General features: G+C 40.0%; 5 protein-coding genes, 1 long non-coding RNA gene and 1 pseudogene across 15 annotated transcripts; 4 read left to right on the plus strand and 3 right to left on the minus strand.

The window, feature by feature from the left end:
* The first annotated feature begins 27,812 nt into the window (after nucleotides 1-27,812).
* Nucleotides 27,813-30,515, plus strand: gjb8 (gap junction protein beta 8). The gene is made up of 2 exons (XM_072263071.1): nucleotides 27,813-27,898; nucleotides 29,209-30,515. Exon 2 carries the CDS (start codon nucleotides 29,228-29,230, stop codon nucleotides 30,032-30,034), a length of 807 nt encoding a protein of 268 aa, XP_072119172.1. The 5' UTR covers nucleotides 27,813-27,898; nucleotides 29,209-29,227; the 3' UTR covers nucleotides 30,035-30,515.
* A 13,655-nt stretch (nucleotides 30,516-44,170) lies between these two features.
* gja3 (gap junction protein, alpha 3) lies at nucleotides 44,171-51,266 on the plus strand. 2 transcript variants are annotated; one of them, XM_072263073.1, is made up of 2 exons: nucleotides 44,171-44,186; nucleotides 48,999-51,266. In XM_072263073.1, exon 2 carries the CDS (start codon nucleotides 49,016-49,018, stop codon nucleotides 50,207-50,209), a length of 1,194 nt encoding a protein of 397 aa, XP_072119174.1. In that variant the 5' UTR covers nucleotides 44,171-44,186; nucleotides 48,999-49,015; the 3' UTR covers nucleotides 50,210-51,266. The 2 variants fall into 2 exon arrangements, with proteins under 2 accessions (XP_072119174.1, XP_072119173.1); XM_072263072.1 differs by lacking the exon at nucleotides 44,171-44,186 and adding an exon at nucleotides 44,257-44,310.
* A 21,172-nt stretch (nucleotides 51,267-72,438) lies between these two features.
* On the plus strand, nucleotides 72,439-75,737 carry LOC140200923 (uncharacterized; annotated as a pseudogene).
* Nucleotides 75,738-99,190: 23,453 nt separating this feature from the next.
* LOC140200732 (uncharacterized) lies at nucleotides 99,191-134,024 on the minus strand. Its single transcript, XR_011886711.1, has 4 exons — nucleotides 133,980-134,024; nucleotides 104,873-104,974; nucleotides 100,938-101,087; nucleotides 99,191-99,597 (listed from the first exon to the last, which is right to left on the minus strand). It is a non-coding gene; the product is annotated as an uncharacterized lncRNA (long non-coding RNA).
* A 16,713-nt stretch (nucleotides 134,025-150,737) lies between these two features.
* zmym2 (zinc finger, MYM-type 2) lies at nucleotides 150,738-303,295 on the minus strand. 4 transcript variants are annotated; one of them, XM_072263077.1, is made up of 25 exons: nucleotides 303,236-303,295; nucleotides 281,135-282,222; nucleotides 260,834-260,919; nucleotides 259,351-259,435; nucleotides 258,632-258,863; nucleotides 253,935-254,115; nucleotides 250,574-250,786; nucleotides 248,560-248,710; nucleotides 231,622-231,734; nucleotides 230,800-230,913; nucleotides 223,467-223,617; nucleotides 206,912-207,084; nucleotides 204,626-204,791; nucleotides 201,619-201,659; nucleotides 194,129-194,264; nucleotides 192,724-192,839; nucleotides 192,397-192,568; nucleotides 187,913-188,047; nucleotides 181,615-181,709; nucleotides 180,970-181,144; nucleotides 177,478-177,635; nucleotides 172,293-172,407; nucleotides 162,738-162,980; nucleotides 161,672-161,792; nucleotides 150,738-156,522 (listed from the first exon to the last, which is right to left on the minus strand). In XM_072263077.1, the coding sequence occupies exons 2-25, from the start codon at nucleotides 282,183-282,185 to the stop codon at nucleotides 156,318-156,320; spliced, it is 4,428 nt and encodes a 1,475-aa protein (XP_072119178.1). In that variant the 5' UTR covers nucleotides 282,186-282,222; nucleotides 303,236-303,295; the 3' UTR covers nucleotides 150,738-156,317. The 4 variants fall into 4 exon arrangements, with proteins under 4 accessions (XP_072119178.1, XP_072119175.1, XP_072119177.1 ...); XM_072263074.1 differs by having other exon boundaries at nucleotides 150,739-156,522; nucleotides 258,632-258,920; XM_072263076.1 differs by lacking the exon at nucleotides 303,236-303,295 and adding an exon at nucleotides 286,308-286,412 and having other exon boundaries at nucleotides 150,739-156,522; nucleotides 258,632-258,920.
* Nucleotides 303,296-303,775: 480 nt separating this feature from the next.
* On the plus strand, nucleotides 303,776-429,104 carry LOC140200173 (paraspeckle component 1-like). Of its 6 annotated transcripts, XM_072263081.1 has the most exons (11): nucleotides 303,777-304,232; nucleotides 314,094-314,395; nucleotides 322,921-323,016; nucleotides 323,994-324,190; nucleotides 331,049-331,133; nucleotides 333,724-333,829; nucleotides 345,647-345,704; nucleotides 351,860-352,032; nucleotides 412,336-412,436; nucleotides 422,872-422,955; nucleotides 425,486-429,104. In XM_072263081.1, exons 1-9 carry the CDS (start codon nucleotides 303,918-303,920, stop codon nucleotides 412,351-412,353), a joined length of 1,350 nt encoding a protein of 449 aa, XP_072119182.1. In that variant the 5' UTR covers nucleotides 303,777-303,917; the 3' UTR covers nucleotides 412,354-412,436; nucleotides 422,872-422,955; nucleotides 425,486-429,104. The 6 variants fall into 6 exon arrangements, with proteins under 6 accessions (XP_072119183.1, XP_072119182.1, XP_072119187.1 ...); XM_072263086.1 differs by lacking the exons at nucleotides 345,647-345,704; nucleotides 351,860-352,032; XM_072263080.1 differs by lacking the exons at nucleotides 412,336-412,436; nucleotides 422,872-422,955; nucleotides 425,486-429,104 and adding an exon at nucleotides 355,436-355,985.
* Nucleotides 417,103-485,796, minus strand: mphosph8 (M-phase phosphoprotein 8). Its single transcript, XM_072263079.1, has 14 exons — nucleotides 485,528-485,796; nucleotides 466,389-466,535; nucleotides 464,047-465,072; nucleotides 454,937-455,042; nucleotides 447,456-447,695; nucleotides 446,335-446,454; nucleotides 435,550-435,638; nucleotides 434,040-434,180; nucleotides 431,374-431,460; nucleotides 427,716-427,870; nucleotides 425,085-425,239; nucleotides 422,195-422,325; nucleotides 420,049-420,132; nucleotides 417,103-419,525 (listed from the first exon to the last, which is right to left on the minus strand). Exons 1-14 carry the CDS (start codon nucleotides 485,615-485,617, stop codon nucleotides 419,484-419,486), a joined length of 2,613 nt encoding a protein of 870 aa, XP_072119180.1. The 5' UTR covers nucleotides 485,618-485,796; the 3' UTR covers nucleotides 417,103-419,483.
* Between the last annotated feature and the right edge of the window lie 16,528 nt (nucleotides 485,797-502,324).

The raw sequence follows: 502,324 nt of genomic DNA on the forward strand, positions 1-502,324 counted from the left end.
TATTGATAATGACTGGTGTCACCCATCTTGTAAAGACACAGCCCAGAATAAGGCAATGATAAACCACTTCTGTACAAAAATTTGCCAGGAACAATCACAGTCATGGAAGGATCATGATCGTCCACATCTTATGACATGACACTTATCAAATGAATGATAGTGAAGACAGTGGCCAGTAATTCTCCTTCTTGGGCAACACATAGAACTAGAGTGCTGTAACTGTCCTTCAATCCAGAATGTGGTATGTGGGGCACTATTGTTCTGTTGTATGGAAGGTAGTGTTGAATTGTCAAGTCATCACGTGGGGTAGTACAGCCAACATATCTGGTGTTCTGTTGAAACTTTGTGGCACGTTACCTAAAATATATCTCTATCGGGACTATTTCTTAGCTTTCTATAAAATGTCAGGTACTTCATCCACTGCCACATCTTTAAGCTTCCTTCTGTGTCTTGCTTGTGCCCAATTTCTCACAAAACTATGTTTTAGTTATTTCATTTTAAATTAATTCTGATTTTATTTTTTTTAAATTGCCTTTTATGCAGTTAACTTCACTTCATCCAAAGCCTTTTCAATATACTAATTCATTGCAAAAGACTATTACCTCAAAATTTCATGAGTTGAATTGGAAAAGATAAAATATTTGAAAAGTAACAAGTCAAGCAGGATTCTTGAAACATGAAATTAATGTTTCAGGCTAAAGAACTTACAATTTTTAAGTCCTGATAAAGGGTCTCAACCTGAAATGTAGATTGTACTCTTTTCCATAGATGCTGCCTGGCCTGCTGAGTTCCTCCAGTATTTTGTGTCTGTTGCTTGGATTTCCAGCATCCATAGATATTCTCTTGTTTACAGTTTTTAAGTAATTTGTCTGAAGATCAGCTAGTTTTCCTTTTTTAATCATGACCTTAACTTTCAAATGTTCCTAGCAATTTGATGTTAATTGCATCACTTATTACAGTTTTGCTTTTGTTAAAGTAAGTCAGGTGCTGAAGAACGTAATGAACTGTTTGTCTCCTACAATAACTCCTTTCCTCCTCCCAGTGAATCACGGGCTGATCCTGTTGTCAATCACCTGCACCAGAGCAGGACCTAGAAACAGTGTAATATTTAAACTTCTACCTTCATTTGCAGAGCTAAAGTTTCTCACGCACAACTTTCTATGTTATTAAATTGAAATCCTCAGTATTGAATATTATAAAATGACAAAAGATCTATTCATGCAAAGAGTCTCATTTTACAGAATATAAAGTTGGCCTTGTTTCTTCCTGCTCAAGTGGTAACAAATACCAAACATGAAGAATCAGAATTTTGCGCCAAGTCTCTTTCAAAAAAAAATACTTGTAGTCAAATTGTTCAACTCCACATAAAGCCTCTACTGTAAAAAAGGATTCCCATTGGACAGATTTACCATTTTGCTGAATCATTCTTTACCAGAGTGAAATATTACCTTGGAATAACATTTTCAGTATGGAGTGTACTTAACAGCTTGTATGAAGTTTGGAGTGGACAAACAGACACTTTTTTTTTAACAAGAGGTTGAGCTGCTAATGCTTCTATCAGCAACTTCAGGTTTTCCTTTGAATATAAATCAGTTTACATGAGCCAAAGGGAATTTAACACTGTAAGACAGAAGATGTTCTCTACATCCCCAACCCTCCCCTGATACAAAAAATATCAAGCTCAGATTCCCATGGTGAATCATAAAACCATGGGGGTGGAGTGTTGCCACAGAATTAAGGATGACATTTAATTATACCAAATAGCTATCTAAAATTACATTGTAGCCTGCATGATATTAAACTGGAGCTTAATCTGATGTGCAGTCAGTGAAATATCAGAAGCATAGTCAGATGATGTTTCTGTTCTGCTTGTAATGCAAAGACTTGGACTGGTAGGCTTCAGGCATGAATTCAATAACATGATCATTTAAATTAGGCAATTTAAGGTCAGTTAATTGTCATAACTGTATCCAAATCAAGGAGTTCACTTAGTTTGATTGCTACTTAAATAACTTTCTAGACCATTTTAGAGGCAATCAATTGTCAATCATGCAAGTCTGGATTTAAACTGGATAAGAATAGATTAATTTTTCATTGCCGAACTACAGGATTGTCGTGAGATTGAACTAGTGGCAAGATCTATTGGCAAATTAATGGCTGGGCTGGAAGAGATTGAAATGTTAGGGCAAATGAGAGACATCAATATATTCACTAATGTAATTTCACAATGAACTTAGTAGACCAACCAACTTGTCTACCTCCTTGCATTTTGCATAACTATAGAAGAAGGCTATTCTAGTTTTGGTCATTGTCCTTTATATTCATAGAAATAGAGTTTCATTATTTGGTTCACTTTCTTTAGTGCTAAATGTAACACGTTACTATTATGCAACAATCTGATGCTCGGGACTTTAGCACTACTGGACTGGCAGATTCTCTGGATTATTGGAAGTTTCATACCCTATGCTATTAATATCCCATCACACTTTTAATTCATTTTTGAGATGCTACATAGGAATGTAATAAACTTTCCAGTGAACCCAGTATATTTCAAAGGAGTGCAAAAATGCAACTAGCGGGGCACTGTCTACACCATCCCGAGCTACCTGCCAGCCTAGTCATCATATGGGAGCTCAAGCATGGGAGGGTGAACCCTGGGCCCCCTCCCAAGACTATGGTCAACATACTCCTAGAAGACAGCAGCACGGCTAATGTAGATGAACTGAACACACTGATGAGCGAGAAGTGGAGAGTCCGTCATCGTGCCCGACGCCGGCCCCCTAGGCCTGAGTCGCCGTAGTAGTAATACTAGCAGAAAGCAAAGTCCTGGTGAGTTTAAACAGAGCACAAGAATGGGACTGCTGGGTTTTAAAAGAGGACAGGAACAGGGGATCCAGTAAGTTAAAGAGAAAGCAGAAAGCAGAGCCATAATTGAAAGGAAACGTGGCTTTTTGAGCCAGATGCTGAGCCAACAGAATTTATGAATAGTTAAATAGCAGAGTAACACGTGAAAATATTTCTAGTTACTGATCAACTCAGGTTATAAGTCTTTAGAACCTTTGTGCTGCTAGATTTCAATTCTTGTTGCTGCTTGGCATTTTATAGATGAGCATGGAGGTGAAGAAAATACAGAAATAAATAAATCAAGCTCGAATGTAGATTAAATATATAACATAGTTGCAGAGGCACTTTAATCAACTGAGCAAATCATTTTCATTCGAGGTCCCTGTCATCTAATACTCGAGAGAGTTAAGTTTTAGGGTATGCGCCAATTATTTGGGGCTTATTGGTTACAGATGAATCAGGAACTTGCCTACTTTTTGGACATACTTTGAATTTCTGTGACTGATTAAAATGTGCAAATTTCAAGATTTGTGCTGTATTTCTTGATCTGTATCATTGGCCGCATTTTTTAAAAACTCTACTCATTCCTTCAAAGGATCTGGGTATCACTGCCAATACACAGTAATTGTCCATCCCAAACTGCTCCTGAGATAGTCAATTTTAGCCATTACTATGACTGCTGTAGAGAATGCTCTATGGCAGGGGTCCCCAACCTTTTTTGCACCGCGGATCAGTTTAATATTGACAATATTCTTGTGGACCTGTCGATGGGGTGTTAATCATGACTGGAATATAGATGATAAGTCAACTATAAGTCACTTATAAGTGGCTAATACACTCAATTTCGTTTCTAAAAGGGTTCATCTAATGAATTTAATATTAAACATACAGTGCATATTTTCCTCCCATGAATATAGTGATAAGTCAATTATAAGTCACGTATAAGTCAATAGCATCATAACATTTTAAGTAATGTTTGGATATTAAACACACAGCGCATATTTTCCCCGTATGAACATATAAAATCATTGTAACACACCAATATCGCTGAATCAGTGGGAGCCCTGGGCTTGTTTCCCTGCAACAGGACGGTCCCATGGAGGGGTGATGAGAGACAGCGATACTCGAAGGGGGTTCCTTATGTCCAGTCTATTCCGCAATTTAGTTTTCGTTGCATTCATTACAGAAAACCCTGCTTCGCAGAGATATGATGTTGGAAATGGAAGCAACGTTTTCAGTGCTTTCGAGGCTATTCCGGGATATTCAGCCTTGACTTTGATCCAGAATTCTGGCAGAGATGTTATGTCAAACATACTTTTCAGCCCACCGTCATTTGCAAGCTCGAGGAGTTGATCTTCTTCCCACGCTGACATGGATGATTCACCGGAGACATTCACAAATGGGTCAAGGACCCATTCCTTTGCACGTCTTGGGTTATTTGCGTGCATAATGACCTTGCATGCGTTCAAGTTCAACAGGGAGCATGACAGGGAATGAGGAAAAGGTGCAGCTGACTCGTATCGTTTCAAGTGGCAAATGGCACTTAAAGGATTGACGGAGGATATGCAATGGCAAGCATTTAAAGGTTGCATGGATGAACTGCAACAAATGTTCATCCCAGTTTAGCAAAAGAAGAAATCAAGGAAGGTAGTGCACCCGTGGCTGACAAGAGAAATTAGGGATAGTATCAATTCCAAAGAAGCAGCATACAAATTAGCCAGAGAAAGTGGCTCACCTGAGGACTGGGAGAAATTCAGAGTTCAGCAGAGGAGGACAAAGGGCTTAATTAGGAAGGGGAAAAAAGATTATGAGAGAAAACTGGCAGGCAACATTAAAACGGGCTGTAAAAGCTTTTACAGATATGTAAAAAGGAAAAGACTGGTAAAGACAAATGTAGGTCCCCTGCAGGCAGAAACAGGTGAGTTGATTATGGGGAGCAAGGACATGGCAGACCAATTGAATAATTACTTTGGTTCTGTCTTCACTAAGGAGGACATAAATAATCTTCCAGAAGTAGTAGGGGACAGAGGGTCCAGTGAGATGGAGGAACTGAGCGAAATACATGTTAGTAGGGAAGTGGTGTTAGGTAAATTGAGGGGATGGAAGGCAGATAAATTCCCAGGGCCAGATGATCTGCATCCCAGGGTGCTTAAGGAAGTAGCCCAAGAAATAGTGGATGCATTAGTGATAATTTTTCAAAACTCATTAGTTTCTGGACTAGTTCCTGAGGATTGGAGGGTGGCTAATGTAACTCCACTTTTTAAAAAAGGAGGGAGAGAGAAACCGGGGAATTATAGACCGGTTAGCCTAACGTCGGTGGTGGGCAAACTGCTGGAGTCAGTTATCAAGGATGTGATAACAGCACATTTGGAAAGCGGTGAAATGATCGGACAAAGTCAGCATGGATTTGTGAAAGGAAAATCATGTCTGACGAATCTCATAGAATTTTTTGAGGATGTAACTAGTAGAGTGGATAGGGGAGAACCAGTGGATGTGGTATATTTGGATTTTCAGAAGGCTTTTGACAAGGTCCCACACAGGAGATTAGTGTGCAAACTTAAAGCACACGGTATTGGGGGTAAGGTATTGGTGTAGGTGGAGAGTTGGTTAGCAGACAGGAAGCAAAGAGTGGGAATAAACGGGACCTTTTCAGAATGGCAGGCGGTGACTAGTGGGGTACCGCAAGGCTCAGTGCTGGGACCCCAGTTGTTTACAATATATATTAATGACTTGGATGAGGGAATTAAATGCAGCATCTCCAAGTTTGCGGATGACACGAAGCTGGGTGGCAGTGTTAGCTGTGAGGAGGATGCTAAGAGGATGCAGGGTGACTTGGATAGGTTGGGTAAGTGGGCAAATTCATGGCAGATGCAATTTAATGTGGATAAATGTGAAGTTATCCACTTTGGTGGCAAAAATAGGAAAACAGATTATTATCTGAATGGTGGCCGATTAGGAAAAGGGGAGGTGCAACGTGACCTGGGTGTCATTATACACCAGTCATTGAAAGTGGGCATGCAGGTACAGCAGGTGGTGAAAAAGGCGAATGGTATGCTGGCATTTATAGCGAGAGGATTTGAGTACAGGAGCAGGGAGGTACTACTGCAGTTTTACAAGGCCTTGGTGAGACCGCACCTGGAGTATTGTGTGCAGTTTTGGTCCCCTAATCTGAGGAAAGACATCCTTGCCATAGAGGGAGTACAGAGAAGGTTCACCAGATTGATTCCTGGGATGGCAGGACTTTCATATGAAGAAAGAATGGATGAACTGGGTTTGTACTCGTTGGAATTTAGAAGATTGAGGGGGGATCTGATTGAAACGTATAAGATCCTAAAGGGATTGGACAGGCTAGATGCAGGAAGATTGTTCCCGATGTTGGGGAAGTCCAGAACGAGGGGTCACAGTTTGAGGATAGAGGGGAAGCCTTTTAGGACCGAGATTAGGAAAAACTTCTTCACACAGAGAGTGGTGAATCTGTGGAATTCTCTGCCACAGGAAACAGTTGAGGCCAGTTCATTGGCTATATTTAAGAGGGAGTTAGATATGGCCCTTGGTCCCCTAATCTGAGGAAAGACATCCTTGCCATAGAGGGAGTACAGAGAAGGTTCACCAGATTGATTCCTGGGATGGCAGGACTTTCATATGAAGAAAGAATGGATGAACTGGGTTTGTACTCGTTGGAATTTAGAAGATTGAGGGGGGATCTGATTGAAACGTATAAGATCCTAAAGGGATTGGACAGGCTAGATGCAGGAAGATTGTTCCCGATGTTGGGGAAGTCCAGAACGAGGGGTCACAGTTTGAGGATAGAGGGGAAGCCTTTTAGGACCGAGATTAGGAAAAACTTCTTCACACAGAGAGTGGTGAATCTGTGGAATTCTCTGCCACAGGAAACAGTTGAGGCCAGTTCATTGGCTATATTTAAGAGGGAGTTAGATATGGCCCTTGTGGCTACGGGGGTCAGGGGGTATGGAGGGAAGGCTGGGGCGGTGTTCTGAGTTGGATGATCAGCCATGATCATAATAAATGGCGGTGCAGGCTCAAAGGGCCGAATGGCCTACTCCTGCACCTATTATCTATGTTTCTATATCGCCAAATCATATTGTTTCCTCGCGGCCTGGTAGCACATGCTTTGTGGCCTGGTACCGGTCCGCGGCCCGGTGGTTGGGGACTGCTGCTCTATGATATTTTTGGGTGGGAATTTCCAGGGTTTTGTTACAGTTACTTTTAAGTAAGATATATTACTTCCAAATGCCTCCAGTTCATCCTTATTGGTAGCAGACATGGGGGGTGATTTATTACAGTGCACCTTTACAGAGGTTGCAGAACTGTGGTTGTTTTGTGCTGGGAGAGGATGTTTCCAGCTGGAAGATGGGGTGAAAATGAAGTGGATACTTTGTTGCCTTTATCCAGATAAATCAAAAATATTTCATTTCATTCCCAATTTGTGCCCGGTAAGCAAGGGAAATCTTTTGGGAGTCAGGATGTGAGTCAGTTTTTTCTTGAGTATGCAGATTTTTGACTTGTAAATGTATAACTCTGTAATTGATGCAGTTTAATTTCTCAGCAATGATGACCTTCCTGACAGTGGCGACAGTGGATTCCACAGTGCTAGTCTCAATGGATTTAAAGTGAAGTTAGACTCTATCTTACTGAACATAATCTCTGAGTTGCACGTATTTGTGAAGGGTATTGCTTGTCACATCAGGCCAATTCCATTTCTTGCACTGGGCCTGAAGTAGGGTTGTGCCTCAAAGCATTGATTCTCTCTCTCTAACCCCACAGATCCTACTCGACCCACTGAGTTCCTCGGGCATTGTTTTTTCTCGCTCCAGATCATGGCAGTCTGTTTCAACTAAATCTATTTCTTCTCAAGTAATGCCATGTAAAAACAAATCATTAATATCATATATTCAGCAGCAAACATCTATACTTCTGACCTTCATAATTGAAGGATAATCATTGATGAAGCTGCTGAAAGACATTTGGACAAAGGACATTGACTTACTAACTCTTGTGTTATACCCTGAGATTGATGCAACTGCAGAATAGCCAAGATCTATATAAAACACTATAAAGTACTTTACCTGCATTTAAAGTTCATTTTTGTGAACTGATAGAATTTTATACATTAAATTTGGAGCACAATTTTAAACTTGATAATGATTCTGGAACAAAAAGATACTTGTACATCTGAAGACCTGGATTAATATCAAGGAGTATATTTCCCTTTGTTAATAATTTCTTCTGTAAGTGATTCTGGGTCAAGCCAGCTATTGAATGAAAAGCATTGAGAGAGCCCAGGCATTAATATTAAGAGATCCTGACAATGGTACCAGCAATAAAAGATATTATGTGAGACAGACGTTGTGATGCTAGTACAAATGCTAGATAAAACAGACCCTGATAACAAGTAAAGAAACTTCAGCATTATTTAGAAAAAGACTGATACAGGGAAATATCTGTAGCAGTTACTTAATAAAGATCCCATTTGGGAACTTGATAACAGCACCGAGCATTGAGTAGAGGCCCACATATGAAGATGAAAATCCCTGCTGGCCCTGAGGGACATTGCTACTATTTCTAAAGGATAATTAAATTCTCTGACTTATTATCTCAATGTATTTAAGTATTTATTTCAGTATTGTAATTAATACAATAATAAAGCTGATTTTATGCATTAGCTTTATTACCACAATTGTGAGGATTATTATTTAGATTTCATTATCACTAGCTTAAGCTAAAAATATTTTTATATAGCCAAGGGAATTCTCCACAGCTGCCAGAATTTGAAGGATTAAACTGTTAAAGAAAGTAATATATTGTTTTCTTTCTACTTAAAACTGCAAACCAACTGAAGTTCAAGCCAGGCCGTTCATTCTTCATGTAGCTCATTTGACGTTGCTTTCATCTGTGGATGTATCTGTGCTTACTAATGCTCTCTTGGTCTTTGGATCATCAGTCTATCAGTTTACTGCTTGCAGTTCTGAACACATCTGATTACAAAGTTCAGCAATAGAATAATACCTTAACTATTCACATTATGATTTGTGTGGTAGAGTAAGATGTGTGATTAATGTCCTAAAAACTTGCATAGAAACACAAAATCGTAAGACATTGGAGCAGAATTAAGCCATTTGGCCTATCTAGTCTGTTCCACCATTTCATCGTGGCTGATCAATTTCCTTCTCAGCCCCATTCTCCTGTTCTTTTCTCTGTAACCTTTCGTGCTCTGACCTGGCCTCCACAGCTGCCTGTGGCAGCTAATTTCACAGATTCATCACCTTCTGGTTAAAGAAGTTCCTCCTCATCTCCATTCTAAATGGACATCCCTGTATTCTCAGGTTGTGCCCTACAGTCCTTGACTCCTCCACTACAGTAAACATCCACTCTATCTCGACCTTTCAACATTCACTAGGTTTCACTGAAATTCTCCCTCAGTATTTGAAATTGCAGCGAGTACGGGGCCAGAGCCATCAAATGCTCCTCATTTGATGAGCATTTCAATCCTAGAATCATTTTCATGAACCTCCTTTCAACCCTCTCCAATGTCAATATATCCTTTTTTAGATAAGGCACCCAAAACTGCTCATAATACTCCAAGCGAGACCCCACCAATTCCTTATAAAGTCTCAGCATTACATCCTTGCTTTTATATTCTGGTCCTCTCAAAATGAATGCCAACATTGCATTTGCCTTCCTCGTCACTGACACAACTGGCAAGTTAACCTTCAGGGAATCCTGCACAAGGACTCCCAACTCCCTTTGCACCTCAAATTGTCGAATGTTCTCCCCTTTTAGAAAATAGTCTACACCTTTATTCCTTCTACCAAAATGAATGGTCATACACTTTCTGACATTGTATTCCTTCTGCCATTTCTTTGTCCAGTCTCATAATCTAAGTCCTTCTGCAGCCTCCTGCTTCCTCCATACTACCTGCCCCTCCACCTGTCTTCGTATCATCTGAAAACTTGGCCACAAGCAATCAATTCTGTCATTCCAAATCAATGAAATACAACATAAAAAGAAGCAGTCCCAACGCCAACCCCTGTGGAACACGTTACTGGCAGCCAGTCAGAAAAGGCTCCCTTCATTCCCATTCTTTGCTTCTTGCCAATCAGCCAATGCTCCATTCATGCTAGTATCTTTCCATGGGTTCTTGTCTTGCTAAGTAGCCTCATGTGTGGTGCCTTGTCAAAGTCCTTTTGAAAATCCAAGTATACAACATCCATCAATTCTCCTTTGTCTATCCTGCTTGTTATTTCCTCAAAGAATTTCAACAGGTTTGTCAGGCAAGATTTTCCGGTGTGCAATCTGTGCTGACTTGGGCCCATTTTATCATGTGCCTCCAAGTACCCTGAAACCTCTTCCTCAATGGTCAAGTCCAACATCTTCCCAACCACTGAGATCTGGCTAACTAGCCTATAACTTCCTTTCTTCTGCCTGCCTCCTTGAAGAGTGAAGTGACATTTACAATTTTCCAGTTTTCTGGAACCATGCCAGAATCTAGAGATTAGATTATGAAGACAGGTAGTCCTCTTTTATTGTCATTTAGTAATGCATGCATTAACAAATGATACAATATTTCCTCCGGTGTGATATCACAAAACACAGGACAGACCAAGACTGAAAAAACTGACAAAACCACATAATTATAACATACAGTTACAACAGTGCAACAATACCATAACTTGATGAAGAAGTCCATGAGCACAGTAAAAGTTCAAAGTCTCTCAAATGTCCCACATCTCACGCAGACGGGAGAAGGAAGAAAAGCTCTCCCTGCCATGCTGACCACAGTCCGACTCTGAGTCATCTGAAAACTTCGAACTCTGATCAGCTCTCCGACACCGAGTACTGAGCGCCATCTCTGTCTGAACGATTCGACCTCAACCTGGGTTGCCAACAGCAGGCAAAGCCAGGGATTTTGAGGCCTACCCTACAAAAGCTTCCCAAGAACACAGTAACGACAGCAGCGAACGAGCATTTCAGAAATTTCTCCAGATGTTCCTCTGTGCTTTCACGTCCATTCTCCATCAAATCAGAATTGTCCACGGCCCCTATTTAACAGATACAATATCATTTTTCACCGGAGGGCTGCACACGTGCGGTGCGCTGCTCTCTCTCCTCCCGTCGTGATTATTGAAAGATCATTACTAACACCTCCACAAACTCTTCAACCAACTCTTTCGGAGCCCTCAGGTGTAGTACATCTGGTGCAGGTGACTTATCTACCTTCAGACCTTTTAGGTTCTCCCTAGTTATAGCAACTGCACTCACCTCTGCACCCTGACACTCCTGAACATTCAGCATACTGCTAATGTCTTCCACAGTGAAGACTGATGCAACATACTTATTTAGTTTGTCCGCTGCTTCCCCTATTACTATTCTTGCCTCTCTTTTACTCGTTATGTGAAGAAACATTTGCTTTCCTCTTTGATATTATTGGCTAGCTTGCCTTCAGATTTCATCCTTTTGCTCCTTGGGGCTTTTTTAATTGCCTTCTGTTGGTTTTGAAAAGCTTCCCAATCCTCTAACTTCCACTAATTTTTGCTCTATTAGTGAGAGGTTCCATTGGTAGAATTTATAATTTATTTTTACTACAAAAAGATAACCTCTCATTAAAGATTAAACAAGATTGGGAGAGAGAACTTAATATGACCTTTGTTAATGAAGATTAGTTGAGAGGTCTGAAAATGGTCAATTCTTCTTCAATATGTGCCAATCACTGTTTAATTCAATTTTAAATTGTTCACCGTTATTATTTAACAAAGTAGAGACTATCCAAAATATTTCCTAACATAGACAACTATTGTGATAGGTGTAAAACTGAAGTAGCCACTTTGTCACACATGTTCTGGTCATGTTCTTCATTAAAATCTTTTTGGAAATCTTTATTTTCTACAATTTCTATAGCTCTGAAAATTGATTTACAACCTAATACATTGACTGTTCTCTTTGGAATAGTTCCGCATCATATTCAGGGTATTTCATCTTCAGACCAACATGTAATTGCATTTGTTACATTGTTGGCAAGAAGGACTATTTTATTGAAATAGAAAGATACCTCTGTCCCTACATTAATTCAATGGTTTTCCCAAGTAATGTTATGTCTTAGTTTGGAAAAAATTAGAAGTAGAACTTTTGATCCTCGATTCGATTTTGAGAGAAGATGGGGCTCTTTTGCCAAATATTATCATTTAATTTGAATTAATTTACATGGTTTCCTTCCAATCTTATTTTATCTTATTTTTCTTCTATATATATATATATATATACACACACACACACGTATACATATATATATATATGTATAGATGATTGTAAGATGTATTGCTCCGGGAGCTGGTTCCTAATGTTCTTCTTTTTTCTTTTTTCTTTTTCTTTCTCTTGTAGTTAGTGGGGTTTTTTTTCTTTTAGTTAGTTGGGGTTCTCTTTTTTCCTTCTTTATAAAAAATAAATTTTTTTCATTATAAAATATTTTTTGGTAAATTTTTTCTTCAGCTTTATTAACTGTATATATATCAATTTGTTGAAGTTTTGTATCATTTTATAGCTGTAAAAGATTATGTATCAATAAAAAGATTTTTAAAATGGAAAAAAAAAGCTTCCCAATCCTCTAATTTCCACTAATTTTTGCTCTATTATATGCCCTCCCTTTCGCTTTTATATTGGCTTTGACTTACCTTGTCAGGCATGGTTGCACCATTCTGCCTTTAGAATACTAATACTTGTTTGGGATGTATCTATCCCGCGCCATCTGAATTGCTCCCAGAAACTCCAGCCTTTGCTCCTCTTTCATCATCCCTGCTACTGTCCTCTTCCAATCAACTTTGGGTAGCTCCTCCCTCATGCCTCTGTAATTCCCTTTATTCCACTGCAATACTGATATATCCGACTTTAGCTTCTCCTTCTCAAATTGTAGGGTGGATTTTGTCATATTATGATCACTGTCTCCTTAAGGTTCCCTTACCTTTAAGCTCCCTAATCAGATCCAGTTCATTACACAACACCCAATCCAGAATAGCTGATCCCCTAGTTGGCTCAACCACAAGCAACTCTAAAAAGCCATCTCGTAGGCACTCTACAAATTCTTCTCTTCAGATCTAAAATCAGCACCAACCTGATTGTCCAAATCTACTTGCATACTGAAATCCCCCATGGCTATCATAACACTGTCCTTCAGACATGCCTTTTCTATCTCCTTTTATAATTTGTACCCCACATTCTGGCCACTGTTCAGACTCCCATCAGGGTCTTTTTGCCATTGCAGTTCCTTAACTCTACCCACAACCAATCCTATGTCACCTCTTTCTAAGGATATGATTTCATTTTCTTACCAACCAAGACACCCCACTACCTCTGCCCACCTGCCTGTCCTTTTGATACAACATGTTACCTTGGATATTAAGCTCCCAACTATAATCTTCTTTCAGCCACAACTCAGTGATGCCCACAATGTCGTACCTGCCAATCTCTAACCGCGCGACAAGATCATCTACCTCATTTTGCACAGTATATTGCGTGCATCAAATATTACATCTTCAGGATTTTGTCCCCGTTACACTGCAACTCATTCAATTTTGCCCTACCACCTGCCTGTCCTTTCTCACGGTCTCACTACACACTGCCTCCGCTTGTATACCAACTGCCTCATTCTCAGTCCTATCACTGCTTCCCATCCCCCTGCCAAATCAGTTTAACCACCCTCAACAGTTCTAGCAAACCTGCCGGCAAGGATATTAGCCCTCTTCGGGTTCAGGTGTAACCTGTCCCTTTTGTACTGGTCATACTTCCCCAGAGAAGATCCCAATAATTCAGAAATCTGAAAACCTGCCCCCTGTACCCATTCCTCAGCCACAGCCACACATTCATCTGCCAAATCAGCCTATTCTTACCCTCAAAGGTACATGGCACAAGCAGTAGTCCAGAGATTACCAGCCTAGAGGTCCTGCTTTTCAGCTTTCTACCTAGTTCCATAAATATGCTCTTCAGGAGCTCCTCCCTTTTCCTACCAATGCCATTGGTGCCAATATGTACTAAGACTTCCGGCTGCTCTCGCTTTAGAGTGCTGTGGACCCAATCCGAGATGTTCCTGACCCTGGTACCTGAGAGGAAAGAAACCATTCAGGTGTCCACAGAATCTCACGTCAACTCCTCTAACTATGGAATCCCCTATCACTTCTGCAGTCTTCTTCTCTTCCCTTCCCTTCTGAGCCACAGTGCCAGACTCAGTGTGAGAGACCCGATCGCTGTGGTTTCCCCCAGTAAGTTGTCCTTCCCAACAGTATCCAAACTTATTGTTGAGGTGAATGGCCACAGGGATATTCTGTACTAGTTACCCATTTCCTTTCCCTCTCTTGACAGTCACCCAGGTACCACCTCCTGCAACTTAGGGGTGATGACCTCCCTGTAGCTCCTGTCTATCAGCTCCTCAGTACTCCTGTGTGAGCTGAAGGACATTGAGCTGCAGCTCCAGTTCCTCAACATGTTCTCTGAGTAGCTGTGGACCTGGTGCAGATGTGGTTATCTGGGAGGCTGGGGTCTCCCAGAACTCCCACATTTCACACAAAGAACACAACACAGCCCTGAAGCCATCTTCACAGCTCTAACTGTGTAATAACAGTTAAAAAATGAAGAACAAACTTAGCTTATTCAAGCCTGTTGGGCCAAAGCCTCCCCACTCTAACAATAGTCCACTCACACAATGACCACTCCACTTGTGCCTGCCTTATTTTTATTTGCTCTTGCTATTGAATTGTGATTTGATTGGGCCACCAGAAAACGCTGAAAACCCACAAACTCTCCTTTTTAAAATCTCACTCACAGACCCGTGAGTGGTCCCCTCTCTCGTTCCCAATTTGACTGGGCTGCTGGAAAAATGCTCAATGACCACGAATGTTCCTTTTTTAATCTCACTTACAGACCTGTAATTTCACAATACAATTAATATCTACTGTTTGACAATCATTTTTGGATCATTGTCTTGGCAAAAGGAATCCAAAATCTGTAGGATATTACCTCATTCACATAATTGATTTGTCTTACAAAAAAATGTAGATAATTTGGTTATTTGTATTAATTCAGCAAATGTTTAATAAGTCATTGTAAAATATTCACATTAGTGTACATTAGAATGCAAATAAATTATTTTGTGGATGTGTATAATGTAATATTTAAACTGTTCTCTAAAATATTTTGAAGATCTTACAAGAATAATGCAAACTCTATATTAGGTTATTAAGGAATTTCATTGCAGAACTAGTACATAAAGAAACAGGAGCAACTGCATGTTTACAGCTGTGTTTTTTTATGATTTGTAAAATTACAAGTAGCTCCAATAAGTTTGAAGACTTTCTGCATGAAAAATTAAAGGCTTTTTTTTCCAAAAAGAACAAGACCGTTGTTTTATGAAGGTGATGATGCACGGAATAAAGATTAAATTAACTATTTATCTAATAAATCGGAGAAGTTTTTGGTCAAATCCATTTAACTTTTCTTCCACATGTTTTTAAAAACAAGTTTTCTTCATGGTTTCATGCATTCTGTGTTTTCATCGGGTTTATTTTCAGAGACGTCTTTTGTTAGGTAAAATTATTAAATTCCCCTTTTATACAGTATTCTTTGAATATTATAAAGAAGCACATTCACCTGCTGAAAAGCTTTGATCGTGACAGTGAAATTCTACCATTGAATCAAACCAATAACATTTAAGAAGTAACATAAAGATGAGAAGCATCTAGTCAAAACGAGAAACAATTGTGTCAACAGAAATTCGATCATGTTTGATGCATTCAACAGTCATAAAACAGGAGCTTTAGTATCATTGTGGGAGCTCATTCTGTACAAGAAGCACACTACTCAGCATATTAGATGTCGCCCTTCTATTTGAAGCAGAGCACAGAGAAACTGGTAGATGTGGACACTGTCGTTGTTTTCCTACACCATTCTAGTGCAGCTCAGTCTAAATTTGAGAACCATTTGTTTGGACAGACTTCCAGACTCAAAAATGAATGCAACTATCTCATATAATGGTTTTTCTTTTCCAGTTAAGACACCTCTCAATGCATCTTTTGTTGATCTGTTTGCTCATTTTACTCCCAAAGTCAACTGTTGTCATTTTTTATGCATGCTGTTTCAATCACTACCAAGATCTCCTTTCCTCTGTCTTAATTTCCTCTTTCCTATTTTCTAAAATTTGTTAAACCTCTGACTTTTTCTAGTTATAATGAAAGGTGTTAAATATTTTTCTCTCATTCCTTCCATAACTCAAGTTGCCAGCCATATAAGATCCTTTGAAACTCCCAGAACTGACAGCAGGGACTGTATCATGGTTTGGTGGATGGATTTTACTATTCCGTGTTTGACATAGTAGACGCTATGCCAAGGTACAGTTGGACTTCATCGTTCAGTTGATAAGCCATTTCAATCCTTCCTCAGCCAGCACCATGAATGCAATTTATCCTGGTTTTGGTCTTTGTCTCTACACATCTTCCAGTTGTCCAGAACAGAATTCTCGTGCATAGCTCAGGAAGTATAACAGGCTCAGATACCTTACAAACATAGTCACAAGAATATGGAACCATTTTTTAACAGCCCACCACAGCTCCTTCCTCTTCATGTCATTGTCATTGCATGTAACACCATTGAAATAATGGCAAGCTATAGATGCCAACAAAGGAAGGCATTTTTATGTTTTACTGTGCAGTTCAGTCTGCAACAGAGACAACAAATATCCTCAACTGCAATGATAAAAAAAAGTTGCAAATATTCAACAAGTCAGAATCTGTGGAGCAGGAACAGAGTTAACATTTCAGATCAATAACATTTTATTGGAACTAAGGAAGATTATAAATCAATTATGTTCTAAGTTGCAGAGAAAGGGAGAAGTGAACAGAGACAGAGAGCAAAAGGAATGTTTCAATAGAGTGGAAACCAAGAGGGGCAGGATAAGACACTTAATGGTGGCGGAGGGAGGATGCAATAGGCTTATTAAGCATAGCTGTATATTTCTGAGGAGTTGTGCAGAAAAGCAGATGAATGAAAACGGAAAAGGAGTAAAAATTAATTCTGGAGCTTTAAGATAAAACACATTGCAACTGGTGGAAATCTGAAACAAAACACTGAATACAAGGAGTGCACAACAGAATTCAGGTGGCATCTTTGGAACGAGAAAAAGAACTGATTTTGCACTGACAGATTGTTCATTGGAATTGCCAAATGGTTTTTGAAATTATTGAGTCCTAAAGCCTGTAATGTGCCAGGTCAGTAAATGAAATGTTATTCTTCAAAGCTAATTCCAGTCGTTTCCTCCAAATCAAAGATGTAGCAATGCAAACCCACATGTCTGCAGCCTATTCCTGTCTCTTTGTGAACTACATTGAACAATACTTGTTCTTCTCAGGACACACCTCCCTTTAATGGTACTGCTCCCTTCTCTTCTACAGAATGTAAAATTCTGTACAACTTAGCTGCTACTTCTCAAATTGCTCACATGTTTATGTCTGACTTCTTTCTTTTCACCAACTCTCCATCTCAGCTCCTCCCCTTGCTTCTACTAAGTATTTCTCTCCATTATCTAAGTTTGTTTGGGGGCTAAGTCAAATGGACCCTGAAAACAAACATGGTGATTATGATGCACAATCATCGGTGTGAAGCTTCATTTGTGATTGCAACTGAATGATACCCTGACCGAAGGATTAACATCTCACACATTGTTTCTTGCTGTAATCTGGTTGAGAGATTGCCTCAATGAATATCCTAGATGGAAATTTGTCTCCTACTGAGATCCCTTCTTCCACTCCTCCTCCTCTTACTTCATCGGATTTGCCCTGCTCCAAATTTGCAAATCATATTGTACTCCAAGAGAACACAGACCAATGTATTCTAGTCTGGGTGTGTCTAGTTTCTCTAGAGGGCTTGTTTCAACATCACTTGTACTCACAGGGAACACCTAATGACGTATCCATGTCCGGGAGTGTCCAGTTCATGCAAAGGCCTTCAGATCATTCAGCACCTACCATACCAAAAGTCGCAGACTTTGGCAACTTGGAAAACCGCATGATGCATCAAACACTTGTAGGCTCATTATCCACATCCAGTAGCTAGCCCATAAATTATGAACAATTTATTTTGCTAGCATGGTCCTTTCTGCATTCCACTTTGTGAGATTAAGAGTGGGTGCAAACTGGAGTACAGAGCTTTAAAATGGCAGAGTTTAAGCCAAATCAGCATTGAAAATCAGGATCAGCCTTCCACATAAAGCTGAGTTTATATGCACAGGTGTAATGAAAACGCTTACTTGCAGCAGTATCACAAGCACATAGAGTCACAGATCCATCGAGCACCACCGCACAGAAACAGGCCCTTTGGCCCATCTAGTCCGAACTTGCAAATTATATCATCATGTAGCATCATATAAACAGCATTCAAAAGAAAAACATAAATTATACATCTTTTACAAGAAAGAATGCAAATAGAACAAAAAAACATGAAGTAAATTTTAGAGTAAAAACATCAATTTCAGTCATAGTGTTGCTGAATTCTAGTGACTAGCTGTGCTGGTTGGTTTCAGAACTGAATAGCTGAAGGGAAGGATCAGGTGATGTGGGACCTCAGGATTCCGTACCTCCTGCAGGAAGACGGCATGGCCCAGATGTTTAGATGACGGATGATCCCTTCTCACGGGAGTGCCTCCTCCAGATATTACCAGTGGTGAGGAGGAATGTGCCCGTGATCAAGTCCACTACTGTCTGCAACTTCTGGCGTTCCAGTGCATTCAAATCACTGTAACAGACTGTGATGCAACCAGTCAGAAAATGTTCAACAGTGCATCTGTAAGTTCAATACCTTTGCCTGATGGGCTCTGTGTACCTGATAGTGTGATGAATTACATGGGTGTGTATGGAGCTGAATACTTTTGACTTCCAAGTGGCAAACATTTATTCCAGTTTTGTGCCTTTCATACTTTGTGCTTAGTTTTGTTCCTTAAGTCAGGAATAGTGTTTTAATTCCACAAGGGCACAGACAGTTGGGGATCCAATGGGTGGAAATCTAACCTATTGGGACAGCTATTCCCCAACAATATTACCAACTACTTTCATACTTCCTACTGAAAGTAATCATTGTCACGATGAGTGGGAAGTGTAATGGCAGACGGAGGATGTACTGTTTAGTATCCTCCCTTAAGCACATTCAGCAGCTTCAGGCTGAAGCTATGCGCACTTTTTTTCTGAATGACAAATATCACACCAGCAACAAGTATTCCAAAGTATTCTTCAGATTCTGTGACCTATTTGGGTTAGGATACAATTAAATTAGAGCTACCAATAGTGAATTTCAGAATAGCTAATTTCCAGTTATGAAAAATATAATTGCAACTAACAGCATAAAAAAATCAAATAGAGAAACAAATATTAAGTTGTCACAAACATAAAGGAATCTGCAGATGCTGGAAATCCAAGGTAACATGCTTAAAATGCTGGAGGAATTCAGCAGGTCAGGCAGCAACTATGGAGAGGAATAACAACCCTTCATGAGATGTCAACTCTTTATTCCTCTGCTTTGATGCTGCCTGACCTGCTGAGTTCCTCCAGCATTTTATGTGTGTTATTCAGTTGTCATAAACTAGGGGGTGAAACATGCATGGAGTCTTCTTTTTGTGTGAGTTCAAGTTCAAGTTTACTGTCATCATCTGTTAGCTGGGCTGCACGGTCGCTCAGTACCTGACCAGGTATGTTATCGAACTGCACAGTTCGGCGTGGGTTTACCCTGGGCAGGATTCTCCTCACCTCAGCTGTGGCCAGATAGGGAACTGTTCCTTAGGGGGTGGGGGTGGGGGACCTTACCTTGATGTCACATCACTCATTGTGTCAAATCGTGCACAGGAGGCATTATGGAAGGGAGGTGTCGCTGTCATTGATGTGCAGGGTAGGCTTGTAAACTGTTATGGTTTGTATACCTTGCCACACGCACCACGTGTCCCTGGTGTCACAAAGGTGTCTGTGAAACCTCTAGGAGTACTCATTCTTTGCTTTCCTGATGGCATGGGAGAGTGCGGCTTTTGCTGACTCTAGAGTCATCCTATCACCCCCCCCACCCCGCCTAAGCTGAAGGCAGCATCGTGATCCCTAGGCAATGAGCCTCTACAGTCAGCCATGGTTTCTGGTTGGTGTTCAATCTGCCAGGCCAAATCAGAAGTTTAACCTTCGGGTCATATAAAAGTGTACATAAACACAAGAGATTCTGCACCTGCTTGAAATCCAGAGAAATGCTTGAGGAACAGGTCACAGCAACATCTATGGAACAGAATAAAGAGCCGATGTTTCGGGGTGAAACCCTTCATCAGGGCTGTAAAGGAAGGGGGAAGGAGACAGATTAAGAAGGTGGAGGGAGGGGAAGGAGTTGTTAGAAGGTGATAGTTGAAGCCAGACAAGGGAGGGGTTATGAAGTGAGATGTCGGAAGGTGATAGGGAAAAGGTAAAGGGCTGAGGAATGGAATCTGACAGGAGAGTAGAGTGGACAATGGAGGAAAGGGAAGGAGGTGGGGCACCAGAGAGAGGTGATAGGCAGGTGAGGAAAAGGGAATAGGTAAGAGGGGAGCCAGAACGGAGAACATGTACTCTGTACACTGAATATTAAAGCTCATCTAGTTTAATTACACGCAAATATAGAAAATGGCCAGCAATCTGTATTTTACCATTTTTTCATAGTACATACATTATATTTCTGGTTGACAAACAATAAAATTACAACCTTTAAAAGTATCTGTAAAATGTTGCGGAAATGGCTTGAAATTATCACAGTGAAACTCAGCCAAAGTGCTGCAAAGTTATGGATTATAGAGTATGTTAAATTAGAAATTCAGAGGAGGGCAAAACACCTTCAGCACTGTATACCAATGGTTTGTGATTCCTAGCTAATGACATGCTCTTTCAAACTATTTTACCAGCCAAACTATCTGTGGGACAAAGGAATTGTCAACACTTCAGGTTGAAACTGTGTATCAAGACTGATAGTGGAGAGGGATGATGTCCAGTTTAAAGAGAAGGAAGGGGGAATTTGAAGGTCTTCTTTTTTCCAAGAAACTTAGCTTCCCTTCTACAGTAGTTGTTGGAACTATCTCTTGCATCCCTTATATTTCTCAGACTTCTCTCACCCTCCCTCTCTACCATCCAGCAACTTAAATGGCCTTTCCAGTTGAGACAAAGATTCATGTGCACCTCCTCCAACCTTGTTTACTGCAAACAAGAGAAAATCTGCAGATGCTGGAAATCTGAGCAACAAACACAAAATGCTGGAGGAACTCAGCAGCCAGGCAGCATCTATGGAAAAAAGTACAGTCGATGTTTCAAGCTGAAACCCTTCAGCAGGACGCAGTTACTGTTTACTGCATCCTGTGCTCCCGATGTGACCTCCTCTACATCATGAGACCAAGTGAGGTCTGGACAGACAGAATCAGGTTTATCTTCACCGGCATGTGACGTGAAATGTGTTAACTTAGCAGCAGCAGTTCAATGCAATACATAATATAGAAGAGAGAAAAAATAATAAATAAAATGATAAATAAGTCATTTACAGTATACGTATATTAAAGATTAAAAAACACAAAAAATGGAAATATTGTATATTAAAAAAAGTGAGGGTTCAGTGTCCATTTAGGAATCGGGTGGCAGAGGGGAAGAAGCTGTTCCTGAATCGCTGAGTGTGTGCCTTCAGGCCTCTGTACCTCCTACCTGATGGTAACAGTGAGAAAAGGGCATGTCCTGGGTGCTGGAGGTCCTTAATAATGGACATTGCCTTTCTGAGATACCACTCCCTAAAGATGTCTTGGGTACTTTGTAAGCTAGTACCCAAGATGGAGCTGACTAGATTTACCACCCTCTGCAGCTTCTTTCAGTCCTGTGCAGTAGCCCCTCCATACCAGACAGTGATGCAGCCTGTCAGAATGCTCTCTACGGTACACCTATAGAAGTTTTTGAGTGTATTTATTGATATGCCAAATCTCTTCAAACTCCTAATAAGGTATAGCTGCTGTCTTGCCTTCTTTATAGCTACATTGATATGTTGGGACCAGGTAAGATCCTCAGAGATCTTGACACCCAGGAACTTGAAACTGCTCACTCTCTCCACTTCTGATCCTTCTATGGAGATTGGTATGTGTTCCTTCGTCTTGCCCTTCCTGAAGTCCACAATCAGCTCTTTCATCTCACTGATGTTGAGTGCCAGGTTGTTGCTGCAACACCACTCCACTAGTTGGCATATCTCACTCCTGTATGCCCTCTCATCACCACCTGAGATTCTACAAACAATGGTTGTATCATCAGCAAATTTATAGATGGTATTTGAGCTATGCCTAGCCACACAGTCATGGGTGTAGAGAGAGTAGAGCAGTGGGTTAAGCACACACCCCTGAGGTGAACCAGTGTTGATCCTCAGCGAGGAGGATATGTTCTCTCCAATCCGCACAGATTGTGGTCTTCCAGTTAGGACGTCGAGGATCCAGTTGCAGAGGGAGATACAGAAGCCCAGGTTCTGCAACTTCTCAATCAAGATTGTGGGAATGATGATATTAAGTGCTGAGCTATAGTCGATGAACAGCATCCTGACCTAGGTGTTTGTGTTGTGCAGGTGGTCTAAAGCCATGTGGAACACCATTGAAATTGCGTCTGCTGTTGACCTATTGTGGCGATAGGCAAATTGCAATGTGTCCAGGTCCTTGCTGAGGCAGGAGTTCAGTCTAGTCATGACCAACCTCTCAAAGCATTTCATCACTGTTGATGTGAGTGCTACTGGGCGATAGTCATTAAGGCAGCTCACATTATTTTTCTTAGGCACTGGTATAATTGTTGCATTTTTGAAGCAAGTGGGAACTTCCGCCCGTAGCAGTGAGAGTTTGAAATATAGCATATGGCAAAGCACCTACGTTCTGTCCACAACAGTTACACCGAGCTCCCAATTGCATCCATTTCAAATCGCCTCCGCATTCTCACACTGCTCTGTCCATCCTGTGTCCTCTCCACAGCGAGAGGGAACCCCAATGTACACTAGAGGAATAGCTCGTGTTGTCTCCAACAGTTGAGTTTTCCCAGTTTAGTTTAAAGCCCCCTCCCTGATGCTAACCTTCCTACAGCCCATCACTTTCTTGTCTCCCTTCCCACCCATCATCTATCTTCATCCCTCTCCCCCTCCTGTTTCAAATCCACCCAACACTCACATACATTTACATTTCATTCACAGGCTTCCCATGCACATTTAACTTAGCCTTTGTCTGCCATTCACATCTCCTCTAATGAGGCCTATTATCACCTGCTTTACTTATCAGATTCCAGCATCTGCAGAATTCCTCATGTTATCAGATTCCAGATTGCCTTTGTGTTCCTGTTTATCACCCTGAAGCAGCTGAATCCAACGAACACCACCCCCATCTTCCTCCATTTGCCTCATCTTTTTTTTGTCTGTCTCCCTCCCCGCCCCCCCCCAGTTCACCACCTTGGGCTCCCAAATCACCATGCCCCTTCTCCTCTTTTACTGGCCAACTCCCCTCTCCTCTCTGAAACCTTCCTGAGGAAGGGTTTTGACTTGAAAGTCAACAATTCTACCTCCCCCACAGATGCTGTTCAACCAAATGATTTTTTCCAGCATATTTTTTGTTGCTCTAAATCTCAGTTTCTCATGTCTGATGTCTCACATCTCATCTGTAATTAACTAGTAGTGGTCATCTAAATTTATTTTGTAGTGTTCTGTTTCCTAGGAAATGCCAGAGGAGTCAGATGCAAAGCTATATATGGTTTTATATCCAAACCATCAATTCCCAGCTCCTGAAACTGCATCTGGGCTCTCATACTGGAACAGAAGACTGTCCATAGAGGCTTTCCAATATGGGTCAGTAGATACTTGCACTGCTAATATTACACCAACTAACTATCTTGATGAATAAGTAGAAGATATGGACATAATTCTCCATATCTTTATTTCCAATCCAGAGGAGAAATTACTGAGCAGCAACAAATTGTTGGAAGCCTTGCTTTGTGCGGTTTTAATCTAATTCCATAAATGTAGAAATGCACAATTAGTAGAGCTGAGCATGTTACATATAAAAGTGATAGTACACTTTGTAGTGTTTCCAAAAGTCAGTTCCAAATGATGTTTCCAGTTCTGGGGATAAGTTTTGAGAAACCTAGAGAAAACAGGTTCCTGCTCTGCGGCATCCCAAATATGGGTGGTTTTAGTCAGAGTCTCTAGAGCTTTGCCTGGCTATGTACTTCACTTCAGAAGGACCAAAAGAAACCAATTTCTGCAAGGTGGCCTGAAAGTTTGTCCAATGGTTAGGAAAGTGGCATCTTTATTCACTCTCCCACAACACACAGATCACTCAACATATTCTCAAATTATTATATAAATTGCAGGTGTTGAGCTACCTATTGGTAATTTTAGAAAATTAAACTCTAAAAGCCCCTAAACTGGCCTTCAAGTGAAGTGTTTGTGAATAGTACACATTTTCTTTTTCATTTGTGATCCATGCTACACCATCTCTTTGTCTTACAATTCATTACATACTTAGAATGGTTCTATCTGAAGTAGCTATTTAGTAGAGATACAGAGTGTAATTAGATCAGTTCATTACAACTGGAAAGTGTTAAAGATAAAAACCTTTAGAAATTCATTGGTAGTTGATAGTGCTGAATGCACTCAATAGTATCAATTGCAAATTGTGTTCAATAGACACACTTGTAAACAGTGTTGGGGTGTTCAGGATTATCACTCATAGGAAAGGCTGAGGAACTTGGGAGGATGGCAAAGGGAAGAGAAGAAAATATAAGGGAAGGTTTGTACCACTGAGAAACTCAGGAGAGATTTCTAGCATTAAATTTCAGCATGGACAGTACAAAAGTGACATTGAAAAAAGGATATGAGGGATGTTATCAGCAAGCGTTCAATGGAGTTACAGAGGCATGAGAGAGGAGCTTGCCCAGGTGGATTGGAGGATGATACAGGCAGGGATGAGGGCAGAGAGCAGAGATGGCTGAAGTTAATGGAAGTAGTTCAAAAGGTGCAGAACAGTTATGTCCCACAGAAGAAGTTGTTCTCAAATGGGAGGGGTAGGCTACCGTGGCTAACAAGGGAAGATAAGGACTGTAAAAGCCAAAGGAAGGGCATATAAGGTAGCAAAAGTGAGTGGGAAGTTGGATAATTAGAAGGCTTTTAAAATCCAACAAAAGGCAACTAAGAAAGCTATAAGAAGGGAAAAGATGAAACACGAGGGCAAACTAACCAAGCAGGATAATAAAAATTTTTTCAGTTATATAAATAGTAAGAGGGAGGTGAGAGTTGATATTGGTCCACTGGAAAATGATGCTGGTGAGGTAGTAATTGGGGACAAAGAAATGGCAGATGAACTTAATGGGTACCTTGCATCAGACTTCACTGTAGAAGACTCTAGCAATGTGCCAGAGGTCCGTGAGTGTCAGGAAGCAAGAGTGAGTGCCATTGCTATTACAAAGGTAAAAGTGCTAGGCAAACTGAAAGGTCTTAAGGTGGATAAGTCACCTGGACCAGATGGACTACATCCCAGAGTCCTGAAAGAGGTTGCTTTCTTTCTTTTTAAATCTTTTTATTGAATTAGTACACAAAAGGTAAACCATGTAGACACTAATACACTGTTGCAATATAAATTTACAAGAGATATTAATACACAAAAAAAATTAGTACAAACAGTGCAGTTTAGATATAAAATAACAAGGTAATATAATAGTATACTGATTTTCCATACATATCAATGAAGAGAAGAAAAAACCCAACAAAAAACCCCCAAAAAAACCCCACCGTGCAACTAATCTGAAAAGCAAAGCAAAGCAATGGGCTAACTAGGTATCAAGTAGACTTAAACAACTTAAAACAATCACGTCCTCAAACCTGACCTCCATTAAAAACAGTTAAAAAGCAAGAAGGGAATGTAAATATGGGCAAAGAGAAAAAAAAATACATTAAATGAAAATGTTGAATAAAAGGTCTCCAGGTCTGTTCAAATTTGACTGAAGTATCATAAGGATTACTTCTGATTTTCTCCAAATTTAAACATAGTATTGTCTGAGAAAGCCAAAAGAACGTAGTTGGGGCATTAATCTCAACTACGAGGTTGCTGAAGAGATAATGAATGCATTACTCAATTGAGATCTTTCAAGAATCACTTGATTCTGGCATGGTCCCATAGGACAAATGTCACTCCACTCTTTAAGAAGGGAGAAAGGCAAAAGAAAGGAAATTATAGGCCAGTTAGTCTAACCTCAGTGGTTGGGAAAGTGTTGAAGTCTATTATTAAGGATGAGGTTTCAGGGTACTTGGAGACTAATGATAAAATAAGTCGGAGTCAGCATGGTTTCTGTAAAGAGAAATCTTGCCTGACAAATCTGTTAAAGAGTTTTCGAGGAAGTAACAAGTAGGGTGGACAAAGGAAAGGTAGTGGAAGTCATTTACTTGAATTTTCAGAAGACATTTGATAATGTGCCACACATGAGATTCTATCACCCTAGCAAGAGGAAATCCTATAGTGTTACAAAGAAAATACTGGCATGGATAGAGGAATGGCAGACAGGCAGGAGGCAGTGAGTGGGCATAAAGGGGGTCTTTTCTGGTCGGCTGCCAGTTCCTCAGGGGTTAGTATTGGACCGCTACTTTTCATATTGTTTGTCAATGACTTAGTTAATGGAATTAATGGCTTTGTTGCAAAGTTTGTGGATGATATGAAGATAGGTGGAGGGGTAGTGAAACAGGGAGCAGTGAATCCATGGAATGTTCTGCCACAGGCTGCGATAGAGGCCAAATCAGTGGGTATACTTAAGATAGAAGTTGATAATTTCCTGATTGGTCAGGGCATCAAAGGATATGGCAAGAATGCAGGTGTAAGGAGTTGAGTGGAATTGGGATCAGACATGATGGTATGGTGGGCAGATTCAATGGGCTGAATGGCCTAATTCTGATCCTGCATCTTATGGTCTAATGCAGCAGACTATTCTGCTGAAACATTCTTCCTGATACCTGTACACCTATAATTTTGCAGTTAAGATGTAAAGAAAGCAGATAGGCCGTTGACAACTGAGACCAAAACTTAATTCATTCTCAACTGCTGGGTATGATGCGCAGAGAATATTTTACAGAAAGGGCAATCCAAAAGAATCAGGTGGTGAGAATTCTGAGAGTCAATGAGTGGGGAATTAGAGAAAATATACTGTATAATCAGAGAGTCATTAAGTGAAGTTTGCAATCTCCACTCCTTCTTTCCCTCGGATCCCACATACAGACCATTCAGAAGTTAGAAAACACTACCTTACACTGCTGGTTAAAATATGCAACTGTCTCCAACAAAAAGCCATTAATTTTTGCTTACTGAACAATTGTGATTGATATACTGTAGCTAGTGAAGGCTGTTAAGGCAGATGTATCCAAATAGGACGATAATTTCAATGAAATGGATGATGTTATTAAGCTATTAACTATATTTTACGCACCCACATCGAGGCAATTGGCTGAAGTACCGGGTTTCGTGAATCAGCGCCTTAATAAACAGTTAACTTTAAAAGCTAAACAATCTCAGAACCTCCCCAGACCCAAGTGCTTGGGGTTTGAGTAAATAAAGCTAGTCTGTTGCTATTCTTTTAGGATGTTTAGTTACTTTTATCATATTGGTTATTTATTATATTGAAATTATTTTTTTAAAAAGCTATGCTGGAAATACAAATACTCAGTAGGACAAACATTGAACACCTCCAAGGACTCTAGGTAGTTGTCTTCTTGTTCATTTTTGTTCGGTGACCCTAGTCCAGCCAGTGTTATTCTGACTGGGTCAACTAAATTGGCGTTTCCAGCCGGGCAACCTCCACATGATACGCAAATTTCTTAAAATATGTGCCGGAGTCTCCGCTCGCCTTATAAAAGCGGTCTTGGACGGTTGCGTCATTCAGGTAAGTCGTCACGAGAAGGTTAAGAGTTGGGAGAGGACTGGTTTTAAAGCGAGCATTAAAACCAATTTAATTTCATTCTTGGATTTCGCGAGAAGGTATTTACTTTTTTTGGACAAGAATTGGTGAATCATTTCTTTGAAGGGAAATGGGAACTGAGGTTGGACCAGGGGTGTGCGAAGTTTCTTCGTGAAGTTGAAGGCGCCTAAACCTTCTGAAGCTTGCGGCTTTTGCTGGAAATCTGAGCTTCACCTTCAACAAGTTCACATTATTGAAATTTATTTAATAAAACGCTAGTTTAAAACTTTTAAACATTTAAAATATTAATTTGAACGCTTCTTAAGTCCACTTTATAATTCCTTATCTGATTTTTCGCGTAAACTACGGAAAGTGGTTGAGAATTTTGCGGTTAAACGTGGGGTGCCTGATTTCCTGTTAACGTTCTGTCCCAAAATTTTTGGTATTGTATTTTCAAATTGGTGAATAACTGTTTAGTTGCTTGTAATAACGCTTAAAGTCTGTCTGGATTGTACTGATGGTTACCTTTAATAAGGTGATTTTGAATTTAATTGCGTCGTTTAGTCCTAATGAACTGTCGATTAGCTGTTTTAGCTGCCAATTAACTTATGAATGGCGAGCGTTAATGATGGACGTTCAGAGTTTTTTTTCGAGGCAATTGGCTGAAGTACCGGATTTCGTGAATCAGCTCCTTAATAAACGGTTAACTTTAAAAGCTAAACAATCTCAGAACCTCCCCAGACCCAAGTGCTTGGGGTTTGAGTAAATAAAGCTAGTCTGTTTCTCTGAACAATAGTTCCCTGCCTTAGACACTCGCGGACTTTGACCGGAACAGTGCTTTTCTACCTGTGTAAAGTCTCAATCAGGATCGACTAACTCCAAAGTAGTGTGGGCAGGTAATATTTCCGGACACTTGTTGTTTCTCTCTCTGACTAAAGTTAACGAATAACTAACCCGTAAAAGAGGACACTTGTTCGTTTGTGCTATGCACTCTAAACGTGTCATTATCCGACCTGGAATGTGCATTCTGGGGAGCTCTTGTTGACTGGCGCCATCCATCGACTTGTAAATTTGAACAGTTGTATCTTAAGATTTCTTATAGGTATAAAATTTTGTTTAATATCGAATGTATCTAAAGGACAGAATTGCAAATGTGATTTCCATCTCAGTGTGTAAGTTGGGGTTTGAAACGTATTATGTACGGTTGGCCGTACTGTGAATATAATTCTCTACTCTTAACAGTAGATCTTTAACGTGTAGTTAGTGAAATCACCTTTGTATGGACGATGGAGTAATTGTATTTTTGAGAATGTGGATCTTAAGGGTTAAATGTAAATTTCAAAAGTAACTACATTTTGATGTCCTTGTAATTTTGGTCTTCACCTTGTAGGTCTGCCTAAAGCTAGAAGATGAATTGGGGACAATTGCACCTTATCCTGGGAGGCGTCAACAGATACTCCACCAGCATCGGAAAGATATGGCTGACGGTGATCTTCGTCTTCAGAATCATGATTCTGGTGGTGGCGGCGGAGAGTGTTTGGGGTGATGAGCAGTCGGACTTCACCTGCAATACCCTGCAGCCTGGCTGTAAGAATGTCTGCTACGATCAGTTCTTCCCAATGTCTCACATCAGGCTTTGGTGCCTCCAGCTAATCTTCATCTCCACCCCTGCCCTTCTCGTCTCCCTGCACGTTGCCTACAAGCAGCACGAAGAGAAGAGGTCCTTGGAGAAACGGCAGGGTTTCTTGAAAAAGGAAGAAATCGACGCCTTGAAGAAACGGAAGATGCGTATAGTTGGTGCTTTCTGGTGGACCTATGTCACCAGCATCTTCTTTCGCATAATCTTTGAAACTGTGTTCACGTACATGTTGTATTTTCTGTACGGCGGGTTTCGGATGGCCCGTTTGGTTAAGTGTAGCTCCTGGCCCTGTCCCAACATCGTTGACTGTTTTATCTCCAGGCCAACGGAGAAAACGGTGTTCACCATTTTCATGATTGTGGTTTCTGGCATCTGCGTGCTTTTAAATGTGGCCGAGTTGTTTTATTTGATGGTGAAGGCCTGCACAAGGCAGACGTGTTGTATACAACACCCCCGCCATCTGTCCAGGAGGCAAGAGAATCAACAGAATGAGATGAACGAACTGATGGATATCAAGAGTCAGCAAGCGGCCTTGGAACTGAACAAATCTCCTTCAGGGACTCTCTGCACCAATTAACCCCGCCCCGGCACCCAGTGACTCACGTGATCGACAGTGACGCACCAATGGTTAATGTTCCACTTGCAAGAGTTCGATATCGCCTTGGTTTTAATTGCCGGCTGACACAGCATCTTTTAGTACCAGGAAGGTGCTTTTAAGCACGCGCTTTTGCACCAACTTAAGCACAAGTTGAATTCGCGAAGTCTTGCAATTACAGTATTAATGTGCAGAGTGGAGAAACGGAGTCTTATTCTGAACTTTACCTTGACCGTGTACTTGAACTTAAACTGTAACCAATATCTTCAAGATGCATGCCAGCAGGCTGTTTTATCTACGAATTTGTAGTGTTCAATGCTGTAAAGTTTCGCGTTCAATACACCTGAAAAGCTACACCATTGAAAAGCTGCGGAGCGTCCTATCTGTGGCACGACCACTGGGGGGCGCGCGCTCCTAGGACTTGGCGAATCTAAGCTTTGAACAATAAAATTCTTCATGTCCACATGCCCTGTACTCTTGTTATCAAGCGTGGTGGGAATCTGCTTTCAAATGCCAATCAAATCTCAATTAACGAAGTTGTGAACGGGAGCAACCTTGGCTGAGGGTTTAAGATTTCTGTTGCTGGCTATTCAGCACGGACTTTAACAAAGGCCATGCAGATGAGTTCGGGGTACAAGAATGTCCCGACTTTCAAATGAAGTGCTTCTCGCCACTTGTAGTTGGGTCAGGACTTTAAATGGTTTTCCGACAGGGCCATTATAATTCTAGTTTACTCTTGGGTTAAATTTTGCTCCAGTCACAAAGTTAACGAGTATTAGTGGGTCTAAAAAATCAGCATTGTCACAATTTTGGGATCAGGAATATTTAAATTGCAATGGCCTACTTGTTCAGTTGCAACAAAAGTAACTGAATTTGTTAACATTTCTTACTGGAAGAATAATTCCCAACAGAACATTTAAATGGGATTGAGACAGCTCCTTCTGAAAAGGATGTGTGCTGATTTTTTTTTTTAAGATTTACAGCTCAGCTACAGGTTAATTGAGAACTTGAGCTATCTGATTTACAGTGCTGCCTCTGGAGACACAATGACCAACTTGGCCATGCAACATGAAAATCTTGGCTAACATTGCAGTAGGATATGGCTAGATGCTTTAGAAAAGTGAACATGATAAGCAATTGTCTTTGGTTTGTTTTCTGTACAATTACTGATTAAAGGATCAATAACCTTCAATTACAAAATTTAAAGCTACACTTGCTCAGATCTAGCTCAGCTGTACAGAAGTTGTGTTGGGACTCACTTGTTAAACAGTAGAGGAGTTGTCTGCATGTTGGTAATCATTCTCTGGGTTTGCTCTAGTGCAGATAATCCTTTTCACCTCAATTACATACAACTAGTTGCTTCATTGGAGTTTTTAAAGCTATCTTGGTGTAATCTCTGGCTCCCTTGTGCAAATTGGTAGATTATAGATGGTAGAAATAGATAAGGTGTATATATAGCATATATTTATCTCAGAACTAAGCAATTTGGCCTTTCATGGCTGATCTAGTTTAACTCTTGGCCCCAATCTCCTGCATTCTCCCCACATCCCCTCATGCCTGACAAATCAAACCTTGCCTCCCATGTTCAGCCCATTCTATGGTAATGGTACATTGAATACTGTACTCTCAAACATGGCACCATTACCAAAAGGAAGTCAGTGTACATTATTCTGTTTGCAATAGAATAGGAGGGGCTGGAGTTGAATACAATGGTCTATGCTTTTCTATTTAATTGGGCATTGGCTTTAATTGCCATTTATTTGTTCAACATTGCTAATGAATGAAATACAACACAGAAACAAGCCCTTCTGTTCAATTCATCTATCCAAACAAGTTATACAATTTGATCTGGTTGGCCCATATCCTTCTAACCTTTCCTATCAATGCACCTGTTTACTGTCTTTGAAACACTTTAATTGGACCCATCTCTGCCTCTGCCTCTGAGGGAGCCTACTCCATATTCCCACCACCCTCCTGGGAAAAGTTTCCCTTTAAATCTGCCTTGACTCCTCTGCATGAGGGGGAAAGACTGATCACTGGCCCTCAGATTTTGTATTAAGTTCATCCTGCAGCTTCCTGTGCTTGACTGGTGGGTGAATAAACCCCCCAATGGATGTCACTGCAGGCCCAGTACCATTGACAAATATTTTCCACTCTTTGCAACTTAATATCTTTTCATGTCTGTGACCAGAATTGCACAACACTGCACATGATCATGCCAACTGTATAGTTATAAAAAGGCATCCTAACTCCTGTATTCACTGCCCTAATCACTGAAGGAGTGTTCATCAACCTGTCTGCCCATGTTGCCACTTTCAAGGAACTACCAAGGAATTGCATTTTAAAGCTTGGTGGTTGAAAACTGGAATGAATCTTAAAATTGCTGTTGACTGCTGTCATTAAACTACTTTGGAGAATAAGGTAATGGGTTTAAAAAGAAGGCAATTTAAATTGAGTGGCTTTTTGGGTGAAGTGAGACAAGTGCATAGACATCAGACAGTGTCACTGCTTCTCTTTGGAAGGGAAGATAATTGTCCATTGCCGAGTTTTAGAAATAAACACCTGAGAAAGATGATGTATTCTTGAGTAGAATTGGAGGTGGGCTGGGGGGAATAATTCAAGTGAAAATAAGGGTGCATTGAATGTACAGGTTACCAGAGGCTTTGAAAGATGTCAGTAAGAATGACTGTCAAGCTGAAGGGAAGAGTTTTATGTTTTTTAAATTTGCTTTCTAACACTGCCATTATTTTAGGAATCTGCTACATAACAATGGGTTTATTGCTGTAACAAATCTAAAATTAAACCAGGCAGTACCTCGAGTGAACCATATTCTATAACTGTGGGGTGGGGGCAAATACACTGGGAGGAGAAACTAACACTTAGCAGTCAAAGAATGTGAATACAAAATTAGGGTGGGGGCAGCAGTGAAAATGAATTTAACTTCTGTTTTTACTAATGCTTGATCAAAACTTTTATCCTGTTAAACTTGGGTGTGAGGTTGACAACCTGCATATATGCACTGCTTCTGACCAACTGAGTATTCCTCTTGCCTGCAGCATTTCATTTTTTCCTATCAAATTGTTCATACTATCTAGAATTTACAACATCATAGCTGAGGCAAATTCTGAGGGGAAAAAAAACATTATTTGATAAATATTTGAAGTGTTGTCATTGGTTATCTATAAAAACCTTCAACTGAAAGTGGAACATAAGTGAATGCTCACATTGGATCTCCTCACTAACTTGAGCATTGTAGAAATGAGTCCAGACTCGGGTTCTCAGTGGGATGTGTAGATCATTCCCACCATGCAGGTTCTGCCTCCATTCGTTCTCTTATCAGTCACATGGCTGGAGTATAATAACTTGTAGTATTGGGAAGTGTTAATCAGAAGTTGGAATAAATGTCTTTCTCAGATCGGAAGGATGCAACTAGTGGAACTGGTTCTTGAATGTTAATTGTAAGGGGCTGGAGTTCTGAAATGGAAGTATTTTTACAATTGTATCTGCTGTTGGTGATACCATACCAGGTGCACTATACAATTGTCGTCTTATTTAAAGGTGCGCTAGCACTGGAGGCAAGAAATGCATTTGGTGGCATGTTGAAGGTACTGGGAATTCTGGGGAATGATATATTTAAGATTCAAAGAACATTTGTATTCAAAGTACGTCTGCAGAATACAACCCTGAAATTTGTCTTCCCTACAGACAGTCATGAAACAAAGAATCAAGGAACCAACTCTTTCAAAGAAAAACATCAAGCTCCCTCCCTGGCATGTGTGCAAAAAAATCATGCAAAGGCAACAAAACCTGATCAAAAACAGCATATAAAACACCAAAAGCCATTTTTCAATACAGATCAGCTCAATGTTCATTAGGTGGAAGCTGTAGGGTGGAAAGTGCCAAGGGAACCCTTTAGTGATTCTGGGTGGGAAGTGGGGCAAGAATAGAAGTGGAAAATTAAATGCCCTGTGTGAAGGAGAAGACAGTTGAGGAAAGACATAAAACATTGTGGATGTATGATACAAACACTAATGTTGAGTGATAATGTGATTAGTTTTTCATAGAAAGAAAGGTGAGAATGAGTCCATGAGTTAAAGCCATGTCTTTCAGACAACTATATCTATCATCGACTAGCCATTTACACATCTCACATTTACACACCACCATTTCATCACGGCTGATCCATTATTCCTCTCCGTCCCAATCTCCTGCCTTCTTCCATCTCGGGTGACTTCAACCATGTTACCATGGCTAGAACACTGCCCAACTTCATGCAGTATGTGAGCTGTACAATGGGGGGGGGGGAGAGAGGACTCTGGATTTGATGTACACTAACGTTAAGGATGCATACAGCTCCTCTCTTCCCCCCCCCCCCCCCCCCCCATTGGGAAGGTCAGATCGCAACCTCATGCATCTAAAACCCTGCTACGTGCCTCTGGTGAAGAGTAAACCTGCAACCTCGAGGACAGTGAGAAAATGGTCGGGGGAGGCTTATGAGGTGCTCCAGGGTTGTTTTGAGGTGACAGACTGGCAGGCATTCTGTGAGCCACATGGAGAGGATATTGATGGGCTCACAGAGTGCATCACTGATTACATCAACTTCTGTGTGGACTGCAATGTTCTGACAAGAACTGTCCTTTGTTATTCAAATAACAAGCCATGGGTAACAAAGGACATCCTGAACGCTAAAAAGAGGGCGTTTAGAGATGGAAATAGGGAGGAGCTGAGAGCAATACAGAGGGACCTGAAAGCCAGGATCAGGGAAGCTAAAGATAGGTATAGGAGGAAGCTTGAGTGGAAACTCCAGCAGAACAACATGAGAGAGGTCTGGAGGGGGTTGAGGACCATCACTGGGTTCTGGCAAACTAGTGACAGAGGAGCTGAAGGCAGTGTGGACAGGGCCAATGAACTTAACCTGTTCTTTAACAGATCTGACATTGTGGCCCCTGCCACAATGCAGCTTAATGTGAAAAAGACTAAGGAGCTGGTGGTAGACCTGAGGAGAGCTAAGGTACCGGTGACCCCTGTTTCCATCCAGGGGGTCAGTGTGGACATGGTGGAGGATTACAGATACCTGGGGATACGAATTGACAATAAACTGGACTGATCAAAGAACACTGAGGCTGTCTACAAGAAGGGTTGAAATTGCAGGGGCCCTGGCAGAAATATTTAAAATGTTGCTGTCCACAGGTGAGGTGCCAGAGGATTGGAGAGTGGCTCATGTTGTTCCGTTGTTTAAAAAAGGATCAAAAAGTAATCTGGGAAATTATAGGCCAGTAAATAACGTCGGTAGTAGGTAAATTATTGGAGGGAGTACTAAGAGACAGAATCTACAAGCATTTGGATAAACAGGGACTTATTAGGGAGAGTCAACATGGCTTTATGCGTGGCAGGTCATGTTTGACCAATCTATTGGAGTTTTTCGAGGAGGTTACCAGGAAAGTGGATGAAGGGAAGGCAGTAGATATTGTCTACATGGACTTCAGTAAGGCCTTTGACAAGGTCCCGCATGGGAGGTTAGTTAGGAAAATTCAGTCGCTAGGTATACATGGAGAGGTGGTAAATTGGATTAGACATTGGCTCAATGGAAGAAGCCAAAGAGTGGTAGTAGAGAATTGCTTCTCCGAGTGGAGGCCTGTGACTAGTGGTGTGCCACAGGGATCAGTGCTGGGTCCATTGTTATTTGTCATCTATATCGGTGATCTGGATGATAATATGGTAAATTGGATCAGCAAATTTGCTGATGATACAAAGATTGGAGGTGTAGTAGACAGTGAGGAAGGTTTTCAGAGCCTGCAGAGGGACTTGGACCAGCTGGAAAAATGGGCTGAAAAATGGCAGATGGAGTTTAATACAGACAAGTGTGAGGTATTGCACATTGGAAGGACAAACCAAGGTAGAACATACAGGGTTAATGGTAAGGCACTGAGAAGTGCAGTGGAACAGAGGGATCTGGGAATACAGATACAAAATTCCCTAAGAGTAGCGTCACAGGTAGATAGGGTCGTAAAGAGAGCTTTTGGTACATTGGCCTTTATTAATCAAAGTATTGAGTATAAGAGCTGGAATGTTATGATGAGGTTGTATAAGGCATTGGTGAGGCCGAATCTAGAGTATTGTGTTCAGTTTTGGTCACCAAATTACAGGAAAGATATAAATAAGGTTGAAAGAGTGCAGAGAAGGTTTACAAGGATGTTGCCGGGACTTGAGAAACTCAGTTACAGAGAAAGGTTGAATAGGTTAGGACTTTATTCTCTGGAGCGTAGAAGAATGAGGGGAGATTTGATAGAGGTATATAAAATTATGATGGGTATAGATAGAGTGAATGCAAGCAGGATTTTACCAGAGGACATGGGTTAAGGGTGAGGGGGGAAATGTTTAAAGGGAACATTAGGGGGGGCTTCTTCACACAGAGAGTGGTGGGAGTATGGAATGAGCTGCCAGATGAGGTGGTAAATGGGGGTTCTTTTTTAACAATTAAGAATAAGTTGGACAGATACATGGATGAGAGGTGTATGGAGGGATATGGTCCGTGTGCAGGTCAGTGGGACTAGGCAGAAAATGGTTCGGCACAGCCAAGAAGGGCCAAAAGGCCTGTTTCTGTGCTGTAGTTTCTATGGTTTCTAAGGGTCAGAGCTGTCTCTATTTCCTGAGAAGACTGAGGTCCTTTAACATCTGCCGGACGATGCTGAGGATGTTCTATGAGTCTGTGGTGGCCAGTGCGATCATGTTTGCTGTTGTGTGCTGGGGCAGCAGGCTGAGGGTAGCAGACACCAACAGAATCAACAAACTCATTCGTAAGGCCATTGATGTTGTGGGGATGGAACTGGACTCTCTGACGGTGGTGTTTGAAAAGAGGATGCTGTCCAAGTTGCATGCCATCTTGGACAATGTCTCCCATCCACTACATAATGTAGTGGGTGGGCACAGGAGTACATTCAGCCAGAGACTCATTCCACCAAGATGCAACACAGAGCGTCATAGGAAGTCATTCCTGCCTGTGGCCATCAAACTTTACAACTCCTCCCTTGGAGGGTCAGACACCCTGAGCCAATAGGCTGGTCCTGGACTTATTTCCTGGCATAATTTACATATTACTATTTAACTATTTATGGTTTTATTGCTATTTAATTATTTATGGTGCAACTGTAAAGAAAACGAATTTCCCCTGGGATCAATAAAGTATGACTATAACAATATCCCTTCGTGCCCTGACCAATCAAGGGTCTGTCAACTTTGCCTTAAGTATACATAGACTTGGCCTCCACAGGTACCTGTAGCAAAATTCCAAAGATTTACCACTCAAAGGCTAAAGAAATTACTCATCTCCCTTCTAAAAGGATGCTCCTCTATTCTGAGGCTGTGTCCTCTGATCTTAGACTCTCTCACCAAAGGAGACACCTTCTCCACATCCACTCTTTAAGGCCTTTCACCATTCGATAAGTTTCAATTAGGTCACCCTTCATTCTTCTGAATTTCAGTGAATACATGCCCAGAGCCATCAAATGGTCTTCATATGCTAAGCTGTTCAAGCCTGGAATAATTTTTGGGAAGCTCCTTTGAACTCTCTCCAGTTTCAGCACATCCTTTCTAAGAAAAGGGGCCCAAAACTGCTCACAATACTCCAAATGAGGCATCACCAGTGCTTTATAAAGTCTCAACATTACACCTTGCTTTTATATTCTAGTCCTCTTGAAATGAATGCTAACATCACATTTGCCTTCCTCATCACGGACTCAACTGCAAATTAACCTTTAGGGAATCCTGCACAAACACTCCCAAGGGTCTTTGTGCCTCAGATTTTTGTACTTTCTCTTCATTTAGAAAATAGTCAACCCTTTCATTCTACCAAAGTGCATGACCATACACTCCCCTAGACTGTATTCTGTCTGCCATTTCTTTGCATTTTCTCCTAATCTGTCTTAAATCCTTCTGTAGCCTCTCTTCTCCCTCTAAACTACTGCCCCTCCGCCTATGGAGGGGAGGAGAAGATGGCGGCGCGACACAGTGCACACGGCCGCTCCGCATTGATACCGTATTTGTTAAATAGGGGCCGTGCACAATCCTGATTTGATGGAGGCGGACTTGAGAAACTTCTGAAATGCCTGCTTTGCTACTGCTGCTACAGTGCAATCGAGAATCTCCAGAGGGGAAGGCCCCAAATCCTCGGCTTTGCTTATTGCCTATTGCCTGTTGCCGGGGCCGGGGTCAAAGTGCTCGGCAGAGATGGTGCTCGGTGTCGGAGAGCTGGTCGGAGGTTCGAAGTTTTTGGACGGACTTGGAGTCGGACTGTGGTCGGGTGCTTCCAGGATGCTGCATCGGCAAGTTTGTGGCGCTGGAAGCTCATGGGCAGGAGGAGTTTTCTTCCTTCAACCGTCTGCGTGAGATGTTGGGACTTTTGAGAGACTTTGAGACTTTTTTTACTGTGCCCATGGTCTGTTTTTCTATCAAATTACGGTAGTGCTTGCACTGTTGTAACTATGTGTTATAATTATGTGTTTTTGTCCATTTTTTTAGTATTGGTTTGTCCTGTGATATCATTCTGGAGGAACAAATTGTATCATTTCTTAATGCATGCATTACTAAATGACAATATAAGAGGACTGCGTGTCCTCATAATCTAATCTAATCTAATCTAATCTTCGTATTGTCTGTAAACTTTGCAACAAAGCCATCAATTCCAACATCCAAGTCATTAACATATAATGTATAAAGAATCGGTCCCAACACAGACCCCTGTGGACACCACTAATCACTGGCAGCTAACTACCAAAAGACTACTTTTATTCCCACTCTTTGCCTCCTGCCATTCAGCCACTGCTTTATCCATGCTAGAAACTTCCCTGTAATGCTATGGGCTCATAGCTTGTTAAGCAACCTCATGTGTGGCAACTTGTCAAAGGCCTTCTGAAAATCTAAGTTCACAATGTCAACCAATTCTGCTTTATCTATCCTGCTTGTTATTTATTCAAAGAATTCCAACAGATTTGTCGGGTGAGACCTTCCCATGGGAGCAAGCCAGAACCCCTGAAGAAAGAGCATGCACATTCCAGACAGGCAGACTGCAGCAGGTTGTTGGAGCAAAGAAGCAGCAGATGTGGCACTGCAGTGGCTGCTGGTTCTGAAACACAACTAGAGAAGACAGCGAGGTGGGGTGGGCTGGAGAGGACAGTCACATGCACAATATTGTACAAATCTCACAAAATTAAGTAAGCAGGTTGCCATTACCATACATTTTCATTTGGAGAAAGTAAAGGCAGTCACAATCTTTGAGGGTGGCCATGGGTAGATCTAGTTTGGACTCTGATCAAGAAAGAGCTGCAACATGAGTATCACTTTACTTTCCTTCATGCCATGGCCAGAATGCATTTTCTGTGGTGATTAACACATTTCCATTTGGAAATCAGTCATTTCTTGCCCTGTTTGGTTCTCTCATTGTCGAGAAGATGACAGTGACTATATTCCAGTCTGCAAAATTAACCTCAAGCTGCTTGTCTGTAACTAAATCTCAGTATCATTCACATCAACCTCTGTTCTTGGTTCACCACATAGTCCCATTAAAGTTCAATGTAAGTGAACAATAGCCCTGTACTTGGTCACATTACTTCCTTCTGGACTTAATGGACTTAAAGCTTTTAACAATCTCAACTGTATTTCTGAGAAGTTATTTGATTGACTCCATAATCCTTAATTTCATATTTTATATTTAAACCTTTATCTATCATGCCTATTATTTAATTACTTTCACCTAAACTTGTACCTTCCTTGTCATTCTCACTTACCCTTCCATTCCCCTCTACATCTTAAAAGCAACATTTGTCCCAATTTATATTTGTAATACTGTAGTTAATTCTCTTGTTTCAGATTTTAAGCAAGTAGTGTTTTGTTTTTGTAAAACTCGTTGTTTATCTGGACCATGGACTTGAATGGTAAGCAATGGGAGGATATATTCCAAGAGGATTGAGTCTACTTTGGCCAAAATTATCATCAATATTCTGCGAAAATGGTTGCTTCATTTACCTTGTAAAATCCCTTTTAGAATGTCACCAGCATCTATTCTTGGCCATGTTCTCTTGGTGCAAGTCTCTTTCATTAACTTCCATAATTTCAATTTATTTCAGTATTGAGTTCAGTTCAGCTTGCCTCTTTGTAGGAAAATGGTGGAAGCTTTGCAGAGGAGATTAACTAGGATGCTGCTGTCATTAGAGAGCATATCTCATGAGGAAAAGTTGAGTGAGCTAGGGCTTTTCTCTTTGGAGTGAAGGAAGATGAGAGATGACTTGATAGAGGTATATAAGATGAGAGACATTAAAAGAGTGGGCAGCCAGCACCTTTTTCCCAGGATGACGATGGTTAATTCAAGGTGGCATAATTTTAAGGTAATTAGAGGAAAGTATAGGGGGTGTCAGAGGTAAGACAATATACAATAGGTGCAGGAGTAGGCCATTTGGCCCTTTGAGCCAGCACCACCATTCACTGTGATCATGGCTGATCATCCACAATCAGTAACCAGTTCCTGCCTTATCCCCATAACCTTTATTTTGTTTTAGTGGTGGGTGCATGGAAAGCCCTGCCGGGAGTGGTGGTATGAGAGATATGCCAAGGATATCTAAGAAACTTGTAAGTAGGCACATGGATGATGGACAAATGGAGGGCTTTGTAGGAGGGAAGAGTTAGATTGAACTTAGAATAGGTTAAGGTTGGCATAAGATTATGGGTTGAAGGTCTTGTACTGTTGTATGTTCTAACACGAAGTATGTATTAGTGGGGTGGTTGATTCCTCCTGCAAGGTATTGACATATTACCTTTAGAAAGTTTTATTAATTATTTTAGTATTTTAATAACTGGCTCTAACATTAACAAGGCAAGTAAAGGAATTTGCCCTTAAAGTTGATAGTATTTTCAGTCCAAAGGTCTGCTACATTTTTAATTTTGGTCACCTCAAGAATTGGTTTCACCTAAGAATTACAATTAAAGTCTTCGTATATCCACTAATGAGCTAAAACCACTCCTGTCTTCATAACAGCCTCAACACAGAAGAATACGTTCATCTACCTTTTCTTAATCTGGTCAAAAGTGGTCATGTAATTCAATTACAGAGCTGTGGATGGTGGAGGCTGAACACCATGAAAGTGGAATTTGGTAGTTACAGGTTTCTTATGAAATTACAAAGCCGTTATGCAAAAACATAAATGTCAAAGGGCAACTGCAAATTACTCCTTATACCAGGGGTTCCCAACCTGGGGTCCATGGACCCCTTGCTTAATGGTATTGATACATGGCATAAAAAAAGGTTGGGAACCCCTGCTTTATGCCATCTTTTCATCTGATAATTACACAGGTTTAATTTGCATCCAGAGGAGCACACACGTTGATCCCATTTTCTCCTAGTTTACATATTCCATTCTCTTTCACTTCAATGCATGAACAGTTTTTCATTATTTTTGCCATTAACCTGGTAGCCCATCTTTTTAATGGAGGAAAAAATGAAATCATACAAAGGAAATCAACAGGCAAAATCTACATTGATTATCAAAATCCAGGTCCACGCTAACTGCTCTACCACCCGCAGCCCTCTGAAGATGTTCACGTCATTTGATAAGATTTGGCAACACCAATATTAGGAGCATTTAGTATTGTGTGAAGACCACACAGCAAGGCTGAACTGGAGACTAAACACAAAAGAAAGTGTAGTTACTGGTCTAACATCACCACCTTACCTCCAAACTTCCTCTCAGGTTCTAAAATATGATGTGAATTTGGAGCCGAGTCCACTCCCTTAACTTATTCTACGTCTTGGAATTGACTTCAGCACAGTTTCAAGCACTGAAGCAGTCTAATCAGTTACATGCGCAATTTTCTCACATTACAACTTCTCACATTTGGGCCATATTGTATAGTTCAATCATAGAATTATCCTGGTGCTCACATCTCTTCTCTAATTCTGTGGCTGCTCAGTCATCACAGTGACTTGTATTCCCCACCCGCCCCACTATAAATCTAGTGAGGATCAGTCCTTCTGTTTGACTGTTTTATGCTTGTACAGGTTCTGTGTATGCTAACAAAGCTCAGTTCTATCAATTACAAATACTCCATTGCTTGTTTACTGCCAATTTTGAATATCATGAATTTGACCAGTTAAATGTTTTATCTTTGAAGCTATCATCTAATAGTCTCATCATAAACTGTGAATCAGGCACTGTCATAGGCTGACCAAGATTCTTAATATCTTTGTCGTCCTGTAGGAGCTCAATTCCAATATTTTATTTCCTTTCTGTTACTCACTGTTACTCTCATTCATACACTCTTTCATCATTGGACCCAGCTTCTCAATGTTTCTTTTCATTAACTTCTTGCTTCCGATTTTCCACATAATTTCAGCTTAACCAACATTTTGGTTCTTATGACAGCTGGAACTAAATTTCTAATTTCAATAAGCTAACAGATTTCAGGACCTCCCTACACAAATGTAAAGTTCTTCTGTATGTTTAAATCAGTTTTATTTGTTATTTTCTACTACCATCTTTCTTTGGCTCGACATAATTCCACAGGCATTCTGTTCCTGATTCCACCATCATGTCTGTTCCCTTTGCCCACCACCATTGATGGCTGTCTACATATTTCCATAATAAAACTTTATAATTGCAAATTATGATTCTTCATGTTGAACACGACGAAACCTATACTAAAAGAAAACTGAATGAAATCGTTACTTTCATTTCTAAGTATTCCATAATGCTTTATATCAGATTGGTCCTTATTAAAGTGTTCTCATCCATATAACTGGATAATGAGATATTGTTGGTTATTTTAACAAAAGGGATAACACTGAAGCTATTGTTTAATGGAGTAGGTTTTTTTTCTGTTTTTTACCTGCAAAGAAGCAATTGTTCCAACCATATCTTGCTTCCCAGCAAAATCACTCAACCAGTTAGTTCAGCAAAGTCTCGGGATCAAAGCTGAAAGCATAATAATGAACATTTTAGCTTCACACTTGATAAATGATTTAGCCACTGAGCAATGAGGCAGTTACATAGGTCAAATGAGACTTGAGGACACAGACACCACCCTGTCCAAACGATAACAAAGTAAAACTACATTGCCTCTCTTCCACCATATAATGCACATTATAATCCTGAAGGTACAATTGTTAGCTTCTAAAAGCAAAATATCTAAATAAAATGCTGTGAATAACATTTGGATAACATCTAGATGACATTACTTTATCTGGACTGCAACCTAGAAAGTGAGGAAATGATGTGAGCAAATAACTTCATGCCTTTTGAATAATGTAAAGCACATGGATAAAGCATAAAATTGAACTACACTTACAGAAATACTGAGGAATAATCTTCTAACTGCTGTAATATATGTTCCCTCTTTGAAGAAGGACGTTTTGGTGTCATATTTTTATGGTTGCATTTTATTTTTATGACATAATTTTTAGTAGTTTTAAACGTTACTGAAACAAAAGTTGACAGGTAAACTTACGTTGATATTTGGAACAAACGACAGCTTTTATAAATCTTTAATGCTATTAAAGGTTATCAAACGGGTTTTAAAGTAAGTTAATATAGTAGCATTTTTCACCAGCGTGCACAGTACTAGTGCAAATCCCAAATGACTAGACACTGTAATTAAAGCATCTCCACTGGAGTGTCACAATTTAAAAATTAAAAATGAAAGAGATAAATCTTAAATATGAGCATTTTTTTTAGAGTTACAAGAGGCGACGTGCAAATTAACTCATTTCATTCCCTGAACCGATCTTTTCTGGATAGAAGTATTTACAACGAAAGTTTATAATTGTTTTGGTTCTATTATTTTAAAACACAGAGGGAAGTTTGCAGAGGCTCCCAGTTTGTCTTCTATGAAAATGATGAGTTTTTTTTAGTGAGTGGGGGCGTGGCATTGCCCTCCATCTGGCGACCAGCGAGGGTCATCCATGCACTCTCACACAACGTGACAGCGGTGATGGCTGGGGGTGAGCAGCAATTTCGTATGATCTAGCGTCCAGCTTTAATGGACTTCTGAATCACTTTTTCTCCCCCCTCGCAAGACTGGCTCGGAGATCTATGTGTGAAGAAAACATTTGTGCTTGAATAGGCTGGCTGACAGCGGTCAGAAGTGTTGGGTAAGCTGGGAAGGGGCGGGTTACCTAGACAAGTCTGCTTCATGTCCCCAGCGCACTCAAAAAATGGCATCTATGACAGCCGGATGTGTTTACTAGCTATCTGGTTTGTCATGTCCAGCCTGAGGTATAGTATAATCGCCAATATTTTGAGATGGGAGTCCTTTCTCACCCAGTTTTTTTTAATAGAGTTGTCCGGGGGTGGCTGATATGTAAATATGACATTGGAATTAGGGTAGGTAGTGTGAGATTTCCTTTATATATATATAATACACTGGTTTTATGTCTAGATTTAAGTATTTTAAGATGAAGTTGCACGTGGACGATCTGGGTGCAACATTATCGTAAAGGAGCGTTGTGTGAAAGTGACGGGAACTGCCTCGCTGACTACAGATCTAGCACTTTCCCGACGAAACCGCATGCTGGGCTTGCATTCTAACATGTAATTCATACAGTTCAAAACTGAATTCTGCGCAAGTAATTACATTGTTTTTATTCCAATAGTTTCAAATCAACTTCGAAAACACTTTCAGAAAGAGGGTTTTTAATGAGCCTCACTAAACATTTGATATCGCAAATAAAAGAGCACAGCTTCCTATATGAAGAAATGATGCGTAATTTTGCAGAAGGTGAAGAGAAAGCCAGAATTATTTGCAAGCAGCGATTAAAATAAATTTCACTAACAGCGAGGTAATCAGGACCTTCATTTCATCTAACGTACACTAAATGTTGGAGGAACTCAGTAGGGTAGGACTGAAGGAGGGTCTCGGCCCGAAACGTCGACTGTTTATTAATTTCTAGTGATGCTGCCTGCCCTGCTGAGTTCCTCCAGCAACTTTTTTTTTCATTTGCATTTCCAGCATCTCAGAATGTTTCGCATTCATTACATTTAGTTTCCTTTAATGGAAGCGCAAAGCTATCTTACAAACCTGGAAACGAGGAGACAATTTACAAATTGCTGCTTTCGAAGCTGATTTTTTAAAATATCCAATTCCATTAAAAAGTGTCAGAAATTAACTTTGTAATCAGAAAGGCCATTAATATTCCATTCAAATAATATCGCTCTGACAACACATCATATAATTTGATGTCCCTTTCCATGAAAAGAGTGCAAATGAACTGGAAGAAAAATATAAAAAAAATGCGAGAAATAATTACAGGAATAAAACTTTCTGTACTGGGCTCCTAATGATTCCCTACGAAGCCGAATAAGCTATTTTTCCTAGTTCAGCATTGGCACTGTGTTTTCTGATTATGTAAGCATCTATAGAAGGTAACTATTAGTCGCTAAATTGCCCTCAGGATAAGCTTTATATTTTGCTAATTTGATCGCTGGTGTACAGGCAAAATAGAGATTTAGATATTATAATTCAATCCGGTGATATTATGTCAGCACTAGTTTAGTTAAATCTAAGAACGATTTAAAGTTGATAGTTACAAATGAATAAAAAATTCAATATTTTAAAAAAATCAGGAAGTCCTCTCAGAGAGAAGTTTACAATGTATGAAGATACCAAAGTTTTGTGGGAGCATATTTGGAAGGCATTTAAAAAGTTGCAAAAATCCATTGGGATTTCCAGAGGTATTTCCAAAGCTGCGCTTGTTACAAGAACAATATACGTTATATACCTACTTTCATTAAGTGTGTGAGGAGACTGATAGACAGGCAGTCTGAAATGGCCCTTCCTACACAGCCAAAACATACTTCGCAAATTGGCGCAAAAACAAATGTAATATTATTTCATGAGTAAACACAAAAAACAGCGAGAGTTATACTAAAATGCTGAAGATAATTTTAAAATTCTATGAAAATAACATTAAGTTGGAGCAAAGGACATAAAGTCACATTGTAACATTAATAGAAGAATGGAAGGATACTGCCATAGATAGAAAATTGGCAGACTGGCAGGAGGCAAAGAGTGGGAATATAGGGGGGGCTTTTTTGGTTGGCTGCCGGTGCTTAATGGTATTCTGCGGGGGTCGGTGTTGGGGCCGCTTCTTTTCACTTTTATGCCAATGATTTGGATGACGGAATTGATGGCTTTGTGGCTAGGTTTGTGGAGGATACGAAGATAGGTGGAAGGGCAGGGTGTGTGGAAGAAGCAGATTGGGAGAATGGACAAAGAAGTGACAGTTGGTCTATAGTGTGTGCTCATGCACTTTGGTAAACGGAATAAAGGCGTAAACCTTTTTTTTCCTGGGGAGAAAATTCAAGACGCAGAGATGCAAAGGGACTTGGGAGATCTGCTGCATGATTCTTTAAATGTTAACATGCAGGATGAGTCGGTGGTAAGGAAGGCAAATGCAATGTTGCATTCGCTTCGAGAGGATGTGATGCAGAGGCTTTATAAAGCATTGGTCAGACGGCACTTGGAGGATTGTGAACATTTTGGGTTCCTTATCCAAGACAAGATGTGCTGACAATGGATAGAGTCTAGAGGATGTTCACGAGAATGAAAAAGGTTAATGTATGAGGAGTGTTTAATGACTGTGGACTGGAACTTAGAAGAAATGAGCGTGGGATATCACTGAAACATCGAATATTGAAAGACCTAGATGGAGCGGATGTGGAGACGATGTTTCCTATAATGGGGGAGTCTAGGACCAGAGGGCACAACCTCAGAGGGCAGAGGGACGTCCATTCAGAACAGAGTTGAGGAATTTCTTTAGCCAGAGGGTAGTGAATCTGAGGAATTCATTGCCACAACGCCTGAGGAGGCCAAGTCATTGGTATGTTTAAAGCGGAGTTTGTTAAGTTCTTGATTCGTCAGGGCGTGAAAGGTTATGGAGAGAAGGCAGGAGGATGGGGTTCATAGGGAAAATAAATCGGTTGAGATGGAATGGCTCGATGAGTTGAATGGCCAAGTTCTGCTACTATCCCTTGTTGTCTTACATCAGAAATAGTGCAAAACAGCTATAAAATTGAGTAACTGCTACATGCTAACGAGGTTAAGGAGTGTGTGTTAAACGGCTGGTCCCGAAGTATATTCATTAGGAGATAAATTAACATACTTAAATGTCTAGTTTGTTATATTGAAATAGATTTGTTATATACAATAATTTTTTTCTTCTCTTTAACACACAACAGTCGTATCAGTCGCTCTACGAATGGCTAAATGGATCGAAAATGTAAGCTAATGGTGTTATCGTGGTGGATGATGTGGATTAACAATTGTGAAGTAACAGCGTGGAAGGTCGAATTTGAAAGCAGAGTGCAAGTTCAATGCAGGAGTCTTAGCACTGTGGAGGAACAGAGGGATCGCGGGATCTACGTCCATAGATATCTCAAAGTTGCAGCGCAAGTTGATAGGGTGCTTAATAAAGCCTATGGTGCGTTGGCCTTGATTAGTCAAGAAGTCTGAATTCAAGATGCGAGATATGTTGTAGTTCTATAAAACTCTGGTTTGACCACACTAAGAGTATAGAGTTCAGTGGTAGCCTCATTATACAAAGAATATGGATGTTTTGAAAAAGTGTGCAAACAGGATTTACCAGGAGGTTGTCTGGATTAGAGAGCATGCTTTATGAAGTAAGGTTTAGGGAGTTAGGTAGGACTTTTCTCTTTGGAGCGAAGAAGGATGAGAGGTGACTTAATAGAAGTATATAAGATGATGAGAAATAGATTGAGTGGACAGCCAGAACTCTTTTCTCTCCTGAGTGGCAATCGCTAATACAAGATGGCATAACTTTAAGGTAATGGGAAGAAAATTTAGGGGCAATGTCAGAGGTATTTTTTGCAGAGTGGTCGGTGTGCAGAATGCGCTGCCAGAGATGGTGGTAGAGAAAGATACGTTAGGGGCATTTTACATGCATTAAAGTAAAATGGGGGGCTATGTGGAAGGGAAGGGTTAGATTGATCATGCAGTAAAAGGTCGGCACGACATTGTAGACTGAAGGGCCTATACTGTTCCTTCTTCCATCACGTGTATGGTGTATTTTACTGAGATAAATTTATCCCTTATGATAAGTTTCATGGTAGGCAGTTAGTATAAATATGTGATTCAAAAGATGGAACAAATAGAAATACTAATTCAAATGATCTACAGTATTTCGTTTTATCGATATCCAACTCTGTCCTTCAAGCTACTGAATTTCATTTATAGATATTGCACATTATCAGAGGCATTCCTGAGGTACCCATTTAGGAGCCGGTAGACTTACGACTTGTGTTGCGTGTGTTTGCTTCTTGCAAAGATACCAACGTATATCTTACCTGTGCAAACATTCTGAACTTTGCATTTTTATGCAGTATTACTGACTCCAAGTTTCTTTTCTTTATCCACTTTCGCGACGGGGGTCTATTCCAGTAAGATTTCCATGTTCGAAATAAACATTTGTAACATCACTTACAATCGACATTTGGATCACAAGTCCAAAAAGAAAAAAAATACAGATTTGCCTATTATTTATTAGTTATATATTAAATTTCTGCGGTGTAGAGCTACATAATCATATTCGTGTTCAGGATGAAATGCAGTATTCATTTGACTTCATGTAGGGTTTTGCAACTGGGGATCCTTTATAACATCTCGTAAAGGACTTGCGAATTCCAGTCGCTGAATTATTGTCCATTCATTTAACAAATATATAATTGATTAAATGCAAAATCTTAGGTACATTTTAATACAATTGATTTCCAACTCGGCAATTATTATTGCCCCAGTAGCTGTGATTGTTTGCATTTGATGCATAACTTTTAGGAAACCAGATGTATCTATTGGTGAATCTTCAGGATCGAATATTCAATTCTGTTGGGACTTATGTCTTTCTTGTTTTGCATCTAATGGTCTTTTGTTGTATGGATTGTTTTTCTAGGGTAGAGACATAAAACAATGGGTGACTGGAGTTTTCTGGGAAGGCTTTTGGAGAATGCACAGGAACACTCGACTGTAGTAGGCAAGGTCTGGTTGACTGTGCTCTTCATCTTCCGGATCCTGGTGCTGGGTGCTGCGGCTGAAGAGGTCTGGGGTGACGAACAATCCGATTTCACCTGCAACACCCAACAGCCTGGTTGCGAGAACGTTTGCTACGACAAAGCTTTCCCTATCTCTCATATACGATTCTGGGTTCTGCAGATCATCTTTGTCTCCACGCCCACCTTGATTTACCTGGGCCACGTACTGCACATAGTGCGGATGGAAGATAAGCGGAAAGAGAGGGAAGAGGAAATCAGAAAAGCCAAGAATCAAGAATACAAAGAACTAATGCTTGAAAATGGCAAAAAGGACAAGCTTTCCTATAGAGACGAACTTGGTAAAATCCGAATCCGAGGTGCCCTTTTACGCACTTACGTTTTCAATATAATTTTCAAGGCGATGTTTGAAATTGGATTCATTGTAGGTCAGTATATCCTGTACGGTTTTGAGCTTAGACCTTTGTATAGGTGCGATAGATGGCCATGTCCCAACACCGTGGACTGCTTTATCTCACGGCCAACAGAAAAGACCATCTTCATCCTATTTATGCTTGTGGTGGCTTGCGTGTCCCTTTTTTTGAACCTAATGGAAATCTATCACCTGGGCTGGAAAAAGCTGCAGCAGGGATTGAAGAACCGGCAACCCCACGACCCAGAGCACAAGGCCGAGCCCATAACGCCTCTCACCAGGACTGTCCCGAGCAGTTTCGCCTACCCCTACTTCACTGACCCGACGGAGGGACCCCACCCTTACCCGGGAGCCCCGACCACTGAGTTCAAGGTGGCACCGCTGCCCGAGGACAGGCCACCGTGCGTGGTCTACAACAACAAGCTAGCGGCCGAGCAGAACTGGACCAACTTCGCCGCCGAGCACACCCGCGAATTGAAGCCCGACGCCGACGTCGACGCCGAGGCCGAGCCCGAGCCCGAGCCCGCGTCCCCCACGCCGACCAATGAAGACAGCGGAACCACGGGCGAGGCGGCACGTGGCAACGGTCACCTGACCACCACGGTGGAGATGCACGAGGCCCCCAGCGCGGACGCGCGTCGCCTGAGCAGAGCCAGCAAAGGGAGCAGCGCCCGGGCTAGGTCGGACGATCTAGCGGTGTAGCGCCGGCCTCGCCTCGCCTTTTCCTCGCTGAAGTCAGTGCAGAGTCGGGTGGGTGGGAGAAGCATACGCATTGGCATGCTGGTGGTTGCAATGCGCACTGGGAGTTGTGGCTTGCATAGAGATGAAGGTTATTATAAATTGGGTTACACGTACCTATTAGCCTTAACATTTATACATGCTCTATTTTAATCACTTTTAATAAATGGAAAAAAAAATCTAGACAACTTTTATTTCTTACGTTGTACAAGTCCGCAGGATGGAAATGCTCCATTTTCCATCATAAGACCTAGGAGCAGAATTAGACCATTTGGCTCATCCAGTCTGCTCCACAATTTCATCATGGCTAATCCATTTCCCTCTCAGTCCCAAACTCCTGCCTTCTCTCCGTATTCCTTCATGGCCTAACCAATCAATCTATTAATCTCTGCCCATATACCCCATGACTTGGGCTCCACAGCCACATTTAGCAACGAATTCCACAGATTTACCACTCTGGCTAAAGAAATTACTCCTCATCTCCATTCTAAATGGATGTCCCGCTATTTCTAAGATAGTGCTCTCTGGTCTTAGACACTCCCACCATAGGAAACATACTCTCCACATCCACTCTGCGAAAGCCTTTCAACACCTGATAGGTTTCAATGAGATCCCCCTCATTCTTCTGAATTCCAATGAGTACAGGCCCAGAGCCATCAAATGCTCCTCATATCATAAGCCTTTCAATTCTGGAATAATTTTCGTGAACCTTCTCCAATGTCAGCACGTCTTTTCTTAGTAAAGGAGGTGAAAATTTCTCCCAATACTCCATGAGGCCTCACCAGTGCCTTATAAAGCCTCAGCATTACATCCTTGCTTTTATGTTCTAGTCCTTGCAAAATGAATGAAAAAATTACATTTGCCTTGCCCACTACCGACTCAACCTGCAAATTTACTTTTAGGGAATCCTGCACGAGGACTCCCAAGTCCCCTTGTACCATAGATTTTTGAATTTTCTCTAAATTTAGAAAATAGTCTCATTTCTTCTCCTATCATATTGGACTGAAGCTCAGCTTAGCATGTTGGAATTATAAAAGTTCATTTCAAGAAACCCACCACCACATGTTAACTTAAGAACTATACTTTTTAAAATACGTAATTATTTCACGGCAAGGGAAGATGTCTACAGTAAACTGGGGTAACATAACTCCATAAGTGTCTTAATTCATTGATTGTGCACATGTTAGAGATTTGCACTCAGTGATTGTAAGCGGTTATCTCTAAACTAATACAGCAGGTAAAGTCTCTAAATTTGAACTTGTGAAAATCACAGAATGCTTCAGTAAATGACACATACACAATTTAGTCCTACCACAGGGTTACAATACTTCTTGGTTTTCATCCACTCCACTGTTCAGTTACTCGAACGAACTTCAAATTACAACATCTGTGGTGGCAAACTAAAGAAGAAGTTTGAATGCATGTTTTGAGATACATGGACAGGACATGAATTTTGAATGCCTTTTATTCAGAAAACAATCAAAGCAGGGCAACATCTGAAACCAATTATAGACTAAAAGGGTATGGACTGTAGTTTATTTATATATGAGGTCATCTTTATGTGTTTTAGTACATCCAATACTGCTCTGACAAATTTAGGAATGCCATATTAGAAGAGAGGTGGAACCACCAAGAAGTAAAATGAAAGCATGGTTTGCAATGAATAAAATGCATAGAACATTGTTACGTTTTAAAGAAGTTTTTTTAGGTTGATTAACATGAAATTGGAATGGTCTGAGTGCTTCTTCAAGAATATGACATTTTTGCATACATTACTTTTAACATAATTAGATTTGGAAATTCTACATAATTATGTTCACAGCTCTAGCCCTTCCAAGCAGAGAAGAAAATAGTAACAATATTCCAGAGTTAGAATATGGTAGTTTTATCTCAAACTTAATATTTTTGGATGGGGAATTGGGAGTAGGAAAGTGGAACCACAGGGAAAGTAAGTTACATTTTGTTGCTTTGGCATTTATTTTTACTGTGCTCCCAAAATACATAATTTTGGTTAATATCAAAAAATTGTGTTAAAGAGCTGGCTGCTAACTGACATTTTCAGTAGGACTTACAAATAATCTGACACAAAGCTGCAAAGACTTTCTATGTTAATTTTTTTGAGACATAAACATTTTAGTGAAAGGCGGAAGTACTTAGGAATAAAATTAGGTATGGATGGAAACACTGCTATGTATTGAAATTTTTCTAGGTTTCATCTTTTGAGTCACATTGGTTGAGGGAAACAAATTTTACTGAAGAATCCATATCTTTACAATCAACAAATGCTTATTTGCTCCTTTTGGCTATTTATGTGCAAGAACTCTTCTTAAAATAGAGTTTCTTGCCTGAGGTTCCCTATTTCATTTTAGAAAAAGTTTATTTTTAGCTCTCTACTTAACTATACCAAAAAGGCAGTGAATCAAAAAAAAATCATCTATTATCAATAAAATTTTAAACAATCGGCTTTAGCTTTGATGAAAATATTAGCTAACTGGTGAACTAAATACAAGCAAAAATTATGTATTCCTTGAATTAAGAAATCAGGAGCTTACTTCAGTGTTTTCCCATGGTTGATTTAACTTTCTAGCTTAACATATTAATTACAGAAACCATATTGATAATGAACAAGTCAAGGAATCAGCTTGTAGGTGATTTTTAATACATTCTTTTTTTCCCATTCCTTTTCTTGTACAATGTATGCTATCTTTGTAACTATGTTTGGTTCCTGAAAGTTTACATTATCAAATATTGCACGTGTCAGCAAAAAAAGTTTACATTATTTGACAGCAAATTCTAAGAAATTGAGCCCACCCTTATCCAAAATTAAATGTCTTAATACAAAATAAGAGTTTTTAAGAAAAATACAGTAGTGTACAAATAGAAGTTATTAGGTTATTACTATGTACACTTGATTTCTACTAATTATACCAAAAATGCATAGCTGTAGCCACAGAATAATTTACCTTGTAATAGATTATTGTGGTAGTGGGTCTATAGTAGTTGGCAATTAATCGTAAACTTGACCAAAAGAAAAGATTAAGTGAGAGAAACTACAGTATACATGGAACTCAAATTAAACTGATTAGGTTTCTTCTGTTGCTCCATTCAATGCTATTTTGTTAACCCCCAATCTTGCTCACAGGCTTCCAAGCCTATTTGTTGCTCATGAAACCCGTTATCTATCAAATATCAGCTCTCATTAGAGGTAAAGGACTTGCTGGGCAGTCAGGGACATTTAATGACTTAGAGCAAAAGCAACAAAGCTGTTCTAAGTGCTGTCTTTAAAGAGGTGCCTATGTATTTACTCTGTACAAGCAAATTTGATGTAAATGTACTTTACCTCAAATGTTTACAAATATGTTACCTAATAAACGTTTTTGTAACATAATTCTTTTGAAGAAAAATATTGTGCCTTAATTTTTATCTCTTGTCTTTCAAACTGGATATGAAAAACAAAAGCATCTATTAAACACTATAAATTATATCTAGCTATAAATTCACTCTTAGTTAACAATGACACAAAGCCACACCTTACAAGTATCCTTATAGTTACACGTTTTATTCTTTGCCAAGTTCATGCTTTCAGCTTATTGAACTACAGTATTAGCAGGACTGCTAGGATGATTAGGTTTTCTCATAAAAATGAAGTGTATCTCTTTAGATGATCGTAGATATACCCCTTCATTCATTCATTTTAGAATCAAGACTATGGTGTAGCAACTAAACTGTGTAGGGAATAGAAGTAAGTATTTTCGGAAGGTCCTAACAAGCAAGATGGATTTATATCAAGTTGAGGGCCATATATTTCAAAACTGAATATTTAACAGTTGAATACAACTTACTGGCCCATAAGCAGGAAGTTGATTTGAGAACTAATTATGTAGATGGAAATTGAATGAATGCTGATAAAATAGTTCATGTGAATTAACACAGTGTGCTTAGGGACAGTTGAGAACCTACAAGAATTATAGTGGGTTTAGGCTCAAATGATAACATACATAGTTCAAAGTAAAATTTATTACCAAAGTACATACATGTCACCACATACACCCCGAATTTTTTTTCTGCGGGCGTACTTAGATCTTAGAACAGTAACTGTAAAGAGGATCAATGAACAACAAACTGCGCAAATATAAATAAATAGTGAGAGCATGAAATAACAAGATAAAGAGTCCTTAAAGTGAGACCATTGGTTGTGGGTCACATTGGTTATATTTATATGATGTAACGAAGAAGGATTACTTTCACATTAATGTCAGCAGGAAATTTTAACTGCTTAATTTTTAGCTATTAATCCTGAAACATTAGTTAACTAGTAGCTCTAAGAAGGGGCTGAGGGATTCAGGGTGGAGTGAAGGAAAGGTAGTTGCAAGTATGATCTACATATGCAAATTTGGGTTATTACATGATCAAAAAACTCACATGTTTGGATGGGAGATCTGGAAGAGGTGAAGAATTTCCGTGAACAAACTAAGGTTCGTTGGTGCTTCCATGCTATGCAAAGCTAACCTTTAAATAAGATCCCACCCAGGTGGCTGCAATCCATTAAAAAAAAGCACTCATTTTCATGTTTTTTTCTGCAGCTTCTGATAGGTGAGGCAGTAACTTTCATTTTACCTCCTACCTCACCAAGCATTCAGCATGCAGCTGTGATTTATTTACAGCTTTTTTCAGTATACTGTACTGCACACTGTGCACCTGCTTAGCCCACCCCCTGATCAGGGTCATGTGAAGCCATGGGAGCAGGTGGTGGATGGTCGTACGAGCAGCTCGTGCATATTACAATTGCCGGTTATGCGACCACTTATGCCAGGCAGGCAATCTCTGAGTAGTATTGAAAATGTCTGGGGTCACCCAGCTCATAAAGACGCTGTCCAGAAGAAGGCAATAGCAAACACCTCAGTAGAAAAATTTGTCAGAACAATCATAGAACATAGAACAACAGTACAGTACAGCAACAGCCATTCTGGCCCACAAAATTGTTCCAAATCAGTTAAAAATACCCAAACTCTAATCCCTCCTACCTACAAAATGTCCATATCTCTCCATCCTGCTCACATCCATGTGTCTGCCTAAGCATCTCTTAAAGCCCTCTAATGTGATTGCCTCTACCAGCATACCAGGCAGTGCATTTTAGGCATCCATCACTCCCTGACTAAAAAACTTACTCCCCACATCTCCTTTGAACCTACCTCCTCTCACTTTCAATACATGCCCTCTGGTATTAGACATTTCAACCCTGGAAAACAGATATTCTCTGTCTACTCTATCTATGGCTCTCATAACCTTGTAAACCTCTATCAGATCTCTCCTCAGCTCCCATCGCTCCAGAGAAAACAACCCAAGTGTATCCAGCTTCTCATGACAGCACATGTCCTCTAAACTAGGTAGCATCCTGGTAAACCTCTTCTGCACCCTCTCCAAAGCCTCAACGTCCTTCCTATCAACACACACAAATTGCTGGAGAAACCCAGTAGGCCAGGCAGCATCAATGGAAAAAACTATCTATGGATGCTGCCTGGCCTGCTGAGTTCCTCCAGTATTTCGTGCATGTTGCTTGGATTTCCAGCATCTGCAGATCTTCTCTTGTTTGTGAGCACCCTTCCTATAGTGGGAACAACTAGAACTGTATGTAACACTCCAGATGTGGCCTAACTAGAGTTTTATAAAGTTGCAAATTAACCTCTTGACTTTTGAACTCAGTGCTTCAACGAATAAATGCAAGCATTCTTTAAGCCTTCTTAACCACCTTATTGAGCTGCGTAGCCATTTACAAGGAGGTATGAACTTGGATCCCAAGATCTTTCTGTTCAGCAACACTGTTAAGGTTCTTGCCCCTTGAATTTGCCTCCTTGAAGTTGTCTTCTTGAATTTGCCCTACCAAGGTGCAACACCTCACATTTATCTGGGTTAAACTCCATCCGCCATTTCTCTGCCCAATTTATCTATTTTGCACTGTATTCTTTGCCAGTCTTCTACACTGTCCACAACTTCACCAATCTTAGTATCATCTACAAACTTAATAACCCACCCATCTACATTTTCATCTGTGTCATTTATATATATCACAAATAGCAGAGGTCCCAGCACAGATCTCAGCGGAACATAACCAATTACAGACTCCAGCTCAAATAAATCCCTTCAACCACTACCCTCTGTCTTCTATGCTCAAGCCAGTTCTGAATCCAAACAGCCAATTCGCTGGGGACCCCATGCATCTTAATTTCCCATGAGGGACTTTGTGAAACAACTTACTAAAATCCATGTAGACAATATCCAGCGCCCTACCTTCATCAATCTCTCTCATCACCTTATCAATCAAGTTGGTAAGACACAACCTTCCCCGCACAAAACCATGCTAGGCTATGGTTTTCAAATGCTCATATATCCTATCCATAACAGTTTTCTCCAGCAATTTTCCTACAACAGACATGAGACTCACCGGTCTATAGTTCCCAGAATTTTCCATTGTTCCCTTCTTAAATAGAGGGATAACATTAGCCACTTACTGGTCCACTGAGACCTCGCCTGTGCCTAGAGAGGTCACAAAGAAACTGGTCAAGGCACAGCAATCTCCTCTCGTCTCCTTCGATAACCAGGGGTAAATCCTATCAGGCCCTGGGGATTTACCACCTTAAAACTCCTTAGGAGGCCCAACAGTTCCTCCTCCTTGACCTCTAAATGCTCTAGCATATTTATATGCTCAGCACTGATCTCCTGGTCCTCCGCATCCTTTTCCTTGGTAGGTACAGAAGCAAAGTACTGCCCCGTCTAAACCCCTTGCACTAAGGAGGTCTCAGTTTATATTAAGGATGTTGAAATCCCCCATGACAACAACCCTATTGTTTTACACATTTCTTTAATCTGTTCTTTAATGTCCCAGTGGCTATTGGGGGTGGGGGGAGGAGGAGGTCTGTAATACCATCTCTGTAATTGCACCCTTCCTATTCCTGAGTCTACCCAAATGGACTCAGTGTCTGACCCCTCCATTATATCTCCCCCAACGTGCTGCTGTGATATTGTCCCTGATTAGTAGTGCAACTATCCCCCCCCTTTCTTTTACCTCCTTCTCTATCTTTTCTAAAACATTGAAAACCTAATACATTAATCCTCCATTCCTGCCCCTCGGTCAGCCAAGTTTCAGTAAGACCATAAACGCCCACATAATTCAGCACGACACATAATGAAAAAACCAGTGTATAGTGTATTCACTCCTGACAACATTCTATCTACGTTGGAGAGATCACATTTAGATTGGAGGACTACAATGAGGAATACCTTCACTTAATCTGCAATTGTGCCTTTGAAATTAAAGGCAGCTGTTCTTTTGGGTTTACCTCTCATTTCCTCTCTGTCCTCGCCTCTTAGACTGTTACAACAAGCTAAATGTAAGCTGGAGGGACAGCCTCTCATCTTCGGACCAGAAATAATATAACTGAATGGACACAAACTTACGATCATCAAATATAATTCAACATTTCTAGCACTATTATTTTAGAATTGTGGTATCCACAGATTGAAAGGTTCGGGTAATTATTTTGCATTTACACATCAATGAGAATGTCCTTCTGTTCCCCTAGCTTCTACTTTAATACTTCTTGTAGTCTCTTCTGCCTTCCATCCTCCTACAGGACTAGGATCTCCTCTACTAGATAAATAACATGAAAAATATATGTAACCAAGTGAAATTATGATTGCTTGATTGAGGACTCTCTACAATCGGTGCAGTTGCAACAATATCTACAAATCCTAAATTTCAAGTTCCATTGTTTATCTGAGCCATGGAGCCATTGAGTTATACAGTACACAAAGAAACCCTTTGCCCCAACTCGTCTATGCCATCCAAGATTCCTATGGAAGCTATTCCCATTTGTCCATGTTTGGGCCATATCCCTCTAAACTTTTCTTATCCATGTACCTGTCCAAGTGTTTTTTTAGATGTTGCATAATGCTATTGTATCTGCCCTAACCACTTCATCTGGCAGTTTGTTTCATAAACTGACCACCTTCTGTTTGAAGAAGTTTCTCCTCAGACCCCACTTAAATCATTCCCCTTCCATTTGAAACCTCTGTCCTCTTAGTCACCCCACTTTGTTCTTATACTCAAAAGAATGAAATTCTAATCTTCTAGCCTCTCAGGTCCCTGAGTCCTTACAACATTCTTGTAGCTTTTCTTTGTACTGCTTCCATCTCAGTAATGTCTTTCTTAAGAGAAGGTAACTAAAACTGTACTCCATGTACAATCTTGTCTATCTTTCATACAACTATAACATAATATCCCAACTTCTATACTTAATGCCCTGACTGACAAATACCTTCTTCACCACCCTGTCCACCTATAATGTTACTTTCACTGCTCACTGTGAGAGTCCTACCCTGGTTTGACTTCTCAAAATGCATCAATTTGCACTGATCTAGACTGAGCACTATTTGCCATTCCAGGCCCACTTACCAAGCCGATTGAGAAACTTTTGGAATTTTTCCTAACTTTCATCTCTGTTTCTGATACCACCTATTTTAATATCATCTGCATAGTTACTAATCATGTGTTGTATCTTCTCATCCAAGTTACTTATATAGATGATGAACAGCAATGGGTCCAATACGGATCCTTGTGACGTACCACTACTCACTGGCCTCCAGTCTGAAAACAAACTGTCCAATATCATATTTTGCTTCCAATTTTATGTCCACTTTGCTAGCTTTGCCTGGATCCTACCTAATCTAACCTTGCAGAGCAGCCACCTATGCAGGGTCTTATAAAGGCTTTACTAAAGTCCATATGGGCAATATCCACTCTTTGTCCTCATCAATCCTCTTGGTTACTTACAGTAAGAAATTGACAGTTTCCTTGATTACTATTGCAATATTGGAAGTATTCGGAGATTTAATGACCATTATTTTTCTGCCAACAAAGTTACTCTGATGAAGCCCAAGGTATATACATGACTGTGTTAAATTTATTATTTATGTGCTATTCCTCAGCAGTGTAATCTATAAATGCAGCATCAGTTTCTGCATATACAGTGATGGTCCAACCTCCTCCCTTGATCCCTCTACTAACTCTAACATATCACTGTTTGTCCAATGTCCTGATGAACAGGAAGTTCCAAGTCTGATGCAGATCCTGTCAGATGCTTAGTTTCCTAATCACTGACTCTAAACTGCTCTGCAGCGATTGATTATCTGATATTGAAGCAGAACAACTGGAACTTTAGTGACATGTTTGATCCTGAAGTGAACCATACACACATCTGTCTTTGCCTTCAATAATACAACTTACTTCTACCTTCATTATATTGTCCAACATTGCCTTTGTGTCAGTTGGCCTGTTGCTGAATGTTCATTCATGCCTTCCTTATATCTGGATTTACCTATTGCGATTTGCTCCCGGTTAACAACCATTAATGAATCTCTATATTTGAGATTATCTGATATCTCTCATTGTCTCATTCACCATTTGCAGTGCTTGCTGAACAATATTGTTTCATGGTTAAGAAAGTCTCCATTTTAGTTTCCTCATCTTTGTCTTTAAAGACTTCAATGTAGTTTGTATGACTGCTTCTGTACCTTTAAGAACTGAGCGTACCACATGGTTCAAATTTGATCCATTGTCACATCAGACATCTCTGTTTAGTTTCAGAATGGCTGCCTAAAATATTATATATTCTGTTGTTAGCCCTGTCTAGTCTGAGTGATAGTACTTGCAGCAACACCAAAGAAACCACAGACATGGGTTTGGAATGTTGCTGCTTATGAGGGAGAGACAGACAGACAGACAATCAGAGGCACAGAGACAGACAGTCAGACAATCAGAGACACAGAGACAGACAGAGAAAAAAAAGAGAGGGAGAGAGAGACAAACAGACAATCAGAGACAGACAGAGAAAAAGAGAGAGAGAAAGAGAGACAGACAAACAATCAGAGACACAGAGAGCCAGACAGGGAGAGAGAGAGAGAGAGCAAGACAGAGAGAGAGAGAGAGAGGAGGGGGGAGAGACAGACAGACAGACAGACAATCAGACACAGAGAGAAAAAGAGGGAGAGAGACAGACAGTGAGAGATGGGGGGAGAGAGAGAGGGAGAGACAATCAGAGGAACAGAGGGATAGACAGAGAGAAAAGGAGAGAGAGATAGACAGACAGACAGACAATCAGAGACAGAGAGAGACAGACAGAGAAAGAGTATGTCTGCATGTGTGTGTATGAGAGAGAGAGAGAGAGAGAGAGGTGACACTAGAGAACAGTTTGATAGAGTAGGAGCCTGTGTAGTGAATGAGGCAGGAACTGGATGTGCAAGATACTTCAGGAGCTCAAGACCTATGGGCAGGCTCAGTTTCTATGTATATGGGCACTATAGCGTTGTTCTTTGTGATGATGACATCATTGGGATCCTGAAGAAAATTCCAGAAAAGTGGAGCACAGTATAAATGCCCATGTCAGAGCTAGAATGATTGCGATATCAGTGAGCCTACTAGCATCATGAACTGTGGACCAGGATATCTACAAACACAAAAATAGATATTAGTCTAGCAATTTTAGACATTGTTGAAGAACTTAAATTAAGTGCATTAATGAAGCAGAGCTAATGTCTGAAGGAACAGACAATATCACCACCACCAAAAAGATGGTGCTTGAGGATCTGAGGCAGCTTTGTTTGGGCAACAACACTGATGTGTAAACACGAAACAGATCTACAGCAGCACATCCGCCATCTTCAAGTCTGAGTCATGTTGCTGCAGCCAGGTTTGGTGGGAAGCCAATAGCTCACAAGAGTTTTAAACATAACTAGTCTATGAGTAATGTGAATAAAAAAATGCAGAGGACCTTACCATGGCCACTACGGGAAACACTCAGTCCTTTTTGAAATGGTTCAGTGGTATGGTCATTGTAGAGCAGGGTACACCACACACAATGCAAGCAACACACACAAAATGTAGTTGACGTTTCGGAAGTGGCAGTTCTGAGTGAGCAATATGTGTCTGGCTGTTACATTGACTGAGTAAGTGACAATAACTATGTGAATAGACATCTTGGTGAGTCACTGTGTTATGGAGAATGTGTATATTTGGAATGTTTCTACCATGTTGTATACCCTCTTGGGAAGCACCTTCAGTATCATGAATGACATGGAGACTGAGTGACAGGAACAGCTGGGTTCACTTTCCTATTGGGGTTATGGGATGGCATCAATGAAACCTTCCAGGATGCCATCAATTGTAGAATTTCTGTCTCTCGAGTTGGCCAAAAATTTCAGGCTGCATATATTGAAACTGAGAATGAAGTGGTTGTGGCATCTGTACTGGGAACCAGAGATGTGCTTGTTGCAGACTGTATATACACAGCATTCAAGTGAAGCATGCAAACATGACCATAATTATCATGGAGCGTAATTAGTTCAAGTACTGATGGAAATTAGATTAGAATGGGAACATGCTAGTTTAGGGGCCTTCAAGCAGAGAATTGAGCAGCATAGCTGAAGCCATAAGCCAAGGCCCCAAGACACACACACCTTTGTGATTTTTATAACTGACTTGGACATGGAAATGGAAGGGTGGAAGTTTGCAGATGACATGGAGATTGGTGGTGTTGTGGATAGTGTAGAAGGTTTTCATAGGTTACAATGGAACATTGATAGGATGCAGAGCTGGGCTGAGAAATGGCAGATTGAGTTCAATCCTGAAATATGTGAAATGATACATTTTGGAAAGTCAAATGAAGTCAGAATACAGGGTTAATGACAGGGTTCTTAGCAGTGTGGAGGAACAGAGGAATCTTGGTGTCCACATCCATAGATCCTTCAAAGTTGCCATGCAAGTTGGGAGGATGATTAAGAAGGCACATGGAGTGTTGACCTTCATTAGTTGGGGGATTCACTTCAAGAGTCTTGAGCTAATGTTGCAACTCTATAAAACTGTAGGTAGACAACACTCAGAGTATGTAGCTCAGTTCTGGTTGCACATTATAGGAAGGATGTGGAAGCTTTAGAGAGTGTGCAGAGGAGATTTACTAAGATGCTGCCTGGATTAAAGAACATGTTTTATGAGGAAAGATTGAGTGAGCGAAGGCTTTTCTCTTTGGAGCGAAGGAGGACGAGAGGAGTATAAGCTGATAAGAGGCATAGACAGAGTGGACAGCTACTGTCTTTATCCCAGGTCTGAAATGGCTGATATGAGAGTGCATAGTTTTGAGGTGATTGCAGGAAAGTATAAGGGGGATGCTAGAGGTGGGTTTGGGGATCTGGTAGAGACAGATACATTAGGGAGATTCAAGAGAGTCTTAGGTAGGCACATGGATGAAAGAACAACTAAAGGGCTATGTGGGAGAGAAGGGTTAGATTGGCCTTAAAGTAGGTTAAATAGTTGGCACAGACTGTGGGCTAAAGGGTCCGGATGCTGCTATACTGTTCTACACACTATGTTCTAATCTCAAGTGGGAGCAGGCAAGCCTAGAGTGCAATGGATTCCCAAAGTGTAGAGATAATGGAAAGTGTTTACATTGCAGGAAGGCTTTGGTGAAATCTTGAATAGCACTGGCTGGGGAAAAGAACAGAGATACAATATTAAGTCAGTTCGGTTTCTTTAATAATCTGAGCAATGGAAATTCAGGCCTGGGCAACCTGTGAGTTATGGGATGTCTCAGTGTGCTGTAGTTCCGGCCCGGTAGGACTTTAAGTGACGTGCTTCAGTGGGAACAGAGCCCAAGATAGATTAAAGCAAAGAAGGGAAGAGAAGTATGGCTCAGGAGCTGGGTAGATACAAGAAAAGTCAGGGAGCATTACAGTATGAAAACACACGAAGGTGAGCAGTACTGACAGGCAATGAAGGGAATAATTGTCACCATTAAATCTCATGGTATTTCCTAGTTTACTGAATATATTGATTATTAACTTATTGCAAACAGAAGATAATTGAATCTATCAGGTCTGTGCCAGCACCAAGGAAGCAATCTCATTAATCCGATTGCCCCCCCTTACTTCTCTGTGCTTCTTCCACCAACTCTCCCTTACAGCAGCCTGTACCTCTCATTTGATACCAGTAGCCATTTACCCATACTAAGGGGCAAGTCACAGTGGACAATTAGCCTCCCTGCACGTCGTTGGGATGTGGGAGGAAACAGGAGCACACAGAGGAAATGCGTGTAGATATGGGGAGGACATGACTCATCGTCAGTGTTGAACCAGGTCGCTGGAGCTGTCAGGAAGCAACACTAAATGCGTATTACATGAATACTTCTTTCCTATTTACCATAACATTCCAATTCCATATAAACCTCACATCCAGTCTCATTTACTGTTTCCTTCACATCCAGTCTCATTCACTGTCCTTCTCACTCCTCGTCTCATTCACTGTCCCTCTCACTCCTGTCTTATTCACTGTCCCTCTCACTCCTGTCTCATTCACTGTCCCTCTCACTCCTGTCTTATTCACTGTCCCTCTCACTCCTGTCTTATTCACTGTCCCTCTCACTCCTGTCTCATTCACTGTCCCTCTCACTCCCCATCTCATTCACTGTCCCTCTCACTCCTGTCTCATTCACTGTCCCTCTCACTCCCCATCTCATTCACTGTCCCTCTCACTTCATGTCTCATTCACTGTCCCTCTCACTCTTGTCTCATTCAGTCCCTCTCACTCCCCGTCTCATTCAGTCCCTCTCACTCCCCGTCTCATTCACTGTCCCTCTCACTCCTGTCTCATTCACTGTCCCTCTCACTCCCTGTCTCATTCACTGTCCCTCTCACTCCTGTCTCGTTCACTGTCCCTCTCACTCCCCATCTCATTCACTGTCCCTCTCACTCCCCGTCTCATTCACTGTCCCTCTCACTCCCAGTCTCATTCACTGTCCCTCTCACTCCCCGTCTCCTTCACTGTCCCTCTCACTCCCCATCCCATTCACTGTCCCTCTCACTCCCCGTCTCATTCACTGTCCCTCTCACTCCAGTCTCATTCACTGTCCCTCTCACTGCCCATCTCCTTCACTGTCCCTCTCACTCCCAGCCTCTTACAAGACGTTTATTAATTACTTTTTAATATTGAGTTTTAAAATGTTATGTTAATGTAAACTTTATGTTGCAACATGTTCAACTTTATAAAGATGAAGATATTAATGTAACAATTGCAGAGAAGTCTGAGCCAAATGTGCATGAGACCTACTGTACATGAAGAACTGATTTACTGGAAGCATGAGTGCTTGAAGTAGATACTTTAGAGATTCAAGTACAGTTTCTAGTGAAGTATTTTGATGACTGTTTTGTTTGGTTAAAATTATAAATGTATTATATGTAAGAAACAAATTATTGTATAATTTCAGTTACACAATTTTCTGATGATATAATTTAGTATTTGGAGATAATTGATGACATACAATAGTTTATCACTTTGTTTCAAAGGTGAACAAGTGTGCAAAATACTGTACGTGTGCGTCTGACTGTGCCATGTGTAATGTCATTATGACATTGATGTGGCAGATGCGGCTGTTCATTTTGAGAAAGGCTGCCTTCAGTCAGGAATATTTTGTTGTTAACTCTGTCTGGACTGAATGGAAGTACTTGCGGCAACACCAAAGAAACCACACAGACACTCCATTTACGTTCTTCTCTGTACCTCCTTCCACCTTAGTACCGCCTTGAGATAACCATGCTCCTCTAATTTCCCATCCCTGAGTTTAAATATTCATCACAGGTGCAATGTCAATAGCTGACATGTCCCACGCCCTGAACACTTGTCAGAAGCCCTCTACCTCTCTAGCCTTTCCTCCTATAAGATGTTCTGAAAAACGTCCTTGATTAAATATTTGGCTTCCATCCAAACTTTCCCTCACATGGCTAGTTATTATTTTCTGTGTGATAATGCTCCTCTGAAGTCACTTATAATGGTTTGTTACATTAAAAGAACAATATGAATGAAAGTTGTCACTGCTGCAAAGTATTACATAATAGGGCAGAGTTGTTTTGCCACTGAACATTGTTAAGTCTTGAGGTCTGCTATCTGTGCTCTAACAATGAACTGCAGAAATTTTTAGTTATTCAGGACAGCCATATAAAATAGGCTGCATGCCTCTGTGCTGTTACTATAGTAATAGTCTTATTCCTTTTATTGACTTTTACTTGTGTCTCTTGGTTTATAGGATCTATATTTGAATACAATGAATATTATCCTCTCTATACCTCCAACAGTGATTTCTGCAAATTACTAGGTAATTTGAGTCTACTTGCCACTGATGTTTGACTGGGGCAACTCAGAAGTAAAAATAAACTCCGGAGTTCTTCATTATTATACCCCACATTTTTCAAAAAAGATTTTTATAAATTACGAAGATGCTTAAGATTTGAAGGTTAGTACGCAGGCATAAATCAAAGTTACCAGGACTTCATGGGAATAACCTGCTATTTTCTTTAAGATGTGTGTTAAATGTGGTATGGTTTAAAGCTGTACGGTTAGTTTTTGCTAGTTGGTAAATGTATTTTGAACAGTTATGTGTTGTAATGCAAGGATTAATAGTTGTTCTTAAAATTTGTTGAAAACAATGTACTTGTTGCGTTTGCATTTAATTAATTGACTAAATGTAAAATCTATTGCATGCTGTTTTGCAAGAGTTTTTTTTACTGAAGGGCTCAAAATGTTTGTAGAATGGGATGGTAATGAGGGTTTGGGAGAAGTGACGTACATAGATGTCACCTACATCCATGAGTGTATATCAATTTCTTCCCAAAGTGTGGACTGTAACACCAGCTGGAGTTACATTTGGTTGTGTGCCTTGGACGCTGGATACCCCTAACTAGTTGATTTCTAATAGGTTTTTGCCCTCCTAGCATAGCTCTGGTGTTTCCAGTAAATTCTGGACTAGCTGCTCTCTGTTTGGTCTCTGCGCACATCTGCAAAGGCGACTCCCCTTCGTCAGACCAGTCATTCCACCCTTGCCAGCTTCTGCACACTGCTCTCCGTCTGTCCTCCGCACCCCCATCATCAATCATCAACCACATGATGGCCTTGGTTCTCTACTCTCACCTTAAGTCAAGCCCATACACTCTTTGAACTAGCTTTCCACTTCCACTGGCATTCTGGCCTCCCACTCCATTCCTGGGACTGATCTCTGCATCTCCACTTTTGGTTGGGTCTCTCCTCTTCTATTGTTGGACTGGCAGCTCTCATTTCTGGATGGGTTGCCTCTCACAATGCCAGGCTGAGTCTCCTTCTCTGTTGATCAGAGTGTCTCTTTTGCTGACACAATAATGAAAACCTTCTCTATAGACTGTACATAAGGGTGTGAGTTTCAGCCTTTTCAAACTCCGGTGGTGTGCATGAAGATTTTCCCCATCTGCATACTACATTCTGTTTGCAAAATGAGCAGGTCTCATGAGAACACGAGACTTCTACTAAGATGGAACTTAAACTCAGTTTTTATAGTTCTTACTGTGGGAGAATAAACAAATATAATTCTGGTACTTTTTGCTCAAAGTTATATGTCATTTTCAACAAATGATTCAACCTGGAAATTGGGCCCATTTTTTTGGTGTTTTATGGGTAAATTGTGTAAAGCTTTTTTTTAACCTGAAAAGGTCCATTTCCTTTTGAAAGTTCTCCTTCACAAAATTGCACCAATCTTGCAGCCTTGATTCACCCTAGCAATGCTGACATTTTTTCCAGAGTAATTTTTGCCTTCCTGAGAGAAATTAAGTCAATAACGTGGAACCTAGAATCTAAAACCTTTGTTTTACAACTCCCAATATAACAAGAAATCAGCGAAAATACATGAATTAAAGTGTCCCCAATGAGCATCAATGTGCAGCTGTCCAGATCCACATTACCCGAGCTTTGAACGCTCATGTCACAGCTGAATCTTTAATACTTATTGTAGCTATACCCAGTAGAGATACATATTTCTGAAGCGAGGCTTGAGGCTACTCAGGATAGAAGACTTGTTTGGTGCTAATGATTATACCCACACAATTTGAAGACAAGTCCCCACTTCACCGCTATCTTCTCTCATCTCATGGCAGCTTTTTCTGCTGCTGTACAGCAGATGACATAGACTCAGTTCTTTAAGGCTGAGACCACTTTTCCCATGATTCCTTATAGCATTGACACTGTGGCTGTGATCAGGTCTTAAAAGTAAGTTTTTCATAACTTAGTTGTGTTTTTTTTTAATTCCTCAGCTAGCCTTCGTAGCAAATGCAGCATCCGCTTAACACCCAAATAGAGGTGAATTCTAATGTTGAGGTATATTTAGATTCAAAGTTAAATCCATACTGTCTAGTGAATTTTCAATTCATTCTTTAGTATAGTTACATTTTCACTTTCAAGGTTTTATCCACTCCTTATTGCTACAAAGCAGTGGCTGTCTTGCTCTGATACTTTGTAGTGTGAATGAACATTTAGATTTAGATTCTCAGAACAGCTGCAGTTAGAAACTGTGCAGAGCACAAATCAAATACAGTGTGATTATAGGTTAAAAATAAATCATATGATTTATTGGTAAATGTATTAACACTTCAGAATTATATACCAACTTTCTTGCTAACTGCAAAAAGCGGATTCCTCCTTACAACCTCAGGGCAGTGTGAAACATAAGTATCATCTGAAATGTCTTAGAAATGAACTGAGAGATCCAATGTTCCATTAGAGTTATTGGCTAATTTCCAACAGAGTACTACTATATGATAGCTGATTCGTTCATGATTCCAGCAATATGCAGATACTTAGGAAGCTGAAAGTAAGTGTTGTGTAATTTAATTTTTGAGGTATTTCTATGAATTTCAGCAGAATTATGTTTTCATTCATCTTAGCGGCATTGAGAATATGAACTTTATATTTCCATCATTCTATCATTTGGATGTTAACTAAAAATTCCTAACAAATACATCTAGATTGAGTGGACAACTGTTATTATGATATTATTGTCTGCAATTTGTGCTAATGGTAATTGTGCATTGACTTTGACATTTGTACATTTCTAGTGTAGCATGCAGTGCTATCATTGATCAGCTGAAATTTGTACTCTATCCATGCACACAGCAAGTAGAGTACACAGCGGGTCTAAATATATACTGGCAAAATTAAATCAATTTCTTTGCATTATACTAAAACTCCCCTGTTTTTAAAGTTTCTGTTTATGTTCACTTAAAGGTCCCAGAAGCACCAGCAGGTATCAGGGTGCAAATTAATGCAGGGACACAGCCTTTTTTTTGGGGGGGGGAGGAAATTGAAACCTTTTGAGGGCAGATAAAGTTTCCATGATTAATTGTATGAAAAGTTTTGTATCAGTCATAAGTTTACCATAATATTACAGAGCTGAATCCATTTCAGTTGTTCTGACACAAGTCACTGTATTTGTTTAGGTAGATCTGTTTCCTAGCTTAATCTGGAGGAAACACAACTAAACACCAGTTTAAATGAAATTAGCTTTGCCTGACTTCACCTTAAAATTCCATGATGAAGTGTGATCAGCTAGTTAGCTGTATCTTGTAATTTGTCTTACAGAAAAGTGTAATACTGTACAGATATTTGGGATTATATTTATATTTATATTGAAGCATTATAGGAATTTTCCAAGTAGAACTGAGGCCATAGATTATTTCAACAATTAAAAAAATCTAAACAATTTGCTTTAAGAAAAACCTGCTATATTTATTTGGCAGTACATGTATATTTTTCATGAACATGGTTCCAGCAAAGCATTTAGTTTAAGCCTGCTTCATGAATACCAGACGTGACGGTAGCAAAATGTGACCCACATGTTAATCCCACTAACCTGCTGTGAGAAGATTTTTAGCCTTCATTTGCTATGGAGATTAAGGTTTGAGGAACATGGCCAGAAACTGGACTTCACCCAGAATGGGCAGTCAGACTCATGCAGTAAAATGTGACCTGTGTGGATCTCAACAAACACCACATGGTCATACCATCTTCTCTGTACTGTTCATTGGGAAGTGTCGGACCCTGGTGAAACTCTCCTCATGGCAACCAGAGAACGCTTGCACAAAAATTACTGGGAATTGTGGCAAGATTACCGGAGAAATGAGAGTTGTGTCCATCTGTGTATGTAGGCCACCCCACATGATCATCTGCCATGAAAAGATTCGGTACTATAGGTGCCCCATGTCACTGTGAGGTACACAGTGATCAATAGGCAGGGATGGCAGGATGTAGCTATGATGCGCAGAGTACAAAAAGGCTGCGGTCACTAACGGAGAAAGTGGTAATGGGGTCTGAAATGTCCTGAGCACTGTTAGAAACTGTGTGCAAGATATCAACAGAATGGAATTGACATCCCATTGGTGATCTCAGCACAATGTCCTCTCAACTTACTTTGTGACAGTTCAATAAAGGTAGTAAGTTCCTTTGAAAATCTCTAATTTATGCTGGCAAGGGAGGAAAATTGTAAACTTCAGCTTGAGATATATTTGAGGGTGTTACTGAAACCCCAGAAGGAAATCAGATGTGTTAAGGTGAATAGAACAGAAGTTCCTGTACACTCTTCCAATGTTCGTTACCTCAGGCACAATTTGCTCTGGTTTAATCACTTATATGCACAAATCTTTACCTTTCTAGTGGTAGAGATCATAAGCATTCCACATTTGGGAAAATGAGTAAGTAGTTGCTATGCTGTTTGCAAATGAAACTAATCCAGCTGACAGTGGAAGAAGCAAATACTCAAGATATTGAATAGTGTAAATCAAACAAATTGTGTAAATTAAGCAAACAGTCTTGGATGGTCTCAAGCTTCTTAATTGTCATTGGAGTGACATTCATTCAACTAATTAGAAAGTGCTTCATCATAAGCTTGAACTCTACTTATGACAGAAAGGCAGGTACTGTAGTGTCTGGTTGTTGAGTTCTGCAAAACAAAATGTCCTGTCTTTACCTGAACTTGGAGCCAAAGTAATTATGCAATTAGTCAAAATAAGTATCTACGTATTAATGTTCTATGTGGTAAAGTGAACATAATGTGCAGTTACTGGCAAAAACTCTTAAAGCAGCCATTCTTATGTTTAATAATTGCTGCAGACAGTAGGGCTGAATTGGATAAGCAGATGTTGGGAGTATTGAGATGGATATATGAAATTCTATGGAATCAGCTAGAAACTAGAAACTCTCATTGGGACATATGGAGACATCTGCCCATCAAATAACCATCCAGGTATGTATCCTTCAAAAGCAACTCGGATAATAATTCCCCATTCCTAGTTCCCTCTCTCATCACCTTCCTCTGGTGCTCCTCCTCCTTTGCCTTCTTCCACAGTCTTTTACCCTCTCCTATAAAATTCCCCCTCCTCCAGCCATTTATCTCTTCCCCCAATCAACTTCCCAGCTCTTTATTCACCCCCGCTCCTCCTCCCAGTTTCATCTATCACCCACCACCTTGTGCTTCTTTCTCCCCTCCCCTCACCTTTTTTCTCTAATTTCTCATCTTCTTCTCCAGTCCTGATGAAGGGTCTCGGCCTGAAACATTGACTGTTTATTTATTTCCATAGATACTGCCTGACCTGCTGAGTTCCTCCAGCATTTTGTTTGTTGCCTTGGATTTCCAGCATCTGCAGATTTTCTCATGTTTGTGTGCAGAGAGGAACGACCAATTTAATTAGTGGTCCAGCAGGTTTTATCACATACCTTTAAGGATTCTATTCTGCTCAAGACCTGTGCTACTTCTGCATTGTGTTCACACATTATAATATTGATAACAAATTTGTCTGTTTTCTCTGTGTGACTGCTGCATCAACTGCTGAGCACTAAAACATTTTTAAAATCTCATTTCCTCATCCCACTACATGTATTATTTTATTTTTGTGTAAGGCCATCCTTGTTTTCAGTCCAAAGATAAAGAATGATATAGGAAGTTGTCAGAAAAAAAACTTTTTTAAAACACTGTCTATGAGCAGAAGAATTATATCTACGTGGCAGAAAAGCCGTAAGGCAAAAGAATCGATGCCCATCCAAAGTTCTGATGATAAGCTTCTTGTCCTTCTTTGCTGACGGAGTGTGATCATGCTTTTCCAGAAGGCAGAATTCCTTTGGTAATATGTTATCAAAGCAGCACTTTCAAGATCATGCCACATCTGTATGCATATCCACAAAGAATAAATGAATGAAAATAATTTTCTGTTTATTTGCGACTCAGAACTTAAGATAGTATTTGTTCAGTTGATTACTTCTGATGTTTTTAGCTGGAAGTACTGTTGTTGCCAGGGGCAAAAGAAGTGTTTTTTCTGTGACATAATTATAATGATTCTCTTCAAAACTCGAAGGGGTCTATTGTCACCCTGATTCTGGGGGGAAATATGCAATGAATTCCAAGCACTGAATTTTTCTGATGCTTCCATAATTCTACCAAAGATTTCATATTGAACACATGATTTTAAAAAAAACCCTGATTGTTCACTCTGTTGTTCTTAAACTATGTTCAGTGCTACAGCATTTAAAGCAGTTTTAATTCCACGTCATTTTGCTCTGAACATTGTCAACAATCATAGTAATACAACCAGGGCCAATGCAGAAGTATTAAAAGTGGTTACATACGTGGAAACTTCTGAAAATGTTCTTGATCAAATTTGCTTTGATTGTAGGATGTGAAGGGTAAATGTGGGCTCTGTGTGATTTGTTTTTTTTCCCCCTCAGTCACCTATCCTATTAGTTGGGGGTTAGGGTATTAAAGATGCCATGCAAGTTACCAAAGCTCTCTAATTGCTTTCTTGCTAAAGGGGTTTCCATAAGCCTATCTAATTAGCATTGAAAGAGCAGACAATTTAGGACACCATTAATTTGTAATTGGTTTTTAGTGTGGATGTTGGTAACTTAATACCATAAACCAGCAATTTCATGCAGACTGAAGACATCTTAAACAAAAGCACTATTTAAAACAAACCAGACAGATAGGTTCTGTAACATTTGGTTTTCGGATCTTTCCTGTTCTTGTCTAAAATTTCAAAGCCTCTAGCAAATGGTCAAGCTATTGCTGAAGTACTTGTAACATCACTGATGAGGTGTCCGAGCTTAGCATCATGCAGATGTTTCTGTAGGAACTACCTCCTGGGACACAGTGACTACCAGGAAGAGTCTGGTTGATGACCAAGAAAGTTTGGTGGCTACTGGAAAGACAGTTGGCAGCCTGGAAAGACAGCAAACCAGGGTGGGGTGGGTTAGCAGCCCTCACTGCAGCTCCTGTAAAGGAGTACCCGAGAAATCTACAGATCAAAGAATGGAAAGATACCCCCAGGGAAGCCCGAGACGGGGTGTGGAAGAGCTTCCCAGCTGGATGGACACAAGGCTACCGACCCAGTGCAATGGACAAACGACAACCGGTAGACAGTGCATCTGTGGCAACATTTGTAAGAACCAAAGAGGCTTGAAAATCCACCGGTCAAGGATGAAGTGTAAAGAGCAACAGAGAACACCACAATGCGCAGATTGCCAATCTGGTGAGACAGAGGAGGAGCAGGGTCAGGAAGCACCCCACAGTACGCAGAGCCTCCGCGTGGTGCCAGCTGTGCATCCCAACATCACATCTCAGACCGTGTGGATCAGATGGCCCAAAACCTGCCAGACAGCAGAGCGGCAAAGATTTGCTGAGGATGTAGATCTAGTATTGGAAACAGTGGCCAAAGGTGGTGTGGAGAGGAGATTGCAGATAATGACAACAGTGATCATAACTGTGGTAGCAGAAAGTTTTGGTACTGAGGAAGAGGAGTGGGCCAAACAGCCGTATGTTAAAAACAACAGAGCCACCAAAATCCACAACATCTGGAAAGAACTCAAGGCGCTGAAGCAACAACATAAATTAGCAAACCATGAGGAAAGGGCACCACTGGCAGAGCTGCGTGTGATGCTGAGGAAAAGGCTCATAACTCTGAGAAGAGCGGAGCAACATCGGAGGCGCAGGAGAGGAAGAGCACAGGAAAGATCTGCATTTATCAGTAAGCCATTTCAGTTCACCAAACAGCTGCTGCGTCAGAAGAGAAGTGGAAAGCTGTCCTGCACAAAGGAACAGATGGACCACCATCTTTGAAGCACCTTCAGTAACCCGGACAGAGAAGTTGAACTGGGAGACTGTGATGTCCTCACCGCCCCCGCAGAACCAACAGAGGCTTTCAACCTACGAGAGCCTCTCTTCAAGGAGGTTCAGCAAGTAGTCAAGAGAGCCAGAGCTGGCTCAGCTCCTGGTCCGAGTGGCACGACCTACAACATCTACAAACGCTGCCTCTGGCTTCTCCGGTGGCTGTGGAGAATCCTCAAGGTCATCTGGAAGAGAGGCAAAGTGCCCAAGCAATGGAAGTATGCAAATGGAGTGTGGATTCCAAAAGAAGAGAACTCCTAGAACATCAGCCAGTTTAGGATAATATCCTTGCTGAGTGATGAAGGGAAGATCTTCTTCAGTGTGGAAGCGCCTAACAGAATACTTCCTGAGGGACAATTACGTCAACACCTCTGTCCAGAAGGGTGGCGTTCCAAGGGTACCAGGCTACTTGGAGCACACTGGAGTCATCACACAGCTCCTGAGAGAGAATAAGGGTGACTTAGTGGTTTTGTGGTTGGATTTGGCCAATGCCTATGGATCAATCCCCCACAAGGTTGTTGAAGATGCTCTGAAGAGGCACCATGTCCCTGAAGGAATCAGAGGCCTCCTTATGGACTACTACTACGAGTTCCTCCTGAGAGTCTCACAGGGCCAATAACATCAGACTGGTGCAGGCTGGAGACTGGTATCATCACAGGCTGCACCATCCCAGTCATCCTTTTTGCCCTGGCAATGACATGCTGGTAAAATCTGCAGAGCCAGAGTGTCGAGGCCCGAAATCAGGATCTGGGATCCGCCAACCACCAATACAAGCCTTCATGGATGATCTGACTATCACTACAGAGTCAGTGCCTGGTGCTAGGTGGATTCTTAAGGGGCTGGAAAGGTTGATGAGGTGGGCAAGAATGTCCTTTAAGCCTGCAAAATCAAGATCTGTCATGCTGAAGAGGGGGAGAGTACAGGAGAAATTTTGTTTCCTATTCCAATTCCTACCATCACAGAGAACCCTGTTAAAAGTCTTGGGAAGATGGTTGATGCAACACTGAGAGATAAGGCGGCAATAAGAAACGCCTGTGGGGAGTTTGAACAATGGTTGCAAGAGGTTGACAGGACTGGACTTCCAGGGCGGTTTAAGGCATGGATTTACCAGCACGGTATACGACCAAGAATCCTTTGGCCACTGCTTCTCTATGAGTGTCCAATTTCCACCGTTGCTGAATTAGAGAGGGTAGTCAGCTGGTTCCTGCGAAGATGGCTGGGTTTACCAAGGAACATCAGCAGCATCGCTCTGTACGGGAATAACTGCAAACTGAGGCTCCCCTGAAATCCATCGAGGAGGAGTTCAAGGTTTTGTGAGCAAGAGAGGTGCTGCAGTTCCGGGAATCTTCAGATCCAAAGGTTGCTGGAGCAAGAGTGGCGGTGATAACTGGAAGAAAGTGGAGAGCAGGAGCTGCAGTGGAAGAAGCTGAGACGTGACTGCGCCACAAAGTGCTGGTGGGGGCCGTCGCCGAGGGGAGAGTTGGACTTGGAAGCCTCGAAGTCCCTCATTTTGACAAAGTGCAAGGGAAAGAGCGATGAGAACTGGTCCGGAATGAAGTAAGGGCAGCTGTGGAAGAGGAGGGGACCAGCAGAGCAGTGGCAATGAAACAGCAAGGAGCCTGGACCAAATGGGAGCAGGTGATCAAGCGAAAGATCATGTGGAACGATCTCTGGAAGGTGGATCCACCCCACATCAAGTTCCTTATCCAGGCTGTTTATGACGTCTTTCCTAGCCCATCCAACCTGCACTGCTGGGGCTTCGTAGAATGACCAGCTTGCCCCCCCGTGAGAAGACTGGTACACTAGAGCATATTCTGAGCTGCTGCCCCAGAGCTCTTGTCGATGGCCATTATCGATGATGGAATGACCAGGTCCTCCGGACAATTTCTGAGACAATCTGCAGCACCCTTAACATCTGCCGGAAAACAAGTCCGGTCAAGAATACCATCTGCTTTGTCAAAGAGGGGGAAAGACCAACAGAACACCAGAAAGCAACCAGGTTGCTCTTCACTGCACAGGACTGGAAGCTAAAAGCAGACCTGGGAAAACAGCTGCAGTTTCTTCCCCACATCACAGAGACTACATTGCGGCCCGACATTGTGTTGTAGTCCGACTCATTGAAGCACGTTCTTATGCTTGAGCTTACCGTGCCGTGGGAAGAAAGCATGGAGGAGGCCTACGAGCGGAAAAGAGCCAAGTAAGAAGATCTGAAGAGCAATTGCCAAAGAAGAGGCTGGAGAGCAAAGTGTTGGCCCGTGGAGGTCAGGTGTCATGGCTTTGCAGGCCAGTCGCTCTGCAAAGTATACACTGCACTTGGAATCACAGGAAAGAGAAGAAGGAGAGCCATTTCTACCACCACAGATGCAGCAGAGAAAGCGTCAGGATGGCTCTGGATAAAGAGGGCAGATCCATGGGTTGCTGCTAAGGCACAGGCCGGGGTCTGATCAACCCCGGTCGGGTCACCTGGGCGAGGGTGTATGATGTTGAAAGATCTGAAACACCTGACGACCCCAGGTAACATCACTGATGATGTGCCCTAGTTTAGCATCATGCAGATGTTTCTGTAAAAAGAAGTACATTTAGTTGCTTGCCCCAAGGCACATCTCTTCCAGACCTGGTGTCCTTCTGTTTTTCTATGAGTAGGAGAATGGAAAGAGGCTATATAGAAAAGAGCAAAAAATTGAAGGAGGAGGGAAAGAAAGACACATAGTGTAAGGATTGTTACTGGAGATCCTTGACTAACATTTTAATTCCGCTTCCCATTCCCATTTCGGTATGTCCATCCATGGCTTCCTCTACTGTCATGATGAGGCCACACTCAGGTTGGGGGAGGAGCACCTTATATTCCTTTTGGGTGGCCTCCAATCTGATGGTGTGAACATCGATTTCTCGAACTTCCGGTAATTGCCCCCCCATTCCCTTTTACCCTTCTCACCTTGCCCCTTCCCTTTCTTCCACGGCCTTCTGTCCTTTCCAATCAGATACTCCCTTTTCCAGCCCTGTACCTCTTTCACCAATCAACTTCCCAACTCTTTCCTTCACCCCTCCTCCCTTTCCGGTTTCACCTATCACCTTGTGTTTCTTCCTCCCCTCCCCCCACCCTCTAACCCTGACTCCTCATCTTTTTTCCTCCAGTCCTGCCAAAACGTTGACTGTACTCCATAGATGCTGCCTGGCCTGCTGAGTTCCTCCAGCATTTTGTGAGCGTTATTTGGATTTCCAGCATCTGCAGATTTCCTCTTGTTTGTGATTTTAATTCCACTGTCCTTTCCCTTCACATCTCTCCTGTACACTCTGCAACCAGTATGAGCCCATCTGAATGAAATCTGAGCTATTTTCTACTTACAACTCTGGAACCAAACCTTCATGCCTCCTTCATGTTCCAGGAGCCCTCTGGGTGATTTTTCCATTACTGGCTGCCTGTTCTTGTCAGAAACAACCACAGCCAGCAATTGAAAACTGGATCAGCAAGGCTACTCATGCAATGTCATTGCCTCACGCTTCGGCTATCTCAATAATCAAGTGAGCAGCCAGTGCAACTGAAGCCTGATGTACGTTAATTGGAACGGTATCCTGAAGCAACCTTTGGAAGCTTGTACCATCCACTCATTTGTACCACCCACTGAGAGGTCTAACCAATAGTCCTGAAAGAAGTGCCTGCAATCAGTCAAACATACTGGTAAATTGGTTTATTATTGTTGTCTATAATAAGGGACAGTGAAAACCTGCCTGATATACCATCCATACAGATCATTTCATTACAACAGGGCGTCAAGGTAGTACAAGATAAAACAATAACAGAATGCAGAATAAAGTGTTACAGCTACAGCGAAAATGCAGTGCAGTAGACAATAAAGTGCAAAGCCACAATGTGGTAGATTGTAAGTTCAAGAATCCACCTTATTGGACTAGGGAACTATTCAATAGTCTTATAAAAGCAGGTTAGAAATTGTCCTTAAGCCTGGTGGTACATGCTTTCAGCTTATGTGTCTTCTGTCTAATGGGGAGGGGAAGAGAAGAGAAAATTTCCAGAGTGGGTCGGGTTTTTGATTATGCGACTGCTTTACAGAAGCAAAGAGCAGTGTAGTCAGAGTCCATGGAGGGGTGGCTGCTTTCTGTGATGTGCTGAGCTGTGTCCACAGCTCTCCACCATTTCTTGCGGTCACAAGCAGATTGGTTGCCATGTCTACCATGTTGCATTTGGATAGCATGCTCTCTGTAATGCAACAATTAAAGTTGCTGAGGTTCAAAGGGGACATGCCAAATCTTTTTAAATTCCTGAGGAAGTAGGTGAGCTGGGGAGCTTTCTTGTTCATGGCAGAAACAGCAAGCAGAGTCCTTCTTTAGCTGCTGCAAGAATTTCCTAGTTCACAGTCTGCTCCTCAGATTAGTATCCTCCAGTCAGCTGCCCTGATAAAGGAATCCACTGGTTTATTTCACAGCTCATGTGCCCACATTTCACTGAACATCAATGCAGCCAACCTACAAACTTTGAATTCATTTTGGATTGGTGAATAAAGAGGACTTAACTTATTTTGAGGTGCAATCCTATGTTAATCTTTATGAGATTAATTCATTTATACCTTTAGGTATAAATTTAGGGACTAAATTGGTTTATTTATTGTACTGTGGAATGCTATTGTCAACTTTGCATCATAATCTAAACATTTTATTTATTACTGTGATAGTTGTTCTGATTTATACAAACATGGTAGTTAACTCGCTAAGACACGGTTGGGAGTCTACATCCATATATGTGAAATTGAAATAAATAAAATATGATAACTTGTGAGTCATAAATTAACCACCAATTAAGAACATAGATGGATCATCCCTGTCCTTCAGACATGGAAAGTTTTGGTGCTCAAATCTACTCCATTATTAATCCCAGTCATATTCAAAATGCTCAACTCTAAATGCTCTCAAGGTTACTGGAAATGGGGAAGTATGTTTTCAAATCTGAGGAACAAAATAATTTCATAAGAAAAGCTTTCTCTGAAGATAATTCTCATTGATTTATATACAGAATAAATTCATGCTGCTGTAAAAGACTGCTGTGGCAGATAATCATCTGAGGTCAATGGCACATTACTTGTTTTTAATTGTATAGATATTGGTAAGTCATTCTAATACACTGCAAACAAATAATGAACCAAGTTTATGAAGGCATGTAGATAATAATAGTTGATTAACAGCAAGTCTGGTGTGGACTGGCTTGTAATAAGTTTGTTTCCCACTAATATTTTATTAATTGGCTACCATGTGTGTATTTGCATAGGTTATGCATTATGTATCATTATCAATGCAATTGTGATCGATTGTTAGAGCTCTATAGATTGATTGTGGTGAAATGTTAATTAGTAATCTGCTGGTGCATTTGTTATAACAGTCAGAGTTGACTTTTTCTGTCAAGTTTGCGAACAGTCAAACAAAAGCAATAGTGCCTTTTTCAACAATGAAGGTTTTACTGTTTATTGTTACTTTTTGAGGTCCATATCAGTTTAGCAGCAGCTTCTGTCATGAACTACTTTAGACAGTGATGGTATCGCGTTCTTGTGCAGCAATGAGATAAGACATTTCAACACTGTAGAGAACTAAAACCCTGTTGCAATGTCACTGGGAAGCCTATCACCTATAATCAATTCTATTTATATGAATATAAAAATGGTGCAATTAGCAGGAGTTTTGTCTGCCACCATTTGAGCACTGTAGTTTCAAAGTTACATAGGTGCTGGGACAAATTAAAACACAGGCTAAAGGGACCCATACACTGGGTCTCCGGCCAGCTACTGGACCTGAGAGCACTCGTTATACATGCAGTAGTTAAATCAAAATTATTTAAGCTGTGATATGTAAGGTTTACTATCAACAAGAATTTAAACATTAAATAGCATTTCTGCAGAATGAACAACTCGCTGGCACATCAGCCCTTGGGATCTTTCTTTCCTACTTGACCTAGAGCCATAGAATCAATATCACAGAGGAACACTGCACACATACGACTCCCTGCTGATCACAGTGCCCGGCCAGCTGGTCCCAATTTCCGGCTTTCAGCCCATATCCCTCCAAACCCCACCCCTCCATGTACCTATCCAAGTGCTACTTAAATGATACTATTGTACCTGCCTCGCCACAACCCCTGACAGCTCATTCCATATACACACCATCCTTTGAGTGAAGAAGTTGCCCCACAGTTCCCTTTTAAATCTTTTCCTCTCACCATAAACCTATACCCTCTAGCTTTGGTCTCTCCTACCCTGGAGGAAAATACAATGCCTATAAAAAGAATTCACCCCTCCTGGAAGTTTTTATGTATTATTGTTTCACAATATTGAATCACAATGGATTTAATTTAGCTTTTTTGACACTGATCAACAGAAAAAGACTCTCTCCTGTCAAAGTGAAAACATCTCTACATAGTGATCTAAATTAATTACAAATATAAAGCACAAAATAATTGATTGCATAAGTATTCACCTCCTTTAATATGACACACCAAATCATCACTGGTGCAGCCAATTGGTTTTAGAAGTCACATGATTAATTAAATGGAGATCACCTGTGTGCAATTAAGGTGTTTCAATTACTACTACTACTACGTCGACTTAGGCCTAGGGGGCCGGCGTCAGGTATGATGACGGACTCTCCACGTCTCCCTCTCCCTGTTTCAATTGATTGTAGTAAAAATACACAGGTATCTGCAAGGTCCAACTGCTGGTGAGTCAGTGTTCTGGCAAAAAAACTACACCATGAAGACAAAAGAATATGCGAAGCAACTCCGCGAAAAAGGTTAATTGAAAAGCACAAGTCAGGAGATGGATACAAGAAAATTTGCAAATCACTGACTAGGAGTACAGTTAAGTCAAGCATCAAGAAATGGAAATAATATAGTACAACTGTAAACCTGCCTAGAACAGGCTGTCCTCAAAAACTGAGTGACTATGCAAGATGGGGACTAGTGAGGGAGGCCACCAAGAGACCTATGACAACTCTGAAGGAGTTACAAGCTTCTGTGGCTGAGATGGGAGAGACTACACATACAACAACGGTTCCTTGGGTGCTTCACCAGTCGCAGCTTTATGGGAGAGTGTAAAAGAGAAAGCAACTTTTGGAAAAAGCTCTCATGAAATCTTGACTAGAGTTTGCCAGAAGGCATGTGGGAGACTGAAGTCAGCTGGAGGAAGGTTCTATAGTCTGATGAAACCAAAATTGTTCTTTTTGGCCATCAGACTAAACGCTATGTTTGGTGTAAGCCAAACACTGCACATCATCAAAAACACACCATCCCCATTGTGAACCTTGGTGGTGGCTGCATCATGCTGCGGGGATGCTTCACTGCAACAGGCCCTGGAAGGCTTGTAAAGGTGGAGGGTAAAATGAATGCAGCAAAATACAGGGAAATCCTGGAGGAAAACCTGATGTAGTCTGCAAGAGAACTGCGACTTGGGAGAAGATTTGTTCTCAAGCAAGACAATGACCCCGCATAAGGCCAAAGCTGCACAGGAATGGCTTAAAAAACAACAAAGTTAATGTCCTGGAGTGGCTAAGTCAGAGTCCAGACTTCAGTCCAATAGAGAATTTGTGGCTAGACTTGAAAAGGGCTGTTCACTCATGATCTGACAGTGCTTGAGTGGTTTTGTAAAGAAGAATGGGGAAAAGTCGTAGTGTCCAGATGTGCAAAGCTGATAGACCTATCCACACAGACTCAAGGCTGCAATGGCTGCCAAGGGTGTATCTACTAAATACTGACTTGAAGAGAGTGAATACTTATGCAATCAATTATTTTGTGTTTAATATTTGTAATTGAGTTAGATCACTTTGTAGAGAATGAAAATGTTCTTGTCACGCCTCTGGACCTGTGGAGTGACATCAGGTTTGGTAGGTGTCTTGTTCAAGACAACGTTCTCGGTTTCCGGTATCACATTGCTGTCAGTGATATCATCACTGAGAGGTAAGTCTGGTGACTGTAATGTGTCAGTCTTGTTGTATGCAGTTGAATCAGATGTGTTCTTTGGTTGAGCATCCAGTATCTGGTCCACATGATGTCTCCACGTCTGATCTCCAACATCCACTGTATGTCAGTGGTCCGGTTCTTGTAGTTATCCTACTAGGTGTCCACTTGTCTTCTCAGTAATCACACGCCAGGACCTTCTGTTTAACCTCGAAGCTCCTTGTTGCTTCACTTAGCGACTGGTTGAACTGTTTATTCTGCACTTCCCTATGTAGATCTGGTTTCAGGAGGTCTATGAGAGATCTTAGATTCCTGTTCATGAACAGTATTGCAGGTACTTGATTTGTCGTTGCGTAAACAGAATTCTGATGCACTAAAAGTAAGTTGTCCACCTTGTGCTGTAGAAGAATGTCCTCTTTGTCCATCACTTTAATGGATTTCTTGAAGTTTTGGATAAACCTTTCAGCTAACCAATTCATTGCTGGGTGGTGAGGAGCTGGCTTGAAACGTCCAATGCCATTTTTCTTCATGAACAGTCAGAATTCTTCTGACGTGTATTGTGGTCTGTTGTCATTCACAATTTGTTCAGGTAAGTAATTTTTGGTGAAGATGGTCCTCAGGGTGGAGACGGTCTTTGTTTGAGGTGGTTGACTTCATTGGTATAACCTCCGGCCACTTCGAATGAGCATCCACAGCAATCAGAAACAATGAGTCCACGAATGGCCCAGCAAGGTCAATATGTACTCTTTGCCATGGTGACAACAGCCACTCCCGCAGGTGTAACAGTACCTGTGAGGGTGCATTTTGAACTTTTTGGCATCCCGAAAAGTTTGATTTCATAGACTTTTGACAATGTTGGGTTATTCCTCGTTCCCGACTGTATTTCAGAATTTATTACTGGCAACTGGTCCACCAATGCGGTGTGGGCACTTCTGCTGGATCACAATAAGACCATCAGATATAGGAACAGAAGTAGGCCATTTGGCCCATTGAGTCTGCTCCACCATTCAATCATGGGCTGATCCAATTCTTCCAGTCCTCCCCACTCCCCTGCTTTCTCTCCATACCCTTTGATGCCCTGGCTAATCAAGAACCTCTCTATCTGGGCCTTAAATACACCCAATGACTTGGCCTCCACAGTGGCTCATTACAACAAATTCCTCAGGTTTGCCACCCTCTGACTAAAGTAATTTCTCCTCATCTCTGTTCTAAATGGACATCCTTCAACCCTGAAGTTGTGCCCTCTTGTCCTAGACTCCCCTACCATGGGAAATAACTTTGCCATACCTAATCTGTTCAGGCCTTTTAACATTCGGAATGTTTTTATGAGATCCCCCGTCATTCCCCTAAACTCAGCAATACTGCCCAAGAGATGCTAGACGTTCCTCATATGGTAACCTTTTCATTCCTGAAATCATTCTCGTGAACCTTCCCTGAACCCTCTCTAATGTTAGTATATCCTTTCTGAAATAAGGAGCCCAAAACTGCACACAATACTCCAAGTGTGGTCTCAGGAGTGCCTTATAGAGCCTTAACATCACAACCCTGCTCTTATATTCTATACCTCTAGAAATGAATGCCAACATTGCATTCGCCTTCTTCACAACTGACTCAACCTGGAGGTTAACCTTTAGGGTACCTTGCACAAGGACTCCCAAGTCCCTTTGCATCTCTGCATTTTGAATTCTCTCACCATCTAAATAATAGACTGCCCATTTATTTCTTCCACCAAAGTGCACGACCATACACTTTGCAACATTGTATTTCATTTGCCACTTCTTTACCCATTCCCCTAAACTATCTAAGTCTCCCTACAGGATTTCTGTTTCCTCATCACTACCCGCTCCTCCACCTATCTTTGTATCATCGGGAAATTTAGCCACAAATCCATTAATCCCATAGTCCAAATCATTGACATACTTCGTAAAAAGCAGCAGTCCCAACAAGTTTTTATCTTGCTAAGCAGCCTCATGTGTAGCACCTTGTCAAAGGCCTTTTGAAAATCCAAGTACACCAAATTTCCTTGATCTACCTTGCTTGTAATTTCCACAAAACATTACAGTAGGTTAGTCAGGCAGGATTTTCCTTCCAGGAGACCATGCTGGCTTTGGCCTATCTTGTCATGTGCCCCCAGGTACTCTGCAATCTCATCCCTAACAATCAATTCCAACAGCTTCCCAACCGCTGATGTCAGGCTAACAGGTCTATAGATTCCTTTCTGCTGCCTCCCACCATTCTTAAATAGCAGAGTAACATTTGCAATTTTCCAGTCATCTGGTGCAATACCAGAATCTATCGATTCTTGAAAGATCATCATTAATGCCTCTGCAATCTCTCCAGCTACTTCCTTCAGAGACCAAGGGTGCATTCCATTAGGTCCAGGAGATTTATCCACCCTCAGACCATTAAGCTTCCTGATCACCTTCTCAGTCGGAATTTTCATTGTATATATTTCACTTCCCTGACACTCTTGATGTCCGGTATACCGCAGATGTCTTCCACTGTGAAGACTGATGCAAAATATACATTCAGTTCCTCTGCCATCTCTGTGTGTCTCATTACAATATCTCCAACGTCATTTTCTATTGGGCCTATATTTACCCTTAACTCTCTTTTACCCTTTATATACTTAAAAAAAGCTTTTTAGTATCTTCTTTGATATTAGTCACCAGCTTCATTTCTTAATTCATCTTTTCCTCCCTAATGACCTTCTTAGTTTCCTTCTGCAAGTTTTTAAAAGCTTCCCAATCCCCTATCTTCCCACTAGCTCTGGCTTCCTTGTATCCCCTCTCTTTTGCTTTTATTTTGGCTCTGACTTCACTTGTCAGCCATGGTAGTGTCCTTCTTCCATTTGAAAATTTCTTCTTATTTGGAATATATCTGTCTTGCACTTTCCTTTTTTTTGCAGAATCTCCAGCCATTGCTGCTCTGCTGTCTTTCCTGCTAGTGTCCCTTTCCAGTCAACTTTGGCCAGTTCCCCTGTCAGGCCATTGTAATTTCCTTTATTCCACTGAAATACCAACACATTGGAATTTAGTTTCTCCTTCACAAATTTCAAAGTGAAGTCGATCAAATTGTGATCACTGTTTGCTAAGTGTTCCTTAACCTTAATCTCTCTTATCACCTCTGGATCATTGCACAACACCCAATCCAGCACAGCCAATCCCCAGTGGGCTCAACAACAAGCTGTTCTGAAAAGCCATCCCTTAGATATTCTACAAATTATCTCTCTTGAGGTCCAGTCCTGGCCTGGTTTTCCCAATCTACTTTCATGTTAAAATCCCCAATGATTATCATGACATTGCCCTTCTGACATGCCTTTTCTATCTTCTGTTGTAATTTGTAATCCACATCCCAGCTGCTGTTTGGAGGCCTACATACAACTGCCATTGGGGTCCTTTTACCCTTATCATTTCTTAACTCAACCCATAGAGACTCCACACCTTCCGATCCTATGCCATTCCTTCCTAATGATTTACTATTATTTCTTATACACAGGGCCACACCACCTCCTCTGCCTACTAACCCATCTTTCTGATACACCATATATCTTTGGAAGTTCAGCTCCCAATGGCAGCCATCCTTTAGCCAAGTTTCAGAGATGGCCACAATGTCATACTTGCAAATCTGTAGGTGAATTTCAAGATTGTCCATTTTATTTCTTGTGCTGTGTGCACTCAGATACAACACATTTAACATAGAACATAGAAAAGTACAGCACAGTACAGGCCTTTCGGCCCGCATGTTGTGCCAACCCTCAAACCCTGCCTCCCATATAAGCCCCCACCTTAAATTCCTCCATATACCTGTCTAGTACTCTCTTAAACTCCACTAGTGTATCTGCCTCCACCACTGACTCGGGCAGTGCATTCCATGCACCAACCACTCTGAGTGAAAAAACCTTCCTCTAATATCTCCCTTGAACTTCCCACCCCTTACCTTAAAGCTATGTCCTCTTGTATTGAGCAGTGGTGCCCTGGGGAAGAGGCGCTGGTTATCCACTCTATCTATTCCTCTTATTATCTTGTACACCTCTATCATGTCTCCTCTCATCCTCCTTCTCTCCAAAGAGTAAAGCCCTAGCTCCCTTAATCTCTGATCATAATGCATACCTTCTAAACCAGGCAGCATCCTGGTAAATCTCCTCTGTACCCTCTCCAATGCTTCCACATCCTTCCTATAGTGAGGTGACCAAAACTGGACACAGTACTCCAAGTGTGGCCTAACCAGAGTTTTATAGAGCTGCATCATTACATCGTGACTCTTAAACTCTATCCCTTGACTTATGAAAGCTAACACCCCATAAGCTTTCTTAACTACCCTATCCACCTGTGAGGCAACTTTCAGGGATCTGTGGACATGTACCCCGAGATCCCTCTGCTCCTCCACACTACCAAGTATCCTGCCATTTACTTCGTACTCTGCCTTGGAGTTTGTCCTTCCAAAGTGTACCACCTCACACTTCTCTGGGTTGAACTCCATCTGCCAATTCTCAGCCCACTCCTGCATCCTATCAATGTCTCTCTGCAATCTTTGACAATCCTCTACACTATCTACAACACCACCAACCTTTGTGTCATCTGCAAACTTGCCAACCCACCCTTTTACCCCCACATCCAGGTCGTTAATAAAAATCATGAAAAGTAGAGGTCCCAGAATAGATCCTTGTGGGACACCACTAGTCACAATCCTCCAATCTGAATATACTCCCTCCACCACCACCCTCTGCCTTCTGCAGGCAAGCCAATTCTGAATCCACCTGGCCAAACTTCCCTGGATCCCATGCCTTCTGACTTTCTGAATAAGCCTACCGTGTGGAACCTTGTCAAATGCCTTACTAAAATCCATATAGGTCACATCCACTGCACTACCCTCATCTATATGCCTGGTCACCTCGTCAAAGAACTCTATCAGGCTTGTTGGACACGATCTGCCCTTCACAAAGCCATGCTGACTGTTCCTGATCAGACCATGATTCTCTAAATGCCCATAGATCCTATCTCTAAGAATCTTTTCCAACAGCTTTCCCACCACAGACTTAAGGCTCACTGGTCTATAATTACCCGCACTATGCCTACTACCTTTTTTGAACAAGGGGACAACATTGGCCTCCCTCCAATCCTCCGGTACCATTCCCGTGGACAACGAGGACATAAAAATCCTAGCCAGAGGCTCAGCAATCTCTTCTCTCACCACGTGGAGTAGCCTGGGGAATATTCTGTCAGGCCCCGGGGACTTATCTGTCCTAATGTATTTTAACAACTCAACACCTCCTCTCCCTTAATATCAACATGCTCCAGAACATCAACCTCACTCATATTGTCATCACCATCATCAAGTTCCCTCTCATTGATGAATACCGAAGAGAAGTATTCATTGAGGACCTTGCTCACTTCCACAGCCCCCAGGCACATCTTCCCACCTTTATCTCTAATCGATACTATCTTCACTCCTGTCATCCTTTTTTCTTCACATAATTGAAGAATGCCTTGGGGTTTTCCTTTACCCTACTCGCCAAGGTCTTCTCATGCCCCCTTCTTGCTCTTCTCAGCCCCTTCTTAAGCTCCTTTCTTGCTTCCCTATATTCCTCAATAGACCCATCTGATCCTTGTTTCCTAAACCTCATGTATGCTGCCTTCTTCCACGTGACTAGATTTTCCACCTCACTTGTCACCCATGGTTCCTTCACCCTACCATTCTTTATGTTCCTCACCGGGACAAATTTATCCCTAACACCCCGCAAGAGATCTCTAAACATCGGCCACATGTCCATAGAACATTTCCCTGCAAAAACATCATCCCAATTCACACCCGCAAGTTCTAGCCTTATAGCCTCATAATGTGCCTTTCCCCAATTAAAAATTTTCCTGTCCTCTCTGATCCTATCCTTTTCCATAATAATTCTAAAGCCCAGGAAGCGGTGGTCACTGTCCCCCAGATGCTCACCCACTGAGAGATCTGTGACCTGACCCGGTTCATTACCTAGTACTAGATCTTGTTTGGCATTCCCCCTGGTCAGCCTGTCCACAAACTGTGACAGGAATCCGTCCTGGACACACTTAAAAAAAACTCTGCCCCATTTAAACCCTTGGAACTAATCAGGTGCCAATCAATATTAGGGAAGTTAAAGTCACCCATGATAACAACCCTGTTATTTTTGCACCTTTCCAAAATCTGCCTCCCAATCTGCTCCTCTGTATCTCTGCTGCTACCAGGGGGCCTATAGAATATCCCCAATAGAGTAAATGCTCCCTTCCTGTTCCTGACTTCCACCCATATTGACTCAGAAGAGGATCCTGCTACATGACCCACCCATTTAGTCCAGTATTTGTTGCTTTCTGTTTTAACTGTGCCACACTTCTGTAACTCATCCCACTGGCTGTGATCACGCCTCATATCCTGCTTGTCCTTTCTATCATCTCTGTTGCACGCTATCATTGATTTGTTTTCTTCATACTGAAGTCTTCAGTATGAAGACTTTTCTTCAGCTGCCTACAGCAGAAGACATGACAAGCCATCAATATTGCTGTGTCGCTTGGTGCCTTTGATCTCTATGTCGTAAGAGTGGACTCCTAGGAATAGTGCCCAACATTGTAACTGGGTAGCAGTCATCACTGGAATTCCCTTCCTGGGATTGAAAATGGTCACAAGAGGCTGGTAGTCCGTCACTGGCGTAAACTTTTGTTCGTAGAGGTAGTGTTGGAACTTCTTTGTTCCCCATACTAGACTAAGGGCCTCTCGATCGATCTGTGCATAGTCGCGTTCTGCGCTTGTCGGTGATCTCGAAGCAAGTGCAATCGGGCATTCAGATTCATCTTTCATAATGTGTGACAAAACGGCTCCAATGCTATAAGGGAACACATCGCATGCCAGTCTGATGGGCAGGGATGGGTCATAATGGGTGAGCAGTTCATTGGATGTTATTAGTCTCTTTGTTTCTTCGAATGTGTTTTTTGACCATTCCCACTTTGCTCCTGTTTGCAACAGTGCATTCAGTGGGACCAGCACTGTAGCAATGTTTGGGAGAAACCTGTGATAGTAATTTACAAGGCCCAAGTTTGACCTAAGTTGTGACATATTTTCTGTTTTGGGGTCTGTAGTACTGTTTCAATCTTCTCTTGTGACTTGTGTCCCAAGCCATGCTTGTCGATGACATGTTCACTATATGAGATTTCATTCTTGAAAAACTCTCATTTCTTTCTTTGTGCACAGACCATACTCACTCAGCCCGGTAAGCACTTTATCCAGGTTCTGGAGGCTCTTCATCATTCTTGCCAGTCACGGTGATGTCATCAAGGTAACGTGTTCCTGGGATATCTTGGAGCACTTGGTCCATTGCTCTTTACCAATTTGCTGGAGTTGATGCAACACCAAAGACAAGACAATTATACTGGAACAGTCCCTTGTGACTGTTAATTGTGAGGAACTTCCTGCTTGACCACTCAATCTCCATTTGCAGATAGGATTGTGACAAACCAATCATTGAAATCTTCCCCCCACCTGGCAAAGATGCAAAAATGTCTTCTATTTGTGGCAGGTGATACTGCACAATACACAGCATCAGGTTGGTGCTCATTTTTGAAATGCCCCACATATGCAAACTACTCCAGCCTTCACTTTCTTGATCACTGGGACAATGGGCATGGCCCAATCATTCCACTCGACCTTAGGGAGAATTCCAGACACCTCCAATCTCTGAAGTTCAACACCCACTTTAGGATGTAATGCGTAAGGCACTGAATGCACTTTATGGAATTTTGTTTTCGCTGTTTCATCCAGTTCAATTCTGGCCTTCATGCCTTTGAGTTTACCAATACCCTTCTCAAACACTTTCTTAATAGCGTTAAGCAGCTGTGTCAGTCTCTGGTTAGTGCTCCCATTTGGGCTGCCGCTGCCTGTTGATGTCACACTAAGAGCTTTGAGAGCCATTCTCAACCATTCACATCCAAAAGGTGCTGGGCACCCACTTTTCGATACATAAAGCTCTAACTGTTGTGTTTGGCCTCCATGCACCACATTTCCTTTCAGTTTACCTTTGGGAGACAATTTTTCACCTGTGTAAGTCTTTAGCATCACTGAGGCTTTCTCTAATAGTATCTTAGAAAGCTGTCAGTTGTAGTCAGCCTCTGCAATTGTGGACAAAGCTGACCCTGTATCCAACTCCATTTTCACTTTTACATCAGACACATCTACTGTGATCCAGATGATTTTGTGATCTGCTTCATTTATATTATGCAGTTCTAGGCATGACAGTTCACCTTTGTCAGACTCTGTTGTCTAATTCTGTTTTACATTCGGTAACTTCATGCATTTGCTTAGTTTTGTGTTTGAGACCTTTCACTCGGTTGCGCTTTTTGTCTGCCTTGCACATTCTCTCTATGTGACCTGATCTGTGACACTTTGTGCAGATTTTTTCTTTGAACCATCATGGGAGGATTATCCACCACGATAACATCTTTGGCTTTTTGCATCATTCAGGAACACTTTGTGCATTTCACATTCTAACCTCCTTTTCTGTAGTTCAGCTGCATCCTTTGCTGCAGTCTCCAAAAATATTGCAATAGTCAACGCCCATTCTAAGGTCTGGTCTCTTTCAGATAACAGCCTCCTTTGAGTGATTTGACAATGCATGCCACATACAAACCTGTTCTGTTAGAATGTCCATCTCTAATGTCACAGTTCTAGGAAAGTTTGCACATTTCAACAATGTATGCAGAAATGCTTTCATCATTTGACTGGTTCCTTTTGTAAAACCTAAATCACTCAGCTATTAACGGCATTTAAGGGCTCAAGAGATTTTATAAAATTGTAACAACTTCATTGAATGTCTAGTTTGCTGGCTTGTCAGGGGTTACTAGTTTGTGTAGGAGACTGTACGTTCTTGGGCCACTAAGCTAAGAAGTGCAGGGCTTTCTTTTGCTTCTTCACATTGTCCTCGTTATAGTACAGTTCATCCTTTTTGATATACAACTCCCGGTCTTCATTAGCGCTATCAAATTTATCAGCTTCCCTGACTGAAGCCATTGCCATGTCATTTTCACTTTAAATTTAGCGTGTTTTTCACTGTTACTCAATGTTCCTTTGTTAGTATTCGTGATGGCTTTCACATGCTGTTTGACCCTCGCTGCTTCATCCCATGACTGATATTCAGGTTTGTACTCTTCACCAAGTTGTTGTGTCTGTGCACAACTAATATATATTTATTAAATAAAAGCATACATGTGGGAGATTGTTTTAACTGGTGAATTCACATTACAGCGAGGGGGAGAGAGAACAGTGCGCACACGTAGACAACAGATCAGTACGAAGTACTAAGGTCATTGCTCTAAAGGAAATAGGTCCTTACATTACAATTAATATATCACAAGGAAGATTCCAATCAGCTGCACCTGGTGCCACTCAAATGCTGAGAAAATTTGTATCTTTCATTAAAAATTGTATTTTCTATTTTTACATATAAAATTAAGCAAAATGGTCCACATTTCAAACTTATGATCCCAATTTAAATTCAATTACTATCAAAGAAGAAAGTCATTTTGCATTTCATCATCATCAATATGTGGCATGTCATGTGACGTGGGTGATCATGGTCTATGACCATGATTGTTCTTGGCTAATTCTATGGAAGTGGTTTGCCATTGCCGCCTTCTGGTCAGTATCTTTACAAACCGGGTGATCCCAGCCGTGATCAGTTCTCTTTAGAGATTGTCTGCCTGGTGTCAGTGGTTGCATGACCGCTGCTCCCATGGCTTCACATGGCCCTGATCAGGGGGCTAAGCAGGTGCTACACCTTGCCCAAGGGTGACCTGCTAGTGGAGGGAAGGAGAGCTTTACACCTCCTTTGGTAGAGACACATTTCCATCCCGCCACTCAGTTACATCAAAACAAGTGAATGAGTTTGTGGTGGTCTGATTGCTGCAGTATTTTTCAAGGCTAAAGTTGCAAACTTCACAAGATGTTGAATTCTTGCCTCATCCAAACTTAGTGTTTTTTTTTGAGTAATACTGGAAATGTTTCTGTTCCACTAGATGTCATTAAAAATAAATATTTTTATTAAAAATAATTAATACAACCAGCAGAAAACAGAGAAAATTTTCTTACCTGAATGAATGGTTCAGTATAGATACACCGTTGGGAAATCTGAATAATTGTAAGAGGGACAAAGGGCCAGAAGGTTATACTTGTAAAGTTAGATGAAGAAGGGAATGATAGCCAAGTGGTTGTGGAAATGGATCAGCAATCAGAAGAGCTGATCAATGACACAAAGGCATGAGTTGGAATCCTAGCACAGAGGGCTGTAGTGAAGGAGAGATTGGACAGACTAGGTTTAGACTCAGGAACACCACAGGCTGAGGAGTGACCTTAAGGAGGCTTATAAAATTATGAAGGGCATAGAGAGGACAGATAGTCAGAGTCTGTATCCTAGAGTACAGAGCCTAAGAACAGAAGGCAGAGGTTTAGGGTGAGAAGATAACATTTTAAAGGACGTGGATTTTTCCCCCGCACAGAAGGTTGTGTTATTCAGAATAAGCTTGCAGAGGAAGTGAAAGAGGCAGAAGCAATTTCAATATTTTAAAGGCATTTCGACAGGCACCTGTATGGGAAGAGCATTGAGGGATATGAGTAGGATTAGAGTGGGTAGGTACTATGTTCAGCATGGACAGGTTAGCTGACATGTCTTGTTCCTCTGCCGTGTTTTTCTGTGATTAACAGAAGGTTATGGGAAGAGTGCCTGTCTCATCAAGGAGCCCTAGAAAGACTGCAATCAATGTGAATAGAAGGGAAGCTCTCCACTGTTTGGATTCATGCCTAGTATAAAGGAAGATGCATATAATTGTTTGAGACTAATTATCCCACCTGAAGGACACCTTAGACTCAACTACCTTCAGCAGCTTCATCAATGATAATTCATTTATAACAAGATCAAAGTGGGAATGTTCACACTATAGTTCAGAGTTCTACGCACAACCTCTCACATCATTGTCCCTTAACAGACACATTATTTCCCCCCATTATTCCACCCATTGCCCTTCCCTGCCTTCTCTGCTACCTAAACTAACTTGTTTCTCTCTTTCTCAGTTCTAGGACTTGAAAATTAGCTATTTTTCCTTCCTCGCATGCTGCCCCTGACCTGCTGTTTTCCCAGCATTTTCTGTTTTTATTCCTCAGCTAATTAACTGGGGAAGATATGGGAGTACTGGGACAACACTCAAGCATGTGGCAAGTTCCATCCATGTCAGCCAATGACCATTACCAATATTGCAGAGTCCAACAATCATTGAACACTTCACCGTTGATACCCCCATAACTGCTCAGGAACTTAACTTGGAGCAATGGCAAATATTGTTGCTGCTGTGAAGATCAGAGCTTGTTATTGTATCACACAACTCTTGATTCTTTAAAGCTTCTCCATTATCTACAAAGCAAATGCCAAAAGTATAATGGAAGTTCCCTGCTAATCAACAACAATCAGGAGGTTCAGCACCATCCAAGACAAGACTCAAATGACACCTCTGAACAGCAGCCTTAACACTCTCTTCCCATTGAGCAATCTGTAAGACATACAAGATGAATTTCCTCAACTGTTGACTTTTTCACCTGGAAGGACAAGGGAAACAGGTGCAGGAAAATCCCGTCACTTGCAAGTTCTCCTCCAAATTGTTCATCATTCTCACTGAAGAAAATAAGGTAACAAAATATTGGATGAGTGGTTGCTGCAACGTTCACTAGGATCATGGGCACCTCTTTGTACCATTTTCTTGCACTAATCCTATATGCTTCAAATCCCTTAAATTCCAAAACTCTATTGGTCTCTGTCCTGTACAGTTACTCAGCAACTAAACTTCCACAGTCCTTTTGGGGTAGAATATTCCAAAATCTCGCTATCCACACATAAAGAAATTCTTTCTCATCTCAGTCCTGAAAAGTCAACCAGTTATTTTAAGACTTGAAATCAGTGGCCACTTTTTTAGTTACACCTGTACGTTAATGCAAGTATCTAATCAGCCATTCATGTGGCAGCAACTCAATGGAAATATCCAGACATGGTCAAGTGGGTCAGTTGGAAACTGTAGAAACAAAACTGCACTTTTTTTTTGGGCAAGGGCAAGTTGGTGGTAGGACCTGGAGGAGCTGTTGATTAGGGTTGGAGCAAAAGACTGAGCCTGCTTTTGGGAGTTTTTTCTCAGACAGGAAGAGGGCTAGCGATGGCAGGAAGTGATGGAGAAGACAGGGGAGTTGTATGGAGGAAGGTGAGTGACAGGTTTCTGGGGAACAGAAAAATATGTGGCTGATTGAGGATTGTAGTGACTTATCATCCAGTGATGAAGGCAGGAAACAAGATTTAAATTTTTAAAAAAGGAAAGAAGAATTTAAAGTTTTATTGAGTTTTGAATGTGGAACTGTTTTTTTTAAAAATATTAATCTAATTAAACTAACTAAGGATTTAAAAAAACATTTGGAAATATTATGGGTTCAAAACCTTTAAGAGATGGGCACCCTGAGTATTTTGTAAAGATAGTAAGCTTTTGGGAGAAAGGAAAGTAACACCAAGAAAGATAGTGGCTTTGGGGAGTAATCTTTGGAGTGCCACTCGATGAATCCATGGACCAAGTTAAAATAATTTAGTCGGGGAAGAAGTTGTGGATGATAAACATTTAAGAAGATTTGATGGTAGAGTTAGAATAGATAGCTCATCGGTGTTGATTACATTTAGTGGGGAAAAAGAAGCTGAATAGGGTTAATTTAGGTTATATGAATTATGTAGTTTGAGTCTATGACCCACACCCTCTGAGATGTTTTCAATGCCAGAAGTTTGGTCATGTAGCAGCTGTGTGCAAGGCTAAAAAGCAGTGAGATAGATATGGAGGAGAACATGCTTATGGCAATTATGAAGAAGGCATTAACCTAAATTTTAGCAACTGTGGAGGAGCACGTGGAAACAAGTATATTATAAACTGTACAGAGAATCTGCAGAAAGTACAGATGATAGTCAATGGTACCTATTAATATTCAGAATACAGATAGTTTAAAGACAGTGCGTAAATTGCATGATTGTAAAACAAAGGATTCTCCGGTGATAAATTAAAGTTTGTCACTTTCATGGTAGATGTGCTAATTTATATAGAACAAACTAAAAGTAGGACAGGGAAAAGATTATATTAAAAGCTGCAGAAAAACATCTAAAGATAAAAGTCTTAACTCTAGAAGTTATTACTGATCCCTTACAAGGAGGAGTAAATAATGATCAGACTTCAAAGGAGGGCTGTTAATGGTTTTTCTAATCTTACAATGGAATGCTAGGAGCCTGTCAGTTAATGGTCAAAAGCAGTGAGATAGAAATTGAGTGAAGACTTGCTGAATAAACCTGATGTTATATATATCGGAAACTGGGCAATGGAGGAGTAGCTACCTTTGTCAATGGGTTAGCACACAGCTTTGGGTGTTGGTGTTGTTTATAAGTCAATTGTGGTTGAAATTTGGGGAAAGAATAGTAAAGTATAGAAAATAAATTTTTATAGCCCTTGTCAATGGTTAACACTCGATATATTGGAAAGTGGGTGAAAATGGGAAAAATAAGGTTATATGGTATTGGGATTTTAATGCTTATAGTACAGTACAATGTGGGGTGGTAGTAACACAAGTGAGGATGTGACGGTGGTGGAAAACTGTTTGGTGAACTTGAACGATGATAGGGATACAAGGATAAATCTATTTAACAACACTGTTTCTGTCATAGGCAAACTGGAATCTGAGGATAGAACAAGTGTCTGTAACTGGGAAATGCATAATGATACAACAGTGGAAGTGCTCATTTTCCCATTACCTGTACAATGGGAATTGATGTGTATCAGAGAAAAGGATCTCATATCCCCAGATGCAATTTTAAAATGGCAAATTGGCATGTTTTTGATGATTTATGTGGAAGTAGATTTCCTGATCTTTTGGTTCTGGAGGATATCAAACTGAGTAATAATAGCTTGTGTTCTGTACTCAATTCACTAGCTAAGGAATCAATTCCCAGATTGTTGGAAGTTAGTAAAAGGAAAACTGTTCCCTGGTGGACTGATGAGTGTAAAAGAGCTATGAAGGGGTGGAATAAAGCTTTTAGGAAAGTTAGGCAGTGTTACTCCTATTCATGTTTCATGCAATATAAAAGAGCTCAAGCTATGGTTAGAAGAGTAGTGAGAAGGGCAAAGAAAATATATTGGAGAACATGCTGAGATAGCATTAGGAAAAAGATCCAGGTAGCAGGGCACAATACAGAAAATGTTGGGAGGGGTCTGTGGAGTTAGAAATCTTGATGCATTCCCAGTTCTGTAAGATGGGGAGAAGGTTACAGTTACTAATGTGGAAAAAGCACAGTCATCAGCAAAAATTTATCTCTGTGTACATACGTTTGCAGTTAGGCTATGAGAGAACTTATAGAGAAACAGTTTTAGCAAGCAATCCTCAGACTGCCAAGAAAAAACAAAGTTCCAGTTCCTGCTTGGATGTCAAATTTACATTGTATGAACTTAAAAGGGCTATTATTGGTGCTGGTGGGACACCTGGGAAAGATGATATTTGATATAATATGTTTACATGGTTATTGGATTCAAAATTTATATTGGTTTTGAAATTATTTAATACAATATGAGTTGAAAGGTGATCTCCTGCTTCCAGGAAATTAGCAATTGCGGTATTGAAACCTGGTAAGGATCAATCAGATCCTTCCAGTTGTAGACCTATTTCACTAACTTCACATGGATGTAAGATAATGGAACAAATAGTTATAGCAAGGCGTTCTTATTTTGTGGAAAGTAGTGGAAAATTAGCTGTATATCAATCTAGATTTCATAAAGAGAGAATGACCATGGACTCAGTGTTAAGTTTGGAATCTGTTATTTGTAAGGCTCAAGTTAATAAAGAATCAGTGGTAGCAGTTTCTTTGATGTAGAGAAAGTTTATTATATGCTATGGACACAAGGATTTCTGTTTTAAAAAATAGGGGTATGTGGTAGAATGTACAATTGGATTCAAGATTTTTTTCATGTGATAGAAAGATACGAGTTAGAGTGGGAATAACATTCTCCAGGAAGTATGAGATAGAGAATGAGACTGCACACGGGAGTGTGTGTAGCCCACTCCTTTTTTAATATTATTATTAATGATATTTTCTTAAATGTTGGCTCAGACACTCCCAAATCGTTATATGCTGATGATAATGTAATGTGGAAGGGAGGCAAGAATATAAATTATATAGTCAGGAAAATGCAGGTAGTTATTAATGAAGTAGAGGAATAGCGAAGTCGGTGGGGTTTAAATTTTCTGTGGCAAAGACCCAAGTTGTTTGTTTTTCTAAAAGGAACATTACACCAACAATTGATCTCAAGTTATATAGTAAGTCTCTTAAACAAGAGTCAGTGGTAAATTTTCCAGGTACGTGGGTGGACACAAGGCTAACATGAAAGGTGCATGTGAATAAAATTCTAGTAAAGTGTAAAAAAAATCCTTAGTGTGCTCAGGTGCTTAGTTGGGTGCGAGTAGGAGGTTACTTAAATAGATGTATATTGCTTTAATCAGATCTGTCTTTGATTATGGATGTGTTGCTTATGAGTCAGACTCACCAGTGGTCTTAAAGCTCCTAGACAGAGTTCAAGTGTTGCAATGTTATTAACTCATCCCCAATTTTGACATTAGTAATGGAAATGGGTGAAGTATCTTTACATCTGCACAGGTTTCAGTTAGCAATGGTTAACCATGAAGTGAACGGGCTGCCGCAGCAGAAGACCACACCTGGTTCTACTCCTGTACCTAATAAAGTGGCCATTGACTGTATTGTATGTGAGCCAGAATTCCAAAATTCCCTCTGAAGCAGCAGTACATTCACCATAAAGATTGCAGCAGTTCAAAAAGGCAGATTACCACACCTTTTCAAGGGTAAAAAGTGAAGGCCATTAAATGGTGCACTCCTAGCTGCACCTGCATCAAAACGCACCAAAAGGTGGGAGGAAAGAGTGGGATGAGCCATGGCTGTGTTGAATGACAGACCAGGCTCAACTACACACGTTCCTACTTTTCTAAGGTTCCATGTGGAAAAGAGTTGAATGAAGAACTTGAGGGTGCTGTGAAGCTCGAACACCAGTAAGTAATGACCTTTAATGCTAAGGTTCAATGGCCTTGAAATGTTAATGCCCAATGCTTAAAGAAACAGCATAATGCTGTTTTATTGCTAGGATTTTCATTTGTTTTCCCTAGCACAAAAACAGCAATAAAACATTAGCCTCACATTCTAGTTCTGAGTGTATTTTCCTGCACCCTCATCCTCAACACCCCTTCAATACCTCTTTCTATCCATCTTTCGATCTCACAAATATGCTAAGCAGGTGAGGCTCCACAAACCAGTTGAACAGAGACTTCCGAAGATTCACTTTACTCTGGGTGAACACATTTTACTTTTATTTTTTTCTCCATGACCTCTTATTTTGAAAGAATGTGAGCCCTAGTCTGAGGCAATTCAGCAGAAGAAACCATCATTTTGCATCTGCCAAGTCAAGTCTCAAAAGAATTTAGCACCATGCAATGGAATTCCTTTTGCCCTTCTAAATAGAGTCTGCTAAATTACAGAGAATTCAGGTCCAGTTTACTTAACCAAGAAATGCCGGAAGAGCTCAAAGAGTCAAGCAGCATCTGTGGAGACAAAAGGATGGCAGGTGTCTTGGATTGAGACCTTGCATCAGCAGTGGTGCAGGAGGACTAGTCCTGATGTGAGTCCATCCCAAAATGCAAACTGTCCCTTTGCCTCCATGGATGCTGATTGACTCTTTAAGTTCTTCCAGCAGCTTATCGTTTGCTCCAGACTCCTGCGTCTGCAGTTTCCAATTCGAATCAACTTGGGTTCTGGGAGTGAGATGGCAATGATACATCGATTTCTTGCACAAACATCTCCTAAACTCAGCATTCCCTGGCCAGCGTTATGGAGAAGTAATCAAGGTTATTCCTTAATCACAACCTTTAAAAATAATCCATTGTGAGCTGCATACTGCAATCACTGGCTCACTGATCAACTCACTGCTCCACCATTTTATACTGGCTACCTCCCCACTATCTTTCAACCAGATAAACAGGCTTGGTCTAAAGTGTCAAAGTTCCCTCCACAGATGCTGGCTGATTGGCGGTGTACCTCCTGCTTTTTGTGTGTTACTGCAGACTCTAGCATCTTTAGTCTCTGTGCAAAGCCACATGTAAAGTTTGAGCTGTGCTCCACCATACTCGTTGACCCATTGCATAGGTTTTTGCACAGAGGTCTGGAAATGCTTAGCCTCCCGTTGCGTATGTCCATCAGCCTTTAGGAAAATACAAGTTGAATTCCCAGCCACTTTTGTTTTAACGGGGATCAATCTAGGCTCTCTGCTTAAAATGAAAATAAAAAGGAATCTGTTTCAAGAGCCTGAAATCAGTTTTGAACACGGGTTTAGACTGAGTTACTGGAAGAGCCCCTTTGGGTCACTGAGTTTACCATCAAGCACCCACTTAAACAAACCCTGCACTAATCCCATTTTATTCTTCTCATGCTCCAAACACTTCTTGCCAGATTCTACTTTTAACACGAGGCACAATTTACAGTGGTTATTTAAAATGGAAATCATATTTAAAATGGAAATATAAAGTTCTGAGAGGTTCCAGACTGTTTTCTTTCCTCAAATGCTGGCCGGTCTGCTGAGTTTTTCTAGCTATTTCTGTTTTTCTCCTTATTATCAGGTTGGATAGCTTTGTTCAAATTTAGTATTTGTCAAATTCAGTTCACAGCAACAAGCAAAGTGGCTCAGAACACCAACCAAAAATGAATAGCTTAAATAAATTAATGTCTGTAACAAGTGTACATTTTTCCTAGTAATTTTGATAAGTCTGTCATGAAATAAACTTTCCTCAAAAGCTTGTGTTACTTTAAAGATGAGTTCTTTTAATTTGAAACTTTTCAGATTACACACATGTACAGCTGCCTGTTTCATATGACTGTAAGCCATTGCTGGCAGAAATTGCGAGATGTTCATAGGTTCCAAGGTCAGGCATTATCAACAGGAGATTAATGAACAAAAGCAGCCAGTACAAATTTCACTTGCAGTGGGAATCTGCTTACAAAGCACCATTCCATTTTCTGAACAATAGGGTTGTAAAGGAATGTAAAGTTGTGATTCTGTTAAACAAAACGTGTAATTGTATTGAAATCATTCTTCAAACTCACGGCCTATAAAATAATTACCTTTATATTTAGCCTCCATTTCCCTCCCCCTATCAGCAGAAGTGTGTGAAAGTATTTCTTTGCCTGCAGAAAGCTATGGCCTAGTTGTGAACTCCGGGTGCTGTCATCACTGAAGAGAGAGAACAGAAGCAAGAACAAAAAAAGAATTCTATTTAAAACAATCATCTTCATCCAATGGAATATATGAAGCATCAAACATCAACTGAGTTAATTCCATTTGAAATGGAACTGAAATTAAGCCTTTGAAATTCCTATTTGAGCTTCCTATTATAACTTAGTTGACATGTAAGATAAGTAACAATAGTTATGGAGTAACTACAAGACTTTTTTCTACAAGTGGAGTTTTTCCAGAAAATACTATTTATAAGGCAGGAATCCTTCTGAAGTCAAAAGGAAATGAAAATGCTTTCTTGAGCTAATTTCTAGAACGTAGAACAGTACAGCACAGTACAGGGCCTTTGGCCACAATGTTATTCCAACCTTTTAACTTACTCCATGATGAATCTAACTCCTATAAAACAAAATGTACAAGTAACTGTTGCATACATAACTGGTTGTATATACATAAAGTGATTCTAGGTGATGCGTATGCATTGGTGGTAGGGGTTGGAGGGGTGGATTAATGGGGGGGAGACCAGCTTGGGGGAGGTAACTGTTTTTAAGTCTGGTAGTCCTGGTGTGGATGCTGTGCAGCCTCTTCCCTGACGGGAGTGGAGCCAATTCTGCATTAGAGGGGTGGATGGGATCCTTCATCTTGCTGGCCTTTTTCTGGCACTTTTCTGTATATACGTTCTCGATTGTGAGTAGGCTGGTGCCGGTGATGCTTCAGACAGTTTTAACTACCCGTTGTAGAGCACTCTCATGCAGTGCAATACAGTTTAGGTACTGCAGAGTGATGCAGCACGTTGGGATGCTCCCCACTGAACATGCATGCACTCATTGGTGTGTAATGACCAGCTCCTTCCTGTCTCCTCAGAAAGCCGAGGCGATGGTGAGCTTTCTTGGTTGTGGAGGATATGTTCTGGGACCATGAGAGATTGTGCAAGATATGAACTCCCAGGACTTTGAAATGGCTTGCAGCTTCCACTGTTGTGCTGCCAATATGAAGAGAGGCGTGAGTGCTGTGGGTTTTCCTGAAGTCGATAATCATCTTCTTTGTTTTGACATTCAACATGGAATAGGCCCTTCTGGCCCTTCAAGCCATGCCGCCGAAAAATCTCCCGATTTGACACTAGCCCAATCACAGGACAATTTACAATGGTCAATTAACCTATCAACTGGTACCTCTTTGGCCTGTGGGAGGAAACCCACGCGGTTAGGGGGAGAGCGTACAGACTCCTAACAGATGATGGTGGGAATTGAACCTGGGTTGCCTGTACTGTAAAGTGTTGGGCTGACCACTACACCACCATGCCACCCCGAATTGACATAGAGTAAGAAGATACTTGCCTGGCACTGAGCCTCGAGCTCTTCCACCTTCTCTCTGTAGGCGATGAGCCCCACCACTGTCGTGCCATTGGCAAAATTATGATTGCTTGGGTGTTCAGCTGTGTGGTTGTGTGTGAGCAGAGTATGTCCCATCAATAAGATTATGAGTTTCTGCAGAGTTTAGAAATACGGAGAATAAATAATTGTTCACATTCATGGGCAAATGGATAAAGTTACGGAGATAAAAAGAAAATCATGAGATGATTGATTCAACATCATCGCTTGCCAAAAATCAAATAACCTCATCTCCAACTAGACATAATGGTGGTACATTTCTATGAGACGTGTCCTTCTTGTCCAGTAACTTCAGCAGAAGAGATGTGGTTCACAGGAAGATATACACAAATGCCATTTCTCCAGAGTTTATGTGTGTTTCCCACTTCAACTTATTCCTTTCAGTTGCTGCTCCACCTTAGCCTACACAATTCTAACAAGATACATTGATCACACTTCTTATATTTATAAAAGTTTGGATTGTACTGCCACAATTTCTTCATCTTTTCCAGTCAATTCCATGTTTTATTCCTCTGTCATATTTTAAGCAATTGGATTCAATTATTATACCCTTCATTTGGAATTATAAAGCCATTAGAACTACTAAAAAACACTTGTCAAAGCCCAAGGAAGCAGGTGGTTTTGCCCTACCGAACGTTAAAATGTATCACTGGACTGCCCACCGATCCATTCTTGCATGGTGGAAAAAAGGCCCACCCTCTACCTCAGACTTGTGCCCAGCATGGTTACTCATAGAGCGAATGCTTGTAAGAAGACTTCCTTACCAGCTCTCCTTAATAGCCCCACTGCAGTTAATAAGTCACATTTTAGTAACAGCTTCGTGGTTGGCAGCAGTATAGGAATTTGGAAGCAGATTCAACTACACATTAAGGCCCCAAAAACTTATATTGACACTCCAATTTGTGACAATCATTCCTTTTTGCCTGGCCTGAATGATACTGTTTTTTCTACCTGGAAACAGAGAGGCATCTGTAGTGTAGGTGACCTATATATTAACGGAAACTTTGCCTCATTTGCGCAGTTACAAGCAGTTTACAATATCCCTGCATCTAGGTTTTTTTAGATATTTACAAATTCGAGATTATGTTAGGAAATATATACCTAACTTCGAAGTTTTAGACAAACATGAGTCCCAGGAGGCAATAAATAAATTTGATCCTGTTACTGGTAGTGGAGTATCCTATTTTTATCAGATCCTACATAATGGAGCTTGGGTGAATACTGCAGGTCTTAAACAGGAATGGGAGGATGAGTTGGGTATAGAACTGACAGAGGAGGTCTGGGATGAGTGTCTTTAGAGTATACATGATTGATCGGTCAACATCAGACACAGACTTATACAGTTTAAAACAATACATAGACTCCATTATTCCAAAGAAAAGTTGCAGTGTCTACCCTGATGTTTCACCAGTTTGTAATAGATGTAAGTCTGTGAACAGTAACTTGTCACATTCAGTCTGGTCATGTTGTAAGCTTTATGCATACTGGATAAGTATTTTTCACTGTTTCTCTGAGGCTTTTGGGAAGCGGTGGGAACCAGACCCGCTCATAGCCATCCTTGGAGCAACAAGCTCCCTATCTTCAGCCAATATGTATGAAAAAAATGACTGTATTACTTGGAATGGTGATTGCTAAGAAGTTAATCCTGCAAATGTGGAAAATGGACTCTGTGCCTATGTACGATCTGTGGCTGAGAGAACTGGCAAATACTTTACATTTGGAGAGACTGAGACTATATAATGAGGACAGAGGGGACATCTTTGAAAAGATATGGGTCCCTGTATTGGACTTTCTTATGGGGTGAGGACTGAGGTTTTTTGGTGCGGTGCACCTCTGCTGTGTATGTTTACTTTTACCTTTATATTTTTCTCCCTTTTGCTGCTCAATATTTAATTTGATTTTGTTATGATTGTGGTTTTTGTGGGTGTGCTGTATTTTTTTGTGGTTTTTTTTGTTTGTAATAAATAAAACTAAAAATAAGTAATTTAAAAGTTTGCATTCCAGTTACTTGTACAATAATTTAACAACTGATAACCTACCTATTAAAGAAAAATATATTGATTAGATTGAAAATGTCATTGAAGTACAATATCTAGTTATTTTTCTATTACCAATACGTGCTGTGTCAAATTGTGAGGAAGAATAGAAAGATTTTAGGAAAGCACAGGAATGAAGAAAAGGTGCCCTGGTACAGTTCTCTACTCAGAGACACAAAGCAAAATATGTTTGGGAAAAGAACAGTAAAAAAATAAACACAAGAGATTCCACAGATGCTGGAAATCTAGAGCTAGTACATACACAAAATGCTGGAGAAAATGAGCAAGTCAGTCAGCATCTATGGGGAGGAATAAATATTTGATGTTTGAGTTCAAGACCCTTCATCTGGACCAGAAAGGAAGGGGAAAGAAACCAGAATAAAAAGATGGGGGGAGGGGTATAAGGGAAGACGTACAAGCTGGGAGGTGATGGGTGAGACCAGGTGAGGGGGAAGGTGTTTGGGTGGGGGAGGGGGGGGAAGAAGTATGAAGTTGGGAGGTGATAGCTGGAAAAGGTAAAGGGCTGAAGAAGGAATCTGATAGGAGAAGGCAGTGGATCAAGGCAGGAAGGGAAGGAGAAGGGGCACCAGAGGGAGGTGATGGGCAGGTAAAGAGAAGAGAAGGGGTAAGAGGAGAGCCAAAATGCAGAATGGAAAAAGGCGGGGGGGGGGGAGAGAAATTACAGAAGGTAGAGAATTCAGTGAGTTCCATGGGTACAGATGTATTTCTGTAACTTCCTCCAGCGTTATAGTCCTCTTACATTTCAGTTCTCCTCCAGTTCCAGTCTCTTCTAATGACTTCACCGTGGATGGCTATACAGTACTCTCAGCTGTGGAGATCATTAATTCTTTTGCTCAGGTTCCTTATCTCAATACTTTTGTCTCCACTAAAATAATTGTCTTTAATTAAGCTCTTGCTCGCTTATTCAACTATCTCCTATACGGCACAGCATCAAACTTGGTTTGAGAAGGCTTGTATAAAGTAAGTTGCGATATTTTATTCCATTAAATTTGCTCTATATGCACAGTAACTGGGGATTTTTATTACTGGAAATGCAGGAAGAAAATACTGCAAAAGTCAAACACAAAAATTGATTTAAAGACAGTGGGATTTGTGAGCCACACACACAGTTGTCAACCAATGTAAAGCCAGACGAAGCTTAAAAAGCTGAAAGGCCTGCTCCTGTTTCTATATTGCATTAATCTCTGGGAATGCAGCATTGGAGACTACTGTAATCATGGAAAATCTCCAAGAATACCGAAGCTTCATTAATGTATGGTATACATTATCCAATGTTAAGACATTCAAGGAAAAGAGCAGTTTAATCTCTCATAAGAAGAAAGAACAACGACTAAATAGATTGAGGGTATAGCAAACATCAGCAGAAAATTCCAGAAATATTCAGCAGACCAGTCACTAGTTGTGGAAAGAGAAATAAGTGTTATTGATTCAGGGAGAAAGCTTTGCCCTTCATCGGGCCATTGCCTCAGCAATTCTAATAATCTGATCAAGGACAGGTTGTTGAATTTCTGTGACTCACAACTGGGTTCACTAAAGACTTTTCCTAAAAACTAAGATGGTGACAATCAAAGAACGACAGATATCTGACCTTGCATGATGATAGTCCATGCATCCATTGCAGCAGAAGAGCACAATAACATTGAAGTAAAAGCTGCTGTAAACTTTGCAGTCTTTGATTCTCACCTGCTATTTTCTAACATCATGGCAGATCCACAGCTTAGTTCAATGTTCCCACATTATTGCAATGTAGATGTGTATCATCCATGAACAAACTGAGCACCTACATCCCTCAGGGACAGAGAATTCCAGAAAGCCACAACTCACCTCAGTCATAAATGGTCATCCACTTGTTCCATATTCTCCAACCTGTAGAAATAGCCTCTCAGCACCTTACCCATCACTTTAATGAGCTCGTCTCCCAATCCCCTGTAATAAAACCACAAGACCATAAGAAATAGGACAAGAGTTAGGTCATTTGGCTCACTGAGTCTAATCCACCATTCAATCATAGCTGATTTTTTCAACTCCATTCTCTCACCTTCTTCCTGAAATCCTTAACCCATTCAAGAAGCTATCAACCTCTGACTTAAATACATCCAATATAATCCAGTGCTGCCGCATCAGATAATCACTGCATTCCAGAAGCAAATGTAGTGAACCTTCTTAACATCTTAGGCCACACAGGGTAGCTAAGATGTGATCTCTTCAAAATCTTACCCAATTGCAGTTAGACTTCCTTACCTTATATTCCAATTCCCTTCACGCTTTAAATTGTTTGGTGTACCTTCTTGGTAATTTTCTGTGCTCATAGGATATCCATGTTCTTCTAAGCATTAACATTTTATACTTTCTCACACTTTAATAAATATGTAAATATGTTGCATGAATGGGTTTCCCTCTTGTCCAGCTTGTTAGTTCCTTCTACAAAAAGCATTATTTTCTAACCGTGCATTATCCTTCCCTTTCCTTTCATTAATCCATGTGGACACTGGCTGATGATCTTAAATATTCCATTGTGCCCTCTAAGGACATTCTTACCAATGCATTCACTATATCTGCTGACTTTAGAATCTTAGAAAGCACCTTCATTTTTAGTCCTCCAGTGTGTTTCTTTGATAAGTTTAGTTATGTTCTTCTCATTAGGCCCTTGATTCTATATTATTTCTGATTTGCTTGTTATGTCTTCCACCTGAAAGGAAATACAAGGTACTTGGTTACTTGCTTAATATCTGAGCTATTTCCTTGACCTTTTTTGTAATTTCTCCTGGCTCAATTCCTGGTGGATCCACGCATACTTCCTTCCTTTTTACACATTTGGAAAAGCTTTTAAAATTTGTAATTCTTGCTCATTTCCACTGATTCTTCTCCCTTTATAATATTTTTTGATTATTCTTTTCTGATTTCTAAACCTCTGCCAACTAGAATTGTTACTACTCTTCACAGCATTGTCAGATCGATTTTTTTAAATTACCGTCCTTAACTTCTTTAGTTATACACAGGCAGATCATTTTCCTCCAGAAATGTTATTTCCCTCTTATCACATCACTTTTTCATTTAATGTCATACCAACCCAACTTTCACAAATAAGGAATCATCTTTACTTATGAATAAGACATTTTTAAAATTTTACTTAGGGTATGTCACTCAGTGTTATCATATCATAATCATTCTTGGTTAGAAGAATCCAAATTTAAAAAAGAAATTTGTTCTTTAGTGGAACTCACTGTCCCAAGAAAACGAAAACTCGTGGTAAGAGCTGGAGTAGGCCACAAGAATGCCTCAAGCCTCCCTTGCTATTCAATATGATCTACACTGGCCATAGCTCCCTTCCTGTTCCCCTTCCCCCAAATTGTCCTGTCTTTGAAAGCAATGGCTGATAAATACGTACCCTATTTTCCTCACAACACCTTGAGCTGTGGATTCACCCCTCAGATCTGTCTGATTTTATGTCAGTTTGCACAAAGCTCAGTAAACAATCCAGACGTGGTTACCAGTAAAGATCTGAGTGACCACATTGCTAGTTTTAATTATGTTGTTAGTTCCTATTTAATATGGCAACCAAATCTTCCATCCTTTCTCCAACTTCTTCCACAACTACAAATTGATGACCTGATAGGCAACATAATCTTTCAAACACCCAGTAACAGAAGCAAGAAGTTCTATCTATGACAGTAACTAAACTGTCTCCTACAACTATCATGTTCTGTTTTGTTCCTCTCAGTTCCAATGCCATTTGCTCCATGGTACCACGTTCTCATTATTCCTCCTCTCAGCAGGAAGGACTGCTATCCCTAGTAATCATCTACCACACCACCAGACTACACATCCAACATATTACTCTCTTTACAGTGCCAGTGATGGGACGATTGCAGTTCAATTCTTCATCCTGTCTGTAAGTCTATATGTTATCCCCGTGACCATGTGCATTTCGTCCAGGTTCCCCAATTTCCTCCCACATTCGAAAGGCATATGGTTAGGGTTAGTAAGCTCAAGGCATGCCGTATTGGTGCCGGAAGCATGGCGAAATTTGCATCTTCAGCCCAGTATGTCTTCAGGCTGTCCAGCCATTTTAATTCCACTCCTCATTCCCACACCCACATTTCTGTCCATTACCTCCTGCTCTATCATTTTGAGGCTAAACACAAACTAGAACAACAGTGCCTCATGTTCTGCCTGAACACCCTCCAACCTGGCATCATGAACATCAGATCCTCAAACTACCAGTAACTGCTCCCCCTCTGTCTCTCTTTCTATTTTCTCTTCTCTCTCTCCTTCTGGCCCCAATCACCATATATCTTACCTCCCTCCCTCTTTCTCCATATGCCCATCACCCATGCATTCCTCTCACTGGTTCTCTTCACCACCTCCCTATCTTTATACAATGCTCCACTCAATGTCAATAAGACCAAGGAACTGACTGTAGACTAGGAGAGGGAAACCAGTAATCCATGACCCAATAATCATCAGAGGATCAGAAGTGGATAGGGTCAGTAACTTCAACTTCCTGGGTGTCACTATATAAATATAATTGCAAAAAAAGCACAACAGTATTTCCTCAGGAGTCTACGGAGATTCTGCATGTCATCAAAAACCTTGGCAAACTTCTATAGGTGTGTGGTGGAAAGTGTGCTGACTGACTGCATTACTGCCTGGTACGGGAACATCAATGCCTTTGAGCTGAAAATCCTACAACAGGTGGTGGATTCGGCCCAGTACATCATGGGTAAAACCCTCCCAACCTCGACATGAACCTCCGCACACCTACATGAAGCACTGCCATGGAAAAGCAACATCCACTCTGATGATAAATTTTACTTCGATCCTTCCCCTCCTTTCAGCCCTTTGTCATTTCCACCTATAACCCTCCACCTTTTGACATAACTTCCACTCTTTTCTCTCCCTCATCTGTCCTTGCCTGGTCACCTGCCAATTCCTGCTCCACCCCTTCCCTTCCCTTCACCTTTTTACATTGACTTTTACTTTTCTTTAGATGAAGTGCCTTGACCTAAAATTTCAACTGTGTATTTTCTTCCACAGATGCTGCCTGATATGCTGAGCTCTTCCAGCATTTGTGCATTGTTCCTGTCAATGGGGTGTTTGATTTTATTCATCAGATAACAACTATATGTTAGACAAGGGTAAAGGCTGAGGCTACTGCATCACTGTTCCCATAGGTACCCGATTCACTATAGAGTCCAGCTGTCAGTGCCCTCTAGTCAAATCTATTTTCTTGGCATGTGCCTGCATGCATGTGAGTCTGCTTTTCATGGCTTTTTTACAAGGCGCGGAACGAGAGAGAGAGAGAGAGAGGGAGAGACTGCGCGCCACTCCTCACACAGACATTTTCGCAGTATTTTCCCTTTATTTTACAAGGTCGAGTTGCGATCTCGACTCTCAACCCGGCATGGATGGAAAGCGTACTCGGGAGTGGACCGGGCTGGTTTTGAACCTGGGAACCTCCGTTCCCGAGTCCGGCGCCGATGCCATTGCGCCACCAGCCGGCCCGACCTCTAGTCAAATCTAAACCATTCCCTAGCTTAAAGAATGTAACTACTTCTTGATTCAAACAGTCCAGAGAATTCAATGGAGAAACAAAGTCTTGCAGATGTTAGAAACTAATGCCATTATTTGGCATAACTTAGCAGCTCTCCTGCTCACCAAGGCTTATTAATGACTCCAGCTCAACAGCTTTAAGAGCCCTTGAGATGAAACATTTCTGATTTGCTCTTGATCTGATACTTGAAAAGATAACAGATCTAATGCCAGTAAAGTCACCTGGTAACGCCAACTTCTACATGGAGCAGTTACAACATAGCCCCTTGCCCTGCTATCCTTATTAAATCTGACTTTATTTAATTAGTTGGTTACTAAATAGATTGTTTAATTAATATAGTAATTAGATTATAGATTTCATTCTAGCAGTATTTACTTTAGTAGATGGAACTGTGAAATCTCACAATCTGATTTCACAGTTTATCTGTAAGGGTGGCGATCAAAACGAAGTCCCGTCACTACCTCAGTACAAGTGACAATAATAAACCAACTACCAACATCCTGTCAGTATCCATGCTCGTAAACCTTTATTAAGCAATAGGAACATGGAATATTCAGAGTGCCATAATGGACCTTGAATGAGTCAAAGCGATGTCGTCAGGGGTCCAAAGGTCTCCTGCTGTATTGTATATAGCATCCTAAACAGTGGTGGGGGTGCGGTAGGTGACTGTTGGGAAAGACTGGTGTGCAATGAGGAAATGATCTTAGGGAGTAGAGATTGGTCATTGAGGTGGGCTAAGAATATATAGAGAGGGTGGTCGTCTCAGAATCTCCAGTAGCAGGCAAGCTAGGGATGGGCCTTTTAAATAACGGTGGCACGGTCTCCGTGCTCCAGTTATTGTTGTCACATTGCTCGTCTTGTTTATTGCCCTTCTAAAAACGGAGGATCTGGGATGAATTCCCATAAGCACAGTGCAGTGTGGACTCAAAACCTTCAGATGGAAACTTTTAGATAAAATTCACACGAAGGCTACGTGAGGGAATATCTATGTCTGAACATTTTAATTGCGACATCTACTTGAATAGTTATCAGATTTTTTTCTCAAGGTCATTGATGTTCTGAAAGCAATGTAATTGGGCATCAGTCTGAGCTTTGTTTGGGTATAAATTGCATCTAAAGTAGAAAGTCTCAGCATTTCCAAATATTTGGAATCTAAACTAAAAAAAACAGTTAGACTGTTCATAAAATTACTGAATTATTTTTAGGCTTCTTTAGTTTGAAAAATAAAGGGCCATTTTAAAACACTTAAAAATATTAAAAAGTATAACCACCAGCATAATTAATTTTACAACTAAGTGCATTTTGTATTCATCATAAAAAGAATTTTAAAAATATTATAATATCATTGTTTAAACAAAACACCAGAAACCGCGGTTGTCATCGTTCTGTTCCTCCCGTAGCAGAACACTTCTTTTTGTTTTATAAATAAATGGCAACATTAGTTCATATCATGTGATGAAAAAGGATTCATCGCACATTTGAGCCCATAATCACAGCCTATAGTCTCACTTTCACGTTTCTCACTGATGTATCATACTTGACCCTGCTTATTGCAGCACTTTTATTATGTCAGGAGAAAAGACATGGGATTGAACAGAAACAAAAATGCAGGGGTGAAAATTGTTTTCACACTCATGGCTGTTTGAAATGAGTGCACTCAGTACTGTTGTAGTCCGAGATGAATGGAAAGAAAGCTGGAGTCTGGCCAATGTTGTTTTATAACCTTCTGCATCTAGCAACAAAGATTGTACATCTGGGAGCACAAACCCACATTTTCTGAGAATTTGGATAATACTTAGCAATAACTGAAAGCTTCTCCTTCTCAAAAGGGCAGTGATATACTTAACCAGGGATAAAAAGATTTGAATGTAAAATCAAAATAAAATAAACTCATTCGACTCGTGCATTTCTGGTACAAATAGAACGCCAGCCCGTGAAGCATTAACATAAAACATGCCAAGTAGAATTACCATCAGAGTGTCTGTAATCTGCTGCTTTTCTCTCCATGTTTTTATTTCACATGATTTTAAAGAAAGCAATGGCGCCAATATACTTCGAAAATAACTGCTCTGACAGTAACGGGATTATGTTAATAACCTGATAGTTAAAATCAAGATGAAGACCATGGTCAATGACTGTGAATGAGGGCTAGTGACACCCCCCCACCCCCAGGCTGATGAGTTCCAGGAACAGAGGTCGGTCCACACGAGCAGGAGGCATGAGGGCTGGTGAACCCCCAGGTTGGCGAGCCCCAGGGTCGGAGCACTGTGCAAGTTTGGAGTTTGAGGCACGGAGTTCAAATTCCCATGATAGGTGAGTCTTGGGGTCAATAACAAAGGTCGAAGCTCGAAGGTCAAGGACTGAATTGGGCAGGTCCAGAAATCGAGGCCCAATGGTCAAAGTGCCTGCTTCAGCATGTCTGAAAGTTGGCTGCCCAATGTTTGTGGTGTCTGTGAGTTGGAAGCCTGGCGCTGTGTCCTGAATTGGGAGGCCCAATGTCTGTGTCTGCAAGTTCTAGGCCTGTAGTAGAAACATAGAAAACCTACAGCATAATACAGGCCCTTCGGCCCACAAAGCTGTGCCGAACATATTTTTACCTTTGAAATTACCTAGGGTTACCCATAGCCCTCTATTTTTCTGAGCTCCATGTACCTGTCCAGGAGTCTCTTAAAAGACCCTACCATAGATTCCTCCACTACCATTGCCGGCAGCCCATTCCACGAACTCACCACTCTCTGCGTAAAAAACTTACCCCTGACATCTCCTCTGTACCTACTTGCAAGCACCTTAAAACTGTGCCCTCGCGTTTCAGCCCTGGGAAAAAGCTTCTGACTATCTACACGATAAATGCCTGTCATCATCTTATACACCTCTATCAGGTCACCTCTCATCCTCCGTCGCTCCAAGGAAAAAAGGCCGAGTTTTCTTAACCTATTCTCATAAGGCATGCTCTCCAATCCAGGCAACATCCTTGTAAATCTCCTCTGCACCCTTTCTATGGTTTCCACATCCTTCCTGTAGTGAGGTGACCAGAACTAAGCACAGTACTCCAGTGGGGTCTGACCAGGGTCCTATATAGCTGCAACATTACCTCTCAGCTCCTAAATTCAATCTCATGATTGATGAAGGCCAATACACTGTATGCCTTCTTAACCACAGAGTCAACCTGCATAGCAGCTTTGAGTGTCCTATGGACTCGGACCCCAAGATCCCTCTGATCTTCCACACTGCCAAGATTCTTACCATTAATACTACATTCTGTCATCGTATTTGACCTACCAAAATGAATCACCTCACACTTATCTGGGTTGAACTCCATCTGCCACTTCTCAGCCCAGTTTTGCACCCTATCAATGTCCCGCTGTAACCTCTGACAGCCCTCCACACTATCCACAACACCTCCAACCTTTGTGTCATCAGCAAATTTACTAACCCATCCCTCCACTTCCTCATCCAGGTCATTTATAAAAATCACAAAGAGTAGGGGTCCCAGAACAGATCCCTGAGGCACACCACTGGTGACCGACCTCCATACAGAATATGACCCGTCTACAACCACTCTTTGTCTTCTGTGGGCAAGCCAGTTCTGGATCCACAATGCAATGTCCCCTCGGATCCCATGCCTCCTTACTTTCTCAATAAGCCTTGCATGGGGTAGCTGTCAAATGCCTTGCTGAAATCCATATACAATACGCCTGGAAATCGGAGGCTCATTGTCTGGGAGTCCAGGCCAGGGACTGGATGTTGGAGACCTGGAGGCAGCCTGTTCTGAAGAAGGAGGCCTGTCCTTGTGTGTAATTGGTTGGGTGTGTGGGAGGGAGGAAAGGGTTTCAATAGTTTTAATAGACACATTTAATGTCAGAGTAATGTATACAATATAACAACCTGAAATTCTTTTGCTTTGCAAACATCCACAAAAACAGAGTTCCACAAAGAATAAATGACAGTTAAATGTTAGAACCCCAAAGTCCCCCCCAACTCCCCCTCCCACGTATAAGCAACAGCAAAGCAACAACCTCCCTCCCACCAGCAAAAAAAGCATCGGCACCCCCCACTGAGCACTCAAGTGTGCGGCAAAGTATCAATAAAGATACAGACCAAAGACTACTCGTTCACCCGGTAATTCGACATACCGTAGGCTCTCTCTCTCCCTAATAAGGGAAAAAGAGATGTCCCCACTTCAAAATAAGGGGCTTATTTTGTTGCTGTTGTTGTATTGTTCTGTTGAACCTGTTATGTTGGCACCAGTACGTGTTGTGATATGTGGGCTGCCCCCAGAACATCCTTAGGTTATGCTGGTTTTTAGTGCAAATGACATGTTTTGCTGTACACATGATAAATAAGACTTTTAGACCACAAGATATAGAAGCAGAATTAGGCCATTTGGCCCATCGAGTCTGCTCCACCATTTCATCAAGGAATAAGTAAATGAACATGATCTGAATTTCAACCCTATTATTGAAACTATTTGTATGAGCTTTATATTCTTGTTAAATGCTTTCTTTATAATTTGTCGATAGCATATCTCTTCCCTGTTGAGGTTCAACAGAATCAGAAATACTGGAAGAACAAGCCAGTCAAGTGCCAGCTGTGGAGTGAGATACCATGGAATGTTTTGGGTTGGGGATCCTTCCTCAGAAATGGGGTAAGTTTGGAGAGTTTACAGTTTGAAAGCAGAGCTGGCAGGAAGAGTGAAGTGAAAGACAAAACCTTATGGTACAGATTGGTTAATTGGCATGATAAGGAGCCGTCATCATGAGTAGTGAGTGTCAGCAAGACCTTTTGAAGTAACAGTGTGGGAAAGCATGATAATGCGAATCAATGAGAGAAGAATTCAATATTCATTCCAGAGAAACCGGCATCAAATTCCCTGTATGTGTCCACATACTTGGCGATAATAAAGGATTCTGATTCTGAAGATGTTATTCTTCTGGTTTATGATGGGCCTTGGTGTGGCAGTGAAGGAAGCCACAGACAGAGAGATCAGAGTGGGATGATAAAGTAAAATGGCAGGCAACAAAATCACTCTGAGAACTGAGCACAATTGTTGCACAAAATGATGACCCAACCTCTTTGGTTTCTCCAGTGTGGGAGAGGCCACATTGTAAAACCAGACACGGTACATTAAATTGGAGGAGAATTGGAGTGAATCACCATTTCGGCTGAAACGAGTATTTGTGCCTTGCATGGTAGGAATGGAAAAGTGTTGCATCTTCTGCAGCTACATGAGAGTGTGCTGTGGGGCAGGGACCAGTGGGTGGGGATGGAGAGTCAATAGTGAGCATACAGAAAGGGGGGGAGATGGGAAGATGTGGCTGGTGGTGGGATCATGCTGGAGACTGAGGAGAATGTGAGGGTGGAAGTTAAGTTCCCTGCCACTCTATCTTTGTTCTGAAATAAGAGAGAGGCAGTGAGAGCATGTGTGCAGAAGTACCATCCGCTATGGCAGAGGATTGCTCTGTTTTAGAAAACAGAAGTGCAAAAGGCCTTCTCATTGGAGCAAATGTGCTGGAAATGAAGAAACTGGTGTTCTTATAGGAAGCAGGGTGAGAAGATGCATAGTCAAGGTAGCTGTGGGAGTCCTTGAGCTTGTAAAAGATGCTAGTGACTAGTCTACTTCTTTAGATGGAGTCAGAGAGATCAAAAAAGGAAGGGAGGTGTCAGAGGTGGGCTGATATGGGAGCTGGATGGATAATAGCAACAAAAGTGATAGCGTGTTCGAGTTCTACTTGGGTGAGGAGGAACGCTGGAGGAACAGCAGGTCAGGCAGCATCTATGGAGAGGAATAAATAGTTGAGGTTTTGGGCTGAGACCTTTCATCAGGACTGGAAAGTAAGGGGGAAGAATCCAGAATAAGGAGGTGGGGGATGAGAAGCTGTCAGGTGATAGGCAAGCACAGGTGAGGGGAAGGTGGGTGGGGGGGGATGAGGTGAAAGGCTGGAAGGTGATAGGGGAGGACAGTTGACCTTCACTATCAGGGAAGGAGTAGGGAAACCAGAGGGAGGTTTAGGACAGGTGAAGAGAAGGGAAGGGGTAAGAGGGGAGCAACTCAATGCTCTTATGCATTGAGTTGCTGCCACATGTTTAACTGATTAGATATTTCCATGTATTGGTAGCCACTGAGTGTAGATTGAAAATTGGTTGACAGATAAGGAACAGAGAGTAGGAATAAATAGGATGTGTTCAGGATGCTACAAGGATGAGTGTTTTGGTCCCATCTATTGGAAGAGCGAAACTGATTGTAATATTTCTCAATCTGAATATGACATGAAATGGGAAAATTCATGAATTGAGAGGAAGTTGCAAAGAGGTTGTATAGCCATTTGAATAAGTAAAATACATGGCAGGTGCAATTTAATAGAATAAAAGTAAAGTTTTCCACTTCAGCGGGAAGAAACATAGAAAGGCAGTGTATATTTGAATGGTGACAGATTGGAAAATGTGAACCTAGTTATCTTTGTGCAGCGGTCATTGAAAGCTGCATGTAAGGGCAGCAAAGTGTTAAGAAGACAATAGTGTATAGCTCTTTATGCAGGAGGTTTTGAGAAGGTGGCTTACTGCACCTATAAAAAGTAAGGGCACACCTGAAGAATTGTATGCATTTTGTTCTCCTAATCTAGGAAAGGATACACTTGCCATAGATGGAGTGCAGCAGAGGTAAAGGGCTGAACTGATAGGAGAGGAGAGTGGACAATAAGAGAAAGGGAAGGAGAAAGGTCACCAGAGGGAGGTGATGGCGAGTAAGGAGAAGAGAAGGAGTAAGAGTGGAATCAGAATGGGGAATGGAAAACAGAGAAAGGGAAGGGGAGATAAATTACTGGAAATTTCTTCTCCTTCCTCCTTGCCTGGCTTCACCTATCACCTACAGCTTGTTCTCCTTTCCCTCCCCTCACCTTCTTATTCTGCCTTCCTTTCCAGTCCTGATGAACAAAACCTCACTTGTATATTACTATCCATAGATGCTATCTGACCTGCTGATTTCTTCCAGCACTTGCCTTGTTGCTCTGATTTCCAGCATCTGCAGAATCTCTCGAGTTCACCAGACTGGTTCCTGGAATAGCTGAACCTTTCAATGCAGAGGGGTTATAACTTCTTAACTCAGAGGGTGGTGAAATTGTGGATTTCTCTACCACAGGAGGCATCGGAGGTCAAGGTACTGAAGATGTTTAAGGAGATAGAAAAATTTCTAGACGCTAAAGGCATCAGGATGTGGGTGTGTGTAAGAACATGGCATCAGGATATGGGAAGTGTGACCTATTTCTACTGCTATTTTCCATTTCAGGACTCAGAAATATCTCAACAATTAAATCATGCCTTTTATATTCCCTGTCAAAATGGTTAATCTCACGTTGTCCCATGAACCTCACTTACCATGCTCTTGCTATTCAGTTCTTCAAGATTGAGGATGACATTCTCCCCCTTCATTTTTGAGGTGGCTGTTGAGGCCATTGTGAGAACTGCAGCCATTTCTACAAATGGAGCTGGAGGTGGCTGACAGAACGAGTAGTTGGGACTCCTGTGAGGTGGTGCGATCCTCCTGCAGGCTTTCTACGTACTCCTAATGGATGGCCTTGAGGTCCTCAATGTCATCCTAAATACTCCAGTTCTAGTTTAAGCAGCTTAAGTGTGATGTTCCCTGGTGTCCACAAGGAGGTGATGTTCTCGTAAGGATAATCTGAGCACAGCCTCAGATCTTTTCTTCTGTTCAACCTACAATCTCTTTTCATAACAGAGCATGGAATACAGTGACTGTCTGTGAGTCTATTGCTGGCCATGTGAATGAGGTACCCGACCCAAGGTCAACAACTGTCAGCAATTAAGGCCACTGTACTGGGGATTTTGGCCTGGTGACATTGATCCTCTTACACTTCCAGTGAATTTGAAGTATTTTGTGCCCAATAGCCCACACCAGGTTCTATTTTCATTTCTAAGGAGCAGCACAATCATCATGGACAAAATGGCCTCTCTCTTTACAGTACCATTCCTTCGTTCAGCTTCCTCTGCTGCAGGAAGATTCACCCCTACTTCATCTGTCTCTCTGATCAAGTATTTTCACTTTCTTCTTCCCATTCTATCAAATCTCCTCTACATTTTCTCCAAGGTCTTGACATTGATCCTAAAATGTGCTATCTAGAATTAGACATAATATTCTGAGGTATAAAGATAAATGCACTCCATACATTTCAAACTGTTCCAGTTTAGGCCTCAATTGATATGGTAAAGGAGTCATGGAAAGATATGGCACAGAAATGGTCTCTTCAACCCAGAGTCTGCATTGACCACCTACTTACACTAATTCTATGTTCATGCTCTTTTTTATTTTTCCCAAATTCTTACCAACTTCTCTCAGGTTCTATAACTCACCTACATAGCAGGAACTATTTGTACAGACCAATTAACCTACCAACCCATGTTTTGGGAGGAAATTAGAGCACCAAGAGGAAACCTACAGTATCACAGTGAGGATACACAGTACATACTCCTCTCTGACAGCTCCCAAAGCGAAGAAGGCCTCTGTCGCCGTGAGGCAGCAGCTCTACTAAGCCAAAAATATTTGAACAGCTTTACCTGGTTGACTTTATCCTTTCACATGTTTGTAAGTCACTAAGTCTTTCTGCTCTACAATCATAACCTTTTCTTTTCCGTATTTTCTTCCCCAGTGCACCACCACACATTCCCCTGCATTAAATTTCATCAAGGTTGTCTCTGCCCATTTCACCAGTTTAACAATGACCTGTCTGAAGACATGATAGACCAGCGGGTAGTGCAAACGGCTTTACAGAGAAACTGATCGCTCACCAGGGTTCAATTCCCTTGCTGTCTGTGAGGAGTTTGTACGTTCTCCCAGTGACCCTGTGGGTTTCCTTCAGATGCTCCAGTTTCCTCCCGCATTTGAAAGATCTACAATTAGGGTTAGGGTTAGTTGGTTGTAGCCTGCTATGTTAGCACTGGAAGTGTGGTGAGTGACACTTGCAGGCTGCCTCTTGCTGATTTGACGCAAACAACACATTTCACTGTAAGTTTTGATGTACATGTGCCAAATAAAGCTTATCATTGAAGGTTTTTAGGCCCAAAATTTGGACATTGCCATTTTAATGTACCTGATCTTTTTTTTTTACAGAAGTGGATTGAATCATGGCCACTTACTGATATAATCACATTACTTGGAAACTTTGTCTAGGCACTTCAAACACAATTCACTCTTGATTTCCATGTTATACATGTGGTACATTTTACAGGTGCATCCTACACCAGTGCTCCTGGTGTGGCCTCCTCTGTATCATTGAAACCCAACATAGATCGAGGGACTGTTTCAATGAGTACTTCCGCTCCAGCCACCACAACAGCCGCAATTTCCTTGTGGCAACCCATTTTCATTCTGCTTCCCACCCCCATTCTGACATGTCAGTTCATTGACTCCTCTACTGCCACATTGAGGCCACTCTCAGGTTGGAAGAGTAACACCTCAAATGCTATCTGGGTAGCCTCCAACCTGATGGCAGTTTCTAACTTCTGATCCTTTCCTCCTGCCCCTCCACTTCTCTGCTTTTTATCCATTCCCCATTCAATGCATGAAAGCATGCAGAAATGGTCAAGAGGTTCAGTTATTGTTCAACATCAAAATAGGGGAGAAATGTGATCTAAGTGACTTTGACCATGGAATAATTGTTGGTGCCAGACAGGATGGTTTGAGTATCTCAGGAACTGCTGATCTCCTGGGATATTCATGCACAACAGTCTTAGAGTTTACGGGGAACGGAGTGAGAAGCAAAACAAAAACACCCAGCAAGTGGCAGTTCTGTGTGCAAAAGGCAAAAGGTCAGAGGAGAAGGGCCAGATTATTTCAAGCTGACAAGTCACAACAGTAACTCAAATAACCACACATTATAACAGTGGTGAGAAGAAGATCATCTCTGAATGCACAATACATCAAACCTTGAAGCAGATGGGCTACAGCAGCAGAAGACCATGAACATACACTCAGTGACCACTTTATTAGATACATGAGCTACCTAATAAAGTGGCCACTAAGTGTATGTAGTAACATAATCTCCAATTGCATGTGTTTTAATTCTATGTGGGAATTTATTAAACGCCTTCTGCAAATTTGAATGCACCACATTCGCCAGTTCACCTTCCTTCTAGTTACATCCTCAAGAAACTCCAACTGAATTGTCAAGTCCGATTTCTCTTTCATAAATCCATGTTGTTAATCTCATCATATTTTCTCTCTTCTTCTTTAAATAGTTGGATTACATTTGGAACCAACAGTTTGTAGGAACTCTTCAATAATCTATAGAATCTATTGAGAAGATATAGATATTCAGAGGAACCTGGGTATCTTAGTGCACAATTCCTAAAGGCTGATTTATACTTGTGCGTCAACTCGACGCCGTAACCTACGCAAGTGGCCTACGCACGTTGTAAGCATTTATACTTGTGCATTGGTGTGTCTGCGTCGCTCTGCAATTTGGACACGTCGCGCATGCACACACACCTGCCGTGCAAGGCTTCATGGTCATGGTAGTCTTTCTTGGGGTAAACAAGTTTAAAGCGAGCGTCTTTTTTCGTAAAAGCGAAATGAGTCCTCCATAATTTCGGAGGTCTGTAAAGCTTTATGGAAAACATTGCAGCCAGAGTTCCTTCCCTGCCGTTCAGTTGGCCAATAGGAATCTATTGCAGCGTAGGAGGAAATGCGATGCTCCCAGGCAGACCGATCACATTTGTTGCGTTCTGTGTTGCCGTGACGCACAGTTACATTTTGGGAGAGGTGCGCGTCAGGCTACGGCGTAGGGATCCGCGTAGGGTTCACGGCGACACCGTACCTACGGCATTGAGTTGACACAGAAGTATAAATCTGACTTAAGTCTAGTTAGTATATGTCGTGATTCAGATTGATCACCAGGGGAAGAGGTGGTTAGAGTCTTCCAGGCTTCTGGGCTCCAACATTCCTCCTCCCTGATTATGAGTTGAGTATTTTCACCTGTGTCTCATTCCAGTTATTAGTGCACCTGTGCTTTGTTTTGTTTCTTTATTTGAGAGTCAGCACAACATTGTGGGCTGAAGGGCCTGTAATGTGCTGTTGATATCTATGGTCTGTGAGAGTCTGAGTATCTGTTTGTCCTTCTATGAACCAATGGGCAGTCAGTGGACCATTCAGGACCTGGAGAAGAGCTGAGGTGCCTTGGGTTGGCCAACTCATCTACTTGGAACAATTATCTATTCATCACACTGTGCCACTCTTCTGCAGGTATGTCTCCTTTTGAGTGTCAGTTTGGTTGTCCACCTCCTCTGTTATGTGAGCAGGAGTCTGAGTTAGGAATCCCATCTGCTGAACAGCTGGTCCATTGTTGCTGGCAGAAGTGGAAGGAAGCTTGGGCAGCGCTGCAGAAGACCTCTCTCTGCAGCAGCAGTGGCATGCCGATTGTCAAAGTCCGGTGGGGCCTTTGTTCTGTCCTGGTGAAAGAGTCTGGCTCCCCAGCAAAGATTTTCCACTGAGGTTTGAGTCTCAGAAACTGGTGCCATGCTATGTCAGACTGTTCAAAGATCTCTATCAGTCACTTACTGTCTCCAGATGCCTTGTACCATCCAGATCAACCCCATCTTCTATGTCTCCTGTCTAAAACGTCTTCTGTACAATCTGCTGGCACCTGTCCTGTGACCACCCCCAGCCTCTCACATCACTGATTGTCAGATGGCGTACACTGTCTGTGGGCTTCTGGACCCCATCATCTGGTTCACAGCTAGCTTGAATACTTGGTGTAACGTGACCAAGTGGTTAAGGTGTTCATCTAGTGATTTGAAGGTCGCTAGTTCGAGCCTTGGCTGCGGCAGCGTGTGTGTCCTTGAGCAAGGCACTTAACCAACATTGCTCTGCAACGACGCCAGTGCCAAGCTGTATAGCTGCCAAGGGTCCTAGTGCCCTTCCCTTGGACAACATTGGTGTCGTGGGGAGGGGAGACTTGCAGCATGGGCAACTGCTGGTCTTCCATACAACCTTGCCCAGGCTTGTGCCCTGGAAACCTTCCAAGGTGCAAATCCATGTTCTCATGAGACTAATGGATGCCTATATATGGGAGGGTTATGACCCAGAGGAAAGGTTGTGTGCTCCCTCCCATGACACCTGGATATGGACATGGACCTGATCAGAGACTTCCAGTGTCACCACCTGATGACCCTGAGCTGTCAATTGCTGGCTGTTGAGTGGGCCGTGGGGGGGGGGGGGGGGGGGGCGGTATCATGTCATACTTTATATTGATCACCAGGGGGCGCCAGAGTGCTCCAGGCTCCAATGCTGCTCCTCCCTTGATTATTAGTTGATTGTTTCCATCTGTTTTGCTTCAGTTGTCAGTGCACCTGTGCTTTGTTTTGTTTCTCTATGTGAGTTCCCTCCTTGCGCAGTCTTGAGTTTACATAGCCTGTGTGTGTGTGCTGATTCTTGAGTTCCCTACAAGCCAATATCAAGTAAAGATTCCTGGTTTTGCTCCATCCTCATCTCTGGTCTCTGCACGTGTGTCCACCTGGTCTACATTGCTCCTGGTGACCCATGGGCTGAAGAAGCTGAACATCACCATAACTACCCTGGTTCAACCCGGCCTGGCACCCACCCTTTCTTACAAGTATGCAAGTAAAACAGGTAATTCAGAAACCCATCAGAATATTTCTTATTGCTACGGTAATTAAATGCACAGTTGGGGAAGTTGAGCTTCAGCTATATTGGCTATTTGTGAAACTACACTAGGATTACTGTGCACAGTTTTCGTCTTATTTAAGAAAGGATGTTCGTACATTGGAAATATTTCACTAAAAGTTTACTAGAATAATGCCTAGAAAAGGCAATAGTCTTGTGAAGAAAAGATGGAGAGACAAGACTTGTTTCTCCTGGCATTTAAAGAGGTGACTGATTTGAAACATTTAGGGTCCTGAGGGGCCTTGATAGGTAAACATGGAAGGGTTGCTTTCTTTTGTGGGAGAATCTAGTTCCAGATTACAATTAAGGATTCATCCATTTAGTACTGGGATGAGGTGCATCATTTTTTTTCCTTGAGGTTTGAGTCTTTAGATTTTTTTTTACTTGAGGGTTGATGGAAAGGCAGAGGTTGCCTCTTGATATGCAAGAGGAGAAAGTTTACCATGAGCAGACTGGCATAGAGCTAAGGTTACAATCAGATCAACCATGTATGTTTAAATGGTGCAACAGGCTGGAGGAACCTCAGACTGCTCCTGGTTCTAACATATAGAGAGCTGCTTGCAAAACAAAGTATGTGGAGTCACTTGCAATGAGAAAAGAGATTAGCTTTATTATTCACATCAACATTGAAACACTGAGATACAGTGAAATGCATCAACACACCCAACACAGTCTGGGAATGTGCTGGGGACAGCCCATATGTGTCACCATGCTTCTGATGCCAACATGGCATGCCCACAACTTACGAACCCTAACCTATACATCTTTGGCAGGTGGAAGGGAAGCAGAGCACCTGGAGGAAACCCATGTGCTCATGGGAAGAAGATACTAACTTGTTATAGACAGCAGGAGGAGTTGAACCCAGATTACTAGTACTATGTGATTGGTAAACTATACTTCCTATGTCTAGTGATCATTTGGTTCTATGCCCCTCTTAGAGACATAATTGGACTGAAATGGCCAGTATCACCCTTATTTTCTCTTTCGCCAGGAAAATAGTCTCAGAAAGTACTTGAAGTACAGGGTATACAAAGCTATTTTCTCTTGCAAGCATGTGGAATTGCAGCTTACAATTAATTTTTCACAAACAAAGAATGTATTATCTGTTCAGTCTTTCCATGCAGAAAACAAATTCCTTACACAAGATAGTGCCTCAAGGCCAACAAATCTAAAATAAAATTGCACCCTGGGTTTACAAAACATGGGATTTTGTTGTCTTTCAAATCAAAGTAAACTTCTGTCAAAAATGGACCAAATGGTCACAATTTATGATGTAAAAGAAAATTAAGTCATCATGATCCATGCCCTCAGCAGCAGTCCAGCACTCCCTTCATCCTCTGACTTTCCAATCGTCATTTGCTCCAGCAATTCTCACTTTCCAATCACACCCAGAGTCAGGTTTTAGTCTTGCCTTCCGGTTGTTAGGCAGTAGAGTCACCTGAAAATGTCTTGCTGATTTGGAGTCATCAAGAGCATAATTTTTACCTGTTCTCCTGTGGATGTGTACTGGACATCAGCTAACTGTGATGAATCCTGTGTTCGCTTTTCCAATATATGGTAGCTGAGTATGAGACATTTAAAATTATTTTGTTTTATTTTGGTTGCATTCCAGCTACTGGCTGTTTCTTTTTAATATGATAAGGTACAGGGGATGATGCTGGTTTTGGGTGAATGTGTAACACTCTAGATCATCCAAAATGTTTTTATAAGTATTGAATTTGTACCTTTTGGTCATCTGATTACAGGTGACTCCCATGTTATGGTAGTCTAGGTAATGGAAATCCCCCCTATAATACAGGGGTCTGTCGTGCTTAATGATGCATTGAAGCATTATAAGTCAGTGCTGTATATTAGATTCAAGAACCAAGATTTGTGAATTAATAGTAAGAAAATTGTTTCAGTGAAATATGATTCATAACATGACAAAAATGCCTTTAAAATCTGAAGGTTTTCATCTGTCTTTTCTAAATTCCTGTTGACTGAAGTAATATGATAGACCTGGTCAAAAATCTTATTGCCTCCCTAACTGATGACTTGAACTTGCTCTAACTTCGTGCCAGTAGGGAGGCATGGTAGTGTAGCGGTGAGCGCAATTACTTTACAGTGCTAGTGACTACCGATGGGGGTTCAATTCTTGCCACTGTCTGTAAGGAGTATGTAGGTTCTCCTTGTGACTGACCACATGGGTTTCCTCCATGTGCTTCAGTTTCCTCCCATGTTCCAAAGACATTTTGTTAGGGTTAGTGAGTTGTGGGCATGCTTTGCTGAGTGTGGCGACACTTGCCCACTGCTCCCAGCGCAATCCTCGGACTGTGGCTATTGATATAAGATGACACATTTCACTATGTTTTGATGTACATGTGACAAATGTAATCTTTCTCTCTAAATGGCATCCTGTAATGATGACAGTGAATGAAAGCTATAAACAATAAAATAGAGCACAAAAATAAATGGTCTTTAAAGTGATACATTGTTAGTTTGTAGTTGGAGTAACATATGCAGTTTAGGGCATCACAGTATAGAAAGTAATTTAATGCTCCTTAGACTATCATTCAAATCACAATGTGACATATCCAGATTGAAGATAACGTGCTGCTTCTGAAACTTTTTCTGGGTAACACTGGAGCAAGGTGGGAGCTGGAAACCCAAGAAGACAGATGGGGAGTGGGACAGAGATTTATTGAGACAAGTTACTGGAGTTTCAGGACTTTCTTTGTGAATTGAGAGGAGGTGTTCTGCTAAGTTGGAAAGACATTTGCTTTTGTTCAGGATTCCCACATGGGAAATTAACCATTTAAATTTTTTAAGGAAAACTGGAGAAATTTATTTGTTTAAAAATAAATAAATAAATACATACATACATTTGTTCTGAGAAAGGAGAGTGGGTGAAGCTCCAACTACATTTTATAAGCGAAAAGTGGAAAGTAATTTAGGAAAGGTCTGCAGTGAGCGTGGAATATTGAATTAACTTTTATCCAGTATTTTGAAGGACTTGGCACAAATACAATTGCCAGCCAGTTTTTATCTATTCTGTTAACTGTAATTGCATTGTTTCATGATTCTGCAGGACATGAGAGATTTTTAAAAAGTCTGCTAGTTATTTGTTCAATGTAAAAACAGAATATGCTGGAAATGTTCTGCAGGCTAGGGCACTACTGCAAAGAACCAGGGCTAATATTTCAGATCAAAGGACTTTGTCAGGATTGGGAAGGATGAAGATGAAATGCTTTTGTCTGAAGTTGGCAGATTAGAGCAATCATAATGTGACAGCAATCATAACGTGACGGTTGACAACAGGGTGCCCTGAACACCAATGCCTTTGAACGGAAGATCCTACAAAAGGTAGTGGATTTGGCCCAGTACATCACAAGTAAAGCCCTCCCAACCATTGAGTACATCTACATGAAATGCTGTCGTATGAAAGCAGCATCTATCATCCAAGCAACACACAATGCTGGAGGAACTCAGCATGCCAGGCAGCATCTGTGGGGGGCGGGGGGGGGGGGAAGTACAGTAGATGTTTTGGGCCAAAATCCAAGGTCCTCTCCACCCAGGCCACACTCTTTTACTTTTTGCTGCTGCCATCAGGTAGAAGGTACAAGTGCCTCGGTACTCGCACCACCAGGTTCAAGAACAGTTACTACCCCTCAGCAATCAGGCCCTTGAACGAAAGAGGATAACTACACTCATCTATTGAGAGATTCCCACAACCATTGATCTCACTTTAAGGACTTTTATCTTGTTATTTCATGGCTTTGTTATTTATTGCTATTTATTTATATTTGCACAGTTTGCTATTTTCTGAGCTCTGTTTGATCTTTCATTGATCCTGTTTATAGTTGCTATTCTATAGATGTGTTGAGCATGCCCACAGGAAAATGAATCTCAGGGTTGTTTGTGGTGACATGTACTCTGATAATAAAATCTACTTTGAACTTTTGAGACAAAATCATAGTTTATTTGCTGCAGTAAGGTTGGAGTAGGGAGGATTGTCCAAGTTTACGACTTAATTGACAGTTCACTGAAAGCAATGAACAGACAACAGTTGTAATGATGCTGCTGACGTGGGATAAAAATGAAGGGCTGTCAGTAACAGATCCAAATCATTGTCTAAATGAATTCTTGCACAAAAGTAAATATTAACGGAGACAGTGAATACCAGTCTTCGCTATTATTGCCTAGATCATATAATCCAGATAGCATTAGCCTTCAACAATTGAGACCTGGGATTTTTCTACAAAGTGCCTATCTATTTGTATCTCCAATGCCAAGTGCTCAAAGTTGATAAAAATAGATACATAGAACAACAAGTACTCTGTGACTAATAACATTTAGTCATAACAGTGTTTCAAGGACATGCATATGGCAGATATTTACTAAAGAAAAAAGAAACATCAGCATGGATTGATATTCCCAGTTTAGTATTTCTGATAATTCTATAGTGCTGCAGATCCAGCATCCCTAGGTCTAACGAAATGGAAAAAGAGCTGACATTTTTAGAACCCCTATGGTAAGATCATTTCCATAATGTTGATAGGCTCACAAGTATGCCCGAAGGGAGTGCAAAATACTGGACTAGAGTATCATAAGGAAGAAATCTTCGGATTGAAAGGGTTGAATCTCTTGAAAAGGAGAACAGTACCGCAAGGCCTTTCAGAATTTGGTGTAAAGATGTTGCAGAGTTTAATTAGACATGTAACGCTATAGTTGGAGTAAAAGACAAGCCATCACATGCAGCAAAACAACATGCCAATTTCCATATTTATGCGTGAAATTTCAAATGCACTTTTTATGATGTAAAAAAATTAACGATCATCTTGAGAGATTATCAGCTGACGAACAACCTAGTTTACTTATATATTCAAAGGATCTAAATTTAATTACTTAGAATGGCAGCTGTATTCTGTTCCTAACTCAAGATATTCTGCAGATGCTGGAAATCTTGATTAACACCCACAATGTTGAAGGAGCTCAGCATCTCTGGAGGGGAACAATCAGTTGGCATTTTGAGCAGAGACCCTCTAGTATTTTGTGCATAATGTCTATCCTTGATTGCCTCGAGAATATATTGACTTGCAAATCAATAGTCTGGATCTGGAGTTGTATATAGACCAGACTTCAAAAGAAGAACACCTTCCCTCCGCTAAGGAATAATTATGAAGCAGGTGGGCTTTGTCAACTACCCAGTAGTTTTGTAGACTCTATAATAGTACTAAATTACCTTTTCAAATGTGAATTTATTTAAATACTTCAGCTGCCACTATAGGATTCAAATCCATATCAAACTCAAATTCATTGCAGAGAACCGTATCTATATTTCCTGATCTAACTTGCACATAATACACTTTGAGATTCCATATGGCAGAATTATTGTTTGGTCCAGAAGCTGCACTTGTGCCAACTCTCTACATCCTGTACTGATCACATTAAAGGTTTCCCACTCTTTGTCCTTGGTTGTTTCTATATCATTATGAACCTTCATTTAATTACCTCTGATCATTTGCTGACTCTGGAGACTCCAGCAATAAATTAAAACAATAAAACTTCAGTCAAATAACACAACGTCAGGCCACCAGGTGAGGGAATGAACAGATTTCCATGGATGAACCAGGAGGTATGGCGTCTGCTGATGGCAGGATCTGCGGCATTTGAGCCTGGTGACCCAGGTCGGTAGAAAGGAAACCAGGTATGACTTGCAAACGGCTATTTCAAGAGCAAAGTACAACTCTGAGCGAGGCTGGAGGCGACATCAGATGTACGACAACTCTGGCAGGGTTTGCAAGACATTACTTCCTACAAGGCGAAAGCCAATAGCATGATTGGCAGAGATGCTTCACTACCAGATAAGCTCAATGCCTTCGATGGTCACTTTGAAAGGGAGAATATAACTACAGCTGTGATGATCCCTGCTGCACCCAGTGATCCCTGTGATATCTCGCAGGCCAATATCAGGCTATCTTTCAGGAGGGCGAACCCTCGCAAGGAGGTAAGCCCTCATGGAGCATCTGGCAAGGCTCTGAAAACTTGTCCCAACCAACTGACGGAAGTATTCAAGGACATTTTCAACCTCTCTACCTGCTTCAAAAAGGCAACAATTATACCAGTACCTAAGAAGAGTAGCGTGAGCTGCCTTAATGACTATTGCCCAGTAGTACTCACATCTACTATGATAAAATGTTTTGAGAGGTTGGTCATGGTTAGAATGAACTCCTGCTTCAGCAAGGATCTGGACTCCTGGTATTTTGCCTATCGCCACAATAGGTCTACAGCAGAGGCAATCTCAATGGCTCTTCGCATGGCCTTAGATCACCAGGACAATACAAACATCTATGTCAGGATGCTGTTTGTCAACTATAGCTCAGTGTTTAATACCATCATTCCCATAGTCCTGATCGATGAATTACAGAACCTGAGCCTCTGCAATTGGATCCTCTGCTTCCTAAGCGGAAGGCCACGATCTGTGTGGATTGGTGATAATATCTCTTCGCTGACGATCAACACCGGTGCACCTCGGGTGTGTGCTTAGCGCATTGCTCTGCCCTCTCTATACCAGTGACTGTCTGCTAGGAATGGCTCAAGTACCACATATAAACTTGCTGATGATACGGCCATTGTTGGTAGAAACTCAGATGGAGATGAGAGGTCGTGCAAGAGCAAGCTATACCAGCTTGTTAAGTGGTGTCACAACAACAACCTGGCACTCAATGTCAGTAAGACAAAAGAGCTGATTGTGGACTTCAAGAAGGGTAAGACAATGGAACACGAACCAATCTTCATAAATGGATCAGAAATGGAGAATGAGCAATTTCAAGTTCCTGGTGTCAAGATCTCTGAGGATCTAACCTGGTCCCAACATATTGATGCAGCTATAAAGAAGGCAAGAGAGTGGCTATATTTTATTAGTAGTTTCAGCAGATTTGGTTTGTCACCTAAAACACTCAAACTTCTATAGATGTACCGTGGAGAGCATTCTCACCGGCTGCATCACTGTCTGCAATGGGGGGGGGGGGGCGCTATTACACAAGGCTGAAAGCTAGAGAAAGTTGTAAAATTAGTCAGCTCCATCTTGGGTACCAGCCTCCGTAATACCCAAGACATCTTCAAGGAGTCGTGCCTCAGGAAGGTGACATCCATTATTAAGAACTCCCATCACCCAGGGCATGCCATCTTCTCATTGTTACCATCAGGAAGGAGGTACAGAAGCCTGAAGGGACACACTCGGTAACTCAGGCTTCTGTACCTCCTTCCTAAACACAAAATAATCTGCAGATGCTGGGGTCAACACTCACAACACGCTGGAGGAACTCAGCAGGTCGGGCAGCATCCGTGGAAAAGATCAGCTGACATTTCGGGCCTGACGAAGGGTTCCGGACCGAAACGTCGACCGATCTTTCCACGGATGCTGTCCGATCTGCTGAGTTCCTCCAGCGTGTTGTGAGTGTACCTCCTTCCTGATGGTAAAAATGAGAAGAGGAACAGCTTCTTCCCCTCTGTCATACGATTCCTAAATGGACATTGAACTCATGAACAATACCTCACTTTTTAAAACATATTATCTGTTTTTGCACTATTTTAAATCAATTCAATATATATGTATATATTTTAATTGACTTTATTTCTATATTGTCACGCACTGCATTGTGCTGCTGATCAATTAAAAAATTAGTGACACATTCGGGTGATAATGAACCTGATCCTGACTGTGAGATCCATTATTTGCATAACAACATGTCAATAAACACATTTAGTTCTATTTGATTGTTTTAGTAAATATACATTTTTCATGATATGAACAAAGGAGCTGTGTTTGGTTACAGTACAGTCCATTTAACTGCATTGTTTTTTAATCTTGATGCTTCAATCTCTGCAAGCCCTTTCAACTGAGCACTGGAACAACAAACTTTGGGTTCTTGCTATGAAGCAGAACAGAAAAGTTAGAGGGTATTGAACAATAATGGAGGGTCGACATGGCTTCTTTCAAAATGCACAGGAAGTTGCTTTGTTCTGCATCAGCTACAAAGAATATTAGTCCATTTCAGAACAGCTCAGAGGACATGTATCGAGACAAGTCGACCTCAAGCTCAAATTCATTGTTCTTCAACTGTCTACATACATACCATCCAATGAGACAACATTCCTCCAAACCAAGGTGCACAACACAGTACAGATAATTCACACACACCACATGAAGTAATATTACTACAAACAAATTAATAAAAATGTATTCCGGAAGATTGCCATTTAGCACAAGGTGCATTTACAACACAAGTTCAAATATAAACTACTAGTGTGTCATACAGAATGAGACCTGGGTGGTGGGAGCTCAGTAGTTTCGAGGCCTGCGGGGGTGGGTGGGGGAAGAAAGCTGTTTCCCATCCTTACAGACTTTGTCCTAATGCTTATGGTACGTCCTGACCAGATGGTGGTGGGGGTGTCAAAAAGATTGTTGGACAGATGAGCGGGATCACTGAGAATGCTAAGGACCCTGTGTATGCAGCACTCCTGATAAATATCTCAGCTGGGTGGCAGAAAGACCCCAATGATCCTCTCAGTAGTCCTCTGTCTTTTGTAGGGTGTTATGGACAGGTGTCTTGCAATTCCTGCACCAGATCGATGCACTTTGTCATTGCCGATAAAAGAAAATAAAACAACTGGGTGCAATACACAGATCAGCATGACCCCTGTCACTCACACTGTTCTGAAATTTGAACAGAAAACTGCTATTTTCATACAGAATTAGCCTATCAATTAGGGATATTGACCATTTGGTAAATTGTATATGCTCGAATTTCTTACTTGCAAGGTCAGTCACCACTCACAATAGAGGTGCTAAAAGTCACTTGAAAATTCAATCTGGCAACTGATGATAGTTTCAAATTAGTAAAGCATTGTCCCTTAATTGGGTGTATTTCACAACCTTCTATGTTTCCTGCATTGTCTGTTTCCAGCATCCCAGCATCCCCTACCATGTAAAGGGGAGCTATGTTCTTCTAGGCTGATTACACAGGGCCACAGTCATTCTTGCCTATTTGACTGCAATTAGCAAAACTGGTACTGGTGGTCTCACTATGCACCACTGCAGTTGTGCTCACTGGGATGTTGTCTTTAACCCTTGCCTTGCCACACCTTTCACAGTCCCTTCTTTGTCCTTTAGAGGACAACATAAATCTTACTGAATTTCAATCCTGCAGAGTTGGCAGTTGGCTGTAGATATCAGGGACTTAAGACCTACACTCCTGACTAATAATGGCACAAGTATCACCCCTCTTGGACAACGAAGTCTAGTGCTAGTCACTTTTTTTTTGAAGGGCCACAGTGCGGATTGCCAGAATTTTGGCAGTAATGGCTCATATGTAGCACTAAGGTTGTATCATTAGCCAGTTTCTCCGTCAAGGCTGAGGCCATGTTAAAACTTTCAGGAGCCAGTATGGCAGGTTCCCAAAACAGGAACATTACAATCCAGAAACACTTGCTCTCCATAGTCCTTCAATGGCAGTCCCACAAAGGGATGTAGGGCGAGAGTAGGCATTGTGGTCGGTACCTCTGTAATACTATGTTGGCCAGATAACAGTAACCCCCCCCCCCCACCCCGCATGGCTTCGATTCAGGCCAAAGATCCCATTTCAGAAAGGGTTCCTCTGGTAACCAGTGATGGGCCTGACAGCCACATTCCCAGTAAGTACAGTTAAAGGGATTCGGAGGGAGGGTCACCAGTATTATAGACATTGCACGTACTGTTAACCAAGCCCAGTCCCTTCCCTTGGTTACATACTCCACCCCTTTCCCCATGAAGCAGCTTCGGAGGTGGGTAGGGGAACTTGTGCGATTGTTGTCGGTGGGTTGATACTATCCCTCAAAACATTTGCATTAGCAAGAGTCATTCCTAAGGGCGGTGCAGTCCTGTGCTCCCTTTACAGTTGTAATTTTGTTATCAAAGCAAAACACAATCAAACTCACTATGATCCAGGATTATTAGCCGCATTGTCAATCCACTTTTCGAATATATAGATAGGGCACACCCAACAACCGTACCGGTTAGTCCGCGACGCATATTCAAGACAACGGTGAAAAAATGTTAGGCGTATAGTGAGTGGCCTGAGATGCGTCTGCATGACAGCAGAACATCGATGTCCAGATTACTCAAAATGTCTACTACATAATGATTACCTAAGGTGGCAAATAGCAATGATCATCGATCATCAACGTTCTTCCGAACACCTGTTCCCAGGTCTGGTGGCATCCCTGGCTTAACGTGCGAGGCAAATGTCCATGTCGGACCTTTAAAGCGTTAGATGTGGTCAGCAACATTTGGAACAGATCTTCTTAGTGAAACTGCCGGCAGTTCTTTCGTCGGTAGGTTCTCGGGAAGTATCTAATCTCCCGGTTGGTTGTTAGAGCACTCTGCGGTTTTCACGACTTTTTGGGCTCCTGATGACCTGGTGATGGAAACCTTTAAGAGTTTCCCATTAATGCCACACAATATTGTAACATGTTTTCCCTCAACAGTATGAATGTCCCTCTGTTTTACCGAAAAGGAAGAGTAGTAAGCGCTTGGGATGTCCTAAACCATCTCGTGCAGAGATACCTGATACACAGCTTGGATCGCAGCGGCAGCGCATAGTCATGCGAGGCAGTGGAAGCGCCTCTGGTCACTGCGGTTCAGTCTCGTCGCGCGATTTAGCTAGCCTGCATTTCAGGGCCCTGTTCTGTTTTTCAGCTGCCCCGTAAGATAAGGGTGGTAAGGGCAGGTGAAATGATGCTTACCCTACAAAGCTTTTGTCAACTTGTATAACTTTACCCGTAAAGTGAGGACCGTTATCACTTGAGATTTTCTCAGGGATTCCAAACCTAAGAATGAATTCTCTTAATAAAAATTATCAACAATTACAGCATCACTTCTCTGACTGCGTTGGATAAGCTTTTACCCATGGAGATAACAAAAATAACAACCTCAGCCCATACACCCCGTAATGGCAGCGGAGGAGGTTCCCAGTGGAAGTCTGTTCCCGCAGGGGTGCTTCCCCTGTACATTGGGGACCTGGGCTGGAAGGTGTTACATCGGGCAGTACCGAACAACAGATTCGTGAGCAGGTTCTCTGACACCCCGTCCACCTGCCCATTCTGCGGGCGGGAGGAGGCAGTGTACCACGCGTACGTGGGATGTGAGAGGTCGCAGCCCCTCGTTGAGTTTCTCAGGGGGCTGCTGTGAGGTTCAGGCTGCACTTTAGTTCCGCGCTCCTCATATATGGGCACCCAGGTCGGAAGATCTCCCGGTGCGCTTGGTCCTGGGCCTGGCCAAGATGGCTATCCCCCGGTCTAGGCGGTGGAAAGTGGAGGGCGCTGCCCGGGCCGACTGCCTGCCCCTTTTCCGAGGAGTCGTTCGTGCCCGGCTGTCCTTGGAGAGGGAGCACGTGGTCGTAATGGTCACACTGGGGGACCTCGGAGAGGTGGACTCCCAAGAGGTATTGACTGTTTTAAAGACGGTAGTAACCATATTTTAATCTGAGTCGATTCACTGTCTTGAATGCCTTTACCTTGTGTATATATGTTGTAAATAAACTTTTGTAAAATAAAAGTCCGTTTGGAGAAGGACTCAATTTGGTTCGGAATGCCGTTGTTCGCATGATGTGTTTTTCCTTTCTCTGTACATTGGGGTTGGCCTTTTTTAATTAATTGAGTTCTTTCGGGTTTCTTTCATTGCGACTGCCTGTAAGTCGCAATGAAAGGTTGTATAATTTATACATTCTTTGATAATAAATGTACTTTGAATCTTTTGAATGTTTGAAATACTTCCTGGGGGAGGGCCCAGCAGCGGGATTATGTCTCTGGCAAGTCGTACGGTTGCTGCTACTTTGTGATGGTTAAGAATCTCTCATTTTCAATTTTACCCCATCATCCCTTGTAGCTTTTAAAGTCTCTGTCAGCCACTGACCCATTTACGAGTTCATCAAAGAATTTGGAAAGTATTGGCAGCCTGGTCACACTGCAATGCTATGTGATCATAAAGATCTGCTGTGGGTGCCTGAGCAAAGGTGTCAGCTCGCTTGTTCCCTCTAGATAGATTCCGTTAGTATAACTCACATCGTTTGCAGCATTTGTAGTAAGTAGATAGCAGAAAAAAGCTTCATAGTTCACTGTATTTTATCGGAGTTCTGAAGGGGTAAGAACCCACGTAGTTTCCTTATCGCCCATTGCCACGTACATAGTGAGATTCGGGTGGTCAGAGCGGTGTGGTCACTAGCTACAAAGCTATGCCTTTTGTTGAGGTAAAAAGGTTCGGCTGTTTGAGTAGAACTGGCGGGAAGGTGGCTGTGCCGCCTCAGCGTTATGAAGTGCGCACACCGCATCTCCACGCTACGATTTTCCACCAACTTCCCCCGGTATCAGATCAAGAGAAAAATTACACGCGGGTTTACTCCAACTGATATTTTACACCCGCCAGAATTAGAATCGTACACGTTCGTAGTAAATTTCGGGAGTCTATGGTGCTGCTGGTGGTTATCAAAACGGCCGTGGCCCGGGGACATATTCGAGCGCAGTGGCCAGGCTGCCCGCCGAGAAAAGGATATCCCTCATGGACATCCCCATGTGTCCACCCTGTGCCTACAATCCCACTTCAGCTGTCAAACTGGTACATTTGGAACAGTATTTGTATTGATAACTACGCTGTTCAAAACAATAATTACCTGTCACCGTGGGTCTCGTGAGCAGCGAAATCTACAGTGTTCAGTGAAACTTTAAACGGAAATTGATCTGGCTATGGCATCATCAGAGGAACGATTAGCGCAATAACGAACTGAAAAGAGAAGAGTATAGCAGGAAGACGGGTCACCTAGCCAGCCACTCAGAGCACTTCATTACTGTTGAGGTCAGTGTCACTGGGTGGTCGTCGTTGAGGCGGGTTACTGTGGCCCTCTTGGGTATCGTGATGATGGTAGCTGCCTTGAAGCCCTAGGGGACAGTGGACTGTTCCAGAGAGATGTTGAGAATGTCTGTTCGAACCTGTGTTAACTGTGCTGCAAAATCCCTCAGCAGCATCTGACCAGGTATGTTATCAGGCCCCACCGGTTATGTGGGTTGACCCTGGCGAGGGCAATCCTCGATCTGTTTACCCGGGGTGGGGTGGGGGCTTCTGCGCAACCACAGAAGTAGGGGATCGGAATCAGTTTTCTATTGTCCAGGTAAAAGGCCAAGTGGAGAGCCACTGTAGACCTACTGAAAAGTCTGGGGAGTGGTAGGGCTGTGGTGTCACTGTCACGTGCATTGCAAAGACAACCTCAAGAGGAACTAGAAGGTATTCAGTTCACCTTCATTCGGGGATTTGAGTACTATGTTGAATTTATGGTATTTATTCTCCACTGTTCACTGCTAGCCAGAATCCTTTCCAAGGGATGCTTGATTAACTGGAGTCAAAGAGGCAGTTAGAAATATTTCCTTGTTGCTACAGGGATTGAACGGTAACCTCCAGTGCCGTTCGTATGAAGACTTCACATTCCCGCTGTGGCTGTGTGGGCATCACTGGTTGCTATGGTTTCTTCCATCATCCCAAAGATTTGCTGAAGTTTAATTGGCAGCTTAGATTACCCCTTAATGTAGATAAATGCTATTGATTTAAAAAATATATATATATTGCAGGCAGGGAGTTGGACTGATGAAATTTGCCTTCAGGAGATTTGGCGTAGACCAAGTGAGACAACTGGCCACCTACTTCGTTATAATTAAGTAGAAACATAAAAATATGTCTCTCTAGAACAGGGGTCCCTAACCATGGACCCTTACCATTAACCTACAGGTCCGTGGAGCCCAGGTTGGGAACCTCTGCTCTAGAAGCTTGTACAGATCCAGGTGGCCAAAGATCTAACCTGTGCTTTGTCCTTTCCAGGACTGGCTCGTTTAGGAAAGATACTTTCATATTGAGGCTTCACCCCTTTGTAGTCATCAACAGTATTTGAATCTGCAGAGCTCTGGTGTTCTGTGGAAGTACTAAGAAAAAAAGTAGAGGAACTTTGTCTGGCTATGAAATTTATACAGCATATCAAAACCAAGTATTGTTTTAATTATTGGATTAAATGAATGAAATATTCAATGTAATGACTATCTGGTGCTTAATTCTCTTATTATACAACACAAATAGGAATTATGCTGATACTTTGCCTTAATATTATGATGATAACACTTTGTGGAAGGAGCTACTGAGGCTTAGATCATAGAACATAGAATAGTGCAGCACAGTACAGGCCCTTTGGCCCACAATGTTGTGCCGACCCTCAAACCCTGCTTCCCATATAAGCCCCCACCTTAAATTCCTCCATATACCTGTCTAGTAGTCTCTTAAACTTCACTAGTGTATCTGCCTCCACCACTGACTCAGGCAGTGCATTCCAAGCACCAACCACTCTGAGTAAAAAACCTTCCTCTAATATCCCTCTTGAACTTCCCACCCCTTACCTTAAAGCAATGTCCTCTTGTATTGAGCAGTGGTGCCCTGGGGAAGAGGCGCTGGCTATCCACTCTATCTATTCCTCTTATTATCTTGTACATCTCTATCATGTCTCCTCTCATCCTCCTTCTCTCCAAAGAGTAAAGCCCTAGCTCCCTTAATCTCTGATCATAATGCATACTCTCTAAACCAGGCAACATCCTGGTAAATCTCCTCTGTACCCTTTCCAATGCTTCCATGTCCTTCCTATAGTGAGGTGACCAGAACTGGACGCAGTTCTCCAAGTGTGGCCTAACCAGAGTTTTATAGAGCTGCATCATTACATCGCGACTCTTAAACTCTATCCCTCAACATGAAAGCTAACACCCCATAAGCTTTCTTAACTACCCTATCCAACTGTGAGGCAACTTTCAGGGATCTGTGGACATGTACCCCCAGATCCCTCTGCTCCTCCACACTACCAAGTATCCTACCATTTACTTTGTACTCTGCCTTGGAGTTTGTCCTTCCAAAGTGTACACCTCACACTTCTCCGGGTTGAACTCCATCTGCCACTTCTCAGCCCACTTCTGCATCCTATCAATGTCTCTCTGAAATCTTTGACAATCCTCTACACTATCTACAACACCACCAACCTTTGTGTCGTCTGCAAACTTGCCAACCCACCCTTCTACCCCCACATCCAGGTCGTTAATAAAAATCATGAAAAGTAGAGGTCCCAGAACAGATCCTTGTGGGACACCACTAGTCACAATCCTCCAGTCTGAATGTACTCCCTCCACCACTACCCTCTGCCTTCTGCAGGCAAGCCAATTCTGAATCCACCTGGCCAAACTTCCCTGGATCCCATGCCTTCTGACTTTCTGAATAAGCCTACCGTGTGGAGCCTTGTCAAATGCCTTATTAAGATCCATATAGATCACATCCACTGCGCTAACCTCATCTATATGCCTGGTCACCTCCTCAAAGAACTCTATCAGGCTTGTTAGACACAATCTGCCCTTCACAAAGCCATGCTGACTGTCCCTGATCAGACCGTGATTCTCTAAATGCCCATAGATCCTATCTCCAAGAATCTTTTCCAATAGCTTTCCCACCACAGACGTAAGGCTCACTGGTCTATAATTACCCGGACTATCCCTACTACCTTTTTTGAACAAGGGGACAACATTGGCCTCCCTCCAATCCTCCGGTACCATTTTCGTGGACAACGAGGACATAAAGATCCTCGCCAGAGGCTCAGCAATCTCTTCCCTCACCTCGTGGAGCAGCCTGGGGAATATTCCGTCAGGCCCTGGGGACTTATCCGTCCTAATGTATTTTAACAACTCCAATACCTCCTCTTCCTTAATATCAGCATGGTCCAGAACATCTACCTCACTCATATTGTCCTCACCCTCATCAAGTTCCCTCTCATTGGTGAATACTGAAGAGAAGTATTCATTGAGGACTTCACTCACTTCCACAGCCTCCAGGCACATCTTCCCACCTTTATCTCTAATCGGTCCTACCTTCACTCCTGTCATCCTTTTTTTCTTCATATCATTGAAGAATGCCTTGGGGTTTTCCTTTACCCTACTCGCCAAGGCCTTCTCATGCCCCCTTCTTGCTCTTCTCAGCCCCTTCTTAAGCTCCTTTCTTGCTTCCCTATATTCCTTAATAGACCCATCTGATTCTTGCTTCCTAAACCTCATGTATGCTGCCTTCTTCCACCCGACTAGATTTTCCACCTCACTTGTCACCCATGGTTCCCTCACCCTACCATTCTTTATCTTCCTCACCAGGACAAATTTATCCCTTACATCTTGCAAGAGATCTCTAAACATCGACCACATGTCCATAGTACATTTCCCTGCAAAAACATCATCCCAATTCACACCCGCAAGTTCTAGCCTTATAGCCTCATAGTTTTCCCTTCCCCAATTAAAAACAAAACCCCACTCAATGCGCCCCCCCCGTCCTTGTCTGTTTATGTATAGTTTTTTCATAAAATTCGATTTTCTTTCTTTGCTGAAGTACCAGTAAGAAAATGAATCATGAAGACTATATAACAATAAGATACAGGAGCAGAATAGGACCATTCAGCCCATCGAGTCTGCTCGGCCATTTCATCATGGCTGAGCTATTTTCCTCTCAGCCCCATTCTCCTGCCTTCTCCCCATATCCCTTCATGCCCTAACTAATCAAGAATCTATCAACCTCTGCCTTAAATATACATAAAGACATGGCCTCCACAGCCACATTTAGCAATGAATTCCACAGATTTACCACTCTCTGGCTAAAGAAGCTCCTCCTCACTCCATTCTAAAATGACACCCCTCTATTCTGAGGCTGTGTCCTCCAGTCTTCGTCTCTCCTACCATAGGAAACATTCTCTCTGAATCCACTCTAACAAGGCTTTTCACTGTTTGACAGATTTCAATTAAGTCACACTTCATTCTTCTGAATTCTAGTGAATACAGGCCTGAGCCATTGAATGCTCTTCGTATGACAAGCCATTTAAACTCGGAATCATTTTCGTGAATCTCCTTTGAACCCTCTCCAGTTTCAGCACATCCTTTCTACGATGTGGGGCCCACAGCTGCTCACAATACTCCAAATGAGGCCTCACCAGAGTTTTATAAAGTCTCAACACTACATCCTTCCTTTTATATTCCAGTCCTCTTGAAAAGAATGCTAATATTGCATTTGCCTTCCTCACCACAGATTCAACCTGCAAATTAACCTTTAGGGAATCCTGCACAGGGGCTTCCAAGTCCCTTTGCACCTCTGTTTTCTAAATGGAGAAATACAAAAGAAAACTGTCAACTCTTTCATCTCTTCTACCAAAGTGCATGGCCATACACTTCCCAACACTTTTCCACTTGCCATTTCTTTGCCCATTCTCATAATTTGTCTAAGTCCTTCTGTAGCCTATCTGCTTTCTCAAAACTACCTGCCCCTCCACCTATCTCCATATTGTCTGCAAACTTTGCAACAAAGCCATCAATTCCACCATTCAAATCATTGACATATAATGTAAAAAGAATCAGTCCCAGTGGAACACCACTAATCACTGGCAGCCAACCAGAAAAGGCTCCCTTTATTCCCACACTTTGCTTCCTGCCAATCAGCCACTGCTTTATCCATGATAGAATCTTTCCTGTAATACCCTGGGATATATTTAAATAATATATTCAATTTGAACTTTGAAGAGTGTACTGTTTCCTTACTTCTGTCAGATCTTTCAGTCTAAGCAGCACTTCTCCTTCATAAACCAGGTTGTCAGTATCAGCAGCACAGTTCAAGCTCCATGATGTCTCCTGGGACTTTCCTAACTGAAAAGCTATAAAGTGTACGACCTACTACCAGAGCTCATGAAACAGTCGAAACACAGCAAAGCATTTCAGACCAAGCAGATATCAGACCTTAGTAGCTGCACTTTCACAAGATCAAACTACTAAGGATGCTGGAAATCAGAAATAAAAACAGAAACATCATAAAGCCTTGGGTCACATAGCTTTGTGAAGATAGAAATCGAGTTAATATTTCAGATGTATGGTTGGTTAAGAGTTTGTTAGATATTTGGTGATTATGACTTTTAGAGGAGCAGACATCTATTTAGCTGAAGTGGCCACAAGCTCCTATGTTTTTCCTAAGCAGTGTTACCACTACCTAAGTCTATTGATACTCATCAACATGGGCATATTCTATAAAAGTTGTTGTGCCACCTAATAGTACTTCAATTGTAAATGCCAAACTTTTATAGATCAGAGTGTTCCCAAGATACAAAAGGAACACATCATGGGGTTTGGAGTAGCTCAAAAATACATTTATAACACGACACATCAACAACCCAAAGAATAAAAGGGGTACAGTATTTAAAGGGAGAATGACTGCTTGAGACATCATAATGCATTATCTTTAAATGCATCTGCTCCATTAAAAAAATAAATCATTCATCACACAGCTGCTAGATGATGCTTTTCTCTTTGTTCATGAAACAGTTTTCACACTATTGATGTGCGAAATTTTCCAGTTTCTATATTAAGTTAAATTAGATTTAGCTGTGAGTTCTGTGGTCAACAAAGTTTGGTGGGATAGATGGTATAATGTACTGTGAGTACTGCTAGTAGGGCATGTACTTCTAATGGATTCTGTTGCTAAAGGAGAAACATCTTGTCAGAGTGAGATCATATCATTTCATATCATAGCTTGTCACACCAGACAGCTCCCAGCTCCCCACCAGAATTAACGCACCAAGCATGGCTGAAAAGTTCAAATGTGACTGTATACATGATGAAATGTGATTCTCTGTGCATAAGGATGGGGTGGGTGGTGATAGGTACTCAATATGGATTGAGGTTTGGGATCACTCTCTCAGTCGCTCACTGAGAGTACTCACTCTGTACTTCAGCCTCAATCAGGGGGCAAAAACAAGTGGCTGTTTTAATTAAAAGACATATTCCTGTCTCAGCAGCTGCTGAGATTGTCCAGCAGTCAAACTTCAATGGAGAGAGTCTCTCCTCTTTTAGGTAAGTCTATGTTTTCCTAATCACCTCCATTCAGGGTTCCAAACAGCCCTCTGGGGTGGGGGGGGGGTGTATGAAACAATTCACCCGCGAATCTGTCTGGGTCCTCTACTGTATCTGGCACTCCCAATGCGGCCTACTCCATCTTGGAGACACCCAACGTAGATTAGGGGACCAATTTGTTGAACACCATTTGCAGAAAATGGAATTTCCCAGTGGGCCAACATTTCAACTCGCATCCCCATCATCCTCATTCCCATTCTGACATGTCAGTCCATGGCCACCTCTTCTGCTGTGATGAGACCACTCAGTTTGGAGGACCAATCCTTCACGTTCTGTCTAGGTAGCCTCCAACCTGATGGCATGAACACTGATTTCTCCAACTTCCAGTAGTTTTTTATACCCCCACCCCTTTCCTCCTTCTGTTCCCCAACTCTGGCCTCTTATCTCTTCTCCTAACCCGTCCATCACCTCCCCTGGTGCCTGTCCTTCCCTTTCTCTTATTGTCCAATCTTCTCTCCTATCAGATTTCTTCTTCTCCAGACCTTTTGCCTTTTCTACCAATCACCTCCCAGCACCTTAATTCATCCTCTTTCCCCCACCTATCACCTTCTAACTTGTCCTTTGCCCCTCACCCCACCACCTTAATCTGGCATCTTTCCCCTTTCCTTTCCAGTCCTGATGAAGGGTCTTGGCCTGAATTGTTGACTGACTGTTTATTCATTTTCATAAATGTTCCTCCAGCATTTTGTGTGTATTGCTCATGTTTTCCTCTTCCATGTACCTGGGTTTGGATCATTCTTACTGATTTGACAGATCCTCTCTCTAAGGATGATTGTTGTGGTTTGTCCATGAGGTAATTAGTAAGGCAAGTGCATTTGATTTCTCAGTGGTGAAATTCTTGTATATCACCCCAGGTGATGCCAGAGAGGTAATACCTTTGATTCCAACCCCTGCCCCAATGGAAAAAAGTTTTTACATTCTATCTAAATTTTTACTCCCCCTATACAGTACACTTAAGTCATACATCAAGAAAATAACCTCTTTCCAAAAGAAACCTGCAGCTTCTAAGTAGATGTTCTTCAGCATGTGAAAGCATGCTTTGAAACATGTTGTGCATCAGACAGGATCTACTTCTACGATCTCTCAAATTTGGTAAGAATTTTTTTTCAAGTGTTGGTTCCCCACAGAGACGACTGTGTGAAATGTTGGATCACCCGGGGAAAATTTTTTTCTGATTGTGATAAGAATGGTGGTGGGGTAGGGGAGGGTCTGTTCAGTAAATACAACACAATCACACTCATGGCTGTGTTATATGCCTCATTCCAAGTATTTTGTTTTTATTTTGTTTGAGTATCTGTTTGAAAAGACAACACAGCATATTATAGTACATCACCTACCCCACCTACATCCATGACTCTTCTAGTGTGCTCCTACCTCCTACCCAAGATCCACAACCTGAGTATCCAGGTAGGCCATTGTCTCTACCTGCTCCTGCCCCACTGAACTCAGCTACATTTTATTCCCTTTGGTTCAGGCCCTTCCTACCTACATCCATGACCCTTCTACTCTGCATCCAACACATCGTTCTCCAGAACTTCCGCTATCTCCAACGGATCATATCACCAAACACATCCTTGCCCCCCCGCCCCGGCTTTCTGCAGGGACTGCTCCTCCATGGTTCCCTTGTCCAATTATCCCTCCCCACCAACCTCCCTCCTGGCACTTATACCTGCGAGCGACCAAAATGCTGCACCTGTCCATTCACCTCCTCCCTCCCCTCCATTCAGGGCCTCAAACAGTCCTTCCAGGTGAGGTGACACTTCACCAGTGTGTCTGCTGGTGTCACCTATTGTGTCTGGTGTTCCCAATGTGACTTCCTCTACACGGGTGAGAAGTCACAAATCGGGGGGGGGCCACTTTGTCCAGCACTTCTGCTCCAGCTGCCAAAAGTAGAACTTCCTGGTGGCCAAATATTTTAATTCCCATTCCGACACGTCGGTCCAAGGCCTTCTCTGGTGCCGTGATGAGGTCTCCCTCAGGGTGGAGGAGCAACACCTTGTGTTCAATTTGGGTAGCTTCCAACCTGATGGTATGAATATCAATTTCAACTTCTGGTTTAAAAAAAAATTCCCTCCCCCCCACCTTCCCCACTCTTGCCTCTACCTCTTCTCACCTGCCTATCACCTCCCCACTGGATCTCTTCCTCCTTTCCTTTCTGCTATGGTCCACTCTCCTTTCCTATCAGATTTCTTCCTCTCCAGCCCTTTACCTTTCCTACCCAGCTGGCTTCACCTATCACCTAGCAAGTGCTTCTCCCCCCTCCACCCTTTCACTCTGTTGTCTTTCCCCTTCCTTTCCAGTCCTGAAGAATGGTTTCAGCCCAAAACATTGACTGTTTATTCATTTCTATAAATGCTGCTTGACCTGAGTTCTTCCAGCGTTTTGTGTGTGTCACTTTGGATTTCCAGCATCTGCTGATTTTTCTCTCATTTGTGATGAGGTTTAGATTGTGATTAGGTTTATTTTGTGTAAATATGACTACTGGTTCTACAATTATGAGCTCTTTGTAGCGCCGTCTAGTGGTAGAAATAAATGTCTACTTTTGTGAAGTCAGAAAAGGCACAGCAGACAAACTAACCCAGAGTGGGGTCATAAGGAAGAGAATTAGTTCGATGAAAACATTTGCTGTGCATGTGAAATGTCAAAGCCTTTGTTTGCCTCTTCAGATAGAATAGCCTTTGTGCATATCCAGCATTTACAATTTGTTTCACTTTCTACTGGTCACCCATTTGTACTTCTTAAATGTTAGATATCTTTTGAAAATTATATACTGTACGTGCCAATAGACTGGAACAGACTAATTTAGTTAAGCTGCTTTGATGCCCTTTGAAGAAATCCACAAAATGACCTGTGTATAACATCTATGAATCCTATGAATAGCATCTTGCCAAAAAATCTTCTTTGAACTGATAAAACAGCATAGTCTCACAATAAAATAGTTCTTGTTCTGCTTCAGCTTTGTTCTGGAACAAAGCTGAAGTTGCTAACTGTTTAGAGACAAGTATGTTCATGCATATGAGAGCCTACGCGTGGATACGTTATCATTTTCAGATATCATAACAGAGCCTTTAGCTCAATTCTAATGCTATGGCTGGATTCTAGTCTATTTTTACACTGAATTACATGGAAGGCACAAGACACCCAGTCCCAGACTTCACTCACACGTCCTCCAGTATTCCCCCATGTAACTTGATCAGCAACCCTCAATTCCCATCTTCTCCATGGGGCTGGTTTAGTTACCGTAACTGCAACTATATGATTCACCTTGGTTGTTGCCACCAGCATTGGATCACCCACTTTTGCTGCAGAGGAAGTGAAGAAGGGAGGGAAGTTGAGGAGAATTTGTGTGTGTGTGTGTGTGTGTGTGGGGGGGGGTGGATCTATGCTTTTATTTGTGCAAATGGTCATGGACAGAATGTGTGCGTTTAAATCGGTGTGGCTGAGCCTAATCTCTAGTTGCCTTTCACCCTCTTACCAACAACCATCTCACATTTAAAAGAAGTAGAAGCAAGCCGTCCCCATGAAAATGACTACAAAGGAGAATGTTGAGTGCTGTAATTTTTGAGCCACAACTGAAGATTTGACAAGAGTTTATACAGAAGGGCCATTCTCAGTATTTTAAAATAAAATTCCCAAAGTTTATGATGATTAATTAAAAAAATTAACATACTTCTCTCCTCCCACACTTTTTCAGGAATACAAGCTTCCCTGTGGTGCTGGAGACCACTGATTAGACACACATTACTTTCAATTCTGAAATGTACCATAATGAACAAGAATTTCACTTCCTCGATGTACAGCTGACTTGTGACCCAGCTTCCATCCTTCCTTTGCAGTCTTTCGGGATAAAGTGTGACTTTCTTCCACTCCAGTTTTTGTGGGTTCGAAGTTGGCTAATGAGGCCAATGCAGGAACCTTAACTCCCTTCACAGAGGAGGCAGGAAGTGCCTAACAAGGCAGGTGTATGGTTAATTGGTGAGATGTTGTTCTCCTACTGTATATGCAGGGGCTTTTCTATACACCCAGTACCATCCTGAATGTTCCTTCTCCACTTCAAGCAGTAATGCACCAGTAGTTATTGGCACATAAGGGAGAAATAGCTGGCATACTGGTGGCAGAAGTAATTTCTTAATGTGCAGTATCAACATATGAGGGGTGACGAGGGGCCTCTCCTGATCTCAAGGCTTTTCAAAGTCAAAGTAAATTTGTAACAAAGTCATCATATACCACCTTGAGATTCATTTCTTGCATGTATTTACAGGAAAATAAAGAGATACAATAGAACAAACTATACATAAACAAAGACTGATAAACCAATCAGCAAATGACTACTTGTGCAAATAAAAACCAATACTGAGAACGAGTTGTAGGGTCCTTGAAAGTCAGTCTGTATGTTGTGGAACCAGTACAGAGTTGAGGTGAGTGAATTTATCCATGCTGGTTCAGGAGTCTCATGGTTGTTATTCCTGAACTTGGTGGTGGGGGACCTAAGGCTCCTGTACCTCCTGCCCGATGGTAGTAGCGAAGAAAAGAATGTGGCCTGGATGGGGGAGGCCCTTGATGTTGCTTTCCTGTGACAGGGCTCCTTACAAATGTGCTCAGTGGTGGAGACTGTGATGCATTGGGCTGTATCCACCACTTCCTGCAAAGTCTGTTCAGCTCATGCATATCAAACAGAAACGCTGTCACTGCATGGCATTTAATATGTCCTGAAGCAACAGCTTAGTTACTAGCACACACTAGAGGACCACTGTAGAGTGGTATGTACACTGGAGTGTGCTTCGTAATGTTACTATCGTATGTGAGCATTTGCAGACAGGTGGAGGGCAGAACATGCCTCATGAGACAGGTAGGTTTGTAGTTTGTGAGGTGATGCACTCCCTCCACTGTTTATTCAGGGTTTCTGTTTGCACCTGCCGATTAGATAACTCATCTCTGTCTGTCTGTATCTTGAGCAACTCCAGGTTCAGCTGCAAATAAACACAATTACAAATTTCCATTCAATTAACTGTTTCCTATCAAGTGCAAAGCCACTCTAGTGTGGCAGCAGTGAGGTTACAAATGCTGTCACCACTGGAAAGAGAAGTCAATATGTACTCAATGCAGCCATTGCTGCTACTGTAGTGGAATACCTCAGAACTCCTAAAGAGGACAAGCTGGCCAGCTGCTCTGATTTTCTACAAGGTCAGTCTGGGAATTTGTGCAATGGCATTGTTTGGGTGTCTTTGTTAAGCCATCAGCTAAATAATTTGTAGAATCAGCAAGTGAGCTTGTGGCTTGGAGTGTTAAATTAACTGAGAATGCCTTTATCTTTCTTCACTCTCCAGTAAGTACAGATTGGCAACAACGTCTCCTCCACACTCACTATTAGCACAGGTGTATCACAAGAACGGACTGTCTGTCCTTTGTCTTTTCACATTGATTGTTAGTCTTTGTTTATGTATTGCGTAGCTTTTTATCAACTCCAATCTGTATTTGACTTTTTCTTCTCTCTGTAAATGCCTGCAGCAAAATTAATCTCAAGGTAGTAACATATTCGTATGTACTTTGACAAAGAACTTTGCATTTCATCTCATTCTCGCCACTTTTTTCTCTCGCTTCTGGGCCAGGTGGCCATTCTTGGCTATCTGATAGGAGGAAGGTGTGACAAAGAGTAATAATGAGAAGAGAGGTGCTGGGAGGTGCGTGCATATGTCGTTTGTAATTTGGAAATTAAAAGATGCTGTTGGATGGACTGGGGATACGGACTCCATCTTGCCTGTCTTCAATCCTTCGAGTCTAACGACAGGTAATGTAACAACTAACATAATACTTCACAGCACCAGCACCTGCCACGGTCTGTACAGAGTTTATGTTCTCCCCATGGCTGTGGGTTTCTTCTGGCTACTCCAGTTTCCTCCCTCTTGCCTAAGAATTGCAGTTTAGTAAGGTTTAGTAATTGTGGTTCTATGTTGGTGCTAGAAGCATGGCAACACTTGTGGCCTGCTCCCAGTACACTCTGGACTCTGGTTGTTGACACAAACAATGCATTTCATTGCTTAAATGTTAATGTGACATTTAATGTGTTAAATAAAGGCAGCATTTTAATCTCTACTGTCACGGGTTTGGGAATTTTATGTAATTATGATTATCACTGGTACGGTAGCAGATATATTTATTTATTTGATCAGCTGGTTAGCCTTTGCCACTTACGCCCCACTCTGTCCTATGGAGAGAAGTAAATGTCTTAGTGAGTTTTTTGCTTATCTTTGGATAATGCTTTGAAGAGCTGGTACTGTGTTCAAACTGAGATGGGGTTTGATGTTAGTGTAAGTCCTAACTGGACAAGGTAGAGGGCATGTATGTTTGTGATGGGTCCTGTTTGATTGATATTGATAATAATTGAGTCATTGGGTGTGAGTTATTAAGCAGTGCAGGAGGTTGCTGGTATAGCAGATGAAATATGCTATCTGAAGATGCTGCACTGATCTCAATCATGCTAGACCCCTCATCGGTACTTCCTGCCTTTGCAAAGTGTATCTTGGTTCTGCTGTGGAAACGAGACCTCTCAGGCCAGGTGGCAACTCTCAGACACCTCCTCTTACCTACCTCTTGAACAGGACTATCAGGCCATTGCCTCCTGCACAATCATCAACTTTGGAGATCTCCCTTCCACTGCCATCGTGTGGCATGTGGCCAAGTGGTTAGGGCGTTGGGCTCACGATCTGAAGGTCGTGGGTTTGAGTCTTGGCCAAGGCACTTTGAGCAAGCCACTTAACCACACATTGCTCCAGTCCACTCAGCTGAAAATGGGTACCAGCAAATGCTGGGGGTTAACCTCGTGATAGACTGGTGTCCTATCCGGGGGTGGGGGGAGGAGTCTCGTACTCTCAATTGCTTCACGCCATGGAAACCAGCCTGATGGGACACAAGGCTTGGGACAGACTTTAACTTTTTTAAAAAAATCCACTGCCACCAACCTCACAATTCCCTTACCCTGCACTGCTTGTTTCTACCTCCTTACCCAAGATTTTAAAAACTGACTGTCCATTGTCTGTGCCTGTTCTTGCCCCACTGAACTCGTATCCTCATACCTTGTTTCCATTCTCTCCCTTTGGTTCAGTCCTTCCCACTTAGATCTACGATGCCTTACATGATCAACTCTTCCTGCACTAGTTGATGACTGCATTGGTGCTGCTTCGTGCATCCATGCTGAGTTTTTCAAATTCATCAACTTTACCTTCAACTTCCACCCTGTCCTTAAATTTACTTCGTCTATTTCTGACATCCCTTCCCCCCCCCCCCCCCCAATCTCTTTGTCTCCATCTCTGGAGACAAACTGTCTACACATATCTTTTATAAACCTAATTCCCATAGATATCTTGACTATACTTTTAGCCTCCCTGTCTCCTGTAAAAATGCTATTCCTTTTTTTCGGTTCCCTGTTTCTGCTGCATCACCTACCTTGTCTTCACCTACTACCCATGAACCTCCACATCCAGCATATTATTCTCTGCAACTTCCACCATCTTCAATAGATTCCTACCTTCAAACACATCTTTACCTTGCCCCAACAACCCCCACCCCCACATACTGCTTTCCACAGGGATCACTTCCTCCGTAATTCCCTTGTCCACTCATCCCTCTCCACCAATTTCCCTCCTGGCACTTATCCCTGCATGTTGAAGAAATGCTACACCTGCCCATTCACCACCTCCCTCACCTCCAATCAGAACCTCAAACAGTCTTTCTGGGTGAGGCTACACTTCATCTGCAAATCTGTTGGGGTTATCTACTGTCTCTGGTGCTCCTGATGTGGACTTCTCTACATTAGTGAGACCCGTTGTAGACTGGGAGATCATTTTATCGAGCATTATCACTCCATCTGCAAAAAGCATGATTTTCTGGAGGCCAACCATATTAATTCCCACCCCCATTCCCATTCCAACATGGCCTCCTCTACTGCCATGATGAGGTTACTGTCAAATAGGAGGAACAACACCTTGTATTCTGTCTGTGTTAGCCTCCAACCTGATGGCATGAATATTGATTTCTCTAACTTCCAGTAATTTTTCCTCCTTTGCCTTCCCTCTTCAATTCCCCACTGTGGTCCTCTTGCCTCTTCTCCTCACCTTATCACCTCCCTTGGTGCCTCTCCTCCTTCCCTTTTTACTATGGTCCACTCTCCCCTTGTATTGGATTCCATCTTCTCCAGCCCTTTACCTTTTCTGCCAATCACCTTCCAGCTACTTACTTCATCTCTACCCCCCCCCCACCCCCACAGGCTTCACCTATCTATCACCTTCTAGTTTGTACTCCTTCTCATTCCCCATCCCCTTATTCCGCTTCTTTCCTTTTCCTTTCCAGTCCTGATAAAAGGTCTCAGCCAGAAACGTCAACTGTTCATTCAGTTCCTCCAGCATTTTGTGTGTGTTGCTTTTGGATTTCCAGCATCTTCAGAATCTTGTGTTTATTTCAAACCATAGAAATTTTCCCTGCTCTGGGTTAAAACTAAGAATGAAACTTTTGACTGCTCCAACAAAGTACACCTGAACAGGAATGAACAAGGTTCTTCGCACAGACAAGTTCACACAAAAGTTTTTGGAAATGTTTGCTAGAAAACCTGAAATGACTGTTGGCAGGCTGTTCTTTAGTCAATGAATTCTGTTCCTTCACAACTCTGGTATTACGGATCTCTTCACCTCTATAAATGTCTTGCTTTGCACCAGTTTGTCTGGCATTTAAGTGAGGAGCCTCAGAGGCCTTTTAATTCTAAAATCATAATCTATCTTGAGACTTGAGAATTAAGAGGTGGTTGACTGAAGGGAAAATAGCCCAAATTATAGAAATTAAATGACTTATAAACCCTTCACTATTTGACAGCTACTTGTGGCTATAGGTGGTTTTAAAAGGTTTTAAAACATCGATATAATGGATGTGAAAGATACATATGACAACAAGTTTTAATCCACGAAGAACCATTGTTGTCACTGGATCTGCTAGCCCATATTGTAGTTTAGATGAAAATGTCCTCAATACACGGAACAAGTTACTCCTGGTTTTCTGCTGGTTCAAACACTGTGCACAGTCCTAATGTCTGCATCAGGATGATCCTAGCCTGCCTTTTTACAGGGTGTATTATATAAAGCATGAAATGTTGTGCTTAGTGTTCTTATAAACATCCAGCACAACGAGTAGCAAGATATTCACTCATCTCATTAGATTTAAGTTTATAATTTATGAAGATGTTAATCATCTCCCAAAATGATTTGTGTGTATCTCAAACTGCAGATGAGCAGATTTTTAGATGAAGGGACCTACTGTACTGCAGCACATGTCTTTGATCGTCTTCCAAATACTGCAGGTTAGTATAATCCTATTGATCCCAGGACTGAGATAGGGAATTAAAAAAAACATGCCAAAGACACACAAAAGTGCAAATACTTTTGAAGAAATAGCAAAAACACAATGACCAATTTTTGGTCTAAATCCTGCCAATGTATCCAAACTCTTTAAACTTTCTTCACAAACAGTGGTGCTATCAGGAGGCCACATGTACTGGTTGGAACTTTCTCCAGCCATTTGTTTGTGCGCTGCCACACAAATGAACCCGAGGGAGTAACCACATCTTGGGAAACAGATGGAAAACTAACCAGAATATATCTTGAAGGGAATCTATGATGAAGTTCTGTTTATGGATTTTGTAAAATGGCTTTTTGTAATTTTAATTCTTCTAGAATCTTGTGAAATAACAATGGGTATTACAACCAACAATGATATTTTACACTCTTTAATTGTATTAGAAGGGCTTGTCTCAGTGATAATAAAAGTTGTACCAAAAACCTTAAATTTGATTAAATGAATTCTGCTGTTCTTGTTAATTCATACTCAATGCAAGATTATAGCTTTTGAATGATGCTGGATCCATGAAGACTAGATTATCCATTCACAATACCTGTATATTCATTACTGATAAAACATGTCAGTGGACAAAATACTGTATTTTCATTTGGCTGCCATATTTTTGCCACACAAAATTAGCCAATTTAGACCAATAGCTTTCTCCTGACCCATATGTTGTGAATAGTTCAGTATATCTATACTCTACATGAGGTTCTTGTATTTCTTTATATCTAATCCTATCAATATATTCTCCTCTTCTTGCTCATTTGCATCTCCCAGTGGCTCTTGTATGCATTTAATCTAACTGTCTGATCCATTCCTATAGGATCACATTCTCATTTCTCAAAATTTTAAACTGTATTTCTTTCACTGATTCTTACTTCCAAAATACATTATTAAATACATCTGTTACTCTTTTCTATGTTTTGTATTGACTCAATATGTTTTAATGCTTTAAGCATTCCATTCGATCAATGAGGTATCTTAGGCAGGTTGATGGGAGGGTGGACATTTTAATGACTGACTTGTGATGCAGTTAAGGCTACTGATGTTACAATGCTCCAGTATACATGATGTACAAAACTTGCAAGACATTCAAGCATTTCAGTAAAATAAATTAATTTACATTCTATGAATAAAACACAAAACATCATATTAATGGGTGAATCTGAAAACTGTGGCTTGTTCGGCAGTTATTGATGGAAATTTGAGAATGTGCATTTAATGCAAAGCAGAAGATAGTTGTAATTCAAACCTATCTTGGTAAATAATAAAATACTATGATTTAGGATGATAAGTTCAAAATTGCTGGAGATGAACACTAAGGAAATCTAGTATATCTAAAGTATAAATAGAACTGCAGAGCAGCCTGTTGGATATACGGTTAAAGGTGGCTGCTATAGGCCCTTTCTCCTTCCTGGGCCAGGCACCTACAGTTTCAAAGAGTTGATCCAGCAAACTACTCAGCTGTGCTGATACTGCTTCTTTTAAACAGAGAAAGAAAGGAAATGAATAAACCCAGATTTAATTCATACATGGTAAACTTGTTTCCATCCCATTTAAATTTAAAGTCCTCACAACAGCTGGAGGTTGGAATCTAAATTGCTGCCCCTCAAACAGGTAACCTATCCAAGAGTAGATTAGATGCATTACTGGCTAAATCCTGAAGGACAAAAATGGGCAGATTAGGTTTGTGGCGGGTGCTGACTGAACCACCATGAGGGATAAACCTACCTGACTTTACCTTTGCTAATCTACCTCTGGCTGATGATAACATTGGCAGAATTGTGCAGACCATGTAGTAACAAAGCCCTGTCCCCACAAGGAGGACACCAGTGGGGGTCGCTATAAAAGGGTAACACTCGGAACAGATTTGACAGCAAGAAACTGAGCATCTACAATGAGTGTCACTGATATCCGGGTCTGGCATGTACAGTACCTCACACTACCATTGTCATCAAGCAAGGGGATCAATCTTGTTTCGAAGAGCAGTGCAAAATGGTGGGAGAAGTAGCTACAAATGAAGAGGTGAAAGTTCAAAGAAACTACAGGAAAGGATAAGTTGCATGCTGGGGAGCATGCAATTGACAGAGCTTAGCAAACTAACAGCCAGCAGATCCCATTGAAACTGTGTAGTCCTATCACATTGTTATGAAGAATAATTAAGCAGCTTACAGGAGGAGGTGGCTCCAAGAATGTATATCCCATCCACAACAATGACTAGGTCCATTGTGCCAAAGAGAATATTGAAATATTTGTTACCATGTTCAGCTAGAAGTGCTGAATAGATTATACCAGCCACCGGAGAAGTCATTCTTCAACTAATTCAGTTTCAAGAAACAGCGGAGAGCACTACAGACCTGGATGACATTCCAGCTGTTGTACTGAAGACCTGTGCTTAAGAACTAGTGCCTTTTAAATGTACGGGAATAGCTTGGCCAATGGCACTGGACAATAAAGATTTTGCTTCCTGAATATTTTTGCATGTAACATGAATTTTGGGCTGCTGATCATGAAAACAACCATGAAATCTCCCTAACACGCACCATTTTTTTTCCAAATCACCTATCTTTATTTCAGTTCATAATTCAAGTCAATTAAAATGTTGCCCACAATGTAAGCTGAAAAGTTTTCTATTTTGTCCAGGCATGCTGAGACAGGGTGGATGCTGTACAGCAGGACAGGTTGTAAAAGCATCACACACACATGCCATTCTATGCATTGTGTTTGTGATCATGTTGATGTGCATGCTCCACAGCCATAGCATTTTGTGTGTACTCATTATAATAAAGTGATTATATTTTCAGGAGTAATTGTGATAGCAAAATGTCTCGCCAATGTTGCAACAACCACAATACTTGGTTATGTTTGTGGTGACTCCTCATTAAGATGAAGTATGACTCCCCATATTAAGAAGGATAATAAGCTCTACATTGGGTGTAAAATTCGCATCCAAGATAAGGTCTGGGCTCCTCACATTTGTTGCGCATGTGCTCTCGATCTTACAGCTTGGTTCAATTACTTGGAAATCAATGCTGTTTGATGTCCCAATGACCAGTGTGTCTGGTTTCTCTACTGGAAACAAGAAATCCATTGAATACCCCAATCTCCCTTCAGCCATGAGAACTGTGCCGCTTGACGATTGTCTTCCAGTGCCAAAGCCACCAGATACACGGAGTCTAGAAGAGGCAGATGAAGATGCTATGATGCACGAGCCAGGAATGATAAACGATACTGATACAGATTTTGAACCCTCTATGTTGATAACTCAATATGCATTAAATGATCTGGTCAGTGACTTGGGTTTGTCAAAGGCAAAAGCAGAATTACTGGGTTCAGGACTGCAAGGATAGAATCTGCTGTCACCAGGCACAGAAATCTCCCTGAAGGATTTCAATATATGAGGCAGATGTTTCCCAGAATAACTGATGCCAAGATTAAAGAAGGGATTTTTGTTGGTTCACAAATCAAACAGGTCATCAGGATAGGCACTTTGAAGAAATTCCAGTGGGACCAGAGAAAATTGCATGAAAGGCATTCAAGGATGTCGTTGAAAATTTTCTTGGCAACTACAGAGCACCAAACCATGTACAGCTGGTCGACATATTTCAAGCATGAAAAACTATAAAGTGCAACACGCCACTAAAGATTCATTTTCTGCATTCCCATTTAGACTACTTCCCTTCAAATCTTGGCAGGGTGAAAGGTTTCACCAGGACATTGCGGTCATGAAGAAACGGTATCAGGGCAACTGGAATCCATCAGTGCTGGCTGATTATTGTTGGACACTTAAGCAAGAAGCCTCAGACACCAAGTACTCCATTCGTAATGGTGCCAGGGGAATATTGAAAGAAAAGCGGTTCAAGGTGGCTCATCATCGCCGCCTTGAGGGCAATTAGTAACGGACAATAATGCTGACATTACAGCGATGCCCAGATCTGAAAATAAATTTAAAAATGTATACAGAATACCCTTTTAAATATATCAATTATCTTGTAGCAGCATCTACGGAAATGAATAAATGGGCCAAGACCCTTCATCTAGACTGGAAAGGAAGACGGAAGATGCCAGAATAAAAAGTTGGTGTGGGGGGGTGGTGTGGAAGAGGAGGTCAAGCTAGAATGTGATAGGTGAAGCCTGGTGGGTGGGATAGGTAAAGGACTGGTGGAGAAGGAATCTGCTGGACCGTGGGAGAAAGGAAGGAGGGGGCACCAAGGGTAGGTGATACAGGTGAGAAGAGGTAAGCAGCCAGAGTGGGAAGGAAGAGGGGAAAAGGAAAAAGAAAGAAAAATTACCATAAATCAATATTCATACTATCACTTTGAAGGATACCTAGATGGAATATGAGGTGTTGCTCCTTCATCCTGAGCGTGACCTCATCGTGGCAGAAAAGGAGGCCATGGACGGACATGTTGTAACGGAAATGGGAATAGGTATTAAAAAGGTTAGCCACCAGGAAATTCCAATTTAAGTGGACAGAGTGAAGGTGTTTGACAAAGCAGTCCCCCAATTTACATAGGGTTTCACCAATATTGAGGAGGCTACATCAGGAGCACCATATACAAAAGGTGACCCCAACGGGTTTACAGGTGAAGTGTTGCCTCACCTGGAAGGACTGTCTGGGTCCTTGACTAGAAGTGAGGGAGGAGGTGAATGGGCAGGTGGTCTTCTGCCTGGCTATTCAATCAATTATGACCTGCCTTCTTGATTTGGGAAGTACTTTAGATTGAATAATTCTCCATGACCCTTTTCTATTTAAGAAAGCTGAAAGGGATAGCAGGGATTACAGACTAACTGTTAGCCTAAATGTATTGCCAGGAAATTATTTGAGTTTGTAATTAGGGTCTTCTAACAAAATGGCATACATCAAGATGGTACCGTCCAATGTTGGCTCTTCCACAGAAATAACTGTTCGTATGATTGGCATCAACTTTTATTTTGCCATAACTATGAAAATTTGATTAACAGCAGCAGAAGGGTGTCAAATTGGAAGTTATTCTTGACTGGGGAATTAGACTGCATCTATTGGTAACATCATCTGACGAGTTGCTTTGACAATCCAGACTGAAAAGAGCTCTCTACTTTCTGCCTTTCCATTCTCTAGCTTTGCAGCTTCCCTTGTATCTGCTATCAAAAGTGGAAGCTTTTTGATTAGAGTGGCTTTGCAACACAAGGCAAATCACCATAAACATAGAGAATCACTGTTAAGTATTACAAGGTTCTGCAAATAGTCTGAAAAACAAACATTGCTTGAACATAGAATTCTGTTTCATCAGGTTGCACATATTAACACATCATTCATTATAAAGTCAATGCTCTTGTGTGAATTGTGAATAGTACAGTGAAGCTGCGTTTAATTTAGGTACCAACCTACCTTTTTTAGATACACCTCTGTCAACTGAGCCACCATCTTAACACTCTTTTGTGCCAATGAGGAGGAAGCCATAAGATTTAGACCCAACAACAATGAAGAAATGGTAATACACTTTCTAATTTATGATATGTGATGCTTTATTCCAATAGGGTACCCACTTATAAGGGGTTCCCAAACTTTTTTAATGCCATGGACCAATACCATTAAACAAGACCCAGGTTGGGAACCCCTGTACTATATAAATTCTGATCCAATTAAATTCCCACTCTGTAGGTGAGAGTTAATTGAGCCAAATCAAATTAATGAAGAAATGTTTACATGCAAGAATTCTGTGATTATTCTGCTACAAAGCTCAGAATTATCATTTCAGACGTTCCCATATTTTTGTGTGATGCCTCAGCTCTTGTGGCAAGGAGTACACTCCAGGTTTCAGCCACATTTTTAAAGAGTTACTTAAGCAGCTGAACTATATTAATTTAAAAAACACATTTATTTTACTCTACAGATTTAGAGTACATGTAGATTATTTCCCTGGTTTTTCTTCTACTATGACATTCAGCCAGCTTTCAGTAATCCTCTTAATTCTTTATTTCATGACTTCTTTCCATAAAAGCAGTTATTTTACAGAGAATTAAAATAGACTGCACCATCCATCAGCATAACAAATAATTAATGCTTACAGAATCTGTGGTGAAAACTCCACCAACTGGTATGTTTGTGAAAGGACACCCATCAGGAGGCTAGCTCTAAACTGATTTATAGTGCTAAGACTATATTAATTACGTAGATGCAAACCTATCCGGTGGAGATAGCACCCATTTAAACCATCCCTTCCTTATTAAGGGGAATTCCAAAACACTGTAGTTTGTTTTAATGCAAATTTTTCTTAAATTCAGAAAAAAAATTACACAACACATTTGAGATCCTTAATTTGTAATGTAAAAAGTTACAAATGGAAATGCTTTCTGACATTCTGACAACAAACCAATTCAATAAATAATTAAAAAAACTTGAGCAGTTGTTTTAAAGTATACATATCCTAAAAGTCACTAAGGAGACTGCTAACATCTGCTATTCTCCTCTCATTTAGGGTTATTTACATAATACCCAATCTGGGTATATTGCTACAAACTCAATTATAGAGGGCTGATCCAGGAAATCCACATCATAGTTTCCCTGTATTATATCCTAGTGGCCTCACAATACACTGTCATGTTTCTTTGCCCAACTTCAGTGTCACTATTGTAGGGGAATTTCAATCAACATCATCTTCATCTGCTTCAGAATTGTCCCTTTCGTTTCCTTCATATATGTCCTTTATCACAAGAATCCGTACAAGCATATGTTCTAAGATGTTGCGGTCCAAAGGGATACTGGAGAACCAAATTGGGCCATCAGGTGTGCTGGAGTGTTCGGGCTGTAGATAAAAGAGGTCGGTTCTCTGTTGTAGATTTGGAGGGCTAGAGGACAAAAGAAATATATAAACCAGAGTCAATTGTAGAATAGATCCAGAAAAAAATCAGTCATTTCCCAATTCCTTTCACCCACCCCACTTATAATTTTGATAAAATGTACCACAATCTATAAAAAATGCAATTTGTGAAAATTAAAACATAAATTGACTGAGAAATAGATTCAATAGTAACTTTGAAACAGGAATGAATATACATCCAAGAAGGAAAATAATCAGGTTATGGAGACACGCCACAGGAGTGGGAGTAACTGAATAAGTGCTACTATTGGCTTCATGGCCAAACTGCTCCTTCTGGGTTGCAATATTTTGAAATTGTGGCTTGCTGGCACAACCCTTCAGAGTTAGAATGTTGTGTTCAGCTTTTAGTTAGGAACTCAACTGTATATGATTACTGACATTTGCGCATATCAAGGAGTGCTGTTTACATGCAGAAATATTTATTTTGTACTCTTTCAAACTTCTATTTAAAGATTTCCTTCTATAGATCTATCATTTAAAATTGCTCTTACTGCTTCATTCTCAACTCTTAAGTTACCCCATTCTCATCTCTTGAGAATAGGGCACTCAACAGTAAACAATGCAGAAAGGTGTTTCTGCACAATCAAGAAACACCTTGATGCATTGCCTCCTGGTACCAAGGTCAGGGATGTCTCAAAGCAAGTGCAGGACATACTGAGAGGGGAGGGTGAATAGAGGTTGTGGTCCATGTAGGTGTCTGTTACATAGGCAGTGGCAGAGATGGGGTTCTGCAAAGGGATTTTAGGAGCTTGGTAGAAAGCTTATTTTAAAAAGAAAGAATTCCAGGGCTGTAATCTCTGGAATATTACCCATGCCAGGTGCTGGTGAGGTGAGAAATAGATACAGGTGCAATACACGGCTAAGGAGCTGGTGCAGGAGGGAGGGTTTCAGATTTATACATTACTTGGCTCCCTTGCAGGATAGGTTGGACTTGTATAAACAAGGTGGTTTGAATGTGAACCAATATCCTTATTGGAAAGTTTGCTAGTGCTACTCAGGAGGGTAAATAGGGCTAATCCAGGTGCCTTTTATCAGTGATAGGGAAGATAATGGAGAGGATACTGAGGGATATGATTTATGCACATATGGAAAGGAATGGCCTGCTTATAGATAATCAGCATGGATTTGTGCAAGACAAATCATGCCATACAAACTTGACAATTTGAGGTAATGACAAAGGAACTTCATGAGAGTAAGGTGGTGAACTTTATTTACATGGACCTTAGTAAGGTATTTATTAAGGCTCCTCATGGCAAGTTGATTTAAGAGATAAGGATGCATGGGATCCAGGATGAATTGTAAGTTTGGGTTCAGAACTGGCTGGCCCATAGAAGACAGAGTAGGGACAGAAGGCTGTTATTGTGGCTGGGGATCTGTGACCAGTAATGTTCCCCAGGTATCAGTGCTGAGCTCCTGGTGGCAGGTGGAGTTAATCTGGGTAAGTGTGAGTTGTTGCACTTTGGGAGACCCCTTAACAGCATTGCGGTACAGAAGCATCTTGTTTAAAGTTAATTGAATGTGATTAGCAAATGGATAATGCCGCAAAGAGGGCATATGGCATTCTTGTCTTCCTTGGTAGGGGTGTTAGGTATGACAGTAAGGAAGTAGTTATTATAATACCCTGGTTTAAGACCACGCTCTTCAGCAGATTTTCTCAAAATGCATTAAGTATTCCTTTAATTACATACAATCAAGTATTTCATTTTTGCTGTTTAAAATAAAAATTCGGTTGATAAATCAGGCTTGTTGAATTAGCCAATGGGATTTGTCTTGTTAACATTTTTTTCCAGAGAGAGCATGAGATTGAGGAAGGAGAATGGAAATGGCTGACGTACATTGGAGAAGAACATGGTGAAGTGTTCACAGAACCCATGTGGAAGGACAGATGCCGATGTTGGCAAATCCTCATGCAGACAATAGTCTCACGGAGAATGTACAGATCACTCTTAATTAGCTAGTTAGCACATGATAAAGTAAAGGCCTATGATATATATAACTAATAGTTTATATTGTGCGTGTAATCGGAGCTCATTGTCGCGTAATCAATCCAGTTTAATTCACTTAGTTTACTCACAACATGAAATGCTTTTGCGCTGAAGAACCTGCCCCAGCAAACAAATATTCATGCAATATCCAAGAAAAAAAGTCGAACTTCCTTCAATGTGGTATGCTAACTAGCTAAGAGTTATCTGCACATTCTCTGTGAGACCATTGTCTGCATGAGAATTTCCCAACATCAGCATCTGTCCTTCCACATGGGTTCTGTGAACGTTTCACCATATTCTTCTACAATGTTTGTCAGCCATTTCCATTCTTCCTCAATCCCATGCTCTCTAGAAAAATGTTAACAGAACAAATCTCATTGGCTAATTCAGCAAGCCGGATTTATCAACCAAATTTTTATCTTAACAGCAAAACTGAAATACTTGATTGTATGATGTAATTAAAGGAACATTTATTGTATTGAGAAAATAAAATGAAGCATGGTCTTAAACCAGGGCATCACATTATGCTGCAGGTATATAAAACTTTATAGTCAGATCATGCTTGGAGTATTGTGCGTGGATCTGGTCACCCCATTAGAGGAAGGATATGGAAACTCTAGAGAGGGTGCATAAGAGGTTTACAAAGATGCTACCTACATTAGAAGGTATGAGCTTTAAGGAAAGGTTGGAAAAACTTGGGTAATTTCTCTCTAGAGTGTCAGAGGCTGAGGGAAGGTCAGGAAATTGGATAGATGTTTGTTTTTAATTATTAGAGTCACAGTCAGGATCTTTTCCCCAAGAAAGAAATGTCAAGCACCAGAAAACATACTTCTAAGGTTGGAGGGGGGAGGGGAAGGGGATTTGTTTAAAGTGGCGTTAGGTTCTTTTATGCAGACTACAATGTGCCTGCGATAAATTACAAGGGCTTGTAGTGAAAGCAGGCGGTTTGGTGGATTTAAGAGGCATTTAGAAGGACGCATGAATATGAAGGGAATGGACGGATATGGATGATAAACAGAAGGACATGAGGGATAAACTGGCATCAAGATCTGCACAAACCAGTGAGCCAGTAAGCCTGTCCAGCTCTGTACTGTTCTATACTCTCATCTTAAATGGACTTTCACAATGGACTGCCAATTGCTCTCATCACATAACTGATCACTTTTGATTTCACAGGAAGTACTGATGCTACACATCACTGTCACTGACAAGCTCAATATTTGCTTATCACTTTGTTTTTTTTAAAAAAATGCTGTATGAATAAATATTTCCTCAAATTAATTTCCCAGAGTTAAATCTTGCAATACTATGATCATGATCACAATTCTAGGGCTGAATACATTCAGGTTGGAGACTGAATATATTTCAAAAAGAATTCTTGTAATGCAGCACTACATTACTTTACTTCAGTCTAACTTGTAGAGTTAACTTGACTAATTAACAAATTCCACTGAACTGACTGTACTCCTCTTTCATTTGATGGCTTGTAATTGAAACTGAAAATTATATAATTGCCTTTCATTTATCTTTCTCTGGAAGATTTATTTTGAAACTTGGACAGTTTTGCATTCTAGTCCTGTGGTTGCAAGAATGCCACTTATAAGTACTGTGGTTGCAAAAGCACGAGGAAGTCAGGAATGATGGTAAACGTGGGAATTCAGTAAAGTGTTGGAAGTTTGTAAACTTATGTACTTTCAGTTAATTAATGAATTTGAGTAGTCAGATTAAACTGCAAAACAAATAAAACTGCAGCTGCTAGAATGAGGAAACAAAAACAAATGCTGGAGGAATTCAGTCGTCAAGCAGCACTTGTGGGGAGAACTGGGTGGGTGGGGGAATAGGTAGACCTGTCAGAAGTTCGATAGAGGTGCTAAAGAGTCAAGTGCAAGGCAAAAAAAACTAAACAGAGGCAAAACAGATCAGGTGATAAGGAACATGAATAGCAACAGTTAGCAAGGTATTTTACAGAAATGAGGTGAGAAAGTTACATTATGCTTTTAGGCTTTCTCACCTCATTTCTGTAAAATACCTTGCTAACTTGCTACTCATGTTCATTGAGTTCCTAATCTGTTTTAATCGGAAATTATGAGAGCAGTTTACCTGTACTAATTGCAACACAGGAAGCATACAATTAAAACAAGTTAAACAAGATTAAACTAGAAACATACATAATTGAATAATAAAATTCAATTTTGTGAAAGGAAAAATTATTATACCTAAATTAATCATAAAATAATAAAATCTAAAATAGATTCCATAAATGCTGCCTGTCCTGCTGAGTTCCTTCAGCATTTTGTGTGTAACTTCACATTTCCAGCATTTGTAGCCTCTCCTGTGCCTGTATAACAATGAAGAGGGACTTCATGATTCCTTTATCAGCGATGTGGCTTGATTTTGCATGGAAATTAAAATTAAATAATCCAGAAGAAGAGGCTCTAGCAGATGGTCTCCATTCAAATATTTATGATGGAATCATTGTGGAACTGAAGGAAATCATCTACCCCATCAACCAAACATGTTGCTTTTCCCCACCTTCCCAAACAATTCCTTCACTTTGATTACCTAAAAGCCTACAGATACCTTGCTTTAAATCTCTGGTCAGGTGTACTTTAACATTTAATAGATCTATAACAATGTTGTTTTCTCTAGCATGCTATAATTGAGACATTCTTGACATAACTACTGTAATCAGCATGTAACTTTAGTAGTATAGGTGACCCAAGTTGTGGGAAGTTGCAATCCAAGAAAACAATGCATATGATTTTCCATTATTTGAAGCCATATCATCTGATGTTGTGCCAAGAAAAGTCAGTTGAAAATTATAGCTCTTATTTTCTCCATATAAATTTTGTAACAGCAAATTTTTATTCTGTATCCCAAACCGTTTTTGGTTGTGATTCATGAATTCCACAGCGTATTTCTGCTACCTGTACCACAATGATGTGAGAGTCTGCAGTTGCAAACTAGTCTATAAATTTAATACTTTTTTCAGAGCAATTAATGGGCATCAATTCTGGCCTTGCCAGATACTCACATCCGGAGAATGAATTAAGAAAAACAATATCCTTCATTGTAAAGGTAATCAAGTGCTTAAAAAATTGTTCACGTTGACTCTGTTAGCTTTAACCTTACCACTTTGATAGGTAGCACTCAAACATTTTTACAGGACATCTTGAAGGATTAGCTGCATTTTCTCTTTGTTCAAATATAAGCTCATCCTCCTCACGTTTTCGTTTTCCTGGTGTAATTTTGTCTAAAAATACAATTTAATCACTTTAAATCTGTTGATATAGTTAAAACATGTCTTTACGCAAACAAATCATAAGACTGTATATCTAGCAGTTTATTTTCTGTATGTGCATTACATTATTCCAATCTTTAAATGATTCCTGTAGCTAAGTATTCAAGAAAACATAAATGCAAATAGTCACCTATTAAAACATTTATGTTTTCTTGAAAACTAAGATAGTAGCATTCAAAGCCCCAAATGTAAACATAAGATTGTTTGCAATTATAGGAAACGTTAATTTTCAAAGGAGGGGAACCATTTTTAATGATCTGCTTCCAGGGCTTTTTAAATATCTAGTATTGGCAATAATGGCCATGAGGAACCAGAAAAGACATTTCATTCACTACAAGCAACCATGGCCCGGTGCTAATTTCTGAGCTACCAGCTGAATTAAGGAACTGCCTGCCGGCTTCAGGTGGCAGTGCATATAAGCCAGATCACATACTGCAACAGAATTTCTTTTGCTTGCACAATGCACTTACCATTCAGCTCCTTAAGCATTGGGGCTTGAAAGACCCTGGAGAAGTAACAATTTAAGTTATTCTGTAGTAGTAGGGGTGAATACGTTGTGTAGTTTGGACTGAAGCCAATTAGCTCTGGGAATATGTTTAGTACCTTTGGCTCTATGGGTTCCATTTGGGGGGGGGGGGGAACTATGATTAACAGAGCTTTCTGAAGTTACAATTGATGCCCATTTGTGCAATCTATTATTAATTTCTGTTGTTCAGGTCACCAGAGGGCAGACTGCAAGATGTTTTCAAATTAAAAATGAGCTTGTGAAGCAGCTACATCACAGAGGCAGATATGCACCAGAAGGCAAAGGGGGGAAAAAAAGATCAGAAATGTACTGGTGCAAGCATAAGATGAGTAAATAAACAGTAATCTGTATTGCTCCAACTAATTCCTTACCTTGATTGTCATTTGTACACAAAGCAGGGACCTCGTATCGAATACATACAGTATTGTCAGAGTTTTTATTCCATTTCTTGACAACATTTCCAAACGAAAGTCTCAAATGCTGCTCAATGGTCCTTAACCCAAAGTGTTTAGTGTTAAAATAAAGCAAAGTATTAAGAAGTACAAATGGTGACTCTGGCCCTAGCTGCTTGCTGTTCCATAGATAATCCTCTTCAACCCGTGAAAATATCGATCCTAAAATAAAATAGGCAAAGGAGATATTTATTTACACATTACACAATGGAGGATAATTCTTATAGAATACAGAGCTGAAGAAACTAGGAATGGAAAGGATGTAAACACTAGGATGAGAATTTTAAATCGGATGCACTGGAGAAATGGCAAGGATCCAATTCAAAAGATGGCAGGCCAAGATCACGTTTGAACTAGATGTAGGAAGCTGGCACAAAAATGATTGTGAGCGAAGAACGTGAAGCTGACCCCAAGAACATTTGAATGTTTAGTTTAGAAAAGCGATAGAAAGCACAAATTAATGTTTCAGAGACACGAGATTCTACGAATGTTGAAAATCTTGAGCAGCACACACAAAATGCTGGAGGAACTCAGCAGGTCAACTATTAATTTCCCTCCATAGTTGCTACCTAATCACAAGCCGTGGATCACAAGGCCATGTGCTTAGCCCCCCAACTCTAATTGCTTTATACTTATGACTGTGAGGCTAAGCGCAGCCCCAGTGCCGTACTCAAGTTTGCTAATGACATCACTGTTAACCAAATCAAATGTGGGGATGAATCAACATACAGAGGGAAACTGAAAATCTGGCTGAATGGTGCCACAAAAACCATTTCTCACTCAATGTCAGCAAGACCAAGGAGTTGATTATTGACTCCAGGAGGAAACCAGAGTTCCATGAGCCAATAACCATCAGGGGATCAGCGGTGGAGAGGGACAGCCACTTTAAATCCTCAGTGTTATCGTTTCAGACCATCTATCCAGGGCCTAGCATGTAAGTGTAATTACGAAGAAAGCATGGTACTGATATACTTCCTCAGAAATTTGTGGAGATTCAGCATGACTTCTAAAACTTTGACAAACTTCTACAGACGTATAGTGGAGAATATATTGACTGGTTGCATCACAGCCAGATAAGAAAACACCAACACCCTTGAATGGAAAATCTTACAAAAAGTAGTGGATACAGCCCCGTTCATCATGGGGAAAGTCCTCCCTGCCACTGAGCACATCTATATGGAGCGATGTCACAGGAAAGCAGCATCCATCAAGGGCCCCCTCCACCCAGGCCATGCTTTCTGCTGCCATTAGGAAGAAGGTATAGGAGCCTCAAGACTCACAGCACCAGGTTCATGGATAGTTACTACCCCTCAACTGCAGGCCCTTGAACCAGAGGGGACAACTTTACTCGCCCCATCACCTAACTGTTCACACAACCTATGGACTCACTTTCAAGGACTCTTCATCTCTTGTTCTCAATATTTATTGCTTATTTATTATTATTTTTTCTTCTCTCTTTTGTACCTGCAGTTTGTTGTTGTTGTTTGCACTTTGGTTGTTTGTCCGTTCCCTGTTGGGTGCAGTCCTTCACTGATTCTATTGTGGTTCTTGGATTTATTGTGTATGCCCGCAAGAAAATGAATCTCCAGGTTGTATAAGGTGATGTATATGTACTTTATTAATAAATTTACTTTAAATTTGAACTATCCTGCTGAATTCTGCCAGCATTCTGTGTGTGTGTTACTCCAATGAATGTTTCGGCCATAATGGAAAGGGAGAAGAAGCACAGCTTTATTTTGCAAACAGACAGACCGACTGACGGACCATAATGTATAGTAGCAGAATTAGGCCAGTTGGACCATTGAGTCTGCTCTGCCATTCCATTCTGGCTGATTTAGTATCACACTGCCATGCCTGACAGCATGTGAGATAGAACAAACTCTCAGTTAGAAAGGATAATTACTCTGGTTCAGTCTGTGATGAAATTCAGGAGAGAACTAACAGCAGATTATGTTTATGCCAAGTGCAAATGACCTTCCCAAAGCTTAATCAAAAGAAACTGTGCTTCTTCTAGGATGGAATATTGGACCAGCAACCTGTCCACAGTAGCAGCAAGACGATGGAAGTAGGGCATGGTATTGTCAGTGCATATGTGTATGCTGAGCATACATCTTTGGGGAATATCACATCTCAGAGATGAAGAGGAGGAGGAAATCTTCTGAGGCAATGCTAGGGGCCAGGAATAAAGAGGTCCTGAGAGTGATGTCTTGCTCAGCTAGAATGGGTAGCTAACTATAAAGCCAAGTTCTTTTGAGATAGACATATTAATGGAGGGAAATATAGAGAAGGACAATAAGTGACTGTCAAATATATTAAGTATGGATGGACTTTCTTTTAAATTAAATTAATTTCTCTTTGGGTTAGGATTAGGGCAAGGTTGATATTTATTGTTCATTCCTGCCTGTAGAACTGACTGGCTAGTTGGAACATTTTAAAGGGCAGTTAAAAGCCATCAAACTCATGGGTTTGGAGTCTGGTATTGCCCAAATCAAACTCCTTCTCCGGGGGACATCAGTGAATTGGCTTTATTCCCCAACAGTCTGATGGTTTTGTGATCACTATTTCTTAAACTATATTTTGATTTTAGAAAATAACTACCAACATTTAAGTTATCCTACAGCTGTAGTGGGAGCCAAACATACAGAATATCCCACATCACAGGTTAGCCCTCTGGATACAAGACCAATAACTAAACCGCAATGCTACCATATCTCTGCAAGCTACTAGAGTCTGTTAATTCTATTGAATATACTAGTATTGGGAACAGCCATCAACCACTTTGGTTTTTTTTGTAATTTATTTTTAATTGAAATTCAGCATCATACAAACATTTCCGTAAGATGTATTTCAGATACTGTATGTATATATCATATATTCATGTTTGCCACGAATCTCCACATAGTATTTATCTGAGGTATACACCTATAGAAAAGAATGAACAAACAAGAAGAAAACTATGTACAAGTAGGGAGTGATTTTTTTTTACAACATAATCATTGACTTGTGAGAATAAAATCAGGCCTATGGGGAGTTATGTAGTTAAACCATTTTTCCCAGTATGAATCAAATTGCTCCAATTTATGATTGACAGTTGCTGTTATCTTCTCCATTTTGTAAATGTCCATTGTAATTTCCACCCATGCCTTTAAAGTTGGGCTCTCTTGTGATAATCATTTCCTGGAAGGAGTCTTTTTACCAGCCACCAGCAGTATATTCATTAAATATTTATCTCTTTTCAACCATTCTTGAGGTTCTAAAATATATAGTCTTACTTTCTAAGGGTATTTCACATTTAAAAATGTCTCGTAGGGCATTGTGTATCCCACTCCAATAGTCTTTGATAACGGGGCAATTCCAGAACATATGCTAATGGTTTGCATTTTGATTTCCACAATTTCTCCAGCAAACAGGGAGGTTCCTATCATGGGATTTCTGAGAGGGTGTAATAAAATATCTTATCAGGTTTTTACACCCAAACTCCCTCCATTTCTGTGAACTGGTACATTTCCATTGATACCTCCATATTATTGCCCATTCTTCCTCAGATATAGTTATCCCTCCTTCCTTCTCCCATTTTGTTTTAATGTATGAAGTTGCGTGTGTTTTCAGATTTGACAGACCCTTATACATACTTGAAGTGATTCTACTACCATTATCTGAATTATATGCTTTTCTAAACAGTTCTATCAAACATGTACTTGCCTTGGTTACATTTTTCACCCTCCTGTTAACATAATGTCACATCTGCAAATACCGATTAAAAATCTTGATTTTCTAATAAGTATTTCTCTTTAAGCATTTCAAAACTGAACAGTGTTCCTTCTTTCATTATATTGCATAGAACTGTTATTCCTTTAGCTGTCCAGTCCTTAAATCTAGCATCCAGTTTATTCGGCATTAAATCCGAGTCATATGCACACCATTTGAGAATTACAATATCTCCCTCTAGTTTATATTCTTTTATAATAGTTCTCCATATTTTAAGAGTCCATTTCACCCATGGGTTATCAATAGTATTTATATAACTTTGTAGGTTGCTATCAGCCAAAATTGACTGTAAGGGGATGGAAGGTATCTTCTCCTCAATGTTTTTCCATTGAGCGTCATATGATGGGTTGCACGAACATATCACAGCTCTCATCTGTGCTGCAAAATAATAATCTCGAAGAGAAGGTAGGTCCCATCCCCCCTTTTCCCTGGCTAATTGCAAAGTTTTGAGACGAACTCTAGGTCTTTTATCTTGCCATATATACCTTGATAACATTTTGTGCCATTCATTGAATTGATTTTGGTTCATCTCTATTGGTAGGGTCTGAAAGAGATATAATAGTCTGGGCAATATATTCATTTTAATGGATTCAATCCTTGAACTGAGACTAAAGAAAGGAATTAAGATTCCATCTTGTAACACACACAAAATGCTGGTGGAACGCAGCAGGCCAGGCAGTCCATCTTGTTATGTCTTCCATAATTTAATATATAGGCGGGAGGAGAGAAAGCAGCGCGCTGCGCATGCGCAGCCCTCCGGTGAAAAATGATATCGTATCTGTTAAATAGGGGCCGTGGACAATTCTGATTTGATGGAGACGGACGTGAAAGCACAGAGGAATATCTGGAAAAATTTCTGAAAAGCTCATTCGCTGCTATCGTTACTGCGTGGTCGGGAATCTTTTGGAGGGAAGGCCTCAAAATCCCTGGCTTTGCCTGCTGTTGGCTACCGAGATGGAGGTCGAATCGCTCAGATAGAGATGGCGCTCAGTACTCGGTGTCGGACAGCTGATCAGAGCTCGAAGTTTTCGGATGACTCAGAGTTGGACCAGGGAGAGTTTTTCTTCCTTCTCTCGTCAGCGTGAGATGTGGGATATTTGAGAGACTTTGAACTTTTACTGTGCTCATGGACTTCTTCATCAAGCTATGGTATTGTTGCACTGTTGTAACTATATGTCATAATTATGTGGTTTTGTTAGTTTTTTTTCAGTCTTGGCCTGTCCTATGTTTTGTGATATCACACTGGAGGAAATATTGTATCATTTCTTAATGCATGCATTACTAAATGACAATAAAAGAGGACTGCTTGTCTTCATAATCTATAAAAGAATCACACTCTGATAATTTTGCCAAATCTTTTGGCATGATGATGCCCAAATATTTGAAAGACTCTATTTGCTATGCCAAGGGATATCTACTTCCAATTTCTGTTGATGGGCTATAGTTATATGAACGTAATTGGGTTTTATCTATGTTGATCTTGTATCCTGATAATTGACCATATTGTTCAAAGGATTGCATCAATTTAAGTAAAGATTATGTTGGTTGCCCTAGATAGATCAAAATGTTATCGCATAACAGGCCAATTTATGCTCTGTCCCTTTAATAGTAATTCCCCTGATATCTTCATTTTGTCTGATGTATTGAGCTAATGGTTCCAGATGTAATGCGAAGAGTAGCGGTGACCATGCACAACCCTGTCTCGAGCCCCTTTCTAGGGTAAAAATATTTCATAAATATCCATTGATTTTAATCCTGGCAGTAGGATTGTCATATAGTGCCTGTATAGTTTTAATAATTGTGTCATGTAAACCAAATCTATGTAAAACTCTGTAAAGAAAATTCCAATTAACCGAATTAAATGCCTTTTCAGCGTCCACGCTTATTACTATTGCTTTAATTTTATTTTTTTTTGTATATGATCCATAATGTGTAGTGTCCTTCCTATATTGTCTTGTGTTTGGCGTTGTTGTATAAAACCTGTCTGATCATTATGTATCAGTATGGGTAGAAACTCTTCTAATCGTTTGGCCATGATGGAGGTGAATAATCTATAATCTACATTAAGAATAGATATTGGTCTAAATGACCCACATTCCATTTTATCCTTGCCTTCTTTCGGTATAACTGAGATTATCGCCTCCTTCCAGCTGGGTGGCATTTGCACCTTTTTTAAAGCCCAGTTCAGTATGGGGAGTAAAACAGGAATTAACTCATTTTTAAATTCTTTATACCACTCTGCCGTATATCCATCTGATCCTGGTGACTTACTTAACTTAAGCCTGCTAATTGCAGTTCTTAGTTCAGCTTCAGTTATGTCAGCAGTCGTTGTTCTATTTTATTCTTCGTTTAAAGTGGGTAACTCTAGAGAATTCAGGTAGGTATCAATTTGAGTTATGCTTCCTCCTGGAACTTTAGAATATAGAGTTTTGTAAAACACTTCAAAAGCTTCCTGAATTTCACTTAGCTTATTTTTTTTTATCACTTTTGTTCTTGGATCCCTAATTCTATGAATTGTTATTTCTGCTATCTTTTTTTCCAGTTTCCACACCAGTATTTTCATAGATTTAGATCCACTTTCATAGTGTCCCTGTTTCAAAAACATTAGATTTTTCCTGATTTCTTGTGTAGCTAAACTATTAATTTTGTTCCTAATTTTTAAAGTTTCCTCCAATGTATCCTGCGCCAAACTCAATTTGTTTTTTTTCTAGTTCCTTCAGCTTGTTTTGTAATTCCTCTAATGTTTTATTCATTTTTTTTCTTATTTGAATATATCACTATAATTTTCCCTCTTAAGACAGCCTTCAGAGTATCCCATAGAATGGGAGGTGAAACCTCTGCATTATTGTTGAACTCTAAGTAAAGACCAATTTCTTAATTTGTTCCTTAAAATAGGGATCATTGAGTCGACTTGAATTTAGTTTCCGTATAGTATTCTTTGGTTGCAGGTCAAAATCAACAGATAAATGCATAGATGCATGGTCACTTAAATCTATTGTCCCAATTCCACAGGTGTTTATTTTGTCTTTATCTTTTACAAATGTTATGAAATAGTCTATTCTTGTATATAAAGAATGGGGGGACAGAATAGTGAGTGTAATCCCTTTTGTCGGGGAAAAGGTCTCTCCTTATATCAATTAGACCAACATCCTCAAAGTGTGTTAACTTTCTTAAGTAATGACTGTTTCATGGGTTTTTCTACTGGAAGAGTCTACCTTTGGTTGTAATTGTAAATTTAAATCTCCCCCACATATCAAGAGACCTTCTGTTTCCGTTACTATAATATTAGTGATTTTCTGGAAGAAATGACTATCACTTCCTGGGGGTGCATATATATTCAATAGAGTAACGGAATTCCCGTCTATATTCCCCCTTACTAGAATATATCTGCCCTCCTTATCTCCCACTTAGAATATTTTTTCCAAATTTAGCTTGCTTGACATGAGAATAGCAACTTCTCTCCTATGCCCTGATTTATATGAGGAGAAAAAAAATTAGTGATGCCCATTCTCTTTAGTTTTCCATGCTCATTTTCATTTTAATGAGTTTCCTGTAAATATACTACATGGGCTTGTTCTTTCTTCATTTTAGATGGAATTTTATTGCGTTTGAACAGCCCATTGACATTAAAAGAGATGAATTTTACTTTATCATTAGCCATGTGTATCTATCTATCAGTGTATCATTGAAATTAGCAGAAAAGAACTTAGCCGATCTGCTCCCTGAACAGGTAAGAACAAAGAAACGCAAATGAGAAAAAAGGTAACGAAGGTGTGATTCCAAGGCTGAGGTCTCTAGTAAATGACCCTGGGCTGAGCTAGAGGAAACGTCCAGCTGTGGGGGATAGCTTCTCCTACCTGTGGGCTGAGGGCCCCCACTGCAGCACCCACGGAAGTAAAAAAAAAAGTATGTCCATTACACAGAAAAGACTTCCCTGTATATTCCTCCCATATATATATATATGTTCTCATTTAGGTGGGGGAAAAAGGAGTGAATGAATGAATAAAAAATAAAACAGAGTAATAGAAAATCCACATTGTAATATGTATTTCTTGAGATAAATATAGTATCGTCTGTTTTGGCTCCTGTTTAGCTTATCAGCACTTTTGAGATTAGTCAGACCTTATAGCTCTTCTGGCGGGGGTAAGGGCTGTCTTCTGAAAACTCGCAATCTCTCCCCGATATTCTTCTCTCGCTCTTCTCCCGTCCCCTGCTTTCGCGGTCCTCCCACCATTTCCCAGGCGGAGCGGGATAGCTGCTCAGCCAGGCTTTCCCTCGGTTTGATTATGTTGACGGGCAGTCCTCTGTTCTTCATGTCTGCAGTCGCCTCCTCCACTGTCTGGTACAGCTGTGTCCCGTTCTCATAGAACACACATAGTTTAGCAGGGTACGGAGTCTGGAAGCTAATTTTTCTCTGCTTTAACACTCGCATCGCTTCAGAATATTCCTTATGTTTCTGCAGGATCGCTGGGGGGTAATCTTGATGAAAATATATTATTCTCTCATTCAAAAATACCTTCTTCTTTCCCTAGGCCTTGCACAGAATCTCTGCTTTGGTTTTGTAACGGTTGAATCTGATTAATATTGACCGTGGCTTGTCTTCCCTATCCCCGGAGGGTCTCGGGGCGAGCGTCTGGTGTGCTCTCTCGATGTCAAGTTCCATAGTCGGGGGAATCTCCAGCATGTCCCATAGTAACTTTTCCACAAACTCCACCATAGACGACCCCTCCGTTCCTTCGGGAACATTATATACCCTTATATTCTTCTGTCAAGAGCTCCCTTCTTGGTCGAGTAGTTTATTTTCTTGCTGATTTATCACTTCTATCATCTTGCTTAGCACCTGTTCCACATTTTGAATGCGATCTTCCACCTTTTCAACTCGTGTCTCTGCTTCCGCTATTTTTTGATTAATGTTGGTGAGCTCAGATTTAATATCGTTTAGTTGTTGTTTTATGTCTTTACCAAAGTTCCGTATCTCCTCCAGAACTTTTGCTAAACTTGCCTCTTCGTTTGAATGAGGGCTAGCGTTAACTTTGCCATCATGTGCCTGTGTAGGAGAGCTGTTCGCTGTATTTTCTTCGTTTACAGGCTCTGCAATGGTGCTTTTTTTTGTTTCCATCCCTTTTCCCCATTCTTTCCCCCCTTACCAGTTCAAGTATTATCGAGAAATTTTGTATTTGGCGGTTTAACGGGGTGAAATAAGTATTTTTTCAGAGGAGCTGTTATTTTAGGCAGCCATTTTGGGTGCTATCACTGGAACCCTGCCATCAACCACTTTGATGTAGATATTTAAAAAAACATTTTCAGATGTTTTCAGAACTGTTTTCTTGTTCTGAGCAGTAGACATCCAACACGAGCGGTACTTAAATAACTACTTTTTCCATGAGTGGCTGGATGAAATTTCAACAAAAATTGCAATTATTATCGCAGTTCTTCTATTGAGCCCTTCTCAGCATACCTTTGAATAAATGCTTGATTAGTTTTGATCTTAATTTTTAATAACATTCATCTACTTGTAGGTAAAATTAGAATTGTTAATGAATCCATGTGCAAGTGTGCCCCAGTGTGTTAGTGTAAATAATGCTGTATTTAAAGCACTTGATTTTTCTAAATGCACCCAACAGAATGAATGTACACAAAAAGATGTAATAGCCACATTAACTTAGATAAACTGTTACTGGAGAAATGTATACGAACATTTATTACCGTTTGGCAGTATGCTTGGTCGCCAACTTTTCAAGATTATATTGAATTCTTCATTAAAGGCCTTGTAACAAGGGTCACTAAATATGTTTTCATTCCTATTATTTTCATATAGGTACTGGAGAAAGAAAAACAAAATTGCATAAATCCTGTGAACAGTAAACCAGAACGCCAAAAATAGATTGATATCATTTAGTTCCATTGATAAACCATTGTTACTTGATAATTGAGAACTTTGTTCTGTAACGCATTAGAGCTCAATCAAGTCCTTTGGTAATTCACAGTCAAAATAATCATATTAAAATATATATATAGTTGTGTTATTTTAAAAGCATTGTGACAAGTGGCCCAATAATCAACACAAGTGAGAGATTAGCTTTTAACATGAAAATGGAGAGGGTCAGTTGCTTTAAATTCCTTGGCATCAACATATCCTGGGACCAGCATGTACTGTAAGTATCACCACAAAGAAGGCATGACAGCACCTCTATTTTCTTTGAAGTTTACACAGATTTGGCATGTCACCAAAAACTTTGACAAACTTCTAGAGATGCACAGTGGAAAGTATCCCAATTGCACCTCAGCCCGATAGAGAAACATCAATGCCCAGGAATGGAAAAATGCTTAAAAAGTGGTGGATGCAGCCCAATCCATCACAGGCAAAGCCCACCCCACTCCTGAGTACATTTACACGGACCTCGCGCAATAAAGCAGCATCCATTATCAAAGATCCCCACCATCCAGGCCAGGCCCTCTTCTTGATACTTCTTGGTAGGATGTGCAGAAGCCATAGGTCCCACACCATCAGGTTCAGGAACAGTTATGGGCTTACAACGATCAGTCTCCTGACCGGGATGGTTAAGTTCATTCATTGCTACTCTGAACTGATTCTATGATCTATAGACTCACTTTCAAGGACTCTTTACAACTCCTGTTCTCAGTATTAATTTTATTTGCACAATATGTCTTCTTTTGCACACTGGTGTTTGTCAGTCTTTGTTTATGTATAGTTTTTCACAAAATCCTATTTATTTCTTTTCCCCTGTAAATGCCTGCAAGAAAATGAATCTCCAGGTAGTATATAGTAATATATACATACTTTGATGATAAATTTACTTTTGAAACATAAACCAGAAAGCTGTCTACTTTTTTTTTTACCCAGTTTGTTGATCATCTTTAAGAGAGGAATGGACACTCTTCAGAACTTGAGCGAAGAATGATGGCTCTTGCAAATGATAATGACGTTCTGGGAACTGATTCCAAGAAATTGCATGCCTGGCTTCTTAAATGTACCACTTCACAATTATCTCAGTAAACAGGTCTGTTGCTAGAAAGCAGTATGATGACCTCTTCAGTGATAAACATGTTTAAGTGCTTGCATTAAGAGTTTATCCCTCAACATTCTTTTAACTAAGATTATTCTTCTACATAATCAGCTTAAAATTATGAAAATTTTTATCTGGAAGGCATATGATCTTTGAAGTGCAAACTAGCAATACATTTTAAATTTCCATTAAATACTTGCTCTGTAAAATTATAATTGACAAAGTAATCCAGCAAATTCCTTCATAATACAAAATCAGCTAGACATCAGAGAGTGAATTCAAGTTACTTAAGTTTCTATTCTTTCCAAAATCTTGTTGAGAAGCACTTCCGTAAATTATAGCTGAGATGAAAAGTGTGTATATACATCTGAAGAGCTCTGAAAGCATTCTCACTGGTAGTTTTAAAGGAAATAGTTTAACCTTTACAGTTGAGTTAGTGCCAAAGCTCTTTGGGAAGGAATGGTTTAATAATTTGGTGCCAAGATGACATTCTTGATGACGAGATTAGAACTAAAGTGATCCTTCATAGTCAACCAATAAACAATTCCAGGCAATCAACAGGATCCCAATTACTTTTGTTGCATGGCTAGTCAGAACAGATTACTAACAGGTTTTGAAGCTGTTGAATTTTATATAGATCTATAAAATCATTGTCCTTGCACTACTGGACGGACAGTGAGAAACTCAGGAAATCTGTTCTTAGCTAAGTTTATTTACTCCAAAAATATTGAGAAATTACACTACAGACCATTCTGACTTCAAAAATATTAAGTAACTATTTACATTGTAACATTAGCAATAAACTGGGCTTTTTATCATTAAAATATTGTTGATGTGTGTGTGTGGTCCAGTTGTGCAACAATTTTCAAAAAGTACACAAGCCCCCATCAAGACGTGTAGTATTATTTCTGGCAAATTAAATTATGTATACATTAATCAGGAAGCATAAAAAGCAAGTTCTCAAATTGTCTACCCTAGCAATCAATGCTGAGGTACAGCTTTCCATTCCATATATTGCAGATTCTGATCTAGAAATAGAGAGGAGCTAACTAAACTGGCACTTTATGTGGTATGCTGAACCTAAAGAAGAAAGAGAAATTGCTGAAAACCATATATAATTAATAAGAGGAATGTAATGATATTACAATAAAATCAAAGGTACATGAAGGAAGTACACTTCATTAGAAAAATCACAGGGTGGGGAGAATATTAGATAAACAAAATGGTTTAAGAGCATTCTACACTGGGAAGCGCACATAGGATTTTTGGAAAAAGACCATTTACTAGAATATATTTTATCAAGGAAGTTAGCAATAGTGAAAACTTATAATACGTGTAATACTTTCTAAAACCTGTGAACTAAGTTGATTGCAGTATCTAAAGTGATCAAAGGTGGATAGGCTAGACAGTGAACAACTGCATTTCAATGTGGGTATCTAGAACAAGAAAGTTTAAAATCAGAACAAAATTGGGTGAAGATATCCTATCAAAAGCAAATGCCCTGAAGACTACAGAGAGATGAATACTTAGTTTTCAAAATCTTTACTTTCGACCAAAGAAACGCAGTAAATAAATAATAGTGTGGCTCACAAAATAGCACACTTAAGCTCTAATAAGGTGCAATGGCACTGTGAGGAGTGAAAGTGTACTGCAACTTCAGTGATCTGTGGTTGATTCTGCACACCCGCCCCATCACAGCATAGCTTTCCACCAGCCCACCCACAATCCAAGCATGTACTGATTAATTAGTTAACTGACTACTGTGAATCACCCCTAGTATAGGTGACTGGTTGGAAATTCAGGGGATTGCTAACGTGCAAGTAATGAAAGAAAAGTTTGTAAATGTGTTAATGTAACTGATGGGGTTATTCTGAGAACTGGCAGAGACTTTGTGGGCTAAATGGCCTCTTTATGCTGCGAAGAACTATGAAAATTAGCAGAAGCGAAAATTGATCAAGCTAATTCCAGCTGTGGACATTTATCAAAATGCATCACAGGTAGTAAGTTCCACTTTTACAGACTTTTGTCTAAGTCGGAAATTACACAAAAATCACTTGATTTTGAACCGTGCCTCCACAGTACTGTCATCAAAAGCACATTAGATTGATTAGAAAGTGGAGTGACAGAGAGGAAACCAGTTTTGCGCTTCATAGGAAGAAATGCATACATATATTGCACTGTGCTAACCACTCTGCTAGCATGCGGTCCCAACATGGGAAAGCCTGTACACCAAGTTGGAATACTGCTTGTCCATAAGATATAGGAGCAGAACCAGGCCATTTGGCCCATCAAGTCTGCCACAATGAACTGCAGCACATGGAAAACACATTAACACTCATTACACCACCACCAATGACAAAATATAGTTCCCATTACCGGTGAGCCCACTTAAGGCCATATTAGTAACAGAATTTTCCCTATAGAACTTGCAAATCACTAACCAAAATGTTGAGATATGGAATAAAATTCACTATTCGAGAATTTATTTGAATAAAAGCAGATGAATACAAAATTTTCACTTGCATTTTTTGAGATGAATGATGTGGATATTGCCTACATGGTCTTTAGTAAAGCATTTGACAAGGTCCTTCATGATAGGCTGATTCAGAAGATTAAGAAGATTCATTGTGATATGGTAGATTGAAGTCAAAACTGGCCTGGCATTCAGAAGGTATATGGTGGTGGTGGTGGAGGGGTGCTATTCTGATTGGAGGTCTGTGACTGGTGATGTTCCACAGGGATTAGTTCTGGGACCTCTGTTGGTTGTGATATATACAAATAACCTGGATGAAAATGTTGATGGGCTGATTAGGAAGTCTGCAGATGATACAAAAATTGATGGAGTTGTAGACACTGAAGAAGTTTGGCAAGGGATAAAGCAGGATATAGATCAGTTGTAGCTATGGGCAGAGAACTAGATGAAGTTGAATCCAGGCACCTGTGAAGTGTTGTACAATGGGAGGGTAAATACAAGGGGAAAGTATAAAGTAAATGGCAGGACCCATAACCGCATTGATGTACAAAGGGATCTTTGGGTGCAAGGCTATGGTTTTCTGAAAGAGGCAACACACGTAGATAGGGTGGTAAAGGTGCCTTATGGCATGTTTGCCTTTAGTCAAGGCACTGAGTGTAAGAGTCAGGAACTCATGTTGCAGCTGTTGAGCCTCATTTGGAGCCTGTGTACAGCTCCAGCCAATTCGTTATAGGAAGGATGTGGAGGCGGAGGGGAAACTTGATAGAAATTTTTAATATTATGAAAGACATGTTCAATATCAACATTTAAGACACATAGACAAGTACATGGACAGGAAAGGTTGAGAGGGATATGGCCCAAATGAAGGGAAATGGGATTATCTCACATGGGCATCTTAGTTGGCATATGAGTCAGTATGTTTCTATGCTGAATCACTCTAAGACTCAAAAAATAGGTAAGATAGTCTTTTTCCCAGTGTAGAAATGACAAATACGAGAGGACATGTTTTTAAGGTGAGAGGGGGGAAGTTGCCAGGGTGGTGTGGAAACAAACAGGATAGTGGCATTTAGACTGGCATATTGAACGTGCAGGGAATGGAAGGAAATGGACCGTGTGCAGGCAGGTAGGTTTAATTTGGCATCATGGTCAGCAGAGACATAGTGGGCAAAGGGCCTATTCCTGTGCTGTACAGTTCTAAGTTTCTTGATTTATGTACAGTGTATGTGACATCACGTTACAGAGAATTGCAACACAGACAATATTCTAAGAACACATTCTCCCTCAATGCAGGGAAATCACCTATATTTAGCAGGAAGTCATAGAACATAATATCAGCAATTCAGGTGTGAAGAGATTTACTTACAACCATAATTTTATATATGTAACTAACCTGTTGGATTCCAAGACATAGATAATATAGACTATCAGGTGCATAGCGTTCCCCATTAGGTCTTCGAACTTCCTTTACAAACTTAGATAATCCACAATCAAGTTCTGTGGCTGTACATGACAATAAGTCCTCTTTAAACTGTGTTGACTTTGACAATACTAAAAGAAAGGTAGAAAATAATTATATTTTTGACTTTTTCCAATATTATGTAGCGATTTTTTAAAATTTTAAAATACTTCAGTTACTTCTTGTCCTGTCTTTATCATGTCATCCAACTTACAATGTCCTTGTTGCGTCCTGTTCCATACCCTGATTTTATTGGGTTAACAACTGGCAACCATTTTTAGTGTGGTGCACCTCTGTTGCATATGTTTACTTTTGCCTTTATATTTTTCTCCCTTTTGCTGCTCAATATTTAATTTGATTTTGTTAAGGTTGTGGTTTGTAATAAAAAAATAAAAACATATAAAAAAAACAACTAGCAACCATGACTTCAGCACCCCAAGCCCCAAAATTCCTTTGCGTTGTTATTTAAATCCCACCCCATGGCGTCATTTTTTGACAATCTGTTCTAATAATAGTTGCTTGATAATCCAAATGACTATAATCAATCAGTTAGTCACAGTGTAGTTTCACCTGTCAGCTTCGATTCAGCTGACTGTGGCCCATGTCCAGGAATGTGGCTACGTTGCTGGTGGTGAATGTAGGCAAGGATGGTGGGTGTGGACTGGCTTTTGGGAGCGCAAGTTCAGTGTGCAACTTAAGCCAGATATTGGGATTCACATTTAGTCTAGGCAAGTTCCACTCTACAATATGGAGATCAGAACCTGAAACATGAAGGTCATCGTGGACAACCCCAACAGATATGAATGTTGCTGTACTACCATAACAAGAGAACTTGGACACACTGACATTGAGATTTTTTGCACTGAGTGAGGCAAATTGAACAGGAGATGGCAGTTTAAAGAACAAAGTGGTGGGTACATCTTTCCCTGGAAGGATAAAATGGATGAGGAACACTATATTTATAGAATGAACTTCATAATCACCCCCTCCAGATAACTTCAATGCTGAGGTGGGAACTGACATAATCGTTTGGCAAAATGTGGTCAACAAGCATTGCGCAGGAAAAGCAAAATCTGTCCGGTTCTTCTCCTGGATATGGCCTTGTCATAATGAACGAACACATTTCATCAGAGGGATGAGCATAAGAAGTCATGGCAACACCAGGAGTCCATACACTTGCAGATGACATTACTGTTTGACCAAGGACCAGCAAAGATGTTTGCATCCTGCAAACCAAAAAGGTTCTTGATTATTAAGGGTGTCAAAGGTTACAGGGAGAAAGATTTGAGGGGGAAAATAAATCAGACATAATCAAATGGAGGAGAGGACTTGATAGGCCAAATAGCCTAATTGAGTTCCTATGCCTCATAGTCTAACAGACACTGATTACTGCTCTACTGTCAATTGTCTAATCTACTCTTTTTAACTCCATCAATCTGGCTCCAAACAACCACTAAACCCACAGCTTATGTGATGAAGGCTGCTATATTTGGTTCCTGGTTTATATACCAAGAAGCAGGAAGACTGGTTTGACTCCTGTCTGCTGTGAAATTTCTTCTTGGGAAGACCTTGCTGATGCAAAATGACCACCTTGTTGCTATGCTCACTCTTGCCATGGCGTAAGAATTGATCATTTGAAGATTAAGCTGTCACACCCTCACCTATTAGTTTGGTTGTCCTTCACCCAGTTTGGTTCCTTCTACACCCATTTCTGTTTCAGTTAATCAGTTCATTATGTCAGTGATCATTAGCACCTGTTTGTTTAATCATGCACTGGGTTGTATACAAAGTAATCAAGTTTTTATCTAAAAGCTGGTCTATTACTTAATATTGCTTTCTTTAACAAAATGCTAATATTTTTCTGGAACATTACATTTTTTTGGAAAATGTATGTTTGGAAATCTAAAATTATGCTCCTTTTCAACTGACACACGAATGCAGAAGACAAAGTAAACACACAAAACAAAATTTATATAAAAAATCTAGGGTGCCCAAGACTTTTGTACAATACTGTATCTATGCCCCAGTTTACTGAGAGCAGCAAATAAGGGTGAGCTCAACAGGGACAATGGCAAAAATAGTTTCTATTATTAAACAGTTTCCTATTGGAAGGAACACTCAAACATCCTCCTCAATTCCAACTCTCATGTGAACACCCTATACCATAACTACACAATAGCCTGTTTAGGCCAGCCCTGCCTGACCAACAAAAAGTTGAGAGGACCATTGACAAATTCAAAAATAATAAGGCCTTAGGCGCAGGTGGCAGTCTTGTTCAAATCCTGGTGATGACCAGCTTCGTTCACAAATCCACTACCTCACAGCCCAAAATGCTGAGAGGAAGATAACAGACAATCTCTTCCAGGTCAAATTCCCTTAAGTACTCAGAGTCTAGTACGAATGGCCACATTTTTATAGATCCTTGCAATGGCCCTACCATGGGATATGATAGAAGTATATAAGGTTATGAGGTTGATGGTCAGTCTTTCTCTCAGCGTGGAAATGCCAAATTAAAGAGGGCATAACTTTAAGGCGAGACGTGCAGAGTTTTAAAGGAGATTTACAATGTAGTCTCAGCCCGAAACGTCGACTGTATACTCTTTTCCATAGATGCTGCCTGGCCTGCTAAGTTCCTCCAGCATTACTTTGCTATCCAGCAGCTGCAGATTTTCTCTTTGTTTATGACTTACAATGCAAGTTTTTTTGGATTCTGCTTTATACAGAAAGCGGTAGGTGCCTGGAATGCACTGGCGGAAGTAGATGCGATAACAATAGCTAAGAGGCATTTAGACAGGCACATGAACAGGCAGGGAATGAAAGGATAAAGGTCATGTGGAGAGAGATAAGATTGGTTTAGCTTGGCATCATGATTAGCATATACATTGTGGACCAAGGGACCCATTCTTGTGCTGAAATATTCCATGTTACAAGTGGAAGGAGGTGCACATTACCTCATAAACCACCCATTCTGCCCACCTTGTTGAAAACCTTTATCACAACTTTTACCTGCAGAAAAGTTTGTGGTTCCTTGTTGGCCTCATTACCCATCTCACAATCCAAGAAACCAGAGTACAATTACCGTTGATCCGGAGAGACCGTTTACAAAATCATACCACTAAACAAATATTCTGCGGTTGGCTTTGTAGTTTTTCTGAAGAGAATATTATTCCAACTTCTCGGCGCCATCAAACATTATTTTTAAAAACTAGACTTCAATTTACATTTAACTTACATTTCCCTCCCCCTCTTCCTAAATAAAATTATACACCTTAGTAGCATACTTATTTTTCTTTTTTGACTTTTGGTACTTTCCCCAGCAGTGGGGTTACTGCTGAGAAGAAGTAGACTAATGGATATACAGTTACTTGTTCTGCTCAGTAAAAACAGACTATTCTATAACTACACCAGTATCAAAGAAATACTTACGAGCAGAGTTATATCCATCTACTTTGACTGTATTTTCACTCTTGACTTTTTTAGTTGCAATCCAATGCTTCCATGCATTTATACCATAAATATAACTTAATGTGAATCCAACTTCAGATGTGGAGACGCTACCATCTTGGGAATGATTATCAGTAAGTGCCTTTTGCTTTGTACCCTATGAAAGCAAAACAAATCAGTGACATTTTAAAGTAATATCATACAACAGGATAAGATACATCATTTGCAGATAGCAAATACAGTATATCCCTTTTTGCTTTAGCCAGGAGGTATATAAATAGCAGGTTACATACAAATAAAGTAAAAAGATAATTTCAATTTCAGCCTGTGTTTCCTTTGGAGGAAGTTGGTGAAAGGAAGAGTAAATGATGAAAATTAAGGTAATCATGTAATGTTAGTGATGTTACATAAAATAACGGGTCAATGATGAAGAAGGGGAAGAAGATCTAAATTCTTGATACCAACACATGCAGACAATTAGGTAAAGTTTCATTAGATGCAAGCTTATCTTTATATTATCATTAAAATCATACCAAATGTTTAATATTAAATGTACAACATCAAGATGGACTTTCAGCTTGATGCACAAATCATCAAATATTCTAAGTTATGAAAATATCTTCATACCTTTCTTCTAGATTGAGGTCTGGGTTGCTCTTCATATTCTTCTCCAAAAACTGGAGGTAATAGATAATCACCCTCAGTATCCAACTCTTCTGCAGCTGTAAACACACAAATTTTTCTTTACAATGTATAAGCTCAATAAGGAAACCCTATAAACATCACTGACTCCCTCAAGATCAATCCATAGCTGAAAAATCATTCTGATATACCCTCTTTAAGAATACTGCTTCACTGAGTGAGCAGATGCTTATTTCCAACTCAGAACAAACACTTGAATGTCTTAGGCTACGTCCACACTAGACCGGATAAATCCGTAACTAAAGCCTTCTCTCTTCGTTTTGACCCTCCGTCCACACTAAAACAGCGTTTTCCTCCCCCAAAAATGGAGCTTTTCTAAAACACTCTCCAGAGTGAATAAATCTGAAAACGCTGGTTGGCTGTTGTGTGTATGGGGTAACCGGCTATTTTTAAAAACGCTGCCTTGACATGCCGGAACAAATGGTGGTGGCAGCGTGGCATTTCATTGTTCTCTTGAATGCAACCTCCAACACCACAACAACAATATCTGACAATAGATGTGTAACATCCTAGTGTAACGTTGTATGGAAATACAAGATAACACTGATGCAGACATGTTTTATACATTTAACAAGGTGCTTTATTAATGTAATGCTTGTGCAAACATTCAATAGATGCAATTGTCACTTTTGCCCAGTAACTCGTTTTACTGCACATGTTAAATACAGCAAAATAATACACAAAGACATGGCAAAAGTAAAGGCAAACAAATGAGGTAACAGCAAATTTCACTTTTGCCCAGTAACAAGCCTTATTGTACTTAGTCGTAGCTGTCGTCCCTTTCATCGGTGAAGTGACTATGGCTGTAGGAAATGTTTCTGGACAAACGCGCACCAAGTCTTTCGTTTGGCAATTTCTTTTTAAGTTTTTCTAGTCTGTAACTGGACAAACGCGCACCAAGTATACAGCTTCCTCTTCGCTTGTTTTTTGTGTGTCCTGTGCATGCCCAGTAGGAGGAGATTCACCCAAATACCCGTTTTAATGTGGACAGAGGTATTTTCAACAACACCTGGTGTGGACGCCTATCATTTTTACGCGAAATCGGCGTTTTCAAGATTATCCGGTCTAGTGTGGACGTAGCCTTAATCTCAAATCTCATTTCCCAATTAAGGGAAGCTGGCATTGTAAATTGTGATGTAATTATGGGAACAATTTGGCATGCAAAATATTGCACTACATTCAAATAAAGATGCAACAATCCTTTGATTAACCACTTCACCTGGTTAATGCATATTCCAAAAGCACTAAGTAAACTGACCCTAACGCTACTGCCTGGGAAGCTTTTAAAAAACAAGTGAAGGCAACTGAAAAGAGATAAGGAGGGAAAAGATGAAATATAAAGATAAGCTAGCCAACAACACAGAACAAGCCAAAAGTTTTTTTTCAGATATATAAAAAGGCAGGCTTGCTGTCTGGGGGGGGGGGGGGGTGTTTAAAACTGAGTTGGCAGAGGGATGGGGACGGGAGTGATAGAGCTGAGGATGGGGCAGCTGGTATACAAGTCAATGCAGTGTGTAGTGAGACTGTCAGGAAGGACAGGCAGATGACAGGGCAAAATTGGTCAGTGTGTGAGGTGAAGTGTAACATGGGGGCAAAATCAAAAAGGGTGATATTGCAGGATTGAAGGTTATATCTGAATGCACACAGTATTTGGAATAAGGTAGATGGTCTTGTAATGTATTTAGAGATTGGCAGGTATAATGTAGGCATGAGACATGGCTGAAAGATTATGTTTGGGAGCTTAACATCCAAGGATACATCTTTTATCAAAAGCTCAGGCAGGTAGGTAAAAGAGGGTGGTGTGGGTCTGTTGGCAAAAAAATGAAATCAAATCCTTAGAAAGAGGTGCATAGGATTGTAAGGTATAGAATCCATGTGGGTAGAGTTAAGAAACTGCACGGGTAACAACACACTGATGGGAGTTACTACCTACAGGCCCCTGAACAGTAGATAGGATGTGCAATATAAATTTGAATGGGAAATAGAAAGGACATGTAATAAAAACGTTATGACAGTCAATGGGGATTTGAATATTCAGATAGATTGAGAAAATCAGGATGGTGCTGGATCACAAGAGAAGGAATTTATAGAATGCCTACAAGATGGCTTTTTAGAGCAGCTATGTTTGAGCCCCCAAGGGGAAAAACAATTCTGCATTGGGTGTTGTGTAATGAACCCGATTTGATTAGGAAGCTTAAGGTAAAGGAATCTTTGGGAGACAGTGATCATAATGTGATAGAATTCACCCAGCAGTTTGAGAGGGAGACAATAAAATCAGATGTATCAGTATAACAATGGAGTTAAGGGAATTACAATGTTATGAGAGAGGAGCTGGCCAGAGTTGACTGAAAGGGGACACTAGCAGGGATGACAGGAGAATAGCAATGGCTGGAGTTTTCACGGGCAATTCAGAAGATGCAAGATAAATACATGCCAAAGATGAAGAATTATTCTAAAGGAACGATGAGGCAACTGTGACTGACAAGAGAATTCAAAAATAGCATAAAAGAAAAAGAGAGGGCAAATAATATAGTAAAAATTAGTGGACAGAGGATTGGGAAGCTTTTAAAAAGCAGAAGGCAACTATAAAAAATCATGAGAGAAAAGATGAAATTTGAAGGTAAGCTAGCCAATAATATCAGGAGGAGATCAAAGGTTTTTTCAGATATATAAAGAGTAAAATAGAGATGAGAATAGATATTAGACCTCTGGAAAATGATGCCAGAGAGGTAGCAATGGAGAAAAAAAATGACAGATGAACTTAATATGTATTTTGAGTCAGTCTTCACTGTGAAAAATGCTAGCAGTATGCCAGATACTTGAGAGTGTCAGGGGACAGAAGTGAATGTAGTTGCTACAACTAAGGATAAGATCCTTGGAAAGCTGAAAGATCTGAAGGTAAATAAGTCACCTGGACTAGATGGACTACACCCCAGGGCTCTTAAAGAGGTGGCTAAAGAGATTCTGAAGGCATTAATAATGAACTTTCATAGCATTGGAATGGTTTTTCTGTAAGTGAATAATGACTAAAGCTATCCCTAAATATATAATAGTGAAAATTTCCAAACAGGTGACTTTAAAATCTGTTGTTTTAAAGTTAAAAAATTGTTTTTGTACATGCAGTGCAAATCTCATACACTATAAACACACACAAATATAATGTAGCTTTAGTGGTTAAAGTATGAGTAAAAGTGAAGTTTTCTTTCCATTTAAAAGGGTTATATAAAAATCAATTTCTATTCATAGACAAGTGCAGAACAAGGGGACAATAATATAAGGAAGTCACTAACATCAATTCAGGACATTGAGTGGACTTAGCAAGTCCAACCAACTTCCTTCATCTTTGTGAATCACATGAGTATGCGAAAGACACATGCCTGTTCCCAAAGGCATCCATGAGGACCACATCATGAGAGGTGTGCAAAAGCTCAGCATCTAACACCTTAGCCACTCCAGAGGGAGTTACGTTCTTATCTACTCCATGGAGGAACAAAGTCTATGCAGGCTAGTCTTTCAAATGGCAGCCCACTCTCGGAATTTTAGCCTCAAAACACCCAGAGTAACATCTCATAATTATGATCCCGTTACTCTCTCAAAGTCAAGATAACCCTTGTTCTCAGCTTCCAGCTGTAGGATCATTCCAGGTCGTATTTGTTGAAACATACCTGTTTGTTGATCGACTGCTGCATCTGACAAATAATTGACACTCTCACCTCTCTAAGACAAGACTTCCATCTACTTTTCCACCAACGTAGATATACTTGTCATTAGTATTTACTGTCATTGCTGGTTTCTCTGAGGTGTAGTTACTCATGGACTGCAGTCATATCCTTTGAAACCTCTTTGATAACTTTCTGCTAGAAGGCTGTGACCTTGGAGGGTCACTGAGGCACTGCAGGTGATGTAATTCACCAGCCTCAAGTCCATTAGGCACATTCTCTGTCTGATGAGTCACTTGTACTGCAATCAGCAAATACTATGTACTAACATTGTGAAGCTGACTGTCTGAGATCTGAAGGTTGGCACCATGACAAATTCCACCACAGTAATGCCTACCATTTCCGACATGGCTATACCAGGAAACCAACAATAGTGCTGATAGTACCAGAATCAAAGCTTTACATCTGTGTTAGCAGTGTTTCTGATGTTGGAACAACAATAGCAAATATGTACCTAATTTGCCCTTTTGCCATGACCCATGTATCCATCAACCCCAGTACAGGTGGCCCCCATTTTCTGAACATTTGCTTTATGACACCTCGCTGTTACGAAAGACCTACATTAGTTACCTGTTTTCGCTAACAGAAGGTGTTTTCACTGTTACGAAAAAAGGCAGCACGTGCCCGAACAGCCAAGCTCCTCCCCCGGAACTGCATTCTAGCCAGCATTGCTTATATATGTACTTTATCTCGATTTATTTTGTGCATCCATTAACAAGATGAGTTCTAAGGTATCCGAAAAGCCTAAAAGAGCTCGCAAGGGTGTTACACTTAGTGTAAAGCTAGACATAATTAAGCGTTTCGATTGTGGTGAACGAAGTAAGGACATTGTCCGCACGTTGAACTTGCCTGCGTCCACCATTCGCACTATTTATACGCAGAGAGAAAGAATTTTGAAAGCCGCCGATGTTACTGTTGGTTCTGCTCGTAGCAAAATGGTCTCTCTTAGTCGGCATCCAATAATGGATAAAATGGAAAGTCTATTGCTTGAGTGGATTGATGGGTGTACAAAGCGTGGTGTTCCGTTAAGTTTTCTTATACTTAAGGAGAAATCAGTCAGTCTTTTTAATACGCTGAAACAGAAAGCACTAGACGATGGTGATGAAAGTGGAATTTAAAGGTAGTCATGAGTGGTTTGATCGGTTTCTGAGGCGAGGGCAGCTTCATAGTTTAAGCAGTGGTCCCCAACCTCCGGGCTGCGGACCGATACATTGCCGCGAAGAATGCAGTGGTAGTCGGAACGCACCGAGCACATCTTTAAGAAAAAAGCCGAAATAAACAAGCTAATTAACTAGGTGCCGCCCAACATGTAAATGTTGGCCCAGATCAGAGGCGATTGCCGATTGTGTCAGGTGCTTATTTGTATAAGCAAACGTTTAACTGTGACAAAACTGCAATTTATTGGAGTCTTCCCGATTCCGGTAAGTGAAACTATACTGCACATACATTATTTCTACTTTATATAGGCTGTGTATTTTTATGTGTTATTTGGTATGATTTGGCAGCTTCATAGTTTAAAGATTACTGCAGAGAGTTTTTCTGCCGAGAGCGCTTCCGCGAGATTTTCGCTGCGCTAGACAGTGCTGCAGAAAAGTATTTCTACTTTACATAGGTTGTGTATTTATCATATCATTTCTGCTTTTACTATATGTTACTGTTATTTTAGGTTTTATGTGTTATTTGACATGATTTTGTAGGTTATTTTTTGGGTCTGGGAACGCTCAAAAATTTTTCCCATATTAATATATCGTAATTGCTTATTCACTTTACGACATTCCGGCTTACAAAACGTTTCATAAGAACGCTTTACCTTCGGATAGTGGGGAAAACCTGTACTCATCCTGGATAGAGTTATAATTTTACTATTTAACATATATGCTTTTGAATTATTATTTCCAAAGTGCATTACTTTTACATTTTTCTGCATTGAACTGCATAATGATCTGGAAGCAGTTTCATGTCAGCTCTCTAGTGTGGGTTACTGCACTGCAAAAGTTCTAAAAGTAAAAACAATTAACATAAATATGTAACGCATACAAAATGCTGGAGAAACTCAACAGGTCAGGCAGCATCTATGGAAAGGAATGAAGAATCAATGTGTCGGGCCAAGACCCTTCATCAGGACTGGAAAGGACAGGGGCAGAAACCAGAAAAAGAAGGTGGGGTTTGAGAAGAAGTAGAAGGTAGAGCAGAGGTTCCCAACCCTTTTCACGCCATGGAGCCTTACCACTAACCAAGGGGTCCATGGACCCCAGGTGGGTGAGGGAAGGGGAATGAAGTGAGAAAATGGGAGAAGATAGGTGGGAAAGGTAAAGGGCTGAAGGAAGAATATGATAGGAGAGGAGAAAATCAATATGTATCTGCAGATGAAAATGACCCACTGTTCATAATTACATCTCAATTTATTTACATGTAACACTAAAATGGGGTCATTCTGGATACACACTTTAAATAGCTAAGTAAAGGTAAATTTTAAAATAAAAGTGCAATTTTAAGGAACATACTTCTTGGAAAATCAATCTCAAGGTCCAGTCCAAGCTCATATTGACTACCAGGCATATTGGGTTGCTCTTCCAGATCATCTTTAATGGTCCCAAAAACATCCAAGAAACTTTCACCATTCTCATCATTGTCAATACCTAAAAACAAATTTCCACAATAGCATATCATAGAGGTTGTAATTTCTTAATATAAAGATTAAATTCTATTCCTTTCTTTTCTTTTTAAAACTTTTTATTAATTTTTCAAAATTATAAACTCAATAACAAGGTTGGTACAAAGAGATTGGAAAAATGTTCATCAGCATATATAAAATGAATTTTAAGTAACATAGAAATAAAAGACTTCCAAACTCATAATGAGATTAAACATTAACAAAGAAATAAAAAGAAAAAAAATATATAAACAAAAAAAAACCCAAAAGAAAAAGAGAAAAAAATGCCCCAAAAAAAGGCAAAACAGGGCTAGACCAACAACTTTTATCAGACATGATCCATAATGTCGCTAACTCCGCTTCGCTCATCATATAATTTTAGAAAAAAGATTCGGAAAGGTCAGATTACATCATATGAAAATGTTGCATAAAAGATTTCCAGGTATCTTCAAATTTAACCAAAGGGTCAAAAATATCACTTCTAATTTTTTCTAAATTTAAACTTAATATGGTTTGAGAAAACCATTGGAGTGTAGTTGGAGGATTAATTTCCTTCCAGTTCAACAAAATAGATCTTCTCGCCATTAAAGTAACAAAAGCTATCATTCGAGAGGCCGAAGAAGATAAAGATCTATGTTCTACCATTGGCAATCCAAAGATTGCCATAATAGGATGGGGTTTTAAATCAAAGCATAGAACTGTTGAAATAATATCAAAAATGTCTTTCCAATATTTTTCCAAAAGAGGACAGGACCAAAACATATGAGTTAAAGAAACCACTTCAGATTGACATCTATCACAAGTAGGGTTTATATGGGAATAAAAACGAGCTTGTTTATCTTTGGACATATGAGCTCTGTGTACTGCTTTAAATTGTATTAAAGTATGTTTAGCACATATAGAAGAAGTACTAACTAATTGAAAAATTTTATCCCATTTCTCTGTAGGTACGGAAAGTTGAAGTTCTCTTTCCCATTCATTTTTAATTTTATCAGATATATCTGGCTGTAATTTCATAATTATATCATAAATTATTGCTATTAATCCCTTCTGCAAAGGATTAAAACCTAAAATTTTATCAAAAATGCCAGAAGGATTTGAAGTCGGAAAGGTAGGCAACGTAGTATTTAAAAAATTTCTTATTTGTAAGTATCTAAAAACATGGGATCTAGGCAAATCAAATTTCTCAGATAACTGCTCAAAAGACATAAAGCAGTTATCCAGAAATAGATCACGAAAACATATTATGCCTTTCGTTTTCCATATCAGAAAGCCTTGGTCCATTACCGAGGGTTGGAAAAAGAAATTAGATATAATAGGACTTGATAACATAAGTTCATTCAAGCGAAAAAATTTACGAAATTGAAACCATATTCGCAATGTATGTTTAACTATAGGGTTGAAAATTTGTTTATTCAATTTAGATGGTGCAACAGGCAGTGAAGTTCCTAAAATGGAGGCTAAAGAAAACCCTTGTACAGAATGGCCTTCAAGGTTTACCCAATGTGGGCTTGGAGTTATATTCCAATCTTGTGTCCAAAATATTAAGTATCGGATATTAATTGCCCAGTAGTAAAATCTTAGGACAGGCAATGCCAAACCACCCTCTTTCTTAGATTTCTGTAAGTATTTTTTACTTAGTCTGGGATTTCTATTTTGCCATATATAAGAGGAAATTTTAGAGTCAATAGTATCAAAAAAAGATTTAGGAATAAAAATCGGTATCGCTTGAAATAAATATAAAAATTTGGGTAAAATAATCATTTTAACAGCATTAATACGGCCAATCAAAGATAGAGACAAAGGGGACTATTTAGTAATCAGTTGTTTAACCTGATTAATTAATGGTAAAAGGTTGAAATTGAATAGATCCTTATGTCTCTTAGTAATTTTAACTCCCAAATAAGTAAAATAATCAGTAATCAGTCTAAATGGAGAGTTTCTATAAATAGGAACCTGCATATTTAATGGAAAGAGTTAAATTCTATTCCTATAGATCTTTAAATCACTTCTCTGTTGACAAGGGAGCAACAAAAGATCAGAAATATCATTATTTAATAGTTAATTGCCACAGGAAAGATAAATTCAATCAATATTATTGCATAAAAAATGGCAGTGAACTGTACTGATTTATGATGCTCTCCTCTCTCTCAGTTAATAAAGTTCTCTCTCTACCTGTCTTTTTTTTCTAGTTATCTTCTGCACTTAATTTTCAGTTGATTTAATAGTTGCCCAGTGCAGTCATATTCACAAACTACTAATGAAACAGGAGTTCTGCACAGTAGATTTGGTAGGATTTTGGTAGAGGTAGAAGTTTGTTGTAAATTGTGACAACTAGGCTAATACTCATACTGGAGCAAAGCATTCAAGGAGAATTACTGGAGGCTGATGGGCCATATAATATTTGAAAAATGGGTGCTGTTCTGTTGTATTTCTAAGGGCAGGATCACATACAACTACATTGGCAGGAGCAATCTAAAAATAAAACATCAGCTATTTTATCATAAAAACTCTGTTTCAGACTTCCCCTTTTAATCCTCCCCTCTCGGTGAATTTATGTAAATTTTTGGCAAACATAAAATTAATGAATGACTAGATTCCCTGCTTTAAACAATGTTAATTCTACTAGATTTGAGAGCGCCAGGGATCAGGTGGCAATTCCTCAGATTGTGTGAAGTGAGGGGGCCAGCGATTGTTTTGTCGCTGTTTTTTTTCTGTGGGAGAGGGGGCGGGAGATTTTGGGGTCTACGAGTTTTGTTTCTTTTCCTTTTTCATATGTATTTCATGGCTATCTGGAGAAGATGAATATCAGTGTTGTATTGTACACACATACTTTGACAATAAAATGAACCTTTGAACAGTACCATAAATAACATGACTAATAAATTGTCAATAATTTGTACTATGTTGAAAAATGGGAAAATAAAAAAATGGTGCTTTGCTCAATAATAATGAATTTAAGTGACTAACACAGCTATTTCCTTAGATGCCTTTTATTATATCTAATTTTATTTTAAATGCTCTATGGCAGGGTTTCTAACCTTTTTTATGCCATGGACTCCTACCATTAACCGAGGGGTATGTGGACCCCAGTTTGCAATCAATCATGAAGTCTTTGAGCCACTTGTCTTCGATTAATTCAAAGCGCTAGAAAAACATTACTGGTACTCTTACAACATTTAATAAGTGTCTGGTCAAGCATTTGAACTGCTGTCAATTAGAATGCTCTGGGACAGGCTTTATTTAAACAGCTATGGATGAGTGTGTCCCCACAAAATCCTTCAGTTTTCCCCAGTCTGCATGAACAATGAAATCTGGAATCTGCTTACAGCCGGATCAGGAATGCTACAAGAGGTGCAGGTATGATCTCACAGAAAGCCATCTCACAGGTGGTGAAGATTCCAGACTAGAATGGAATCAACGAGGGTTGCTGCCCCTGAGAAGGACTGCGGTCCTAATTTGAATTTAGCAGTATTAGTACAGGTGAGTGGTTTTAGAACACTGAGGGCATTTATGCGTTAACCATATGGGTAGCTCTGGAATCACATCTTAACCAGACAGGTTAAGAGTGCTAATTTTCCTTGCATCAAGAGTATTAGTTAACTAAATGGGTTCAGAAACAATAATCCATTAGTTTTATGGTCATTATTACTAATGCTAGTTAGTAGTTATTTTACAAAATTCAAGATTATTAACTGAACTAAAAAGGTTTTGGTCAGTCACATTCTCACAGACAACCTGATGGCTTCAAGCTGTTAAGAACTGATTTAAAGTGCTGGTTTGATAAAAGGGAATGATTATTGTGTTAAAATAAATTAATGTCATTTTGTGTCATTTTTAGTCTGCACAGAACTAAACTTATTTATAATATTCTCGCAAACTACACTATTGTTGCTTGTTTCCTTGTTTTCTTCACAGTAATGCTTCTTACAAATCTTTTTAATTTTGTTGCTGCTTTTCTCTTTAATTTCTTCATTTGCTTCAACTTTGTAAATCTTTAAAAGCAAAATCGTGATATTGAGTGAAAGGGATTTGAAAAATATAAATGGTTTGATAATTTCAATAAGTATGTTTTTATTTATTAGAGAGGGAAGATAAATGAACAAGTGTATTTTTGACTTCACATTTAGTTACTGGCATTTCTTTTCACTTTAGTTTTTACTGGTATACATGGCACACTCTAGTGCTGGGACATAAAACTGCACTCCTAGTAATCCATAGGGATTAAACTAGTTTTGGCTTTATTTCTTTTATTAAGCAAAAGACCATCAACATTGCATCTTCTTTTCCACCATATCATTTTCTTTTCCCTGTTACTTAAGTATAAAAGCTTACCACAAAGTTCCATGGATACTGGATTCTTTTCTGCTTCAGCAATCATTTCTGCCATAGCAAGTATGTCAGCCTCAATGGGATTGGAAGGTACCTTCCTTTTTAGATCCTCTATTGTTTCAACTATCTTCTCAGCATTCTCTAGGGTAGTAGGTAGAAATACTGGAACAGGTACCTGCTCCAGAAATATTACATTAATGGCTGCACATCTTATGAGAAATACGGATGGAAAATGGCCAAAATTTAGTTCATTTCACTTAATTAAATCCTACAACAAAGAAAAGTTTTACTTTTAAAATGCTGAGCTACATGTTTAAACAATGAACTTACCGGTAAAGGCATAGAAATTGGTACTGGATAGTTGTTACAATACATGTGCATAGGCACTGGGATATAGACTGGCACAGGGATAGGCACAGGAACCAACTGAGGCTTCCAGTCATCCTCTGAAATAAGAAAATATGCGAACTTATGAAGCATTTTCATATCTTCTTGTCAAATATACACAGATAAAATCAAAGCATAAGTGAAAGGCAGAGTGAAATTGTGAGAAAGAGACTGGACAAATAAAAGCCGGTGCAATAATAAATTGTCTCTTTTGTTTTTTTTTCATTTTCACACTTGCTTTCTGTTATACTTCAAAGTATACCAAACCCAGACAACACCTCCCTCCCCAATGATGCAATTTAAAAATTCTCATATTTTCATGGATGTGCCCCTTCCCTTCTCTGTAATCCGGTCCCATAACTATCAGGTTGTTGCAATAGCTCTTCACCTCAGCAGTGGGGACTCCCATCTCATCTTCTTCCCGTCCCTCTACCTTTTCCATTTATCCTCTGTTCCCTGGTTTGACACATGCTTCAACACAGATTAACTGAAATTCCTGGGAATTTATGTTTAGCACCTCAACCTTTCTGTTGTAAACCACTGGTATGAGTTACTGTTAGGCAGTTTACGACTGCTGCACCTATTGCAAATGAAGGCCTAGGAATTTATAATGCTGATATAAAAATTAAGTACAGTAGGAATGACATTACATTTGCATACATTTACTTCCATTTCATCCAAAGACTACATTTGCCTCTGTACCTGATGTGCAATATCTTGGAACGTGTAACATTTAAAATATAAATGTCTGCATTCATTAACTGATGTCATTTTTCCAGATTTTGTGTCAACTTATTCCATTATAAATTCTTATCTTATGTTCAAACCTAAATAGTTAAAATTGCCAAATGCAACATGATTTACATCTATCTATCACTTGGTGATATATTATGCCTCAGTTTTGCAGTTCCCAACTGCTTGGCTGTACAGGAGATTATCTCCTGTGCTCCAGCAGACTCTACCTTGCTTCTGAAACAAGTGCAAGTCGTGTTAACTGTAAGTATCAAGTCAAAGCATAACATAAAAATAATAGCAACATTTTAAAATAATGATTGGATAACAGTGTGCCTGGTGTAGTTAATGCCAGTCTTCCAACTGCATTTTAACTGATAGTTTTGTTTTCTTAACGCCCCACATTCAGTATTACATGAACTGACTTACAAACCAATTAAGAATGGCCTAAATTGCACAGCAACAGTCTCCATCTAAACTCTGAACAAGATTGCCCATAAAGGTTACAAAATGGTAAGGCTTTGCTATAGTTATAAGTAGGCAGGCAGAATTCAGAAAAACCTTCTGAGACCTATCCATGCAGTTGCTAGCTGGTTGGAAGATGAGAAGTTCATACCTGTTTGACAGGATTTTGACTGCATATGAGGTTTACAGTATGTCGCCTTTGTTTGGGTCAAAGGTTTGCACAGCAATGCTTTATTTTTCAGCTCTTTTACAGGTGTTGGTGAAGGTGTCAGTGTCTGATTAGAAGCCTAAAATAGTAAATAAAGACTGTTAATAAAGAAATATATTTACACCTTTCTTTTTTTAAAACAAGAGCAAAAGCATAAAAGGGGGATAAATACCTCGAGGAATATTTCTGGATTACAAACAAATGCAAATTATCAGCAGGTTTAGTTAGTATTTCCAGCATTTTCAATTTAAATTTCAGAATTCGCAGTATTCTCTATTCTTTTTCAGTTTTTTTCACTGATTTCTAAATGGGGGGAGGGGAAAAAATTACAACTTAGACATTTGATGCTGCAGAAAAAAGGACTGATTTCAAGCCAGGGGAGATTACATTCCAAAGCTCCCTTCTAATAGATTATGGCTTAATGTCAAGCACCTATCACAGGTAGAGGAAATTTAACACAGAGCAAAGTGAAAGGATTTATTTTGGAAAAAAGAACTAGAACAGGAAAAACAGCAAAGTTCTAAAGACTATTCAGGAACAAAGGGATCTCTATGTACATGGACAAGAATCAATAAGAGTGCCAGAAAATGTTGAGGAAGTAGTTAGTCAAGCACAAGCTGTCCTGTGCTTCACAACTGCAGGCATAGAACAAAAAAACAAGGTTATGTCGAACACTGGTTAGGCCACATTTAAGTATTATTTTGATTTTTGGCTACAGCATTTTAGGAAGAACCTGAAAGGGAATACAGGAATGATTGAAGGGATGGAGGAATTCATCTACAAGGTTAAACTGAGGAATCTGGGATTGCTCTCCCTGCAGTAAAAAAAGGATTGTGAGGAGATCTGATAAGACTTGTATTAGATCTCCTCTATAAAAAGGATTAGATTAGATGTAACATCTCTCGATTTATCCTTTGATAAACAGTTCATGGGACAGATGATGCAGATGTTAAGTGGTGGGTGAAATGAAGAAAGAATGTTTTAATGTACAGAGTGATGTACAACCCATTCGCTACACAGGTAGTGGAAATCGTAATTCTTAAAATGTGACAGGCACTTAGGAAGAGAAGTTTACAGGACTACAGCCTAGACTGCTCTCCAAAGAGCTCTAATTAACCCCATGGGCCAAATAATCTTTGTGCTATAATGATTCAATAATTCCCTGGCAATTAAATGGTCAAAGTTGCATTAAAATACTGTCATGCCTAAATTTAATATCGGAAGCCTTGATCACAAATGTGGAGATCAATCCCAGAAATCCCCAGTAGGAGTTGAGTGATATTTCTAAAGCACTATACAGCAAGACAGTTGGTGGGTGTGTTGGTGCATGGTATGGTGAGTAGACAATTACTGAATTTGCAACTCACTGAGGATTGGCTCTTCTGCTGTTTCATTTGTAGGGGGAGGATTCCAATTATTATAATTATTTGATAATCAAATGAATTGCAGATGCTGGAAATATCAATGAAGAACAGTAAGTGCACATCAACAGTTTGGATCGCATTTGCAGAGAGAGAGAGAAGTGGAGTTATATTCAAGGTCGAGGACCCTTCATCAGAACTGGGAAGTAGAGAAAAAAGTTATTGTAAAGTTATACATAAGGCAGGGAATGGATAAAACAAAGAGAATACCTGCAATATTGTTTCAGTGGGGATAAATTGTTAATGGGTAGATAAAAATCTGTCAGATCAAAGTTCAAAGTAAATTTTTTATCAAAGTATGTATATGTCACCATATACTACCCTGAGATATATTTTCTTGCAGGCATTCAGGAAACCTTGCAGTCATAGGTTGGGATGGGAGTGGGATAGAACTACTGGTTTCCTGTCATTTTAATTCTCAACCTCACATTCACTCGGAACCATCTATGGTCTCCTGCACTGTTACCTTGACAAAGACAGTTATTTTAATAAATTTATGACAATTGCAGGCCAAATGTTTCATCCCCAGAACATTAATGGAGGAATTTCTCAGAAGTCTGCCTCAGATCTGCCCACCTGCTCTGACCATGGGGTTAAAATCAGACTACCCATAGGTTATTGTGCAATGTTTAACTCAGTCTGCAACTTTTCAAGTGATGAAGCAGTTCACGCCCATTTGTTGTCTACTGCTTTCATTTGAGATTGCCATCATCCACAGACTATTCTGTTCATGCACAATACTATTATCATCACTAAACCAATATCACCCGGATGTCATTATTTGCCAGAAGCTCGAGCACTGATTTAAAAAAAAACTCTGCCTCTTGTGTTGCAAATACCTTCCCATTAATGAAGAAGGAGTTGTATCATTTTCACACTCCAATGAGCAGTGGCAGTCAGTCTGTGTATTTTGTGTCTTTGGTATATCTTGCACGTATGGTTATAGTGAAATAGCTGCCACATGCTCCTATCGTTTTAAAGTGGTGTGAATTAATCAGATAAGAACTGTTAATTCAATTCAAACTCAAATGTTTACTGCAATTTGGTTGCAATTGAAAGTTACGTAACAACTAAGATTTTGTTTACATTTCATAACCAGCTAAAAATACTCCAGAATGTAATTTCTCATATAGCAAACATTCCAGGAATTGGTTAAATGCAACTGCTCCAATACTGGTATGAATGCTACCTTCCTGTACTTAAACAGAATGGGACATGTTTTATAAATCTTCTGCAGAGATCAATGAGCTGTAGTGATGATCAACAGGCAGATGATACTTAACAATATTTAAATAAACAAAACTTAAAACAAAGAAGCCTAGCTTGGAAAATAGTAGATAACCAAAAAGAGAGTCAAATTCTGTAGTTGTCCCAGAATTTATGAATATGTTTGGACTACTGTATCAAATAATCTTCCAGAAATAGTAGGGGACAGAGGGTCCAGTGAGATGGAGGAACTGAGCGAAATACATGTTAGTAGGGAAGTGGTGTTAGGTAAATTGAAGGGATTGAAGGCAGATAAATCCCCAGGGCCAGATGGTCTGCATCCCAGGGTGCTTAAGGAAGTAGCCCAAGAAATAGTGGATGCATTAGTGATAATTTTTCAAAACTCGTTAGATTCTGGACTAGTTCCTGAGGATTGGAGGGTGGTTAATGTAACTCCACTTTTTAAAAAAGGAGGGAGAGAGAAACCGGGGAATTATAGACCGGTTAGCCTAACGTCGGTGGTGGGGAAACTGCTGGAGTCAGTTATCAAGAATGTGATAACAGCACATTTGGAAAGCGGTGAAATGATCGGACAAAGTCAGCATGGATTTGTGAAAGGAAAATCATGTCTGACGAATCTCATAGAATTTTTTGAGGATGTAACTAGTAGAGTGGATAGGGGAGAACCAGTGGATGTGGTATATTTGGATTTTCAGAAGGCTTTTGACAAGGTCCCACACAGGAGATTAGTGTGCAAACTTAAAGCACACGGTATTGCGGGTAAGGTATTGGTGTGGGTGGAGAGTTGGTTAGCAGACAGGAAGCAAAGAGTGGGAATAAACGGGACCTTTTCAGAATGGCAGGCGGTGACTAGTGGGGTACCGCAAGGCTCAGTGCTGGGACCCCAGTTGTTTACAATATATATTAATGACTTGGATGAGGGAATTAAATGCAGCATCTCCAAGTTTGCGGATGACACGAAGCTGGGTGGCAGTGTTAGCTGTGAGGAGGATGCTAAGAGGATGCAGGGTGACTTGGATAGGTTGGGTGAGTGGGCAAATTCATGGCAGATGCAATTTAATGTGGATAAATGTGAAGTTATCCACTTTGGTGGTAAAAATAGGAAAACAGTTTGAGGATAGAGGGGAAGCCTTTTAGGACCGAGATTAGGAAAAACTTCTTCACACAGAGAGTGGTGAATCTGTGGAATTCTCTGCCACAGGAAACAGTTGAGGCCAGTTCATTGGCTATATTTAAGAGGGAGTTAGATATGGCCCTTGTGGCTACGGGGGTCAGGGGGTATGGAGGGAAGCTGGGGCGGGGTTCTGAGTTGGATGATCAGCCATGATCATAATAAATGGTGGTGCAGGCTCAAAGGGCCGAATGGCCTACTCCTGCACCTATTTCCTATGTATGTTTCTAAATGGAGTCCTGCTGGAATCTTGATTATGTTTCTAATAATTATGTCACAAATGAACAACTGACATTACTCAAGTCTTTAGGGTTACTTTTCTAATATCAAAGAAGAGACTATAAAAGTAGTTCCATTGTTTTTCAATAGATTGCCGTAAAATTCAAGGAATATAGTGCCTATAAAAAGTATTAACCCCCCCTCCCCCCGGAAAGGTTTCATGTTTTATTTTTTTTACAACATTGAGTCACAGTGGACTTAATTTGGCTTTTTTGACACTGATCAACAGAAAAAGACTCATCCTTGTCAAAAAGTATGCATACTTTCTGTATATCAGACTTATTTCCTTATTTTAGGCTTGTGGTAAAGACAAAGCGCATTAGAAAACAAATTCCCTTGCAAGCAAAAACACTGCCGGAATGAAAAGAACAAACTTTCCAAATTATAGTATAATCTCAGTATCCTCAACCAGATCTGATTACATATAACATGAAAAGCAAGAGAATCAAGGCTTCTATATTATAACACAACTGCACTGAGCATTTATTTACTTGTTGAAACTTTTGGACTGCAAAAAGCACATTGGTAATGTGTTTAATTGTGTCCATTTAAAAAAAAAGGTCAAGGTAATTTCTTATATTAAGAGATAAGAAATAACAGGAATTGGCCAAATATCTACAGGAGTAATGCTTCATAAGTTTGCTGCTGATTCTGTGCCTTTAGATCACTTTACCAGTCCTGTTGGTTCTCTTTGTGTCCAAAACATAACCATCACACCCTAGACATAATGACTGAGTAACTACTGCTTGCTGAGGTAGAAAATTCTGAAGATTTTCAACCATCTGTGTATAGAAACTCTCCTCATCTCAGTCGTAAATTGATGACTCCTTCTATTGAAAATACTATTCAACTCTCCAGCAAGAGAAAACAGCCTCTTGGAATCTACTCTGTGAAAAAAACTGTCAAAATTATACTGATGCTCTAAATAACTAATTTTCAATTCATCTCCATTTTAATTCAGAATCGTTCTGGAATTTATCACTTCACTCTGGTTTCTTGCCTGTTAAAACCAGAAAAGCAGCCTAAATAATAAGTGGAAATGGATTTTAATGCTTCTTATTGACATAACAGGAGAAGAGTTGCCCAATTTTGAATATATTGTTCCCTTCAACTCAGTCTTCCAAATAGTACACACATAATCTTTTCTCACTGGTCGCATTACATTTAGAGTTCTATTAAATATTCAGTTAAGACACAGATTTTGCTGCATAGCCAGTGTTTATTACTTTAGGGTTAATGTAATAAACTGTAATTTTTCTTGAGAAAATGGTGATGAACCACCTTCAAAAGCAATCTGTGCAGTGTGTGGACTGTAAATGCTGTTGGGTCACAAGTTCCGGTGTTCAGGCGCAGTAACAATATATCCAAATCAGGTGAGTGTGCATTTTGGTTTGGAACTAACAAGTGGTGCCATTTACTTGTGTCTGCTTGCTTATGTCCTCCTTTGTGCAGGAAATCATAGGTTTGGGAATTACTGCAACAAACTCTACAGCTGTGGTGTGTTATTGGTGGACAAAGTGAATGCTTTAGACTGGGTGTTTCTCGTGATTGCAAGACCCTCTTGGACATTGTTAACGTGGATTGCCGCAAGTTTGGTGCATTGAGTTATTGGTGGACAGCAGGAGCAGATGGTGAAGGGGCTGCATGGCCTTGGTTGTAGCGAACACTAGGCCTCAAGCAGACCTCTGCAGCATTCAATTGGCAGAAGGGTTTGGCCTAATATTGGCATGGTTGGATTTTACTGATATTCAGTACATGCTTGTGATTACAAGGACTAGGCCTCATCCATGGTGTTGCCTGTTTACAACTGCCAAGAGAGAGATATTGGAGCCGATGTACTCCACCAGGGTGGTGTGGCATGACACCCAGGCTGGAGTCAGTACTGCCCCCAGTGTTCGCTTGGCAGAGTCAAGGTCTATTTGTGGTTGACTGTAGACTCATGGTTCAAGTTTGGATGCAACAAAACAATGATCTGAAACACAAGAGTAAACCTACAACAGAATGATTTTAAAAGAAAACTCATGTTTTGGAATGGCCAAGTCAGAGTCCAGACCTTAACCCAACTGAGATGCTGTGGCATAACCTGAAGAGGGCTGTTTATACAAGGTATTCCTGAAATATTGATAAACTGAAACAGTTTTGTATGGAGGAATAGTCTAAAATTCTTCCTCACCATTGTATAAGTCTGATCAGCAGCTACAGGAAACGTTTGGTGAAGGTTTTTGCTGCTAAAGGAGATTTTATCTGTTATTAAATACAAGGGTTCACATACTTTTTCCAGCCTGGACTGTGAATGATTAAACAATATGTTCAATAAAGACATGAAAAGTATAATTGTTTGTGTGTTATTAGTTTAGTCAGATTGTGTGTGTTTATTATTGTGACTTAGATGAAGATCTGACCACATTTTATGAGTAATTAATGTAGAAATCTAGGTAATTGCAAAAGGTTCACAAACTTTTTCTTGCAACTGTATGTGGAGAAGTTGTACAAACTTGGATGTTTCAACAGTACTGGAGGCTGAGAAGTGAATTGATAAAAGCATATAAAATTATGACAGTCATAGATGGGATAGATTGTCAGAATCTATATCTCAGGGTGGAAATGTCAAATACTGGTGGATATAGGTTTAAAGTACAATGGGAATGTTTAAAGGAGATGTATGAGCAATTTTTTTTATGCACAGAGTGCTTATGCCTGGAATGCTTTGCCAGGGAAGGTGGTAAAATCAGATACAAGAGTAATGCTTAAAAGACATTGTTTAAGACAGTGATGTAAACAAGCAAGGAGTAAAGTGATAGTGATCATGTTCAGACAGATGGAACGAGTTTAGTTTGGCATTGTGGGCACCACAGACATGATGGCCCCAGGGCCTGTTTCTGCACTGTTTCGCTGTATGTTCTGCCCACTTCTAGTCAGCAGTGAACTGAGGGAGGTCGATAATAGTAGCGGTAGTGGTGGTGGTGATTAGATTTGCTCATGTTGGAGGGTTTTTGATAGCACTTGTGCAGTGCAAGTGTTTCACCATACAGGTGACGGGAAATATCTGTGTGTTCTGGAATGTTGTTTAGGCCCAGCTGCCTTCCGGCACTGACTGCTTCATTCTCGAGAAGTTGTGAATGGAACTGAGCAATATAAACGTAATAAATAGCAATAAACTGACTTCATTAATGCGGTAATAAACACTAAGATGATCACATTTTGCTAAAAATATGATTCTAAGCCCCAATGCCCCAAATTAAAAAGATTGGCGCACAGAAGGCAATCCTGTGAAAAAACTAGGTTTAAATACCAACTGCAGTTATAGGAAAAAATACTATCTGAAAAATACTCACTGTAACTTTAAAGACTTGGGTCTGAATAATATGATCTGAAACTGGAAAAAAAGCAAAATTTTTAATTAGGCATAGTTTTACACTGAAAAAATTGATTGGAATCATAATTTCAGTGTTGCATGATTTTAATCTAAAATACAGGTAAATAAAAAATCTTCGCACCTAATAATCTAGTATGTACAATCCAGTAAACATGAAACAATTTCAGAGCAGCAAACGCCCAGATTCAATCCCTGCTTAGAAGAGAGTAAATTGATACCAGCCATCACTTTAACAGGAATAATAAAATTGGTCTCCGTGTCCTAGTTTTAGTGGTAGTGGGGAATGGAGAGAGACTGCCACCCACAGGCCAAACTCATAATTGCTTCCTGTGATCAAAGCTTGAAGTAGTAAACCCAAGTGAACACAAGCTGGGCAGAAATGTGTTAAAGAATAATGTTTCTCCTTTTCCATTTTTAAAATATATGTATAAAACTATAATTATTTATACAAACCTAAGTACACATTAAGATGATATAAAAAGAAATTAGACACTTAAATAGATAATTATGTGCAGTTGAAATTCTACTCTATTAGGCTAAATAATGATATTAGTTGTTAAGAAAAATAGTAATAATAGAGGATTAATAATAATTTCCATATATCTCTTCTGGACCATTTCTTCTGGTCCAAAATGTTGTATGTAAGCCTATGTAACTACCATTGTAGGTGTTTATATCCTAACTTGTTCATGTTTGCTCCTACCCCCAAACATAATTATCCAATCCCTATGTACTTATTTACTTAATTTTATCATTTTTTATCCCTTTCCCAAATCTTTTCCTTTACTTGTGTTAATTCTCCATTTTCCAAAAAAAAAGAAAACAAAAACAGTAAAAGGTTATACATGTGAAAATAGTTCACGATACTTGTGAATTCCTTATCCAAATAAAAAAATTAAAAAAAGAAACTGTAAAAGATGGAAATAAAAAAGTTTTCTTGCTTAATATATTAAAAAAAAAGAATAATGTTTCTCCAAGAAAAATGCCTGACAATCATGTCTTCTGGAGTCAAAGCTTTAAGAGGAGGATAGGGAAAGATAGATGAAAAATAAAATAAAACTTCTAAATTTAAAATGCTGTAATATACAAGTAAAGATTCTACACTCAACCATGAATGTTAGTAAGTATTTACGAACTCATAATCATGAAACATACTTCCACTAGTGTATTAAGTATTAGGTTCATCATCAAGAGTCATTGCTAGCAGAATTTGCACCAAGTACTTATTAAAATGGCTAACTATACAGTTAATTCAAATGATATATGAGCCACAGGCTATTAAAATCAGACTTATCATCACTGACTTTTGTCTATTGTTTTGTGGCAGCAGTACAGAGCAAAGACATAAAATTTACTATTAATTACAAACATAAGTGAATAGGGCACAAAAAAATCAGAAGGTAGTGTTCATAGGTTCTCAAGCTGTTCAGAAATCTGATGGAGAGGAAGAAGCTATTGAGTGTGGGTCTTCAGGCTCCTATACCACCTCCTCTTTATAGTAATAAGAAGAGGGCACATCCCTGGGTGATGAGGGTTCTTAATCCTGGATGCGGCTTTCCTGAAGCATTGCCTTTATAAGATGTCCTCAAAGGGTGGGGAAGCTAGTGCCCATGATGGAGCCGATTAAGTCTACAACCCTCTGCAACTTTTTTAAAATCCTGTGCATTGGAGCCTCCAAATCAGACTGTGATGCATCCAGTCAGAATGCTCTCCCAACATATACATGAACAAAATTTTAGGTGTCTTTTGGTGACATACCAAATCTCCTCAAACTCCTAACAAAGTAGATCTGCTTGTGTACCTTCCTGCATCAATATGCTCTGCTTAGCCACACAATCATAAATTTAGAGAGAGCAGTGTGTTAAGCACGCATCTGAGGTACACTGTGTTGACAGTGAGGTGATGTTATTATTGATATACACTGATGAGGAAGTCAAGGATCCAGTTGTAGACGGAGGTACAAAGGCATGTTTTTTTAAGCTTATATTTAATACATTGTTTATTAGAAAGCACAAAAGTACATGCAAATGAAAGAAGTGGCTTTGCTGAAATGCTTTTTTGTTGAGGTGTCTTGGAAGGAGTGTTTAAAAGTTTTAATTCAATGTTGCATAGACTAATCTTTTTGGTGTTGGTGCTTTGCTTATCCGAACACCACGAGTAGATTAAAAAAAAATTCTATAAGAGCACGTGGGATGCTGATTTTCTGGCAAAATGAAAATGAAATTCAAAGATGAGAGACTGCATTCATGCACAGTGATGAGTAGGTAGAACTTTTTTCCTTAGAGCAGTAAAGGTTTGTGATGCTTTACAGAGGTATTTAAAATTGAGCAGCTTCAGGCCATAACATGATAACTGGGAAAAACTCAAGGTGGTGGTGACTTTTCTTTTAATGCAGCTCCAGTATATTGTAATGATTGGAGGTACACTGGCCCAAAGGGCAGTGAAGGCAAATTCAGTAACGACTTCGAATGGGAAGGTGAATATACACTTCAACATTTTACAGGATGATGGGAAAGTACAATCAATGAGGTGTTTTCCAGTATTACCACACAATTATAATACTGCTTGGTAAGCTTATATTAAAGCTGTCGTGGGTGACAATAGTAAACAGAAATATTGGAACAATGACCATTGCTCCTGTCTCAACAGAACTGTTAAGTCTGCAAATGTATTAACCATAAAATAATATATAAATCTTGAGTAAACATGATTAAATAGGGAACATTTAGTTAAGGATGGGAAGGTTCGTTGCTGGTTACATGGGAATGGCGAACCAGTAAGACACTATAAGGAAAGTTATAGATAAATGAGGAAATACCTTTCCCCATAGTTTGTTAACTGAGAGTGCAGTTGCTATCAGGAAAGTGGCAAATCTGGACTGCTCTGCAGTTGGCTGGTAGGGGTAGTGATTGCAATGTGTAAATATCTCTATGTGCAATGCATTTTTCTGGTGATTAAGCACTTACCCACATTCATGTTTTCAGGACCTTTTTGTGTAAACATGTTAGGTTCATTCTGTTGACTATAAAACTGCAGAAGGCATTGCTGATTACAAAAATGCTTCATTTCTCCCCGCCACTGAACCGTTTCACTCAATTCTCTCTGTGCTTTACAGCAATCACATCTTGCAGCCTAAAATGAAAGAAATAAAATTCAATTACTTCACTTGTATGCAAAATATCTTTTTGAATTATAACTGAGTTATATAGGATTGGATTTACATGCATTTGGAAAGGCATAGCCTGGTTAGGGACAGTCAGTGACTTTGTGCCAGGCAGAATAAGCCTTACAAACTTGATCAAGTTTTTTGAGATGGGGTCAAAGAAGCTTGATGAGAGTAAGGCAGTGACTGTTATCTACATAGGCATCTGATAAGATCCTCATGATAGATTGATTCAGAAAGATAAAGATGCATTGGATCCAGGGTGAATTGTCAGTTCAGATTCGGACAGAGATTAGTTGGGGTGGGGTGGGGTGGACAGGGAGGTTGTTATTCAGGCCGGAGGTCCATGACCAGTGCTGCTCCGCAATGATGAGTGTTGGGACCTCTATTGTTTGTGATGCATGTCAATGACTTGGATGAAAATATAGGTGAGTGGATTAACAAAATTGGGGATGAAGACTGGTGAAGTAGTGAGACAGAGCAGAATATGGTTCAGTTAGATACGGCTTGAGAGTTTAATCTGGGCAAGTGTGAGGTGCTGCTCTTTGAGAGTTAAATGAAAGGAGAAAGTGTACAGTTAATAGCATATACCTTAATAGCATTGAAATGCACAGGGATTTTAGGATCCAGGTCCACAGTTCACGGAAAGTGTATGCAAATAGCTAAGGTGGTAAAGAAGGTGTATGACATGCTAGCCTTCATTGGTAGGGGTTACAAGCTGCAGTAATGTGAAACTTTAGTCAGATTGCACTAGGAGTATTGCATGCCAGGAAGGATGTGAAGAGGGTGCAGAAGAGATTTACCATGATGCTGCCTGGATTAGAGGGTATAAGGTATAAGGAAGGGTTGGATAAACTTGAGTTGCTCTCGCTTGAGCGTTGGAGGTTTGACAGACGTTTTTAAAAATATGAGTCACAGATAGACCATCAGAATCTTTTCTCAGGGGTAGGCATGTCAAGCACCTGAGGTTATGTTTTTAAGATTAGAAGAAGGGCAAGTATTTTGTTAAACGCAGAGAGCAGTAGGTGCCTGGAATATATTACCAAATGGCAGGAGGAGGCAGTTTGGTGATATTTAAGAAGCTTTTGAATAGACACATGGATGTGAAGGGAATGGAGAATATAGATAATACACAGAAAGAGAACACTGGCATCAAGATCAGTACAATATTGTGGACCAAGTGGCCTGTCTTGTGCTGTACTATTCTATGCTTGTTCTACAGCTCTGCTCAATATAGATACCATAAGAAGATTAGCACAGGGATTTATATTTAAAAAAACTTGTGGGCAGCAAATTAAATATATAAATTTTTAGATCAAATTTGATTAAATAATACACTTAAATATTTTATTATGGTAGTTGTCTGATAGCTTAAAGTTTAAGCTTTGTAAGTTGCTCACTTTTCCTCATGTAAATTTTGTTCTGTATTTTTCTCTAAAATGATACTACTAAAAAAGAGAATATTAAGAGGTGCCTATAATGTTATGCCATCAAGAAGTTGAGGTCACATTGTTTACTCCAGATAGATTATTAAAACCACACAGTGGCAGCATATGACAAAAAGCTAAGCAACGTAAATCTTTGTGGAAGATGCAAAAATGCTCAACTTGTATATACAATTTACCACAAGTTCATATTAGCCCTTTCATGTCAATCCACACAACTAAACAAGAAAACACAGAAAGAAAACTGCACATTTCAAAACACACAAGATTTCACAATCATTCTGAAAACACACAAAAGAAAATTTCTAATAGAATTGATACTGTGACAATAAGATAATTTCCATTTCATTAATAATCTTTGTGAAAAATCTAACAAGTAGTTATCTATTATTCTATATAACACCCAAAAGGTCATCATCTACAGTTTTGCCCTTATATACTATTGTCTGCACAATTGTTTCCATTCCAACATAATAGTTCTGTCCAATCAGCAATATTCTACAGAGTTGGCATTATATCCGAGTGAAGCAATTTTTTAATCAGACTTCAAACAAAGGAACTATTTGCAAACTATTTTGGGAATTTTAATTGTGTACAATAATGTATGGTAAAAGCATTGAAATAATAAGATAAACTTCACTGACCTTAAAGTACCAGTCTATAAACCGTTTGCAACAGTCGTCACTACAAAAATCCCTTGCTTTTCCATCAATTTCTTTAGCTGCAGCCCGCTTGCACATCTGGGAGCAGTAACTGCAGGTAACACAGCGCAGACCCAGACGTTTTGTAAAGTCTTGCTTGTACAGAAGCTTACAGCCTAAAAACAAACATTTTTTTTCACACAATTGTCCATCTTGTAAATATTGTAAGCAAACTTGGATAAAACCAAGTAGTGGAAAATGCATATTTTTAACATCCAGGTTAGATTGCTTCATCTATTTAGCTTTTTACCCTTTGTACATAAGAAAGAGAAGCAGTAAAAGCTGTATTACTCTGCCATTCAATAAGACCATGGCTGAATTGATCATGGCTGAACAAGACCATTGCCTTCACCTCCATTTTCTTTCCAAATCCACATAACCTCTATTTCCCCTTCCATGCAAAAATCCATCTAATCCTTGAATATAAAGAGCAACTCAGTAATCATAAGCTTCTGTGGTAGAGATTTCTAAAGATTTGTTACACTTAAAGAAATTCACCCACAATTTAGCCTTCAATGGGTAAAGTTGCACAGTCTTTATTCTCACTCAAAAACAAATTTGAGCCTCATCCTTTCAGGCTCCTTCAAACCATGCAACTTTATAAGTGATTAACCCTCTAGTTTCTAAACACCAGAGAACATAGGGCTTATCAGTTCAATCTTTCCTCTTCCCTGGAATCAATGGGGTGCCAGGAAGGTAGTTAACTTTTCTTTATCTGGGAGATGAAAACTGTAAGCATGTGTTCTAATCAAAGTCCTACATAGCTGTAATATTCTTCAATACATGCGCTCTCTTTGATTCAATAACAGCAAGTAAAAGCATACAACTTGATACAAAACTCTATTTTCCTCAAAAGGGTTGGGTCAGAGTTGAAATAAGTTATCAGGATTTACAAATTTTGGGAAAATGGAATTGAGATTTCATTCAGCCACTACTTAATTAAAAGGTAGGACAGTCTTTCGAGTTGGTGGACCGGTCCGTGTTCTAAGACCTCATCTGTGGATCTGAATGAATACACCACAGCTGTCACAGACCTTATACAGTGTAGACAAATGTGTCCCCATAAAATCAGTTTTCCCAACAAGAAGCCCTGGATGAACCATGAGATATGCAATCTGCTGAGGGGCAGATCAGAGACATTCAAGTCTAGTGACTAACAAGGTTACAGGAGATCCAGGTGCAAACTCTGAAAAGCCATCTCATGGTAAAGTGGCAATTGCAGACTAAGCTTGAATCAATGAAGAATCCCCATCAGCTGTGGTAGGGCTTGAGTACTATCGCCTCTTACAGAGTGAAATTAAGCAACATAGCAATAGGGCTTCACTTCCAGATGAGTTCAATGCCTTCAATGCTCGCTTTGACCTTCAAAACATGGAGGAACCATCACAAACTCCCCCCCGATGATACTGTGATTCCAGCCTCTAAGACCGACACAAGAGCATCCTTAGAAAGGTGAACCCAAGGAAAGCATCTGACCCATATGGGGTACCTAGTCAAACACTAAGGATCTGAGCTGATGATTGACAGGACAGTTCACTGAGATCTTTTATCTCTCGCTTTGGCAGTCTGAGGTACCCATCCGCTTCAAGCAGGCTTCAATTATACCGGTGCCTAAGAAGAACGTGGTAGCCTGCCTCAATGACTATTATCCAGTAGCACTTACATCCACATTGATGAACTGTTTTGAGAGGTTGGTGGTTGGTGTGCTTTAAAAAGGAGCGCGAAACGGGGACTCTGGATCGTGTGATCGAGGAACGGTCACAGCAGGAGGAGGAGCAAGGGGCTTGGGAGAGTGCTCAGTGCTGGGAAGCAGCTCAGGTGAGTGTGCTTTAAAAAGGAGCGTGAAGGGCAACTGAAGGGTTAAACAGAGTGTTGATTAGTTGATTAGAGGGAGTGAGTACTTGAGATAATTGGAAGGGACAAATAAAAGGAGGGGCAACTGAAGAGGAGTGGCCAGTGTGTGAGTGGCTCAGGGTAGGAGTAGAGCTTTGAGGCTTTGGCTTGAGAGGCTTCAGTGAGCAGAGGCTGAGGATGAGCCTGCTCCCAGTGAGGTAAGGCTGGGTAAGTCCCTTTAATTAAGTTAACTAACTTAGGAGTAGGTAATGGAAGCAGCAGTTAGGGCAGTTGAGTGCTCCGTATGCAGTATGTGGGAAGTCAGGGACAGCACAATTGTCCCTGATGACTACACTTGTAAAAGGTGCATCCAACTGCAGCTCCTGACAAACCAAGTTAGGGAACTGAAGCTGGAGCTGGATGAACTTTGGATCATTCGCGAGGCAGAGGGAGAAATAGACGGGAGTTTCAGGGAGATAGTCACCCCTAAAGTCAGGAGGCAGGAAGCTGGGTGACTGTCAGGACAGGGAAGGGGAGTAGACAGAATGAGCAGGGCATCCCTGTGGCTGTTCCCACCAATAATAAGTATACCGTTTTGGATACTGTTGGTGAGGACGACCTACCAGGGACAAGTTGTAGTGGTCACGTCTCTGGCACCGAGACCCTAAGCTCAGAAAGGAAGGAGGGAAAAGAGGAGAGCAGTAGTGATAGGGGATTCGATAGTTAGGGGGAACAGATAAGAGGTTCTGTGGGAGAGATTGAGAATCCCAGATTGTCTGTTATCTCAGATCTCGATATCTTGGATCGAATGCTCGGTATTCTCAAGAGGGAGGGTGAGCAGCCAGATGTCGTGGCCCATGTAGGGACCAATGACGTAGATAGGAAGGAGGGGGAGGTCCTGCAAAGAGAGTTTTGGGAGTTAGGTGCAAAGTTGAAGGACAGGACCTCCAGGGTTTCAATCTCAGGACTTTTACCCATGCCACGTGCTAGTGAGGCTAGAAATAGGAAGATAATGCAGCTAAATATGTGGCTAAGGAGATGGTGCAGGAGGGAGGGCTTCATGTTTCTAGACAATTGGGCTTTGTTCCAGGGAAGGTGGGACCTATTCCAATGGGGCAGTTTGCACCTGAAATGGAGGGGGACTAACATCCTTGCGGGTAGATTTGCTAGTTCTACTCAGGGGGGTTTAAACTAGATTTGCAGGGGGAGGGAACCAGAGTGTTAGAGCAGATAGTGAGGTGGAGGAGGGTAAAGGTCATGCGAGGACTGCATGTATAGACAGTAATCAAAGGTTTGTATGTTATAGAAATGTTCTCAGGTGCATCTATTTCAATGCAAGGAGTATTGAAGGTAAGGCAGATGAGTTTAGGGCATGGATTGCAGGTGGGATTACGACATTATTGCTATTAGTGAGACTTGGTAGAAGGAAGGGCAAGACTGGCAGCTTAATGTTCCGGGGTTCCATTGTTACAGGTGTGACAGAGGGGGAGGGATGAAAGGGGGAGGAGTGGCATTACTAGTCAGGGAGAATATCACAGCCGGAGGGCTTGTCTACAGAGGCCATATGGGAGGAACAGCAAAGGGGTGACCACACTAATAGGGTTGTATTATAGACTGTCCAATAGTCAGAGAGAATTGGAGGAGCAAATCTGTAGAGAGATAGCAGACCGATGTAAGAAAAAGAAAGTTGTAACAGGGGATTTTAACTTTCCACATATTGACTGGGACTCCCACACTGTGAAGGGGTTAGATGGCGTGGAGTTTGTCAAATGTGTTCAGGAAAGTTTTCTAAATCAATATATAGAGGTACCAATGAGAGAGGATGCAATACTTGATCTCCTATTAGGGAACCAGACAGGTCAGGTGACAAGTATGTGTAGGTGAACATTTTGTCATCAGTTTCAAGTTAATTATAGATAACGATAGGTCTGGTCCTCAAGTTAAGGTTCTAAATTGGAGAAGGGCCAATTTTGAGGAAATGAGGAAGGATCTAGGAAGAGTGGATTGGGATAAGTTGTTTTCTGGCAAGGATGTGTTCAGTATGTGGAAGGCATTCAAAGGTGAAATTTTAAGAGTGCAGAGTTTGCAAGTTCCTGCCAGGATTAAAGGCAAAGTTAACAGGCATAGGGAGCTTTGGTTTTCAAGGGATACTGGCAATCTGGTTAAGAAATTAAGGACCTCAAGGGTGGCATTCTCAGGATAGCTGCCAATGCTACGTGACAGTGATGGTAAGAATTGGAGGAGGTGGCAGTTGAATGTGTGACTGAGGTGTTGGTGCAGGGGGCAGGGTTTCAGATTTTTGGATCATTGGGATCCCTTCTGGGGAGCAATATCCTTGCAGGTAGATTTGCTAGAATGGTTCAGGAGGGTTTAAACTAATTTGCAAGGGGGATGGGACCCGGAGCGATAGAGCAGTGAAAGAAGTGCATGGAGTAAAGCCAGATCTAACATATAGAGAGGCTTTGAGGAAAGAGAAGCAGAATAAACGGTGTAAAGACAGTAAGGTAGAAGGGCTGAAATGTGTGTACTTCAATGCAAGAAGCACCAGGAACAAAGGTGATGAACTGACAGCCTGGATACATACATGGAATTATGATGTAATGGCCATTACAGAGACTTGGCTGGCACCAGGGCAGGAATGGATTCTCAATATTCCTGGATTTCAGTGCTTTAAAAGGGATAGAGGGGGGAAAAGGGGAGGAGGGGTGGCATTACTGGTCAGAGATACTATTACAGCTACAGAAAGGGTGGGTAATGTAGCAGGATCCTCTTTTGAGTCAGTATGGGTGGAAGTCAGGAACAGGAAGGGAGCAGTTACTCTATTGGGGGTATTCTATAGGCCCCCTGGTAGCAGCAGAGATACAGAGGAGCAGATTGGGAGGCAGATTTTGGAAAGGTGCAAAAATAACAGGGTTGTTATCATGAGTGACTTTAACTTCCCTAATATTGATTGGCATCTGATTAGTTCCAAGGGTTTAGATGGGGCAGAGTTTGTTAAGTGTGTCCAGGATGGATTCCTGTCACAGTATATGGACAGGCCGACCAGGAGGAATGCCATACTAGATCTAGTACTAGGTAATAAACCGGGTCAGGATACAGAACACTCAGTGGGTGAGCATCTGGGGGACAGTGACCACCGCTCCCTGGCCTTTAGCATTATCATGGAAAAGGACAGAATCAGAGAGGCCAGGAAAATTTTTAATTGGGGAAGGGCAAATTATGAGGCTATTAGGCTAGAACTTGCGGGTGTGAATTGGGATGATGTTTTTGCAGGGAAATGTACTATGGGCATGTGGTCGATGTTTACAGATCTCTTGCAGAATGTTAGGGATAAATTTGCCCCGGTGAGGAAGATAAAGAATGGTAGGGTGAGGGAACCATGGGTGACAAGTGAGGTGGAAAATCTAGTCAGGTGGAAGAAGGCAGCATACATGAGGTTTAGGAAGCAAGGATCAGATGGGTCTATTGAGGAATATAGAGAAGCAAGAAAGGAGCTTAAGAAGGGGCTGAGAAGAGCAAGAAGGGGGCATGAGGAGGCCTTGGCAAGTAGGGTAAAGGAAAACCCCAAGGCATTCTTCAATTATGTGAAGAAAAAAAGGATGACAGGAGTGAAGGTAGGACTGATTACAGATAAAGGTGGGAAGATGTGCCTGGAGGCTGTGGAAGTGAGTGAGGTCCTCAAAGAATACTTCTCTTCGGTATTCACCAATGAGAGGGAACTTGATGACGATGAGGACAATATGAGTGAGGTTGATGTTCTGGAGCATGTTGATATTAAGGGAGAGGAGGTGTTGGGGTTATTAAAATACATTAGGACAGATAAGTCCCCGGGGCCTGACGGAATATTCCCCAGGCTGCTCCATGAGGTGAGGGAAGAGATTGCTGAGCCTCTGGCGGGGATCTTTGTGTCCTTGTTGTCCACGGGAATGGTACCAGAGGATTGGAGGGAGGCGAATGTTGTCCCCTTGTTCAAAAAAGGTAGTAGGGATAGCCCGGGTAATTATAGACCAGTGAGCCTTACGTCTGTGGTGGGAAAGCTGTTGGAAAAGGCTCTTAGAGATAGGATCTCTGGGCACTTACAGAATCATGGTCTGATCAGGGACAGTCAGCATGGCTTTGTGAAAGGCAGATCGTGTCTAACAAGCCTGATAGAGTTCTTTGAGGAGGTGACCAGGCATATAGATGAGGATAGTGCAGTGGATATGATCTATATGGATTTTAGTAAGGCATTTGACAAGGTTCCACATGGTAGGCTTATTCAGAAAGCCAGAAGGCATGGGATCCAGGGAAGTTTGGCCAGGTGGATTCAGAATTGGCTTGCCTGCAGAAGGCAGAGGGTGGTGGTGGAGGGAGTACATTCAGATTGGAGGATTGTGACTAGTGGTGTTCCACAAGGATCTGTTCTGGGACCTCTACTTTTTGTGATTTTTATTAATGACCTGGATGTGGGGGCAGAAGGGTGGGTTGGCAAGTTTGCAGACGACACAAAGGTTGGTGGTGTTGTAGGTAGTGTAGAGGATTGTCGAAGATTGCAGAGAGACATTGATAGGATACAGAAGTGGGCTGAGAAGTGGCAGGGTACAAAGTAAATGGCAGGATACTTGGTAGTGTGGAGGAGCAGAGGGATCTGGGGGTACATGTCCACAGATCCCTGAAAGTTGCCTCACAGATGGATAGGGTAGTTAGGAAAGCTTATGGGGTGTTAGCTTTCATAAGTCGAGGGATAGAGTTTAAGAGTCGTGATGTAATGATGCAGCTCTATAAAACTCTGTTTTGGCCACACCTGGAGTACTGTGTCCAGTTCTGGTTGCCTCACTATAGGAAGGATGTGAAAGCATTGGAAAGGGTACAGAGGAGATTTACCAGGATGCTGCCTGGTTTAGAGAGTATGCATTATGATCAGAGATTAAGGGAGCTAGGGCTTTACTCTTTGGAGAGAAGAAGGATGAGAGGAGACATGATAGAGGTGTACAAGATAATAAGAGGAATAGATAGAGTGGATAGCCAGCGCCTCTTCCCCAGGGCACCACTGCTCAATACAAGAGGACATGGCTTTAAGGTAAGGGGTGGGAAGTTCAAGGGGGATATTAGAGGAAGGTTTTTCACTCAAAGAGTGGTTGGTGCGTGGAATGCGCTGCCTGAGTCAGTGGTGGAGGCAGATACACTAGTGAAGTTTAAGAGACTACTAGACAGGTATATGGAGGGATTTAAGGTGGGGGCTTATATGGGAGGCAGGGTTTGAGGGTCGGCACAACATGTGGGCTGAAGGGCCTGTAATGTGCTGTACTATTCTATGTTCTATGAAAAAGAGAGAGGTGTATAGCAGGTATAGGCAACAAGGAACAAATGAGGTACTTGAAGAGTATAAAAATGCAAGAAAATACTGAAGAAGGAAATCAGGAAGGCAAAAAGAAGACGAGTTTGCTTTGGCAGATAATGTGAAGGTAAACCCGAAGGGTTTCTACAAGTATATTAGGAGTAAAAGGATAATAAGGAACAAAATTGGTCCCCTAGAAGATCAAAGTGGTTGTCTATGTGTGGAGACTCACGAGATGAGGGAGATCTTAAACAATTTTTTTGCATCAGTATTTACTCAGGAAACTGGCATAGTGTATATGGAAGGAAGGGAAACAAGCAGCACTGTCATGGAACATATAGAGATTAAAGAGGAGGAGGTGCTTGCTGCCTTACAGCGAATAAAGGTAGATAAATCCCCCGGGTCTGACATGATATTTCCTCGGACCTTGAGAGAGATTAGTGTAGAAATTGCAGGGGCCCTGGCAGAAATATTTAAAATGTCCTTAGCCACAGATATGGTGCCGGAGGATTGAAGGGTAGCTCATGTTGCTCTGTTGTTTAAAAAAGGCTCCAAAAGTAAACCAGGTAATTACAGGCTGGTGAGCCTGACATCAGTAGTAGGTAAATTATTGGAAGGTGTACTGAGAGATCGGATATACAAGTATTTGGACAGCCAAGGGCTGATTAAGGATAGTCAGCATGGCTTTGTGCATGATAGATTGTGTTTAACGAATCTTGTAGAGCTTTTCGAGGTTACCAAGAAAGTAGACGAAGGAAAGGCTGTGGATGTTGTCTACATGGACTTCAGTAAGGCCTTTGACAAGGTCTCACATGGGAGGTTTAGACACTAGGTATCCACGGAGAGGGTGTAAAGTGGATTCGAAATTGGCTGTGTGGGAGAAGACAGAGGGTGGTAGTGGATGATTGCTTATCAGACTGGAGGCTTGTGACTGATGGTGTGCCTCAGGGATCTGTGCCAGGACCATTGTTGTTTGTTGTCTACATCAATGATCTAGATAATAATGTGGTGAATTGGATCAGCAAGTTTGCTGATGACACTAAGATTGTGGACAACGAGGAAGGCTTTCAAAGCTTGCAGAGGGACCTGGACCAACTGGAAAAATGGGCCAGAAAATGGCAGATGGAATTTAATGCAGACAAGTGTGACGTGTTGCATTTTGGAAGGACAAATCAAGGTAGGACATACACAGTAAATGGCAGGGCACTGAGGAGTGCAGAGAAACAAAGAGATCTGGGAGTTCAGATACATAATTCCCTGAAAGTGGCGTCACAGGTAGACAGGGTTGTAAAGAAGGCTTCTGGCATCTTGGCATTCATAAATCAAAGTATTGAGTATAGGAGTTGGGATGTTACTGTGAGGTTGTATAAGACATTGGTGAGGCCAAATTTGGAGTATTGTGTACAGTTCTGGTCACCTAACTATAGGAAGGATATCAGTAAGATTGAAAGAGTGCAGAGATTTACTAGGATGTTGCCGGGTCTTCAGGAGTTGAGTTACAAGGAAAGATTGAACAGGTTAGGACTTTATTCCTTGGAGCGTAGAAGAATGAGGGGAGATTTGATAGAGGTTTACAAAATTATGAGGGGTATAGACAGAGTAAATGTGAATAGGCTCTTTCCACTTAGATTAGCGATTAACGGGTCCCTTTTGGAATGGCAGGCGGTGACCAGTGGGGTACCGCAGGGTTCAGTGCTGGGACTGCAGCTGTTTACAATATACATTAATGATTTAGATGAAGGGATTAAAAGTAACATTAGCAAATTTGCAGATGACACAAAGCTGGGTGGCAGTGTGAAATGTGAGGAGGATGTTATGAAAATGCAGGGTGACTTGGACAGGCTGGGTGAGTGGGCGGATGCATGGCAGATGCAGTGAGGTTATCCACTTTGGTGGTAAGAACAAGAAGGCAGATTATTATCTAAATGGAATCAAGTTAGGAAAAGAGGGAGTACAACGAGATCTAGGTGTTCTTGTACATCAGTCACTGAAAGCAAGCATGCAGGTACAGCAGGCAGTGAAGAAAGCTAATGGCATGCTGGCCTTCATAACAAGGGGAATTGAGTATAGGAGCAAAGAGGTCCTTCTGCAGCTGTATAGGGTCCTGGTGAGACCATACCTGGAGTATTGTGTACAGTTTTGATCTCCAAATTTGAGGAAGGACATTCTTGCTATTGAGGGAGTGCAGCGTAGGTTCACAAGGTTAATTCCCGGGATGGTGGAACTGTCATATATTGAAAGATTGGAGCGACTAGGCTTGTATGGATGAGATGGGATCTGATTGAAATATATAAGATTATTAAGGGATTGGACACGCTGAAGGCAGGAAGTATGTTCCCACTGATGGGTGAATCCAGAACCAGAGGTTATAGTTTAACAATAAGGGGTAGGCCATTTAGAACGGAGTTGAGGAAAAACTTTTTCACCCAGAGAGTGGTGGATATGTGGAATGCTCTGCCCAGAAGGCAGTGGAGGCCAAGTCTCTGGATACTTTCAAGAAAGAGATGGATAGAGCTCTTAAAGATAGTGGAATCAAAGGTTATGGGGATAAGGCAGGAACTGGATACTGACTGCGGATGATCAGCCATGATCACAGTGAATGGCGATGCTGGCTTGAAGGGCCGAATGGCCTACTCCTGCACCTATTGTCTATTAGGGGAGATAAATACGAGAGCTTTAGGGTGAAAGGGGAAAGGTTTAGGGGGAACTTCTTCACTCGGAGTGGTGGGAGTGTGGAACGAGCTGCCATCTGATGTGGTAAATGCGGGCTCACTCTTAAGCTTTAAGAATAAATTGGATAGGTAAATGGATGGGAGAGGTCTGGAGGGTTATGGACTGGATGCAGGTCAATGGGACTAGTGGAATAATGTTTTGGCACAGACTAAAAGGGCTGAATGGCCTGTTTTCTGTGCTGCAGTGTTCTATGGTTGTAAATATAGAGTGCCCATAAAAAGTATTCCCCCCACCCCCTGGTCTTCATGTTTTATTGTTTTATAACATTGAATCACAGTGGATTTAATTTGACTTTTTTTGGACATTGATCAACAGAAAAAGGCTTTCTTGTCAAAATGAAAAGTGATCTAAATTAATTACATATACAAAAAACAAACTATTTACCCCCTTAATATAACACACCGAATCAGCACAGGTGCAGCCAATTAGTTATAGAAGTCACATAATTAGTTAAATGGAGATCACCTGTGTGCAGTCAAGGTGTTTCAATTTTACTGTAGCAAAAATACACCTGTATCTGGAAGGTCCAACTGCTGGTGAGGGAGTCTCCTGGCAAAAACTACAGCATGAAGACAAAAGAACACTCCAAGCAACTCTGCGAAAACGTTATTGAAAAGCACAAGTAAGGAGATAGATACAAGAAAACTAGACAACTGGGTGACCCGTTGGGGCACCCTTTGAGAGAGGAGTAGTGCAGTCTGATGTGACCAGAATGAACATTAAATTTTCCTGAATGCTATTGGTATCAATTTGCTTTGGAAATTAAAGAAGAAAACCTCAGTTTATTAAAGAACGACGCGTAGCAAGGCAAATATAGCTCCTCCTCGTTTAACGGAGGACACCTTTGATGGCATCATTTCTGGTTGATCTGCCACCCTTGTGCCTGTTTTTGTCATTCTGGAGATGTGCAGCCCTTTCTTTCATCCCCCCGTCTCTTCATCTCTTCTGCTGTTTGTTGTTTGTCTCTGATCCTGGAGACGTGCATTTCTCAGCTCCTTTGTCTCTTGGTCTCTCCTCCTTCTATGCCAGTTGCTGTCATTTTGGAGACGCGCATGCCTCTCCTCCTCTGTCTCTTCTTCTCACCTTTTTTGTCCTGACTCTTTGATCCTGGAGTCGTGCGGCCCTGGCATCATCCGATTCTTGTTCTCTCCCTCTCCTTGCTGCTTCCCGACAACGTTTGACGTCATCTCTTGACCATAATGTCCCCCTTCTCTTTCCACGCGGCATAATTAGGCTGATCATATTTTTTTTTACCCTAATGCTGGATAGAAGATATGAAGCAGTAACACCGAAGCCTCCGGGATGCTGATTATTCTTGATGATGTGGTTGGTGCTCTCCTAAATGGACGTGATATAGTCACCACTGTCCTTTGACTGCAGCAAAAGGTTTGATGGGTGTCTCGAAGAACATCATTACAATAAGATTTAATTATCTCTTATTGATGGGTCTCAGTTTGATCTGTCCCAATGCTGCACATGCTGATGGTGATTAGCAGAACGTGACTGCTCGAAATAGAGCTGCCCTGCCCTTTGCTCCGGTTGGTGTCGCTGCTGTGAGCACCGTGAGTTGCTTCTGAGGCTGGCCGTGCGCATGCGTCGTGGTGTCGCGTCGCGGTTTCCATCACAGCTGGCAGCAGTTCTCGGGTGAAAGCGGCGCTGTTGATTTTGGTGAGTGAGCAATTTTATACGAACATATAACTCTGAACTTTCCCTGCATTCTGTAAGTTAGCGCATCTTAAGTCCATTTAGCCAAAAATAGTGCTGCTGTAATGCACAGTTTGCGCTAAATGGAGGTTACAGACAAACATATCATGAGAGTTTTAGTAGTATATAGATTTCCAAGTCACTGACTATCCCTTGGAGTACAGTTAAGACGATCATCAAGAAATCTGCCTAGAGCAGGCCACCTCAAAAACTGAGTGACCAAGCAAGGAGGGGACTAGTGAGAGAGACCCCATGAAAACTCTGGAGGAGTTACAAGCTTCAGTGGCTAAGATGGGAGAGACTGCACATACAACAGTTGTTGCCCAGGTGCTTCACCAATCGCAGCTTTATGAACAGTGGCAAAGAGGAAAAACTCACGTGAAATCTTGGCTAGAGTTTGCCAGAAGGCATGTGGGAGACTGAAGTCAGCTGGAAGATTTTTTTAGCATGTCGCACCAGATAGTCAGACATTCTTGTCTGGCATGTGGTGTCAGGATTGGTCTCCTTTCGGATTAACCCGGTCACGATATGAACGTTCCTGACTCAACCCTTGTTTTTTACGAGGCCCAGTGGCTAGCTCGACGCTCAACCCGGCACAGATGGAAAGCTGGAAGATGGTTCTGATGAAACCAAAATTGAGTCTTTTGGCCATCAGACTAAATGGTATGTTTGGTGTAAACCAAACACCACACATCAGCAAAAACACATCATCCCTACTGTGAAGCATGGTGGCAGCTGCATCATGCTGTAGGGATGCTTCACTGCAGCAGGCCCTGGAAGGCTTGTGAAGGTAGAGGGTAAAATGAATGCAGCAAAATACAGGGAAATCCTGGAGGAAAACCTGATGCAGTCTGCAAGAGAACTGTGACTTAGGAGAAGATTTGTTTTCTAGTCTGACAATAACCGCAAGCATAAAGCCAAAGCTACACAGAAAATGGCTTAAAAACAACTAAGTTAATGTCCTGGAGTGGCCAAGTCAAGGGTCCAGACGTCAATCCAATTTAGAATTTATGGCTGGACTTGAAAAGGGCTGGTTCACTCATGATCCACATGCAATCTGACAGAGCTTGAGCAGTTTTCTAAAGAAGAATAGGAAAGAACTGCAGTGTCCAGATGTGCAAAGCTGATAGAGACCTATCCACACAAACTCAAGTCTGTAATTGCTGCCAAGGGTGTATCTACTAAATACAAACTTGAAGGGAGTGAATACTTATGCAATCAATTATCTTGTGTTTTGTATTTGTAATTCATTCAGCTCACTTTGTAGAGATCTGATTTCACTTTGACATGAAAGTCTTATTCTGCTGATTAGTGTCAAAAAAAGCCGAATTAAATCCTCTGTGATTCAATGTTGCAAAACAGGAAAACTTCCGGGGGGAAGGTGGTGAATACTTTTTATAGGCACTGTATAACTCCTGCCTGAGAATTGACTTTGATCCACTCCAATTTGCCTACTGGCAATAAGTCCACAGCTGATGCCATTTCATTGGCTCTTCACATAATCCTGGAACATCTGGGTCACAAAGATGCACACAACAGGATGCTCTTTATTGACCACAGCTAGGCATTCAATATTATCATCCCCTTAAAATTCATCAACAAGCATCAAGTCCTTGGCCTCAATACCTCCTTGTGCAATTGGATCCTCGATTTCTTAACTTGCAGACCACAGTCAGTTCAGATTGGCAACAACATCTCCTCCACAATCCTGTGTCCTTAGCCCCCATGGCTGTGTGGCTAAGCACAGCTTCAGTGCTATATTTAAGATTGCTGATGACACCACTGTGGTAGGCTGATTCAAAGGTGGTGATGAATCAGCATATAGGAAGGAGACTGAAAATCTGACAGAGTGGTGCCTCAACAACAACCTCTTACTCAATGTCAGCACGATTATTGACTTCAGGAGCAACTGGACATCCATGGGTCAGTCCTCACCGGGGGATCAGAGATAGAGAGGGTCAGCAGCTTTAAATTCCCTGGTGTTACCATTTTGGAGGACCTGTCCTGGGCCCAGGATCTAAATGCAATTACGAAGAAAGCACAACAGTGCCTCTACTTCCTTCGGAGTTTATAAAGATTCAGCAAGACATCTAAAACTTTGACAAACTTCTAGAGATGTGCAGTGGAGAGTATATGGACTAGTTGTTTCGATGCCCTTGAATGGAAAATCCAACAAAAAAAATAGTGGATAAGGCTCAGCCTATCACAAGTAATGCTGTCCCCACCATTGAGCAGATCTACACGGAGTGTTGTCGCAGGAAAGCAGCATCCATCATCAGGGACCCCCACCATCCATGTCATGCTCTCTTTTCACTGCTGCCATCAGGAAAAAGGCACAGGAGCCTCAGGACTCACACCATCGGGTTCAGGAACAGTTATTACCCCCCAACCATCTGCTCCTGAACCAGAGGAGATAACTTCACTCAACTTCACTTGCCCTCTCACTGATCTGTTTCCACAACCTATGGACTCACTTTTAAGGACTCTTCATCTCACCTTCTTGATATTTATTGCTTATTTATTATTTTTTTTTCTTTCTTTTTGTATTTGCAGTTTGTTGTCTTTTGCATACTGGTTCTCCGCCCAACTGGTGCGGTCTTTCATTGTTTCTATTATAGTTATTGGATTTATTAAGTACGCCTGCAAGAAAATGAAGCTCAAGGTAGTATATGGTGACATATATATACTTTGATAATAAACTTATTTTGAATTTAACTTTAGGAGCTGAACAGCCATTTCTGTTCCTATGTTAGATGTGACATAGTTTTTTGTTACTCTTGCTTGACACAATATACTCAAAGGTTGACACTTCAGTACAGTACTGAGGGAGTATAGCAATTGTTGTTTTTCAATGAAGGAGTAAATCAAAGATCTAAATACTCCTTTGTGGAACTAAAATACTCTGTGACAAGATTTGGTGTACTAGATAATATTTATCGCTCTTCAATATTATACTGCTACCTTGCTTCATGCTCAGAAATGTTCCCAGGGATGGAAAAACTAATAGAATCTGTGGTAAGAGAGGTCATTATAACACTATGCACATTGGAAACAAATGTGATCTCTTCTTCTCTTTCCTGCTGGGTTGTAAACAGGGCCTAAATCCCAGTGTTCGCTTTTGCAGGGAAGCTGGAGAAAATCCAGCATTGAATCAATAACAGCACAATGAGGAAACCAGGTGTGAGAGTTGCTGTTGATTACCCCGCACTTAGATGCAGCTTGCACCTTGGCCGACTCAGTAAGTATGAACTATTGCTGCTGACTGACAGTCCATGATGCATGCATCGAGAGACTGCCTGAATCCTACAGTCACTCTCACCATCAGCTGCTGTCAGCCAGTTCAGACTAATGAGAGCTGTGCAGGCAAATTGAGAAGTGAGATGGTACAGGGTACAGTGTTTGGACTGAGAGGACCAAGCATTGCATAAAGGGTAGCAGTACGCAGGGACAAATGTACTTAAAGAAACAGATCTGTTCATTCAACACACATCAAAGTTGCTGGTGAACGCAGCAGGCCAGGCAGCATCTCTAGGAAGAGGTGCAGTCGACGTTTCAGGCCGACACCCTTCGTCAGGACTAACTGAAGGAAGAGTTAGTAAGAGATTTGAAAGTGGGAGGGGGAGGGGAGATACAAAATGATAGGAGAAGACAGGAGGGGGAGGGATGGAGCCAAGAGCTGGACAGGTGATTGGCAAAGGGGATATGAAAGGATCATGGGACAGGAGGCCCAGGGAGAAAGACGGGGGGGGGGGGGAACCAGAGGATGGGCAAGGGGTATAGTCAGAGGGACAGAGGGAGAAAAAGGAGAGTGAGAGAAAGAATGTGTGTATAAAAATAAATAACAGATGGGGTACGAGGGGGAGGTGGGGCATTAGCGGAAGTTAGAGAAGTCGATGTTCATGCCATCAGGTTGGAGGCTACCCAGACGGAATATAAGGTGTTGTTCCTCCAACCTGAGTGTGGCTTCGTCTTTACAGTAGAGGAGGCCGTGGATAGACATGTCAGAATGGGAATGGGATGTGGAATTAAAATGTGTGGCCACTGGGAGATCCTGCTTTCTCTGGCGGACAGAGCGTAGGTGTTCAGTATAAAGTGGTCTCCCAGTCTGCGTCGGGTCTCGCCAATATATAGAAGGCCACATTGGGAGCACCGGACGCAGTATATCACCCCAGCCGACTCACAGGTGAAGAGTCGCCTCACCCTGGAAGGACTGTTTGGGGCCCTGAATGGTGGCAAGGGAGGAAGTGTAAGGGCATGTGTAGCACTTGTTCTGCTTACAAGGATAAGTGCCAGGAGGGAGATCAGTGGAGAGGGATGGGGAGGACGAATGGATAAGGGAGTCTGTTCATTGTTATGTTCTTTGCATGAACTGGATGCCCTGTTTTCTCTATTACACTACATAAGTATTTCACTGGCTGAAAACTGTTTTATCCTGAAAGTTGCTCACCACGCGTTTCTTTATATTTTAATGCTCAATATACATTAATGAAGACTCTTCAATAGGATATAAAAATCTTAGGAAAATATCTCAGTAAACAAGGCATTTAGACAACAAAGTGCCAGTCAAGGAACTGAATTTGGGGTGGTGTGCATGATTCACTGTAAATAGTCTATGGCCCAGTGAACAAATTTAATTTAATCAGGGAAAAAAATAGGCATGGAAACAAAGGAGTGGAATGAACAAAACCAAAAGCAATTCCTCCAAATAAAAGCTGGGTAATTTCTCCAGAAAATGGAGTGGGTGGAATATAGTTACATATAAATGATGAGCAAACAATCCAACCCACACACCTGCAGCTGAGTGACAAACGGGAATTACCTAAACATCTCCATACTGGCTGGCTATCGCATTGCCACTTTATGTAGACATTTAATGTTATTTTTCAATCATAAAATCATAAGGAAACATACCTTCACTACAGAATGTTTTCTTTACTCCTGAGAACTTCACAGTTTCATACACAGTTTTTTCTTCCTGACAGTATTCACAGTATGACACGATACAATGCAGCTTCTTATAGTCCTCACAGCACATTTTGCTGCAGAACTGAAATACATTATTCTGAAGAAAAAGAAGTAAGTTACTACAAAATCTTTAGTTTATTAATCAAATTAATAAGTACACTTTTGAAATCCTGCACTTACAGATTCAAATGGTACATGACTTCTTCAAATTCTTCAAGAAGAATTCTAAACCCAGACAGAAAAATATTCCCGGATACACATTTCTGCATTTGTGCTGTTCCCAACCATTTTCATGAGTGCAGTCAATTCCCAATTGTCCAGCAAGAATTTACATGGTCTGTAAATCAACTGTGTTACACCAAATCATGAACATCATAGCCCTAGGAAGCAATTTCTAATTTGCTCTAGAACGCATTCTCCTGGTTGGAACATTGTGTTGGGGTTCGCATTCTCCTAGCTGGAGTCAAGAGGTAGGCAGTCACTCTCTCAGCTGAAACCCTGGTGTGAGTGACCGTTGCTGCATGAAACTTTGTAGCTAATCTTCCTGAAGAAATTACCCAGATTTTGGACATAGCTTCAGCTAGCTGCCTCAATTACACCTGAGGTAATGTTGCTCATTTACTTACAGTCCTTACCTAGCCTTTGGACCCCTCTCAATTGAGAAATAAAGAGAAAATAATTGAGTAATCGGAGTAAGGCTCATTTCAATGGGTTGAAAGCAGATCCTGCTCAGGTAAATTGGAGGAAAGGCAAAGCTATAACATAACAATATTAGCCCTTTAAGACTAATTTAAGAGCTCCCTAGATGATGAAAAGACACAAAGGAAGATGAAACAAAATGGCTGTGTGTGATTAGTGTTGTGTTGTTAATACTAGTGAGAACCAAGTGGATTATAAAGGCAATCCAAAATGTGAAAATTTGTATGAACGGTAAAGAAAGCATATGAAAAAAGATTAGTTACTGACATAAATGGGAATTAGAAGTGTCCTGTACACACACTTAGTAGTAAAATGATAGCACCTGGACCAATAGATCCATTAAGGACAAAAGTAGAAACTCTTAAGGCATTAAGAACCATTCAAAGTAATAGCAAAGGAGCTAGTCAAGACATTGGATATATTAAAAATTTATAGCATGAGTTATTAGCAAAGCTAACAAAACAAAGTAAGCAAGTCCTGAGGGTTGGATGCATCCTAAGGTTTTGAGGGAAGTACTCGAAGAAAACATTGACGCCCTAACCATAACCTTTCAATGTTCTGTGAGTTGACAGAAGACCCAACAGAAACACTGGAGGATAACAAATGTTTACCCTCCTGTTCAAACAAGAGAACAAGGTTAAGCCCAGCAACTGTGTTTTAACTTCAGCAGTAGGAAAGATTTAGAAAAATGATTATTAGTCACATAGAGAAAAATGGATTAATAAGGTAAAATGTGTTTAACCAATTTGATAATTCTTTTACACTAAGGTAATATTTACAGTTGCTGAGGGTAACAGAATCCCTGTGTTGTACATACACATCTAGAAGGTTTCTGATAAAGGTGCCCCATAACAGGCTTTCAACAAAGCTACAGCACATAGCACAAGAAGCATACTGAATACAGAATTAGCTGACAATTGAAGACCATAAGACAAAGGAGCAGATTTAGGCCATTCAACCCATCAGGTCTTTTCCACTATTCCATCAAGGCTGATTTATTACCCATCTTCATTATCTCCCTTGAATGCATTCTTCTGCCTTCTCTCAGTAACCTTTGATATCCTGACTAATCAAGAGCCTATTAACCTTCACTTTAAATATACCCAATGACTTGGTCTCCACAACTGTTTGTAGCAATGATTCACTATCCTCTGGCTAAAGACATTTCTCCTTACCTCCATTCTAAATGGACTTCCTTTTATCCTGACTGTATGCCCTCTGGTCCTAGACTCACCACTATAGGAAACATTATTCTCCACATCCACTATACCTAGGCCTTTCAATATTCAATAGGTTTCAATGAAATACCCCTTCATTCTTCTAAACTCCAGTGAGTACAGGTCCAGAGCCATCAAATGCTCCTTGTATGTTAATGCTTTTATCCCTGAAATCATTCTCATGAACCTCCTCTGGACCCTCTTTAATCCCAGCACAGTTTTGCTTAGTTAAGCAGCCCAAAACTGCTAATAATATTTCCAATGACTTATAAAGCCTCAGCATTATATCCTTGTTCTTACATTTTAGTCCTCTTGAAATGAATGCTATTTCCTTTCCTTACCCCTGACTCAAGCTATAAGTTTATCTTTACGGAATCCTACAAAAATCCCTTTACACTTTTGATTTTTGATTTTTTTTCCACATTTTAAAAATAGTCTACGTCTTTATTCCTTCTACCAAAGTGCATAACCATACACTTCCTTAACTATATTCCATTTTCCACTGTTTTTGCCCATGCTTTTCAATCTAAGTTCTTTTGTAGACTCACTGCTTCCTCTACACTACCTGCCCTTCCACTTGTCTTCGCATGTCTACAAACTTCGCAAAAAAGCCATCAATTCTGTCTTCCAAATCATCGAGATACAACGTGAAAGAAAGTGGTCCCAACACTGAACCCTGCAAAACACCACTATTCACTGGCAGCCAACCAGAGAAGGGTCCCTTTATTCCCACTCTGCCTCCTGCCAGTCAGCCAATCTTCTATCCATGCTAGTATCTTTCCATGGGCTCTTGTTAAGCAACCTCATGTACAACACCTTATCAAAGGCCTTCTGAAAATATAAGTGAATAACATCCACTAACTCTCCCTTCTCTATCCTGCTTGTTATTTCCTCAAAGAATTTCAAGATATGTCAGGCAAGATTTTCCATTAAGGAAGCCTTGCTGACTATGGCATATTTTATAACGTGCCTCCAAATACTGCAAAACCTCATCATTAATAATGAACTTCAACATCTTTCCAACTACTTAAGTCAGGCTAACTGGCCTATAATTTCCTTTCTTCTGCCACCCTCCTTTCTTAAAGAGTGGTGCCACTTCGCAAATTTCTGGTACTCTGGAACCATTCCAGAACCTAGTGATTATTGAAAGATCACTATTAATGCCTTTGCAATCTTTTCAGCTACCTCTTTAAGAACCCTGGGGTGTAGTCCATCTGGTCCAGGTGACATATCAACCTACAGATCTTTCAGCTTTACAAGCACTTTGTCTTTGGTAATAGCAACTACACTCACTTCTGCCCCCTGACGCTCTCAAATATCTGGCATAGTGTCTTCCATGGTAAAGACTGACACAAAATACTTAAGTTCTTCCACCCTTTTTTTTGTTTCTCATTACTACCTCTCCAGCCATATTTTCCAGCAGTCCGATATTTACTCTCACCCCTTTTACCTTTTATATATCTGAAAAAACCTTTGGTATCTTTTACTTTCATATTTCATTCTTCCTCTCGTTATGGCTTTTCAAGTTGTCTTCTGTCTTTTGAGTTCTCTTGTCAGTCACAGTTGCTTCTTCCTTCTTTAAGAATACTTCTTTATCTTTGGGGTGCATCTATCCTGTACCTTCCAAATCGGCCCCAGAAACTCTAGTCTTTGCTAGTGTCCCAATCCAGTCAACTTTGGCCAGCTCCGCTCTCATGGCTGTTATTCCCTTTACTGCACTTTTATACTGATACATCTGACTTTATCTTCTCCCTCTCAAACTGCACTGTGAATTCTATCATATTATGATCACAGCCTCCTTAGGGTTTCTTTACCTTAAGCTCCCTAATCAAATCTGATTCATTACACAACACCGAACCCAATCCAGAATCGCTTTCCCCTAGGGGGTTCAACCACAAGCTGCTCTAAAAAGACATCTCATAGGCATTCCACAAATTCCCTCTCAAGGGATCCAGCTCAAACTGATTTTCCTAATCTACCTGCATATTGAAATCCCCTACAATTATCATAACATCACCTTTTTTTTACATGCCTTTTCTATCTCCACTGTAACATGTATCCCCCATCCTGGCTACTGTTTGGAGGCCTGTATATAACTTCCATCAGGGACTTCTTAACCTTGCAGTTCTACCTACAAGGATTCTATATCTTCTGATCCTATGTCACCTCTTTCTAAGGATTTGATTTCATTTTTTACCAACTGAGCCATCTCACTTGTTCTGCCCCTTTGCTTGCCCTTTCAATACAATGTGTATCCTTGGATGTCAACCCCCAATTATGAGCTTCTTTCAGTCATGACTCAGTGTTGCCCAGAACTTCATACCTGCCAATCTTTAACTGTGCTACAAGATCATCTGCCTTATTCCTAGTACTGCATGCACTCAACTACAACATCTTCAGTCCTGTATTCATCACCCTTTTCAATTTCTCCCCCATGCTACAGTTCAACTCATCCTACTGACTGCAATTTTGTCCTATCATCTGCCTGTACTTTCTCAGAGTCTCACTACACACTGCATTGCCCCATCCTCAGCCCTATAACTCTGGTTCCCACCCCGCCCCCTGGCCAAATTAGTTTAAACCCTAGTAAACCTGCCTGCACAGATGTTGATCCCCCTCGGGTTCAGGCGCAACCTATCCTTTTCGTACAAGGCATACTTCCCCAGCAGATCCCAGTGATCCAAAAATCTGTAACCTCACCCCCCTGCACCAATTCCTCAGCCACATATTCAACTGCCAAATAATCCTAATCCTACTCTCACACACACGGCACAAGCAGCAATCCAGAGACTACTACCCTGGAGATCCTGCTTTTCAGCTTTCTAATTCCCTGCATTCTCTCTTTAAGACCTCTTCCCTTTTCCTATCAATGATATTGGTACCAATATACATCATGACTTCTGGTTGTTCAACCTCCCCCTTTAGAAAGCTGTGAAGCCCATCCAAGACCACATACCATCCTGCTATCTCTTTCACATCCACATAATCTCTTGTATGCTCCTTTAAGTATGGATTCCCCCATCACTATTGCACTCCTCTCCCCACTTCCCCTCTGAGCCACGGAGCCAGACTCCATACCAGAGCAACACACTTCGACTGTACTCTTTTCCATAGATGTTGCCTGGCCTGCTGAGTTCCCACAGCATTTTGTGTGTGTTGCTTGGATTTCCAGCATCTGCAGATTTTCTCTTGTCAATGGCAGAGATCCAGTCATTGTGACTTCCCTTGGTAGGAACCCCCCCCCCCCGCCCCCGCCACCACACAACAGTATTCACAGCTGTATACTTATCATTGAAGGAAACAACCACTCTCCTCTGGCTTCCCATTCCCTTCCCCTCTCCTGCAGTCACCCAGGTACCTCCTGTAACTTAGGGGTGACCACCTCCTTGTAGCTGCCATCTATCACCTCTTCATTCTCCAGTATGAGCTGAAGGTCATCAAGCTGCAGGTTGTGGTAAATAGTTGTTGTTTCTGCACTGGAGAACTGTGAATATTGACGTTCCCCAGAGATACTATGCTTTTTTGGATCTATATTAATGACTAACAAACAGGGGCACAAGCTGCATTTTCTAAATTTGCAGATGACACAAACCTTGGCAAAGGATAATGACAGATTGCAGCAGGATTAAAACGGGTTGGAGAAATGGATAAATAGATAGCAGATTAAATTTAATGTTAAGAAATGGGAATTGGTGTAAGAAACAATGCAGAATAAGGGGAACTGTTCTCAAGTGATTCTGAAGTGGAGCAGAGGGACCTGAGGAAATCTGTTATGTGTACAAATCATTTTAAGTGTCAGGACAGGTTAATAAAGCAGTTAATAAGGCATTTACAGTTTTGGGTGTTATCAAAAGAGGAACAGAGTGTAAAAGCAGGAAAGTTATGCAGAACCTTTGAGTCACTGGTATAGCCTCAACTGGGGTATTGTGTTTAATTTTGGTCACCGCATTAAAGGAATGTGAAGACATTAGAAAGGATCCCAAAGAGGTTTATGAAAATGTTACAAGGGAGAGGCACTACAGGTTACAATGAAATATTAGAAGGGTTGGAAACATATTTTGAAGAGGAGGTTGAGTAGAGAATTGATAAAAGTATATAAAATGCTGATAGTAGGGACTGTTCTCTTTGGTGGAGGGTCGAGAACCATACACCAAAGACATAATATGCATGGGAAGGGGATCAAAAGTGATATGAGGCAAAATTGCTTTATGCAGACTGTGGTGGGAATCTGGAATGTACTGCCTGCAACAGATGTAGAGTCACGTACTGCCATGCAATTGGAATTAGGTAAATACGTAGGTAGAAAATATCCAAGAATATGAAGAAATAGCTAATGGGTGGAACTGGAGTGTTTTTCTGGAACATGGTGAGCCATCTGTTCCCTTCTCTCGCTGCATTTACGATTCTGCAACAGACAGACTAAATAATATCTGAAGTTTGATTCCTTTTAATGGATTTAATTCTTTGCTTCAGGTGGATGCACCGTATGAAAAAGGCTAAAGTTTTCCGAATTTATTTTGTGTGGTTTCTTCAGGGAGGAGTATTTAAGTTTTTCTATCATCCACAGAGGCGTTCCTTGTTATCGCCATGGATAACAAACTTGACTGCATTTAGAGAAACACTGGTGCTTTTAAAATAACATTTATATGTAGGAAGTTATGCAATATTCCATGAAACTGGTTAGCATTTTCTGAATTTATTTTTTATGATATTTTCCACCCAAGAGAATTTCATCCATGGTACTACCATTTCTTCCAGGATCTTTCCCTTTTTATCATTTATTTCTGAATTCTGTTGGATCTTCCTTTCCAAATACACTTTTGCTTTCTCTCAATTCTCATCCACAGAGTGGTAGTCCACATAGCAGTGGTTTGTGTTACAGTGCCAGCAATCAGCGATTGGGATTCAAGTCCTGTCTGTAAGGAGTCTGCATGTTCTCCCCGTGACTGTGTGGATTCTGCTGGGTGCTGTGGTTTCCTCCCGCTTTCCAAAGATGTATGGGTAAGTAAGGGTTAGTAAATTGCGAGCGTGCTATGTGGGAGCCGGCAGTGCGGTGATACTAGCGTGCTATCCCCAGCACATATTTGGGTTGTGTTGGTCATGGATGCAAATGATATATTTCACTGTATGTTTCAATGTACATGCGACAAATAAAGCTAATCTTTCTTCTTTCATTATACAGCATCCTCCCAGTTTGCCAAGAAACATCCTGTACACAATAAGAACTCACTTCTTTATAGCTTTTGTTGATGTTGTAATTAAAAAGGGCAATCAACCACGTGACTAAACAACAGTTATGATCAGTGACCATTTATAACGGTTCAGTTATTTGCAACTATATTATAATTTTCTATTAATCTTACCTCCCATTCCAATAATTCTGGTTTAGCACTGAATCCATTCTTGCAGTACATACATTTCAGGTGTACTTCATTTGTTACGACCTGCCCATTTGTAGCTGTCTGCGCACTGTAAGACTAAAATATAATCACGATAAATATTGTGCTTCTACTTGTAACTCCTCCCTATCCCTTACAATTTTTGTTTTAAGGAAACTTCATGCCTTTGCCTAATACAAAGCATCTGCCCTATGAATCAGAATGATTGCAATGAGTGAATGTCAAACCTTCTGAATGTTAACATTTTGAAGTAGAAAAAAAATTGCCTTCTATTATGGTTGTAAAATCTGTATGAAGGATGTTGAGAATTGCTCGAGGTGGATGCACTCTATGAAACAAGTTAAAATTTCCTGAATTTATTTCACATAATTTCTTCAATAAGGAATATTTATTAATTAAACAGAGCATTAAAAGTGAAAGAAATTGATAAAACACTGAGATGTGCCACATATATACCAAATCTTAGGTGGATCCCTTAAACAACATCATCCAAAGAAACACCATTTCTAATATACTAAACTACACAGGTTAAACACATTTCTACATCTTTTTAAACACATCTCAAACATATTTTATTCTACTGATTTCATACATTTTTTAAAGAAACTTGTATGAATCTATAAATGCAATTTAATTTGTTCTGGGAGACCCAAACTGCATATGAATCTGTAGAACTGTAGACCACACAAAATATTTTGAAATAGAATCAGCATTTATCTATAACAAACATACAAAAGAAAAATGTACTCAAATAATAAACCAACAAAGTGAACAAAACATAGAAACCTGGAATTTAGCAATACAGCTGGAACTGCAGAAGTTGTACAGTTTTCCATCTGGCATCGTGGCTTGATATTGAGGTAAAGCACTTCTTTTACAAAAGGGGCACGATCCCATACCTAAAACAAGAAACAAAACAGTGAGATTTCAAGGTACGACATGAGGATCTCACAATAACTGTTAATATAATCATAATTTCAGCAAACAGTAAAGACATAATAATTCCACTCAAGCCCGGCTGCGAAAGGAGGGATGGGCATGGGGCTAGAAACCTCATCTCTCAAAAACACAGTGCTACAGAAACTTCAACAGATGCTCCAGAAATCTCATCCCTGGGAGAGGAAAGATACAGCAAGAAGCTGGGCTGTACCTGGGGGCAACTTGAAAGACTGGCCCAAAACAGTGAGCTACTTCGGCCTATACCCCGTAAGGGTGAAGAGCTTAAGTAAGTAACAACATAATAGATACCTGATTTGCGCCCATTACTACAATTGATAGAATATATTGGGAAAAGTAAGAGTCAAGACACCAATTACTTAATTTTAGTAGATAGCAGACCAAAATTGCAATATGTGGATTTGAGAGAGGCAACAGGAATTCTTGAAAAACAAGACAGTGCTTTGTGGTATATCTCAATCTAGAAAAGAGACTATCGGATTGCATTTTATTCTTCTAAACAGTGGTGACATTCTCATATAAAATTCCTATTAAGACAACTTATTTAGTAAATCTAATCTTTACTGCCTTCAAAAAGGTATTTCTTCTCTTCATTAATGGAGTCCAAAGCCTTAATAATTTACTCCAGGCTCACAAAGCCCTTAGTTGTTGGAAGACTTGACATTCTAATAAAAGCTATGTTCCATTACTGAAATGTTGCTCATTTCAGTAACACATGGGACGTTGATGCTGCCAGTCTAACACATTCCTCGACTATGAAATGGGGTTTATTAATAACCATATAACAATTACAGCACGGAAACTAGCCCTTCTAGTCCTTGCCGAACGCTAATCTCACCTAGTCCTACTGACCTGCACTCAGCCCACAACCCTCCATTCCTTTCCTGTCCATATATCTATCCAATTTAACTCTAAACAACAACATCGAACCTGCCTCAACCACTTCTGCTGGAAGCTCATTCCACACAGCCACCACTCTCTGAGTAAAGAAGTTCCCCCTCATGTTACCCCTAAACTTTTGCCCTTTAACTCTCAACTCATGTCCTCTTGTTTGAATCTCCCCCATTCTCAATGGAAAAAGCCTATCCATGTCAACTCTATCAATCCCCCTCATAATTTTAAACACCTCTATCAAGTCCCCCCTCAACCTTCTACACTCCAAAGAATAAAGACCTTTCTCTGTAACTTAGGAGATGAAACTCAGGCAACATTTTAGTAAACCTCCTCTGTACTCTCAATTTTATGACATCTTTCCTATAATTTGGTGACCAGAACTGTACACAATACTCCAAATTTGGCCTTACCAATGCCTTATACAATTTCAACATTACATCCCAACTCCTATACTCAATAAAAATACTCTGACATAATGAATTAATTTGTTTAAAATTCTACACTGTAACATTCCACTGAATGAGTTAAATTTCATTGGGAACATGGCCAATGCAAGCAGGTGTATTTAATGGACATGTGAGAACAGAGGCCCTGGCAAATGGATAGAGAGGGTGGCAAACATTACCTTGTGAGCCAGGTGCTGAACTGTCAGGATCTTGGAATAGTCAGATAGTGGATTATTGGAGTTTTACTGTACTTGCCATACTTTCACTACTACAATTCCCCGGTTTTTATTGCCAAGTACAGCACTCACAACATTATTGGAGAAATGGGTAAAGTAGCAAATGCTTGACGTGCAGCATTTCTCCTATGTTGTCAAATAAAATGCAGCCTCATGTTATTCGGCCATGGATTCACCCAAAATTGAATTCACATACTTCAAAGATGTGTGCCATTCTGGTAAACATTAGTTACATTTCTGTCTTAATGGATAATCCAGATTGTTTCATGAAGCAGTAATAATAATCGTACAGTAAATTATAATACAATTCTCCTTTCGACTTCTAGGCTTTCTGGTTAAGACAAACGCTTATGGAAAAACAGTTTCTGTTGAAATACAGTGGATTCTGGTTAATTAGGACATCGGTTAATCGGAGCAGTCGCCTTTTTGGGACAACCCTTAAAGAACAAAGACTAATTGAGAAAATAGCCAGTATTCTCTTCATTTATTTGAGACACTATGCAATTTAATTGGGATAGGAGACTATTGGCTAATAGTCCTAATTAGTGCCAGTCACTTGCACTTGTTGTGGCCATTAGACACTGCACCATGCTTAGAGCGGACAGTTTTTAAATAGCATCAGTTGCATTGTTTGTGTTCAAAAAAAAAAGCAGTGAGTTTTGTCACTGATAGTTGGTGAGAAACAAGTGTTAAGACAATTCACGCTTGAAGGTGCCAGAAACGGCTGGGTGTGAAATGAAATGATTTCATTATTTCAACAAGTTAGGAGCTACAAAGAATTTGAAAGGTATCAACAATCACCTTGAATGTTAAAATGAAAATGAAGATTTGGAGGATGCAATAGTTGAAAGCATTTATGAATGCAGACCATTATCTACACAAGGTATCCATGCTGATTTTATTTATTTTCAGTCAATCAAAAGAACACAGCAGCATACACCAGATGAATTCCTCTGTTGATAACTATTAGGAACTAATACAGTTTATAGCACTGTAGTATTACTTACAGTGTTCCAAATACAAAATTTGTTACTTAGTTAAATCTTTTTAATACCTCTTTCATTATTTCCATGAAATTCCAGCTAATTGGGGCAGCCGCTTAATTGGGCCAAGATGTCCTGTTCCTAAAGTGTCCCAATGAACCAGAATCCACTGTATTGGATAATTTCGCACTATTTTGTTGAAAATACATCTTTGACCAGTTACATTGACTTAATTTTATCAAAATCATGCAATTGCGTACATTTAGAAAAAACCCTTAAAATGTAACAGCATTACTAGAAATGGAGTTATAAAGAGAGATTGGATAGGCTGGGGCTTTTTCTTAGCAGCATAGAAAGTTGAGGGGTGACTTTATGGGGGCTGATAAAATCATGAGGGCACAGATAGGGTGGATGGTCACAGTGTTTTCCTCAAGGCTGGGGAGCTAAAACTAGAAGGGTTAGATTTGGAACCAGAGGAGAACATCTTAAAGGGCAGTTTAAAAACTTTTCCACACCAAGGGTGGATCAAGCTGATAAAGGAAGTGGTTTACAAGGCATTTAGACAGGTACACGAATAAGAAAGGTTTAGAGGGGTTATGGCCAAAAATCAGGCCAATGGAACAAGCTCAGCAAGGCAACTCGGTTGGCATGGATGAGTTGGGCCTAAGGATTTGTTTCCCTCCTGTGTAACTATTATTTAGTGGGTGCCATAGTAGCACAGCAGTTAGTGGGACACTGCTACAACTTGGGGCATTCTGGAGTACAATTCCAGCACCGCCTGTAAGGAGTTTGTACTGGAGCACCCAGAGGAAACTCATGCGATTCATGGACAGAATGCACTGTTCTCCCTGTCAACCCTGTTGGTTTCCTCAGGGTGCTCTTATTTCCTCCCACAGTCCAAAGACTTATCAGTCAACAGGTTAACTGGTCATGGTAAACTGTCCTGTGATTACGCTGGTGTTAAAATAGATGGGTTGCTGGATGGTGCTGTAAGGACCTGTTCCGTGCCTTATCTTTAAATAAATAAATTTAGCAATAATCCTTTTTTGTGCTGACATAAAATCTTAAAAGGCAAATCATATGAAGTAAAATCTTAACAGTCAGAGTCATCGAGTCTTATGGCATAGAAACAGGCCATTGTAACCCCTCATCCATACCACCACTGGACACCCATCTGTATTAATTCCTCCCCCCTCCCCCAACCTCCTTTCAGCAGTTGGACCACAGCATTCTGTGCTAAGGCGATTCACCAGCTCTTAAATGCTGTCACAAATTCTGCTTCCACCACTCTAGTATCGCATTCAAGGTACTTGTTACTCTTTGGGTGAAAAAAGGAAACCCTCAGATCCTGTCTGCATCTCTTACCCTTAGTAATAAACTTGCATCCTCTGATTTTATAAGGCAACAACATTCCTGCAGTGCAGCTCTCTTCTCATTGCTACCATCAAGGAGGAGGTACAAGAGCCTGAAGACACACACTCAACATTTCAGGAAATGAATAATGAACCCTTAAACACTACCTCTGTATTATTCTCCCTCTCTTTTGCACTACTTATTTAATTTTTAAATTTATATATATTAACTGTAATTTATACTTTAGTTATTATGCCACAGAATAACAAATTTCACAACATGTCAGTGATATGTTTTTGACTTTGACTTATTTTGACTTATCATACAGAATGATTGTGATATAATGATATGCATTTTACTAGCTCGATATTACCACTTCCTGGCACCATAGTGCTCCTACATTTTAATTGCAATCAGGCAAGTTGACAAGTTACTAATAATGCCATAAACCACAACGATTTACTCAACTGTAAGTAAATGCAAAACACAGCTGCAAATGGTAATTGTGACTTCTTATTGCCTTCAACCAACACACATCAAAGTTGCTGGTGAACGCAGCAGGCCAGGCAGCATCTCTAGGAAGAGGTACAGTCGACGTTTCGGGCCGAGACCCTTCGTCAGGACTAACTGAAGGAAGAGCTAGTAAGAGATTTGAGAGGGGGAGGGGGAGATCCAAAATGATAGGAGAAGACAGGAGGGGGAGGGATGGAGCCAAGAGCTGGACAGGTGATAGGCAAAAGGGATATGAGAGGATCATGGGACAGGAGGCCCAGGGAGAAGGAAAAAGGGGAGGGGGAAAAAACCCAGAGGATGGGCAAGGGGTATAGTCAGAGGGACAGAGGGAGAAAAAAGAGAGTGAGAGAAAGAATATGTGTATAAAAATAAATAACGGATGGGGTGCGAGGGGGAGGTGGGGCATTAGCCTTATTGCCTTGTTCTTTGATGGGACCTGATCGGCTTTCATCATCTGTAGGCATTTCTTACTGAGATCATAAAACCAAGCACACTTTCTAAAATTACTGAAAGGATTCTATTTTTAGTATCATTTCATTGTAAAGGACACCTTAACAAATAGAAAGCAGTACCACCAATATATTGTGGTGCCATAATTTGTAAGATAAACTGTAAAAAAAAAATTAGAGATGTAATAATCTTTAAGAGAATGCAGAAGCAGAAAACAATTCTTTCTATCTTTTTCAATCTTTTTATTAATTTCAAAATACAGAAAAACATAGCAATAATACAAATAGTAGGAGATATATTGTTAGACTTAAAAAAAGTAATTGCAAAACCAAGTAGTGTAAATTAACAAAGCTCCCAAACATGTAGAACTAACCACAGATAATACAAAGCAAAAAAAAAAACTGGAAAAAAAATCATGAAAAAAGAAAAAAAACAAAACAAAAAAAAGCAAACCCCATCCCCAAAGAAAAACAAAATTAATCAACTAAACTAAAAGACTTGGGCAAAACTAACAACTTAAAAATGGAAAAGAAGAAAACCTTAGTGTCGACGACTCCATTCCCCTCCAACAACAGTAGAGATAAAACAAGTCTGGAAATGATCAAATTACATCAAATGAAAATGCCGAATGAATGGCCTCCAAGTTTTTTCAAACTTAATGGAAGGGTCATAAACTGCACTTTTAATTTTCTCCAAATTCAAACACACCATAGTTTGTGAAAACCAATGAAATACAGTAGGAGGATTAATCTCTTTCCAATTCAACAAAATGGACCTTCCAGCTATTAAAGTAAGAAATGCAATCATCCTTTGTGATGAAGAGGTTAAATTATTTAAGTCTATCATTGGTAGTCCAAAGATAGCAGTAATTGGATGAGGTTGTAAGTCTATATTTAGGACCGTTGAAATAATACCAAAAATATCTTTCCAATATTTCTCCAACAAGGGACATGACCAAAACATGTGGGTTAAAGAAGCTATCTCGGAATGACATCTGTCACATATTGGATTAATATAAGAGTAATAACGAGATAGTTTATCTTTGGACATATGAGCCCTGTGCACTACTTTAAACTGTATCAACCTATGCTTAGCACATACAGAGGATGCATTCACCAACTGAAGAATTTTTTCCCATTTTTCAGTCGGTATATTAAACTCAAGTTCTCTTTCCCAGTCAGCTTTAATTTTATTACAAGCATCAGGACATAGATTCATAATTATATTATATATAATTGCTACTACACTTTTCTGAGAGAGATTTAAATCTAAGATTTTTTCCAAAGTGTCCATTGGTTATGGGTGTGGAAAATTAGGAGAGACAGTAATTAAAAAGTTTCTAATCTGTAGCTATCTAAAAAAGTGAGATCTGGGTAAGTTATATTTATTAGAGAGTTGATCAAAAGACATAAAACAGTTATCCAAGAATAAATTGCGAAAAGATATTATACCTTTGGTTTTCCAATCAAAGTAAGCTTGATCCATCGTGGAAGGTTGAAAAAGAAAATTTGATATAATGGGACTTGCTAGAATAAATTGATTAAACCCAAAAAATCTTCGGAATTGAAACCATATACGTAAAGTATGCTTAACTATTGGGTTGTTCATTTGTTTATATGATTTAAAAGAAGTAAAAGGAAGTAAAGTTCCTAAAACCGAACCCAAGGAAAACCCTTGTAATGAATTAGATTCAAGATTTACCCAATGAGGGTTTAAAGATGCGTCCAAATCTTGTAACCAAAATTTTAAACACCGAATATTAATTGCCCAATAATAGAATCTAAAATTCGGGAGGGCGAGCCCCCCTCCTTTTTAGATTTCTGTAGATACCTTTTACCTAACCTAGGATTTTTATTCTGCCAAATATATGAGGAAATTTTTGAATCTACGTTATCAAAAAAAGATTTTAGGATAAAAATTGGAACCGATTGGAATATATACAAAAATTTGGGCAAAATGATCATCTTAATAGCATTAATCTGACCAATCAAAGACAAAGAGATTGGGGACCATTTGGTAAATAAAAGTTTAATCTGATCAATTAAAGGTAAAAAATTAGCTTTAAATAAATCTTTATATTTTTTCGTAATTGTTATCCCTAAATATATAAATGAATCAGTAACCAATTTAAATGGTAAATGTCCATAAATAGGTACATGCTTATTTAAAGGGAATAATTCACTCTTACTAAGATTCAATTTGTAACCAGAGAAGTTACTAAATTGAGCTAACAGATCTAGGATAGCAGGAATTGACTTCTCCGGGTTAGAGATGCATAACAACAAATCATCTGCATATAATGATAATTTATGTATTTCGTTTCCACGGGTAATACCAACAATATTTGGCGAGTCACGAATAGCAATTGCTAAAGGTTCAAGAGCAATATTAAATAGTAAAGGACTAAGAGGGCAACCTTGCCTAGTACCACGAAAAAGACGAAAAAAAGGAGATCTATAATTATTTGTACAAACCGAGGCTACCGGGGAGTAATATAACAATTTAATCCAAGATATAAATGTCAAATTAAAATTAAATTTCTCAAGAACATTAAATAAATAAGGCCATTCAACTCTGTCAAAGGCTCTCTCAGCATCTAATGAGATAATATATTCCGGGGTAGTAAATGAGGGGGGAAAAAACAATTCAGTTTGAATTGGAAACATCTCCTTCACAATCTCCATCAGCACAGGTGCACCGCAAGGCTGTGTGCTTAGACCCCCCGCTTCACTTATGACTGTGAGGCAAAGCAGAGCTCCAATGCCATATATTAAATCTTGCTGATGACATTTCTGTCATTGACTGAATCAAAGGTGTTGACGAATCAGCATATAGAGTGGAGACTGAAAATCTGGCTGTGTGGTGCTACAACAAGAAGCTCTCACTCAGTGTCAGGAAAACCAAACAGCTGATCACTGACATCTGGAGAAGGAAAATGGAGATCCGTGAGACAGTCCTCATCAGGGGATCAGAGATGGAGAGGGTTAGCAACTCTAAATTCCTTGGTGTTATTATTTCAGAAGACCTGTCCTGGGCACAACATGTAAGTGCAATTATGAAGGAAGAACAGCAGTAGCTCTACTTCCTTAGAAGCTTGCAAAGACTTGGCATGACATTTGAAACTTTGACAATCGTCTATGGATGTGTGGTGGAAAGTATATTGACCGGTTGCACTATGGCCTGGTATGTAAACACCAATGCCCCTGAATAAATAATCCTACAAAAAGTAGTGGTATGGCCCAGTCTATAAGGGATAAATCCCTCTGCACCATTGAGCACATCTACATGAATGCTGTCGCAGGAAAGCAACATCCATCAACAAAGACCCCCACCACCTAAGCCATGCTCTTCTCATTGCTGCAATCAGAAAGAGGGTACAGGAGCCTCAGGTCCCTCAGCACCAGGTTCAGGAACAGTTATTACCCCTCAACCATCAATGTCTTGAACCAGTGAGAATAACTTTACTCACCTCATCACCGTACTGTTCCCACAACCTATGGACTCACTTTCAGTAACTCATGTTCTCGATATTTATCGCTTGCTTATTTATCTATCTATCTATCTATTTACTTAGTACTTGTAGTTCATTGTCTTATGCACATTGGTTGCTTGTCTGTCCACTTGGGTGCAGTCTTTCATTGATTCTCTTATGTTTCTTGGATTTACTGAGTAGGGTGGCAGAAAATACTTTTGGCATTTTCTGTGCTAATTACGTCTTGATTTTTTTCCCTCTGAAGCTTTAATTCTCGCATGTTAACAACAGGAATTCTGCAGATGCTGGAAATTCAAGCAACACACATCAAAGTTGCTGGTGAACGCAGCAGGCCAGGCAGCATCTCTAGGAAGAGGTGCAGTCGACGTTTCAGGCTGAGACCCTTCATCAGGACTCGTATGTTGTTGTCGGACCTGATGACTGTTTCCAACATTTTTTTTTATCTTCACCAGAATTCTAGCAGTTTGTTTGTGCTTGTAAACAAAGAGGCAAAGTTAACGACAGCATGTCTGATTCCAGAAGGGTTCCGCAAAGCTCAATACACACCACCTGACCTTGTGCAATGTATATCAATGAAGTGGGACTTGAATGACAGGGACACAATGAAGACAAGAGATGCTTTAATAAAAACTATGTTGGTGGCCAACAGGAAGGAAGAAGACTGTGGATTGCAGGAAGGTATCAGCAGATTTGTTAGTAGAAAAGCAGAAAATGATATTCAGTCTGGAGAAGTATGAAATAATACAGTTGGTGGTGGCATCCGTTAGCCTCGCAAGACCATGGATCTGCGCCTGGAAAGGTTCTCCAGGGCGTAGGCCTGGGCAAGGTTGTATGGAAGACCGGCAGATGCCCATGCAGCAAGTCTTCCCTCTCCACGACACCGATGTTGTCCAAGGGAAGGCAAGGGCCAATACAGCTTGGCACCAGTGTCGTCGCAGGAGTTGCCAGAACGAGGTTGAAGGCAACGTCAGACTGCCTTAGGGACACCAGCTCCGGATTCATCCTCAGGGTTTACTCCCGAAGCCCTTCCCATGAGTGGGTATGGCCGCAAGGCAGCGGAGGTTTGAAATCAGAGTTTTCCCTCTCTTAGATGGACTGCCTTCCCAGGCTGACGAGCTCCATCTACCTGATAATACAGTACAAAAGGGAATTTTTCTGAAGTGTTGGTGTTCAGAGGAACCTAAATATCCTTGTACATAAATTGCTGATGGCATGTTGGCTTGCATTGCTAGAGAATCCAAGTACAAAAACAGAGATATTTTTGCACTAATTATTCAGGGCCCTGGTCAGCCTGCAGCTGGAATACCGTGTGCAATTCTGATCTCTCTACCTTATACAGAAAAGAGAGAATGCACCAAAAGTTAACCAGATTGATTCCCATAATGGTGAATTTGCAGCATAAAAAGAGATGGGGCAGACTGGACTTGGGTTTAGAAGAATAAAAGGTGAACTCATTGAAAAATACAAAATTCCCAAGGGCCTTTACAGGGTATTTCCCTTTACAATATCATGTGATACTTATTATTCAGTGATCCAACTCAGCTATAGTATTTAACCACAATTGGATGGACTAAATAGCCAGATGAAGAACAAGATGCTAGCTTTTCCTGAGTCCCTAGCTCAGCTTAGCTCTCCTGGTTTTGTGTGTGGATAGGATTAAAGATCAACTTTATTTGCCATATACAGTTACATAGTTAAAAGTTAAAGTAATACGTGGAATAAAATGTGCATAAAAACATAAATATATGGCACCAGCATGTATTTACAATGTGAACATCATTATAAAAGGTAGTTTAAAATGAGCGGTGGGGGGGGCTTAACTAGAATGGGTGATCAAATTAACTGCCTGGGGGGAAGGAACTTTTAAGATGGTATGAAGTTTTTGTTTTAAGGACTGGAAGAAGAGAAGCAGATTTGGCAAACTGCTGATTTTAATGTTTGGGCAAATTACCTGTGACGTAGCAGAACAACTAAAGGCGGCAAAAGCTGTCTTGGATTTAAATTTATCACAAATAATAAAACAACCCAACTCATTTCTCCATTGGAAACCCAGATTGAGGTGACTAAGAAACAGCTGAGAAACATTACTGCAAGTTTACCTGTGAATTACCACTGAAACAAAGGTAGTTAAATCATTGTGGGCAAAGATTGGTCATGTGATCCTTTATATATTGAATGCCGGATAGGTGATGAGATCAGTCTGTAAAGCTTAACAGTCCTGAAGAATGCCCAAATTCATATACAGCTGCAACTGCAACCTGCTGTTCAGTGGTACATGGAAATCAGGCCAGATGAACTGGGCCTTCATCTGTTAAGCTTTAATCAGCAGGTCCATGAAGGGCCAGGGAAAAAAAAAGTTTTCAAAAGAATCAAAATAGTGGATGGAAATTTTGTCAAGTTGTTGTTCTCTAGCTAGTTGTCAAAATGTGCAAAATTAACAACCAGCTCAGGATTCTTGGATGTTAAAGGAATTAAGGGAGATAGATTTAGTGCAGGAGTGCACTGCTGAGGTAAAATGTTAGGTATGATCTTATAAATGTTTCTAAAATACTGGATAGGAGCACAGCTGTCCCCCGCTTTTCGAACGTTCTCTTTACGAAACCTCACTGTTATGAAAGACCTACATTAGTACCCTATTTTCGCTTTCAGAAGGTGTTTTCACTGTTACAAAGAAAGGCAGTGCGCGATAAAAAATCAGCACGCGTTCCGAGCAGCCGCTCTCCCTGGATTCCGAACGGCATTGCTTTAACACGTTGCATTGAGTAGCCGTTAGCAAGATGAGTTCTATGGTGTCGGAAAAGCCTGAAAGAGTAAGGGTGTTACACTTAGCGTAAAACTAGACATAATTAAGCGTTTCGATCGTGGTGAACGAAGCAAGGACAAAGTGAGTTTGGCTTGTGGAAGCTGACGAAGATGATGTTGAAGAGGTTTTGGCATTCCATGACCAAGAACTGATAGATGAAGAGCTGATGCAATTGGAAGAGGAAAGGATAACAATCGAAACCGAATGCAGAAAGTGAAGCAACTGCGTGAGATTTTCACTGCAATGATAAAGTAGGACTTTAATTTTGAAAGGGTATGTAGGTTTAGGGGATATTTGCAGGATGGTTTGAGTCCTTACAAAAAAACTGTGATAGAAAAATGCGCGAGGCTCAGCAGTCAAGCAAGCCTTCCACATCAGCCATAGCAGACGACAAACCTCGTCTTCGACATTGAGGCGGGCAGTCATAGGAGAAGATGAGCTGCCTGCCCTGATTGACGATGAGATGACACCCCCGTGTCACACCACCCCAATACTCGGGCCCCGGACAGATGCTGTACTGATTCGCAGAGAATGCAACAGTAGCCGGGAGGCACACAGAACATCTTTAAGAAAAAAGCTGAAATAAACAAGCTAATTAATTAGGTGCCGCCGACACGTAATTGTCAGCCCAGATCAGTGCCTATTTCCGATTGCATCGCCTCTGACCTGGGCCGACAATTACGTGTCGGCGGCACCTAATTAATTAGCATGTTTATTTCAGCTTTTTTCTTGAAAATATGCTGTGTGCCTCCCGGCTACTGCTGCGTTCTTCGCAGCAATGTATCCGGTCGGCAACCTGGAGGGTGGGGGCCACTGCACCACCCAACCTGCGACGACTCAGCCTAACACACCATCATCAGTTTGCTTGGCAAGCTGTCTTCCCAATTCCAGTAAGTGATACCACACTGTACATACATTATTTCTACTTTATATAGGCTGTGTATTTTTACGTGTTATTTAGTAGAGTTGGCAGCTTCATAGTTTAAAGGTTACTGGAGCGCGCGTTTATGCCAACAGCGCTTGCGTGAGATTTTCGCTACGGAGATCTGTGCAGGCAATCGTTGTAGAGAAGTATTTCTACTTTATATAGGCTGTGTATTTATCATATCGTTCCTGCTTTTACTATATGTTACTGTTATTTTAGGTTTTATGTGTTATTTATCATGATTTGGTAGGTTATTTTTGGGCCTGTGAATGCTCACAAAATTTTCCCAAATAAATAAATGGTAATTGCTTCTTCGCTTTACGACATTTCAGCTTACGAACCGTTTCATAGGAACGCTCTACCTTCAGATGGCGGGGGGAAACCTGTATAAAGATCAATCTTTGTTATCATACTTTGAGGAGGACGTGAAAGACTCAAAGATTGGTAAAAGTTATTAGAATGATTCCAAGGCCTAGGGAGTTCAGTACAAGGTTAGACTGGAGATGGAGTTATTCTCCTTGGAGCAAAGGTTGAGAGGGGATTTAATAGAAATACAAGGTTAGAATAGGTTTGGATAGGATAAAGAAAGAGAGGTCATTCCCTTTAGCTGATGGCTCAAGAAGAGACAGTATAGATTCAAAGTGACGGCAAAAATCATATTAAAAGTATAAGAAGAATCATTTACATGGAGAGAGTGGTCATGATAAGACAGGGTGGTACAAAGAGAGTAACCGAGAAAAGGAAATAAATAGATTGCTTAACAAGTTGCCGGTATAAATTTAATAAGCTGTAATGACTATGATCCTAAATGAAGTTCAGAAACACTATGGTCATTGTGGATATACTTTAATTCTGAAAAAAGGAAATATGATCAGAAGATGCAATCTAATTGTTTTTATTTTTAAGCTTAGCTGTCATACAATACATATTTTCTGAAGACTTACATTTTTCAAGTCATCTACATAGTAAATCTTGGTTTGGAAGTGCTGGTATTCTGCCAGTCCAGTGGAAGTCAGTCTCAGACAATTTAACCTGCTATATTATGCTTCATCATTGAACTCCACATAGACCCCAAAGAAGGAGTACTGCAGTGAAGTCCAGTCTGGCTGCGACTCCTAATGTTACACCTGGAATGAGCCTCCCTAATTCTACACTATCACATCTTGGACAGAATTGGAGACCACATTCATCTCAATCTGACTCTCAGCCTGCAGGTTAAAATACTGCTAAACGCCTGCTGTGTTCACCAGCAACTTTGATGTGTGTTGCTTGAATTTCCAGCATCTGCAGAATTCCTCGTGTTTGCGAGGTTAAAATACTTTATTTGTTAATAGATTTTATCTTACTTATTTTAATTATTTAAAAATATTAAGTTTTTTTTGTTAAACATTTTTAACAAAATAGAATCAGAGGTCATGGGTGAACCATGAGATCCAAAATCTGCTGAGAGCTAGAACAAAGGCATTCAAATCTGATGACCGAGAAAGTTGCAAGAGACCCAGGTATGATCTCCAGAAAGCCATCTGCGAAGTGGAAATTCTGGACAAACTTCAATCAACGAAGAATGCTTGATAGTTGTGGCAGGGCTTCGCATCTAAATGAGTTCAATGTCTTCCATGCTCGCACTGACTATCAAAACACACGAACTCCCTTGTCCCCCGATGATCTTGTGATTTGTTTCTGAAGCCGACCTGTGAGCTGCCTCCAGGAGGATGAACCCATGAAAAGCATACGGCCCAGATGGGGTACCTGACTGCATACTAAAGACCTATGCCAATCAACTGGCTGGTGTGTTCACTGATACCTTTAACCTCTCGCTTCAAGCAGGCTTCAATTATACTGGCGCTCAAGAAGAGCGTGGTGACCTGCCTCAATGAGTAACACTTACATCCACTGTGATGAAGTGTTTTGAGAGGTTGGTGATGAAATATATCAACTCCTATGAGAGATACAACTTAGATCTGCTCCAATTTGTCTACTGGAGCAACAGGTCCACAGCAGATGCCATTTCATTGGCTCTCCACTCAACCTGGAACATCTGGACAGCAAGCAGTGGGGATAACTTCACTTGTCCCATCAGGATGCTCTTTATTGACTACAGCTCAGCATTCAATACCATTATCCTCTCAAACTAATTAATAAGCTCCAGGACCTTGGCCTCAGTGCCTCTGTGTGTAATTGGATTGTTGATTTCCTCACTTCTACCCCCAGTCAGTTCAGACTGGCAACAATATCTCCCCCATGATCTCCATCAGCACAGGTGCACCACAAGGCTGTGTACTTAGCCCACTTCTCTACTTGCTTTACACTTATGACTGTGTGGCTAAGCACAGCTCCAGTGCCACATTCAAGTTTGCCAACGTCACCACTGTTGTATGCCGAATCAATGGTAGTGACGAATCAACATATAGGAGGGAGAATGAAAATCTGGCTGAGTGGTGTCATACCGATAATCTCTCACTCAATGTCAGCAAGACCAAGGAGCTGTTTACTGATGTAGGAGAAGAAAACCAGAGGTTCATGAAGCAGTCGTCATCTTTAGGAGTTTGTAGAGATTCAGCATGATACCTAAAACTCTGACAAACTTCTACAGAGAGTATATTGACTGGTTGCATCACAGCCTAATATGGAAACACTAGGCTGTGGAAACAGTGTGGAAACACCAATGCCCTTGAATGAAAAATCCTACAAAAAGTAGTGGATACGGTCCTGTCCATCATGTGTAAAGCCCTCCCAACCATTCCTATATGAAATGCAGGAAAGCAGCATCCATCATCAGGGACCCCCACCACCTAGGACAGGGGTCCCCAACCTTTTTTGCACCGTGGACTGGTATAATATTGACAATATTCTTGCAGACCGGCCAGCCGGAAGGGGGGCGGGGTGTTCAAGTAGGGCTAAACTCACCTCAACATGTCTTTTACAGTTAGGGTTGCCAACTTTCTCACTCTCAAATAAGGGACAAAAGTAGCAGTCAAATACGGGACAGTGTTTACCCCAAGAAAGACTACCATGACCATGAAGCCTTGCACAGGCACCTGGGTGCACACGCGCCGGTTTTTTCCCACAAATCGGTTTTGACTTGATCTTTCTGATTACACTGTACATACATTATTTCTACTTTATATAGGCTGTGTATTTATCATATCATTCCTGCTTTTACGATATGTTAGTGTTATTTCAGGTTTTATGTGTTATTTGGAATGATTTGGTAGGTTATTTTTTGGGTCTGGGAACGCTCAAAAATTTTTCCAAAATAAATTAATGGTAGTTGCTTCTTCGTTTTATGCTATTTTGGCACAAAAAGTTTCATAGGAACGCTCTACCTTAGCGGGAGAAATACGGGACAAGGGCGGTCCCGTATGGGACAAACCAATTTCGCTCAATATACGGGATGTCCCGGCAATACAGGACAGTTGGCAATCCTGTGTTCAGGTTCAACAGCACGTGACAGGGAATGAGGAAAGGTGCAGCTGACTCATATCGCTTCCTCGCGGCCCAGTAGCACATGCTTTGCAGCCCGGTGGTTGGGGACCGTTGACCTAGGACATGCTCTCTTCTCATTGCTGCCATCAGGAAGAAAGTACAGGAGCCTCAGGTCTTGCACCACCAGCTTCAATAGCAGTTACGACCCTTCAACCATTAGGATCTTGAACCAGTGGGGATAACTTCACTTGTCTCATCATTGAAATGTTTCCACATCTAATGGACTCACTTTCAAGGACTTTTCATCTCATGTTCCTGATAGTTATTGCTTATTTATTATTATTGTTTCTTCATTTTGCACATGCAGTTTGTTGGTTTGTACTCTGGTTGATTGTCCTTGTTGGGCGGTCTTTCACTGCTTCTGTTATAATTATTACTCTAGATTTGTTGAGAATGACCACCAGAAAATTACTCTCAGGGTTTTATATGGTGACACATATGTACTTTGATAATAAAATTTACTTTGAACTTTGTTTTTAAAATGATTTATGTGACATTTTAAAATCTGATCAAATCACTCACAACTTTGACACAAGACAAACCATCTCCTAACTTTGTTCCTCTGTCAAACCTTGTCAGGCATTCTGGTGATGAGACTTCAGCATTATGCTGCCTGACTTGAAGACACAGAGGGCCAGCAAGCTGGACCCACTACATCTTGATGGTAAACAAGGGTGAATGGCTGGGTTTGGGAAGATTCAGCTCACTGTTCTTTGCGATTATGGGCTTGTGGGTCTCTTCAGTAACATAGTAAAAGGAGTGTATTTGATTATTACAAATAATCTTTCAAAACATTTTTCCAGAACACTTGATATTAAATCATTGCCAATGAGGAACTATAAGAAAAAGATTTTTTTATAATTTTCTAGAATTTAGTGGCAGTATAAATGAACACACAATTTTTTCATTCCCCTAAATTGTGAGCATCACCAGAAATAACATACTCAAAATATTGTATCATTATTTACACTTAAAAATTTGAGACACAGAAGGCACTTATTATATATCAAGTTTCTAAGTTTTATCTTTTCCGTGTCGTTGAATTTAAAAGAAAAATGTATTTCACAAAATTGTCTCCAATTTAAACTCCAAAAAGAAATAAAGATGCTCTACTATCTTAATAATGTGAAAATGTTACATGATAATGCATATAATATGAAAGTGATGAGAAAATTTTAATCTTACCTGTTGGTTTTGGGCATCTTGATTTATGCATGGACATGCATGCAACTGAACAGTATGCTTCAATATTCCCACCAGATTCCACACTCTGAGTCATATCAAAGCTTCTGCATGGAGTTCTGCATGCTGTGCAGGGAATTATTTTGCTGTTTTTCTAGAATCAAGATCAAAATGGTTAGTTCATCTGGCACAGTAAAGTCTTCAAACCACACCCCCCTCCACACCATAAAATGTTCATTTTTTAATCTCAGTATTAACATTCTATTTGTACTATTTAGACCAAAATTACACAAAAACATTTAGAGAATAATTTAGAATAGACATGAAAACAGGAAAAATTAGATGTCAAATGTCTAACACTCAAGTAAGTATTTCTAGGCATAGGAATGAAGATATAGTGTAACAAAAATATCAATACTTTGAAGGCTCAATATGGTGGTTGAGGGACTCAATAATGGTTGTCCTGATCTATAAAAGCCAGGAAGCTCAAGAATTTTGCAGGAGAATCTAGCAGAAGAATCTGGAATTAGGAGTCACTGTTTGAAAGTAAGAGGTAGTCCATTTAAGACAGAGATGAAGTAATTTGTTTTCCTCTTGAGTTTTGTGTCTTTGGAAATCTCCTTCAATGGATGGCAAAATGCACAGTGCGACGAACCACTGCCCTGTGGCGCCAGTGACTCAGGTTCAATCCTATCCCCTACTCTGGTTGGGGTTTGCATGCCCTTCTGTAAATAGCCCCTAGGTGTAGATGTGCAGTAGAACCTAGAGGATGTTGATGGGCATATGGGGAGGATAAAAAAAATAAGATTTAATTTAGGATTAGTGTAAGTAGAAAGGTGATTGTCAGAGTGGACTTTATGACCAAAGAGCCTGTTTCCATGCTGTATTTCACCATGATGCTATGTCAGTAGTCACAGCATCTTTGAATATATTTAAGACAGAGGTAGCTGGACTCCGTAAGTGAGGAAGTGGAAGGTTTATCAGGCATGAGTGTGGTGTTGTGGTCACAATTATATCAGCTATGTCATTATTGAATGGTGGAGCAGGCTTGATGGATGTATTCCTGTGTCTGACTGATAAGCTTATATAACTTGATCAATAAACTGTAACAAAAAAAAACCTGAACAAATCAAAACAGCAGTGAGGAAGTTACAACTGGCCTGTGTTCCCAATTCAAGAATAACAGGATGAAGAAGGAGTTGTAGGGAAATGTGATTTTGTTTCTAATCTCTATCCCAATACTTCTAGTATAGAGTACACATACATGCAACAGTGATATCAATATTAACTGCTTGGGGTCTAGAATGAATGATAGTTGCTGGGTGAATTACTTAAATGCTGTTACTTGGCTGGATCAACCAATCCACGGATGGCAGCTACTGGAGCAGCTTTTGAACTTGCTTTTCCATTCAGAGGTTGGCCAGATTGGTGCTGTAACTTACAGACTGCACAGCCAGCTACTTTTGGCTCACCACTGAGTGCAAAAGTTGGTCCTTCATTGTGCTACCGGGAGGTAGAACCTTTTGGCCTTTACTCTGGTAGGTGGGCCCTGCTATTCATTGACCCAGCTCCACAAAGATTTTACAGCACATCTGGATGACCTAATTACAATTTAATAAGTGAAACCCAACTTTTCCCAGTGTCTCTTGCACTGTCTGGCACTTCATGTTAATGAAGTTTGAGAAGAAATTAATTTGGTGATTTCACAAGAAATTGGCTGCCCAAAATAAAAGGCAGAATGATTTTGGAAAATAAACTAAATAAAGCTTTAGTCCTTTATTGAATCGGTCAATTATAATCACATTGAACCATCCAAAATATTTTCATGCCTATAAATATAAGATTTTACAAACTTTGCAGCAAACAAATTAAACTCGTGTACAAATCTACCAAAATACACAACTCAGTTTATACAGCCATAATAAGCTACTTGTAATAAATTCTATTATTTGATTAAAAAAAGATTAGTGGATTATTATTTGCCTGTTCAGAAGTCACCATGCTTTCTACAAATTACCTGTTTAAAATCATTGAGACATCTAGCACTACAGAATCTTTTGTGATGACCATCATGGAAAAGAAAGTGGCTTCCAGATCCTTTATTATAACAGTATATCCCACACTGATCACAACAATTCATTATAAGTCCATTGGCTTGTCTATATTTGTTGAAACAACCATCACTGCAAAGTTTGTGGACAAAATTTTTAAAGCTCACTTCATGTCGAATCTATAAAGGAAATGCACAATGATATTACCTAGGCTGCACACTTGTAACTTAGGTACCAGATCTTGCATACATTTTTAAACAACTGACAATGTTTCTTTACACTTCCAGACAATAAACATATGCAACTGCAGTAATGCCTAATTTTCTTCCTGAACCTATTTCTCAGGACATAAAACAGAACCCCAACCATCGTTCAGCTAGTGGCAGCTATGTCGAGGTCACAAAATTTTGTTCCAATTTTACTTCATTAACATGAGCATCAAAATCATATGTATGTGCAATGTTGAGGAAGTGCCGTACTGTTGGAAATTCTATCAACTGGAGGTCTTAAGCTAAGGCCTTCAAGGTAGTGGTAAAAGATCCTAAATGGGAATGTGATCATACTGTTTTGGCTTATATTTATCCTTCAATCAGCACCGCACAATAAAATACTCTATGATTATTATACTGGCACCTGCCTGTGAGCAATTTAGTTCGGGAATACTTCAATGGCTAAATCAACTTCAGGGTGTTTTGAGAGAAAGAAAGATAAAATAGTTGACTTCTTTTTTAAAACTGCCTCTCTGACACCTAAACATCTTGACCTACTTAACTAGAGTAGGATGTGAAGCATAATTGAAACAGTTTCACATTTTCCTAGCTCTACTAGGCAGAAGAATTTACAGTAGCTCTCTTAAGGAAGTTTATAATTGATATTCGTGTACTTCGTAACAGACATAGACAATTGATAATTGAGGCTAGTTAATTGTTCTTCTGCTAATTCTCGTAGCTACATTGTGTTCCATTGGGACTTAATGTTCCCTACCATGCTTACTGAATCAGAAATTGGTTCAGTAGTGGTAGAAGTATTATGAATTTTGTATTTGCTTAAGCAGTTACTGACTTAACACACTAAATACACATTGCAAAAGCCATTAGAGGTGCACCAACTATTCTGTATATAATAGATTTAAGAAGCTCTTTAAGAAGTATTTTTAAGTGCTTGGAAAAAAGGAAGATCTGATTATTTCCTATTCTTCTATAAAAGACGCTACAAGATTTATAATCTCTGTGTAGGCAGGCTTATCATGTTGTATGAAGAACAGCATCTTAAATAATGTAGCACATCTTCAGTACTGAAAATCTAGATTATTTATTTGGATCTCTATCAAGCTTCCTCTCATTTAGAAGAATGTTTTAGCATTTAAAATCAGGCTGATTATCTTTGTGTCATAATCATTAGCACTACAACTACTCAATATTCCACATATTTGAAAATTGTGTAGCACGACAATATAGTCAGATAGCTTTCATTTACTGTATGGTCGGTGGGGGGGGGGGGGGATGTATTTGAACATGTTTGGAGAGCTCAATGAAGTGTGTGGAGCCAAAGAAAAACAGTGCAGAGGCATAGATAGCTTGACGTAGATAACCCTCTCCCTTCTCTTGCCTCACAATATCTCAACCAAAATGATGATAGATTTACAAGTGAGTATAACTGAATGTTGTGGCAATGATGTGCTGATGGAAACTGCATATGCAAAGAAGGACAGAGATAGAAGAATCAAGCATTTTAGGATTAGGGGACTGCAGATGTTACGAAGTAGGTTGTAGAGATAGAGAGAAGCCGTAGAAGCACTTGAGCACAATGATAATTACATTACGTCACATTTGAAATAAATGGAAGGTGTTTCCATTAGACCATTAAGGAAAAAAAAAGTTCTCTTTTTTTAAACTGCATAATTAAAACCACAATTAATGTACATTTTTTTTCTTTATTCCTCCATGAATTAAGGTAACACAAAAGTAGCACTAAATTAAATGTAGATATCATTATACAAATGGCATAGAATTGAAAAATGAAATTCCCACATGAAACATTACATTTTCACTAAAATTTACAGCAGAACGCCAGTTGGTCAATCATTCCCATTATCATTCTAATCAAACCATTGCCATTTCTCAACTTTCCGTCTGAACCTTACTGTGTATAGCATCCCAAGCTCTTATACTTTTAAAATGCAGTGTTTCCAACATGTAGCAACTCCTTAAGTTCCTCAATACTTCTCAGCATTGTATTACATGGATATTCTTTTGACTTGTTTACTGATTCTAAATGCCAAACTTTTCCAGAATTAATTCTGAAACTGAATAATCCACTAATATATTTCTGCCACCCACAACTTTTTCCTATTAACCACATGGCCAATAACTGCATAAACATGAAATTTTGAATATGCACAAGACTGAAATTCATATATTTATGAATAACCCATCTTTAAACCCATTATTCAAAACCCATCTTCTATACTTCTTAACAAATATTTAACTGAAAATTTTATGTAGCCTTCCCAAATCTTTCCAAGTAATTTCTCTACTATCACTGAAAAGCTGTATATGCTACCTGACCTATCTCCTTATCCATTTCAAAATAATATTTTGTTAGTTGCCAATGACTCCTGCAGAACTGTGCTTGTGACAAGAGAAAATGGGAAATGAGTCAAAGTCACACCTTTTTACTCCCTAGGGTTACATTACATCTAAGCCTCATGAAGTATCAATCTTCAAAGATGACAAACTAAATTTAGTTGATCTTATCCAAATCTCACCTTCCCCATTACATTTTTTTGTAATTTCGCTCATTTGTGAAGAAGCCTACATATACCTTTTGCCTCTGGTCACAGCATGGTTATACCATTCAGCAAAGGATGTAAGGGTGAATCTCTTCTCTTTAAAGGTAATCGAGCAGATTTCAAATTAGGAATTTTTTTCATAGAATGGACAGAGAGAAAACTTTGCTCACATCCAGCCACGAGCAAAATCAGAGACCATTCATGTTGAGATATTCCTTAAGAATTCAAAGTATCTTGTGCATGAGTAGTAAGTAAACAGATCTTGCCACCATATAGACCAGCTGAAGAAAGTGGTATAGATACATTTAAGAATATGCTAGATAAGCAAATAAGCAAGATGGAAAAAGAGGGCAAGGATGAGGTTCAAGTGAAGCATTAATTCTGTTAATGAACTGGTTTGTGTAAATAGTAATTTCATGCCAGTAAAGATTCTAACCAGGTGATGATCTTAAATCTAGGCCAAACAAACTAACAAGTTACATGTGTACATACTACTTAACAATATTGATTAAATACATGAAAATTACAAGGTATACCTCAGTCATTTTTCCGCAAATTGTACATTTCCCATAATTTCCTTGGGTAACGTGACATGTGTGTGCAGGAATTTTCTGTCTTTCTTCATAAAAAGATAAGCAGGATGTGCTACAAAATTCCTGGAATGTTTCACTGGAATCTACTTGAGCAACAATTGTTCCCTTCATATTAGTTATCTCTCTGTAAAACAGGATAATAAGTCAAATTAATATATCAAGTCAATTTTTAAAAATATGATCATTCATTTTAAAATGAAGAGGATATAGAGGGAAACATGGTGAACCTCTCTTTAAAAAAACCATAATTGCTCAAAACCTATCTACTTGCTAACAAACATCATAAGAACATGACAAATAGGAAAAGACTCCGGTCTTGAATAAACCTGGCAAATCAGCACCCAAAGCTCATTGGGGTAGAGAATTCCAAAAAGACACGATTCTCAGAAATTTCCCCTCATCTCAGTTTTAATTAGCCACCTCCATTTCCTGAGATTATCTCTCTCGATCTCGTAATACAAAACCATTTGAAAAATTGCTTCATAATTTACAGGAAAACCAACTTATATACTCCAAATTCAACATCAGTGGGGCTGCTTTTGAACTATTCAGAAATACTATATGCCAATACAGTACCACTTTTAACTAGATTTACACCAAGGTTATCTCTCTTAAAAATAAACATAATTACACATTTTATTTTCTAGTTCTGTTTTATAGTTAAACTTAATGCATAAACTTTCATAGAAACATAGAAAATAGGTGCAGGAGTAGGCCATTCGGCCCTTCAAGCCTGCACCGCCATTCAGTATGATCATGGGTAATCATCCAACTCAGAACCCTGTACCAGCCTTCTCTCCATATCCCCTGATCCCTTTAGCCACAAGGGCCATATATAACTCCCTCTTAAATATAGCCAATGAACTGGTCTCAACTGTTTCCTGTGGCAGAGAATTCCACAGATTCACCACTCTCTGTGTGAAGAAGTTTTTCCTAATCTCGGTCCTAAGAGGCTTTCCCTTTATCCTCAAACTGTGACCCCTTGTTCTGGACTTCCCAACATCGGGAACAATCTTCCTGCATCTAGCCTGTCCAATCCCTTTAGGATCTTATACGTTTCAATCAGATCCTCCCTCAATCTTCTAAATTCCAACAAGTATAAGCTTAGTAAGGCTAAGTTTATAATGCTAAGTTTATTTCCAAGGCAACTAATGAATTAAATGTGTTACAATCAACACTCCTTTGCTAATATTTATGAATACAGCAAACATTTGTAATGAAACATCTTTCTTAATGGGTCAGTCAATTTTTACCTGGTCTAGCTTTAACTGATCTACTTTGCTCTAAATGGTTTAAAACTCAGTAGCATGGTGAATTTGGATTTTGTGTTCACCTTCTTTCCCTATAAATGCAGTTTGTCATCCTTGATTTGTTAAGTTCCTATGTCATAGCAACCTCTTCTTACCCAATATAGCTTAATACAGCTTGACTTCACGTCAAACATTCATGTTCAGCACTTGATATCAACCAAAGTTGTGTGATCAATGTTTCAGATTTTTAAAAATGAGCTCCAGCTCTTCTATTAAGGTAACTCATTTTTTTGCAGGTAAATGATACAAATTTTAATAATAAATGTCTGAACTTGTGCATTTAAAGCTCAAATATAAATTATTTTGTGTGTCTTAAAATATAGAAAGCATAATTTGCATTATGTAATGTACAAAGCAATGTTAAAAATTAGTTACACACACAAATGCTGGACGAACTCACCAGGCCAGGCGGCATCTATAGAAAAAAGTACAGTCAAAGGCTTTTGGCCCAGATCATCGACTGTACCTTTTTCCATAGATGCTGCCTGGCCTGCTGAGTTCCTCCAGCATTTGGTGTGTGTGTTGCTCGGATTTCCAGCATCTGCAGATTTTCTCTTGTTTGTGATTTAAAATTAGTTGCCTTTTTAAAAATTATGTTTGATGTAACAAAAAATGCTCTTACAAGCTGCTCCTAAATTAGTCAGAGAACACTACAGCACAGAAACAGGTCCTTTCATCCACCTAGTTAGTGCCCAAACGTTATTCTGCATAGTCCCATTGACCTGCACCTGGACCACATCCCTCCATCCCCTTCCTACCCATGTACCTATCCAAACTTCCCTTTGTTGCAATCGAACCTGCGTCCAGCATTTCCACCAGCAGCTCATCCCACACTTGCACCATTCTCTAAGTGAAGAAGTTTCTCCTCAGGTTTCACTTAAATATTTCACCTTTCATGCTTAACCTATGACCTCTAGTTCTAGCCCCACCCAACCTCAGTGGAAAAAGCCTGCTTGCATTTCCTCAATCCATTCCATACCCTTTTTGTATACCTCTACTAAATCTCCGCTCATTCTCCTATGGTCCAGGGAATAAAAGTCCAAACTTTTTCAACCTGTCCTATAACTCCGGTCCTCAAGTCCTGACAACATCTTTATAAATTTTCTCTGCACTGTTTCAAGTTCATTGATATTTCCTGTAGGTAGATGACCAGAACTGCATACAATATTCCAAATTTGGCCTCATCATTATTTTGTACAACTTCAATATAACATTCCAACTCCTGTCCTCAATTCTCTGGTTTATGAATGCCAATAGAAGTCTTTATACTTCTCCCTTTTAATACAAGATATCAGGGCAACCTCAATGCTGTAATACTTGCACTGGATTTCAGTCTTAGTTCAGAGTTAACGATCCTATCTCTAAGAAAGGAAGTTCAAATCCCATATAGATGAAAGCACTTAAGCAGTAGTTTCAGATGAGATGTCAAACTGAGGTGAGCCCTTTCAGATAAATGTGTAACTTCAGAATGTTTTATTAAAAAGAACAGCTCTTGCTTTCTCTGAATAATATAAACAAAACCTTAACCAACATTATTAAATTCATAAGTGCCTGTGGACTTCTCTATGGCCATATTGGCTGTAATTTTTCCTAAATTATAATAACATCCTTAATTCAAAAAAAGTTAATTTGGTAAAAACTAATATAGAATTCCCAAACTTCACGAAGATCCTTTTGTAATTAAAATCTCTATTTTTAAAAAAATCCTTAAATCAATTAAGTATTTCTGTGAATCAAATCTTAACTCTTGTTGTCAGGAGAAAATTCCCAAACCCTCCTGCAGTGGCTATCATCATCCCCAGTTTCTCCACACCCATTTGTAATCCTGCTAAATAAAGACAGAAGCTATAAAAAAGATAAAGTGTAAAAGAAAAAGTAATCATTAATTTGAAGATTTGCTTCTGGAAAAAAAAGGATAATACAAAGATGAACCAGAACACACTGCAAGCCCTTTCAAGAGCTATACAATGGAGAATAAGTTTAATGTCACATCACATCGGTTGTCCAGATGAGCCACTGTTTAGTAGCTACAGGCGTGTGAACTCTGTATTCTGACTCATCATGAGCAACACCCACTGGTGACAGACGGGTAATATATTAAAAAATTGCATGTCAAGGTGTACAAATGTCACATATTATTACTAAATCAACAAGTCTCAGGCAGAGATTAAAATCAGACTAAACCATGTCTGAAAATAAAAGAATCCTTAGCCTAAAAGGCAATAGATTTCCACCCTACTGTAATAATATATTTATTATGCGCAAAACCATGAGATAGTGCATGAAAAGACAATGACGTACAACAATATCGGAAATTTACCAAAACAAAAGATCAGAAAACTTTCACTGGCGACTGCATCACCACTCTTCAATGTATGTTGAGATTTTCAAAGTATTCATTCTGATGCAAGTATTAAAATTCACAGGAATTTCTGTATTTTTAGCTTGAGAGTATTTTATCAGTGTCAGAACTGCTTTAATGTTAGCCAGCTAATCAAATTTATGAACTAGCCATTTATTTAATTAAACTAACATGATGAAACTTCTTAACAATGGGCCTCGAACATTTTGCTGAAATAATTGTATACGATTGATATATTGCATTTTATGTACAAAGCAGCTTCTGACGAAGAGAATGTATTGCTAATTTCTATTAGCTATTAGATGATCAGCATGATAAAAATGGTAACTTGACTTACACTTTAAAAGGTAATCAATCTCACTGCAGAATGTTAACACAAGTACTGCTTTAGTTAGAGGATATTCTATAATGCTGTTCAACTTTTCTGAATAGAAAGAAACAATTAAAACAAAGGAAGGCATTTTCTGTGTAAAAAATTAATTGCTCTTGGGGATTTAATCTACTTAAATATTCCTTATTCCCCCTTCTCTTGACAGACTCCCCCCCACCCTCCCCCCGGTCTTCATTTCTTATCCAATGTGACTGAATTATTACAATGTGTTCACTGCTATTCATAATTCCACTGGAACCCTTATATCGCAGTATGTAAGGCATGTAGGGAGCTTATGAAAGCAGTTAAAACCTACCGTTCATCAATGTTCCAGACACCTCAATGCCCACTAAAATTTTAAACAACAGTGTCTTATAGCACAATTTTTTTGAAGCTCAAGACTAAAGTGAGAGGAAAAAGTCTAACAGGCACATTGCTCCAGTAAATTCTGGAGCAATATGCTGGTGCTACAGGCACAATTTTCAGCATGCAGTGAATCAGTTATATGCTGCAAGAATTAAATAGTGGAACTGTTTCCTCAATAATCCTATCAATATAACAGTAACTAATAAATGCAACACAGCAAACAGTTTCTTACTTTTTGCAGGTAGTACAGAGTTTCTTTGGAGCTGGTTTATGAGAAAACGATGATAAGCAAGTAGTAGAGCAGAAGAGGTAAGATGAGCCTTTTCTCTGGTATGCTGTTTGACCTTTCTGTAATGGCTTTTTGCAGTGAGCACAAATGACTTTCACAGATGGCTTAGGTTGCTGCTGAAGTCCAGGGGACTGGAAGACTGGTTTTGAAAGTGGCGCCATAGGCACAACAGAATCTGAAACATTCAGTTTACGATTTGTAGGCAATGAGGATGGCAGTGATAACCACGAATCTTGAAATAAAGTATTCATATTTGTCAACTGTTGGCGTTACATTTTACATTTCATTGTAAAATACAAAATTTAGCAATTCATCAGATAGTTTGTTAAATCTGTTAATAATCTGTTCTAAAGTTTACTTATTCCAAAAGTAATTTCTGAAAGACCTAGGTCAACGTTGTATTAATTCAGTCTTGCAATGCTATATATGCAATTTTTTTATCCTGCTGTAAATACTCTTAGCTATATAGACATTTAAAAATAACATCTAATATTTCACATTCGCTATAAATGAACTTCGTATATATAGTAAACATAGATTTCTTCTTACAAATTAAACTCCATAATCTGATAAAAATATGAATTATAGTTCCTAAATAAAATGCAGCTGGATAATTGAAATTAATGTGAATAAAAAATGGTAAGTAATTCCATTTTATTCACCATTTACAGGATGGCTTGAAGATCCATACACTTCACTAATCCTTATATCATTCATGGTTATATCTTCAGAGGTTCCATTGTTAACCTAAAAAGAAACAGATAATACATATTTGTCAGCCATTTATTATTTCAAACAAACTCTTTGAAGACGCACTAACTTTTATAATCTGTAAAATTTAGGTGTAAAATGAGTCAAAGGTGACCAGAAAATCCGCAGAGGAAGATAAATACTGGATTAGATTGTGTATTTTCATAAACTTACGGTATTCCCATTGAGTTTTTCATGTATTTAAACCACTTAAAAATATTGACATTAAGATGACTGTGAAGATAACTATCAAAAGTTAACAGCATTGAACTTTTATTGTATTTCAACAGAAGTCTCAAACCAAAGCAACTTTTGTAACATTTTTGCAGTATTTCATGTTTGCACTATCTACGGATAATGTTTGCATTATCCCTGATAATTTTTTTGGCGTCCATTTTCTTCCTCCATTATAACTCTCTGAGTCCTTCTCTGTACCCTTACTGCCCTCTTATCTGCTATTTGAAGGGGAGGATGAAAAGAAGTAGACATTTGAGAGAGCCATTATGAGAAGAACCGATGTAGGGAGCCTGGGGTAAGTTGGAAATGAAGGAGGGAAACTGAGAAGAATATATTACATGTGTGGTTATGTGTGCACATGGCTGAAATTCATTTTGGATCTCTTTGCCATTGGGTAAAGATCTTAAGACCAAGTGGTGGCTGGTATGCAACCACTCCACATTAAAATAATTAAGGCACAGTCCTCTTTTACTTCTCAGAGATGGGGTGGAAGCAAATCATCCTCATTCCAAAGTGATTACATAAGAAAAACAACTACACAATGATAAATAATACACCAGTAAGAGGACCAAATTGGCCACACATTATTGTGGTTGTTATGATAAACAAGTTAAATTTACTGATGTTCTTTTACAAATTAGCACATGAGAATACACTATTAAAGATGGCTTTAAAACGCATCAGTATTCAACATGATTTTTCAAGGCAACTACAGTCTGAGTGAAATCTGATTAACTCATTTGAAGTGATCCCAAATGATCTGTTTATCAGGGATAGAAATAAAACTGTCAACAAATATTAAACAATGATAGCCTAGGTGGTTAAATTGAGGAACAGCATCCAGAAGCCTGCATACTGATCTAAATGAGGGATTAAAATTTTAACTATTTTAAATCTGGAATCAAAGGGCAGTAATAGTAAGAGTGAGCATGAAATTCTCGGGATTCAAGAAAAAAACTCATCTGGGTTCAGTATAATGCTTCAAAGGAAGGAAATTTGCCACCTTTATGCTCTCTGGCATTAAGAGCAGATCAAATGCTAATTTCCATCTAAAATGATGTAGTACATATCAGCTCAGCCAATGACACATTCCATGAATGAAAAAAAGAAATATTTTTTGCATATATTTAAGGCCAAAAAGCAGAGCTTCACAAGTACCTTAGGATTGCTTCTCTTTCTTTCAGAATCTTCAGCCATTTCCTGAGATCGAATAGAAGTCTTGGGTAAAATATTTTGCATGTTACCTGGAAAATGCCAATACAAGTATCAAAAATGCATCTCAGTTCTACGCAGTACGGAAGAACGCCAGTGAGATTTATTTAAGGTAAGCGTGGGAGAGTCATCAACAGCGCAAAATATAAAAGGGTGCTATTTTTAGATACAGAGCTATTTGACCACCAAAAATTAATAGTATATTTATCAGTGTTTGTGCAAATCTAGCAGGAACTGGATAATAACACAATATTGAGGCAATATACAAATGTCTCCAAACCAAAGTACACTAATGTTGGAAAGAAACAAAACGTCCTTCCTCAGAGTAAGCATTCATCTTAATTCTGATTTATTTGTCCGAGATGAAGTCCATGAGCAGTATTACAACATGAATTTTAATTTAACCTTTGTATCTAACTTCTCACAATTATTATTTCTAATATTTTGAGATTCACCGAATTGCTGATATGATAGAACCAATTATTAACTTGAGGCAACCGTGGCATCTAAGAGCACAAAGTTCAGTTCCTTTTGCAGCACCTCAGCAAATGAAGCAGTCCATGGCTGCAGGCAACAACAGACATCAGGTATGAGCTAAGTGCGAGATAATTCATACCAAAGATGCCTGACAACGTCTAGCTCCAATAAGAGAGAGACTGTAAACACTAACACTAGACACTCAAAAAATGGATTACTCCTATTGAGTCATCTTTCATTAACGTTTTATGGGGGGAGGGGGAAGGGGTGGTGTCTCCAATGACAGGAAATTCAACAGGACCAGTTACTCAGTTAAATGGTAGTTTGTCTTTTTATACCTTTGTAACTACAGTCGGCCCTCCTTATCCGCGAGGGATTGGTTCCAGGACCCCTCGCGGATACCAAAAAACGCGGATGCTCAAGTCCCTTATTCAACCTGTCGCAATGCGGTGGACCTTAGGACCCAGGGGAACACCGGACCTTATTTAACCTGCCTCAGTGCGGTGGACATTAGGACCTGGCGGCGGAGCTCTGAATCCACAGTGTTTCTGTTCACGAAAATAATCACGATCGTGATTTAAAATAAAGTGGAAATAATAAAGCGATCAGAAAGAGATGAAACGCCATCAGTCACTGGAAAAGCGTTAGGCTACAGTCGGTCAATGATTGGAACAATTTTAAAGGATAAAGTGAGAAAAGACCTGCCCCGATTAAAGTTACAATTATTACTAAGCAACGCAGTGGTTTAATTATTGGGTTTTGGGTTTTTGATCCTCCACATCAACCTGACAGGGATGGAGAGCACTCAGGAGCGGTCTGTCACTGGATCGAACTCATGAATTTCCGTTCCCGAGCCCAGCGCTGAAACATATGTTTCTTAAGTGTTTTATATGTATAGAAAGGTAAAATATATACTATATACTAAGACAAACGTTTGACTAACTGACGCTAAATAATACCGGATGTACCTGTTCCGACTTACTTAGTAAGAGAACTTCTGGTTTTTTTTCCCGATCCCGATCCACAATAACCTACGCACATCCTCCCGTATACTTTAAATCATCTCTAGATTACTTATAATACCTAATACAATGTAAATGCTATGTAAAATAGTTGTTATACTGTATTATTTCAGGGAACAATGACAAGAAAAAAAAGTCTGTACATGTCCGAACAACAGGTGCTAGAACAGCACTTCCGGGTTTTCTCGATTCGCAGTTGGTTGAATTCGCGCATGCGGAACTCGCGGAGAAGAAGGGCCCACTGTATTTCCATGATACTTGGGCTAACTGGGGAAGCTACTTAACTGAGCTAAAATGTACTGGTCCTGATGTGTCCCAATTAACCATAATCCTCTATATATTCAAGGTGGACAATAGGTTTTGGTTCAGCATATAAAACATGCAAAACAAAGAATTAAAATGATTAAATGGTTGAAAGTCCGGACACAAGTGAACTGAGAAAGAGTTTTTAAAAGAGAGACAAAGAATGGCTGAAGAGTAAAGGGGGTGTGTACAAAAGGTGATTATATAGAAATGATAAGACGAGGCTTTATGGATTAAAACAAGAGCAGAGAGGCCACATGAGACAAGACAACCAAGTGGGTGGAAGATATGTAATGCATTTATCCCCAGCTCAATACTTCATCAAGATCATGATCCAGGTATAGATATCCAGTAACAGATGGATATCAAAGGAGAATAACTAACTCTCCTATATACAAGACATCATCTGAGCGAACAAGCCCAGCTAAAGCATAGATAATTAGAATTAAACCTACACATATGAAAAAGATTGTGGTCATAAGAAGCTCTAATGCTTCTAAACAACAAAATACCGTAAGAGTTCAGAGTAACATTGCCAAATTAACCATCTTCAATTATTTCAATAATGAACTTATTTCCATCTATTGGTCATATACGACTTCAAAGTGATCCCCTCCATTCAAACTCCAGCAATAATGAATCTGTTCACCTCATCAATATTAAGACTTGGGCTGAAAAACAGGTGACATTCATGAAATAAGTGTACAGTAATAACGATCTCTGGCAAGATTCAACTGCCTCTTCTTGAGCGGCTACGCGACATAACTCAGGCCATTGAATGGAAATTTAAGCATAATATGGAGGAAGAGGGCTTTGAGAACCCCAAGGGATATAAATTTGCCCTGCGTGCTAAAGGAAACACTCACCGGCAATGACTATAATAGCATTCATGCTGTTTGATATGATGCAGGGCAGCACATATTGCCCAGTTAGACCTCTGCTATTGAAATTCATATTCACAACTTTGGCACTTCTGTTGCAGTCTAAACACTTGACAAATTGCAGCTTAATAAGTAATTTCATCCATTTGTGGATTTCAGACCACCACCTCCAATGTCCTCTCTAAGTCACAAACCATCGTGTCTTGGATTTATTGCTTCTGTCCGCTATTAGTGGGAATCAAGTGGACCAGTGTAATTCTAGATAGTCTCTAAAAAAAAATGCCTTCAAGAAAATAAAATACTGACATTGTATGAAAAGGTGCTACAAATGAAATTTAAAAAAAATTGAGCAGCAAGAAAGATGGAGAAATAACCCTGCAATTAGTGAACAGTAACAACACTTCAGGAGTTTGAAAGCACGAGTGAACATTCATTTAGAGATGGCAACTTACTGGGTCACCTCATCAATGTCAACGATATCATCAATATTGTCAACAGGCATATCACTTTCGGTACTGTCAGGGTGAGGGTGGTGGAAAAATGACCTAACAGAGGAAAGTCGTAGTGGTTGATGGCTTGCACATGAACTGGAGGGGTATTAGTTTCCTAGTGGGAACGTTTGTTATGCTGCAAGGTGGGGATTAAACTAGAGTTGCAGAGGGATGGGAACCAGAGTGCCAGAACAGGTAGTGGAGAGGTTGTGGAGACAGATGTTGATAAGACCTCAGACAAAGTTAGGAATCAAAAGGTTGAGCATGGTGCAACCAGTGTCCTGAGCTGCATATATTTCAATGCAAGAAGTATTGTGGGAAAGGCGGTTAATAGTGCTGAAGCTGAGGTAGCTGGTTTACAAACAGAGGCAATGTGTAGGGAGGAGAGGACGTTGATAGGGCAAAATTGTAGTCAATGGGATGAGTTGCAACATAAAAGACAGACAAGGCAGAAAATGCACGCTAAAAGGGCAATGTTACAATAGTCATGGGGGACTTCAATATGCAGGTAGATTGGGAAAATCAGGTTGGTGCTGGATTACAGGAGGGGGGATTTCTAGAGTGCCTACAAGATGGATTTTTAGAGCAGCTAGTGGTTGAGCACACTAGAGGATCACCTATTCTGCATTGGGTGTTGTGCAATGAACCAGAATTGATTAGACCTTAAGGTAAAAGAACCCTTAGGGGCAAGTGATCATAATATGATCAAATTCACCCTGAAATTTGAAGAGAAGCTAAAGTCAGGTGTATCAGTATTACAGTGGAGTAAAGGGAATTACAGAGGCATGAGAGAGGAGTTGACCAGAATTGATTGGAAAAGAACATTGGCAGAGGTGACAGCTGAGCAACAATGGCTGGAATTTCTGGAAGAAGTCTGTAAGGCATGGGATATATATATATATCCTAAAGAAGTAGTATTTTACAGAAGAGATTATACAACTGTGGATAACAAGAGAAGTCAAAGCCAACACAAAAGCCAAAAAGAGGGCATATAATGGAGCAAAAATCAGTGGTAAATTAGAGGATGTGGAAGCATTTAAAAAGCAACAGAATGCAACTTTAAAAAAAAAGTAATTAAGAAAGCAAAGATGGAATACGAAAGTAAGCTAGCCAATAGTATTAAAGAGGATACCAAAAGTTTCTTCAGATCCATAAAGTGTTAAAAAGAAACACTTTCAGTACGCTGGATGAACTCAGCAGGTCAGGCAGCATCAGTCAGAAACGATGAGTCGACGTTTCGGGCTGGAACCCTTCGTCAGGATTGAAGAATGAAAGGTGGGGAAGGATTTGAAGAATGCTTGTAGCTTCAGTTGAAAGACCAGTAATTTGAAAGACAAAGGGGTGGGGGAGGGGAAGCATTGACGTCATAGCCCTGAAAACAATGGGTAGTAGAAGGAGGTGGAACCATGAAGGAGCTGGGGGAGGGGGTAGAGTGAAATAGGGATAGAGGAAGGGAAGGGGTTGGAGACTACCTAGACGGTATATGAGGTGTTGCTCCTCCAACCTGAGTTTAGCCTCATCATGGCAGTAGAGGAGGCCATGTATGGACATATCTGAATGGGAACGGGAAGCGGAGTTGAAGTGGGTGGCTACTGGGAGATCCTGTCTGTTGTGGCAGACGAAGCGGAGGTGCTTGACGAAGCGGTCCCCCAGTCTGCGTCGGGTTTCATCGATGTAGAGGAGACCGCCCTAGGAGCACCGGATGCAATAGATGACCCCGACAGACAAGTGAAGTGTTGTCTCACCTGGAAAGACTGTTTAGGGCCCTGAATGGTTGCAAGAGATGAGGTGTAGGGACAGGTGTAGCACTTACGCTTACAGGGATAAGTGCCAGGTGGGAGGTCAGTGGGGATGGACGTGTGGATAAGGGAGTCATGGAGGGACTGATCCCTGCGGAAAGGAGAGAGGGGTGGAGAGGGAAAGATGTGCTTAGTGATGGGGTCCTGTTGCAAGTTGCCGAGGATAATGTGCTGGATCCGGAGGCTGGTGGGTTGGTAGGTAAGGACAAGGGGAACTCTGTCCCTGTTGTGGTTGTGGGAGGATGTGGTGAGGGCCGAAGTGCGGGAAATGGAGGAGATGCGGGTGAGGGCATCATTGATGACAGTAGAAGGGAAACCACGATCCTTAAAGAAAGAGGACATTTGAGATGTCCTGGAACGGAAAGCCTCATCCTTGGAGCAGATGTGGCGGAAACGGAGGAACTGGGAATAGGGAATGGCACTTTTGCATGTGGCGGGGTGGGAAGAGGTATAGTCGATGTAGTTATGAGAGTCAGTGGGCTTGTAGAAGATGTCAGTGGACAGTCTGTCTCCAGAGATGGAGACTGAGACATCGAGAAAGGGGAGAGAAGTGTCCGAGATAGAGTAAGTAAATTTGAGGGCTGGGTGGAAGTTTGAAGTAAAGTGTAAAAAAGAGGCAAGAGTGGATATTGGACTGCTGGAAAACAATGCTGGAGAGGTATTAATTGGGGACAACAAAATGGTGGATGAAAAAAAAGAGAGAAGATAGGGAAAAATAATAAATAAATAAATAAGGGATGGGGTAAGAAGGGGAGGAGGGGCATTAACAGAAGTTAGAGAATTCAGTGTTCATGATATCAGGTTGGAGGCTACCCAGACAGAATATCTTATATTCAACACCTCATATCCCGTCTGGGTACCCTCCAACCTGATGTCATGAACACTGACTTCTCTAACTTCCATTAATGCCCCTCCTCCCCTTCTTAATGTAAATACTATGTAAAATAGTTGTTATACTGCATTGTTTAGGGAATAATGAAAGAAAAGAAGTCTGTACATGCTCGAACAACAAGTGCTGGAAGAGCACTTCTGGGTTTTCTCGATTCGCGGTTGGTTGAATTCATGCATGCGGAACTCACAGATAAGGAGAGCCGACTATATTTAAGGTAGAGGTTGATAGGTTCTTGATTGGTCAGGGCGGGAAGGGATACGGTGAGAAGGCAGGAGATTGGGGCTGAGAAGAAAACTGGATTAGTCATGATGAAAAGGTTGTTTGGTGGGGTGGGTATAGTCAAGCAAAAGTGGAGCAAAGTTTGACATCTGCATAATTAGAAAAATGGGACTGGAAATGTGCAAGGCTTGACTGTTGGGAACCACACACCCACCATATTGTTCACACAATCCTTCTAATTACCAGTCAGGGCCATATATGGCTATAACCTTGTGAGGTAAAAACAAGTAACTAAATTCAAGGCATTAAAAAAAAAAGGACAATTCCACTGTGAATTACACAAGCTTTTGAAGGCTTTGGTTTAAGAAATGTTTTACTCTGTATATTCAAAAATTCAGCAAAATGAGAAAAACTGCAGACAAAAACGTAATTTTGAGTAATTTATTGATTATTCAACAGTCCACTACATGATAATCGTGGGCTATGGTTTCAGTTGTGATATATTGATAAACAAGTATTCCATTATAAAACTGTGATACAAGAGATATGGTTAATATGTATAGAAGTAACACACTGTATACAATATTTTTAATGTACAAAATGTTTTACATTGAGCATTTTGAAGTCTGATTGCAATAAACCAGCAATTAATCTTGTTTAAGTGATACTGAAGAAGCTGGTTTTGGAAATCATATCGTTACTTCCAACTCGATCACTCACATTTATACAGCATGAATTATTAGAATAAACCAAGCCTGTACAGTTAAAACTTAGGTAATTAATTTTACAAAAAGGAATAATTCTAAAATTATACTCCCATATGAATTCAATAGATCAAATTTCATTGCTTTAGGTTTTTCTAAATACAAACGTTTGTAGTTGCAATTTCTGTCTCATGTAATATAATTTCACAAGTTTTATGTCACCAAAGTAACGTGATAACTTTTAAACTCGCAACATCAAGTTTAAAAGTGACAAAGGAATAAGGTACGCAAACTTATTATGGGCGAAAATGGAAATGAGTAACCTTCTCAAATATGGAAGATTTAATTACATGGCTAGTTAATGCGGTAATTACATGGCAAGTTAATTACCCCTTACACCTAAACATTCCTACTGGTAAACATAACACTTTACACAAATCAAGAGCCAGGTTTCATATGAACAATAGTTGGGGGGGGGGGGGGAAGAGTGGAAATCTAATACCAATTTGTCTTTAATTGCTATTGAGCTTTTCAATAAGCTTTGATTTTTTTTCATACAGTAAGGGTTACTCTTCACCACTCATTTCCATTCCATGGAGAGCAGACGAAGGTAATTCAGTTTACATTAGTCTGGATTTTGCTCTAGCAAGAACAATTAGGCTAATAAATATGATTACAGGGTAATTTTTGAAAATATAAAGCTACTATCAGTTAAAGTAGAGAACCAGAAAATGATGTTAGCTCTATTTTGCTCTTCCAAATAAAGTGGGTTAACAATATGCCCTAATGACATCACATACACTAATATCTGAAAAAATATCTTATTGGGTAAACTTGGGTTACCTGCTGATCTGTCCTGCACAATGACCATTGTAAAAGTCATGGCTGGCCCATTTAAGAGCACCTTTAATAGTACAGTAAGGTGCTAATTCCAACTGAATGACCCAACCCTTTGGTCCTACAACAAACATCAGTGTATGTGAAAGTCACTTCCTCAGAAGAGATAAAAAAGATCTTTAGATTCTAAAAACAAGGTTTCATTTAAATTGCATTAGTGGACATTTTTCAAAATTGGCTTTCTATGTGTAGCCCCCCCACCTTACATATGCAATATTTACATTGAATTTATATTTCCCACTTTTATTGCCTACTTTAATAGTTAAAGTTAAAGTCAAAGTCTGTCCCGAGCCTTGTGGCCCATCAGGCCGGTGCTTATGCTGGTTTCTGTGGTGTGAAGCGACTGGGAGTACGAGACTCCACAACCCCCCCCCCCCCCCCGCCGGATAGGACACCAGTCTATCGCAAGGTTAACCCCCAGCATTTTGCCAGTACCCATTTTCAGGTGGGTGGACTGGAGCAGTGTGTGGTTAAGTGCCTTGCTCAAAGACACAACACGCTGCCTTGGCCGAGACTCGAGCCCACGACCTTCAGATTGTGAGCCCAACGCCCTAACCACACGCTTAGTTTAATAAGCAATATTTTATTTATTTATTTATTGAGATACAGCACGGAATAAGCCCTTCTGGCATTTTGAGCCACGCCACCGTGGGAGGAAACTGGAGCACCCTGAAGATACCTACATGGTCACAGGGAGAATGTACAACCCCTTACACGCAGTGGCAGGAATTGAACCAAGGTCACTGGCACTGTAACTTACTGCCATTACGCTTCTGGCATTTAGGCTCGTAAAGAAAGTCCTCCAACTCTGGCGGTGTTCAGAGCTTCCTTCATCATGTCAGTCACTCGGTTTTCACTACTGTCAGTCATACAAGTTCTGTGAGGAGACTCAGGAACACCATCGCATACAGACGTAGAAGGATTCTTCATTGCTGCTTCCATAATAATTTGCTAGCCTGGAGTTGAACTCCCGAACCCAGAGGACTGGTGAACCACACTTAGTGTGGCCTCTGTCCTTTGACCTGTTTGGCATGGGTGACTCTACCAAGAGGTAAAGCATAAAGCCCTGACTCCTGCTAACGTAGTTCTCCAGGTCACTGAGGTGCACAAGCCTTCAAACCACAACAAGGTGGTGGTCCTCTTGGAGGGGTACTGTAAAGTGTTGTGCTAACCACTACACAACAGTGCCACCCATGTGAACATTCCCTGGTCAGTAATACAGGAGATTTCACATAGAGACCACCTTGAAGGGAATTAGAGCAGCCATTTTGGAATGGGCATTGTTGGAGTGGTCAGTGTTAAGAGTGGGGAGCTAAGTCTTTGGCTCAAGAAATTTCAGCCAGAATAGGCAGAGTAAGGAGCCTAGCTGTAGGAAGTGAGTGAAGGTCTTTTCAAGAAATGGCTTCAGTGAGAAGACACAAGAAAAGGTTCACCAGAATGCTGTCTGGATTAGAGGACTTGCTACACAGGGGATACTGGACAAACTTGGGTTATTTTCTCTGGAGTGGCAGAGGCTTGAGGGGAGATCTGATAGAGGTTTACAAGAGTATGGGAGACATAAATAGACAGCATCTTTTCCCCAGGGTTGAAATGTCTAATAGTAGAGGACATGAATTTAAGGTGAGAGGAAGAACGTCCAAAGGAGATATGCGGGACAAGTTTTTTCTCCCACAGACAGAGTTGTGGGTGTATGGAATACACTGCCCGGGCTGATGGTAAAGGCAAATACAACTGGGGAATTCAAGAGACTCTTAGACAGGTGCATGAACGTGAAAACAAAGGAAGGATAAAACACTGTGGACTAAAACACCTATTCTGGTGCTCTACTGTTCTGTTCCATGATGGAAATGACACTAGATTCAAGAAGGAACTTTCTGCTCAAAACACATTGAGTAGTTTGTGGGCAGCTGTCAGTGAGGTAACTATTATTTGCTGCCAGGAACAGAATTTAATCAAATATTTTGTTGGATATTTAGTGAATTCTTAGCGGAAAAAAAACTTAACTCAACTTTAGAGAGTGAAAGCTTGCAGGTTCAGTTGGAATTTGACATGAAGAACTACCCAAACCCTCCAATCATCAGCTTTGGGTCCCATCAGGAGATTAACGTCATTGAGCCTTGCAGTTCAGGTAATACTCACTTGACACAGCATGTTAATGTCTAGTGAGAAGGAAATAATTTGACAAAAAGACACCTTCCAGCTCTCCTCTTCTCATCACCCCAGTTTTGTTTATTATTTTTATGATTTGGGCAATGATGACAGAGATATAATCAGAACAAAGAAGGTAGTAAAACTTGTGAAGCAGTAGTAGAACATAATATTCTGATGCAACAGGGGAGTGGCAAAACAATACAAACTCCATTTTGATAGGTGGAACATCATGCATGAAGACATAGAACAGAATACATGATGTTTCAGTGTGCTACAGGGAAAAATACTGAAAGATGTCGAGAAAAAGATCTGGATAGCAGTGTGAACCACAGTTATATTGGCACTGGATGAGCCATTGGAATGACTAAGATATTAGATTGTATTCACAGAATTATTAGAACAGATTGAAGCAAACCATTCTTTCAATATGCAGGCCAATAATTACACAACATACAGAGCAATGCAAGCAGTTTTATTTTCTTCATTGTGTGACAATATTTGGAGGGAATTCTGGAGAGCTTCAACAATGATTTTTAGGTCAAGGAACCATGCCTACTTCAATGCATATTTACTTATTAGAAATGTTGTGACTTTCAAATTAAAAGAGGAAAAGAGAACAGTCAGAATAGACTTGTCAAAAATCTTTTTTTGATTTTTCATAGAGGATAGTGAACACCACCAGTTTGTGCACCAGGTGTCAACTGCATGGTGTATGCAACTAGGTGTATGCATTTAAAAAGGAAGTTGAACTGTTTCCAGTTGGAGTGAGAGATCAAGGCATTTAGAAACCATGTGTATACTGTTAATGTACACTATCCTTCATGAATTTGATAATTTTTCCCAGGATTGTTTTTTTTTGACGCTTGCGTGCGTGCGCGATGTTGGCAGGACGATGTCTTTTTCATACCTTTATAAGGCGCAGAGTGAGAGAGAGAAACTGTGTGGTGCACCATTCCTCACACAGACACTTCACAGTATTTTCCCCTTTATTTTACAAGCTCAAGTTGCGATCTTGAAACTGAACCCGGCATGGATGGAAAGCGTACTTGGGAGCGGACCTGGCTGGGTTCGAACCCGGGAACCTCCGTTCCAGAGCCCAGCCCAGGATTGTTACTTCTGAGCTAAATTTGGATTATAGGCATTGCATTCAATTTCTCGGGGGACAGTAACTAGAAATTTCTGTTATTTCACAAAATTATTTTATTTTATACACAAATTCTATATATTGAGTATTCTTTATTAAAGACAATATTTGTGCACTTTTAAATGAGGTGTGGGAAGAGGAATATCAAAAAACTGCATAATTATAACAAGCACCAGTCATGTGTTTTGCTCCCCGGCTCTCTGGATTTGAGTCTTTTAATCTTCCAGTCTGTAGCACAGAAAGCCCATGTTCCAAACAAGACTACTTTTCTCCCCCAAATAACTCTTTGCTAATTTACTGTAACAATAAAAGTAGACTTGAGTTTTTAACTTTAAGATTGCTTTCCAATTATTGCATTAATTTTTCTATTCAGCTGAAGACACTAGCCTAGAAGTTAGTCTATGCCATTTTTCAAACATTAAAACACGATTGTACATCTCTCCGACACTGTTTAAAATCCTCTAAAATGCAAAATTAGTCCAGCAGTTAAACATGGCATTGATGAACTTCCACTTGTTGCTGTTCCAGAAATAGCAGGTGTCACCTGACCGCTCATCAATCACCCCTTTAAGGCATGGTTACGTAACAGTAGAAACACTCTTCCATCCACTGGACCACACTGCCAACTTCCCAGGTGATTCCCAAAGCCCACAATATGCTCTATGGTTTACAGAAGCGACCCACAAGAAGCTGGCAGATTCCAAGGAGTGTTACCACAGAGACTATCTCGGGCCATTGCCAAGGTCTGGTTATAGTAAATTTCCAAGCATGTCCAAAAAGGACACGTGCAGTCTACTAGACTTTGGGGAAGCCTACAATGTCAGTAAATCTATGGTCTATCTGCTGATGGAGAAAAGAGGTGAAGTTTGGGCTTGAGGACTGACACCATCAACAGCCTGCCTAGCACAATAGGTATCAACAAACTGTAATCCTGTATATGGCATATATCAACAGATGCAGGCCAGAATAATCCTGAGACTAGAAAGCTGAAAGCAAGTGTGACCTGGACTTCAACTGTGAGAATATGACCCATGTTCATGAGCTGGTTATTGAGACTTAATAAGGTGATGTCTACTTTGTATTAACACAGCTTGCTTAACAGTGATTCTCTTGAGAACTCTACACTACAAAACCTGGTAGGTGAGTCGTGTGCTAAGCCTCTGTATTTCTCCTGTGATGTGTTCCCATGGATGATTGGGGTATCAGAGATATTTATGCCTGCCCATGTCATCCAACTCACGCTCAAACACAACTTCTGCATACTCAATATACAGTTACAAACTGCTCTTAAATACTGCTGCCACATTCTGATATTTAACACCAAAATTGCATTCATTTGAATGGAGAAGAAAGGCTGCAAGGGAACAGGAGAAGTTTTAATCACATTTTTTACAACTGCTTTACATAAGTTGTTTCAAGGTATTTTACTTTAAACATTTTTGACAGATGGCTCAGCTGTGTCATTTCGGCCCTAAATGTCACTTCCATGTTCTGAGACCCATAGACCTAGATTTCCCAGTTGGGGGAGGGGGGGGGTTGGAAATACTTCATCCAGCTCCAATTTGGTCATAAAGTTTCTACATTTCAATGAAATTACCTCTCCTTCGAAACTCTTTCATACTCTACATTCCTAAATCTAATTGATAACCCGAAGTTTCTAAAATATACTTCACTGCTCCCCCCCTCCACAAAGCATTATTCCAGTGAAGGTTTGATTTTAAGGAACAAGTATGTATACTCCAGAAGTGGATATACCAAGTCCCTACAGAAAAGTAGTTTTTACTTTGAAAATTCCAATCCTTTAGTTATAAAATGCAAACATACAACTTGCTTTTCTAAATTTTTATGATACCAGCACATTACCTTTGAAATTTATGTATAGAATACAGGCATTTTGGAAGACTAATATCTAACTATATATAAAGTATCCCATCTTTATGATCAAATTGGATAACTTCCCATTTCTCTTTGCTGACCTGGATATTTGATGCTCAAGTTTTGTTTTCTGATACAGACCTCAAGTTTCTGAGGCCCAAACACTGATATCATGAGACCTCACTAACTATAGCCTGTCAACTAAAAATGACCCATTATTCCTCTGCCCTTTTTTTCTACTCAATAAACAACCATTCAACTAGCCACCTGCATCTTATATTTTTATCTGCACATGATCAAATTTCACATAATTGCCTCTCGAGGCACTATATCAAATGCACCTTCAAAATTCTACATTGTCGGTACCCCCAACTATATTTCTGGTTATGGCAGTGGCTAAGTTACCAGACCAGTAAGTAACCCAGAAATCTGGATGTACAATCCTGAGATGCAAGTTCAAATTCTACAGAGCCAGTTGTGGACTTTAAATTAATCTGGAATTGAGAAAAAAAACATGTTTTAGTAACGATGATCATTAAACTACAAGATTGTATGAAAAGCCATCTGGCCTCTCAAGGCAGGAAATCTGTCATCATTTTACCCTGTTGAGCTCAAGCGCAACTCCAGACCTGCAGCAATGTGACTGACTCCAAAACACCCTCGGAAACGAGCAAACAGCCTCCTTTGCTAAAAGCACTACATTAAAAGAAAAACATATTCATCAGGTCTAAACTGGGAAAACCATTACATACACTGGCTAAACACAGTCTTCAGAAAATCATATCCTGCAGACAATGTAAGAATTATTTTTATTTTTAGCTTACCAGAGGTGCAAGTACCTATAATGTCTAGTTGGGAGAGAATAACCTGACATTCTCACATCTAGACCAGCTTTCACAGCATCAGGTCAAACATGGCAATAAAACCTCCTCTTGAATACTACCATCTTTATAAGCCAACTAATTAATCAGTGCACTTCGATGTTGAACAAGACTTACAGCAGGAATAAAGGCCAAGAATATAGTCTGGGTGGGAGACTTTAATGTGCATCACATTAAGAGGCTTGCTACCCCCATCACTAGCTAAACTACTGATCCACTGAAAGCCTTAATTGCCAGAATGCACAAGGAGTTGGCTCTTAACCTTGACCTCACCAAGCCACTTGCTGCAGATGCATCTGTCCATGCCTGTTTTGGCAAAAGTACCCACTATCTAGTCTCATCCTCAAACCAATATAACAGTCCATCATTCTGTATGTGAAAATAATAGTGTTAAACAGCTAACTGGAAGAAGCAATTCCAAAAGCACTCAATAGTGTTAATAATCACCAAGTAAGCTGACACTAAAAGAATAAGCAACACACATAAAAGTTGCTGGTGAATGCAGCAGGCCAGGCAGCATCTCTAGGAAGAGGTGCAGTCGACGTTTCAGGCCGAGACCCTTCGTCAGGACTAACTGAAGGAAGAGTGAGTAAGGGATTTGAAAGTTGGAGGGGGAGGGGGAGATCCAAAATGATAGGAGAAGACAGGAGGGGGAGGGATGGAGCCAAGAGCTGGACAGGTGATTGGCAAAAGGGATATGACAGGATCACGGGACAGGAGGCCCAGGGAGAAAGAAGGGGGGGGGGGGAATCCAGAGGATGGGCAAGGAGTATAGTGAGAGGGACAGAGGGAGAAAAAGGAGAGTGAGAGAGAGAAAGAATGTGCATATATAAACAAATAATGGATGGGGTACGAGGGGGAGGTGGGGCATTAGCAGAAGTTAGAGGTCAATGTTCATGCCATCAGGTTGGAGGCTACCCAGACAGAATATAAGGTGTTGTTCCTCCAACCTGTGTGTGGCTTCATCTTTACAGTAGAGGAGGCCGTGGACAGGCATGTCAGAATGGGAATGGGACATGGAATTAAAATGTGTGGCCACTGGGAGATCCTGCTTTCTCTGGCGGACAGAGCGTAGGTGTTCAGCGAAACGTCCTAACGAAGGTGTTCAGCGAAGTGTCCTGACGAAGGGTCTCAGCCTGAAACGTCGACTGTACCTCTTCCTAGAGATGCTGCCTGGCCTGCTGCGTTCACCAGCAACTTTGATGTGTGTTGCTTGAATTTCCAGCATCTGCAGAATTCCTGTTGTTTGCGTTTTAGAAAAAGGTGGCTGCCCACTTCAAGACAAGATCAAGGCAACATTGAATCTAAAATGGTATCAGAGTCCTAATAAAATTTTAAAAAAGAGGCCAATGAGCATAAAGAAGAAAATGCTCCAGTTGTGGTGGTGGGAGGCCAATCACACCAGCCCTAGAATATTACTGCAAGAGTTCCTGGCAGTATCTCAGGCACAACCATCTTATGATCCTGTGAAATCCTTCCTTTGTAAGATTCAATGGAATGTTCAATTTCATATTCAACTGCTCAGTAAACAAAATAACTATTTCTGCATGGGTGAACCAGACAACCTGCAGGCATGTGTTGACTACTGGCAAATAACATACCACAAATCTGCTGGGTAATGATAATTGCCGACAAATGTAATTAACCACCTGCCCTTTACATTTCAATGGCACTGCTATTATAAAACCATAAACATCGTGGAAGATGATGAAGATTCAATCAATCAGTAGAAACTCACACAGACCAGCCACAATTCAGTGCATAATGTAATCTTTTATCTGGATGGATGAATCTCCAACAATACTCACAGAAGGTCGCTTTCAACTAGTCAAAACGGATACTTAGTTGGCAGCATATCCCCCATCTTTAATATTCTTTCCATCAAATGGCTTCAGTATGTACCACCTTCAAGTGGCACCACTATGCAATTCCAGCAGCACCTCATAACCTGTGATCCCTTGAACCAAAGTGGAAAAGGGGAACAGGTGCATGGGAGAACCATACCCTGCAGGTTTCCAAGTTAAAAACAATCCCGTCTTGGAAACTAATTGCTAGTATTTCTTCATTGCTGAATCTAAATCCTGGAAAATTGTGGGAGCATCTTCACTAGAAGGAATGCAGTATTTCAAAAAAGTTGGCTCACTGTCATCTTTTCAAAGACATGAAGAATCGGTAATAAATGCAAGCCCTGCCAGTGACAGCAACATGCTGAAAACTAAATAAAACAGGCTATACCTCAGCTTTATTTTGCACTTTAACTTCAGAACTTTCACAATGTGCAAACATCATCCTTAATTGCAATTGAAATTTATTTAAAAAGGGAAGGGAGACTAACCAAATCTTTAACCTCTAAATACCACCCAGTATGTCATTACAAATAGGTCTGGCTAATCATGATGCAATACTGCAAAACAAAAGCGCCCCGTATTTCTTCAAGTTCATATCAAATACAGACAATGACATAAGCTCTTTTTGGACAACTCTTAAAGAATGAAACTAATAGAGAAAATAGCCAGGAATCCATTGTTTATTTGGGACACGATGCTGCTCAATTTGGACAGGACACTGTTGTCAAATAGTTTCTAACTAGTGTTATTTCTAACAGTGTGTGGACATTAGACACCACATTGTGCTTAGAGTGACCAATTTTAAAAAAGCGTCAGTTATGTGAGTTTGTGTTCAAAAAGCAGTGATTTTTTTCACTGATGGCGAGAAACAAGCAGTAAGACAATTCGGACAACACACATAAAAGTTGCTGGTGAACGCAGCAGGCCAGGCAGCATCTCTAGGAAGAGGTGCAGTCGACGTTTCACCAGCAACTTTTATGTGTGTTGCTTGAATTTCTAGCATCTGCAGAATTCCCGCTGTTTGCGTTTTTAAAGACAATTCAGAACTGTTTTGCTCCTGAAGTTTCAAACATTCCTGCTTGGAGATGTCCAAAATAGCTGGGAGTGAAAATGAAACAATTTCACTATTTCAACAAGCTGGGAACGATGAAGTTGAAGGTAATCAAATTTGAAGGCAATCATCTTGAATGTTATAATAAAAATTAAGATTTGGAGGATGCAATTGTCGAAAGCATTACACAAAGGCAGTCCATTATCTGCACTAGGTACTTGCGCTGATTTTGTTCATTTACTGTCAATCAAGAGAACACCACAGTGTACACTGGATGAATTCCTCTATCAATAACTACGAACTAACTGTAGTAGTATTGGTGGTGTTCTAACTTGTTCTATATTTCATTTAAATACATAATTTGTCACTCAAATGGTAATTTGCCTTTTTTATACCTTTCTTAACTTTTGCAGGAAAATTTGAAGCAGCTGCATGTGTCCCAATTAACTAGTATCCACTGTACATATATCCTGCGGCCACACCTCTATCACAGTTTAAATTTCTCCCCCAATATGAATTATGTCCACATTTTTTGATGAACACTGACAAGTCATGACTTATGACACACTGCCTCAATTTGCTATGAACTCACAATTCAGTATTTATTACTGCTGCATTCATTTGCTCTAAACAACTCTCATTTCTCTGCTTTGTTAAAAATTTGCCAAAAAGTGACACGTGAGTTTCAAAATTCCATCTCAAATTTAAAACACTCCATCAGGCTCCAGCTACAGGAAAACACATCATAAATATGTTAGTATTTAATTGCTAGAGATTGTGCTTTTGTTTGTCACGGATTCTTTTTTGCTTGCTTTGCTGTTTTCTGAATATAAGGATGTTTCTGCAAGACGCGCTGTTTGTTATCATTTTGTTGCGGTTTTGCCAGCAAGTCTACTGTCAAGAGTTTGAGACCATTGATCTTGACACACTAAGTTAATTCCACTAAAGTAACTGAGAAATTAAAAAAATATAAAAATAAAGTTAACTACACCAATATTAAACATGAAATTACCATTTTTTGGGTAAAATTAATCTGGTTCATTGAAGTCCTTCTAGAAGGAAACCTGTCATCCTTACCTGATCTGGCCTAATTGCAACTCCAGACCAACCAACCTGATTACCTATTTAGACAATAGACAATAGGTGCAGGAGTAGGCCATTCAGCCCTTCGAGCCAGCACCACCATTCACTGTAATCATGGCTGATCATCCACAATCAGTACCCTTTTCCTGCCTTCTCCCCATATCCCTTCACTCTGCTATCTTTAAGAGCTCTATCTAACTCTTTCTTGAAAGAATCCAGAGAATTGGCCTCCACTGCCCTCTGAGGCAGAGCATTCTAGTTTAGTCAAGGCAATCAGGGATAAAAAATAAATGTGGCAATCCCAGTAAAACCCACATATTATCAGCAAATAACCCTTCTCCAATTTATTGACTGTCACTGATCAATGAACAATCTGTCCAATGGAAGCATGTTAACTATGAAGCATTTCAATTTGCACAAAGCTGCAGGATCTTACTATCAAGAATAACTATCTCAGATTAATGATAAAAATGAGTTAAAACCAAAATTTTAATATCTCTATTGTCTCACAAACACTTCTCAGAGCCGTCAAGACCCAACTTCTACTTCATAGCAGAATGTTACATTTTTGAATTTTAAATACCTTTTTATGAATACAGTGTCAGACTTGGCAGAATACTACAACCACAAGCTCGCAGGGCTAGCCATATATTTATTACCCATTCCATACATGCTTGCTGATCAGTCTCAGTTTACGAAGATATTCAAATTTGATTTGAACTTTGTCTTATCTTCCATCATAAGCCTTTAATGGACTCATGGAATCTGTCGTTACATAAACACGAGATTCTGCAAACACTAGAAATTCAGGGCAACACACAAAATGCTGGAGGAACTCAGCAGCATCTACAGAAGGGAATAAGTAGTTGACATTTCAGGCTGAGACCCTTCCTAAGTGTTGGAAAGAAAGAGGGAAGAAGCCAGAGTAAGTTGGGGAAAAAGGAATCAGTACAAGCTGGCAGTTGATGAAGCAGTCCCTCAAATCTATAGTGATTTTCACCAACGTAGAGGATGCCACATCAGAAGCACTGGATACAGTCGGTCTGTCAAGACTGGGGGAGCATTTTGTCACCAATCACCTTCCAGCATGTACTCCTACTCCTCCACTGAGGAATTATTATATGCAGAATTAAAAGGGCTAAAACCTAACTGACTTATTGACAACTTGACAAGTCGTGCTGTGAGAATAATGTATGAACAAACAAGTGTTTGTTGTATGAGAAAGTTTCTTGGTCTACCCTTATCAAAATGTGGTAACAATGTATATCAACAGCTCCACACAGTATTCTGGGCTGTTGTTAGTATTCTTAGTATTATTAGTGTTGTTAGTATTATGTATGTTGCTAGTATTCTGGGCTCACTTGGCTGCAGATTTTCCCAAGCTCGGTGAGCAAGGACTCTGTTTTGTCAACTGAGAATACAAGCTTGCTAATAACCAGTATGTACTTCTAAGTAAACTGTGTTTGACAGTTACTCCCTGGGCCTGAACCTAAAGGCCTCTGGTAGAGAGGCAGATTGACACCACCACCTTCTTATTCAGGCCTCTTCACCCTTCCTTTCTAGTCCTGATGAAGGACCTCAGCCTGAAACGCCAACTGCTCATTCCCCTCCACAGATGCCATCTGATCTGCTGAGTTCCTCCAGCATTTTCTGTCTGTCCTTCAACATCAAGCGATTTGCCAGAAACTTAAGAGCATTTGATTTGTTCACCCTTCGCCCTTTACAATGTCCTATTAAACACTCAAGATGTTTTTCTCCTAGCCTATATTCCACATAATGTGTTCAATATTTATCATTTCTCATCCCTTATAAATCAACATTCAGGATGCAACTCCCAAAAAATAACAACCATCTGGTACATTTGTGTGAATGGCGGGGTGGGGATACATCTCTACCAAAGGAAGTATAAGGCACTCTCTCCCTCTGCTTGCCTACAGATTGCCATTGGGCAAGGTGTAGCACCTGCTTAGCACTCCCTGCGCCCCCCCCCATATCAGGGTCATGTGAACCCATGGGAGCAGGTGGTGGATGGTCGTATGAGCAGCTGGTGCATATTGCAAGTCCTGGTTATGCTACCATTGATGCTAAGTAGACAGTCTCTGAAGAGTATTGATAACAGCTGGGGTCACCTATCTTGCAAAGACACTGTCCAGAAGGTGGCAATGGCAAACTACTTCTGTAGAAAGATTTATGAAGAACAACCACAGTCATCAGCACAAAATGATAATGAAGGTGCATTCTTGTCATCTACTGGGAACATTTGACTTTTCCTAACCATCATCAATTTCCATCTACCCTCCTCATTTTCCGTCTTCTGAAACATTTAACTCCAAAAGCCCCATGTAAATGCAATCAACCACAATTCTCTCATCTTGCTTGTTATGAATATTCCATTTGGTTCTACCTTTGAAGGAACTTCAATTGTGTATTAAGCCCAGTTATAACCGCTGAAAGGGATCTTTAACAATTCATGATTCAAGTATTTCAGTTGTTCATCTGGGAACACACATTTATTTTACAAAGTACTTACCAAGTTTGTGTTGCGATGTCAAAAGAACAGATTCTCCATTATGAAATCCATCTCCAGCACCTTCTATACTATCCAAGTTAGAAGCTCCCACGCCAGTTTGAAAAACTTGTTTCTGAACTCCTTCATTAACCCCTTCAAATTTCTGATCTTGAAGGGATGTTACATTGCAAATCATTAAATTTAAATCCATTCCCCCAGAACGCTGTGTTGGTGGTTCATTCATGACTGGCTTTGAACTGGCATCCAAAGTTGTGACACAGGTTATCTGTATCTCAGAGTCAGGCTCAGTACTTATACCACGATTTAATGCTTCGCCACCATTTGTTGACAAAGTATTCTCTCTCCTGGGATTTGAAAGCAAAGTTGTATGCAAGGAATGGCATTCATTCAGATTAACTTCTTTTATTCCTGTTCTACCATCCCAATTTGAATTGTTATTCTCCAGATTTGAAGTACAAAATAAACTCTGATTATCAACATATTGGACATCAATATTACGTAAACCAACTTTTTGACCGCCCAAGTCGGATGATGAAAAATCAAGTTCAGTGGGTTCCCCAAATCCATTTCTTTCATCACATCTTCCAGTTGTGCTAACATTGCCCACTTTCCCTAGGTCAGGGTTTCCTTCTTCTTCATCATCAATTATGATAGGTTCCACTGAAGACACAAAATCTTTTCCTATTGGTGGCAGTGATGGATTTATTTCACTTCCTATAGATTCTGGATTTTGAAACACTGTGAGTGAGACATTGCTTTTATTTACTTGTGAGGTTGTACTACAATTTGTAGATAAGGAAGGTTCAATGAAAACAACATCATCATCGTCTTCACCATCCTTCTGATTCTGGGAACGGGTTATGCTGCCTTCCACTGGTTTCCACCGGGAGTTGGCAGAGTTAGCTTTGAGAAGATTGCTCAAATTTTGAGAGCCATCAAAAGTCATGGCTGAATTTGAAACTGCAGCTGACATATGAAGGTCACCATGCACTCCTCCAATTCCAAAGTATTTCTGTTGATTTATATAATTGTCTTCTGGTGCTGATGTCATAGTTACAGCTTCTCAATGTTCATGTCTCAAATTTCAGCTGTATTAAAAAAAATAAATAATGTTATTTTTTATACTGGAAGGAACTACCCACACATAGTTTTAAATTAAAATAGTTAAAACCAGAAATTACCAATCTCTAACCAAATTTATTAATTTACCATCCAGAAAAATATATATTAAATAAAACACCATGAAAAATTAGAAAATCTCCCCCCCAATAACATTTTATAAGGGTTAAACAAGAACCTGTATGTTAGAAAGAAGAAGGAATCCCAAAAGTTTAGCAAAGTCTTTGACAAAGTCATCATGGTAGGCTAGTCTGGAAGATTAGATCACATAGGATCCAGGATGAGTTAGTTAAGTGGATACAAAATTATCTTGCTGGTGTAAGTCAGAGGGTGGTAGAGAAGGGTTGCTTTTCTGTTTAGAGGCCTGTGACCAGCAAGGTGCCAGAGGAACTGTCAATCATATTAATAATCTGGATGAGAATTTGCAAGGCAAGTTTGCAGATGATACCAAATTTAGTGGTATAATGGACAGTGAAGTTCATTGAAGAATATTGCAATAGCATCTAGAATATATCAACTGAGAAATTAGGTCAAAGTATGACAGATGGAACTTAACTCAGACAAGTGCAAAGTGCTACATTTTGGAAAGTAAAACCAAGGCAAGACTTACACAATAAATGGCAGGGCCCCGAAGGTTGTACCCCAGACGGACCTATTGTGCAAGGGCAAAAATACACAGCTCCCTGAAAATGGCATTACAGGTGGACAGTCTAGTAAAGAAGGCATTTGCCACACTTGGCTTTGTCGGTCCAGGCACTGAGTATAAGAGTCAGAACATCATGTTACTATTGCACAGGATGCTGGTGAAACCACACCTGTGTGCCATTCTAACCACTGAACTATAGGAAAGATATGATTATGCTAGAGATATTTGGACAGTGAAAATGCATGCAGAAGAGCATTCTTCACTGACTACATTCTGCATTCAATACTATCATGCCCTCAAAACTAATCAATAAGCTTCAAGACTTAGGCCTCAATACCTCCTGTTGCAACTGGATTCTCAATTTCCCTACTTGCAGACCCCAGTCAGTTCGGATTGGCACTAACATCTCCACAATCACCATCAGCAGAGGTACACCTCAAGGCTGTTTGCTTAGTCTCTTGCTCTACTCACTTTACACTTACGACTGTGAGCACAGCTCTAATACCATATTTAAGTTTGCTGGCTATTGTTGACCAAACCAAAGGTGGTGACGAATCAGCAAATTGAAACTCTGGCTGAACGGTGCCAGAACAATATACTCTCACTCAATGTCAGCATGACCAAAGAGCTGATTATTGAGTGCAGGAGGAGGAAACCCGAGGTCCATGAGTCAGTCCTCATTGGGGGATCAGAGTGGAGAGGGTCAGCAACTTTAAATTCAGTGGTATTATCATTTCAGAGGATTTGTCCTGGGACAGTAAGTAAGTGCCATTACAAAGAAGGTATGATAATGCCGCTACTTTCTTAGAAGTATTTATTATTATTTAGTCAGTCAAGTCCTGATCTTCAAACCAATCAGCCCGAGGAACCAATGAATTACCCTTTGCGATGTTTGCCAGTTCCAACAAGATCCTACTAGACCTGACACATTCCCCTTCACCCCCATCCCCTTTCAGTATTTCTCTCCATCCCAGAACATGCCTTGTGCTTTTTTAAATTAACTTATTTTATTCATGTAACCTGCCATTTACAACTAAAGGAGAGGAGAAGATGGTGGCGCGATGCAGCTGGCAGCGGCCACTCCGGTGGTGATGTCTGTTATTTGTCAAGTAGGGGACCGTGCACAATTCTGATTTGATGGAGACGGACGTGAGAGCATGGAGGAACATCTGGAGAAACTTCTGAAATGCCCGCTTCGCTGCTGCTGCTACTGTGCGATCCGGAATCTCCGGAGAAGCCCGAGTCCTCGGCTTTGCTTGTTGCTCAGCAGCCGGGGTGGGGGTCAAAGTGCTCAGCAGAGGATGGTGCACGGAGAGGCTGTATTGGAGGGGCTGGTCAGAGGCTCGAAGTTTTCGGACAGACTCAGAGTCGGCTGTAGTCGACTGCTTCCAATGCATCGGCAAGTTGTCGGCACTTGGAAGATCATGGCAGGGAGAGTTTCTCTCTTCTACCATCTGCGTGAGATTATGAGTTGATCGGGGACTTTGAGACTTTTTTTTACCGTGCCCATGGTCTGCTCTTTTATTAAATTATGGTATTGCTTTGCATTGTTGTAACTATATGTTATAATTATATGATTTTGTCAGTTTTAGTCTTGGTTTGTCCTTTTTTTGTGATATCATTCTGGAGGAACATTGTATCATTTTTTAATGCATGCATGTCTAAATGACAATAAACGAGGACTGAGTGTCTTCATAATCTAATCTAATGCTGTTAACTGCTCTCCTTTTGCCAAGTTAACTCACCGTATTAGAGGTGCCCCATGTGTTGTACCATCTCTCCACCCTTTACTTTCCTCCTGAAAAACCAATTGTTTTTTCCTGTCTGTTTTGACAAAGGGTCCCAGACTTCAGGCATTAACAGTTTCTCGTTCCACAGATGCTGCTTGACCTATTTCATGCTTCCAATTTTTTTTTTTTTTTTTTTTTTTACAGGTCAGATTTCCAGCATTTACATTTTTTTTATTTCCATGATGTGAAGCCAAACAGGGAAAAAATGAATTTCCCATATGGAGATTGGTAGTAACCAATTATTAAGAATTCTCCATGGTAGAGCAGGGCCATTAGAGCTTCATTGAACTGAGCATATTTTCTGTTACAAGCAATTTTTCAATACATATAATTCCTGATTCAAAGAAACATCTTGAATAATTCATCCAGGTTATAATTTTATGAAAAAGGATATCTTAACAGAGCTGCACTTTGGGCAAGATGAATCAGTAATAACAGAACAAGCTAAGGTTGACTATAGAGTTAATCCACAAACATTTACTTTTCCAAGCTCCCCCTCAGAATATTCTACATGAAAAGAGAATGGTCAAATCATATTTATGTGGGGTATATTATGGAGTAAAAGATTCTGTGGATATCACTCAATTTCCTTCTTTGCCCCTTAACTTACTTGATATGCAAGCTGATGAATTCTGCAAGGGTCAATGACCATCTAAAACTTTTGCAAAGAATGACATTAACAATCTCCTCAAAAGTTTTAAGAATTGAGAAAGATAATGAGGAACAATGAAGGAGGAGGGTAATATTGAAAGGGAAAGGTTAGGAGACAAGACTAGTACAAGGCAGCATAATTTTGAAATTAGAACGGGCCAAGTCAGAGTGAAACCCAAAAATATTTTCCACGTAAAAGATTAGGAAAATCTGAATTCATTCATCAATAGGATGCCAGATCAAAAGAAGTTTACAAAACTGAAACCAACTGTGAAAACAAAATATGTCAGGTCTAAATTAAGGCGGCTTGGGAAATGAATAGTTAATACAATGAGGTCTGAAGTTCAGATCATGGACATATTGTTTAATAAAAATTAATAAGCACAAAGTATTCTAATATTCATAAATCCCCTTAAAGTTTAGCACAGACTTGAAAACAGACACAAACTTTATAGAGAAATCTATGAAATGGCATTTAAAAAAATCAGAATTCCGTATGATCCAAAAGAGCTTCAAACATAAACTATATACAGATGTTATCCCTCCGACAAGGAGCCTGATGGAGCTGGTCAGTTACTGGCTTTGGATGTTGTACAATATATCATAATTTTGATCAAGTCTTTTGCACCCTACCATCCATTCTATAGATGCCAAATTTAAAACTGCATCCATCAGGGTGATCAATTTCTACAATTTATGTTTTCATCTAAGGTTGACCAGAATATACATCACTTTAGCCAATTCAAATATTTTATTACTTTCCCCATATATTGCATTATGTACTATCCCACAGAACAGTAAATAATTGCATATGTAGCAAAAGAAAACAGGGATTATTACTTTGAAGATGACTTTAAAATAAGATGATTTTCTAACCTATGTACCATTCTGTAAACTCAGATGATAGAAATACTTAAGAGTCATTCACAGTTCAAGAAGGCATCAAAATTTCTTAATTAATTATTACCTCATAATCACCCTTGTGTTTCTTCTATTCTCAATATATACAAGTGGTAAAAATGACATCAATATTTAGATAATTATCCATGGTGTGAAAATTATTAAGCTATGCAAGTACTTTAATTTCAAGTCAACACTTTGGTTTGATTAGGGTTTTGTTCATGACCAACAAGACAACAGCAGCTGCTGATGCTAAAAGTGATTGGAAGAAAATTGCCTTTCACCATGTGCTCTTCATTCAATGCAGGTGCTCTGTGGAATAACAAAGTTGTATAATCAAATATTTCCAATGTTTTAAACAAACTGATTTCACCAAAGGATTTTGTTGATGATTTAAAGTAAATATTTGCCGAAATGCATCACCACAAAAAATAATTCTTATGTTGAATTGATCTAACCAAGTAAAACTAACATTTTATTTGGCTTTACAGAAATGCACTTTATAGGTAGGTGCAAAATATCTTAAATGTTATGCTTAAGCTAGGACAGTATTAGTTTTATAATAATAAACCTCTTGTTAAAGCAGCTCATCTACAGTACCAAAGAACAACTTTTATAGTGGCTACTAGAGTTCTACACATCTGTAGTAGTAAGAAATAACTCAAGGGAAAAAATAACTGGATCACTAAATACATTTAAAATATCTTGTGGATTTCGTATCACTGGAATGGAGTGATTGGCAGCTTTCCTCTCAGCTCATCATGGTGACAGCAATTAGGATTGATATACCGGAATGCAGCTGCCTTTCACAGCAAAGAGGAAGTGCCAGTAGAGTGTACGTGAACATGACACTCTCAGATAAAGATCTATAGAATGGGTGTTGCCAAATATACATGTGGCCAATTTGTCACAGGACTGAGAAGCATCAGTCATGCTCCAAAACAATAAAGATGAAAATTTAACAAAAAACCTGATGTTGGAAATCTTTAAAAAAAACTGTAAATGCAAGAATCAAGCAGCATCAGTTCTAGGACACTACAACAGAGCTAGTAATTTTAAAAAAAGGAAAACTGCTCTCTGTCACCCAGTTCTGACAGGGGTTTCAGGCCTGGAACTTAGACTTTATGTCTCTTTTCATATATGCTGCTTGGTCTATTGAGTGTTTACACCATTTTCTGTTGTTAGTTCAAAGTACATTTATTACCGATGTATACAACCATGAGATTTGTCTCCTTACAGGCAGCCATAAAACAAAGAAACATATTTAAAAAACTGTCAATCACCCAATGTGTAGAAAAAAATCCTACTACCAATAAAAGTAAGCAAATAACATTCAGAACTGATGTTCACAAAAGCGAGTCCACAGCCACGAAGCCAGCCATCACTGTAGCTGACTCAGAAGCCCATTAATTGCAAGCCACAGCCTCAATTCAGCGCAGAGATAAGTAAACTTTGCAGAGCAGTGAGCTGAGTGTATCCCTCAACTCCGGCCCCGACACCCTGACCTTTTCAAGCTGGTCCTCCAAACCTTGGGTTGCTCCTTGCTCTCGGAAGACATCAACCTTGCCATTTTGATATGTTCTTGGGCCCAGCCCCAACACCTCAACTCTGCCTCGCATCAAATTGCCTCCAAGTTTGCTCCAGCAATGGCCAAATATTGGTTCAATCCCCACTCTCAGGTCCGGGCTCCGCTGCCTCGACTCAGCCCGTATATGCCACAGTGCACCACAACTGTCCTGCACCTTCGAGACTTCAGTTCACACTGCAAAATTGCCAGGTCTTACTTTTTGAAAAGCTCAACCCAGAAAGGGATGTTACAGACTATTGATTGCTGTGATTGTATCAGAGAAAAAGTGTGATTAATACAGTAATTGATAGCTTTGTTTGCTACCAGCAAGTTGTCGTTGTGCTTCACCAGCGCCATCTTAAACCAAGTTATGTTCCCACACAAGCTATTGGAGAAAACATGTTACAAGCCAATATCAAGTACGTTTTTGTCACAGACAAATCCATTCTCTCAGCATCATATAGTCTTTCATCTGCATCCCTCTCTTCTCCTTCACAAGGACCCTTCTATTCTCTTAAGGTTTCCTGACATCTAGCCTTACTCTATATCCTACTAATTTGCCTTGAATTATTATCCATAGTTACCTGTATACTGAATTTGTTGTTGATTCTTTGTATACAATATCATGAAGACACAAGATATTTTTATTCATCAAACATTGCTTCAAATCAAACACAAATTAAGTTTATTTGTCCATTTTAACCAGAAGCTAAGCAGCTTGCTGACATTGGAAATTTTAATGTTTGGTCATCAAAATTCCAAAGAGGTCGTATGCATTTCTGTTCATGGGGATAATATTAAGCTGGACACAGAGCATGTAATTTTCTCTCCCACAGAGCTGTGATTTAGCTTCTATTTTGATTAGCATTTTGAGGCAGCCGTTTTTCCTTCCCATTTCCAATAACTTATAAGTGCAGTTACTTTACATTAGTGCCGATCTAACAAAGCACAGAACAATTACTTGCCAGCAATGTTAAGAGTTCTTTCAAATAAACCTAAATGTGCTGTTTGAAAGTTAACACAGGAGTCTGTGGTTTAGAATGGGTTGAGAAAATAAGCCTCTCTGGGATAACCCAGAAATAGCAAAGTTCTTTCAAAATCAGATATTGGATCCCACATTTGACTCAGTAACTTTTATTGTAGCATTTTTATCCTGCCTCTTACAACCTCAAGTTTTGCTCTTCCATTTTATGTCTTCTTTTCTATTACAGGTTAACGAAATAGTATCTCGCATCTCATTACAAATAATACTATGACCTTGCTGTATTTTTTGTGGATACATAATATACAACTGTGCAGAACAGCGAATAGCAAAGTTTACTCAATATTAACGTACATTAAATAACAAGAAGAATCTCACAAGATGCTAAAATTCCATTGCAAAAACAAAACAATATTGACGTGCCGTAAAAGTTAAAAGAGTAAATTTTCTGTGTTAAATTTATATGGGCAGCTTTCACTAAAAACAAGAATGAATACTAGAATCTTTAATGGTAAACACCATCACAAAGATCTACTAGTCACGAGATGTTGAACATATTTCTAGCTGATTCCTTGTAACTTACCGAACACAATCTCCATAATATAGAATGAATAAGTTAGTAGTGAATGGGAAATTTCAATGATGATCTGAAGATTTGAAACAGGCATCTAAAAGCCTAATTTTACAGTATGTTGAAGAAAATAACTATTTTCAGTAACATTCATGGAGTAAAGACCACTAGCTTTATGTCAAGAGGGATAGGACTAAAGAACTGAGAAATTGCTTTGTGTTTTCATAGAACCTTGGTTCGGCTTCACCAGGGAGTACAGTGCAAAGTTCTGGAATACATGGCACATGACAGTATCTGGAGATATTAAAGAAGATGCCAAAGAATGTCAGGATGATACGCCAAGACACAAAATATAACTAACAGTCAAGTTTCTCTTCTCCAAACAATAGCTAAGAAGTGAACTGATAATTGTCTCTAAAGGTGATGGAGTTTTCTGGTGCAGATCAGGCATTTCCACTTACAAGGATCTCAAAAGCTCGAGACCACAAATGTCACTAATAAAACAAATCCAGAAATTCAGTGAAAACTGAAAATTGATGTAAAAGTGGAAGGTTCTATATTAAAGAGGCTTTAACTGGATACCAGATAAAAACGGGTCATACGGGCAGGGCTGGGAATGGACCCAAGTGCAAGACACAGACACTGAAGTACCAGGGACAGGACTAGGATACAGGGCGATGGCAAGGACATGGACAGGAAAACCAGGAACAGGACTGAACAAGAGAGCTAGGAGCCCGAGCTTGGACTCTGAGTCAGAGACTGGACAAGGACCCAGTACCTGGGTCTTGCCTCTGACTCGGACCACAGAACTAGGCAAGGACGAGGCTTGGCTGGCAGGCAGGACGAGGCAGAACTCTACAGGCTTGAAGCTTGAGGCTAGAGGCTTGGCTTGGCAAGAGGCTAGCGGCTAGAGACTTGGCTTGGCTTGGCAAGAGACTAGAGGCTGGAGTCTTCAGGCTCGGGGCTAGGCAGGAGGCTGGAGTCTTCAGTCTAGAGGCTAGGCAAGAGGCCAGGCGAGGCTGGAGGCAGGAGACTTGAGGCGAGGCGAGGCTGGAGGCAGGAGACTTGAGGTTGGAGACGGCAGGAGGCAGGAGACTTGAGACTTGAGGCGAGGCTTGGCTCCTCCTGGGCAGGGTGCGGATCACCACCCGACAGAGGCAAGGGACAGGAAGGGACAGGACGAACCCCAGGTAACGGCAGGACGGCCTGGCTTACCTGAGCGAAGGCAAGGGACAGGAAGGCAGATAGATAAAGGGTGACTCCAGCACCAGACAGCAAGACAAGGCAAGGCTACAGGCAAAGCAAGGCAAGACAAGAACTTCAGGCGAAGCGAGAGTTACTGGCAAGACAAGGCAGGGTTTCTGGCAAAGCAAGGCGAGACAGAACTTCAGGCGAGGCGAGAGTTAGCGGCAAGACAAGGCAGGGCTTCAGGCGAAGAACTAGAAGGCGGGGAAGGGATACAAGGGATAAGGACAAGAACAATCCAGCAGCCACGTCCTGGTCTCTGGAGGCATTTATGCAGCCAGCCCCAACTAGCATCAGCTGACTCAATCAGAGCTCAACAAGACAGAAACAGGGTAGATAGGAAAACCTGGAGCAAGGGTCGATGGACCGGACCGTGAACCGGAATATGGACTTCACGGACCAGACTATGACAACAGCAAGTTTGAAGGCTTTTCTTGTTTTCCTCTATAATTACATATCTTTTGGCAAAATGTTCTTAATCTCAACAAATTGCTTCTCATTCCCACCTGTTCTTACCAGCCATGCTCAAAGATGATGTTTGATTTCAAAATGTTTTTAGAATAATTAATTTAGCATTGAAGAGGAAACTACAATTTCATCCCCTCATATCTCAGAGATTGGAATATTTGACAAATGCAAACTCTTAGAATCAAATTGTTCTTTACTAAAAATATGTGATTAAATTCATTGGATTTCTATTTTGAAAATGTAAATATCAGAAATACTAACTATTCTAAACCAGTTCCCTTTATTCTGCCGCAACTAGACTTTTAAGGCTTATCGGCCGATGTCTGTAAAGAAGCATGAAATGGACACTTCAATTTCACCCAGTTTGTTTTGAATACAGAGTTTTCATTACAGTAGAGCATTTGAAGTTTATGTACCAACTCTTTTTTTGAATTTTGAAATTATTTCATTAAACTCATTGGGAGATTATTATTTTCAAGGAAAAACAGCAGATGGAAATTTTCAGAAAGCAGTTTGAAGAGGTTGTGGGAACTTAGTGACAAATGAGTAGTTACAGTGCATGTCTTTGTATGTAAACAGGACAATATATAATGCAAACATAAAAGTGAAATGTGGAATTTAATGTTAAAGCAGAATACAGTATATTCAATGGTATTGGATAAAATACTACTAATCAATATTTAACCAAGTAACATTACAAACTATCATTCACCTTTGAAAAACGCTTGTGGAAATGTGATCATACAAATAGGACTAGTAACAAGATATATAGTCACAGGGCGAATATCTGAATGATTTAATAAGTTAAAATTGTGAAAGAACACAACTGACAGTGTGCCAATTGTTAGAACCCTAGCTACAGGACCACTACCATGAAAGTTAGACATTTTTTTTTGGTTACTTAGGCAAGAGTTTATTTATAACTGGCTCTAAATCCGAGTCAAGCACTATGTGAAGAACTAGCTAGGCACTTGGAAAGGAATGCAAGAAAATGGAAAGTGTTTCAACTGCCAGAACTATGAATTTCTCTGGTCATGGAAAATAAAAATGAGTGAGAGAAAAAGAACAGCAAGAGGAAATTTAACTGAAAAAAAGAACAAAAATATCCAAACATTGTAGTAAAAAAAATCAAAAACTTGTCATTGCTATTTTGTAAAATACAAAGTTGGTTTATCATTGTCACATGTACCAAGGTACAGTAAAAAAAGTTTGTTTTGCATGCCATAAAGATCTTTTCATCACATCAGTGCACTGAGGTAAACAATGACAGAACACAGAACAAAGTGTTACAGTTACAGAGATGTACAGTGCAGGTACAAATCTATCACTTTGATTTACTTATTGTCATTGCATGCATGCTCTTTAAGGAAGGAGGAAGGCAGCAGAAAGGAAATTATTGACCAGTTAGCCTGACCTCAGTGGTTGAGAAGATGCTGGAGTCAATTGTTCAGGATGAGATTATGGAGTACTTGGTGACAGGACAAGATAGGACAAAGTCAGCATCGTTTCCTTAAGGGAAAATCTTGCTCAGCGAACCTGTTGGAATTATTTGAGGAGATTACAAGTAGGATAGATAAAGTGGATGTAGTGGATGTTGTATACTTGGACTTTCAGAAGGTCTTTGACAAGGTGCCACACATGAGGCTGCTTACCAAGTTAAGAGTTCATGGTATCACAGGAAAGTTACTGGCATGGTTAGAGCATTGGCTGATTGGTAGGAGGCAGCCAGTAGGAATAAAAGCATCTTTTCCTGGTTGGCTGCCAGTGACTAGTGGTGTTCTGCAGGGGTCAGTGTTGCATCTGCTTTTTTTAAATTCCAAATTATCAATTATTTAGATGATGGAATAGATGGCTTTGTTGCCAAGTTTGCAGATGATACGAAAATTGGTGGTGGGGCAGGTAGTGTTGAGGAAACAGGTAGACTGCAGAAGGACTTAGACAGATTAGGAGAATGGGCAAGAAAGTGGCAAATGAAATACAATGTTGGAAAATGCATGGCCATGCACTTTGGTAGATGAACTAAATGAGTAGACTGTTTTCTAAATGGGGAGAAAAATGCAAAAGTCTGAAATGTAAAGGGACTTGGGAGTCCTTGTGCAGAACAACCTAAACGTTAACTTGCAGGTAGAGTCGGTGGTGAGGAAGGCAGATGCAATGTTAGCATTCATTTCAAGAGGTCTTGAATAGAAGAACAGGGATGTGATGCTGAGGATTTATAAGGCACTGGTGAGGCCTCACCTTGAGGACTGTGAATAGTTTTGGGCTCCTGATCTTAGGAAAGATGTGCTGGCATTGGAAAGGGTTCAGTGAAGGTTCACAAGGATGATTCTGGAGATAAAAGGGTTACCATACAAGGAATGTTTGATAGCTCTGGGTCCGTACTCCCTGAAATTTAGAAGGATGAGAGAGGGATCTCAATGAAACCTTCCAAATGTTGAAAGGCCTAGACATGGCAGATGTAGAAAGGATGTTTCCCCATGGTGGGGGAGTGTAGGACAAGGGAGCACAGCCTCAGGACAGAGTGGTGTCATTTAAAACAGAAATGCCAAAACATTTATTCAGACAGAAGGTGATGAATTTGTGGAATTTATTACCACAAGCAGCTATGGAGGCTAGTCTTTGGGTATATTTAAGGCAGAGCTTGATAGGTTCTTGATTGGGCACGGCATCAAAGGTTACAGGGAGAAGGCCAGACAGTGGGGCTGAGGAGGGGGGAAAAAAAGGATCGGCCAATTTTCGAAAGACGGAGCACACTCGATGGGCCAAAAGGCCTAATTCTGCTCCTATTTCTTATTGAGTTGAAATGCAGAAAAGTGTTAAATTGACGCAAGCAATGACATAAAAGGGAAATGGGGGGGCAGGTGAGCAAAGTGGTGCTTAGGGAAAGTAACTGTTCCTGAACCAGGTGGTCCTGGCGTAGATACTATGTAGCCTCTTCCCTAATGGAAGTGGGACAAAAAGTCCATGAGTAGGGTGTGTGGACATCCTTCCTGTTACTGGCCCTTTCTGTCCATATCAGGAGGCGGTGAAGATAGTGACACAATGCAGCGCATGCGGCCTCTCCGGTGAATGATATCTATAATCTGTCAAGAAGGGGACCATGCACAATTCTGATTGGATGGAGAGAGATGTGAGAGTATGGAGGAACATCTGGAGAAACTTCTGAAATGCCCGCTTCGCTGCCGCTGCTACTGTGTGGTAACCGGAATCTCTGGAGCAGAAGTCCCCGAATCCTCAGCTTTGCTTGTTTCAGCGGCCGGAGCTAGGTCGAAGGCGCTCGGCAGAGGATGGCACTCAGGAGGCTGTATCAGAGGGGCTGGTTGGAGGCTCGAAGTTTTCGGATGGACGGACTCGGTGTCGGCTGTGGTCGGCTGCTTCCAAGGCATCGGCAGTTGTCGGTGCCTTAGAGGTTTATGGCAGGGAGATTCCCCCTTTTGCCACCTGCTATCGGGGACTCGGGAATCGATCGACTCAGGACTTTGAGACTTTTTTTTTACCGTGCCCATGGTCTGCTCTTCATCAAATTATGGTATTGTTTTGCACTGCTGTAACTATATGTTATAATTATGTGGTTCTGTCAGTGTTAGTTTTTGGTTTGTCCTGTTTTCTGTGATATCACTCTGGAGGAACATTATATCATTTCTTAATGCTTATATGCATTTCTAAATGACAATAAAAGAGGACTGAGTGTTCTCATAATCTAATCTATGTGCCCTTGATGGTGGGTGGGCTGGTGCCAGTGATGCGCTGGGCAGTTTTCAGTAAAGGTCAGGTAGTGCCTTCCGTGTCCAGCACAGTGCAGTGATGTAACTTGTTATGATGCTCTCTACTGTGCATCTGTAGAATGACATGAGCATGGAGCTGACATCCAGCTCCCTTAAGCCTCCTCAGAAAGTAAAGACATTGGTGAGTTTTCTTGACTGCATCAGTTGGTTTCTGGGACCATGAGAGATTGTGCAAAATGTGCACTCCCAGGTGTCTGAAAACTGCTTGCAGTTTCCACTGCTGTGCTGCCAATATAAAGGGAGGTATGGATGGTGAGAGCTCTCCTGAAGTTAATAACCATCTCCTTTGTCTTCTCGACATTAGAGAAAAGGTTATTTGCAAGGCACCGAGCCTCAAGCTCTTCCACCTCCTCTCTATAGGCCGTCTGATCATTGTTGGTGATGAGCCCACCGGTGTGTCATCGCAAACTTGCCAATGTGATTGCTCAGGTGCTTGGCCCTGCAGTCATATGTGAGCAGAGTATACAGCAATGGGGGTCACCCGCGTTAGGGATGATGGGGAGGGAGAAGCTGTTGTGCATCGTGACTTATCTGGGGTCTGCTGGTTAGGAAGTCCAACACCCAGTTGCACAGTGGTGCATTCAGACCAAGCAGTAGGAGCTTGTTTACCAGGGTCTGTGGGACAACACTGTTGATTGCTGAACTGAAATCCAGAAACAGCATTTTGATAAAAGTGTCCTTGTTCTTTGAGCTGTGTCAGGGCCAGGTGCATGACAGATGCTATGGCACCTGTCAGAGTGGTTCTGTCGGTAAGCATATTGGTGAGAGTCCAATGTCGCAGGGATGCCACTACTTCACAACTTGAAAGAACGTTATAGTTACGCAATCATAAGAATATTTTCATACAGAATTAGAGGAAACATTACATATTGGCCATGTTTTCTATCAAACAGTAAAAATTTGAGCAAATTTGTATGCAGATTTGGGAAAAGGTGGGGGAAGTCGGGAGAATGCACACAAGTTCTCACTGAAGGTTCAGCAGTCAAATGGATGATCAGCTCTAAGTTCCTTGCCATCAGAGGAACTATCCTGTGCCAAACACATTGATACAATCATGAAGAAGGTGCCTCAGCAGCTTTACTTTGCTAGGAGTTTGTGGGGATGTGACATGTCATCACAGACACTTGCAACTTTCTATAGATGTATGGCGGAGAGCATTCTAACTGGTTGCATCATAGCCTGGTATGGAGCCTCCAACGTACAGGATTACAAGAGGCTGCAGAGGGTTGTAGACTCAGCTACGGACACAACCCTACCCGCCCTTAAGGACCATCTTTAAAGACCCACCCCCACATCTGGGTCATGCATACTTCATGTTGCTACTATGGGGGAAGGAGGTACAGGTGGCCCCCGTTTTTTCAACGTTCACTTTACGACACCTCGCTGTTATGAAAGACATACATTAGTTACCTGTTTTCGCTAACAGGTGTTTTCACTGTTACGAAAAAAGGCAGCACGTGCCCGAACAGCCAAGCTCCTGCCCCGGAACTGCATTCTAGCCGGCATTGCTTAAATACGTGCCTTATCTCGATTTATTTTGTGCATCCGTTAGCAAGATGAGTTCTAAGGTATCGGAAAAGCCTAAGAGAGCTCGTAAGGGTGTTATACTTAGCGTAAACTAGACACAATTAAGCATTTTGATCGTGGTGAATGAAGTAAGGATATTGTCTGCACGTTGAACTTGCCTCAGTCCACCATTCGCACTATTTATACGCAGAGAGAAAGAATTTTGAAAGCTGCCGATGTTACTATTGGTTCTGCTCGTAGCAAAATGGTCTCTCTTAGTCCGCATCCAATAATGGATAGAATAGAAAGTCTATTGCTTGAGTGGATTGATGGGTGTACAAAGCGTGCTGTTCTGCTAAGTTTTCTTGTACTTAAGGAGAAATCAGTCAGTCTTTTTAATAAGCTGAAACAGAAAGCACTGGGCGATGGTGATGAAACTGTTGTGAAAGTGGAATTTAAAGGTAGTCATGGGTGGTTTGATCGGTTTCTGAGGCGAGGGCGGCTTCATAGTTTAAGCAGTGGTCCCCAACCTCCGGGCCGCGAAGTAGTGCAGCAGTAGTCGGGATGCATGCAGCACATCTTTAAGAAAAAAGCTGAAATAAACAAGCTAATTAATCAGGTGCCGCACGGCAAGTAAATGTCAGCCCAGATCAGAGGCGATTGCCGATTGCGTCAGGTGCTTATTTGTATAAGCAAGTGTTTAACTGTGACGAAACTGCAATTTATTGGAGTCTTCCCAATTCCGGTAAGCAATACTACACTGTACATACATTATTTCTACTTTATATAGGCTGTGTATTTTTATGTGTTATTTGGTATGATTTGGCAGCTTCATGGCTGAAAGGTTACTGGAGAGAGAGTTTCTGCCGAGAGCGCTTCTGCGAGATTTTCGCTGCGCTAGACAGTACTGCAGAAAAGTATTTCTACTTTATATAGGCTGTGTATTTATCATATAATTCCTGGTTTTACTATATGTTACTATTATTTTAGGTTTTATGTATTATTTGGCATAATTCTGGTTTTTTGGGCCTGGGAACGCTCAAAATTTTTTTCCATATTAATAAATGGTAAATGCTTCTTCACTTTACAACATTCCGGCTTACGAACCATTTCATAGGAACGCCCTACCTTCGGAGAGTGGGGGAAACCTGTACAGAAAGTTGAAGACCCACGCTCAACGTTTTAAGAACGGCTTCTTCCCCTCACCATCAGATTTCTGACTGGTCTATAAACACTGCCTCACTATGCATCTTTTGCACAATTTTGTGACTTAATAAGTTCTATGTCTTGCACTCTGCTGCTGCAGCAAAACAACAAATTTCACAACGTTTGTGATAATAAACCCAATTCTCTTATTGGTAACTGAAAATGCAACTGCTTCAGTATGGAATTGGACAGTAATAATACAAAAAGGAGGATAGCATTCTATTAGGGGAGACTTCCTTGTTTCCAGCTCAAGCAGGGAATTGAGTGTAGTGATGCACGACATTTTTGTAGGCGTGTTAGATCTACAAACCAAATTACTGCTGATGGTACACTCACAAGAAACAAATTTAATTTTTTTTATCTACACATATTTTCAGTCACACTGAAATAACACCCATTCCACAACTTTTGGTCCTTGAGTCACCTTCTCCTCATTGCTCCCTCGATGTTTCACTTGCCACATCTGCACTTTGCTAAGGACCTTAACATCTCCTATATGCTCTTTAAAGCATGCGAGACTCCCTCTGATTGTTGAGAAAGATTTTACATTTGGACAGCCCAAATGAAAATTAACAGTTACCAAAAACAAGTGGGGCACCTGCAGTAAACAGCAAATGACAGGCGGCAAATCTAGTTGCGATCCATGAGGCTGTAACTAGTAGAATAGATAAGGGCATATTAGTTGACATGGTGCCCATACAAGAAATCATTAACTAAAATTTAGACTACATGGTATAGGGAACAGTGTACTGACGTGCACCAAGGAATGATCAATAGACAAAAAAAACCCAGGAAAATATGAGTCATTTTCAGTTTTGAAGGTCATGATTTGCAGGGATCAATACTGGCATCCTAACTGCTCACATCCACAATGATTTGGAAGAGGGGATAAAGTGTAACAGATTATGATTGCTGATGGTACAAAGCTGGGTGGTAGTGTGGGCTGCAAGGAAAATAGATGTGTTATGTAAATGAGAAAGGACATGAATGATGGAATGTCAAAGTAAAAAATGGAGTCATTCACTTTGTTGAAAAATATTGAAGTATGCAGCAATGTTTAAATCATGAAATAATGAAAATTATGACTGTCCAGAGCAACCTTTAATTCCTTGTGCACAAAATGGCACAAAGTTAACATGCAGATTAACAAGCAATTATGATTTTGACATCTGAAGAAAGATCAAACAGAGAGGCCTCTCAAGTTTAAGAGAATGAGGTGATCTCACTGAAATGTACCAAAATTCCTCAATGGCTTGAGGTGGTGGTGGGGAGGGGGGGGGGGGGAATGAACATCTGATGTTCTTCCCAACACGTCTATGCAAAATCAAAAGGTAAATGACAGCACTCTTCTATGTCCAGAGCAATTATCTATCTAAGAGAACTGTGAAAGCTCAATTGCACAACAGACAGAATATTTTTTAAGAAGAAAGAGATGTGGGAAGTGGCACTGATACAAAGGATCAGCTACGATCTCACTGAATGGCAAGCAAGTATGTGGGATTGATAGGTTTGCTGCTATTTGCTATGTTCATTCTTCAAGCAAAGGGATTTAAATCAGGTCCTTGCTTTACATGTTGTGGTAATCTGCTGAATATTTCAGGCCTTCTCTGCTTTTAATACAGATTTCCTGCACATGCAGTGTTAATTCAATTTGTAAAGTTAAAACAAGTATTAGGATTACATAGAGCATGAACTAATAATAAATTTTGTGGGATTGAAGCAAACCTTACTGGTGGCTGAGCAGCTGGAGAGGAGTAGTGAGATGGTTCAGAAGAAAATCTCAATACGCTTTGCATATGACAAGTGCAGGAAGTTCCATCTCACAGGTCAAACAGGAATTACATATTCTTAAATAGGGACTAAATCCAGCAGGTTTCCATGGAATATTATTTGGTGAACAAGGATCACAAGCTTTAGGATACTTAGGAAAATGGACAAGGATCAATCAAGTATAAAATATTTAGCAAGGGGAGTGCAACTTCCAATGAACGTGTACAGACTATTCAATGGCTTTTCAGAGGTTTTGAATACATATCATGCAGCAACTACTTAGACTCCCGTTGAGACTTCAGAAGGAATATTGTGTACAGATCTTGTCTTGGAAAATGTACACATGGATAGAGGAATGCAACAAAGGTTCACCAGATTGATTCCTGGGGTTAAGTAGGGAACAGCGTGACCAGGATGGTGTCTGGAAATTGCCTTTTGAGGATAGATTAAGCAGGCAAGGCCTTCTGGATTTTAGAATTTAGAAGAATTAAGTGGCGACATACCCCGAACAAAATCCTTACTCGGTTTGATAATATGGAAGCAGAGGTAATGTTTTTCTACAGCTGAGAAGTCCGGAACCAATGTCATAACGACAAAAATAAATATTTCATTGTTTTTTTTTGCACCATCTCAATGATTAGTCTGATGGCATGCAGGCTCAGCTTTTTTTTTGGTACCTTGGCATATGTGATATTGAGCCAATAGTCAAGGGATCAAAGAACTCAGGTCTGAGACAAAGAAAAAAGATCACGCAGAGAATCTCCAGATTCCTCAGCCCTAGAAGGGTGATAGAAGCTAAATTGTTGATCCATGCAGGACAAGTATGAAGGCTTTCAGACACTAAAGGAATTGGGTGATATGAAGTCAATCCATGAAAGTGGCACTGAGACAGAAAGTCACTCATTACCTTATTGAATGACAACAGGCAAGGATAGGTTTTATATTGCTAACGCTAGTCTGGAATTGGAAGATGTTTGAGAAACTGCTCTGAATTTTTTCAGTTACAAAGGCTAATTTAAGAGCTGCATGAACACATGACTAACAGATGAAATATCCAACTTTCAGAATGGAGCAAAGTGTATTCAGAGGACTAAAACTCTCATTGCAGTTGGTAATACTCAGTAGTAATCCCAAAATCCACAGGTGATTTAAATACTGTAACAACGGAAGATGGAACAATCCTTCTAAAAGACAGACCATCTAGTGAAAAAAAAGCTGATATCATTAAAAATAATTCAATATAGTGAAGAATTTAGTATAGCACAGAGATTCATTTTGGTAGGAAGACTAGAGAAAAAATAAATTAAATGATGTAATCTTAAAGGAAGAAACATCTGTGATTTATGCACAAATAATTGATAGCAGAAGTTAGAGATGAAAATGCTGGATGAATGGCCTCCAAGTTTTTCAAACTTAATGGAAGGGTCATAAACCACACTTCTAATTTTCTCCAAATTCAAACACACCATAGTTTGTGAAAACCAATGAAATACATTAGGAGGGTTAATCTCTTTCCAATTCAACAAAATGGACCTTCTAGCCATTAAAGTAAGAAATGCAATCATCCGGTGTGATGAAGAGGTTAAATTTGAAAAAACTTTTTCATTTTCATTTCCAGCATTTTCATTTGATGTAATTTGATCATTTCCAAACTTGTTTTATCTCTCTGTACTGTTGTTGGAGAGGAATGGAGTCGTCGACACTAAGGTTTTCTTCTTTTCCATTTTTAAGTTGTTAGTTTTACCCAAGTCTCTTAGTTCAGTTGATTAATTCTGCTTTTCTTTGGGGATGGGGTTTGTTTTTTTTTTGTTTTGTTTTTTTTTTCTTTTTCATGATTTTTTTTTCCAGTTTTTTTTTGCTTTGTATTATCCGTTGTTAGTTCTACATGATTGGGAGCTTTGTTAATTTACACTATTTGGTTTTGCAATTACTTTTAAGTGTAACAATATATCTCCTACTATTTGTATTATTGCTATGTTTTGTTTCTATATTTTGAAATTCATAAAAAGATTGAAAAAGAAAGTTAAAGATGAAAATAGATTGGCATTATTAAAACAGCAGAATCTCAAACTGAAAATAATGGTTAAGTGTATACAATTCGGCAATATTTTTATGGACAGGAGATTGAAGGGTGTAAGGTGATTGTCCTTATTGACAAGCAAATTCAATTAGCAGAAGTTTTATAAACTGAGAAAGATGGATGGAGATTTGCTACCAATAATCATAGTTCTTCACAGCTTTGAACAAAGATCCTGCTCTCCCCTCACCCCAAGTTTATCACGAGATTTTTCACTGGTTAGCAAGAACTGCAGAAATAGGAGAAAATTTATAATCCAGAAGGCATAACTTGAAAGAAAGCACATTCGTTCCCCATTTTCAAGAGTGAATAGAAAAAACAGAATCAAGGGGAAAATCTTCAAGTAAATGTTTAAGAGTGGTCTATCATTAAGGTGACACAACCACAATAGCTTCCGCATTTGGTGTATCATTGTACCCTTGATAGTTTCAGATGACGGAGACTCTGTTCGAAACCGAAATTTGAAGCCAAAAAATATCAGACTATCGGATTCAATTGTGTTAAACAATCCTCGGTCACGATTAACAAAGAACAAAGCCAGGATGAGAATAGAAAGAGAAAGGTGTCAAAGTATAAAGTATAACCGCGAACGAAAAAGTGATTTATATTTCGCTTTACAAAACGTGATAATTCCCGAGTTTGGCTATAATTCAAACCCAACCAGTAACACATCACAAAGTATACCTTCATTGCCTTCAAGTCGTTTATTTCCTTTAAAAGAAACTGTTAGATAACGGGGAAAGAGACCAAATCAACAAGATTTCTACAACTCTGAAATGTTTGTTATTAAATAAAACAACTGGGTAGATGGCAAGTTTCTATACCGCCTCAATATCGACTAACAAAAGCCATCAAAACAGGGTGCTGAACCACTTTCCATACGTGAAACGCAAGAAGGGATTGGATCAAGGACAGTGGTTAATCCCAAAATCTGGGCTGGATTCTCTTCGGAAATCTTTCCAACCCCTTCCTATTACCCTACAACCAATCACAAAAAAGTTTAAGTGTCAAGATCCATAAGAATACCATCTAACTACAACAAGGAGGATGCATTATTTTGCTTTTGTGGCCTAGAGGCGAAAATAAGAGAAAGAAACATCCCAGCTCACAGGTTAACACCAATCTCCGCGAGGTTCCCTTCTCCCCACCCCGCCTTCAACACACGCATCAAATCGCTTGTGGCGAGCGTCGGTGCGTTTTCCTATTCACACCCACAATGCTAGCAGAGAAAAAATAACTACCCATTCGGGATTAGAAACCAGAGGAAAGGGGCAAAAGGGTAAACATTAACAATTTAGCAATTAATAATAAATTGCATAAAAACGCTCAACATTGGTTGAGGATAACTCTCGCAAAACTGTTATGGGGGAAGAGAAAGAACAATAAACAGCTTTTTTTCCCCTCTAACTGCAGAAAAAACACAATAAAATGCCCCAATTGCTCAGTAAAAATATAAATTGCGTGTGATTTTCACTTCATCTGGGATACGAACTAATTTCTAAAAATGTGTGAAATTCCCAAAGGAAGAGCATTTTTCCCAAGACTGCCCTCTTCCTTCCCCCCTCCCCCCAATCCCTCGCGAGTTTACCCCCTTCGTTGCGGCACTAACGCACGTCCGCCATTAGAGAGCGAGCGAAACAATACGTGCGGGGGATTAAAAAGGGAAAATTAGAGGCGGGACAAGTGAAACTTTACTCAATTGACTATTATTTTCACTGATGAAATCCTAGAGCTGCACTGTACTTGTTTTGAACCCAAAGCCGTTATAACATATCAAAAATAGGGGTTAAAGCAAGCTTGGTTAATATCACATCTTACCCGATTTCCCAGAGATCTACACCGACCGCACTCGTTCCAGTCCCGGGCTAGTCTTCGCGTCACTCTAACTTGATAATAGAAGTCCCGCCTTTACTGCGTACTGGTTGGTAAATTGCTCGTATTTCTCGCAAGGGGGACAATATTCTGACCCTTCTGTGGTTCCTGAGGTCTGTCACTCTTCATGACGACATCATCTTCCCGTCAACACGTTAGGTTGATTCCAGCACATTGCTCAGAATCCCTGCTCTGAAGAGGGCGCTCTGTGATTGGCGGGGAACCAAGCGGAAGCATTTAAAAATAAATAATAGATTAATTTACTTCAAAATCCCTCAAATTTAATAAACGATTTAAAAAGGAAAATTAGATTTTTCAAATAACTGTCTATACAATACTGGCAAAAGAGGCAATGATTGATGGGAATTGTCGTTTCTTTGAGATGCCCTTTCAAGAGTAATGCTGAACCTAACAGCGATTGGAAAGAGCAGCCTGGAGCTCCCACAATGCAGCAGAGTCGGCGTGGCGTCGCCTGCTCGACGTCATTCAGGTTCAAGCGCTGGAGGACTGTGCTTCGGCCGCCATTTTGAGTTTATATGAGGGAAGTGGTGTCGCTTTATTTCATCTCCGTAATTAGATTTTTTTCAGTATTTTGAGTAGTTCTGGTTGCAGTCTACCTATATCGGAGATGCAGTCGAATCAAATTAACCGGAATTTAAAGCAAGTGAAATTGGAGAACAGTCGTAATTCCCCAGTAAAAAGAGACTATGACACTGCGGATCTTGAAGAAATCGTAACAGGCGGAGAAGGTGAACCCCTCATAGTGGATATTAAAAATTTTCGCAGGCCGGGAGAAAAGACCTACACGCAAAGGTGCAGACTCTTCGTTGGTAATTTACCCACTGATATAATGGAAGAGGATTTCAAGAAATTATTCTGGAAGTATGGGGACCCTTCCGAGGTTTTTATCAACCGGGACCGCGGATTCGGATTTATTCGGTTGGTGAGTTGAGTTGTGTGTTGGTTTGATGAAACTGTAAGCGCCATGTTTGTTCATACAGCTCAAAATTCTTGAATAAAGACAATAATATTGGAGAAAGTTATTAAACTAGGCTGCATCAGCCTAGAATCTGCGTTCACACTTCTGGTCATTTTTCTCGAATCCTTAAATTGGGATCAAAGTTTACTTATTTTAAATAATCTAAAGTATAAATTAAAACACATACTAGAAATATTAAATCTGGGCAGCCTTTATTCGCTAATTCTATAACTGCTAACAGGTTGTCTAATGTTTCGATTAACTTGGACATTTTGCAATTGTATTTGCAAATGAGATTTAGTGGAGATAGTGCCGTGGATTAAAGGTGCTATCTGTAGATGTGCGCGTGCTTTTTGAGTGGTATAGCTCTTTATGAAAGGTATGTATTGGCATTGAAGTGTCTGCAAGACTTTTGCTTACGTATTGGAAGGACAATCAAGATTATGATTTAGCATAATTGTAAAGCCGCCGTTGGCCGTCGAACTGAAATTTTGTTTATAAAAATGTTAACATTCAATGTGCAGTTGGCTTGTACATTGTGTTATTATGTTTTTAAATCCACACGTACAAGTTGCTAACAGTTTTAGTCCCAAAAATGTTTCAAGGGACAAGTCAGAACACACGGTCGGGCTTAAATCTTAACATGTATGGAATAATATTTCAACCCAGTCACTTCTAGTATATGTTTTCTACTATAGTGTTAACGTTAACTTAATCTGCGTTCAAAGTATTGCTGATGTATTCCAATTATTTTCAGTATCTAACTTAAGTGAATTATGCAGGATCTAGTTTCATTGGATATTTCATTGTACGATTGGGTATTGGAAGCTTTTACAAACAACAATATTTTGAAAAATAACACCAAGTTTTTGTTTACGTTCAAAAACCACTTTTTGTCAAAATTGGAAAAGGGAGCAAACAAACATTAATAACAGTGAATGTGAGTGAGAGATGATGCAGCACCTGGACTACTGTTGTAAGGAGTGAAAGTAAATGATTCTATGCCTCAGCTATATTATGCAGTTATATGGTGTTATTGTTAAACAGACCGTGGGAATTGCTCTGCAGACTAGACTACTGATGGAAAAATAAAAATTGAGAAACAATTATACTTGACCCTAGAACACTGCAGTATACCCAGATGGAAGCTGTTCAATCTTGCATTGGGTCTTGTAGCAGAGTAGGATATCACAGTCTGGTGGATGAAAGTGAAAATGCAGAATTAAAATGGAAGATAATTGGAAATTGAGGGATATGAGAGTCCAGTAGGCTTCATGCATGGTCTCACCTAGAAATGTCAACATCATTTTTTGCTGCCATGGGTTTTGCTTGAACTACTGAATATTTATAGCATATTTTTCTCATTTTAGGTTGCAGTATGTGCTGCTTCTTTCCTTTCTGAAAAATTAATGCTCCTGAAATCTGTGTTTGTTTTCACCAATTGAAGGAGACTGGTTTGTGAACACTTTAGAATGTAGTAATAAAGAATAGTTAATTATTTTTCTTTGATCCTATATTGACCAGGAGTAAAAAGGAGCAGGAAAAGTTGGGGAATATAGATCAATATCATAGTCGTAGTCATACTTTATTGATCCTGGGGGAAATTGGTTTTCGTTACAGTTGCACCATAAATAATAAATAGTAATAAAACCATAAATAGTTAAATAGTAATATGTAAATTATGCCAGGAAATAAGTCCAGGACCAGCCTATTGGCTCAGGGTGTCTGACCCTCCAAGGGAGGAGTTGTAAAGTTTGATGGCCACAGGCAGGAATGACTTCCTATGATGCTCAGTGCTGCATCTCAGTGGAATGAGTCTCTGGCTGAATGTACTCCTGTGCCCAACCAGTACGTCATGTAGTGGATGGGAGACATTGTCCAAGATGGCATGCAACTTGGACAGCATCCTCTTTTCAGACACCACAGTCAGAGAGTCCAGTTCCATCCCCACAACATCACTGGCCTTACGAATGAGTTTGTTGATTCTGTTGGTGTCTGCTACCCTCAGCCTGCTGCCCCAGCACACAACAGCAAACATGATCGCACTGGCCACCACAGACTCGTAGAACATCCTCAGCATTGTCCGGCAGATGTTAAAGGACCTCAGTCTCTTCAGGAAATAGAGACGGCTCTGACCCTTCTTGTAGACAGCCTCAGTGTTCTTAGACCAGTCCAGTTTATTGTCAATTTGTATTCCCAGGTATTTGTAATCCTCCACCATGTCCACACTGACCCCCTGGATGGAAGCAAGGGTCACCAGTACCTTAGCCCTCCTCAGGTCTACCACCAGCTCCTTAGTCTTTTTAGATATGCTTTATCTATTATCAAATTTCTGTAATTATTTGTCATAAATTTGGAAAATCATAACTTGGTAGTAACATCATGGTTTTATGAAAGAAAACTTGGATTTGTCAAAAATGAGGGATTTGTAACTATATAGTTAAAAGGGGTGAGTGGGAAGTTACTGACTAATGATCTGGATTATCAAGTTCTTTGGAAAGTACGTGGTCTTTGCATAAACAGAAGACTTGCCTTTTTACCAATTGTCTGTTTTCAGGTTGGTAGACTTGTTTGTTAGATACTCTTAAGATTAATCCCACTATGCCTGAGCTATTCACAGTTTTTATTACCAATTAAGATGAGATGATGTAGCTGTTAGTTTATGATACTATAGACTGAGAAGAGAATGCAGAGACTAAAAATATATTGAAGTAAAGAGATTGAATAATGAGATGAATAATTGTATAATATAAGAACAAAATGAGATGCAAAGGACTGCAGATGCTTAAATCTGGAGCAACAGAATTATGTTTATTGTCACTGACATAGGTCATGAAGTAAATAGTTTACCACAATCACCACAAACAATGAAGCAGGGGAGCAAAGGAGAAGTGAATTTGAGGGATGAGCCATGCTGGTGTGATGGAGTTGGAATGAGTGGTTCATAGAGGAGTTTCGATGAGTGCAAGGTTGGATCGCTCTAAGCGCCGAGCCAATTTGGAGAGGTAGAGAATAGCTTCAGGCTGGGCAACAAAGGCTAGGCCCATAGTGGTTTGCTGCAGCAGGTCCTGATGCAAGATATGATTTGCTATTTGGACAATTTAAGCACCATCCCAGATAAACTGGGAAGTCGGTGTTGGGAGCAGAGGTGAGAGCTGGGCCAATTTCACTTGCTCTCCCACAACGATCACTCCTCTCTCCATGGCTCTGAGGCTGTGAGACTGCCCCGGTTGCTGTGCTTCCTGTCTGTGAGCTTCACAGTGACTTGCTCCGCTAATATGATGAACTCAGCCCACGGCTTTGGCCTACTCTGGGCTGCTCCTGGGGGTTCGGATCTAAGGACTCATTTTGGTCCAGAATGCTTTTGCACATTTCTATTTGCATGATTTTCCTCTATTGATTTTTTTTTGGGGGGGGGGGGTTCTTGCTTTGTGGCTGCCCTTGAGACAAATTTCAAGGTTCTTTGATAAATATTTTACAGTAGCAGGATAGTGAAAACAAATAATGTTATAAGCTACAAACAAAAGTGCACAAGAGAAGTCACAGGGAAGTATTTGTTATCTGCTTAGAAATCTAATAGCAGATGGAAAGAAGTTATTCCTAAAATTTTGAGTATTACCTTCCCAGTGGTAGTAATGAGAAGAGGGCATGTTTTGAATGGCTTCTTCAAGATGTCCAGTGGTTCTGCCTGTGATGGAGCTGGCTGAGTCTACAACCCTGTGCAGCCTCTTTCAATCCTGAGCATCGGAACCTCTATACCAAGCAGTGTTGCAACCAGTCAGAATGCTCTGTACGTCTGTAGAACTTTACAAGAGTCTTTACGTCATATCAAATCTTCTCAAACTCCTAATAAAGGAATTTATTTGGTGAGAAGGTAGTAATTCTGTGGAATTCATCACCACATTTGGCTGTGGACACCAAATTATTGGGTATATTTGAAGTGGAGATTGATAGTGTAAACGTAACTTTGCTAGATCAAATAACGACAGCACAAAAAGATCGTTACTTATCTTTCCACCCGTTTATTTCTTTGAGCTCAGCCGGTGAGTGAACTTGGACCCGACATCAGGGAAAGAACCTTTCTCATCTCCCCGGCGGTTCTACAAGTTCACTGCCTGATGTCAGAATTGTCAGAAGTTATAAGGCCACCGATACAAAAGAACAATCAGTTTGATAACCATTCCGGTCAAGTCAATGGACTATTGATACAGAGAACAATCAGTTTGGTAACCATTCCGGTCAAGTCAATGGACTATTGATACAAAAGTACAATCAATTTGTTAGACACTCCAGCCACCTTAATGAAAGAAAAGAATGTCCTACCTGGTTTGCTGGAGCCACAACTTAATTACGAAGATAAGAACATCTGTCAAATTTATGCTTTAATTAAGAAAGGAATGCTCTGTCCATTTTCCATCAGGCACTGCTTTTTGTCAACATCAAAAGGTGTGAAAAGCCCAGAGACATCTGATGTGGATCTGGGCGAACTTTAATTATCTTGCTCCAAAGAGGGCAGCTGTGAGACATTATTCAAACACACTGCAGTCACAGACATAGTCAGTACTGAATCCATTGTTTACAGGGATCTTGAGAATCCCCCTTTCCCTTAAACTTTATCAATAAGTTCTTGATTAGAAAGGATTTCAAAGAAGAGAAGGCAAGAGAATGTGATTGAGAGGGAAAATAAATCATCCAAGATTGAATGTCAGAGCAGATTCAGTGGGCTAAAGCACCTAATTTTGCTCCTATGACTTAGGGCCTTTTATGCTTGCATCAGTGTGTTTGGCTCAAGATGGGTTTTCTGAGATACTGATGCCCAGGAACTTCAGTTGCTCACTCATTCCACTGGTGACCCTTCAATAAAGACTGGTGTGTATTCTCCCGACTTCCCAGTTATGGCCAGGTAGGCAGTATAAAGAGGAGCAGGGGAGGATTGATAAAGGAGTTGAGGTGATTGGTGAACTAGTGGTAACACTGTTGAACATATTGACCAAATGACACTAAGGAACAGAAAAGCCGACAAAGTGGTAGATATAGCCCAGTTCATCACAGGTGAAGCCCTCTCAGCCATTGAGTACATTTGCATGGAGTGTTGCTACAGAAAAGCAGTATCTATCATTAGACCCTCAGCATCCAGGGTAGGCCCTCTTCTGGATATTACTTTGAGTGACAGGTACAGAAGCTTTAGGCCCTACACCAACAGCTTCAGGAACAACTATTACCCTGCAGTCATCAGGCTCCTGAGCCATGGTGGATACCTCTGTAGATGGAGGAGGGAGGAGAAGATGGTGGCGTGACACAGCGCGCGCGGCTGTTCCGATTGAATATCGTGTTGTGTAACTGGGGCGGGGGGGGCGTGCACAATCCGGATTTGATGGAGACAGCCGTGAGAGTGCGGAGGAACACCTGGAGTAACTTCTGAAATGCCTGCTTCGCTGCCGCTGCTACTGTGCAATTGAGAATCTCCAGAGCCGAAGGCCCCAAATCCTCAGCTTTGCCTATTGCTTGTTGCTGGGGCCAGGGTCGAAGTGCTCGGCAGGGATGGTGTTCAGTGTCAAAGAGGTGGTCGGAGGCTCGGAGTTTTCGGACGGAGTCAGACTGTGGTCGGGTGCTTCCAGTATCCTACATCGGCAAGTTGGCGGTGCTGGAAGTTTACCATCTGCGTGAGATGATGGGACTTTCGAGAGACTTTGAGACTGTGTCGTGCCATGGTCTGTTCTTATCAAATTATGGTATTTCTTTGCACTGTTGTTATGTGGTTTTTGTTAGTTTTTAAGTTGGTTTGTCATGTGTTTTTGTGATATCATTCTGGAAAAACATTGTATCATTTCTTAATGCATGCATTACTAAATGACAGTAAAAGAGGACTGTGTGTCCTCATAATATAATCTAATATATTTTTATTTTTACAGTTTGTCTTTTGTACATTGGTGTTTGTCAGTCTTTATGTAGTTTTTCCTGCAAAGAATGGATCTCAAAAGTACTATATTGTAACACATGTTCTTTGATAAGAAGTTTACTTTGAACTTTTGAATGTGTACAGTTACAAAGTGCTTTTTGTGTATTATTTTGTGTTAAGTTTTCTTATGATGGATGTTCCTGTCACAGATGCTGCTTGGCCCACTGATCTGTGGTGGCCAGTGCTATCATGTTTGCTGTTGTGTGCTAGGGCAGCATGCTGAGGGTAGCAGACACCAACAGAATCAACAAACTCATTCGTAAGGCCAGTGATGTTGTGGGGATGGAACTGGACTCTCTGACGGTGGTGTTTGAAAAGAGGATGCTGTCTAAGTTGCATGCCATCTTGGTCAATGTCTCCCATCCACCACATAATGTACTGGGTGGGCACAGTACATTCAGCCAGAGACTCATTCCTCCAAGATGCAGCACAGAGCGTCATAGGAAGTCATTCCTGCCTGTGGCCATCAAATTTTACAACTCCTCCCTTGGAGGGTCAGACACCCTGTGCCGATAGGCTGATCCTGGAGTTATTTCATAATTTACTGGCATAATTTACATATTACTATTTAACTATTTATGGTTCTATTACTATTTATTATTTATGGTGTAACTGTAACGAAAACCAACTTCCCCCTGGGATCAATGAAGTGTGACTATGACTTCAGAGGTTGTTGCTTGAATTTATGTACACTTCAATGGGAATAAGAAATATGACTACTTGAAACCATCATTTAAATGTTACTGCAACACACATCAAAGTTGCTGGTGAACGCAGCAGGCCAGGCAGCATCTCTAGGAAGAGGTACAGTGGACGTTTCGGGCCGAGACCCTTCGTCAGGACTAACCAGCATCGTTCACCAGCAAATTTGATGTGTGTTGCTTGAATTTCCAGCATCTGCAGAATTTCTCGTGTTTGTGTATTTAAATGTTACTGTTTGTTTCTGAGAGCATGAACTTGCTAAGATAGGGAGCAATAGAAAAAGTCAATGTTATTGGAAGGCCTTTGTTACAAGGAGTTAAAATATAAAAATAAGTCCTTGATTATATGGCGAGGGCTTGGACATTTAATTTAGAATTGTGTGTATTGTGGATTTTCAAACCTAAGGATAGAGATACATGCCCTGTAGTCGATCCAGTTTAGTGCTTGGTTGAACAGATTGTCTGGTTAGAGTTTCAAAAGGTGAAATGACCTCTGAGTTGGATTAATGGGAAAGATTCCCAGAACACAAATTCTGCAAATGCTGGAAGTTCAAAGCAACATACACAAAATGACCAAGAGTCTTGGCCTGAAATGTTTATTTCCTTGGATGCTGCCTGACCTGCTGAGTTCCTCCAGCACTTTGTGTATGTTGCTTTGCAATTCTAGCATCTGCAGATTTCTCGGGGCTGTTTACATTTCTGGGGAGTCTGAAGCTACCTTTGCAATAAGTGGTCATAGTTGAGATTTAGGAACTTTTTAGGCACAAAGGTAATTGGAAATTAGGCAAAAAATGTGTTCATATCAAATAATCACCCAAGATCTCACTCAATTATAGTATAGACTTCAGAGTATGTGAAGGAACTCAGCAGGTTATGCAGCATCTTTAGTAAGAAGTAAAGATTCTTTCTGTGCCTACTTTCTTTGATTGTGAGAGGACTGGTTGCAACATTTGGCCCATCAACATCTAAAATGTGGATTGAGCCTATGATTTGTTGAATCAAGGGCATAGCTTCAGTTTTTCAATAGTCAAACAATATATATATGAAAGATCTTGGAAGTAATTATAAAAAACAGCTATTATCTGCAGAGCAAAAGAGATGGTACACTTTTTGAATATTGTCCAGCGTGATTTGAAGTTTCTGTTTAGTAGATTTCCTAAAGGACAGCATTAACTAATAAAGTCTATTTAACCAAGCTTACATTATCTGACCAGCCTGTAAACTGAGAACCAGTTAGCTAGTTACCTGTACGGCTTTGTGAGGGAGTGCTAAGACCTTTTGTTATTTTTCAAAATTAAACAACCACACTTAGGTTTTTCTATCACTGACATGTTGTAAAATTTGTTTTGTGGCAGCAATACAGAGCAGGTTGTAAAGTTTGTTGTAAGTTACAAAATAGCGAAAAAGATGAATAACGAGATAGTATATAGTATTTATGGGTTCATGGACTGTTTTGAATTCGTGGTGGTGGTGGGGGGGGGAAAGAAGAATCTATTCTTAAGATATGTAGTGCGGGTCTTCAGGCTCCTATACCTCCCCTTTGATGGTCTTAATGAGAGAGCTTGTCCAAGATGTTGAAGGCCTTTAGTAAGAATGCTGCAGCCTTGAGCAGTGCCCCTTGGTGTCCTTGATGATGGTGTGCTCATGATGGAGCTGGCTGAGTCTCAGCTTCGTGGGATGCAGTGCATTAAAGGCTCTTTACCAGGCTGTGATTCAGCCAGTCAGAATGCTTTCTACCCTACATCTGTGGAAATGGTCGTTTTTGATAAAATATCAAGCTCCCCTTGAAGCGGAACTGCTGGCATGCCTTTTTTTTGTGATTGTGTCAATATATTGGACACAGTATGAATCCTTTGAGCTTGAAGCTGCTCAGCCTTTCCACCACTCAATGAGGACTTGTGCAGGTTCTCCCGACTACCCCTTCTTGAAGTCTGCAATCAATCCTTCGATCTTGTTGGCATGCAATCCTTTCAAAGAATCATTCTCCAGTACCATAGTGTGGAAAATGCTTCCATTAGTATCTTAAATGTGATCATTTGTTTGCATCTGTTGAGAATTTTCCAAATTGTTGCATTTCTAAGAAGTGTATATAAAATCTTGAAAGATATTGCATTGATTAAATCTTTTTGATAAGTTTGGTGAAATTAATGAAATGAAGCAGAGGCAAAATATTCTGATTGTTGCATAGATTGTGGAGTGGAAATTGAGAAAAATGTCTTTGCACTGAAATAACAGATGGTCTGGTAAATGCTATAGTGACATGCCCAGCAAATATAGGCAGTTGGGAAACCTTTGGATATGGTGTCAGCAAAAATAATTTCAGGGAACTGTGAGAAGTTATTCAGAATGGAGATTGATGCATTTCTGGATACTTGGGGGATAATATGGGTAAATGTCACTGAGATGGGAATTTATCTGTGGACCTCTGTGATGCTAATGGCCAGATAATCTGCTCTTAAGTTCTTGGGTATGAAATATGAAGATTGAACTTAGGTTTTTTTTCTGTACAGTAAACAATTTACTGGGGGATCTCAGTGGGTTGAATAGCATCTATCAGGCGAAGAAATATCATCATTTTTTTCAGTTTTAAACCTTATACTGAGTTTGGAACAGAAACATTAACAAATCTTTCTCCTACACCCTCTCCCTGCCAGTAAATGCTGCTATGCACCCTGAGTTCCTCCAGCAGATACTGCTTTTTCAGGTTTTATCATCTGAGGTCTATTGAGTCTCCATTTACTTGCACAGAATCAGTGATTCTTTTCAAATAAAGGGGCTACCAACCTTCCTTGGCATAAAACTGAGACCTCAATATGAAATATATCACACTTGCTCTTCAAGAAGACAGTCTTGTGCAGTTGAGACACATTAATGGAGCAGGCAGGACCAGTGATGTCCTACTGCAATGCTGTCTGGTAGCTGATGTCCCTGTTTAATAAAAATTAAAAGTAAATCAACCTAAAACTTCTGGTGACCTTGAATAAACAAAGCAGTATTACAATTATGAAAGCATAATTCAAGTTTTGAAGTAGAATGTTAAGAATCTATTGCGGATTACCTTCATTTAACTTGGTGGGACTGGAACGTCTAAAACACCTAAACTGAAATTTTGATAAAATAACAATTAACTTGTATTTCCAATTGATAACATGCTTTCTCATGTAGGAAACCAGGACATTGGCTGAAATAGCAAAGGCTGAACTTGATGGTACAATGCTGAGGAATCGACCTCTACGTATTCGCTTTGCTACTCATGGAGCGGCTTTGACTGTGCGGAATCTTTCTCCAGTTGTTTCTAATGAGTTGTTGGAACAGGCTTTTTCTCAGTTTGGACCTGTAGAAAGAGCAATAGTTGTTGTTGATGACCGTGGAAAGCCTACAGGGAAAGGTCATGTGGAATTTGCAGCAAAGCCTCCTGCTCGTAAAGCACTGGAACGATGTGCAGATGGAGCGTTTTTATTGACATCGTAAGTTTGTTTTCATTTTCAGGTATCTCGTAGCTGCATTTCCTGTATTCTTAATCATGGGTGGAAAAAGTAAACATATTTTCAATTCCTTGTTCTTGCATGATCTGCTATTTTTCAGATGTGTAAGTGTATTAAATAATTTGTAGTGGTCTCAAATGATTCATTTACTGTTTTAAACAAATTGTTGGAATTGCTCTATTTTGCAGAAGATTCCTTTCTAAACTATTGAGACTTAAGTTTTTACAAAGCATGTGAATCATCTTTTCCTTGAGCAGCATTTCTATTTTGATTGATAAAGATGTAGGTTTGAAAAATATTGAAATATGTAAGCAACTCTTTTGTGAAAGCTTGTAACAGTTTAACTGCTTGCATTACCATGAAGTTGAACAATAATTAAGTGGAAAATTTTTATATAGGCACTGTTTACCTTGGTTTTTCAATGTTAAATTTCAATCTTGGGCTAAAATGCCTAAACATTTAACAATATCATTTCCTATACTTATATTGCAGCATTTTTAAGAACAATTCAACAAAAGTATTCATACTTAGTGATTACCATATCAGGGTACTCAATAAGTGGAACAAAGGCTTTTTCAGCCACCCTGGCACATTGTTGCAAATGTCTGTTGATCACCATTTTGATGATACATGAACCAGATACACAATATCAACAAGAAAACATAAGTTAACTGCATTATTGACACACCACATTCTTACAGAAAAGAGCACAATTAGAAGAAAAAATAAAGTTCATTGTAATATAAGGTGGTTATAGTGTTACTGAGGTAGTGGGATTAGGATTGTGCTGGTTGGTTCAAGAACTAAATGGTTGAATTTGGGATTCTGTGCTTCCTGACTGATAGTACCTATGATAAGATGGTATGGGTCCAATGGTAGGGATCTCTAATGTTGCCACCTTGAGGCAGCATTTCATGTTGATGTATCCCTGATGTATTGAGCTGAGTGCACCATTCTCTGTAGCTTGCATTTCTTTGCATTTGAATTGCTCTATCAGATCATTAACATAACCAGGATACTTTCAGTCTTTGGTTAGTTTGATTGCATCTGTTTCAAAGTTCCTGAATGGCAATTTTTTGTTGCTATTTGACTCTTAACATGCTCAATGTACAGTATGTAGTGACATTTTGCGTGCATCACCCTGGGAATCATTAGATACATTGGTTTGGAACTGTTATGTTTGAAATCTGCAGCTGTGGACTCTCCTGTAAATAACATTGTTTCCAGTTATTTCAAAGAACTAATGATCGTAAGACCGGCAGACTAGGGAATGGAGGTGACCTAGGAAAAGAGTGCAATGGCTCATTGTCTCAGAAAACATGACTGCAAGAGAGGACAAAACTGAAGCATAATCCTCTAAGATTCCCCTCCCTAAAGTCATCCTGTCTAATGTCTTTGGAAAATAAAATTGAAGATGTCAGACAATAGTACCAGAGGGACATCAGGTACTGGTATGTTTCCTACTTCACAAAGACATAGCTCACCCTCAGGAGTTCAGACACAGTGCTTCAACCTGAGGGCTTTGCCATCCACTGCATAGATTGGACAGTGGCATTTACTTCATGATAAACTCTGTTGTGGTGTACAGACGTGGCAATTTTGTCTCTGTTGCTATCCTGACACACAACATCTGACAGTTAAGAGTTTTGTCTGCCTTGAGAGTACTCCACTGTCATCCTGGTAGTGATGTTCATTCCAGCCTTCGCAATTGTCAAGTTGACACTGAGCACCATGATCATTCATCCTGAGATGGTATACTCAAATACATTCCCGATCATCACAGGGAACTTGCACCAGCCTAGTTTAAAGTCTCTGACCAACTAGCACCATCATGTAACCTGCAGAACCAGAGGAGCCAACTCTCTTGATCACTTGCCATGCCATTCCACATCTGCACTTTGGCAAGTCCAGTCATCTGACGGTACTTCTATTCTTGGCACATAGGTAGAGACTGAGGACTGCAGCAGCAGTGGTGAGGACTGCAATGCTGTGGACAAGGGAGGTAGAAGAGCTTTTATAGAGTGACTTTGATTCAATAGACTGAACTATATTCACGGATACATCTTTGGATCTGAATCAATATGTCAGGATCGTTACTGGCATGATCAAGAATTGCATGGATGAATGTGTGACTCAGAGAACATGCTGAGTTTCCTAACCAGAAGCTCTGGACAAACCAGCAGATTTGTAGTCTGTTTTGGGCTAGATCTGTTTGTAGATTAGACTGAATCCCACAAGAAGCCCAGGCATAATCTATGGAAGATCACTGTGAGTAACACCTCGCGCCTGCAGATTCCCAGAATCTCCTGTGATCCTTCTCAGAGGCCAGTGTCCAAGCATCTTTGCCTTACTACCATCAGGTAGGAGTTACAGGAGACTGAAGACCCATGTTCAATGTTTTAAGATTAGCTGCTTCTCTCCACTGTCACCAGATTTCTGAACAGTTCCTAAACGCTACCTCGTTCATCTTTTGCACTATTTATTTTGTAACATTGTATTTTGTCCTGCATTAAATTATCATTGCAAAACAGATTTCCCAATGTGTTCAAAGGTTGAATTTAATGTCAGAGAAATATATACAATATACATCCTGAAATGCTTTTTCTTCGCAAACATCCACGAAAATAGAGGTGTCCTAAAGAATGAAGGACAGTTAAATGTGAGAACCTCAAAGACCCCCCCCCCCAGTTCACCCCTCCCGCGTGTAAGCGGCAGCAAGCAACGATCGTCCCTCCCCCCACCAGCAAAAAGCAAATTGGTACCATCACCGAGCCCAAGCATGTACTTCACAGTAGCAAAGACATAATCATAATCATACTTTATTGATCCCGGGGGAAATTGGTTTTCATTACAGTTGCACCATAAATAATAAATAGTAATAGAAATACTAATAGTAATATTACTATTAGTAAATAGTAATAGTTATAGAAATAATAAATAGTTAAATAGTAATATGTAAATTATGCCAGTAAATTATGAAATGTCCAGGACAAGCCTATCGGCTCAGGGTGTCTGACCCTCCAAGGGAGGAGTTGTAAAGTTTGATGGCCACAGGCAGGAATGACCTCCTATGACGCTCAATGCTGCATCTCGGAGGAATGAGTCTCTGGCCGAATGTACTCCTGTGCCCACCCAGTACATTATGTAGTGGATGGGAGACATTGACCAAGATGGCATGCAACTTAGACAGCATCCTCTTTTTAGACACCACCGTGAGAGAGTCCAGTTCCATCCCCACAATATCACTGGCCTTACGAATGAGTTTGTTGATTCTGTTGGTGTCTGCTACCCTCAGCCTGATGCCCCAGCACACAACAGCAAACATGATTGCATTGGCCACCACAGACTCCTAGAACATCTTCAGCATCATCCGGCAGATGTTAAAGGACCTCAGTCTCCTCAGGAAATAGAGACGGCTCTGACCCTTCTTGTAGACAGCCTCAGTGTTCTTAGACCAGTCCAGTTTATTGTCAATTCGTATTCCCAGGTATTTGTAATCCTCCACCATGTCCGCACTGACCCCCTGGATGGAAACAGGGGTCACCGGTACCTTAGCTCTCCTCAGATCTACCACCAGCTCCTTAGTCTTTTTCACGTTAAGCTGCAGGTAATTCTGCTCACGCCATGTGACAAAGTTTCCTACCGTAGCCCTGTACTCAGCCTCATCTCCCTTGCTTATGCATCCAACTATGGCAGAGTCATCCGAAAACTTCTGAAGATGACAAGACTCTGCAGTAGTTGAAGTCCGAGGTGTAAATGGTGAAGAGACAGGGAGACAAGACAGTCCCCAGACCAAAGTTACCCCAAAGGCTTTGCATTTCATCCGACATTCAACAAACCGTAGGTTCTCTCTCTCCCTGGCAAGAAAGAGAGAGGTGTCCCCCATTTTCACACTGAGCAGGAGACATAACAACAACCCACTGGTTTACAATGTTAAAAGTCTGTTTCATCGGTTTTTTTGAGCTTTGTGTCTGAAGATCACAAAGACCTTGGGTCTTCAGGCCCACAGTGAAAGATTTTCCGGCCTCGCTGACGACACACAAGTCTCCTGCTGTGACACCAACCCTCGATCTGCCCCATCTCCAGAGCCCCAAGATCTTAGGCTTCTGAACACGATCAAGGTTCTCAGGCCAAACCCTTGGTATGTCGAATAACGGCCAGTCGTGGAACCCCAAGAACAGGTCTGATTCCCCCAAAGAACCAGAGCCTGCGTGTAACTCCAGGTCAGGGTCTTCAAAAGAACCCTAAAAGGGAAAAATAAAAATATTAAAGGTGGAAATAGAGCTACTTCCGAAGATGCAAGCAAAGGAGTTGCCGTTAGGTGCCACTATCCCTCCTGAGCTCCACCTCTGATAATAAACCTAATTGTCATTTGAACATCCCTCAAGAGGGGCACATTCATAAGACATTTAAGACATCAGGCTGCAGACTGAAAACCTGTGCTACCAAATGGCTAGAGTGTTCCAGAATGTCCTTAATCTCTCACTGTTGCGATTCGAAGTTGCCTGCTTCTTCAAAAAGTCAGCAAGCTTACCATTGCCCAAAAAGAGCAGGCATGGTGAGTTGCCTCAATGATTATTGCCCATCAGTACTCACGTGAATCATAATGGATTGATTTGGGAGGTTGGTTATCACCGGGATTGACACGTGTCTACACAAGGACCTGGACCTGCTGTAATTTCACCAACCGCTGCGTAAGGTCTAAAACGGAAGCAGTCTCTGGAGTAAGTTTTCCATTTTGCTTTGGAACACCGAGACAACAAAACATGCCTCAAGGTAGTATTTATTGATTTACAGCTCAGCATTCAGCACCACCATTCCTGTAGTAATAATACCTAAGCTTTCAAATTTCAAACTGACATCTCCCTCTGCAGCTGGTTTACTTCCTTTTCAGGAGACCACAGTCAGTATGGATTCGTAATAACATCTCACTGGCAATCAATACAGGTGCACCTCAGGGATTTGTACTAAGCCCACCATTGCTGTAGTCTCTTTATACTAATGGCTGTGTGGCTAAGCCAGCTGAAATGTCATGACATCACTGGTCGTAAAATTTCAGTTGATGAGGGGAAGGTGTACGGGAGTGAGTTAAGTGGGCTGGTTGAGTGCACTCAACATCAACACAAGAAATTGGAGGGGCAGTCAGAAAAACACACATCGGTTCAAGGTGTCAACGTATTTATGTGGTCATGAAGAAGGCTTGCCGTTGGCTCCATTGTGTCAGTATTTTAAGAAGATTTGGTTATGTCATCTGAGCATCTAGAAAATTTCTATTGGTGTACAGTGGAGAACATTCTGACTGTTTGCATCACAGCCTGGTATGAAGGCTCCAGTGCACAGGATTGCAAGAGGCTTCAGCCTGTTCTGTTATGGACAGTGGTGATTTGTTCACCTTGATTTGTTTCAACTCTTCTGGAAATTTTTATGTTGCCTGGTATCTTGTGGGTTTCATCCATGTACTCAGATTTCCTCCCACATTCCAAAGAACTTGTGGATTACGGTTAGTAAGTTGTGGGCATGCTATGTTGATGCTGGATGTATGGCAACACTTGAGGGCTGACTCCAGCACATCCTTGGATGAGTTGGTCTTTGATGTAAATTATGTATTTCCCTGTATGATTTGACGGTCAAAAAAGCTAATCTCTTTTTCCTATACTTGCTGCTTCGACTACAAAGTGAATATATAGGTTTACGCACTTCTTTAGATATTCAGTCCACCCAGCTCTTCACACTTTTCAATCTATCATTCTGTCACATTTTTAAAAATATTTCTGGATCAACATCGAACATCCTTTAATTCTGGTCCTCTATTCATCTGCTTAGTACTTTTGTTCATTCTGTACAACATCCACATCATTCACAACTTGCACTTTGTGGATAATGTGCTACAAACATTAAAGATCTATGTCTATCAGTCTTTTGTGTCAATTTTCAATTACGTCAGTAGGTTGTGGTTTCTGTTTGAATGATAGAAGATGATGGTTGTTTCAGAGCAGCTGTCAGTCAAATTGAATCGGTATCTTTGTGGCTGTCTGAGGTTTCAATTGCCAGTTGTTGCAAACATTTTTTAATGGTTAAAAAGTAATTTCTAGATTGAGCTTTCAGTCTCTAAAAAGTGGGTTATATTATTGCAAAAATTTGAAAATTTATTATTAATGCTTAAATATTCTGCTGTAGAACAAGGCTATTCAACCTATTAGATCCTTGCCAAACCCCGACAGAGTAATACCTTTTCCCCTGTGACCTGCAACTTGTTATCTTTTTCATATACATAAAATTCCATTTGATTCTTTTTGCCATTAACTTTTAATAGCTAATCAGCCTACCAAGAAGTCTTTGGGATGTGAGAGGAAACTAGAGCATACTGCGGAAATCTTTTCTACACAGTCACAGAAAATGCAAATACCCCACAGACAGCACTGTAGGTCAGGACTAAACCTAGACCAGGGTACAGGGAAATGGAGGAAATGGGACTGAATTAAAAAAAAAATTAGTCTGTTGGGCGCAAATATGCGACTTGATGAGCCAAGTGACGTCCTATCGTGTCATTTTAAATTTGAGGAAAACAAGCACTAAACGAGTTTTTTTTACATTTTGGGAAAAGTTCCTTCTGCAGCTTGAAGCCAACTGGATATGTAATAAATAGAATATTGTAATTTCAACAAATGGCTTTGATTTAGTTTAAGGGAAAATGCAAATTTTAGGGGGCCAAGATTAGAAATGGGTGGCAGAGTGAAGATACATCTCTACTGAAAGAAGTGTAAGGTGCTCTTTCTCTCCACTAGTCTGTACTTCACCCTTGGGCAAGGTGTAGCTCCTGCTTAGATCCCCGATCAGGGTCACGTGAAACCATGGGAGCAGGTGGTCGATGGTTGTATGAGTAGTTGCTGCATATCACAAGTCCTGTTTATGAGAACATTAACGCATTGAAGAGTATTGATAATAGCTGGGGTCACCCATCTTGTAAAGACACTGCCCAGAAGGCAATGACAAACCACTTCTGTAGGAAAATTTGCCAAGAACAATAATGGTTAAGACCATGATCGCACATTATCACATAATGAATGAATGAAGATTAGAAAATAGTTGATAGGCAGCATATGTTAAATAAATAAATAAAATCACTTCTAGATAGGTCTGGTGGGCTGATTGACCTATTTTTTTGCACTGTAAGATTCAATCCATCATTTGATCATTATTGTTACTGAGGTCTACTGTGGACAAATTCATCCGACAATAAACCAATTATTATTCCCCATAAGCCTTCCAACATGGTAAACAAAATGAGAAATTGATCAGTCAAAGGATGTCATTTTTGTAGATAGTTGTTTATAATGTAATTTTTTTAAGATCTGTTAAAAATAGACATGTATGTAATGATGGAGTTCTGTAACAATTAGGTCATAACTGTTAGAAACATCGAAGTCTACAGCACATTACAGGCACTTCGGCCCACAATGTTGTGCCACCCATGTAACCTATTCTAGAAACTGCTTAGAATTTCCCTACCACGTAGCCCTCTATTTTTCTAAGCTTCATATTCCTATCTAACAGTCTCTTAAAAGACGCTATTACATCCGCTTCTACCACCTTCACTGGCAGTGCATTCCACGCACCCATCACTCTCTATAGAAAAACTTACCTCTGACGTCCCCTTGTACCTACTTCCTAGCACCTATGTACCCTCATGTTAGCCATTTCAGCTCTGGGGGAAAAAGCCTCTAGCTATCCACACGATCAATTAGTATTCAAAGTTCAAAGTAAAATATATTATCAGGGTACATAAATGTCACCACAAACAACCCTGAGGCCCTTTTTCTGCGGGCATTCTTAGCAAATCTATAGAACAGGATCAATGGGCAACAAACTACAAATGCAGATATAAATAATGAACATGAAATAACAAAATAAGAGTCCTTAAATGAGTGCAGTTGCTTTTGGCCAAGAGCCTAATGGTTAAGTGGTAGTAACTTCTTGAACCTGGTGGTGCGAGTCCTGAAGCATTTGTAATTTCTACCTGATGGCAGCAGTGAGAAAAGAGCACAGCCTGGGTAGTGAAGATCTTTGATGGTGGATGCTGCTTTTCTATGGTAAGGTTTCATGTAGATTACCCTATTTTAAATAATTTTTAAACTTTTATTTCAACTGTTACTTTTAAACTATAAAACATAGGCTGAATGGCTTAATTCTGCTCTTATGAAGTGCTCCACCATTCCTTTGCAGTGTGTAGTGTAGTCAAAAGAAATTTGAAATATTAAAACGATGTTGGAATGTCCAATTGTCACAGTAATGTGTATTTATTTCCAGGCTTTACGTATATGCAGTTCATGTTGGTTGATGAAAAAGTATAGCTGCTTGAAAGAATTGCAAAACTCCTCCAAACATGCAATGTTTTATGCAGTTTGTTTAGGATCACTAAGTGTAAATGAGAACATTTCAAATGGTTTGGAAAGTTTTGAACAATGCTTTTTTTCCTGGTAAAAATGCAAAGTGCCTTTACTTTACAGTTCCCCACATCCTGTTATTGTGGAGCCCATGGAGCAGTTTGATGATGAAGATGGATTTCCTGAGAAATTGCTGCAAAAGAACACACAATATCATAAGTAAATGTTTCTTGTTTTGTTTCATAATTAACATTGCAAACTAAATCCAAAAATGTGTCATTATCTGGTTTTATTTTGTTTTGATTCCTAACATCAGGTTTTTGACTGGGTTTTTTCCATCTTGCAAATTGTGTATGACACTTCTATTATTTTAGATAGCTTCTAATTTTCAGTTTGGGATTGGGCCAGCATGTGTTTAAGCATGATACTGGGGTCACGTCACGAAATTTTGCTGATGCTGGAAATCTTGAGCAATGCACACAATGGAATTGTGATATTTTTGACTAACTTTAAGTAGCAAATTCGATTTTATACCTACCAAGGATTCCTTTTCACATTGCTGTGAATATGGAAGTCTTCTATAATAGATCCCATCTCAACCTAGTAAGAACACTTAAACCTTTGTAACACCTTATCTTATCCCCTTGAACTAAATAGGTTCCTTCGGTTATTTGGTTAATCTGAAAATTGACCTGGATTTCAAAGCTGAAAGGGTTATTTCAATAAACATGTTCGCACAACTTTTTTCACCATGCTTTTATTTTTCTTCAGCATTCTGCTCCTCCATTTATGATTGTATCATCCACAAACTTGGTCACAAAGCTATTAATTCTGTCATCCAGGTCATTAACACACAACATAAAAAGTAGCAGACCCAACACCAACCCCTACATTAACACTACTAGTCACCAGCAGCCAATCAGAGAAGACCAGCTTTATTCCTACTCTTAACCTTCTACCTGTTGGCTAATCGCTATTCATGCTAGTACCTTTCCTATAATACTGTGGGCTCCTATCTTGTTTAACAGCCCTGTGTGTGACACCTTGGCAAAAGCCTTCTGAAAATCCAAGTAAACCATACCACTGACTCTCCTTTGTTCATTCTGTGTGTTAGTTGCTCAAAAATTGCAACAGATTTGTCAGGCAGTTTGTCAGTGGTAGAGTAACTTACATTCACTCTGCTCTAATTTAATTAGGGAACGGGAGCAGCCGCCACGTTTTGCTCAACCTGGGACATTTGAGTTCGAATATGCATCTCGCTGGAAAGCTCTTGATGAAATGGAAAAACAACAACGAGAGCAAGTTGACAGAAATATACGAGAAGCAAAACAAAAACTGGAGGCAGAAATGGAAGCTGCTCGTCATGAACATCAGCTTATGCTTATGAGACAAGGCAAGTTACTGGTCTTCATCCATAAAATCATTAACACTTATATAGAAGTATTGGAAAGATTGAAATCTGATTTGATTATCTATTGAATCATCTCAGTCATTTTTAAATGTTACTGTTAGATGTCTCCTTGGGTTTGAGAGTATGAATTTATATTAGCCTCAGTCTGCTGATGACCAGAATCTTTCGTGTTCATGGAGGTTCACTCTTTGTGTGGTCTCCTCCCTTACACGTTATTTTTGAAGTATATGGGCTTAGTTAGTATCCTTCCTGTGGAAAGTTCTCTATTGAGCAAGTAATTGGGAATTCTCCCATTGCTGGTTTAGATAATATGTCCAAGCTATTGAGTGAACTATTTTCTGGACAGTGTGCAGATACCAGGAATATTTGCTTGAACCAATATATTTGGACTTGTGACTCTTTCGAAACATTTCAGAATGAGTGGTAGACAATGTGTACATAACTGAAGTCTTGCTACCATACAGTAATGTACTAACAGCACAAGCTTTATGCACACTGATTTTATTTTGCTATTGGGTCAGTTTCAGTAGTACCTTTTTCTCCAAGCCTATAAATGTCTGTGGCAACTTTTGCTAATGTGCAGATTGATGCCTTCATCATGTAATAGGTTGTTGATGGCAGTGCACCTTGTATGAGAAGTTTAGTGGCAATCTCTGAGATATAATTGAGGCATATCGTTCCCTATTTGCTCATTCTGTTGTTCACTCTGATATCTTGGCGTGCCTTGGCATATGAGACATCGATATTACTCTGAGTGATTTTTGCCTGATGTCTGGAGCACTTGTATAGTTTTTTTTTGAAACAAGGTTGGTACTTAAGCAGGCAAAATGGATATCAAACAGGGTGGAATTATTATCAAATAGCTTGTAGCCTAGCCATAAGACAAATGGGACATTAATGACGAAAGAAGATATGTTTTCGGTGCTAGCCATATTTTGTGGCGGGTGGCATAGTTGTCATAGAGTCATTGGGTAATGTTACATGGAATCAGACCCTTGGCCCAACTTGTCCATTTAAGCTAGTCCCTTTTGCCTCTGTTTGGTCCATGTGGTTCATATTGCTCTATACCTGTACTATCCATGCTTCTGTTCAAACATATCTTGAATGTTGTTACTGTACCTGCCTCAACCACTTCCTTGTGCATTTCGTTACATATACACAGCACACCTTTATGTATAGACCTTGTCTCTCGGGTTTCTTTTAAATCTTTTCACTCCTAAGCCTTTGCATTCTCGCCTTTTTATTCCCTTTACCTGCATTACTCTATCTATATGCCCCATCATTTCATACACCTCTTTAAGATCATATCTCAGTTTATTATGCTCTAATGAATAATGTCTTACCCTCCCCAAAATCTCCCTATAACTCAGGCTCTCATGCCTTGGCAATATTCTTATCCATACTTTTCACTCTTTGCTGCTTAATGACATCTTTCCTATAATGAGGTAATAAAAGCTGTACACAATACTCCAGGTGCAGTCTTGAACAACTGCAACATAACATCCCATCATTATACTTATTGTCTTTGGACGGCCAGCATGCCAAATACGGCCTTCATCACCCTGCCTCTCTGTAAATTATACATATGTACTCCTTGATCCTCTGTTTTACAATGCTGTCCAGACCCTATCATTCACTTGCTTGTTCCTCAGAATTCCCTGCAATAACTTACCCACTGTAGATGTCAAGCTTGCTAGCTTGTAGTGCTCTGGCTTGACTTTGCAGCCTTTAAGTAAGAATAACATTAGCCACCCTCCATTCTTCCACAGCTTCACATGTGGCTAAAGATAATGAAAATATCTCTGCAAGGCCCCCTGCACTTCTGTAGCTTCCCGCTAGCACCAAAGAAGCACTTGGTTAGGCCCCATGACTTTAAGACTGTCAATACCTTTGGTAATTTGGGTATGGTCCAAAAAAATCACAACTCTGTTTGCTTCATTTCCTTAGCTTTCACCGTGTTCTCCACAGTAAAAACTTGAGACATATTTATTAAAAATCTCACCCAACTTGTTTGACTGCGCACACAGATGACCATGCTGATCCTTGGAGGCACCACTCCACCCTTTTACTCATAACTGTAGAATCTGTTGGAATTTTCCTTTTCCTTGCCTGTCAGATCCATGCCTTTTTGCTGTGTGAGAATTCCTGTGAGTACGTGTTAATACTGGGTTATAGCTGGGTTCTTGCTCAATTTTTTGCTTCATAATTATCAAACTGTATGTTGCAGTTTGGCGGTTATAACTTTTGGGATATTTTGTGGTGGATTTGGTTATTGACAATTCTGGTTCATTGACCATAACTGCTGTAACCATCCAAAATGCTTTTTAACAGCCCTTGTTATAAACAGGGAAGCGTTAATCTCCTAAGGACTTTGCAGCTCTCTTTGTGAGTTGATTTCTCATGGTACTGGGGAGCCAGCTGGTTACAGTTCCCAACACTGTCTCTGGTAAACCCCGGTGCTGAATCTAATGCCAAATTAAGCTGTTGTGTATTCAGTAGTTTCATCCCTTTCAATGGCTAGACAGTAGAAAATGAGGGAAACTTCATGTCATTTGCATTTTTTGATTGAATTTAGAACTGTGTACATGACATTCTAGATTTTCATGAGGATAACAAATTTGATTTCAACCCAGGAAAGAGTATTTAATTGTGGGATAACACAAGTTATTTTGTGGTCAGTATAAGTAGAGGTCAGTAACTACACTGGACACGACCCACCCAGCCAACACACTTTTCGTCCCTCTTCCCTCTGGGAGAAGGCTCAGGAGCTTGAAGACTCGTACGGCCAGATTTGGGAACAGCTTCTTTCCAACTGTGGTAAGACTGCTGAACGGATCCCGACCTGGATCTGGGCTAAATCCGCCAAATATCCAGACCTGCCTCTCTGTTTTATTTGCACTACCTTACTTTCCCTTTTCTATTTTCTATTTATGATTTATAATTTAAATTTTTAATATTTACTATCAGTTTGTACTCCAGGGAGCACGAAGCGCAGAATCAAATATCGCTGTAATGATTGTACGTTCTAGTATCAATTGTTTGGTGACGATAATGTATATAATAAAGATTTTGCTTCCTGAATGATCATGAAAATCACTGTGAAATTTCCCTATCATGCACCATTTTTAGAATTGTCTATATTTGTTATTTGAATTCATAATTCAAGTCAATTGAAATATTAGAAACATAGAAAACCTACAGCACAATACAGGCCCTTTGGCCCACAAAGCTGTGCCAAACATGTCCTTACCTTAGAACTACCTCGGCTTACCCATAGCCCTCTATTTTTATAAGCTCCATCTACCTATCCAGGAGTCTCTTAAAAGGCCCTATTGTTTCCGCCTCCGCCACTGCCACAGGCAGCCCATTCCACGCACTCACCACTCTGCGTTTTAGAAAAAACTTAACCCTGACATCTCCTCTGTACCTACTTCCAAGCACCTTAAAACTATGCCCTCTCGTGCTAGCCATCTCAGCCCTGGTTCTGACTATCCACACAATCAATGCCTCTCATTATCTTGTACACCTCTATCAGGTCACCTCTCACCCTCCATCGCTGCAAGGAGGAAAGGCCGAGTTCACTCAACCTATTCTCATAAAGTATGCTTCCCAATCCAGGCAACATCCTTGTAAATCTCCTCTGTACCCTTTCAATGGTTCCATCCTTCCTGTAGTGAGGCAACCAGAATTGAGCACAGTGCTCCACGTGGGGTCTGACCAGGGTCCTACATAGCTGTAACATTACCTCTCGGCTTTTAAACTCAATCCCATGGTTGATGAAGGCCAATGCACCGTATGCCTTCTCAACCACAGGGTCAACTTGTGTAGCAGCTTTGAGCGTCCTTTGGACTAAGACCCCAAGATCCCACTGATCTTCCACACTGCCAAGAGTTTTACCATTACTGCTATATTCTGCCATCATGTTTGACCTACCAAAATGAACCGCCTCACACTTAGCTGGGTTGAACGCCATCTGCCACTTCTCAGCCCAGTTTTGCATCCTATCAATGTCCCGCTGTAACCTCTGACAGCCCTCCACACTATCCACAACACCCCCAACCTTTGTGTCATCTGCAGATTTACTAACCAATCTCTCCACTTCCTCATCCAGGCAATTTATAAAAATCATGAAGAGTAGGGATCCCAGAACAGATCCCTGAGGCACACCACTGGTCACCAACCTCCATGCAGAATATGACCCATCTACAACCACTCTTTGCCTTCTGTGGGCAAGCCAGTTCTGGATCGACAAAGCAATGTCCCCTTGGATCCCATGCCTCCTTTTTCAGTAAGCCTTGCATGGGGTACCTTGTCAAGTGCCTTGCTGAAATCCATATGCACTACATCTACGGCTCTACCTTCATCAATGTGTTTAGTCATGTTCTCAAAAAATTCAATCAGGCTCCTAAGGCATGACCTGCTTTTGACAAAGCCATGCTGACTATTCCTAATCATATTATGCTTCTCCAAATGTTCATAAATCCTGCCTCTCAGGATCTTTTCCATCAACTTACCAACTACTGAGGTAAGACTCACTGGTCTATAATTTCCTGGGCTATCTCTACTCCCTTTCTTGAATAAGGGAACAAAATCTGCAACACTCCAATCCTCCGGAACCTCTCCCATCCTCATTGATGATGCAAAGATCATTGCCAGAGGCTCAGCAATCTCCTCCCTCACCTCCCACAGTAGCCTGGGGTACATCTCGTCCAGTCCCGGTGATTTATCCAACTTGATGATTTCCAAAAGCTTCCTTAATATCTACATGCTCAAGCTTTTCAGTCTGCTGCAAGTCATCCCTACAATCGCTAAGATCCTTTTCTGTAGTGAATACTGAAGCAATGTATACATTAAATACCTCTGCTATTTCCTCCGGTTCCATACATACTTTTCCACTGTCACACTTGATTGGTCCTATTCTCTTAGTCTTATCCTCTTGCTCTTCACATACTTGTAGAATGCCTTGGGGTTTTTCTTAATTCTGTCTGCCAAGGCCTTCTCATGGCCCCTTCTGGCTCTCCTAATTTCATTCTTAAACTCCTTCCTGCTGGCCTTATAATCTTTTGGATCTCTTTCATTACCTAGTTTTTTGAACCTTTCACAAGCTCTTTTCTTCTTGACTGGATTTAAAACAGCCTATGTACACCATGGTTTCCTGTACACTACCATCCTTTCCCTGTCTCATTGGTACATACTTATGCAGAACCCCATGCAAATATCCCCACCGCCCTCCCAGCAATTCTAGTTTAAACTCTCCCCAATAGCTTTAGCAAACCTCCCTGCCAGGATATTGGTCCCCCTGGGATTCACGTGCAACCCGTCCTTTTTGTACAGGTCACACCTGCCCCAAAAGAGGTCCCAATGATCCAGAAATCTGAATCCCTGCCCCCTGCTCCAATCCCTCAGCCACACATTTATCCTCCACCTCATTCTATTCCTATACTCACTGTCATGTGGCACAGGCAGTAATCCCGAGATTACTACCTTTAAGGTCCTGCTTCTCAACTTCCTTCCTAACTCCCTGTACCCTGTAGTCTGTTTTCAGGACCTCCTACCTTTTCCTGCCTATGTCGTTGGTACTAATATGTACCATGACCTCAGGCTGTTCTCCTCCACACTTCAAGATATCGTAGACGCGATGGGAAATGTCCAGGACCCTGGCTCCTGGGAGGCAAATTACCATCTACGTTTCTTCCCTGCGTCCACAGAATCGTCTGCCTGACCCCCTAACTATAGAGTCCCCTATCACTGCTGCCATCCTCTTCCTTTTCCTACCCTTCTGAACTACAGGGCCAGAGTCTGCCCCAGAGGCATGACCGCTGTTGCTTCCCCCAGACAGGCCATCTCCCCCAACAGTACTCAAACGGGAGTACTTATTGTTAAGGGGGACAGCCACTGGAGTACTCTCTAGCCCTTCCATCTCCTGACTGTTACCCACTTATCTGTCTCCCCAAGCCCTGGAGTGACTACCTGCCTATAGCTCCTGTCTATCACCTCCTCGCTCTCCCTGACCAGAGGAACGTCATCGAGCTGCATGTCCAGTTCCCTCATGTGGTTTATATATTTTCTGCATTTCCATTTAGATTTCTTCCCTGCAAATCTTGCCTCTGTCAGTGACGCTGGTTGATTATTGTTGGATACTTAAAGCAAGGAGCTTCAGACACTGAGTACAAACAAAAACCATGAACAAAACATTTTAGCTTAGTTGGACTACAGTATTGTAGAACATCAGCACCACTATGCAATTAAACTCATTATATTCAATAAAAGTTAATTTCTTGTTTCCAAGTTCCTAAGTTATATAAGTAGTCTGAAATTATATTTGTGTTCAACTTCGTGGTCTATTGTAAAAACAAAAATTTTGAGGAAACAATGCTTCCAAAATAAATTTGCTGTCCAGTGTTATTTTTGAATGTCTGCAACATTTGCAGATATTTTACTCTTCAGCCTGGAGGCAAATTATAACCCGCTGTTGATTTATTTTTTAAAATCCAGTTGTAATTGATTGGCTACTATCTTCTTGTCATGAAGATTGTCAGCTAACGGCAACCACAGTGGGATCTTTTCAGATGGTCTTACAGGTAACTGTGGTTATAGGAGCACTGAGCATTGGTGATTTGCTGTATGCCAAAGCAGGGGCAGAATAATTTGTATCATTGGTTATGTATGTCATATAGTAAGCAGTAAGTGTGTTCATAATTCATGGAGCAGGTTGACAAATACCTGTTTTCATTTGTACAGGAATTGTGCTGTACTAAAGAAATTGCTTCTTGACCAGTAGCTGACAGTGAGTATCTTTTAAAAGTGACTGAGTTCTAAATTGGAAGTATTTCTTTTTAGATTTGTTGAGGCGCCAGGAGGAGTTAAGACGTTTGGAAGAAATGAGAAATCAAGAGCTGCAGAAAAGAAAACAGATCGAAATGAGGTATGTCAGTTCAACCCATGATAAGATGGTATAGGACCACCTTATGAAATGTTTAAATAAATTACAAAATGGGGATCTTTATACCCTCATCCAGGCTGTTTCCACAGATTCTTAAAATATTCGAAGCAAGTTCACTATTTTCATCTTATTAAATAAGTGCTCTGGATCTTTTCAAAGATTTCAGACTCCCTGGCCCCCATCATTTTATTTTTACTATGGATGTCCAGTCCCGATACACCTGCATTCCCCCCTCTCCCCCCCCCCAACCTCAAAGACCTCAAAGCTCTCCGTTTCTATCTGGAGATCAGACACAACCAGTTCCCCTCCACTACCACTCTCCTCCGCCTCGCGGAACGTCCACATTCTCAATAATTTCTCCTTTGGCTCCTCCCACTTCCTTTGAACAAAAGGTGTGGCCGGGGCACTTGCATGGGTCCCAGCTGCGCCTGCTTGTTTGTTACCTTCGTGGAACAGTCTGTGTTCCAAGTATACGCTGGTGACTGTCCCACACTTTTCCTGTGCTACATCAACAACTGCATTGGTGCTGTTTCCTGCACCCATGCTGAATTTGTCAGATTCATCCATTTTGTCTTCCACCCTACCCTCAAATTTACCTGGTCCATTTCTGACACCTCCCTCCCCTATCACAATGTTTCTGTCTCTGGAGACAGCTTGTCTACTGATGTCTATTAAAAACCCACAGACTCTTACAGCTACCTGGACTGTACCTCATCTCACCCTGTTACTTGTAAAAATGCCATCCCCTTCTCACAATTCCTCCTCCTCCACTGCATCAGCTCTCAGGTTGAGGCTCTTCATTCCAGAATGAAGGAGATGTCCTCAACCTTCCAAGAAAGGGGCTTCCCTTCCTCCACCATCAACACTGCCCTCAACCACATCTCTTCCATTTCATTCACGTCTGCTTTCACCCCATCACCCCATCCTCCCGTCACCCCACCAGGGATAGGATTCCTCTTGTCCTCACCTACCATCCCACCACCAAGCACATCTTTCTCTCTCCACACCCCCCCCCCCCCCCAACTTTCTGCTTTTTGCAGGGATCGCTCCCTTGGTAATTTCCTTGCTCATTCATCCCTTCCCACTGATCTTCTTTTTGGCACTTATTCTTGCAAGCCAAACAAATACTATACCTGCCCATACACCACCTCCCTCACTACCCAAGCCGGCCTTTCAGGTGAGGCTGTTGGGGTCATATACTGTGTCCGGTGCTTCCAGTGTGGCTGCATCTATATCAGTGAGTCCCAACATAGATTGGTAGACTGCTTTGCTGAGCACCTACACCCCATAGGCCAGAAAAATTGGAAAACTCCCAGTAGCCACCCATTTTAATTCCACTGCCCATTCTCATTCCAATATGTCAGTCCTTGGCCACACTTAGGTTGGAGGAACAACACTTTATATTCAGTCTGGGTAGCCTCCAACCTGATGGCATGAACATTGATTTCTCGACCTCCTGGTAATACTCTCACCTTATCTCCTTGCCTGCCTATCACCTCCCTCTGGTGCTCCTACCAGCTCCCTCCTGCACTATATCTCTTTCACCAATCAACTTCCCAGCTTTTGACTTTATCCCTCTGTCTGCAGGTTTCATCTATCACCTTGTGTTTCTCTCTCCCCTCCTCCACCTTTTAAATCTACTCTTCAGCTTTTGTCTCCAGTCCTGCTGAAGGGTCTCAGCATAAAACGCTACTATACTCTTTTCTATAGATGCTGCCTGGCCTGCTGTATTCCTTTAGCATTTTTTGTGTGTGTGTTGCTTGGATTTCCAGCATCTACAGATTTTCTCTTTTTTGTATCATGCTGCATTACTACATGGCACAGAAATTGCAATTGGTTGGCAACAAGACTGTACAGCAGATAGTCAAAATGCTGAACATATCATTGGCACCAGCTTAACCACCATCAGGGACATGTATACAGAAAGGTGCCAGAAAAGGCCAACAATATCATGAAGCATCCCACCCACCCTGTTCATTGACTGTCCTACCATCAGAGAGGAAGCTGCCTGGCATCCATGCTAGGACCACCAAACTCAAAAACAGTTACTTTCCTCAAGCAGTAAGGCTGATCAATACCTCCATCCACTAACCTACTACACTTCACACCCTCCCCACCACCATTACTTTATCATTTCCTGTCAGTCACCCTATGTACAGACACTCCTGTACATAGCATCACGTTATGTACATACAATCAATCTGTATATAAGTTATCTTTTGTATTTGTGTTTTTTTACTATTGTGTTCTTTATCATTTTTTTGTTTTTTTTTGTGCTCTATCGGATCTGGAGTAACAATTATTACATTTTCCGTTACACTTGTGTACCAGAAATGCCATTAAACAATTTGAATATCAGGTGGCCTTACATTAGTGTAACCTGCATTACAGCCTATAATCCAATTTGTGTTTTGAAGCATAAATGATGTTTCACATTGATGTTAACATTTGTGATGTGTTTAAGACCACGGAAGATGCTGAGCAATGCAAAAGATGAGTGATTAATTCAAGTATACACTTGGTCTTTGACATGTTTTTATTTTAAGGTACCCTTCATTTGTTTTGCTGACAGGCATGAAGAGGAACGTCGGCGACGAGAGGAGGAAATGATGCGCCAGCGAGAGCAGGATGAATTGCGAAGGCAGCAAGAAGGATACAAATCTAACTACATGGATAATGTAAGTAAGAAAAATAGAAATTTAGGTGGATATAGAAATATTTAAACAGTCAAGTCTTTTAGAAGTTTTTGGTAAAGGGTGGAATCCATTCCCATCTTTCCAAGCTGTTTCTTGGGTATTATTATTAATACCAAGATTATACATGTAATATTATGGACATGACAATTAAAATTGATTTTTAATTTTCATTGCAGTTATATTGAATAAATGCTGTTAAAGAATGGCATTCTGCCCAAAACTGCCCATAACCATTCTTTCTTATCAAATATAAGTGAATATTTAGTTTTCTTTTAAATGCTTATCTCAGCATTGAAATAATGTGCTTATTTTTTCCTCCTCAGAGTATATAGCAGTAAAAGCTTGAATTAACAGTTTAGAGGCTTTTGCAGCACCATAATCATAGTACAACTTTTTAAAATTTATGACACATGGCAAATTGTGGTTTGTGTGTATTAAATAAATCCTATTTTGTGTGTCCTGTCCATCTTTTAAAATTTTATTTGGACACTATTAAACAAATGATAATCATTTCAATGAGGTCTTTTTATTTTGCTGATGTACAGAAAAGCCTTGTATATATTGCTCTGCGTTCCATTGCCTTTCTCAGCAGTGGAACTCAGAGCTGAACTGTTAACTATTAGATCTTTTTGTGGTTTATTTTGATGTACTACTTGCAGTTTCAATAGAAATCAATTTTCTTTATTCGATTTTGACATTTGGTGTTTGTTTACTGCTGTACTACATTCATTAGGGAAATGCCTATTTATCCAGTGTGTAGTTGAGGTAAATGCTAGTTCTAAATTTTTATCAATAAGGGAACACTGATGAAAATAAAAACACAAATATGGTATTTAGAACTTTATATTTATCAAATGATCCATTATAGTGAGATTATTGTTGGGTGTATTTTGCCATGTCCAACATCAAATGGTAGCAAGGACATCAAAAAAAAGTTTTTAATACAAGCTAGTTTTGGATTACCTATCATTAGGGCCTTGAGTTTTAATATGATTTAGAACATCACAATGTGGAACTATCTCCTTTATTTTCTTTGTTTAACTAAACCTAATATATTGGTATTGGAGCAATTCTTCCATTGATTTTTTTTTTATTTTGTTTCTAAACTTTTTATTATATTTAACTTCCATTGTGAATTGTTTGAAATCTTGTGCAGCATTTTTAAGCAAAGTTTTCAATTAACTTATTGAAAAATGGAGTTTTGTTCCTCTTCAGAATATCTGCAGCTTTGTATTACAACTTAATGAAAGTTAATTTGCACACAATCATAAAAGATACTCAAGCAAAAGTAATCTGTGGTGCAAAAATAAATTGTAAGTATTTTCTAAATTGTAAGTAAATTCTAAATATTTTGACATTGATAATTGTTCAAAAGACACACTGTGCTCAATGGAAAAATAACTGAGCCTTTTTGCTGTTTAAGGATTCTAAGATCTAGAAATAGCTGGATACTGCTCTTTTTCTTTTAACTTTGATCTTTTCTCAGTTTAGGAAGGAAAGAATTCAGATTTTCATTTCCATTTTGATTGTTAAATACTGATAATAATCCCAAATGCATATGATTCCTAGAATGTGTTACTTGTTTTGAATAAAGTATTTGTTGTGAACAGTCTTTTTCACAAAACATGGGGGATACAAACTAATTGGTCATTGAAACATAAATATATATATTTATTGCAAAAGTTCACTCATGTGGAGCATAAATTGATTAACATTTTTGTATTAAACAGCTAATAGGTCTGATTAAGGTTGTTTACAAATGTGTGGGAAGAATTAGTATACGCAGAAATAATGAAGAAATCATTGAATAGTGAAAGCGTTTTTTAATCCCCGCGCTGACGTGTGAACTGTATTGGGTCAATAAATGTTTATAATATTGTGACCTTGGAGCTGGTGCACAAGATACATGGAGAAAGCGGAGTTATTCATGAAGTTCATCAGAGGTTTGGTGTATCTCAACATCTGGTGTTATATGGTTTGGTCTGAATAGTTTTTGAATGTGAAAAGCCTTTGTGACTGATGGCTTGTTAAACAATCGGCATTCTACCCTATGTCCTATAGTTGATAGTCATATTAAGCCTTCTTGAGTCCTCCGTGAAATGTATGATGGATGATGATATGAGATACTTTTTTTTTACAATCAATGACCAGATTCTTGAAAGTATACAGCATTAGATAAATTTTGCACCACTGTTCCTTCAGTTGAAGTCTATCGTCTAGGTCTTTGAGATTGGATAACCTCTGAAACACCCTGGCAGGGAATTATCTATAGAAACCCATTCAGTTTTCAACTTGAAGTTCAATGCCTTCCATTGTGTGAATTAGAGCAGTATATCTGCTACTTTTCATTTGAGAATGTACCTGAGAAATGCATCACCTACCAAAGGACTGAAAGCTTTTAGTTCCAGTTCAATAAATTTTATTTGTTCAGGCCCTAAGTTTATACCTAGCCTTGGAAGACCTTGTGTTTCGACTTTAACTATTGCAACAAATCTTCCATGTGCCCTGTTTTGGAAAACTGCAGTGTCAGGAAGGCTGGTTTTGGTTGGTTGAAGACTGCTAACCAGAGTTACATTTGGGAATGTGTAAAATGCTTCACTAGACAGATAATGCTGAAAATTCTGGATAGATTCCTCTGTCGTATACATTCAGCTTGATGTTGGTCTAAATTGAGTAAAGCTTGTCATTATTCACAGGGCAGTTAGCCCAGAACTTTTAAAATGTTTGATAAAACTATTCATTGAACACAAAATTACATAAATTTTGCACTAAATATAACGTATGAAATCAATACATTGTATGATGTTAAATATCTCAAACTGTTATGACATGTGTAACCTATGACTTGTATTCAGACACAATCTCCACAAAGTAAGAGTGAGGGTAATGATCTTCACTGCACATGTTTCATCTAGTCTGCCTACCCTTCTAATGCAAAAATAATACCCATGACAATTCAATTAACACTTCTCCGTTGGAAGTATCGCCATCCTGTTTGTTTGCTATAAGACCCTAGCATAAAGTACAATACATTTATCCAATATATTGGCACAAACAAAAATGCTTTAGCAAGAGGAGGGTGTGATTTTTTTTTTAAAAAGTCTTCTGCTTTATAAACAAATACATATTGCCACATACTGGGGTCCTCTGAAAAGCTTGTGTTTAGACAAAAGCTGCGGTGCTTTCTTTCAGGTTGCAGGAGCTCAACATCAATTCTCCATTCTTCAAGGCATGTTGCAATTGAAATTTTTTTTGGTTCTGGTTGGAAGTATCTGTGGGGAAAAAAAATGTTAGGCAGAATCAACGGAATGAAGTGATATTTGTTACCAATAACCTTTCGTCAGAACTGGGATAAATTGGAGACAAAAGTTTGCACTCCAAATTGGAAAGGGGGAAAATGGTAGCTTGTGTATTTGAAATGTCAAATATAGAAGAACTGTAAGTTGCACTTGTGCCTTGAATGAGTGTCGGGGAAATGTACAAGGGAATCTCTTGCATGTGTACAAGAAGCTGCTGTGTGAAGGGAATTGAGGAGTGGGTTTTTGTACCCTTTGAAAGGCAGAGAAGGAATTGCTATTTGGATTGTTGAAAAGTGAGAAGTTGATGCAAAAATGAAAGGATGATGAAAATCAGCAAAGATGATTTTATTTTTTGTATCACATAAAAAGTGGAACAGTGTCCAAAAAAATGTCTTCAAGCTGAAAGAGTGTGAGTGAATGACATCTGATTTTCACCCTGGTTCAAGGAAGAATTGATGGATCTTTGTCTTTGTGGAGTGGAAGTAGAGGAATTGAACATCCATGACAAAATTGGTGTCTAGAGGAGAGGAGGAGAAGGTGGCGACGCGGCCTCTCCGGTGAATGATATCTGTAATCTGTCAAGTAGGGGACCGTGCACAATTCTGATTTGATGGAGACAGACATGAGGGTACGGAGGAACATCTGGAGAAACTTCTGAAATGCCTGCTTCGCTGCCGCTGCTACTGTGTGGTAACCGGCATGTGACAACTCAATTTAAATCTGTTTTCAACCTCAGTGAAAGTCAACTGACCTCCATTCTAACTCGTATGTGGATGCTATCTAACCTGTTTTAAAATTCTTGAAGTTAATCAATTATCCAATATGATATATGATCGAAGATCTTGACTATCAATGTATCCATTAATGGTCCTCAAGGAATAACCAGGAAATTTTTCTTTTTTTAAAATTCGCTTTATTTGTCACATGTACATTGTGTGATGGAAAAGCCAAGTTATCAGAAGATTGATACTGATGAGAGAGATAAGGGAGACAATGGAGAAACATTCAAAATGCTAATAAGAGAGGAGAGAGAGATTAACGAGAAAGAAACACAAATTCAGATTATTGACAGACCGCTTGCTTTGAACCTGAACTGTTTGAAGTTTGATGGACAGGCTATACCCCAGCAGGGGGATAAAAAGAACAGGTTCGCTAAGGCACGACACACCACGAGATAACGAGACCCTGGAAGAGCGGTGTGCCCCCACAAGTTCGTGGGAGTTTGGAGGTATGGTCGCGGGAACCGACCATAGACGCACAGGGTGAAAAGGGTATGATCAGTGGGAACCTGGTGTGTGTGTCCGCCCTTGCCTGGGTGCCGGGTTCACCGCAGAAGAACGGTCGTATCCAGAACGGAGGGGTCACAGTGGGCGACCACAGAAGACATAAGAAAAAGGGTCCGCCCGAAAGCTAACTGCGAAGAACATCAAAGGTCTGTTTGAATCAAAATTTGCATTCTCTCTCTCTCTCTCTCTCTCTCTCTCCAACGGCACAACAGCGATTACTGCGAACTGTACTAAGCTGAACTGAACTCTGTGTCACTTGAGACTGATCATTTTACCCCTAGACTGTGATCGAGCTTGGTTGATTCCTATTACCCTAGTTCTGTGTACATGTGTGTTTTATTATTGCTAACCTGTTGCATTTATATCCTTACGATTAGAGTACTGTGTTTCTTATTTCTTTAATAAAACTTTATTAGTTTCTGTTAAACCAGACTCCAACTAAGTGGTCCATTTCTGCTGGTTTGGCAACCCAGTTACGGGGTATATAACAATTGAAACAGTGAAATGGGTTGTTTTGTAACAAAGACCAACGAGGATTGTGCTGAGGGCAGCCCACAAGTATGGCAGCATTTCTGACATCAAGGTATAATGCCCACAACTCATTAACCCTGACCATACATGTTGAAATGTGGGAGGCACCCACAGCACTAGAAAAAACCCATATCATTACAGGAATAATATGCAAGCTCATTACAGACAGCAATGGAATTGAACCCCAATGATCAACTCTTTTTTTCCAAAACTTATTTAAGTTCTTAGTTTAATATAGAATGTTGAAAAGATCTAAAAATTCCACTTGTTGAAAAATGCAGCCAAGTTTTTATTTAATAATCTTGAAATTCCAGGTACAACCATTGTGTGCCTTATGAAGTCAAAATTTCAGAGCCTTGGTTCCTGCCATAGAATTGTATAATTCTGTTGTTGATTGTTTAGTATTTCCTAAAGTTTGTCTATTAATCTGTGAAAGGGCTTTTAAGCAATTTCTAACAGAAGAGGTGAAAAAATTGAACCAAGAGGGCAATTAAGCACTCTAACATTTGCCCATAGTGATAATCTGCAACTTGAGACAGTTTATGAGCAAAAACTTCTTGCATAGATGTGCTGGGGTGGGATTTGAATACTCAAAAGAACATTAGTAAGAAAGAAATTAGTAGGGCTTTTGCCTGTTGGTTTAATGTCCTGTTCCTCTTCCATAGCCTTCTGCTTTCTATCGCCAATAGGAATGTGCTTTAACATTCAATGCTATCATCCACTTAAGTGGCAACTCTAAAATTGGGATTTAGAAATATGGCCAGAATCTTGTTTAAAAACTGATGATGTTACTAACTGGAAAAATTGAACTTTGTGCAGAATAAATTATTATGTAACTTATTGATTAATCATTTCTATTTGACACATTTCTACATTTTTTGCTTTCATAGCTGTAATTATAGTTCAAAAACAGTAAAGCAGCTTTTTCACAGTGGCATCAGTCTGACCTTGCTGCTATCTGTGTGGATTTTGTAACTTTGCCCTGTAACTGAATTTCCTTCTAGTGCTCCAGTTTCCTCCTACATCATAGACATAGGCAAAGTATCCTCATATACATAATACCTGACACATCTGATTGTTTTCTTGGATCTATTCATAATTGAAAATTAACTTCAATGCTGTATATTTAACAACAACATTGAAACTATTTGGAGTTTTTTCCCCTGTTTTATTATTGGCTGTATTTTCCAGAATTAAATACTTTTTCTTCTGTGCATTTAATCTGTACTGTACATACAAAGTTAATTTTTTTTTACTGTATGCATTCTAAATTCTATTAAGCTCAAGTTTTATTGTTGTTTTAAAAAAGCATTATATCCATGTACTTTTATGCACAGATATATAGAGCTTGCTGACAGATCCAAAAGTCAGATTTGTCTTTTTTTTGGTTTCTAAAGTGCGTCCTTGCTCTGAAATTGTGCATGGCTAGACCAATTTAAAGCAAAGGAAAAGAAAGTATCTTTCTAAAACATTTTGCGGTATTGAGTACTATAATAAAGTAAAAACAGTCTAACATTTTTTAAAGTGAATTTATAGTGTTGGGGTGTTAATAGAATTAACATTAAAGTCTGGAAAATCTTCTAGTCTGGTAATACCATAGACCTGGGTGTACTGGATTCAGGGAGTTTTACTGTCCACGTTTCAGATGCATTTGGTGACCATAAACAAAATGAATCCTGGAAGCAATTGTTTTTGAATTTCTTCTGTTATTTTTATTCTTGTCAAAAATCTGAAAGGCTAATTTTTAAAGAATATTTTGAAATAGAAACGATAATTAAAATGTCAGCAATAATTTGAAAAATTTCTAAGAGTTGTCCTATTTGACTGGGAAAGAGCAGAACAAGAATCAATGGTATTCTTACAATATATTTGTGACATTAGAGTGCTCTTTAAAATGATCATACAGTGACAAAATTCACATTTAAAGTGATATCTTCATTATGTTTCAAATCTGTGGATCATTTATTATGTTTTTGCAGTATAGCACCAATGTTAAATCTGACAGCAGTCATTGTAATATACTTTATTTTAATATTGGAGAGAAGCAAATTACTTGTGATCTAATAAGTCAGGGTTTTATTTCTGCAGTAGGTTAACAGAATATGTGATTATTCTTATTGATCTGAGTAACATATCTACAGTATGTGAAACCTTGCATATCATCACTTCTTTGTGGAGCTAATGGAAGTTCCTGTGCAGAATAAACCTGGTTTAAAGAAAGTTAGGCTCTTGTTATCTCAGTAGGTAATCCTGGTTCTTGTAGTGTGGGTTTGTAGTCCATGCTTAACCTATTTATTCTAATCTCACTGTTGTAAATGTACTCCACAAACAATCTGAAATTATGAAGAGCATGAAATTAAAATTATATCTAGATTATGGTAACCCTATTCCATATTTATAAGAAATATTCCTTCACAAGAATGCAATTGTCATAGCATTGAGGTTGGCAGCTCTTTCAGTTCGGCTGAATGTCTGTCAGTACTTTTTATAAACCTTGTGTTTTATTATACCACTTTTCTATCAAGGAGTATTTGTTTATTTCTATCTATCCTGTCTTTTCTCAATATCTTAAATTTACAGATCCAAATTAGCAAAAGTTTTCTGAACTTTCACTTACATAATATAAGCCTTCCTTTGTTCAAAGTAAGTTAACACAAGATGTGCCAAAAACTTTCTACATTTTAATCAAAGCTGCTTTTAAGTTAAATTCTTCCTCAGTTTAGTGTCATATTGGCAAAACGTAACCCTTTCTCCTTCCACACAATGTTCTGAATGCTTGTTCTAAGGTGTGTTTCTACAATAATTATCAATATACAAGATACTACTGGAAATCTTAATCTGTGATCATTCTTACAAAACTAATCTGCATGGCTCTGTTTGTGAATAATATTTAGATGTGAGCTTTTGTTTCTGAGCTGATGAATAATACAAACAATACCTTCCCTCCTCTCCCTTTACTTGGGAACTTTAATGATTTCCAGTACGTGAGCATTTTTTGAGTGAAATTCACAATTAAATCTGTACCGTGTAAAGAACACAAATATATTCTTTGAAATCTGGAAAGGCAATAGATCATGGGCATTTGTGCTAAAACGCCATAAGGCCCATCAACTCCTTTTGAATTTTGAAACGAAATGGCAATTTGCAGTCTGATCGAATTGTTGCTGTGACATGGAATCCTGATATTTGCTAATATACTGAAACTCATTTGGTACCTCTACTGATTTAGCTTCAATTATTAGCTATTTTTTAAAAATATCGATGTATTTTTTCTGTATTAATTCTTCATTCACGTGTTCCCTTTTAAAAAATTTCAGTCTTGTCATCTGTTAGGACTATTGTTAAAGAACAAAACCAAAAGCTAACAAAGTTGATAACTGTCAGCTATTTAATATTTCTTCCTAATGGTCAATATTTATTTGTATATTAACTTCGTGATAGTAATGGAGATTGTTGATTTGTGGCATGCTGTTAGACTGTAATATTTTAAATTCTGAAAATTGTAAGCAGTAAGCCTCATTTATTTGGGGGTTTGGTGGTGTAAGTGAATCATTAACAATAGTGTGTGTTTGCAAATTGAGGTCAATCCACATACTTTCACTGACTGATCTTAAGATTTGCAGAAGATCAAAGTGTTTTTTCATTTTTCATATTTCATTACAATTTGTGTTTAAGTTTAGTGGAAAGAAAATAAGTAAGATGGTTCATAGAAATTTTTAAATACATGATGTTTTTCAACATGCAGAAACAAAATAATAAACTCAAAATGCAATATCCTGGGGATTTGAAAGTTATGTACAAAAGTAAATTTTAAAGGCAGTAAGTAGAATCTTTGCATTGAAAGAGCTTGAGGTTTTTTGGCAATTAAAGACTTAGTTGTCCAAAAAAGTTTACAAGTATATCTGCTATTGCTATTCAAACCAGAAACTGCAGACACAGGAAATCTGAAGCAATAGTGAAAATACTCAATTGGTTAGCAATAGCTTTGGTGAAAGAATAATATTTTGGGTTGATCTTCTGAAGATTATCGATAAGAAATATCAATTCTTTTTCAATCTGTGCTACCTTGGCCTCTAAGTTTAGTTTTTTCTGTTTTGTTGCCATTAGTTTTTTTGGAGTTCAGTTGTAGAAACACAGCTTTTACTCTGACAGTTCCACCTGAGAATGTGATCCTTTCTTTCTTTGGTTTTGAAAAAAAAAATGAAATCAAACATTTCAGATTTCTTGGACTCTGCTTTAATAGTATTATACTTCATTTTTGTTGTGTGGGGAGGATGGAAATTGATCATTTTAGATATGGGAGTAATGCAGTTAAATGGTATTTAATAAACTCTCTGCTCCTTTTATTGATAATGACATTAACTTTTATTTGGTGATCTAACAATTGTTCTACCTTATATTAGTGAATGAGATGTATTTGGTTACATCTCTGTACAAAGAAGCATGCTTCATCAGTTTCACTTCTATCTTTTGCAACTTACAATATTTTGAAAATTTAATGGTAATAAACTGAAAGAGACATGTTAGGATTGAGTTGTATTTCTTTATCTTGATGCAAATTTAATCTGCCCTGTAAAATTGCCCGAACAGATGGAGTTTTCTCAGTTCCTTTTGTGTACATCGATCATAAGGTTGAATAATAATTTAAAATTGTACATTAGCTATTTTTATGCAGAGGAAAGACATAGTTTTAAATGTATGACCATAAGAACATAACTGAACAGTTTTTTTTCCAGGAACATTGTTCTATGAATTGCTTACTTGGTTGGAAACACAAGTAGTCAAATTACAACTAAATGCAGATCTTGAGTTTTATATTTTTCCTTGTTTTGTTGAGTCATTGTTGCATTTCTATTTTGCTATTAATGTGTTTTAGTCACTAATGACATTAGTCGCAGCCAAGTGCCAATGTGACTCATCACTGACCTACCTGGTAATTTCTGTGTTGATATCTCAACAAAGTCTTCCAGACTGACATTCTCCTTTTTTGAGGCTTTTTTGTGTGACTGGGCTAGATCAGGCTCTGCCCACAACACTGAAGAAAACTTCTCATGCTGTTAAACCATACCACATGGCTTAGCATGCTCATATACTTGCATTTTATCGTACATTCTTAAGGAACACAGAAAATAAAAGCACGTGAAGATTATAATTGATTCAAAAATCAAACATTTAACATGTACAATGGTCCCTTGCTATTCCTCTATGTTGAAATCAATGGGATTATATTATATGACCCTTTGTGCACATGTTGCCATTCAATAAGGTTATACCTAATGATTTTTTAAAAAAATATTTGCATTAACTTTTCCTGCTGGATTTCCATAACCCTTAATTCTCTTATAGTCCAGAATAATAACATAACTTGGTACAGGTTCTGTGAGAGGTTTCCCTAATATGCTTATTTTTGATTATTTGAGCTATGTGAAGTTCAGAGGAAGATTGGTCTTAAAAACTGGTAAATTGGTGTCTGAAAGGAATGTGATTATGCATTTTGACCTGCTGGAGTCCTGATCTTTGCAATAGGTGCAACAGGTTACAGGTTATACATACAGGTTATAGCTACTTTAAATTTAAAACTCAGTTCTGTGTAAATTGATATGGGAGCTATCCTTCATAAAATGTTTGAATATAATTGTTTCAAATGATGCAAAGGCACAGGTGAGAAATGGGTGTATAGTTTTTAGTTGTAGGAAATCTTTTGTCTTTCACAAAGATTTTGATCAACAATGAAACTTCATGATAAATTGTTTCTGAACGTACTTAACTCAAAAAGGAATGCACTGCCATATTTAGCCTTGCAAGAGATCGGCTTTGAAAATAAAGTCGTCTTGGATGTATATTTTAGAAAGGTTTTAGTTTTGAAGTGTGTCCTTTCAGCTAAACCCTTATGAATGCATCAAAATGAAGGCATCAGTTTGGATATTTTGCATGGTTTATAATGAGGATGGATTTTAAGATGTGATTATACTTGGGACAGTGCAGATAATAATATGATTTGCGATGTATTCTATTATATGGAGAATATTAACTATCGCTTGGTTTATTTTACTGCAAGTGACCATTATGACGTACAACCTTATGTAATTTGTTATATCTTTGAATCAAGTGAGATTCTAGTGATATTTTAAAAAATGCTGTAGTTAAAGATTCAAGTTACTGTTTGGTTCTTTGTAAGTAATAGGCAGACTTATGTGAACTTTTGATAATTTTCCCATGTTTTCAAACTGTCGGTAATATCTTACAATAGTGTGTGAAAGCTGCTTCGATGATTGAGTAGCGGGGTATTGATTCAAATGTATTTACAGGTGCTTTCATAAACAAAAGCCAGATTTTGATGGTAATTTTCATAATAGATAGTACATTTTTTAAAAGTTTATATTGGAATCATGGTTGGATAGGTGGATTGGGCTGAAGGAAAATTGGCTGTTTAGGATGGAGGGCTGATTAATTGAAACTATTTTTCCACCTTGAAAATTACCCTCATTTTCTGCCTCACCCATGAAAAATGGGATATCATTAGATCTGAACTTGGCTTATTTTCTTTCTTCTCTCTTGTATGTTCAGAGTTAATTAAAAAGCATTTTAGATAGTTTATTTGGGGTGCTTTTGAAAGTAAGAAATTGAATATACCCAGACCATCTGTGCTGGTAGGTTGATCATGAAAATGTTTTTATTTTCAGAGAGAACAGGATATGAGGATGGGTGATATGGGTCCACGTGGAGGAATTGGCATGGGAGGTAGGGTTCTAATACATGAAAACACCTTAGGTGTTGGACATTTGTTACTTTATGGTTGTGCCTAGCAATGTTCTTTGGGACTGTACCTCTTTGAAACTTATTAAAAATTGCATTAGTGTACCTACTGTACTCCAAACATGAAAGTCTGGTGCATGAGTAACATGGTATACAGCTAATTAAATACAGGTGTGTCTGCTGTACAAATTACTGTACATAACTAGATGATGCAGCAGTGTATAATGCTTTCATGCATTTTCAAATAAGTTGTCAAAAAACATCCGATAATATGCATGCCACATTTGTGTGGCCAAATGTGTTTACTTTATTATACCATAGATGAATTTTAATAACAAACAATCTTTCCTTCCTTGTTAGTATATCTATTTACTCAAGTCTTAATAGTTATAAGCATTCAGCAGTGGTATCATTTACCCATATTAAAGGTTGTGTAGGTGATGTTAGAGTAAAAGTTGTATCCTCTAAAATTATTTCATTTATCTGGAGATTGCAATGGTACACTTGTGCATATACAGTAGGGTGTAATGTGAAATGCAACATGTTAAAAATAGTTTGTATTTCTTAGACAATTTCTGAATGGGCTGTTAAAGATGTATTATTGGTCTTGGTGAACAAAGACATCAGTAGTCAAATTTATCTTGGTGTTTTTTTTTACTATTTTGCCAAGTAAACCAATGCATTTACTTTGCTTTTAAAGTGTAGGTAGTGTTAAATGTTATTTCAAGTAAGTATTCCCATTTTTGTTTCCATTTTGGTAGCACCTAGTTTTTGTTTACCAATTTTTTTCAGTTGACCAATGCTATAACTGAACATTTAAGTTCAAACAGTAGTAATACCATTTTAACAATGCTACCATATGTATATTATTTTAAATCAAAGGTTTGGTTGCATTTCAACATGGTGGAAAGTATTAAAATATTGTACTTGGGAGAACCTTCATATAGATTGAGTATCAATAAATATTCTGAATTCTTGTTTTCTACAACTAATATTCCAAATTAGTAAGCTTTTATGCAATTACCATTTTCACAGTAATAGGTGAAGTAATTTGCTATTTTGATTGACCACAATGGAAGGACTGAAAAATTTATTGACCATGTCAATAATTTGTATTTTCCTATTGAGATTGCAAAGCAACCGTAGAAGTGGCTGCAGCAACAATTTTAGTAGATTACAGTTTGGTTTCAATGTAGATAAATACAGTACATTGTTATATTCACTACTTTCCCTCTTGCAATTTAGGACAAATGGTAGAAGTGTACATTAGCCTACACTATGCAAATATGTACTGATAGCATGCAGTAACCCTTCTGTTTAGTGTTCATTTTCGGTTAGCCACATCCTGGTTCCTGATGTGACTTGTAGTTAATGAGACAATGCAGTGCTGCAGCTAGGGACAACTGCTATTTCAGTGATTGAACAAACACTTACACTTGGTGTTGCTCTTCAGGATTACCAATGTGACATTAATGTAAGGTTATGCTAGAGTCACATTTTTTTTTGAAACTGGTTGAAGTAGTTTGCCATTCGTGTATTCAGTATGTTACATTTGGAGCGAATCGACCTTTTTGTACTAGAAGTAGAACTAAAAATATATCCATCTCAAACAGTGTGTTTGTTTTTTTAAATATTGAAGTAATAGCAGCAGAACATTTAGATGTTAACCATATTAGCATCTATAAATGATGATAAATCATGCGTGTGTTCTACTTATTATGCAATGAAAAGCTCACCTATTCTTAGATATGTTCTGAGAAATGAATAAGAATACTTGGATTGCAGTTCAATTTTTGTTGTGGCATATTCTGCAAAATTAAGATTTAATCCTAGTACAGAATGGATTTTTCTAATTGTGAGAGCTGAACTTTGAGCACTCGAATGTCTTATCAAACATTCTAACTGTACAAAGTTGAAATCTGTATGTAGTTGATACAGCTTAATAACATAAGGTATAAAGAGAATAGGCAACTTGGCCCTTTGCATGTTTACTCCTTTTCATTGTTGCTATGGCTGATCTTTAATGCCACTTTCCAGTACTAATTCAGTGTCCCTTGATTCTGTTGATAACCAAAGAATATGCTATTTTACCCTACTGGTGCAAGGAACATGAATTCTTTGAAGTTGGGTTAATTTTATTGAATGATTCCTCAGAATTAATTGAAAGGCTGTAAATGAAACGAAATGAATTATCATGGTCCAGTGTTATGTCTGTAGCAGAGATGCCAAGATTTCTGCTGTTTGAGTCATACTTTGAATTCATTCGATTTTGCTGTGCAATACAGCAAAATTACCTTATCACCTTGTATGTTTGCTCAAACTTTTGCCGTGAATTGATTGAATTGAATGTTTAAATGTAATTTACTTGATGCTTTTTGGGTTTATTTCAAAGCTTAAATAATTTGAATTTTGTTGACTAGTTACCTTTACATTACTCACTTCCAACTTGCAAAATTTTAGGGATTGTTTCTTGAGAATTTCACTGGGAACTGTTAACTACTTTGTTTCCCTTTAAATTTCCTTGCGGCACCATGTTAACTTGTGCTAATATTGTTTTCTATAAGTGACTTTTCTTGCTAGATTTTGGGCTAACTGGTCTAAAGTTTACCACCAGGATTTTTGGAATCCAGAATCCCTGGAAGGTCTCCTCTAACGCAGCCACTATCTCTGCATTGAATTTTGGCTGCTGGAGACTGGCCGCTTTTTAATATCTGTAAAATTTCCAATGGTTTTCTTTAAGTAATTACTTTAAATTCCTTGTAATTGGAACCTTCTGTTTTCCATTATACTGCTGCATGCATTGTGACTTCTACACTGAAGCTAAATACAAAATGTTTGTTCAGTGCCATGATCTTGTCTCTCTTGCACCTTTCTTTGTGGTGTTGGTCAGTGGTGAACAGTGAACTGCAGTTATGTTATTTATAATTAGGTCATTATCTAACTTGGGATACCATCGGGACATAAGTCCTTGCAAGAGGTTCACCCTCTTGAAAGGTGTTCTGACATTGTCTTTTGAGATGACAGGTTTGCCAGATGCTTCTCCCTTTCAAGTCATGCATAAAAAACATTCAGCTCATCAGGGAGTGAAGCATTACTGCCATTTATGCTGTTAAATTTTGTAGGAAGTAATTGCATGCAACCCTGCCACATCTGGTGTGCATCTGATTGTATCTCTAATTTCTCATAGAATTGCCTTTTCACTGGCACAGTGGCCTTCCATAAATAGTACCTAGACTTGTGGCATTCTGAATTGTCAGTCTTGAATGTCACAGATCTAGCCATCAGACTTTGAATCTCCTGGTTCTTCTAGGGCTTCTGTTTTTGGAAGGCTCATATGTTCTTCAGAGTACACACTCATCCTCGCGGATATTGGCAAAGTTGGTGACAGCAGTAACGTATTCATTCAGATGTCAAAATTAATCCCAGAATGTGATCCAGTCCTCTGATCTCAAAGCAGTCCTGTATCAGCTCCTTCATTGTGGCATGGTCCTCAGTTTTGCATGTATGTGGGGAGTAGATGTACAGTCAGGTGATTGGATTTGTGTGGAATGGCAAGCAAGTTGTTCTTGATGGCAGTGAAACAATGATGAGGTGTGCTTTGGTTCTATAAATTTACAGTACTCCGTTGGAGTAAGGAATTTCTTATCATCTCTATCCTGAAGGCTGACTCCTCTATTTTGAGATTCTGACTCCTTCTGAATACTCCAACATGAGGATTCTAACTCTGCATCTGTTATCAAATCCCCAGCGCATTTCTAAATTCAAATACTGATATTACAGACTTGCAATCCTGGGCATCAAACCGGTAAATTTTGCAACCTTCAATGTATCGCAAGACTATGTCTCCAGATGGTCCACATTTGATCTTATGGTTCTAATAATTAGAGCCAGACATCCTTATCGTTCAGTGATTTGTGATAAAGTCCGTTGTATTGTCTGTATATGTGGGATATACATTTGCATGGGATTGCCTGTCAGTTTGAAGGTTAAAGTGCTCATAGTTCCATTAATTAATTTCCTGTAATGCTGTCCCACAAACGCTTTTATTGGGTGGAAAATAATCTAGTACTGGTCAGTTTTTTTTTTTGCATATACAGTGGATTCTGGTTAATTGGACGTATCAGGACCAGTACATTTTGGCCCAATTAAGCCGCTGCCCCAATTAGCTGAAGTTTCACGGAAATAGTTAAAAAGGTATAAAAAAGACAAACTATCACTTAACTAAGGAACAAATTATGTACTTAAATGAAATACAGAACACATTGGAACTCTACTGATATTGCTGGTGGTTCTCCATCGAATCTGACAATGGCAGGAAACCTGTGTGGGAGAATTTTTACCTAGCTGTTGGATTTTACTGTAGATCTCATTTGCCTAGACCTCCAGACCTGACTTTGTATGCTAGGACAGGCCTGCCTTATTTCACCGTGGTTTGTGATCTGCCACCTACCCTCATGTGGTTTAGCCCACCTGTTGAAATGGCGTGGCCACTGTTGTATGCAGGCAGCTACTTGGAGCCACAGTGAGAGCTGAGTGTCTGGTGGAAACGAAAGGTAAACATTCAAGATGATTGTCAATTACTTCAAATTCTTCAAGGTTCCTAACTTGTTGAAGTAGTGAAATTGTTTTATTTTAACTTATAGTTGTTTTTAGCATTTGGAAGCCTGAATGTTTGATACTGCAAAACAGTTCTGAATTGTCTTACCACTTATTTCTCGCCATTTATCAGTGACAATAATCACTACTACTTGACCGCAAAATATATAGCTGACGCTATTTAAAAACTCAAGCAACAGGAATTCTGCAGATGCTGGAAATTCAAGCAACACACATCAAAGTTGCTGGTGAACGCAGCAGGCCAGGCAGCATCTCTAGGAAGAGGTACAGTTGACGTTTCTGGCCTGAGACGTCGACTGTACCTCTTCCTAGAGATGCTGCCTGGCCTGCTGCATTCACCAGCAACTTTGAGTGTTGCTATTTAAAAACTGTTCACTTTAAGTATAGTGTAATATCTAGCGGCCACAGAAGTGCACGTGACTATCGCTAATTAGAAACTATCGGCAACAGTCTCCTGGCGTAATTAATTGGCATAGTGTCCAAAATAAATGAAGGGAATCCTAGCTAACTTAGTCAGTTTTTGTTCTTTAAGAGTTATTCCAAGTATGTGGTTGCTCTGATTAACCGATGGCCCAATTAACCAGAATCCACTGTATTGCAAATTTTGCCACAGTCCATTCTGGCTATCTTGAATCCTTAAATAAGGAATACTGGGAAAAGTTTCTTTAATGTTTGATTTTAAATGAAGGCAGTGATAGAGAGCTTCTGTTAAAATGGATGAAGTAATACAATTTCAAATAACCTTCTGTCATTCTCCTGAAGTATTGTTTTTTTTTTTTTGAAGGAATAAAAATATAGAAATAGTTGCAAGCAGTATCTTCCAAAAAAGCTGCTCTTATTTTGCAGTTGGTAAGAGATGAGTAGACAGATACATGGCATCTTCTTGTTAGCCTGAAGTGTTCTTTTGGATCTATGTATGGTATGATTTGTTAGCATCAACCATTCCTCAACTTGGGAACATATATCATGGTAAATTTTATTTAGATTTGAATTTGACATAACTAATCTTCAAATTTAACTGAATTATTTGCTAGTGTAAATATTGGCAGTGATCTTTCCGATACTAACTTGTAGAATTGAAGATCTTTTTTTGCAAAGAAGTAGTTGAAAAATTTAAGATTTGAAGAAAAATAATCAGTTTTATTGCAGCCTTGTGAAAGTGTACAGATATAAATAGAGTTTGTCCTTGTAGAAGTGTTTATTTGGGCTTTATTTAAGTAATCTATTTTGTTTCTCCAGTTTTAATTGTGAAATAATTACCTGCTAAAATGAAAATATGCAAACATGATTTTTGTTATCAATGAAAGCTGAATAACTGTATATGTAAACGTTGTGACAGAATTTGTACAGTCCCAAAGAACAATTTTTGCAGGCTTTTAATCAGGTAGCAGTTGTCTTGCATGGTCAGTCTTAAATAGCATGTTTACGAATTTATTAATTTCTGCGAATATGCTATCCAGTTAATTACCTTGGAATCAAAATTTAGATCTAGGTTAGATCTAAGTACCAACTATTTTGCATAGATGCGTATAGCCCAGCTCCAGCTGGCAGTCAAGGGCCTGCTCCACTTATGGGTATGAACATGAACAACCGTGGACCTATGCCTGGCACTGCAATGGGACCTGTCCCAGCCATTGGGCCAGAAGGAGCTGCAAGTATGGGAACACCCATGCTGGGAGACAACGGTGGAACAATGGTAATGTATTAAATAATCAGTGTTTTTTTTGTCATTGTATTTTAAGTAATATAAGAAAGGTATGTTTACACTAATGTAGACTGGCAAGATTTGTAATCGTGCAAAATATTTAGCATGTTTTTTGTGTTCTGCGCATTGTATAGAACGCACTAGTCAACTAAGTAGTTTAGTTGATCAAAACTGATTAGGTAATCTTAGGTTTGTAGGATGCTATTTCAGTAAATGTGTGTTTTGATGTGCTTTTAAAAATTACATCTAAATGCTGAAGACAGAATTATAGAATAATGCTTTTAACAATTTTACTGCATTTGTAAAAAGAGTATGGATAGTTTTAAGTTGGGCAGTCTTGCAGTATTACTAATAAACAAAATTAGACGTTTAGTATTTTGGATTTGAGTTTTGTAAATTTGAATAGATTTGATTATAAGATAACTTTTAATTTTGCTTACTGTTTAATAGCAAAATGGATTTAAAAGAACTGAGGGTCATGCCTAAAAAGTCTTAATGGCTTTTTGAGTCTATTACATATTCTTAGACATTGGAGGCTAGTTTGAATTTTGTGTTAAATTTTCTGTGATGACAATTTGGGGGAAGAATAGCTGAATTTATGGAGAGCCTAAGGGGGAGCTTCACTCAGAAGGTGGTGAAAATGTGGAATGCACTGCCAGCAGAACTGGTGGATGCAGGTTTGAGTTCAACATTTAAGAGAGGTTTGGATAAGTGCTAGAATGGGAGGAATACAGAGGGCTATGGTCCAAGTACAGGTTGATGGGACTAAGCAGAAAAACAGTTCGGTACAAACTACATGGGCCAAAGAGCCTGTGTCTGTGCCATAGGGCCTGCTCTATGACTCTTTACAATCTAAATGTTAGCTTTAATAGGGTTTTGTAATATATATTTACACTTGATATTCTACTTTACCTTAAAACAGCATTAAATTAAAGCTAATGGTTGAAACTAATTCACTGAACTTGTAGGCAAAGCTTCAAATTTTGCCTTGAGTCATTAAGTACTCTTACATCAGATATTTCAATTTTGTCCAATATGTCAACCTTTTAAAAGTGTAAACATACCTTTCTAATATTAAACTGAAATTTGCACAAAAGCAAATATTGAAGTTTATCAGGCTAGAATTTTAATGTACAAAATTATGCATATATTTGGACTTTAAATTTAAAAGTATGCCCTACTCCATTTTTTTTCTCTAAGTAATACCTTGTTTTAAGATTTCATTATGATACAGAGAATGAATTTTTAGTCAAGCTTCTCAACAATTTGAAAATTTTATTTATATCTCCCACATTTTGCCTCCAAAAATAAGAGAATTGAATTGAATCTTTCAGTAATGTCTTATCATTGATCATCAAAGAACAAGATTTTTCTATAGTAATAACCATTATATACTATTATCTAACATGCAAACTGTCGCATGTCGTATTTTGTCCTGTAATCAAAATTGGTTGCTGAGCAAGTGCCATCTCCACTTTCTGTTGATAAAAAAACCACACCAAAAAAAAAACAGATTTTCATGTGAAAAATATGGAAATGTCCACAGACTTCTAACATTTTTAGTCAGCAGTTCTTCCTTGTTTAGAAAGATTTATTTTATTGTGCTTTTTTCCTGAACTGAGATATTGCCCAGTAGTAAAGTTATTATTAAATTTACAGAGAGGGTAGTACTATTTTACAGGTGGAGAGTTTGTAATATAGTTTAATTGCATAAATCAATAACATTCATCCAGTGTTAACTTTATTAGCAAATTGAGTTAGTTTTGCTATATGTGATCTAATTAGCCAAGTACTTAAAGTACTGAGTTGTATTGCAGATGACAACATTCTTGATTTTCATTAATTTGTTGTCATCATGTCCTGTCTGTGGCCACTCTCAAATTTGTATTTAATACCTCTCATGGTTTTAGAAATTCCTCAACAGTTTGGTAAAGACTGTTGCATGGTTCTATTTCATTTGCCAGACAGACAAGCAGGTCCTTATTTGATGAAACTCTGGTTGTATTAATTCTACAAGGCTGTTTTGTTTCCAGAACTGTTTGTACTCTGTATGCGTTTAGTTTACACTGATTTTGGGGTGGGGAATTATTAATTGCAGTTGATGTTTGAATAATCCTCGTGCCTTGAATAATCTCTATCAAAAGATTTCCTGCAGTGCTGGAGAACCAACGGCTCATGACAACATCTGCCTTATTCTCTTTTCTAGTGTCCTTGCAATAATGTAGACATAAATGCACAAGTGGCAAATGGGAAGGTAAAAGGCAATTGTGGTTTGACAAGGGAGCAAAACACAGCTGAGAGAAAATTGAGGTAGTTAGAATTGCAAACAAAAACAGTGGAAAATATGGTTTGTTGGAAAATAAAGGGGAAAGGACAAGAAAATATAGAGAGAAGATGTAATACTGATGAAAATAAATAAGAATTGTGAATGAGTAAGAAGGAAGGTAAAGAGAAACTTGAGTGGGAGAAGGATTGAGTTAAGAAACGGGATAAGAGATTGGCAATATGCGGAGAGAGGGCATGAAAGTTAAATTGTTGGAGATTGGTGATTAAGATGAAAAAATGTGAAAATAAAGTAGCAGTGAGACTGGAATTGGGAGCAAAAAAAAATGGGAAGAATTCAGTAGGACAGGCAGCTGGATCCAATTGAAGGGTGTTGATCCAAAACATCAACTGTCCATTTCCCTGCACACATACTGCCTGACCAATTAGGTTCCTCCCAGCTGTTTGTTTTTTTTAACGAGTAGCAGCTAGAGAGGGCATGTGGGCAGATTGTAAGGTAAATAAAAGCAAATGGTGGAAATGTTTTTAATTTTTAAAAACACCATCTATTTTGGAACATAAAACTTTCCTCCCTATCATGTGAAATCACTGTAGAGATACCTGCACTCTATTTCCTTCAAAATGAATTATATAACACATGAAATTTCATAATTTAATTTTCATAGATCTTTCTAAGCCTGAGAAATTTATGCAACTTCATGTGTATATGTTTTGTCATCATAATAAATTGCCTCCTAGTCTTGAAAAAAAATAACATGGTCTATATTTTTTGTATTGTAATGGTTTTGAAGTCCTTTTAAATTAGGCTAATTTTATTTGTATTATACCAGTTGAGTTTTTGATGTTTTGAAAGTAAGTTCTAAAAATTGAATTTCATTAGTTAAAGCATCATTCATCTAAGTTAACTAATTTAATTGCTCCTTTTATCTCCTTTTTGTATGTTCCTGGTACTGCTGGACTGCCTGCCAAACTTCATGACACCAACATGGAATGTCGCCAATCAATTTATAAATTTGCCATCTTTTGATTGGTTCCTACAATGGAACATATTATGGACATATTTTTAAATATATGTAATATATATAAATATCACTATGCAAATGGACACTAGCGCAATGATAGATTTCCTCAAGGAGCTCCTAGTCAATTAGGCTCTCCTCCTATGGTTAATAGGGGAAGCTTAAGCGGAACGCCTGCACCTGAGGCTGCTCCTCAACAACCCATGGCAGGTGTAGGTGCTGTAAGTGCTGCACCTGGTGGTTTTGGTAGAGGAAATCAAGTTGGTAACTTTGATGGAGCTAATAAACGCCGCAGATATTAGACATTTTGATCTGTAACAAACGTCATTCCTTTCTGTGACAGTTTAAGATATGCGGATATCTAGTGATTTAAAACTATCAGTTGAGTTTTATCTGCTGTTATTTGACTTTTTTAATGTGATGTAAATCTTTGGATTTTGTTTCCTTATATATTTTTGTTTGACTCTATACTGAAGTCTAAAATGCTTCAGGCTTTATCTCATAGAACAACCACATAAAACATTGTTTTAGCAAGTTGAGCTTACATTTTGTGTCTGCAGTATAAAACATCTTTATAATGTGACCATGCTGTAAAATCCATGGAACAATAAATAAAACAAATAAACCATTTCTTTTGTTAAAGTAATTGAACACTAGCTAACATGTACTAAGCAATGCACAATCTGTAATGTGCATAATTTTTAAATCGATGCAATTTATTTGTCTTGCGTTTTCTAAATCCCTAATATTGATTCAGATTATCCCATCCCATGACTATATTGTTTCACAGATCATTTTTCAAGTTCAAGTTGCAAATGGCTATATCCTATCCACATTAATTTATAATTACTTGGGAACAATTTTAAAATATGTTCCTAATTTCTCTAGCATTCCTGTCTCCCCTCTGCTGACCCAAGCAAATAGTTAGATCATTTTGGATTATTCTGTCCAGTTGAGTTTGCTATTTTAGTTTAAAGTCGCTATATTAGTTAAAAGTCACTACTATAAAATCTTGTGCAGTACTGGTCATGTTGAAGTAACACTGCAGGTGCTTTCAAAATAGATTAGCAACATCCATTTTTTAAAAAAGCTATTGCCGTAGCAATTTTCTTTTATTTGAGGTTTATGCGACCCTAAACTCCCAGCTTTTGCAAAGCAAAAATATACTTCTGAAGAATTGGCTCATATTGTCAATTTACTATCCAAGAGTTGAACATATTTAAATCATTCTGTTTAAATGGATGAATTGTTTAATTTGACATTTGCATCATACTCCTAAACAGAGGCCCCGTTTTAAATCAGTTTAGAAATGGTTAAGGATAAGGCTTCAAAAGTAAAAGTTTCTTCACTTTGCTTGAACTTGTTCTTCTGTAGCATAAAAGATTATTTAAAATATTTTTTGAGTGTAGGATTATCATTATGTTTTATAGATTTTTTGTATCTTATTAGTGTTAACCAGTAGTTTCATATTTACATGTAGCCAAGTGGAAATCTTACATTTTATTTCAAATAATATTTTGGGTCAGATTTAAATAATCATATTAATTTTTCTGAATTGAACTGTGTTGATATTCAATTGATAATCAGGTTTTGATTCCCTCTAAGCGCGCTGCAGTGAAAAGTAATATTTTGCATCTTTGTTACCTGTATTTCTCACATTGTCTGGATAGCAAATTGAAATTAGTGTTATTAGTTATCTTTCTATTATATTATATTTGGTATTTTGATAGAACTTCACTATTTTAGGTTTAAAAAGACCTTTTAAGTGGTTGGGAAACAGTCAAGTCTTTTTGAAGTCACCGCAATCTATATGGTGCTTGCTTTTCCCTGAGATGAATTGTCAAAAGAAAAGGACAGCAGGAAAATGAGAATATTGCTCCCCAACTCCTAAAGGTAGTAGAGCAAACTCCTAGAGACTTGGGTGGTTTCTGCACATTTAATTGTCGCTACAGATAACTTGTAGGATAATTGGAAATATCCAATCCTTCGAAAACTGATTTGAATGACTGAGATTCTTTACTTTCCTCTTATGTTAGGAATCTATTCTGGCATCTAACTAGAACCTTAAGTGGATTTTTTTTCATGATTTATTCTCTCCATCCACCATTTTTATCAGTGTAAGATAATTAAAACTTGTGTCCTGATCTGTTTTCCAAAGATTCAAAATTCAAAGTACATTTATTATCAATGTATACAGTATACAACCCTGAGATTCATCCTCTGCAAGCAGCTCTTCTCAGCAAATAAGTCTGTCTGTGCATCATTTATATACTTAAGGTTTATTGGTCTACCAGCCTTTTGCTGCTCCACCTTAACTTTTGGTATTCCTCGAGGTTCCGAATGCACTGCGAAGTGTGAGTTGTTATTTGCTATGCATAGTCCATTCTGTAAATGGGTTTTCCATGTTACAGAGTGTATTTAAGAGACATATTGGCAAGATTATAAATGTTCAATTTCACTGTCATCAGTGTTTTTCTCCTAAATTATTTGAATTGAATTGTCCCAGTGGTTTGATGGAATTCAAACTTTTGTATCAGATTGATGAACCTTGCTTTTGTATTTGAGGACTTTTTAACTGCTGACTCCATTATTTCTGTTACCTTTCATATTGCTGAAGTACAATTGCGCATTTTTATTACTTGCTTTCCAGAACTATTCAATAGCATAACTATCTCGTATTGTGTACCTTTCTTAAATAATTAAGGTACTTGCCTTAACTTTGTCTTTTATATTTATTTGGACCTTGAGGAAATATTACAATGCATAAGTAGAGAGAGGTATATTTGACCTAGACTGAAACGTTATAAAATGAAGAAGTCTGGCCCATTGTGTTTACATTGACCATGGATTGCCCAGATGCTCCTCCTGGGGGGGGGGGGGGAATTCCAAATACTTATCCAATTCAGTTTACGACTTGTTATTGAATATCATTTTATCACTTTTTAGACAAAATGTGCATTAGATGATATCTTGAAATTACAAAAAATAAACCTGGAAATCTTAAGTAAAAACAAAATACTGGAAGATGCACAGCAGTATGGGCCACAACTAATGGAGAAGTAACAATTAAAGTTTCAGTTTGAAGACTTCATTGGAGTTGGGAAGGGAAAAAAGAAGCTTAAGGTGCAGGGAGGCTAGGGGAATGCCTCAGGATATAATTGGGGTGATAGTGGGGATAATCTGTAAAGATAATCTGGCAAATGAGTGAACAGGAACAGTTAGAGACTGAGAACATAAAGAAATGTAGGAGTTTCAAAATATTGATTATGAAGTCATGGCCACTAGTTAGTCCATCTTGGATTTGATTACAAAATATGAACTTGCCTTCATTGGTTTTGCTACAGTAAATTGGGATCATCCAATTACTTGCTATTCTAGCCGAAGTCTTTCTTTATCAAATATATAACAGATCCTTTTGGTTTTTCAGTTCCTCCAGTTCATGTGAAAAACTATACACAGCCAAAGGTCAATATAGATAATGCACTATGAAGTTTAATCTTTGACTGTTAGGTGAAGACATAGGTAAGCTTTTTATCCAGTGATTTTTATATTTTGCATTCACCATCTGTTTAATACTTTCCTTTTGAAAGCCATAGGTTATCCATTAGTTATTCTGTACAGAGTGGGTTATGATTAATTAGGACACATTGGGACCTCTACATTTTGGTCCAATTAAGCGGCTATCTCAATTAGCCAAAGTTTTATGAAAATAGTGAAAAGGGTATATGAGGCAAAAAAAATCAAGCTGCCGTTTAACTGAGTAATTATTTATATACTTAAATGAAATGTAGAACAGATTAGAACACTACTAATGCCTCTACAGTACTGTAAAACTGTTAGTTCCTAATAATCATTGACGAAGGAATTCATCCAGTGTACACTGCTGTGTTCTTTTGATTGACAGTAAATGAACAAGATCAGTGCAGGCACTTAGTGCAGATAATGGACTACCTTCATACAATACTTTCAATTGCATTCTCTAAATCTTCATTTTCATTGTAACATGCAACATGACTCTTCATTATTCTTAACTTGTTGAATCGTGAAACAGTTTCCTTTATCACCCCTGGTCCTTACTGGCATCTCCTAGCCTGAATGCTTGAAACCATGATGAGCAAAACTGTTCCAAACTATCTTACTGCTTATTTCTCACTAGCAATCTTGAACATAAGCACACAATGACCCTATTTTAGAAAAACTCTTCGTTCTAAGTATGGGGTAGTGTCTAACACCCACACAAGTGCACAAAACTGATGTAGTTAGAAACTATTTGTAAGAGTCTCCTGTCCCAATTGACTGGCATAGTGTCCCAAATAAAAGATTTGAATCCTGGCTATTTTCCTTGATTATTTTTTGTTCTTTAAGAGTTGCCCTAAATGAGCAGCAGCCCTGATTAACCAATGGCTCAATTAACTGGAATCCACTGTATTTCAAAGAAGTCAGCTTCTGCCTCTTTACTAAATATATCATTCAAAGTATTCCACATAATGGCTGAACATAGAAACTATAATTGAGTGACATTCCATCTACTTTCCAACAATTTAGTGATTAAATCAAATTCAAAAACTTAGTGTCATGGTTTAAGTAACTCTTTTTCTACCAATGTGATCATATGAGCTAAGCTCAATTTGTAAGAGTTGAGAGGTGCAAACTGATTCTTAAATGTATGAACTAGGGGTAAGTGAATCAACTTCACTATTTCCCTTGAATGAAATTTTTAATTAGATTTATCGCAACATAAGCTGTTCCTGCAATTCTTTGAATGGACTTTAGTTACACCACTATTTTAAAAAGGAGTGAAGCACCTCCTGAAGGGTTAATAGAAATTCCAACCCAATAGTGAGATTTGTCTTTGCCTTCTCTCACACTGACCTCATACATGTTAACATTTACAAAGGTTTGTTATCCTTTGCATTTTTTTTTTTACATTTGTCAATTTTCTTGACAATTAAATGCATTTCACTGAAGTGTGTATCAGTAAGCTGAATTTATTTCTCCAAATTACTCAGTGGTGACAGCTATGGGTTATTTCGGTTATGTTTAAAAGTAAAGCTTTCAGGTGCAAGTACTAATTTGACAGGAAGCTTTTGGTCCAACACTTGCACGTTTCTCTTTTAATAAGTCTGCTTTTTAAGTCACTGTACTCCCTGATAAATTCATGGTGCATGTAATGGCATTAAAGGTGTTTAGTTTCATTTATAGTAAAATGTCAATTGGTTGTTATCAATCTTTTCTTTCCAAATTAATAGTGTCTTATACATTAAGTTTCATACCTGAGCACCTAGAATCTTGCAAATTGCTGGTTGTGATCATTGTTGTTGCATCCACGAAATCAAAGTTGCATATCTATGGTTTGATTATTTAAAAATATAATTCAGACATAATTGCTTAAAATCTTAGAGCAGACTCCGGCAATTTTATTGATCAAGTAAATTAAATAAAACATTTTCTTTTCCAAAAAAATGACTTTTTCATTTAAGAGTACACTTGTAAATTATAAGCTTATATTCAATTAAAGAGCTGATATTGCATAAATCTCATAGAAACATTGTGTACTTTAATGTTGCCTGTGCTTCAATTTTGATACCTTGTTAATGGATTACGGTGTTGGATGTGGAGCTCAAAGTATTTCAGCTGAGATAAATGTGCAGTAACTTATTACTAAGAAACATGGATTTAAAGTATATTTTGTTTTTTTTTAAGAATTCCTCTCCATTTAAAGTGAAATGTTTGACCCACATAATGGTATATTTACTTGTAAATAATTTGACACAAAGCACTTCTGTAATCCTGCTTCTTCTTTAGAATTAACATAATCTTCATCAATGGTAATAGTACTTTTAAGCTTTTTAAGCAATCACAACCAAATCTCCTTATCTCATTTATTTGAATCAATATTACAATTTTACAGCTTTAATTTTTTCCTTATGTCAGAACCCATAGACTTCCATGTAAAAAGAACAATGATACCTTTTTTTTAAAAAAGTACACTTTTCTGAAGTTAGATGGGCATGGAATTCTTGTTCTGTGTCTGACAAATATCTGAGTAATTGGAATGCCTGAAAATTGTTATAATTTGTACTAAACAAGTAAATAAATCTTCTCTAGCTCCTAATTATCGGCAAGAGCGACTAACAACCTGAATCAATTCTGATTACCAGGTTTTCTTCCCTTTGTAAATTTCCTCCTTTTTAACTGTTTAATCTTAATGAAAATAAATTCTTACTGGATTTTGTTCCATTGCATTGATCACTTTATCAAAATATCAATTATTTGGCTACTTTGAGCTTTTTAGTTGGGCTAGCAGACACTGCTTTGGAGACCTATTATGTGCTTTCCCATGAGATGATGGGGATGTAACTATGTTCACAGTGAAGTTAATCACGAGAATGACTGGTTTTATCCATTATTGCTATAATTTCATGATATGAGAAAAAGGAAAATGACCATTTCATTTTATTCTGAACAGCAAATCGATGACCTTTAGTTTGGATTTTTTAGTTTTATGACTTCAGTGCTTAAAAATGATATTCACTTGTCGCAATCTATGTGTATTTTTTTTTTTAAATATTGATTTGGATGTAATTAACTATTAGCTCTTCTCTTTGGCAGCGATCGTATACTTGGCACCTCCAGCTAAGTTTCACTGAAAAGTGCTTGATCTTTTGGCAGTGATTTCCTTGATGTTCTGTCATACTGGTTTGCAATTTTTAACAACTAAATATCCCAACTGCTTTAAAAAGGTCTCTCATGTTAAGGATACAAATGTATCATATGCTTCCATCACTCTTCCTGCTGAGATTCACTTTCTGATGAGATTTCTAGGTATATATTGTGTGCTTTATGGTATGTAATTCATTGTAGTTTGGTGATGTGAAGTGTCATTTTCTGTTAGAACTTTGCCAAATGATTATTTTTCTTCTAATTTGAGTGTTTTTTCTAATTGTTCTTTGCTTGTGTAGTGCAATTCTCTCCTGTTTCATTTTTTGTGAGCTAAGTAAATGCCAGGGATTAAACTTGAAGCATTGCTAATTGTGATTGTTCATTTTTAAAAGCTAGTCACCTAGTCAAGCTAAAGTAAATTGAGAAGTCAAAACTAGACTGTTTACTCTCTCTATGCAGGCATATGAAGAATTTAACATGCTGCTTTAGTTGCAGCATGTGAAAAGTGCTGCCATTCTTCCATCAGTAAGTTTGTATGTCTTGATTATTTTTTATAAATGCATTTTGTATATTTGGAGTAAACCTAAATTACCCCTGTTTCCCTCAATTTGGGCCTCAACAAGACAGCATTGCATCTTTCTATGAGAATTATAATTTGAGCCAATTTGATCAAAAATTCCCCAATGTAGTTGCTAAATGACTGACACCATCTTTACATAGGCAGTCCAGCAGTAGAAACTCCTGGGAGTGCGCATCTTGCACAATCTCCCATGGTCTCAGAATGCATTATACACCATCAGGAAAGCTCACCAACACCTTACTTCGAGAGAAAGTTGAAGAGAACAGGAGTATGTGCATCTATACTCACGTCATTCTACTGATGCATAGTAGAGAGCATCCTGACAAGCAGCATCATTGCATGGTGTGGAAAAGCTACTGAGGTGGACAGTAAGGCTCTGCAGTGGGTAATCAAAACTACCCAATGCATCACTGGCAGCAGCCTACCTGCATCAAGGACATAAATATAGAAAGGTGTTGGAAAAGGGCCAGTAACATCTTGAAGCAGCTCAGCCACCCTTCTCATGGGCAGTTTGTCCTACTCCTATGAGGGAGAAGGCAACTTGGCATTCATGCCACAATCACCAGACTCAAAAGCAATTACTCTACACCAGTACTAAGACTGATCAACACCTCCATCCACTAATCCACCCCTCCACACCCTAACCTCCACTACTTTATGATTTCCTGACAGTCACTTTATGGATATGTGATCAAGCTATGTATGTAAGCAACCTTACATATGGTAGTTAGTGAAGTTGTGGCAGCAAAGTTCCAGCAACCTAATTGCAGTCCTTATCATTGCTGCCGTCTTTTGCAGATGTTGCTTGTTCTTCCTATGATGATGTTGGTTTCCTCTGGGTGCTCCAGTTTCCTTCCAGTGATGTGAAGGTTGGTAGATTAATTGCCCTTAGTGTTGATGGCTTATAGAATCTGGGAGAGTTAATGGAAAGGGTTATATGAAAAACCCTTTATGAGAGAAGACTATAGGGGAAAATTAGAAGAATTTTTCATATTCCATAAGCCAGCTCAGAGTAAAATTAGATTTTGCTCTGAGATAGCATAGGCTAAATGAGTTGAATTGTTGCCTTTTGTGTGGTATAAGACCATAATAACACAAGAGAATTAAGCCATTTGGCCCATCGAGTCTGCTCTGCCATTCCATCAGCGCTGATTTATTAGCTCTCTCTGTCCCATTCGCCTGTTTTCTCCCTGTAACCTTAGATGCCATTACTAATGAAGAACCTATCAACCTCTGCTTTAAATATATGCAGTGACTTGACCTGCATAACTATCTGTGCTGATGAACTACCCTCTGGTTAAAGAAATTCCTCCTCATCTCTGTTCCATAGGAATGTCCTCGTGTTTTGAGGCTGTACCCCCTGGTCTGAGATACCCCCATTATAGGAAACATCTTCTCCATGTCAACTCTGTCTTGGCCTTTCAATATTTGCTAGGTTTCAATAAGGTCCGTATTCACTCCCCCCCCCTCCCCCACCCACAGACACCATTCTAAATTCTAGCGAGCACAGATCCAAAGCCATCAAATGCTACTAGTACATTAACCCTTTCATTTCTGAGTACATTTTCATGAGCCTCCTCTGGACTTTCCAATGTCAACACATGCTTTCTTAATACAGCTGACAGTACTCCAAATGTAGTTTAACCAATGCTTTATAAAGCCTCAGCATTTCATCCTTGTTTTTATATTCTGGTCCTCTTGAAATGAATGCTGACATTGCATTTGTCTTCCTAACCACTGACTCAACTTGTCAGTTAAACTCCAGGGAATCCTGCAGAAGACCTTCCAAGCCCTTTTGCACCTTTAATTTCTGAATTTGCTCCCTGTTTAGAAAATAGTCTATGCCCTTATTCCTTCTACCAAGTGCATGACTATAAACTTCCTTGCACTATATTCCATCTGCAGGTTCCCTGCTTCCTCAACAGTGCCTGCTGCTCCACCTGTCTTTACAAACAACATCTACAGTTTTTCCCTTTGTATATCCTGCCTGTTATTTCCTCAAAGAATTCCAACAGATTGTTGTCAGACAAGATTTTCCCTTAAGGAATCCATGCTGACTTCAGCCTATTATGTGCTTTCAAGTGCCCTTAAACCTCATCCTTCATAATATTCTCTAACATCTTGCCAACCACTGAAGTGAGGCTAATTAACCTTGCTTCTGCCTCTATTAAAGAGTGAGTTTTGCAATTTCCTAGTTCTCCAGAACCATTGCAGAATCTCATCATTCTTGAAAGATCACTAATGCCTCCACAGTCTCTTCACCTACCTCTTTCAAAACACTGGGGTGTAGTACATCTGGTCCAGGTGACTTCAATCCTTTCAACTTCCCAAGAACCTCTCATTAATAACAAAATACACTCACTCGTGCCCCCGGCACTCTCCAATTTCTGTCATACTGTTGGTGAAAACTAATGGAAACTACCTGCTGAGTTGCTCCAGCATTTCTTTGTCCCCCAATTCTACAGTTCCAGCGTCATTTTTCAGCGATATTATAACTATGCTCACCTCTCTTTTACTCTGTATATGTCTGGAAAAAATATTTTTGTATTTTTTTTAATATTTCTGGCTTGCTCATCTTCATATGTCATCATTTCTCTCCTTAAGGCTTTTTTAGTTACTACATTTGGTTTTTAAAAGCTTCCCAGTCTTTTAAATTCCAACTAATTTTTGCTATATTACATTTTATGCTGTCTTTAACTTCCCATGTCAGCCATGGGTGCCTCATCATCCCTTTAGTATACTACTACTTTGGGATGAATTTATTTTGTGCCTTCTGAATTGCTCCCAGAAATTCCAGCCATTGCTTTTCTGCAGTCATTCCTGCTAATGTTTTTTTTCCAGTCAACTTTGGCCAGCTTCCCTCTTGAGCCTCTGTAGCTCCCTTTATTCAAATATAATACTGATAATGGGCTGATATTTAAGAAAATAGCCTAAATGTGTGCATTTCATAGTGCTCAGGCTTTGTGTAAACAATAAAGCATATTTTTTCGATGCGAAAGATATAATTTTGTGTCAACGTCATAATTACCTGAGTGAATTAGATAGTAGGGACATTTCAGAGCTTTAAGCCTTAAAGAAAATGTGGTTGCCTATATAAGGAAAAGTGTGTGTAAAGAATGACTTAAAAGAGAAAAAAAACACAAGATTCTGATTTGGGGCTTGTATGTTTAGAATACAATAACAAACCTTGTGTGATGGTAGGTACTAGAATAAAATTATGCTACGAAAGTGCAGACAGTGGTCATGAGCCATTGTGTGAAAAAAAAATTTGTTCTTTTTTCTTGTTCTAAAACATCTGTCCATCTTATCCCTCTTATGAAAGCAGTGACCTGACAGTCAGAGTTCCAGTTTATACTTGCTGTCTGTCGTGCCTATCAAGGAAGTGCAAAGCATGAGGAAAAGTTAGGGTATAATGTGGGCTCTGCACATACTCAATGGAAAAGCTAGACCCCCTTCACACATGGGATTCTCTAGCTGAATAAAGACTGTGCAGAGTCAAAAAAAAATTTGCTGTCTGCATTATTTTTCCAAAGTTGCACTGATTTCTGCCCCTCCAACCTATAACATTGAGCTCAAAATTTAAATCTGTGCATCCATGCTTTCTGTTTCTGTTTCCATAAACCATCGGTTAAATCGAATGGCTCTTTTTATCTTATCAATTCCAGCCAGAAATTATACACCTTTCAATCTCTTAACTCAAATCTCTTAATTGTTTGTTCAAAGGAATGTTCCAGAGGTTTTGTAATATGGAAGGTAGAATCTAGAATGAGGATTCTGACTTTTTGATTTTGGGAATGAATGAGTAAATAAGTTACCTCAAACAGTCTAACAGGAGTGGGTCATCACTTCCCTGGCTATAGGTTGACTCATTATAGAGCCTAACAGCCAAGGGTGAGAATGACCTCATATGGCACACTTTAGAGCAGTGCAGTTGTCTTAGTCTATTACTTAAAGTGCTCCTCTGTTCAGCCAAGGAGGCGTGCAGAGGGTGAGAAATATTGTCCAGAATTGCCAGGATTTTCCATAGGTTCGTTTGTTCTGCCACAGCTTCCAGTGTGTCCAGTTTGACTCCTATAACAGAGCTAGCCTTAGTAATCAGTTTATTGAGCCTGTTGGTATCACCCATGTTGATGCCATTGCCCTAACACACCACCATATAGAAGATTGTACTGAAAATAACAGACTGGTGAAGGAAAGGGCTGCATACTCCAAAGGACCTCAGTCGCCTCAGGAAGTAGAGGCGACTCTGGCCCTTCTTGTACACAGTTTCTATATTGGTGCTCCAATCAAGTCTATCATCCAGGTGCATCCCCAGGTACTTGTAGGTCCTCACCACATCCATGTCATCACTATGTCCTTTGTTCTACTGATGTTGAACTGCAGATGATTCAGCTTGCACCGTTTGACAAAGTCCTCAACCAAGACTCTGTATTCATCAATCCTCCCTTTATAGACCCAACTATTGCTTAGTCATCAGAGAATTTCTGCAAATGACCTGATTCAGTGTTATATCTAAAGTCTGAGGTATACAGGGTAAACAGGAAGGGGCCTGAGTGCTATTTATAATATGTCTGATACATAGCTCTGAAGTTAAGAACAAGATTGAAGGGTGTTTGGCATAAGTGCTAGAAAATTCAAAGTAGGAAACTACAATGAAGTAGTCAAGGAAGCTGGAAGTGGGACAAAAAATTAGTGTGGCAAAGCTATCTTTTTGTGGACTTATGGACATAGGAAGAGGCATTTTGGTGACTAGGTGGGGAATAATAATGTTGCATGTCCTATTGTAATTATTACTGAATAGACAAGACTTTTTTTTAAATTAAGCCTTTATAAACATGAGAAACTCTGCAGGTGTTGGAAATCCAAAGCAAAACGCACAAAATGCTGGAGTAAATCAGCGAGTCAGGCAGCATCTGTGAAAATGAATAAACAGTGGATGTTTTGGGCTGAGTCTCATCTTCAGGGTTCAGCATTTTTTTTTCCTTTAGAAACTATAATAAATGCATCAATATTGATTGTAGACATATACATTCTTGACAATTGAGTTATGAACTTGGGTATAATGTGGCAGTTTGGATCAAGTTAAAGAACTTGAACTGAGGTTGGAATTTCTACAAATTGTCTTGTTCTGGTTAAACATCAACTTGGTTTTATTTGGTATATTTTTATATACCATTTTAACTATTTTTGGGCTTGCTTCCATTTTCTGCTGAAAAAAATGCCCAAAATATATATCAATTATTGCTAAAGAGGACTGTGGAAATATTTGTTAACAAAGGAGTTATCCATAAGCAATATTTTTCAGCCCAGAAATGATTTTAAATTGATTTACATTGTCCACCTCAAGTTTCTGCTTAAGCTTGATCAAAAGTTGTTTCTGAACCAGAAAAGGTCATTATTATAAAAATCATTGAGCTGATTTCTGTGTCAAATTGAAGTATATTCACACCTTGGCTGTTTTGAATTCAAATTCTACCATTGAATGGTACAAGTTTCAATATTTTTTTCCATTGAGGCATCATGAGCTTCTTCCTCTAATATTTAATGGACAAAGAGATTGAGGTTATATCTGAAATTCAAGAGGGTGTAGTTCTTCGAAGTGTTTCTGATTATTACGTGACATGGAAATGGGCCTTTTGATCCACTGAATCAGTAATGGATGTTGAGCACTCACTTAGGCCATAGCATTTCATTCTTCCCACATTCTTGTCAGCATTCCTACACACTAGGGGCAATGTGTAGTTATTAGTTAATGCACCATGCCATATATCTTGGGGATGTGGGAGGAAACTGGAACACTTGGAAGAAGTCCATATAGTCGCAGGAAGAACATGCAAACTCCATTCAGCATCTTAGATCAAGATTGATTCTGGGTTGTTTGAGCTCTGAGGCAACACTACTGCTAGTTGTACCACTGCCATCTCTATAGAGGAAATGCTTCGCTTCTGGCTTCTGTTAATTCAAATGTTTTCTTTCATCTATATATCAGTAATACACGGTTGAGATATTGTGATATTCATTTGGCCAGAAATGCAAGCAGTGATTCTCTAAATGGTTTAATCAAAGCTCAAAGTAAATTTATTATCAAAGTGTGTGTGTGTATATGTCACCAATAGAATCAATGAAAGACCACACCCAACATTGGACAACAACAAATGTGCAAAAACAAAAAGGGGCAATAAAGAAATAATAATAATAAATAAATAATTAAGCAATAAATGTCTAGAACATGAGATGATGAGTCCTTGAAAGTGAGTCCAGTTAAGTGCTGGGGTGAGTGACGTTATCCCCTCTGGTTCAAGAACCTGATAGTTGGGTGCTACTTCCACAAGATGGTTAAGATTTTTTTTAAGCCATATTTAAATCTGTCAATATCCTAAAGAATTCTTGAACCCCACACTTCCAATGTTGAACCTATCTTACTGTATATCCTTGAACATTTGTAACTTCTCGTTTATCTATTTTACCTCATCCATTTGGATTTCTATCTAGCCAGTTGTGATAGCAATTCAGTACAAAATATAAAATTATAAATTCCAAAGTAAATTTTGCAAAATAAGGGAATAACTAGGTAGTGTTAATAAGCTCATGAACTTTGCTGAAATGTGATGACAGAAAGGAAGAAGCTGTTTCTGAATTGATTGTGGGCCTTCAGGCTCCTGCACCACCATCCTGATTGCAGTAAGGAGATGAGGGCATGCCTCGTGTGGTGAGGGTTCTTAATGATGAAAACCACTTTCTGGAGGTACCACCTCATGAAATTGTCACCGATGTTGGGGAGAGTTGTGCAGATAATGAAGCTGGCTAATTAAGTGAATCGCTGCAGTTTCTTGGGATACTATGGATTGGAGGTTCCCTACCAGGCTATGATGCAACCAAACAGATTGCTGTCCACCATAAAAATCTGCAAGAGTCTTTGGTGACATACCAAATCTCCTCAAATTCCTAATGAAGTAAAGTTGTACTTTCGTGAAGGGTCCAGGTTAGATCTTCTAAGATGTTGATGCTCAGGAACTTATGGCTGCTCAACTTTTCCACTTCTGACCTCTCAATGGGGATCAGGGTGTGTTCTCCTGACTTTCTCTTTCTGAAGTCCACAATCAGGTCCTTGGTCTAGTTACAAACAAGAGAAAATCTGCAGCTGCTGGAAATCTGAACAACACACACAAGATGCTGGAGGAACTCAGCAGGCCAGGCAGCATCTATGGGGGGAAAAAAGTGCAGTCAACATTTTGGGCCAAAGTCCTTTGACAGGACTGGAGGAAAAAAAAGCTGAGTAGTAGATCCAGTAGACCTTGGTCTAGTTGATGCTAAGTTCAAGATTATTGTTGTGAGGCTCTACTCAACCAGCCAATCTGTATCACTCCAGTGCACTTCCTCGTCACCATCTGAAATTCTGCCAACAACAGTGGAGTATCTGCAAATTTATAGCTGGCATTTGAGCTGTGCTTAGCTATGAGGTTGTGAGTGTAGAGAGAGTAGAATAGTGGGCTAAGCATGCATCCTTGAGGTGCCTGTGTTGATTGTCAGCAAGGTAGAGATGTTTTATCAGTATGTACCGATGGTGGTCTTCCAATCAGGAAGTCGAGGATCTAGTTACTGGGGGAAGATACAGAAGCCGAGTTTTAAAAGCTTGGTGATTAATATTGAAAGAATGATAGTGTTGAATGCTGAGCCGTAATCAGTAAACAGCAGCATAACATATGTTTTGCTGTTGTCTAAGTGCTCCAAGGCAGAGTGGAGAGCCTGTGGGATTGTGTACAATGATAAAAGTAATTGATGACAGACTGTGCAGTGATGATGAGGGCTATTTATCTTTAATTGTACTCCTTGGTTTGGTGCCTTCGACTATAAAGACCTAAGAGTTATAGAGGCATAGGGCTCTAATGCACAGAAACAGCCTATCTAGTTTGTTCCAAACATTCTGCCTAGTTTCATCAGCCCACACCTGGAATATACCCCTCAATATCTCTCCCATCCATGTACTTATCCAACATCCCTTAAACGTTGCCATTGAATCTGCATGCGCCACCTTCTGAAGAAGTTCCCCCTCGGGTTCCACTTAAATATTTTACCTTTCATCCTTAACCTATGATCTTTAGTTCTCATCTCACCCAATTTCAAAGAAAAAAGCCTGCTTGCGTTTATCCTATATACACCACTCATAATTTTGTATATTTCATTTCCATGGAGTGTAAGAGAATGAAAGGAGATTTGATAAAGTCCTAACCTATTCAACCTTTCCCTGTAACTCATCCTCAAGTCCCAGCAATGTCCTTGTAAGTTTTCTCTGCACTCTTTCAATCTTATTGGTATCTTTCCTGTGGGTAGGTGAAATGCACAAAGAACTCCAAGCCTGAACTAACTAATGTCTTGTGCAACTTCAACATAATATCCCAACTCTTGTACTTAATGCTCTGATTTAGTAAGGCCAATGTGCGAAAAGCTCTTTTTATGACACTATCTACCTGTGATGCCACTTTCAGGGAATTATGTATCTGTATTTTCATTTCCCTGTGTTCTACCGCACTGCATTGCCCTACCATTCACTGTGCTCCCAAAGTGCATATCTCAAACTTGTTTGCATTAAATTCCACCTGCCATTTTTTTTGCACATTGTGGATGGTCCATATTCCACTGAAACCTTTGATAGCCTTCCTCACTGTACACCCCAATCTTATTTTTCATCCACAAATATGCTGATCCAGTGTACCATATTAAATAAAGGCATCCGTTAGTCTTGCGAGACCATGGATCTGCACCCGGAAAGTCTTCAGGGCGCAGGCCTGGGCAAGGTTGTATGGAAGACCAGCAGTTGCCCATGCTGCAAGTCTCCCCTCTCCATGACACCAATGTTGTCCAAGGGAAGGGCATTAAGTACCTTGCTCAAGGACACAACGTGTTCCCTCGACTGGGGCTCGAACTCACGACCTTCAGGTCGCTAGTCCAATGCCTTAACCACTTGGCCACGTGCCCACGTGTTCCATATTATCATCCAAATTATTAATATAGATTACAAACAACGATGGGTCCAGCACTACACCCTGTGGCCCACCACTACTCACAGGCCTCCAGTCAGAGATGCAAGTATTAACAGCCACTTTCTAACATCTCCATGTTTATCTAGAAAGTTTGGGTTGCGCTTGTGTAGTCTTAACCTTGCATTTTCTTTCACACAGGGGAATTGTCTGTAATATCTCTTTTCAGTTCTTCACTGTTTTTCATGTTTGTCAGTGATACATCTTCAGTTCATTGTTCATCTTTGTCCTGATTCTTCACATCTGTCTGACAGAATGTGTATGCTGGTGACATCTAGCTGTGCCATTTTCTCTCTATAGTCATAGTGCTTATTGAAATCTTATTCCCAACTTGAATCCTCATTACTTTGGTTTTCCTTCATACCTATGACTGTTGAGTACAATCTGGTCTCTGATGACTGTCTGAAACTGAAACAGGATGCTTGCACCACAGAGTCAAGTTTAATCCCAAGATAAACTTTGAACTCTACATCAGAGGCATCACTAGCATTACCCATTTCTCTGATTGTCTTGATTCCTCCCCTGCTTCAGCTCATCTGCTGCCAAAGTGTAATTCATGTCTTTCTATTTCTACAGACTTTGAGGTACTTAAGAACTAAGGTCCAGTCCCTGTCCCTATTTAGGGGCATTATAAGCCTGGTGGCTTAGTCGCAGATATTAAACAAAATTATTAAATGCTGTGAAGTACAGTACTGTAGTAATTTTATGTATTGCATTGTATTGCTGCCGCAAGAAGGAAAACAAATTTCATGACGTGTGAGTGATGATAAATTTGATTCTAATATGGGTCTCTTTTGTAGACTGAGAGTGGGAAGGGGGCAGGAAAAGGGGAATCATGGTTGGGAAGAGGGGAGTGAGTAGGAAGCACCAGAGAGACGTTCAGTAATCAATAAATGAACTGTTTGGAATCAAATGACCTTGCCTGGTGTCTCAGGGCTGGTTGTATCTGCACCCATGCCACCGCCTGCCTCTGACACTTCTCTGCCACTTGTCCTACACCCCTCCTGCAGTGCACGTGCTCTGTCTCTCTGTTTTTCTCTATTTTTCTCTTTCTCTCAATACGCTTAAAATACTCTAGTTCACAGTTGTTCAGTAAGGCATGTCTTTGCCTCATCAGTAAGTTTTGGATACATGGGTTATTTCCTTACAAGAATGATGGGGGAGGAAATAAAATGGCTGCATTCATATTGATTCTATTGGTGTATTTCATGTAACTTTATTGATTGATCTCAATTTTGTGATGCATTATTTTTGTATGAATCAACTGGATTGTTAATAAACATGAATGATGCAGCAGTCCTCTCCAGAACATTTATTGTTGAAATTGGTTGAACATTGTTTGGTATATATTTGTGTTTATCCCATCGTGTAGGGAGAGTAAGCAGAATTTTTGGTGTGGACCTACTGATGTTGCAGGCCTATATGTAGGAAAATTTGAATGGATGGATCTGTTGCTGGGGCATGACATCTTTGGCTGATACAAAAAGTCAAGACTTCTAATTAGAATAGCTAGGTTTTTAAAAAAAAAAGGAAAGGGGGGCAGATACTGGAGTCGTTTTTGGTAAAATTTTTTAGTGTTCTGGTACATAGGTTCAAAGAATTGCCACCTTGCGTTAAAGTTTTGTTCAATGTGTAAGTGTATTTTTAGTTAGATAAAACATTTTTGTGCAAGTCAAAGTAGTTTATTATCAGAGTACATACATGTCACCACATACATTCCTGAGGTTCTTCTTCCTGCGGGCATACTTAACAAATTTATAGAACAGGATCAGTGGACAACAAATTGTGTAAATGCAGATACAAATACACAGCAATAAATAACGAGCATGAAATAAGATAAAGGAGTCCTTAAGTATAGTTATCCACTTTTGTTCAAGAGCCTAATGGTTGAGGGATAGGAACTGTTCTTGAATCTGGTGGAGCAAGTCCTGAGGTTCTTGTACCTTCTACCTGATGGCAGCAGCAAGAAAAGAGCATGGCCTGGGTGGTGAGAATCTTTGATAATGTATGCTGTTTTCCTACAGCAACATTTCATGTAGATATGCTCAATAGTTGGGAGGGTTTTACCCAAGATATACTGGTCTGAATCCACTTCCTTTAGTAAGATTTTCTGCTCAAAGGTATTGGTGTTCTCATACTAGGCTGTAATGCAGCCAATCAGCACACTTTCTACCACACACCTATAGAAGTTTGCTAAGGTGCCTATCAGGCAATTAATAATTTATTTATTTTGATTAACTAGAGGAGAAAAAGGTGATGCTGAAATATGAATAGCAACTCATACATCTAGAAGTTGTTAACTGCTCAGATTTCAAAAGGAATCCTGATTTTTGTAATTCTCCTTGTTTACAGTAGGGGCTTTACTAAAATCTTTCTACTTGAAGAAAAAAAGTACATTGAGGACAAGAATTTTATATTTATCTCAGTGCTGCCCAACTTAAATTGCTTTTATTTTTAAATCATCCATTAACTGTGAACAGAAATGCATTGTATTGATTTTAGGAGTCATTGCACAATTAGAATTCTAATTGTTAAACCTGGTCAAAGGAATGAGGCACGGCATCTAGCCCTGAGTTGAAATTATACCTTTGCTTTGGGCCTCAATAATGCAGTACAGGTGTATTTTTAAAAATACTTAGGTTTATAACGGCTGAAAAACAAGGCATGGATCTAATCTATTGAAACCTATCAACAATAAATAATTGAACAATAGATATTTCTAAATCCCTTTCTCTCCATTTTACTTGCTCTTCATGTATGGGTCTTAATGTAAAATAAAGGGAAATAAGAGATCTATGTTTGACAAAGAGGTGCCTTACTCCCAGCTCGCCAGATACGGCGATCATACCCAAGGGCTTCTTGATTCACAGGTTGGACTGAACTGCTGATTCAGAAAAGGCAAAAAGGCGGAGGTGCTCTAATCTGGTGGTTTTGTCAAACTTGTGTTTCCCTGACCTTGAACATCTGATGGTCAAATGCCATTTGTTCCATTTACCTTGGGAGTTCTTCTTCATAGTCCTAACCGCAGTTTACATCCCATCAGCTATAATCAGGCACTTGCAATATTGCATGATACCATCTTCAAACAAGAAACAGTCCATCCTAATGCATTTGAAATCATAATCAGGGACTTCAACCAAGCTTGTTTAAAAGAAACTCTGCCTAATTACAATCACCATATAACCAGAAGTCCCAACACCATAGACCACAAACTTCTATAGACATGTAGTGGAGAGAATATTGACTTGCCTACATTACAGCCTGGTATGGAAGCACCAATGCCCTTGAACAGAAAATCCCCCAAAAAAGTAGTGAATATGGCTCAATCATCACAGATAAAGCGCTCCCCCAAACTGAACACATTTGCACTAAGCATTGTCACAGGAAAGCAGCATCCGTCATCAGGGACCCCCCCCCCCCTCACCACCACCACCCAAGCCGCTGCTGCCATCAAGAAAGTACAGGAGCTTTGGGACTCATACCACCAGGTCCAGGAATGGTTATTATCCCTCAACCATCAGGCTCTTGAACCAAAAGGGATAACTTCACTCATCTTCACTTGCCCATCATTGGAATGTATCTCAGGGTTGTGTGTGTGTATAAATTTATAAATTTAATAAATTTATTTTAAACCATTATTTTACAGTTAAGATTCAGTCCTTTTTGCTGTTTGATTTGTGTCATGCCCTGTTTTTGACTTCCAACAAGTGCTCCTATCAAGTCTTTGAAATCTATGATGTTTTCATAATGGTACCAATTATTATGAGGGAAAGAACAATATTTTCAAAATGTATAAACAAATTTAGAAGCCTGTGGGGAAACAAGGTTATTACAACATCCAGACATCCATTTTATTCACATTAAATAACCTGCAAATAATATGTGAAATTTATGTGAAAATGATTATCTCAGCTCTACCAGTTTTCCCTTATTTTCATTCTTTTATCTATTTTTAAATATATTTTAAAATGTATACAAAATATGAAAACTGTTGCTATTCACAGCTTTGCCGGATTTTGTTCACCGAATCTATCTGCTCAATTTATTTGGAAATGCTCAGTAAAATTTTGTCCTTCAAATTGACTTACTCAATATGGTGCAATATTTATAAGTTTTTCCAGTAGACTTTAGTTGGAACTCAAGGTGTTAAAAATTTGGTAAAGCTAATGGGGCACAATAACTTTTCTTTAAGCACCCCCTTCTAGGACAAATACTCGTTTGGGAAGTCAACCTGCTGGATTCTGGACAAAATGGAGAGAATGAGTGGACTGTGGAAGAGGACCTGGGTATGCTTAACAACATTCATGGTGGAGCAAGCTGAACAAACAACAGGGATGAGCAAAACTGAGCTGAAAGGCTATTTTGTTAATTTGCTTGCATATTGATGATGCACAAGGCTGGGACCGAGTTGTTCACCCATTTGCTTAGTTCAGCAAATCATAACTTTGTCAATAAAGTAAAGAAATTGAGATAAATTTGAATTTTTCCACCACTAATTCTTCCCCATGATGACACCTGGACAAAACTTTTCCTATAGAAAGGAATGCTACTATCTTTCCAGACCTAATGGATAGTTATAATAGTGACTTTTGGTTGAATTCAAATTTTGTGAAAGTAATTTGTAAAGTTGATATTAAAATTTATAAACTATTGATGAATCAGGAATGGTTTAGCATATTTGTTTTGATCCTACAAAGCAATTTGAAGCTGTTCTTCAAGTCAAATGCAACATTATCCATATCCTGAAAAAACATGCATAGAAAATAAACTACCATTGTTACGCTAAGTTGGTTGACAACATAAAAATATCTTTTGATCATTGTAGTTCTATACATATTTTTAAAGCTTGAGAGTTATTGGTAAGTATCTTTTTATTCTTGATTGTGTGTTTGATTTATACATCTGCATGGTAATGTTTTTTCCCACCATTCTTTAGCATTCCCAATTTAAATCAGTTTGGAAAATAATGTAGATGCAACTTTTACTGTGTATGTTGTGGAATATGGCACCTTGTGCTGCCACATTGAGGAATGTGACATCTTTCCATATGCCGTTGTAACTCCATATTTATAGAGGTAATTTTAAGAGTAGAATAAATCAATCTAGTGAGTAACAACTTAGTTATTGCTGAAATAAGATTAGATCTTCTCTGATCTGTCATTGGGCTGTAATCTAAAGTTTCTGCTGACCAAAGAGAGAAGTCTTATCAGAACCTTATTTGCAGCCAATCTGGGTGTATTCATACCATAATTTAATGGATCTTAAGTTCATTCAGATAAATTGTTTTACCTTGTGTCTTAAAATAACATTTCATCTAGGCTTTTGCTGTTATTGATTTAGTTCCCTTCCCCATCATTTTCCTCTTCTCTGGTCCATTTCTCTGCCTTGCATTCTGTGGTTTTTGCTCCGGGGGTTTAAACTAGATTTGCAGGGGAGGGGAACCAGAGTGTTAAGAGCAGATAGTGAGGTGGAGGAGGATAAAGGACATGCGAGAACTGCAAGTATAGTGCATGAAAGTCAGATCTAACATATAAAGAGGCTTTGAGGAAAGAGAAGCAGAATAAAGGGTGTAAAGGTAGTAAGGTAGAAGGGCTAAGGTGTGGATACTTCAGTGCAAGAAGCATCAGGAACAAAGGTGATGAACTGAGAGCTTGGATACATACATGGAATTATGATGTAGTGGCCATTACAGAGACTTGGGGCACCAGGGCAAGAATAGATTCTCAATATTCCTGGATTTCAGTGCTTTAAAGGGGATAGGGAGGGGGGAGAAAGGGGAGGAAAGGTGGCATTACTGGTCAGGGATACTATTACAGCTACAGAAAGGGTGGGTAATGTAGCAGGATCCTCTTTTGAGTCAGTATGGGTGGAAGTCAGGAACAGGAAGGGAGCAGTTACTCTATTGGGAGTATTCTATAGGCCCCCTAGTAGCAGCAGAGATACCGAGGAGCAGATTGGGAGGCAGATTTTGGAAAGGGTGCAAAAATAACAGTGTTGTTATCATGGGTGACTTTAACTTCCCTAATATTGATTGGCACCTGATTAGTTCCAAGGGTTTAGATGGGGCAGAGTTTGTTAAGTGTGTCCAGGACGGATTCCTGTCACGGTATGTTGACAGGCCGACTAGGGGGAATGCCATACTAGATCTAGTATTAGGTAACGAACCGGTTCACGTCACAGATCTCTCAATGGGTGAGCATCTGGGGGACAGTGACCACCGCTCCCTGGCCTTTAGCATTATCATGGAAAAAGATAGTATCAGTGAGGAGAGGAAAATTTTTAATTGGGGGAAGGGCAAATTATGAGGCTATAAGGCTAGAACTTGTGGGTGTGAATTGGGATGATGTTTTTGCAGGGAAATGTACTATGGACATGTGGTCCATGTTTAGGGATCTCTTGCAAGATGTTAGGGATAAATTTGTCCCGGTGAGGAAGATAAAGAATGGTAGGGCAAAGGAACCATGGATGACAAGTGAGGTGGAAAATCTAGTCGGGTGGAAGAAGGCAGCATACATGAGGTTTAGGAAGCAAGGATCAGATGGGTCTATTGAGGAATATAGGGTAGCAAGAAAGGAGCTTAAGGGGCTGAGGAGCTTAAGAAGGGGGCATGAGAAGGCCTTGGCGAGTAGGGTAAAGAAAAACCCCAAGGCATTCTTCAATTATGTGAAGAACAAAAGGATGACAGGAGTGAAGGTAGGACGGATTAGAGACAAAGATGGGAAGGTGTGCCTGGAGGCTGTGGAAGTGAGTGAGGTCCTCAAAGAATACTTCTCTTCGGTATTCACCAATGAGAGGGAACTTGATGACGATGAGGACAATATGAGTGAGGTTGATGTTCTGGAGCATGTTGATATTAAGAGGAGGTGTTGGAGTTGTTTAAATACATTAGGACGGATAAGTCCCCAGGGCTTAATGGAATATTCCCCAGGCTGCTTCACGAGGCGAGGGAAGAGATTGCTGAGCCTCTGGCTAGGATCTTTGTCCTCGTTGAACACAGGAATGGTATCGGAGGATTGGAGGGAGGCGAATATTGTCCCCTTGTTCAAAAAAGGTAGTAGGGATAGTCCGGGTAATTATAGACCAGTGAGCCTTAAGTCTGTGGTGGGAAAGCTGTTGGAAAAGACTCTTAGAGATAGGATCTCTGGGCATTTAGAGAATCATGGTCTGATCAGGGACAGTCAGCATGGCTTTGTGAAGGGCAGATCGTGTCTAACAAGCCTGATAGAGTTCTTTCTATAAAACTCCGGTTAGGCCGCACTTGGAGTACTGTGTCCAGTTCTGATCGCCTCACTATAGGAAGGATGTGGAAGCATTGGAAAGGGTACAAAGGAGATTAACCAGGATTCTGCCTGGTTTAGAGAGTGTGCATTATGATTCGAGATTAAGGGAACCGGAGCTTTACTTTTTGGAGAGAAGGAGGATGAGAGGAGACATGATAGAGGTGTACAAGATATTAAGAGGAATATCTTCCCCAGGGCACCACTGCTCAATACAAGAGGACATGGCTTGAAGGTAAGGGGTGGGAAGATCAAGGGGGATATTAGAGGAAGGTTTTTTTTACTCAGAGAGTAGTTGGTGCGTGGAGTGCACTACCTGAGTCAGTGGTGGAGGCAGATACACTAGTGAAATTTAAGAGACTACTGGACAGGTATATGGAGGAATTTAATGTGGGGTGTTATATGGGAGGCAGGGTTTAAGGGTTGGCACAATATTGTGGGCCAAAGGGCCTGTACTGTGCTGTACTGTACTATTCTTTGTTCTTTAAAAGGAATAGCTTCAGAAATGCAAATGATCAATGCTCTCTCAGAATTATCAAGATTCTGAAATGACCCTCACTCCATTGGGAGCTTTAAAAAGAGTACAATCAAGAAACATGGTGAAGGAAATTATGGAATCTATAGACCTGTTAGGTTTGCAGCATTTGGGAGAATTCTAGTACCCAGTAGTAATAGAGAAATTGAGTTTGTGTAGTATTGTGAAAAGAAAGTTGGGTTTGACAGATTGGAAATTTTTTAAGCTGTCGCTAAAAAATTGTATATGGAGGATATCAATGAGTGTAGTAAATCTTCATTTCCAAAAAGCAGTGAATAACATCCACAAAACAATTAAAAACTGAAGAGCTTTCCGAATTGGGCATAATTACACCACTAGAAGATTGGTTAAAATGCTGACGTAATGGGTATTTTCAGATTGGAGAGTGCTAGGTACAAGAATTGCCATTGGGTATTCAATTATTTGCAGTAAGTGTTTGGAAGAAAAGACAAGTTTCTTGATACAATATTTAATGAGAAAATAAGTTGTGAGAATGATCTGGTAATATTAAGTGATTTAGCAAAAGTTGGCAGATGGAATATGATATTGCAAAATGTGAAATGGTTCATTTAAAATCGAAGCTCATCAGCCAGGGACTATCATTGATTGATGCTTTTCTCCCTTAATCTTGGTGCATCTCTTGGTGGCAGAGCAGTGGCAAGCTATCTCCCTGCAAACCGCCCCCCCCCCCCGCAGTATTCATTGGGGTTAGTCAGTGGCCCGACTTCTGTCCTACCTCCTCAGCCGCAGCCAGAAATCACTGTTTCCTGCTTCTTCAGCCAACTGTCTGGTGGCCCTACAGACCCTTGCTCCAGTCACTGCCATATCACAGAGTAACCTTCTTGTTAATACGCTGACATTGCTACAACAGGGTAGATAATGGTCCTCTAAACAGCTTCCAGATCTGAGTGCTTCAGAGTCTTTCGCTTATAAGCAGCCTCCACTCCTTCCTCCCAGGGAATGGTTAACTCAGTACTGTGGTCCATAGCCACCAAGGCAGTCCTTCTCACTATGTCTGGATGGAGAGATGTGGTGATTTCTGTAGGGAGCTGTAGCTGTCTGCCAAGTTCCACCCTCATGTTCCACTCCTTGCCTGTGGAGAGGAGTCCTGAAGGAACTCTGGGGCAGGTACATTCAGCACACTTGCCAGCATGAACAAGTGGGATGATTTGTCATCATGCTGGGGAAAGGCTGCTTCTCGCCTTCTGCCTGCAGGTCTTTAGGATCTGTGCCTGTTTCTTCAGGAGCTGGTCATGCCCTTGGGACAGTGCAGTCTTGAATCCTGCCAGGATGTGTGGAAGGTTGGCATTAGTGTTAGCACACAACGGGCGGCTATCCTCACTACTGAACCACTGGTGAAGATTTTGGAAGCTGGGCAAGGTATCATGGTTTGCCCTGATGAAGCTGAGTCTGGCTTGTGGAATCTTCCACAGGTCACACCAACTGAGGGACCTTCCGTGGGTCAGGACCAGCTGAGTACCCGTGTTGTACACTACAGCTTCTCTGGCAGCTGTGTACTATTGGTTTCACTCTGCAGTGTTTCTGCTCTGTCCTTGTCTCCTCCTCCACTACCATGAGCTTTCTCCTGCTTGTATCCCAGGCTGATGGATCTCGGTGACAGCTGCAACATGTTCTTCTGAAAGAGGCCAGTGTCCAAGAAACACCCAGCCATTTCCAGATGTACATGTTGGCTATCCCATCCATCCTACCGGCTGTTGATGAGGGTATTTTTCAGGGGCCACACCATTCTTTGATACAGTATGAACTGGTAGCACCACACTTTATACTTTCTGGGTGGTTGGCTCTGGTTGATTCTGGCCAGGCCATCTGTGAGCTGCTTCAGTGTGATTTTTCCCCATGTGCCTGTCAGAGAGCTGTGCAGTTCACTGCCTCCCAAGGCTTTGGATGGACTGCCTGGCCAACAATAGGATTTCTTCACCCCTACAGCAAAGGTGATGTCGCTCCTGACCCCTTTTTGGAGGAACGTGCTTCATGACTTGGCGGGCCTGGCCCTCATCCTTGCCCATGTCACTAGCTCACCCAGCTGCTTCAGCCTTCTTGTACATGCAGCCGTCTGAAGGATGTCTGTGACATCATCCATGTAGCTTTCAGTGGAGGAAACCTCTGTCCTGACTGCAGCTTTATCCCTCCAACCACTGGCCTTCCTCCAGTAAGGATGATCTCGAACACTGCCACAAGTAGATGGGAGAGCTGGAACACCCCATTGTGAAGCATACTTCGAGCAGCTTCCACCCCGTTGTAAAGGCTTGAAAAGAGAAGCCCATCTGGAGGTCACTTAAGTAATCGGAAACCAGGTCTGTAATGAAGTTGGGAATGTAAAAGAAAATTGAGCTGATGAGGCACATATCTATAGGCATTTGCAAGATCCAGCCACATGACATGTAGGTCACCTTTCTCACATTTGGCTCGTTGGATCTGGTCCCATAACAATGATGCATATTCCACACATCCCAGGAAGCCTGGAACTCCTGCCTTCTAGCAGCTGGTGTCATTTGTATCCATTGCCCATGAGGTAGCTGGTCACTCTCTTAGCCAGGACAGAGAAGATAAGATTTTCCCCTCGACATTCAGCAGTGCATGCTCCTGAAATGGATGTTAGAGCTGGAATTGCTTTTTTGATGACTTCTCTGACTTCACTTGGGTGGGGGGCACGGTGTAAAACTGGACAGTTGGAGGAGCAGGACATGGAACATACCCTGAGGATCTGAGGGAAATTTTCCTTGCTGGATCACTGTACTGGCCCCTGATGTACTGCTCTGGCTCCTCTTTGGTGGCTTCTAACTTCCCACTCTTTTTAACCTCCAACAGCTGTCATGCATATTTGAAGAATTCTTGAAGAATCAATCTCAATCTCTATCTGTCTGTGTGTGTATCTCCCCCTCCCCCTCCCCCTCCCCCTCCCCCTCCCTCCTGTGCTTACAAATGCGATCTGCTTTTCACACCTTGTCAGCTTCTGCATCATTTCGTTCCACAACACTTTCAAGTCCACCATTTCTTCCAGTTCTTCCACAGCTGGTGCCACCTTTGTACTAGTTGCTGTATGTATGTCATTCTCTTTCCTTTTCTCTTCGAGCAAGTGACTCGCTTGATGCCAACTTAGCAAAATCTATTTCTACATGCCTTGAGGAAGTTTCCAAATGAATTAAGCTAGACTTCCACTTAGCTGCGTAGGTCGTGTTCCAGAATCGCGCTGAGGTCCATGTCCAGCCTCTGCCACTGTGCCACTTTGTTTGCCTTTGACCACTTGCTCAGGAATGAGTGAATGTTGATGTTTGTAGGAATCAATGCTATTTACAGTAAATACAGGGAAAATAAAGGTAAAACAAGCAGGAAGGCAGAAGGAGCATTAACAAAAGAAAATCTGCAGATGCTGGAATCCAAGCACGCACAAAATACAGGAGGTAGTCAACAGACAAGGCAGCATCTATGGAAGAGAGTAGAGGTGAGGTTTCAGGCTGAGACCCTTCATTAATATCATATTTCATGATGGTTGGAGTGCAAAAGTAAAACTGTTTAGTTGTAATTATGTATTACACTTGGAAGGCTCTGGTCTTTTTCCAATGAAGGATATATTCATAGACTTGGTTGATAAATTTCTGAATGGAAGAATTTGCCCTTCAGATGTATGCACTTATATCCATAGGAGCTTAGAACTGGAAAAATGATTACAGAGGACATCTGCTTTGACCGGTGAGTCTAAAACTTAAGGGCTTAGGAAAGGAATTTGGCCATTTAGGACAGAAATGGGGAGAAATGCCTTTATATTGGAAATCTTGAAATTCTTTACCCTAAGCAGTGGTGGGTGATTACTTATTTAGAATATTTACATTGAGGCTGATAGTCTTGTAGACAGCGATTCTGAGGATCATTTGAAAAAATTTGGAGGTAACAGGATCAGCTATGTATTAAATGTTAGAGCTGGAGAGTTCCAAGTGCATTGCTTAGAAGATACTAAATATTAAACTTTTTTATTTGAATTCTGCAATTTTAGTTTCAAAAAAAAAGACTTGAACACAAGGTAATAGGAGCAGGAGCAAGTCATCTGGCCCTTCAAACTTGCCCTGCCATTCAGTATGATTGTGCCAGATTTACCTAATGCCTCATCTCAGTATCAGGTTAGTGTATGAATTGAAGGGGAACTTGATTTCAAATTGTTTTCCGTTTGCTTGTTGCACCCACATACTCAAATCTCCAGTCTATAAACTTTCCAGGTAGGTTTTCCTCAATTTCCAAGCTTTTGAACATCCTTGTTTGAATTGATCCTGCCTTGGGTGCTGTGTTTTCGGGTGCCAAATATCACAGTCCTGGTGTTCTATAAATTTCCCTTGCTGTTTCTATGTGAAACTCACTCATTTGTCATTTTGATCTTAGCTTTCCTTATTCAATGTTTTCTTTGTGAAACAAATTGGCACCTTAATGTTACATTGAAAAGTACAAAACTTTTGTTCATGAGAACAGCACATGAGGCTTACAATTAGATTCCTGTGCTTATGCTGTCGTCGTACTTCTAAATGGTGAGGATCATTGTTTTGGTTGTGGGAGATGTGAAGGAACTCTTAGAAGAGAGAATTTTAAAGTCAAAGTAAATTTATTATCAAAGTATGTATATGTTAACCATATGCTACCTTGATTAACTTTCTTGTAGGCATTTACGGAGAAAAGTGAAATACAACAGAATTTTATGAAACTTATACATAAAGACTGACAAAGTGCAACAGAAGACAAGCTACAATTCATGTTCTCAGTAATTTTTTTTGTGAAGAGTGTTTTAGAGTGAGTCCAAGTCAGAGAGTCAGTTCGGATCAAAGTTCAAAGTAAATTTTGTTATCAAAATACATATATATCACCCTGAGATTCATATTCTTGCAAACATGCTCGATAAATCCATAACAGAATAATAATCATAATAGAATCAATGAAAGACAGCACCAACTTAGGCATTCAACCAGTGTACAAAAGACAACAAACTGCAAATACAAAAATAAATAGGGAATAAATATTGACAACGTAAGATGAGTCCTTGAAAATGTGTCCATTGATTGTGGGAACGTTTCATTAATGTGGCAAGTGAAGTTATCCCCTTTTGTTCAAGTACCTGATGGTTAAGGGGTAATATCTATTCCTGAACCTGGTAGTGTGAGTTCTGTACCACCTTCCTGACGGCAGCAGCGAGAAGAAAGCATGACCTGGGTAGTTTGGGCGGGGGTGCTGGTCCCTGTTGATGGATGCTGCTTTCCTGCAGCAACGTTTCATGTAGATGTGCTCAATGGTGGGGTGGGCTTTATCCATACTGGACTGGGTGATATCCACTACTTTTTCTAGGATTTTCTGCTCAAGGGCATTGGTGTTTCCATACCAGGCTGTATTATATTAGTAGTGAATGAAGTTATCACTTTTTCAGGGTGACATACACATGCATACTTTGAGAATAAATTTATTTTGAACTTTGACTGTGCCTGGTAAGCTGAAAAATCTAAAAATAGACAAGTCACCTGAGGTAGATGAAGTTCACCACCCAGGGTTCTGAAGAAGGGAGTTGAAGAAATTGTGGAGGCATTAGTTATTATCTTTCAAGAATTGCAAGATTCTTGGATGGTTCCAGAAGATTGGATAATCACTATTGTCATTCCATGCTTTAAGAAGGGAAGCAAAAGACATGAAATTATAGACCAATCAGCCTGTCTTCAGTGGTTGGCAAGATGTTAAAGTCCATCATTAAGGTGGAGATTTTGGGGTACTTGGAAGCACACCATAAAATAGGCTAACGTCAGCATGGTTTCCTACAAGTTCAAGTTTAATTTGCATTCAATCATACATGAATACAGCCAGATAAAACGGGGTTCCTCTGGGGTCAAGATGCAAAACAGTACCAACCATCATACACAGCACAAGGCATGTATATCATGTATAGAATAGCAGTAAACACACAATCACACAAAAAGAACTTAGCCTAAGTCCCTGAGTCCATGAATGTTGTCATTTAGAGTAAACCCACAGCAGTCTGCAGATGAACACAATCCAGTTTATCTTCCATCAGGTGAATACTGGAGGGCAGCAGTGATGTTGTGTGATATCATGGCATGATGCTTAGTGTGCACTACAACCAAGGCAACAGAGCTTCCCTGTGGTTGTTCCTGCCAATAAACCAGTGAAACACAATTGCAGCACTCCACATTACCAATGTTGAACAGTGTCTTGCAATCACAAGAAGAAGCAATTATCCTATCTTTGAGAGGATAGTAGGCAGTATAGACAAAGAAGAGTAAGTGGATGTTTACTTGGATTTTTAGAAAGCCTTTGACAAGGTGCTGCAATTGAGGCTACTAAACAAGACAAGAGCTTGTGGTATTGTAGGAAAGATAATAGCATGGATAAAAGATTGACTAGTAGGAGACAGAGGGAGCCTTTTATGGTTGGCTGCAGTGATGATTGCTGTTCTGCAGCGGTCAGTGTTGGGTTCACTAGTTTTCACATATGTTTATGATCTGGATGATGGAATGGTGGCCTTATGGCTAATTTTGCAGGTAGTACAGGTTGGGTGAGGAGGCAACTAGAAGGACTTGGATTAAGAGAATGGGCAACAAAATGGCAGATGTTAAACAGGTAGGGAAGTGGTCATGCAGTTCTATTGAAGGAACAAAAGCATAGACTATTTTCAAAATGGAGCAAATTCAGAAATCTGAAGTGCAAAAGAACTTAAGAGGTCTAGTGTAGGATGCCCTAAAGGTTAACATGCAGGTTGAATCAGTGGTAAGGAAGGCAAATGCAATGTTAGCATATGCTTGAGCAGGGATGTAATGCTGAGGCATTGTTCAGACCATAGTAGTATTGTGAACAGTCTTGGACCCCATATCTCAAAGGAGCTGCTGGCATTGGAGAGGATGCAGAGGATATTTAGGAGAGTGATCCCTGTATGAAAGGGTTAATGTGTGAGTAGCATTTGATTGCTCTGGGCAGATACTCTGGAGTTGAGAAGAATGAACCAAATATTGAAAAGGCTGGTGCAGAGGATGATTCCAATAGTTAGGACTACAGGGCACAGCCTCAGAATAGAGGGACATCTCTTTAGAACAGATGAGGAGGAATTTCTTTAGCCAGAGAGTGTTGAATCTGTGGAATTCATTGCAACAGATGTCTGGAAGCCAAGTTATTGTGTATATTTAAATGGAAGTTGATAGATACTTAATTAGTAAGGGAGCCAAAGGTTATGGGGAGAAGGCAGGAAAATCACTGAGAGGGAAACACTTCAGCCATGATCAAATGGCAGAGCAGACTATAAGACATACAGTAGCAGCAGAATTGCTCTGCTATTTGGTCATGGTCTGATTATGCTCCTATGTTTTATGGTTTTATAACTGTTGCTGAACGAGTGTGGAACCCAAGGTTTCTGCATTCCTTGCCCAATGGTTGTAGCGAGGAGGTATGGCTTGGATGGTGGTGGTCTTTGATGTATGCTGCTTTCTTGTGGCATTGCTCCATGTAACTGTACTCAATGGTGGGGAGTGCTGTATTTACCACTTCCTGTAGCCTTTGCCATTCCTGGTCATTGGTGCTTTCATACTAGTACATAATGCGACTGGTTAGGATATGCTCTACTGTGCATCTATACAAGTTTGTCAATATCTTTGGTGATGTGCTGAATCTACGCAAATTTCTAAGAAAATAAATGTACTGCCATGCCGCCTTCATAATGACACTGTATGCTGGTCCCAGGATAGCTCCTCTGATACGTTAATGTCAACAAATTTAAAGTTGCTGAGCTTCTCTACCTTCATTCCCCTAATGGAGACTGGCTCATGGACCTCTGATGGGTTTTCCTGTAGTTAATAATCATCTCTTCAGCCTTGCTGATGTTGAGTTGGCCAGATTTTTTAATCACCTTCCTAATTCTGATTCATCACCACCTTTGATTTTGCCAACAACAGTGGTGTCGGTTATGGTACAGTTCCCTATACATGAATCAGTAAAGTGAACTTGCAGTTACAGCAAGCAGCTAGGAAGGCAAGAGCTATTGAGTACAAAAATATACACGTGTAACCCTCAGGTTTGGCTGGCAGCATTACTCTAGGGAAGACTGTCTCTAGCCTCACCAATCATGAAATTTGAGGTCCAAACTTCTTACTTGTGTGGATTCTGCGTGATGTGTTCCCGTTACAAATCAGTACCATGAAATAACAGACAGGACACCATATGCAATTAAATGGTTTAGCTTTATAATTCTTAATTTGACTAGAGGGTTAGTAAAGAAAAACAAAAAGAAAAGGGATCAATTTAATGAAACGGTCTTATGTGCACGTTGGAGCTCACAGTTTCCCTTCCATTGGTCCTCCATTGACTTCCCCCCGGGCTTTGTCGACTCCCGGCCCCACTCCAAGTCCACTCCTTTCAGGTGTCCACGACCTCTCCTACAGGCATTTTCTTCTTCTTCTTCCGCCAAGCAAAAGCCCAGATCACCACTTTCTCAGGTACACAAGAAAAATCACTCCCTTCATTGGATGTTGCACTTTCTGAAGCCCCCGTTATCTCTTGTCATAACCCAAACACTGCTGTTACAGAAAACCCATTATATTAGCAGTGAAACCTTTCCAAGGTGTTACACACCTCTTTGTTGAATTGAATGGAATGTTGATGAAATCTTACCTGGAATATTTTGTCTGGCTTCACTATCTAGGGAAGGATTTACTCGCAACAGAAGGAGTACAGCAAAGTTTCTCCACATTGATTCCTGGAATGGGGAGATGGTCCTACAAAGACTGATTAAACATCTGCCCCTATATACTTGAGAATGGAAAAATATGAAATTATCTCTTTGAAACCCAAAGTTCTTGTATGGTTGCTTTGGAGTTAGTTTCTGATTACAAAGATATCTAGAACCAGTCTTAAAGTAAGGAGCTGCAATTCAGGACAGAAATGAAACATGTTTTTGTCCAGATGATAGTAAAACATTTGGAATCATCTAATCCAGCGCAATGGAGTTCAATTACTGAGCATATTTCAGCCAGCTTGGTGTTTTTTTTAAGATAGTAAGGAAATAAAGGATTTTGGGAAATAAAGGGAAGGGCAGATGCATGATGAAACATGGAACCAGAGTGACATTGTTGCTTCATGAGGAATTGTTTGGGACAGTTCAAAATTTCCATTAACCCTACAATCTTACAGCAGTCCACAGTAACTCATAAGTGATCTGTTTTCAATTATAAGTTAACTTACCTATTAAGTAGTGTTTGACTTAGTAAGTTTTAAATGCTGAATTAAGCCTTTGTGCGAATGCTTCTATTGATGCTTTCATGGAAGGACATATGAGTTAAAGGCTTGTTGTATTTTGTGGGTTCTCCTTAACTACTGCAAGTTCAGTCACATAACCGTGATAGGATATTTTTTGTTTGGTAGTGTTGCCTTGAAGTGTGCTTGCTTGTGGATAAAGTTCTCCAGTTATTTATTTATACATTCTTTTTCCTATGACTTTAGTCTTTCCTAGTTACTAGTCAATACACAATTCATTAACCTAGGGAAGGAGCTGTCTGGTATTGGGTAGTATTGCACTATGCCAGTGGGACAGGGCATGAATGTGGATTAACCACAATCCTGTTGATTGGAAGAACAGATCTGAGGGACAGACTGGCCTTCTCCTGTTCCTAATATTGTAATAAAGTTCACAGAATTTGAGAGACTAGGGAATGGCTGTGTTGCTCATGCAGTTATCATATGATTACTAAGTGCCAATTTAGCTGAGGGTCATCATATTGGGATGCTGTGCTACCACCATTTTGCATAATAGTTCAATCACTTTTAAGAATTCTCACAATTCTGGAAAGAAGAGATTACACTGCAGAGCTTGTTGGCAAGACCGGAATTTTTTTGAGTAAAATCATATGGTTTGGGTATATTTTGGAACTGAGGAGGCAGAGAAGGGTGTGTGTGTGTGTGTGTATAAGAAAGGGGGTCTTAAATGGTGTAAATAGAAGTGAATTATTTCCCATTAAAAGCCATGAGTATTAATTCCAAATAATTTGTGGAAGGATCAATGGACAGATGATGACAATTTTTAGAGTCATTGTATGAAAGGGTAATAGAAACAGAACCCTCATTACACTTTGTGTTTTCATGTCCACTTGAAGAGCCTGAACTTGCAGATAATGGGCCCTGTGCTGGAGTTTGGGATTTGGGTCAGTAGGCATTTTTAATTGGCATGGAAGAAATGGGTCACATATATCCTGTAGGTTGATTTTGAGGTGATTGGTCAGTTTCTCATTTCTACCACCAGTTGTTTATATCTTGATACTTCAGTTCAAATTCCTCTGTTCTGTTTTAAATGACAAACACAAAAGAGCTCTTAATTTACTTCCTGACTAGTCGGAGATCTTAATTGTTTGGTACCAGGCTCACAAGATAATGTCTGTCATGCTCTCTTCTCACTCATCAGATCCCTGGTTTTCATGTTTCCATAAACCTACTTGAATCGCTGTAAAATTCACTATAACATTCTGTAAATAAATTTAAAGTGAATTGAAATGTGTAAGATTCCAGTTGTCCAGAAAATTGGCCGGTTTTGTAATTCCAATATCCCATGTGTGCTGGATTATGAGTTTTACTTTGTAATATTAAAACTACAAAAGAATGTTTTTTTTTCATTTATCTGTTGTGTGGCTAAATGATTGCTATCAATGTCAAATAAAGGCAATCTGCAGAAATTAAAAAGCAAACAACCAAGTGTTGAAAATCTGAAACAAAATCAAGGTGCTGGAAATACTTATCTCACTGTAAAGATGGGTTGTTGCCCCTATATTAATATGCTTAATTCTACAAGCACTGCTTGACTTGGGTGTTTCTTACTTTTGATTGTAAGATAATCTTCCAATGTGGATCCATGCTTGGAGGAGACTTTAAAAAGTTATTTGGTATATTTTTGTGTTATCAATTTTGAGTTATTTGAAGCATGAGTTTCAAAAGTGAAAGGATAATTTGATAACACTGGTCAACGGAACTATTGTTAAATCTAGCACAAATTTCCATACTCTTCAATCCTGAATGTGTTTCCAAGACTAGTCTCCAACCTAATCACAGTATTAAGGGAAAATGCCACCTTACAAAATGAATTCCAAAGTGTATTCTGGAAAAATGAGTTTAAATTTAGGCACTTCTAACTGCCATACATCATCTCCATTTTGTTAAAAGAAAGTGAATGAATCGCAAACATCTGCTAAAAGTGTGATCTCGTATACAAACCTAAAACTGTCAGTTTTAGGTTTGTAAACATGGGTGTACTATATGTATTTTTAAATAACCAGCTATCAACTTTGCACAGAATTTACAGTATGGAAACAAGCTTTTTGAACTAAGAATTCCATGTCGTAGTTATCCTTCACATGAAACATTTGTCTGAATTTTAGATCTCTGTGCTCTGGCCCTTCTCTGAAGCCACACAATTTTAAGTGTTCACCTGCTCTATACTTTGAATACCAATTATAGCTTCACTATTCTCAATATAGCAAAATTATCCTCATTTTGTTGTTTTAAATTTCTTGCATCAATCTTTTTTAAATCTACTTTGTCTGATCACTATAATTTCCTAAGCCATCCTGTTACGTCTGCTTTAAATCAAAAGCCCAGATGTTTGAAGTATGTAGTTTATATCAATTTGCATGAACTATTACTTCTAGGCGGACTCAACATCTTAGTGTGGAGCTCAAACTATATTAGTTTCTTTTAAAATCTGATACGGATTTAGCATTGCATCTCGAGATTTGTAACACAATGTATTCAAATTAAAATGCAGTATTGCATTAATATTTTTATGCTGTCATTCAATTGATGTACTTTCCAATAGGTCTTGTGAAGTTTGATCACAGACTAAATGTGCTGTTTCACAGTATTTTTCATTTATTCATAGACTTGTGTACAAAGGCAATCCAATCCCTCTGCACACCAACTTGCAATCTCTGAAGAGTAGTTTTTATTGGTTAAAACAAGTTGCAGTCATCCATTGAAAACAATTTATTTGAGTACATGTTCACTAGAAATCTGTAGCAGTGGTATAAGATGTATCTGAAGTGTTAAACAGATGGATATCAACTATCAGGGCAGGGAAATTATTTGAAGTGGTATGACATTTGAATATACTTAAGTTTAGAAGGTTCTTTCATGCATGTGCATTACTCATATTGTTGTAATTGTGCTTCCTTGGAGTTTTCAGAACACCAAAAGCAATCACGCTCTTGCCATCCAAAACCTACTCTACAATTGTTTCATCGAGTATTCTATCATAGAACCACAGAACACTACAGCACAGGAAACAGGCCATTCGGCCCTTCTAGTCTGTGCCGAAACTTTATTCCGCTAGTCCCATTGACCTGCACCCAGTCCATAACTCTCCAGACCACTCCCATCCATGTACCATCCAATTTATTCTTAAAACTTAAGAGTGAGCCCTCATTTACTACATCAGATGGCAGCTCGTTCCACACTCCCACCACTCTGAGTGAAGAAGTTCCCCCTAGACCTTTCCCCTTTCACCCTAAAGCTATGTCCTCTCGTATTTATTTCTCCTAATCTAAGTGGAAAGAGCTTATTCACATTTACTCTGTCTATACCCCTCATAATTTTGTAAACCTCTATCAAATCCCCCCTCATTCTTCTACGCTCCAAGGAATAAAATCCTAACCTGTTCAATCTTTCCCTGTAACTCAACTCCTGAAGACCCGGCAACATCCTAGTAAATCTTCTCTGCACTCTTTCAATCTTACTGATATCCTTTCTATAGTTAGGTGACCTGCTATGTCCTTGATTGTTCATCTGACCTGTATTTCCTGTTGAGGCTTCTCTACTACTTCATAGCCTACACTGCTTTATATCATCAGCAAATGTGGATTAAATTAATGTAGTGGATTATAAACAGCTTGAACTCTGATTCCTGTACTATCCCATGAGTGAGTTTCCCAACTGGAAAATATTCAATTCAACTAGCCCTCAATCCATTACCGAATATTGTGCTTGTATTTAATAATCTCTTATGTGATACCTTACTAAATGCTTTCTGAAAGTCTAAACACATGTTAACTCATTTGGTTTTATCTATTCTGAAACCTCGGGGGGGGCGGGGGACTACTCTTAGATTAGTCAAATATGATTTCCCTTTCATACATCATTGACTCTGCCCAGACCTACAGTATTATTATTTTCCAAGTACCTTATGGTCATTTCCTGAACAACAGATGCCGGTGTTTTTTCCTGCAACAGGCATCTTACTGATTTGTAGTTCTTTATTTTCTTTCAGATACTTATTTGCTGCATTCTAATCTGTAAGAGTTATTCTGTAAATCTGTGGAATATTGAAAGATGAAAACCAATGCATTAATTATTTCCATAGTTGCTGTGTTCAAAACTCTAGGCTGTAGGTCATTAATGGGTAAATCCTCAGAACCCAATTTCTCCAGTACTAATTTTCTACAGGTGCTAATTTCCATGAACTCTTTGCTCAAGACCTGTTCTTCTACACCATTTCAGAGATGTTTTCTGGATCTATTTGTTTTCATGACATATGCCAGTGATATTTGTCCTGATTCTGAGTCTCTGCTACTTTCATGTTACCAAGTATAATTTCTCCTCCCTTCATCTAAGAGGGACTTAAATTAAATATATCTCATCGACCTTTTACACAAGTATACAAAAACTTCTAGATTGTGTCTTGTTAACAACTTATTCTCTAATACCCTTTCTGAAGCTTAATTCCTCCACTGAATTCTGTCTTTAATTCTTAATAGCTATGTTTGGGCCTTTTCTTCATCATTTTGTCTTGGAGGTTGTTTTTAACGTAGTGAAAAGTTAGTGATTGCTTCTGTTGCTGTCATACATTTAAATATAGTTTCTCAATTTACCGTGTTGAACTCTGATAATGTGTCTTTGCAGTTGTTTCTAATCACAAATGAGAAAATCTGCAGATGCTGGAAATCCAAGCAACACACACACAGTGCTGATGGAACTCAGCAGGCCAGGCACCATCTATGGCAAAGAGTACAGTTGATGTTTTGGCCCGAAATGTCAAATGTACTCTTTTCCATAGGTGCTGCCTGGCCTGCTGAGTTCCTCCAGCATTTTGTGTGTGTAGACAGGTTTTGGATTTTGATATAAATCACCTTTTATCTTTTATTTAAAATTCTAGTACATTATGATCACTATTCCTTAAAGGACCCTTCACTACCAGATCATCAAGTAAGCACTTTCTAATTACACAGTACTAGATCTTAAATAGCCCATCCCCTCCCATTGGTTGCTCAACACACTCATCAGGAATCCATCTTTTATATTCTCTACAACTTTGCCTTTCACATTTTAGTTTGTCCAGTTCATAGGTAAGGTAAAATCCCTGCTGATTATTGTATTACCTTTCTGATTTGTATTATACCCACATGTACCAATCTTGGTGTTACTGTATATATAACTCCCACTGATGTCTTCTACTCCTTGTTGTTTCTCAGCTCATTCCATATTGGAGTTGCACAGTCTTGTTTTCATTCAGGCCATTTTCCCCTAAAAAATTAAGTGTGCTGAAATATTTAATTTGCAAACTGGTCATTTTGCACCAACTTTTCTTTTAAAGTAGATGATATTCCAGCATTGTACTGAATGCCGGCCCTCCAGATTTGCTGCACCTCTAGTTGAACTGGAATGCAGCAACAACACTTCATCCACCTGGCAATGTGGAAGATTACCTTGATATGTCCTGTTCACAAAGAATAATCCAATCTGTGTAAATAGCGTCAAATTTAGTCTGTTCTCAAGCCCCAGCAAAATGAATAATGATGCCATTGATAGTGGTATCAAACACCACTTATTCCTTAACATCCTGTTCAGTTTGGATTTTCCCAGGGTCATTCAATTCACCTCTGAAACTCAGCCCTGTGATCCAAGCTGTGATGAGATGGTGAAGTAAGTGTACCTGTCCTTGACATTAAGAAATCCTTGTAAATCATTCAATCCAATGGTTGGAGTATTACTTCATATAAAGGAAGATTTTTAATCTCAGATCCAGGACATCAATGCAGGAGTTGCTTGGGACTCTGTCTTTTCAGTCCCCACAGCTCTTCATGACCATTTTGAAATGCAATCTCCATAAAATGGGCAATTCCTTATTTTGAAATCATGCCTTTTTGTTCTAGATATTTCTGTGTAGGGAAACTCTCTCTCAGCATTCTTCATGTCAATCTGCTTCAGAATATGACGTTTCAAAAAAAGTATTGAATTTAATAGTACCTCCCAAATCTACAACTATTAGCACCATGGAGGTGAGGATAGTAGGTGAATGGAATTGCCACCACCTGCAAACTGAATGTCATCATGATCTGAAAGTATATTGCTGGTCCTTCATTTTCACAGCATACAGTTTCTGGAATACTGAGCTCAACGGGTGGTAGGGTTGGGCAATAAGTGCTTATTTTGCAAAAAAAAAAAAAAAAAAATCCCAAGAGCCTGGAAAAGTGAATAAACAATTATGAAATTGTGATCATTTATTTTTACTGACTAAATTTCTTGTTACAAATTCTAGGTGCATTCAGACAGTTTTTCCCCGCTCTGATTTTAATTGGACCAGTACTTTTTGTTAGCATTATCTCTTGCTGATAGACTGGTTAATGTTGCCCATAAGTGCTAATCTGAGAGCTTTGTGACCCATTAAACTTTGACACTCTGGATCTATCTGTTTGGCATTTATTGAGTGTTAACATTTATTCAAACTATTTAATTATTCTTAATCAAATAAAATAGATTCCAATAAATTAAGACAGATTGGGACCAGTACATTTGGCCCAATTAAACAGCTGCCCCATTTAGCTGAAGTTTCATGGAAATAGTTCAAAAGGTATATAAAAAAATTACAATCTACATCCAGTATTCAAAATGACCTTGTGAATTGCATACAGTAGAGCATGTGGATGAGGTAATTTTTTTTTTAAAATGGGGTAAAGGCAACAGCATTTTTTGATCACAGGAAGAGTAAATTTTGTCATCAGATTTAAGGTGGTGCTGTATCTGGCAATGTATAGCACCATGCAAATCACATTTACAGTTTATATGTGACTAAAAAAAATGGATTGGATGTGTAATCTTGATATATACTGTCGGTCTTCAGAAAGTGTGTGTGTTTGTGTGGGGGGGTGATTAAGAAATCTATCCAACATGACTCACATTCAGAAAGTAACCATTGTTTATATATTCAAGATTTGAACAAACCTGACACAGCTATATGCAAAATGCATCTATCCAGTGAGGTTCTATGTCCATGCTGTGCAAAGGATGCGTCTGGCTACGTTGATTCAGAATGTTCTTTCTCGTTGACTCTGGCACACCACCCAAGTTCAAATTTGTCATCTGACTGAATATATGTGCAGTATATACCACCAAATGAAACAATGTTCTTCTGTATCAAGGTGCGCCCACAAAACATATGGCACACAGTTCATAAAACAAAATATTGCCATAAATAAGTCAATAAAATATAATTCAAAGTGCATGAAGTGTGCAGCACAGGTAACAGTAGCAGTACAGTAAATAACTTGTTCTAGTGACGAGATCTCGGTAGTGGCAGAGTATTCATAAGTCTCACAGCCTGAAGGAAGAAGCTGTTACCCAGTCTGGTGGTCCTAGTCCTGATGTTCCTGTACCTCCTTCCTGAGAGTGGTGGGGATCGACAACAATGCTTTGGGCCTTTCATATACAATGATCCTGATATATATCACAAGTAGTGGGGAGGGAGAGAGACCCCAGTGATCCCCTCATAGCAAACTTTATCCTGAAGAATAACTTTGTTGGCAAATCAGTCAGGCCATCTTTCTCTACAAAATAGCACTTACAGGAAAAGGAGCACCATGGTCCTGAAAGACGTCTCGTTTTTACTGTGTTCTGTATCAGCAGTTATGGTCGAAATGACAATAAAAAGTGACGACTTGAAATGTAGATCCTGTCATTTGGAAAAATGGTTCTTCATCAGCACTTTCAAACTTGTATGAAGACCTTAGCTGATGTGAAGAAAAACCTTTGTTGCTGTTGTAAAACTCCTTCACTTTGAATGTTGACTAGTTACTGCTGCACATAGACATGGTTTGCTTCGTTTGTTGAACAATTGTTACTCAAACCTAATATCGTGCAGTGGTTATCATGCTGCATCACTGCATAGTATTTTTTTAATTTTTGTGCTCTTTGTCATAGTGTTTTTTTTGTGTTGCATCAGATCCAGAGTAACAATTATTTCATTCTTGTGTACTGGAAATGACATTAAACAATCTTGAATTGACCTATGTCCCTACCTCTGACATTATGGCAGAAAATCTTCAAAGTAGCTGAAGATCATAGAGCTCTGGTAACTATGAACATTTCCTTTTGTACCAGTCATATCTCCAACCACTGGAGTGATCTTATTTTTCCATCTTGTCCTCATCTTGAAACACATTGATTTCAGTTTCTTCTTTCCTCTCCACTCTCAATTTTGCCCTGATATCAAGGACATTCACTCTGCTCTTTGGAAATTTTGCTGTCTGGTTCATTTTTGAATTGATTGTGATGAACTCTACAACTGAGTGCCTCTACGAGTAGTCAAACTCAACAAATAGGTTATTTGGGATTAATTACCCTCCATCAGTATGAGTAGACTGGAGGAGGTGGTTATTTTCATTGGATGAGTCACTGAGTTTGAAAGTTACCAAAACCAAATATAACCCTATTTTTGAAGAGGAAGAGAAAAAGCAGGAAATAAAGAGTTTGCTTCATAGCGGTTGTGAGCAAAATGCTGCAACTTAAGAAAGTGGTATGTATGTACCAAGAAAGAGGTAAGATAAGGGAAAGCCAACATGGATTTATAAATACATAGTTTTTAACAAATGGTTTGTGAGGTTGTGACTAGTGGAACAGTTTGAGAGCAAACCACTGATGTGGTACATTCGGATGTTCAGATAGTGCCCACATAAGAGATTGCCATTATTGCAGTATGAGGATCGGTTTACTGCCGTCGAAGAGAATTGGCATAACATGGTCTTCAGTTGACTCCACTTGACCACTCTGGTGCTCAGTGATTGGTGCTGGGGCCACAGATGTTCAAAATATATACCAGTAATTTGAGTAAGGGAGCTGAGCGTAATATATCCAAATTTTGTGTTGTTGAGTGATGTTGTGGATTGAGGAGGTTACAGAAAAGCTTCATGGGGCAATAGATAGGCATGTTTGATGGAACCATGTGCTGAAAAAATAAAAGGCAATTCACTTTGGCATTGTTTTATAAAATGGTGGTAACAAAGGATGTTGGTTTTCAGAGAGACTTTGGTGTCTTCGTGTGTAAATTACTGAATATGCGGGTTTAACCAGCAACTAAGAAGGCAAATTGTATATTGACCTTCATTGTGCACAGATTTGAGTACAGCAACAGAAATTCCTTGCACCAATTATGCAGAGCTGTGGTGAGTCTGCATCTTGAATATTCTGTACGTAAATATAACATTCCCATTTAAGAATAGCAAAAGTTGACCAGATAAATTTATGGGGTGGTGGATTTGCTGTATTTGGATTGATTAGGCAGATAAAGAGATGGTTCTTTTGAAACATATGAAACTCTTCTATAGTACAAATGGTTAGATATGGTATTAATTCCCTTGCGGTATTGGCGAGATTCAGGAGTAATATTTTCAAGAAAAGGAAACAGCAATTAATGACAGAGACAACAAGAATTTTTTTTTTTTTTTGCCAGGCATAGTGAGGATATTTGGAAAATCGATATAGGCCACATAGTGTTGAGTAGTGCACTTGGCATGGGTGGAGTGAACTACTCCTGACCTTACTCAGTATATTCTAATGTACAATGTAGAATTTCAACTAGACTGATATATTTATCACAGGTACATTGAAGCAATGAAATACTTTGTATCAACAACACAACCTAAGAAGTGTTGGGGGCAGCTCACGTGTTGCCACATGTTCTGGCACCAATGTAGCATGTCCACAATTTTCAGCAGAACAAACCCCTTTCCCCTCTCCCACCCTCTCGCTGATACACACAGTCACGTCTCGAACCCCAGGACAGGCCACCTCTGTCGTCCTTGGCCATGGACTCTCGGACTCTCAGGCACTTGGTCTACTTTCGCAGTCACATCAAAGTACAGGCAGGTGGGCAGAGGAACTGGGTGGCTCTGTTGGCAAACAATGAAATCAAATCCCAAAACGGAAGTGACATAGAGTCATTGTGTGTACAGTTAAGAAAATACAAGGGTAAAAAGACATGGTGGGGGTGGTATGCAGGCCTCTGAACAGTAGTCAGGGTGGGGAGTACAAATTAAAAGGGAGATAGAAAAGGCTTGTAAAAAGTGCAATGTTACAATTGCCATGGGAGATTTCAAAATGCAAGTCGATTGGGAAAATCAGGTTGGTGCAAGATCCCAACAGAAGAAATTTGTAGAATGCTTACGAGATGGCTACTTAGAGAAGCTTGTTGTTAAAGACCACTAGGGAAAAGACAATCCTTGATTGGGTGTTGTGTAATGAAATATTTATTAGGGAGTTTAAGGTAAATGAACCCTTAGAAGAATTAGTAAATAGAATTCACCCTGCAGTTTGAGAGGGAGAAACTAAAATTGGATGTACTGTATTGGTATTACGGAGGCATGAGAGAGGAACAGGCCGTAATTGGTTGGGGATATCTGCAGGGGTGACAGCAGAGCAGTAATGGCTGGAGTAATTCAAGAGATGCAGAATCAGTTCATTCCAAAAACAAAAAAGCATCCTAAAGGGAGGAAGAAGCAACCATGGCTGACAAGGGAAGTCAAGGACAACATAAAAGCAAAGGAAGGGGCTTACAACATACAAAACTTAATGGGAAGCTGGAAGATTGGGAAACTTAAAAGCAACCGAAGGCAAATAAAAATGCAATAAGGAAAGAAAAGATGAAATAAGAATGCAATTTAGCCAATAGTATTGAAGTTTTTTCCAGTTATATAAAGAATAGAAGAGAGGTAAGAGTAGATATTGGACTGCTGGAAAAGTAGTAATTGGGTACAAAGAAATGACAGACAAAATTATTAAGTATTTTGTGTCAGTCTTCACTTTGGAAGACACCAGCAGTCTGCTAGAAATTTGAGAATGTCTGAGCGTAGTCATTATTACTAAGGAAAATGTGCTTAGGGAGCTGAAATGTTTGAAGATAGTCAGTCACTTGGACCAGATGGACTATGCTCTAGGGTTCTGAAAGAAACGGCTGAAGAGATGGCGAAAGAATAAGGAATGATCTTTCAAGAATCACAAGATTCTGGATTGGTTCTAGAGGACTGGTAAATTGCCATATCACTCCATTCTTTAATAAGGAAGGAGGCAAAAGATGGGAAATTATAGGCCAGTTAGTTTGTCTTGAGTGGTTGGCAAGACATAAAATGTCTGTTACTAAGGATGAAGCTTCAGTGTATTTGGAGGCTTGGTAAAGAAGGCCAAAGTCACCATGGTTTTCTTAAAGGAAGATCTTGGTTGATGTATCTATTAGAATTCTTAGAGGAAATAACATTCAGAATAGACAAAGGAGGGTTGGTGGATGTTTACTTGGATTGTCAGAAGCCTTTGATGGTACATTAGGCTGCTAAGTAAGATAAGAGCCCATTATATTACCGGAAAGATACTAGCATGGCTAGAAGATTGGCTGACTTACTGGAGGTACAGAGTGGGAATAAAGGAGTTTTGTTGGCTGCCAGAGACTAGTGGTGTTCTGCAAGAGTTAGTGTAAGATCCACTACTTTTCATGTCATATTTTAATGGTCATTGGAGAGGCAGCTCGTGTTGAGCAATCAGGCAGCCTGCAGAAGGACTTGGACAGATTGGGAGAATGGGCAAAGAAGTGGCAGATGGAATATAGTGTAGAGAAGTGTGTGGTTGTGCATTTTGGTAGGAGGAATAAAGGTGCAGAGTATTTTCTAAACAGGCAGAAAATTCAAAAATCAGAGTGCAGAGGGACTCGGGAGTCCTTGTGCAGGATTCCCTAAAGGTTAACTTGCAGGTTGAGTCGGTTTTAAGTAAGGCAAATGCAATTGGGATTCATTTTGAGAGGGCTGGAATATAAGTGCAAGGATGTGATGCTGTGACTTTATAAGGTATAGGTCAGACAGCACTTCTGAGTCGTTTCGGGCTCCTTATCTAAGAAAAGACATGCTGGCATTTAAGTGGGTCTAGAGGAGGTTTACGAGAATGATCCTGGAAATAAAAGGGTTAACATGTTAGGAGTGTTTTATGGCTCTGCACCTGTACTCATTGGAGTTTAGAAGAATGAGAGGTAAACTCATTGAAACCCACCGAATATTGAAAGGTCCAGATGGAATGGATGTGGAGAGGATTCTTCCAGTAGTAGGAGAGGCTGATACCAGAGTGCACAATGTCAGAATACAAGGATATCCCTTTAGAACAGAGGTGAGGTAGAATTCATTGCGACAGGCTGCTGTTGAGGCTAAGTCATTAGATATATTTAAAGTGGATCTTGATAAATTCTTGGTGGCAGGAGAGTGAGATTGAGTGGGTAAGTAAATTAGCTATGATTAAATGATGGAAAAGACTGGATGGGCCAATTGACCTTAATTCTGCTCCTATGTCTTGTGGTCTTATGTTCTTGAATCTGGACTTACAGACTTTGATCTTCAATCTTCTGGCTTTGACCTCCAATGACTTGCTGATTACGTGCTTGGAACTCTGGTGGTTCATTGGCCCTTGAACCTTCTACCTGCATGGTTCTCTGATCTCGAGACTCACTGATCTGAGGAGTAGCCAGCCCTCATCCACAGGGCCTGCTGACCCAATGTCAATCCACAAGGATTATTGGCCTTCTACTGCGTAGCACTCTAACCTGGACTCTGGCTCCTGCAGTGACCTTTCATTTATTGCCCCTTACCTCTAGCTTCCCTCATCCCTGTCCCTAAACTATGCCCTAATTCCTTTCACTGCCCCAAAACTATTTCTGTGAACCTAGAATAAAACTAGATCTGAGCCATGACATTAACAGACTTCTAATGCCCATTTGCAAGATTATTTGAACAACAAAGTTCATTGGCTATTTCATCATGTAAAATCTCCTTGCAATACTTGAGTGTGTATATTGTCCCTCCGTCATTGCCATCACTTGTCATACCAGAAGTCCAGTTTGTCTTCCTGAAAGGTGGTTATTATAATTTATATTTGTTTTGTTCTTTTGAGGTTTGTATTAAATTTTCAAAGCAATTTTTGAAAGGCATTTGTAATTAGCATGGCCAACAAAAATAAATGAAGAGTAATAGGTTTTAGTTTCATATATAATTCCTGTGTATCATATAACTGTATACTGATTCCACAATATACTTTCAAGTTTTCTTTTGGTTTTTAGTAATTTACTACAGAAGTTGCAGTCTATAAATAAAACAAACTTTACTTAATAAATTCCATGCAATAGTACTAAATAAGCATCTAGAACTCTTATTTGCGTGTAAGCTTTTAAATGTTTTGAAGTCCCTGGTGACCTATATTCTCTGTGGAACTGCTGTTATATTGCGGTTGCCAATGTAATGCATAGAAACTGTTACAATAGTCCCTTGTGTATTGTATCTTGGTAAATGTTAATTAGCAGCATCAACATTCTTCTCTAACAATCTATCACAATCGGGCCCTTTGGCCCAATGAGCTCATGTAGACCACAGTGCCCACGCGAGTGGTTCTGTTTTCATGCATTCATTTCCTATAAGCCTACCCCTCTATGTATCCATCCAAATGTTTCTTAAATGATACAATTGTACCTGCCTCAACCACTTCCTCTGGCAGGTTGGTTCATACACTCACCACCCTCTGTGAAAAGACGCACTCAGGTCCCCTTTAAATCTTTCCCCTCACCTAAAATCTACACTCAGACTGTTTGTTTGTGGTCTTCTGCTGCTGTAGCCCATCCAGTTCAAGGTTCGACGTGTTGTGTGTTCGGAGATGTTCTTCTGCACACTACTATTGTAACACGTGGTTATTTGAGTTACTGTCACTTTTCTGTCAGCTTGAATCAGCCTAGCCATTCTGCTCTGACCTCTCTCAACAAGGCATTTTCACCCTCAGACCTGCCACTCACTGGATGTTTTTTTGTTTATTGCACCATTCTCTGTAAACTCCAAAGACTGTTGGATATCGGCAGTTTCTGAGATGGTCAAACCACCCCGTCTGGCATCTACAATCGTTCCATGGTAAAATCGCTTAGATCACATTTCTTCCCTGTTCTAATGTTTGGTCTGAATAGCAACTGAACTTCTGACCATGTCTGCATGCTTTTATGCATTAAGTTGCTGACACATGACTGGCTGATTAGATATTTGCATTAACGAGCAGGTGTACTTAATCAAGTAGCTACCGATTGTTGCTCCTAGTTTTGATCGCCCCTAAACTTGTGGTGGGGGGAGACCTTATTATCTTTCTTATTTATGCCCCTCATAATTTTAAACGTTTCTATAATGTTACCCTTCATCTCCTATGTTCCAAGGACCAAAGATCTTGCCTTGCCAGCCTCTCAACCTCTGCCAATAACTCAGGCCTTCCAATCTTGGCAGCATCCTCATAAATCTTTTCTGCACTTCTTCCTGTTTAACCACATCTTTCCCAAAACAGAACTGTATAGTTATCCAAGTGTGACCTCAGCAATGCAAGTGTAATGTCATATCCCAACTCCTGTACTCAGTGCCCTGAAAGATGAAGGCTAGCAACCTAAATGCCTTTTTCACCATCCCATCTTATCAGTGCTGGTGCTTTCAACAAACTGTGCACTTGTGCTCCTAAATCCCATTTCACAATGGAAAGGGATATGGCCTAAGGCTGGTTTGACTCTCCAAAGTGCATCACCTCATACTTAACTGTATTGAAATCTATTTGCCACTCCTCGACCCACTCCTCAAACTGATCAAGAACCACTATAATATACAATAACGTTCTTCACTATCAATAACTTCCTGTCTATCCAAAGGTCAGTAGATCCTGTCCCTATGGTAACTTCTGCACTATTGACATTAGGTTGACTGACCTGTAGTTTCCTAGCTTAAGCTTACTGCCTTGCTTAAACAACAGAACAACATCAGCCACTTTCTAGTATTCAGGAACTTTTCCAGTGGCTGATACTGAAGCAAGTACTGTATCTCAAGGACCTCTGCAGTTTCCTCACAAAGTCCAAGGATGCACTTGGTCAGGGCCTGGAAATTAGTCTATATTAGTCTATATAATGTGCCGTGAGATTGCAGATATCTCCTACATGGTAACATGAATGTCCTTCAAAATAATTCTTCTTATTTCTGTTATCTTTTCTCTTGAACAATTATGATTTTCTTTTCCATAAACACAGAGAAATATTCATTAAAAATCCCACCCTTCTCCTGTGGCTCAAGGCTCTGGCAGCCCTGTTGATGTCTAAGGAGATCTACTGTCTCCCTAGTCACCCTTATAATATAGCTACAAGACTTACTGGGATTTTCCTTAACCTTACCTGAAAGATCTATCTCATACCCTTTCTTTCCCTTCCTGACTTCCCTCTTAAGAATGAATACTCCTAATCTTTTTATCACCATCAAAGGTTTTGCTTGAACCTAACTTCCTAAATCCAATGTATACTTTTTTCTCGACCAGTGCCTCACATTTGCTAAGGTTCCCTAAACTTGCCAGGTTTACTCTTCACCCTAACAGCAACTGGTGCTGTCACACACCCAAGGAGACTTTTTAAAAAAAAATACATAAATAAAAGCTTTCCATTTGCCAATTGTTCCTTTCCCTTCAAACAAGTGCACCTAATTAACCTTTGCTGGATCCTGTCTAATTCCCCTAAATCCTAACATGGACGACTTCCTTCTTTTTCCCTCCTTTTTCCTTTTTTATTATATAAGAAACTTTATTTAGGTACACTGAATTAGAAAACTAAAGAAATGAATTAGCTGCTAAATATTTGTGGTTTAATTTATCTTCATGTCTAAACATAAAAAATATAGAGAATACTGTACATTATTTATCCTTTTATTTTTCACCTTGTTATGATGTGCAAAATAAACAGTTAGATTTTTGATGTCTTTACAGTTTATGCTGAGGAAAAGCATTTTTTGTAATGCCTGGGATTAGAAGTGTAACTTATAACATAGCAGCAGTAAAATTTGCATTTTGCTTCTATCTGTCTTCAGTTTGGTAGCGGGTATTTATCACAGCTATAAATGGAACATTGTCATTTTGTCACCTTTAGAAGTGTGATTTTCATAACTTTGCTCTTATCAGTTGGGAATAAAATTTGCATCTTAGTGATATATTTGGGTTTTTTAAAACGGATATTTAGAAGACCAGCACATTTTGTTTTTTTTATTAAACAAACTAAAGCTAATATGCTTTTCAAGGAAGAAAATGCAACTGTTTTTAACTTTACGTATGATTGAAAAGGAATGCAAAAAGTAATGCAGCTTTGGGTTTGTCAGGTTATCTCTGCATCAGATTGTGTAAATGATCGTAGGGTAATGCTTCCATTTCTTTAAGAAGTGAAAACAGAACATTTACTGACAGGAAATATCAATGCTGCTGTACAGGATTTTTATTTGTTTCCTCTGGATGTTCCAGTTTCCTCCTACATTCCAAACGTGGTTGGTGTTTTGTGGCATGCTGTGTTGGCACCAGGAGTGGCACGTGCCAGCTGCTCAGCAGAATCCTCTCTGCTTTGATTCAATGCACATGTGACAAATAAAATTAATCTTCAATCTTGATGGAAGTACACTGGAACTTGCAAAGGTTGACTGGGAGAGGCTGTTTGCAAGTAAAGAGACATCTGGCAATTGGGATGCTTTTAGAAACGAAGCAAGGAAAATTTAGTGTCCACACTGAACAGAAGAACAAATCTGGCAGGATTAGGGAATCCTAGATGATTAGGGATATTGGGACTCTAGTCAGGAAAAGTAAATTTGAGGGACATCAGGAGGGCAAAAAATAAAGGGGATTTCTAAGAAATTGTATAAGTGCGTTAAGAGCAAAAAGATAACTGGGAAGAGAACAGAACCCTTTAAGGATCAATGTGGTTATCAGAACCTGGAGCTCTAGAAGTCACAGAAAATGAGGTCTTAAATGAAAATTTCTTGTCTCTGTTTACAATGGATAAGTTCATGGAAGCTAGGGAATACAAGAAAGAAAGTGATAATGACTTAAAACATATCCACATTGCAAAGGAGGAAGTGACGACAGACTAAAACACATAAAGGTGGATAAAGCCCCAAGGTCTGAATAACTGTATCCTAGGGTATCATGAGAAGGTAGGGAAGAAATTGTTGGAACACTGTCAGAGATATTTGTATCATCACTAACTGTGGGTGAAGTTCCAAAGGGCTGGATAGTGGCTTTATTATAAGGATGGAAGGACAAGACGGGAAACTCCAGGCTTAGCGTCACTGGTAGAGATCTTGAGAGACAGGAGTTAAGGACTGGTTAGGATGGTCAGCATTGTTTTGCATGTGGGAAATAGCCTCACAATTTTTAATGAGTGTTTTTTAAGAGGTTACTAGGAGGATTGATGAGAGGAAGGCAAACTCATGCATGGTAGGCTGGTCCAGAAGGTTGGATCACATAAAATCCAGAGTGAGCTAGCCAACTGGATACAAATTTCTTTGTAGAAAGAGTCAGTGAAGTGTTGAAGGGTTGAAGTCTGTGACCAGTGCTGTGCACAGGGATCAGTGTTGGATCCACTGTTCATTATCTGTATTAATGATTTGGATAAGAAGGTAGTTGGCATAGTTAGATTTATGGATGACATCAACATTGTTGGTATAGTAGACAGGTTATCTAAGGCTACAACAGCACCTAAATCAAATGGGAAAGTGAGCCAAAAACCAAAGATTGGCAAATGGAAATTATCTCAGACAACTGCAAAGTGTTGCATTTTGCTAAGTTAAACCAGGGCAGGCTTACACAGTAAATGGCAGACTACTGGAGATTGTTCTCGATCAGAGAGACCTAGGGGTATAGGCACCTAGTGCCCTGAATGTGGTGATGCAGTTAAACAGGGTGGTAAAGGGATTAGCATGTTTGGCTTCATCAACCAGTGCATTGAGTACCTGAATTGTGATGTCAGGTTACAGCTGTACAAGAGAACACAGTTTGGATTATTGTGTCCAGCGCTACTCATCTAGCTACAGGAAAGATATCTCTAAGCTGTAAAGGGTCCCGAAAAGATTCACAAGGGTGATAATGGGACTGGAGGGCTTGAATTATAGGGGAAGACTGGATAGGCTGGGGCTGTTCTGTCAGGAGCATAGGAGGCAGATTGTGGACAATAAAGATTATAAATCAAGCGTAGATAAGGTCAGTCTTGTTACACAGTAGGGGAGTTTAAAACTAGCATGTCTAGATTTAAGGTGAGAAGGGAAGGATCTGAACTGAACCTGAAGGCAGTTCACACACAGGGTAGTGGGTATGTGGAACAGGCTGTCAGGAAGTGGTAGAGGCAAGTTCATTAACTATGTTTAAAAGATATTTGGATGGGGAAATGGATAGAAAGATTTTGGAGAGATATGAGCCAAGCACAGGCAAATAGGACAAGCATAAGTAGGCAATTTTGTTGGCATGAACAAATCTGGCCAAAGGACCTGTTTCCATGCTCTATGTCTATATGACATTGGTCATATATTCAGTCTAATGTAAGATGTTGACATCAGCATAGCACCAAAAGGATACAGAAGTGTTTTGTAGATTAGCATGTCCAAAATTTCCAAGACATTTTTGTATGAATCATAATACAAATAATATGAGGTCTAGTCAGGTGTTGGTAGTGTACAACCAAGGCGTTGCAAAAGAGAAAAAAGTATTTCTGCATAATTAGTGTTTTGGTATCTGGGATTTGTACTGGGTTCACATGTATAAATTTGCAGATGACACCAGTTGTTGGCTGAATTTCAGATGGGGACAAAGAGGCATACAGGAGTGAGATAGGCTATTTGAGTGGTATAGCAACAATAATCTTACACTCAATGCTAGCAAGACCAGGGAAGGGGAAGTCAGGAGAACACACACCAGTCCTTGAGTGGTCAGTGGTGGGAAGGGTAAGTAAGACTCCTTGGAGTATGAAGAGAATTTCAAATTGGGGCATTGGAACCTATAAAAGAGTCTTGATTAGCATTTGTGTGGATGATATTTAAACACGGCAGAATACTGGCAGCAGAATTGTTGAGCTGAAAGTAATGGCGTGCAGATAGTTACAAATTCACTGGTTACCGAATTCCAAGATGTGAAAGGACACGAGTACTTCCAAGCAGATGAGTGTCATTTCAAAGTTGGGAATACGCACTTTAGAAAATGGCTTGACATGGTTTGGTAAAAGTGGCTTGACGATGGATCCTCCTGGTTCGCCAGAATGAACGACGTGCATGTAATTAGGTGTTTGGCTGAATAAATAATATTGCAAGAGATATGGTGCCATCAGATTATATTTTTACTGGAACCAAGTGAGGAAGACATGGTGAAAAGCATTGAATCAGATTTAATATCACTGGCATATCTCTTAAAAATTTTATTTTGTGGCAGCAATACATTACAATACATACTTTTAAAACAAGTTAAAATAAAAAAAATGTAAAACATTAAATTAGTTCATTGCCCATTCAGAAATTTGATGGTGAAAGCAAAGAAGCTATTCCTAAAAATGTGTGTGTGTGCCTGTCTTCATGCTCCTGTACCTCTTCCTTGATGGTAGCAATGAGAGGAAGGCATGTCCCGTGTGATTGAGGTCCTTAATGATGGATGCTGCCTTCTTGAGGCATCACCTTTTCAAGGTGTCCTTGGTGCTGGGGAGACTTGTGCCCATGATGGAGCTGGCTGAGTTTACAACTTTCCACAGCTTTTTCTGATCCTGTGCAGTGGCCGCTCCATACCAGACAGTGATAGAATGGATTAGAATGCTCTCCACTGTAGACCTGTGGAAATTTGTGAGAGTCTTTGGTAACATACCAAATCTCCTCAAACTCCAAATGCAATATAGCCGCTGTTGTGCCGTCTTTGTAACTGTATCAATATGTTGGATCTTTGGCGATGTTGACACCCAGGAACTTGAAACTGCTCACCCTTTCCACTGTTGATCCCTCAACTTCCCCTTCGTGACGTCCACAATTAATTCCTTGGTCTTACTGACAATGAGTGCAAGGTTGTTGCTGTGAAACCACTCAACCAGCTGATCCATCTTATTCCTGTACGCCTCCTCATCATCATCTGAAATTCCGCCAACAACAGTTGTGCCCTCGGCAGTGCATCCTTGAGCTGGGGCAGTGTAGATTGACAGCAAGGATGAGATGTTATTTCCAATCCATGCTGGCTGTGTTCTCCCGGTGAGGAAGTTAAGGATCTAGTTGTCAAGGGAGGTTACAGAGGCCTCTGATGGTATGATTGTATTGATTGCAAAGCTGTAATCGATAAACAGCAGCCTGATGTAGATCACTGGAAAACTGTATTGTTTTCAGGAGTAGCAGAGTTCAAAGAAATGGCCCACAACCGTGAAGAGAATGTAATTTCTATCTTGGTGTTAACTGCAGTCTGATACAGGAAAGAGGGTGCTGTTTTGAAGCACTTTAGAGAGGGAAAGTAAGTTGAAAATGTTAGGTTCTGGGAACCAGAATGCCAAGGGATTATTTTAAGAAGTGAACTATTACAGTGCTAGATACTAAGAAGTCATGTGTAATGGCCACCTGACAAGTGATACCAGATTTAATATCAAACTAATCTGAAATGCTTACACTTTATTGGACTTGATGATAGGTGCCTTGGGTACAAGAAAAAGCTTGTTTATCTGCAATGAAGAAATTTCTTTTTCGGATAATAGTAATGTTAAAATATATAAATTAGGTAAATAGATAAACTAACTCATGGCGGAGGTTTAGATTCAGTAATTTGGAAAAATGAGGATAAAGTGAAAGGAAGGTGAGGGCAGGAGAGGTTACAAAAGTATCCAGAATAAAGAAAAAGACAAAGAGCTTGGAAAGGGATAAGAAATTAACCTCTTGTAATATGGGGCAGGATTGAAAAGCTAATGAATATAGAACAGAAGGTGTTATATCTGAATGCACACAATATACAGAATAAAATAGATTATCTTGTAGTGCAGTTAAGAGATTTGCAAGCATGACATTGTTGGCATCATTGAGTCGTGGCTGAAAGGAGACAACAATTAGGACCTTAACAAACAAGTACACGTTGTGTTGGAAGGACAAACAGGTAGTAGAGGGGGGTGGGGTGGTTTTGTTGGTAAAGAATCAAATCAAATCCTTAGGTAGGATCTGATAGGATTGGTTGATATAGAATCTTGAGATAGAGTTAAAAAATTGCAGGGGTAAAAAGAAATCTCAAGGGGAGTTATATACAAGCCTCCAAATGATAGCTAGAATGTGACATACAAAGTACAACAGGAGATAGAAAAAGCATGCAAAAAGGGTAATGTTACAATGGTCATGGGAGATTTCAGTATGCAGGTTGATTGGGAAAATCAAGTTGGCGCTGGATCCCAAGAGAAGAAATTTGTAGAATGCCCATGAGATGGCTTTTTAATGCAACTTGTGTCCACTAGGGAAATGTCATTTCTGGATAGGGTTATGTGTAATGAACCAGAACTGAAGGTAAAAAAACCCTTCAGAGATTTATCATAATATGATAGAATTCACCCTCCAATTTGAGAGGAAGAGCCTGAAGTTAAATGTATCAGTATTACAGTGGAGTAAAGGGAATTATAGAGGCACGAGAGAGGAGTTGAAGGAAGGAAGCACTAAGGGATGGTGGAAGAGCAGCAGTAGATGGAGTTTCTAGGAGCAATTCTGAATGTGCAGGGTAGATTCATCCCAAAGAGGTATTCTAAAGGATGGATGAGGCAACCGTGAATGGCATGGGAAGTCAAAGACAGCATAAAAGTGAAACAGGGCATATAATGTAACAAAAATTAGTGTGAAGCTTTAGGATAGGGAGGCTTTTGTAAACCAAAAGTAGGCAACCGAAAAAGCAATAAGGAGAGAAAAATTGAAATATGTAGCAAACTAGTCAATAATATAATATACCCAAAGTTGTTGTTTTTTTTAAATATACTGTATAAGGACTGATAGGTGAGAGTGGATATTGGATTGCTGGAAAATGATGCTGGAGCGGTAGCAGTGGGGGGGGGAATGGCCGATGAACTGAACGACTATTTTGTCAGTCTTCTGTGGATGACACCAACAGTATGTCATAAATTCAAGAGTGTCAAGGGGCAGAAGTGAGTGTAATCACTATTACTAAGGAGAAGGTGCTTAGGAAGCTGAATGGTCTGAAGGTAGATAAGTCACCTGGACCAGATGGACTACACTCCAGGGTTCTGAAAGAGGAGCTGAAGAGATTGTGGAGGCACCAGTAGCGATCTTTCAACAATCACAAGATCCTGGAATGGTTCCGGAGAACTGGAAAATTGCAAATGTCACTCCATTCTCTAAGAAGGGAGGGAGGCAATAGGAAATTATAGGCAAGTTAGCCAGTCTTAAGTGGCTGGGAGATGTTGGAGTCCAATATTAAGGTTAAGGTTTAGGGGTACTTTGAATCACATGAGAAAATAGGCTGAAGTCCTATTGGAATCCTTTGAGGAAATACCAGGCAGGATACACAAAGGAGAGACAGTGGATGTAGTTTATTTGGATTTTCAAAAGGCTTTTGACAAGGTGGCACACATGAAGCTGCTTAACAAGATAAGAGTGCATAGTATTACAGGAAGGATACTAGCATGGATAGAAGATTGGCCAACTGGCGGGGGCAAAGAGCGGAAATAAAGGGGGCCTTTCCTCCTTAGCTGGTGGTGGCTAGTGGTGTTCCACAGGCGTTGGATTTGGGAACATTTCTTTTCACATTATATGCCAACAATTTAGATGACATAATTGATGGCTTTGTGGCAAGTTTGCAGACGATAGAAATATAGTTGGAGGGGCAGGTGGTGTTGAGGAAGCAGGGAGTCTGCAGAAGACAGATTAGGAGAATGGGCAAATAAGTCGCTGATGAAATGAAGTTTGGGGAAATGTATAGTTATGCACTTTGGTAGGAGGTATAAAGGTCTCGAATATTTTCTAAATGGGAAGCAAATTCAAAAATTGCAAAGGGACTTGGGAGTCCTTGTTTAGGATTTCCTAAAGATTAACTTGCAGTTTAAATCAGGAATAAGGAAGGCAAATGCAATGTTGGCATTCATTCCAAGAGGACTAGAACACAAAAGCAAGGCTATAATGCTGAGACTTAATAAAATATTGGCCAGACTTGGAAGTTCTAGAGAATGACCCTGGGAACGATAGGGTTAACTTATTAGAAGCATTTGATATCTCTGGGCCTGTTCTTGCTGCAGTTTCAAAGAATGAGGGGGGATCTCATTGAAACCTACTGAATTTTGAAAGGCCTAGATAGAGTAAACGTGGAAAGTATGCCCTAATTCTGCTCCTGTGACTTACAGTTATTGCACCAGATATATTTGAGACTTTGCATCTGAACCAAAATAATTACTCATCACTGGAAATGATCAGTTCAGGAGAGAATGTCTTTCACTGGGGGCAAATACCTCTGTCAGTAATAAAGCAGATAACAAATGCAGAACAAAACTCTTGGAGCATGGATAGACTAGAAGAGGTAGAAGTTTTATGGTTAATTTTAAATCATGTTATTCCAAACCTAGATGAATAAGCAGTGACACAATGAGGTACAAATAAGAAATGCTGAGATGGCCTTTTCAAAGATTAAGGAGACTTTGGGAGTAAAAGCAAGGGCGTAAAGGGAATTACAAATTTATAAATGGCATGCTTTTTACTTAAATGCCAAGATCATATTAAAATCATGTAAAGATGAAAATTCTTATTTTTATTTAATTTTCATCTTTTGTTTATAGGTGATTTATGTTGTATGAAGGGAGAAGGCACGGAATACTGAAATCCACCTTTGGTGCTATACGTTTGTAGTGCAATGTTATAAGATTCAGCACACATTGTGGTAAGTGTTCTTTATTTAGAATGACGAGTAAATTAACTTTTTTATATAGTCTTCAAATAATCAGTTGGGTTTATCAGTGCTGATCATAACTTTCATGTGTGCTACATATTGAGTAAACATTGCCATGCTGGCATGCAACAGTAAAATCCAACTCGTGACTTCAGTATTCTCATTTTTATCTTTTGTCAGACTAAATTTTAAGCTGTGTTAATTTTGAGGTGCAGAGAAACAGACATGCTAGGGAAAAGTTATGTTCTCCAATTTTTGCCTTGCACCAACCTCCTACAATTCTGACTTCAGCCAATGCCAAGTGTTGAGCTGTCTGGATAGAATTGTTCTTCCCTGATAGCATTGGATGTTTGTTGAACTATGGGACGTGATGTTCCCTTAATGTCTACTTGGAGTAAGAACCTAGTCAAAGCCTCTCACTAATATCTCTCACTTCTTCTGCTTAATGATTGCATTAATTTTGTGAATTTGTTTTCAAATGTACTATCTTCTGAATACTTTTTCTAGCAACTGTAATAGTGAAAGGAGCACAAGAAACAGAGCCCTAGTGAATTTAAAAAGAGCTCAGTGCATTTAAAAGGAGCGTGGGAAAGTGGCTGAGCAAATTTAAAAGCGATTTGGGAAAGAAGGCCCAGTGAATTTCAATAAACATTTGGTTTCATCAGGTTAAGTAAAGCACTCATCATCATCATCATCAGGTGCCACGCCCAGTTTGAGCTTTGATTGCCATGGCCCACACACTCCTGTTTCGGGTCAAGTGGATCAATTCATTGGTATTCATTTCCAGTTCCTTGGCTGCTGTCTCCATCATCATTTGTCTTTGTCTTCCCCTTGCTTTCTTCCCTTCAGTCTTTCCCATAATTACCGTGCATTTGAACTCCTCTTTCCTAATAGATAGATAGATATACTTTATTAATCCCCAGGGAAATTTGGTTTCGTTACAGCCGCACCAACCAAGAATAGAGTGTAAATATAGCAATACAAAACCCCCCGACAATCAAACAACAAAATGCAAACTATGCCAGATGGAAAATAGGTCCAGGACCAGTCTATTGGCTCAGGGTGTCTGACCCTCCATGGGAGGAGCTGCATGTTCGATGGCCACAGGCAGGAACGACCTCCCGTGCCACCAAGTATTGCATCACGGTGGAATGCGGCCGAAGTCCAACAGTAAAAAGTTCAATACCCGCTCTACAAACACGTTCCTCGATCGTAATATGCCCCGGATTGCACCATCCGTTGTTAACCAGATCAGTAAGCACCCAACTCCTTTACGCTTACCGCTCTCAGTGCACTTCTGGTCAGTCGGAATGGTATTACCCACCGAACTCCTCTTCTCCATAAGTCTCTGTTGTCTTGACCCGGTCCTCTTTCCTTGGCTTTGTGATCCCCCTCTGCATCCTCTGTGTGTTTTCCTCCAGATTTCAGCAGGGGTGTCTGCCGCTCTGTTCGCTAAACCGGCTGGTACTTGCTGTTCCGTGGAGTACACAATGCAACCTTGCTTCTGTCCCGCGTGTCGGGATGTAACCATTTCCAGCACTAAAGAAAACCCAAATAAAACTCTCTACCAGCATGTTAGAGAGGGCGCAGCTTCGACGTGTTACCGTGAGGAAAAAAAATAACGTAAATTAAAAAGTAAGAAGAAAGTAAGAATAGATTGGAACGGCTGTACCAGGCTGCATGCACGACCGGCGCATGCACACTAAGTCACATGTCCTATGAAGTTACGTTGCCTTTTCATGATCTCATACATTATTAAAGTAAAGCACTAAGTAACCTAAAAGCAATGGAGTTATTCTTTCTGGAGGCCATTCAATAAATGGAGGCATGGCTGTGCCATGTTGGAACTCCATATTGCACTGCTTTTGGCATGTATATCTTTGCAGAGTTGGGATGTTGCAATTGTAAAAGCAAAATGCAATGAGCCATTTGTCAGGCTGCATTAAGTGTTATGTATGTTTATGATCATCACACTACAGGAAGATGGTGGGAGCATTAGATGTACGGAAGAGATTGACCCGGATATTGCCTGAGATGGAAGACATTAGGTTTATTTTCATTAGTCTGTAAGAAGCTGAGGGTAGACCTTATTGGGGGGTTTATAAAATTATGAGGGGCATAGAAGGGAGAAAGTTAAAACTGGAAGGCATAGGTTTAAGCTGAGAGTGAGAAAAATGAAAGATTTGAACATTAAGTTTTCCACACAAAGGATGGCTATTTATATGGAATGATCTGCTAGAGGTGGTCATAGAGGCATTTTGGGATAGTACTTAATTTGGGAAGTGGAGGGATATGTGAAAATGAGTTAAGCTGCAGGACCAGTTTATTTTCTATGGTGTGTTTTGGAAGTTGTTCACTCTGAAGCTCATGATACTGCAGAAGGCAAGGAATGTGTGTCTGCCAGAAATTTTTAAAAAGGCAGGCAGTGTTTTAGGGGACCACTGACTGCATCTCTGAGCAGTATTCAATTCTGAGTAATGATAGGGACAGATGTTTCTCTGGAAGAGTGCAGTGCGAGGTAAGGCCATAGCACCAAGAATAAAGTTATCCAGGGAGGGAAAAATTCCAAAGGATTATAGTTCTGGGCCTTGCTGTTGCTAATTATTTCAAATAGTGTATTTTAGGTTTGTAGCTTTTATAGTGCAGCTGTAAAGAATTCTGGAGTGGCACTGGGGAAGGGTTGGTCAACCATCAATATGATCCAATTTAGTGCTACAGATGTGATTCTGCTGGTGGATTACGAGTAGTATTGAAAGATTATGAAGCAGTGCCAGAGTAGTAACTTCTGGTTTACACCAGTGTAGATCTGCAAGTATAGAACTATTTGAATAGCCTGGGTTGATGTGTGGTTTGAAGGAGTTGGTGCTGGTGGGTGGGCTTTGGTTTCCTAGGGCACTGGAACCAATTCTAGGAAAGATGAGACTTGAACATGTTGGATGAATTGCCCATCAGTGTAGCTGAAATCAGTGTCACTGGGGGAAGATTGGCTATTGCTATGGGGAGAGAAGGTTTAAACTTATGAGGCTGGGTGATGTGATGTGCAAGGAATACTGAAATAACTAGCACCTGAATAGGGGAAAAAAATAAGAACCAGATGAGGGAAAGAGTACAATGATAGCTAAGATATATCCACACAGTGTAACCTAAGTGTACTAAAGGAGGTTGGTGAGCAGCAAGGCCAGTTGATTAAAGGGTTCCCAGAACAGGGAGAACAGGGGATGTATGTGTATAGTTTATTGAAAGTGGAAGAACAAGTTGAGAAAAAGATTTATAAACCACCGCATACAGCAACCTGGAATTTATAAATGGATGCAGGAAATAGAAAGCTTTTATAAAATATTCAGTCACAGTGGAGTATCATGTTATTCTCTGGATGCCACACTATAGAGAAAGTGTGAAAAGATTAACTACAGTGTTTCCAGAGTTGAAGATCTTTAGTTTTATTATAGACTTTGATAAAGTTGGTCTCCTTGGAACAGAGCAGGTCAGAAGATCTGAAGGGTACTGACAGTGAAGCGCTGATGGAATTGAATGAGCAAATTCAATCACAGCATTTAAAGGCAGGGCCCCAGACAGTCCTTCCAGGTGAGGCGACACTTCACCTGTGAGTCGGCTGGGGTGATATACTGCATCCGGTGCTCCGGATGTGGCCTTCTATATATTGGCAAGACCCGACGCAGACTGGGAGATCGTTTCGCTGAACACGTACGCTCTGTCCGCCAAAGAAAGCAGGATCTCCCAGTGGCCACACATTTTAATTCCACATACCATTCCCATTGTGATATGTCTATCCACAGACTCCTCTACTGTAAAGATGAAGCCACACTCAGGTTGGAGGAACAACACCTTATATCCTGTCTGGGTAGCCTCCAACCTGATGGCATGGACATTGACTTCTCTAACTTCTGCTAATGCCCCACTTCCCACTCATACCCCATCTGTTATTTATTTATATACACACATTCTTTCTTTCTCTCTCCTTTTTCTCCCTCTGACTATACCCCTTACCCATCCTCTGGGGTTCCCCCCTCCCCCTTTTCCTTCTCCCCAGACCTCCTGTCCCATGATCCTCTCATATCCCCTTTGCCAATCACCTGTCCAGCTCTTGGCTCCATCCCTCCCCCCTCCCACTTTCAAATCTCTTACCAGCTTTTCTTTCAGTTAGTCCTGATGAAGGGTCTCGGCCTGAAACGTCGACTGTACCTCTTCCTAGAGATGCTGCCTGGCCTGCTGCGTTCACCAGCAACTTTGATGTGTGTCACAGCATTTAAGGCTAGATAGGTGTCTGAAGAGTTTATAGAACACTGCAACAAGCTGGATTGCTCTTGTGCAGAGCTCATATCAGTTCAGTGACTTACCTTCATGCTGTAATAATTCTATGTGGAAAATAAATGAATAAATTCATTTATTTATTTAGAGATAAGTGAAGAAATTTGGAATATTTTCTAGTTGCTCTGATTTAATTAGGTACTACTGATATTTCTTGTGTTTCAGAACAAAAACTTTTAATTGTGACGTAGTCCATCAGCTTGATCTCAGACCTCGTTGGGGAAGACTTTCCCTAATTTTCCATTGTTTTGCTTCTATCTGCATCATTCTTAAAGAAGGCTCAAACAATTTCTTATTGTTCTTAAATTGTATTTTTAATAGAAACTGAGGCAAATTAAGCTATTAGTTTCATATTACCATGCACCTGACCCTTAAATTTTAGGTTTGCATTTACTCTGATTAGATTTGTAAGGCTTTCCATTCTTTCTGTTGGAATATTCTAGTACTCCCAGCACATTTATGCTTTGGAAATTTAATGCTAAAATCTAACTATATTGTGTTGTCTACTCAAATGCTATCAATTCACCCATTCTTGGACCCTGGTACTATCCATAGATCAGAAAGAGATAGTCCACTAATTTTCTATCATCATGTCTAAAATTTGCCAGGCCGGTGTACCTTCTATATCAAATAGATGAGGGCAGGCTGTGGGTTCTGTTTAGATTTCCCCATAGATTTATTCTTTACTTCACTTTAGCCTAGCTAAAATGTCACAGTTGCCTTCAATTTCAAATTTCTATTTTCACCTTTCATAAGTACTCGATTTTGTTAAAGTTGCTGCATAGGTACTGATTTTGAAAGAGCACTTCGTGCAAGCATGCTGTAAACCATGCCTGTGATATAGTTCAAAGTCAGAAATTAAAAAGATGCTTTGAGGCTTTTACATTCCTTACCCATCCCAATGCCAGTGATGACATCATACAATATGCTGCTACTTTCCACTGCAGAATAAAAAGTAGGAAGTATCATGCCTTGTATGTTAATGCTATGATTTTCTCACATTCTTTGACTACAATACTGTTTGCAAACCTGTAGTGAGTCTTATCACATAGCTCGAGAATATTTGAATAAATGTATTGCTGAATAAACCTAACATTCAGCTTACAAATAAATGCCAAAATCTTTAGTAATGAGTTAATATTGAGTGGTTTCTAATAACCTTTCTTTAAAAATTATTTGCAAATGATTACTTAAGGTCAGTAGCAATAAGGAATGTGTGTGGGTGAAGAATCTAATTAAGTTTTTCTGTAGATTTATTTGTAGCAGCTTCAGTTTTTCACTCCAGTTATCATTCTTGCTTTCCCAGTAAGTTTGAAGCAATAATTTGCAAACTGTTCAGGTGTAATGACATAGCAAACAAGAGCAGGAAAAAGTTCGTGTTAATATCATTATAGTTAACTAACACAACTTGAGCCATCTAAAGTAGTTGCTCCTGGGTGATTTAAATTTATTAATTGCCCTGCTTCATTATTCCCTGCTTTCAAGAAATGTGGACACTTTGTGCATTCAACTAATAATGACCGAAACAAAATTTACTTATAAGTATTAGAAGTTATATTTTACATAAAATTTACAAAATTGAAATTTGCTTTTAAATGGTGGGATAGAACAACTTTCATAATCACATTCCTTAGGTCAGCATTTTTGGTAGTATTTGCAACAGTTTAGGCACATACTGGTAGTTTATACAGTACGAGGAAGAAAACTAAGGCACATATGGAAATGTGTAGTCTAAAATATGTTCACATTTCTTAAAGCATGCAATTTAAGTTCTGTAGTACATACCAGTGCTTACTATTTAAAAAATGTACAAGAACCATTAATAGCTTTTATCAAAGGCTATCCTATAATGCTTAAAATGAACTCTACAGCACTAGTTGAAAAGAACAAAACTGGAGTATCAAATGGCCAATAGTTCCTAACTGCTGCATCAAGAGATCAGTAATAAATTCACATTAGTTCAATGTCTGTTTTCAATGGATGTTTGCACATATGTTAGACAAGAAATGTCAAATGCAGTTATTACCAATTTATACAGTGAATTTAAAATGAATGCCAAAGTTTACAATGCATCTTTACATGATAAACAGATTCATAAATAGTAAACAACTGAGTGTCACACCAAAAAACAAATGACATGAAGTGATGGCAGGAGCTTCATTTTCAAATGTGAATTGATCCTGGCCTTTACCACTATTAGTCAATTACAGTAGAGGCTTCAAAGCAGATCATCTTGCCCCTCATTCTGTAATGACATATTACCATGTGTAGTAAAATAAACTAATTAAATCTACTCTGCAACACATGAAGAAAAAATGAGACTGATACAAACAAAAAGGCATCAACATGTTCAAAAGTACTTTTCATAAATATGCAAAAATTGGAGTACTGTTTTTTCTATTCCACATTGTGGAAGAGGTTTGTAGAAATTCTCACATGCAAATAGACACTACACCAACTATTTAACAAATACTGACTGCCACCTACAAAAAGACAACTTTTAAAACAACACTAACTATTTTGTGTAAACTTATACTTGTATATATAAGTTTGTAACAGGTTCAAGGAATATTTCCAGACAAATTGACAGACTTTAATGGAAAAAATAAATTCCAACTATCCTAGAGCTGCTGTCCATGAAAACAACTTGCTCACACAAACTGTCCATGCTAATTATTCCACTTGCAAGAAGGATTGCACTGAAGACATTCACTGGAGTTGGACTCTATATGCACAAATAAGCAGTTTTACCTGAAACGAAAGCAATGCCTCATTAGAAGGTGATATTAGAATGCTGCATTTAAAACAAAGTAGGCTTGAAAAAGATGAATTTGTCTAAACATAAGCTAGCAATGTAGGCAATTACTGCCATGCTACAACAATGGGCCTGCAAATTGAATGGAGTCAGATTGGGGAACACAGCAGTTATTCCTCAAACCTAATCCAATCTTCATTTCATTAGGCACTGTCATCTGATTAGTTTACAGACTTAATATAGTCAATAAACAATGGCAAATTGAGACAGGTGATCAGATATAACTTACACTCACCACTTTTAGACACAAAACTGTTATCTCCACATACATAATGTTGCAACAAGGCAAGTCTAGTTGGTTTATATGGAGTAAAAGTAGACTTGTGCCAGAAACAGATCAATATCAATGAAAGAGTTGGAACTAAAATGGCTTCTCTATAGCTGGCTATAATTGTGACAGAACCATTTCCAAACAATTATAAATCACTTAACTATCTTAACATATCAAAGTATACCTACCTTGGCAGTAGGAGCATCAGCAAGTCTAATAAATAATTTATTACTGCCAGGCACAGGACTGAAGGAATAAATAAAATGACTATCCTGGAAAAATCAACAAAAGTGTAATTAATTTCAAAACCGATCAAAATTCTGATATATCAGAAAAAATTGTAACACTGGACTTTTAAACTTATGATTATAAGTATATACATTTCATTTAAAACCACCTGAGCAGAATCAAAAATCCATCACAACCAAGCTTCTTCATTTATACTCTTCAAAAATCCAAAAAAGACAAGTGGCTAAATGAAACAAGGGGCATTCAATTCTTTTTATTCTGGTTATATAGTTCCTCTGCACTTACTGCTCTTCCATGACAGCCTCCTTCCTCCTTGAAATGGACTGAGCCTCATTTTCCCCCTCTCCTGCTCTTTTCCATCTGGCAAATTCTTTTTAATACTTGGTAATTTAATTGAAGGACATGAAACAAATCAAAGAAAACACTTTACTATTGGGCTGTGTGGGTCAGAGCTAGGGACCGTCTTTACTGGATTTATGGAATATTCTTTGTTCCACTGTCGCCAGAAGTGATGAATCCAAGTACCACCAGGACGTAAACAAGCTAGTGTCCTGATGCATGACAACAAGTTGGAGCTGAATGCCCTTAAAACTGGAGATGCAAATCAACTTCATGAGAAGTGTGTGTCTCCTCTCCACACTCATCAACAACTCGACATTTAGCACTGTTTCAACATTCAGGTTCCTGGGCATCATTATTTTACAGGACCTTGTGAGAGAACCACATTTCCTATATTAACAGAAGTTTGATAGGGGATGTACTTCTTGCAGCAGTTGTTAAAAATTCCATCTTCTCAAAAATTACTGGCATAATTCTACACTGCCATATCCTTACAGCAGTCGTTGATCAGTCACTGTCTGATGCAGTATCCTCTCACAATATACAAACACTACAGTGAACTGTCAGGTCACCAGAAAAGATCGTTGTCTGAGTCTACCATCACTGCAGGATTTGTGTGGATCCAGGGCAAACAGACTGGGGAAAATCATTGCGGACACCCCACACAGCAAATTGCCTTTCCCAAAAGCTCCTTTCTGCAAGTGCTATAGGGTTCTTAAAACAAAAACTGTGTGCCATCCAAAAGTTTCTTCTCCTTAATTTTGTTGCATGTTGTGCCAATGCACTATAGCAAATTCCTAATACTTGTGAATGTATATGCCGAATAAAGTTTATCCTCGATCTGCTTATTGTTTCAGTTTCTCAGAACAAGTTTGTATAGCTTCCTCTTTTGAATTGTTCATTGGATCAGATTCATAATTTTATCAATTCAGGTTAAAGACTATCCCACCTCCAAATTAATTGAGTTAAAAATGCATAAAAATGCATGAAACTTCCTCCAAGGAAATATCTACCAGTATGATGGCCTAAACATTCCAAAGTCAGACATATTCTTATCAACTGATACACAATATAGTGAGGGGAGGGTGGCATAGGCTCTAACTAATCCATGAGACATACTTCAAAGATGTAATTTACTACTTACAATGACCCTTTGAAACATACATTGAAATATGACTTATTACTGCCCATCTGATATTTCAAAAATATCGATCCATTGTTGCCGATGTGTGGCACGTGGTTAGGGTTTTGGACTAGCGATCTGAAAGTCATGGGTTCAAGCCTTGGCCAGAACAGCATGTGTTTCCTTGAGCAAGGCACATAACCTCACGGTGCTCTAGTCTACCCAGCTGAGAATGGGTACCGGCAAAAATGCTGGGGGTTAACCTCATGATAGACTGGCGTTCTATTGGGGGGGGGGGGGGGAGGAGAGTGAGTCTTGCACTCTCAGTCGCTTCACGCCACGGAAACCGGCATAAGCACCGGCCTGATGGCCACAAGGCTCATGACAGACTTTAATCCTTAATTGTTGACGATGTTACTTACAGCAACTTTTTTTTGACAGCAAGAACAACCATTTGAATTCATAATCCACCTGTATGCAACATCACAAGATAGATTTTCAACTAAAATGGTACTGTGGATCAGCCACAATTTGTGCTTTTTCTACAACAAATTTTTGACCCAGGTGACAGCCTCAATGTTCTTATGGTCCATTGGGTTGAAAATGCAGATTGAAATACTTACCAAGAATACGGGAAGCTGAAATTTATCATTTAGAATAACAGCCTGAACGCTGCATGATCCACAGAGTTTAGCCACTATATGGTCATGGCTAAAAAAATTGGCATGAAAGATGAAGAGTAGAATCCCAGTTCCTGAAGAGAAACAGTGTTTGATTAGTTGAACTTGCACACAGGCAAAGGTGAAGCAATACCAGTACCGTCTCTATGACTGTTCTCCAAATGCAGTTTGTCCATTATTCCCAAAAGCATACATCTCCAAGTCAAATAAACTCAAATACTGCCATCTAAAGATTAAAATTTATTGAACAGCACCTGGCAAAAAAACAATCTGTTCCAAAATATATTTCTATATATATATATATATATATATACTCTTTACAAAAAGACACTAAACCCCAGCATTTAAAGACCCCAAGACTTAACATTAAAAGGAAGCATCAATGTGTAAAGCTGAGGAAATGGGAAAAAATGACCAGATACCATAGCAGATGTAATGAAGGATTTTGTTTTTAAAAGTTTCCCTTGTTAAACATCAAGAAATATTTTCTTTGGTATGGGAAATATTTAAAAGTGTTCAAAAGTTTAAGTCCTTTTAGATACTAAGTTAACAGGTAATTGCCTTTGACAGGTTAATTGCTATGGTAACTTACTAATTGATCTTCAAAATTTCATTTACAGGTCAACAATATTACTGACAAACTCAACGCTCCTATCAATCCCCAAATCCCTCCAAGGTGTTGGCTTTTGAGGATTCTGACCCAGGTAATAATCAGCTGTGATTGGGTTGCCTAATTTGTCAAATAATTACAAGTTTATTCTTGCTTTCCCTCCAATTGATCGCTGAGACTAGGATCTTTTATGCCAATTCCATAGCCTTATATTTTCTTCAAAAACACACCCCCCTTCTCTACTTGTCTCCAGTTACCTAGCTTCCCCCTCTGAGGCAGAGATTCAACAAATCTCTGAAACTGGGCACCTCAGTTTTTATTTGGAGATAGATATGGTAACAGACCCTTCTGGCTTAATGACAGCATGCCACCAAATTATTCCCATATGACCAATTAACCTGCATGTCTTCAGAATATGGGAAGAAACCAAGAGCACCCCAAGGAACCCATCATGGTCTCCAGGAGAACGTACAGAGTCCTTACAGATAGTGGTTGAATTGAACCCAGGTCGCTGGCACTGTAATAGCATTATGCTAGCCACAATACCTGCAAATGACAAACTCTTCATACCACTCTCACATTAATGGAAACACTTCAACAACTCTTTTTCTGTCCCCCTCAGAAGCTTATAATTACTTTTTAAAAAATTAATGGTCAGAGTAAATTTAATACCACATGGAAACTGGCATAAACACCAGCCTGATGGGCCACAAAGGTTCGTGGCAGACTTCAATCTTAAATCACCACATAGGAGGATCAAAGCTTGTAGCACATGCTCTTCGCTTCTTTATATTCATTCTGCCAATGGGAATTTAATAGCCTATAAATTAAAGAGTGATCTACCATGATAAGACCACAAGACATAGGAGCAGAATTAGGCCATTTGGCCCATCAAGAATGCTCCATCAGTCAATCATGGCTGATCCTTTTTTTCCTCCTCCTCAACCCCATTTCCCGGCCTTCTCTCCGTAACCTTTGATCCCATGAGTGGACGCCCCTCTAACCCAAGGCTGTGTCCTCTTGTCCTAGACTCTCCCACCATGGGAAGCGTCCTATCTACATCTACTCTGTCTAGGCCTTTCAACATTCTAAAGGTTTCAATGAGATCCCCCCTCATCCTTCTAAATTCCAGTGAGTGCAGAGCCAGAGCCATCAAACGTTCCTCGTATAACTCTTTCATTCCTGGAATCATCCTTGTAAACTGCCTCTGGACCCTCTCCAAAGCCAGCACAACTTTTCCTAGATGAGGAGCCCAAAACTGTTCACAATACTCAAGGTGAGGCCTCACCAGTGCCTTATAAGGCCTCAGCGTCACATCCTTGCTCTTGTATTCTAAATCTCTTAAAATGAATGCTAATATTGCATTTGCCTTCCTCACCACTGACTTAACCTGCAAGTTAATCTTTAGGGTGTTCTGCACAAGGACTCCCAAATCCCTTTGCATCCCAGATTTTTGGATTTTCTCCCCGTTTAGAAAAGAGTCCGACTTTTATTTTTACTACCAAAATCTGAAAAGTTAGAAGGTCATGGTATAACTGGTGAGGGCACACTTGCAGTATTGTGTTCAGTTTTGTTCACCCTCCTATAGGAGGGATGTTATTAAACTGGAAAGAGTACAGAAAAGGTTTACAAGGATGTTGTTTGGATGGGGCATCTTGATTGGAATAGACCAGTTGGGCTAAAGTGCTCATTTTTGTGCTTACTTGCAAGGTGAGAGATAAGAGGTTTAGAAGGGATCTGAAGAGCAAATATTTTTCCACACACAGTGGTTGATATCTGGAACCTGCTGCCTAAGGTGATTATTGAGGGAGATGCTCTCATCAGATTGAGGAAGCATCTAGACAAGAACTTCAGTCTCTAAGGCACAGATGACTACAGACCAAACGTGGGTAAATAGGACTAGTTTAGACAAATATAATGCTTGATATGGCAGACCAAAGGACCCGTTTCTGTGCTACATGATCATGACTATAAAAATTATTTTCTATTCAAGATTATCCCTTGTCCGATCAGCTGTATGAAGGATTTTGCCTGATCAGGCCAGTTTTAAAATCAGTAACAACCTTAATATTACAGATTTAAAATCAAGGGCCATTGAGCTCCTTAAGGCTGCTCTGCCATCGAATAAGACAGAACTAAAAGCAATCTTTTTGCTGAGCGCTACTTGGTGTCTTTCCAAAACCCATGTCTTTAGGAAAAAATACTCACAGAAGATTGACATACCTTCACCAGAACTGTACTGAGGTTTGTAGTTGAAGTCCAAAGCAAAATCTGGGCCTTCACAAAGTCTGTGACAAGCTACAGGAAACACAGGTTCCAGCAATGACAGACGTGCTTCAAAATAATCTCTAATTGTCTCATCTATCACTCTGGATATGCTGGTCAGAAAAATAAATCATACACAGTGAGAGATTTTCCAAACTGAGGAAACTACTATTTTTTTAATATAAAACAAATCTTACATTCCAAAATCTTCAAACATATTTATTATGAAAAGTTTCTATCTCTCTATTGTATTGTGCAAGGATGCCATGTCAGAAATCAAACTGAGAAATTAAAATAAAGTATACTGATTACACCATTTTGGCTGAAATGAAAGGAATTTATAAAATCTTTTTATGCAGGTTGACAAGAGATGTCTGTTACTGCAGCGGTTCCCAACCACCGGGCCGCGAGGAAAGGATAGGATTTGGCGATAGGAGTCAGCTGCACCTTTCATCATTCCTTGTCATGCCCACTGTTGAGCCATTACGCATGCGAGGTCATTACCCGCGCATCATCCATGTCAACGCGGGAAGATGATTAACTCTTCAAGCTTGCAAATGACGGTGGGCTGAAAAGTATGTTTGACATAACATCTCTGCCGGCATTCTGGATCAAAGTCAAGGTTAAATATCCTGAGATAGCCAGGAAAGCACTGAAAACGTTGCTTCCATTTCCAACATATTTCTGCAATGAATGCAACGAAAACCAAATTGCGGAATAGACTGGACATAAGGAACCCCCTTCGAGTATTGCTGTCTCCCGTCACCCTTCGATCGGAGCGTCTCGTTGCAGGAAAACAAGCCCAGGGCTCCCACTGATTCAGCGATATTGGTGTGTTGCAATGACTTTATATGTTCATACAGGGAAAATATGTGCTGTGTGTTTAATATCCAAACGTTACTTAAAATGTTATGATGCTATTGACTTATATAACCATATAACAATTACAGCACGGAAACAGAACATCTCTGCCCTGCTAGTCCGTGCCAAACGCTACTCTCACCTAGTCCCACCGACCTGTACTCAGCCCATAACCCTCCATTCCTTTCCTGTCCATATACCTATCCAATTTTTCTTTAAATGACAATATTGAACCTGCCTCTACCACTTCTACTGGAAGTTCGTTCAACACTTACTTCAAGCTCCCCTGTCCTCCCCTGATAATTGACTTATTGCTATATTCATGCAAGGAAAATATGCGGTGTGTTTAATATTAAATTCATTAGATAAACCCTTTTAGAAACGAAATTGAGTGTATTAGCCACTTATCACCTATATTCCGGTCATGATTAACATCCCCCCCACCCCCCGAACAGAATTGCCAAAGATGATTTGTAGAAAAAAAAATCGGCACGTACATTCATGCACGAATCACGCATGTGCACTGGTGCCCGTGCAAGGCTTCATAGCCATTGTAGTCTTTCTCGGGGTAAGCTCAACATATTTGACTGCTACTCTTGTTCGTTGGCAACCCTACCCCCACCCCCGATCGGCCAGTCCACAAGAATATTGTCAATATGAAACCGGTCCGCAGTGCAAAAACAGTCGGGGACCCCTGCGTTACTGAAAAATCATTTGAAAAACTAAGAATTCAAAGTAGGCGGTGGCCACGTGGAGAGAGTGAGAAACAAGGAAGCATTGAAGAAATAAGATGGTCAATACAAGGAAAAATAATGTCAATTTAAAATTATAGCAAAGACATTGGCTTTCACAATCACACAGGATAAATGTTAAACCTGGACTTTACAAAACAAGAGTTGATTCATTTGAAATGTGGTGCCAGGGATTACTTAAAAACTATGAACATGAAAAAGCAAACCACTTAGTCCTGAATCAAATAAAGACTTTGCTTCCTTAAAAGCACAATACTAAAGCAGAAACTGATACATGAGCATGTCCTGGAAGGGAGATGATAAACATGCTTGGTAAAGTGGAAAGAAAGAGGCGAACTAAGCAGAGGTCAAAGTGAATAGATGAAGCCATTAAGAGTTCAATAGAGCAGCTATGAGGGGTAGCTGGTGGTAAATCATCTTTAGCAGAACTAGGCTATTGGATTATCAGGGATCAGCACACACTCAATGGCACGAACATATTAATGAATGACTAACAGATCTGATCAGTTTCATCATTGCTACAGATACTGTAAATTCAATTAGTTTCAGCAGGCCTTATGACTATGGCTAATTATAAAAAATGGATACTGGACAATTCCTCTAAGTGTTACCTTTCTATCTACTGTAAGTTTAGAAATATTTGTGAACAAGTGAGTGGAGACTGTACTTTCAAGGCTCGATGCTGGGGACTGTCATCTTGATCAATTCTAGTGAAATGTTCTGAAGTGATCTTTTCCAGAAACCCTCCAGGAGCTCTGTACTTTAAATGTTGAAGAGCAAGTACCTTCCAAATGCAAATTCAACTAGATAAACTGGTTGAATAATTGGTGCACTTTGACTCCCAAAATCAAAAGTTGCATATAATCCATTTACCAGTTTGTCTGGATTACAAAAATGGATATTTGACCTGTTTTTGTCATTGCCAACTTAAACCATTTTAAATAGTAACTGAATGTAGTCCTGATGATTAACTTACGTTTCCACATGATTCTTTAGCAGGTCATAGACCAGTATGTTATTGCTCTGCTTAGCATAGTATAGGGCACTGTTCTGATGTTTAGAAAGGATCCCACAATCAGCACCATATTCTAGAAGAAGTCTTACTATGTCAGAATTTCCTCTCTTACAAGCCTGCAAAGAAGAAACAGAATCAGATTGTTACCGACTTATATGACATGAAATCTGATGTTTGGCAGCACCACAGTGCAAAAGATAAAAATATTGTACATAAATAAATCTCACAAAGAAAATGAATAATAAAGTTCATGGATTATGTAGTTTTTCATGCTCCTGTACCACCTCCCTGATAGCAGAAACCTGAAGAGAGTGTGTTGCAGATGGTGAGAGCCCTTAATGAGGGATGCTACCTTCTTGAGGCACCACCTCTTGAAGATATCCTCAATGGTGATGTAGCTGGCTGAATATATAACCTGGTGCAACCTCTTATGATCCTGTGCATTGGAAGCTCCACACCTGGCTCTGATATAAGCAGTCAAAATGCTCTTCACTGTATATCTATAGAATTGCTTTTTAATTAAGAGTCTTTGCTGGCATACCACAAGCTCCTAACAAAGCAGAGCATCAATGTACTTTTCATCCTTGCTTTGTCCAATGCAACTAACACTGCTTCAGTTGTCTTCTTTCACCCCTACTGGGTTTTCTCCTATTCCTTGTTTATCTGTTGCCCTCTTGAAGCATGTAAATGCACAAAATCCAGTCCCACCAAATAACCAGATTTTCATAATTTCTATTAATTTTACAGTATAAATATTACAAATAACACAGGCACACAACCACCTTACCACCAAATCGGGTTTTCTGCCCTGATATAATTTCCAAATTAAAGAAAAGGTGCTTAAATTCAGGGTCCTATCGGGAAACAGGTAAGTTTCAAATCCAAAACATCAGTCAACAGACGTTTTTACATCAATACAGCACAACCTTGTCAATAACCTCCTTACCAGCCTCCCAAGCACCACCAGTATCAGCTGTCAAACAGCCTCCATGTTACACGAATCATTCAACTGAATTTTAGCCTCTCACCATGTTCTTCACCAACTCTATTCCCCGTGTCTAATTTAGTACACTCATTTACAAATCTTTCCAACACCTTCAATTACTTTTCTGACTTGCTCCATCTTCATTCTCAGCCCATTTTCCCCCACCTCTGCCTTCCTGCACTTTTACTCTTCCTTTGTCTTATGTCAGTCTCAAAATTTTCAAGTCTTATGATTCTTCTATATCCATGTTCTCCTACATCTCCTTAATCACTTGTTAAAACTTTTTTAAAAATCAATCTTCATAACCAAAAAACACTGATCTATGCAAGAGGCTACTAGGCATCAAGAAACACACATCAAAGTTGCTGGTGAATGCAGCAGGCCAGGCAGCATCTGTAGGAAGAGGTGCAGTCGACGTTTCAGGCCGAGACCCTTCGTCAGGACTAACTGAAGGAAGAGTGAGTAAGGGAATTTGAACGTCGACTGCACCTCTTCCTACAGATGCTGCCTGGCCTGCTGCGTTCATCAGCAACTTTGATGTGTGTTGTTTGAATTTCCAGCATCTGCAGAATTCCTGTTGTAGGCATCAAGATCATTAGTTTGTCCTTGAAACATCTTGGGATCTAATGCCCTTATACAAATATTCATTGTTCATACACTGTCCCGTGTCTACACCACATCTACAACTTCCCTCAGAATTGCAGTGAAATAAGAGTTTAATCCAGGCAAGGTTGAGGTTATTGCCATTTGGGAGGTGAATTGCAAGGAAAAGTACACATAAATATCAGCACCCTTAATGACACTGATGTATAGAAGGATCTTGGGTCAAAGTCCAGAGCTCCCTGAAAGTAGCTGCACCAGCTGATGAAGCAATAAAGATGACATATAGCTTGCTTGCTTCTAGTAATCTAGGCAGTGAGTTTGAAAGTCAAGAAGTTATATTGCTGCTCTATAGAACTTTATTTAGGCCGCATCTGGAAAGATGCATTCAGTAACAGTCACCACATAATAGCAAAGATGTGGAAGCTTTAGATAGGGTACAGACGAGGCTGGCATTGGTTTACTATTGTCACATGTACTGAGATACAGTTGAACAGCTTGTCTTGCATTGTTCTCATACAGATCAATTTATTACAGAGCATTGAGAGTGCGCAGTAAAACAATAAAAGAATGCAGAATAAAGTGCAATAACTGTAGAGAAAGTTCAATCCACGTAAACAATATGCAAGATCATAATGAGGTAGACTGTGTGGTCAAGATTCCATCTTATTGTACTAGGGAACGATTCAATAGTATTAACAGTGCGGTAGAAGCTGTCTTTCAGCATGGTGGTTATGTGCTTTCTTTGCCTGATGGGAGACGGGAGGAGAGAATGTCTGGAAAAGGTAGGGTCTTGCATTATTGCTAAGAATCAGGTTTAATATCACCGACATATGTTGCAAAAATTTTTGAAATATGGTGGCCATTTTACTGAGACAGTGGGAAATACAGAGGTTGATTTCCAGGATGTGCGGAGCTATGTCCACACCTCTCTGCAGTTTGAGGTCATGCACAGAACAGGTACTATATCAAGCCACAATGATTCTAGATAGGATGCTTTCTGTGGCACATCGATTAAATAAATAGAAATTGGCGAGGGTCAAAGGCAAGATGCCAAATTTCTTTAGCCTCTGGAGGAAGAGGAGGCATTGGTGAGCTTTCTTGGGTGTGACATCAGTGGGGTTGGACCTCGACATGTTACTGGTGATGTTGACTCTTAAGAACCAAAAGCGCTCAGCATTTGAACTCGTCGCCATTGATAAGGAGAAAAGCATATGCATTACACCCATTCTTGAAGTCAATGACCAATGTTTTTTTGCTTATACTGATTGAAAGATTGTTGTCATGACACCGTGTTACTAAGCTCTCTAGTTGTTATTTGAGGTATGGTCCACCACAGTGATATCAACTCCAAACATAGATGGAATTACAGTAGAATCTGAATCCTACTCTATTCATTTGGCTCTGGTTTATCACAAAGCTACATGGATTAGATAGCAGGTGGCACAAGGAGAGCTTGGACAAACTAAGCTTGTTTTCTCTGGAGTGGTGAATAAGGCTGGACCAGATAGAAGTTTATAAAATTATGAGACGTGCAGATAAGAGTAGGCAGCCAGTGTCTTTCTCCAGTGCTGAAATGTTTAATACCGAAGGGCATGGATTTAAGATGAGAAGGAGAAGCTCAAAAAGATGGGCAGAGCAATTTAACAAAAAAAAAAAACAGCTATGGGTACCTGTAATATAACAGATGTGCTTAAGAGGCTCTTGGATGGTCACATGAATATGCAGAGAATAGAGGGAAATGGACCACGTAGTTTAATTAGATACCATTGGCCTAATTAGCTCAGCAAAACATTGAGGGCTAAAATCTACTGCTACATTTTACACTTCACCTTTTCCCAGCCCAATCTACCAATTTCGATGGAATGTGCTTGGTCTATAAGACATTTCCAAAGCTACTCTCATTAAAGAAATCCTCTACTCTCTTTTTCCTCATCTCTTTTCAAATCAGTTTGGGTCAGACTGCTGAAATTAGAAATTTTTTTTTTTTAAAACTGCTGAGTATTGTGTTTTTGGGGAGAAAAAAAAACATACCTTCATTAATGCAGTTTCTCCACTGATCTGTTGAGCATTAACTTGGGAACCTGCTTCCAGAAGAATAGCAACTGTTGTCAGATAATTCTGAAAGTGGGGAAAAAAATGTTAAATACACTAGTGATAAGTGATTTGATACTGTGCTCCAGTAGTTAATGAAGAAATTGTACTAAATCTTAAGTTATAACAACATTTAATTTTGGACAAGACTGATGTATTATATTCTATTGTATTGATTTTACTGTATTTTAAGATACTCTGCCAGGGCAGTAAAATGAAGTTTCTGCCAACACTTCCACTATATTAGTGATACAATGACAGAAAGCATGAGGAAATTCCAGGGCACTACTGTCAAGTGCATTCACTGCTCGTCTTAGAAAAGGAATACTGTAATAAGTACAGGTGCACATTCCTTTATCCGAAATTCTGAAATCCAAAAAGCTCCGAAAACCAAAGTTTTTTTTCGCCAACAGCTGACGTCACTCAGGTGTGATATGGCAGCACTAGCAGAGCCCGCCAGACGTCAGTTGTGGCTCGGCACTCGTACTGGTTACATGTGCATTTGCTGTTTGCTGATATTTTGTGTTTAATTTCACTGTGAAAATGTCAAAAAGAGCTGCAGTTACCCCTATGGGTAACAATGAGAAAAAGAGATGGAATCTTCTCTATCAATAACGCAGAAAGTGGAGTTATTGCAGAAGCTTGATCGTGGTGTGTCTGTGCAGCGTCTTACTGAAGAAAATAGTGTCGGAACTACCACTGTATATGATTTAAATAAACAAAGACAAGTTACTGAAGTTTTATGGTGACAGTGACGTTCTACATTTATTCCAATAAGTAATTTACCATGTGTTTGATTCCGTTCATTTGAAGCTGTATATTGTTATGTTTTATTGAATGTTTTTGTTGGAATAGAATTTCTTCTTGTCATTATTCCCTAAACAATACAATATAACAATTATTTACATAGCATTTACATTGTATTAGGTATTACAAGTAATCTAGAAATGACTTAAAGTATACGGGAGGATATGCGTAGGTTTGGTGCGCTGCTGGGTCCTAAAGTCCACCGCACTGAGCCAGGTTAAACAAGGGACTTGAGCACACGTGTTTTTTGGTATCGGGGGTGGGGGGAGTGGGTCTGAAATCCGAAAAATTCTGAATTCCGAAGTGCAACTTGCCCCAAGGATTGTGGACCTGTATAAGTTAAAGTATACTAGCAAAACTGCATCACAAGAATAAATAATCGTAAATTGATTCCCATAATTTCTGGAGTTATTTGATGGGTCACAGTGCTCAAGAGCTTTTTGTTATACAAGAGGTGAAAATTGAAAAGAGAACGAGGAAAGGCAAAGCCACCCATAATTTCATAGTCAATAGTCTGTGATTCCCACAAGATCACTAAATACATTGGCATTGGATTATTTGGTCCTCATCTACAACACCTGCCACAGGCAACTACTCAGTGTTAGTGCAGTCTGAGCTCACATGGATTGTTAGTTGTTTGCTGTTGTTCATGGAATCATACACCTTCAAGACAAGGAAAATAGAAATACCACTCTGGATTTATTTTCTAAACAATATGGATTAATATCTTTTATAAAACAACACAATAGCATTTTAAATTTTAGCCTCAACATCTTAATGCATTAAAGATACTCAGTACCCAAGGCAAGAGAAATGTTTTTCATTACCCCTTAATATCAAACAAAACAAAATCTACAAATGATGTTACCTACAACTACGAAAACTAACGTCCAGAAAGAAAAACTTTGTCCGAAATTAGCAATTCATCCACACTAAGCATTAAGCACTATCACATTCTGAAAACAGCTCAATAATTTCATTTGATATCAGAGAATGTATACAACCTGAAATTCTTGTTCTTTGCAGACATCCACAAGAACAGAATGCCACAAAGAATGAGTGGTAGTAAAAACATTAGAACCCAAAGCTTCCCATTCACACACAAGCAGCAGCAAATGACCCTGACCCTCTCTCCAAAAAAAAAGCACTCATCAGCACTCTTCACCCACCAAGCAAGCAAAGCCCTGAAGACCATGATCTGCAGTACAACAAAAACTAATCATTCACCCAACAATTCAACATACAGTACCACAGACTCTCTCAATAAAGGGGACAGAGAAGTGTCACCCTTTCACAGCGAGAGGGGAAACCAAAAAAGTGTGTCAACTCTTGACATATGGCTGTTACCTGCCTTGGCTCCGCCAACAAATACACTTATCATTCTCTCCTTACCCTCAAGACAAAAAAAGTCATGCAAACATCACCAAATACAGATTTTACTTCAGATCACATCTCATCCTAACACAAAATTCTTTCAAGAAGGATGAAAGAACACCATTTTTTCATCCTTGTTGTGTTTTGCTGTGTAGATACAGCAACACTCAACCTAACAGTGTTACAGGAACTCCTTCACCAAAAAGGACTACAATAGTTCAAGATGGCTTACCAACACTTCAAGGGCAATTAACTGTTAGACAATCAATGCTCCCATATTCCAAAAATGATGTCAGACTCTTTTTTAAGTATTTGATCAAATATAGCTTTATCTGCAGCCACAGATCTCTTAATTCTAGACCAATTTTACTATGCTTAGTGGCATTAATCATAGCACAAATAACTAACTTCAATTGCAAACAAACCTTCTCAGCAGCATGCATCAGTGCAGTGGTACCGTTTTTTTGTCGAGAACTGATCTTTGCACCCTTCTTGATGAGTAATCTGAGGATATCATCCTGTCCTCCAGCAGCTGCAAACATGACTAGATTCATTCCACTAGGGTCCTATAACAGAAACATTATGATAAAATTTTAAATTCCAAACGCAGACTTATCAACTAATAAGAATGTTCATTCCTGCCATTCAGGACACAGGGTATTAGCAAATTCTTGATGAATTTTCCACAATCTATTTAGAAATACAGCACGGTACAGGCCCTTCTAGCTCAACAAGCCTGTGCTTCCCCATTACACCCATGCAATCATTTAACCTACTAACCCGCAGGTCTTTGAAATATGGAACTAAACTAGAGCACCTGGAGGAAACCCATGGTGTCACAGGGAGACATACAAACTCCTTACAGACAGCTGTGGAATTGAACCTGGGTCGCTGGGCTGTATTGTGTTATGCTAGCTGCTATTTTCTCCTCAACTAGAGAAAAGTAAAAAAATCAAATATGACTTTTTAGTACATTTTGCTGAACTGACACAAAGTTAGCAATACTTAAAGTAACACTGTCTTTGAAATAATTCATTGTTGTAGAGCAGGATAAGAAATTACATGGGAGAGTGGTTGGGGGTGCAATAGGCATGAAAAGATTCATGACTTACCCACTGTCAAGTAACACAATTTTATGAAAGTTCAAGGGAGAAGTTGCAGAAAAAGAATGAGGCAAAGAAGAGATCCACAAAGTTGGAGAGGGCTTTTGAATTGAAGCATTGAATTAGCAGCCAGTGTAGACTACTAAAATAATGGATAGATAGATGACTATGCTTTGGTTAGGATTCAAGGAGCATAATTTCAGGCAAGTTTCTGGCAGGCAGGTGGAAGAGCAGAAATTAGCCAGTAGAGCAATGCATTAATTAGGAGTAAACTATCAGATAAAGGCAGAGGCAAGTGATATTACAGTATAAAGTCCTTGGGATAGGAAGGATACACCTCTTCTAACTTGGTTTTTGGTCAACATTACTGTAAGTCTAGTTCAAGCAGACGGAAGAATAAGAATAGGGGATGAGGTCAGTTGCAGGGAAAATTCAGCTTATCCATAAAGAAATTTTTGGACTAACAAAAATTTGACAATACCAAAAGGTATTAAGTTGGCTTTGAAGTGAAGCTGGGTATCACCAGCACACAAGTTAAAATGTTTCAGGCAAATTCACAAAAAAGACAGCAAATTATTGTGAAATGTGGTGCTAAGGATGGATTACTGGATGATTTCATGGATGGGGAGAAGATAATGGGGCTAACAGTGGCTGCAAGTGAATGCTTAGAATGAAATCAGGGCAAGATACCCAACTAGACACTCAAGGGAAGCCAAATTCCCATGTATGACGCAATCAACCATAGCAAAAGCTAATCAGTTCAAGGAAGATGAGGAGAGAAAAGCATGTGAGAAATGGAATGAGGATTAAAATATCATCTCTGCTTAAGTACCTCTTGATCCAGATTATATTCTTCTCTTGAATTTAGAGCAAGTTTTACTGTCAGGTAGTTTCCATTTCTCACTGCATCACGCAAAACACCTACAAGTTTATGAAAGTAACATTTATTTTGCAGTAGAAACTTACTAGCATTCTCATATTACCAACTTAATGTGTTAAAATTTTTAACCATCAAAACTAATTATAAATTGATACTTTAGAAAAGTTGTGCATAATTTGCAGCACTTGTCTGAAGGCCTTTTTAAAATCAGTCTTCCAATAATTTACAATGGTCATGTTTGCATTGAAGTTAGTCATTAAACATAGTTTTCAGTACTGTGTAAAAGTCTTGGGTACATATACAGTGAAACCCCGTTATAACGCGATCATTTGGGTCCATAAAATGTCATCGTGAAAAAAAGCGGGGTCGCGCTAAATCAGGGTTGTTACTGTAAAAATTAAAACAAATTAATTTTTAGTAAAGCTTTTTAATACACAAAACAACAAATAAAAACATTCAAGAATATTAGCAATCATCATTTACAGTTTATTTCTTAAAAAAGTGATCAAGTGTTCCTTGCTTGAACGCAGCATGTTGCTGGCTGCGAGCGAAATCTAGAATGCTTCTGAGTTGGAGGTTTTTTATGTGGTCCACCTCCTGGGTCTCCAGCCAACGGAGGCTAGCCTCGAGGTGTTCAATGGCTTCAGACACTTTTGGGGCTGGGGGTGGAGGCTCTTCATTATCGGGGAGGAAGCCAAGTGTTGGGAAGTTGATTAGCAAAAGGGATACAAGGCTGGAGAAGGGGGAGTATGGATTGACATGGATATGGAGTCCAATGACTCATCACGTTATATCCGAATTCACGTTAAATCGGGGCACGTAAAATCGGGGTTTCACTGTATATAGTTAAGGTGCTCAAGACCTTTACAGTACTGTAGTAATTTTATGTACTGCCGTAGAAAAAAACTGACGACAAACGTGATACTTATGTGTCTCTATTGTGGACGGAGGGTGGGAAGGGGGCAAGGAGATGGGAATCAGAGTTGGAAAAAGGGGAAGGGAGAGAACAGGAAGCACCAGAGACATTCGGTAATGATCAATAAACCAATCGTCTGAAATCAAATTACCTTGCCTGGTGTCTCTGGGCTGGGTGTGTCTGCACCTGCACCAATCACCCCATCCTACCACTTTTCTGCCATCTGTCCCACACTCTTCCACCCTCACTATTCCCAACATCCTTGCTCCTGCCAGATTTACAAACACTCTCTCCACTTCACATCTATGGAAAAAAGAGTACAGTCGATATTTAAAAGGGCCTTGGCCCGAAACACTGACAGTACTCTTTTCCTCACATGCTGCCTGGCCTAGTCAGTTCCTCCAGCATTTTGTGTGTGTTGCTTGGATTTCCAGCATCTGCAGATTTTCTCTTATTTGTCAAAGGCTTCTGGTATATTCTTAAGTTAGTGCCAGTCACTTGAATTAGTTGTAAGAGCCTAAATTGGTAATATAGTTTAAATAATTAATCAACTTATTTAGCCTATTTACAAATATATTTTTAAATGTAACATGTTTATATATTTATTTAAACTCTCAAAAACTTCAAACTGTTTACATACAACTAAACAAGATCTGAGCTAACCACCAATCTCAATTGTGAATCCCATCTAAAAGGACATTTATAAATTGTATTCAATCATTGTTTGAACTTGTAGTATTATGTAATAGCAATACACTATCCAGACTGCTTGCCTGTAATCAGACTAAAGGAAGTATAAATGAAAATTTAAAGAGTCTGCATTATGTTTTGATAAGATTTTAAGCTTTTCTTTATCCCATCATTTTCCAAAAGGCAGAAGATATGAAAGGCTGAAATGAAAGCATGTACTACCAAGCTCAAGATTCAACTTCTGTCCTGCTGTTATAATAGTTCCCTAATTTCCTGATAAATTGTGAGGTCAAGAGTCCAATTTACCTCATGATCTAGTACCTTGTTTACCTGCTCTGCATTTTCTCTGTACAGTTACACTTATCTCTTATTGTTATTTTACCTTGTTCTACCTCAATGCACTGTGTAATGATCTGATGTATATAAAAAGTATGCAAGGAAGGCTTTTCACTTTATTTCAATACATGTGAACAATAATAAACCAATGCCAAGAGATGCTAATCACTAATCAAGCCACAGCATTCTTAGTGTGCAGTATAATAGTTTGCATGGCTTTACTTGATGCACTCTTTGTAAAAGACAATGGCAAGAAGAAAACATTTTGTAGTTCATTAATTTAACTTCATAAATCCTCAAATGATAATGGCTTTTGCATTGTCAGCGTTAATATTTAGAGTTGATAGTCACATAACATGGAAATAAGATCACCTAATCCATACCACCATCAACCAACCATATATTCTAATCATACAATAATTGCTATTTATTCTCCCCTAAGATTTTGCTACTTGGAGCAATTTATAGTGGCCAAATATCAACTTGCACAGCAAGCAGTGGGCACCCTTTGCCTCTTATCACTTGGTGCATAGTCTCTAAGCCCAAGTGATTCAAGTAGTCATCTGGACATTTCCTAAATGCTGTCAGTTCCTCATCATTCCCTAAGGCTCCACCATTCTTGATGCATGTCCTAGCCTCATTAGTACCTCCAAACATCTCATTTGTCTAGATTAAACTGCCATTTTGCAGTCCATTTCACCAGTACACTCAATCGTTCTATCACCTAAAATAACCTTTAAAACCATGGAGAACTCTTCCAATCTCCATGTGATCCACAAACTTATTAATTAATACTTACTAATATCCTAGCAGGAAGGTTTGTTAATGCTTCACAGTGGGTTTTAAACTAGAATTGCAGGGGATAGAAGCAGAGTGTTAGAACAGTTAGTGAAGAGGTTGTGGAGGCCGATGTTGGTAAGACCTTAAGACAAAATTAGGAAACAAAAGGTTGAGCATGGTGCAACTTGCGTGCTGAGCTGTGTATATTTTATTGCAACAAGTGTTGTAGGAAAGGTAGGTAATAGTGCTGAAGATGAGAGCTGGTTTACAAATGTAGCAAAGAGAGGTTGTTGACAGGGAAAATTTGCAGTCAACAAGATGAGTTGCAATGTAAAGGCGGACAAAATCAAAAAAGGGGTGAGTACAGGAACTGAAGGTGTTATATTTGAATGTGCCCAGTATGCAGAATAAGGTAGATGAACTTGCAGCACAGTTGCAGATTGGCAGGCATGAAGTTGTAGGCATCACTGAATCATGGCTGAAAGATTATAGCTGGGAGCTTAACGTCCAAGGATACACTTTATATAGAGGGCAGGCAGGAAGACAGAGGAGGTGATGTTGCTCTGTTGGTTTAAAAAAAACTGTAATGAAATCATAAGAAAGAGGTGATAAAGGGTTGGAAGGTATTGAATCATTGTGGATAGAGCTAAGGAACTGCAAGGGTAAAAAGATCCTGATGGGAGTTGTATACAGACCCGCTCCCCACCCCACCCCCCAAAAACAGTAGTAACAATGTGACCTACAAATTACAACGAGAGATAGAAAATGCATACCAAAAGGGCAATGTTACAATAGTCCACTGGGGACTTCAATATGTAGGTAGCTTGGGAAAATCAGGTTGGTGCTTGATTCCAGGACGGGGAATTTCTAGAGTGCTTCTCCCTCCACCCCTCCCTCCTCTGGTGAGTGCTCCTGTTCCAAACCCCCCCAACTCTGGAGTATCCTGCCTCCATGGGGATGATCACTTCCCCTGCATGACTCTTGACTGCAGGTCAGGTTTAAGAGTCAGCTGGAGAGATTAAGGCAAGGCTGCTGGTCTGGATGGTTATCAGTCCCAGGGTATTGAAGGCCTGTGCGAGCCAGCTGTCTGATATTTTACAGCACCCTTACAATCCGAGTCTGAGTCAGGAAAAGATACTGGTGCTAGGGAAGATTTCCTGCTTGGCTCCTGTACCCAAGAAGGCAACTCCATTGAACTTAATCACTACAGACCAATTGCCCTCACATTTCACGTAAAGGTGGTGCTGGAGAGGCTGGTCCTGATTTACCTTGGACTGCAGGTGAGATCTTCATTGGACCCTCTACAGTTTGCCTACCAACCTCACGTGGGAGTGAATGGTGGCCTCATCTACCTGTTGCAGAGAGCTCACTCCCACCTAGATGCTGGCGGCATTGTGAGAATCACATTTTTTCATTTCTCTAATGTCTTCAATACAATCCAACCACCACTTCTAAGCGAGAAGCTGCAAACAATGGGCATAGACAAATCCACTATCTCCTGGATTACTGACTACCTGACAGATGGACCCCAGTTTGAACACAGGGTATTTCTCTGTCTTGAGATATTGGTGAGTGGCATTGGAGACTGTCCTATCTCCGTTTCTGTTCACATTGTACACCTCAGACCTTCAATACAAATCTGAGTCTTGTCACTTGCAGAAATTCTCTGAGGACTCTGCGGTGGTTGGGTATATCAGAGATGGGCAAGAGTCATTGTACAGAGGACTGGTGGACAAGTTTGTGGAGTGATGCGGGAGGAACCTCCTGCTCCTGAATGTGGTCAAAACCAGGAAGATGGTGATTGATTTTAGGAGGAAGAGGACTGTGACAAGTACTGTATACATTCTGGGAAAAGCACTTGTGGTGGTGGCAGAGTACAAATACTTGGGTACTCACTTCGACAACAGACTGGAAAACCAACACCAAAGCTGTTTATACAAAGGGGATGAGCAGACTATTTTCTAAGGAAACTGAGATCCTTCAATATGTACAGCAGGATGGTGGAGATTTTTTTATCAGTCTGTTGTAGCGAGTGCAGTCTTCTTTTTGCAGCTTTATGTTGGGGGAGCAACATCAGTGACTAAATATAAACTCATCAAAAAGGCTGGATCCATCCTTGGTTACAACCCAGACTCTTTTTGAGTTAGTGATGGAGTGGAGATCACTAAACAAACTGTTATCCATTGTGGACAATCTGGCACATCCTCTCCTTAACCTACTGAATAAATAGTGAAGCACCCTTTCAAACGGACTCATTCAGCTCCGCTGTCACAAGGATCATCACAGAAAATCTTTCCTCCCATATACAATAAGCATATACAACAGTTCAACTCTGTGCGACAGGAGAACACACATCTTAGTACAATGGTCTATGTTTCATTATTTTGTACATTATTATTGCACATTGGTAAATGATTATTGTATATATTATTATTGTTATTTTATAGTTAAGTCTGTGTTTTTGAATGTTGCTGCTGTAAATGAAAGAATATCTGACTCAGGATCAATAAAGTATCCATTAATATTATTTAGAGCCCCTCATTGAGCCCATTAGAGGATCAGCTATTCTGGATTGGGTGTTGTGCAATGAACCAGAACTGATTAGAGTTCAAGGTAAAAGAACCCTTAGGGGTAAGTGATCATAATACGATCAAATTCACCTTGAAATTTGAGAACCTAAAGACAGATGAATCAGTATTACAGTGGAGTAAAGGGAATTAGAGGCATGAGAGGGGAGTTGGCCAGAATTGATTGGAAAAGAACACTGGCAGGGATGATGGTGGAGCAGCAATGGCTGGAATTTCTGGAAGCAATTTGGAAGGCACAGGATAGACACATCCCAAAGAAGTAGTATTCTACAGAAAAGATGACACAACTGTGGCTAACAGGAAGTCAAAATCAACATAAAAGCCAAAGAGAGGGCGTATAATAGAACATTAGTGGAAAGTTAGAGGATTGGGATGCTTTCAAATACCAACAGAAGGCAACTAAATAAGTCATTAAGCTAAATACGGAATAAGAAAGTAAGCTAGCCAATAATATTAAAGATGATACCAAAAGTCTCTTCAGATACATAAAGTGTAAAGGAGAGACGAGAGTGGATATCAGACCGCTGGAAAACTATGTTGGTGAGGTAGTAATGGGGGACAATGAAATGGTGGACAAACTGAATAAATATTTTACAACAGTCTTCACTGTGGAAGACACTAACAGTATAGTGGAAGTTCCAGGTCTCGGGGTCATGAAGTGTGTTAAGTTACCATAACTAGAGAGAAACTGAAAGGTCTGAAAGTAGATAACTCACCTGGACCAGATGGTGTACACCCCAGAATTCAAAAAGAGATGACTGACGAGATCGTGGAGGCATTGTTAATAATATTTCAAGAACCACTAGATTCTCCAATGGTTCTAGAAGACTGAAAAATTGCAAAATGTCACTCCACTCTTCAAGGAGGAGGAGAGGCAAAAGAAAGGAAACTATAGGCCAGTTAGTCTGACCTCAGTGGCTGGGAAGATGTTGGAGTCAATTATTAAGGTTGAGGTATCAGGGTAGCTGAAGGCACATTATAAAACAGGCCATAGACAGCATGGTTTCCTCAAGGAAAAATCTTGCCTGACAAATCTATTGGAACTTTTTGAAGAAATAAGCAGGATAGACAAGAGAATTAGTTGATGTTGTGTACTTGGAAGGCCTTTGACAAGGTGCCACATGAGGCTGCTGAACAAGCTACAAGCCCATGGTATCACAGGAAAGATTCTAGCATGGATAAAGCAGTGGCTGACTGGCAGGAGGCAATGAATGGGAATAATGGGAGCCTTTTCTGGCTGGCTGACAGTGACTTGTGGTGTTCCACAGGGGTTTGTGTTGGGACAGATTCTTTTTACCTGATATGTCAATGATTGAATGATGGAATTGATGGCTTTGTTGTAAAGTTTGCAGACGATATGAAGGTAGGTGGAGGGCAGGTAGTTGTGGGGAAGTATAGAGGCTACAAAAGGACTTAAGGTTAGGAGAATGGGCAAAAAAGTGGCAGATGAAATAGTAAACAACAGGAATTCTGCAGAAGCTGGAAACTCAAGCAACACACATCAAAGTTGCTGGTGAACGCAGCAGGCCAGGCAGCATCTCTAGGAAGAGGTACAGTTGACGTTTCAGGCTGAGACCCTTCGTCAGGACTAACTGAAGGAAGAGTTAGTAAGGGATTTGAAAGTGGGAGGGGGAGGGGGAGATACAAAATGATAGGAGAAGACAGGAGGGGGAGGGATGGAGCCAAGAGCTGGCAGGTGATTGGCAAAGGGAATATAAGAGGATCATGGGACAGGAGGTCCAGGGAGAATGACGGGGGGGGGGGGGGGGGTTACCCAGAGGATGGGCAAGGGATATAGTCAGAGGGGCAGAGGGAGAAAAAGGAGAGTGAGAGAAAGAATGTATGTATAAAAATAAATAACGGATGGGGTACAAGGGGGAGGGGGGGCATTAGCAGAAGTTAGAGAAGTCAATGTTCGTGCCATCATGTTGGAGGCTACCCAGACGGAATATAAGGTGTTGTTCCTCCAACCTGAGTGTGGCTTCATCTTTACAGTAGAGGAGGCCGTGGCTAGACATGTCAGAATGGGAATGGGATGTGGAATTAAAATGTGTGGCCACTGGGAGATCCTGCTTTCTCTGGCGGACAGAGCGTAGGTGTTCAGCAAAGCAGTTTCCCAGTCTGCGTGGGGTCTCGCCAATATATAGAAGGCCACATCAGGAGCACCGGACGCAGTATATCACCCCAGCCGACTCACAGGTGAAGTGTCGCCTCACCTGGAAGGACTGTCTGGGGCCCTGAATGGTGGTAAGGGAGGAAGTGTAAGGGCATGTGTAGCACTTGTTCCGCTTACAAGGATAAGTGCCAGGAGGGAGCTCAGTGGGGAGGGATGGGGGGGACGAATGGACAAGGGAGTCGCGTAGGGAGCGATCCCTGCGGAAAGCGGGGGGGGGGGGGGGGGAGGGAAAGATGTGCTTAGTGGTGGGATCCCATTGGAGGTAGCAGAAGTTACGAAGAATAATATGTTGGACCCGGAACTCCAACTTTTGCCTCCAACTTTCACCCTGCCCTCAAGTTTACCTGGTCCATTTCTGACACCTCCCTCCCCTTTCTAGATCTTTCTGTCTCTATCTCTGGAGACAGCTTATCCACTGATATCTACTATAAGCCTACTGACTCTCACAGCTATCTGGACTATTCCTCTTCTCACCCTGTCTCTTGCAAAAATGCCATCCCCTTCTCTCAATTCCTCCGTCTCCGCTGCATCTGCTCTCAGGATGAGGCTTTTCATTCCAGGATGAGGGAGATGTCCTCCTTTTTTAAAGAAAGGGGCTTCCCTTCCTCCACCATCAACTCTGCTCAAAACACATCTCCCCTATTTCATGCGCATCTGCTCTCACTCCATCCTCCCGCCAACCCACTAGGAATAGGGTTCCCCTGGTCCTCACTTGCCACCCCACCAGCCTCCGGGTCCAACATATTATTCTCCGTAACTTCCGCCACCTCCAACGGGATCCCACCACTAAGCACAGCTTTCCCTCCTCCCGCCCTCCCACCCCCCGCTTTCCGCAGGGATCGCTCCCTACACAACTCCCTTGTCCATTCGTCCCCCCCATCCCTCCCCACTGATCTCTCTCCTGGCACTTATCCTTGTAAGCGGAACAAGTGCTACACATGTCCTTACACTTCCTCCCTTACCACCATTCAGGGCCCCAAACAGTCCTTCCAGGTGAGGCGACACTTCACCTGTGAGTCAGCTGGGGTGATATACTGCGTCCGGTGCTCCTGATGTGGCCTTCTATATATTGGCGAGACCCCACGCAGACTGGGAGACCGCTCTGCTGAACACCTATGCTCTGTCCGCCAGAGAAAGCAGGATCTCCCAGTGGCCACACATTTTAATTCCACATCCCATTCCCATTCTGACATGTCTATCCACGGCCTCCTCCACTGTAAAGATGAAGCCACACTCAGGTTGGAGGAACAACACCTTATATTCCGTCTGGGTAGCCTCCAACCTGATGACATGAACATTGACTTCTCTAACTTCCGCTAATGCCCCACCTCTCCCTCGTACCCCATCTGTTATTTATTTTTATACACACATTCTTTCTCTCACTCTCCTTTTTCTCCCTCTGTCCCTCTGACTATACCTCTTGCCCATCCTCTGGGTCCCCCCCCCCCTCCGTCTTTCTCCCAGGACCTCCTGTCCATGATCCTCTCATATCCCCTTTGCCAATCACGTGTCCAGCTCTTGGCTCCATCCCTCCCCCTCCTGTCTTCTCCTATCATTTTGGATCTCCCATTCCCTCTTTCAAATCTCTTACTAACTCTTCCTTCAGTTAGTCCTGACGAAGGGTCTTGGCCTGAAACGTCGACTGTACCTCTTCCTAGAGATGCTGCCTGGCCTGCTGCATTCAGCAACTTTGATGTGTGTTGCAGATGAAATAGTGCTGGGAGGTATACAGTCATGCACTTTGGTAGAACTGATCTACCCATTTGCTCCAATCCCACCCCACAATTCCATGCCTCCAGCTCCCCTTCACCTTGCTTCTTTACCTTCTTCCACCTACTCTACCTACCAATCACGCACACACTCCTCCCACTGGGTCCCCTTTCCTACTGTTCCCATCTGCCCACCCAACTTTTATTTGGTTTTACACTCCACCTTCCTTTCCAATCAGAACCACTGCCAGTAGCACTCTGTTGCATTCACCTTTCACCTCCCAGCTTCTGTCACCATGTTCATTCATCTCTCCTACCTGTTTATTACTACTCCTCAACTAGATCCATTTGTGCTTACCAGCTCTTGTTGCAACCCTTTCTTTCACCTCTTTATATTGGCTATCACTCCTCCATCTTTCAGCTTAGATTAAGCATCTCTATCCAGTACATCAACTGTTTATTTCCCTCTACAGAAGCTGCATAGCAATCAAGTTCTTTCTCTGGATTGTTTATTGCTCCCGTTTCCAGCATCTGCAATCTCTTACAAATTCCTCCCATTTAAACCATTTATCATTGGGGCATCCCTATCCTTTTCCATAACCACCTTAAAATATACAGTTATGATGAATCTCTAAAATGATCCCCCAATGACATTCCCTCCACATGACTAAGATGACGTCCAGTAATTCTTCCCTTGTTGGTCTCATCTACATACTGCATCTAAAAGCTCCCCTGACATACCTCTAAAAATCCACCACCTCTGAGCCTTTAACACTGTGGCAATCCAGTTAATATTTGGGTAAGTTAATTCCCCAGTATGATAACCCTATTGTTCTTGCATCACTCCAATATCTGCTTTCATATTTGTTCCTCTAACTCCTGTTGACTATTGGGAGGTCTGTAATACGCCCTTTTTGTTTCTAATCTCTTGCTATATGGTCTTGTTTGAACACCCTTTTAGGATATTCTCTCTCAGTACTGAAGAAATGCAATCTTACAAACAGTGCAAAGCTTCCTTCCAACTTGCCTGAAAGTTCTATGCTCTGGGATATTGAGTGGTCAGTCCCGCCAATCCTTCACCTATGTCTCAGTGATGGCAAGAATTCCATACACCCAAGTTTAACTGCAACTTTTTTACTTTAAAATACTCTTTACATTCAAATAGATACAACTTAGTTTTGAATTCCCTTAATGCTTATTTGATTTACTAACTATTCTCTAGATACATGTACCTCTTCATCTGAAGAACTACTCAGAATCCCCTTTCCTTGCCAATTCAGATTAAACCTTCCTGAACAGCACTAACAAACTTCTTAGCCGTCTAGCCCTCGTGTTAATTGTCCAGACTCCCAATTTGTAAGCATTTGGTAAGTCTTCACCTAAAACTTTTAGGATTTCATTATAAGCAAAAAAGTCAAAGGAACATAATTATCAACACACTGTGTTAATAAATGTGTATTTATACCTCCTATATTCATTCTGAAAATAGCTTTGTTTCCTCTATTTAATATAAAAATAGATAATATAATATATACTACTCACTATTGGATATTATTTTTGGTGGAATATGCAAATCATCATTTCCATCCAGATGTTTCTGAAAATCTTCTAATGTCATCCAATCAAGTTGTAGGCCTACACCCAACTTTGGCATTTTGTCTTCTAAAAATCAAGAGCAAAGCAAAAATAATAACTACAATTCAAGCACTGACATTTAAGAACTGATAATGAAGACCAGAACTAAATTTGAAAATAATTAAGAGGAAACAAATAAACAAGTAAATTTCAATCACTATGTAGCATTTCAATCACTGAAGACTTACAACCAAAGTACGTACCACTAATGCTAATAAAGTATTTGTTTATAGTCAGAGGGATTCTGCAAAATTAAGATACATAATATCACATTTGCTACATGCTTAATAATATACAGCTACCTGAAAAAAGTTCAGACAAGCTTTGGAAGTAATTCCTAGTTTAAACAAATCTTCTTTACTCACAATGGCCTACAAGAGCAGAATTCATTTTTTTAAAAACAAAACTTAACAACCAAGTAGGATTTATAACTTAGTGAATGGAACGGGGTACCGTTGTTCTATTGGTCTACTTTGTCCGATTCCTGGGTAGGGCCAGGAATCATTTTTTTAAATAATGCAAAAAATAACAAGATAATTCTTTCCCCAGATAATGAGCCCCTACAATATTTGCAAGCTGGCATTTCTCATGCCTTCAAGAGAAAGATGCAGTAGATCTTGACTGGAAAAGAAAGATATCAATTGCTTTGAAACATTCTACTGCCTCTTTCTCTTGGTCTTCTTGTCTCTCTGGGAGTACACAAAGGGCTGGCATAAAATGTTCAGCCTTCCATAGTGAGTAAAAACATACACCAAAAGCACAAAACTTGATCTCCAGGTTCAAGGCAATGACAGTGCACCTAAGCAACAACTATAATTATAATTTTCAATTTGTCACTTCTACTAAGTGAATTAAGGAAAAGCTTGCTGTTGGAATTTTGATGCCAAATTCATCCTTATGTTGTTAAAAATATATGCTACTTTAAAATTTGTCAAAAATAATGAATGAAAAGATTGTTACCTTACCCATTACACAAAATAATGTCGCAAATGGAAAATTTACTCTACTTAAATAAAGTTAAATTTTACCTGCATTCTCTTCATTATGAGGAATGGTATCAATATTTTTATGGGTTTCTTCAAGTGCCATTTGCAGTCGTGGTTCATTCTCTTTTTTCTTATCTTTTTGTAGCTGATTCTCTTTATTTTGATTCTCCTCAAATTTAGGATAATGGGAAACAGGATCCTTATCTTTCCTATCCTCAGAATCAGTGACATCAGCAAAGGGAATGAGAAACTTGTCAAAAAGGCCCTTCATCTCTCGATTATCTATATTATAAATAAAAGAAAGACATTATCTATATCACAAACAAAAGACATAAAGTATCTACTTCAGAGTTATTTACACAATAGTAGACAAATATAGGATTTCCGATATTGGTTTCTCAATAGAGGGAATCAAACAATCTTTAGAAACTTTTTTTTCTAAAAGCAGTAACTGTATACGGATGGCAGCTCGATATTGGACACATGACAATGTTTGGGGCATTACTGCTGGAAATTTATCCACAATTTCCAGAGCGTAATGGTTTTCTTCATGAAGTTTTCTTTTCCCTCAGACTGCAGTAATATTGTGGTTAAATCACTAGAGGTCTAGACTACAAGTTCAAGGAAAAGTGTTCAAATTCCACCATGGCAGTTCAACTAATTAAATTAAAACCTTAATAAAACTCAACGTGAAACCATCAAAGTTGCTATAAAATCTACCCTCTAGAATTCCAGCTCTATTACACCAGGTTCGTACCAAGCACAATTAATCAAAATATCTGCTAGATAACAATTCACATTGTAACAAATAATTGGATCAATTGTCCTACAGAACACTTCTCCAGCAGTCAACAACCTAACTAGTTCCCCCCAAAACCGAAGCAGTCAAGACCAAATACTTATTGGCCAGTGCTGTCTTATCAGCAGCTCATGATACATTTTGGGACAGCTGCTGAATTACTGAGACTATTATTTTAGAATACTCATGGAGGATTGTGTCATGTTGGAGATACCAAATCAAAATTCTTAAAAGTCCCCTCATCACCTACCCACCTCCCCTGCTTCTCTTTTCCAACACCTATCCAGAAATCACTCCTGGTAATGGTCCATTTTAATTAGTAAACAAATGACAAAATGTAGATCTGATTGTGTCAGTACTTTGATAATTGTTAAATTATCATAATAATAGGGTTGTTGTGGTGGGAGATTTTAATTTCCCAAATATTGATTGGCATCTCCCTAGAGCAAGGGATTTAGATGGGGTGGAGTTTGTTAGTTGTGTTCAGCAAGGTTTCTTGACACAATATGTAGATAAGCCTACAAGAGGAGAGGCTGTACTTGATCTGGTATTGGGAAATGAACCTGCTCAGGTGTCAGATCTCTCAGTGGGAGAGCATTTTGGAGATAGTGATCTCCTTTACCACAGCATTGGAGAGGGATATGAACAGACAAGTTAGGGAAATGTTTAATTGGAGTAAGGGGAAATATGAGGCTATCAGGCAGGAACTTGGAAGCATGAATTGGAAACAGATGTTCTCAGGGAAATGTAGGGAAGAAATGTGGCAAATGTTCAGGGGATATTTGGGTGGGGTTGTGCGTAGATAAGTTCCAATGAGACAGGGAAATGATGTTAGGGTACAGGAACAGTGGTGTACAAAGGCTGTTGTAAATCTAGTCAAGAAAAGAAGAGCTTATAAAAGGTTTAAAAAAAAACAAAAAAAAACAGGTAACGATAGAGATCTAGAAGATTATAAGGCTAGCAGGAAGGAGCTTAAGAAAGAAATTAGGAGAGCCAGAAGGGGCCATAAGAAGGCCTTGGCAGACAGGATTAAAGAAAATCCCAAGGCATTCTACAAGTATGTGAAGAGCAAGGAGGATAAGGCATAACAGAATAGGACCAATCAAGTATGACAGTGGAAAAGTGTGTCTGGAACCAGAGGAGATAGCAGAGGTTATTTAATGAGTACTTTGCTTCAGAATTCACTACAGAAAAGGATTTTGGCGATTGTAGGGATGACTTACAGCGAACTGAAAAGCTTGAGCATGTAGATATTAAGAAAGAGGATGTGCTGGTAGGTCAAATATGATGGCAGAATACAGCATTAATCAGAGGGATGAGAGGGATCTTGGGGTCTGAGTCCATAGGGCACTCAAAGCTGCTACGCAGGTTGATTCTGTGGTTAAGAAAGCATACGGTGCATTGGCCTTCATCAATTATGGGATTGAGTTTAGGAGCTGAGAGGAAATGTTGCAGCTATATAAGACCATGGTCTGACCCTACTTGGAGTATTGTGCTCAGTTCTGGTTGCCTCACTACAGGAAGGATGTGGAAACCATAGAAAGAGTGCAGAGGAGATTTACAAGGACGTTGCCTGGATTGGGGAGCATGCCTTATGAGAATAGGTTGAGTGAGCTCGGCCTTTTCTCCTTGGAGCGACAGAGGATGAGAGATATCCTGATAGAGGTGTACAAGATATTGAGAGGCACTGATTGTGTGGATAGTCAGAGGCTTTTTCCCAGGACTGAAATGCTTAACACGAGAGGACACAGTTTTATGGTGCTTGGAAGTAGGTACAGAAGAGATGTCAGGGGTAAGTTGTTGTTGTTTTGTTTTGTTTTTTTATACACAGAGAGTGGTCAGTGTGTGGAATGGGCTGGCGGTAGCGGCAGTGATGGTGGTAACGATAGGGTCTTTTAAGAGACTCCTAGATGGATACATGGAGCTTAGAAAAATAGGCAGCTGTGGGTAAGCCTAGGTAGCTCTAAGGTAAGGACATGTGCAGTACAGCTTTGTGGGCCGAGGGGCCTGTATTGTGCTGTAGGTTTTCTGTGTTTCTATTGTCACATGTAGCAAGATATAGTGCAAAGCTTTTGTTTCCATGCTATCCCAATAGATCACATTGAGGTAGTACAAAAATACAATATTAAAAAGCAGAATGCAGAACATAGTACTAGTTATAAAATATGTGCAGCGCAGGTAGACAAATAAAGAGTAAGGGGCCATGACAAGGTAGACTGAGAGATCAAGCATTCATCTTTATCTACAACAGGCCTGGTCAAGAATCCTATGCCTCCTGTTCTTAGAGATGACAGAAATGACCGAGGCAGGTGGGTCCTTGATTGTGTTAACTGCTTTCCTGAGGCAGCAGACAGTCAATGAGGGGGTAATGGATTTTCGTGATGAACTGGCTGAGTTACAACTCTTTACAATTGTAGTCTTGGGCAAAATAATTAACATACCACGCTGCGAGCAATCTGTGATGATTTCTATAGTGCAACTATAAAATTGATGACTGTCACTGGGGACATGCAGTATTTCCATAGCTTTCTGAAGTAGTACAGGTGCGATTTTCTGGCCAGAGCGACCACATGGCTGGATCTAAACAGACTATCAATGATATTTACTCACAGGAATTTGAGATCCCCAACCATCTTTACCTTGACACCACTGATACAAAAGGAACACTACCCCACTCCCTGAAGTCAAAGACCAACTGTTTTGAGGTTTTTGTCTTGACGCCATGCCACAAGGACTACCATTTTATTCTGTACTCCATTTCATTGTGTTAAGCCCACTTTGGTAATATCATCTACAAACATGTAAATATTTGCCACAAAGTTATTAGCACATGGGCAGTGCGTAGCATGTGTTGCTACCTCTCCTTACTAAATTGCAGTCTGTTGGTCAGAATATTAAGGATCCAGAGGGGAGTGCTGAGTCATGCCTAGTCAGAATAATACAGCATAGGCCCTGTAGCCTAACTGGTCTTAGGCAGCCACAGCATCCTCCCTGGTTGTCTCAGATGCCGACGTTTAGCCCATAACCATATAAACCTTTCCCCTCCATGTACCTATCCAAATGCTTCTTAAATGTTGCAGTTGTACCCACTTTCACCACTTTTTCTGGCAGCTCTTTCCAGGTACTTACAACTCTTTGTATAAAGAAATTTTTCTCATGTCTCAGTAACAAATTAAAAACATTAGGTATGCAGGGTTAGGAGGTGTGTTGTATCTGTGTGATGTGGGAGCAGGTGGACCCCATTGTGGTTCCCAGTGACCACAACTGCAGCACGTGTTGGCTGCTTGAGGAATTCAGACTCAAAGTAGATGACCTGGAATCTGAGCTTCAAATAGAGCAATGAATCAGGGAGGGAAGATTTACTTGAAAACTATGTTTCAGGAGGCAATCGCACCCACTAGATAAACTACTTCAGATTTGGTTTTTGACCAGGGACAAGAAAGCGTAACTGTGAATGAAGCAGGTAGGGGAATCCAAAAGGTAGTACTGGAGGAACCTCGGCGTTTAAGCTTATCCAACAGGTCTGAGATTGTTGAACCCTGTGAGGAGAATAGTGGGGGCTGTAGGAAAGATGAGCAACTAAACCATAGCATTGTGGGCCAGGGAGCCATTCAAGAGGGACAGAAGTGAAATGTAACTGCAGGCATTAGCCTCCCCAGCATTGAGGACATCTTCACAAGGTGATGTTGCATTAATCATTAAGGACACCATCTTACTACTACCATCAAGGTGGTGGTACAGGTGCCTGAAGACACACACTCAACACTTCAGGAATAGCTTCTTCCCCTCTACCATTAGATTTCTGAATGGACATTGAACCTATGTACACTACTTCATTATCTTTTTGCACTAATTTAATTTTTTATTGTAAATTATTGGGCTTTTATTTCTTATTGTAATTTATAGGATTTTTAATTACTTTGTATTGCAATGTACTGCTACTGCAAAACAACAAATTTCATGACATATGCCAGTGATATTAAACCTGACTCTGATTAATTGGCGATAGAAGAGTTAGGGAATAGACACAATTCTCTATTGCACGGATTGAGACTCCCAAAATCTATGCTGTCTGCCCAGTACCCAGGTTCAGGATATCCTATGTGACCTACAAATGAATTTGGAGTGAAAGGGGAAAATCCCTGTTGTCCATATGGGTACCAGCAACAAAGGAAGAACAAAGAAAGAGATTTTACTGAGGGAATTAGAGTTACTAGGGACTAAATGAAAACTGCAGAATCACAAAGGTAATACTATCTGGATCCGCAAATTGAGACAGGGTAAATGAGATCAGAACTAAATGGATGGCTCAGTGATTGGTGTGAGAGAAATGGGTTTGAATTTGTGGGACATAGGCACCCATGTTGTCTGATAAGTCAAAGACAGCGTAAAAGCAAAAGAGTATACAATGTGGTAAAATATAACTGGGAAGCTAGAGGATTGGTATGCATTTAAAAATCTACAGAAAGTAACTAAAAAGCAATAGAGAGAAAAGAAGGATTGTGAATATAAGCTAGCCAGTAATATCAAGCAGGATACCAAACTTCCAAATAGTAAAAGAGGCATTAGGAGATAGCAGACTACTGAAAAAGTATGCTGGACAGGGGACGAACAAACTCAGTAAGTGTTTTGTGTCAATCTTCACTGTGGAAGACACGAAGAGTATGCCATAAATTAGAGTGTGTCAGGGAGCAGAGGTAAGTGTAGTCACCATTACTCAGGTGTTCAGCAAGCTGAAAGGTCTGAGAGTGAATAAGTCACCTCCTCAGATGGATTACACCCCAGAGTTTTGAAAGAGGCTGGAAGCTTTAGTGGTGATTTTTCAAGGGTCACTTGATTCTGCAGTGGCTGTGGAGGACTGGACAATTGGAGGAAATTATAGGCCAGTTAGCTTCACTTCATTGGTTGGCAAAAAGTTAGATGTTATTAAGGATGAGGTTTTAGTGTACTTGAAGAGATGTAATAAATTAGGCCAAAGTCAGCATGGTTTCCTTAAAGAGAAATATTGCCTGACTAATCTGTTAGAATTCTTTGAAGAAATAACAGGCAGGATAGACAAAAGAGTCAATTGATGTTGTTTACTTGGATTTTTAGGCACCACACGAGGCTGTTAAACAAGATAAGAGCTCATGGTATTACAGGAAAGATTCTAGCGTGGATAGAAAATTGGCCAACTGGCAGAAGGAAAAGGGTGGGAATAAAGGCAGTCTTTTCTAGTTGGCCGCCAGTGACTAATGGTGATACACAGGGGTTGGAATTGGGACTGCTTCTTTTCAAGTTACATGCCAATGATTTGGATACTGGAATTCATAGCCTTGTCACCAAGTTTTCAGACAAAGATAGGCAGAGTGGCATGTTGTGTCGAGGGAATCGGAAGTCTGCGAAGGACTTGGACAGATTAGACGAATGGGGAAAAGAAAAGCAAATGGAATAGTGTATGGTCATGCACTGTGGTAGAAGAAATAAAGGCATAGTCTAGTCCATCTCTCTAACTGATCAAGATCACTTTGTAATTGATTGTAACTTGCTTCACGATCAGCAAAATCCCCAAATTTAATATCACCAATAAACTCACATCTAACTCACTTACGTAGATAATGAATAACAGATCCCAGCGATCCCTGGGGCACTCCACTAGCCACAGGCCTCAGTCACAGAATTTACCTTTAACCATCACTTTCTGCTTCCCATCATTGAGCCAATTCTGAATCAATCTTGCTAGCTTTCCCTGAATCCCATACAACCTAACTGTCCAGATCAGCCGGCCATTCAGAACCTCATTAAAGCCCTTACTAAAGTCCATAAAGGTAATATCCACTGCCCTACCTCCACCTAACGCCTTCCAGTAAGTCCAAATGATTTGTCAGATATGACCTCCATGCAGAAAAACATGCTGACTATTCAAGATCGGGCCTCGACTATCCAAGTGAGGGGAGATAACGTTCCTCAGAATTCCCTCCAGTAACTTACCCACAACCAAGTCAGACTCACCAGCAAAATGTTCCCTTGGCCTGTCCTTACTACCCTTCTGCTCAGTGAAAATGGAAATGCTGAAGCCAATTAAAACAACAATGTAATATTAATACAAACAAGAGGAATTCTGCAGATGCTGGAAATTCAGCAACACACATCAAGGTTGCTGGTTTCAAATCTCTTACTAACTCTTACTTCAGTTAGTCCTGACGAAGGGTCTCAGCCTGAAACGTCGACTGTACCTCTTCCTAGAGATGCTGCCTGGCCTGCTGCGTTCACCAGCAACTTTGATGTGTGTTGAATGTAATATTAATTAAGAAATTTGAAAGAGAAAAATCTTACTCCACTTACTTGTAAAATTCAAGACTCAAAGGAATGTTATTTCTGGCCAATAGATAGTACTATATTTCCCAGAGCCTGCCATTGCCAAAACACTTAAGAGTTTGTTGTTTTACACTAACTTTTAAAAGATGTAACATCAGCATTCCCATTAAATTACAGGAGTTCCGTCATAGTGCCATCAACCTATTATGTTTATCCCATGTTTCCCTTTCCACTAATGTTGCCTTTTCTTTTCTTTTTTAATACATTTCTTCTTTTAAATGTTGACATAATGTTTACTCCTATCCAGTAAGTTCTATTGAAAAGTTACTCTTTAAGAAAGAATAGGAAAGTAATATTCTAGGGTGAATAATCGTGTGTTGAATGTGGAAACCAGTGATAAAAAGGAATGTAGTTTACAAAGACTTACTGTGGTCTACATTTTGCTCCTTTCGCCCTTTGTCTGTATCCTGCCTCTTATCCGATATCTCTTTGGGTCTTTCACCTTTCTTTGTCAACTTCTCCCGGGAATAGGGCTGGAAACACAAACAGCATTTTTAGCCAGATCACCCTTCAGCCAAAATTATATGAACTTGAAACTAAAAATTATGCTGCACATATTAAATATTTACATAGAGTCATAAAAAAGTACAGCACAGAAACAAGCCCTTTGGCCCATCAATTCCATGCCAAACCATTTAAACTGCTTACTCCCATCAATCTACACAAGACCATAGCCCTCCGTACCCCTGTCATCTATGGTATATTTGGTATAAACAAGATTCAGAATATCAAAAACCAATAAATAATGTGTAAAAAGAAAAGCACTTATTGATTGGGTTTCATGTTCAATATATATGCATGTATGAAGTTCACATGTGAAGTTCCTCAAGACTGGAAGGTGGCTAATGTCATTTCATTGTTTAAGGATACCAAGGTCAAACCAGGGAACTACAGGCCAGTCAGCCTGATATCAGTGGTAGTCAAATTACTGGATGGAATTCTGAAGCATAGGATCTACCAGCATTTTGGGTATGCAAGGTCTGATTAGGAGGATTTAAGTCAAAATTCAAGTAAATTTATTATCGAAGTACCTATACGTCACCATATTCTACCTTGAAACTAATTTTCTTTTAGACATTTATAGGAAAATAAGAAATACAATGGAACTTACTATACAATAACACTGACAATGTACAAAAGACAAATCATGCAAATAATAAAGTAAACAAATGAGAACATGAGTGCAGCGTCCACTTATGTCAAAGTAACTTACAGCATATTAGATTAGATTCAACTTTATTGTCATTGTGCCAAGTACAGATACAAAGCCAATGAAATGCAGTTAGCATCTAATCAGAAATGCAAATAGTGTTATTTACAAAATAACTGCCAATAAAAAGTGCTACAGCACACAAACATAGAAGTACTGAGACAGTACAATATGGATGCAATACTGCTTAGTGCTGTGATGTGAAGTTCAGCAGGATCACAGCCTCAGGGAAGAAGCTCTTTCTGTGCCTGCTGGTGCAGCAGCAGAGGCTACTGTAGTGCCTACCGGATGGGAGAAGAGTAAAAAGTCCATGGTTAGGGTGAGATGCATCCTTGATAATGCTTTTCACCCTGCGCAGGCAGCGCTTATAGTATGTTCTCAATGGTGGGCAACTGGGTGCCGATAATCTGCTGGGCAGTTTTCACCACACACTGGAGGGCTCTGCGGTCTGATACGGGACAAATGCCATTCCACACTGAGATGCAGTTGGTGAGTATGCTCTCAATTGTACAGCGGTAAAAGTCCGTCAGTATCCTGGGACAGAGGTGAGCTTTCTTGATGCTCCGTAGGAAATAAAGGCGCTGTTGTGCCTTTTTGGTCAGGATGGAGGAGTTCAGGGACCAGGTGAGATCCTCGGAAATGTGAACACCAAGGAATTTGAAGCTTGATATACGCTCCACTACAGCTCCATTGAGGTAGATAGGGACGTGAGTGTGGCTCCTAGCATGCCTGAAGTCCACAATTATCTCTTTGGTCTTCTGGGTGTTAAGGGCCAGATTGTTGTCGGCAAACCACGCAGCCAGGTGCTGGACCTCGTCCCCGTAGGCCATCTCGTCATCCCCTCTGATCAGGCCAACCACCGTGGTGTCATCTGGGAACTTGATTATGGAGTTAGAACCATGTACAGGAACACAGTCATAGGTGAAAAGGAAGTACAGAAGAGGGCACAGCACACACCTTGAGGCATGCTGGTGTTCAGGGTGAGAGTGGAGAAGTTGTCTAACTTAACTGACTGGGGTCTGTTAGTCAGAAAGTCCAAGGTCTAATTGCAGAGGGATGAGCTGATACCAAGCTGGCGAAGTTTGGTGATGAGCTTGGAGGGGATCACAGTATTGAATGCTGAACTAAAGTCAATGAACAGCATTCTGACGTAAGAGTTGGGGCTATCCAGGTGGGTCAGGTCAAAGTGAAGTGCCGATAGATGGCGTCCTCTGTTGACCTGTCGGTGTGATAGGTAAATTGATGGGGGTCCAGGGTAGTGGGCAGACAGGATTTCAGATGTGATAGAACCAGTCTCTCAAAGCACTTTGCAATAATGGGGGTGCGTGCAACTGGGCAGAAGTCATTCAGGCCCATGGCAGTGGAATGCTTCGGCACTGCCACGATGATGGCGATCTTGAAGCTTGTGGGGACAACTGCCTGGGCCAGAGGCAGATTGAAAATGTCCATGAAGACCCCGGCCAACTGCCCTACACAGACTCTGAACACATGGCCAGGTATTCCATCCGGACCAATTGCCTTCCGTACATTCACCCTGCTCAGGGTGGCGCAAACATCAGAGGTGGAAAGTGAGAGAGGCAGTTCACCAGGCGGGAGATCTGCTTTGAGGGTGACCTCCTTGTTTTCTCAGTCAAAGCGAGCGTAGAAGTAATTGAGCTCATCAGGGAGGGAAGCAGAGCTAGAAGGGGGCACAGTACTAGGAGGTTTGAAGTCTATAATGACCTGTATGCCATGCCACATGCACCGGGGGTCCGAGGAGTTGAAATGCTCCTCGATTCTCTGTTTGTTTATGTGCTTAGCCTGAGAGATTCCCCTCCTCAGGTTGGCCCTGGCTGAGCTGTAAGCCTCCTGGTCTCCAGACCTAAAGGCTGAATCTCAGGCTTTGAGCAGGAGGCAAACTTCTCTGTTCATCCATGGTTTCTGACTGGGGAAAACTTTTATTTGTTTTTGTGATGTCACTCTATCTACACACTTGTTGATGTGCTCAAGGACAGAGTTGGTATATAAGTCAATGTTAATCTGAGAGTCTGTGGTGGTATAGGCAGCAAACACGCTCCAGTCTGTGTGCTGGTATAGGTGCTGAAGAGCAGAGTCAGCACCCTCCAGCCAGATCTTAACAGTCTTCATTGTGGGTTTCACACGTTTAATGACCGGGCTATACTTGGGAAGCAAAAGCAATGAAAGATGGTCGGACTGTCCCAGGTGAGGGAGGGTAACTGAGTCATCATAGCTTTGTGGAAAGTTGTGCTTTACCTACAGTTGCAAGAAAAGGTTCGTGAATCCTTTGCAATTACCTGGTTTTCTGCATTAATTACTCATAACATATGGTTTGATCTTCATCTAGATCACAATAATAGATAAACACAATCTGCCTAAACTAATAAACAATTGTACTTTTCAAGTCTTCATTGAACATGTTGTTTAACCATTCACAGTCCAGGCTGGAAAAAGTTGTGAGTCCTTGCATCTAATAACTGGTAGAACATCCTTTAGCAGCAATAACCTCCACCAAATGTAGCTGCTGATCAGACTTGCACAATGACGAGGAGGGATTTTGGACCATCCCTCCATACAAAACTGTTTCAGTTCATCAATATTTCTGGGGTACCTGACTCCAAGTAGCTTTTGCATGAACAGTCCTCTTCAGGTCATGCCACAGCAACTCAATTTGATTAAGCTCTGGACTCTGTCTTGGCCATTCCAAAACATGAATTTTCTTCTTTTTAAACCATTCTGTTGTTGATTTACTCTTGCGTTTCAGATCATTGTCTTGTTGCATCATCCAACTTCTATTAAGTTTCAGGTGATGGACCACTGCATTGACATTCTCCTGTAAAATGTCTTGATACAATTTTGAATTCACTGTTCCCTCAATGATTGCAAGCTGTCCAGACCCTGAGGCAACAAAGCAGCCCCAAACTAGGATGCTCCTTCCACCATGCTTCAGTTAGGATGAGCTTTTGGTGTTGGTATGAAGTGCCCTTTTTCTTCCAAACAGAACAGCGTGCATTTCTGCCAAAAAGCTCAACTTCTGTCTCATCTATCCACAAAATATTGTCCCAGAAGCATTGTGGAACATCCAGGTAGTGTTTTGCGAACTTAAGACGTAGGCAATTTTTGTTTTTTGGAGCGCAGTGGTTTCCTCCATGGTGTCCTTCCATGAACACCATTCTTGTTCAGTGTTTCTCTTACAGTGGACACATGAACAGAGACTTTAGCAAGTTCTATTGAATTCTGCAGGTCTTTTGCTGTTACCCTTGGGGTCTTTTTCACCTCCTTCAGCATTGCACATTGCGCTCTTAGTGTAATCTTTGCAGGATGCCCACTCTTAGGGAGAGTAGCAAGAGTACTGTATCTCTTCCATTTGTAGACAATTTCTCTTACTGTTGGCTGACGAACACTCAGGAATTTAGAAATGCTTTTGTAGCTTTTTCCAGCTTCATACATGTCTACAATTCTTCCTCTGAAAGTTGTTTTGATTGAGGCAAGATGCACATAAACAGATCTTTCTTGAGAAGACCAGGCCTATGTCAGTAACCTGACTTTGTCTGTGATTGATTTTACACATACACACACCTATAGTGGCATGCAAAAATTTGGGCACCCAGGTCAAAATTTCTGTTACTGCAAATAGCTAAGCGAGTAAAGGATGACCTCATTTCCAAAAGGCATAGAGTTAAAGATGACACATTACTTTAATATTTTAAGCAAGATTATTTCTTTATTTCCATCTTTTACAGTTTCAAAATAACAAAAAAGGAAAAGGGCCCGAAGCAAAGTTTGGGCACCCTGCATGATCAGTGCTTAGTAACACCCTCTTTGGCAAGTATCACAGCTTGTAAACACTTTCTGAGTCAAAATGCATCAGGAAACAAGTCCTGTGGACTGATGAAGTTAAAATAGAACTTTCTGGCTGCAATGAGCAAAGGTATGTTTGGAGAAAAAAGGGTGCAGAATTTCATGAAAAGAACACCTCTCCAACTGTCAAGCACGGGGGTGGATCAATCATGCTTTGGGTTTGTGTTGCAGCCAGTGGCACGGGGAATATTTCACTGGTAGAGGGAAGAATGAATTCAATTAAATACCAGCAAATTCTGGAAGCAAACATCACACCATCTGTAAAAAAAAACTGAAGATGAAAAGAGGATGGCTTCTACAACAGGATAATGACCCTAAGCACACCTCAAATTCCACAATCGACTACCTCAAGAGGTGCAAGCTGAAGGTTTTGCCATGGCCCTCACAGTCCCCCGACCTAAACATCATCAAAAATCTGTGGATAGACCTCAAAAGAATACTGCATGCAAGACAGCCCAAGAATCTCATAGAACTAGAAGCCTTTTGCAAGGAAGAATGGGCGAAAATCCCCCAAACAAGAATTGAAAGACTCTTAGCTGGCTACTGAAAGCGCTTACAAGCTGTGATACTTCCAAAGGGGGTGTTACTAAGTACTGACCATGCAGGGTGCCCAAACTTTTGCTTCGGGCCCTTTTCCTTTTTTGTTATTTTGAAACTGTAAAAGATGGAAATAAAAAAGTAATCTTGCTTAAAATATGAAAGAAATGTGTCATCTTTAACTTTGTGCCTTTTGGAAATCAGGTAATCTTTTACTCAAACAACAGGAATTCTGCAGATGCTGGAAATTCAAGCAACACACATCAAAGTTGCTGGTAAACGCAGCAGGCCAGGCAGCATCTCTAGGAAGAGGTACAGTCGACGTTTCAGGCCGAGACCCTTCGTCAGGACAGTCCTGACGAAGGGTCTCGGCCTGAAACGTCGACTGTACCTCTTCCTAGAGATGCTGCCTGGCCTGCTGCGTTCACCAGCAACTTTGATGTGTGTTGCCTTAATCTTTTACTCGTTTACCTATTCACAGTAACAGAAATTTTGACCAGGGGTGCGTGTGTGTGCGCGCGTGTGCGTACACACTCCCCTCTACAACCCACACCTCCAATCTCATCTCATTGATCGGAACACCTGACTCCAAGTAGCTTTTGCTGAAGGCATTACCCCAGAGGTTCACATACTTTTTTTAAACCTAGACTGTGATTGTTTAAATGGTGTACTCAGTATTGACAAAAATAAGTGCAATTGTTTGTGTGTTATTAGTTTCGGCAGATTGTATTTGTCTCTTATTGTGATTTGGATGATGATCAGACCACGATTTATGAGTAATTAATGCAGAAAACCATAGAAACTACAGCACAGAAACAGGCCCTTTGGCCCTTCTTGGCTGTGCCGAACCATTTTCTGCCTAGTCCCACTGACCTGCACACGGACCGTATCCCTCCATACACCTCCCATCCATGTATCTGTCCAATTTATTCTTAAATTGGAAAAAAGAACCCGCATTTACCACCTCGTCTGGCAGCTCATTCCATACTCCCACCACTCTCTGTGTGAAGAAGCCCCCCCAATGTTCCCTTTAAACTTTTCCCCCCTCACCCTTAACCCATGTCCTCTGGTTTTTTTCTCCCCTTGCCTCAGTGGAAAAAGCCCGCTTGCATTCACTCTATCTATACCCATCATAATTTTATATACCTCTATCAAATCTCCCCTCATTCTTCTACGCTCCAGGGAATAAAGTCCTAACCTGTTCAACCTTTCTCTGTAACTGAGTTTCTCAAGTCCCAGCAACATCCTTGTAAACCTTCTCTGCACTCTTTCAACCTTATTTATATCCTTCCTGTAATTTGCTGACCAAAACTGAACACAATACTCCAGATTCGGCCTCACCAATGCCTTATACAACCTCAGGTAAAACCAGGTAATTGCAAATGGTTCACAAGCTTTTTCTTGCAATTGTATATTTGAGTTTCTTTTTGAACTAACAAAAAAGGTAGACGAGGATAGGGGAGTGGATTTTGTCTATTTAGAATGGCTCGCAACAGCCTACCTCACACAGCAGTCTGGTCTAGAGCATTTCAATACAGATTGTGTGAGGTGATGCATTTTGGAAAGTCAAATCACCAAAAGATTTGTACTATGAACTGTAGGGCACTGGGGAGTGTAACAGAACAGAGGAACAAGCGCATAGGAATACAAGTGCATAGTTTATTGAAACCGACGGAAAACTGAGGTGTTTAGCACATTGGGTTTCATCATCAGTCAGTGCACTGAGTACAAGAGTTGGATTATGTTACACACTTGGAAATTGTGTACAATTTTGGTCACCCTATTATAGAAAAGATTGGGATAAGCAGAAAAAAAGCAGAAAAGATTTACAAAAATTTGCATGCTCGCCCCATTTTCCCACCGCCATAAAATGATAGAGTTCCTCTTGTCCTCACCTACCACCCACAAGCCTCTGCATCCAACACATCACTCTCCGCAACTTCTGCCATCTTCAGAGGGATCCTACCACCAAACATTTCTTTACTTACTTCCTCCCCCCTCTCTGCTTTCTGTGATTCCCTTGTCCATTTGTCACTCCCCACTAATCTCCCTTCCAGCACTTAAGTAAGTGGCAGAAGTGCAACAACTGCCCATTCACCTCCTCCATTCAGGTCCACAAACAGTCGTTCCAGGTGAGGCAATACATCACCTGCAAATCTGCTGGGATCATCTATTGTGTCTGGTGCTCCTGATGCGGCCTCCTTTATGTTGGTGAGACCCACCACTGAGCACCTCCATCCACCTGCCAAAAGCAGATTGCCAGTGGCCAAATATTTTAATTCTCATTCCAACATATCAGTTCAGACCTCCTCTTGTGCCATGGTAAGATGAGGCCACCCTCAGGGTGGAGGAGCAACACCTTACATTCTGTCTGGTTAGCCTCCAACCTGATGACATGAATAGAGGTTTCTCCTTCCAGTAAAAACAATTTTCCTCCCCCTCCCCTCTTCCTCCATTTGCTACTCTGGCCTCTTACCTCTTCTTTCCTGCATATCACCTCCCTTTGGGTCCCCCCGGCTTCCCCTTTCTCCTATGGTTCACTCTCCTCTCCTATCAGATTTCTTCCTCTCCAGCCCTTTACTGTTCCTACCCAACTGGCTTCACCTTCATCTCCTAGCTATCCTCCTTCCCCTCCCCCAGCTTTTTATTCTGACATCTTCCCCCTTCCTTTCCAGTGTGATGAAGGGTCGAACCGAAGCATCAACTGACTATTCATTTCCATCAATACTGCCTGACCTGCTGAGTTCCTCCAGCATTTGTGTGTGTTGATTCACAAAGATTTTGCTAGAACTAGACAGCCTGAGTTACAAGAAGTTGGCCAAGTATTAGTGTATAGAAAACCAGCAGGTGATCTTATACAGGTATATAAAATTAGGAAGGGCAGTGTTAGGGAGAATGCACTCAGTCTTTTCCCCTGGAGCTGAGGAATTGAGAAATATTTAAAATTATGAGAAGTATCGATAAGGTGGAGAGTAACAGTCTTTTCTCCATGGTAGGGGAATCCAAGATGCAAATTGTTGTTATATATTCAATGAGCTTCCAGAGAAAAAGTATTTGAGGCAGGTAAAATAGTAGTAATTTCAGAAGCACTTGAGGGGGCAATGCTTAGAAGGATAGGGGCTGAACATAAGAAACTGGGGCGAGCTACATGGGTACTGTAGTGTGAAATGGTTGGGCTAAGGGGCCTTTATCCATCCTGTATTGCTCAATAACTATCTACTACACCTAAAAATTTCACATTCCTATCCATATTTATTGTTCATTCTTCACTCTGCAGTGTGTTCCCTTTGTTGCAGACTGCTCTAGAGCAGGAAGATAAATTTAGGCTGTTATGTTAGTTTACCAACATGAAATGGAAGACAGCAACCAATATTTGAACCAAATACAAATTTTTAAATACTCAAAATATAAACCTCAATGAAAGTGAGCACTGACACCTCAGACTGATTGCATTTACTCTACGGAGTCATGCCAATTTGAATACCATGTTACTGTCTATGACAGTGAACATTTGTTGCAGTTTTTATTTAAACATTTAATATACACAGAATTGATACAGCTTAAAACATCCTCAAGTACATTTAATACTGGAAGACAAAAATATAGCTGCAGTAACTCTTGCAGGAATTTTATTCCTCGCCATCTTACTTTTACTGCACTGTACATGCAGAAGCTGTAATGCCTAACTCCGCACACAAGGCCATATGTGAATCTGTGGACCATCCCACATTCAAATATTTGTGCATTTTGAAATACAGAGCTCAGAATTCAAAACCTATAGGAGTCACTACGTTGGAAAGTGAATGCGCAACTTCAGTTTATTTCTGCTCATAAAACATCCAACTTATAAAACTTAACAGTATAAATCTTACCTGGGTTGTTGTTTTAACTATTTCCAGCTTCTCAGTATTTACTGCTAAGCAGATTGATTTATCAGCCTTCACATTTTCTCTATTAACATCACAATCCAGTCGTAATTTGTCAAACAGACTAGGCTCAGTGAACATGGGTGGCTGTCCTGAAGTTGTTACATTTGATTCAGAACCATGAATTACCTTCTCAGTCCCAGAGCGTGAAGTATCAATCACATTTTGTACTTTACTCAATTTTTTAACCAGTTTCACAGAATCAGATTTAGGTGTGGTACTGTTTTCCCCTTCTATTGACTTTCTGCTTTTGGATTCTTGCTGAAATTTTGGAACCTTAATTTCAGTTCCTCCCGATTTTAAAGATGATAAATTTTCTTTACGTTTCTCATGACTTTTGTTTTTCTGGGCATGACTGCTATTCTTTTTCTGTATATTTTTCTTTTCCAGATAATCTTTATTCTGATTTTTATTCTGTTTTGGTAACTTTATTTCTTGCTTGGTATTAGTCACTTTGTCCATTTTCTTCTTTTTTCTCTTTAAATTAAGTTCAAAGTCATCTTCTTCTGAACTTTCTAAAGATCTGTTAGATACTATAGGAGTGTCTGGTAGGTCCTGCTCCTTCAATTGTTCTAACGTTGTATTCACAGAATCCAATTTTTCCTGATCTTTGCATTTATCATGGGTTAATGGTGTTTCTAATAAGTCAGGTTGTGGGGCTGGTTCCAATAAAAAATTGCTTGCCTCACCGTGTTTTTTCTTCTGTTTCTTCAAATCACCTGAATTTCTTTTCTTCACTTTATCATCATCTGAGAGATCTTTCAAATTTTCCACCGAGGTGTCTCCTAGATCACCACTACTTGATCTGCTAGATCTGAATTTTTTCCCCATTTTGGGACTGTCCTGTTTTACGTCCAATTCAGTTTTAGACCTCTTCTTTTTCTTTTTGGTCTTTGGTGAAGAGATTTCTTTTGCTGTGTCATAATCATCGGTAGATTCATCTTCAAAAATATCTTTGTCCAAGGTGAGCTTCTGAAATAATAAAAACAGGCAGAAAGAGCACATGATAAAAACAAAATAGTTTTGTTAAAAGCTTCAAAGTTCTTTAAGCATTTCAGCTAAAAATTTGATCTTAATAAGTGAAATTTCTTTCATTCCAATTTCCTTTATATTACTATTCAATTGATTTGTTATTTATCGTCCTTCCTTTCAATGTCAGTATTTAGTGGGTCTTGAGTTTAGAATCTGAAATTTATCAAGAGATTTCATTATACACAATTGGACTGACAATTTAACTTCTCAAAATTTGTTTTAGGTAAATTAAGGATTCACCATAAAAATGTAACTGGTTTGTGAGATCAGAGATAAATATTGCAGCCTGACAGGCAAATTATAAACACTTAAAACATGTAACCACTTTCAATTAATTCAAAAATTATTAAAGTTTAATTTTTCATAGAATCTATTTTTTTAGTTGAATGAATGGACTTAAAAATTGCTGATAAAACTCAGCAGGTCAAGCAACATCTGCTGAGGAGGAGGGAAAGAACTGTCAATATTTCAGATTGAGATGCTGCATCAGGATTGAGAATGGAGAGGAGAGTGATGGGACAGCAGATAGCAGTGTGAAAGCAGACAAGGAAAAAATAAATAAATAAATCGGACAGACTTCTTGACTTTTCCTAAAGTGACCCAAAATGTGCAAAAATGAAAAAATTTCAGCTTAAAAAAAATGGCATTTAGGGTATTTTTACTGCTGTCAAATGTCAAAACGGGTCAAATTTGACCTGAACAGTATGTAAGGGCTAGGGAGGTAGAGATTGCAGGGTGATAAGCATGGACACAAATTCTACAAGTGTTGAGCCTAAACAAAATAAGGAAGATAATAACGAGCACCACACATCAAAGTTGCTGGTGAACGCAGCAGGCCAGGTAGCATCTCTAGGAAGAGGTACAGTCGATGTTTCAGGCCGAGACCCTCCTTCAGAACTAACTGAAGGAAGAGTTAGTAAGAGATTTGAAAGTGGGAGGGGGAGGGGGAGATCCAAAATGATAGGAGAAGACAGGAGGGGGAGGGATGGAGCCAAGAGCTGGACAGGTGATTGGCAAAAGGGATATGAGAGGATCATGGGACAGGAGGTCCGGGGAGAAAGACGGCGGGGGGGGGGGGGGGGGGACCCAGAGGATGGGCAAGGGGTATAGTCAGAGGGAGAAAAAGGAGAGAGAGAGGAAGAATGTGTGTATATAAATAAATAACGGATGGGGTACGAGGGGGAGGTGGGGCATTAGCGGAAGTTAGAGAAGTCATAAATCCACATAACATGTAATGCAACCATGCAAAATCTCACCTGATTGTCTCTTGCAGGTGATTTTTCTGCTGCTTTCCGTTTGAAAACTTGAAGCACTTCTGTGCAGTCCTCCAAATGAGCCTCTGGCTCCCAAGTATCATCTTCAGAACTGTAGCCTTTCCAGTGAACTCTGTAGAAAACCTGACCCTGGTATTAGAATTAAATCATTTTTACACAGGATCTGTCAAAACCATGCAGATAATACATGTTCCCCTTAAAACTTTTCACCTTTCACCCTTAACCCCTAACCTCTGGTTGTAGTCCCACCCAACCCTTGCCTATCCTCTGATTCCCCCCCCCCCCACTTTTCTTTCTCCCTGGGCCTCCTGTCCCATGATCCTCATCCCTTTTGTCAATCAACTGTCCAGCTCTTGGCTCCATCCCTCCCCCTCCCATCTTCTCTTATCATTTCAGATCTCCCCCTCCCCCTCTCAAATCTCTTACTGTCTCTTCTTTCAGTTAGTCCTGATGAAGGGTCTTGGCCCAAAACGTCGACTGTACCTCTTCCTAGAGATGCTGCCTGGCCTGCTGCGTTCACCAGCAACTTTTATGTGTGTTGCTAGAAATTCCAGCATCTGCAGATTTCCTCGTGTCTCAGAGGAAAAAGCCTGCTTACATTAACCCTGTCTATACCCCTCAATTTTATACATCTCTATTAAATATCCTCTCAATCTTCTACATTCAAAGGAATACAGTCCTAAACCTAAAGCCCAGACCCAGCAAAATCCTTGTAAATTTTCTCTGTACTCTTTCATTCGTTTACATCTTTTCTGATGACCAAAACTGCACATAATACTCCAAATCCAGCCTCACCAATGTCTTATACAACTTCAACATAACATCCCATCTCCAGTACTCAATACTTTGATCTATGAAGACCAATGTGCTAAAAGCTTTCTTTATGACCCCATCTACCTGTAACGCCACTTTCAACAAATTATGAACCTATATTCCCAGATCCCTTTGTTCTACCACACTCCTCAGTGCCGTACTCTGGTTGGTCCTTCCAAAGTGCAATACCTCACATTACATTCCATCTGCCATTTTTCAGTCCATTTTTTCCAGCTGATGCAGATCCCTCTGCAAGCCACCACAGCCTTCCTCACTATCCACTGCACTCCAATCTTGGTACCATCTGCAAATTTGTTGATCCAGTTGACCATACTATCATCCAAATCATTGTTATACATGACAAACAATAAACGACCCAGCACCAATCCCTGTGACACACCACTAGTCACAGGCCTCCAGTCAGAGAGGCAACCATCTACTACCGTTCTCTGGCTTCTCCCACAAAGCCAGTGTCTAATTCAATTTACTACTTCATCTTGAATGCCAAGTGAAATAACCTTTTCGATTAACCTCCCATGCAGGACCTTGTCAAGTGCCTCGTTGAGGTCCAAGTGGACCTACTTATTGCCTTACCTTCATTTACTTTCCTGGTAACTTCCTCAAAAAACTCTAAGATTGGTTAGACACAACCACCCACACACAAAGCCATGCTGACGATCCTTAATCAGTCCATTTCTATCCAAATTGCATATCCGGTACCTTAGAATACCTTCCAATAATCTTCCTGCAACTGATGTCAGACTGACTGACCTATAATTTCCCAGTTTATGTTCAGAGCCTTTTTTTAAAAAAAAGCATTAGAACAACATTGGCTATCTTCCAATTCTCTGGTACCTCTCCTGTCGCTAAAGATGATTTAAATATCTCTGCTACTGTCAGATACAAGATGTATTCAAGTTCAGTTTACTGTCATTCAACTGTACACATGTACAGCCAAACAAAACATTCTTCCAGACCAAGATGCACACAGTACATATAACATAATGCACACTAAGTAATATTACAATTATTAATAAGGCACGTTTACAACACAAGTTAAAAATTAAACCTTATAACACTACTGGCACTTCAGACGTGATGAGACCTGATGGTGGCAGGAAGTTCAGTAGTCTCATAGCCAGGGAGTAGAAGTTATTTCCCATCCTAACACTCTGGAACCTCCTTCCTGATGGTAGGGAGTCAAAGAGATTGTTGGATGGATGGGAGAGACCATCAACAATGCTCAAGGTTCTGTGTATGCAGCGCACTTGATAAATATCTCTGGTGAGAAGGGAGACCCCGATGCTCCCCTCAGCAGTCCTTGCAATCCCTTATTTATTTCACTTAAGGATGAGGCATAGAATAGATCCTTCCAGCTCTTTGAGCTTTGTCGCCAATAACCCACTGATTTAACCCTAGTCAAATCACCGATCAATTTACAATGACTAATTACCTAGTAACCGTTAAGCCTTTGAACTGAGGGAGGAAACCTGAGAACCTGGAAGAAACCCACAAGTTCACAGGTTGTTGGAAGAATCTCAGGTGATGATGAGGGGGCATACAGGAGTGAGATATGCCAACTAGTGGAATGTGTCGCAGCAACAACCTGGCACTCAACATCAGTAAGATGAAAGAGCTGATTGTGGACTTCAGGAAGGGTGAGACAAAGGAACACATACCAATCCTCATAGAGGGATCAGAAGTAGAGAGAGTGAGCAGTTTCAAGTTCCTGGGTGTCAAGATCTCTGAGGATCTAACCTGGTCCCAACATATCGGTGTAGTTATAAAGAAGGCAAGACAGCAGTTATACTTCAATAGGAGTTTGAAGAGATTTGGCATGTCAACAAATACACTTAAAAACTTCTACAGATGCACCATGGAGAGCTGTCTAAAAGTCGAATCTGAATAAAACTCGGGAGACCAACTTCTTATAGTTACAACAGTTTATTGCGCACCCTCCTGCAGGAGTTTGAGACCCAGTTGTCAGAGGGAAGGCACGCAAGTACTACCACCATCCGACAAGTGGGCCCGTTCCCTCAGGTTACAGCCATATATTTATACCTAGTAAGCCCCATACATTACTGTTGCAAGATGTTATTTGAACTGGTACGCCCACCACGTCTGTTGGTGCAAAACTTAGCTACAGATAAGGGAGTCTGCTTGATCAAGGCTTAATTACAGATGGATGTGCTGTCCAGTCCTTATCAGTTATTCCCATTGCTAGGCCCTGACTTAATTACAGATGGATGTTCATTCCTGTCCTTATCAGTGAGTTCTCCTTCCCCTACTCAAACGAGGATACAATGTACAATGTTATCAAACTCTCAATGTCTCTCTGCATGCCGAGGAGAACTGGTAACAAGCCTGCCTTAGCTAACTGCTGATGACAGAGTTTACTTCAGTTCAAAAATTCCTATTCAGTCCCAATTATTCTTTTAGCCAGAGGTTACATAGGTTCAAAATGATTTTTTTTTAAAAAAAATCCCCAATTCCTCAGAGCATTCTGACAGGCTGCATCACTGTCTGGTATGGGGGGGGGGGGGGGCGCTACTGCACAGGACCAAAAGAGGCTGCAGAGGGTTTTAAATCTGGTCAGCTCCATCCTTGGGCACTAGCCTACTGTTACATACCTCATGGATATCTTGTGACTGTCTTACGAGGATGATGTAATGGTCATGGAGGTCACATGATGTAATTTTCCAGCCGATGTGAGGTCACGTGATGATCTGTTCTCACCAGGTATATAAGTGTAGACCCCTGGGGTGACGCAGTTAGTTTTCAGTTAGAACGTTAGCCAGATACTCCGCTCTGCAGCGTATTTTGCTTTATGACGTGGTTTAATCAATCGCTGCTAAGTTTGTTGATGTATATTTTCAGTAGCATTGGAGAGCGAAGACAGGAACCTGAAGGAGTCATTACATGGTTGAAACGATCGACCATTATTGAATTCTTTCAAGAAAGAGTGATCTGCACGAGGTAGCCTCTGCTAGAAGTGGCAGAAAAGGCTGTGCAGGATCTAGTACCTAGACGGAAAGGTCAGTGCCTTTAAACCCTTTTATTTCTGTCATCGTGAATCCTGCGGACAAGGCAGGATCCGGCTGGGACTGGCGTGACATTGTGTCTTCGAGGAATTCTTTACTTCAGGAAAGTCTCTCCTAATTGACTGTATCAATCTCTTGGACTTTCAAATTTACCATTCTGAGAACCATGTTTGAATTTACCGCTTTAAGAACTGTTTTCGCATTTATCGCTTTAAGAACTAGTACTGAGTGGCAGTTTGTTAAATGGCCGCATAGCAGTTAACTTCTGGTTAAGATTTTCGTTTGTTTTTTTTTATATTGAGCAGAGTTTAATAAATATTTGATTGTTTTTATAAAACCTGACTCAATTCTATGTTCATTGTTGCCGGTCACGTGACAGTACAAAGTACCCAGGAAATCTTCAGGGAGCAGTGTCTCAGAAAGGCAGCGTCCATTATTAAGGACCTCCAGCACCCAGGGCATGTCCTTTTCTCACTGTTACCATCAGGTAGGAGGTACAGAACCCTGAAGGCACACACTCAGTGATTCAGGAACAGCTTCTTCCCCTTTGCCATCCGATTCCTAAATGGATATTGAACCCTTGGACACTACCTCACTTTTTTTAATATACAGTATTTCTATTTTTTGTGCATTTTTTAATCTATTCAATATACATATACTGTAATTGATTTACTTATTATTATATTTATTTCTCTTCTATATTATGTATTGCATTGAACTGCTGCTAAGTTAACAAATCTCACGTCACATGCCAGTGATAATGAACCAGATTCTGAGTTGATACAAAATCCTTACAGGTGACATCGAAATTGAACTCTGAACTCCAATGCCCAAGCTGTAAAAGCGTCAGACTAACTGCTAACCTACCATTGCTTCACATTCCTATACCAAATGGTGATGTAGCTAGTCAGGACACGCTTGATGGTGCTCCTGTAAAAATTGATAAGAATTCAATTTCCTCGGGAAGTGTAGACGTTGTTGTGCTTTCTTGACCAAAGAGGTGGTTTTGAGGAACCTGGTGATATTGTCCATTACATGCGCATCCAGAAACACTGCTCCTAACTCTCCCTATTGAAGAGCCATTTATGTGCAGTGAGGAGTGTACAAGCTTGCACATTCCTAAAATCCACAGTTATCTCTTTGGTTTTGTCCTCATTGAGACTCAAGTTATTGTGCTCGCACCATTCTACCAACCGCTCGACTTCCTCTCTGGACACCATCTCATCATTGTTGCCGATGAAGCCAACCACTGTTGTGTCAACAGCGAATCTGATGATCTAGCAATACAGTCATGCATCAGTGTGAACAGCAGCAGGCTGAGCATGCAGTCCTGACAGTGACAGTTCTTAGCGTGGAGCTAGAGATGTTTCTGCCAACTGACTGACTGTGGCCTTTCCGTCAAGAAGTCTAAGATCCAGTTATAAGAGAGAGGTGTTTACACCAAACATTAACCATCTACCCACCAGCTTTTGAGCGATGATCAGAATAAATGCTGAGCTGAAGTCAATAAACAGTACCCTGGCATACAAGGTACCATTTTCCAGGTGCGACAGGACGAATTAGAGTGCAGAGGCCATGGCATCATCAGAGGACTGAATTGAGCAGTAAGTGAACCGATAAGGGTCTAGTGTAGCAGGAAGATGGGATTTGATGCAATCCCTCTGTACCTCGACTGTACCTCTTCCTAGAGATGCTGCCTGACCTGCTGCGTTCACCAGCAACTTTGATGTGTGTTGCTTGAATTTCCAGCATCTGCAGAATTCCTCGTGTTTGCATCTACTCACCTTACGCATGCCCTTCATGATTTTATATACCTCCAGAAGATAATCTCTCAGCCTCCTATACCCCAATCTATCCAGTATCTCCTTATAACTCAGGCTGCTTCAGCCTTGCTGATCTTCATTGGTGCTGCTCTGTCTATGACACTACCCAGGTAGGTGAAGGCTTTCACCTCCTCAAATGGACTTCCCTCAAGAATGACTGGATCACTGGAAGTTGACTTGATCTTGATCTTTAAACTAAAAGTGTAGCTATGGGCACCCGTATGGGTCCTAGCTACGCTTGTCTTTTTGTTGGCTTTGTGGAACAATCTATGTTCCAAACCTATTCTGGTATCTGTCCCCCACTTTTCCTTCGCTACATCGACGACTGCATTGGCGCTGCTTCCTACACACATGCTGAGCTCGTTGACTTCATTAACTTTGCCTCCAACTTTCACCCTGCCCTCAAGTTTACCTGATCCATTTCCGACACCTCCCTCCCCTTTCTAGATCTTTCTGTCTCTATCTCTGGAGACAACTTATCCACTGATGTCTACTATAAGCCTACTGACTGTCACAGCTATCTGGACTATTCTTCTTCTCACCCTGTCTCTTGCAAAAATGCCATCCCCTTCTCACAATTCCTCCGTCTTCGCCGCATCTGCTCTCAGGATGAGGCTTTTCATTCCAGGATGAGGGAGAAGTCCCCCTTTTTTTTTTAAAAAAAGCAAGGGGCTTCCGTTCCTCCACCATCAACTCTGCTCTCAGACGCATCTCTCCCATTTCAAGCACATCTGCTCTCAATCCATCCTCCCGTCACCCCACTAGGAATAGGGTTCCCCTAGTCCTCACCTACCACCCCACCAGCCTCCGGGTCCAACGTATTATTCTCCATAACTTCCGCCACCTCCAACGGGATCCCACCACCAAGCACATCTTTCCCTACCCCCCCCCCCCCCGGTTTCCGCAGGGATCGCTCCCTACGCGACTCCCTTGTCCATTCGTTCCCCCCCCATCCCTCCCCACTGATCACCCTCCTGGCACTTATCCTTGTAAGCGGAACAAGTGCTACACATGCCCTTACACTTCCTCCCTTACCACTATTCAGGGCCCCAGACAGTCCTTCCAGGTGAGGCGACACTTCACCTGTGAGTCAGCTGGTGTGATATACTGTGTCCGGTGCTCCCGATGTGGCCTTCTATATATTGGCGAGACCCGATGCAGACTGGGAGTTTTGTTTTGCTGAACACCTACGCTCTGTCTGCCAGAGAAAGCAGGATCTCCCAGTGGCCACACATTTTAATTCCAAATCCCATTCCCATTCTGATATGTCTATCCATGGCCTCCTCTACTGTAAAGATGAAGCCACACTCAGGTTGGAGGAACAACACCTTATATTCCATCTGGGTAGCCTCCAACCTGATGGCATGAACATTCTCTAACTTCTGCTAATGCCCCACCTCCCCCTCGTACCCCATCTGTTATTTATTTATATACACACATTCTTTCCCTCTCTCTCCTTTTTCTCCCTCTGACTATACCCCTTGCCTATCCTCTGGGATTTTCCCCCCTCCCCTCTTTCCTTCTCCCTGGGCCTCCTGTCCCATGATCCTCCCATATCCCTTTTGTCAATCACCTGCCCAGCTCTTGGCTCCATCCCTCCCCCTCCTGTCTTCTCCTATCATTTCAGATCTCCCCCTCCCAAATCTCTTACTATCTCTTCTTTCAGTTAGTCCTGACGAAGGGTCTTGGCCCAAAACGTCGACTGTACCTCTTCCTAGAGATGCTGCCTGGCCTGCTGCATTCACTAGCAACTTTGATGTGTGTTGCTTGATCTTGAAGATTTCAGTTTTCCCTTTGTGGAGGTTATATACTCAATAGCCACACCTCTCTGTTAATACAAGTATCTAATCAGACAATCATGTGGCAGCAACTCAATGAATAAAAGTATGCAGACATAGTCAAAAGGTTCAGTTGTTATTCAGACCAAAACACCAGAATGGGGAAGAAATTTGATTTACTGTTGCCTTCCTGTCAGCTTGAACCAGTCTGGCCATCCTCCTCTGACTTTTCCCATTAACAAGGCATTTTCACCGACAGAACTGACACACTGGAATTTTTTTGTTTGTTTTTCATGCCATTCTCTGTCAGCTTTAGACTGTTGTGTATGAAAATCCCAGGAGAGCAGCAGTTTCTGAGATGCTCAAACTACCCTGTCTGGCACCAACCATCTTTCCACAGTCAGTCACTTAGATCAGCAGTCCCCAATCACCGGGCCGTGAGGGAACGATATGATCTGGCGATACGAGTCATCTGCACCTTTCCTCATTCCCTGTCGCGCCCACTGTTGAGCTTGAACGCGCACGAGGTCATTACCCACGCATCATCCATGTCAGCACGGGAAGGAGATCAACTCCTCGAGCTTGCAAATGACGGCGGACTGAAAAGTATGTTTGACATAACATCTCTGCCAGCATTCTGGATCAACGTCAAGGCTAAATATCCTGAGATAGCCACTAAAGCACTGAAAACATTGTTTCCATTTCCAACATATCTCTGCAATGAATGCAACGAAAACCAAATTGCAGAATAGACTGGACATAAGGAACCCCCTTGAGTATCGCTGTCTCCCGTCACCCTTCAATAGGACCGCGTTGTTGCAGGGAAACAAGCTCAGAGCTCCCACTGATTCAGCGATATTGGTGTGTTGCAATGATTTTATATGTTCATACGGGGAATATATGTGCTGTGTGTTTAATATCCAAACGTTACTTAAAATGTTATGGTGCTATTGACTTATATAACCATATAACAATTACAGCACAGAAACATGCCATCTCTGCCCTTCTAGTCTGTGCCGAACGCTACTCTCACCTAGTCCCACCGACCTGTACTCAGCCCATAACCCTCCATTCCTTTCCTGCCCATATACCTATCCAATCTTTCGTTAAATGATAATATCGAACCTGCCTCTACCACTTCTGCAGGAAGTTCGTTCAACACTTACTTCAAGCTCCCCTGTCCTCCCCTGATAATTGACTTATCACTGTATTCATGCAAGGAAAATATGCGCTGTGTGTTTAATATTAGATTCCTTAGATAAACCCTTTTATAAACGAAATTGAGTGAATTAGCCACTTATCACCTATATTCCGGTAGTGATTAACCACCCCCCCCCACCCCGGAACAGAATTGCCAAAAATGATTTGTAGAAAAACATCGGCACATACACGCATGCGCACTAGTGCCCGCGCAAGGCTTCATGGTCATTGTAGTCTTTCACGGGGTAAACACAACGTATTTGACTGCTACTCTTGTCCGTTGGCAACCCTACACCACCCCCCCACCCGGTCAGCAGGAATATTGTCAATAATAAACCAGTCCGCGTTGCAAAAAAGGTTGGGGACCCCTGACTTAGATCACATTTCTTCCCCATTCTGATGTTTAGTTTCATACTGTAGGAAGCACCAGTAGTGTTATACTGTTTACTTTTTAAATTTGTATGCGTGGTAATATTTGTGGTAATATTACTTTGTGTTGTGTGTGAGTTATGTGTACTGTTGTTTTGCATCTTTGTCCAGAGGAATGTTGCCTTGTTTGGTGGTACACCTGTGTATGACTGAATTACAATAAACTTGAACGAAGTACATCCTCTCATATTAGGCATTTCGAATGTGGGGGGGAGGGGGAGAGAAGAACTGGCTGTTAACTCTAAGGCTCCTATCATCTTAAATATCTCCTTCACTGCAAAGAGAAATGTGCTAACTCACTAAAATTTTTCTCTTAAGACATGCCTCTCTAATCCAGGAAGCATCCTGGTAAATCTCCTCTGCACTCTAATGCTTCTACATCCTTTTTATAATGAAGTGACAGAAACTGAACACAATACTCCAAGTGTGGTCCAAATGGTTTTATCGAGCTGCAATATGACCTCACAGCTCTTGAACTCAATTAATGAAAGCCAACACACCATGTGCCTTCTCAACCACCCTATTAACGTGTAGCAACTTCGGGGGATCTGTTCTGGGCCCCCCCAAGATCCCTCTGTTCGTCCACAATGCTAAAAATCCTGCAACTAACTTCATTCTCTACCAACAAGATCAGCCATCCGCAGTACATCACTTCAAACTTTTCCAGATTGTACTCCATCTGCCGATGCTTATCCCAGCTCTGCATCCTTGTAGATGTTCCACAATACCACCAACCTTTGTGTCATCTATAAACTTACTAACACTCTTCCTTTCCTCACCAAATATTTATAAAACTCACAAACAGCAAGAATCCTGCAGAACACCATTAGACATGGACCTCCAGGCAGATTATGCTCCATCTACAACTACCCTCTGTTTTACGTGGGCAAGCCAATTCTGAAAGCACACAGCCAAGTTTCCCTGGATCCCATGTCTCCTGACTTTCTGTAATTCCCCGGATTATCCCTTTTAACTTTGCAGTCCTCCAATCCTCTTGTACCACTCTAGTAGCCAGTAAGTACACAAAAATCATTCCCAATGATGCAGCAATCTCTTCTCTCACTTCCCATAGTAAGCTGGCATAAATCCTGTCTGGCTCAGAGGACTTATCTTAATAGCTTTCAAAGCTTCCAACACTGCCTCTTCCTTCAACTTAACATGTTTCAGAAAATTAGCCTGTTCTACACTGCCCTCATATTCATCAAGGTCCCTCTCACTGGTGGATACTGAAGCAAAGTATTCGTTATGTATGTCATCTATCTCCTCCAACTCCAGGCCTATTTCGACTTTTATCCCTGATCAGTTCTATTCTCACACTAGCTATGCTTCTGTTCTTCACATACATGGAGAATGCCTTGAGGTTTTCACACGTCCCTTTCTAGCTCTCCCAAGTCCCTTCTTAAGCTAATTTCTGGCTACCAGAACCCTGTGTGGTCCTTGCTTCCTAAAGTACGCTTTTTTCTCTTAACTAGAAGTTCCACCTCCCATCAACCATGGCTCCTTCACTCTACCATACTTTCCCTGCCTCAATGGTACAAACCAAATCAAGAATCCCATGCAAGAGCTACACAAACAACTTCCACATTTTCATTGTACATGTCCCTGAGAACATCTATTCCTAACTTACATTCCCAACTTCCTGCCTAATAGCTCTGAGTTCATTCCATATAGATACCACCCTTAGTGAGTGTAAGAAGAAGTTGTCCCTCAAGTTCCTATTGAATCCTTCCTCTCTCATCTTAAACCTATGCCTTCCAGTTCCTGATTCCCCAATCTCAGGAAAAAAAAACGAGTGCATTCTCATTATCAACACCCCTCAAGATTTTAAATACCTCTATAAAATTACCTCTCGGTCTCAAATAATTAAGAAATAAAGCCATAGCCTGTCCAACCTAACAGCGCTTAAAATCCTGGCAACATGCTTACAAATCTTTTCTGAATTCCTTCCAGTTTAATAACATTTTCCCTGAAGCAGCTCACGGCAGCTTCTTACATTCCAGTGCATTCAAATTGTTGTACCAGACAATGTTACAACCAGTCAGGATACTTTTAACATTATATTTGTATAAACTTGTTAATGTTTAACAACATACCGAACTTCCTTAATCTCACAAGAAAATAAATACGCTGGTATATTTTCCTCATAATTGCATCCAAGTGCTGGGGCCCAGGAAGGGTAATCCGATATGCAAATGCCCAAGAATTCAAAGCTGCTGACACTCTCCACCGCCGCCCCCTCCCCCAATGTAGACTGTAGCATGAGCATGATCACCTTCCTTCCCCTTCCCAAAGTCAACAATCACTTCTTTAGTTTTGCTCACATGAGTGACAGGTTGTTTTGCAACACCACTCAGTCTGGTGATGCATCTTGCTCCAGTAAGCTGGCTCAAAGCAGCCTGTGATTAATCTTACAACAGTAGTGTTGGGAATTTGAAAATGGCATTGAAGCTGTGCTTGGCCACAGAGGGAGTAAAGCAGGAGGCTAAGCATGCAGCTTTGAGGTGCACCTAATGGTCAGCAAGGAGACGTTACCAGTTCTCTGAGGTTTGCCTACGAGCAAGTCAAATGCCCAATTGCAGAGGAAGGTAAAGAGGCCCAAGTCTTGAAGTCTGATGAGGAGTTTGGATGGGATGATTGTGTTGAACATTGGGCTGTAGTTGATGAACAATACCTGACATATGGGTTCAGTTGACCAGATGGTGCGGAGCAGGGTAAAGACCAGGTTGGTCATGTCATTTCTTGAATCCATAGTACAAATTTTTCTAGATCCACTGCAATTCACCTACAGAGCCAAGAGATCTGAAGATGATGCAGTTAATACAAGTCTGAACCTCATACTACAGCACCTCAACTTCTCTGTTACAAATGTCAAGATTCTCTTTGTGGATTTCAGCTCAACCTTCAATACCATCATCCCTGAGCTTTTGGAAGAGAAACTCCCTGAATTTAACATACCAAGTGGATCATAAACTTGCTCTGTGACAGCAGGTAGTTTGAGAGACTAGGCAAGCACATCTCCACATCCCGCTCAGTTAGCACTAGTGCACTGTAATAATCTCTTCTCCTATTTTCTTTATAGACCAATGACTGTGTCTCTAGTGATCCACGAGTTAAACTGATTAAAAGTTTGCAAATAACATCATTTTCACTGAACTAATCAACAGAGGCAGCAAATTCAAGTACCACCAGGAAGTAAACAAGCTAGTGTCCTGTTGCAATCTTGCAATCACAACTACTTCAATCTAAAGGACATCAAAACCATGGAGATGCATTTTGATTTCAGTAGAAATGAGTCTCCCCTCCATTCATCCATCATCAACATCTCTACAGTTAGCGCCATTTCAACATTCACATTTCTGGGCATCATTATTTTGCAGGACCCCACGTGGGAGAACCACATCTCCCATGTTAATAAAAAGGCTCAACAGGGGATGTACTTCTTGCAGCAGCTGGTATAATTCCACCTTCTTCAAAACATACCGTAACATGACAATTCTACACTGTCATCATAGAAAGCATCATCACATCAGCCATCACTGTCTGATTTGGTGCAGCATTCTCTCACAGTACAGTGGATTCTAGTTAACTGGGACATTTCAGGATCGGTATATTTTAGTCCAGTTAGCTGAAGATTCATGGAAATAGTTTAAAAAGGTATATTAAAAAAAGGCAAACCACCATTTAACTCTGTAATAATTTATGTATTTAATTTAAAATACATAAATTAGAACACTACCTCTACAGTACTACCGAACTATATTAGTTCTTAAAAGTTACTCATTTGCTCTGTTCTTTCATTTTAAGTAAACAAAATCAGTGCAGACACCGACTACAGATAACGGACTGCCTTTATTTACACAATGCTTTGGACAATTGCATTCTCCAAATCTTCAATTTCATTGTAACATTGTCAATACTTTCAAATTCTTCATAATTTCTAACTTGTTAAAGTAGTGAAGTAGTTTCATGGTGACTCCCAACTATTTCTGGCATCTCCAAGCCTGAATGATTGGAACCACAGTGAGCTAAACAAATCTGAATTGTCTTTCTGCTCATTTCTCACCAACTATTAGTGACAAAAATCACTGCTTTTTGAACACAAACACTCACAACTTATGCCATCTCAAAACTGGCCATTCTAAGCATGATGCGATATTTAACAGTCATGAAAATGACACTATTTAGAAACTGTTCAGCAACAGTCTCTTGCCCCCATTAAGTGGGAATCCCAGCTATCTTGTGGATTGAGGGTGAAAGGTGAAATGTTTAAGGGAAGCATGAAGGAGAACATCTTCACTCAGAGGATGGTGAGAGTGTTGATCACACTCACAGTGTTAGTGATAGGTGCGGGTTCGAATTCAACATTTAATAGACATTTGGGGAGGTACATAGATGGGACAGCTATGGAGAGCTACGGGATTGGTGTAGGTCAAAGGGACTGTACAGAATAATAGGTCAGCACAGACTAGAGGACTGAAAGACCTGTTTCTGTGCTATAGTGTTCTATAATTTTCTCAGTTTTTGTTCTTCAAGAGTTGCCAAAATAAAACAGCTATCCTAATTAACCAATGGCCCAATTAACTGGAACCCAGTGTAATGAAAACAACCCACTGCCAGGTCTGCAGAAAAGGTAACTGGCTGCTGTCTACCACCACTGCAGGACTTGCATTTGTCCAGGACAGGAAAATCATTGTGGACACTACCCACCTGCAAACTGCCTTTTCCAAAAGCTACCTTCTGGAAAGTGCTATAGGGTTATTAAAACAAAAAAATTCATGCCATCTTAAATGTTTCTTCCCCCAGGCAGTTAATCTGATCAACCATTAGGTGCCCACCCCCCTCTAACTATTACTTCAGACACTGCATCATATACACTTTAAACCACATTTTATAATGCTGTTTACCTTGTAAATACATGCTGGTATTTATGTATTCATACACATTTTATTCCAAATCTGTACTTAAAAACTAAAGTTAGAGGTTTATGTAAACACGAGAAAATCTGCAGATGCTGGAAATTCAAGCAACACACACACAAAGTGCTGGTAGAATGCAGCAGGCCAGGCAGCATCTATAGGAAGAAGTACAGTCCTGACGAAGGGTCTCGGCCCAAAACGTCGACTGTACTTCTTCCTATAGATGCTGCCTGGCCTGCTGCGTTCCACCAGCATTTTGTGTGTATTGCTTACAGGCTTATGTAATTCTTTATAATTGTACTTTATTTTTTGTTGCATGTTGTACCAAAACACCACAGGAAATTCCTAATACATGTAAGTGTATATGGTGAATAAAGTTGATCCTTGATTACAGTGAATGCCACTGGACAGTTGTCATCAGACAGATCACCATGCTCTTTTTGAGTGCCAGTACAATAAAGGCCTTCTTGAAATAGGTGGGAACCCCAGACCACAGAAGTGAAGTTGAATGTGTCTAACTACTCCAGTCAGGTCTGCTCAGATCTTTAGTAACTCGGCCAGATAGGCTTTTCGTGGATTCCCAAACGTCAGCCTCAGAGACTGAAATTACAGGGTCATGGGGCTCATGTGGATGTGCTATTGGTCTCCCTATCAAATTATGCATTAAGGCATTGTACTCATCTATGAAATGGGCTGTTGCCACTGTTGCTACCTGATCTCACCTTGTTGAAAGTTATACTGTGCAAGCCCCGCCACCACTGTGACCATCCATCTGTGATTCCAATTTGTCCAAACAAGCCTCTTTGCATTCATGATGGTGTCCTGGAGGTCATACCTGCCCTGAGTCCATCTAGCTCTCAGCAGATTATGACTTCCCGGTTCAGGCACGGCTTTTAGTTGGGTAAGACTCAATTTTTTGTAGACACACACTTATCCATGCAGGTCACTACGAAGTCAGGGACAACTCTGGCATATTCATTTAGGTATGGTAATAAAACCTTGAACATGCTCCAGTCCATTGACTTGAAGTGATCCCGAATTTACTCCTCCACTTCAGCTGTCTAGTTCTTTGTAGTCCTCCATCAGTGCTGCGCTTTTTAGTTTCTATCTGTATTCAGGCAAAATCAGCACAGCCAGGTGGTAGGATTTACCAAACCAGATGGCAGGGAATACAGCAGTAAACGTTTCTGACTGTGGTAAGCAGTGCTTAAGTGGGTTGAGACCTCTACTATCATAGGTCATGTATAATTTATAATTTCTCAAAAAATTTAGTTCAAGAGAAGAGTTGTTTAGTTTTCGCATCAAGATATAAAATTTGGCAAGAACTTTTACTTATACAACTGCAGATATCACAAATTAGATTTGCACTAAAGTTTGTTTTCTTTTAAACAGATGAGAGTGCAATGTTTTGAATAAGCAAAGGTTAATAGAAAAATTGTTACATTAAATAAGTGAACACCCAGAGGAAAGATATAAAAAATTTAAAAGATATGGGACCCACAATTTCTCAGTAATTGTGATCAAACAACTTAGATACATTAAAAAAAATCACATTGAGCTAATGTACTACAAAAAAACTGCAATCAGCTTTCAAAATGATCATTCTCTCAAAGAAATGAAAATTCTTATCTTAATGCTTCAACAACAAACTGTGCTGCCCCATTATTGCAATTGTTTAGAAAACAGACAACTGTTTTCAGTTTTTCTCCCTGAATTCTTCCGTTTAAACTATTGCTTGGAGATTCCCCCCCACCAAAAAAAATTCACTTTTATGCTGATTGGATCAACCACAAAGATGGCAAGCTGTTACCCGTTATATTTACAAAAAAAAGTGAGATGTATCACATTCTGGTTTAAATTGAGCAATGCAAGGGTCGTCATATGCATCAGAGGCAGAAAATTTTCCTCAATGGTCCCCAAAATACTACTTTTAAAAAAGCCAAATTCCATTAAGTTTTTAAGTTTAACTTAAAACCAACAAAATAATATTTTCATCATTCCCTAATCTCAAATAAACACAAAAAATTCCATAAAAAATAAAAAAAAATTCAGGGGTAGAAAGAACTAAAAAAAAAATTAGTACACAAGGAAACACACACAAAATGCTCAACAAAGTACTCAAGGATACTGTTGTATATTTCTTAATGAATGCAACACCTAAGTTTTGTGGTTAGTCAGTGAATACATTTTTTCTGGTTACCTTCATCTTCATAGATTTCATGACAGACAAAAACTGCAAAGGAACTTATTGTGCCATGTTACTATCTACCAGCACAACATAATTAAGTTTTGGTATTAGGTTTCAGCATAGTGTAAAATATAGATAAGCATTTTAAATTGGTTTAGACCAGGGTATCCCAATCTAGGGTCCATGGACCCCTCAGTTAATTGTAAGGGTCCATGTCATAAAATCATTGGGAACCCCTGGTCTAGACAACCTCAAATCCCTCTACTCATCTACCTTAAGCCTGTGCCAAGCTCTTTTTTAAAAAAAAGACCAACACCTCAATACCTTTTTGGCTCATATCTCCATACGTTCCCACACCCTTCCCCAAAAGGACATAGGATTAAAAAAAATAGGAACAGGAACAGGAACAGGAACCCAGAAACACCATACAAAAAGGAAAAATCATAAAAGGAGGAAGGATGTATGAGAAGAGTCAAGGAAGCACATACTGTGGAATAAGTAATGGAGGTGATAAGAATGCAGTTATACTGTTTGGAGGAAATCACCGAAAATTCTTCCACTAAAAACAGACACTCAGCCCATCATGTATGTTGATCAAAAGAAAGCTATCCAACTTAAATTGCCCCTCTGAGCAATACGTCTTGCGGATCACAGGTCTTCAACTGCAGCCAAGTATATTTTAAGTTTGAGAATTTTAAACCAATAAAACTCTTCAGGTACCAAGTTCAGATGACGGCCAACTCAAAAATGGAATAAATCCTGAATCTCCCCTCAAATCCATCAACTACCTTTGCCCCATCATCTTTGAGTAAATATGAAGGACCCATCTAGACCTTTCAATTGTTGCACGTCAATTAAATTGCTACAGAAAGCTATTGCAATACTCAGTAGTAGCCTATCCCTCCACCCCCCCCCACAGTTATGCTTTTTCATTGCTGAACGACATTGAGAATCCATCACAACAGATCATTAAATTTGTTGTTTTGCAGCAGCAGGATAAGTGTGTAACTTCTAAGCTATAGAAATAAATAGCTCAAAAGGAAATAACAAAGTAGTATTCATGAACCATTATGAAATCCGATGGCAGAGGGAAGAAGCTGTTCCCCAAATCATTGAGTGTGGATTTTTCAGGCTCTTGTACCTCCTCACTCTTTCTACCGCTGACCCCACAATGAACACTGGTGTGAGTTCTCCCAGCTTCTCCTTGCTGCAATCCAGTATCAATTCCTTGAAGATGCTTCACTGACAATGAGGTTGTTGTTAAAAAACATTCATTGTGCTTCTTCTATCTCATTCCTGTACCCCTCCTTGTCACTATCTGAGATCCTTGTCACTATCTGAGATCTGACATCTACAAATTTATAAATGGTTGTTTGAGCTGCGCTTAGACACCCAATCATGAACGTAGAGAGGAGAGCAGCAGATTGAGCGAACACTCTTAAGGTTTATCTAGTGGTTGCAGCTCAATCACAAATTTCCTATCATCGTGACCAGAATTGTATTACAGTAGGACAACACAATGGCATCGTGGTTAGCGTGTTTTACAGTACAAGTGACCCAGGTTCAATTCCCACCACAGCCTGTAAGAAGTTTGTACATTCTCCCCATGACTGCTTAGGTTTACTGCAGATGCTCCAATTTCCTCCCACAGTCCAAAGACGTACTAGTTGGTGGATTAATTGGTCACTGTAAATTGTCCCACGATTAGGTGAGGAATTGCCAGACGGTACAGGTTGAAGGGCCAGCAGAGTCTATTCTATGCCCTATCTTAATAAATAAATAAAATACTCAAGATCAGACCTAGTTAGTGTTGTATAACCTGCATCATAACATATACATATGCTGTTAAGCGCCATGCCTCAGTGAATAAACAAATTCTTTATGTCTTTTATCTCATTTGATTTGTACTGCCATCTTTAAGTATTTCTGGAAATATAGTTCAAGGGGCATTTATTACTCCAAACCCCAATACCCTAGCATTTATTATTCCCTTACCCTTCTTAATTGCATAACTGCTTACTTCTCTAGAATTAATTGTCCTATTGATCATGGGCTTATCTCTTTAACATCAAGCACTATTTCTGTATCATCTACAAATCCTAACAACATAGCCCAAGTTTACATCTAGATTACAACTATATGTTATAAAGAAAAATATAAGGGGCCAAGCCAGTAACAGCATTCAGTCGCAAGAACAGTGGACATTATATTTTGCCTACTGCCACAGAGCCACATGGCCATATGATATATACAAAGAGAAAACAATCTCATTGAAGGTGCTGGATGGGAGCAAAAGAGATTGACCATACAAGGGTGTGGCAGATTGAAATTGAGGTGGGTATAGAGGAGTAAAAGTAAGAAGGGGTGCTTTCAGGAAAAATGTGGATATAATGGTGATAAATCCAAGTTTCAAAGGGTTCATGCATTATTCTACAGTAGGAGCAAAATCCAACTTTAATATATGTCAAGTAAAGAAAGACCAACTTGTAGCTCCCACATTAAGTATTTCTTTCGTGTATTGGTCAATACAGTTTTATTTTGAAAGCGAAACGTTGCCCGAAATTTACGCCTATTAACCAGATACAAAATGTTTTCTCAATTAAATTGGACGCAATTTTTAAAAGCATAACGACTTGCCTTTCAGAGATTTAAAATCACACAAAGTATGATGTTTCACCTCTGATATTTATCCCTCTCTAGACTTTTAGGGACCTGACATTTAAGAAATACCGACGGCTTTACTGTTTCTTGCTAGCAAATATATTCTGTGGGTACACTAGATCTATAATAAGAAAACAAAACTAAACCAACGGTGTTCTGGCATATGTCCCCACGGCAGGTGAAGTAAAGCCCAGCCACAGGCCTCACTTCACCGCCTGACTCCATGTTCAATGAACACGGCACCCCGTCACCGTCGGATCCCGCCCTCTTACCTCTGAAATCTTCATGTCCACTATCTTCTCCACCTCGTACACATCTTCCTCTGGTTCGCTTTCTTGCTCGGATTTCTCTGCGGCCGCCATCGTCCTGACTCGTTAACGTTATGCACCGCCAACACGACGCGCTTTGAAAAAAAAGCCCGAAGAAACGAAAACTGAGAGGCGGGCTGTTGATGGTTGCGGTTGAGCCAATCACAAACGAGGTTAATAATTCACAATAGATGTTTGTCAGTCAGCGAACACGGCAGTTAATGGTTGCGACGTCGGTATGGTTCAGCGATAGTAATCCGCTTTCCCACCCGCCCCTCTCCCATCACTGTGCGTGGTTGAAGGCGGAGACAGGAGAAGAACGTGGTCTCCTGATATTAGTAGTATATTCTTACATGTACACATAGTTCAACAAAATAAAACTACAACTATTAATAAGAGCAAGCATTTATATTGTGCCTGAGTGTAACCAGCTGTTTTGAATTTGTACAGTGAAGTTTTTTTTGGAGTCGGGCTGGATGGCGAAAGACAAGAGAAAGAAGAAATCGGTTGTCTGTGGATACAAACATATAAGGTTATTACTCGGGAATAACTACATTAGTAATTTATGCCATAATCTGCAATGCCATGGTGTCTGCTTCATCGCTTCTACTTCCAGACGTTGTCACGTTGTGAAAATTGACAGACCTCTAGTCAGCTGAGAGTTAACATAGTGTTTACGTGCTTTTGTTTTATTTCTCTAGAATGAGTTTGGCTCTCCAAGCAGCACACAGTCTTGAATATTAAGAGCAATACACACAAAATGCTGGAGGAACTCAGCAGGTCAGGCAGCATCTATGGAAATAAATACACAGTCAACATTTTTCATCATCTATTCATTCATTTCCATAGATGCTGCCTGAACCGGCTGAGTTTATCCAGCATCTCATGCGTTTTTATCTGTATTTACCATCACTCTCAGAATCCTGATTGAGAAGTTGCAGAACTAGGCCTCTGTACCTCCCTCTGCAATTGGATCCTCGACTTCCTAACCGGAAAACCACAACATGTGCGGATTGGTTATAACATATCCTCCTTGCTGATGATCAACATTGGCACACCTCAGGGGTGTGTGCTTAGCACACTGCTCTACTCTCTAGATACGCATGACTGTGTGGCTAGGCATAGCTCAAATACCATCTATAAATTTGCTGATGATACAACCATTGTTGGTAGAATCTCAGATGGTGACGACAAGGTGTACAGGAGTAAGATAGGCCAACTGGTGGAATGGTGCCGCAGCAACAACCTGGCACTCAACGTCAGTAAGATGAAAGAGCTGATTGTGGACTTCAGGAAGGGTAAGTCAAAGGAACACACACTAATTCTCATAGAGGGATCTGAAGTGGAGAGAGTGAGCAGTTTCAAGTTCCTGGGTGTCAAGATCTCTGAGGATCTAACCTGGCCCCAACATATCGGTGTAGTTGTACAGAAGGCAAGACAGCAGCTATACTTCATTAGGAGTTTGAAGAGCTTTGGCATATCAACAAATACACTCAAAAACTTCTATAGATGTACCGTGCAGAGCATTCTGACAGGCTGCATCACTGTCTGGTGTGGAGGGGCTACTGCACGGGACCGAAAAAAGCTGCAGAGGGTTGTAAATCTAATCAGCTCCATCTTGGGTACTAGCCTACAAAGTACCAGGACATCTTCAGGGAGCAGTGTCTCAGAAAGGCAGCATCCATTATTAAGGACCTCCAGCACCCAGGGCATGCCCTTTTCTCACTGTTACCATCAGGTAGGAGGTGCACAAGACTAAAGGCATACACTCAGCGAGTCAGGAACAGCTTCTTCCCCTTTGCCATCCGATTCTTAAATGGACATTGAACCTTGGACACTACCTCACTTTTTTAATATACAGTATTTCTGTTTTTTGCACTTTTTAAAATCTATTAAATATATGTATACTGTAATTGATTTACTTATTTATTACAGTAATAATTATTTTTTTATTTTACTTTTTTCTCTGCTACATTATGTATTGCATTGAACTGCTGCTGCTAAATTAACAAATTTCTCATCACATGCTAGTGATAATAAACCTGATTCTGATTTCTGGCATCTGCAGAATCTCTAGTGTCTCAAATATTAAGTTCACTCTAGTAAATTTTAGTTTGACTAGAATTTAACATAGATTACTTTTGAAGCGTGCTAAAAGTTTATGATATCAAAGCGGTCTTTACTTTAATCACAGGTGAAGATTTCCTCACTGGAGGGGAGGGTTATCCCTGTAACGGAACTGGCTAGGTCTAGAACCAACTGTGGCTTCTTGTGATGGTGTGCATTCGAAAAAAATTGCAAGAGCCTTTAGCGACATACCAAATCTTCTCAAACTCCTAATGATGTAGACCTGCTTGTTTGCCTTTTTTAGTGCTTGCTTCAATGTGCTGAGCCATGGATAGAGCCTCTGAGTTGTGGATGCCCAGAAGGTCCAAGTTGCTCACCCTTTCTACCGCTGATCCTTCAATGAGGACTGGGAAGTGTTCTCCCGACTTCCCCTTTCTGAACTCCACAATCAATATCTTAGACTTGCTGATGGTGAGTGTGAGCTTGTTCTTGTGACACCACTCAAACTGTGGTCTATGGCCTCCTTGTGACCATCTGAGATTCTGTCAACCACAGTCCAACCCCAAAATTTACTTAACTTCGCCAGGCAGGAACTTCCAAGTGTTCGAAATGTAAATCCAAAAGGTAATTGTCAGGCCATGCTTTTTTTCTCACTGCTGCCATCAGGTAGAAGGTACAAGTGCCTTAGGACTCGCACTACCAGGTTCAAGAACAGCTACTACCCCTCAACCATCAGGCTCTTAAATACTCATTTAAGGATTCTTTTATCCTGTTAGTTCATGCTCATTATTTATTACTATTTATTTATTATCTGCATTTGCAGTTTGTGTACAGTGCCTGATATTTACAGTTCACAGACCCTGTTTACAGCTATTATCCATTAGATTTGCTAAGTATGCCCACAGGAAAAAGAAACTCAGGGTTGTATGTGGTGACATGTATAATACTCTGACAATAAATTTTACCTTGAACTTTTAATTAATTTCCAGGGAAAGGAGCTGTACATGTTCAATGCTCAGAAACAAATATGATATATTTCCTACAAGCTGTTGGTCTAGCCCTGTTTTGTTTTTTTTTTCTTGGGGTTTTTTTTCTCTTTTTCTTTTGGGGTTTTTTTTGTTTATATATTTTTTTTCTTTTCATTTCTTTTTTAATGTTTAATCTCATTATGAGTTTGGAAGTCTTTTATATATATGTTACTTAAAATTCATTTTATATATGTTGATGAACATTTTTCCAATCTCTTTGTACCAACTTTGTTATTGAGTTTATAATTTTGAAAAATTAATAAAAAGAAAAGATATATTTCCATATGCAGTATTATCAGTCATTAAAAACTTTGACCCAGAAATCAGTGAATTTACAGGAATGGAGTTGGACCGAAAATTGATTTATTTATATTGACAGGAGCTCTGTTTGTTGATCCAGAGGTTACCAAACTTCCCAAAAAAGTTGTAAAGGTTTGAAACTCCAAACCAATAGGTATTGAATTTCCAGGAATACATGCTGGAGGGTGAAGTTTCAAAATAATTTAAATTTGAGATCTAGTAAATCTTGACTTTCTTTAAACAATGAAGAAGCTGAGAAGTAATGAAGCTGAATCTCTGTCTGTTAATTATGAAACATCAGTTTATCCTCAGAGGAGAGGTTAGGAAGGAATTTGTCCCTGTCCATCAAATTGTTTCTGCTGAGGAAAGCCACACAATTATGAGTGTAGAGAGAGTAGAACAGTGGGCTAAGGAAGCATACTTGAGTTGTACATGTGTTGATTGTGAGTGGGGAGGAGATGTTATTACCAATCCATACTGCCTGGGGACTACCAATAAGGAAGGTGCAGATCCATTTGCAGGCCTGGGAGCACACTGATGGGGAGCGAGGTGGGTGATGGTGTTGGGGAAGTAGTTGTTCTGATGTTTCACTTTGAAAATGAATAATTTTTGTTTGATTACCACTAGAAAAAAGTGGTCTACTATTTTTTAGATGATTGTCTGGTAACTTGGTTTACGTAGAAACGTCAGAGAAGGATGCAGCAATCAATTCTGAACCTCCATTTTGTGATCAATCTCTGATGTAACCTAATTTTCTCTGTTTCAGAATATGTTCATGTCAGATGCTGCTGCAATATTTTTGTTGTTTCAAACATGATATGCTATCTGGTTTTACTGTTAATCATCTTCAGAAAGGGACCTGCACCTTCATTAACTGTATAAATTTCTGAGTCCAACAGTACATATTCACCTTGAGATATCATAATAAAGACCCTACTCTTTGTATGTCTAAATGCATCACTGGCCCAAATTATCTGCTGTTTCATAAAGTTTAATGCACCCACCAAGCAATTCAAAATCAGAGACTTGTCGCATATATAATATTAAATCTGAATGTAACACCTGTCCCTTTATAGTGGCACTAGAAAGTTTATGAATCCTGTAGAAGTTTCTCTATTTCTGCATAAATATGACCTAAGATGTGATCAGATCTTCCCGCAAGTCCAAAAATGTAAAACTAGTCCTAAAAAGCAAGTCCACAGAACATTGTCCCAGAAGCATTGTAGGACATTCAGATGATCTTTTGCAAATTTGAGACATGCAACGATGTTTTTCTTGGAGGGCAGTGGTTTCCTACAGCTGTTCATGTGGCATCCTTCCATGAACACCATTCTTGTTTTTCACCTCCTTCAGCAGTACACGTTGTATTCTTGCTGTGATCCTTGCAGCAGGATGCCCACTCCTAGGGAGACTGACAACAGTACTGAGTTTCCTCCATTTGTAGATAGTTTCTCCTACTATGGTCTGATGAACACTCAGGTCTTTAGAAATGCTTTTGTAGCCTTTTCTAGCTCCATGCAAGTCTATAATATTTCTTCTAAGGTCCTCTGAAAGTTGTTTTGATTGAGGCATGATGCACATAAACAGATCTTTCTTGAGAAGAGCAGACTATGTCAGTAACCTGACTTTGTGTGTCTTTTTTTAATATATAGGGCAGGGTACCTCTACAACCCACGTTTCCAATCTCACCTCATTGATTGGGACACTTGACTGCAAATAGTTTTTGTAGAAGGCATTATCACAGAGGTTCACATACTTTTCCCAACAAATACATTTAATATTGGATCATTTTTCTCAATAAATAGATAAATGCAGAAGAATATTCTGTTATTTATTTAATTGGGTTCTCTTTATCCAGTTTTAGGATTTTCTAGCAGCACTGTACCTTTTCGCTTCCCACCACTTACAAAACCCAACTATCCTTCTAGCTGAGGCCACAATTCACTTGCAATTCTTCCAACTTAGTGCATTACATCAATTGTTCACAATATTGTTTCTTCTATTTTGGAGAAAGTTGATGCAGAGCACACCTATATGGCCTGCAAGGATAACCCTGAGTTTCTAGTTCATGTATATTAATTCTTCATTCCCCTCCACTTAGCTAGGTATTATGAGGTTTTATACACATATTTTAATTATAATGCAGATTATTATACACATGATAATACATATAATGTGATGAACAAAAAGAATATAAGAAATAATCTGAATATTATACAAAAACTCTACTTTTCACAGTTTTTTTGCATTATAATTTATATTTACAAAAAAAAACACAACAAATAAGAAAAGGGAACTTCCATAGCTATCACTTCTTAACATGATATGAATAATTAAGATGAACTATTGTCTTTGTTCTAACAGAATCAACCAGCACAAGAGTTTCTGACAATAATTGAACAGGTTCCATTTCTTCAGTTTCTCCCTGTTCTCCCCTGATCTTCTTACATAGTAAACTAGAAAAACTGAAATAAATCTAATAATACAACCTAGTATTTAAGAATCTAGCAGCAGAAGACACTTTGTTTTCTGCCTAGGAACAAATCATGAAAAAATGTTCATTTGAAAGTACCTTTCCCAAACAACAGTGAAAACCTGTTATTAAAGTGCTCTACGTACCTCATGCTTACTTTCTTCCTTGTGCAGACTTCCACTTTCATAGTCTCTGATAAAGCCCTTGCCATATGATAGTGGAGTATCTGTGGGCACAGGTGATTATGAAGCAGAGATTTTATTCACTTAGTTTTAGTCCAAACAAAATGAAACTATTGTAGATGATAAATAGTCAAAGAAAAGTGTGATACGTACTTAGTGAATATGAAACTAGCTCAACTTTCAACTAGTAGAAAGGCAAGGACTAATAGAAAAGGGTCAGAGGATGTGCCCCAGCATGTCCTTGGATTTGTTGGTTGTTAACACAAACAATGCATTTCACTGTATGTTTCAATGTATATGTGATCTGTATGTACATCTGAATCGGAAGAGCATTTTAAATGGCTAATGTTGGCATAATATTTTAAAAGTTTACACCAGACTATTTATTGATTATTTGACACACTTTTACAAGAGTAGCACATATTGGAATAATTTTGTTTCATAATTAAAAGCTGATGGACGATGAATGTAAAACTAGTGATACCTAATTAGCTGCAACTATAGATCACAGCTGATTGTCCAGAGAACCTTCAAATGGATGATATGAATGTTTACATTCATAATAGATTTTCAATATACCAAAAATCCAGGTTTTCTTGAAGTTAGCTGAAAATGAAAATTAAACTTTTTGTTTGGTAAGTTAGTTGTCCAGTATAATCCCCCAACTGTTCTATATAATTAAAAGTTACTGAATATCATTGAATTTTTCAAAAATATTTGGAATATTTTTAAAGGTTGAAATGTGTAACAGTCCAGACTAAATCTGGGTTGTTTTCCATTCCTCTGGACACAACTGTGACAAAACTATGGCTGCCAAGAGAAGTCAATGCCAAAATAAAAGCCAGAGAGAAGGCATATAATAGATCAAAAATTAGTGAGAAGTTAGTGGATTGGGAGGCTTTTATAATCAACAGAAGGAAACTAAAAAATCATAAAGAAGGAAAAGATGGAATACAAAGGTAAGCTAGCTAATAATATTAAAGAGGATACTAAGTGTTTCTTCTGATACATAAAGTATCAAAGAGAGGCGAGTGTAGATATCAGACCGCTGGAAAATGATGTAGTAATGGGGGGGTCAAGGAAACGACAGACAAACTGAACAAGTACTTTACATCAATCTTCACTGTGGAAGACGTTAGCAGTATGCTGGAAGTTCAAGTGCATCGGAGCAGAAGTGTTTGAAGTTGCCATTACTAGGGAGAAGATCTTGGGCAATTGTAAGTTCTGAAGGTAGATAAATCACCTGGACCAGATAGTATACTTCCCAGGGTTCTGAAAGAGGTAGTTGAAGAGATTGTGGAGGCATTAGTAGTGATCTTTCAAGTATCAATTGATTCTGGCATGGTTCCAGAGGAATGAAAAATTGCAAATGTCACTCCACTCTTCAGGAAGGGAGAGAGGCAGAAGAGAAATTATAGGCCAGTTAGTCTGACCTCAATGGTTGGGAAGATGTTGGAGTTGATTGTTAAGGATGTGGTTTTGAGGCACTTGGAAGTACAAGATAAAATAGGCCAAAGTCAGCATGGTTTCCTCAAGGGAAAATCTTGTCTGACAAATCTGTTGAAATTCTTTGAAGAAATAACAAGCAGGATAGACAAAAGAGAAATGGTGGATGTTGTATACCTAGATTTTCAGAAGGCCTTTGACAAGGTGCCACACATGAAGGTGCTTAACAAGTTAAGAGCCCATTGTATTACAGGAAAGAAATTGGTTTTGATAAAGCAGAAGGGAAAGAGTGGGAATGTAGGGAGCCTTTTCTGGTTGCCCACTGGTGACTAGAGGTTTTCCACATTTGCCTGTGTTGGCATGGTATTTTTTTATGTAATATGTCAATGACTTGAATGATGAAATTGATGGCTTTGTGGCCACATTTGCAGATGATATGAAGATAGGCAGAGGGGTAGGTATTTTTGAGGAAGTAGAGAGGCTACAGAAGGACTTAGGTAAGGAGAATGGAGAAAGAACTGGTAGTGTCAGGAAGTGTACAGTCATGCAGTTTGGTAGAAGAAATAAAAGGAGGCTGTGGAGATCAAGTAATTAGGTATACTTAAGGCAGAGGTTGATAGATTCTTGATTAGTCAGGGTATGAAAGGATACAGTGAGAAGTCAGGAGATTGGGGCTGAGAGGGGAAATGGATCAGCCATGGTGAAATGGTGGAGTAGACTCGATGGGCCAAATGGTCTAATTTAGCCTCTATATCTTATGGTCTTGTGTCTTTGCCTTCTTCAGATTCTCTGTCTCTGTAGCATTACCACCTATCTTGTTATTGCATGCCAATTTGTCCACAATACCATCAGTTCTTTCATCCACATCATTAACATATAAAGTGAAAAGTTGTGGCACCAATACTGACCCCTGCACAACTCCATGAGCCACTGGCAGCCATTTTGAATCAAGTCTTTAGGCACTAGCTAGTACAGAATGAGATTACAAATTGTACTGAATGAATGAAGTAAACTTACAGTACCAAAGATGTATGCTGAAAAATATTTTCCAATTTCAATTTATGCTGATGTTACCTCATCTGAATTAACAGATTTTATTTTGAAATATGGATTGTCCAGACAATTAAAGCACAATGTTGCCATGTTTTTCTTAAATCAGTCAATATTGCATAGATTTGCCATGTTATTAAGGGGTACAATACTGAATAGACTGTGCTTATGCACTTTCATAATTAAATTAATTTGTATGCCTTCTTCTTTTTCTGTAACTCTGCACTTTATTTCCCATTAAGTATGGAATCTGCTTTTGAATGTTGTTTTTGAATTAGCTTTATAAAAACTGTCATAGGATAAGCATGTCCCCATAAAGTCATTCAATCTTTCCCAACTAGAAGCTCTGGATAAACCATGAGAAACGCAATCGACTGAGAGTCAGATCAGTGGCATTCAGGTCTGATGACCAAATAAAATCCCGGTACGATCTCCAGAAAGCCATCTCACATGCAGAGTGGCTATTCCGGAACCAACTTGAATCACTGAAGGATTTTCAGCAGCTATGGCAGGGCTTGAATGCTATCACTTCCTACAAAGTGAAATCAAGCAAAATAGATGAAAATGAGACCTCACTCCCAGGTGAACTTAATGCCTTTATCTTTGCTTTGACCATCAAAATATGGAGGCCCCTTCACAAACTCCTACAACCCCCGATGATCCTGTGATTTCATTCTCTGAGGCTAAAACAAAAACTTCCTATAGGAGTATGAAACCACGGAAAGCATCCAGCAAAGAAGGGGTACCTGGTTGACCAACTGGCTGGAATGTTCATTGATATCCTTGAGCTCCTGCTTTCCTGCAGTCTGAGGTACCCACCTGCTTTAAGCAGGCTTCCACTGTACTGGTGCCTAAGAAGAATGTGATACCCTGCCACAATGACTATCGTCCAGTATTGCTTATACCCACTGTGAAGAAGTGCTTTGAGAGGTTGATGTTGAAACATATCAACCCTTGCCTGAGAAGCAACTTGGATCTGTTCCAATTTGCCCATCATCACAATAGGTCAACAGCAGATGCCATTTTATTGGGTTTTCACTCAACGCTGCAACATCTGGACCAGGCTTTCTTAACCTTTTTTTCCTGGAGGAACTCTTGAAATTACTTTCAGGTCTCAGGGAATCCCTGTGTAAGAATTATATCTATAGCTCACAGTACATTAGTGTGATCAGTAAGTTGTAGATACAATAATCTAAACATAATTGTCAATGCTCTTTTGGGTAGAGAATTAATTTCTCTTTCTTGAAAAAACAGATAGTTAAGTTTAGTTTACTCTTCTTGAAATTAATCTCTTTCTTTCCCTGTCATAAATTTTAAAAAGTCATAAGGCAAATATAATAAATTTCTGTTAAATAACTGGCTTTAGCCAAAATGGGAATTAATTTTTCTAAAGGTAGGCTTGGTAGATTTAATTCAAATAAATGTTGTAAATTGATGCTATTTACAACATGAAAAATTATTGACAAATTTGGAAGAACCATCAGTTGCATCTGTCCATAAAAATCCAGATATACAGGGCCATCATCATCACAACACTGGCATACAGCTTCAAAGCCTAAGCTTAAGTCTTGTTCCACAAACAAATCTGTTTGCTCAAGTGCTTCCATCAGCGCTGCCTCTGCACCATCATAAGTATCAGCTGGCAGGATTGTCTCTCCAACAACTAGGTCCTGAAGAAGGCTCAACTTCCAAGCATTGAAGCCAGTCTGATGCTTAGGCAGCTCCACTGACTAGGTCACGTGTCTTTCATGGACAGCTCCAGGTTACCGAAAGCAGTACTCTACGGAGAACTCTCTCAGGGCAAAGACAGATTGTGGTGCTCCACGCAAATGGTATAAAGCCCAACTTAAGCAGCAGCTCTTTCAGGCAAATATTGAGGCCAATGAGTGGCAGCAGCTGGCTTGTGACAGAGACCGCTGGAGAACACTGATCCATGGTGCAACCAAGAATTTGAGGAATTCAGAAGAGCAGTGGTCCCTAACCTCTGGGTTGCTGACCAATACATTGCCATGAAGAATGCAGAGGTGCAGCGGTAGTCAGGATGCACCCAGCATATCTTTAAGAAAAAAGCCAAAATAAACAAGCTAATTGATTAGGTGCCGCTTCAGAACAGCGACTGCTGGAGACACATGCGCCCGCATCCCAGTTGTTCCCGTGTTTCTATTGTTCCAGTCTGCAGATCTAGAATTGGCCTCTACAGTCACCAACTATTGTGCCATCGCTCCTGATGACTCTTCTCCCCTCCTGATCTTTGCAAGTGACGAACCAGCCATTATTCATCATTGAGGGTGAAACCTTTTCAATTTCTTGTACTGCATATTGTCCTAGCATTTTGCCCACCATAATTTTACATGTTGATGTTATTAGGTTCTCACTAACTGTGTGACCTTTCCTTTTCTGTGTAATAAGTTCTGCTGCTAAATAACGCACTTCCTAGTTCAATTTACTGACTGTGACTTTATTAACAAAAGCTTTACTCTGTTTGTTTTGAAATTCCAGTAGCTGTTTAAAATAATCAGCACTTTTATGTGTCATCCGGCTGTGATTTGTAGTTAAGTGTCTTTTCAATTTTGCTGGAGCCATTGCCACATTTGCAAGTTGTTTGCTACAGACTAGGCACATTGGAATAGGACAATTTGGATCACCAGTCCATGTAAAGCCCATTGATAAATATTCTTTATTGTAAAGACAGACTTTTTGTGTCCATTGTTGCACTAGTTCAGTGAAATGACTCAGCCCGTAATTCAAAAATCACTCAGACCTTCAGATATGCCTGTAAAACACAGGGGTTAATAAAAAATAAAAATGGGCAAGTCCTTTCAATGTTTGGGAAATGCACCACACTTATTAGCCTACGGTCCTCCCCTCTGTGCAATACAGTCTCATCAATTATCAACAGCCTCCCCTATCTCACATCAAAAACTGAGAATGGACTCAACCAAATAAATCTGGTGAGAGTCCTCCAACAACATTGCTGACAGGGCTGATCAGTCACTGCCCACCACTGTGAGAGCTAGTGTCACACATTGTGCAAAGTTCAAAAAACAATTGTTGTTTTAAAATTGTGACCTCTTGCGTAACCCCAAGCAAACTCTCACAGAACTCAAGCTGAGAAACCTTGATCTGGACAATGAAGATGCATGCAAAAGAATATTCTTCATTTACTACAGCTTGGCATTAATTACTGTCATCCCCTCAAAACAAATTAATAAGCTTCAAGACCTCAGCTCAATACCTCCTTTTGCAACTGAATCCTCAATTTCTTCACTTGCAGATGGCAGTCAGTTCAATCTGCACAACCTCCATCACCATAAGTACACAAGGCTGTGTGCTTAACCCCCTTCTCTACTTGCTTTATACTGATGACTATGAGGCTAAGCACAGCTCCAATGCCATATTTAAGTTGGCTGACGACACCACTGTCTTTGGTCAAATAAAAGGTGGTGTCAAATCAGCATATAGGATGGAGATTGAAAATCTAGCTGTGTGGTGCCACAATAACAACCTCTCACTCAACGTTAATGAGACCAAGGAACTGACTATTGACTTCAGGAGAAGGAAACTGGAGGGCCATGAGGTAGTCCTCATTGACGGAGGATCAGATGTGAAGTCAGCAACTTTAAATTTCTTGGTGTTATCATTTCAGAGGATCTGTCCTGGGTCTAGCATGTAAGTGTCATTACGAAGAAAGCACGGCAATATCTCTGCTTTCTCAGAAGTTTGCAAAGATTTGGCATATCATCTAAAACTTTGAAAGACTTCCTGTAGATGTGAGGTGGAGAATATACTGACTGGTTGCATCATGGCCTGGTAATGGAAACACCAATGTCCTTGAATGGAGGAGCCTACAAAAGATAGTGGATATGGCCCAGTCCATCATGGGCAAAGCACTCCCCACCACTGAGCACATTTACAAAGGAATGCTGTCACAGGAAAGCAGCATCCATCATTAAGGATCCCCATCATCCAGGCCATGCTCTCTTCCCACTGCTGCCATTAGGAAGAATGTACAGTGGCCTCAGGACCCACACCACCAGGTTCAGGAACAGAAATTATTCCCCAGCCTTCAGGCTTTTGAATCAAAGGAGATAATATCAGGCAACACACATCAAAGTTGCTGGTGAACGCAGCAGGCCAGGCAGCATCTCTAGGAAGTGGTACAGTCGATGTTTCAGGCCAAGACCCTTCGTCAGGACTAACTGAAGAAAGAGCTAGTAAGAGATTTGAAAGTGGGAGGGGGAGGGGGAGATCCAAAATGATAGGAGAAGACAGGAGGGGGAGTGATGGAGCCAAGAGCTGGACAGGTGATTGGCAAAAGGGATATGAGAGGATCGTGGGACAGGAGGCCCAGGGAGAAGGAAAAGGGGGAGTGGGGGGGAAAAGCCCAGAGGACAGGCAAGGGGTATAGTCAGAGGGCCAGAGGGAGAAAAAGGAGAGAAAGAGAGAGAAAGAATGTGTGTATATAAATAACGAATGGGGTACGAGGGGGAGGTGGGGCATTAGTGGAAGTTAGAGAAGTCAATGTTCATGCCATCAGGTTGGAGGCTACCCAGACGGAATACAAGGTGTTGTTCCTCCAACCTGAGTGTGGCTTCATCTTTACAGTAGAGGAGGCCGTGGATAGACATGTCAGAATGGGAATGGGATGTGAAATTAAAATGTGTGGCCACTGGGAGATCCTGCTTTCTCTGGCAGACAGAGCGTAGGTGTTCAGCAAAACGATCTCCCAGTCTGCGTCAGGTCTCGCCAATATATAGAAGGCCACATCAGGAGAACATGGCATGAACATTGACTTCTCTAACTTCCGCTAATGTCCTACCTCCGCCCATACCCAATCCGTTATTTATTTATGTACACACATTCTCTCTCTCTCTCTCTCTCTCTCTCTCCTTTTTCTCTCTCTCACCCTCTGACTATACCCCTCGCCCATCCTCTGGGCTTTCCCCCCCCCCTTTTCCTTCTCCCTGGGCCTCCTGTCCCATGATCGTCTCATACTCCTTTTGCCAATCACCTGTCCAGCTCTTGGCTCCATCCTTCCACCTCCTGTCTTCTCCTATCATTTTGGATCTCCCCCTCCCCCTCCCACTTTTAAATCTCTTACTAGCTTTTTCTTCAGTTAGTCCTGACGAAGGGTCTCAGCCTGAAACGTCGACTGTACCTCTTCGTAGAGATGCTGCCTGGCCTGCTGCGTTCACCAGCAACTTTGATGTGTGTTGCTTGAATTTCCAGCATCTGCAGAATTCCTCGTGTTTGCGGGGATAATATCACTCAGCTTCACTCGCCCCATCACTGAACTGTTCCCAAAAGCTATGGACTCACTTTCAAGGGCTCTTCATCTCATGTCCTCAATATTTATTGCTTATTTATTATTATTATTTCTTTTTGTATTTGCACAGTTTTTTTCTCATTAGTTGTTTATCGTCCTATTGGGTGCAGTCTTTCATTGTTCCTATTGTTTTTCTTGTATTACTGTGAATGCCCACAAGAAAATGAATCTCAGGGTTGTAAATGGTGACATACATGTACTTTGATAATAAACTTACATTCCCCTGCTGTTGAAAGAACATATTTGCTCTGTCAAAACGATTTATGAGTCAGAACACAAGTATCAAATTGTATTTTCACTTTGAAAATCTAATAAGCTGCAGACCTGGAAATCTGTAATAAAAAGAGAAAATGCTGGAAACACTTAGCAGGTCACATATCATCTGAGGAAAAAGAAAGAAAACAGTGCTATGTTTCTGATGAAGGGTCTTTGACCTCAAACAGAAATACTGTTCTTCTTTCCACAGATGCCACTTGGCTGCTCTGTATTTCCTGCATTTTCTGTATTAAATTTATTTTTTACTCTTTGGACACCAAAATCACTACAGATAATTAGACTCCCAACAGAAGTACCATTTTACAAAATCTATTTTACACCCTGGTTAAGACCTGATACCATCCTAAAGTTTGGTATCCATAATTGAACAAATTACTAGAGCTGACACTCATTCAGTGTTTGTAAGTGTTTTGAATAATTCTCATTTTCAAAGTCAAGAATCTCATATATGTTATTAACATTTTTTTCTCCTCTCAGCATCAAAAAATAATTTGCATATGTGCCAAATCCCTCAGATACTGTATGATAAAGGTGGTGAATGCTTAGAATGATGGTTGGGCTATCAGTCAAAAGGATTGGTCTGATTGGAACTGCATGCTTCTTGACAAATAGTTTAATTCATTACATCCTTGGCTAGATGGAAGGGACACATGTGGCCTGATGAGTCATTCAATATAACTAGATAATACTAGTATTTAACACTTTTAATTCTCATTTGGTGCTTTCAAAGCCACATGTTAGTAGTCTTCTTGTTGTATTTTATCCAGCACATAAATTGGGGAAGATGGCATAACTAATTATCTCTTAATTAGAACTTCATTTCTCAAGATTTGCATACTAAATTTGTCCATCTTATTCATCATTGCTTCATATTTAATTAATGATCTATTAGGTAATTTACCCAGTCACATGAGCCTAGTGACTGCAGAGTGCCTGGCGATTGAAGTAACTGAATGCACAAATTTAAGTAATCATCCTTCCACTTTCTAGTTCTAATTTTTATTAAGAATTTCTACATTTATCAAATTGCTCCACATTTTAATAGCCTTTATTTTCCAAGTCTGTAACACAAACAATTAATTACAAGTCCCACCACAGTTAACTTAAACATTATGTAGTAACAAAACAAAAATCACTTGAGTACATTGTTTATTTGCAGATTAATAAAAGCCATTACAATGCCAGGCATCCATGGACTTGATTTCCTACACCCACTGAAATCATGTTGCCTCATAGATAAGTAAAACTCCTCAAATACCAAATTGTACATTGACCCTACTACATTGGTGATTAGTAGAATTTGGGAGTGGGGGAGGTGAGGTGAGGTGGATGAAGGCTAATGAGAATGTAGAATTTTAAAAAATGCAGTTAACCTAGGATTAGTGAAAATTAGACACAGTGGGCCCTTTCTTGTGCTGTAAACCTCTGTGACTCGAAATCATCATGTATTACAAGTTGACTCTGTTTTTCAACTATTTTTATCATTTGAATTAGCTTTCTTTTGTACAACTGGCAGCCATAAAATATTTAATGTTCCAATTGATAAATTATATAGGGCTTTGTCATTGCATGATGTCAATACTTGTATTGCCATTAAGCTAAGACTGTATCACCTCCATTTCTTTTCTGTTGTAGATGAAGCTAGAAAATTTTTTTTAAAGAAAGCATAAATTTCTTTTTATACATTGACTTTTCCTTAGTTCTTGGATGAAAAGTCAACACATTTATGAAATCAGGAGTATAAAGGCTAGACTCTGAGGCAAAGAAAGAAATCTGCTGAGAAAAATTAGCAGGTCGAGCAGCATTTCTGGACGCAAATTAAGAGAACGTCAGATGAAATTATCTCCTTAATATGTATGCCATGCAAATGATATAACTCCATCTAAAATAAACACTAATTACCAATCACAAACAAGAGAAAATCTGCAAATGCTGAAAATCCAAGCAACACACACAAAATACTGGAGGAACTCAGCAGGCTAGGCAGCATCAATGAAAAAGAGTACAGCCAATGTCTCAGGCGGAGGCTTATCAGGTCTCCTGATATAGGATTTCAACTTGAAACGTCGATGACAATTCATTTCCTCCCACAGATACTGCTAGACCTGTTAATTTCTTCCTGCTAGTTATTTATGTGCCCCTAATTAATGATCATAAGACTATCTGACACATCAAATCTGCTCCTCTATATGGCCATGATTCACTTTCCTTCTGAATCCCACTTTCTTGCCTTCTCCCCATAACCTTTGATGCCCTTACTAATCAAGAACTCATCAGCCTCCACTTTAAATATACCCAAAGGATAAAGCCTCCACAGCTTTCTGTAGCAATGAAGTCCATGGGTTTACCAATGTCCAGCTATAAAGAAACTCCTCCTTATCTCTGTTCTAAAGGGATGTCCTCCCATTCTGAGACTGTGCCCTCTGGTACTAGACTCCCCCACCAAAGGAAACATCCTCTCCGTATCCACCCTAACTATGCCTTTCAATATTCAGAACCCTCTTCATTCTTCTAACGTCTAGTTAGTACAGGCCTAGAACCTTCAAACATCCTCATATATATCTTCTGGGCCTTCTCCAATATCTGCCCATCCTTTCTTAGATATGTGGCCCA

This window comes from Mobula birostris, chromosome 7, assembly GCF_030028105.1.
Source record: "Mobula birostris isolate sMobBir1 chromosome 7, sMobBir1.hap1, whole genome shotgun sequence".
NCBI classification, from domain to species: Eukaryota; Metazoa; Chordata; class Chondrichthyes; order Myliobatiformes; family Myliobatidae; genus Mobula; species Mobula birostris.

Bases quoted from the DNA above. Each gene is read 5' to 3' on its own strand.
- zmym2 (XM_072263074.1), bottom strand. From the start codon at position 282,185: ATGACATCAGCACCAGAAGACAATTATATAAATCAACAGAAATACTTT. The intron at 223,618-230,799 runs GTAAGATTAATA...CTTTTTCTTCAG, and splicing joins CAGAATTATTGGAATGGGAG to AATAATGTATTTCAGTTCTG. The intron at 188,048-192,396 runs GTAAGCTTTTAT...ATTTGTTTTTAG, and splicing joins AGTATCCATGGAACTTTGTG to GTATTGACAATGATGAGAAT.
- mphosph8 (XM_072263079.1), bottom strand. From the start codon at position 485,617: ATGGCGGCCGCAGAGAAATCCGAGCAAGAAAGCGAACCAGAGGAAGAT. The intron at 447,696-454,936 runs GTAAGTCTTTGT...TTTATAATATAG, and splicing joins GGAGCAAAATGTAGACCACA to ATAATCGAGAGATGAAGGGC. The intron at 425,240-427,715 runs GTAAGTTAATCA...TTTTCTGACCAG, and splicing joins CTAAAGAATCATGTGGAAAC to CATATCCAGAGTGATAGATG.
- gja3 (XM_072263073.1), top strand. From the start codon at position 49,016: ATGGGTGACTGGAGTTTTCTGGGAAGGCTTTTGGAGAATGCACAGGAA.
- gjb8 (XM_072263071.1), top strand. From the start codon at position 29,228: ATGAATTGGGGACAATTGCACCTTATCCTGGGAGGCGTCAACAGATAC.
- LOC140200173 (XM_072263080.1), top strand. From the start codon at position 303,918: ATGCAGTCGAATCAAATTAACCGGAATTTAAAGCAAGTGAAATTGGAG. The intron at 331,134-333,723 runs GTATGTCAGTTC...TTTTGCTGACAG, and splicing joins AGAAAACAGATCGAAATGAG to GCATGAAGAGGAACGTCGGC. The intron at 352,033-355,435 runs GTAATGTATTAA...AATGGACACTAG, and splicing joins GAGACAACGGTGGAACAATG to CGCAATGATAGATTTCCTCA.